The sequence below is a fragment of the Zalophus californianus genome, chromosome 12 (genome assembly GCF_009762305.2).
Source record: "Zalophus californianus isolate mZalCal1 chromosome 12, mZalCal1.pri.v2, whole genome shotgun sequence".
Taxonomy (NCBI): Eukaryota; Metazoa; Chordata; class Mammalia; order Carnivora; family Otariidae; genus Zalophus; species Zalophus californianus.
This window is the reverse complement of record NC_045606.1, coordinates 63,550,254-64,107,823: the sequence shown is the minus strand read 5'-3', so window position 1 is coordinate 64,107,823 and position 557,570 is coordinate 63,550,254. Positions and strand designations below refer to the sequence as shown.

Here is a 557,570-nt window from a genome sequence, read left to right as displayed (position 1 = left end):
GAGACAGGACTTCCTGCCCAGCTAGGCTTTCCCTAACTTCCAGAATGGACCCCCACTTCTGCTCCAGCTTCAACAATACAGGAACTTGGACTCAACAGCAGACTGATTAATTCAGGTCATGTTGGCTCTTCCGATACCAGATCATAATTATGCATTTGCTTTGGCTGAGCTTGCCTTCTGACTTACAATACTCACCTAGCCACTTACTTAGTAGCCTGTACATTATTTCAGTAAACATGAGGAAATAGCATATTTGTATTTCACACCATGGTTTACTCTAGATTTTCACAGGGCACTTCTCAGAAAAGCCTGAGGTCTGTGTTTACCAATAAGCTATGACCTTTGTGTAGTGACTGGGAGTGGTGCCTGGTAAATACTCTTATCAGCTTGATGTTCTTTCATTTCCTATCCAAGCAACTCTGTGAGGTAGGCAGGAGATGTATCTTTATGTTCTCATTTTACCCTAGAAAAGACTGGCTGTCAGAGCTGAAATGACTTGCTCAAGATCCCACAACTGGTGATGGAAATGAGGTAATAACTCATCTCTTCAGAAATTGCTGGACAGCAGTGCCTTGACATTAACATATATTGATTTGCATCACATTTCAAAAGCCTATTGAGGCATGAAGTTAACACGAGTAAGGGTGAACGGCCAGGTGTAAAACAACAGAACTAGGCTGCTTGTATTGCAACCAAGCATAACTACCTGATTACTTACATGGAAAGTGCTCCAAATGTGTGCAGCCATTGGTTCATGACACCTGGTGTAAGGAGTAGCAGGTTAGTGGTGATCATAAAAAATGGTGGCCCACGTGAAAGTAATTGGGAAAGCTTTAGCATTATCTGCAAGCCCAGAAGAATATAGAATGCTGTAGATGAGAAGATATTAAGTCTATACTGAAGGGGCAACAAATGTTCCTGGTCTGACCTCCTGAACTCGGGCCTGACCTCCTGAACTCAGGAAGGTCCTAAAAGCTTCTGCCTAAGTGTCAGTCTTACCTTCTAGAAACTAACTAATGAGCTGCTGAAACAGAACAAGAAACATTTGAGGAAGATGCCTGCATAGGAGTCTCAGAAAGTGCCAGAAAGGGTGCCTGAGTAGCTCAGTCAGTTAACTGTTTGCCTTTGGCTCAGGTCACCATCCCGGGGTCCTGGGATCAAGCCCCCCATTAGGGCTCCCTGCTTAGCAAGGAGCCTGCTTCTCCCTCTCTCTACACCTCCCCATTGCTCCTGCTTTCTCTCTCTCTCAAATAAATAAATAAAATCTTTAAAAAAAGTGCCTCCACCTCATTATAATTTTAAAATACTCCTTGGAATATTTATCCCAACTCCTAATAAAAGGAGCCTGCTTTCCTTTGTTCAGGGAGACATGACTTTGGAAATTATTCTCCATGATTTCCTTGTTTGTACAAATAAAGTTGACTTCGTGAGGCTATGCCTCCTGGTGTTCTCTCTGCCTATAGTGTGCCAAGGAGTGGATCCCCTTTGGTCCAGTAACAAGGGGCAACAAATAGGAGGGAGCTATCCAGAACACTGGGTACGCCATGGGTTCCAAGGGGAAAGAGTCAAAACAGGACAACCGATAGCAAAATGAGCAAAAGAAATTCTGACTGGCAATAAACATGAAAAGATGCTCAGTCATATTAAAAAATTAAGGAAAAGCAACTTAAAACAATAAGACAAAGTTTTTATCTATTGGCATAGTTAAAACTAGGGTTTCACTACCCCAAATATTGACAAGGATGGGAAGAAATGGATGTATTTTTTCAGTTCTACAAGAGTTAGTTGACACAGTCACTTGGAAGAACAATTTGGCAGTATGCAGTAAAGTTAAAATTACATAATCTATGATGCATCATTCCATTTCTTAATGCTGGTAATTTTCCATCTCTATCTGGGTTATTTATGTGTATTTAATTTAGGGAAGTTCATTGCACGGCACACATAGAACGTATGTACTTGTTCATAAGTATATTTTACTTCAATAAAAATTTATAAAAAGAAATCTGTGAAAAATTTCTGGGAAAGGGCAGCAGCTGGTTAAGTCATAATGTGGTGAGGATGGAGAGAAAAGAGTAGATACCATAATGGACAGGGACTAGGTGGAAAGAGAACTTTCTGGTTGTGTTGTTTTCTCTCTACTCATGGTCCAGATGGATCATGTTTTTGACCTGTGGCCACCCAAGAGAAACAGTTATGTGTGTGTACAAGGAGACATTGGAAAAGATGCCTTTGCAATACTGTTTAGAAATGAATCAGAAGCAACCTAAAATTCCAAGTGACAAAATCAGTGAGAAGCTCCAAACTGGAATCTATCTACAGGCTCATCAATAGTAGACCAGGTAAATAAATTTCCACATAGTCACACAATGAATTATTATACATCAGTGAGAATTAATAATTTGTAGCAAATATAACAGATTATAGATTAAACTCACAAATATAATATTAAAAATAATACTTTTTCATTTATATTAAGTATAACTATATATGTGTGTGTATACACACACACACACACACACACACACACACACACATATATATATATACAGAATAACACTATATCACAGTTGAAAGGAATGGTTGTAGACAAGATGACAAGCTAATATGGTATGATGGCTAGTTTGATGTGTCATCTTGACTGGGGAGTGAGATGCCTTGATATTCGGCCAAACATTATTCTCAGTGTGTCTGTGACGGTATTTCTGGATGAGATTAACTTTTCAATCTGTAGGCTGAGTAAGGCTGATTGCTCTCCTTAATGTGGGTGATCTTCATCCAATCATTTGAAGGCCTGAATAGAACAAAAAGGCTGATTCTCCCATAAATAAGAGGGAACTCCTATCTGACTGCTTTGAGTTGGAACACTGGTCTTCAAAGGCTTTGGGCTTGAACCTAAAACATTAGCTCTTCTCGAGCCTCAAGCCTGCTGGCTTTTAGACTAAAATTACACATCAGCTCCCTGGTTCTCTAGCATGCTGACTACAGATCTTGGGACTTCTCATATGGCTTCTAGGTTCTCACCTGAATTCATCCCTAGAGATTCCACAAAAATGAGAGGTATTGATGGATCCCAGGACTTAACATGAAACCATGAGACACCTGCTAGAAAGGCTTAAATGATAAAGATGGGAAATACCTTGTGTTGATAAGGATGGGTAGGATAAAGAACTACCATACACTTCTATGGCAATGTAAATTGGTACAAGCACTTTGGAAAACTTCTTGGCAGCATTATCTAAAGCTGATCATATGTGTATTCTATGACCTAGCAGTTTCTCTACTAAGAAAATACCCAACACAAATGAAGACTTATGTTAATCAAAAAATGTAAAGATGAATAGAGCAGCTTGTTTCTAATTGCCCCTAACTTGAAACTACCTAAGTACTCATCAAGAAAAAAGTAGACAAATAAATTGTGGTGTATTCATACCATGGAAAACATACCAATGAGAATGAGTGACCTGCCACTATAGGTAAAAAATGCACAAATCTCACAGTCGTTATTTTGAGTTATAGGGAAGTTAGACACAAATGAATACACACCGTTTGATTTCATTTACATAAATTAAAAGCTAAGGATAGTGACTGGAATAGGCTAGGAGGGAGCCCCTGGGCTGCTGGTAATATTCTCTTTCTTGGTCAGGGTGACAGTTACATGAGGGTATTCCAATTATGAAAAAGCTTTCAGCTAAATACACTTACCATCTCTGCGCTTTTTTGTGAGAAATTTCTGGATGTGGGTCAGAGACTGGTTGGGTCACAATGTGATGAAGGCTAAAGGTGGGAGGGGAAATCTAGAACAGGCAAGGGCCAGGTGCCATGGACAGGGATAGGCTGAGAGGAAGCTTTCTAGTTGTGCCTTTTTTTCCTGCACACATTGCCCAGGTAGATTATTGGTTGGCCCATGATTACAACAGAGCAGAAAAATGGCAGCAGCAGTCCCAGAGTCTGATCTGGGGTGATATGAGTAGGTCACAATACATGAAGATGGGTGGTCTAGTCTCTGAGTCTTTCTTCTTGCCCATCTGTGTTGGGCTGAGATCAAGGTGCTGGCCAGGATTGGGGTTTCATCAAAGCCTCAAAAGAGGCAGGATGCACTTCTAAGCTCTCTCATGCTGTTGGCAGAATTCATTTCTTTATAACTGTAGAACTCATGGCACCTGTTCCTTCAAAGCCAGTAAAGAGAGGAGAGATTCTAACAACATGGGTTCAACAGTCTTATGTAATCACATATATGTAATTGCATACATCCCATTCCCTTTGCCTCATTTTACTCAAGAGGAGGGGATTACGCAAAGGCATAAATTCCAGGAGTCAGGTATCGTGGTGGCCGCTTTCAAGTCTATCCTTCATACTACCCCATGGGTTAAATGTTTATAAGTGAGGGAGGTAGCTTTTAAGAAAGAGGAAGGTAGAAAAGAGCTAAAAGTTTAAGGTGTACCAACTGGAAAAATGGATATAAAAATAAATTGTTGGAAAAAAACACTAAAGAGATGTTTTGAATTGCAAAAAAAAAAAAAAAGATTTAGATAGAAGGCAGGTAAGAAACTCTCAGAAGGCATTAAGAGTGATATAAGGAAAAGAATGAGAGAAAAATAGTTAAGGAATGTGAGCAAAAGAAGTACATATGTGAACATCTGTATAATGAGTCTCAGAGGGACATCAAAAATAAATGCAAGGGATTGGACAACAAAATTTATAAAACATTTTCATTTACAATTCTTTGGAATTCTTTAAATTTAGGAATTTAATATTCTTAGGAATATATTTAACAAAAGATGTAAAATACTTCTATAAAATATTGCTGAGAAAAATGAATGAAGACACCGAAAAATGGAGAGCTATACTAGTTCAAGGATTAGAGGATTTAGTGTGGTTAAGATGTCAATTTTTCCCAAATTGATCTATAGATTCAATGAAATTCCAGTCACAATCAAATCAAGTTTTTTTTGTAGAAGTGGACAAACTGTTACAAAAATATGGGAGTGCAACAAACCGACACTATCCAAAGTAATCTTAAATTGAAGAATGTTGGAGGTTAAGAATTTACATAGGGCTACAGAAATCAAGATAATGTGGTAATGAAATAAGGATGGATGAATAGCGGCACCTGGGTGGCTCAGTTGGTTAAGTGTCTGACTGTGGATTTCAACTCAGACGTTGTGAGATCAAGCCCCACGTCAGGCTCCTTGCTCAGCATAGAGTCTGCTTGAGTTTCTCTCCTCTGCCTCCCCCCTGCTCCTTCTCTCTCTTTCAAATAAATACATAAAATCTAAAAAAAAAAAACAAAAAACAAAGACTGATGAATAGCTCAGGACAAAACATTATATGTGCAGAAATAGACCCCCATTTATACGGATACCTGATTTTTGACAGAGGTACCAAAACAATCCAATGAGTGAAAAGTATTACCAATAAATGGTGCCAAAACACTGGATATCCACATGGAAAACAAAATGCACCTTGGCCTTTATCTCACACCATGTCCCCAAATTAATTTGGGATGGATCAAGGCTTCTATAAGCTCTTAGAAGGAAACATAGGAAAATATTTTCACAGCTGAAAATGTCAGTCCTTTAGCTTTATTACTTAGCTGTTAGCCCATAACAATGACAATCACAAACCCAGCAAGTAGTTGTGGTATAGTAGAGAAACTGGGCCTTGATGATCCAATAGTGCTGGGGGGCTGACACAAGGCAGCGCCTGCCCAATTACCTGTAGAATGACTCTATCCTGTTTTGAGAGCTCTAGCCTCTGCTAGGTATATCTTAGAGGCAGCCTAGCAATCCCCACCTTGCCACCTCCCTAACACAAACCTTAGTAAATGGCTTACTAACAGATTGCAAAAAGTGAGCTTCAAATCTCTATGTTCCTTATAGAAACTGGGAGTCCTCTCAAAGAAAGCCCTATATTTTACACGTTCAGTGCTCATCAGGGTAGAAGTTCTCAGTCCTGGCTACACACTGGAATAGCCTAGGGTGCTTTATAAAACACTAATGCGTGGATGCCAAGGTTCTGATTAGATTGTTCTGGGCATTGGGAGTGTTAAATCTCCCCAGGTGATTCAAATGTGCCTCCAGAGAAGAGAAACCCTGTTTTAGGAGGACAGCAATCTCTAGCGCCCAACTCCCAGTGGGAAGTTTTTGCTGCCTGCCCGTGGCATTCATTCTGGGGCTGCTGTCTTAACTAGCTCATCCTGCCAGGTCCTCAGCCCTGAGGGATGCTTCTGGTGTTCCTGGGACCCACAGTGAGCTTGACCTCATTTCTGGGCTCTACTTTCTCACGACCAAGTTTGAGCCGCTGGGCACCCGTAGCTCTGGAGAGGGAGGGAACTTTCCCTTAGCTTTCTCTTTGGATCTCCAGAGGGTTTTGCTCTCTCTTTCAGAGCACCCAGAAGTCATAGTTAATCTCCCTTTTGGAGACACTCAGACACGCAATTTGGATCCCATTTCTAAGACTTGCCTTCCTTAAAAAAAATATGCAATGAGAGCCTGAAAGGAGAATTTCCAGGTAAGGAAATGGGTAATGAAAGTACAACTAACTCTCTCCCTTAGATTTTCTCTGCCTATGGGGGTGGTTTGGTAATTCATTCTGCCTTTCCAGCCTTCGGGAGGTGAGTGTCAGTTTAGTTCCTGTACCCGAGAATGTACCAGGTCTTGGAGGGAGGCATCTCAGTAAAAGGGGACCAAGGCTTGGAGATATGAAGAGAGAAATTTGCACAAACTGCTAAGAAACTGCTTTACAAGGTAATTTACTCCTCTTGTTCATGGGGCACGGTCAGGCTATGGGGCTTTGGAAGAGAAGTGGTGTCTGGGAGAGTCTTACCTTTTATTTTTCTGGTCCCTCTGTGTTCCTGGTACGTGCCCAGGGACGTGTCCTCTCCAGGTGCCCCCCTCCTGTCCTGGTATATCACTCAAGCATTCAATTTGGAGGATGGCACCTCACATCTGCTCTCAGCCTCTTCCCTTTCTAGATGAAGGTCACCTTTCCCAGGTAACTGGCTCCCTTCTTCATCTCTTCTATGAAAACTTTGCTCAGGGTGCCTGGGTGGCTCAGTTGGTTAAGCGACTGCCTTCGGCTCAGGTCATGATCCTGGAGTCCCGGGATCGAGTCCCACATCGGGCTCCCTGCTCAGCAGGGAGTCTGCTTCTCCCTCTGACCCTCTTCCCTCTCGTGCTCTCTATCTCTCATTCTCTCTCTCTCAGATGAATAAATAAAATCTTAAAAAAAAAAAAAAACTTTGCTCAGAATCAGTCTCACATCAGCCACATACCCCTTGAAGTTATCTGGTAGGGGCATTTATTTCTTAAGTCACAACCTTCCTAAGATGAAAAGTGCTGCCTCTGGGCCAAGGGTTTCATCTTCAGTGAGCAGAATGATGGAGAGGCCTGGAAGGAAGATGCTCAAGGTTCCATGAATTCCCGCAACTTCCTGCTTCATACAGTTATCATGGGAACCCTGGCTATGATACTCATTTCCTTGAACAAATATATTGTTTTTCTATAATGCTTAAAGTAAAGGGTTCCTAAACTTTGGAGTAAAAACTATAAGCAAAATATTTAAAGTTGGTTCTTGTATACATACTTTTGATGGTCAATGGGGTCCATCTCCATGGGGATGCCCTTCTGCCTCATTGCAGTTTGGAAGTCTGAAGGTTTCTCTTTAGTCCTATGTAAATGAGACAGAGAGTTTGGAGCTCCCAGATATTTCCTGACCTTCCCAGAACTCATTCATTATTTGACATTTTCACGTATTGACTGTAACCAGAGTCAGAGTGAATCTGGATCCAAAGTTGGCTCTGCTACTTCCTTTCTGTGAGTACATGGACACCATGGAGCTTCTCTTTTGTTCTCTGTTAACAGGGATGACAGTCGTGCCTACCTACATCACTGGAGAATTAGATGAGATAGTGCTGACCCATTATGCTAATTGTCTTCCTTCTTTCCTTCTTCATTATGACTCTTTTGTGTGTATAAATTTTCCTGGGCTCTTTGTTTAGTCTCCAAATTCCTAAAGGGCAGAAGCTGCCCCTTTTCTTTTTGTGTCCTACGACCACACTGAACCTTACCTGACCCTGTGAGAAAACAGAGACATTAACCATTTCTTTGCATTCCAGAAACAAATGACTGCAAGTAACCATTGTGTCCCATATGGCTCAGATCAGACTCATGGATGTCCCCCTGTGGGTCATGGCCAATTATAACAAGGCCAGACATAGACCCTCCAATTCCCTTTCTTTGTTTCATAAATGGTTAGCTAAACTAGTATGCCACCACTGATCGATTGAGAATAAAATGCTAGTTAAACAAATTTTAGTCAAGAGTCTGTCCTTTCCCCAGGCTGAACTTCAGCTTCTCTCAGCTTACAACCTCTCCTTAACAGCCCTTCACTAGAACGGGCCAGCCCCTCAAGAAAACATTTCCCCCTTTGCTATCAGACCATACCATTTCATTCACCCCACTTCTCCACGCCTGTTTCCAGCCTCAGAACACTCTTAGTGTCCTAACCCTTCAGATGCTTGCACATCTCCTGGTGGGGGACATTGTCCCTATGATAATGGTCCTCTTTCCCCTGTTGCTGTGGTGTCCTTCCCCTCTGGAACAATTCTTTCAAATTAAGTCTTTTCTTACCTGAGTCCAAACTGTTCAAAAATTCATGCTGTATTGAATTGAAAATGTTATTGGTCAGAAGAAACAATCTCTTGAGCTATTGCTAAACGAAGTATACATTATGTCAGGGGCTCTGGGGACCTTCGTGGTTTGGTTGGAGAGAACAGACAATAAAAGTCTTCAGGCTGAATCACGGAAGGAGTAAAATAATATAAAAGCAGTAGGTGACACAGGCAGAGTGCGATTAATCTCCAAGTGAGTATTAAGGAGAATTAAATTCCAAGTTTAGAGGAAGATCCTACTTCTGAGGTTTAAATTTGGGTTGGTTTCGGTGTTTTTATTACTTTGGACGAAGCACGAAACTTTTCTTTTTCCACCAGTGTGGGAAAAGGTGGCTAAGTGTGGGTTCAGGACAAAGGGAATTAACTTCCTTCCGCGGGATTTTGATCCTCGGATACCAGAAGGTGCCATTGCCTGCAGACACTAAATTTCTCAGGGTTGAGGTGATAATAGACAGGCCACCTCCCATGCCCCATGACTTCTGTCTCAAAGGAATGAGCTGACAGTCTAAGCTTGCTGTTGATACAATGTCGCACACGGTATCTAAGTAAGATATATCGCTGCCGCGCTTGTACCTTTATTCTCTGCTGCGCGCTTGGACCTTTATTCTCTAAGCGCCTCTTTTAGAATCTGTGTGAACCTGGATTGGGTAGATGAGTTTTAATCCTAGAGATAGGAGGTAGAAAAGGATATGGGGGAGGGAAAAGGGGGAATTCCACCTAATCGCTGTGCTGGGAGCTTGACATTTGTCACACCATTTAATTCCCAGAATTTTACTTTCAAGAGCATGCAAGTTTTCCCCATTTTAGAGGTGCAGAGAGCTCCTGGTAAAAGAGAGCTTTTCAAGTAGAGACACGGAATTGGAAACAATCATTGACTCCCTACACTGGTTAATTTCTGTAGTCCCTTTATTTTTGCCTTGCATTCTGAGGGGGTGGTAAGGGCTCTGAATCATTAGTATGAAATAATAGTATCCTCTGAGGGGAAATTTCTTTGAAAGCAGAGAGAAATCCTTGGGATCCTAGAGAAAAGATAAATGCAGTAGTACATCTGGTAATTGCTTGTTCTAATAGGTGCAAGAGGTTACACATGTTATAATGACTAAGAGGTATTATCCCTAAAGAAATGGAATGCAGTGCTCTATTTTGAAGAGGACACCAGAGGAAAGGGGATTTAACAGGCCATGCTTTTAGGGTTGTACTTTTCTCATTATAACAACAAAACTCGCCTACTCTAAATACTAACCTGAAATGCAAAGATACAAATGATACGAACTGCTAATGCACTCCTCAGTTCCCCAGTGAGATCATACTATGCACTCTGCTTACCATTCTGCTTTTTAATTTCACATATTTTGGGCTTTTATATCAATAAATATAATGGCTATTTCTCTGTAATGCTAATATGTGATGTTCCCATGATTTTATTCATTCCTTCTCATATTAACTGAGATTTAAGTTATCGTGTTAGCGGCCCAGCCAGGAGAAGGGAGCAAGTGAGGAAAGCAAAAGGGTGCTTGGCTCTTTTTAAAGGAGCTTGCCTAGAAACCTCCCCCAGTGCCTTCCACTTCTATTTCTTTGATTCTCTGGCTTCTCCTGTCTGCACGGAAAACTGGAGACATTGTCATGCCCCGTAAAACGAGGGTTCTTTAAGTTCGTCAGTTCAGCATGGAGGCTGAGTTGGGAGGTAGCAGTCCCTGACATGTCGGCCTTTTTTCTTTTCCATTAATATCTTTGCATATCTTCTCGCGTCCTTTTTTTCTTCTGTTTCTTAGTCTTTGGCTTTAGGTCTGTCTGTAAATAAGTTTATTTATTTATAGGTTTTATTTATTTATTTTTTTGTGCAACGTTAGAGTGTCTTTGCTTTAATGAGACAGAGGTTTAACCATTTGTGTTTATTGTTAAACATTTTGTGTTTGGTCTCGTACTCTACTCTTACCTCTGTTTCTGTCCTTTTCTATCATTTTCAGTATTTTTTTTAGTTTTTATGTCATCTTTACATTTTTTCCTCATCTTTTTAAAGTTTTCTTTAGTTGTTTATCTTCTATAATGTGAAAGACATACACGTTTTTTCTTCTGTTAATATACACTTTCTATATCTTCAAATAATTTAATTAAAGCTCAGTTTGTTAATTTATCAACACTGGAAATGAGACATCGTTTATTGAGTTCCCTCTGTGAAAAACAGGAAAAAGACTCACATACATTCCCTTTCACTCTCTTCTGCCCACTTCTTCATAAAATTTTTAACTGATATGCGCTGGAATTTCTGATGCAGTAGAGAAGTTAAATATGGTGATAGTCTTTCAAGAAATAGAACGTGCATATTTCATCCAGACACAATATTTTCTGGATCAATTTATACATAATTTGATTTTTAAAATGGATTTGTTGCCCACCAACAGCCCTGTATCTTACTTTTGTGTCTGTGAAGTCTATATTTTGATTTATTCCTCAATTAGATGAAGAATGTCTTTAAGTAATTGCTTCACAATTTGCTGCCCAACTCTTTGTATATATTTAAGAGCAACTTTTCATTGTTTTCCTACATTAATTATAACTCAACTGTATATAAATTGTTTTTTGTCATCAAATGTTGTGGAGAATAAGTCTAGGACATTATTTACTTACTAAATTAAGTAATTAATTATTGCTCTTTAAGTGATTCCTTCTACCAAATGCTACATGTAGACTTGTTCATTTATCTTTGAAATGCAGGATTTCTTGGAATGACCATTTTTCACTAATTTTGACTTGATGTGATAAACTCTCTAGCTCTACATAGTTGGTGTAGTAAAATAGTTAAGAAGAAAGACTTTGGAGACTTATATGACTGTAAGTTTTGGTTCTGGGACTTACCAGCTGTGGTCTTAGGTTCAAAGTAGGGTCATTGTGTCATTTGCTGTCCACATTCCTGACACTTTTGAGGATGAATGGTGCCGAAAGTAATTTACATTCGTTTATGGATGTACCACAGGAGTGAATCAGCATTGCCCTAGGCAAGCTGGAGATATGCAGTCATCTTCTTCTAAGGATCATCTGTAAAATGAGCATAATTATAGTGTGGGCTTCCTAGGGTTATGATGATCAAACAAGTTGCTGTGTGTGAAGTACTCAGTGCAGCTGCAGGGACATTGTTATCTGGTATCTTGTCAATGGTGGTGCCATTTATATTTAAAATTCTCCTCAGGGGTGCCTGGGTGGCTCAGTGGGTGGCTCAGTAGGTTAAAAGCCTGCCTTCGGCTCAGGTCATGATCCCGGGGTCCTGGGATCGAGCCCTGCATCAGGCTCCCTGCTCAGCGGGAAGCCTGCTTCTCCCTCTCCCACTCCCTCTGCTTGTGTTCCCTCTCTTGCTGTCTCTCTCTCTCTCTCTCTCTGTCCAATAAATAAATAAAATCTTCAAAAAAGTAAAATAAAATTCTCCTCAACTAAGAGAAAATGTAAATAATAGCCTTTAACTTTGTTTTATGCTGTTCTCTCCTGCGCCCCTCAGAACACTATTATCTTTTCTTTGGCCCTCATTTTATGTCATCCATATCTATCATCTATTTTCTGATCACATTAATCTCTTTCTCCTTTTCCTCTGCATTGACCGTAATGTGTTCAGTCCCATTCTGATCATCACTAAACTACTCTGGGTCTTCATTATTTTTTGGTCTTTCTAATAGCATTTACAATTATGTAATGGCATTGTTAATTCCTTGAATTGTTTCTTTAGCACTACCACCTCCCTTTTAATTTAAGTCTCTCTTTTTATACTATCCTTTCATTTTTTTATATACAGTTAGGCTCAGTTTCTCTACTTGTAAAAGGGGGTATAGTATCAACATTATAGGATTATTTAAGGATAAAATGATGTAAAGCACTTAGAACAACATTTGGCATATAGTATTAAACAATATATTTAACTAATATTATTTTTATAGAGCTCATGCATTGTTGAAAAAATCCTGCAGCTTTTTTCTCCTATTTCTTAAAGTAATTTTTTTTCAAAGTACTAATCTTTATTTTTGCCTGTTTATTTTTTTTAGAACTTTATTTTTTTTTTAATTTATTTATTTTGAGAGAGAGAGTCAGCATGAATGGGGTTGGGGAATGGCTGAGGGAGAGGGAGAGAAAGAACCTTAAGCAGGCTCCAGGCCTAGTGTGGAGCCTGATGCCAGGCTCAATCTCATGATCCTGAGATCATGACCTGAGCCGAAATCAAGAGTCCAACGCTTAACTAACTAAGCCACCCAGGCACCCCTTTTTTTCAGAACTTTAAAGCTAAATCCACATTGTGTCTTTCTAAACAGTTTTATTGTTTACCATAAAATTCACCTATATGAAGTATATAATTAAATTGACTCTTAGTAATTTATGGAGTTGTGGAAACATCACCACAATATTGATTATTGTAGCTTTATGGTAAGTATTGAAGTCAGGTGGTGTTAGTCCTCCAACTTGTTCTCCTTCGATACCGTGTTGGCTATTCTGGATAATTTACCTTTCCATATAAACTTTAGAATTGGTTTGTCACAAAATGACAAATATCCACAAAATGACTTCCTGGATTTTGATTGGGATTGTATTGAATCTATAGATCAAGATGGGAAGAATAGACATCTTGACAATATTGAGTTCCTACCCATGAACATGGAATATATCTTCATTTATTTAGTGCTTCTTTGATTTAATTAATCAGAGTTTTGTAGTTTTCTTCATATATATCTTTTACAGATTTTATTAGATTTATATCTAAGTATTAATGGAGGGACTAGTGTAAATGGTATGTTTTCATTTCAAATTTCACTTGACATTGCTGACATATAGGAAAGGAATTGTCTATTCTTTTGCCAATACAGTAGAGAGGGGGTAGGAATATGGCCAGTCATCTCTGGGGCTTCTCTTTCTGCACATGTTCTCATACTTTTAACCATTTTATCTGATACCAAGTTATGAGAGTATCCTAATAAAAGGATGACCCCTAGAGGTACAGACTTCTCTTTTAATTCAGGATGAATCAGCTTCATTTGTGAGAATTTGAGGTAAAGACAGTGTTTTTCAAACTTGGATAGACTTAGAACCACCTGGAGAGCCTTATGCATAAACTGTGCCTGTGATCCACCTCCAGAGTTTGTTGTAATAGTCTGGGGTACAGCAATGGGGGCTTTTAAAAGTTCTCCAGGTGATTCTAATGTGGAGTCACAGTTGAGAACACTGAATTAAAAAAAACAATGTTCCTGTCGGTCTTCTGTATGTTGAGCATAGATAACCGCACTCCTACACATTAGTTGGCAAATAAATTGGTGCTTGTCTCTCCTGTGGTATGAATGCATGGACACATAACCTCAGATTGTTAAGTCTGTGTGGGCATGGGTGTTCACTCAAGTCAGAGGGAGAAGGCAGTGCAATTAAGCAACTGTCTTCTCAGAAACTGTCTGAGACATGCTGAAAAGAGGTACTTACTTTTCCTTCAGCCAAACCTCTCCTCAAAATTTTCCTACATGCAGTGGGTAGATGGACAGGAAATAATGCCATTTTATCTACATTGCCCCCTTTCCTCTACTTACTTTCCATAACACTATATTGGCGGTTCTCAAACATTAATGGGTTTCAGTGGCACCTGGAGAGTTAACAAAGAATAGAGAGGGGGCGCCTGGGTGGGTCAGTTGGTTGAACATCTGACTCTTGATTTGGGCTCAGGTCATGATCTTGGGCTCCCCTGATGCAGGCTCTGTGCTCGTTGGGGAGTCTGCTTCTCTCTTTATCTCCCGCTGTCCCTCTTCTCGTATGCTCTCTTTCTAAAATAAATAAATACATCTTAAGAAAAAAAAAAGAATAGAGAGGCTCAGGCACATTAAGTAGGTAAAGGCCTGGGCCTCTTTATTTTACAAAGATTCTCAGTGATTCTGGTGCCTATCAAAGTTCAAGAGTCACTGCGCTGAGGCATTTTCTTGGAAACTTTAATTAGTAACAGTCTCAGGGAGGCGATTTGTGTGCTGTTTTTTTGATGCACATTCTGCTGTGATTATATTTAGTAGAAATTTCTTGAGTTGTTATCGTTCTACTTGATTTTTGTCTGGAATGCATTATACATATAAACACTAGGCACAATCAAAAGCATAATAATATGGGACAACACTTCCTGAATACCTGAGACTTTACTCACTTAATTTGTTCTTGCCAAAAAGTCTAGAGATGCTATGATTACATATTGTTGTGTAACAAACCACTGCCTCCAGATTCAGTGCCTATGCTGTGAATGAGGAATTTGGACAGGATGTAGCACAAATGGTTTGTCACTACTTGGTGATATCTGAGGTCTCCATAAGCAGACTTGACAAATTTGGGTAACTTAAATGGCATCAGGTTGTAATATTTTAGAGACCTTTATCCTCACATATTTGGCACTTGAGCTGGGATGACTCTAATGCTGAGCTCAGTCGGGAATGTTGACCAGAGTGCCTACACGTGGTCTGTCCATGTGGCTTGGGCTTCCTCAAAGCATGGCAACCTCAGGTTAACTGAATATTTTACATGGCTCAGGGATCCAAAAGTGAGTATTCCTATAAGTAAGGTACAACCAGATGGCCTTCTATGGCTTAACCTTCAAAATCACATAGCATCATCTCTACTATACCATCCTCTACCGGTTAAAGCAATCATAAACCCAACTAGATTCGGAGGTGAACATAGACCCTATCTCTTTACAAAATACTTTGTGCTTTAAAACCTCCACAAGAGGGAAAGCAGTTTGTCATGGGTAACCTGGATTGGCTAAACTTCAGTGTGAATTCTCTTAATTGTTTGACAAATAACCCATCTTACTGTAAATAACACTAAAGTCTCATGTGCATGATTCGATTCCAACTAGTATAGTCTTATTAGCATTCTTCAATTAGTTTTTATTTTTAAATGTTATCATGGACTCAAGGCTTACTTACAGATTAATCTTATTCTAGTGGACCATAATTATTATTTTTCTGGCCACCTTTCTGCTGTTTGAACGCTCTGTTGTGTAAGCATCTCACGTCTCTTACTTATTTGTCACTATACTATCTCCAGATTGTCTGAATAGATCACCATCTTCAACCACAAATTGTCCCGGACCCATCTTATTTTCCCATCCCCAGATCTAGCACCCTTATCCTCTAGGGAAACTGTTATTCCCTTTAGGGAGAAAATATAAAGATTGAATGCAGGGTCTGCTTCCAGATGGAATGATGCCAGGCATATCAGGGTAATTTCAGTTTCAGAGTAAACGTTTTTCAAAGTCTTCAGTTCATGTCAATGATTTCAATTTTTACTTTTATATCTTTATTAAATATAAGAGCTTCTTAGTCCATTATTTTCTCTTATCTGAACTGCCAGCTTCTCTCCCTCTCCCTTTTCTCACATACGGTAAATTTATACTAGAATCAAAACATTATACTCTATATTATCACACGAAACTCTGTTTTAAATTATAATGCTGAAAGAATCCTAGAAATACTGATGTTAAGTTACATTTGGTGAAAACAAAATTAATAAACCCAATCTCTTGTCACCTAAATAAGAGAAGATTCATTGCTCTAGGCTTGATTCATGCTGTTATATCAGGTATCTTGTATATGTCAGCAGAAAAGGAGGTTCTGTCTGATTCCTGAGGCCACCTAGACTTCCCCAAGAACATCCTTTTGCCCCTGCCATTTGATCTGTAGAAGGCATCCAAGAGAGGCAAAAAGAGAGATTAACACTCTGAAGGGTAGAGTGATAAGGGGATGTACAATCCCTGATCTCAGCAGCTCCAACCAGCTAAAAAGTTTCTATACTACCAAGTGAACCAGCACTCAAAATGTCCCTTGGCAACATAATCACTGGATCATATGAAGAGATCAAACTGCTGCCCCAATTCCTAGCAATCAAGGTAGTTAAGTCAGCTATTGGCTGGATGTTGGATATCTGGGGAAGACTTAGATGGCTGTTATGACCCTAGTTAGTATAAAATCAGAGAGGGAAGGTAATAGTAAGTGAGAATTATGTCTCACCCAAGAGATAAGGAGTCTAGGATAACAATGGATTCCTCTTCTTTATGTGCTAGGACACTTCTGGTTATCTGTTTGGCTGAAAACCAAAGCTATTGTACTATTTTCAAAGACTCCCTCCCCAAGGCAGATGACAGTGCCAATGTACCATCTCAGTGATCCAGAAGGCAAGATATCAATGCCCATGTGTGTTTGACTAGGGTAGGAGTGGTGCAAAAGCATTTGAAATCGTCCTTAAGGATCCCTTACTGCCTCCTAGCTCACTTGCTGTGCTTCTTCAGTAGTCTTTTCCACCTTGGTTTCAAACTACATCCCCAGAACTCAGACCTATACCCTATACTCTCATGTTTACTACTGCTTGGTTTGGCTCCTCCAACTTCCCATTCATTTCCTGACCTTGCCCCATCGGCATCTTGGCTTTGGATTATGAATTAGGTTTTGGGAATCTGCCTACACCCTCTTTCTTGGGATGCTCTCTGGACCATGATGGATGATGAATTCACAGTGAAGCAGAATCTGGGGCAATAGCAAGGGGGATTCAAATTGTCCTTTCCCTTTACTCTCTATCAGTTAGAATGCTAAATATGTGCTACAGTGGATCTGGCCTCTCCTTGAAAGCAGCAGCTTTCAGCCACCGGGACAGACTCAGGGCCCCAGAGATGGTATGGAAAAAGCACTTGATGATGAAGAAGAGTCAAGGAAGAGGTTGTCCACAACTTGAAGTCACCATGGTTGTTAAACCTTAGCATATACACATTGTGCTTAAACTCAGAACAAAATTTATAGCATGAAAGAACAGTTGAAGGGAGGAAAATGGGTATTTATTGTATTTCTTATATAGTTGAGTACTTTATATGTTGAGTACTTTATATGTGTTATCTCTTTTTATCTTCAGAAAAGTATGTTGAGGTAGATATTGGCCTTCCCGTTTGACAAATGAGGAAATTGAGGAAAGAGTAATATACCCAGGAGGGTGTAGACCTGGGATTTGAGCCAGGTAGTCTGATTGCACGCCCGCAATTATGCTGACGTTCTGCAGGGGCCTAGGTGGCTTCCCTGAACTCTCCTTGGTTAGATCTCACTTGACTCATAATTTGAATATTCTCTTTTTGGGTGCTTCAGAACTTCAAATACCATAAAAAGCCATTCCCAGGGAGCCAAGAAGCCTGTCTGCCAATAATGAAACATTACTCACGACAGGTAGGTACCCCCAGGAACCTGGTGTCAGAGGCAAACCCAGTTGAGTGATGTGGCTTCTTACGAACAAGGTCTGTTCTTGAGCAGGCAGTGCTGAGAAAACCATCTTCATCTGGCAGGCTTGTGCTTGCTTGTCGTGGTTGTGAAATATAATCCACGCTTAAAACTTCTTAGCCTGTGGGATTTCTCCACTGGAGATTGTCAAATTAGGTCTTTTCTTTTGGGTCAGTCAGATGCAATGGCAACAAGCCAGCCTGCTGCTGGTGGCTCTTTGGGGAGATTGCTGTTAGCTCAGATAGATGAGTTCTAACATCGTATTCCAGCAATGTCAAGTTGTCTGCTACAACTTTAAATTTGTAATAGCAACTCAGATGGGAAAAATGAAACTTTATTATACAAATCAACTTAGTTCATGAAATACTATTTCTGCTCTGTTTTTCCATTAAAAACAAAACAAAACAAAAATAACCAGTCTTTCCATTTCAGGGTAATTTGTTTTAAACTCAGGGTCTCTGAGTTGTTCTCTTTCCACTTCTTTTTCTTCCCATTTCTCTCATGCCATCACTTTATCAGTCTGCTGGGGGGTTGTGAATCCCTGACTGCATTCCAGCTCTTAATTCTCAGCTGTCTTCTGGGCCCCTTGCAAACTTTCTGAGTCTCTTCCAAAGCCTGAGATGGGTGATCTCACTATGCCATGCCCCCTTACTAACCTGTAGCAGTCTACCTTTCTTGGTACGAGGCACTTGACATGACTGTTTCCTGAATGGGTTCCAGACAGGGAGTGTGGAACAGGCCTTTCTGCATTTAGGTCCCCAAGCCTATTCTATCCAACCTCCCAATAATGGGTCAAATCTGTAGGAAAGGGCCGTCAGGATTCAGACCCCAACATTAACATCTATTGTGTTGCTATTTCTAATCCTCTGTAGAAAAATCTTCTTATCTTCTCTGTGTACAGTGAGGAAACAATCATTAGGTAGAATTCTCTTCCTGCCTTACCATATAAATTGTAGGCTCTGAATCCATCAGAAATTTCTCAAGAATCTGGATCCAACAATGGAAAGCTAAGGATCCCGGGATTTGTGGGGTTTTTGCTTCTATAGTTTCACAAGAATGTCACTCAGAGATTCAGAGACTTGTTTGTTCTAAGCTGTATCTGTGTTGTCAAAGAGGGTGGAACGTGTAGAAAAGTTATTGCTGTTGCTCATTTGATGGTGTACTGGTTTTAGGATGCCATGGACTGCAAGGAGCAGAAGACTCAACTCATGGAATGTTAAACCATGGAGATGGAATGTTTATACCACAGAAGGCTGGATCTGGGCAGTATCAGACTGGGTCTGGTAGCTCAACAAGGCCACAGGGGACTCAGGCTCTCTTGATCCTCTGTACCATTGTATCATGTTGCCAGTGTCTCCCTTCCTGGTGATGAGATGGCACCCAGATCCCTAATCATCATATCTTCACATGTCAGGGTCCAAAGCAGAAAGCAAGGATGGTGGAGGAGGGTGTTCTTATCTGTCTCTCTTTTCTGAAAAGAAAATATTTTCATGACACCCATGCAAGTATTGACAGTTATCTCTTCACATCTTGTTGACAAGAACAAGGTCATACAGCAACCCCTAGCTCTAAAATGAGTGCCTGGCTTTTAAGGACTTGAGAGTGGCAGGCAGCAAGGAAGAAACGTGCTGGAAATGATTGCAGAGAAGCTGAGTTGGGTAATGGCAACAAGAAAGCCCAGGGAAGAAGCAACCTCTTAACACTGTGTCAACACATTCTCCTTCCTTATGTCCTACCTGGGCACATTCTCCACTCTCTGTGCCTGTTATCCTTCCTACACCCACTGAGGGTACCACCAATGGATCATGCATGGCACTTAGGCCCGGTGTGCCCTATTATAGCCTTAGTTTTTTTCCTAAAACTGTAGTATAATGAGAAATTGACCATTTGGCTTAAAAGGTAAAATCTAGATTTCGTTTTGGAAAATTTTGAGAAAAATTTAACTCTGGCTTTAGACCACTTTAATTTGAATCTCCAGTGCACTTCTTCACAGCTATCTACCTTTGGCAAGTCAGATGTCTCAGCCTTGATTTCTTCCTAAGTAAAAGGAAGACAGTGAGGCATATGCCAGGGTTTGCGAGGATTAAATACAAATGTGTATTTAGAGCACCTGGAACATCATAGGTGCTCAGTCAATGTGAGTATTAACATCAAATGATTGGTGTGCTCTCAGGATTGGGAGGAAAGGACCCCTCAAAGGTACTGGAAGCGAGGGGTAACTCACAGAAATGCTGCTGATTGTGTATGCACCTTGGGGAACAGGCAGGGATAATCAAGAGGCAAGCTGGCATTCTGGATACAGGGACAGCTAGAGAAAAAGTGTGGAACTAAGAATTCGAAAAGAAGATTAGAACAAGAGTGGGGATGTCGGGGTGTGAGTAAGGGAGGCAAAGACTTAAAAACTAAATGCTGGCAGATTTTGTAGGGTCCTGAGTGATGCGCTAAGGAATCTAAGCTTGACTCTAGGAAAAAAAGAGGAACTTGAGATTTTTGAGCAAGGAAGTGGTATGGTATCACCCTGATTTACTTGATAGAAACTCTTCTTACTTTATTGTAATATTTAAAGATAAGATTTTAATTGATAGTTGGCTACAAAATAGGTTTTGATTGGCTTGTTCTCAGGAGCACCTTTTGCTCTATGTCAAGATATTGCTAATGTTGGATTTTTAAGTTTAGATAGTTGGATGATACAAAGAAACTGATTATTACAAAAGTGTAAAACAAAACAGGGCATCCTCCTATGTGTGCCTTGCTGCATTTTTTGTGTATAGTTTTTGTATGTAATTTGGATCTAGTATTGATACTGGAATTGACCTACATTTGGAGGACTCTGGAACCAGATTGATGCAAATCCCAGGTCTGTCACTCTTTGATGTGTGATCTCGAGAAGTTATTTAAATGATCCATGACTCAGTTTCTTAATATGTAAAGCAGAGACAATAATAGCACCAACTTTTACATATATGAAGTACTCTAGAATAGATAGTGTGTGGCATGGTAGGTGCTCAATACATATTATGAGTAGTGATTGTTCAACTTAATTTGTAAATATTTTTTGCTCCATCAATCCTCATTTAGCAACAGTCTCAGTTGCAACAAACCTTGATGTGATCTGGCTGGAAAGGAAAAAAATGTACATTTATGGAGCACCTGCTATGCACTAAATAACATCCTTGCTATAATTACTTACTAAAAATTTAGGATGTGGTGGGAATTATGTCTGGTAGTTATACATTATTATTTCCATTGTGCTGATAAGGAAACTGAAGGTCAAGGAGACTTTTAAGGAGTTCACCTCCAGTCCCATTCACCTAGCTAGGTAAGAGAGAGAATTCCAATTGAAGTGTGTGCAATATCGAAACTCAAGTTATTTCTACCGAGGAAATACTGGGTACTATAGAAAACATTGTGTTCTGGGGGTTAGGAGGTCCGGGTACCATTGTGAGCACAAGTCCTTAAGGACTCTGTAATTTTGTGAAAGTATTTAATTTTTCTTACACTGTTTATAAAAAGGGATATAATATTATTGCCCTCCTTGTTCTAGAGTTGATGTAAAACTTAAATGAGGTAATAAATGTGAAAGTGCTGTAAAAGCATTTTGCTACAAGACAATTGAATGGCATTTGAGTGAATGATATCATCTTCATCATCACTGACAAATCTAGGGAGTAAGTGGGAACATTTTAAGAGAAAGTGCGAACCAAGTGTGAGTTTCGCACCAGGCATTTCATATCTCGGCTGCACACTATTCTTTAGGAAGTTAAGAGATGGAGGAATTAATGTATTGTTATACAGTAAATCGGGACATAATGGAATGGTGTGGAAAGTAAGATAGGTGAGACTTCTGAAGGAAAAAAACACCACTGACTTAGAATGTCATTTACCCATAATTTGGATGAAATTAGTTTCTCTGCACAGCTGACATCTGATTATCCACATCAGTTAAAACTTCAAGTGAAAAACTCAATTTTATTTTGTGAATCAAAATATGGACTATGTTTTAAGAAGTAACATGTGCCAATAATTAATTTGAGCTGCTTAGAACATTTTGAAAAATTAGAAATTTATAAACATAGAACATACTCACGTATCTGTTGTAGTTAAGGACCATATGTTGCCTGGATAAGAATTCATTAATCTCATTTTTTTCAGTTCTTTTCTTGTAATGGGACTCCCATCACTAACCATTTGTGACCGTTCTCTAGATCCATATTGACTCAAGTTGCTCATTACAGTGAAAATATCTTTTGGGGGAGAATAAGTCAAATATGTATTATCTATTTATTATATCTAATTATATCTTATTTAAAACATTTAGAAATTGTGGGCGCCTGGGTGGCTCAGTCGGTTAAGCGACTGCCTTCGGCTCAGGTCATGATCCTGGAGTCCCGGGATCGAGTCCCACATCGGGCTCCCTGCTCGGCAGGGAGTCTGTTCCTCCCTCTGACCCTCTTCCCTCTCGTGCTAGCTCTCATTCTCTCTCTCTCAAATAAATAAATAAAAAATCTTAAAAAAAAACATTTAGAAATTGCAATAGGGTACCTTATGTTTTCACAATCATATTGGAAGCATGGAGTCCTCCTTATTTTGAAGTTGTACTGTCTGACCCCTGGGACCATCTCCGTTATGGAAAAGAAAGGGTTGACTGGGGAGCAGAGCGGATCTTTCACACACATGGAAATATTGTTTATCATACATTCACTATGCTAACATATTAATAGAGCATACATGTAGGAAGATCTATATTTGATTCATAACTTCAGTTTTTGGGGATTCTCATAACTGAGCCAGTTGAGGAATGAGGTCTCTAATCAGGTCTAGAATTTAAAAGAGAAAGAGAACATAACTACATTTTGGAGATAGATTATCCTTTTTGCTTCTAAGAAGCTCTGAGTCAAGAAATCCTCAACAAAGAAGCAATTTACGTAATTTAAGACTGAAAAGAACAGTTGTAGTTCTGTTCCCTTTGTCTCCTTAAGGCTTCTTGAAATGGCAACTGCCTCCTTGAAGCTTTAAATACATGGCCAGGACGATGACCAGGTCACAGATACTTTCAGTCCCATCAGAAGGATCCTTGCAGTAACAGCATCATGAAGTGTGTTATGATGAATACCATCAGCCTCCTGGCCTCAGGGCTAAGGGGTCTTTCACAAGGAACTCCACGGACTGATGGAGAACTGTTCGTTACAGTAACTCCCAGGAGAGCCAGATAAACAATGGAGGCTCCTCAAAGGAGCTAGTGTGTTACTTCCTTTAACCTCGTTCTACCCGCTTAGATTTTTGCAGTAATTCTGGCACCGTCCTCCAGTGTCCAGGTCCCATTATTTTCCTTTCAGTACTTCAATTTTTTTTTTTTTATCCCCACCAAACAAAAGGAAGGGCAAATAACAATCTCCTTTATACAACTAGAATCAACTGGAACAATCTTGCTAGATATGTTTTTCCTGAAATCTGAGGGGAGGGGAAAATAAAATGCCAACTCAGTATACAATTATGAAAAGACAAAAATCGTCATTTTTTTGCAATTTTGCATGTGTAGCATACTTAGAAGATCCCAAAAGTTTCCAGAAAGAGGGGATCAGGTAGTGTGGTTGCACTCAAGAAGAATCAGGGGTGTCATGGGCGTGTGAATTAATTTGAGAACCATACAAGACATATCTAAACACAACAACTGGTTCATGTAGTAACCATGAATTCCATAATTAGAGCCAATACTGTGCTAAGGGCTTTATGTGCACCATTTTATTTTATCTTAATGACAACTCTATGAGGTAGATATTAGCAGGGAACTGATGACCAGAGAGAGTAAATAATTTGTCCAAGGATGCATGAATAGTAATGGAGAGGCAGGATTCATACCCAGCTTTGCCTGACAGGAGAGTTCCTGTGATGAACAACGTGGTGTGATGACCAAGCTCTGCACAGATGTTGCCTTCTCCTATCCCCTCCCTTTCTTTGCTTGTTGTGGGTTCCTGGATGGTGTGCTTGGTGAGGCCAGGGACTGCATCTGTCTTCTTTCAAGTGCATCCCAGCACTATAGCTGGAACCTGGTTGTATTGGTTGAATGAATGAATGAATGAATATCTGAGCTTTCTTAAGGTCTTTGAATAGAAAAATAGTTCAGAAGGGTTGAACTCTGAATGCGAAGACGACTTCGGAATTCCTCAACCAATTAATTTCACGTATATTTTCCTTTTTATATATGCTCTAGAGTGATAGATAATAAAGATCTATGTCTGGATAAACTTAAAACAGCTTTTTAAACAACTGTAAACATTTTCCAAGTTATAAGAAAGTTTCCTGTGCGGTTTCATTAGCAGTTGTTTTTTCCTTCCTGGTACATACAACGGTATTTCTTCTAATCGACTGGTTCCTAGAGTCCATGACTTATTATCCACACAGTAGACAGGATGAGTTTTTAAAAACTCTTAAATCAACTGTTTTCCCTCTCCTGTGCATCCTCCCTAAGTGGCTTCTCCTTTCACTTCGAGTGTCCTGAAAGCCTTTCCATGACTCCTGCCGCCCCAGGCATTCTGCTCCTGCTCTGATCTCATTCCCCACCTGACCCGGAGCCACCTTCCTTCCAGCACCACTGGCCTTTTTGCTTGTCTCCGCCAACACGCCAGACGGGCTTTAGCTTCGGCACCCCTGCTGTCTCTTCCCTCCACCTGCAACTGCTTCTTTCACAGATGTTCCTCAGACTCCTATCATTCTGGTCTCTGTCAAACTGCTCCTTTTTCTAGAGTCCTTTTTGATCATTCTCGACATCCCTGCCTCACCCTGTCTTCCCACACAACTGCATTTCTCTCTGTAGAACTCATGATTCTCTATCTTCCAAGTGTGCATTATCTGCCATACTCCTGCCTTTCCCTCCCACACCCCCTGAAATGGAAACGAGACTTGGTCTGCTTGGCCCCTGGCTGGATCTCCAGTGTCTAGAACAATGTCCAACACGGGAAGTTTAGAATAAGCCCTCACTGAACTAGTTAGTGAATGGATGAGGAGATGGATGGATAGGCCTTCTCGGAGGCCAACACAGGGCCGTGGGAATGCATGATACAAGGGTGGAGTACTATGGGCCACTGTATTGTTGGAAGGGGATAGCATTCAAGAGGCCAGAAGGTGGATGTACTTTGTACCTGAGGCAAGTTCTCATGGTCAGCATGCAGAAATCGAAACCCATTATCTGGTTCAAGGGGCACTAATAATAGGAGGTGGAATTTAAAAAACCCCAGGAGCTGCACAGATTGCCAAACGAAGATGGTAATGAGAAACAAGGGCTTCTTAGCACCAGGAAGCCCAAAGCTTATTCCTTATGAGAACTACCGAGTTGGGGAAGGTCATTCTGTCTTGCTATTTTACTCCTGTAATTTTTTCCCCAAGCCTATTCTCCTCTTCTTTGCTCCCTTATCTTCCTTTTCACTCTCAGAAATAGGCATAGAGCCCTATTATTTGCAGATACTCTTTTTTTCTTTTTAAAGATTTTATTTATTTATTTGAGAGAGAGAGAAAGAACACAAGCGGGGGGAGGGGCAGTGGTAGAGGGAGAGGGAGGAGCCTGCTTCCCCGCCGAGCGGGGAGCCCCATGCGGGGCTCGATCCCAAGCCCCTGGGATCATGACCTGAGCAGAAGGCAGACGCTTAACCACCTGAGCCACCCAACCGCCCCTTGCAGACACTTTTGACAGGAGCTGTGCGCAGGGGACTTTTGCTGATATTGTCAGCTTCAAACCACCCTTCTGTGCCCAACTTTTAACCAGGACTGCAAACCCCATTTCTGTTTTCACAGCTGGCTCCTTGTTGCCTCTGCCACCAGGGGGAGCTAGAGGGAAGGTGGGCAGTTCCTTCACCTCTGCCACCAGGGCGAGCTAGAGGGAGGGACATGCTCCTTCACCTGTTTCCTGTTTCATCCCAGCCACTCCACAGCTACTGTTTGTTCTGGCAGCGGCAGCCAAGTTCTGGTGGCAGTAGTTACCCACATTGTTGTTAGAAGCAGCCTCATGGTAGCCTCCTCAGGGGTCATGGTGCTGGCCAACCTCGGCCCCACTCAGGGTTTGAATCCCAGCTCCACAGGGTGTCTCCCACGGGTCCCTGAGGTGTCACCCCACACCAACCCAGCAGTGCCCTCTCACCAGAGGCTTCCATCGCCGTTCCTCGAGCCCCCCTCCTCCCAGCATCTCAATTTTGGTAATCCCAGTCCCTGGCCCTGGCCTCCCCACCCTAGAGAGAGTCGCTTGTTCTTGCAATCACAACCCCTACAAAACCTCAATGTCCTGGTTTGCGTTTTCAGGTCTCCAATACCTAATTAACTATCCTTTGCATTAAATCCTTTTTCTAAAAATAACCAATGTGATCACTCACTACCTCCTGACTGGATACTGGCTGAGACACACCTGAAGGAGGGATAACTGGTTTCTGATGGAGAAGGAAGGGCTTCTCATTTTCCCATTTCAGGTTGGCATCAGAATTGCCCTCCCAAAGGAGATCTGCATTCTAATGATATTCAGATAACATGGTTAGTGTTTTTTTTGGGGGGGCGGGGTTGGAATTAAAATCTAACAGATAGAGAATACATGTTATAAAATAGATGATGTTAAACTATGAGAACTATAAAATAAAACGTTCTGAATTACAGAAGTTAACATGATAATAAAAGGAATAGATGTGCAAGGGAATCCTAAAGGAGATGATTCATACTGTATTATTGAAAGAGCTAAAAAGGAATCAGATGTAATATACCTTATTATTTCAATTGTATGTGGGAGTAGAAAAGGGCAAGCAGCAATAAAAATATATTGCACATTTTGTTTGATGGTCAACATCAATAGCTGCAGTTGTGTATTTCATATGGGTAGAAAAATCTCAGCTTCTTTTTTCTCTAAAGGCTCTAAACATGATAAAGATATTTCATCTTTATATCCAGTATTCAAGGAGCCAACAATCTAATTGTTCTTTTCTTAAACACAGAAACACAATTATCCTTTTATTGTTCTAAGTCACTGGTATATATTCATTTTGGAATAACTAGAAGATACAGATAACCCCAAAATAACATCATCCAGTGCTAACATTACTATGTTCTCTAGTCATTTTTCTACGTGCTTATCAATTTAGGTATGTATTTATATGCCTATTTGAACAATATAAATGTTTATAACCTGTTTCTTTTCCTAAAATATATCATAAATATGTTTTCCTCATCAATAAATATCACAAAGTAGTTATGTCGGCTTATTGCCTGTTTGCTCTCAGATTCATTCCCCATCTTTTCCTGCTCGGTTCTGAACTGCAGTTACACATCCCAGGCTCCAGTGCCTCTAATTTCCAAGTAGATACACCAGTGGGAGGAGGAACTGGTGGGAGATTGGCAAGGATAAGCTGGGGTACTTCTCTGCCCTTCTCGTGGGTTGAGCGTTACTTCTGACAGCAACTCGTCTCTTCTTTGGCTCCAGCAGTAACAGGACAGCCCTCTCCTCTGTGGAACCTTGCTCTGGTTCCCACTGGGGCCCTAGCTTCTGCAGAAAGGTCTCAATTTCCGGTTCCAGTGACACCACTTCCTCCCCGTCATTAGACCAGGCATTGGGGTATGAGGAGCTTTCTGCTGTTGCTAAACTCTTTGTTGCCTCATCATCCTCTGTTTGCCTTCTCGGCCCTTTCATCACCTCTAGAGAACCGATTCCCTGATGGACTGTGCCTCTACTGCTGAGAACTTTCTCTGTGTTTGGATGTTCCCTAATATATTTATTTTTTAGATTTTGTTTTAATTCTGGTATAGTTGACATACAGTGTAATATTAGTTTTAGGTGTACGCTATAGTGATTCAACATTCCATATAACACCGGGTGCTCATCCCCACAAGTGCCCTCCTTAATCCCCAACACCTATTTCACCTACCCCGCCCCACCCCTCTGGTAACCCTCAGTTTGTTCTCCAGAGTTAGGAACCTGTTTCTGGGTTTGTCTCTCTCTTTTTTTCCTTTGCCCATCTGTTTTGTTTCTTAAATTTAATATTACTTCACTATTCACCATAGGATGGTTCAATTACATGCCATTATAGACAAGGCTACAGTGAATATCTTTTGCCCGTTAGTCTAACCACATCTTTATGATCGTTTCCTAGAGACAAAATTGCCCTGCCACAGTGCACATACTTTTCTTTTTCAACCAAACATACATGTTTTCTTGTTAGTCATTTCAGGAAGTTCTTCTAGTATTGTTGGCATTATGTTTTGTTATTTATTCACTGGTATTTAATATATTTTGGTACTTCTATAAATTGGATTTTGTTTACTTATTACTATTATATTGATTTTGTACACTGCTTTTTAATTACTAACTTACTGAATTCGTTTATCAGTTGCAATAGTTATTTAGTTGTGCTTTTGCAAGTTTCCCAGGTATAAAATGACAGCATATGAAAATCACAGTAATTTTGTCTCCTCTATTCTAATATTTATAGCTCTCAGCATTTTCCTTACTTTCTTCTTTTGCTTTTTGTAAGGATGAAGATCTTCTTGTATTGGCTAATATAGCCAAAGCAATATTGAATAATTCACTTACAGCAAATAATCTTTTATCCTTCTTGACTTTAGTGACACTGTCCTTAGTATTTAACTCTAGGATAGTTAAAAGTAAAAAAGGATAACCCTTTTACTGTTATTTTTCAAGTACTACTTCAGTATCTTTTTTTACAGTTTTCATTCTTTGATCCATTTAGATGAATTAATCGCCTTCTGCGAATTGCCTAATGAACTGCCCAACATTAAATTATACTTTTATTTATGGAATAAATCTTCCCTGATCATTGTGCCAATTTGCCCGTTTGTTCTAAAATCTATTCCCTGCCCTCACCCTGCTCTACTTGTTGACTCTGGAGGTGACCTTGCAAACCACGTTTCCCAGGCTCCCTTGCAAACAACATTTCAATTAAGTTGGGCTCCTAGGTTCTCTGCATTTTGCCAAGTACTCAGTATGCCTTTTCATCTGAAGATGGAAGCTTCTCCACATCTCATGGAATTTTCTTCTATTATTTTTCTGATTACTGGTTAGTTCTGCCTCCTTTAAATAATCCTTCTCCAATTCCTGTTATAGGTGAATGAAATCTGGTCTTTTTGTCTGTGTTTATTTTGATATATTCACCACATTCATCATGTTTCTTTTTTTCCTAGGTTCTGAGAAAATTTCTTAAGCCTTTCATCCAATTAACCAATTTCAGTTTTTAAAAAATATGTTTTATTAGTCATAGCCTCCATGATATTTTCACAATAATTATGTTGATCATCTGAAGACAGTTGTTCCTTATCCCCGATTTGTAACTTCTCATAGATACAAGTTTCTCTTGAATCTCTTTGAAAATATAAACCAAATCTGTTAACATCTATTTTTCTTTGCCTTTCTCTTTAATGAAAGGCCTTTATTTGTATTTCTCAGAATGGTCTCCTTGTTTGAAACTATTGAATGTTTCGATAGATTTGCAACCTCTCCCTCTAGTCATTTGCTCTTATGGGGAGAGATACCATACCTATTTTTTTTTCTACAGATACCATACCTATTTTTTTTTCTCCTTCTCTACAGTTGAGAAGGATTCAGCCAGGTTGTTAGATACCTGTTCAATTGTGTTGTGCAGACAAAGGGAAAAGGCTTTATTCATGATGTGTCTGTTTTATTCTGTGAGAAAAGAGATCGGGTTGCCTGTGAGGTGCAGGAAGGTGTTTCAGTAGGAAGCACTGGCAGGCTGCGCAGCACATCTCTGCTTGGTTGTCAGCCGGGGGCAGGTCGTTGCTTCTGGAGGGTACCTGAGTTCCTTCTCTTATCTGCCATGTGGCCCCTCCTCCGGTGATATTATATTAAATTCCTTTCATGTTTTAGATCTCTCCCACTTCCCCTTCTGCCACATCTGCCTGACTCCAGCTGGTGCATTCTTTCTGTTTTCAAGACCTCACATAATCGGATATGCCCACTTGGATAATCCAGGGTCATCTCCTTATTTTAACGTCTGCTACCTTAATTACACTTGCAAAATCCCTTTTGCCATTAACAAACCATATCCACAGGTCTAGGGGTAAGAGTGCATATATTCGTGGGGGGCCTTTCTGTTACCACCAGGCTCTAAATTTCCACTTGTCCTCTTTGGGTGAAGGGGTGGTGCTGCTTCTCATAATAGTAAAGACTGTATTTGCTGTGAGCCTGCTAGGTTGGGCCAAGTGCTTTATAGTCAGCATGACATTTAATCCTCGAAATAGTCCTGGAAGTTAGGTATACTATTTCCTACTACCAACCAGAAAATAAGACTCCAATGATGGAACAAAGAAACAAACAGTTTATGTTCCTAATAATAGTAACGATAATAGATAATGCTGTGGGTGCCATGGAAGATAAGTCTTTGAGGTTGGCTCAAACTCTAAGAACAAATGGCTTGATCTAAAGTGTTTTTTTTTTTTTTTAAGAGTGTCATTGTGATGAAAAGTCTAGCACTATCTCTGAAAAACGAGAGGAAACCCATTCATACCTAGGAAGGAAACAGCAGCACCAGTGAAGCAAAGACAGAATTAGGGGACTGAGCAATGAGGTCACCAGGCTGCAAGATGAGGGCAAGAAGGAAGGGGTCGTCCTCAATGAAGGCACTACAGCGCTGAGCTGGTGAACAGAAACCGTGAGTCAGAGTGTGCCCCTTACAGGTGCCTTGTAAGGGGAGGGGTGAATACCTGCAGAGGCTTTAGGGGTGAATACCTGCAGAGGCTTTAAGGCATCAAGGCTTAAAGCTGGATGTTTGGAACTTGCCAGAACCTTTCCTTCTCAGGGCACCTTTTGTGGAATCCCTTACCCATTGCTTGAAGTAGCTGATACCAGCTTGTAGCTGATATGAAGCACTCCCTTGGGATGACCCTAGGGATGCTATGAAACTAGTAAAGGTATACCAATTTCCTAAGCACTTATGGGGAAACATAAAAAATAATATGCAAAACAAACAAGAAAGCACAGACCCCTCAGGGCAGCTTCTTGAAACAATCCGTGGAAAGACTCTGTCTCCAGTAGCACAGTAATCTACGTAGAGGGGAGTCTTTTTGCCATGATATTTCCCTTACTTCTTAGGAATAACAGAACTGGGTCCTTGGACTAAAGCATAAAACATCTGAACTACTGCCCCTTTGCTGACACCCAGGCCGGGTCTCAGAGGAAGCCAGCCATGTTGCTAAAAGACAGCAGGAGGCTCCCGTCTCCACTGGGCATGAATCTCCCAGAGGTAAAGGTAGCAGATGGGAATTTGAATTCGAGAATACCATGTCAGGATCTGACTTTGAGCATTCCCAATTAGTAAGAGAGGGAAATTAGTTCTGGCTCTGTGTCTTCTTAATCAGCAGAGTGACTCTGTCATTAAAATTGTTAAGTAACATATTTTCAAATGAATTGATAATTAAAGGAAGGAAGAGACGCAACTCCCCTGTCCTACCCCGTCCCGCTCCCGCAAAAGCAAAAAGAGCAAAAAGAATCTTGAGGGTTATAGCACATTTTTCTTGTTTTGTGTCACTTTTTTTTTTTTTTTTTCCTGAGGAACCAGCCTGGTTCAGGACAACAAGTGCTCTCTGTAGAAGTCCCAGCACCACGAGGCTGAGCTGGATGATCTAGGACAAGTCATATGCCAGCCTTAACTTCATATCTTTATCTGTAAATATTGATCCTTCTCTTTCTTCCAACCTGTTTAGACACAAACGTCAGCTGTATTACTCAGATGGAACTGGCAGAACTTAATATAAGACTCAGTACAGCGTGGGGATCAATAATAACAGCTGACTTCTACAGCATGACTACTCACCAGGAATTGTTCCAACCTAGAAGTTCCAAACGTCCTCATTTCGTGTCATTCACAGCAACAATAATTTTTTTATGGCACATCTGGGCCAAAAGAGATACCCATTATATCCATTTACTAAGTAGTTAGGTCTCAACAACTTAATATATATTTATGTCCTGACAACTTAAGTAGCCATTTGAAAAAAAAATGATATACATAAATTAAAAGATAATACTTTTATTTCTCTCTTAAGTAACATAATTACTTATAGTGGGACGTGTGTACCTGTTGGGTGCTGCACAACTGTTTGAACATAGGAAATAGATTGGACACTGCCACACCCCCCCCACATTGATTTTTGGGTGGGACTTACTTTTTTGCACAGCATTAACTGAAAACCCAGCTTTGTGAAGATATATCTTTACCAAAAAGAGTGCAGTGGGATCTAATGTTGAAACTGTGAATGACTTGGAGCAGTAGTTCACTCAGTGTCGGACAGATGTCCGGTATCACCACATTTCCCTTGAAAATTTTAAATGTCCCAGCAACCCTCTGTGATTTTTGCCCTGAGGCCCTGGGGCCCCTCAGCACACTGGATAGGAATTGCCGATTTAAGAATTTTAAATGCTTTAACTTATTTAATCCTCATGACAGCCCTGTGACTTACTGTCTCTATTACTATTCCCCGTTTTGGAGATGAAGACATTAAGGCACAGAGAGGTTACGAAACATGCCTAAGGTCACACAGCTTGTGGAGTCAGAATTTGAGCCCGTGTGTTTTGGTTCTAAAGTCCATACACTGCACAAGCTCACAGGTTAGGGATCAGGGAAAGTTGTCTCCACCTCTCAGGATCTGTGTGGGCTTGGGATAGCCAAGTGACCCCTCTAGGCTTCAGCATCATTTTATTTTATTTTTTTTTTTAAAGATTTTATTTATTTGTTTGACAGAGAGAGACCCAGTGAGAGAGGGAACACAAGCAGGGGGAGGGGGAGAGGGAGAAGCAGGCTTCTGCTGAGCAGGGATCCTGATTCGGGGCTTGATCCCAGGACCCTGGGATCATGATCTGAGCCGAAGGCAGACGCTTAATGAATGAGCCACCCAGGTGCCCCCAGCATCATTTTCTGATGAAAGGGGATACTAACAGTTGTCTTAAGGATTAAATGAGAACAAGATGTGAAGATCTGAGTTTAGTACTGTCACTTAAAGCTGGTAAAATTTTGCAGAAGGTTTCATTTGTTCATTGTGTTCTTTTTTCTTCCCTCAGTTTCCCATAAGAACTTTGTAAGATGGACATCAGTTTGAAGGATCCAAAGCCCAGAGATAATTCGGAGGATATTGCAGTGAGCCTGTGGTTAGTTGCTCCAAACCTAGCCCTAAGCGTATGGGTCTCCCTGAGTGTCCCCTATCCCCTCCTGCTCACTTGGGCCTCTGTGAGAGACAGCACGGAGCTTTAGGGGGAGGTGTTCCCTACCAACACATGGTAAGACTGTGAGGAATTGATAAGAAAAGACTACTTTGATTAAAAAGCTTTATTTGTCTGTTGTTATAGAGAAAGGCAGAGTGAAAAAATTGTAGAGTCCTCATCTGACAAAGTAGAACAATATAGTCACAGGGCCGTGGGAAGTTCCACCTATCCTTTCATAATAGGTAAAAAAAAGAAAACAAAACTCAACAAACCAACAAACGTCTACTAATTCAAACAGGAAGACCTGAGGGAGAAAAAATTTTCCCTTTCCCCGCACCCCAGCCAATTTCTTTCTGTTCCAGTCTACGACTGTTTTCTTCAGACCATTTTTACACAAGAGCTCAGCTCGGGCAGCAGCTTCCCTCAGAGCCCACGCTCATCTCTGGAGCCTTTCTTACCCGTGAATTCCAATATGCTGTTTTAGTTAGATGAGCAATGGTTTGGGTAGCTGTGGGCTTCTTCTCTGGGCTGCACAGAATGGTTTGATGGAGAGAGGTTAATTGTGAAGTGAAGCCAGTCACCCATTGAGTCTCATGTGAATTCCGCCATTGAACAGGTGTGCAGTCCCGCGATCTCACCTTTATGCATTCCCATCTCCTCATCTCTAATCCTGGGATAATGGTATTTCCTTGTCATTGTCATTGGGAAGATTACCTTTGATAATAGATATGAAGATGAGGTATGTAGCAGACATCGGATTGATGTCGTCCCTTATTGTAAACCTTCTGTCCATGTTCTCTCAGCTCTAGAACCTTGTTTCTGTTTTCCTATCACCTCTACCCTCTTGGTATAATATGGGAATTCCTAGGCTGTTTTGTTCATGTTTTGCTTTTTTCTACTTAAGCATTTATTTTCCTTATAAATATTTACCTTGTTTTCCCTAATACTAATATATAAATTGGTTTCTGAACTTATCTTAACGAGTTTGCATGTGCTACAATTTGCATGGAATGTACTCATTTGGTTCCTTCTTAATGCAATGGAAACAGACATCAAGGACTTGCTAGAGTTATAAGGACATAAAAGAGATAACAGAAAGGAAATTAATGAATAAATCCAAATTATCTTTCAGAACAATTTCCCCACACAGCAGGTTTTCTCATGCCATCTTTTGTCCTTTGGGGATGGATAATAATTAGAAAGTTTTGTCCTAGAGCATTTTCCTGTTGCCTTTCCTTCTTTCCCCAAGAAGATGCAATCTTAAGCCTGAATGAAACTTGCATAATTTAATTCTTAGCAATAACTGGGGGACATTGTGGGCCTTGATAGCAGAGATTGATGGAAGGGAGGATGGTTGGAAGCTAGCCTCTCTGTTATGGTGCGAGTTGAGTTAGAGCTGGTGGGTTGGTCCAGTTTCAATTATTTAAATACAAGAACAGGGACCTGCAGTTAGGATATTTGGCCAAGATGTGGCAATGGTGTGGCTCCGGGGTGGCGCTGTGGCATATACTCCAGTAATAAAAATATTGCTAATACAACAGTAATGTTTACTCTATGCTTTCAACATTTTAGGTATTGTGTTCAACACTTCTTGTGGATTATTTCATTTAAATGTTCTCAATCTGAGAACGGAGCTATGATAATTATCTTCATTTTATGGATAAGGATATTGAATCACAGAGCTAGCAAGTTAGAGGGCCAAAATGGCTCTCTACTTTCACATGAGTCTTGGGAAAATCTGGAAAAACAAAATAAAACCTCCGCCTAAGCTCATTTTTAGAGACTTTGGTCAATAAATTGGGGTAGAACCTAAGCGTGGGAATTTTAAAAGCTCAGTGAGTGACCCATTGCCATAATTTGCCTGAGAGGCAAGGATTGGGGTCTCTAGACACAACTTCTGATTTATCATATCAAGTAAACATTCTACTTACAAGATGCTATCTTAATTCTGATCAAATTATGCTATTTATTGGATCCAAGAATTTTTTATTTCCTATATATGCTAATAAAAGGCTTATGTTAAAAAACAATCAGCTCGAAAATTCATCCTTTCATTTATTCCATACATGATTGTTAAGCACCTACAATATACTTGACTATTCTGGGGCTACAAAGACTTTAAAAAAACACTATCCTTCCCAGAAGGATCTCTCAGGCTAGTGGGAGAGCTTGAAAGAAATGAGAATATGATATACTGAAATTTTGAATGGACTTACTTTTTTTAGGTTAAAAGATGTATTGAACATGTACTCGGTGCTGGCCGCAGGAAACGTTTAGCGAAATAGGGATGACTGGAACAGTCGCCTCCTCGGAGCTCACATTCTAGCTGGAAAGAGCATACACAATAGACCCAGAGTCAAAATGCCGCATGACTCATCAGATAATAGTTATGAAGCAGAACAGTGCAGCCCAGCAAAGGGACTATCTACCTCTAACCGCGGGAGTCATTGAGAGGGAACTTTCAAAGCTGGGTCTTGAGTAAGCATCTGCTATGGAATGAGAGAGAGGAGGAGAGGAAAGGCATGACTTACAGGAGTCGTGTCATGTCCCAGGGCATGAATTGTTTACAATTGTCCAGACTTCTTTAAGAAGTGGTGAGGATTTCACAGTTGCCTGGGTGTAGGGTGGGTTGCCATTGCCAGTGGGAGAGCCCAGTGAGAAACCCATTGTCAGGAGGAACCCCACAGCCACCCAGAATCAGCTCAGGCAAGCTGCCTTGGTGATTTCCAACCCAACCACCAGCCAGTCTGAGTGGGAATACCAGTGCTGATCCCTTAGACACCTGGGGGAGGGAGGGTAGGAATGGTTCTCTCCTCTACTGGATAGTAACAGCTAACGGCTGCTATATATAAGGTCTGGGTCACAAACATTTTATGATGATAGCAACCCTGTAAAGCAGGCCCTTCTTTCATCTCCACTGTAGAGATACGGCAATTGAGGTGTAGAAAATCAAGGAACTTCCTCGACATCACGTAAAGAACTAAAGCCGGGATTTGAACCTGGAAAGTTTCACTTCAGGATCCACATGCTTTACCGCCATTATTATCACTTTTGTTAATAGTTGTATGTCACCTGGCCTCAGGTGAGTGCTTCTGGCTAATCACTTAATGTACAGTATCGCTTTAAAAATCCAGTGGAGTCTTATTATCCACCCCTACTTAACAGATGAGAAAACTGAGGCCCCAGATTACATGGGTGGTGTGTACACATGATGTGAACCATGTGGGTCCTATGGCAAAGCCTTTGCCTTGAACCACTGCAGGATTTTGCCTCTACTCAAAAAATGACCAAGGGACCTAGGGAGGTGCGATTACCCAATTTTCTGGGTTTTATCTTGGGCTAGACATTGTGTGTAAAGAATAACCTATCCTTCAGTTTCCAGCATAGCTTCTGAGGAAGAAAACAAGACTGCTTTTATCACATACTAACTGCTTTGATCTGTAATGATCTCATGCGGTCATTAAGACCCTCCTTCCCCTCCCTGAAGTAATAGGGTGATAAGAAAGAGAAGGAGAGAGAGGAAGGAAGAAGGAAGCTGCTCAGCTTTCCTTGTCTGAGCATGGATCTCTCCCACTGGGTCCCTGTACACACCCCCACCCGCCCACACCACTGATTCCTGGAGCAGGGTTTTTGTCCTTTCCTTGGAAGTTCAGGGACAGTGAGACATCACTGGAGAAGAGTCCTGGATGTGAGGGTGTTTCTACAGCTAGAGAAAAGTTGACTTTCAGGAGTTTTCAGAAGACTGCCTCAGGTCCAGAACCCGCCTTTCTCCTGCACTTCATGTAGACGTGGTGGGCTGTGGTGCGTTGTGAGGGGCGTTGCAGGCCCACAGTACAAAAATGCGCAAATACTTCAATTTCATCAGGAATTAGAGATTAAAACATAGATGAAAGATGGGTCTGTTGTTAGTACTTGAACTCTGAGTGAGAGAGAAGGGAGGGTGGGGCTCTGACAGCTAGCTCAGTTGGAATTGCAATAATCCTCCATGGATCCCATCCCAGCCAAGCTCCACTGGCACTGAACACCACTCACTATTTTAATTCAAAGTCAAAAAAGCTTAGGTTAGTTACATTTCTGTTTCTTTTCTTTAAAAAGACATTTTTTGAGGTAAGTGCCTGATTTCACTGGTTTTATGAATACAAAATGCTTAAAAAAATGCCGTGCCAAATAATTTGAGGAGGGTGGAGGATTATGTTTGTCAAAGTCAAGTTACACTTGGGCGCCTGGGTGGCTCAGTTGGTTAAGCGACTGCCTTCGGCTCAGGTCATGATCCTGGAGTCCCGGGATCGAGTCCCGTATCAGGCTCCCTGCTGCTCAGTGGGGGGTCTGCTTCTCCCTCTGACCCTCACCCCTCTCATGTGCTCTCTCTCTCATTCTCACTCTCTCAAATAAATATACAAAATCTTTAAAAAAAAAAAAGTCAAGTTACATTCATGGGCTCTTCCATCACTATGGCCCAGGGGAACAATACTGTAACTGTTGCCTTAGAGAAGCCTATATAATGATGCCTGTGATTTCCCTGTTGGCCCTCTTTAGTCCTGCCATGATGGTGGCCAGTTCTGGCACCCTCCTTCCAAGGAAGAGTTTCTGGTCAGGCATTCCCAGCTCCTGGCTGGGCTCCTGCTATATAAACATTCAGATCAATTGGAAGCATGGCACAACTCAGCCAAGCTGGAGCTTGCTGGATCATGCTGGATCGTGCTGGATCGTGCTGGATCGTGCTGGATCGTGCTGGATCGTGCTGGATCGTGCTGGATCTGGGAGCCCGGATGCCTTTTGCTGTGACACCCCGGTCTGTGGTTTGGTACCTGTGCTCTCGTGCTTGCCGAACCCCATGGCCCAGGATAGCCAGGTATCCTTGCAGAAGCCTGCCCCTGCAACCAAGTCTCTCCACCCAGGGGAGCTTATTGTTCTAGTTCCCTTGGCTCCTCTGTCTTTCCTGACATCAGCCTGCGTTAAACTCCAGACCTGCATCCCAAAGAGGCTAGCATCTCCCTGAGGCCAGGGACTCTTTCTTCTGCCTATTCTGAACACTTACTCTGTGTAGTGCAATGTTGGTGAGTAGTAAATACATGGACAGATGTTGTCACAAATTATTTAAAAATTAAGGTTAATTCTAAAAAAATGACATCAAAGCACATTCCAATTCTGTCATTCCAAGAATCTTTTCTAATAGCTTTGCTTCTGACAGTCTCAAGTATATTGGTCTCAAATATATCTATTCTTACCTAACCGGTGCACTTTCGCTTTGCTCCCAGCTGTTGTAATCGTGGGGGACAAGGTTGACAGCCCCCCACCCCCGTGTTGCATCCATGGCTGAAGCTGGCCCATGGCTTAAAGAGTTTGAAAGAACCAGTCCATACTTCTCTAACACATTTGCAAGTTGACTCTGAGGCTCAGGTACCCTAAACAGGACCCCATGAAGAGGTTTCACATCCAGGAAATGACTTGATAGGGTTTTCCATTTAATGATTCTGGAAAACTGACAACTGTTGGCTTAGGGCTTGGTTGTCCAGCATGTCAGACTCAGTGTAATCAGAGCAGTGGGGCTCAAACAATGCTCTAATGAGCCCCTACTCTGTGTTTCCAAATTCTTGATTTTTATTCTTTTCATCCCTGAGCGGTGGTGTGGTTGACCTCAGAAAAACACTGGTTTCCTCAACGTGTAAAGAATATTTTCCAGTTCGGAAGAAATTGTTTTTTACATAAGTACAATGTAATTTGGTTCTATAATGGGGCATTTAAGCTTTGGCTTGTTCTTTTTTTTTAATTTCATTTTATTATGTTATGTTAATCACCATACATCATTAGTTTTTGATTAATTTTTGTATTCTGCACAGCAAATATTGGAGGTCTCTCATCAACCCCTTCCCCTTTTCTTCAAACAGATTCTTCTAGTTTCTCAGAGTTGCTTAATATGGTATTTGCAAAGATGCACACCCTCACTCCTGACAAACTTTCAGGCAAAGGAAGATATGCACTTGACAAGGGGTAAAACCCTGCTCCTGACATATCAGAGCTCCCAGTCAGATGGGGAAGAAAGACATGCGAACAAAGCAGCGCCGTGCAGGGCAGTGTGGGGAGTGCTCTTAGGGGCCATGAGAACTAGAGGAAAAGACTCTTTGCTGGGGTCATTGGAGAAGGCAGTGCACAGAAAAAGGCACTTTGGTGCAACAATAAGAGGAGGGAAGAAGTATCAGGGGAAACCTGATTTGCACACGTAACCCCATAAGATTTTGGTGGAGGGTATCACAGAGGCCATGTAGGTCAGTCTTCCAATCCTCAGCCACCACCAGCCACCACTATTTCTTTCTTTTTTTTTAAGATTTTATTTATTTATTTGACAGAGAGAGACACAGCGAGAGAGGGAACACAAGCAGGGGGAATGGGAGAGGGAGAAGCAGGCTTCCCGCCGAGCAAGGAGCCTGATGCGGGGCTCGATCCCAGGACCCTGGGATCATGACCTGAGCCGAAGGCAGACGCTTAACGACTGAGCCACCCAGGAGCCCCCACCACTATTTCTAACACCCAAATGCCCCCACCCCCAAAGTCCCTACCAGCTGCTTGTCTGTTTGAACCCCTCCTTGGTAGTCCTACTTCGGCAGCCCTTCGTTCTTTGATAGCTCTGTCTTATACAGGTGTGCAGCCAACCGCCTCTGCAGTAGCAGTCTGTCTGTCCTTCCACTGCACGGTGGCCCTTCAAGTATTTAGGGCACATGGCAGGTCTTCCACAAATCTCTTCTCTTTGTCTCTTTTGCAGCTCCCCACGTGGCAATACTTGGACGCCTTTTCCATCTTGATTGTCCGCCAACAAACTGGCTTCAGTTCATCTGAGTAACCTGTTCATGAGTAGGTTCCAGACTGAACCCTATCATATAGCTAAACACACAGTGGGACTATGACGTTACGTTTTTCAGGATATCCCATGAGCCCAAGACACATCAACTGTATGGGAAACCACATAGAATTGTTGATTTCTACAGAATCTGCAACCAAATAAGCACATGGCTGGCTGTTAGAGAATGGCTCCCAGCTGATAATGGTGATCCGAGAGGAGCCTGATTCTACCCTGTGATATGTTAATGATCTCTGCTTCTCATGCTGGGCAGCCAGTCTGACACCTACCCCCTCCCCCCCCCCCCCCGCCCGCCCCGCCAAAGTCTCTGGTCATGGTTATTAGCTCAGCATACCATTGCGGTCCATGACCCAGTCATTAATAACAATATTGACCAGAACAAAAATGAGGACATGGCAAACCATTAAAGACCTTGTTTTCTCTTAAACTGTACCGTCAAAGATAAGGACATAGACAGATTGTCAGGCCGAATAGACAACTTACTTTGGACATTTCCTTTTTATGAATTGTGCCCTCTATGTTAGATAGTATCTGTGTAAACTTCGGAACAATTTATTTTGATCAACACTTTCATGCAGCTACTGTTTCAGTTTTTATTGCAAGAAAATAAAGGAGATAGGGATCAGGCAGTTGGGGTATTTTGCTAACTGAATGTTTATTGGGACAGTCTCCAGCTCTCTGTCATTTGGTGCTTTCTTATAGTATTCTCTATAGTAACCTTTTATATCAAGAGGGAACACAAGTTCTTAATGGATTTTTGCATTTCGTTTCTTACCGAGACTAGAGAATGATTTTTAAAAGTTTCATTAAAAATGTGTTTCTTTCTTCACATAAGGAGGTATATGAATAGAACTGTTTTACCAGACTAAAATTTTAAACTTAGGAACAACTATTTATTTTTCCATTGTGGATGAAGAGCTAATTTCCTTGACTATATAAGTACCCCAAAGGAAAGGAAACAATGTGATCTGCTCTAGACTTCTAAAGCTAGAGGGATTTATATGTATAAATATATATCACTGTGTATAAATATAAATATGTATCACTATGAATTTCCCTTTCAGCACTGCTTTTACCTGCATCCTCCACATTTGCTATGTCATTTCTTTATTATAATTCAGTTTTATATTTTATAATTTCCATTGTGATTTCTTCTTTGACCTAGATACTTCTCAGAAGTGTATTAGTTCATTTTTACTTATATGTTTGTACTTAAACTTTTTAGCTTGATTCCATTATGATCAGAGAACTTAGGATGAGTGATATAAATTTTTTAAAGTTTGTCGACATTTGCTTTGTGCCCAACATATGATTATTTTTGCTTAAGGTACTCGGTGAACTTGAAAAGAATGAGGAGTCTGTCATTGTTGAGTGCATTGTTTTATATATGCCACTTAGGTCAATTTTTAAAAATTTTGTCTCTCAGATCTTGTGTAGTCTTACTAATTTTTAATTTTCTTATTCTGTTGGCTTCTTATGGAGGTATGTTAAGGTCTCCTGGTAAGATATAGATTTAAATTTTTCTTTTTTCCTTTTATCAGTTTTTGCATTACACACTTTGAAATTCTCCACATTGTTTTTTAAAGGAAAAGCAAACAGAGAGGACCAAATGTACCAGAGAATAAATCTTATGATAAAGACATTGTCATAAAAAAAAAAGATGGTTTACTGATTCAAGTACAAGTGGAATTCAATGGAAAATCAGAAACAGAGCCAAGTATTTGGGGGAATTTAATGTAAGATAGTACTACGTCCATGTGGGAAAGGTTAGATGATTAATAGAAGGTGCTCGAAAACCAGATCACAGGGTAAAGAACTATACATCATGCAAAACACAAGGATGGATACCAATGGAATATAAGTATTAAGGGTCAAATATAAAATAATAAGAAAAAAATGTAGGTTATCTTTCTGATTTCAGGTCAGATGAATATTCCTGGAGAAGATCTTAAAAAATAAAGCCCACAGCATAAAATATTACGAGTGGATGATATCAAAGCTGGAATTTCTGTTAAATGAAACCATCAACAAAATTATTAGACAGGCAATGGACTGGAGGAAGATATTTGCCAAATTTAAGAGTAACAAGGGATTAAAATCTAAACCCTTGAAAGGATTCTTCTAAATCATTAAGAAAAAGAGAACAAAAAAGAAAAAGTGGACAAATAACATGTATACTCAAATCTCAGAAGTGAAAAATCAAATGGCTATGTGAAGTGATGATCAAATTCACTAGTTAAACAGATCAATGTGAAATACAACAGTTGTGAGCTGCTGTATTAACCCTGTTACACCAACAGAAGTAAATAACAAGTATTGATAAGAGTGAGAGGGAATGAACCTCAGGGAGCGCTGGTGAAAGAGAAAAAAAATGTGAGCAACACGAAAATCAATTCAAAAGTACTTGTGAAAAAAAGATATCTATATATTTGTACATACATACACACATACACACACATACATAAATATTATATATATCCTGTGTTCCCAGCTAAATTTTTACATAGATCCATCGGGAAAGTGCATGGCAATGTTCATTATGACCCTGGTTGTGATAAAAAGGTCCTGAGACGATTTAGATGCCATTTCTAGAAGAATGGATTATCATAATGTGATGGGCGATTACTGGGGAAGGAGGAACAGGGCAATGAGATTAGAGATCTAAAGGGAGCAAATTAATAAGAAAAAATCAAAAGAAGTGACAGTTTTTCCAAGTGTGTGTCATGTCAATTAAGGTTCCATGAATTGAGAGAAGTGAGCTCTGTACTTACAGTACAAACCAAAGAACCACTCCAAACACCCTTTGACTTGTGTCTTTGCATCCTGGAGTCAAATTTGTTAAAGAAAGTTTCCTTAAATTGGATTGTTAGGTCAAAGAGAATATGCATTTTACATTTTAGTTATATTACCAGGCTTCTTATCTCTTTGCTGTTTCAAAATATTTCCTTACATAAGTCTCATTTATTTATATTTCAGGTTGAATTTAGAGTGAATTGATCAAGTTTTAAAAGAAACCCATCCAGATGCTTATTAGAATGGAATTCCAATAAGGAATCGCAACTTAGAATTACGTTGAATGAATAGCTTATTTTATGGGTGATTGACCTATTTTCAATCTGAGAAAAAATTTTATAAGTGTAAAACTAAGAAGAAATCATGATTGAAAACACTGAATGCGAATAATGATTTTTCTTGGATAATGGAGCTAAGTGTGCTTTTTTCCCCTTCTGTCTACTTTTCTGGGTTTTCCAAATGTTCTTTAATATGCATGTTCTACTTTTATAGTGAAAGCATTTATTTAAAAAGGGAATCATCCAGTAATAGGGCCAGGAGGAATGGCTGTTTCCAAAACTTTTTTTTCCCCATTTAATGAGACGAGAGATTCAAGAGCTGCATTTTAAATGTCAGAAATTATTTATCAAAGTTGGTTGCCATGATTAGAGTTGTAGAAAAATTGATATTATAGTTTTAGGTAAGAAAAACTACTTTCCTTATTTATGAAGTCATCTTCTAAAACCAAATGGGTCTCATTATGTGGCATGGTCCCTGAGGACAGTGTTCCCAAGGTTCTTTTAATGAATCATGGCACCAAATGGTTCTTTTTTTTAGTCCTAACATATTGAATGCTCAGAAATTCCCCAAAGGCAGGAGCAATCTATTCTTGCTAGAAGACATCAGTACATCTTGGCAGAGGGCTGGACCACAGAGATCTGTGCTTTTCCATAAGTAAAGAAGGAGAGCCCTTTGGGGTTAACCCTTACTTATTAAGAGAAGAAGGAGTGTATCAAACATCTAGTTTGCTAGCTCTTTCTGAACAAGTTGGAATAACCATTGACCTCTGTGACCACATGGAAGCAGGAGGTGATACATCTTCACTTCTGTGCATGTCAATGTCGTTCTAACTCTACTATCTGTGATAATAAAGAAGGAGGGAGCTGGGAGGACACACAGAGAAGGAGAAAGCGTATGGACAGGTTGTAGTGGGAAGCTGAGCCAAGGAATCCCGGGCCTTGGCGCTGCTCTGTGGGACCTGGGAGAATAGAGGGCAGTGAGTCAGCCGTGTGATTGGTTTCTCCCATGACATTGTTCTGGAGGGGTCTATAGGAAGCCATTACAAGTGAAGTTAGAAGGCTCTCAGACAACTCTTTTAGCTGAGATGAGCAGAGTATGAAATTAGAGAAAATACATTTTGGACTTTAACAAGCAAATGTGGTGTTAATCTTTGAACTTTCATTTCTTTCTGGAATTTGATTAAGGGAGAAGTTTTAATAATCAGATTCAGGGTGTATCTATCTGGTTGGCATTTTATTCATTTGTTTTTATTGCAGAACCTCTGATATGCTGGGTGGACATAATTTGGCATGGGAAATAAAGAGCAAATTTTCAGGCTTGGGAGTTGAATGGCCTTGGGGTTGTATTAATTAATTAACTGTTCTGATCAATTTCTGAGCTTTATGGAGGCAGATTACATATTGCCCATCAGCAGTCTCATGAATACACAAAGATGCAGATGTTAATGCTTGGGGAGGGGCCTAATTAAGTGAGAGTGGGTCTTCCCTATAACCCTGTGATGAACTTCTCCCCATAGGAAGCAGCCACACTCCTAGTTGACCAAAAGCTTAAGCTCAATGGACCAAGGTAAAAATAAGCTAGGCGATGTGAGGGGATCTCTCCCTTCATGTAGGGTGACATCCATTCATGTGATACTTCTGGCCTCTGAACTAATTACTCTGATTGGCAAGTTACATAGGGGAAACATGCACAGTCTCTCCCTCTCCCTTCCCCTTTGGGAGAAGCTTCTCTTAGGAGCAACCCTTCCCTTTGCTCCTTCACATTGTAATCCTTACCCCTTAGCAGGACCAAGAATCCATAGGAAGTTCCAGGAGCCCCGCTCTGGTCCAGTATTGCTTGTGTTGGAATGGGTACCTTTTTTTTTTTTAAAGATTTTATTTATTTATTTGAGAGAGGGAGAATGAGAGATAGAGAGCACGAGAGGGAAGAGGGTCAGAGGGAGAAGCAGACTCCCCGCCGAGCAGGGAGCCCGATGTGGGACTCGATCCGGGGACTCCAGGATCATGACCTGAGCCGAAGGCAGTCGCTTAACCAACTGAGCCCACCAAATGGGTACCTTGGGACTGTCTTGGGAGACCATCTTTCTGCAGAGAGCATGGATTCTGTTACTCTCCTCCATGCTTCCCATTTTAAATGTGTCTATTCCTTCAGACTCCTTCCAGGGGATTGCCTATTTGGAATCCCGCTTGACCGCAGACATAAGCTCTGTTCTCCAGCCTTGCCTCTAGTAGCCATTTCCAGTAATAAAGGCATTTTGCTTACTCTTTGACTTATTTTTCAGGTTGAGTGAATCTTAGCACCTGGGTGTCACTGAAGACTACTTGGCATGTGAACACGGGGGTCCTGGTACTGTTGCCCTGACCTCTGCCTTACAATCACCATATGTTTTCATGGCCATTATCTGAATTATATGAATCTCTTTCATACTCTCTGGGGAAAGGGACTGGTCAAAGAAGGTCATCTAATAGTCTCTCAAGTGTGTATCATCATCTGCTGGTTTACAAGCTTTTAAGCAAGGTACCCACCAGGCGTAAATTGGTGATGTGAAGGGGATGTGGCCCCCATCCAGGGGAGGGGTCAGCTGCAGCCAGACTGTGCTGGCTCAGGAGGGAGGGACTGTGGGCACTGCTTACAAAACTCTGCACTCAGTGACATCACTTTAGTCGCTTGAAATCAGCAATGATTTGCCCCGAAGAAAATGAAAAATGCTACAAATCAGGACTTCCTTAAAAATATTTTGAGATCTGTCTTACCAGCAACTCACTTTCTCCATCTCAGATATTTCCCCACCACTTTTCTTATTAAAGGGTGGAAGTAAGTATCCCAAACCAGTGTGGAATTGAGGGCAGAGAGTTGTGATTTTATCTAGTTAATCCACACCCTTGAACTCTGAAGGAGACTGAGGGGCTTCGGGGGAAGTCGGAGACAGGCCCTGCTCTTTAGGCCTTTGGAGAGTGTCCCCTTTTTCAAGCAGCTCTCCCCCTCCATGCTTCACCTCTCCATGCTCACCACCTTTCTCTGGACAGTCCTCTTCCTATATGATAACAGTTGCCGAGGAACCCTCCCTCCCCATGTCTAACCAAATCCAGTTCCAGTCTATAGCTCTGTGTTAATGAATTTTCTCTCTGTTTTGGTTTGCCTTTGTTCTGAAGAGGGTAGGAGGTCTTGTTTGTTGTGGGGAGAGAAAGTAACTGGCCTGAATTGCATGTTTGCTTTATCCACTAGTGGGGCCATAGCTGATTTTCTCCTGGATCACCTAAAGGAAAACACACTCAGCTACCATGATTATGTATCTTCTTCCAAAGAGAAACCAGAGTTGGCTCATTTGGTTGTACTCAGATTCACATATTGGCAATGACATTGAGTCTAAATCTTGGCCTTCTGCTGAAGATACAATAGCATCCTTCTTGGACCATCCTTGTTACAAAGGCCCATGCTAGATGAATCATCAAAGGTGGAGGCTTCCTCATCAAGATGTCCTTTCTATGCTTCAGTTTAGGCATTTTTGTCTTAATGACTTGTGTTTTACTCTCATGATTTGGGGCTCGCAGACAAACATGATGGGATGCGGCAGGTCTCTTTCATGTTAGCCAAGAAAACAAGCAGATTTTGTAGGTTTTAGAGCTCTGACTCAGTTATTTAGGGTAAGTCCCCTCCTTAGCCCCACGAAAGGAATCACCCCTAAATAATAGCCTCTGCAACCTTATGTTTAGAGCATTAATTTAGCTTCTGCTCAAGCAGCCTCTGGGAAGCTGGAGGAACCTTTTGGAAGAGAACTCTACCGTAGCCCCGAACTTACTCATTCACCGTTCTGCTAATCCAGAGAGTGAAATTAAAATACAGCTTTGCCTGTAAAGCCTACTTTAGTTTATCCCTAAGAATTTTTAGGAGGCAGACACTTGCTAAAGATTAATACTCAACATGAAGGGGATTAAATACTTACACAATTCCAACAGTAAAGAGGAGATTAGGAAAATCATTCTACCTTTTGATTGTTGGCTCCCAACTACCCCTAGTATGTTGTTTGAGGCTGATGATTTAGTTTTTGATTTATACAATGTAAAGAAACTTTTTAAAAATAGTATTTACCTTTCCATGAGGCAGCATAGTGTAATAGGTAAGGACAGGGATTTTGGTGTCACTTACCTGTGTGTGAATTTCAGCGCAATTACTTCCAGCTGTGTGATCTTGAGAAAAATTACTTAACCTTTATGTGTCTCTATTTTCTCATCTGTAAAAGGGGGTACTTTGCCTCATAGGGCTGAATATTAAATAAGTTAATATTTATAGGGCCTTTCAAATGGTCGCTACATATAGTAAGGGCTATGCAAGTGTTTTTGAAATACATTTAAAAAATAACACAGGTAAAATTTGTCTGGAAATTATTTTATGCCCCTGAGCACTTTTTTTATGCTCACAAGACACACTGAGAGGAAATAAACATAAGATTTGGACATAAAGACTATTTGACCCTCTCTTGACTGTGCAGTTTTTTACATTGAGGCATGAACACAGGACCCCACTCCAGGTGAATTGCTAGCTCCCAAGGAGCCCCCCATCCTGAAGAGGATTGGAAAACTGCTTCTGGAGTCTCAGTCTAAAGCTTCCTCTCTATTCATTGTGGGTTCTAGAAAAACAAGGTAGCCTTTAGGCCCACACATCACCTGTCGTCATCTTGTATCTCTCAGAAATATTAATAATAGCAGGAAACTTGAAGTTCCCAGCTATTACATTTAGCAACAGAGCCAATACCCAACATCCTTTATGACATTTAACAGATGAGGAAGCTGAGGCTCATCCATGTTAATGATTTCCTGATGCCAGCAGGGGAATGTGCTCCAACAGAATCTGTGTCTCTGACCTTTCCGCTTGCGGTCTCGTGATCTCCCTCTGCATCATAAACTGAGCTGGAAAAGAAAAGTTGGACTTGGCGGTGACATTGTCTCCGGGGAACAGAGACGATGGGATGAGGACCTAGGACAGGACCCAGGAAAGGCATGAGTGGAAAATTTTAGACTCCCAAACCATTTTCCAGATGTTCTCAACTGCTTCTTTCCTATATTTACCCTTCCAAAGGAAAGAAAGTACAGTTTTGATGTCAGTGAAAACAACATCGATTCAGCTTCTTGGTTCTTTCCATCTGCCAAGCGATGGTGAGGTGTCTTGGGATTTTGCCTGGGGTGTAACTGCTTTTTAAAGCATGATTCTTATAAAAAGTATTTTTCGGTGGCCGCATTACTCTTCAAAACCACCTTCACACGCACACGCACACACACATGTATGCACACTTAAAACTTTAGTTTTTTTAAAGATATTTATTTATTTATTTCTCAGAGAGAGAGAGCACAAGCAGGGAGAACAGCAGGCAGAGGGAGAAGCAGGCTCGGGGTGGGGGCGGGGCAAGAAGCCCAACTGGGGACTCGATCCCAGGACCCTGGGATCATGACCTGGGCTGAAGGCAGACGCTTAACTGACTGAGCCACCCAGGCATCCCAAAACTTCAAGTTTTTTCAAAGTCCTGCCATTCCCCATGGATAACTGGAACTCCCTGCTTTCCCCCGGTTTGGAATTTTGGCAACATTGTTTTATTCTGCCCATCGAGTTTACTCTGCTTAGCTGACATCATCAGCACTCGCTTTAACTCTGTATTTTTATGTTGTGTTTTTCAAAGAAAGTTGACACTGCGATTGATCAGTGATTAGACACAAGTGCTCTATCAAGCAATGTTGTAAATTCCAGTTTCTGGAACGTTATGGATGGTGAAACGCTGGATGGCTGCTTTCCACATGCAGCCTTGCTAACGTGGTAACACGGTAATGGGTGGTGGTTTACAGACGCACCGCTGGACCCCCCGGACGCAACAGTGGCATCAGTCAGTATGCATTTGCATGGCCAGACAGTGGTGACTGGCGCGTCACTTCTGATCATTCTGTGCCTTGTCCTTACCAGTGGCTAAGTATTTTTATTATCACCTACCCTGGTAAGCGACCACCTACGTAGGCCATAAGACCTAAGAGGTCTTAGGTCTTATGGCCATTCCTCGAGGTAGAGAATGAGGGGAGGATCCGCAGGTGGATCTCCAGGTCCCACCTCCGCTCTGAATTTATCCTCTTTTTATATTGCCTTCCTCATCATATTTCAATTGCAGAAAGAGTCCAGGGGTAAAAAAGGTTTTGAATCAGTGCTATGAGTAAAGAGCGCAGCATTGATTCAGAAGATCAGGATAGAGCATCTGATGAGACAAGTAGAGACACTTTGGGGAAACTATGTATGTCCTGAGGCTTGGTTTCTTGATTTTAAAAAAAGAAAGAGGTTTGACTAGGTGATCTCCAAATTCTTTCTCCCACTCTAACTTTGTGCAATTCACTGGGACTAACTGAAAAGCACTTCATATCAGCAGCACACACTGTTATTAATGATATAGACAGGAACATGAGAAGGGAAGGTTGGTTCACAGAAGTCCACAGAAATGATGGAAGGGAAGCACAATATATGAAGCACTGATAGGTATATGTATGAGTTCTTGATATATAAAGATATATATATGTGTATCAATATATATATATATCTTTATATATCAAGAACTCATTAACACAACGGGACCATTTTATAGGCGAGGAAACAAGGCTGCATGACCACATGTGGCCCGAGTGGCCAAATCACCCCATGAAATATTAACAAATTTTGTCTCAGTTTTCCTTGTTGACTAAGAATTCAAGCAGATAAAAGGGTTGATGCTACAGATTAGAATAGAATCCTAGAACCCAATGCATGAAGTTTGGTGAAGTGCTTAGGTTTGGTCTCTGGGAGAAATCAGGACAATTGTTTACCCTGACTTGCTGCAGACTTTCCCACGGGTGAGAGTGCTAAATTCCCAAAATTTTGTCCTCAGATGGTTAGGCTGACCTGAGAGTCTCAAAGGCTTGCTTAATGAAGATCAGGGGAAATAAATAGTGGAATCTTACTATGTTAGGGTAGGACTTTAAAAACCTGCTGAGATCTGAGTTTTCAATATTTGCTTCATTCAGGGGGAGAATTTCAGAATTTCTACCTTTATGTTCATCCCTGTATTTTCTCACCCATTGGGAGGAATAATTGCTGAGTGCCAGGGGCTCAGGTGTGAGCTTTTAATCTTTCAAAAGGCAGTTAATATCCAAAACAAGATGGCACACCACTATGGAGATAATGCCTATGCTAATAGTTAAAGGAAAATGATTCAAAATTTATCTGGCCAATTATGGCAACATCCCTGGTTCTTCCAGAAAATCACTTCCACAGAACTCCGTGGGACTTACACGAGGTAGATACTGGCCAAGCGACAGGTTCCTCCGAGTGCAAATCGAGAACTCAGGCTAATTGATATGTATAAGAGAAGAGACAGCTCTTTGGAAATTCTGTGATTTAGACTTTTCCTTTGATAGGAACGTTTTGTGGGAGGAAAAAAAATATCACTTCATATTGGTTGCACAGAACTCATTTACTTCACTTTTGTGCAGTGATTTTTCATTTTTATGACCATAAATTATTGAGGTTCTTCTGTGGCCCGAAGGTAAGAAGGGGTGGTCCTCGGGGAGCCAGGTAAACAAATACCCTGCTGGTTAGCGGGAGCTGCCCCATTACTTTGTCTGAAGTTCCTCAGGTGGGCAGTTACCTTATAATTTCATTTTAGCAGAATGAGAGTTAAGAGACCTTGATGTGAGCATCTGCTCCCTCCCATCATTTCATCAGAATAGCTTTCAGTTTGCAAGGAGCTGCATGAGGAAAAGGAGGAAGAGTGAACTTGAATTCCTTGAAGGTAGTACACATGTTGTAGACACCAAACCATGGAATCAGGAGAGCTGGCAAGTAAGCAGGTTCTTAATAAAACCACCGTGTGTGCTATTTTGTTCAGCTCTTCGTCTTGACCAATTTTCTCTTTGCTTGTGAGGAGAGGTAAAGGGCAGCGGAATGGAAGGAGCAGTTAGCGAGGTGTGGGAAGACTCAGGTTGGAATATTTGTCAGAACCTCGGAACTGCTCTCCAATGTGGGCGGGTAGCGCGTGTAGTTTTCACGACCTCACAAAGTGGTGGTGAGAAAAAATGAAAGAATATCAGGGACAGCGCTGTTGAAAGTGAATGTTCAGCATGAGTGATTGTTACTTGTTTCTCTCTTCTCTGCTTCCCCCTGCCCTTGAGACGGAGGAGCTGAGATGAAGAGGTCAAGTTTCAAGGTTAAGGTTGTTTTACTGCTCAGTGAGACCGGTGTGGAATCTCACTGCCTGATGGACAGTCTCTTTCTCTGGAGTCCCTTAGTTCCACTTGGTGGGAGGTGAACTCTAGAGGAGCCAGCTCAGCTCTGTTTTTATCTCTTTGCCGATGCTTGGGTACCACTTAGGCCACAGGCACTGAGACAGTTTCAAATAGAATTTGAGTGTAGTGTTTTTCCCCAGACTGCTGAATTTTTTATGGATGTGTGTTTTTGGTACAAATGTTTGTATTTTCTTAGTGAATCATTACATTCTCAAACAGCAAGGGTATTTGGGAGTTCTAGATTATGTATGTGAAAGCTAAAAGACCAATCCTGACCATTTTCAAAAACAAAAATAAAGTTTCTTTGCAGTACAATGAATGTTGGCAGATCAGGGGATGACTCCTCACAGTGACTGGTATTAGAACCAGAAAACCTTTTCCCTCGCAACTGCCTAAGAAAGTCGGAGACTGCATGCGCTTTAGAAAAAGATTTCGAAGAACTGTGATGAGTAGAGCATTGACCATGGGCCATGGAACCATAGATCATTTCTTTCGGCAGATGACCCTGTCAGTACCCTGCCCATAGACCCCGGCCTGCCCCACTGTTACCCAAAGAGAGGTTCTGTGCTGCCCGAGGGTATTTGCTGTCCGCTGGAGTGTGCCCTGCACGCAGCCATCCCCACTGCATGGCAGGTTGGGAATGCCAGATGGAGTCCCAGGAATGACCCTGAACCACAAGTAATGAGAACAGGTGTCATAAACTGTAGAATCTAGATTGTGGATATATGGGCATTAAAGGCACAATCTGTACTTTTCTGAATGTTTGAAAATGTTCATAATAGCATGTCGAATGGGATGGTGTTATAGAAGACAAAACATGGGAGAACATTCACCATACGTTGTTCAGAAATGTGAAGGTTACAAAATGGTATAGACTATGATCACAATTTTGTAAATTATATATATATATATATATATATATATGTATGTATAAGCGCACACACACACCTAGAGAGAGGGACATAGAGAGAGATATCTTTATGCCACTTTCAATACTACCTTCACCTGTATTAAAATATTTCCAGAAGGACAAAGAGCAAAAAAGATAGCAATTGTTAGCTGTGGGTTGTGGGCGTTCAGAGAATTAAAAACAATTTTTTTAAAAGCAATTTTTTAAAAATGATTTCTCTGTAACTTCCAGATACTCTACAATGTATCAGTTTATATAGTCAAATTTAAAAACATATTATTTACAAATTGTGTTGTGAAGAGCATTTACTGATGGATAAATAAAGCTATCCCTAGTTGTTTTATGATATGATTACAACCGAAAAACCACCTATGTGATTTTGAGGGTCTTAAGAGAGGATTTTATTGCTGGTAAGGGGAAACAGGGAAGAGTCTATTGGGAGTTAAATTATAAGAGTGATAATGCTTAAATGCTGCTCTTTGAGATATGCTTTTACGAGGAGTTTGTATTTTTTAAAAAATTCTTAAAGCTTTTGTATGTCCCGATTTTCCACAAGTACATTGATTATTTTTATAAACAAAAAAACATTCTCTTTTAAAGGGAGAAGGTCTAGGTTCCTATTCTAGGCCCAGCGCTTTTTGCATCTCTGCTTATCTCAGGGGACTGTCATCAGTTTCAAATGTATCAGAAAACACTCTTTATAAATGTCGAAATAAAGAAATTATAACATATATTAAGGTAGTTTTCCTCCAGCTTTTCAAACTCAAGAGATTATTTTAGGCATTAAGAATGGGAGACTCTTATTACCCATAAAATCTTCAGGCTCTACTGATCCACCTTTCATGAGACTCATTTTTCATGGACCAGGCAGAGCATAACAAGCTTCATATGTCACTCCCTGAGTTGAAGAGCAGTAAGACTCCAGAGCAAGGGGAGAATGCTATTAATCTTGTGCACGCCGGGGCTCTCTTTATTCCACACTCAGAAAGCGGAGCGACAGCACTCGGTGGAAACATGTAGATCATGTAGATGGGCTTTGAAGTCACTATGCAGACGAAACTGTCACGCTCCTGTCCCCGAGTGTGTGATGGCTTGACTGCCTGACGGCAGTGTTTTCCCTTTCTCTAGCCTCATGCCCATTCTTCATCGAGCAGAGTCGGTTTGCCTACTTACTTGATTCTGGGCTGGCCTGAATACTTTGACCCATCAAGGGTTGTACAAGAGATGTTGCGGCAGCTTTGGGGCCATCCTTTAGGAGGGTCGGCAGTTTCTGTTGCTTCGCTGTTGAAGCCCTGAGTTGCGTGTAAGAAGTCCAGGTTAGTCGTCTGGAAAATGAGGTCATGTGTAGGAGCACTGATCTGCCCACCATGTGACTTTCTTCTACTAGAACCATCTATCTTTCTTCCTCTGCTATGGATAGGAACAGTGAAGTCATCCGGCTCTGTTAGTGACGAGGCTGGCAAGTTTCCCTTCTGTTTTGAGAGTGGCATTGAGAGGAATACAGGGTTCAGGATGCTCCTTGGGCACCAGCTCTCAGCTGCATTCCCCAACCAGCCTATCCGTGATCGGGCTCTTGCATTCTCCATCTGTCTGACTATTTCGTCTGATTTCTCAACCTAGAGGTGGAGATCAGGGAAGGGGTTTGATCTGTTGTCATCCCCTCCAGCCTCAACACTTGAGGATTTTATGTCTATGTAATTAGGGAAAAATTGCCAGGATGGAATCTAGCATGGATGCCTTGTCATTGATTTTGTCTGCATTGCAGGGAGTCATTTACATTGTGTACAGATGTCTCCAGGTCATCAGAATATTCTGATACAATTAACCCTGCCGTGGAAGAGCAATCGACTCCAGAGTTTTAGGTAGTGGGCAAAACAACACGTGCATTTTATCCTTAACATTAATGGGAAAACTGCTATGCTGCTATTAATGGAGAACAAAGTTCAGATTTTAAGCTGTTAATATCAATAACGAGTGTTGGTAATTACATACTGTAGATAATTATAATCTCTATCATTATGCAATTAAATTTAAAAAACTTTTGAAGTGATAGGGATTTAAGTAAAGTAGTAACATCAGTGCCAGCCATTCTGCTAGTGTTTTTTTGTTTTGTTTTGTTTTGTTTGTGCAAATTACAAGTGATGGTTGAAATGTATCTGGGACAGAATTCTGTAACAAATATTATTAATTATATTATTAATAGCAAATATTATTACTTACATAATAAATTATAAATGAAAATATTATTAAAGATAGAACTCCATTTTAACCTTAAAAACTGAAAAATACATAAGCAAAATTTTATGTCACATGCCTCTGAGCTGACTACAACCAGCTTCAACATTGTAGAAGGGAAAAAAATCCAGCTGTGTATAATAAAGTGGGTGGTTTATAAATATGCGCGACTTTTGTGTGAAAACTTGGAAAGATAGCAAAAGAATGGATGCATATCTTTGATTATAGCTTCTGTCACTCTTTGTCTTCTTTCATTCTGGTCAATGAGTTACTTGTATTGGTCCTCCATATTCATTAACTTTTTAATTGTTTAAATCTCTGTTCATTTTCTAAATATTCTGGGAAGCTAGCCCACTTTTCTCTCCATCATTACTTATAATCCCTGCATTTCTGTGCTTGTTTCTTGAAGATAAGTTTCTTGAAAACTTTTGACAGATAATAATGATGATGCCAAAAGTATTTTGATGAGCAATAATGTGCTACCCTAAACAGTCATTGTTTTATGTATATAATCCCATTGGTATTAGGCATTAGGATTGGAGTCTTAGTAAGGTCATGCAAACTGTACAAGATCATGCAGTTATTAAATAATGAAACTGGAGGGCGCCTGTGTGGCTCAGTCGTTAAGCATCTGCCTTCGGCTCAGGTCATGGTCCCAGGGTCCTGGGATCGAGCCCCGCATCGGGCTCCCTGCTCGGCGGGAAGCCTGCTTCTCCCTCTCCTTCTCCCGCTGCTTCTGTTCCCTCTCTCTCTGTGTCTCTCTCCGTCCAATAAATAAATAAAATCTTTAAAAAAAAAAAAGAAACTGGAATGCAAAACCTTGTTCCTCTGATTTGAAAGCCCATGTTTTTAACCACTAGATAATATGATCACCACAGTTTCTTGAAATTTTACTCTGGATCCTGCATGGATCATTTTCAAGTCTCTTTCTCCTCTGAATCATCCTGGTGTGGGGCCATTTTGCCTTCCCTTTAAGTAACAGAAGCTGTAATAGGCTCAGTAGATGTTTTCTCTTTCCTTTTCTACAATGTACATTTCCTTGCTTCCATTTACACATAATCTGCCAAATAGAAATTACTTCCATTTGTACTTCTTTTTCACTTCTCATTCTGGTAATAAACGAAGTTCCTCATCTGGGGGCCAACAGTTAATTTCTCTGCTTACCCTGCATCCCATGCCGCCTGTAGCTCTCTTATCAGGGACTTGCTCCATTGATTAGTCTATATCCTCCCTGCCTGTTTCTTGCCAAGGGCATTTGAAGGATCCTCTCACATTTAAAATAAAACAACCCCCAAACATAAAACCTCCTTCAACCCATGTTTGTATCTAACTACTTCCCTACGTCTTCCATCACAAGCAAAGAGTTTTCTAAATATTCTGTCTCCCTATCCTCCTGCTGCATCGATTCCTCAGGCTACAATAATGAGGGTTAACTGCCCCACCCCACCCTCACTGCCCCATGGCATTGTTCTTGTTTATTAAATCAGATGGGTACCTTTTTGAACTTAGCTCATTTGCCCTTCAGCACTATCTGGCTCTGCATATAACCCACCCCAGAAAATTCTCTCTCCACATCTTCCTCCATTGTGCAAAACATTTTTGTGGTGTTTTTTTTTCCTGTTCTCTAGATGCTTTCTTTCTCCTCAGTAGACTCTTTTGTCTCTGCCCATCTCTTAAATGTTCCTACTACTCATTCTTTCACAGCCTTTTCGCCTTGTCCCTTCTGGGTGCGTTTTTTAGTACACTTACCACTTTCTGTCTACACCGCCAGACCCCTAGATTCTAGCAATGACACTCAACCCAGTCTCCCTGCTTTTGGTCTTGCACTATTGGTCATTCTAAAATGTGAATCTAATCATATCATTTCCCTACTTAATTCCTTTAATGGTTTCTTTGTGAACTTGGGTGAAATGTAAACTACTTCCCATGGTTTAGACATGTGAGCTGGGCCAAACTAATGTTGATTGACAGAGTTATGGGTTAGAATTCCAGCAACATGGCTGGGTCCCTTGGAGCTGACGGCTTGTTCGTTTATGAAAGAATACTACTTGTTGCTGATTTAACTTGTAATCCAATTTCCTATTGTTATGAGTTAGAGTAGGCTGGGCTACCTCAACAGATAGGCACCACATACAATTAAAAAAGTGTATTTCTTCTTTACATTATGTTTGAGTTGAGGCTTCCTGTATGACAGGCAGCACTCCCCGATTTGGGGACACCCTCCCCCGGGGGCCTCATCATTATATGTATCCAGCTGACAGAATGGTAGAGAGTATAGGGAAACTGCCAGAAACTAAAGTGCAAAATTTCCACTTTCATTCTCTTCACAGTAACTATCCACACCGTCATACCTAGATGAAGCGGTTAGGAAATATAGTTCTATGGTTGATACAAAAGGAAAAATAAGAAGAATTACTGAGAGCTTGATATGTGTCAGACAGGCAGGTAAGTCAATGGTTGTGGTTGGACGTGAGGCTCACTCTTTTGGAAGTATGGGCAGGATGCAGTGGGGATCTGGGGTAGGGTGGGTGCAGTGATCGTGAGGGACAGGTTGTGTGAGCTTATTCTCTATCATCTTCGTTCTCTCAGGAGAGAGGCTGCATGACCTATCTTGTCATCCCATAGTCAACATCACATATTGTTTGGCTCATCCTGCTGCCCCCATTTTGTACTAGGCAATTGGAAGAATGAGACTTTTTATTAAGAAAAACATGTCTTTGAAAGAGTCTGTTAAGTATAGCTGATTGAAATGGTAGGAACCTGTATGCTCTGCTCTCTGAAGAATTTAACTGGAACTCTGACTCCAGCCAGCGTGAAGCTCTCAAACCAGGAAATGAGTCAAAACTCTACTGGGGATTTGCTCTCCTTAGCAGTAATTGCTTCTGAATAGAGAAACACCTTCAAATTTTTCCTTGGGTATATTTATCAACAAGGAACTATCCCTGGAAGTATGGCTCTTGCGATCTTCCATTCTAAGGCAACGAAATGTTAGCATTTAATAATTACTGCTGGTAGGGGCGCCTGGGTGGCTCAGTCGTTAAGCGTCTGCCTTTGGCTCAGGTCATGGTCCCAGGGTCCTGGGATCGAGCCCCACATCGGGCTCCCTGCTCCGCGGGAGGCCTGCTTCTCCCTCTCCCACTCCCCCTGCTTGTGTTCCCTCTCTCGCTGTGTCTCTCTGTCAAATAAATAAATAAAATCTTTTTAAAAAATGTTTAAAAAATAGTTACTGCTGGTAACAAGAAAATACAAACCTACCTCTTACCACAAAATTGGGGCTGATCACTGAAATTGTCTACCTGAAGCAAACCAGTGTAGCGGGCATCTGCAGCAGAAGCAAATGCTTATGTAATATGAGAAGAGTTACTTACTAACCTGGTTTGTGTATGTATAAAGTGGAGCTAATAATAGCAATCTCACCAGCTTGTCATGGGGATTAAACAAGATACCCTATAGGAAAGCACTTTGGCCAGAACAGATTCTGATAAAGGTTAACTCTGCCCTCCTGTCCTCTCTCTTTCCCTCCCTCCTTCCTTCCTTTCTTCTCTCTCCTCTCCTCTTTCCTCCCTTCTCTTCTGTGGAGAACTGAGATTTACAGGAGAGGACCATGGAGGTCTAGAGGGAGGGGGGACTGACCCCGGGGACTTTGAGGGAAGGAGAGAAAAGTCGCTGGGCAAAGGGCAGGCAACAAGTGAGGGGGACAGGGGTAAAAGCTATAGAAAGAGAAAGAGAGAGAGAGAGAGAGAGAGAGAGAGAAACAAAGAAAGAAAGAGGAAAGAAGGAAGAAAGGACAGAAGGAAGGGTAGGGGGGAAGGAAGTAGGGAGGGAGGGAGGGAGAACAGAACAGGTTTTTCACTTAGAAGGTGTCCCATGGCCACATGGCACTGAAGAAGTCTGAGGGTTGAAGAGGTCAAAGAAAGACAGGGATGGGGGCACCTGGGTGGCTCAGATGGTTAAGCGTCTGCCTTCGGCTCAGGTCATGATCTCAGGGTCCTGGGATCGAGTCCCACATCCGGCTCCTTGCTCAGCGAGGAGCCTGCTTCTCCCTCTGTCTGCCACTCCCCCTGCTTGTACTCTCCCTGGCAAATAAATAAATAAAATATTTCTTTTAAAAAAAGAAAGACAGGGATGACAAGCCTCCCACAGTCAGCTCTGTGGCTGAACCTAGGGGTTCCTCCTGGCTGAGCCGGCCTCACATATTTTAGTGTTTAATGAGGAAGAGCCAAGCAGGGTCTCCCCCACAGCCCACCCCCAGACTCAGGTGCTCTACCTTCTTCCACATCTCTTTTTGGAAAACATTCTTGTTGAGGAAGTTCTTTATCATTCCCCCCGGCCACCAGTTTGACTGCCATTCTTCTATGTATCTTTTGATATTCCACTTAAATGTCCTGTGGTTGGTGTGACTGATTCTTGCAGGTGTTCCCCCAGAGCATCCTGTCTGTCCTTTGGATATGCATTTATTAGTTCAGTTCAGGCCAAAAAGCACTTGTGGGGTCTCCCATGTTCTATGCACTGGGCCAAAGGTGGGTGTGGAAACGACTGATACAAGGTCTCAGTCCCAAGGCCATTGCAGTACAACATACCAGGTATTCCCAAAACCCAGTTCCTCTTGGACAATTCATATCAGAACACGGGGGGACTGTGTGTTCAAAACGTGTATTTCTAGGCCCTACTCACAGGTATTCAAGTAAAGGTAAGGCTTGGTCATCTGTAATTTAAAAAGCTCTCCCAGATTATTCTGATGAGCATCCAGGTTTGGGAACTTCTTAAAAGGTGAAGGGAAGGGAAGAAATTTAGAGTACTCTCTCTGATGGGGTTTGGATTGATGGTGTTCTATGTTACCAACTACAGCTGGGTCCAAAAACTTCAGAGGACAGTTAGGTGAACTTACATCTTACTGTATTGTCTTAAAGGTGACCTTCTGTTTAAGGTTCTAACATCTGGTCTGGTTAAGTTTCAACATGTAGAGAAGGTGGGTGAGCAAGACCCTGACATTGACACATAGACCAATAGCCCAGGTGAAAATGACACAAAGACTTTAGGCTTCTCTTGGCTTTGGCTCCAGTGCCTGGAATCTAGCTGGCTTACCTCTATGACACAGAGCCTGGCACTGAGGACTGGGCTGTGGAGATGCCTTCCTCTGCCTTCTGTCTGTGGCATCCTCTCTGCCTACACCCACTTCATTTCTCTTGCTCTTGCTCCTTCCCTCTTGGAGTCGGGGCTTTAGAGCCCAGGCTACATCCTGTGATGTTCTGCGCCACCCCTTCTTTACCTAGGATAGAAGCACTCTTGGCTCTGTGTGCAGCCCCATTCTTGGTGAGAGACTCCTCCTTCCAGCCAGGCAGACAGTGTCCTACTTGGCAGACTAACCTCCTCCCACCACTACTAGAAGAGAGGACTTTCTATACCTCTGTCTTTCGCTGTGTTCCACAGAAGGCTGTTCTGCCACCAAGTGACTCCTGACCACCGTGGGATGGGGAGAGGCTGAGAAACTGTGCCTGAGGCCTCTTGCATGTCTCTGCAATGGGAAGCACTCCTTGGTGGGTTCCCAGAGAAGCACAGAGCTCTCTAAAGCCAGCCAGCTGGAATAAGAAGATTTTAGGTAGAATGGGGCATGGAAGCATTAAAAGTGATTTCTTTTCCTTTGGAGAGGTAGATGCCACTCCATAGAATTGGAGTTGAAAACTCTGCTCTCAGATCCTGAAGTTGAAATCCTTCTTCCTGAGGTGAGACTGACTTGGACATGTCTAAAGTCAAAGATGGACATCCCCCCACAGGAGATGGGAAGATGTATAAAACAAAATACATCAGTGCAAAAGGAAAACTCATTTTCCTGAGAGATTTAATATAGATCGTTTAAATCATGGCCAGAAGGGAATACCAGGATCCCAGAACGGTACAGTCTCAAGAGCCAAACATCTACAATAGCCAGAGACAACTACATTCTTTGAAATACACTGGGCAAGAGGGTTTGATAAAAGCCTTGGGCTGTGCCTTTGGGACAAAGCTAGTGCCCTTGTGATGGGTGGGTGGGTGAAGCCAAACCTCAGATTCTAGGAAACCTTGTCTGTTTCCCTCTTATCATTCTGACAAAGAAGGGAAAACAGGTGAAAACATTGGCAACCATATTAGTTTTGTAGGGGGATTATGACAAATGATCACAGACTGGGCGGCTTAAAACAACACAAATTTAGCTTCTCATAGATTTGGATGTCAGAGTCCAAAATCAAGGTGTCAGCAGGGTCATGCTCCCTCTGAAAGCTATAGAGGAGCATCCTCCTTTCTTCTTCCAGCTTCTGGTGGTTCTAGGCCTTCTGTGGCTTAGAGAGCATATGCATATTTCCTTCCAACCTCCTGGTCTTCTCTGTGCCTTTTCCTCTTGTCTTTCCTCTGGTCAGAATGAGGATGTTGGTCATGGGGTTTGGGTCCATCCTAATCCAGGATGGTTTTATCTGGAGATCCTTAGCTTGATTATAACTGCAAAGACCCTTTTATCCCCAAAGGTCACATTCACAGGATATGGTGGACATATCTTTTGGAGGATCATCATTGAACCCACTACAGCAGCCTTTGAGGACATGTCTCCTAAGATAGCATCGAAGCTAGAACTCGAGGCCTGTTTCATAAAATGGTGCAGCTCACAAATTGACTCTGGGTGCTACTGCTGGTCTAGGTGGTCACTGGCCCCCTTCCTCACTTGTGTCAGGTCCTCGAGTTCACCAAACCCCTTCTTACCTTCGAGTCTTTGCACTTTTTGCAAGGAAAGCACTTGACTACCTCACATCTAATGATTACCTCTTCCCAGACAGACCCTCTCTGTTCACCGTGTGATTTTTTTTAAAAAAGATTTTATTTATTTATTTGACAGAGAGAGCAAACACAAGCAGGCTGAGTGGCGGGCAGAGGGAGAGGGAGAAGCAGGTTCTCTGCTCAGCAGAGAACCCAATGCAGGCTCGATCCCAGGACCCTGGGATCATGACCTGAGCCAAAGGCTGATGCTTAACTGACTGAGCCACCCAGGCGCCCCCACCCTGTTATTTTTTTTTATTATGTTATGTTAATCACCCACCCTGTTATTCTTTAATCGCAACTGCTGCTTGTTTCCTTTGGAGCACTGACCACAATTTTCAATTATTTTCTTGATTCTTTTCTCTCTTTCCCACTAAATTGAAGTGACAAGAGGGCAAGAAACAGGTCTAGCCTGTTTACTCTACATACCCAACAGTAGACACAGTGTCAGGTGCTCAAAAACTACCAGTTGATAGATAAGGATGGAATGCATGGAATGAATGAGCACGTGACATCATTACCCTCCTTGTCTGCACTTCTTCCATCCTTTCTTGGACTTGACCTTCCCAAGTGATTATCCAAAATTTGATTCTTATTCTTACCAAATCCCTGTTAGGATGATAACTGACAGAGGTCCTTATGCTTCTGCTCTTCTGCCTTACACCCATATCTCTCTGAATTTTGTTGGAATTGAGAACAACTAAGCAGTTGTTTGGTTGCACCAAGTACCTTGGCTGTAGTGTTTTGTGGTCTTGACAATTTGCTCCAAGGAAGGGCATGACGACTAAGAGGGAGAAGAGGGCATCGCTGCAAGGACAACAGCCAAGCCTTTGAGATACAGAGGTAAAGAGAGGTGAGAAGCTAGCCAGCTCCCATGTGCACATTGGCTTCTGAATTTTTCCTGCTGAAATGACAGCACCCCATGTAGCCTTAGGCTATAATACAGTACCACACTTGTGTGAAGATTCCTTTATCAAAGCTTTCTTCTTCATTGTCTTTATAGAAATGATATATTCTCACTGTGAAAATTCAATCATTATAAAAATGTATACGGATGAGAATTAAAAAAAAAAGTCATCCAAATTCTACCACTGAGTTCATACAATGAACATCAGTTAAACATAATTCCAGGCAGTTCTCTGTGTATATATACATGAGGAAGGGTCTATGGTTAGGTAAGTAGTCTGAGAAATAGTTTTCATAACAATGGGATGATACTTTATGTAATATAATATTTTTGGTAGGAAGGTATTAAATTTAATTTTTACATGAATTAAACAGAAGGAAAACAAGCTGATTTGAAGCTGAAACATTTGCTGAATTTCAGTAATTTTTTTTAATAAAAGAAAGAATAGATTCTAGAAGATTCTTCTAAGAACAAGGGAAAATTATTTAAAGTGACATCAGGGGGGCCTGGGTGGCTCAGTAGGTTAAGCCTTGGACTCTTGATTTTGGCTCAGGTCATGATCTCATGGTTGTGAGATTGAGCCTTTGCATCTGGCTCTGTGCTGAATGTGGAGCCTGCTTGAGATTCTCTCTGTCTCTCTCTGTCTCTCTGTACCCCTCTCCCCGACTTGTGCTCCTTGCTCTTTAAAAAAAATAAAATAAAATAAAGTGACATTAGGAACTATTGCAGTTATTTACTGTTCAATCTATATTTAAATGATCCATGCTTTCCACCAGAATGTTTCCATTCTGTATTTCTTTATTTGGGCACGTAAGGGACTATATTCCTTAAAACTTGTAAGATTCTTGGCTTTAATTTTTTTCATACACAATTAACATTTATCACCTCTTAAGTTGTTCTAAATTACACATATCAAGTAGCCGTCTCTTTCCCAAACAACTCCATCTTGAAATTCTTCCTTCTCATCCCCCAATCTGTATAAATTGCTCTCTCTACATCCATAAAACTGTTACTTTGAAAGCTTTCGTTTATTACTTTCCAATTTTGGATTCACTGGTTTTAAAGTTACCATGTCTTCCTCTTTCTTAATTATTTTCTTATTTTGCTAGAGAATATTTTCAACCAACTCCCCAGTAATGAATGGGGGAAGAAAAGCATTTTTGAGTCACTTCATATCTGAAAGAGTTTTTTGTTTGTTTGTTTGAATGATAGTTTGGCTGGGGTTGGACTCCATTGTTTTGGGTTGTCACTGGGCTATTTTATCTAAAGACACTACCTAGAGACATATTTCCTCTCGGGATATTCTTTTGCATTATTATTTGGAAATTAACTCACTGGTTGTTCTTCTTTATTTCAACTAAGGTCTATTTACATACAGTTTGGTGAACTTTAACTATTATATACACCCACACAACACTACCCGAAACAAGATAGAATATGTATGTCTGTTCCCCCCAAAGTTCTGGGCTCAACCCCTGCACACACTTGCTAGAAGTAGCCACTTTTTGATTTCTAACACCATAGAAGAGTTTTGCTTATTATAGTACCTTATTTAAATGAAATCACACAGAATGTACTCCTATACCTAGCTCCTTTTGCAAAGCATGTTTTGGAGATTCATTCATGATTATTGCATATTTCAGTAGTATATTTCTGTTTATTGTTGAATATTTCTTTTTTTAAAAGGTTTTATTTATTTATTTATTTATTTATTTAGAGAGCGTGAGTGGGGGGAGGGGCAGAGGGAAAGGGAGAGAGAAAGCAGACTCCACTCACAACATGGAGCCTGATGCAGGTCTCGATCTCTTGCCCCTGAGATCATGACCTGAGCTGGAATCAAGTCTGAGGCTTAACCACCTGAGCCACCCAGGAACCCCTGTTAAGTAATATGTCATTGTATGAATATATTTAAATTTGTTTATTCAGTTTCTTACAGATAAGCATTTGGGTTGTTTCCAATTCTGGAATATTGTGAACTAAAATAATATTCCACTATTTTATTATTCAGCCATAAGAAGCAGAGACTCTTGCTATTTACAACAACATAGATGGACCTTGTGTGATACTATGTGTACTATGTGATCACATTTATATGTTGAATCTAACAGAAAAAGAAGAACGAAAGAAGAAAGAAAGAAAGAAAGAAAGAAGAAAGAAAGAGAAAAAGAGAGAGAAAGAAAGAAAAAGAAAAAAAGAAAGGAAGAGAGAGAGAGAAAGAAAGAAAGAAAGAGAAAGAAAGAAAGAAAGAGAGAGAGAGAGAAAGAAAGAAAGGAAGGAAGGAAGGAAGGAAGGAAGGAAGGAAGGAAGGAAGGAAGAAAGAAAGAAAAAGTCTGACTTCATACATAGAGCAGATTGGTAGCTGCCAGAGGAGGCAGTGGGAGTGGGTTGGGTAAAACGGGTGAAGAGGGTCAAAAGGCACAAACTTCCAGATAAAAACAAGTCATGAAGCTGTAATGTGCAGCATGGTGCCCATGGTTGATAATAGTGTATTGCTTATTTGAAAGTTGCTAAAAGAATAGATCTTAAAAGTTCTCATCACAAGAAAAAAAAGTTATGTGTGTTGATGGATGTTAACTTGACATATTGTGGTGATCATTTCATGATATATACAAATATCAAATCATTATGTTGTACACCTGAAATGAATATAAGGGTGTATGCCAATTATATCTCAATTTTAAAAAAGAAAACTGAACAAGGAAAATTTTCAAATTTTCTCAAATATCCCAACTCTGCCTATGTTCATGTTTAGAAAATAAACTTCAAAATGTTTTATGTAAAACAAGAGCAACAACAAAAACCCTGCTAGGAACGTTCTTATAAAAAGACTTTTTGTGCACAGACATTTTTATCTCTTTTAAGAAAATTCTTAGGAGTGAATTGCGCAGTCATAAGGTAGATGTAAAGATAACTTTTTTAGAAACTTCCAAACACTTCTGTAATATTATTATCATTTTACACTCCCACCAGCAATGTGGGAGATCTCAGGTATCTTTCTTTATATCTTTGCTAACCTTGGATCTTCAGTGTTTTTAGTGTAGTCATTGTAGTAGGTATACAGTCAGATCTCCTGTGGTTTTAATTTGCGTTTCTGTGGTGATGAAATTGAGCATCTTTTTTATGTGCTTAGCATTGGCCATTTAGATCTCTTCTTTTGTGACACATCTGTTTAAGTTTTTGCCTATTTAAAAATTTTTTAACTTTTTTTCCTTTTAGAAGGTATGAGATTTTTAAGCTAAATATATTCTGGTTACAAATCCTTTCTCAGGGGTGTCTGGGTGGCTCAGCTGGTTAAGCGACTGCCTTCGGCTCAAGTCATGATCCTGGAGTCCTGGGATCGAGTCCCACATCGGGCTCCCTGTTCAGCAGGAAGTCTGCCTCTCCCTCTGACCCTCTTCCCTCTCATGCTCTCTATCTCTCATTCTCTCTCTCTCAAATAAATAAACAAAATCTTTAAAAAACAAACAAACAAAAAAACAAGTCCTTTCTCAGATATACATATTTGGAATATTTTCTCCCTGGGCTTCATTGCCTATTCAGTTGCTAATAATTTTTTTAAATTTTTTATTGTTATGTTAATCACTGTACCTTACATCATTAGTTTTTGATGTAGTGTTCCATGATTCATTGTTTGTGCATAACACACAGTGCTCCATGCACAACGTGCCCTCTTTAATACCCATCACCAGGCTAACCCATCCCCCTGCCCTCCTCCCCTCTAGAACCCTCAGTTTGTTTTTCAGAGTCCATCATCTCTCCTGGTTAATCTCCCCCTCTGATTTACTCCCCTTCATTCTTCCCCTCCTGCTACCTTCTTCTTTTTTTTTTTTATTAACATATATTGCATTATTTGTTTCAGAAGTACAGATCTGTGATTCAACAGTCCTGCACAATTCACAGCGCTCACCATAGCACATACCCTCCCCAATATCTATCACCCAGCCACCCCCTCCCTCCCACACCCCCACCACTCCAGCAACCCTCAGTTTATTTCCTGAGATTAAGAATTCCTCATATCAGTGAGGTCATATGATACATGTCTTTCTCTGATTGACTTATTTCACTCAGCATAACACCCTCCAGTTCCATCCACGTCATTGCAAATGGCAAGAGCTCATTCCCTTTGATGGCTGCATAATATTCCACTGTGTATATATACCACTTCTTCTTTATCCATTCATCTGTCGATGGACATCTTGGCTCTTTCCACAGTTTGGCTATTGTGGACATTGCTGCTATAAACATTGGGGTGCACGTACCCCTTCGGATCCCTACATTTGTATCTTTGTGGTAAATACCCAGTAGTGCAATTGCTGGATCTTATGGTAGCTCTATTTTCAACTGTTTGAGGAACCTCCATACTGTTTTCCAGAGTGGTTGCACCAGCTTGCATTCCCACCAACAGTGTAGGAGGATTCCCCTTTCTCCGCATCCCCGCCAACATCTGTCATTTCCTGACTTGTTAATTTTAGCCATTCTGACTGGGGTGAGGTGGTATCTCATTGAGGTTTTGATTTGGATTTCCCTGATGCGGAGCGATGTTGAGCACTTTTTCATGTGTCTGTTGGCCATTTGGATGTCTTCTTTGGAAAAATATCTGTTCATGTCGTCTGCCCATTTCTTGATTGGATTATTTGTTCTTTGGGCGTTGAGTTTGGTAAGTTCTTTATAGATTTTGGATACTAGCCCTTTATCTGACATGTCATTTGAAAATATTTTCTCCCATTCTGTAGGTTGTCTTTCGGTTTTGTGGACTGTTTCTTTTGCTGTGCAAAAGCTTTTTGTCTTGATGAAATCCAATAGTTCATTTTTGCCCTTGCTTCCCTAGCCTTTGGCGATGTTTCTGGAAGAAGTTGCTGCGGCTGAGGTCGAAGAGGTTGCTGCCTGTGTTCTCCTTTAGAATTTTGATGGACTCCTGTCTCACGTCAAGGTCTTTCAACCATTTGGAGTCTATTTTTGTGTGTGGTGTAAGGAAATGGTCCAGTTTCATTCTTCTGCATGTGGCTGTCCAATTTTCCCAACACCATTTGTGGAAGAGACTGTCTTTTTTTCCATTGGACATTCTTTCCTGCTTTGTCAAAGATGAGTTGACCATAGAGTTGAGGGTCCATTTCTGGGCTCTCGATTCTGTTCCATTGATCTATGTGTCTGTTTTTGTGCCAGTACCATACTGTCTTGATGATGACAGCTTTGTAATAGAGCTGGAAGTCCGGAATTGTGATGCCGCCAGCTTTGCTTTTCTTTTTCAATATTCCTCTGGCTATTCGGGGTCTCTTCTGGTTCCATACAAATTTTAGGATTATTTGTTCCATTTCTTTGAAAAAAGTGGATGGTATTTTGATGGGGATTACATTGAATGTGTAGATTGCTCTAGGTAGCACTGACATCTTCACAATGTTTGTTCTTCCAATCCATGAGGATGGAACATTTTTCCATTTCTTTTTGTCTTCCTCAATTTCTTTCATGAGTATTTGATAGTTTTCTGAGAACAGATCCTTTGCCTCTTTGGTTAGATTTATTCCTAGGTATCTTATGGTTTTGGGTGCAATTGTAAGTGGGATCGACTCCTTAATTTGTCTCTCTTCTGTCTTGTTGTTGGTGTATAGGAATGCCACTGATTTCTGTGCATTGATTTTATATCCTGCTACTTTACTGAATTCCTGTAGGAGTTCTAGCAGTTTTGGGGTGGAGTCTTTTGGGTTTTCCACATACGGTATCATATCATCTGCAAAGAGTGAGAGTTTGACTTCCTCTTTGCCAATTTGGATGCCTTTGATTTCTTTTTGTTGTCTGATTGCTGTGGCTAGGACTTCTAATACTATGTTGAATAGCAGTGGTGATAGAGGACATCCCTGCCGCGTTCCTGACCTTAGGGGAAAAGAGAGCTTTTCCCCATTGAGAATGATATTTGCTATAGGTTTTTCATAGATGGGTTTTATGATATTGAGGTATGTACCCTCTATCCCTATACTCTGAAGAGTTTTGATCAAGAAAGGATGCTGTACTTTGTCAAATGCTTTTTCTGCATCTGTTGAGAGGATCATATGATTCTTGTTCTTTCTTTTGTTAATGTATTGTATCACGTTGATTGATTTGCGGATGTTGAACCAGCCTTGCAGCCCAGGGAAAAATCCCACTTGGTCATGGTGAATAATCCTTTTAATGTACTGTTGGATCCTATTGGCTAGTATTCTGGTGAGAATTTTTGCATCCATGTTCATCAAGGATATCGGTCTGTAATTCTCCTTTTTGATGGGGTCGTTGTCTGGTTTTGGGATCAACGTAATGCTGGCCTCATAAAATGAGTTTGGAAGTTTTCCTTCCGTTTCTATTTTTTGGAACAGTTTCAGGAGAATAGGTATTAATTCTTCTTTAAATGTCTGATAGAATTCCCCTGGGAAGCCATCTGGCCCTGGGCTTTTGTTTGTTGGGAGATTTTGGATGACTGCTTCCATTTCCTTAGTGGTTATAGGTCTGTTCAGGTTTTCTATTTCTTCCTGGTTCAATTTTGGTAGTTGATACATCTCTAGGAATGCACCCATTTCTTCCAGGTTATCTAATTTGCTGGCATAGAGTTGCTCATAATATGTTCTTTAATTGTTTGTATTTCTTTGGTGTTGGTTGTGATCTCTCCTCTTTCCTTCATGATTTTGTTGATTTGGGTCATTTCTCTTTTCTTTTGGATAAGTCTGGCCAGGGGTTTATCAATCTTGTTAATTCTTTCAAAGAACCAGCTCCTAGTTTCGTTGATCTGTTCTACTGTTCTTTTGGTTTCTAATTCATTGATTTCTGCTCTCATCTTTATTATTTCTCTTCTCCTGCTGGGTTTAGGCTTTATTTGCTGTTCTTCCTCCAGCTCCTTTAGGTGTAGGGTTAGGTTGTGTATTTGAGACCTTTCTTGTTTCTTGAGAAAGGCTTGTGTTGCTATATACTTTCCTCTCGGGACTGCCTTTGCTGTATCCCAAAGATTTTGAACAGTTGTGTTTTTGTTTTCATTGGTTTCCATGAATTTTTTAATTTCTTCTTTAATTTCTGGTTGACCCATTCATTCTTTTGTAGGATGCTCTTTAGCCTCCATGTATTTGAGTTCTTTCCGACTTTCCTGTTGTGATTGAGTTCTAGTCTCAAAGCATTGTGGTCTGAAAATATGCAGGGAATAATCTCAATCTTTTGGTAGCAGTTGAGACCTGATTTGTGACCTAGGATGTGATCTATTCTGGAGAATGTTCCATGGGCACTAGAGAAGAATGTGTATTCTGTTGCTTTGGGATGGAATGTTCTGAATATGTCTGTGAAGTCCATTTGGTCCGGTGTGTCATTTAAAGTCTTTATTTGCATGTTGATCTTTTGCTTAGATGATCTGTCCATTTCAGTCAGGGGGGTGTTAAAGTCCCCCACTATTATTGTATTGTTGTCGATGTGTTTCTTTGCTTTTGTTATTAATTGCCTTATATAAGTGGCTGCTCCCATGTTAGGGGCATAGATATTTACAATTGTTAGATCTTCTTGCTGGATAGACCCTTTAAGTAGGATATGGTGTCCTTTCTCATCTCTTATTACGGTCTTTGTTTTAAAATCTAATTTGTCTGATATAAGGATTGCCACCCCAGCTTTCTTTTGGTGTCCATTAGCATGGTAAATCTTTTTCCACCCCTTCACTTTCTTTCTTTCTTTTTTTTTTTTTTAGATTTTATTTATTTATTCATGAGAGACAGAGGGAGAGAGAGAGGGAGAGAGAGAGAGAGAAAGAGAGAGAGAAGCAGAGGGAGAAGCAGGCTCCCAAGGAGCAGGGAGTCTGATGCAGGACTCGATCCCAGGACCCTGGGATCATGACCTGAGCCAAAGGCAGACGCTTAACCATCTGAGCCACCCAGGCGCCGCACCACCCCTTCACTTTCAATGTGGGGGTGTCTTTGGGTCTAAAATGAGTCTCTTGCAGACAGCATATCGATGGGTCTTGTTTTTGAATCCAATCTGATAGCCTTTGTCTTTTGTTTGGGGCATTTAGCCCATTTACATTCAGGGTAACTATTGAAAGATAAGAATTTAGTGCCACTGTATTGCCTGTAAGGTGACAGTTACTGTATATTGTCTTTGTTCCTTTCTGATCTATGCTGCTTTTAGGCTCTCTCTTTGCCTAGAGGACCTCTTTCAATATTTCTTGGAGGGCTGGTTTCGTGTTTGCAAATTCCTTTAGTTTTTGTTTGTCCCAGAAGCTTTTTATCTCTCCTTCAATTTTCAGTGAGAGCCTAGCTGGATATAGTATTCTTGGCTGCATATTTTTCTCGTTTAGTGCTCTGAAGATATCATGCCAGTCCTTTCTGGCCTGCCAGGTCTCTGTGAATAGGTCTGTTGCCAATCTAATGTTTCTACCTTTATAGGTTACATATCTCTTCTCCCGAGCTGCTTTCAAGATTTTCTCTGTGTCTCTGTGACTCATAAGTTTTACTATTAGATGTCGGGGTGTTGACCTATTTTTATTGATTTTGAGAGGGGTTCTCTGTGCCTCCTGGATTTTGATGCCTGTTTCCTTCCCCACATTAGGGAAGTTCTCTGCTATAATTTGCTCCAGTATCCCTTCTGCCCCTCTCTCTCTTTCTTCTTCTTCTGGGATCCCAATTATTCTAATGTTTTTTCATCTTATGGTATCGCTTATCTCTCGAATTCTGCCCTCGTGATCCATAACTTACATGCTTTTTTCAAGCCCAGCTAGTATCTTTTAAATCATGATTCTGAACTCTAGGTCTGACATCGTACTAATGTCCGTATTGAGTAGGTCCCTGGCAGACAGTACTACCTCTTGTTCTTTTTGCTGAGGTGATTTCTTTCATCTTGTCATTTTGTCCAGAGGAGAATAGATGAATGAGAGAACAAAATGCTAACAGGTTAACAATGTCCCCAGCAAATATACTCTATACAAATCAGAAAAGACCTGAAACCAGGGGAAAAGAAAGGGAAAGAAAGAAAAAAGAAAGAAAAAAAAATACAAAAAGAAAAAGATAAAAACAAACAAAAACAGAACAAAACAAAACAAATAACAGAATATGATCAAATATGATCAGGCTAGTGCATAGATCAGTGCCATATACTAGATTCTGGGTGTATTTTGATCTGTTAGAAGATAGTGCCTCCTAAAATTGTAAAGAAAGAAATAATTATATATGTACAAAATAAGGGTTGATACAATGAAGGGATGGAAGATGACTGTAAAGATGAAAATTATAAAAGATTTTATAAAAGGAACTGATAAGAAGTTGTTTGAAAAAAGAAAGAAGAAGATTTAAAAAAAAAAGGGAGAGAATGCAGTCAGGCAGGAGACTAGAACAAAGCCATACACTAGAGATTTAGGGTATATTTTGATCTGTTAGAAGAAACTGTATCTCAGAATTTTAAAGAGAGAACAACTTATATATATATGCCAAAAATAAGGGTAACTACTATGAAGGGATAGAATATGACTCTAAAAATGAAAAATAAAAAGTTTTTTTTTTAAAAAAGGGATTGATAAGATGTTGGTTGAAAAAGGGAAAAAGAAAAATTTAAAAAAGTTAAAAAAATTAACTTTGAAAAACTAATGAATCATGGTAAAAAAGCCATGAATTCTATGTGTAGTATTCCCCTAGCGCTGGAGTTCTCCCGTTCTCCTTGATCGGTAAACTTGGTCTTGGCTGGCTGTGCTGATCTTCTGGGGGAGGGGCCTGTTGCTGTGGTTCCCAAATGTCTTTGCCGGAGGCGGAATTGCCCCGCCCATGCCCGGTCCGGGCTAAGCAATCTGCTCAGGTTTGCTCTCAGGAGCTTTTGTTCCCTGCAAGCTCTCGGTACAGCTTTGGAGGACGAGAGTGAAAATGGAGGCCTCCCAATCTCTGCCCGGAGGAGCCGGGAACTCGGGGCCCCGCTCCTCAGTGCACCCCCAGAGAAAAGCAGTCAGTCACTCCTGTGTCCCGGGTCTCCGGCCCCAGTCTGCTCACCTGGCCTGTGACCGTGTGTTTCTATCTCTGGCACCCGACCCCGTGTGGAGTCTCCAAACCCAGCAGATCCCTGCGGTGCGCTCCCGTGCTGCTCCTCCCCGGGGGGGGAGGGGGAGGAGGAAGGGGAGTCTCCCCGGCTCTGCCACTTGTTGGGTCCCTGCTGGAGGAGCAGTGGCCTGTCACCCATCACAGTTTATGGCAACCCCAAGCTGAGAGCCTGCGCCTCGGCTCCGTCTCTGCAACCGGCTTCCCCACTCTGACACCTGGGAGCTCTGCAGCACTCAGGCACCCCCGGTCTTTCTGTGACCCCGAGGGTCCTGAGACCACACTGTCCTGCAAGTGTTCCACCCCCCACTTAGCCACTGCCGCGACATCCCTCAGCGGAGCCAACTTCTAAAAGTTCCGATTTTGTGCTCCGCGGCTCTATCACTTGGCAGAAGCGGCCGACGGAGGCTCTCTCCCCCGCCGTCTATCCTCCCGAATATCGCCTCGGATTCACTTCTCCGCACGTCCTACCTTCCAGAAAGTTGTCGCTTCTCTGCTTGGAGAGTTGTTGCTATTCTTTTCTTCGATCTCCTGTTGAGTTCGTAGGTGTTCAGAATGGTTTGATCCCCATTAAGCTGAATTCCTGAGACCAGACGAAATCCAGGTCTCCTACTCCTCTGCCATCTTGCTCCGCCTCAATAATGTTTTTTTTAAAGCAAATTATTGAGGTGATATTGTCATACAATAAACTGTACATATTTAAAGTGTGCATATTGATAAGTTTTGACAATTCATGCACCCAAAAAGTCATCACTACAATGTAGGTAATATACCTGTTACCCCCCAAATTTCTTTGTGCCCTCTTGGAATGCATCCCTTTAGGCAACTCCCTTCCTCAGGAAACCATTGATCTATTTCTGTTATTATAGATTAGTTTTCATTTTCTACAACCTTATATAAATAGAATCATAAGGCATTAAAAATTTTTGTCTGTTTATTTCATTCTAGTTAACTATTTTAAGATTCATTTGTGTTATTGTATGTATCAATAATTCATTCTGCTTTACTGGTTTGTAGTATTCTATTATATGAATATACTGCATTTTGTTTACTGTTCACTTTTCATGGATATTTGAGTTGTTTTCAGTTTGGGCTATTACAAATAAAGCTATTGTGTACGCTCATAAAAGTCTTTGCATGAGTATATACTTTCTTTTCTTTTAGGAAAACACCTAGGAGTGGAATGAGAGTTCCAGCTCCTTCACATTCTTGCCAAGGCTTGATATATTGAGTCTTTTTAATTTCAGTCATTCTAGTAATTATTTAGTGGTATATAATTATGATTTTAATTTGCATTTCCCTAATGACTAATGACATTGAACATCTGTTCTCCAACTTTGTTCTTTTAAAAAGTTGTAGAGATGTTCTATGTCCTTCCTTTGCATTTCCAAGTGAATTTCATATTCAGCTTGTGAATCTCTACAGAGTTCTTATTGGGATTTTGAGTGGGATTGCAGTAAATATATAGATTGATGTGGAGAAATGACATCTTAAAAATATTGGGTGTTCTGATCTGTGAACATGGCATCTCTCTCCATGTGTTAAGATCTTCTTTAATTTCTCTAAGCAATATTTTGTGGTTTTTCTGCAAACCTATCTTTCACAATTTTTGTCATGTGTGTGTCCCTAAGAACTTTGTGTGTTGATGCTGTTGTTAAATGGTATTATTTTAACTCAACTTTCTGATAATTTATTGGTAGGATTTAGGAATAAAATTGATTTCTGATATAGTTCTTATATTCTGCAACCTTGCTGAAATTTCTTATTGAATCTAGTAGCTTTTTATTATAGATTCCATAGGATTTTCTTTATAGACCAACATCTTCTACAAATAAGACAGTTTTACTTCTTTCTTTCCAATCCTGATGACTTTTACATCATTTTCTTGCACTAAAACCTCCAATGCAGTATTAAATAGAAGTGCTGGTAATGGAATCCTTTTTTGTTGTTAATAAACTTTGGGGAAAAATACTCAGTTTTTCACCATAAAGTGTGATATTAGTTGAGGTTTTTCATAGACGCTCTTAATAAGGTTGAAGAGATTCCCTTCCATTTCCACTTTGCTGAGAGTTTTAATTGGGAATGGATGTTGACTTTTGTGTAATGCTTTTTCTGTATCTATCAAGATGATAATATTTTTTCCTTTTTTATTCTTTTAACACAGTGCATTACATTAATGGGTTTTCAAATGTTAAACCAATCTTGTATTCCTGGAACAAAACTGACTAGATTATGATGTATTACCATATTTATATATTCTTGGATTCAATTTTCTAATTTTTAAATGACTTTCTTGCATCTGTGCTTATGATTGATGTTAGCCTGTAATTTTCTTTTTATGTGTTTGGTGTTCGTATTAGAGGAAGGCTGGACTTACAGAATGAGACATCTTTAATTTTTTGGAAGGGTTTGTGTTAATTTTTTAAATGTTTGTAGGAATTCATCAGGGAAGACTCTGGCGCCTAGAGATTTTGTGGGAAAGTTTCAGTACAATCTTGTATAAGACTGCTGAAAATAGACCTACTTCCCTTCTTTCCAATCTTATGGGTAAAATGTTCAGTCTTCCAACATAAAAAGCATGGTATTTTCTGGAGGTTTTGTTTTTCATAGATTCTTTTTATTGTAACTGAGAAAGTTTTATTTATTTTCTTTCTTTCTTTCTTTCTTTTTTTTTTTAGAGGGGAGGTTGGGAGGAGCAAAGGGAAAGGGAGAGAGAGAATCTTAAGCAGGTTCCATGCCCAATGTGAAGCTCAATGCAGGGCTTGATCTCACGACCCAGAGATCATGCACTCAGCCAGAATCAAGAGTTGGACACTTAATTGACTGAGCCACCAGGCACCCTGAGAAAGTTTTATTCTATAAGTAGTTTGCTGAAGTCTTTATCATGAAGGATGTTAGGTTTTATCAAGTGCTTTTTCTATAGGTATTGAGATATCATGATTTTTTCCTTTATTCTGTTTATTATAGGAATTGTATCAATTGAGTTTTAAAATACTGAACTAACTTAGCTTTCCTGAGATAGACCCCAATTCTTCATGGTGTATTATATTCTTTATATACTTCTAAGTTAGATTTCCTAGTTAGATTTAGAATTTTTGTATCCATGTTTCTTGAGGATATTGATCTTTAATCTTTTTTTTTGTTGTAATATTGTTCCTTTGTTTTAGTGTCAGATTCATGTTAGCTCCTTCAAGTAAATTGAGAAATGTTCCTTACTCCAATATTTTCTGAAAGAGTTTGTTTTAGGTAATTGGGTGGGGAGCTAACTGCCAGAATTTTAGTGTCTTTGTTCTGTAGCTGCTCGATTTCCTGAGGCAAAAACATGATTTTTTTTTTAAAGATCAGACACATAAATGACTAGTTTACATGAATTTTTCTATACAGCCTGACAGGAGTATTGACAATTACAAGTTAATATCCCCATTTGCACAGCCCACACTCCTGTTTTTACCTGGCATTTCCGAGTCCTGTGCTTCTCTGTACTTCTAGAGACAGAATAGCATCTTTGTGGGTTTATCTTCTCTGCATTTACTAGATGTGGGCTTATGTACTCTATGCCATCAGTTACAGCTCTTCTATTCAGTTTCTTTCAACCAAAAATTTTTTGGTGTTTCTTTCCATGATGACTCCTAACTCTAGTCTCTTATTCAATTATTAACTCATACTTTTAAATTTCTTTGCTTTTATTTAAATGTTGTCTTTGGAAGATGAGGAAAATTATATTTTCCTACAACGTCCACAACAATATCTCCTAGCCCACATGCTCTTCTGCATGGTGATCTTGCTACTCTCCCATCAAGAGTTGGTATGTAATTCCCGTCCTTTTGAATATGACCTGGCCTTTGTCACTCATTCCATAACTCAAAGAATTTAGCATAACAGATAGAGTGTAAGTTACAAGGCTAGTTCACAAGAAACAAGGCTGCTTTTGCTTTGGTTTCTTGGAAGGCTCGCTCTTTAGATGCTCCCTCTCAGGACTCTCCCACTTAGAATCTGTCCACCTGCACTGAGAAACCCAAGCCTCATGGAGAGGTCATGTATAGACACTCTGCTCATTAGTCCCAGCTAGCCTAGCCTCCTCGTCATCCCAGCCTCACTAGTAGACACATTAATGAGGAAGTCCTCAGATGATACCAGCCATTCAGCCATTTCATTATTAAGCAGTCTTTCAAGACTTCCTGGGTAGCCCCCAAATATTGGGCATCAGAAAAAAGTCACTTCTGCTGCTTCATGTCCAAATTTCTGACTCACAGAATCCATAAGCATGATAAAATTGTTGCCATTCAGTACTGTAATTTTAGGGGTGGTTTGTAACACAGTGACTGAACACCAGAATGAAGGGAGAAAAGGCTACATGTACTTTGTCTTTTTGATACAGGAGCCTTGTCAGAGCCTTTCTGATCATGACAGTTTCCCCAAAGCAAGATATTTTGGAAGTAGGACACAGCTGACTTCCATGAAATGGGAACTAGATTGGGAGTCTCTGGTTTTAGTTCTGATTCTAACTTGCTTGTTGAACCTGAGCAAGTCAATTCCTCAACCTGGCTCAAAGTATTCATCTAAAAGTCTAGATCACTGGGTCATGTGTTGTACATCTTTTGTTGACCTTTCTAGGTATGCCTTTTGCCTCTGCACTCGGCTCTTTTCCCTAGGAGGTTGACTTTTATAAATAACATGTATAGATCCCTTGACTTTCTGATTCCCAGTCGGGTTTGGCCTATGGGGAGCCCTAGCAGGAGATTGGAAAAAGGGAAGAGAGGTAGGTTAGGTGTTTATTTTCTTAACTCCCTCCTTGTACTATTATTAAGCTGGCCTTGTCCATCAGTTGAGTTCATAACACTTTCCAAGTTGGTAGTCTCCATATAAGCCTTCTTTAACATGCAAGTCCCCTTATTTATTCAGGCTTAGGGGGTACTAAATGCATCTCACTATTACTGACTCCAAGGTACTGCATCATCCTTCATCATTTCCCTACATATTTCCCATGCCTTTGCCAATTAGTGCCTTTTAAAAACTCTGCTGGAATTATCCTATTTTAGACATGCCATCTGTTTCTTGTAATGAACTTAACTGATACATTTCAAATGATCTTTGGTATTCCTACTATATATAACATTTTATAATTCTATGAAGAGTCTTTTTCAGGCTTGGTTCTTTAACATCGCAGGACCATTTTAACAAGAGCTGCAATACTCCTGAACAGATATATAGAATATTTTTTCTACAAGCCAATGCTTACATGGCCTGAAATTACAATAGCCATTCATTTTCTTCATTTACTTGATTTTTTAAAAAGGACCTAGAATTGACTTTTTCTGTGTTGCTCCAACTGAAGTTTAGTTTTTTGACAAAGAGAACATTCACATAATAGGCAAAGGTAAAATTGATTGTATTAGTGCCTGTCATTGTCAAAGATAATGCCCTGTAAGTGGTAGTGTGGTTGAAAGAGCGTGTTAACCATCTGTCCTTTCACTGATATCCATAGACAAAATGAAGCTTTGGTTGCTTTGAAATTGCAAGTGCTATTTGCGGTATATTTCAGTTCGTGATTCTGAATATGCATTCCTCTTAAAATCTTTGTTAAGAAAGAGTGGCCATTTATACAAACATGTTTAAAATCAAGTGTAAATTCCCAGAATGTTCAATTTTAGGGTTCTCCTTGTGTTGGGATTATATTTTATTGATAATTGCTTGAAATAAGTTAATCATATGTGAAAGCATAGAAATCTCTTTTCGGTAGATATATAGTTGGATGGTAAAATTTGATAAAAAAAATAAGGAATATAGGGGCTCCTGGGTGGCTCAGGCATTAAGCGTATACCTTCGGCTCAGGTCATGATCCCAGGGTCCTGGCATGGAGCCCCGCATTGGGCTCCCTGCTCCGCGGGAGGCCTGCTTCTCCCTCTTCCACTCCCCCCTGCTTGTGTTCCCTCTCAAGCTGTGTCTCTCTGTCAAATAAATAAATAAAATCTTTTAAAAAAATAAAGAATACATAAGAGAGAATATAATCAACATCAAAGTAGTGTTCTCTATCCTTGAGTCATCTGATGATCTGTCCCCATGTTAAGGTACTGCTTGTTCTCACTGAGATCAAGTTCTTAAGAGAGCAGTTGCTTTCATCTAATGGTTTATATAGTATAGAAATTTCTCTTTGTCTCAAAATATAAATTAATAAAATAATAATTAGAATTCAGGGCACCTGGCTGGCTCAGTTGGTTAAGCATCTGCCTTCGGCTCAGGTCATGATCCCAGGGTCCTGAGATCGAGTCCCACATCGGACTCCCTGCACAGTGGAGAGTCTGCTCCTCCCTCTCCCTCTGATCCTGCCCCTGCTCATGCTTGCTCTCCTTCTCTTTCACTTTCTCTCAAATAAATAAGTAAAATCTTTTAAAAAAATAATTAGAGTTTAAATTCTTAAAGACATTTTCCATGCTGTGAAAAAGCAAATAGGAAATATTAAGCAAAATTATTAAAAATTATAATTGAAAGGCTTCATTTAGTATATATTTATATCAAAGATCTTATCCTATAAGCAGAGAGTGAATCCTATTAATTATTTTGTAGGCTACAAAGAAATCCTTGGTAGCTTCTTCAAAGTCAAAACATAAAGTTATCATTTGACCACAATACAATTAAGCCAATATTTTAACCATATGGAAAATTTAAAGTTGTTCTCTTAAGCAAGTGATCATACACTATAATAAAATGTCATCAAAAAATAATTCATACGTTTTAATGATGATAAATTATAATTGGAAATAAAAACAAATTAAGTCTTAACTTAAGAAACTAATAACCAATTAAATTTAAGGAAAGGAAAAATAAATAATACATGATATAGTAGATATTAATAAATTAGAAAATAGAAACAAAGAGTAGAATTGACAAATTTATATAGCAGCTGTATTATTGAAAATACTGCCATGAAAATGCACTTTAAGGAAGCTTATTGATTATTAAGCGAAAATAAGATAAAGCAGTAATATACCATGATGGAGATAAAAAGTGAAATAGATGTATTGTCACGCACAGGGCTTTAAAAAGATAATAGGAGTCTATTACAAAGAAATCTATAAAGCAAATTTGAAAATTTGGATTAAAGTGATATTATGTTTTGAAAACACAAATTACTAAAGTTTATTTGGAAGTAGAAAACCAGCAGGGACTGAAAATTATGAAAAGAATTGCAAGTGTTGTCAATTCCAACCCATAAAATGTTCAGGTACCCATATACATTGTATACAGAAACGCATACACAAACACACACCCAAAAAGCTGGTAGTTATGCACAGAGATATTTCTGACAACATGATGGAAAGTTAGCTTTTAGTTTTGTACTATGTGAATATTTTTCATGTCCATGTATTGCTATAAAAAACAAACTTGAAAAATAAGAATTTCTCAAATTGGGGTTCTTTGGAGCCCGGGAAATACTTAGATGCATTTTTTGTGGACTTATTAGTCCTTTATGATATTGATTTTAATGCATTTATTAAATTTTTGATCAGGTACAACTTTCATATAGCTTAAAATTTTTATAAAGGTAAATAATGAAAAAGTATTTCCACTACACATTTCTCCCCACTTTCACATCAATTTCCAAAGGTTCAGATGGTCATTTTAGAATTTCATTACGCTTATACAAGTTATTACAAATAGAAATTCTTTCTCTTCCCTTCCTTTTTTTACACATATTATATACATTGTATTTCACCTAGCTTTCTTCGCCACATTTCTCATGGAGATATTTCTATATAGTGCATAGAAAGAGTCCTTATATTTTTTTATAAAACTGAATAGTATGCTAAGGTTTGAAGATATAGTAATTTTAAGAGTAGTATCCAATATAGGAACACATCTGATCATGTAAGTCTGGACTTGGCATACATTCTTTTAGATCTAGGTAAACATATCCGCTATGTGCCCTCCACTTTTTCTTTTTTTTCCCCATGGGACAGTCAAATTGGTATCTTTAGGGACCTGACAACTCTATCTTTACCTCAGACCCTCTTCTTTAGAGAATGGGAATGTACTCACAAGTGTAGCTAGGAGAACTGATATGTATATATAAATATTTTCCATAAAGAAAGTAAAAAACATGGCAGATTCATATACAAGAAAGAAATTTCCATTTTTAACCACATGTTGAAATCTGAACCAAAAGACAGAGTTCATGAAACAGTCATAAAAACTGACCGTGTATTAGACCACAGATGAAACATCAGTTAAGTCCCCAAAGTAGAAAGTTACAGACAATATTCTCTGGTCACAACAAAACTAGAAATTAAATATTGAAATAGGAAAAAAGTCAAAACAAGTATTCCTGGAAAATTATGATAACACTTAGAAATCAGAATAATACACCTGGAAATAAAAATACTTTTATTGATAGTTTCCTTTGGTGTGGTTACATTTCTAAGAAAATATAAATTAGCAAATTGACTCTAGAAAATGTAGAAATAATCCTAAACAGACTAATTGCCACAGAAGAAATTCAAAATGTTGTTATTGAGCTACCTCTAAACAAAAAGCACCAAGTTCAAATAATTTCACAAGGGAATTCTAACAAACCAGTAAGGAACTTTATCATTTAAAGCCATATAAAATATTCTAATCCAGAGCATAAAAACAGAAAGTTTCTAAATTCTAAAGCATGCATAAATATTGTTTTAAAAATCCTCTACAGGGCGCCTGGGTGGCTCAGTTGGTTAAGCGACTGCCTTCAGCTCAGGTCATGATCCTGGAGTCCCAGGATCGAGTCCCGCACCGGGCTCCCTGCTCAGCGGGGATTCTGCTTCTCCCTCTGACCTTCCCCCCTCTCCTGCTCTCTCTCTCTCTCAAATAAATAAATAAAATCTTAAAAAAAAATCCTATACAGATAAAATTACAAGTCAATCACAATTATACATATAAATTTAAAAATTTAAGGAAATGGAGAGTACTTCAAAGGAATTAATAAAGCAAGACCAAGGAGAAACAATTTTAGAAATGCAAGAATTAATTAATATTAAATACCTGTTAATAATCTGCACTGATCTTCCCAGAACACAGTTCAGGCTCATTTCAGCTCTAGGGCTTTTTTATTCATAGGGAGTTCTCCCTGGAATATTTTTTGTCAGTCAAGTTCTACTCAAGTGTTGCCCTCTCACGAAATTTCCCTGCCTACCCCCTTAAAAAGCTTTCTTCTCTTGCCCAGAGTCCCTCTTTACACTATTACACTGTTTCCTTGTCTTCATAGAACTTCAATCTATCTGAAATTGTCCAAATTATTTGTTATGTGTTTTTCTCTTCCAAATAGAAGGAAAGCTCAATTGAAACAGTGTCATTGTTTTGCTGCACTGAGGTCAGAACAATGGCATTTTGCAAATGTCAGGGCTGGAGCATGGGATCATAAAGTTATTTGGGCTGTTTTTTCTTGAGGCTTGCTTAGGACCCCTTCAGAAAGTGGCCGTTATGCAGGCGATAAGGCTTGCTGGAGCAAGTAATGGAGAAATGTAAGTAACAAAATGGTCAAACAATAATCCTGATTTCAAAAACACAGTATTTAAAACCCAGTCTCCTAAAAAATATTAAAAATAAATGCAAATTCTGGAGCATGATAATCAGTAAATATTTTTAAAGTTTTTGAACAAGTACTGAAAACCTCAACACAAAAGAAATTTCCATAGCAACAAAAGGTTTAATGAAGGAAAAAGAAAAACAAAGCCCCTTTTTTGTAGGTAACAAGTGTTTTGTGCTTGCATATAATTTTTTCCTGCTAATAAAACCATCCTTTCATTATTTGTGCACAAAAATCTACACCATATTTTCTTTCCCCACTTACACTTTTTAAAATTTTTCTTCTTTCTTTCTTTCTTTTCTTCCTTTACACAAATTGATGAACAAATTAACGTGTCAGGAGAACAGGACTAAGGTGTTGTAGGTCTCATTCTGAACCATTTCTATCAGGTCTGATAAATGATGGTTTTCTGTGGGAAAGCATTTCCATAAATGTGGTGGATTTTTAATGAGCCAACTACAGGGCAGGTGGATGAAACACCTACACACATTGGATGTACATATGTATGTATATGTATACATATGTGTGTGGTGGGCATAAAACAAATGGGCTTTTTCTTTTTTTTTCAAATTTCCCTATTACAACCCATGAAAGTCTCCTGGGATGTATTAAATAATGACAAAAATCACAATAACTACTCTTTATTGAGCTATTCTATCAGGATATGCATTCTTCTATAACTGCAACAATTCCATGAAGGAGGGAAGAAAGAAGTTACATGATGCGCTCAAGGTTACGAAGCTGACATTACTGAACCCATAAAGCAAAAGAACCCATGTTGACCCCGTGGCCACAGTGACTGCTCTGAGTTGAGAAGCCTTAGCAAAGTAGCTGCCAGCACTGTAAATGCAGAGGCTTTTGGAAGTATCTCCAGTTCTTTTAAATGCTTTTCTTGCTCATTTGCTGATACTTGAAATTTTTTTTAATTGACTTTGTTTTTAAGAGCAGTTTTAGGGTCTCGGCAAAATTGAGTGGGAAGTGCAGAGAGTTCCCATATATCTCCTATTTCCACATGCTGAGCTTCTCCCACCATCAATGTATCCTCCAGGTGGGAACCCACACTGACACATCATAATCATCCAAAGTCCACCATTTACAGTTGGGTTGTACATTCTATGGGCTTGGGCAAATGTTTAATGGCACAAGTATCCACCATTATAATGTCATGAGTGGTTTCGCTGCCCTAAGAATCCTCTGTGCTCTGCCTTATTCATCCTTCTCTTCCCTTTAACTTCTGGCAACCACTGATCTTTTTACTGTCTCCATAGTTTTGCCTTTTCCAGAATGTTGTATTGTTGGGAACAGACTGTATATAGCCTTTCAAATAGTCTTCTTTCACACAGTAATATGCATTTAAAGGTCCACCATGTCTTTTCATGGCTTGATGGCTCATTTCTATTAAGTGTTGAATAATATTCCATTGTCCTACTAAAGGACATCCTGGTTGCTTCCAAGCTTTTGGCAACTATGAATAAAGCTGCTATAAACATCCATGTGCAGGATTTTGTGTAGACATGTGTTTTCAAATTAGGAACTATTTCCTGCTCTTCAGAATACTTTTCCTACTCATTTTGCTGGTGCTCAGAATTTTTCTAAGGAATTTTAATTTTGTAATAAAGAGACTTACAGTGCAAAGGCTTCTGGCAGAGGTGATGCTCTGGATTCATACTAATGTAGACATGACTACATCTGAAACTTTCCTGACAGTAGGTGTTGGGGGCAGCTGTGTATCTAAAATAAGATTATAAAAGAAGTTTTGAGAAATTGCAAAAATGTAAAAAATGTGAAGAATGTGCATCATCTTGAATTACACACTTACTCCTGTATATTACTTGATTTGTTGCTGTGGCCAATTGTGTTTGTTGCAATTACACACATACTCCACATACTCCTGTATGTTATTTGATTTGTTGCAATTGGCCAAACCTTGGGACTCTGTCTCTAGAGTCTGTGATTCTTTCTTCTTTTCAAACTCCATGATTTTTAAACTTCCTTCTGGCTCCCACACTCTCCCTGAACAAATGATGCATTGGAGTTGTCTTGTGTTGATGCAAAGATAGAGAATGCTCACATCCACATTCCCTCATCTCAGGAAACATGAGCCCTTCTTTATATTTAAAAGAGGACATGTCAAGATGACTTTAAGCTCTTTTATTTTGAAAAGGTTAGTGTGATTTATGTATTTGAAAAGACAGTACAGGACCATTGCTGCAAGTCTGTAGTGCTCACCCAATATTATTGCACACCACTATTTCCCAATTGGGCATCCAATTTTTTGGGTTTGGGTTTTTTTTTTTACCAGGGAGATTTCTTTTTTTATTATTTTTTTTAAAGATTTATTTTAGAGAGAGAGAGAGAGAGAAAGAGAGCGCACACGGGTGGGGGCAGGGGGTAGGGGCAGAGGGAGAGAGAATCCTGAAGCAGACTCCAGCTGAGTTCAGAGTCCCATGGGGCAGGGGCATGGGTGGAGGGGGATGGCTTGATCCCAGGACCCTGCGATCATGAACTGAGATGAAATAGAATTGGCTGCCTGCTTAACCGACTGAGCTACCCAGGTACCCCAAGAAAATTTCTTTATAATGGTGAATTTGATAATACACAGTTCTAGAGTGGGGCCCCAATCACTGGACCACAGGGGACAGTAAGGGAGCAGGTCTGGAAAAGACCAACAAATTCCAGGACTCCCTTCACACTGGTACCAACACCAGGAATGACCTTGTACCTTCCCTGAAGCTCAGCCCCCTCACTAGTTCAGTCACAAACAATGTTGCTTTTAAACATTCAGTTTTGGCCACTGAATAAGATTCACCATGATGACAGGATTTTAGGCTTGACATTTTCTTCTTCACCTCTTTTGTTATATCCCACAGGTGTTGTTTTCTAGCATCTTTTATAAATATATATATATCTATATATTCAGCATTTTGATATTTTTCTTTCAATAGGCAATCAAGTTCTTTAATTAAAAAATATTTATTTTTAAAAAAGGGAAATAAATTTAAAATAGTCCATTTTCTATATTGTGATTGGGAATAGTATCCACTGCTTGTACACCATGCAAGCTGCAAACTGTGGGCTATGTCTACAGTTCATTTGTTCCCTTGTCCTCCTAGTAGTTTTAATTAGGATAATCTGGGATTTTACATCCAGATTACCATCATTAATAATCATGTTAATTACATTTATTATTTTTCAAAAAATTTGTTTTTTCACTCTTACCAAGCTGCAAAACCATATTAAAGCTGTTAGGAAAAAAAAATGTTACCCTTGGATCTTAATCCAGATTGTCGTGGTAGAAACAGGAAATACTTGTCAACTTCGGTTTCTTTTTTGTTTGTTTGTTTTGTCTGATTGTTTTAAAGCAACATGTTATTCTTTAATTTAAAAAAAATATTTGGGAAAAAAATATTTGGGGTGTCTTGGTGGCTCAGTCATTAAGCGTCTGCCTTTGGCTCAGGTCATGATCCTAGGTTCCTGGGATCAAGCCCCCAATCGGGCTCCCTGCTCCGCAGGAAGCCTGCTTCTCCCTCTCCCACTCCCCCTGCTTGTGTTCCCTCTCTCGCTGTCTCTCTCTCTCTGTCAAATAAATAAATAAATAAAATAAAAATCTTTTCAAAATATTTATTTTTAAAGAAAGGAAATAAATTAAACCATGGTTCTTATTTGTAAATTATAGCTTGGCTGAGTATAGAATTCTTACCTCTCAAAAGGTATGCAAACCTTACCCTCAAAATCTCATAGGAAAGTTCCATTTTCACTTAGTGTTCAGAGCAGTAAAGAAGAAATTTGGCTTTATCCTGAGATTTTTTTCCCCCTCTACAGATTTTTTTTTCCTGTTGAAAGGCAAGACTTTTGTTCTTTTTATTATTAATAGCATCAGATAGTTGATGATCCATTTCCTGGTAAAGATTCAAATTTTTCTTCAACTTAGGCAACTTTTATTCAATTATTTCTGTGATTTTGCTTTTCTTTGTGCTCCATTTCACCCTCTGGTGTGACATATATTGTGTGTGTTGGAGCTCCTGGATCATTTTTCCTTGTCTCTTGTCATTCTGCTCATCGTTATATTTTTTTTAAATTTAATTTTATTATGTTAGTCACCATACAATACATCATTAGTTTTTGATGTAGTGATCCATGATTCAATGTTTTCATATAACACCCAGTGCTCCATGCAGTACGTGCCCTCCTTGATACCCATCACCGGGCTAACCCATCCCCCCACCCCCTTCCCCTCTAAAACCCTCAGTTTGTTTCTCAGAGTCCAGAGTCTCTCATGGTTCGTCTCTCCCTCTGATTTCTCTCCCTTCATTTTCCCTTCCTTTTCCTAATGTCCTCCGTGCTATTCCTTATGTTCCACAAATAAGTGAAACCCTATGATAATTGACTTTCTCTGCTTGACTTTTTTCATTTAGCATAATCTCCTCCAGTCCCATCCATGTTGATGTAAAAGTTGGGTATTCATCCTTTCTTTTTTTTTTTTAAAGATTTTATTTATTTATTTGAGAAAGAGAGACTGAGAGACAGAGAGCACGAGAGGAAGAGGGTCAGAGGGAGAAGCAGACTCCCCGCTGAGCAGGGAGCCCAATGTGGGACTCGATCCCGGGACTCCAGGATCATGACCTGAGCTGAAGGCAGTCACTTAACCAACTGAGCCAGCCACCCAGGCACCCGGTATTCATCCTTTCTGATGGCTGAGTAATATTATATTCTTATCTTTATCCTTTTCTTCTGAATTCTGGGACCATGCTTTTAGCTCAGCTTTTCTCAGTTTCTCAGTTTCCTTCATGATCCAACTTGCTAGTGACTGCCTCCAAAGTGTTTTTAAAAATGTGTCAATTGGGTTTATTATCTGAAACAATATTATCCTAACATTGAATATTCTTTTCCTAACATCTTTTTGCAATGCCATCTGAAATATCATTGAAAATATTAATTACAAACATTTATATTTATCTTAATTCCTTACCTCTATTTCCTTTCTCTTGAAACCGCTAAATCTTTTCATCTCGTGATTTTTATTTGTTTATTCTTATATACAAGAGCAGAAAGGAAATGTCACAGACATGCTTTTTTGTGTTATGTACAACCTAAAGGTAGACCCCTTCTCCTACACCTCTTCTCTATCCTCAGGAAGGCATGCAGGCCAGATATAACTTCAGAGTGAGATCCATGGTCTTCAACCCTGGTACACTTCTTAAATCAAGATCAAAGTCTTTTTCTTTTACAGCCCACTCTTGACTCCCCTATCCCTCCTAGCTCAGAACACTGCTACCCTTGTGTATGGTAATGGTAATATGTAAGGGCTTTCCATTCCCATTCCCCATCTGCCTACTCTCCAGAATTTCCAAAATGTGAATAGTACCCTTCCTGAGATCCAGAGATCTCTATTCTATTTTCTTGGTCCCTCTGATGCACGTGAGTTAAAGAGAAAAGCACAACACGGGTGATCAAATTATCATCCTAAAGGGAAATCCCCATGGCTCCTTGTCCTCGAGTGGCCCTATAATCAATTAGATGTCTCACCAAATTTTAAGCTCTCTGTAACCAAATAGCATGCATGGGCCATTTCTCTGGGGTTCTACATTGGGATTATTTGAGCTGCTCTGAATAAGCCTCTAAGGTGATGTTTTATCACTCTCCTGGCCTCATCAAGTTTTATTTTTGTGTCTGTCCATATGTTTGTCCATCAGCTTCCTCTTCCCAATTTAATGACAACTACAATAAGAATTATATTTTCTTGCTGACTTCCAAGCTGCTTGGAAAAGGTGCCAATCAGCTTTCTGCATGGACCATTGTTTTATAATTAGTCCAGGGTTATGTTCCATTGTCGATGTCACTGTTCACTGACTGCCTCCTCTTTGATGCTATCATTGTTCCCTGGTAGACCGTCCTGGGCACACTGTTAAGTCCTGTTTGACATTATTCTCTCCTGGTGAATCATCCTGTTAAATGTATTTGGCAATCTCATCCTTAAACAGGAGCTACAGCTCTCTTCCCCCATCCTACTTTACCAAAGTCTTTTAAGCAAAATCATTTCACTTTCTATTTTCTCCTCTCCCTTAGGGAACTTATGAGTCAGAAAAACCTGAGCTTAGAGAAAGAGGTTGGATGGGGAGGTGCCTTTCATCTTCTAGACAGAATGAGCTGTAGAGAAATGGAAAGAGAAGGGACAATGTGGGAAGGAATAAAGCTGATGGATTTTCTGCTTCTTGAGAGCTGGGTTTTTATAGTTTGGCATCATTATTTGATTAGACATGTAGGAGATTTTCAGATGATCAGACTTCTTGTAATCAAATACGAACAAAAGAACATTCCAGAGCCAGATTAAAATGTTATTTTGGCCCAAAAAAAGCATGTTTGGCTTATCTGTGTTGCAGTGCCCTGGTGCAAACTGGCAGACTCATTGAGTTTGTACCCAGGAGAGTTCGAAGGAAGCAAGGAAACTGACCTTTACTGAGGGCCTTCTTCATGCCACACCTTCAACATGCCTTCTTTCTTAATCATTCTTGACCCTATGTGGTAGGGTTTTCTTCATACAGTTTACAGATGAGGCCCAGAGGTGTTACATAATTTGTTCGAGGTCACAAAGCTGGTTGGTGCCAGAGCTAGGATCTGAATTTTTTAATTTCCCAATTTTGTGAGTTCACTTTTCTCTCAATCCTGTTTCATTGCATTAGTGCAGAGGTCAGCAAACTATGGTCCACGGGCCACATTGGCCCACTACCTGTTGCTGAAAACATCCTCACACCCGCTCACTATTGTCTTTGGCTACTTTTGTGCTCTAAAGGCAGGATGAGTGGTTGTGACGAAGACTATATAACCTACAATGTCTAAAGGTTTGCCAGCTTCTGCATTACAGCCCCTGTGCCATGGCCCAGTGCTTCTCAAATTTTAATTTGCGTTCAAAACACTTGGAGATCTTGTTACAATTCAGATTCCGGTCCAGCAAGTCTGAGGGTGGGCTGAGAGTCTGCGGCCCACATTGCTGCTTCCTGGGCCCTGCACTGAGTAGAATGGAGATAGTCAGTAATGGAACAACCGGAACAACTGTCTGCTTTTCTCAGTTTTTCTGGGCTGGAAGCATAAAAATAGCTTCTCTGATCCCCTCTCAGGTGAAAAAGTGTCAACTGTATGACTTGTGACTCCTTCAGGGAAGACTTAGTTAGCAGTAAAGGCCCCACCACTAATCTGCTCTATGTTCTCAAGGAAGCCAGAGCAGTTCCAGCTTTCTTCTTTGACTACAGTACACCTGGGGTTCTCAACCCCAACTACACATCCAGATATCTTTGAGAGCTTTGAAAACATTCTGGTTCCCACTCTCAGAAAATCTGACTTAATTGGTCCAGAGCAGTGATTCTTATTCTTCGCTTGACATGGAGAGTTTTAAAAAATCCTAATGTCCCAGGGGCACCTGGGTGGCTCAGTCCGTTAAGCATCTGCCTTTGGCTCATGTCATGATCTCAGTGTCCTGGGATCGAGCCCCATATGGGGCTCCCTGCTCAGGGGTGAGTCTGCTTCTCTCTCTCCCTCTGCCCCTCCCCCTGCTTGTGTGCTCTCTCTCTCTCAAGTAAATAAATAAAATCTTTAAAAAAAAAATCATAATGTCCAGGTCAAACTCAAACAAAATATATAGTGATCAAAGTTAACATCCCAATCATGAGACAAACGGAGATCCTGAGCTGCCTGCTGTGATGTACGGAGGACACAATATGACTGTGATATTCCTGCCAAAAAAGGCATAACCTGAATTTAATCATGAGGAAACACAGTAAACTCAAGTTGAGAAATATTTTAAAAATGCACAATGTACTGTACTCTCCGAAAACCTCAATGTCCTTCATGAAAGACAAAGGAAAATGAAGGAATAGTTACAGATTAAAGGAGATTAGGAGGTATAGCAACTAAAGGCAACAATGATGGCTGAATAGGAAAAAAAAAAATGGTACAGAGGACACGACTAAGAAAATTGGCAAAATCTGAATATGTTCTGTGCATTAGATAATAATAATGTGTCAAGGTGAAATTTCTTGATATTGATAACTGAACTGCAATTATATAAGAGAATATTCTGTTATTAAGAGAAGTACACTGTATAGGTTAAAATGAAAGGGGCATGATGCTTGCCACTTACTTTCAAATGGTTCGGGAAAAATTATATATATATAAAACATAAGAGACAGAAAATAGTTAGCAAATGTGGCAAAGTAATAGGTGGTGCACCTGGGTAAAGGCTATATGAGAATTCTCTATGTATTCTTGCTCCTTGAAACTAAATCTGTGTGAAGTGTGTATGAGAGTACCTTGTATCGTTTTTGTAATTTTTTTGTAAGCCTGGAATTATTTCAAAAACAAAAGCTAAAAAATGCAAAGTAAAACAAATTATTTTTTTAAAAAGGGACCTGTGTTTGGAATTGGCCTACCTGGATGGTTATTAACTGTGCAAGTGTAAAGGCTAGCCATAAGGGAAGAGAGTGATCCATGACCATGCACAGATGCTGCCAAAAGCCCCTTTTGGCGTTGTCCATCTGGTTTACCACTGTTGGGTCCATGTGCAGACGTTTGATAATCTGCGCCCACACACCCAGGCCTGGGAGTATAGTTACATAGGACAAAGTGACAAGGACACAGAGGGAAGCTAAGCGATGCTCTACCACCTAGCACAGACAGAGGAAGGATGCAGAGTGCCTCTGCTTGTGGATGGAAGGACTGCTCTTGCTCATTCCAATCTTGCTACTTTCAGAAGAACACCACTCACAAAGTCTCCCTGTTAATTCCTTGGTTCAGGCACAAGGGCTGTCTGAATTCATGCCATGTGCAGAGCAGTGTGAGTATCACAGTTGAGAAGCTTGACAGAAAGCAAAAGGAAAAACGTGCAGAGGAACTGGAGGACTTTGTATGATTTCCTCCACCTTTGCAGGCCCCTGGAATGCAAATGCAAACAGTGTTACTGGGAAAGCAGTGTGTCCCTGAGCCCCTTCCTATGGTCCTCTTGCCATCACTCTTACCTTTGGAAGTGTTTGTTTTTCATGTGGTTACTTCTCACAGTCTGAGGACTTCTTGTTTCCTCTTCTCCTTTTTCTTGGTGATTTGGTCACAATGTGGACAGTCACAGCACCAGGCTTGCCAGCACTTCGGCACCTGGCTGGTTATTCGGCCCTCCCCTCCCGCCACTCCATCCACGCCCATGCATGGGTTCTGGATATCTAGGCTCCCAACGCCACCACTGTATTGGCCTCAAAACACCAGACTGCTGTGAGTCTTATTCCCTAACTTTCCCCCAAATTCTCATTTTTGACTCCTTGTTTTATCTTTTGCTTTCAGCCCCACACTTACTCCCTGGAAAAATGACAGCTCTTAGAACTTCCCTAGCCATTTTCAGGGGAGGAAAATAAAGTACAAAGTGACTAATTTATGAATGTCACACAATTAGGAGGTGAAGGGGTCAGGATTGGACCCACCCCTGGCTGACCCCAGGTCTGTGTGTTGTACTGCATTCTTCTTGAAGCAGAAGATCTCTCTTCCACTTGTATTCAGAGGCATAATATCCAAGAAAGGCATCTAATGGCTTCTCTTCTAATTCATGAATTAAGGAACCTAAGCTCGTGTTTGCCAGGGTTACTAAGGTTAGATGAAGAGGTGCCAGGATTGAGAGGAAGGTTGGGTATGTTTTCTTCTCTTCACTGCAAGCTGACTATTCCTCTGGAGTGTACAGAAACAGAAGGGAGTGATGCAATTCCAATGAAAACATACTATCAATATACCAATGCACTGTGAGATCATTTGAAAAGGAAACCCCATAAAAGATAGTATTAACATCTTTAAACAAAGTCAACTCTCCCAAGAGATTCTGTTCCTCTCATGTCTGGACACTGGGTCCAGTTGAGAGCAACTCACCTGCTGAGAAAAATAGAGACAACAGAATGCAGCTTGTTGCTTTCAACCTAACCCTTGTGGCAGGTGCCAGAAAGCTCTTCTCCAGCTTATTTGATTTCAGTGTCTGACATCTATTTCCAGTTGTGAATGCTGAACGAACCCCTTTCAAAACCTGTGCTGCCCAAGCTTATCCTCGCTTTCAAAAGGCTGAACCTACTCCTCTACACATGGTCATCTCGCCGCCTTCCTGCAGGAAAGGCCCATGGACACAGTGAGTCTGAAATTCTCACCATCTGCTCCTCCTTGGGAAGCCTTCTGATCCTTTTTTTGGGGGGGGGTCTGGAGTTGCCCATTGTCTCAAGAAGTGTTTACTCCATATGATCCAGTCTCTTAGAGATAAAAGTGTTAAGCCTGAGGACAGTACGGACTTGTCTGAGGTCAGACAGTTAGTAGGTGACTGTGCTGGACTTAAGCTCAAGTCTTGACTCCCTTACCAAGCCTCTTGTCACTACATTGTGCCTTTGAACCAGATGGTTTCAAAGGAGAGGCGGCCTGGTAAGTCATGCCTCAGGAGTCTAGCAGATGTGAGTTAAAGCCCCAGCCCCACCACTGGCTGGTGTGGGACACTGAGCAAATAGATTAGATGTTTTCTTTCCTCAGCTCTAAAATGAGAATTGTGGTCCCTAACATACAAGGCTGCCAGGATAAAAGGAGATAATGTATGAAAGTGCCTGTACATACAAAGTTGCTCAAGAAATACAAATATCTGCCTTCACTTTTCAAAAAATGCCTTGTCGTGGTCAGCCTTCCCTTCCCTTTGGTATGCGTGAGCCTCTGCAAAGGCAAGTGGGGAGCCGGGGTCTTGCATGCACATGGAGCCCACGTAAGCCTGAACACCTGATTCATTTCCTAGAACTCAAAAAAATCAATAAAAATGTTCTAAAATTGAAAATAAATAAGTAAATTTCAACTGTGCAAACAAAAATTTTTGGAGGCCATAAAGAAGTTTTAGAAGTTTTAAAGTTAATGTTTACCTCACTTAATTCAAAGCAAGTAATAGAATCCCACATCCTTTCATTATACAGAAAAGGAAATAGAGTTGAGGTTGAAAGTCTTACTCACTACACAATGCTAATGAGCAACGGAACTGAGACTAGAACACACATCTCTTGATGTCCAGGCCACCCACCTTCCAGGCACTGTACATGCTGGAACATAGGTATGCTTCGAGAAAAGTATTTGCATTTTAAGAGAATTATTTTACCCATAAGATAACCAAATTGGGGACATAATGAGATCCTGTCCAGTGGACTTTTATTATTTAACTCTCAGAGTCAGATTGTACGTCGTACGTCTTCGCAAATGCTCTTGTCATCCCTTTATTCATTAATTTCCTGTGAATCTTCATGAATTTGTTGCTTTACTTATTCAATAAAGCACTTTTTTCCCCTAAAGACTTGCAAGCAACAAGCATATTTCACAGTTGATAGAAACTAAAACTCCCACCAACTCTGCCAGCTTAGTTGCTATGGTGATAAATGGTTTAAGAAAGTCTCATTTATTTGAAAATATATTTAGAAATAATTGAGCCCCTTGAGAGCAAAATGTCCTAAATTCTCTCTGCGGTAGTGCTTGATATGTTTCCTTCAGGGACCAATAGCCTTTGAAGGAAACTTCTCTCCATCATCATAGCTCAGTTGCTTGTGTCTGGGTTCCACGCCTGCTTGATTGCCTCTTGGGCTAGCAGGCTTTGTCCCAGGCTCCGTGAACACCCTCCTTGCTTGCACACTGCCCAGTATTAAGATGTTACTCCTGGTGGAAGTTTTCCCTGTAGCGACAGTGGATTAGAATTTGATGTTAATTAGACAAAATGTGATTAGAGCAGAAATGAACGCCAGAAGGCTGAAAAAGCAAACTGGGAGAGAACCGTGGGTTAGGGACTTGTTACCTGGGCGGTGGTGAAGGGGCCTGGGTGGTGCGCGTGGACGTAATCCTCTGAACACCCTCCTGTTCTAAAATAATCCTTGCTCTCCCTCTCTGTTTTCATCCTATTTTATTTTTCCTTCTCTTCCCCTATGTTCATCTGTTTTGTTTCTTAAGTTCCACATAGGAGTGAAATCATATGGTATTTGTCTTTCTCTGACCCTCTTGTTTTGCTTAGCATTATACTCTCTAGCTCCATCCACGTCATTGCAAATGGCAAGATTTCAGTCTTTCTGATGGCCGAGTAATATGGAGGGGAGGTGGGTGAGGGCATGGGGTAACTGGGTGAAGGGCATTAAGGAGGGCACTTGAAGTAATGGGAGCACTGGGTGTTGTATGCAAATGATGCAAATGCAAATTATGCATCACTAAATTCTACCTCGGAAAATAATAATACAGTATATATTAATTAAATTGAGTTTAAATAAAAAATAAAATAATCTTCACTCTTTTGAATTTCCTCAATAAGTGGCTGCTAAGGTCCCATTAACTATCATCATCATCATCATCACTATTAAGGAATAGTAGGTCCATTTGACACCTATGGCTAATAATTTGTTACGGACCTTCTATGTTCCAAAACTCCACTTACATGCATTATCACTTTTAATCTTATGATACATTTATGTGGAAAATACTATTTACATGCTCACTTTACAGATGAGGAACCTACGATTCAAGGGGACAAGCAATTTGCCCAAGGTCACAGGCACTGGTATTTGGGCTAGAATCCAAATGTAGGCCATCTGGGTGCTAATGCCCTGCACTGCCCGAACATGAGCTTAAGGGTGTGAGCCAATTTTCCCTAATCCATCTCTTTCTGAAATGAGCAGACTCTTGAATTCACTATCGTAAGAACCAGGATTCCCATCCCTGTGATGAACAGCGGTAGGAGAAACCCTGATGCCTTGAGGTTCTCAGTGCCAGTCCACAAACGATGACTGGGCACTTCATAACATGTGGCTCTCCGTCGGGCTTAATGGGGATCCACATCCTACTTTCTTTAGCTCCCTTTTCCAGGTATTGGGAACAGCAAAGAGTGACGGTCCTCACCAGGCGTCTGCGGCGCTAACGTAGCACAGGCTGCCGAGGTTCAAATCCCCGTTTTACCACTTACTGGCTGGGTGAGACTTCTATATGCCTCTGATTTCCAACTGCTAAAATGGGGATGATAGTACCGCCCGCCTCATGGGGTGCTCTGGAGGATTAAAGGACATGCATAAAGCTATTAGAATGTCAAGTCCACAAAGCCAGACCCTTTTGTTTATCCCCTGCTGTGTCTCCAGATCCAGCACACTATCATCACTTGGTAGATACATATTGAATCAATAAATGAGAATGTTTAGGACAATGAGCCCACAACCAACATCAGCCTTCATTAGTCTCAGAGTACCAGAACCTCATTTCTACAGTACTTTTTGTCCCTGCTCCCTTCTTACCTCATTTCCTTGAATTTCACATTGGAGAACTCACACCCAACTGCTCATGTCCAGGTTGCAGCCCCACTTTTGTTTGTTTGTTTGTTTGTTTTAAGCTACTGAGAGTTGGGGTCTGTTTGTTACTGCAGTCATCCCAGCCTATCCAGACAGATTACACCTGGGAATGCTGCCCACTTCAGCCCTGGGTCCTTAATGGGCTTATCTACCCTACTGGGCACAGGAATAAGTCAAAACATTCTTTCCTTTTTCCCCTCATGGAGACTGATCCTAAATCCTTGCCAGAGTTCTTCCTCCTCTTATATCTGGCCCAACTCTTCCCCAAAGGATTTAATAACTGGTTACATGGAAACCTTATGTTTCCAGGCAAGTTTTATTGGCCTACCCTGGATGGTCTCTGAATTTATATACAGTTAAGGATAACAACTTTACTTTTCTTTTTCTCAGCATAATTTAAGTTGTGAAGCAAGGACAAAAGCTGAAACGTTCACTGGGAATTATAATCCCAATGTTCTTTGAACATTTTGAATTTATATTGAAACATGGCCAACCCTATTATGATTAGAAGTGATAACTCTACATGATAACTGAAAGGAATTGAGGTACCTAATTGTCAGCACTAAAAGCTACCCATGTTTTCAAGAAGATGTCAGTTATTTTTCCTGGCCAGAACTCTGTAGAAGAATTTTTCAAAATGTGGAGCAGTTTGCAGTAACATCTGGTCTTCTGTTTAGTTGAACAGGGAGCTTTCTGTAAACATTTCCCTCTGGCTTTTTGTTGCCTGCCTCTTCCTGATCGCATCTAAACTTTTCCCATGCAAACCAAACCATGCTCCTGGGTGTTTAACAAATTAACATAAAGAATCAGGCAGAAGTTCATTTGTCTGTCACTTTGTTTTCTTACCCAATTTAAAGAAAGTGATTTTTTTTCCCAAGTCTTCCTGAAAGCTGATTTTAGATTTACCTCCGCATTTAAGAGAAAAACCCAAAATGCTGTCTTTAGCATACTAGCACTACCATGGTGTTCTCCAGACCCTGGGGAGGGGTTTGGGGTGATGCAGCTGCTAGTTCAGCCTCTCCCACTTTCAGGTGAGTGCGGCAGTCCAGGTGCGGCTATGAAAGGAACAACCTGCCAAGGTAACCAAACTCACAACAGTGGCCTCTTTACCACCTGGCTCTATGCTGCTGAATGGGCTCACACATCATTGTGTAGCCAAGGGGAAACCATGGGACCATGTGGCAGAGGAAGGACAGGGCACTGGTTTCTGTCTTAGCCTCACTGAAGCTCTTGTGAAAGCCACAGAGTCCAGAGTCCCGTGTCAATCTACAGAATCCGTATCTCCAGGGATGAGAGCAACCATGTAACTTAAGGGCACCTGGGTGGCTCAGCCGGTTAAGCATCTGCCTTCGGCTCAGGTCGTGATCCCAGGGTCCTGGGATGGAGTCCCGCATCGGGTTCCCTGCTCAATGGAGCCTGCTTCTCCCTCTGCCCCTCCCTGGCTTGTGCTCATGTGCCTCTCTCGCTCTCTCAAAAATAAATTAATTAATTAAAATTTTGTTTAAAAGACTATGTAACTTAAAATTATTCCAGGTGGTTCTTCAGGGCAGGCTGGCCCTGACCCACTGACAGTGGATTGTTGGAAATAGCACCAGCCTTGGAAGCAAATTGCTTTCAAATTCTGTTTCCATCACTCAGGAGCTATACATCTTTGTTGTATACATCCTTGTATACATCAAGTTCTTTGAATAACTTTTCCTGACATAAATCTGTCTATTCATTAAGTTGTGAGAAGAAAAATTTTAAAATAAAGGGTATGTGACAGCAAGTAGTATGGTGTCTGACACACTGTAGTTGTACAAGAATATAAATCCGAGTTTTTATTCAGCAATTTTATTGAATGCTACCAATAACAATATCACCACCACCATCATCATCATCAGTGGTAATAGTGGGAGATCTGGTAGTAGCAATACTGATTACTCTGTACCAAACGTTGTCCTAAATGCTCTAGGTATGTTGTCTTACTTAATCTTCATACTGTCATTTCATTCTCTAGGTGTGGAAACTGAGGCATGGAGGTGTTAAATATGTTGCTGAATTTCCACGGGTAGTAAGAACTGAAGCTCTGGAGTAAGTATTTGGCTCTAAAGTGTGAGACCCCACCGACTCCCGTTGTGCTCAGCTCGGAGTGTACCACACAGCCGTGCGTACCAGTGCAGGAGATGGAGAATAAACAATAAACAAATAAGAAATTGTAAAGAAGAAAAAGCTAAGGGAGGATAAACACAGGAAGTTGGAATGGAGAATAAAGAGGTGGGGGAACGGTACTGATTTCCAGAGATAGGAGAAGTCATCCCTGAGATAGTGATATGTACCCTGGGACCGGAAGGATGAAGGGGAGGGGCCATGCATCAAGGTTGGGAGTAGCATTTCAGGCCCAGGGTATAACCGTGCACACTGAAGCCTTTGGGCTGAACAAAACTCAATGTACTTGGGGATCTGTGTGGTCGCACCTTAGTGTCCGAGGGGAAGAATGGCACAAACTGAGACTGAAGAGGTGGGCAGAGGCCAGGGCATGTAGAGGTCTTGCACACTGACATAGGGAAAGCAAGTTTTATTTGAAAGGCAGTGAGGAGCTGAATGGTTTTAAGCTAATTCATGCTTTTAGAAGATCACTCTCATTGCTGTTTAAAATGCTTGTAAAAATGGGGCAAAAGAGGAAGTGGAGAAAGCAATTATGATATTACAACAGTGGTCAGTTGAAAGGTGATGGTGATTTACAGTAGGTGAGGCGAAATTAGAAGCCTCCTATTGAACATATTAAATATGTGGTGATTATAATAAATTTAAGAAGTGATACCAAGGGGCGCCTGGGTGGCTCAGCTGTTTAGCGTCTGCCTTTGGCTTGGGTCATGTGGGATCGAGCCCCACGTCGGGCTCCCTGCTCGGCAGGGAAGCCTGCTTCTCCCTCTCCCACTCCCCCTGCTTGTGTTCCCTCTCTCACTGTCTCTCTCTCTCTGTGTGTCAAAAAATAAATACAAATGTTTAAAAAAAAAAAAAGAAGTGATACCAAGTAGACAAGTGGATATCTAAGAATAAAGCTCCAAGAAGAGAATAAATGTAGAAGTCAAGAAGGTGGAGATAGTATTTACAGCCGAGGGGAGTGAATGCAGTGTCCTGGAGAGTGGGTCAGGAGAGAGACTGAAAAAGATGAACTGACAGCTGGAAAGGCCTGAGATTCTCCAACCTTTGGAAGGTTGGCAAAGTTAAAGGCCCCAGGAGAAAAGCAAGGGGAATCAGCCATAGAGGTCTGAGGAAACTCAGGAACATGAGTAAGAGAGAGGGAGAGAAGGTATGGAAGCCATAGGAATTGTCGTTCGCATGGACCCTGCTGGGGGGTGATGGATGATGAGAACAGGAAAACATGCATTTAGTTTGAAGAACCCGGTGATCTTAAAAAATAGCAGTTTCAATGCAGTCCCAAACAAATTTCAGATTAGAGCTGTTGGAAGAATGAATGGAAGGAGGTAGAAAGATGGTGTCTTAGGAATTTGGGGTATACAGAGGATCTGAGAAATGGGACAATAGCTGAATGGTATTGTGAAACTGCAAGATGTTTTTCTTTTTGCATTTCTTTCGTTTTTTTGTTTCTAAGATGGGAAATACCAAAGCCTATTTGGACACTGGAGAGTATTGTCCAGTAGGGAGGTCAGCAGTATAAGGAAAAAGAGGGAGGTACTGAAGGAGCAAAGGATGTTTTGGGGGTAGTAGGGTAGGGGCTCCAGATCCCAAGTGTGAGCTGAGGAAGAGCTCTGCCTCCCCAGAAACTGTGAGGAAGGAGAAACTGTAGAAAGATACACTAGATCTCTAGACCTGTTCATTGTACAATGAGAAGATCTTTAAAGAGTTCACTTTTTTTTTTTCCCAGAGAAAAAAGAGGTAAATTTTACAAGCTTGGAATACAAAAGGGAGAGGAAATTTGAGCATTGTGAAAGAAAGAGATGTGAAATAGTCAGTGATGAACAAGCAAGAGGCAGACCACCAAGAACTGAGTAGGACCACTTACTTAGGGCAGAAAGTCCATCTGGAGCTAGTAATTGCCAATGTGGAGAGATAGCAGCCTGCCCACTACGTGATTTCTCTCCGGTAGTGCTGGCCTCCTGGAGACAAGTCCAAGGAGTGACACCCTTATAAGTTCATCCAGATTTTTGGATTTGTAAAGGGAAGTGTGATGGGGGATGGTAAGCAGGGAGTTTAGAGTAGTGTAATCTCAACTGAGTATAGAGGAAAATGAGGAGAGAAAAGAATTTTGGGTAGAAGACAATGGTGTTAAGAATAGATAAGAATGGGGCACGTGGGTGGCTCAGTTGGTTGGACTTCTGACTCTTGATTTCTGCTCAGGTCATAGATCTCAGCATCGTGAGACAGAGCCCTGGGCTGGTCTCCACGCTTAGAGCAGAGTCTGCTTGAGATTCCCTTTCCCTCTCTCTCTGCCCCTCCCACTTGTGCTCACTCTCTTTCTAAGTAAATAAATAATCTTTAAAAAAAAGAGATAAGAATAAACTTCCAGTTATAGAATAAACAAGTCACAGGATGTAAGGTACAGCACAGGGAATATAATCAATAATATTGTAATACTCTGCATAGTGACAGATGGTAACTGGACTTATGATGGGGATCACTTCATAATGTATAAAAATATCAAATAAAAATGTCACATCCCTATGATGTACACCTAAAATTAACAAGATATTGTATGTCAATCATACTTCAATAAAAAGAATTAATTTCTTTAAAAAAGAATGGATAGGAGGAATTGCCTTCATACTTTATAAAGAGGTCCTCCTATATAAGTGAAAACATTTTGAGTATATATCCTTCATACATGCATGAGTATTTGCTTATTTAACATTTATATATACTTACTATGTTCTAATACTGGAGCTAAGTGCTTTCAAACATTAAATCTCTTGAGCTTCATACCTTCATAGTAACTCCAAGAAGTAGAAACTGTAATTATATCATTTTATAAATAAGAAAACTAGGCATAGAGTAGTTAGGTAACTTTCTCAAGGCCACACACTTAGTAAATGCCACAGGATTTGACTTCATGGAGTTGCTGCAGAGTTCATGCTCTTATTTGTGTGCATAAAAGTAATCTAATGAATTATTCCCAAAAGATCAAGGAAGGTTCTATCCCTTCCTTGATAGCACAGATAAAGGATGTCTATCTCTTTCTAGGGAGGTTGAGAAAGTTTCGATAGAAGATACTATGTATGAGCTGGGTTCTTGAAGATCCTGAAGGAGTTTGCCAGACAGTGAAAATGCAAGGACAGGGGGAAAGGGCATTCTGACACAGGAAAAAAATACTCAAAAGCCAGAGGCCCAGACAGCATGGCCTGATAGGGCTTGTCTGAGGGAATTTCCCTATGATCCAGAGGACCATCCTGTTTTAGCCACAAAGATTCTTATTTCCGTGTAGAGAATTATGTAGCATTGTCGATCCATTTTGTTTAATTTTTTATTGTAACTTTTTACTTGCATTCCATCTAATTTTTTTAAATTTTATTTTATTATGTTATGTTAGTCACCATACAATACATCCTTAGTTTTTGATGTAGTGATCCACGTTTCGTTGTTTTCGCATTCCATCTAATTTTGACAGGGGAAAGAAGCAAGGGGAAATGTGGGTTGCAGTGTTCCTGAACATGGCTGCCATCCTCAGAGGTTTTGCCAGCATGGCTCATTTTTGGATACAAAAGGGTTAGATGACAACTGTTCGATACTAGCTTTGGGAACTTGAGGAAGCTACTTAACCTCTCTGCACTTCAATTTTCTCATCTAGGAAATGAGAGATAATAATACCTTTACTGCAGGCTCATTGTTAGATTTAAACACTATTACACATGTAAAGTACCCTGCCGATTGTATCTCTCCACCCGAATCAGAAAAATGATGATTATTATCATAATCATTGTTAGTACTGGGAACCCACTGGAAAATAAACCCAGAAAAGGACTTTAAGACCTTCTGGGCAAGGGAACTTGCAGGGACCAGCTTACAAACGGATGAAACAGCAGGTGGCCTTCTAAGCAGGCTGAGCGCACTGCCCCTCAGTGTCTTGGTTGTAAAGGAGATAAGCCATCAACGGGTTCCTTCAAGGGCAAAAGTGCCATAGCTGAAAAAGACGGAAGTCAGAAAAATTGCCTTCATCAGGAGCATGGACTGCATTTGGTCTGTGGAACGAATTATAACCAAGTTCCTATTATGTGTAGCACACTCACTCCAGGCATTTTTTTTGTGTCTGACCTCCTTTGAACCTCCAAATAATCGTGGAAGGATTTAATCCCATTTATCGATGAGGCAACGGGGGCACAGAATGCCCCAAGTCATGGCAGCAGCAAGTCACAGCCCCAGGCTCAAACTTCTGACTGTAAGCCTGTCTTTCCGTGGTGTGAGTGTGCCTCTTCTGCCGTGGCTTCTCCCAGTGTGGTTCCAGAGCAGCAGCGGAAGCATACCTGGGAACTTGCTGTAAATGCAGTTCTGGGGCGCCACTGCAGACCTACTGAATCAGAAACTGGGAGCTGGCCCAGCAATCCGGGTTTTACCAAGCCACCTGGAAACGGACTATGATAAACGGGGAGTCAGACTGCAAGGGCAGCAGAAAAGAGGGTGGAGGAAGACTTCATAGGAAAAATGGATTCTGAATTAGGTGGGCACAGCCGGCTAGGGAAAATACAGTTTGAACTTTGGAACATCTGGGGCTGGAAAACAAAGAAGCATTCAAAGAATGATGGTGACACGTCAGAAGGATGGAAAAGTCGGTTTGAATGAGCTCCCATTGGCCAAATCAGGAATAATTGGAATATCAAAAAAAATTAAAATAATAGGGGCTCCTGGGTGGCTCAGTCGGTTAAGCCTCTGCCTTTGGCTCAGGTCACGATCCCAGGGTCCTGGGTTGGAGCCCCACATCCGGCTCTCTGCTCAGTGGTGGGGAGCCTGCTTCTCCCTCTCCTTCTACTGCTCCCCCTGCTTGTGCTCTCTCTTTCTCTGTCAAATAAATAAATCTTTAAAAAATTAAAAAATAAAAATAATAACGGGTTATAACCCATTTAATAATAAATATAAAATTGGAAGCCATAAATCCCTATGGATACAAACAGGTGGATAGATTAAAGGTTTGAGGAAAATGAGATATTGATATCTCCAAAGTGCCTTCCCCCAGGAATACTTAATTACAAAAGGGGGAAGGATCCTCTTTCCCTTCTTTGGCGGGTGGAGGAGGCTGAAGCGGTGCTGGGCGCTCTCCCCCTTCCTGTCCCTCCAGCCACCGCCCCTGGCCCTCTCGCGCTGCGCGGTCTCTCTGACACAAGACTGCCCCGGCCCGGATATGGCTCGTGGACGGCCGAAGATTCAGTCTCAGCAGCAAATGCCAAAAAGCAAGCTGGACAAAAGAAGAAATGAGGACATGAGCAAAAGACTGCTGCCAAAGCTGCCTTATTATTATACCTGCACTGCTTGTAGGACACCAATGCCAGACTCTAAGACCTTCAAGCAGCACTTTGAAAGCAAGCATCCTAAGACTCCACTTCCTCCAGAATTGGCTGATGTTCAGGCATAAAGTTGTTTACAGGTGAAGTCATGACACCTTTGACTCTTCTACTGTCTCAGACCTTAGGTAAGAAACCTGCAGCTGCTTTTCCAGAAAACTGTTGATCAGCAAAAATAAAGGAGCTAGAGAAACATTCATTTTTAAGCTGTTCCTTTTTGGGCTTCATGCAAAGACAATTCTGTGTAAATGTACAGTTGACTCTGATTTGGAAATCTGAAAATCAGTCCGTCCTTGTTATAAAAAATTTTTTTACAATTGTAATTACATTGATGTTCACATTGTGTAAAATAACTCATTTAATAAAGTAGTACTTTGATTTTACGACAAAAAAAGGGGAGGGGAGAATAACATTACCATGAAGAAGTCTGGCAGACATAACCTCAAGCAAGGGATCAAAGTGAATGTAATTCATAATGGGACGAGGGGAAATGATTTGCCACCTGATAGAATACACTGAGAAGAACACAGCATCCCTTCTGTGCTGGTCCTTCCAACATTAGAAAGCTCAAATGTAGTCACAAGGAAACATCACTCCAATTGAAGGAATCTACAAAATAGATTGGCTTATCAACTTCCAGTGTCAATGTCCAAAAAGGCAAGGAAAGGCCAAGAAACTTCTCCACATTGAAGGAGACAAAACAGACAGGTGTGATTCTGACCTGGATCTTTCTGCTATAAAAATATTATTAGGACAAAAAAAATATTAGGACAATTGGCAAAACATAAATAGGGTCTAGAGTTTGGATTGTGGTTGTATGTGAGTGTTAATTGCCCAATTTTTATGGGCATTTTGTGGCATATAAAAAAAGGCTCTTGTTTGTATGAAATATAAACTAAAGTATTCAGGGATGACGAGGCTTCAGGTTGGCCACTAACTCTCAAATGGTTCAGGGAAAAAAGTTATTTGTGACGTACTTTACACTTTTTTCTAGTGTATTATTATTTCAAAATAAATAATAAAAGATAAGAAAGATGCATATTTTTAGACAGATTTAATAATTAAGCCCTGGGGTTTGGGGTTTGCCTTCCTTACTGCCAGTGATGGATATTGTTGCAAAAGTTTTTTAGGTACATAAACACAATACATTTAGTTTATTATTATTTCAAAGAGATCGCACAACAAATTAAAAACAAATTCCTAAGTTTTAAAAATGAGTTCTTGTGGCTTGGGAAGAATTTTATAGCAGTACCATTACACTCAGACTAAAACTCAAAATGGTCTGCCTCTCAAGTAATTTACATGGAAGTGAAGACAATGTGTTCTGGAAAATTATTAGATTGACTCAAAAAGTGGTTCTAGGGGCACCTGGGTGGCGAAGTCGGTTAAGCTTCCGACTCTTGGTTTCAGCTCAGGTTGTGATCTCAGGGTCGTGGGATTGAGCCCCATGTCGGGCCCCAAGCTGAGCATGGAGTCTGCTGGAGATTCTCTCTCTCCTTCTGCCCCTTCGGCTCCTGCTTTCTTTCTCTCTCCCTCAAAGAAATAAATAAATCTTAAAAAAAAAAAAAAAGTGGTTCTAATGTGGATACAGCCTGGTGTTGAAGATGCATGTGAAAAGTTTGAAACAAATCATTCTATGAAGTACAAGAGTGAAAAAAAACCCCAATGTTCTAAGTGAATACACGATTTTCTATAGTTACTTAAATACATAGGCATATGTATGTGTAAGTGAGTTGATGGACTAAAAATAATGAGACAATTAACTAGTTAATTACATTCCAAAGTTTTATGTATATAAAAAAACCTAAAAACCAAAAACCTCTGAGGGAATTTTTCTTTCTTTTTTTTTTAACATTTTATTTATTTATTTGAGAGAGAGAGCCCGAGGCACAGAAGGAGAGGGAGAAGCAGACTCTCCGCTGAGCAGGGAGACCCATATGGGGCTCTATCCCAGGACCCTAGGATCATGACTTGAGCCGAAGTCAGACGCTTAACCGACTGAGCCACCCAGGAATGCCTGAGGGAATATTTCTATCAGAAAAAAAATTGGAAGTCACCTTACAATTGATATCATGTTATGTTTGTGAATATATGGGAATTTTAGAGCATTGTTTAGGATATTGTAAGATGACATGACACCTGTGTTCCTTGATTTGAATAAGTACACAGTAATGTAGTAATTGTAATTACAACACAGAACACAAACTAACAGGAGACATCTTGGTGAAAATATAGGCTCTGGGGTCAAATAGACCTGTATTTTGATCTCAGTTCAGACTCTTACATTGAGGAAACTGCCTCACTAACCCTGTTTCCTCATCTATAAAATAGAGCTAGTAATAGTCTCTACTTCTTGTTAATGGTGATACGGTTAAATGAGAAAATACATATAAAGCTCTGGGTGGAATCCTGGCACATTATAGACCCTAAGTATCTATTAGTTATTATCACTATTGGCTTAAAGTTGTGGGGCAGCATATTCTTTCTTTGTCCCTTTCTATAGTCTGTCTCTTATATTGTAGTAGACTAGTCCTGTAGCCAAGGCATCTAAGAGGAGAAAATCAGAGCTTGAGAACCTGATGGAGTTGTCTGTCATCATGCAGCAGACAACCTTCAAGCTTGCCGTCAATGAGATTCAAATTCATATCAGAAATGGTAGCTCTCTGAACATGAATACAAACATTATCTTTTCCCATTCTTAATTTTTTAAAAAGACATGGTGTCTTAGAGCAAAATTATAGCATTGTGTGGTGAAATTTATAGCATATTTAGCTGTAACTTATCTGACAACTGTAGCACGAAGAATGTGTACATAAATGGAACTATCTTGTTAAAAAGGAGACGGAAAGAAAGATTCTAATTCAAACCCTGGAGCCACGTTCCCAGCTTTATGACCTTAGAAACATGATTTCACTTTTTTTTTTTCACACTGCAATAGTTAATTTTATTTGTTCAAGGGCTCATATTGCAAGCATTAAACCAAGCATGGGCTTTGATTTTGTGAGCCCAGATTCACCTATTTAGGAAGATAAAAGCAAACTGTGATCCATGTATATGGATGAAAAACTAAAGGCTCACAGTTAATCATATCATAGTTTTAAATTTCTACAGCCTAGAAGCCAGAAGTCACAGATCTTTTAGGTCTTTCTGGATGTCCCACAAGGTATCTGCACTTTTCTTGAGCTGGGCAACCTCATCATCCTTTAGCTTCTGGTTGATCACACTGGTTAAGCCCCGAGCGTTCAGGATACATGGAAGGCTCAGGAAGACTTCGTTCTCAATGCCATACATCCCCTTCACCATTGTTGACACTGGATGAATCCTGGATAGATTTTTCAACATGGATTCAATGAGATCAGCCACACTTAATCCAATAGCCCAGTTGGTGTATCCTTTTAGCTTGATGACTTCGTAGGCACTTTCCACAACCATCTTATGCACTTCCTTCCAATTTTCACTGTCGTTGTCTGTTCCCATTTCTGGATTCAGTTCCTGAAGAGAAACGCCTGCCACATTCACTCCACTCCACACAGCCACACTTGAATCGCCATGTTCTCCCAAAATCCATCCATGGCAGCTGCTGGGATGAATGCCAAGTTTTTCAGCCATGAGATAGCGAAATCTAGCAGAATCCAGATTACACCCACTTCCAATTACACGGTGCTTGGGTAGTCCACTTAGTTTCCAGGTACATATGTGAGAATATCCACTGGGTTGGAAACCACAATTATGATACAATCAGGACTGTACTTGACTATCTGCGGAATAATGAATTTGAAGACATTAACATTCCTCTGCACCAGATTGAGCCGGCTCTCTCCTTCCTGCTGGCGGACTCCTGCAGTCACCACCACAATCTTAGAATTGGCAGTCACAGAGTAATCTTTATCTGCCACAATTTTAGGTGTCTGAAGAAATAAGCTCCCATGTTGCAGATCATCATTTCTCTCCTTTGAGTTTATCTTCTAAAACATCCACAAGGGCAAGTTCATCAGCCAGAGACTTTCCCAGAATGCTGATGGCACACGCCATACCAACTTGTCCAACACCCACTACAGTGATCTTATTGTTTGGGATTGTTGCCTCTTCTTCTGCAACTGGTGCAATCAGTTTTTCCTTAAGAGTTGCCATTGTGCCCAGAGAGAACCCGCGGGGAGAGTCGCGCGAAGAAGACAATGTTAGCTGCGTGTGTCTCCTCGGGCGCAGGATCTGCAAGGCACGATTTCACTTTTTTGAGCAACCATTTTCCTTATTGGTACAGAGGGAATAATTATACCCACCTATAGGACCCTCAAGAACACAAAATGTATGTGGCAGTGCCTGGTGGTTCTAGAAGAGAGTAAGCATTCAATACATTGGAGGCCCTCAGCTTTTTCTTCTATATGTGACCTTGATTTAAGTAGAAAACTCTTTTGACACCACATAGAAAGATGAGCTATTTCAGAGCAGCTTTAAATTCAAGAATCCGAGATAGTCTATTGTCATTCCCTCTAACTCAGCAACCCATATCAAATGAATTATAATATTTTAATATCAGGGACATGAAAAAGGAGTGAGGTCTATTAGCGGGTATAATTCAGATGCAAAGGTAAAGCGACAGCAAGTGTCAATAATCAAAGTCATGATCATCATAATAGCAAATATTAATTGAGCACTCCCTATGTGCCATTATGACTTCACTTGTAATAATTCAATGAATGACTACACTAAGCTTCTGAAAAGAGTTAGAAGTTCTGATGGAGAACAGGTAGCACAGCATGAGTTTGCGGCTTCCTGTGGAAGGCTGACTGGCCACATAGAAAGGCCCTTTAAAGTAAAATTACCTTCATAAATTAATGAGTGTTGAGGAACTGGACCTCAGCCACATAGGCTCATAAAAACACTCTCACATATAGCCCCAAGTTAATTGGATTTGGAAATGCTGATTCAGGCTTAAGGAAAAAAAAAAAAAGAATTTACAAAAGTCTGATGAGCAAATCAGAATCACCATGTATCCATTTGCAGTAAGAAAGAAGTGTCAAACAGAATAGGTTATTGAGGTCTTCCTGACCGGTACATTCCCTCCCTATAGGCAACTCTGTAGAAGAAAGCCAAATAAAAATTAGGATGATGCGGTGAGTGAGGGCAGTTTGGCTGTTGATTGGCATTGGACCATGTTAGTCCAACACATCCATTTCCAGTTGGGGCCAGTCCTTCCAGCTGGGCTTGGGGTCAGGCAGACATTCACAGGATTTACTCTGCCAGATTTGCTTCTGTGACTTTCTATTTGCTTCTGACTATTTGGATATAAAGTTGATTTAAGTTAATTCTGCCTCTGTGAACTAGGATGTTTTCATAATGACGCTTCATGTTACTGTCCTAATGCAGGGGTTGGCAAACTATGGCGCACAGGCTAAATTCAGGCTGTCATCTGACTTTGTGATGCCTGAGAATGAAGAATAGTTTTTTACTTTGTTAAATGGTTGGAAAAAAACCCTAAGAGAATAATAATATTTTGTGACATGCAAAAACGAGATGACATTCAAATTTCAGTGTCCATAAACAAAGTCTTACTGGAACACACCCACGGTCATTCATTTTATGTTTCGGTCTATGGAAGCTCCTTCCCTGCTCCCATGGCCGAGTTGCATAGCTGCCCTGCTGACCTCGTGGCTGGCAAAGCCTAAAATATTTACTGTGGTGCTTCACAGAAACAGTTTGCTGACCTTTGCTCTAATTCATTATTTCGATTTTATTAATTAGCCTCTCAAAGAGTGACCTCATTTCTCTTACATTCTCTACACTAGGCAGCCAATTTCCACGCAGCTTACTTCAGGCTGCCTGATTTTATTGCCTTCGAATCTTGCTTAAATCTGGAGCTGGAAGATAAAATTTAATGATTAATTGCTTAAGTGTCATTTATTGAGCAGTTATTATGTGCTAGGAGCTTTGTGCAATGCTCTTGTTTCACCCTCAGTGTCTCTCCGTGTGATAAATTTTATTACACCTACTTCTAGGAATGAGGAAGCTGTGGCCAGAATGTGACTCTCCTCCGGTGTACCTGGGATTATTGGTGGAGCTGGAATTTGAGCCGAGGCCGCCTGACTCCAACCCCTGTTTTCCTCTTTCCCATCACACTATCATCTCATATTGAGCAACCCAAAAAGGAAGTTAACAATCCATTTTCTGGCAAAAATACATTAAAAAATAAAATCGGGTTTTATTCATTTGTATGTTCAATACAATCTCAACAAGTTCATGGCTAAACTTTTTCTATATCGAGAGTGACTAAATCAGGGGCGCCTGGGTGACTCAGTTGGTTGAGTGTCCGACTCTTGATTTCAGCTCAGCGCATGATCTCAGGGTCGTGGGATCAAGCCCCGCCTTGGCTCCATGCTCAGCAGAGGGTCCGGTAGAGATTCTCTCTCTCCCTCTCCCTCTGCCCCTCCCCCTGCCTAAACTCACGCTCTCCCTCTCTCTCTCTCTGAAATAATAAATAAATAAATCTTAAAGAAACAGAGTGACTAAATGAAATGTTGCAGCAGAGCCTAGGCAGATAATGCAAATAGGTGACATGGACCACATGTAGGAAAAATCGTGTGTTCCATTTTGTTTCATTTTCAATTGTTTAGTTTCCTATTTTTATACAGACAAGGATATAAAAGCTATTATTTTTTTAAGATAAGCAATAATGGGGCTTGGGAGATGCAGGCTTCCAGTCATGGAATGAATAAGTCACCAGAATAGAAGGTACAGCATAGGGGACATAGTCAAGAGTATTGTGATAGCGTTGTGTGGTGACAGGTGGTAGTCACCCTTGTGATGAGCTGTAGAGTTGTCCAGTCACTATGTAGAGTTGTCCAGTCACTATGCTGTCCACCTGAAACTACTGTAACATTGTGTGTCAACTATACTCCAATAACAAATAAATTAATCAATTAATGAATTAAGTCAAAAAAATTTTAAATAAAAAAAAATTACAAGAAGCAATAATGTAAGCACTGGGTGTGTGGTGACCTAAAGGAGAGAGATGCTCCTCGGAACCAGTTAGCTGCTGCTATGAGGAAATTTAGAACCAGAGCTTCCAGGTCTGGTTTTTCAAGGGAAGTCAGTAGAACTGTATCCCCCCCTCCGCTGAAGGCAATAAAATCAGGCAGCCTGAACTGTATTTCGTCATGAGCATCTTAAACACTGGGCAGGCCAAAAAACCCCCAATCAAAAACACCACATGCACACACATGCACACACACACACACACAACTATCTTCAGGTGGAATATGGCGGGAGGGCTGCCAGGCTCTAACATCTGGGTGACAATTGGTGGTCCACCTGTCATCGGTAGCCTTCAAACCTCATTGCTGTCAGGAGTGTAGGCTCCATATCAGGATTCCTGCTCATATCTCCATCTACACAGACAGGGGCTTTGTTCTCTCCAGGGTCCTCTGAGGGTAGAGGCAATAAAAGTCATATATGAGGCTTTAATAACCCAAATGGCCCTTTTAGCACTCAGTTCCATCATAACAGTTGTATCTAACGGGCTTTTGATCTCCCTCAGAGTACGGCCTCCTGATTAAAAGTCTTTTCTGCCTTTTAAAATTCCTCATTTGGCTTTGACGTTCTGTGCCAGCTAATTTGGCCAGCTTTCTCCACTCCCTTCTCAAGTCCGTGGGGAACACAATGCGCCTGAAAAACAATGTGCTTTGTCTCATTTGTGTTCTCCCTTTTCTAGATGTCTGTATTCCCATCAAGGGGTTGATGCAACCCATACATAAAAGCCACTTGTGCTCCCTGCCTTGTTGGAAAGCTTCTTAATAAACCCAAGTGTTCATTCCCTCCCCTCAATTATTTAAAAAATTTTTAACAAAAATAGTAAACCAGTTTGAGCTGGAACAAATCTATTTTTATCGCTACTGAATCAGCATTCAAAATATCTTTTGAACTGAACCTAAACACAGCCAAAATTTCATTCTCTTTGAGACTCTGATTCAAACCATTTTTGAGAAGGGACCTTAAATGGGGCTTTCAGTAGTCCCCCCATCTCTAATTTAGAAACTTCCAGGGAAGAGCTTGAAAGGTGCAGAGTGTGAACTATGTGCTTATTCCGTGGACTTATCCAGGAAGATATTGTGCCACGGGGAGTAAGGGAGAGGCCGGTCAAAGGAAAGGGACACCCTGTCACCAACACCCTGTCACCAGGCGAAAGGAGATGGGAAAATGAACGCAGTGGACAAAACCAGTAGTTTTGGCTTCTGTGCATTTGCAGAGGAATGTGAGAGTGTCAGGAAAAACCCACCTGTCCTTATTCAAAAGCTTGCTGCTTTGTCCATTATCACTACCCCCTCTCCACATAAAGATGAATTATTCAAAACTTAGTGGACAGGAAGGTGGGAGTCTGGAGTGGTTTCAGGAAGAAATTTCACTTAAACTCCATTAAAGGCAAACATGATCAAGTTCAATCAGTGTTTCCCCCCAGCCTTTTCTGGACTGACCTACCCTTCCTCGTGCTAATTCCCAGTGTTCCCTGACTTTCTTTCATTCCTTTCCCTGACATCCCTAGTTCTTTCCCCACATATCATCCACACTGGTTCATTATTGCCTGTCCCTCTATTATACAGTTCCGCCTTAGCTCGTCCAAACGGATAACTCTTGTTTATAGACCAAAGAAATGTAATTATAATACAAAAACCAACAAGAATTGGGTGATGTAATGAATTCATTTAATAAACAATTCTTGTGTATTAGAGTGTACAAGGCATTATGGTAAGCACCGTGTAAAATTCATAACATGAACTCTGCCTCTGATAATTTTATAGTTCAGTAGGAGAATAAACATATCTGGAGAGAAGATTATGACCCAAATTAGACATTGGGTAAAGGTACCAGATAGGTACAGATCAAGTACTGCAGAAACAAATTAAAAGTTTGTGAATTTTCTCAATGACCTTCCCTCACTGTGAACATTTACCCTGCACTTAATCTTTGGTTGAATCATTTCTTGCCAGGATTTCTGCTTCTAACAACACGATAAAAAAAAGGGTACCCCTCATTGATGATTCTGAATGCCTCCATTTTTCTGACTATAAGAGGAATAATGTCTTCTCCAGAGATTGCCCCAGCATGCAAGATGGAAAAAAACATGCATTTGACGTGGCAAAAAAAAAAAAAAAAAAAGCCCAGTGCGAATTCTGGGTTTGGCACTGGATAGAGTTATGACTAGTAGAGCCACTCACCGATCTTACCTCGCTCCTCTGAAAGCCATCTGTATGACGAGGATAATAGCAGAGCTGTGATCAAACACATCAAGTGAAAATGTTTCAAAATGTATAAAGCACTGGGAAATATGAATATAATAGTAAGTATTATTAACATAACTAAACGAAGAATTGGCTTAAACACAACTGAGAAAATAAAACCCGAGCCTTAATCAGAAAAAAAACTGCAGAAACATGGGTGGGAGAGTCATCATTCTGCTCCATTTGGAAGGGCCACGCTTACATTTCGTTGCCTTTATCATCAGGACAATTTTGTGCTACACATATAATTTTCCTCCCTTTGTCAGAACTGCATACAACATTTTCCCTTCTGAGAACACTCAGGGTACATAGTGGTTTTCCCATTTGTAAGCTATCCATGAAGACTCCTTCTCTCAGGCACAGTTGCTTTTATGAAAGGCAGAGGATACGAGTCTGAAAGAGGCAGTGGGCAGATAATAACAGAAATAGTGATAATAATAATAAGGCTTTGTCTATATGCAATTTTTTTCCTTAAAACCCATGTTCTGGCTACATAATACTCTCTTGTGATCCTGAGTAACTAAATAAGTCTAGTATATAATGGGTTTTTTATATTAATCAATTGAAAGAGGGTAGGAAATAATGCAATAACTATCACAGCAGTACCTTGTGTACTTAGAAACTGTTATAGGTAATTGCCACTGTACTACTATCCAAAATCTTATCAGAATTTGAGCGAAATAAGTCAATCAGAGAAAGACATGCATCACATGACCTCACTGATATGAGGAATTCTTAATCTCAGGAAACAAACTGAGGGTTGCTGGAGTGGTGGGGCGTGGGAGGGATGGGGTGGCTGGGTGATAGACATTGGGGAGGGTATGTGCTATGGTGAGTGCTGTGAATTGTGCAAGACTGTTGAATCACAGATCTGTACTTCTGAAACAAATAATGCAATATATGTTAAGAAAAAAAAAAAGAAGAAGAAGAAGATAGCAGGAGGGGAAGATTGAAGGGGGGCAATCGGAGGGGGAAATGAACCATGAGAGTTGACAGACTCTGAAAAACAAACTGAGGGTTCTAGAGGGGGGGGGGGTGGGGGGATGGGTTAGCCTGGTGATGGGTATTAAAGAGGGCACGTTCTGCGTGGAGCACTGGGTGTTACACGCAAACAATGAATCATGGAACACTACATCAAAAACTAATGATGTAATGTATGGTGATTAATATAACATAATAAAAAAATGGAAAAAATAAACAAAAAACAAAATCTTATCAGAATTTATCGCCTAATACAATTTATAGTCTTTTACACCTGGAAATAGTATCAAGTATATATCAGGCTTATCTTATTTTGATTTCAGTCCTCCAAGCCAGAAAGTTATTTTTTTCCCCCGACTTTTAATGTGCTAAAGGAAAAGCGGATTTTATAACTTCTCCCTCTGGCCTGTTTAAATATTTAACAAAGAAACTTTCCCTTTAGTCTTAATTTTACTTTTGGCCATTTTCTTTTATATTAGAATCATAACTGAGGAGAAGGAGTAATGGACTGCTATTATCTTTAAAATAACAAGGAATACATCCACAGATAACGGAATTATTCATCATTTTTATTCTTTTTTTTTAAGATTTTATTTATTTATTTGACAGAGAGAGACAGCGAGAGCAGGAACACAAGCAGGGGGCGTGGGAGAGGGAGAAGCAGGCTTCCTGCGGAGCGGGGAGCCCGATGCGGGGCTCGATCCCAGGACCCCGGGATCATGACCTGAGCCGAAGGCAGCCGCTTAACGACTGAGCCACCCAGGCGCCCTCATCATTTTTATTCTTCATATTCTTCTTGACTCTTCTCCCAAGCTCATAATAAAACTCACTCTTGCTATCATTTATCTTTCTCTACTCTCTCTGACAAGGTGTGGGTAAACCAGTAGTTATGCCCTCGAAAACTCCCAATTCGGTTACTTCCCTAGCTTCAGCCGTACTCCTTTACAAAGCCTGCATGGCCTGGCTGGGGTAGATAGGGCACTCAGCATCATTCTGGGGCGTGTGTGTTACCACTTCTTTCCCATTTCACAAAAATGGACTAATGGCATTACTTCCGGTAGGTAGCATGGTCAGGGGTGGGGGTAGGGAGAGGGAGAGATTCTCTGTCTCCAAAAAACAGGTATAAACTGGATAATATTAGTAAAAACAAAAATTTCAGGGCATAGGAAATTGACAAAAGGCAAGCAACAACTTGAAAAGGTTTACTCAGGAATAATTGATGCTCCATTAGTAAATAATGGCCAAATAAAAGGTATTTCAATAGAAATATAAGATATTCTTATAAACAATAAGACCACCAGCTCACGTTGGTGGCCTTCTTGCCACATGACCATTTCCCACCCTCCCATGCTTAGGTAGTTAAAACCTACCACTTCACCAGACAAAGAAATTAGATTTAGTTTGGAGTTGGTTGCAGGGCCGCTAAGAATTCAAGAAGAATACAGGAAGATTTTGGTAAAGAGAGCCAAGAGATCTGTTGAAGAACAGATACTAAAGGTTCCATGCATAGCTGGAGGACTGCCAGACTACACCTGTGTACGTGAGGCCCCAGGGGACCCAGCAAGCTTGGAGAGACGTGCAGGCGTGCTTTGCCTTTGAACATGTTTCTCACATTTAGGATAGCTAAAATGAGAAAGACCAATGATACCAAGCTTCGGCAAGCCGTGGAGCAACTGCATTTTTAGTTGGCGTGTAACACAGTGCAGCTACTTTGGAAAACATGTCGGCAGTTTCTTAAAAAGTCGAATGTGAACCTACTATATGACCCAACAATTCCACTACCCAGAAGTAATGAAAAACCGTGTCTGCTGATCAACTTTATACAAATGTTTATAGCAGCATTATTCATTACCCCAAACCATAAAGAGCACACATGTCCATAAACTGCTGAATGGATTAACAAAATGTGAGATATCCATAAACTGAATATTGCTCGGTGATAAAGAAAGAACTACTACCAACTACTGAAATCCTAACAACAGAGATAAATCTAAGAAGCCCCATGCCGAGGGAAAGAAGCCAGTCACAGAAGTCTACGTTCAGTATGAGTCCATTTATATGATATTCTAGAAAAGGAGAAGTGATAGTACCCGGAAGCAGACCAGTGGTCCCCGGAGGTCAGCGCAGGAGGCCTTGACTGACTGCCAAGGGGGAGCAGGGGGCTTTGTGGGGGTGATGAAGTGTTATTAAGCTTGAGAATGCTGATAGTTGCATGGCCATATACATTTACAAAAGTCTTCAAACTGGGCATGTGAAATGGATGAATTTTATTGTATGAAAATTATACCTCTCTAAAGCTATAAAAATATGGATTAAAGATTATTATCTTTTTCCTAATGATTTCTGTAAATGGAGATGTCTAGAGACCTCTGATTTTTGGCTTTAAGTACCTCTTTATAATTTCTGTATTACTAGTTATTATTACTATTCATTCAGTTCTTTTCAGTTTCTCCTTATGCATCTCTGAATCCCTGTTCAACAAACCATAACAATGCTCATACAGCGCTGGATTAATACCTGCATCTCAGACATTTTATTTTATTAATATTATATGTTGCAAATTTCATTTATTAAATGCAGTCATTGCTGGCATAATTTATTTATGACCTGCTGTGAATCTTTAAACTTTTTCTTCTGTAGTTTGTAAGCATTATCTACTTTATAAAATATATGTGTAAAGAATATCTTATATTTCTATTGAAATACCTTTTATTTAGCCACTATGTTATAGCATTTGGCTACCTTTCTTGAATTCAGTTTTGCCCAATTCCCAATAGAATACCTGTGGGAATTCAGGAAGTTATTATAATTTGTAAATACATCTATGACTAAGGCTGACAGTCAACATATTGCCAGACCATAGGGAGCATTTTCATGAATTAAAAACATATGAAAGAGAAATGAGAATTAGAATATGAAAGAGACATTGGCATATGGTTTTCACCTAAGGGAAGGCAAACATTCTTGCCTGAAGTGTAAAATATAAAATTTCTCACCTGCTAACTTTGCCTGTGGATCAGAAATGCAGACCTTTGTCATCCAAAAGTAGGAAATCAACCTCTCTATTACAGTAAATTATTATTTTCAAGTAGTGAGAATTGTTCCCCCCTCACTCCAAAATTTCTCTAGTCGAGTGGCTTCAGAGATTGTGCCCCTCAGAAAACAATGAGTCAGGTAACAATAGCTAAGCATGGTGATATTTTGCTACATTGTCTCTTGGAGGGAAGTGCCACAATGCATCATGGGCATTAAAGGTTTTTGTACATCCTATCAACAGTTTATGTCTTCTAAGAAGAAGTAAAGAAGTTTTTAAATTACAACTAATTAGGCAAAAGGAAAGCTAAGCCACAAAACCCAACTGTCGGCAAACACTAGATCCAGATTATCCTTCCTTTTCTCTTTATTTTGAACACTTGGAGGAAATCATATCATAGAAATGATTTTATGAATAAAACAAGCTTTAAAAAGCAGGGACATGAAACCATTACAAAAGAAGAGATGAAATAAAGACAGAAATTCAAAGGGGAATGAATGTTATTTAAAAAAAAAAACACTGGATAAACAAATTAATACCTGAATTAAAAACCTCTATTGGAAGACAAAATTAGAAATTCAGAATCTTGAATAAGGGACATAAAGGTCAAATTTAAGAAGCTGTCTTATGGTAGAGGAAAAAATGTCAAAAAAAAGAAAGAAAAAATGTTAAAGATAATAGTAATGAGAAGATAGTGAATGGAAATCCAACTTGGGAATTATGAATCTCTCAAGAAATAAATCACAACCATTGAAATAGGAGCAATAATCAGAAGATACAACTAAAGAACACTTGGCTTGCATTGAAAATATAGCCAAGTGTACAGATGTTGTAAAGAAAATGACTGAATTCCATGTGTGCCCTAAAAAACTGACTTGTGAAGACATAAATATTCTAGTGCATTAAAACAAATAAATTAAGAAAATAACAATAGGATAACACTACCCATCTGTTAGAATAGTTAAAATGCACAAAAGCTGACAATAGCAGAGTTGGTGAGGATGCCAAGAAATAAGGAACTCTTGTCCGTTGATGGTGGGAATGAGAAATGGTACAGTTACTTTGGAGGACTGTTTGTCAGTTTCTTACAAAACTAAACAGTCTTAACATATGATCCAGCTATGGAACTCCTAAGTATTTATCCAACTGATTTGAAAATTTATGTCCACACAAAAACTTGCCCATTAATGCTTGTAGCAGCTTTATTCATAATTATCAAAAATATCGGTTTATTATTGATAATACATATACCATATTAAATGCTAAAAATGCCTTACTAACATAAAACATGAGTAGGGGTAACTAGGTACAGGGTACGTGGTAATCCTGTAGTATATTTATAATGTTGTTATAAATCTAAAACTGTTCTAAAGGTTTTAAAAAATTAATTATTTAAGTGAGAAAATTTAATATTGATTTAGGATTCTACTTCATATAAAGAGATTAACAAAAAACAATGGAGCAAAATCAATGCAATTTTAAGGGGGAAAGATGTTTCCAAAATTTCATAGCAGATGTGATGTTACTTCTGTGTAAAGCAATTGTAATTTTTATTTAGGTCTAAGAAAATATAATGTTCAAATTCATTTTTTCAAAATTGTCACTCAAACATATACTTTGGTTAATAGAGTTAAGAACTAATGTAAAAAGGGGTGTCTGGGTGGCTCAATCAGTTAAGCATCTGCCTTCAGCTCAGGTCATGATCCCATGGTCCTGGGATCGAGTCCCACATTGGGCTCCCTGCTCAGTGGGGAGCCTGCTTCTCTCTGTCTCTGCCCCTCCTCTGCCTGTGCTCTCTCTCTCTCTCTACTAAATAAATAAAATCTTAAAAAAAAAAGAATTAATGTAAAGAACTCAAAAGTAGGAAAATATCTTTAGAAAGACCTGGAGAGTTCTTTGTCATGCAAATTTATTCTTGATACAAAGTAATTATTGTTACTATAATTACAAAACATTAAAAATGTAAAAAATATTCTTGAGAGTATAAGAATGTAATACAAATAATAATTTAATACTAGAAATCTATGCTTAAATATAAAATTGTAATCACAGAATCTGTGATGTTAAGAGAGTTCTGATTAAAAGTAAATGTGCACTAATTTCCTTTCCATACATAACAGTGTTTGAATGGATGCTACTTCCCTTGTGATATCTTTTAAAAAAGATTTTGTTTATTTATTTGAGAGAGAGAGAAAGCACACAAGCTGGGGAGGGAGTGGAGAGAGAGGGAGAAGCAGGCTCCCCACTGATCAACGAGCCTGACTATGCAGGGCTCCATCCCAGGACCCTGGGATCATGACCTGGCCAAAGGCAGACGCTGAAACTGACTGAGCCACCCAGGCACCCCCCCTTTGTGAAATTTTTAATCATGAATACTAAACACTGGATTTTCATTAAAGGCAAAAGTAATCTACAAAAAAATTATAACTTTCAAAGTAACAATGGAAGAGAGATATTCCACAAGGAAGACAAAAAGGAAAGAGAAAGAAAATTAAAACAGGGATATAAATTCACAAAATTTGTGGTCAAATACATCTTGTGACAATAATTGTAAATGGGTAAAAATTCGCTAATAAAAACATGTTTTTTAAAAATATAAATATACACTGTCTATAAACAAAACACATGTAACAAAATGGCAGAAAAGTTTAAAAGAAAGAAGTATTAAGGAACCACAGATAAAACCAAGGACAACTAACACAATGTTGTACATCAATTTTATCTCAATTAAAAAAAAAAAAACAGGGAGAGTAATGTCACTATCACTGGAAAGAGAATTCGAGGCAAATTTTACCAATTGACAGTTTAATTTGCATTGATAAAGAGAAAACATAATAACTATCCATATTTACACTGGGAAATATGTAAAACATAATCTTAGAATATGGGGAAATTGGGAAAAATAAATGTGTTGGAGGAAAACATTACCACATCATTCATAGCTTTTGATTGATTAGGGCAGCAAAAAAGAAAAAGAATGTTATTATTAATATTGAGGCCTCGATTTGTGCCAGGTATTATCAGTGCTTTACTTTCATTATCTCATCTAAAGATCTGTGTATATGTATGATTAGCCCCTTTTTGCAAATGACACTGAGACTCTGAGATCCTGAGTAACACACAAGCCTCCATAGCAAGAGAAAAGTAGGGCCTGGGTGTAATTGTGGTCAGCTACACTTCAAAGTCTGCGCACTTGACTCTAATGCTCTGTGTAAATAATAGAAACAATAATGTAAGCGTGTGTATTCCTAACTTTGTGTCTTTCAAGCAAGTTCCTGAGTCTATGAGTAATTGTAAGTGATGTAAGGCTTTAATAATAAATAATTATTACAAGTAGTAATAAATAATACATAATACATAAATAATTAACAATAATTACATTTGTGTAACATAATGGAAAAAGCATTCTTAGAGTTTATTAAAAATTAAGTAAATAAAATTAATCCACCAAGAAGAAATATTTATAGAAATATCCTATGGGGTGCCTGGGTGGCTCAGTCAGGTAAGCATCTGCCTTCAGCTCAGGTTATGATCCGGGGTCCTGGGATCCAGGACCTGTTTCTCCCTCTCCTGCCCCTTCCTCCACTCCCGCTCTCTCTCTCTCTCTCTCGCTCAGTCTCTCTCAAATAAATAAATCCTTCAAAATAATAGAAGTATCCTAGAATTTGGGGGCAAATGTAAAATTAAAAAGAAAAATAGAACAAGTCACATCAAAAAAATATGATGTAGTCAATTTGTAATTAAAAATTAAAATCCTAGGGTGCCTGGATACCTTAGTAGGTTAAGCATCTGCCTTTGGCTCAGGTCATGATCGCAGGTTTCTGGGATCGAGTCCTGCTTCAGGTTCCCTGCTCAGCAGGGGAGTCTGCCTCTCCCTCTCCCTCTGTCCTTCCCCCAACTCATGCTCTCTTTCTCTCTCTGTCTCGCTCACCTCTCGCTTTCAAATAAATAAATAAAATCTTTTTTAAAAAGTAAATTCCTAGCTTTTAAATCTTTCTATTATTATCTCAAAAGAAACAATATAAATCCATTAGCAATTTAATTTGACATATAAAAATAGTTATAAATGAGAATATGTTTTTAATATATTGAAAAACATAAAACCAGAATTTATAAACCTAAGGTTGATTCACGGAAAAAAGACAACGAATAACAAAATTGACATAATTCTTTCAAGTGTGTATGAGAAAAAGATACAAGTACAGCAAATGAGCAATGAAAAATTAGTTATGCGGGAGATTGAAAGCATTTAGTGTGTGTAATTATCAATGTTTTGGTAATATATTCACACAATTTTGATGAGATGGATTATTTTCCAGGAAAATGTGAGTTTTAAAAATTGAGTAAACTAAAAAGCATGAAGATACCAAGAACTGAGAAAGGAATTTAAAACATTCTTTAAAAAAGCTGTGTCCAAATTTCCAAACTCTTTAAGTTAATGTATTTAATCTCCTCTAGAGCAAATAATTTATGAACTGTCCCATATAAAAATGATTAAATGTTTCAAATTCATCTAAAAAGAGACATAAAATTAATTTCAAGTCCTGTCCGAAAAAAAGGAAAACTACAGAGCTCTTTCATCTATTAAAAAAGGTCTTAAAAAAAGTCTTAAATAGAATAAATAGAATAATCATAGCAAAATTTTAAATGACTAATCATGACTCAGTTGGCTTCATTCCAGAAATACAGGGATCATGGAATACAGAAAACCTACCAATTTCTCATCATTTAGTCAAAAGATAAAACTATTTGATTGGTTGCATAAGTACAAAAATATCTATAAACCAATTGAGAAAAACTTAAACTAATATCCATCAATCATATTTAAAAATATAACACAAGTGATTCCATAGAATCCAGAAACAGGACAAGACTGAATCATCTCAACATAGTCATTTAATGTTGTTTTTATATTTCCAGCCAAAACTATACAATCAGAGATGAGACATATGGTGATGGAGACAAATTATCATCATTTGCAAGTTACATGATTATTTACCCCTCTATAGCCCCCGCAAAAGCCTCCCCCAGAATCACATGTTAAGTATGATTACAGTTACACATATAAAAATGTAAAATCTTTCTCATATTTTATTAAAAATTGGAATGGAAATTATAACAAGAAAATCCTATTTACAGTAGCAATAATGTATTTAAAAGCTAGAAATAAATTTTAAAAGGAATGTTCTAGACATATATAAACTACAAAATTTACTAAGGGACATAAAAGGAAACTTGAGAAAATGGAGAGACATATCTTGCTCTTGAGCACTGAAAACACATTGATTATTTTTATGAATTAATATGTAGATTTAATGTCAGTTCACTCAAAATCTCAACAAGACTTCTAAATTGACCAAGGAATTGTTAATTTCAAAAAAAAAAAGAGTAATTAATTCAAAATATGGTCCAACATTTCTTATATGTTTATATTTCTTTAAATTTTGCTCTAAAATGTATTACATTAATTCAAACTTCAAAATGATTCTTAAGCCAGTTGTTTTTGCTTGCTACTTAATTTCCTAGTTGGAAATTTTCCATGCTAGACTAAACATAAATTGGAAAGAAAATCCAGGAATATTTGATTCTGGTCATAGAAAGGGTCGATTATGCACAATGAACGGCACACAGGGGAACAATGTTCAACTTTTCACTGTGTAGCCTGGCAAATTATTTAATCTCTCCTGTCCTATAAACTGGGGATATACCTATTTGGCTGGATTCATATGGTGATTAAATTAGATAGCATCTACAAAATGTACACCACAGAATAAAGTATAGAATTCATACCTGATCATTTTTTTTAAGTAGGCTCCATGCCCAGCATGAAACCCAACACAGGGCTTGAACTCACAACCCTGAGATCAAGACCTGAGCTGAGATCAAGAGTCAGATGCTTCACTAACTGATCAAGATTCGGATGCCAACCGGGCGCCCTTACGAATTTTTTCTCTTCTCTTTTCCATTTCAATTTTCCTCTCCCTGTAGCCCAACCAGCAAGTCTCTTGCCTTCACTTCCTTTATTGTGGAGAAGCTGTAAGGTCAGTGTACCCACCAGCAGTGATGACAACAGCTTAGGCAATCATAATCATGCGCCCAGGAGAAACTACCAGGCAAAGAGTTAGGAATCTAATTCTAAACACCCCACCACTTAGCTAAGTGTCTGCGTCTGAAGTATCTTATCTATAAAGTAAAGGTAACACGAGTTACTTCTATATAGTCAAGAGATTCCATACCAGATGATCTTTTAAGGTGTGTTCAAGATTTATGATGGCAGAAAGATGTGATGATGACCTGGCTCTGCCCCTTTTTCTAGATTTTCACTCTCACTCTGTCATTGACTTGGGTGCTTTGATCTAAGGTAAGACCTACCAGAGTCTTCTAGAAAATTTTCCAGAGTCATGACTTCTCTGTCCTGTGTAAAAGTAGTCCTGCAGATTCCTTTTTTTCCATTCTGATTCTTTTCCTGACAGTCTCAGATCCTTGGCCTGAGAACTTGTATAGGATTTTGTGAAATGTGATCAAATATCAAGGAAGATATGAAACAAAACCGATTCTGTCACAAGAACAGCAGAGAAGCTATCAAATTAAGCTCTGGGTGATAATAGGACATCGGTCTTAGCTTACCTGTTTCCAGTGCCAGCAGGTAACAAGATTCTTTATGGCTCCAAAGTAAATGCCAAAGCAACGGCTGAGAGCCAAATTTAGATAGATAAGGCAGTTGCACATATATTGGGGTAAAGTGGTATTGAAAATGAAAGAGAGCTCTCCTTAGCAAGAACTAATGCTCTGTATTTGTTGGAAATATGTTTTTCTTATGTTCTGTTGGAGCCATTAATGAGGGAAAGGGACAAGGAGTCACCAGCTAAATCAGAGAGCGAGAGCGAGGGGTGGTCAGCTGGGCAGCTGCTGAGGTCAGTAGAATATACAGAACAATGAAACATGGCAGCACTAGACTGTCTTGAGAAAGTAATGAGGTGGAGCAAAATGTGTTGAATAGACCTCCTTTTGGGAAGATTATGGGGTGTGCTCAAAAGGAACACTTGATAGGCAGCTTGGGATGGAGATGAATGTGGACAGTTCCCAACTGGATGTCAAAGAAGCCACTCATTTTTAACACGATCAGAATAGACTCTTGTCCTCACTAACCTTGCTCCCAGTCTCTCCCACCTCTGTAACCAACTCCCCATTTATTAAGCCCAGAATCTAATCAATGTTCTTGATTTCTCTTGATTTTATTGTCCATACCAAATCCATCAGCAAATCCTTTTTGCTTTGTCTCCAAAGCATCCAATGTAATCATGCACTTTCTGTGGTCTCCATGCTTACCAGACTAGTAATTTTGATTAAGCATGTGGAAGGGCCTTTTTGTTTTACACACACACACACACACACACACACACACACACACACACACGTGTTTTTTTAAGCTCTTTGGAACATTTTGAAGTTTTCTTTGAGGTCTACTGATTACATGATCAATTCCATAAATAATTCATATGGAACTGAAAAGATGTTATATTATTTAATATATACCTATAAGTCCCACATTATTAAGTTTTTAGACGTCTATGCTCAGGAACTTTTTGTCTGTCATCTATCTGTATCTGTGAGAAGACTGGTAGTCTTCCATTTTTGGTGTTGGTTCTACTTCTCTTTCCCCCATGGTTTCTGCTTTACGAAAACGGATGCTGTCACTGAGTGCACAGACGTAAACAATGATCACATCTTTATCGTAAACTGTAGCCTTTAGCAGTATAAAGTGTCCCTCCTTGTCTCATCTGATACTCTTTGATATAAATTCTACTTTGCTAACAAGATTGGGACCTCTACTTTCTTTTTCTTTGAATGCCTCTGGTAAAGTTTTGAGCATCCTGTTGTTTTTAACCTTTGTGAATAATTTATTTTAGATACATTTAAGGAATCAAGCATAACACTGGGTTTACTTGGTCTGAAAACCTTGTTCTTTAATAGGTGAGATAATATGTATATTTACTGATACAATAACATCTTATATCGCATGTCTGCTTTCTTTACTCTTTTGTGGGGAGGAGTATTTGTGTGTGTGTGTTTGTGTTTAGAAAGGTTTTGTTGTTGCTCTAATGGTTACAAATACCTTTATTTCGTGCCCTTAGTACTCTCTTTCTTTAGGTAGTGTCACCGATCACCATTATGACCATTACTGAACTTACTAGTAATCCTCTTCTTTTCCCTTCGTTCTCCCTCACTATACAATTCTAGCCCCCTAGTATTACCTTAGTGTTAATAAGGGTTATTTTAAGATATACTTAACTTCTATGACCATGTTTGTGAGTTTAAAGGTATCATTTTACTCCCAGCTAATACACATAATGCAATCGATAACTTTCTTACATTTCAATTAATCATTCCCTTTTGCTTCCACATTTTCGTTAATTTTATTATTTCTACATTGTTGGAGTATAAACATTTACATATTTTAGTCACCAGATATCTATGTTTTAATTCAATTTCATTCTTTCTTTGAAGTCTTTTGGTTTTACTAGGATATGTCTCTGTGTTGAATGTTCTGGGTTGTGTTTCCAAAGTACATGACGTGCTCTTTGAATCTGAAAATTCAAGTCTTTTATTTTAGAAATGTTTCTTGAATTATGATTGTTTAATATTTATTCTGTTCCAGTTTCTTTGGTGTCTTTAATTATATGAATATTTGATTTCCTTTCCTTGACTTTTATATGTATTGCTTGCCCTTAAATCCATTTAAAATTTTCTTTTTAAAAAGTTTTCTTTACCTTTCTCCTTTATTTCCCATATTTCCCTTATTTTATTTTCTATGGTGTCCAGTCTTTCTTGTGTACCTTCTCATTTTGTCTTCATTTCAGAATTTTCCATTTAAGTCCTCTCCTGTGTTAGCTCTCCTTTTGTAAATTTTGGTGGCTTAATTTTATCATTTTCTGTTCATCCAGTTCTGATTTTTGCCATTTCTTAAAGCTCCAGTCATTTTTAAGAAGTTCTTTTAACTTGGCTTGAAATATGGGTAACTGTTTGTTTGTTTTGTGGTTATGTTTCTGGAACATTCTCACCATCTATCAGAATGCTATTCAGTACATTTTTATCTATTTTTCTTCTTGTGATTCTGTATGAAGTTATGCCCTATTCCTTCTTTGTTTCCATGTTCAAATGATAAAGGTTTTTCCATGAGGGGAGAGGATGGGCCGGAATGATTTCCCAGCTTCAAGCGAGCAAAGAGGACCAGCACATGGTCTCAGTGTATGGCCAGCCTCCTCTCTCTCAGAGCTGGATCCGGTTCAGGGCGTTTTCTGCCTCCATCCCTGAGTTTATGAGGGATCAAAAGGCCTCACCTTCCAAGGCAGTGCACTCACCTTTAGATAGGATAATTTTCCTGTTCAGTATTTCCTGGGGTCTCCTTCCTCTGGGCCACTCTTTCCCTGAGCTCTCTGTTGTTGTCTTTTGCTCAATTTTTATTCTATCTTCATCCCTAGTTGCTCAAGGGGAGGCTTAGTTTTTCGGGGAGCAGACCCAGAGTGTGACAGTACGGATTGTGTGCATCCACGCGCAGCTTGTGCCCTTTCCCACGCTTTGCGCCCCATGCAAGCATTCCCAAGGTTTGCCCGTTGTTTTACTAAAGCTTCCGTCTGAGGGACTTCCCCTCGCCGCCTGCTATCCTGGACATTCCATTTTGTTGGAGATGATCTGCAATGACTGAAAGCTACATCTTCATCATGATGCCACTGTTTCAGTGTGGTAGTTCAAGACTTAAAGCAGGTGCCTTCAACTTCCAGCTTAAAACCCTTGAAAGTTTCCCACATCAAAATAGAACCCCAATTCTTTACACCTGTCTACAAATTCTCACATGATCAGGCTCCTACTAACCTCTCTCACTTCATTTCTTTAAAGATTTTATTTATTTGTTTTTGAGAGAGAGAAAGAGAGAAAGAACGAACAGGGGGATGGGGCAGAGGGAGAGGGAGAAGCAGACTCCCTGCTGAGCAGGGAGCCCGATGCAGGACTCAATCCCAGGACCCCAGGATCATGACTTGAGCCAAAGGCAGACACTTAACAGACTGAGCCACCCAGGCGCCCCTCTCTCATTTCATTTCTAATTACTCCCCTTGCTCCCTACACCCAGAGCCACTAGCCCTCCTTCTGCTCCTCAGACACACCAGCTCATTCCCTGTTGGGGTCTGTGCCCGGCACAATGTCACCACAGAGAGGTCTGCCCCATCCTCCGACCAGAAGCAGCCACCCAACCACCCTTGCTCTCACTGTGCTAGCCTAATGATCGTCCCATCCCATCTTGTGATCTGATTCTATTCCTGTTTATACATCTGTTCACGTTTTGTCTCCTCCATTAGACTCTACCCTCTGGGAGGGCAGAACTGTTCTATCTTGTTCACTGCTCTATCCCTGGTGCCTAGAACACTCCTTGCACACTGGAAGTCAGGAAATATTTACTGAGTGAACAAGGGAGGAATGGGAGGAAGGGAAAGATACCTAGGCACAGTTATGAGTATTTTGCTTTGGACTCGAAAAAATACAAATTTACATTGTACTTCAGTCACCTATTAGCTTTATGACTTTACGAATCTCTCAAAGAATCAGATCCCTAAAATATAAAACAGGGAGGAAATACTATCTCTTTCCACAGTATTCGGGAGAATATGAGATAACATATAGAAAAGCACTTAGCAGAGGAATTGATATAAGGAGAGTTCTCCTGTCTTCCCTTTTCCCTCTCTCTCTCTCTCCCTCCCCTCCTTCTTTCCCCAATCTCTCCTTCTCTTACTTCTACAAATGCCAAGTTAATGAAGACGCATGTCTTTATGGCCACTCTCAAACATGGAACTTCTTCCTCAAGAAGACATCAGACTAAAACTTCTGGCACAAAGAATTCCCTGTGCTTGGCCAGGCGTGTGGGGTTCTCCTGGACTCTGCGCCTGGGACGGCTGGGATGGCTTCGATGTGGTTGTCATTTCAATCCTGGATAATTCCACTAGTATATGAAAAGGTTCATTCTGAGGCATTGCTCTCTTACAAGACAAGTAGAGGAAGAAAAATAGCGGAGGGAAAAGGCTTCTTTCTGAATCTCTTGAACCATTTCTCCCTTACACCTAAAAGTCATTGCATAGCAGTTCAGTTAGCAGCAAATACCCCAAACATGTCATCCTTTACACATTCTTTGATTTTGAAAGTTACTACTTCACTGGGCAGTACTAGCACATGTGATAATGTCTTGCTAGAGGAGGCTGAGAGCATTAGAGAAACTATTGCCAGGCTGAGCTGCTGTGGTCTCAGGAACAAAAGTATGAGGCAGAAAGTACTAGGAGACCAGGTTGCCATTTTAGAACTCGTCCTATTATTTTCTCTGATGCTGCATAGAACACTCATTTGCATAGTTTAAAACAGAGGGGACAGTTGTAAAAGTTTTCCTGTGCCCTGTTTTTATTTGCATTGCTATTGCCTTCTCTAGTTTTCTGAGCTGGAAATTTAATTCACTTGTTTGTCTCCTTCCACTTTTATGGACAAATGTATTTGGAGCAATGAATTTTCATTTGCTCATTCTCAGAAATGCCTATCGTGGATTCTGATATGTAGCATTGTCATTTTTAATAATTCTGTAATTTCACACTGAGGGTTTTAGAGGGGAAGGGGCTGGAAGAATGGGTTAGCCTGGTGATGGGTATTAAGGGGGGCACGTACTGCTTGGAGCACTGGGTGTTATAGGAAAACAGTGAATCGTGGATCACTACATTAAAAACTAATGATGTATGGTGACTAACATAAAATAATAAAATTAAATTTTAAAAAAATTCTGTAATTTCAGGGGCTCCTGAGTGGCTCAGTCGTTAAGCATCTGCCTTGGGCTCAGTTCATGATCCCAGGGTCCTGGGATTGAGTCTTGTGTAGGGCTCCTTGCTCAGCAGAGAGTCTGCTTTCTCCCTCTCCCTCTGCGCTTCCCACCCCCAGCCCCTGCTCATACTCTCTCTCCCTGTCTCTCTCTCTCTCAAATAAATAAATAAAATCTTTTAAAAAAAGATTGTATTTCCCTGTTCATCCAGGAGTTTTTAATAGCAAGTATTAAAAATTCCTAGGTAGAAGGGATTTTCCCCTTGTTGCTGTTAGCTTTGGTTTCTAAGTGAATTCCAGTTCTACTGCATTGTGATCAGAGAGCATTGCTTACATTACTTATACTTTATGGGGGTTACTGATATTTTCTTTGTTTCTCAATATTTGATCAGTTTTTGTGACTCTGCTAAGGACAGTTGAGAGAAATAGGTAGTCTCTATTATTGTGATGCATGTTTGATATGTATCCATACAATCTACTACCCATTATATTGTTCAGATCTTCTATCTCCTTAGTTATTTTTGTTCTCTTGATCTGTCTTCTACTGAAAGAGGAAGAGTAAAGCCACCTTTTATTAGTGAGTTTCTAACTATGTCTCCTTGACCTTTCTGTGGTTTTATTTCATAAAGGTGGTTGCTATTTTATTTACGCATATATATATATATTCTTGTATTACATCTGCACTGTGGATTGTAGCTGTTAGCACTAAAAAGTATCCTTCTTTGTCAGGTCATAGATTTTGGGCTTGAATGCTTTGATATTAGCATTGCTACCTGCTCTTTTTTTATTCCATTTGCTTGGTATTTGTGCGTCCATTACTTTATTTAGAACTTTTCCAAATCATGTTGTTTTAAGTGTGTCTTTTGACACAGAGTTGGGTTACATTTTGCAACCTGAATTGAAAATCTTATATGATTATTGGTACTTTTTTTGTTATGACCACTATGTTTCATCCCAACTGTATCATAATATTTTATGATTATGTGTGTTTTGGTTTATTGGTTATCCTTCTTTCTCTAATAGATGTGTATTTCTTTGCATACATGTACAAAAATACAATATATACATTTGCTTTTTTATAAGTAATATATGATATATACTTACGTGTATGTATTGCTATATATGTCCTATTTGGGATATTCAGGAAAATTTGTATTTTTCTTCTGGTAATTACCTTTGTATCTATACTTTTTTTTTTTTTTAAGTAGGCTCCACATCTAACATGGAGCCCAATGTGGGGCTCAAACTCACGACCATGAGATTAAGACCTGAGCCGAGATCAAGAGTCAGACACTCAACTGACTGAGCCACCCAAGAGCCCCTGTATCTATGCCTTTTTAAATGCCCTTAATCCCCTTTTTCTTACTTGGCCTTTTACTACATGGTGTATCAAGGTTTTTTGGTTTTGTCTTTATATCAATCAATACCACCTATTAGCATATAACAATGAGTTTTATCCACTTTCCTCTTTCCCTCTCACATCTCCTCCCAACATCTGCATTGTTTCTGCTTTATCACAATCTCCCACCTCACCTCCACCTTCACTTTATTCTTAAATATGTATGTGTGTATTTTGTAATGCTCACTCCAGTCCTTTTGCTGAGCATTCCCCAGTCATCACTGTGTTGGATGAAGTTCATCCCCTAGTAGATTTCTCAGGAAGATGTGATGGGCTCAGCATTCCCCAAGTTCTTGCAGGTTAAAAACGGTTTACACATCCATTGATGTTTGGAGGACAGCTTGGCTGGACATAAAACATTTGGTTTCACGCAGTTTTCTAAAAGTGGTGTTCCATTGTTAATTTCCATGCTGATTTTGAAAGGAAATTGTAACTCTAATTCCTTTGCCTTTGTAAATATTTATCTTTTTTGCCTGGAGACCTTGAGGAATTTATCTCTTTCTTTTGAAATCTCATAGCTTTACTGGGCTATGTCTCAGAGTGAATCATTCTTGTTTAATCTTTCCAGGTACTCAGGGAGCCATATCAATGTGTAGATTCATATGTTTTGTTTCTATTTTTGTGGAGTTTTTGTGAATTATAATTTTAATTATTAACTCTGTTTCATTATTTTTTCCTCTTAATGTGTTCCAATAATATGAATATTATTGTTTCTCTGCCAGTCTTTCATTTCCATTACTTCCTCTTGGATTTTTAGTTTTTATTTCATTCTTTATGCCATTTTAATTTTTTGGTTGTTTTCCTACCTTTCTTCAATGCCTCTTATTAAAATTGCATTTGAGTCTATTCTCCCTTGGGCACCTGCTACTTCTTTTTTCATTTCTAAGAAAATATTGTCTTTTTCTTCCTCTTCTTTCCCGAACTCAGTCACCTCTTTTGTATTTTTCCCTACATTTTGTCCATTCTGGTTTAGGTTTAGAATTTTTTATTCTAGGTGGTTTTTCATCTCCTCAAATGCTTGAGTACATTAAATCCTTTTTAGACTAATATTTAAAGTTATATTCTGCCCCATGGTGGTTGTTTTTAGGGTGTTTTCTTTACTTGACATACATGACATTTCATTTGCTTATTTAACTTTTTAAAAAAGATTTATTTATTTGTTTTGAGAGAGAGAGACGGGGGAAGGAGCAGAGGGAGAGGGAGAGAAAATCTCAAGCAGACTCTGCTCTGAGCATGAAGCCTGACACCAGTCTCCATCCCACAACCCAGGTGCCCCTCCTGTTGCTCTTTTTTATGTTAATATCCAAATAATTCGCCATGCTCATATGCCTAGACAGTAACAATAGCAATAAACAAGCCCACTAAAAAGGATTTCAGGATTATTTGTACTTCTCACCCCGCCCCTTCTTACTCTCACCCTGCTCAGACAGAGGGGATGTGTGTGTGTGTGTCTGTGTGTGTGTATACATATATATATATATATATATATATGTATGTATTCAGATATTTTGTTTATAATTTACTTGCGTCAGTTCTTTTGGATTAGTTCTTTCTTTTTTACTCTTCAGTGTGGTTATGATATTTATTTCAAATACAATTGGGTTGGCTTGTTTCAGGCTGCTTTCAGTTTTAAGATCCCTCCTCCCCTGTTATTATTGATTTAGTTTTATTATTTATTTGACCATGTAAAACATTTCTGAAAGTTAAAATGCCATGAGATGTATGTCGTTCCTAGACCACCCCCATTAGGTCTCCCTCATCCCTTTGAAGGTAACCTACTTCCTTGTGTCCTGGTTTATCCTTCCGTGTTTTTTCATAAAGACAAGGAGATATAAGTATAATTTCTTTCTATTCCTTCTCTCTTACACAAAAGGTAGCATAGTATACATTCTCTATAGCATTTCGCTGTTTTTCATTTACAGATACCATCTGGGAATCACTCCGCATCAGTTCATAGCGATCTTCCTCATTCTTTTATGGAGCCACAGAGGACCTCATTGTGTCTCTGTACCTCAGTTTACACAACCTGTCTCCTATTCTTGGACATTCATGTGGTTGCCAGTATTTTTCAATGATTAATGCTGCAATGAATAATCTTGAGCATGTATATTTTTGATTGTTGGAGGTGATCTTCCAGGTAAAGTTCTAGAACTGAAGTTGATGAATTGAATGCTAAATTTTATTAGATATTGCCAAAATACGGCGTTTTGCATTCCCACCAGCACACACTGCCTGCAATGACAAACTGTTGAATATTTGCTTATCTAATGGATTGGAAAATGATTTCAGTGTATTTTTAAATCTTACTCTGGGGCAAGTTGAAACTCATTTCATGTGTTTAAGGGCCATATTTTTATCTTTTTGTAAATTGTCTGCTCATGTCTTTTGACCATTTTTTTTATAGAATTTGGGGCATTTTTAAAAATTCATTTTTTTAGAAGTTATTTATCAAAGAGGGATAATATGCCTTTATCTGTAGTCTAGACTGCAAAGATTTTGTTCCAGTTTGTCATTTGTCTCTGAGTTTGCTTATGATGTTTTTGTCTTGCAAACATTTTTTGTTTTTAGGTAGCCAAATTTAAATCATCTTTTCTTTATGTGTCTGAAATTTTAGTCATAATTAGAAAATCTTTCTTATACCCAAGTTAGAGAGGGATTCATCTGTGCTTTCTTCTCGTACTTGCATAGGTCTGTGGGGCTCATTCTTTTGTTTTAATTTATTTTTAAAATTTTATTTTATTATGTTATGTTAGTCACCATGCAATACGTCATTAGTTTTTGATGTAGTGATCCACGATTCATTGTTAATTTAGATTTCTGCTCTATTTGGAGTTTGTATGTACATATATCGAGTGGACCTAATTTTATCTTTTTTCCAAATGGTTACTCGTTTGCTCAACACCATTTATTTAGAAAACAAAAAGTTAAAGTCATGTCAGGGAACTTTTTCTGTAAAAGGCTAGATTGTGAAGATTTTTGGCTTTGGGAACCTGTGCTCTTTGATGGTACTACCATGGCCTAGCAGCGGCTGCAGGGAAGATGTAAATGAAAGGGCGTGGCTGCGTTCCCCTCAAACCTCATTTACAAAGACAGGTGGCGCATCTCTTTCAGCCTGTGAGCTGTCATTTGCTGAACTCTTCTCTGTTTTATTGCATTTGTTTGTCTGTCTAGGCAGGAGCCAGGACTACATTGTGTTAAGTATAGAAGCTTTGTAGTATGTTTTGATATCGGCGGGGGCTAATCTCCACTCAGAGCCCTATTTGTTCTTGAATTTATTTTTCTGTATAAAATTTAGCACCAACGTGACAGGCTATAAAAATTGAAAACTCATGGGAAATTTTATTAAAAGTACATTACATTTAAAGTCAAATCAGTCTCAGTTCTTTGCCTTATTTGTCTCCTGTGCTTTACCTCTGTTGTTTTTGGTACTTAGGAAAATATATATTTTCAGTGTGAAGGTTCCCATTGTATGAACACTACTTATGCTGCTTTTAATCTCCTTTTTTCCTTTCTTATCCTGTTACTCTCTGATGTTCAGTTTCAAATAGCATCTGTTGACTCTGCCTATGACTTATACTCCGTCAATGATGTTATTCTATTTTCCTGTTTTCTGCCCCTTCTCCTCACATGTAAAAAATTTTATTCTCCTTACTTTGTCAGAATTAATAATATTTAATATGATTTTAAATCCATGTTCCATATTGTTTTAGTCCTAGCTGTACCATTAAAAATATATTAAATCCTCATTGGCTATCTTTTTACTGAATTTTTTTTAAGATTGTATTTATTTGTCAGAGAGAGAGCGCACAAGCAGGGGGAGCGACAGACAGAGGGAGAAGCAGGCTTCCCCCAGAGCAAGGAGCCCAATGTGGGACTCGATCCCGGGACCCTGGGATCATGACCTGAGCTGAAGGCAAACACTTAACCAACTGAGGCACCCAAGCATCCCTTTACTGAATTTCTTCCAGTTAAGTTTTGTTTGAATGAAGACCATACTTTAATAAATTGCTCAGAAAGTGCAATATTCATGTACAATATTCACCCAGTGAATGAAAGAAACAATGAAAAAATTTCCTTTCTCAATTCCTATAATGCAAGTCTTGTTTCCATTCTAAGGTAGAAAACATGATTAATTATTCCAAACTGTAATATAGAAATAATACTGTATTTTGGGAACCTTTGCTACATATAGGTCATCTTCCTGAAATACCCATTCCTGCATGTCTGGTGGAGCTGGCACCATTCAGAGTTCTATTCCTTGAAATATATTTAACCTACAGTGAACACTTAGCAAGCAGAGATAAGCAAACAAAATTTTTTAGAATGTGAACTGCTCAGAGGGAAAAACCACTAAACGGCATCTCAAATCCTAGACAAATACAATGCAACATATGAATGTCTTAGGTAGTGGTTCTCAAGTGTAGCAAAATAATGCTAGGCATGATGCAAAGTTCTGATACTAATTTCCAATAATTTCCTTTTTGTTAACTCTTATGACCGTCCATGAGAAGCCTCTGGTATAAGGTGTCCCCTGCCAACAAGCCTGGCATAGCATTATCCACAGGAAACTGTTTACATGCTGGTCCTAGCCATGGACCACGAATGATTCTTTCTCTTATATTCCATTCCTTGGGCTGTAATGAGACCCAGAGTAGAAGACCCAGAGAAGCATTGCTTCCCAGAAAGAATCAGATATGGAGAACAGGCGTGGTGCACCTTGAAGGCGTTCAGTGAAAAGAAAGAAAAGAAAGAAAGAAAGAAGGAAGGAAGTAAGGAAAGAAAGAAAGAAAGAAAGAAAGAAAGAAAGAAAGAAAGAAAGAAAGAAAGAAAGAAAGAAAGAAGAAAGAAAGAAAAAAGAAAGAAAGAAAGAAGAAAGAAAGAAAGAGAAGAAGAAAGAAAAGAAGAAAGAAAGAAAGAAAAGAAAGAAAGAAAGAAGAAAGAAAGAAAGAAGAAAGAGAAAGAAAGAAAGAAAAAGAAAGAAAGAGAAAGAAAGAAAGAAAGAAAAAAGAAAGAAGAAAGAAAGAAGAAAGAAAGAGAAAGAAAGAAAGAAAGAAAGAAGAAAGAGAAAGAAAGAAAGAAAGAAAGAAAAAAGAAAAGAAAGAAAGAAGAAAGAAAAAAAAAGAAAAGAAAGAAAGAGGGTAAGTTAAGGATCCCGGTAACATGAAAGAGAAACAAGACACACTGCCCATTCTTCTGCCATCCTTCCCTGTCCATTAAAGAAACTGCACAGAAGAGAGCATAACAACCTCCCAGAACAGGATGATCCCAAATATTAAGCACTCTCCAAATTACAGGTAGGGATAGAATAAAAATTAAGATCTCAAACATACAAACTATTGCCAGAAAGTCAGAAAATAGAAATTTCTGCTGATGCAAAGGCTCTTCACAAAAGCATTCATTCCCTGTTTTTTTCTAATAATCATCTCCATCCCATAACCTTTTATTACCAGTCTCATGAGAAACCTTGACGATTCAGGTGTCTTTGAATATGCCTTACAAATAATAAATAGCACATCCAGAATCTCTGTCCAATTCTATTAATAAAACATATGAGTGATTCTCAGAAGGTAGCAAATTTTATGATCACTTCCACACACTCTCTAATCAAATTTTATTTTTTCCAGGTTTGAGCAACCATTCTTTTCCTGCAATTTTAATGAATGGAGAATTGCAGCCAAACCTCGCATTCTACTGAAGATATCTTCAGTAGTGTTTTGACTTTTTTGGGGATAAGGCACTATTTCTGAGGATTCTCAAAAATAATTATGTTCTAATGGAAGACTGGGGCCTCCTTCCAGCCAGATCCTACCCGCTAGAGAACCAATAAAGTAGAGCAGCCAAGTGAAGAGCAAACTCATCATTCATGAAGATCCAATAACTCCTAAAGCACAGAGTTCCTTGGGTAACATTCAAATGGTAACACCCAGGAACATAAAGGATAGCTCCTGCATTCTCCTCCTAAATTCAGGCCAAATACAGAACTTGGCACAACCTCACAGAAAGACTTATCTCTGAAGAGACTCTGAGCTCTCTTACCCAGTTAGTTATGCTAAAGAGCATAGTCTGTCCTAAAACTCTCCGGGCACCAGCAGAATGGACAGGGCCAAAAGATGGCTCTCTGTTGCCTTTTCTATGTCAAGAACATACCTCATGTAAGCATGGCCAAATGGATGTCAGCGACTCATTAATTGCACCCATCAGAAAAGTCGTTCCTACACTGGGAAAGAGTAAGTCAGGGGAGCTCAGCATTTATAAACATCACCTTTAACATTCTCCATGTGGAGAAGGTAGAGAAAAATCTCTGCTATAAAGAAACATGAAAAGAAGGGACAAGTATTTCCACTAATACATTCCTACCAGTTGCTACAGTGAGTACACACATGAACACTGTGTGCTCACAATCACATATGCAGAGTGAGACTTCCTGAAATAAATTGCTGAGCGGCATCACAGCAAACTCCAAGTCACCAGCAAACAAACAAACAAACAAACAAAGTAAAAAAAAAAAAAGCGCCAAATATTCAGCTCTGTTGTTGAGAATGCATGGGCGACTCGAGAAATGGAAGAAAACTTCACTTTTTTCCAGATGACCGCAGACTGCTTATTTCTTTTTCGAAATTGTGACTCTCGACAGGTTAAGAGTAGGCAGTTTCCCACTACTCATAGCCTGACTTGAAATGCAGCCAGGCCAAGATCCATCTTAAACAGATGGAATTGAACACTTTAAACATTTGAATATTTAAAGGCTGCATTACCCCAGATTGGGAGCCCTGTGTGTTATTGACATACTAATTTCCAGTTCTACTGAAGCTACCTTTCCAATGAAGAGTTTCAAGGGCACTGGCAGAGAGTGCTGGGGAGTGGTTGTTCTGATGAGCGTGTGTTTGTTCACTCATTGCCTTTCTCATGTGCCAGAATTGGCTGGAGAAGTGCAGCAGGGGCCCTCAGGATCTGAGATGGAGTGGATTGCAATGGGCTGGGGCTGGATCCTTCCTCTCCCCTTCAACCCAGGCCAAAAAAAAAAAAAATCAATGAGTTGTCATGGCAACCAGATTTGGAAGAATCTGAGGTGGAGGCCGGAGGGCTAAAACATGCCAAAACAAAGAAATAAAATCTGTCCACGGAACAAGATAATTCCAGAGACAGTCACCTGGGGGCTCAAATGAAATCTGATTCCCGTCTTAGTGAATTTCCATCTTGATTTTATCTTTACTATTTTACCCTGTTCCCAGATTTCCTCTAACAGCATCAAGACTCTGATAAGCTAAGGAATTGGTCTTGATTCTGCTTGCAAACCTTTGTCCTGGGGGCTCATAGCTCCTAGTTGCTTGCTTGTAAAGCACCTGACTCCCTTAGCAAGCAAGTTACCCACACTGAAATTCAGAGCCACATTGACCCTGGCTGGCCTCTTTAAGACCTTTCAAAAATCTTTGCTCAGGGTGTTTCAAATACGTGTAGAGAAACAAAAAGACAGAGGATTGATTCAGAAGTATGAGCATTTAAACTGCAATGTATCCCAAAACATTTCAGTTTGGGGAAAGTGTAGGTGGTGTCGATACTAAGTTACCTAATAAAAAAAATGTTTCATGAAAAATAACTTTCTAATTTAAAACGCCAATCATGGTAGGACTCTTTCACCAGCTCTGCTTGCTAAACTGGTCAATTAGCAAATACGCAGATACCCACTTCAGGGTAAATTCTTTTTGCTCTGAATGCCAATGCGCTTCTATCTCTGCATCTCCATCCTGTTCCTTTAAGATGGAAACATCACTGATACCTATTGCTCCTGCCAGGCCTGTGCAAAAAGTCTAGAATTTAATCATTAAATAAATATTTTGCTGATCACTTACCGTCCTTATGTAGGCAGCTGGGGATAGAGAGATGAGTAAGATCAATTTTTGGCTATCCTGTAGATGGATATCTCACCCAAAATTTCCTAAAAGATTTGCATCCTTTTGACTCAAAGATTCTGCAAATCGTACAACAGCAACTCTCTCGTCCACCATTGTAATACTTACCCCAGAGTTTAGGAAATGAGAAGACACCAGGTGGGACTCAAGGCTGAAGACCATATTCCCTATGCTTAATCGATATCCTGAAAGAATCTGCTGCTTACTTTACTCCCTCGTTTTCTATCTTGCAAAATGCATGTCCTGCGACATTTTAAGCCTTCAGTTAAGATTAAAGTCCTCTGGAGCAAGCAAAAGAAAACTGACAAATCCTATGAGAACAAAACATTTTCTTTTTTCATTCAAATTGGCTATCAGAGTCTCCACCCCAAAGACCTGGTTCGTGTAAGGTGAAAAGAATGCTATGTGCAATGAACTTTCGTTCTGAAATTAAACAGTCCTAATAAAAGGAAGAAAATCCATCAGGGTCCAAGGAGTTGATATGGGAAACTGAGCTGGTTTTTAAGCCGATTCTCCTGTCTTGTACATGATTTAACTGTAGAGAAAATCAATGGGATTGTTTACTTTTTTGCTCAGATTATCTTGATATTTGGTCTGGCAAGAGATCTTCAAGCATTAGGAAATTACAAACATATTAATATGTTGAAGAGAAAAATCTGTCAAGTCTCCAACATACCCACGTGCAAGTGCCTGCCCATGACCCTGAGACCCTAGGGGTTATGCGGCTCAACTTTGAGAGCCGTGCCTGTGACTTACTTGATGGTGTGAACCAGAGCAGTGCAAACCCCTCCCAAAGGAGACTCAGAATCCTCTCCTTGACAACTTGAATGATGCTCTTCAGAATCCTGCCTTTCCACTTCAGACACAGAGGACCCATCAGATTTTCCAGTGAGAGCACAGTATCTCCATCTCCAGGTATTATGGGCTGAAAGTGCCCCACTCCCCTCAAAAAAACCCATATGCTGAATACCTCAGAATATGACTGTATTTGGATATAGGCTCTTTAAAGAGGTAATTATGAATAAGGTGCAGAGGGGAAGACCATGTGAAGCTACAGAGAGAAGGCCATTTTTGGCCAAGGAGAGAGGCCTCAGAAGAAACCAACCCCGCCGACACCTCACCCTCAAACTTCTACCCTCCAGATCTCTGACAAAATAAACTTCTGTTGTTTACGCCACCGAGTCGGTGCTTTGTAATGACAACTCTAGCATACTAGTATACCGAGCAGGCAAACAATAAACTCAATTTTTGGTTGTTGTTTTCTATTTTCAGCTCTGTGGTTCTTCATATTTTTGATTAACAAAAGCTATGTTATATTACACTATATTATATTTATTACACTATAGATAGTTTAAGTATATATGACTGACACTTAGGAAACATTTGGTAGAATTTTGAATAAATTAAAAACATAGAAATAAAATACATGTACCAAAACTTGGTTCATGGAAAAGTGTTAATATTATAATGAAAAATAATAAGCTATTTAATGATTAGTAATTGGAAACTGACAGACTACATGCTGAATGAGATGCCTGAGCAAAGTAGTAGTAAAAATCATTATCCTCAGGTAAGGCAAGTAATTATTTTAATAGGGTTGAGAATAAATATTTGCAATAAAATTTCCCTTTTTTATATTATTCTTTATTTTGGATTATAGCCTAACAAAAACAATATTTTTCAACATAGGTATTGCTATGCTGCTTACACTTAAAACATATGTGGGTATAGGGTGATGTGAAAATTTGCCCGAGAGACAAGAAAAAACTGAAATCTGAAATTCTACCTACTCAGAAACAAAATATGTAATTTCATAAAACACACAAAGCAGAAGTAGAAGTTTTTAACCTGGAAATTTTGAATGAGTTTTGATGTTTTCATGAAAAATGTATGTGTATGCACATGTATATGTTTCTAAGGAAGGGACCTAATAATCTTTTATGTCTCTTAGATAATAGCCATTTCCTAAGATGAAGAACTGTCTACTTAAAACATAACTCTACTTGTTTAAAAAAGGCCTCCACAACTTATCAAGTTTCGATGACAGCTTAGAATTGGAAAATCTGAGATTCACCAAATTCTATGTTGTACGAACACTTGTTAAACATAGCGTCTATAGGTTTGGATAGGGATGCGCTGCTGTGCTAGAGATGCAGAGTGTGTGTTTATGAGCATGTGTTTGCAAGATAAATTCCGTATCTGTCCGCCATAACTTCAGTGTGGCCCTGCCCAATGCCTCCAGGCAGGTATCAGATAACAGACGACACAACTTTAAAGCCACAAAGCCCTGAGATATCATCTCCAATTGTTACATTTTACAAAGGGGAAGAAGGGAGATTCAGAAAATGGAAATGTGCACGGTGAGAGCTGGAGTGAGCAGACCCCTACTTCCCTGATGTCTAGCCAAAGCCCTCTCGCTCATGATGTTAAAGGACTGGACAACCTCTTCCTGCTACCACAGAGAGAAGTGTGTTTTCACTAGACTTCAAGGTGTAATGGCTACCAGGATTTATTCTGTAGGTGAAGGGTCCTCTTGACAGTACTGAGTAAAGCAAAGTAGTACAGAATGTTTGCCGAACAGAGTAGTAGGAGATTTGGCGGAGTAGAGGGTGTTTGGTTGTCAGCACAGTTTCTGGAACCAGGACCACCTGCTCGCAAGCGCCGGCTCTGTCACTTGCCATTTGTGAGGTCACAAGCAAGGGTCTTAATTTCCTTGTAGAAACCTGTCTCTCCTCTGTAAATTGGGGATAATAATTGTGTCTGTCTCCTAAGGGGTGTCCTGAGATTTACATGAATTAGTAAACACCAGGCCTTTAGAAGAGCACTAGGCTTACAGTACAGAAGGATTATGCTTGGGGTGAGCTCATTCTCTTCTCTTCCTTTCCTCTTAGGTGAAGTCCTCAATGAAGCCTGTTTGGAAGAGAGAAAGAGACCTTTGCAATGACTTTACATGCTGAACTTCATCTGTCCCCTGTCATTAGTTCTGCCCCCCGCCCAACACAATTCCACAATTCCACATCTAGCAAGGGACTCAATGGGACCTGTACTGGAGGAGAAAATACCTTGATTTGCAGATTAGCTGCGAGTTTCCTGAGCTTATCTTTCTCAGTAATCTTACAGTTCAAAGTATGATATGGCCTAGGATAAGCCTCTCTGGTGTCTTCATAACATGTTAGCCATTCTAAACTTCTTAGATTTTATATAATACAGAGGAAGAAACATAAATTCTTCACTTCTTCTACCTTTATCCTTTTTTTTATCCTTAGCCAACATGTCTTCAGAACCAAACATAAGAAGGGCAGTTACTGTGCATTGACTGGATAAAAGCCATTCCAACATCCCTTGCTTTCGTCTACAATCAAATTGGAAAATGAAAACACTCTACCCCAAATTGCCAGCAGTTGTGGTGACCACGTGTCCTGTTTCTGGCCAGTGAGATCTGAGATGGAGCCTACCAATCAGATGCCTTGGAAAGTTTTTTTTTTATTTTTTTATTTTTTAGATTTTATTTATTTATTTGAGAGAGAGAATGAGAGATAGAGAGCACGAGAGGGAAGAGGGTCAGAGGGAGAAGCAGACTCCCCCTGAGCAGGGAGCCCGACCCGGGACTCCATCCCGGGACTCCAGGACCATGACCCGAGCCGAAGGCAGCCGCCCAACCAACTGAGCCGCCCAGGCGCCCGGAAAGTTTTTTTTAAAGGATCGGGCTCAGATGGCATATTTTTCAAGCCCTTTGCCACCTCCTTATCCTCTTCCCTTTCTTTTTTGCCTGAAACAAAACGATGTCTAGAAGTGAACCCAACATCTTGTGATATCAGGGCAAAAGCCACGTGCTGAGGACAGCAGAGCAAGAAGATAGAATAAAAAACCTTGAATTCTTGATGACACTGTTCAGCTACAATGTCAGCCCTGAAGGGCTGGACTTCTTGGGTCCAGGTCCAAGACCCTTGGACTTCTGCTCTTCTATGAGACAAATAAACCCATTATTCACATTTCATGCTGCTTGTAACCAAATATAATCCTAAATGATATAATAGACATTCTAATTCAATTAACTAAGAATAAAAGGACCCAAAGAAAACAATTATGCAAGATGTGTGCCCTCTCCAAACCACATGCTTTGTAAAGCCTGGCAGAAGTGGGGAAGACAGCAGATGAAAAGTTTTTGCAAAGTTATAAAACTTTCTTATGACTAATGTAGGGCATCTGAATGGTTATTAAGCGTATACCTCAATATACAAGACATAGTAAAAATAGCCCTGTGGGATCCTACATATGTATGAGGAAAGCTTGAAGTCCCAAGCTGCTTGTCCTATTACTCTGGAGTCTACCTCTTTCTTTCTTTCTTTTTTTTTAAATTTTTAATAATAATTTCTAATCTCCCATTGGTGTATTTATTATGTATTAGTTGTTATTTAATACAACGGGTCTCCTGGGAAGGGGGGAAAAATCAACCTAAAAATAAGAGTTTTCCAGCAACAGAAAGAGATAGTCACAATAGAAAAATACCAGCGGGAAATAGTCTTTATATTATACAGCAATTAAAACTTTCTAAACAAAAAAAAATTGTTTTTAAAGACACATCATAGCTGGAGAACTGGCCAAAACTCAACATGTTTAATGAGATACAGATCAGTGGTAAGAACAAAGGAAAATCCAAGTTGAAGGATTCAATTTCTCTCAAAATCAGTCACTCAAACATGTGTACCTATGTCATAAAGTGTTTCTGAGTTTAACGTATACTCCAGGCATTAATCCCCATCCGGAGAGCAGAAAGGCTTCATTTGCCACATTCCAAACTGAAATAGACTCCTGTACAGCACTGTACATACCTAAGAACAGCTCCTAAAAGTCATTAGCAAAGATTCTTTGTGAGTAGAGAAATCAAAAGACAAGAATCAAAAGGCATATAGATGTCAACTACCTCTTTCTAAACCATGAGAAGAGTAGATATAGTAATATGCTTATATGGGACTACCTGCAAAATGGTTGCTTACAGCTCCCTCTTGGTGTCATAGGAAGAAAAATCTTCACAATAACATTTTTCACTTATTTTAAAGCACAGAACATTCACTTATGGCCTACTATGTGCAATTCACAGTGCTAAGGGTTGAGCGTGCCAAGATGGAAAGACTCAGGTCTGATTTTAAGGATTCAATTTAAGAGTTGTATTTTTCCATACAGCACTGTAATTGTAAATAGAGGAATATATATGTGTGTGTGTGTATATGTGTATATATGATATATACATGTATACATATCAAAAATTGTATAAAGATACTATTTTATTAAGTTGAAGGGAAAATAATGTTAATTAAATGTTAATTAAGCTCCTCTTCCCACACCAGGACAGTTATGTCTTCACCTCAACTCCTCATAGAAATCCTGGCCATAATTTCGCTCAAAGCCCCAAACTCCAACTTATACTGATTATATATAATGCACTAAGGAAGGCATTTTGACTATTGCTGATATATATAAAAGTATCAGTTTCTTATGTATTTATTTTGTAAGAAAATTAGAAAGTTTTCTAATCAACTGTAATTTTTTTAAATTTCCTTAGGTATTCCTGATAGACCATTAAATCATCAGCAAAATTAAAATAAAAGCAAAGCAAAAAAAAAAAAAAAACCAACATAAAAAACCTCTCAAAACTTAAATTTGCCCCTGAAAAAAACAATACACTATACGTTAATAAAAAAATTTTTAAAAAACTTAAATTTGCTTTATTTTCCTTTTTCTTGTCTAATTTCTTTCATTGGGCAGTGCTGGTAAAATGGCATCAATGACTGGGATGACAGTGTCATCCTTGTTTTATTCTTGCCCTTAAGGGGAAACCACTTGCAATATCACTAAACAAACAAACAAAAACATAGGCTCAACAACAGATGGACTCTCTAACTTTTCACCAGATGCTAAGGGAGAGAGAGAGAAGAAGAATGCAGGCCATACGAGTTTGAAATATCTACAAATCCAAATGTCCTTGTCACTCAAAGGTAGGTGGAATTAGTAACTCATTATCTAAATATATATTAGTTAATAAGTTGTTGAGAAGGTGGAAGTTTTGTGGCCAGTTTTTAATAGAAGATACCATCCAAGGGCGCCTGGGTGGCTCAGTTGTTAAGCGTCTGCCTTCGGCTCAGGTTGTGATCCCAGCGTCCTGGGCTCGAGTCCTACATCGGGCTCCCTGCTCAGCAGGAAGCCTCCTTCTCCCTCTCCCACTCCCCCTGCTTGTGTTCCTGCTCTCACTCTCTCTCTCTCTCTCTCTCTCTCTGTCAAATAAATAAATAAAATCTTTTAAAAAAAAAAGATGATGCCATCTGTAAAACAATTAATTTATAATTTGCCCTACCATTTTGTATTCCACCTTTTTAGGTTACTTAACATGAAAGTATATTACCACCGTAGAAATCACTTGTTACATAAACCGTTTGGTGGTGCTCCTTTGTCATCCTACCAGGTCTCTAATTTATATGTTGAGTGCAGTATATTCTAGTAAAGTGACTAGTTGGGAATGCAGTTATGTGCATTACCTTGCCACTATAATTCTTGAAAATATTGTCAGCTTCCTGAAATGTCAAACAATGCCATTTAAATTCCAGTGTGCAATTTTCACCTTATCTATAAAAGTATCCTGAGACAAGAATTGAGTGGGACCAAAGTCATAATAATTATTTTCTGTAAGTAATGGATAGTGTATAATATATATCACCCTTCCAAAATGTCAGAAAATTTTGCTTTTACTTTGATCAGTGCAGAGTGTAGTTAGAAAATCTGTCAAAATTATTTCATTGACTATGTTACTTTTTGGAGAAGTCAAATTATCGAGGCATTCGAAAGGAGAGAAAATGAGGGTTATAAAGTGCCAGATAGCTGTTTATAAAGCATAGAGAGTCTACTACATTTAAATGATTTAAATCCTGCATTTCACACTAGGAACTCAAGTTCAACCAACAGTTTTATGCATTAATTCTTTGAAAAAAAAAATGGCTTACCTAAAAACTAACAACTGGTTTTCAAAATTGGATTGTAAAGAGCATTGCTGTTCTTTGCTTTGGACCATAAACTAGAAACTAAAACTCATTTACTAGAAGAAAAGGTGAAATTATACATATATTATATGTATTATATATATATATATATATATATCTCTACTTAATGCATTCATTCATTCATTCAGCTAACATAAGCATCTCATATATGCAGGGTCCTGTGCTGAGTGCTAGGGATACAATGTGAGTGAGAAGGACATGGTATCTGCTTCCATGGAGAGAACCCAAAGATAAACAAGTAAACAAACAAGCAAAATAATTTCAGGTTGTTATAAAGGCTACCGAGAAGCTAAACAAGCGAGGATGGACGGTGACCTACTTAAATACCATGAGCCATGTTGGTATCTAATTTACCTGTTCACCACTTTCTGAAGAGGTGACATCTGTCCTGCCAGTGAATTAATTTTTTTGCTAAAATTACTGAGAATTACTTTCTATTGTCTGCAACTAAAGTTTTCTAATTCTTATGCTTCCTAGAGAGGAGAATGGAATACAACCACAAAAATCAGGCAAACCCGGAAATGTCCTCAGTCAAATAGGTAGCCATTATTTTACAAAACCCATGACATTAAAAATAATAACAATTGAAATGGAAGAAAAAAACCTCTCTAGAAAGATCATGATAATTCTGCATTTTAGCAGTGATTTAAGAAAATAAAGACAGCATTTCCATAATTATTCTTAAAAGATGTAATGACACTAATTGAGCATTGATATGCATATCAACTTGAGACAAGGACATAATGAGACACAGAACAGGAATGAAAAGAGAAGGTCCTGAAAACATCTTCCGAAACATGATCCAACTCAGGGGAACAGGGGCTGCAAGGGAGAGGCAAATATGAGCTATTATGAGCTGAACACATCATTGACTTCTTCTTGCCTCTAAAAACTAACAGTGATTGCACCAATCAAAGAAGGGGGGATCTCAGGGATGACTCCTGTCCTAGGCAGGCCATGACCAGAGGAGACTTGATTGCAACATGGGGACAGACGCCTGCCAAGAAGATTTGATGACATAGAAATAAAGCTTCCTATTGTGAGTATCAAGAGCCCAGTACCCACATCCAGTAAGCGAACCCATTAGTTGGAGACAATGAGGAACCGAATGGGTATTATTAGGAATCAAGTCAATGAAGGAGAAGACAAACAAAACAAACTTTCCCCAGCAAGGAGAAAGGACAAAGAGACTTAAATGAGAATCAATGATAAATACTAAAGATACATTGAAAAAACAGATTGGAAGGAAGAAATAAAACTCTTTTTTTCACAGATGGCATTGTTGTCTATATGGAAAATCCCCAAAAATCAATAAAAAACTCTTGGAACTAATAATATTAAATTATAGCAAACAAGTATGATAAAAGATTAATATACAAGTTAATTTTATTCCCATACACCAGCAAAGAACAAATGGAATTTGACATTAGAAACTCAAAAATCAATGGGAAAACAGTATGGAGATTCCTCAAAAAGTTGAAAATAGAGCTACCATACGACCCAGCGAATACCCAAACCAATTGCACTACTGGGTATTTACCCCAAAGATACAAATGTAGTGATCTGAAGGGGTACGTGCAGCCCAATGTTTATAGCAGCAATGTCCACAATAGCCAAACTATGGAAAGAGCCAAGATGTCCATCGACAGATGAATGGATAAAGATGTGGGATATATATATACAATGGAATATTATGCAGCCATCAAAAGGAATGAAATCTTGCCATTTGCAATGACGTGGATAGAACTGGGCCAAATAAGTCAATCAGAGAAAGACATGTATCATATGATCTCACTGATATGAGCAATTCTTAATCTCAGGAAACAAACTGAGGGTTGCTAGAGTGGTCGGGAGTGGGAGGGATGGGGTGCCTGGGTGATAGACATTGGGAAGTGTATGTGCTATGGTGAGCGCTGTGAATTGTGTAAGACTGTTGAATCACAGACCTGTACCTCTGAAATGAATAATATATTATATGTTAAAAAAAAAAAGAAGATAGTAGTAAGGGAAAAATGAAGGGTGGAAAATAGGAGGGGGAGACAAACCATGAGAGACTATGGACTCTGAGAAACAAACTGAGGGTTCTAGAGGGGAGGGGAACGGGGGATAGGTTAGCCTGGTGATGGGTATTAAAGAGGGCACGTATTGAATAGAGCACTGGGTGTTGTATGGAAACAATGAATCATGGGACACTACATCAAAAACTAATGATGTAATGTATGGTGATTAACATAACATAATTAAAAAAAAAACCTAAAAAAAAAGAAAGAAACACTATGCCATTTACAATAGCACCCCCCAAAAAAGACTATACTAGGTATAAATCTGACAAAATATATATTATATGAGAAAGACTACAAAACTATGTTGAAAGAAATCAAAGAACTTAGAAACTAGAGAAATATCCCAGGGTCATGGATAGGAAAACCAATATTATCAAGATGTCAGTTCACACCAAATGTATCTACAAATTCAATGCAATCCCAATAAAAATTCCAGTAAATTATTTTGTGAATATTGACAAATTTGTTCTAAGTTTATATGAAAAGACAAAACCCAGAATAGTCAACAGAATATTGAAGGAGAAGAACAGTCAGAAGACTGACACTATCTTCAAAACTTAACTAAAAAGCTATGGTAATCATGACACTGTGGCTTTGGCAAAAGAATAGATAAATATATCAATGGAACAAAATAGAGAGCCCAGAAATAGAACCACATAAATATAGTCAACTGATCTTTGTCAAAGGAGCAAAAGCAATACAATGGAGGAAAGACAGTTGTTTTAACACCTGGTGCTGGAATAGATATTCACATACACACAAAAAAGTCTATACACAGATGTTACCCTTTCACGCATTTTTCATTGACAAAAGGAAGAAAACACTAAAAATAAAAGTGAGGATTAAGGTGATGTGTTAATTCTCTTATCTAAAGTTCTTGGCCTAAATCCTGGAGATTATATTCTCTCAAATTAAAGTGATGTAGGTAGTGTCAGAAACAGGAAAAATTCTGCTATCAGGATTATTCTGGGATTTTAGATTTTTCAGGATTTTTTTCTGTTGAAATTATCAGAGATTCACAAATTAATGTAGGAGAAAGATCTTCATGGCTCAGGTGGGAAGCGATAAGAAGTGTGGCAAACTAGATAATATAAGTACATAACATAAGTACATAAACACAAATTCAATTTAAAAAATATGTGCCATAAGAAACACCATAAGACATCATCAGGGAAATGCGAAGATATCACCTCACATCTGTTTGAATGGCTATTATAAAAAAGACAACAAATAACAAGGCAGGGATGTGGAGAAAATGGAACCCTTGTGCACTATTGGTGGGAATGTAAATTGGTGCAGCCACTGTGAGAAACAGTATAGAGGTTCCTCAAAAAATAAAAAAATAGAACTGCCATATGATCCACTTCTGGGTATATATCCAATGGTAATGAAATCACTATCTCAGAGACAACTCTGCACCCCGCCCCCATGTTCACGGTGGCATTATTTACAATAATCAAACCATGTAAGCAATTTAAGTGCCCATTGACAGGTGATTGGATAAAGAAAAGGTGGGCAAAGAAAAGAAGAAAATCCTGCCACTTACAATATGGAGGAAACTTAAGGGCATTATGTTAAGTGAAATAAGTCAGGCAGCAAAAGACAAATACTGCATAATCTCACTGATACATGGAAGCTGAAAAAACCAAACTCATTGTAACAGAGATCAGATTGGTGGTTGCCAAGGGTAAGGGGGTGGGGGGTGAGGTAATGAGTAAAGGTGGTCAAAATGTGCAAACTTCCAGTTATACGATAAGTAAGTTCTGGGAATGTAATGTATAGCATCATGACTATAATTAAGCATACTTTATCGTATATTTGAAAGTTGCTAACAGAGTAGATCTTTTTTTTTTTTTAAAGATTTTATTTATTTATTTGACACAGAGAGAGATAGCGACAGCAGGAACACAAGCAGGGGGAGTGGGTGAGGGAGAAGCAGGCTTCCCGCGGAGCAGGGAGCCCGATGTGGGGCTCGATCCCAGGACCCCGGGATCATGACCTGAGCTGAAGGCAGACGCTTAACGACTGAGCCACCCAGGCGCCTCTAACAGAGTAGATCTTAAAAGTTCTTATCATAAGAAAAAAATCATAACTCTGTGAGGTGATGGATGCTAACTAACCTTACTGTGGAATCATTTAACAGTATGTACATATATCAAATCATTACGTTGTACATCTTAAACTAATACAAAGTCATTTGCCAATTATATTTCAATAAACTTGGGGAAAAAGGAGAGGAAAAACAAACAAGTGTGTTGGACACTGAAATTAAAAATATAATACTATTTGGGGCGCCTGGGTGGCTCAGTCGTTAAGCGTCTGCCTTTAGCTCGGGTCATGGTCCCAGGGTCCTGGGATCAAGCTGCACATTGGGCTCCCTGCTCCACAGGAAGCCTGCTCCTCCCTCTACCACTCCCCCTGCTTGTGTTCCTTCTCTCGCTCTGTCTCTTTCTGTCAAATAAATAAATAAAATCTTTAAAAAAATAATAATACTATTTACCATAATATTAGCTAAAAAAGAAGTATTTATGTATAAATCTAATAAAACATGTATAGTACTCACATACTAAAAATTATAAAATGTTAATGAAAGAATTTTTTAAAAATCTAAATGAATGGAGAGATAGAAATGCTCGTGGTTGGGAGATTCAACATAGCAAGGATTTTAGTTACCCTCTAAATGATGTACAGGTTTAATGTAATTCCTATCCAAATTCCAACAAGGCTTTTTGTAGATATAAACAATATTATTCTAAAATTTACATAGAATAGAAAAACCAGCGGAATAGAATAGCTTCAATAATTTTGAAAAAGAAGAAATATAGAGGAAGAATTAATCTATCTAATTTCAAGACCTGCTCTATAGCTAGAATAATCAAGATGGTGTGGTATTGGGGCTCCTGGGTGGCTAAATCAGTTAAGCATCTGCCTTCGGCTCAGGTCATGATCCCAGAGTTCAAGCCCCACATCAGGCTCCCTGCTCAACAGGGCGTCTGCTTCTCCCTCTGCCTACTGCTCCCCCTGCTTGTGCTTTCTCTTTCCCTTTCTCTTGCTCTCTGACAAATAAATAAATAAAATCTTAGAAAAAAAAAAAAGACGGTGTGGTAATGACAAAAGGACAAACATAGATCAGTAGAACTGAATAGAAGTCTTAGAAAATATTTCCAATAGGCTTTTGACAAAGTTGAAAAAGCAATTCAATGGAGGAATGATAATTAAAAAAAAAAAATATGCTGGAAGAGATGGACATCCTTAGGTGACACATTTAGCTTCTATCTACACTTCACACCTAATACAAAAATTAACTCAAAATGGATTACTGCTTTAAATGTCAAATGTAAAAATTTATTAAAAGACAGGATAAAATTTGTCATGATCTAGGGCTAGGCAAAGAGTTCTTAGACTTGACATCAAAAGCACGATCCATAAGAGGAAAATCAGTAAATTGGACTTCATTAATATTAACAACTTTTTGCTCTGTGAAGTATGCTGTTAAGTGGAAGAAAAGACAAGTCACAGAGTGGGATAAAATATTTGCAAACCATATATATGAGAAAGGACTAATATCTAGAATTCTCAAACAACAACAACTACATAAAAAACAGTCCCATTAGAAAATGGGCAAAAGACATGAAAGGACATTTCACTGAAGAGGATATACAGATGGCACATAAGCACATGAAAAGATGTTCCATGTCATTAGCCATTAGGGAAATTCAAATTAAAACCACAATGAGATATCACTAAACGTCTACCAGAATAGATCAAATAAAAAATAATGACAGCATCAAATGCTGGCAAGGATGTACAGAAATTAGATCACTCATGCATTGCTGATGAGAGTGGAAAATAATCCAACTATTCTGGAAAATAGTTTGGCAGTTCCTTAGTAAACTAAACATGCAACTACCATATGACCCAGTGATTGTACTACTGGGCATTTATCCCAGAAAAATAAATCTTATATTCACCCAAAAACCTGCACACAAATGTTCGTAACAGCTTTATTGATAATAGCCAAAAACTGGAAGCAACCCAGATGTTCTTCAGTGAGTGAACAGTTACCAACCGATGGTACCTCCATACCCAGGAGTATTTCTCAGCAACAAAAGGGACCACATTATTCACAGGCACAACAACTTGGATTAATCTCAAGAGAATTATACTGAATAAAAACATACTAGTCCTAATAGGTTACATACCCCTTAATGTAACATTCTCAAAATCACAAAATTATAGAAATGCAAAGTAGTAGCTCTTGGGGGTTAAGAAGGGAAGTGGCTGTAAAGCTACAAAGGGCAGTATGAGGCATCTTTGGGACACAAAGTCTCTATCATACCTTGACTGCATCACTGACAATATCCTGGTTGAGGTTTTGCAATACGTTACCATCAGGGGAAGCTGAGTAAAAGGGGTACTTAGGATTTCTATTATTTCTTACAAAGGCATGTGAATCTATAATCATCTCAAAATAAAAAGTTTTGGGGCGCCTGAGTGGCTCGTCGTTAAGCGTCTGCCTTCGACTCAGGTCATGATCCCAGGATCCTGGGATCGAGCCCCGCATCAGGCTCCCTGCTCAGCGGAAGCCTGCTCCTCCCTCTTCCACTCCCCCTGCTTGTGTTCCCTCTCTCGCTGTGTCTCTCTCTGTCAAATAAATAAAATCTTTAAAAAAAATTAAAAAAATAAAAAGTTTTATCAAAAAATAATTTACTGTGCTCACCCACTCTCTCCTACCCAACAATTCTTCTCCCAAGTATATATATACTCAAAAGAAATGAGAGGTAAAATCAAACACGAGACGTGTACAGGGATGTTCATAGCATCTTTTTTATAAGAGCACCATTTGGAAACAATCCAAATGCCTAGCAGCAGAAGGAGAGATAAACAAATTGTGATATATCCATACAAAATATTACACAGCAATAAAAAAAGAACTATTTCTATATGTTCCAACATGGGTGAATCTCCCAGATATAATGATGAATTAAAGGAGCCAGACACAAAAGTGTACATACTGTATAAGTCCAATTTCATGAAGTTCAAGATCAAGCAAAGTAATTGACAATGAAAAATGTCAGAACAAAGGTTACTGCTGAGGAGGGAGGTGTTGATTGGGAAGGGGCACAATGTCTTTATCTTGATCCAGGTTGTGTGAAACAGATACACCTAAATGTCAAAATCCAAAAAATTGTGCCCTTAAAATTGTACCTTTGTGCAAGCTACACCACAATCAAACAAATTTAAAAGATGCCAAATAACTTAACATAGAACAAACCAAAAATACTGTGCTAATCAAATAACATACCTCTGTAGCCTCCGGTGAAACTGTATATAACCTGTGGTCTAGAAGAATTTTTCACCTCAATTTAGAAATACTATAAAACACAAAGACAGCTGGATATCAGGAATTAGACTAGAAATGGGGCCATCAATCTTCCATCCAGCAGTTGAACCAAGGGCAGTAGGCGAGTAGCACATAAGGAAACAGATGCTAGGACCAAGAACAATTACCCTCTCTGCAGTAAGCTCCAAGATGGGATAAGCCTCATATACAAGCATGAGAAAATTAACAACAGAAAAATGGAGCCTACAAACAAACAAAGAACGAAACAAAAAGCAGTAAAAGGAAAAGCAGAGGGGCGCCTGGGTGGCTCAATCGTTAAGCGTCTGCCTTCGGCTCAGGTCATGATCCCAGGGTCCTGGGATCGAGCCCCGCATAGGGCTCCCTGTTGGGCAGGAGGCTTGCTTCTCCCTCTCCCACTCCGCCTGCTTGTGTTCCCTCTCTCGCTGTGTATCTCTCTGTCAAATAAATAAATCAAATCTTTAAAAAAAGAAAAGGAAAAGCAGAATTCATTCTAAAGACTTGAGAGAAAATCCCCGAATGTGATTCCTCATTTGAACTAGAACGGCAGTGGGCGGTGGGGGGGGGGAGTTTCACCTCTTAGCATTACTGAAAAACCTTGACTTTGGTGAAAACACAGTCTTAAGAAAAAAAAGTTTAAAAAGCTACAAACCAAAGTTAAGAAGCAATGAAGCATATGAAAAAAATGAGCTGGGTCCTCTAAGGAATGAATGCCAGAAAAGTAAGTATGTAACAGTAAGCCATAAATACATCATTGGACCTGGTGAAGGGTAGAAATAACATAGTCACTGATACAGAAGACAACCTGAACTGTCCTCTAAGAATGCAGAGACAAGGACAAAGCAATGTAAGTGATAAGGTCTCAAATGGAAAACAAAACCAATGAAAGCAACAGCAACAGACAAAAACCACAGATTCAATGTAGAACTATAGGTGTGATTCAGGACAAAACCAGGATGTTATAAAAAAGCAATAAACACATAATTAGACAAAATTCACCAATAAAAAAAATGAACCAAAAAAAATCCAATTCTGTTATATGCAAACAGAAAGTATTAAGCATGTACTAGACCAAACTGAGGAAAATAGATGCACACCGAACTATACGCAGGCTAAATATTTAAATAAGCTGGATTTATTTTAAAAAGCTCTTAGGTGCTGTGACCATCCCTAGAAGTGGTGGTAGCTCGCAAATCAACAATTCCTCCGCTGTACTTACCTTTCTCCATCCCAGGCTGGGCAGAAGCAGCCAATGGGCCCACCTGTGTTCATAACCAACCAATGAGAATTGACTCAAGGGGACGGCAGATTTGGTTCCATCCCTTGAGAGATAAAAAGGAAAGAGAATATCTCTATACCGGGAATATTTGCAGAACTTTTTCTCCCAAATTATGTTTGTAGGCAAGGAGAAGGAAGAATAAATAGGAAAATACATGGTTTGACTAGAACCCAAGTATCCAGAGCTCTTGAGTGACAAGGACTAGAACAAAGATGCTCTTTTTTTTTTTAAGATTTATTTGTTTATTTTAGAGAGAGAGAGAGAGAGAGAGAGAAAGAGCATGAGTGTGGGGAGGTGCAGAGGGAGAGGGAGAGAGAGAATCTCCAGCAGACTCCCAGCTCAGTGCAGAGTCCAACATGGGGCTCCATCTCATGACCCTGAGATCATGACCTGAGCCTGAGCCAAAATCAAGAGTCAGGCGCTCAACCAACTGAGACACCCTGGTGCCCCAAAGATGCTTCTGTTGAAAGGGTATAGACCCTACATCTCACCCCCAGATATACATACACATATCATGTACCCGTTTACATTATTTAGGGCCAAGAGAGGTCCCCAGGGAGAATTCAAGGGAAAAAAAAAAAAGGTCACAAACGCTGTGAACCTCGTGGCCCAGCACATAGAGATATACATGGTAGATTAGAGGGAGGTGGTAGGGCAGTGGGGATGGCAAGTTCCAGCAGAATCCAAGAGGGGAGCTGGGCTGGGCAGAGGCAACCCTGGGGGAGAACACCCTGTAAGAGAAGGGGAAATTCACACATGAGCCATAGCCGGCACACTTGTCTGAGCCTGGAGTGGGGATCTAGATATAACATGTGGCCAGCCAGGTGCTAGAACTTATCCAATGTCAGCTTTCCTGGCTGCCTGAGTGACCCTGTGGTACCTGGCTCTGGGCAGGTGCATACGATGTATGACCATCCTGGGCACTTGGCACCTTCTCAATGGGACGCATCTTGTATAAGAATAAAAAATAAGGGGGAAGCTTTGTCCTTTTCACTTGGAAAGGGAGAATCATCCTTTCATGGCACCACGGGGATTGAAATGACAGCAATGAATTTTCTTAATAATGTGTGTACCAAGATGCCATGGCAGGTGGTGGATTGAGGTGAACGGGAATCGAGATGAGGGACTGTGAGAGCAGCAGTAACCACTAACCTGCAGAATGCTGCTCAGAAGGACAAACCCAAGGTCCTGGGACAGGAAGGCAAGCATCATACACAGGAAGCAGGCCTGGGAACTCTTAAAATCTGGGAGGAAGAAGTCTGTAAATAATTGCAAGGCAAGTAGGTGGTTAGGGGGATTAAGAGCATCCTATTTAAGGTTATGAATACATTTTGTCATTTAAACCCAGGTTGGCAAAGCAAGACACATACTAGTTACCCTACAGAGATCAATGATCCCAACTTATCTCCCCAAGTGATGCTTAAATTTTCATCATCAAATGTATTTTCCTAGGGTTGAACATTACCATCAGCCCAAAGGCTGATTATAATTGTAGAAATATTGCAAAGGGGAGTAAGCATGAAAAACAATGAGGAAAATAGGAGTCATTTATGTGAGAATTATACTAGATTAAAGACGGACATAAATCTTTGGCACTGCTCTTATCAAATGGTGGGACCTGTTTAACCTTTCCTTGACTTCTTTGACCAAAACTGGAGAGCCAAACTAATGATACACCAGTTCTGGGCCTGGCCTTGAAAAAAAGCTAGTAACTGCTTTCTAAGTCTCCAGAAGTCTTGAGTGGGCATGCAAGAAATCCAACTACCCGACTGGAGATATCCCCTAGAGGGCCCTGAATCTACATAGGGAATGAGTTGAGCCCAGCTTTCAAGCCATCCCCACCCAAACCACTGCTGTATGGCTGAAGTCTCTTGACCCTTCCAGACTAGACCAGCTGAATATCACTGGATCACCCCAGTCATGACCATGTGAAACAGAATAACTGCCCAGCAAACACTTGACTGAATTCTTGACCCATGACATTGTGAGCTACAATATGAAGGGTTGTTGTATTAAACCTACTAAGTTTGGGGGATTGTTGCATAGCAATAGATAAATAGTACAGTAGTATAGGTTTCACATGCCACATAGTCCACCCAAGTCTACCCAACACCCTCCTCTTGCCTCACCGCCTCCTGGGGTTTTTCTGTGGGTACGCTCATTGTGTAGATTCTCCTGAGAGAATATAGGCTCCATGTCTTGGAGAATGCCATAGGGATGCCACCAGGAAGCACAGAAAGAGCTCCTTCAGTGGTAGAGGAAGAAGGCCCTTAGCAGGGCTGCTTTACTCCCCTTCTCAGAACATTCCCTGAGATCTGCCTCCGTTTGCACGCACCATCTTCATACAGGAAGGTCCTACCTTGGTTTCTGAACGAGCAGCCCCTCAGTTCATAGTCTGCCTTCATTAGTTAGAAGAGATGAACCTGTCTGATGAGACTGAACAGGTGAATCCAAAAATCCCCAAACATCTAGATTATTTTTGGTGCCTATTCTATCACTCTTTATTCTGTTGAAAATAGCTAACATCTATGCAGGTCATTTTCTTAGTTATAAATTGGAAATAACAACATCTACCTTGCTGGTACTTCAGGACTATGCTAAGATTCAAATGAGATGATGTGGGTGGAAGCTCTTTGTAAACTTTAAAATGTTGTGCACTTGCAATCTGTTATCATCATTATCATTACTATTCAGGAATTAGTAAATTACAGATAGTGCTGGGACATGTGGGCTTAGCATTGTGTGATCTTAAGCAATTCAGTTAACATCTTAGCAATTTTCTCATCCCTAAAGTAAGTGTTTACTAAGTAATATCTAAGGATATCTCCAGCTTGCAAATACTGTGGCTGTGATTTTTAAGAACCCATGTTTGGCACAGGCAAGGTTGTGCACGTTGTTCAAAGACAAATGTGACTCTATTGTCACTGGCTAAAAATTCATAATATGGTTGTTAAGTCGTACTTCAAAAACAAATAATAATTCAAATTAACCTTTTAAATACAAATTCCCTGGAACCTGAATGTCCTTGATGGGAAATTTGCCAGCTACTAGAGCATAATGTGCCAGTGTCTTCTGTTTACCCCTCCAGATCCACTCTCTGCTCTGGCAGGCTGACTTGTATGGACCACATCAATGTACTCCCTTGCTTCATGACATATGATTGGGTTCTGCTAGTCTAGAGGCCCACCAAGAGGTGGAGGGAGAGAGAAGAGAGAAGTCAAGGTATTTATTACTTCTGCTTCCTCCCTATGGGGTCATCTGGAGATGTCTGTTCCCTTGACCCAAGGGCACAGTGTCTCTCAAGCCTGTCCTCTCCAAAGACACTATCCTTCCAAGTTATGTAAAGTGCTCTCTGCCCTTGCCTCTTTGCCCTAGGCTCAGATGTAACTAAACCTGGAAGACTTCACAATCCGTTTGTGGGCTAGGCAGCCTCCAGGATGCCCCCCTTACTCTGTGATCCTGTTTTATAGTAATCGCATCCTTGTAGAATCCCATTCTCTTGAACGTGGGCTGGATTTATTGACTCACTTCTAACAGAATACACAGGGGATATAGAATGACACTTTTGAGACAAGGTTATGAAAAGGTTATGAATTCTATATTGGCCATTCTTGCTTGGATCCCTTGCCTGGGGGAAGCCGGCTACCATGTTCCAGAACAACCAGAGAAAGCCTCATGACATGGGACTAAGGCCTGCCCACAACTATGTGAGTGAGCTGGAAAGGAATCCTTTTGTCTCCAGTCAAGTTTTCAGATGAGACCACAATGCTGGCTAATAGCCTGACTGCAGTCTCACAAGTGACCTTGAGCCAGAGACAACTACCTAAGCTGTGCCTGAATTCTGACCCACAGAAACTGTGAAGTAATAAATATTTGTTGCTTTAAGCTTCTGGGTTTGGAGGCAATTTGTTATGCAGCAATAAATAACTAATACACCTTGTAATTTCCCAACATATTGGCGGCACCTTTGTAAATAGTCCTTTAATTGTCTTCTTCAAATTATTCTAATTTGACTATGCCAGATGTTTCCTGCTGGGATCATAAATAAAATAATATTTCCAGGCATCTAAGTAAATTAAATGCTCTTCTCAGGTTCATTTCCCCTAAGGCATGAAATGAATAGATCATGATTGAATACAGAAATTTCCCTAACTCTTTGAGACCTCTAGGTCCCTTGAAAGATTCAGACTTATTTTCCAATGGTGGTAGGTGGGGAAATTTGTGTTTTTAAGGATTTAAAAGAAAATCAGCTCCTTAGCTTTAAGGTGAGAGATGGAGGTTGCCACTTCTTTTCCAAGAACATCCAAAAGCACTGGTGGGCAGCACATCCAGGCTAACAGACTTTGGATTAAATGGCTAGCAAGTGGGTGGCTCCTTCAAGGACTTCTTCAAGGACCCAGTGTCCCAGGCATGGCTGCTTAGATAAGAGGAAGGAGAATCTTCTTCATGGAAACCCATCCTCCTTTGTGGGACTTCACAAGCCTTGGTAGCCAAGATGTCACTAAAGCTGGAGCAGCTGAGAGACAGTGAAAAGTCAGAGGAGCAGTGACAGTATAAGGTGGTGACAGTGGTAACAAACAGGGTTCTTTAATTCTTGGTAGTGAAAGTCAGACTGCCAAACCCCTCGCCTCATTTCCTGAACCCTCTCCACAGACACCTTAGACTACATAAGGGTTTGGGTTTTGTTTTCTTGACAGTCCAGGTAAGGTAGAAATGGGGATCAAGTCAATACTTAGTTAAATTAAGGACACTTTTTTAAAAAGTAACGTTGCTTGCACTTAGCAAAATGGGAAATAATTGATGACCTGTTATAATGAAAAAAAACCAATGTGATTACTGCAGAAAGTTCAATAGCAGAAGGAACCTCCCAGGTGCCTCCACCTGAAATGTGACAGGGACCCCAGCAGCATGGCTCCTAGCAAACTTCACTGAGTGATCACATCCATTATGTCAGCAGATTTCTGTGTGTGGTCCAAGGCCAGGCTTTGAGTAGTCCCCTCATCGAGGTGTTCAGCACATTCTTGCCAAATAAATGAATAAATGGAGGGAGGGATGTATCCCAAGGCTGGATTGGTGTATGAAACCACAGTGTCAGAGTATTAATTTAATATATACATATATACATATATATTTATGTCTATACACGTACATACATGCTATAGAAGTAGGAACTCAAAGTTGTGAAAAGAATATTCTCTTCTGCAGGTATTTTATATATGCCAAGATTGATAATAATCCAGTGGCTTGCAGAGTACAGGAGTGGAGAAAGGCTGTTCAAATGAGTCAGCTGTTCAGTGATATTAGCTGAGGGGGCTCAGCACTTTTGCCACTGCTCCTTCTTCTTTTCCCTCTTCTTCCTCTTCTTCTTCCTCCTCTCCTCCTCCTCCTCTTTCTTCTTCCTCTTCTTTTTTTCTTTTTTTACAGTGCTGGCCTTGACAATGGAATTGGAATATAGCAAATCCTGCCTCTTGCTGCGTAGTGCTTGAATGGTCACTGCTCCCATATTCTCCAGGCTTCTCCCTTTTCTACACTTCCATGGTTCCCTTCTCCCCTTTCTGATTGGGAATTTCTTTATTTAAAGATATTCCCTGGTCCACATTCCATTATCCATGATTCTGAAATCCCCAAAGATCTGCAAACCAAAAACTGTGGTAAATTTAGGGCAAATCTGACCTGAAATAACATGAAGCTATTTATAATCTTCATTTATGCATCCTGGTGTGAGATTCATACTTCCATTGCACAAATATTGATGATTTTCATGACACATTATGCTAAGGGTATTACATAATATGTGCTACATGCATTCTTTTGTAAAAAACAATCTGAATTTTGAAACAAATCCTGCCCCTAGGGTTTCAGATTTATTAAAACCCAATCTTCCTAGCTTGGAAACTCTTCTGTCTCTTTAAGATGACTTTGCACTTATCTGCCTTGATCCTTTCTTTGTTGATTTTGAGGCCTAACTCTCAGAGAATCATTTTACTTGCCTTGTTTATCAGTTTGGGGGAACTCTTCACTGTAATCCTTATGAGCTGATAATTGGGAGCAAGTAGAAGATCTGTGCAGAAGGAGAGGTGGGGTGTTTTTAAGGAGGACGGGGAGAGGAACGTCTTCAGGGCTAGCTGAGCTTCCAAGGATAAGGAAAGTCCTTTCTTGGATAAGGGGACACCAGGGTTCCAGGCAGAGAGTAAGCACGCGGAGGCGTGAAGCAGCACAGGGTGCCCGGAGAACTGAGAGCAGCTGACTCACCGTTGGGGCTGGGAGAGGTGACAAGAGGCTGCATGACAGCTGACCCTAGGAGAGTGGAGGGGAGTGACTCAGGGGTTTCTCATAACAGACGGAACTGTGATCCAGAAATCCAAGCAGTCAACAGTGCAAAGAGAATACACTGGAGGGAGGTGAGGAAGGGGCAGGGGGCAGGAAAGGCCCTCGCTCAACTGCAGAACCAAGGCAGTGGGATGCAGAATGGATGAAAAGAGAAAAAAAAAGTTGAGAACAGAGAATCAAAGGCTGTAATGTTCCATACCATGGGGGGAGGGGTGCATTAAATCAAAGTCCTTTGATTGTTGCTGGTCGAGCAAAGTTCACTAAGGGAAGGTCAAGTTTGAAGAGTCTTAACAGCCGATTGCTCCTTATTTTGAAATGAGAAAAACTGAATCTTACCAGAGTGGAGGGGGCCAACCAACACACAATGATGGGCAGTGCATGGAATTTGAGGTTGGCTGACCTCTTTATTGTAACCTGGAGTAAAACAGTTCCCCCCTTTAAACCTTAGTTTTGTTATCTGAAAAGCAGGGACAGTATCATCGTCATGGCAGGATTTGTGGTCTCGAATGCACACTGTAAGTAAATGAGGTTATGCATGTAAAAATTTCTGCCAGGTACCAAGGGAACAAATGACTACCAATTACATCCGAATGAGCAGAGAGGTTAAGGGTCTCCCCAGGGTTGCTGCGCAGTGTCAGACATGGGATTTTGATAAAGGATCTCTGCTCCATCCCGAATACCTCTGGAAAGAAGGCACCCTGGGCTTAGCCTAATATATAGCAGGGGACAGACAATATAGAGCATCTTGTCTGCACCATTCTGCTTTCTCTTACAGAATTTACCATTAGTAGAAGATCATTCCTTTGTCTTGTATAAATTTTTGTCCACATGAATCGTACGTACAGAATCAACCACCAGCCTTTAAATGTGAAAGAGATCTGGCAGAGGGAAATACTGCAATTAAAAGTCTACTTGACAGGATAAACAGATACAATTTCCTTTAGGGTGTTTTGTCTCATTTTCCTTAGGTAGTTAACTGGCTACGGGCACTGAGAGGCAATTACTTGATTCAATAAATGATTCCCACTCCACGTTGTGAATGGCTATGCATACGATTTGTTTATTTTTTAAGTTGGCTGGAAAATCCTAACTTATGTCTCTAATTGGTATCAGCTGTTTTGTATGCCCTGTCAAGCTCATGGTATATCAAGAGCATTTCTTGGTCAGCAACAGGGCTCAAAAATGGCTGAGCCCAAGTCACTGCTGATGACTTCATACTGTCATTGACCAGCTGGATCTGAAAGGCCACTATGTATTTGGCGAGCTGGTATTCACTCTTTCTCGCCTGCAGAAAAGACAATCTCATGATGTGAATGCTGGACAGGCAGGGATTACAATTCTGCTCTGGCTACTTATTATCTTAGTGGCCTCTTGAAGATTGCTGACTTAACTTCTGCAGTGTTAGGGATCTTACTTTGGAAATTTAAAATGAAAATGATGATACATTTCTTGTAAAGAGGTAAGCAAGCTGGTACATAGTAGGTGCTCAGTTAATGTGATGTTTCTTGCCTCGGACAGACAGAATGCGAGGGTTTCAGTTGTAAGAGCCCTAGAACTTCCACTCATTTACAATCCTCCTTCCCATCCCTCTCTAGGTCTTCACAGCCTGCTTCACATCTAAAACCCCATATAATCTTCCTTGAATCCTATATTTGTGCAAGTAATTAGTTTGGCTAATTTTTTACTGAGACCACTTAGATGAAACTTCTACTGGTTGCTTTATTTTGTTTTGTTTTAAACCTAAAACAGGTCCATACTTTTGGTTCATATACTTGTTTTATACTTTCGGTGTAAAAACTAAGTAGCAGGGTTACTAGGCCATGAGTTCCTTGTGTTGGAGACTCTCCTACCTAGCTTTGCACATCCCATCTTAGCACAGGACTTAGCACATGTAGGCGTGTAGGAAACATCTCTAATTTGTGTTATCTGAGGGTTTTGAGGGTTTTCCTGTCCTCTGGCCTCATGGCTGCAAGCATGTCCTCCACTCCACTCATCAGGAGTCACTTACCACATGTTTTGCTTTTAACAGTTCTCGGATTTTTACTTTAATGGCTCTGTTCCATTCAATAACCTCCTAGTCTGACTCAGCAATTCTCAAATGACAACAAAATGCTCTCTAAAATACATTAAAAGTTTATCTCTGAATAAAACTTAGGGTAAGAAAGTGCTTAAAAAACAAACAAAAGACATGCAATTTAAAGTGTTGGCTCAGGGACACCTGGGTGGCTCAGTGATTAAGCAGCTGCCTTCGGCTCAGGTCGTGATCCCAGGGTCCTGGGATCCAGCCCCGCGTTGGGCTCCCTGCTCAGTGGAGAGTCTGCTTCTCCCTCTCCCTCTCCCCCTGCTTGTGTTCCCACTTTTGCTGTCTCTCTCTCTGTCTGTCAAATAAATAAATAAAATCTTTAAAAAAAAATAAAGTGCTCAGATTGCAAATACACTGGAGGTGGCTTATTGATGGGAAATGACCCAAGAAAAGTAAGACCAACTAATTCTATCCTCTCTCTTCTTCCATCGCCTTCCACACAGTTTTGGTATGCATGTGTAAAAGTAATAATTGCTAACATTTATTAGCTGTCAATAGGTTAAGACACTAGGAGCTACTACCATGTATCAGGCCCAACATCAGTGTTTTGCGTGTTCAACTTATTTGTTCCCACAATGATCTCATGAGGTTCAGTGCTATTGTCTCCATTTTAACTGGTGAGGAAATTGGAGCACAGAAAAGTTAAACAACTTGCCCAAGGTCACAACTAGTATGTTGTCCGGACAGGATTTGAACAGAAGGAGTCAGATTTTTAAGCCGAAGCAGCAGGAAGAGTCACTGTTACATATCTTATCTAAAGAATACAAACAGATAACATCCACCCGAAAGGCACACCTTGTCACGGACTTCTAATAAGAAGTACAACCATACATTCCAAGGTCAAACGGGAATTCCCTTCAAATGAAGCCGCAATGAGAGTGACCACACTTCTTCCGCAACACAAAGCTGGAGATAAGAAAAAGATTGAAAATCTCTACTATCATTATAAAAATTATGTAAGTAGTTAACATGTGCATAAATACTAATTTGAATTATATACTTATAATTGTATTTGCACATGTATATGAGTACATTTGTGTATGTGTGTGTACCCATACTTATCAGGATATATGATGACAAGCATATAGATACATATGGATATATAGGACATGCCTCAGACATCTATATATTCATCTTATGTCCTACACGTGTCTGGGGAATATAACTCAACCTAATTTAAATATGCCACTCCCAGATTCTGTAGCAAACATCTCGTGTTCACCTCTTCAAGTACTCTGCGCTTACCTCTCATTACAGCTGCCTCTACAAGGCCCGGTTCTGAACAGCCTTCCGCAAGTTCCTTATAGATGTGGCCTGGTATTTTCTGGTTTTAGGCCCCTCTCACTTCCTAGCCTTTGGCATCTCTAGAACAATGACCACTCACACATGAAATCTGGGGAAGCCGACGGCTTGTCAAACCACCCTGACTGATGAGACTGGCAGCTAGCAGACAAAAGCTTTCCCCTTGCTTATCCAGACCCATCATTCTGAGATCCATTTTATAGGTTTTCCCAAAGGCTTGCGATATGAAGGGACTGGTCATCCACTGGGTGGCCAACTTCTGGTTGCAGGCTTGTGCTAGGGTTCCCTCCTTCCCTCCTTTCTTAGCTCGTCACTGGCTTCTGCTCTCTTCAATCACATTCTCAGATAAAACTACTCGTCATAAACTTTCACCTCAGGTTCTGCTTTGGGGGACACTAAGCTAAGACAGGCATTATTTAACTTATATTTTCTTTATTCAACTATTTGTTTTAATGCCAAAGTACAGTAAAAATTAGAACTTCAACAAGTCATGTTGCACGTTTCATTGCCTGTCAAGGGTCATCATTTCAGTTTATAGTTTTTAAAAATAAGAACTTTCCATAGTAAAAGGTTTACAGCCTGGGAAACATTTATTGCTGGCCAGGAATGGTCTGGTGATTGGAGTCAGGGAAATAGTGATTTGTGTCACATGTTTCTGGAAAACAAATTGAAGTCATTCTCTAAGCCAGATTTCAGTTTCAAGAAAAATTATATGGCATTATATACAAGCCCTGGTGGGGACACTATGACTTTCAAAAGCCATGCATTTTACTAAATATATAACATGCCTATGTGAAGTATTAATAGGGGCACTGTTGACTCGTTCCAAATGTTAAAAAAAAAAAAGAAGAGGAAGACGATGGATGCCTGTGGAGTGATATATTGTGGTTCCCCTATCGAGCGGCAGGTTTTTTTGCTGAATCAAGTTCAAAATCAGAATACTTCTCTGCCTAGCAAGCAAGCTAAGCCATTTCCAAGTGGCTATTTATAATTTGGGCAGTGGGGAAGGAGAAAAACAGGTCAAAATGTCATCTTGAGGCATCTTGGTGATCAATCATTTAGGATCTTCCAGGGCAGGGTTTCTCAACCTCAACACTATTGATATTCTTGGCTGGATAATTTTTGTTGTGAGGAGCTGTGCCGTGCGTTGTAGGATGCTTGCAGCATCCCTGGCCATGGCCTACTGGATGCCAATAATATCACCCACACCCAAGTTGTGACAACCAAAAATGTCTATGGACCTTGCCAAATGTCCCCTGTGGGACGAAGTCACTCCCAGCTGAGAACCATTGGCTTAGGGCAATGCAGATGCTGATTGGCTCATGTGATGGGATGCCTTACAACACAGAACAGAGAGTTCAAAGTCTTTGAAAAGGTTCTTCTGAGACAGTTTAAGATAGTGAAATGATCAAACCAAAGCAAACTTTACTATTAGCCAGCATATGTGGATTGGGCAAAGATGAGTAGCCTAAAACAGTGGTTCCGCAACTTAGTAGTGCCTGAGTCACCTGAAGAGCTTGTTAAAACAGATTCCTGCACCCCAACCCCAGCGAACCTGATTCAGTAAGTCTGATGTCTTGATGAACCTGATTCAGTGGTCTAATAATTTGTATTTCTCACAGTCTCCCAAGCAGAGTTGGGGGTTTATAAACCACCCTTTAAATAGCCTTGGGTTAAAAGTTAGAGGATCTCAACTTTAGGCAATTCACTTGAACTGTATTGGTTTCAGTTTCAAGTAGAATGTGATAGATACACAGACATATAAGCAACAAGGGGAAGAGGGGCCAGGATAGTAATATATAAAGAAGACACTGGGACAACTAGGGAGGTCGAGATATATTTGTGTTGAAAGTGATGCCATGTGGAGTCCCACACTAGATGTGAACTTCAAGCCCAATTCATCTCTGATGTGATAACAGGCACATAGTAGGTATTTACTTCAGATATTTCAGTTATGGTATCTGCACCCAACAACACTTTTCAAATCAAACAGCCCACCTCTGCCCCTGCTGAATGCACAGCCCCTTCTGAATGCGAGATCTCTACGTCTGCCATTGCAGACCAGACTACAAGTGGGGCATGGGAGCAAGAGCAGTGAACTCACTGGGTGGCCGACACATGTGAGGAGGGGGGAGCTAGGCCAATCAGGTTATCTCCTTGAGGAGTATGACCTTTAAGAAATGAACCCAGTGAGAGCCATCAGTAGTGGGAGTTAAATCTAATGTTCCTGAGAAACTGAGAGAGTCCAGACACCATGTAAGAAAAAAATACATGGAGGCAGAAACAATGAGTAATTAGCTCATATACACATATATTCACACAGAAATGGAGATATGTGGTTGTCAATAGACACTTCATATCTTTACATGGGAAGCTCCTTCCTGCTTTTCTGTCATGGATCAAATATGCCCCAGGGAAGCAGTCTGTGACCACTCAGGCCAAGGTCCCCAACCCCCACAAGCCATCCTCCATCATGGTCTTCCTTTTAGTTTCTTCACGAGATTTGTCACTGCTGTGTGTGATGGCTAATTTTATGCGTCAACTCGACTGAGCTAAGGGATGCTCAAATAGCTGGTAAAACATTATTTTGGGGTGTGTCTATAATAGCGTTTCCAGAAGAGATTAACATTTGAGGTGGCAGACTGCGTAAAGAAGATTGCCTTCACCAGTGCGAGTGGGAATCTTTCCAACTTATTAAGGGCCTGAGTACCACAAAAGGATGTGCTCATGGATAGACCACTGAGGTGGTTAATGGGTTTACAGGTGTTCGTATATATATTAAACCCATTTCTGTTAATTGAGTCCCCACCTATTGGGACCATATTGGTGGGCAAATGATCCAGACTATTCCAATCATAATAGCCAATTCCTCTGTTGTGCCATTACTTGGACCAAGGGATGAATGTGTGTGATGATTAGTTTTATGTGTCAACTTAGCTAGCCTAAGGTACTCAGTATATAATTATACACTAAATCAATATGTAGCTGTAAAGTTATTTTATAGATATGACTGATATCTTAGATATCAGCTGACTTTAAGTAAAGGAGATTGCCTTGATAATGTAGGTGGGCTTCATTCAATGAGTCGAAGGCCGTAAGAGCAAAACCTGGGGTTTTCCAAAAAAGAAATCCTCTCCCAAGACTGCAATATTAACTCCTGCTTAAATTTCCAGCCTGCCAGACTGCCCTACAAATTTCAGACTTGTCAGTACCCACAGTTGGGTGAGCCAATTCCTTAAAATAAAACTCTGAAACACATACACACACACACACACACACACACACACACACACACACACACACACACACACACACACACACACGTATTCTCCTTGTTCTGTCTCTCTGAAGAACTATGACTAAGCTGAATCAATCAGAATCCTTCTTCAGGATTTTTAAAAATCTTTCATCTCTGATTGTGAATCTTCAAGGATGTGGTAGAGCCCTGAGCAAATGCTCCACATAGGATCATCCAGTTTGAAAGTAATGAAGCCCCCATGCAGGGATGCAGAGGCCAGAGGTGGAGACAGATTCTCAGCAGACAGAGAGCACCCGAGCCCTGTTCCAGGGCTTTCTGAGGTCAGCTGTAATCCCTTTGTTCCTGTAATTAGTTTATGTGGGCAGCAAACTTTCTGGCTTAAGCTAGTTTGAAATGAGCTTCTGTCACTTTCAAGCGAGTTTTTGGTATTGGGAGGAAGTCAAGACTGGGGTTCAGGTTCTGTTTCTTTCTGGATGAGCCTCTTGAGAACACTTGGTAGGAAGATATTAAATCTTTGCAGGTCGTGGGGAGTGATGACTACACTTGTTCTGATTTCCCATGTAGATGAACGGTATAGGTGCAAACAAACATTGTTTTGGGGGCACTTGGGTGGCTCAGTCGTTAAGCGTCTGCCTTCAGCTCAGGTCATGTTCCCAGGGTCCTGGGATCAAGCCCCACTTTGGGCTCCCTGCTCAGCGGGAAGCCTGCTTCTCCCTCTCCCTCTGCCCCTCCACCCCTGCTTGTGCTCTCACTCTCGCATGCTCTCTCTCAAATAAATAAATAAATAAAATCTTCTAAAAAAAAAAAAAACCATTGTTTTCATGCCTATGCAAACACTACAGATAAATTTATACTTCAGCCGGGGCGCCTGGGTGGCTCAGTCGTTAAGCGTCTGCCTTCGGCTCAGGTCATGATCTCAGGGTCCTGGGATCGAGTCCCACATCGGGCTCCTTGCTCCGCAGGAAGCCTGCTTCTCCCTCTCCCACTCCCCCTGCTTGTGTTCCTGCTCTCGCTGTCTCTCTCTCTGTCAAATAAATAAATAAAATCTTAAAAAAAAATATTTATACTTCAGCCATACTTCCTTGTAATTCACTTTACCACTTCCACTTTCTCTGCTTAAATAGCTCATGTTTATATTGTACGACCCCCACTATTGTCACAGCTGATTGGAGCAAGGCTCAACATCTTACCCAAAGAGAGGCATGTACCATGGCCAGTGCCCAAGCACATACGAGCTCTAGCTCCGAAAGATGGGCGGGGTGGATCAGATTCCATTCTTGGGAATTTGGATATAGACAATTATGAACCTGAGTTAGATGTAGGGCTAGATGGTAAATCAAATTTATGATGTTGAGCTGAGGACACAGCAATTCAAAATACATGTGTCTAACCCACAAGAAAGCAGAGCAGGGGAAGAAGATGCCAGTTGATAGAGAGAGAAGCATTTAGCAGATGTGCAGTGAGAAGCAGGTGCCGTGCAGTTGAGTGAGTTCCAGCCCTGTTCTCATGAGGTGCAATGATGCTGAGCTCCCTGCCAAGTAAAATAAAGCTTTCTTTATCGGAGTTATTCTGAGATTATCCTCTGTCTCGTGCAACCACACAAGGCCACCTGGAACATGTTCACTGTGATTGGAAAGTGCTTATCACGGGAAGAGCCCCAGACTGCAACACTTTAACTGGAAACAGACAGGAAATGCTTTTTAGATGGCAAAGCTTCTTAGTAAGAAACATCGACTTGCAAAATGTAAATTCCAAATCATCTGTTAACATTTACTGAGAACAAACAACTCTCAGAGACCTTATTTCTTAATTAAATGATTTCTCCCCCTGTGAATACAGAGCTGGTATTTTAGATAAATATAATACCGATGTATGTTATTACATAGTCTGTAAATCTCATTTTTGTGGGAGGAGGAATCTTGGGGAGGTAATGTGTGCAATGTGTACAACCTTGATGGTGGTGATGGCTTCACATTTGTACTTACTCCCAAATCCATCAAGTTTCATGGGGCAAATATGAATGGCTTTTTACATGTCATAAAGTGGTTAAACAATCTCAATTTTGCTATTGTACATTTTTTAAAGGGAAAAAACCCATAAATGATCTCATTTTTATTTTTATTTATTTACTTATCTTTTAAAGATCTACTCTTTTTTTTTTTTTTAAAGTAAGTTGTATGCCCAATGTTGGGGCTTGAACTCAAGACTCTGTGATCAAGAGTCGCATACTCTACTGACTAAGCCAGCCAGGTACCCCAACGATCCCATTTTTATTATTTTTTTTTAATTCTATTTATTTATTTGAGAGAGAGAGAGGGAGAACACGAGCAGGGGGAGGGGCAGAGGGACAAGCAGACACCGCGGTGAGTGGGGAGCCCTATGAGGGGCTTGATCCCAGGACACTGAGATCATGCCCTGGGCCAAAGTCAGACGCTTCAGTCAGTCTGACTGACTGAGCCACCCAGGTGCCCCAATAATCCCATTTTTAAATGACAATAACATTTAGGACACAATAGAGATTGATTAAAAACTATAACCAGATTTTTTGAAAAGAAGAAAAACCAATGTGGTAAAAAAGGAAGAAATTGTCCCAGTCTAACAGGAAAGTGAGAAGGATGTTGAAATAAACCAAGGGCATTAAAAAAAAAGTCATGCAAATCCTATAACAGGTTGTGTTGTCATTTTTTTCCCCAAATAAGGAATGCAAATTATAATGTCAGCCCAGCGACATAACCTGGGACTAATCAGAAATCAGCATTAACCTGCACAGCTTGGGAATGGCCTTCTCATCAGGCACTTAGTATATGAATGTCTATTTGTGCAAGATGAATGAGTGCAGGTGCCATAATAAGGCCATGGCATTTGGTTATGATCATGGCCCCTGATGACCAAAGCAATCCATAAATTATAATTGAACTATAACTGAGAGCAAGCAGCATGTGACACAATTCATTCCTGCCACCTCATTCTAAATTCAAGCCTAGAACTGTGAATGCAGGAGCTGAAAGGCCAGGGTGAAGGTTCTGTGAGGAAAACTCTCCCTACCTTCAGCTTCATTTGTGGCTTCTAATCTGGAGGTCTTGAGGATCAGAGCTTTACAGAATTACCACTAGTGGACAAGTTTTCCTAGATTTTAGTAGGGGTCAAAAATGTTAGTCAGCAAAAATTGTCCATTCATTCCTTTATATATTCCATAAACATTTTCTTGTTCTTTAACTGTGCACTGGAAATTGCTACACAGAGGCTCATAGTCTCACGAAGGAGCAATTACGTACAGATAATCTAAGACAATGGGCAGTAGTGTTAGAAGTATACCCACAGGGTTCTACATAAATTCCCAACAGGGATTGTGTAAAACAACTTGAATGGGTCAAGGAAGCCTCCCCAAATTTGATGGACACTACCGAAGCCAAGTCTTAAGAATGAGCAGGTGTTAGCCAGCCAAAGGAGGGAGTGAGACATTCCAGGTTCAGGTACTGAATGAGTGAAATGATAGAGGTGAGACCGTGTGCATACAAGAAAAATTCATACAGCCTTTCGCAATGCATGAGAGTGCTGATTTAACTCAACCTGTCCAATGTCAATTACTATTTTAAAAACCGAGCACCTATTAGGTACTTTGGTACTTAGAAACTGCTGGGGTGACAAAACTGAATAAGGCATGAAGCCCATCCTCCATGAATTAACAAGCTTAGAAATATAATTCTGTAGCAAAATGAATTAAAATAAAACACAAAAGTCACCATCACAAAGATATGACAAAAGATCTGTGGAAGCCCCAAGGAAGAGGTAAAAACTCAGATTGCTAACGGTTTTTTAAGGAGATGACTTTTGAGCTGGGTCTTGGCAAATTGCAGAATTTCTCAGGTGAAGGAGTCCAAATCCCAGGCAGAGTGAAACTGGAATACTCATTTTCTTGAAGGAGATAAAAAAGATTGGAGCAGTGGATTCTCCAGGGGAGGCTTGGAGAGGTTAGTAGAACCACAAACTAAGCCTTCAAAGAAGACCAGGGAGTTTGTGTTTAAGTGATGCTTGCATAACCCTACTAGTATGTGGATTTTATTTTGAGTGGCTTGAATAGAGGTGTGGATGCAGATTATGGGGGGAGTAAAATCTGCCCTACTCCCTCCCCATGGTTTGGCTCACCACAGAACTAGAGTGCTCTAGAGTTCTGGAAGCATCCTTCCCCAAGAAAGACAATTAGAGCATGTGCCACAAAGCAGCCTGGTCCCACAGCACCTCACCTGGTTCCAGAGGGTCTCTGGAGTTTCTCACCACTGTTCCTATTTCTCCTTCCACCAAACAGGTCTTGATCATAAACCCCTCCTTACATGGTAAGGTAAGAACAGTAAGAAATAAACCTTAAATCCAATGATCTTCTCTCCCAACAGACCCCAGGAAGTCAAGATGTTGTTATCAGTCATGGAGTGCCAGGGCAGTGTATGCTGGGACATCTAAGGGCTTATTGGGGCAACTTGCAACAAAGGGAGGAAATATCTGTAATTGTGGGCCAGCCAGGAAACCTGATAGGGATGGGGACTTGTCCAATGTCTAAAAATTTTGATGAGCTCAAATATGACCCAGGCAATTCCTGTTTCTGAGAGGAATCTAGTGTGGTGGGTGGAATAAGACAGAGAAAAGAGTCAGGCAGATCGACAGATTGTGGTTCCAGGTAGTATTCCTTCTACTTACAAGGCAGCAGTTTGTGAAAGATACGATGATCTAGGGGCGCCTGGGTGGCTCAGTAGGTTAAGCATCTGCCTTCGACTCAGGTCATGATCTCAGGGTCCTGGGATCGAGTCCTGCATCAAGCTCCTCACTCAGTGTGGAGCCTTTCTCTCTCTCTCCCTCTCCTCCGCCCCCCACTGCTCACTCTCTCTATCTCTCCCCTTTAAATAAATAAATAAATAAATAAATAAATAAATAAATAAATAAAACAAACTTAAAAAAAGAGAGAGAGAGGGAGATGGGTTACAACTAGTCCTCAAGGAGAGGAAGGGGTTATGGAGAACCAGGCAGCAATGCAGGGACCTCGCATGCTTCTAAATTGTGGGCCAGGGTGCTAGTCTAAGTAGGGATCAAGAGTACTTATCAGGGAAACTGAGGCAAAGCTCCATCTTGAGAAGTAGACTGGCACAGGGCAAGGAGAAAAGAGAAAGTGGGCTGCTACATATTGGTGGCTTCAAACAGGCCCAGAGCCCGCTCCTGCATGACAGATCTCCAGATGACAGACTCCATGAACTTGTGGTTTGGGAGCTCTAATGGGATTTCCGTTCTGATTGGGACTATCTTTGGGGATGGACGGCCCTGGGTCGGGGCCTGCCCTGGTGGGCGTGGGCATACCCTGGAAGGCCTAGGGAGAGTCCGAGGGAAGGAGCAGTGACCTCAGCATGCCATCCAGGTACAAGTGTGTAAGCAGGAAGCAGGCTACTGACAGGGAGCCTGTCTCAGGGACGACCACTGCCTGCTAAACGGCTGCTCTGAGGCACCCAGCAAGAACGCCTGGGGACACAGCCCAGGAGTACACAAGGAAGAGGAACGCGAGGGCTGAGCTGCCGTGTCCTGCTCAGATTCGTTAATTCCTTCTTAACGATTCAGAGTGGATTTTCCAGTCTACAGATTAGTCACAGCCATTGTTTCTTCCCCTTTTGGTTCTTTTTGTTCAGCCTCTGGGTACCATTGCTTATCCAAATCACAAATGAGGAGGAAGAGAGATGAAATATTCTGAAAAAATTTGCATTTTTTATAAAATTTGGAACAAAGGAGGAGTGGTGACCCATAGCTGAAATGACTTTTTCTGGCATAGAGCACCCAGGCAGAATCACCCCCATGAATGGCCCAAGGGTTCACAACTTATGAACAGTTGTTGGCACTAGCATATGGGGTCGACCAGTGGGGGAGACCGGTGTGAACCACTGGTGGGGCTGAGATGCAGTGAGGTGTCTGGTATTGCCTATCTATTGTTGTGCAACAAGTCACCCCAAAACTTAGTGGCTTCAAACAATAATAATTACTTATTATCTTATGGTTTCTATATGTCAGGAACTCAGGAGCCGCTTGACTTAAGAATTCTGGCTCAGAGTCCCTTATAAAGTTATAGTCAGAGGTCAGCTAGGACTGCAGTCATCTGAAGATTGAGTAAGGCTGGACGATCTACTTCCACCAAGATGGCCCACCCTCAGGGCTGGCAAGTTGGTGCTGGCTGTTAGTGAGAGGCCTTACTTCCTTCCCTAATGGGCCTCGCCACAGAGTTCTTACAATATGGCGACTGAATTCCCCTATAGTGAGCAATCCAAAAGACCCAGGTGGAAGACACAATGTCTTTTATGACTAGACTTGCCAGTCATGTGCCATCATATCTACAGTGGTCTACTAGCCCCCCAGGCCAGCCTTGCTTCAGTATGGTAGAGGGCTACTCAAGGGCATGAATATCAGAGATGACGATCGTTGAGATGGGGATCATGAGAAGCTGGCTACCACAGTTTCTAAGTATCCCATAAACTGTTACCTCCCTACCATTCCTCTGTGACTTTGCATGTTCCCTTTGCCTGGAAATTTCTGCTGCTTTTTCTTCTCTTTCAAGGGCCAGCTCAGTTTCCTTTCTCTAAGAAAGCATTGCCAACACTTGCAGACAGCACTTCACACATATATCTATTTTAAAGCTTGTCTGTCTGTGGACCTGTTAGTCTGCTGATGGCACTTGGGACTGGCATAGACTTGGCACTCAATAATGCTGGATGAATGGATGAAGGAATGAATGCTTATCATCACATCAAAAGGCATCTGTGGCCTATAATTCTTGGTTGCCTTCTGAGACTTCAGGATCGTCCTCAACTGTTGTTGTAAACCAAATTCTCTCATATGAATAGTTGAGAGGAGTAGGGAGTACATGGTATGTCTTGGCTCCATGCAAACTTTGCTGGGCATGATCCTCCTTACAAGTTTCTCAATTATAAAATTCCAAGAGAAGCATATGATCATAAAATTTGAAAGTTACCCAAATATTATTTGCAGGATTTTATTTTTAGATATGTCCTTGTCTCACCAAATGTTATCAAGTAAGCCAAATAAATAAGAGAAATTATAAAGCAAGAGAACATCAACCATAAAAAGAGAGAGGGGTGGGGCAAACCATGAGACAAAAGCGATCAAATGAAGTAGATAATGGTTGAGGTGGGGTATCAGAATTGCCAAATTTGAAACATAAATTATTTTCAACTTGGTTATAGTTCTTCAAAATATGCTTTATTTAATTAATTCATGAGAGGATCATGATGAATCTGCAACTTACGAATTGCTTTTTAGATTTTTGTTCCTCCAAGTGTGTGGGTAGAGTCTTGACTACGGTTTCCTGTTTAAACTCTCTAAGTGAAAAAGCCTTACTCAGCAGTTGACAAAAATAAGTTTCAAGATAATGAGAAATGGTTGGGGCAAAGGGGACTCCCGAAGAGAGTTGATTCTGGCTGGGCCCAGCATCTGAGGACAAAGCATACTTAATGATCCAGACTGGAGTGTCCTGGCTCACCACTGAGGCACCATCTTGGTAGTCAGTCCACTGAACCCTGTGCCGAGATTCCTGCCTTTGAGGATTTTGGCTCTCCGTTACTGTGAGTGCCTGTGAAGCCATGGTACAGGCAATCACTCTAATGCAGGGGCAGCCACACTGAACTCCTTGGGCAAGTTTTTTAATCTCCTCGAGCCTCAATTTCCCTATCTATAAAATGCTATATGCTCCATAGGATTGGTTATAGTAAACACTCTAAGTTTATTAAATATACTTAAAAAGACATACCCCTAACGCTCTATGCCTTCCCTTTCTCTTCCCAGCTCACTAGTCCTTCTCTCCTAACACTGCTCCTCTACCTCAGATTCCTTACACCTGGCTAGCATTTTCTAGTAATCATTTCCTTTAGGAAGCTTTTCCTGGTTCCCACCCTTTCCATGAACAAGTTTTCTGTGCTTCTTTGAAATTCTTAGCACTGGGTTCTGTATATGAATGTTCATGATATAGAACTGTAGTTGCCTGTTCACTTAGCTGTATTTACCCATTAAATTATTGTCCAAAGGGCACAAATTATGCCCACCTTGCTCATCATTGTATTGCCAGCACTAAACCTAAAACATGATCTATTGTAGGAATTCAATGAATGTGAAAAGAGCATAAAAGAAAAGCAGGAAGGAAGGGGGGAAAAAGGAATAGGGGAAGGAGGGAGGGAAGGGAAGAAAGAAGGAAAGGAGGAAGGGGAGAAGGCTGCAGACAAATAGTTGGTTCCCCAAGCCCTGTTTTCTAGAAACAGCAGTCCTCGGGAACTGTGCCCCCCACCCAACATACCTGCACTACCCAGATTTTACAGAGACCAAAAATATTAAGCCAAAGGAGAAAGCGACAGAAATTGGATGAGGTGGTGCCAGCAGGAGATTGATTGTACCCTCGGGCTGCACGGTCCTAACTAACAGAAGCCACCAACTGATGGAAGGAAAGAGAGAGCACATCATCCACCATAGGGAAACTCACGTACCCTCACAGTCCCAGCACGACTCCTGGATCTCCTGTGGGGCTTCCTCTTCAGGTATGTGGAGGGGACCTCAGAGTTGCCTAGAGCAGCACCAAAACAGACAATAAAAAACAATTGCTAATCTGGAGAATGTTAGTCTTCCATATGTAGTAGGAATGCCAGCTCATAAACTCAGGTGTGCCAAAAAAAGAAAAAAATGCATCTCTTTATTTTATAGAAGCCAACCCAATTTTCTTCTAGCATTTCCCTCATCCCCGGCCTACTCTGAAACTTGACCTGAGTCATCTTCAGGGTTAGTGGTGATGGGTCTTTGGTTCTAGGCATACCTGGTTTACGCTGGAGCTGCCCATCTTCCCTGTCTGCTTGGACCCATTCGTAGCACCTCTTGTGGCCTTATCTGCCAAGACACTGCAGATAGTGTTCCTTTCTTGGGTCTTGGCCCCTCATGAGGATGCTATCGGCAAGCCAAACTGATCCCCACTGTTCCAGAATTGCCTCTACTCCACCGTTCTCTTCCTGCAGCCCAGGTCTTTGTGGACCGTGGGAGGGCATGGGTGAGCCCCACTCTTCCTTCTGCTTCTCTGGGTCACTTCACCTCTAGCACTAAATACCCTTGACCTCTTCATTTCTTCCACAAACCCCTAGACTCTTCATAAGTGCTTCTAAAGGAAAAGCAGGGTATTCCAGCCAGTGACTTGTGCCTTCTGCTCAGCCACAGCCCTTACCTGTGCCCATGAAGCACAGAGCAAACAGCTTGCAAAGAGAAAAAGGGAACTCAGTGAAGACAAAACCAGCAAAATAAATTAATGTCTGAAAATATTGTCTAGTCATACAAAGTCCCCAAAACATGAGGTTAATGTGGGGTTTTTTTGTTTGTTTGTTTGTTTTTTAGAGATTTTATTTATTTTAGAAAGAGAGAGAGTGTGCACACAAGCAGGGGGAGTGTCAGAGGGAGAGGGAGAGGGAGAAGCTGGCTCCCTACTCAGGAGCCCGATGTGGGGCTCAGTCCCAGGAACCCGGGACTATGACCTGAGCCGAAGGCAGACATTTAACAGACTGAGCCACCCAGGCGCCTCTTAATGTGGGTTTTGACACCCTGTGGAGATGGAGCGTGGGGAGGATGGTGATTTCCCAAGACACCACACATAGTCTTCACCGGCTCTGTCCCCAAAAGTGGGTTGTGATGCCCACTTTTGGGCATATGTGGAAACCATACACATAAACCTAGCCCACCTTGCTATTCAGGGGCTAGACCCAACTAGGGGGCCAAGCAGGGTACAAACAATGGCTACATTAGCTCAGTGTCTCATGTGCCTTCTGCCGGCAGGCAGCAGCCATCTGGGGGCACCTTGCTGGGAAAATCTACCCCTTTACACCAGCTGAGTCCATGTATTTATGAGTGAGCGAACCTTTTTTTAGCCGCGTTGCTTCAAAGAGGCCGAGTGTTACCAACTTGAGAACTATGGTTATTGATCTCTGCCCTTTACCCAGAGCTGATTGAGGGATGTGTTTTTCTTTTTACATCAATGTGCTAGACAGCTCTTGGTGGGAAAAGATGACAGATGCTGATGCTATTGCCATCTGAGTGTGTGAATACGCCGCAAAGCCTGGGAGTGCTTGCTGGAAGGGACAAGTGTGTGAGCATCTGTGTACGTGCATCCCCCCACACACAGCCACTCACACACTCACACACATACACACACACACACACACACACACACACGCGCGCGCGCGCGGCCTCACTGGATTGGTGAAGGCCTAAGCCAGGATCAACCTTAGCAAGTCTTGTTCAAATACTAAAAAGTATATTTTTCTGGCTTTCCTCTTTGTAAAATGATTCCTGCTTTTCAGGACTATTTTCTCTTTTGCCTTATGTTATTGGCTTTCTGAAGAAGACAGCCCAAATAAAAAGCAATCTGTTGCATTTTCATCACAATTGATTCTGTCCATCTGCTTAATTGTCTGGTTTCTCAGCAAACGTATACATCTTTTAGCACCAGCATCAACCCCGGGCCTGGCCACTGGAGGTGCCTGAAATGAGAAAGTGCTTTTAAATTTAGAACTTTTGTCTTGGAGACATCTAGTATTAGCCTAGAATTACTTCTGGTCTCGTGTTAAACCTGTGTTTGGCTAATGTCTGCTATGAACTGGATTCTTGGTCTAAATGTCTTATACTCTTCACCAGGAAGTCGTGAAATTGAAAACATTTTCTTTAGGGAGGTTAAAAAATGTGCCCGGGTCATCCCATCAGTAGCAGAGTTGGGATTCAAACATGCCTCTTCCTGAATCAGAGGCAGCTTTGCCTTAGTCTCCCCCCAAATTTGGAATTGTTGTGTTCGTGAACTTGAGAGCTGGGAGGTACCTAGAGAACACCCAACCTCTTCAACCTTTAAATGAGGAAGCTGAGGACCAAAACATTAACTGATTTGCTCAGTGGGGTCCTACAAACAGTTTCTGGGTAAGCCTGGGTCCCACTCTTGGACTTATAACAAATAGTTATCTCTCCCCTGCAGAGGGCAAGGAGCTCTGCCAAATAGCATGGTGCATATAACAGGTGGAAGGTGGGGTCTTGCTCTTAGGCAGTCATTACCTGCAGAAAAATAAAGAAGCAGTAACAATGAAGTGCTGTCCCTGAATGCTTCAGGAGTGGGAGGGAGAAGGGAGATGTCATGGAAAGGCTTCTTGTCAGAAGTTCATTTCAAGGGGTGCCTGGGTGGCTCAGATAGTTAAACGGCTGCCTTTGGCTCTGTCCCTAGGCTGACAGATTCCAGGGTCCTGGGATCTAGTCCCGTGTCGGGCTCCTTGCTCAGCAAGGAGCCTGCTTCTCCCTCTGCCTGCCACTCCCCCTGCTTGTGCTCTCACTCTCTGACAAATAATAAAATCTTAAAAAAAAAATGAAAAAAGTTCATTTCAAGCTCAGTCTGATGAGCAGAAGAAAGCCAATCACCAAGGACTTTGCCTCAGTCATGATTCAGGTATCTGTTCCTTGTTGGAAGAGCTTTGTTGTCCCAGATTTAAAATGGGATAAGAGATTCCTAATAGCTGCCCGGACGTGGGTGAAACATCCACCACTCTCCACTGATGAAGGGAGAAGGTTGTTAGGCGGACTGCATGCTAGGAAGCTACTCTTGAAATTCTCTCTTGAAAAGAGGTGGCTTTGTGTGATCATATTTAATTCCGGAAGTACTCAAGTAAGAGGGCTACACAAAAGGAATTTTCCTGTGGATGAAGCTGAATTGTTATAAACAGTAACATACCTGATATCTTGATTTAAAATGCAAATAAATTTCTGGCAAACACACATCTTGATCACATGATTGACCAGATAATCACCATGTGTTTCTACTTCTATGGCTGACCATATGGGAGGGCCAGGTAATCATCCTGCTTCGATGTTCAAACCCCTTGGAAAGGCTCCAGACTGTGTATGAACTTCCACTCCCCACTAGACCCCTCCCTGGCATCTGTCCTACCTCTCTGTGCTCCTAGGCTGACAGATGTTCTGTACAAAAATATTAAAGTACCAGCCAGGAAAGAGGCCCTGGTCATAGCTTAAAAAATTTTGCTTTGCTTATTTCAATAAATAATGTGCACTGTATACTTGATGAGCTTTTTCAATTTTTAGGATAACTTCTATAACTTTAGAGCAGTTCTTAGTGTTGCTGAAGAAAACACAAATCTGAAAGATTTTTAGATATTCATTTTAATAAACAAGAAAAATCCTGAATCATTCGGTGCAGTACTTGGTGCTGGCAAGTGCGTGCTGCCCAATGATCCCACTCTACATTGGACACCAAGCAAGAATGCCTGAGCTGGAGATTGGCTAGCTGCTCCCAGCCCCATCTTCTCTTGGGCACATAGAAGCGAGTACATTTCCTGGCCTCCCCTGCAGTTCAGTTGGGCCTGTGTGATGGGGTCTCCCCAGTGGGCTGTAGGAGGAAGCAGCGTACCCGACTTGCAGACAAGGCCATGAAGCCCCTCGCACGATCCTCTTTTCTCCCTCTTTCCCTTTTACTGCAACTCTGGAGAGCCATGCACAAGAGAGCTTCGCTATGTCATGAGATGTGAGAGCGTCTGTTCCTGCAGCATAGCCTCGCCCGCCCTGACCAGTCCTTTGTGTCTTCCTGCCCCACCACACATGACACAGCTGGGCTGGACTGTGGCTGCTGCAGGGGATGCCCTGGGCACTGCCCGATCCCTCCCTCAGGCCGCACTTCCCTAGCTTTCAGCAGTGGTGCCTCCTATGGGCCCACAGCTGAGTCCTTTCCCAGGCATTTCCTCCAGCCAAAGGGAATCATTGCCTCTCCCCAAATTACACTCCCCCCGCCCCATTCCAAGAGCAACCCTATCCTATGACTGATGGTTGAAGGCCTACAAAGGCCTTGCCTCAGTCTGAGACCCCCCTGCAGAGCCATCCCAGCTCTAGAAAGAGGGCATTTCAGAGAGAGCTAGAACAGAGAGGTGGCCCAATCCGAATTTTCCCAGTCACAGAATACATTCTGTTCCCTCACCTCCTCAGACCTGCTCCTCCCCAGAGCTCTAAATAACCAGCCCGGACAGCTCTGAAAAATGTATGTAACTGCTGATAAAGTCTAGCCCAAACATCCCTCTCACACTGTGCTGACTCATTTGCCCAAAATATGCCTGACCAGTGAGGCAGAAATAATGATTCTTACTGGCTTTTAACCATCAAGCTCCCCAGCTCTATTTCCCTTAGTCCTAAGGGCACATTCTAATTTGGTACAGAAAAGGGGGGAAAAAAGCGCACCTGCCAATTCCCATCCTGGAAGGACTGGAGAAAGGAAATGTATGCAATTATGTTAAAGGTCCATGTATTTCTATGAAAGTGTCATTCACAACCTCCACTCCCACTTCCCACCCGCCATCACTCCCATCACCATAGACCTGTCTTAACCTAATTGCATCTTGGGGTTATGCCATTGTCCTATATTAAAAGAAATAAGATTAAACATCACTGCAAAAAAGGAGATTAAGAATAACATCTTCTTTACAGAAACTTTCAGAAATCCCTTTCTGCTTCATGATGGGGAATAGCTTAGATGGACAAACAATTGATTTAACTCATGTTAGAAATATTGCCAAAGGTGTCATCGATCCAGTTTCCCCTTCCCCAGTGGATTTGAGAAAGGTTACAGCCAATGTTTGCACCCTATTTGCAAGAGTGTAGTTCTTTGAGAGACACAGTTTTGTTTCACGCTCATTTCTGGTTCCATTTGTATTAATATGCCTCTGGTCCTTTTCTTTGTTGTCTGCTTTTATCTTGTCTTAGTCTATCTTCTATATCTCTGCATGATGCCAAAATACTTGGTGGAAAAGGAAAGGGCCTACCAAAAATTTAATGATCACTCTATTTGAACTCTTTTCTGCCTACTTTTAGGTAGATAAGTCAAATCATCTAAACTTAACAGCAAGTACTCTCGAGGTGAGGGCCGAGATATAGGAACATGCATTTTGGATCCTCGTGTGCAGAGACCAGAGGAAGAAAGGAAGAATCAATCTGCATACAGTCATCACACTCCCTCAATACACACCTCCACCCTCCAAAATCATATCACCTCTGTTTTCTCTTACATGCGACTGGTGTCCAGAAAGAACTGATACTCTTGACGTGCTCTTTTTAGGAATTAAGAGTGAGAACACAGGTGCACATATTAATCTGTGTATTAAGGGATGCCTGGACAAGCTTTTAGGTATTGGCACTGATTCATGCATTTACATTAATTCTCAATTGAAAAATGGAATCCAATGGGGCGCCTGGGTGGCTCAGTTGGTTACGTGTCTGCCTTTGGCTCAGGTCGTGATCCCGGAGTCCCGGGATAAAGCCCTACATTGGGATCCCCACACAGTGGGAAATGTTTCTGCCTCTGCCCCTCACCCCGCTCATGCTCTCTCTCGCTTTCATATAAACAAAATCTTTAGAAGAAAGGAAAATGGAATCCATTGAGTCTGTCTTGATGCCTTATCATTTAGAGCTAAGCTGTGCTCTGCACTTGTGTTTTTTTTTTTTTTTTAAGATTTTATTTATTTATTTGACAGAGAGAGAACACACACAGGCAGGGGGAGCAGGAGAGGGAGAGGGAGAAGCAGGCTCTCCGCTGAGCACGGAGCCCAAGGCGGGGTTCGATCCCAGCACTCTGGGATCATGACCTGAGCTGAAGGCAGATGCTTCACTGACTGAGCCACCCAGGTGCCCCTTTGCATCTGTTTTTATATCTTAATAGAATAATTTGGAAAATCTAGGATCATAGAATGCTAAAGCTAAAAAGACCTCTGTAGTCATAGGTTCCAAGCATAAAGGTGTGTATGTGGGTATATGTTTTTTAAACTTAGTTGCAAAATTAGCATGTACTTGATACCAGAATGTCAAATTGAAAAAAAAAAAAAAAGAATGTCAAATTGCCCTAATGTATGAGAAGTAGAATGTAAATCCTGTCACCTCTACTCCTACTTCCCAGAATAAGCGCCACTTATAGGAGCTTTCATTCATTTGCCCATTCATTCATTCCACAAATATTTATTGAGCACCAATTATGTATTAGGCTCTGTAGATCAAGACAGGCAGGAAAAAATAAATAGATATACAAAATAATTTCAGTTAGTTGCAAGTTCTACAAAGACAAACAATAACAGTGAGCTAGAGTACACTCCATGTAGAGTGACAAGCGAGGTCTTTTCAGACAGAATGTGACTACATGGCAAAGGAAACAGCAAATGCAAGGCCTACAGGCAGCAGTGTGCTGGGTATGTTCTAGGAACAGCCAAGGGGCCAGTGTAGCTAAGGAGCTCGAGGAAGAGGAAGAGTGTATGAGATGAGATTAGAAATGTCAGCAGCAGGCAGATTTTATAAGTCCTGCAGACAATGTAAGGAGATTTGTTTCTTTTCCCGGTGCCGGAGAAAGCAGTTGGGTGTTTTTAAATGGGAGAGTGCAACTTTAATAGTCCAAAAGCTTTATGGGTGGGCAAGAATGATCTAGGGGGAGGCCTGAAGATTAATTTTCAAGGAGGCACCACCTAGAGGAAAGATTTACTCTATATGATTGTTTCTGTAGTATTTATGCTAGTATCTGTTTCCTATTGCATTAAATCCTACAAGAGTATTAATAGCAATAAAAAATAATAAGCTGGCCTAGCAGATTCCACAGGATGTACCTCATATGTCATGCTGATACCTGAGTTCACAGGCAGAGTAGCCAAATGAGGCAAAGGGACAATGACAAGCAGACTCGCCTGTCTGCACCTCTAAGACAGCTTATGCCTGTTCTTTATGCAGTAACTGGTAGCTATTTATTTTCTTTAGAACAATTTTATTTTTAAATAGTTTAAGGTTCATAGAAGTATCAAAAATACTTCGGAGTATTTTAGTATGGAGAATTTTCATGAACCCTTCACTCAGCTTCTTCCAATGGTAATATCTTACATAACCATGTACCTGTCAAATTACAGGTCATAACCAAATACATGTCAAAACCAGGACATTGGCATTGGTAGAATACTGTTAGGTGCAAGCCTTATTTGGATTTCACCAGTGTTTACATGACCTCTTCTTAAATTATTTGCTTGGAGGGAGTATATTGTACTGTGAAATTTTATTCCATGTGTAGATCCCAGTTACCATCACTACCATCAGTATACAGACTGATCTATCACCACAGAGAGATGGCTCTGTGTTAACCATTCATTAAATCTGTCGTTGTGTTAAAAGTCAGTTTTTGTTTTATAAATACACCAAACCTGGGCAGGAAGAATACTTCTATTTTTGCTTCTTTGTCTACTTAATACAATGTTACTAGACCCTTAAACACCACAAACACATGAATATTTACACATTTCATGAGTTATTGTAAATACTTAAACATTGATTTAAAATGTAAGTAACCAAACGCTCCAAAACATTTCAATAAAATCGAGTCTAATTTGTCAACTTTTTAATTGATTCAATCACCTTGGAAATAGAACAGAGTATCAGTATGATTTCAAAAGATTTCCCAAAATTTATTTTTATAGGTTTACTTACCCTAATACAAAAGCAATGATACTATGATTTTGATTCACTTTTTCTATATTTATGTTGTTCCTCCCCAAAGTTACAGTGATCCTGCCAGACTCAACAGAAAGCACCATCTCACACAAATCTGGAAAGATGATGGATTCCGGAATATTAAATAACTGAATCTTGGCCGTAACATGAGATCTGGTTGTGTCTAAGATCTTTCAAACCCAAAGGGGTGTTCATAAGACTCCTTTTTTACAATCAACCCTCACTTGCAAAAGGAACTCTTCATACCTTTAAACAAAACAGACCCCCGCCACCACTGCCTCCCCCACACACACAAAAAGAGAAAAGTTCCACTTTATTGACCCTCGGCCTACATGGCAAAATCTTCTCAAATTTGTTCACAATTTTGATAGAGTCTGTTAGCATTTTTGGAACTTTGGGTATGCTTTATTAAAATCTTATTATGATTAAAAGCCTTATCCATGGTTTTGTGATCCAAGAGATGAGAACCTACTGTGTGCAGTCCACTATCCCCTTGGGTCCACCATCTTGATGCATTCTCTGGAAATCTCAACCTGAGCTCCAGGTTCCCTTGGTCCTTCCTATCCTTAATAAAATCCTTTCTTCTCCCAGAAATATCTTGTTTGCTCACAATTCCCAAAATGTACCTGTTTCTGACTACATGGATAAAAATTCAATATATATTTCATAGAATCAACACTTGCCCACCTATATCAGCTACTCCATATACATTACAATGAACAAAAATAAGCATATACTGTTTTAGTCATCATTTTTCTTTTATAGCCATCTTTTTTTTTTTAAAGATTTATTCATTTATTTTGAGAGAGTGAGAATGAGAGAGAGAGAGACAGAGACAGAGAGAGCACATGAGAGGGGGTAGGGTTAGAGGGAGAAGCAGGCTCCTCGCCGAGCAGGGAGCCCATGCGGGACTCGATCCCGGGACTCCAGGATCATGACCTGAGCCGAAGGCAGTCGCTTAACCAACTGAGCCACCCAGGCGCCCTATAGCCATCTTTTAATACATTTTATTAAGTGGATCCTGCTTTCAGACCTTTGATGATGAAGTTGCCACACATTGGCAACTGTGTGCCCTCTAAGCAACACTTGGGGATTTTCTGATAGTGTGTTTGTGTTCTGGCCCAAACAAGATGTTCTACTCCCAACTTGATTTTTCTCAAGCCCCAAGACATGGCATTAGCCACTCTCCAATGGTCTTTATTTCTTTTTAATGACAAATAATATTAAAGACCAGATTTGGGCTCAGACTGTTCCACATGCATAATGGGGACAAGATGGCACCTGTTTCTTGGCTACTTTAGCAGCAGAAATGAAGAGGGCGTTTCTTTCTAGGCACATGATTTTTCATTGACAGGACTGAATAACTCTCCTTTTTGCTACATGTAGTCTGTATGAATGGCACTTTTGGATCATGGCAATGCACCCCAGGGTAACTGCAACAGCCCTACAAACTAATATTTCTAATTAAAATATAAAATGACTACATTTTGTTTCCTTTTCCTTCAAAAACACAGAATAATATTATATCACTTTCTCTTATTATTTGCTTTTGATGATCACTTAGACCTTCTAATTTACTCTTTTAGTATTTGATATATTATTTTTAGACTTTTTGTGCGCATATGCAATTCAGATGCTTTCTAATAGTGTAGTTTGGTGTTTGATTTTTGTTTCCTTAAAATAGAATCATACTCTTCAAATTGTTCTGCAAATCATATACATATATAATAATAATAGTCCTTTTTACTTAACAATGTACTATGGGTTATGTACAACATCAGAACATATAGATTTGAATCCTCTTACTTTTAAATATGCTTTCTTTCAATAATTTATGATCATTATAATGAATTCTAAGATGTAGAAAAATACCAATTAAACCCAAAACTTAACTGCTTAGAAAAAAATTGTCAGTAACCATCTTTTTCTCTCTCTCTGCATATATGCAAATGGCGGCATACATTAATTTTTTTGAAAAAAATAGAATGTCAAGGAAAAAATAGTTTAAGTGATTCAAATAAAAACCAGAGTCTTTATTAGTTGATGCACACCAAGGAGAACTTGAAAATCAGGTTATTCCCCAGGTCAAACAGTGATTGGAGTTCTACAGGAGAAGGAAAAGGGAGGGATATGTGTCCCCATGGCTTAGCCTGGATTGCTTTTTTCTTTCTTTCTTTCTTTCTTTCTTTCTTTCTTTCTTTCTTTCTTTCTTTCTTTCTTTCTTTCTTTCTTTCTTTCTTTCTTTCTTTCTTTTTCTTTCTTTCTTTTCTTTCTTTCTTTCTTTCTTTCTTTCTTTCTTTCTTTCTTTCTTTCTTTCTCTCTCTCTCTCTCTTTCTTTCTTTCTTTCTTTCTTTCTTTCTTTCTTTCTTTCTTTCTTTCTTTCTTTCTTTCTTTCTTTCTTTCTTTCTTCCTTTCTTTCTTTCTTTCTTTCTTTCATCTCCACCTGCTGCAAAAATTGTGGCTGCAAGAGGTAAAGAATGTTTAGTTTCTCTTGCTTCTTGCTCAGGATCACTGATAGAATCCTATTTGAGCGACTGTCATAACAATTCTTTCAAGAGCTATTTTTGTAAACTTTGTGGTTTGTCAAGTTTCAAAGGAGGAAAAGGAAAACAGAGAAATAGCAGAAGGGAAAAAGAAGGAAAGGAAGCAATGGTCAAGGCAAGGAAAACAGGAGTCTTTCATATTTCATTTAGGGAGCTCAAAACTGAAACAAACTGTATATCTGTTTCTTCACAACAGAAATATTTCCTAAAAGATTCTTGCTAAAGCTAAGGGAATCCATAATTTTTTAAAAAATGGTAAAAGTTCAAAAAACTAAATTTTTCAACTTGTATTCATTTTATTTTTTTCTTTTAAAGATTTTTATTTATTTATTCATGAGAGACAGAGGGAGAGAGAGAGAGAGAGAGAGAAGCAGAGGGAGAAGCAGGCTCCCAAGGAGCAGGGAGCCCAATGCGGGACTCGATCCCAGGACCCTGGGATCATGACCTGAGCTGAAGGCAGACGCTTAACCATCTGAGCCACCCAGGCGCCCAACTTGTATTCATTTTAGAGAACACTGATTGCATTCCTGCAAAAGATGAAAAAACTAACATTCTCACATTTCCTCCCACCACTTTCCCACCCACATTCTTATTGCTGTTACATCACTAATTCTCACAATAACTTTGCCTAGGTCTACAATCAAATAGATTTTAATTCTCACCCTCGGGGCCTTTACCATGAGTTCTCCATTTTTGAGTTTTTTTATTTTTATTAATCCAGTAATAAAATAAAATTTGAGAATTTTTTTAATAAATATTCCCTCATTTATTTTTGTTTTATTTTTTGCTTTTGTCTAAAATGTCATAATTAATCATTTTATGTGAGCATAATATTCTAGAGCCACAAAAGGCAAAACAAAATGGCCTTCTAGAACATATTTGACCAACAGAACTCTCTACAGTGATGGAAATGTTCTATATCTGTGGCAATTGAGCCTTTAAAAGTGTGGCTAGAATGAACAAGGAATTCAACTTTTCATTTTTTTAAAATTTCAATTAGTTAAACTTCAATGGCTGCATGCTGTTAGTTGCGATTGTCACAGAGAGCTCAATTCTGAATGATCATATGCAAGACTATTTCCTTGACTGCGGCAGGAAAAGCTTTCTTAAACAGGACACAAAAAGCATGAAGTATAAAAGAAAATGTTGATTATTTGTATTCGTAGTGGCCAAAAACTAGAAACACATTGAATGTCAAGGGTAGGATGATAAATTGTGTATATCATACAGTGAAATTTTGTTAAACGTTTCACAAATATAGAATTATAATTACATGTAATAACAAAGATAAATCTCGCAAATATAATGTTGAGGAAAGCAAGGTAGACATAAGAGAAGGATTCCACTTATGTGAAGTTCAAAGATGAGTGAAACTAACCTAGCATATTAGAAATCAGAATACCAGGGACGCCTGGGTGGCTCAGTTGGTTCAGCAATTGACTTGATTTTGCCTGGGGTCATAATTTCAGGGTGATAGAATTGAGCCGCATCAGGATCCACACTCAGCACAGAGTCTGCTTAGGGTTCCCTCCCTCTCCCTCTGCCCCTCACCCCCACTCGCACATTCTCTTTCTCTCTTAATAAAAAAAAATCAGAATCCTAGTTACCTTGGAACAGGAAGGAAGGGGTAGTAATCAGGGTGGCCATGAAGTAGGCTTTTGAGATGTTGGCAAGGTTTTATTTCTTGATCTGATGCTGATTACACAGGTGCTTACTTCATGATACTTTATGAAGAGTTACATTTAGGTTTTGAATACTTTTCACTGTGTCTATTATTCTTCAATAAAACATATTTTTTAAAGATTTTATTTATTTATTTGAGAGAGAGAATGAGAGAGAGAGAGAGCACATGGGAGGAGGGAGGGGCAGAGGGAGAAGCAGACTCCCTGCTGAGCAGGGAGCTGGATGATGGGGACTCGATCCTGGGACTGGATCCCGGGACTCCAGGATCATGACCTGAGCTGAAGGCAGTCGCTTGACCAACTGAGCCACCCAGGCGCCCTTCAATAAAAAATATTTTTAAGAAAGAGATCTTGAACCCCAGAGAACAATTGGAGAGTGACCATTTCTTTTCTTTTCTTTTTTTTTTATTTTGAGAGAGAGAGAATGCGTGTTTGTGCTGGGGTGGCGGTTAGGAACCGAGAGGGAGAGGGAGAGAGAGAACCTCAAGGAGATTCGCTGAGCGCAGAGCCTGACGCAGGGCTGGATCCCATGACCCTGAGATCATGACCTGAACAGAAATCAAAAGTCGGAGGCTTAACAGACTGAGCCACCCAGGCACTCTAGAGAGTGACCACTTCTTAATTAAATGCTTTCATTCTTTAAGTTGTTTGCTAACACTGGCAAGCATGCATGCATAAATAAATATATACATAAACAAAATCTCATTTTTATTTGGTAATGATTTTACTGAATTTTTTTTTTTAAGATTTTGTTTATTTATTTGACAGAGAGAGACACAAGCAGGGGGAGTGGGAGAGGGAGAAGCAGGCTTCCCACGGAGCAGGGAGCCCGATGCGGGGCTTGATCCCAGGACCCTGGGATCATGACCTGAGCCTAAAGCAGATGCTTAATGAGTGAGCCACCCAGGTGCCCTGTTACTGAACATTTTTATTCATCTTCTGTGAAATGCTTATTCATAGCCTTTTCTCACTTTTTATGGGGTATTCCTCATTTTCATAATGATTTATGAGAACATTATACTCTAAGGATATTACCCATCTATCTGTCAATCAGTTTGCAAACATTTCCTTGGTTTGTCATTTAATTTAGAATAGAATTTTGCCATGCCAAAGTTTTCATTTTTATTTCTATTTATTTAATTTCATCATATCATTTCATTAATGGTTTCTGACCTTTTTATTTGCTTATAATAGCTGTCCCATGCCAAGAGTATAAAAAAAATCTGCCTTTTTCTGTAGCATGATCAGAGTTCCATTTTTAAACACTTAAATATTTCATCTACCTGGGATTTATTTTATTTACAATGGGCACGATCTACGTCTTTTTTTTTTCTTTGTCCTTCTGAATGCCAATGGTCCAACCAACAACACGTGTTGCATACATGATTCATCTTTTCAGCACCAGCTTGATTTCTATTTACATATATATGCATACATTTTATGCATGTGCATACATCAATGCCTTAGACTCCCTTAGATACCTGGGTTTGTGTCTAGGTTCTTTATCAAGTTCCACTTATATTATCCAGTCTTGCATCTGTGTCGTGATGATTTAATTACAGAAGCTAATTAGCCTCCTTCAATCACTGAAAAGGAAAGTTCACAATGGCAGGTTTTGCCTCATATTCTGGCTTCTTCACTCCCAGGCCTGGTGCCCTTCCATGTGCCTTTCCCCATGGCATCTCATCCTTTATGTCCTCTCCATGTGGCCTCTCTTTCCAGAAGGGTAGTCAGATGTCTTACATGGTGCATGGCTTCCAAGCACACAGAAGTGTGCACTGTCAAGTCTTTTTAAGGCATAACCTTCTAAGTGGCACCACATTACTTCTGCTGTGTTCTATTTGTCAAGCAAGTCACAGGCTGGTCAGATTCAACGTGGGAGTGACTGCTCAAGGGCGTGAATAACAGGAGATGTGTCCATTTACTGGTGTCTTTGCAGACCAGCTATATCGGTGGACATCTTGGTCTTGCTCTTGGTCCTGTCTACATTAAGAATGTCTTGAGTTTTTCACTGATATTTGTTGTTGGTTTCTAGCCTTTATCAAGATAAGGAGGGATCTACCATACACAGAGGTTTGTTCTGTTTTGTTTATCAGAATGAATGCTAAATAGTATCAAATATAATTTGGAATTTCTAAAGATAATCCTATGGTTTCCTCCTTTAAAATATTTATGTAATAAATTCCATTAATTCACAAAATTCCTAAGCTTGAACCTTTCTCCATATCTGAAGCAAACCTTCTGTCCTCATCTGTTCAGGCTACTATAACGAAATACCGGAGACTGGGTAGACTATACCCTATAGAAGTCTATTTCTCACGGTTCTGAAGGCTGGGAAGTCCAAGATCAAGTCAGTGGCAAGTTCAGCATCTAGTCAGGACCTGCTTTCTGGTTCATAGATGGTGCCTTCTCACTGTGGCCTCACATGGTGGAAGGAGTTAGGGAGATCTGTGGGGTGTCTCTTGTAAGGGCATTAATCCCATTCATGGAAGTTTCACCCTCAAGACCAACGCAGCTCCTAAAGTCCCACCTTCTAATACTATCATCTTTGGGGGTTAAGATTTCAAAATATGAATTTTAAGGAGACATAAACATTCAGACCATAGCACTCTCCAGGGTCAAAGTGTATTATTCTTCAATATACTGGCAGATTCCATTTGTTAGCCTTTTGTTAAAGAATTCTCCCTTTGTGGTCATGCAAGAGACTGACATATAGTTTCTTCAATTTTGTAGCACATTCCTAACTCTTTCATTTTACGAATAAAGGATATGAGGCCAGAGAGGTGAAATGAGTGTCTCAAATTAGTGAGAGAACTTGTATTAGAAATAATGCCCTCAATCTCCAATGATTTCCTACTATGTGATGGTGTCAGTGTCTCAAAATAGTCAAGGGTTATCTGTTTGTTTGTTTGTTTTGGTATTCGGACAATTCAAAAAATCTTTAGAATTATACCACTTGATGAAAGTGTCCAGCATCACCCAGTTAATATTTATTAACTATAAGTTATTCAAATAGGGTTTACATGTAACTCAGCTTCTACCAGAATCTATTAACTTCTGCGTATAAATGGATATAATTAACTCCCTTAATAATAGCTTTAGTAGGGGCTTAAATAGCTCCTTTTCTCCTGATTATTAACCCACAGGGATTTCCAGGTCATGAGCCCTCTCTAGGTTCATCCAATTAAACTACAGAGTACCTAGACTGGTCTCACCTAAGTGTTTTGGGGGTACTTTCTGCTACAGGGGGCCTGTCTCCTATTCTTTCCCCCATCTCGTCATATCCATGATTGCGTCGAAGGCCCCTGAAAGATGGCAGCCCACGTGAGTGTCTCAGGACTGCTATGCCTCTGCCAGGGCTACTATTTCTAGAATTACTCCAGAGCAGCAATGTTGAAGTTCCAAAGCCTTTCTGTCATGTTGGTAATATTGCTTGGGCCCACAAACAGCACCGCATATACCTTTGGAAAATGTATCCTGTCTGCGGTCCAAAATCAGGGAAAGATTCTAGGCTGTGTCATCCCCTCGGGGAATGCTCCCCACCTCTACCCTCACTCTGCTAAAGCCTATGGTCCCCGTGCAGGTCTGTGATGAGGCACCCATCCCAATTGTTGATCAGAGACTTTGGGGGCACATCTGAAGCTAACCTTTGGCTCAGAACGGGTCCTCTACTATGAATGAATATGTTATTTTTGCATGTATTTTTTTTCTAAGATTTAGGAGCAAGGAGAGAAGGAAGTCTGTGGAAATAAATCTGTGCAAACCCAACAGGAGCATAAAGAGGCCTAACTGTCTCCAAATGCCCCTGTAGAACCCCTCTGCACGTAAAGTAGAGAAGTAGGCAATTATATGGTGATTTCGCTCCACAGATTAAATTACACAGATCTTCAGACTAAACCCCATGCCTTTAATGAAAAAGAGATATTTTGAAATCATTCAGGGGGCTGTGAAGGTACACACATGGAGGCTTGTGTGAAGAATCTAAACAGAACACCAGCAGTGATGGTAACAAAACAGTTTCAATCTATACAATTAAGCTTCACGCCTTTTGTTTAAGATTTTTATCTAAAAGCCAAAGGCAGAGAGAGAATGTAATGAAATTGATGATTAATTCAGCTAAAAATTGGAAGCGATTTTGCCTTTGAGTGTTTTAAATATCAAAAATAGTTTTGACATCTTAAAATGTCAAGAGGGAACTAGGTTCCTTAAGGAAATATTAGAATCATAACAATGTAGAGAAGAATTGCTTGACCAAGAAGCTTTGAGAGGAGACCAGCTTATTAGGTATTGGAAACCATTAAAAAGAACCACTACTTTAAGGAGTGTGGTATTAGCCCTCCCAAAAGATGCCCCACCCTCAGAATTGCATGGAAACACTATATGGAGACCAAGCAACACAATAAACTCAATGATAAAGCTAGCTTTTCACTATACTTGAGGAGAATGGATTATTTATTGAGCAATTTTACAACAAGTCAATAACAGTTATAAAAAAAAAAAAAAGCATTCACACTTTTAACAAGACCAAAATAAACCCCAAGCCTTTGCACTGCTGTTCCACCCACCAGTGTGCCCTCCCCCTGCTTGTCTGCCTAGTAGACTCCCACACAGTAACATCTCTGCAAGCAACTCACATTAACACTTCCTTTCTGGTTTCTTCCTAATTTCCTTCAAAAAACACATAGATATATTTTATTCTCTACTCGCACTTCATGTGGGTAACTGTCTTGTCACAAATACAGTACCCCATTATAAGAATTTGCACTCCCCTAAGCAGAGTGTTTACTCATTCTTGTAACTTCAGCAAGCCCCGGCACCTTAACCAGCATCAGCCATGGAGTAGGCATTCAGAGAGCCTTTGATGAATGAATGGCACATCACCATAAGGAGTAATATTGCACACGCTGAAATTCCAAGCATGACTTAACAAAACATTTGTGAGGAATAAGTTTTGAAAAAATAGATTACAGAAGTATATGTACAATTAGATTATAGCTATAAAAGAAGAAGGATGATTTATAGACTCAAAAATAAAACCATAAAAGTATAAGTTTATATTAGAGCAATTAAAATATTTTCCCTTGGGTCACCTGGGTGGCTCAGTCGGTTAATCATCTGCCATCGGCTCAGGTCATGGTCCCAGGGTCCTGGGATTGAGCCCCGCATCGGGCTCCCTGCTCAGCAGGGAGTCTGCCTCTCCCTCTTCCTCTGCCCCTCCCCTTGCTTGTGCGTGCTCTCTCTCTATATATATATCTGTGTCAAGTGAGTAAATAAAATCTTAAAAACATACATTTTCCCTCATTATCTTTCCAAATTTTTTTTTTTTTTTGTAATAGCATGTCACCCGTGGGGTTAACGTGACTGTCACAGGATGTTAGAATGAGACTCTTCTTGTGAATGGTTTCAACAGAAACAGCAATCCAATAAACATCAGATTATCACGACAGCGTACAGACCTGTCCATCATTCTCAAATGCAGAATGTATAAAATTAATAAAAATCTCTCAAATTTTGAATAGTTCAATGAGATCAAAGGTATATAAAGTATTAGAAAAAAGCTTTGGAGAAGAGTTTGATGAAATGGGTTTTTTTTTTGTTTTTGCCTTTGTTTTCTTTTTGGAGAGACATGTTGTCTTGCTGTGCTTCTTCATACTCCTCTTCAGGGAGCGCGTAGGGCTGTCAGAGGGCAACATTGGGCCATCTGCCTAGAGGCCTGCAGGGCAGTGGTCCTTGGGGTAAGTTGCCTCCAAGGTGTCCATTCAGACACCTGAGACGGTCCCCTGACACCAGGAGACACAGAAAACTAGTGCTTGATTTACAACTGAGAAAGGAAAGCCAAGCGTGGGATATAGTCTGAGCCTGCCCCAGAAATCCTGAGGAAAAGAGAAGGCCCAAATAGTTGCTTTGTTGAGATTAGACAGGTCTCCCAGGGTTTCGAGGGGCGAGGGCTATATGAATTTCCCCACAGTGAGAGAGAAGGGTGGACATTAAGCTGGAATGGGATCGTTGAGGGTCTTGTCCCATAGGGCCAGCTGAGGGTTAAGGACACAACAGAGTGGAGCTGGAGGGGGTGGTGGGAGTGGGGATCCTACCTCCAGTGACTGAAGTCTGACAAAAGAGTCTCACCTAACAGCTCAGATTCCATTCGTTTCTGCTTGAGTCAAGGAAACTGCAAGAGAAAGGGTCCCGACAGGAAACCTCTGAAGGGTCCTCCAAAGTACTTTATGGGAGAAACAGAAAACATCTTTCACCAGATGTGGGGCCTGACCCATAAAGCACGATTTCCCCAACCTAGAGAGAATCGTCCTCTTTCTTGGGTCACCTGGGTGGCTCAGTTGATTAAACGTCTAACTCTTGATTTCTGCTCAGGTCACCATCTCAGGGTCGTGAGATCGAACCTCTCATCAGGCTTCGCACTGGACATGGAGCCTGCTTAAGACCCTCTCTCTCCCCCTCCCTCTGTCCCTTCCCCCAACCCCACACCTCACACCCTCTCTCCCTAAAAAAAAAAAAAAAAGAATTTTTCCCTTTCTCTTCCTCTTCTAGGCCTTCCTGACCAGCACCTTGCTTGAGAGTAACAAAGTGGTAGGGAAGTGGGCAGCACCACGCTCCCTGTTCTGGGAGGCAGGTCCAAGTTAGCAGAGGGAAGAAAATGTCATAGCAAGTTAATTTTGGCATTTTGATGATTAAAAGTTGCTGAACTTCGTATATTCTGAATTGAGCGTGTTTGTTACTTAAAGCAAATGTTGCGTTATTTTGTAAGAGGACGGGAAAGTCAGGAGCCTGCAGGAAGAAGATTTCTACAGGCAAAAGATTACCACCAGGGGATAACATTTAAAAGGATGGTGGGGGATAAAAACTCATCTGTGTTTTGATTCCAGTCCACACGTGGAGCTTGTTCAATATGCCGGTTGCATTAGGAAAATCATTCAGTCTCTTTCTTAATACCCCAGTAAGTCATAAAGACTAGTTGTCCAGGTTGAAAAGTTTGTTCACTTTTTATTTTTATTTTCAATGTTATTTAGACCCTCTTGAGCCATGGAGCGTCCTACGCTATTTCATGTGCCTTTGGATGAGAAAGCTTGGATCATTGAACATATGGTGTGGAAGGAAACTCACAAGTCATTGTGTCTTACCTCTCATTTTGTAAATAAGGAAACCTATGGCATACATATACAAAATATATCTCCTTTAAGTGACTTGCCCTCAACAGCACTGATGGTTAAAGGCAAAACAACTTCTGACACGCCACACTTCGTTTCCAGATCTGCTCCAAAATTTCCACGGCCTCCTGGAGTTACACCCCCGATCTGAGAGGGGTCTGAAAATAGAAGAGAAGTGGGCAATTTCCTAACAATGCTAATCAGAAGTTACCGTCTTCACTATGAGAGTGTCAGAGAGGGTCTTACAAAGCAAGCTTTTAGGGCATGTAGGAAGTTAATTACCTTCCTTTATAATTCATTAGTCACCGTCCTTGTAACCTGAGGCTGTTTGAAATACAACTTATATTTAGTATCAGGGATTCAGAAGACTTTGGACATTAATATGTCCAAGAGAGCCTCTTTCATCTAGTTTATTATGTTTTCCTTTGACAGGCTTAAATGACTTTTAGAACTTATCTTTGTCTTTAGATAAAAACAACAAAACAGCTAGGATCACAGAGAAAGAATGTTTTGATTGCAATTAATGATTATCTAATATATCTCCTTTAAATGAACATGAAAATGGAGCTTACATATTTAAGTGACTTCCTGAGATAAAATGGACTAGACTTTCAAATCCAGGATTGAAGAAAGCGTCGTGTGTCCTCAAGCAACTCCCTTAACAATCTGCTGCAGCATCATTATATGTACCCATTGCTTTAGGGCAAAATAGTATGTCATCTAAGGATTCTGCAAAATGCAAGTATGTTACCTGGAATGTGACATCAACATTTCCCAGTATTCCCTAAAGAGATGGCATGATGGAAAGAAATGGCAACCAGGACAGAGACCTTTGGCTGGGGTTGGGTGGGCGTGGCGATGAGAAACCTTCTGGGCAGCAGATTAGCTCAGGGCAGACTGATACAGCATCCAGCGAAGCAAGCAGAAAGAAGACATTGTTTCCTAATGTGCCCCACATCATTAGTCATTAGGAAAATGCAAATCAAAGTCACAATAAGATGTCACTTCACACCCACTAGAATGGTTATAATCAAAAAGATGGGCAGTAGATGTTGGTAAGAATGTGAAGAAAATGGAACTCTCACACATTGCTGATGGGAGAGTAAAATTGTGCAGCTGCATTGGAAAACATTTTGGCAGTTCCTAAAAGTTATAGAGCTACAATAGGGCCAGCATTTCCACTCCTGGGTATACACCCAAGATAACTGAAAACTTATATCTGCCCAAAAACTTGTATCTGAACATTCATAGTAGCATTATTTACAGTACCGATAAGTGGAAACAACCAAATTGTCCATCGATTGATGAATGGATAAAAACACATGTGATATATCCATACAGTGAAATATTACCCTGCCAAAAAAGGAATGAAGTACTGATTCATACCACAGTCATGGACGAAACTTGAAGTCGCTATGGTAAGTGAAAGAAGCCAGTCACAAAAGGTCACGTGTTGTATGATTTCATTTATATTAAGTGTCCAAAGTAGGAAAATTCATAGAAAGTAGGTTAGTGGTTTCTAGAGACTGGGGAGTGGAGGAATGTGGTAACAGGTAAACAGGTTTCTTCGGGGATGATGAAAATATTCTAGAATTACACAGCAGTGATGTTTGTGCAATTTTGTAAACTAAAAGCTATTGAACTATGACTTTAAAGAGGTGCATTTTATGGTATGTGAATTATAGCTCAACAAAAATATTATGGAGTTAGATGATGCAGAGCAGAGGGGATGAGTGCAGAGGCAAAGTCCATGTGTAGTGGAAAGATCATGGATCTCAGGCAGAGGGGATTTCCTTAGACTTCTCAAAGGTTTAAGGAAACCATTTTAACAAGGAGGCAGCATAGGGTTTCAGAAGCAGGAGTATGGAAATCCTTTTCCAAATTGTTCTATTTTCTCGATAGAATAAAATCAAAGTCATCCTCTAAGAGTGAGGTGGAAGAAGAAGCTTGGAGAGGTTTGAGAAGGGAGTGTGAATTAGTCCAGTACCCTTGGGAGAATGGGAACATGATGTGACAACAGCCTACCTGAGGTTTGTGGTCACACATTTAAAGTGGAATGAGGTATCTTGATTTCCTGTTTTTCTCCACCCACATTCAGCCCACTGAGGCAGGTGTGGAGTAGGTGGAGACTGAACCATGGTTGGCATTTTCCAAGTGAGTGTAATGTAATCTTGAGATTGTGCACAAGAGTGATTATAATGAGCTATGGAATTTAAGTGGAATAATGAGGGACACAAGGGTGTGAGGAGGTTAACAGAGAAAATGTATTCAGGGTTCATGGCCTGAGTGCTTTAAGGGGTTGAAAAATGATCAAGGTGGGGGTAATAGAAGAAGTGGGCTGGAAATTTAGGAAGTAGAGACTGTCAGAATTGGGATGATGGAAATTGAGACTGTACAGTTGTCATTAAGGACAGCGTCTAGGGTTTATCTTTGGATACCAGTGGCTGTGATAAGGTGGAGGACAAGATCATTATACCATGGAATCAACAAAAGGTGATTTAAAGTATTGCTGAGCCAACGGGTGCCTCAACTTGGACAGTGTGTGCTTGGAGTAGAAAAAGCACATTGTTGAGTCTCCCTAGCACTGGAGAAAATGTCCATTGAAGACCACAGATCTGGGGGTTAGCAAAGCAGTTCACTGGAGTTTGCAAGTTAAGGGATCCTAGGGTGGTGGTAGGACAGTTCCGGTGAGGGTGCCCACTGGGTCTAGACTAGACTAGTTTTCAGCTGTAGGAAGAGGTGCTAATGGACTGAGCAAAATGAGGTCAGCCAGAGCTGAAAGGTCCTAGATGAACGTGTGTATGTGGAATCTTCACTCTTTCTAGAGGCAGGTTCTGACTCTGCTTCTTTCCTCCCGTCCAGACACCACATTTCATCCATCCATTCCATTTCACATTGTTTTTATTTATTCTTATATTTGGGATTAAAACACCAGTTCAGCTGAAGTGTTTTGAGCTTGAAAAAAGTAACTTGTGCCAGTTGGAGGGAAAAGGTTGTCAAATTTAGGCTGAAGTTGTAGACCTGGTGGGCCTCGATGTCCTGCATCCTGCACAGCTGTGAAGACCCCGGCCACCAGTTCAGGAGTAATAAGGGAAACCAAGGGACTCATTCTTTTAGCAAATAAAAAGGAGTACGTGACTGCGTTCAAACTCTAATGAATCAAAACTAAGGACAAAGGGGGAGAGACAGAAAACAAGAAAGCATTTTGAAACATTCTTAAAATGCTCAGTCCCCATAAAACATTTAATCACAACTAGGTTGAAATCAAGGCTTTCCCACATCTGGCTGTGTGACCTTGCGCCATTTCCTTTATCATTTTGGGCTTCAGTTTCTTTTTAAAACTTACTTCAGTAACGTGTTGGAGTTCACAAGACAAAGGTACTATTGGCTTTATGTTTAAAGGTTTTATTATATACAATCTCATATTTTAAAAATTAGGCAGAGGGGCGGCGTGGCTGCCTCAGTCAATAAAGCATGCAACTCTTGATCTCGGGGTTGTGAGTTTGAGCCCCACGTTGGGTGTAGAGGTTATTTATTTATTTATTTATTTATTTTTAGAGGTTCTTTTTTTAAAAAGTAGGCAGAAGAGGAAGAGTACTCCATTGTTTTGCAAGATAAATGTGTCACATTGTTGCTTTCTTTGCAAATTGAATAATCTGCTTCCAAAATAGAACTAAACTCTCTAAATCCGAATGCTGGCCTTGTTAGACCTTTATCTCGTTAGCCATCTGAGGTTATCTCTTACATTAAGTTTGGGATCTTTCACTCTGGCACTTGAAGTAGTAATAAATAGGGATGGCTCAGAGGGCAAAAGGAGGGTGTTTGTACCCTGACAGACTTCCTTTGTTCCTTTGGGTATTGGGGGTAAACATTGGTAAGACTGTGGTGGGTTCAGGCTGTATGGAGGCAGGGAATAAAACTAGATAATATTTTAAGATTCCCTGCTTTGATTTTGGAATAATGAGCAAGAATTTTCATTCTTACGTGTTATTTCTGGAAGATGCCTTTTCTGCTGGTGTCTGGCATCTCCTTTAGAGCCTTTTTGTTGATGAATTGCACACATCAGGTAATGACGTTCAATTTGTCACTGTTCTGGACTCACAAGGCCAATGTTTTAAAGGAGGTCTTTATTGTTGCTGTTTCAGGCACAGGAACGTGGGAGGGACTAGAACCGTGTGCTCAGCCAAATGGACCACTGTCCGGTCAGGTAGGACTGACTCTAACAGTGAGTCCACGCGATGCTCATTTCCCTAGTTGGCTGAACGTGGCAACCAGACCCTCAGCAGGAAGTTTACTCCAGTGTTCCACAGCCATTCTTGGAAGAAGGTGGCTTATAAGTACCCATTTGTGTGTTCAGTTAATATGTATTAATCTTCCAAGGGGCCCCTAGTTACTGGGTACTTTTCCCAATTAAGACAAGGTAGTACCTGTGTTAGAAAGTGGGCCAGCATTTCCTATTCATTCAGTGCTTGGTATTTAGGCAACATCTTCTTTGAAAGAATTGAAATTTTCACATATGTTTCATTTAATCCTAAGATCATTGTTTTCCAATTTCTTGAATCAGCTAGTCTCTTTAAGAGGCAAACTATCCAACCAGATCACCAAAGATTCCACTCAAATTAATAAAAATAACCACCATAGAGTATCATTTATTAAAATAGCTTTGGTTGTCCTTTCTCTACCTTCCTCTTCCTACTTCTTTTCACAGAGGTATCCAGGTACTTGGGGTTTCCTGATGTTAGGAATTTTGGTAGAGCTGAAAGCAAAACGACTCCCAAGTAATGGTTTTTCCTGAATTTGTAAAAGTTAAAATCCTTTGAGGAGATAATGTTAAGTGTCCCAGAAGGTGACCATAGGAATGGAAAGTTTTTGTTTTTTGATTTTTTTTTTTTTTTTTTTTTTTGAGGGCAAGGAAAGAAAGGAAAGATTGCCCAAGGTTGCGGAGAAAAAGAGATCCTTTTCCCTCAAATAGGCCTGGGCTTTCTCCCTTGCAGGAGCCCCTCTGCGAGGACGGCTGCATAGTCCATCTGGGGAGGCTGATCTCACCCAAGTGTGCCCGAGAAGATGCTGAGCTCAAAGGAATCATGTGGTGTCTCCATAGTAACCAATGGGGACTGTGGTAACAAGCAATGTTGTGGTGTTATGGAAAACCCCAAGAAACTTGATTGAGTGTTAGAGTAAGAGAAGGTGGCAGTTGAATAATGTCTGAAGCTGAATTTTGAACACTTTCAGAAGTGGGTGGAGCTCAGATTCAGACCTGAAGTGATGTCAAGGAATATATATAATGAAATACTACTCAGGCATAAAAAGAATGAAATCTTGCCGTTTACAACAACATGGGTAGAGCGAGAGAGTATAATGCTCGGTGAAATAAGTCAGTCAGAGAAAGACAAATACCATATGATCTCACTCATATGTGGAATTTAAGAAGCAAAACAAATGAACAAAGAAGAAAAGAGACAAACCAAAAAACAGACTCTTAACTATGAAGAACTGAGGGTCGCCAGAGGGGAGGCGGGTGGGGGGATGGGCAAAATCAGTGAAGAGGAATTAAGAGTACAGGTATGTACTGAGTGACCTATAGAATTCTTTACGCTCTTTTATTGATGCTGCTACCAGTGTATATAAAATAATTCGGCTTGTGAAATAGAAATTTATGAAGAGTAAGAGAGGTGGGTGTTAAGGACTGACAAAGCAAGAGTCTATACAGTATGGCACGTGTTACAGGGGTGAGCTTTTGTACAGGCTTCAAATTGAGTTCTCCTTTGATTATTCACTTGTCTGTGAAAGTGGTTTAGAAAACCTTCCAAAGATTCGTTTTACTACAAAAAGGAACAGACTTTCTGGGGTCTGAGGGGATTCGTCCTTGAAGGGGACGCTCCAGTCAGCAGGGGGTCGTGTTGAGCGTTCTGCAGACAGAATTGTTTCGGATCTGCAGCTTCCTGGGAAACCTTCCCGCGCTTGAGCCTGCTTCGAGCTGGAGCTGGTGAACCATTTTCTTTGTGGTGCTCGCCAGACTGGTCGGGGCGTGGGTTGGTCAGGTCGTGGGTCCACGGGGCCAGGGAGCAGGGCGGACTAGAATTGTTAAATCACTATATTGTATACCTGAAAACTGACATAACACTGTATGTTAACTATACTGGAATTTAAATTAAATTGTAAAAAATAAAAAAATTAAATGATGTAAAGGAAAATTATGAAACGCAATTTTCTTACACATCTATGTTTGTGGGCTAGGATTCGTTCCTACTACACTAACTTGCATATAGCTTTTCAATTTTCAAAATTATTTCCTTACCTTAATTACTTATGTCTTAGAATAAATATAGGGAAAGGCGTTATTATCACCCGTGCTTTAGAGATAAGAGAACTGAGATTCAGAGAAGTGGAATAATTTCCCTAAGAAAACATAGCCGAGCAGTGGCAGAGCCAAGAATCAAGGTTAGATACATCTGCCTGGACTAGATACATATTATTTTCAATACGAAATGCTGTCTTTCTAATAGGGAAATGAATACCATTCACTAGGTGCTACTGAGGAGATGGCTGGAGTTATTTAAATATAACTGAGTTGCTAACTTAAGCCACATTTAACAATAACAAAATCAGACCTCCATCATAGGTTGTCAGTGTCCTTGTGGGAGAATTTCCTCGGAATTTTCTACCCAGCTGCTTTGAGACCCAGGCTCCTTCCCAGGCCCTGGGCGTTCCTGTCTTCCTCAAGGAAGCTGCCCCTCTTGGTCTGTCCCTTCAGGGTTTCACCACAGCTGTGCAGTGGCACATTCTCCCCAGGTCTCCCCTTCCTCGGCTGTCCCAAATACAAGCACAGGGCTCTATTCTTCCCCGAAGGTGTGACTAACCTACAGGGAAGGAGTCAGCTCATGACCACTTATAACAGGTTGTAGAAAAGCTTATACATTTCTTATAGCAGCGCTCCCCACTCTCTTAGCATGGCAATGTGACCTCTGAAACCTAAAATCTTCAGTTATAACTTTGCTTCCCGGGATGCGGCTATTATCCAGGTAGAATATTAAGGGCCATCACTTCCTCACTGTCCATCACTCTGCCCTGGCTTTATTTCCCACAGTGTCCAACCTAGATTTCATGGCTCATCATTTCCAATCTTACCTTGTCCCTTCATTCTCCTTTCTTCTTATTTACCTAATAAAACACCAACCCTCCATGAGCCCTGCATCCTCCTCTGCCATGTCTACACCAGCACAGCTGAACAAAACAGCTGAAAATATTGGATATGATATGGTACCTGCACCAAATCTCACAGCCTAGATGATTGGCTTCACCATAAATCCACAACCCCCTATATCCCATGAGCCTTCAGTTAGGCCGATCGATAAGCTACCTTTCTCGAGTCTTCGAATTTGCTCAAACAAACAAACAAAAAAAACGACTTCTTACCTTCTCCCCTCTCCTGACATGTTCCAGGCTCCCTTTTCGCCCCCTCTCTTAGATAATGGCCATGCTTCTTAATTCATCCAACCAGTGCAACACCATAAGCACATGCATCCATTTCCTCCTTCTTTCCCTCAGTCCCAGGGAGGAAATGTCCCTCTTCCTACCAAAGGCCCATGCCCCAGGTCCATCCCTTCTGTCTTCTGCAGCCATTATCTTTCACTCTCCTGCACGACCACTTCTGTCTATGAGGAATCATTCTTTTCAGATATACTTAGAATTGACTAAATCCCATCTTGATAGATTGCATGTTCTCCCTCCCAACTCCCTCTGCCCTCAGAGAACTTGCCATTGCCTCTCTCAATACCACAGCAAAACTTCCAAAGAAGTTGTCCGTATGCACAATATTTCTACTTCCCTACCTCCCATTCTCCAAAGTGCCGCCCACTACCTTCTGTCAAAACTTGCCAAGGTCAACAACTACTTTCTGGTTTCCAAAATCAGGGCCCAGTTGCTTCCCCTGATTTCCTTTATTCCTTCGGCAGAACTCAGTCCCACAGATGACTCCCTCATTGCTGAAGCACTTCTCTCTTAACTTCCTTTCCAGCACCTTCTCCTTCCACCCATCTAAAATGTTCTGAGAGTTTAGAGGGCATTCAGATCTTGTTCCAGATCCTACCATCCATTAAAAAACAAAACAAAACAAAACAAAACAAAAAAACTCTACTCCTACATCATAGACAGGGAGGGAGTCGTAGCCGACTGAGGGTCCAGTAAATCCAGAGGGGCTGGCCCAACTTCCCTTGATTTCTTGAGCATGGATCCTAGCAATTATGTCAGATCAAGTGGATAAAAGTCACACTTCCTTTTTATGCAGTGACTGACACCTACTCTATAACACATGAGCCTGTCATTTCTGACCATCTGTCATGACTGACGATCAGTGTTATGCCTTTTAGCATCGTCATGACTAGTTCGGGAATCCAGCCTCTCCCTGATCTGATTTTGTGGCTTAGCCATTAGCCATTATGAAAATCGGAGTCAACTGAGTCCGTCCTGAAATAGTTTGCTGTGCCATATGGCCAATAAGAAGATTATGATAACTGATGCTTTTAAAATACATCTTGGCTTTGACTCTGTGTGGCCAATGAAATCATTTATGTTTTTTTCAAGGCCGAATACTTGTGCAGGCCCTGGGGGAGTGTACTTCATAACTGACTTCTCATTGAGTTATGTCTAGGAGGGCTTTCTAGTCTCTTAAATTTAATTTGCATGCCTATAAAATTTCAAACTTCAAATTTAGAAAAATGTAGGAGGTAATACCTCTCCCATTAACTAAACTTATTTAGAATCATGGTATATGACAATATCCTCAGCAATAAAAAGAAACAAACCACTACGTGCAATAACATGGATGAATCTCATATGCATCATACTAAGTAAAAGAAACAAGTTTCAATAGCTCATGTATTGAGTGATAGCATTTATATGATATTCTGGAAAAAACAAAAGGGCAGAGAGAGAAGACAGATCAGGAGTTGACAGGGCTGGGGGCAGGAGTGGGATGGGGGGGTTATTGACCACGAAGAGGCATGAAGGAATTCTCTGGGATGATTGAATGGTTCTGTATCTTCATCATGGTAGTGATTATACAGCTGTGTGTCTCCTATGGTACGTTTTATGTGTCAGCTGGGCTAGGCTATGGTATCCAGATATTCAGTCAGACATTAATCTAGGTGTTATTGTGAAGGTATTTTGCAGCTATGATCAACACTTACAATCGTTTGACTCTAAGTAGAGTAGATTAGGGGCGCCTGGGTGGTTCAGTCAGTTAAGTGTCTGCCTTTGCCTCAGGTTGTGATCCCAGGACCCTAGGATCAACCTTGCATTGGGCTCCCTGCCAAGCAGGGAGCCTGCTTCTCCCTCTTCCTCTGCCTGCCACTCCCCCTGCTTGTGCTCACTCTCTCTCTCTCTGCGTCAAATAAATAAATAAGATCTTAGGAAAAAAAAAAAAAGTAGAGGAGATTATCCCTGATACTGTGGGTGGGCCTCATCTAATCAGTTGGAAGGCCTTACAGAGAAAGTAGAAATTCTGTCTCAAGACTGCAGCATTAATTCCTGCCAAGGTTTCCAGGCCGACAGCCTGCTCCTGTGGACTTTGGCTTTGTCAGCCCCCACGATTGTGTGAGCCAATTTCTTGAAATAAATTTATCTATCATCCATCTCTCTCTCACTCTCTCTCACTTCCTCTCTCTATCTATCTAAATATGATCTCCTACTGGTCTGCTTCTCTGAAGAACCTAACTCATACAATGTGTATCAAAAATTATAGACATATTCACCTAAAATGATAAATTTTACTGTATGGAAACTATATCACAGTGAATCTGATTTTTTAAAAAAACTGATTCGTAATATTAATCCAGATTGTGTTCTAGGATGTACAGAGAGAGCGTATGCGTGTGTGCACAAGGGTGTGCAGATAAACATGTGTGTGCCCGTGTGCATTGCCCTGTGTGCCTTTGCAGGTATGTGTGTTTCTATGAGGACTATGAGGAAGGTGGTAGAGTTTGAAAGAAAGTCTTTAATCATGCAAAGTGGAGCAATGAAAAGAAGTTCTCTGTCTGCAGAGGGCTCATGAGGAGGTCATTGCCCAACGAAAGGACTCAGCCCCAGTGCAACAGGACACCAGTCGGTTTCTGTCAGGGTACTAATGAGGCCTCACACTTGGCGAGAGAAATCAAATTAAGAGCTTACTGTGATTTGTTGACTACTCCCTATTGACAAGAAGAGGCATCTGTGCCAGGCAGTTCAATGTGAACAAGGTGAATTAAATATGGTGACTGCCCTCGATGAGCTCACAGTCCAGAGGGGAGCATAATTCCACAAATAGCCATCACCCTGGACACAGAATGGTAAGAGACATCAGCCAGATAAAGAAAATTCCACAGAATGTAAAGGCAGGGGCGTGGAGAGTGGGGTCTCATATTTGAGTGAGAAGGTCAAAGAGGACTATGCCAGGTTGCATGTCAGCTGGATCAGGAGAGAGCAATGTTTCCAGAAGCAGAAAAGGGAGGTGGGGAAGAGGGTATTTTGGGAGGAAAAAAAAAAAAAACAGTACAAAAACAAATAAATAAATAAAAGTGCAGATCTAGGAAAACATGGACTGTAGGAACCGGGAGTTCCAACAGGGCCAAAGAGACAGTTAATCCAACTTAGTTATTAATTCAATAAATACTTGTTGAGGGCTTCCTATGGGTCAATTTGGCTAGAACATAAGGTATATATATATAAAAGAGTAAGAGAAAAACTGGAAAAGGGAAGGTTAAGGTGAAAAACACTGGATACAAATCTTTCATTAAAAATAGCTTTAAAACGTTCCGCCTCTAAATGAATAGACCCAGATGTGAAAGGGGTGACCCTGTCCCTTAAGATCTAGTTAAGATTTGCTCAAGCCATCAATCCATACCCTGTTAAATGCCCGATGGCTTTCTTGAGGCATTTGCTAATTCCTGAGTGCTTAGTCATCCTCACTTCTGGCTCTGATTTTCTACCGCCCTTAAATCCTTGTTTTCACATTGTGTCTTGCAGCTCTTCTGTTATGTGTCTTCCACACCTCTCCACCCATCCTTTTTCACGTCCTCAAGAACCAGGCTCCTGTAAGTTTCCACTCATTCTTGCATCATCCATTTCTCCCTCCCTCCCCGCTGTATTATTTCAACAATGCTATAGAACCTTCAAACTTGAAAACCCGTATGTCTTGCTTCAGCTGCTGGCCAAATTCTGTGCTCCTGTTCGTGGAAAAGTATTCAGTATTTGTCTGTACTCAGTGTCTGCACTTCCTCACCTCTCTTTTTGCAATTTAATAAATGCATGCAGTATAAAGAAATGATAACGGCTGGCCTTCTCACTGGGGTGCCCTCGAATGTCAGCATCAAATGTCCGGGTTTTTAGAGAACATGAATGCAAATAACCCTATGTCTGAGGCAGGGCGGTGGGGTCACGTCTGTGCGCCAGCGATCTGGAAGCAGCCTAGCGAAGGCATCCTGAGGATTTCCATCCTATTTGTAGACTGGCACTAAACCCTCTTGTTCTCGGCCCCTCACATGGTCTCACGTCTCCTATTCTAGTGTCTCTCTTATTTTTTTTTTTAGAAACAAAATCTTTCCTTCTTCTATGGGGCATGTTTGAGAAGGCTAGAATTGTCATCTGGCTTTGTGGAAAGTGAAGAGGAACCTGCTGTCTATAGAATTTCAAGCCAGTCCCACGCTTCTCTGGGGGGAGGCACCTAGAGATGAAGAACAAGAAGCTGCTATCACCCATCAGGTGGAAAAGGCAAGGTCAAAGTCCTCTGCTGGTGTCTGGAACGTGATGCCTGAGCAGGAATTCAGGGCTGCCGTCTACAAAGGTGCTACCACCACCCAAGTGTCTAGCAAACCCAGGAGGAGACATGCCTTCTCCCCTCCCCATCCCTTCCAATCTCCTGCTTGCCTCCCCTGGGCAGCATCTTCCCTTGGTTCTTCCAGGCCTTCCAATAACTTTATAATAAATGCCCTGTATCAAAGTTCTCTTGTTTGAATATCCTGGAGTGGTTGCCATTCTCCTGACTGGATACTGCCATGCGCATTCTTCCCCGTCCCAGCCACTCCGTAACCAGCACCGCCGTGTGAGTCTCCGCAGAATTGAGTGCTCTCCGAAATGAGCTTGTGTACTTTTGTTCACTTGTTTATTGTCTCTCCCCACCCCACCCCACCCCCTCCACCGGAAGGCAAGGGTTAAGATGGTAAGAAGCTTCTATTGCCTGGTTCACCCTTGTATCACTCAGTTCCTAGAATAAAACCTGCCAAATAGCAGACATTCAAGAACTACTTGTTTGAAAGAATGAACACACGTGAAAATGAGACTTAGACACTTTTCTTGGTTTCCATTTTAAAAATTATCAACAGAACACTTTTGGCCCTATGGACCATGGCCCGATGGTTTGGGGGAGACAAGGGGAGACGGAGGAAGCTTACAGCTTAGACGTCCCTGCGGAGCACAACTACCCAAATGCATCCCGCTGAAGAACAGTGTCCTGCTCTCGGGCCCCTACACCCACCTTCAGCTCAGGGCTTCCCTGCGTCTATCCACACCTCTCAGTGCTCCCCATTTGGTAGACGGCCTCCCATGCACCTTGCCCCCTCTCTGCAATGGGGAAGCAGCAGCAGACAGGGTGGATTTCCCCACCGATACAAACTACACTTTTTGTCTTAGAAAGCAAAATACATTGATTTCAGTGTACAACAACTTAAAAAAAATCATAGTTTATTGCTTTTAGGTAGATACTAAATTAGGAAGGTGTCCTCACATAGGGAGAATAGTGGCCTGTAAGGATAGTCTCCCCTCTTCTGAATCAAATAGTACCTCTGAAGGGTAAAAATAGAAAATAAAGATCCCTGGCTATTCTTTCACTGCCTATGCCCACTCCAAATTCAAATCCAGGCAGGAGGAAGAATGGTGGGCACATTATGTGCCACTCACGCCCTCCACCTCCCGGTTTAACAAAGAAAACTCTTCCAATTCAAAAACGATTTCCGAAGCCAGCAAAATGAAACTCAGCGAAGGGTGTGTGTATTTACGACTGTTGCACACCCTGATAGGAGATATAACATTCCAGACCTAATCCGAATGCACATCGCTCAGAAAATGCACGGACTTGGGAGGTCACCTTCAGACAAGGGCGGAGCCAGTAGCTCCCTCACCGCGGAGAACGAATCGCAGGACTGGCCATGGCCAGGCGGCTCCCGGGCAGGAGGCGTAAGTTGGCAGAGGTGATGGAGAGGGACGGAAGCAGGGCAGAGGAGAGGAGAGAAAAAAAGAGAAAAGAAACCAGGGATATTTGAATACCGTCAGCCGTCACAGCAGGTACATTTTGCTGTCTTAGCTGTGTGACTCAGCCTGGCCGCAAACAAACTAAAAAAGGCAGCGACGGGGCCGGCTGCAGAGTGCGTATTTTGGGTCCGCTGCCCTGCCCACGCTGGAGCTCCCGGGGCTGCAGCTGCGCTTTCCCTAACCCAGGCACCGGGGGCGGGCGCCCCCAGGGTCCAGTTAGAGCCGCTCAGCTCAGAGGCCCCTGGGAAAGGGGGTGAGGGTGGGGGGCACTAGCTTATTTGCATAATAGTCCTTACTCCCGTCCTCAGAGCTTCCGAAAATGAGAGTTGAACATCAAGTAGAAAATCTTGTTAATCAAACTCAGACGCCTTGCTTAGCCAAGGAACCCGAGCAAATGAGCCGCTGCGGTAATCAAGTTCCAATTCTTATTGGAAGGCAGGGGCCGACTGCGGGAGAGAGTCGAAGTGATAAATGTGCGCGAGTCTCCCCCTAGTGGACGAATGGCATCACCTTTCCCTCGCAAGACGGCCTCGTCCCGGCGAACCAAAAATTCACCAACAGCCAGAAGAGAAGCAGCGAAGGAAGCAGAACACGTGTTATTACGACACACAGTTCAGTATTCATTTCCAAGGGGCTCTCTTCAGTGGAAAAACAAAGCTTAGTTGGAGTTTTTACACATCATTTGAGAATTTTTACCTTTAGCGTGTTTGTTATTCATCAGTTGAGTTTGACTCGGTGTCTCACCGTAAGGAAGAGTCCTTCTAGAGTCTGCTCCAGCTATTCTTGGCTTTCAGTAGGAAAACTTGAATCTGTGCAATGGCCTTCAAAAGAGTTTTTGGGATTCTGAATATATGTATATGTGCACATTTGTAAGTGCATGTGTGTGTTTGTGGATGTATTTGTCCTTTTGGATGAAAGCTTACAGACTGGCAGTTCATGGGATTTTCACAGTATCTGTGGCCTGAGAAATAGTATAGAGCACTGATGAAAACTCTCACTTCACCAGAAAAACTAGCCACAGCAGCAATAGGGTATTTAGGCTGTAGAGTCAGAATGCCTAAGTTCAAATCCAAACTGAGAGTCTTTACGAAAGGAACTTAAATCTCTCCAAGCCTCAGTTTCTTCATCTGTAAAATAGGAATGATAACAATAACACTTAATCCACTGACTTTGTGCAAAGATTAACTGATACAACATACACAATGCACTTAGCAAATTACCTGGCACATATTAATTGCTCGGTAAATGGAGTTTATTACTAAGAGGAACTCCTTTAACATTTGTAAAATGTTAGGTTCTTTAAAATCCCAGTGCGTGTATCATACACTTTCCAATAATTTTATGATTTTTTGGATGAGGTAGAAGGGCCATTTTTGTCTTTTGATAGGAAAATGTGTAATTTCTTTGAAATAACCTAAGTATCGAGGGTGATGAACTAGATTATAGAATTACAAAATTATATAATTTTAAAGCAAGTGGAGATGTGAATTATCATCTAATCATATCCCCTTCGATGCCATTTTATAGATACAATAATCAAGACACATCTTGAACAATGACTTGTCCAGGTCACCCCAATTCCAGGACCTAATTCTGAGTTGGTTTTACCATAGCTCTGATAGCTCTTTGAGCCTTTGGCTCAAAGCCAGTATTTTTTTTCCCCTCTGAGCATTGTGTATCACAGTCTCCTCACTGTTTATCTTAGTTTTATGATGCATATCACATTATATTTCTCTTTTGGTCCCATTAGAGCATAAACTTCTTAAAGACAGGAGATATGACCTTGCATCTAATAGAATCAGACAAAATAATGTTTCACAAAGGAAACACTAGATGGTACAAAGGTATTGGAAGGGCACCTATTTCACTGATGAACTCGAACCTGAAAAACTCCAGAGGACCTAAGAGAAGCCCATTGCTCATTGCTGACACTTTTTCCTGGAGTCATCTGGAAACAATATGAACTATAATCGGCCTGTAATCAGGGCCAACAGCGCAGAAAGGTTAGAGGTGGGCTGTGAGAAAAAAATCCAAAACCCATTCACACCTTGGGGACAGGACTCTAGAAACTCAAACGGGCTAAAGAGAAGATTCGAGCCTGAAAATAGAATATATGGCAGGGATTTGTTCCTAAGACCATGGTTCCTTGATCTAGTTCCTAGATCAAGACCCCAAGTGAAAGAAGAGCTGACCAAGTGCCAGGCTCGGTCTACACATCTGAGATTGGATAGGACTGAAGGAGGGGGTGAGATCCCCAGCCTTGCAGATGAGAAGCCATGTGGAAAGAAGTCAGCGTGTCTTCTACTGCTGTTTCTCAGCCTCTCTTCCTTACTGCATCTCAAATTCTGCCGTGAGAGGAGAGGCATGGCCACACTTTCATGTCTTCATGGAGCAAGCGAGGGCTGTTAACCTGAGCTGAAATCGTCCTTTGCCTCCCGCGAAAAAATACACTAAAAAGGAGCCCTAGAACACTGTGTGTCTGAATAGACGATCTGTAGGTTTCCCAAGCTTCTCAGAGAGGTCTGTGACTGAGAAGGGGTGAGTGGTAGCTGCCCTAGTCTCTCAAGTCCCCACCGCTTCCCCAAACCCTCCCAGAGGAATCTTATTCCTTTCCAAGTCCTCGGAGTGACATTTTTTTTAGTCCATTCCCTGGGCCATCTTCCCTTTTGTCATAGGCCAGGACCTGCAGACACCAGTGTCCTACGGAGGATTCTCCAAACATGCTGCACACCCAATGTTATCAGAAGAGGATGCTGGATGTCTGAAAAGGCAGTCTGCCCGAGCAGACATGTAAAGGAGCCTACATGATCCTGAACCCAAGAGAAACTCATGAAACACAGTGCAAACTTATTGACCTCAAAGTGTTCCTTTGACACAGTAGATATGGTAGCTTAAGGAAAATTCGGGGTAATGTGCTCGCTGAGAATCATGAGGCAAGAGTCGTGATTCATTCATTTTCAAATCAGGTTTTGACCTTGACAGAGGGCCGAAGCAGCTTACTTCATTTTAACTTTAAATTATCTGGAGACCTGCTTTTCAATAGCTGGACAAAATAGATGCTGTGTTTGTGTCTTTTTGACCAAAGAAACTCCCATTCCAGAACAAAAAGACATCATCAAGTTTCCACTGCGCAGAGAGAGAGAATTCACAGAGTGTTGTTTGAAGTGCTGGGGCTAATTAAACACCAAAATTTATCTGAGAGTAGCAAGTGAGGGAACAATTTGTTTTCCATGGGATTTATCTATTCTCGTCTTTAGTAAATTGCAAATGTTACTGCAGTGCACAGGTCCCAAGAGTAGGAATAGAAGAGCGTACTCTGAACATTACCCAGGTTTTATTTACCCAAGTGAACAGCTTTTGAAATAGGGCATTTGGGTCTCCTCGGGTGTTAGATGCTCACATCAGCAATATCACTCTTCCATACACCCAGTCTCCTGCACAAAATCCACCATGTCTCAATGAAGAAGAAAGGTAAATGTCAGTGGAAATAAGGATGATTCCTAGAGATATGGGGAGAAACTCTGTCTCCAAGGATGCTGGTGTGGATTGTTGATGCCTCTGAGAGACACGGCCGGTTGCCTGCTAATAGCCGTTAGCTCTATGGTACCACACAACCATTTTGTTCTGAGATGTTAAGGAAAAAAATTACATTTTCAAACTTTGTTGAAGCTAGGAATGACCACAGGACACCATTCAGGCTGCTGAGATATAAGCAGAGTATGGGAAATTTTTCCCCAAAGCTGCTGAGTCAGCTAAGATGTGCCTTTTGACCTTCGCTCTTCCTCTTATTTCTTCCTGGAATAGACACAAGATGTGGAAAGTGAAGTAGGAGACATGCATGGGGACAAAATGCACAATGTTAGGAAAAAGGTAGAAAGTGCTTGGGTCCTTGGTGGCATCATGGAGTCTCCTATAAAGCCTAGACTCCCTGACTCCAGTCTTCGTCATATACGGCAAACGACATACTTGATTATTATGATGCACTAAGTAATGGAGTTTTCTCCTACTTGCAACCAAATGCAATTCCTGCAGATGCAGTGTCTCAACTGTCCTGATGATTTGAGGCTCCCTAATTCCCCTGAAACTTAGATGCAAATCGAGAGAGAGAGAGATGGAGAGATGTGTAAAGCTATATTTTTCTCTCTTGATGACCAAATTGAATTACGCTACATTTTTGGCCCTCAGTGAGATGGAGGCTCAAGAAAAAAAAATTATTTTAGAAACAACTGAAGGATTTTTTTTGCGGATTTGACTTTATAACTTCTGAAATTCATATATGCTACAGAAGTGCAGTATAACAAACAGCTTAAACACAATACCAGAAAACGATATTAAGTTCATCAGCTTTCACATTTAGAAAGAGACCCTTACTGGCGTGTCTTCCTCCTGAGGCCCCAGCTGTCCTTCTTCACTGTTGGAGGGCCCGCTTTTACTCTCTCTACTAAGATCTTTCTTCTATCTTCCTTTCTCTCCATGTCCCAGGGTCATAAAGCCTTGTAATGCTAGCTGACCAGGGGAAACATTCAAAATTCCTATTAATGTATTTGGTAGCAACTTAGCCTCCTGTGTTTTATCACCTTCCATCTCTTCCATTTCATAGTGGAAGAATTATTAATACGTTTCCTTGGACCGAATGAGCAGTCTTTGGGTTCTCCACTTTAGCTTTGCTTTGACAACCTCCCAAACCTCTGATTAATTTTTTAGGCTTTGCTCAAGGTCAGAGTTGGAGGGCTTTCCTCCTCCCAACTGTGACTATCTGCACAAAGTGGTGTGCAGGGCCGGGAGGCCATGCTGGAATCTTTATTCTCTTACATTGCAAAGTAAGCCACATGGAAGTTAGAGGGTTTTCCCCTCTTTTATTTTTTTAATTTATTTTTTAAAGATTTATTTATTTATTTTAAAGAGAAACAGAGAGAGTGCTTGAATGGGGCTGAGGGAGAGGGAGAGGCAGAGAATCTCAAGCATACTCCACCCTCAGCACCAAACCTGACTAGGGGCTTGATCTCACCACCCTGAGGTCATCACCTGAACGGAAATCAAGTGTGGAGGCTTAACCCACTAAGCCACCCAGGCGCCCCTCCCCTCTTTTAATAGAGATATTCATGTTGACCCTGGCAGCACAAGAAACCCAAATATCAAGGATTGTGAAGCACAGTTTAAATGGTGAGCATCACACAGAAGTAGTTATTTAAACTCAACTCACCAACTCAGCGGCAAGAACCAGAGTTCTCCCCCAACCCCACAATCCCTTCACTCCAGCAGCTTCCTGGGGACGGTGGCTCGTTCCCTGCCTCAGTTCCCAGAGGGTCAGTGGTTCCTGGCTCAGGCATGAGCTAGCACCTCTCCTGTACAGCGACTCCGATTTCCCCTGTCTTCCAGGCCAGAGCCTCTCTTCCCGTTGAAGTTGCCAGTTGCCTGACAGCCACCGTCACTGGACTGGATCCAGTTGATCCAAACTCTGCTCTCACTCGCTATAGTCCTCATGTGTCTCCTGGGCCATTTGCTCAGGAAGTGGGTGTGCACCTTGATAAAGTGTCAGGGCAGAGCTGCTGCAGGGACTCTGCCATGTGTGTTCCCCCTAAGATACACACGCATGCATGCACACACACATCCCGCGTGCACACACGTACACACACTCACACCCTCGCGCACACATACACAAGCACACATCCACTACCGTGCAGAGGTTGGATGTCCTGCTCCAGGCCCATCACTGCCTCTCTTGCATCAGTTTACTTCCCACCCTGACTCTTTTCAGGAAATATTGCAAACCTCCGGCACCACCATTTCCGCTAGGAAGCTGTGCAATGAAATGGTTGAGACCAGGGGCTTGGAAGCTCATAAAGTTGGGCTTACCTCCCAGCTTGCAGCTTTTTAGCGAAGTGACCTTGAAAAGGTTACTTAACCTTTGTGAGCTTCAGTTGCCTCATCTTTAAAATGGGATTAATGGTTATCCATGTGATTCTCTAAAGGATTATATAAGATGATATCGGTTAAGTACTTAGTACTAGGGCTGACTCCTCATAAGTGTTGATAATTTGGTGTTTCCAATAATGGATTTCTTCCTATTGCAGTTAACTCAGATTCTGGGAAGCCAGCACAGCACACACACACACACCCCCACAGAGTTGTGCTGCTCGCTGGTCTCTCTTCAGTGTGGACTAATCCCTCCCCAGCAGGGTAGGTCCTATGGTTCCTTCTATCCACACCCTTAGTAATTCTTTTTCTTGGTCCCTTTCACACCAAAATCCAACACAACATGTGAAAAAAGGTAACAAACATCGTGAAGATGTCAATGCTACCTAGAGCAATCTACACATTCAATGCAATCCCCATCAAAATACCATCCACTTTTTTCAAGGAAATTTAGAACAAATAATCCTAAAATTTGTATAGAACCAGAAGAGACCCCGAATAGCCAGAGGAATATTGAAAAAGAAAAGCAATTTCTTGGACTTCCAGCTATATTACAAAGCTGTCATCATCAAGACAGTATGGTACTGGCACAAAAACAGACACATTGATCAATGGAACAGAATCGAGAGCCCAGAAATGGACCCTCAACTCTATGGTCAACTCATCTTTGACAAAGCAGGAAAGAATGTCCAATGGAATAAAGACAGTCTCTTCCACAAATGGTGTTGGGAAAATTGGACAGCCACATGCAGAAGAATGAAACTGGACCATTTCCTTACACCACACACAAAAATAGACTCCAAATGGTTGAAAGACCTAAACGTGAGACAGGAGTCCATCAAAATCCTAAAGGAGAACACAGGCAGCAACCTCTTCGACCTCAGCCGCAGCAACTTCTTCCTAGAAACATCGCCAAAGGCAAGGGAAGCCAGGGCAAAAATGAACTATTGGGATTTCATCAAGATCAAAAGCTTTTGCACAGCAAAAGAAACAGTCCACAAAACCAAAAGACAACCGTCAGAATGGGAGAAAATATTTGCAAATGACATATCAGATAAAGGGCTAGTATCCAAAATCTATAAAGAACTTATCAAACTCAACACCCAAAGAACAAATAATCCAATCAAGAAATGGGCAGAAGACATGAACAGACATTTGTCCAAAGAAGACATCCAAATGGCCAACAGACACATGAAAAAGTGCTCAACATCGCTCGGCATCAGGGAAATCCAAATCAAAACCTCCATGAGATACCACCTCACACCCGTCAGAATGGCTAAAATTAACAAGTCAGGGAACGATAGATGTTGGCGGGGATGCGGAGAAAGGGGAACCTTCTTACACTGTTGGTGGGAATGCAAGCTGGTGCAACCACTCTGGAAAACAGCATGGAGGGTCCTGAAACAGTTGAAAATAGAGCCTCCATACGGATCCAGCAATTGCTCTACTGGGTATTTACCACAAAGATACAAATGTGGGGATCCGAAAGGGTACGTGCACCCTGATGTTTATACAGCAATATCCACAATAGCCAAACTGTGGAAAGAGCCAAGATGTCCATTGACAGATGAATGGATAAAGAAGAAGTGGTATATATACACAATAGAATATTATGCAGCCACCAAAAGGAACGAGATCTGGCCATTTGCAACGACGTGGATGGAACTGGAGGGTGTTATGCTGAGTGAAATAAGTCAATTAGAGAAAAACATGTATCATATGACCTCACTGATATGAGGAATTCTTAATCTCAGGAAACAAACTGAGGGTTGCTGGAGTGGTGGGGGGTGGGAGGGATGGGGTGGCTGGGTGATAGACACTGGGGAGGGTATGTGCTATGGTGAGCGCTGTGAATTGTGCAAGACTGTTGAATCACAGATCTGTACTTCTGAAACAAATAATGCAATATATGTTAAGAAAAAAAGAGGAAGAGAGCAGGAGGGGAAGAATGAAAGGGAATAAATCGGAGGGGGAGATGAACCATGAGGGACGAGGGACTCTGAAAAACAAACTCAGGGTTCTAGAGGTTAGCCTGGTGATGGGTATTAAAGAGGGCACATTCTGTGTGGAGCACTGGGTGTTATGCACAAACAATGAATCATGGAACACTATATCAAAAACTAATGATGTAATGTATGGTGATTAACATAACAATAAAAAAATTAATAAAAAAAGGTAACTCTGGAATATGGAGTCTTGGTTCCCCTCAGTTAGGCTGGTGATGCTCTGAGGGGCAGAGCGAAGGGGCGCTTACCATGCTGTGGAGGGGAATGTCAAGCAAACAGAGAATCCACTGGCACCAGGCGGTTTACAGTAAGTCTTCCGAAGAAACACAAAGAAAAGGCATGGGATTCGGACCAGAAAAGGCAACCATGTAGAGGGACCACTTGAGATGCTCTTTGAAAGAAAGATAGGATTTTAACATGCAAAAAGTAGATGGAGAAGGCAGTCTAGGCAGAAGGTGAAGTAAGAACAAAATGTCAGAGATTGGAAATTATGGAGCATATTCCATTTGGCTAAATCAAGAGGTAAATTTCTGGCCTTTCAAAGTAAAGTTTAGCCTTGGTTAATGTCTAGCTAGGCCTTTGTCCTTTATGTCCATTCATGACAATGGAGGCCAGGGAAAGATCCTTCTGGGAAAATGTAGAAAAGTTGGAAAAAAAACCTGAAAAATCAGCCTAGAGACCTTGCCTGATTTACTCTATGGAGTCTGTACTGTTCCTGTAAATGGGAAGTCCTTATAATGTGTCCCTATGACCCCATTTTGATACATACACATGATCCTATCTATCTATATGCATGTGTATGGTATGTGTGTTGTTGTGAATATATACATTGGTACACACAGGTACAAATATGTGATTGGAATTATATATGCCTATGTATTTATCTCTGGTTGGTAAGACTATGGGAAATCTAAGTAAAGATCCATAATTCTAATTTTCTTTCTTTCCTCTTTCCTTACTTAGCAAATACTCAACGAGGTGAGCTTGTTTGGACAAGAAGCCCAAGTATGCAATCAGTGGAACTTTAGAAAACAAAAACAAAATGGTACCTTGTTCATGTTAATAGTTGACTTGAAAAAGTCGGGGAAATTGTGGAAGGTAACATTAGCTAAATAAGATTGTATCCATAGCAGAAAGATGATATTAATGCACCCCCTCCAGGTTACATTTTCAGAGCAGACCCATAAAATCTTTAAAAGTTGATTTTAACCATCCCCCTGAGATTTCCTGCCAACTAGAGGAACAAGTCGAGAATAGAGATCCTAAGGTTATGGGCCTCTGTTCCTCTTCCTCCAACCACTTCCCAGCCCCACTGCAGGTCACCACTGACTCCTTGGGGACAGAGGAGAGGAACTGAGTCAGTCGTCATCTAGTTCTCTAATGTTCTTGCCCATCTCTGACTTAACACACCTGAAGAACAGTGCACCTGCAGCTTGGCACTTCACTCAAAGTATCAGAGCAGTTTTGCACAGAATGGTATTCATCGTTCGTGTAGACAGAGAGACAATCAATGAGTTAAAGAGATGAGGACAGAAAGATGGGAAGGAGACACACCACACATGGCCCTAGAGGTATTGGTAAAGAGTTTAGCTTTCTTCTAAATGTAGAAAGACGGCATTAGAGATTCAGAGCAAGGCAGGGCTACGATCTAGTTACGAAGGTCACTCTTGGGGCGCCTGGGTGGCTCAGTCGGTCAAGCTTCTGTCTCTTGATTTGGGCTCAGGTCATGATTTCAGGATCATGGGATCAAGCCATGCATCGGGCTCCACGCTCAGCATGGGGTCTGCTTGCCCCTCTCCCTCTGCTCCTCCCCCACCTATGCTCTCTCTAAAATAATTAACAAATAAAATCTTATAAAAAAAAGGTCACTGTCACTGCTTTGTAGAGAATTAACTAGAGTGAAATGAAATGGAAGGAGGGGGATGAGTTTAGTGAGTGGTCTAGGAAAAAGATAATGTGTTAAGCTCACACACATACATGAATAAATACGCACCTATATATGCATTCATACATATATACATACCCATGTAGAAATATCTATAATACATGTACTTCTGTTTATTTGAAATAAAATGGCCACCATACTGTGGCCTTATGTAATTCTTTTTCCCATCTCTCCTGAAAAATCACTTTTGACAGGTGTATAATATTTCATTAAACAGATGTGTCACAGGTTATCAAACTAATTTTTTGCTGTTGGTCATTTCTTTCTAGTTTTTATTGTTAAGGATGATACTTTAAGTAACATGTTTGCCAAAAGATCGTTGAATATGTCTCTGGCTATTTCTTTAAAGTTAATTATTGAAGTGCAACTGGGTTAAAGGTTTTCTTTTTAAGGGTTTTGACACAGAATGCCAAAGAGCCCTCCACAATGGCTATTCCTTATTTATACCCATGTCAGAAGTGTATGGTGATGCCCAACTCCACATACTCTCCCCTTATGATTTAAACTTGCCAAGTTAATGGACAGAAATACTGCAGGAATTTCAAGTAGTACTTCTTTGATTGTTAATGAGGCTAAATATATGTTTCCCTTTCCATTTATTTTTCTGGGCATTGTCTTCAAGTAGAGCAGAGAGTTAAGCATGACGGTTCCTTAAATTATGGACATAAGAATGTAAATCATACACAGAACTTGGTGCCAGTCCATAAATTCTTTGTGGTTTCTTAAGTGATTTCTTACATCTACCTGACCTCTAGGTTGCTACATGCCATCCTACTTGCTGAGCAAATCTGCAATGAGTGTAAATAAAATTAAATGCTTTGAAAGTTGGTTCAAGTCGCTATCTGGTATGTGAAATGTGGTACTTAACAAATGATCCTACAACACCCTTGTGAATCCCATGCTGGTCTCACTGTAAAATTAATTGAACAATTAGGGTTTGTGGCTCTCTAGTGGAGGAAGGAAACTCCAATTTTCAGGCAAGCCATGAAAGTGAGAAAGCAGCATCTCCACGAGACGTATTATGGAAAACGGCTCTCAACGGCCATCCTCACGATGGCAGGTACCAGGATTGCATGAGTTCAGCCATGGAGCCAGGCGGTCAGCACCCTTGCTTAAATGTAACCATGGCTTGCTACCTGTCAGAAGAAAGAAGTCATGCTCACTTTTTATTGGCAAAACATTAAAAATGTGAGAACTTAGAAAAGGTTTATAAGTTAGAGGACATAAAAGCTGGGAGACTGGTAGTAAAATAAGTGAACAAATTTGTGGTTTTCATTCCTGAGGTTTAGTGCTGAGCTTTTATTGACTCGGAAGCAAATAGGTAAATCATTCGATGAAGTTCTAACTTGGGAGTCTGAATAGCTTTTGACTTTCATCCTGCTCAGCCTAAATTGTGCCAGGAATGAGGTTGGTAGGCGTGGGTTTCTTTTAATAAATATGAAAAAGGTAGAAATCCCTTTTCTCATTTTTTAATTTTTATTTTTTTAAAGATTTTATTATTTGTCAGGGAGAGAGACAGAGACAGAGAGAGCACAAGCAGGGGGAGCAGCAGGCAGAGGGAGAAGCAGGCTCCCCGCTGAGCAAGGAACCTGATGTGGGACTCGATCCCAGGACCCTGGGATCATGACCAGAGCCGAAGGCAGATGTTTAACCGACCGAGCCACCCAGGCGTCCATCATTTTTTTTTTTTTTTTTAGTTGAATCCTGTGACCTTGGAAACAAAACAGCTGAAATTAATGTAATTATTATTCCTTTAAACACTAGAGAATCATGGGTCCCAAGACCCTACCATAGCCCTGGATTAGGTGTCAGGATCCAATCTCAGCCGTTGACACTTCACACCAAGGCACTGTGCTCCCTAAGGACGTTAGCTAAGCAATGTCACCCCTCACACCATGTCTGTCAGGGGAAAGTACACGGTACTGGGATTATTTATCTTTTTCCTCCTGGGGGAATGTAATAAAGTAATGGAGTCTTAGAGCAAAAGAAGAAAGAGGAGGTAACATTTATTAAGCACCTTCTGTGTGCCAGGCCCTCTAGTTGTGCTTCATATGTTGTTGTGGTTTTTTTTTTTTTCCCAGTTAACTCTCATAACAATCCTCTGAGATAGACATGGATATCGCCATTTTCCTGATGAGGAAAGTAGGGCTCAGAGAAATTAAGGAGCAGGTCCACAGCCTCAGAGCGAGAAGTAATTTAGATCTGTGTGACTTGGACGACTACAAACCCTCTACTGCCCATTGACATTCTGGATTTCAGGATCTGGAGAAAACTCCCCCTTCACTCAGGGAGGAGGGGAGAGGGGAGCAGGAGAGCCCAGTGTGCCCAAGCCCAGCCTGAAGGGCCTTGACATACGGTTCAGCTGCACCCCTGTCATGTGTGGGTGAGGACGTGGAAGCCCAGGGACATGGGCCAAGCTTCCTAGAAGCAGGGACTGAGATGGGGATTGGTGAAGGGATGCAGGCTGGGGAAGGGAAGAAACTAAGCACAGATGTGGTTTGGGGCTCCCAGCTGAGAGCCAGCACCAGCTGCCTGCTTGCAAGAGACCACTGTGGATGCCCCAGCCCTAGGGGAGCCTCTGAAGCTGACACCATGTGGAGCAGAGCCAAGCCATCCTCACTGAGGCCTGCCCAGACTCCTGACCCTAAGAATCATGGGCAATGTCATGGTTTTGTCTTCAGCCAGCCACTAAGTTTTGGGTGGCTTTCTTTGCAGTGATAGATTGTAAAAACATCTCCAAAGCTGTATCTGATGGGGAAAGAACATTCCCTAAAGCCAAATCTGGTTACTGTCTCTAGCAAAAGTGTGCCTATCCTGAGGAAGAAAATAAATGTTAGATAAGTGTACTCCTAATCCCATTTATCTATGTCATCCACCCCCCCACCCCCCGCCTCCCCTCTGGCCACCGCCCGCGTGTGCTCTGTATTTAGGAGTCTGGGTGTTTGCTGTTGTGGTTTGTCTTCTTTGTTTCTTCCTTGGTTCACTTGTCTTGTTTCTTAAATTTCACATACCAGGGAAATCGTATTGCGTTTGTTTATCTCTGATTGACTTATTTCACTCAGCATTATACTCTCCATATTTGTGTGTCTGTGACCTTTGTCTGTGTGTGTCCCTGAGCCTGTGTTCCTGGCACGTGCCTGTGGGTGTGTTCCTAGTCTATGTACATATCCATGTGTGTCCGGTGTTCCCACGACTGTGCACCTGCTGGGTGGGGAGGTATGTTGGTTCTATGCATCTCCCTGTATGTCTGTGTATCTTGTGCCCCTGGGATTGTCTCCACGTGATGTGTGTCCTGAGTCTGTGCATGTGTGTTTCACTATTTTCTGTGTGGGCCTCTGGGCTCCTCTCTATGGATATTTCAGTTTTGAGGACATTCCTCCTGTTCTGTGGTGTGTCCCCCAAAGACAGGAAAGAAAGAGAAAGAAAGAGAGAAGGGAAGAAAGAAAGAAAATACACGTTTGAATCTCTTGGAGAAAAGACCTTGGACCTGCTCCTTAAAATTTGCCTTGACTCCCCTGAAAGCGTATCTCATTACTTTTGTATTCTGTCAGTCATTTTTCCTGAAATCCTACGTCTAGGATGAGGCCATCCCTTGCCCAGGAACGAGTATCAGACCACCAAATGCTCGGTCATAGGAAGTTGAAGCTCCAGCGGGTGTGACATGCGTCCCATGGAAATGCTGAGGGATAAGTGATTACATCTTGCTCCACTTGCAACCTCGACCCTTCCAACTCTTCCCCTTTCTGAAGGCTGCTTATGTGACTTCTTTTTAGATTTCAATTCTATCTTTCAGTGAACTCCTTTGGTGCTTACAACCAGAGAGCCTTAACTAATACGTAAATTCTGAGAGAAAGTAGCCTCAGAATATAGTTCTGATTTAGCACAGGAGGAGACTGAGGCTGTGGGAAGTTGAGTTTCATTGTTCCAGGTGTGTGGGCAGAATCAGGGCCCAGGCTTTCTGATGTTCAGCCCAATGCATTTCCTCTGTTCCAAAGGAGAAGCAAGTCTTGGGATAGAATTTTCATTTTTTCAGATGGGGAAAATGAAGCCAAAGCCTATAGAGGGGGCGTGCTGCCATCTTCAGGAAAAACCCAGACCCTGAGAGTCGGCAAGCCTCAATACTGAAGCTATTCAGTGTCCAGTCTTCTCTAAAGAGATGCGCCATCTGTAACTGAAAAAAATCTATTTATTTTATTTTTATTTCTTTTAGAGAGGGAGAGTGTGGGGAGGGGCAGAGGGAGAGGGAGAGGGAGAGAATCTTAAGCAGACTCCATCCCAAGACCCCAAAATCATGACCTGAGCTGAAATCAAGAGTCAGATGTTTAACCAACTGAGGCACCCAGGTGCCCCTGTGACTGAAAAAACCTAAACCACTTACCAAGTTAAGTAGTGACCTTATGTTTTGAATCATTAGTAAAGAAATACATTTGCCCCTCCCAATTCAATTCTAAAAATTAATGAGAATTTAGCTTATAATAAATGAGTTAATTGGGAAAATTATTTGCCCTACTTTGTAGAAGGTCTCTGTAGTGAGACTATAGGCCCTGGAGTACATTCATGAGATGCTCTTAAAACCCACATAACAAAATGATTTACAGTCCTAAGCCATGAATTAAAAGCTATGGATCTATTATTCATAAAATGACTTAAATTAGTCAAGCAATTTCTGCTTTCTTTCCCCCCTCTCATCCCTAAGTTACTGGTGTTTTTCTCTATTTTCTCTGTTGAAAAACACTTTTTCTTTGATTTCTCCTTTCTTTCTTTGTCAAAAACACATGCCCTTCAAACTAGAGACATTTCCTATTTTCCACAACATATATTGGTGTTGAGTCTATCCACACTGCTTATGTTTTTATAGTCTCTGGCTATACTAGTTTTTCATTTCTGAACTTTTACAGCACTCAGATTCTGGCAATTAAATATAGTTTCTTACACTGCTACTTCCCACCTGTGCTTTCAGCTTCAAGATTACATTTTCATGGTTGGCAATAAATCTTTTTCCATTTTTTGCATGTCTCATAGTTCACACGGGGTTGTAAGACAAGACATTTTTTTCTTCATTCATTCATTTCTTCAACAGCTATTTATGGACAGTCTTCTTCGTCCTAGGGATGGTTCTCAGCTTAGAGCTAGCAAAGATGAAGATGATGCCATTACAAACCAATCAATGCCTCTCAAGTCTTTATCAATTCAAGTGTCCCATCACTGAAAAGGGGAATTCACCAACAAAGGCATTATGGAGCCTGAGACACATCCAAGTGACACATTCTAAGAAGAAAATTCACAGAACGTGACAATAACAAGTGAAAATACTCAGGGTCCTTGAGCCTCACAGAGGTGGAAAGATTCAGGCTGGGAATCTGAAGACATGAGCTTTGCTTCCAGTTCTGCTAAGACCAGTTTTGTGACTGGTCCAAAAGCAGACATTCCACTCAGCCTCCCCAAACTCTGGTATCTGAAAACCTGGGAAGATGGACTAGACATTCTTGAAGCTTCCCTCCAGTTCTAAGATTCTGGGAACAAAGAACAAGGGAAAATTCTTCCAGTTTCTAACCAGAAACAACAGGATAAAATTAAGAACATTAAAAGTAAGGGTGGTTGTGGGAGATAGTTCCCCTTAGTAAGAACCTAATGGAATATCGAGTTGTTCTCAAAGGGGAGAGATTCCTCCTTGGTTAAAGAAATTTAAAAATAAATCCTGACAAATCTCATGGCATATACTGCCAGCATCCTAAGAAAGCCTTTGGAAACAAGTTAAGAATATAAAGGAAGGAAACAGAGATGAATGGACTTTTTTTCTTCCTGGAATATCTATTACTGCGTAAAAGAATTTTACTAGTCCCCAGAAGTATACCATGCTTTGCTTCTTAAACAGAATCAAAAGAAATGAAATGATGGTAGAATAGATTTGCAAAGCGTTCAATTAGAGTGACAAATTTACAAATAAACCCTTTTTCCACACAGGACACCAGCTTCAAGACATCAAGTATGTTTGCTGTTTTGTACCGCACATCAGAATGTTAACGAGACACGGGACTGAATAATATGTCAACATAACGATAAGCCTGAGTGACAAAGTAATCGAATATGAGGAAAACATTTTTGGAGCAAAGTGGTAACAGCTGCAATAAGGCAGGAGATAAATTGTACAGGATCCATTTAGCTCAGGAGACCCAAGTGAGAGGGGAAAAAAAAAAATGCAGCAGCAGGAACCAAACATGAGCTTACATTGTGTCAAAGTCCAAGGACTGAGGAAAACTCTCGAGATGGCAGAGGAAACATACAAAGGAACCAAACTCAACTCAAGAAAGCAAAGCCTATTTGAAGGCATATACATTATTTGGATCATCGAGGAATCACACAGGGAGAATTAATGAGTCAGAACAGAGTTGAAACATAAGATTTCCATAATGTTATTTTACTCCCTTTTCAAAATTCAGTGTTCTTCCTTGGAAAAATGTATGGTGCGTCCCCATATAGCTTTGGAAGAGAACTTGAATAGATTCCAAAGAGGCAGAAGTCGGGAAAATTAAAAGTAGATGTCCAAAAACGTGGCCTCAAGTGTAGACAGCTGTGAAATAAAGCAGAGGTTCGAAAGCCTCCGACGGTAAGAAAATACATTCTCAAATGTACCAAAGCTCTGTTAACATAGAAAGGAGACAATGCGAACGTTACACCTTCATGGAATTGAATTCAAGTTTAAACAAATATCAAGGTGGTTAGGCTCTTTAAGTAAAGTCAGAAAATTCAAACAGATGACTCCCTGGTGACAAGATCTCAGACAGCTTAACCATATGTGTATTTCATGTCTGCTGGCCATGTTAACTTCTCTATTTGTCAAATGACCAGCACTGACTTAGGCGGAGAGTGGTAAACTTTAACAAAGATGTATAACTCATGCTGGGACCTGTGGTTGAATCGAAACAAGTGTACAAAAAATAAAATCTTGTGGAAAGATAGAACATTCTCCCTCTGTTTTCCCCTGACAGGGATTGTTTTAAAGTAGCATACATTGAAACCAAAGTTGCTTTTTTTTTTTTTTTTTCTAAACCGAAGATTCTTGACATGAGCAAAGAAAGATGATGTGAGTCCAGGGGCAGGGGTTGGATGGCCCAGCCAAAGCATGGCCCTTGTATACAGGACACAGCTCTCCCAGGATCTGGGGAAGATACATACGGCACAGATACCTGGACATACAGAAAAACTGGGCAAGCAAAAAAACAAACAAAAATGTATCCTTACCAAAATACTTCATATGTGTCCTAGGTCTTGCATTTCATAAAGTTTTCTGTGGATACCATTACCACCATTTTCCATACAAGTAAACTTAGATCTGGAGACATTTCTAATTTAATCACTATTGCCACAGCTGGAAAGGAGACCTTCATGCAGGTCTTCTGACACCTAGCCTAGTGCCTTGTCCGTTCTACCACCTTCCTTCTATCTTGATCCAATGGAGTCTCTGGTGGAGAAGGACTGAGACGTGATTTACTTTAGTAAAGTAGCCAGTTACTTGCTGGAGAGCTTATATAATCATAATTGAAGAAGTCTCTTTCCGGATATCCAGAAATGTACTGAGTCAGGCAGGGGCACAGGAAAGAATTGTCTCTGTGCTGCACCTAGAGGACATTATGTGGGTAGGAAAGAGAGAAGAGGAAGGAGAACTCACATTTATTGAGCCCTAAATATGTGCTAGACACAGAGCTAAGGGCTTCACATGTTATTTCTCTTAATCCCACCCGAGGAATAGGTCTTAGAGGCTCCATGTTAGAACGGAGAAAACTGGAAAATCACAGAAGTCAAGGAATATTCATTCCCAACATTTCCTAGCTAGAAGGCAGTGGAGACCGGATTTGGAAAAGAAGTGGGTCTGACTTCAAAACCCAGCGCTGTGAATTGTGTAAGACTGTTGAATCACAGACCTGTACCTCTGAAACAAATAATTCATTATATGTTAAAAAAAAAAAAAGAAGATAGTAGGAAAGGAAAAATGAAGGGGGAAATCGGAGGGGGGAGATGAACCACGAGAGACTATGGACTCTGAGAAACAACCTGAGGGATCTAGAGGGGAGGGGGGTGGGGGGAATGGGTTAGCCTGGTGATGGGTATTAAAGAGGGCACTTTCTGCATGGAGCACTGGGTGTTATAGGCAAACAATGAATCATGGAACACTACATCAGAAACTAATGATGTAATGTATGGTGATTAACATAACATAATAAAATAAAAATAAATAAATAAAATTACAAAAAAACCCCACAACAAACCTCCAATGCCATGTTCCCTCACACCATGCATATTTGAGAGTTACAAATTACAAAAGGCTCTTGCCTACGGAATGTCACTTGATCTGAAGCACAGGGCCCTCTGCTCAGAGCTGGACTGCAGAGTTGGTAGAGGTGGTGGAGGCAGTCACCTTACTCTCTCCCTTTAACCAGGGATAAGAGGAAAATCTGGTTTGGAGAGGAGAAGGCTCTGGTGGCTTCTCCTGAAACCAGGATCTGAGTGCCGATGTAGAAGAGGGAAGCAAATTGTGTCATTGAACAGACTCACCTGCTCCATTGGGCCACGGCCATACGATTGTTACTTCATGACATGCTTCCTGTGTCAGCAGCATATGCTATACACACATTTCAGAGTTTATTACAAACAGCAGGCTGGATCCTGTGGGGAAGAAAACATTCTTCAGTGTAGGGTATACCATTCTCTCTTCAGGCCATGACAACTGCTGCTCTAAGCCCAAGGACAGAAGAGTAGCCCAAAGGCAAAAATGTTCACCAGTGCACAACTGGAGATTATTTTCTTCTTGGGGAGGGGGGCGGTTGGGAGAAACCATCACACTGAGCTTTATGGCTCTGTAAAGAAATACTAATTTACTCAATATTCCTGAATAAGCACAGACAGAAGCTGCTGTTCCCTCCCTCCGAATTTTCCCACCCACACCCCCACATCTACCCACACACTATATTGTGCCCATTAATGAAAAAAAATGAGAAATTAGTCAGTGATCTGCATAGATCAGAGAAACAAAGGATTTTTCTGAAGGATTAGATTAATTAATACTAGCTGTTGTAAAAATCTCAATCTTAGTAGCCTAACACAATAAAAATTTCTCATGTATATCATAGTCAAATGAAGATCAGATAAGGCAGTAACAAAGGGGAGACTCCCTCCCTCCACTAGTCTGGTATCAGAGGAGGCATGCTGAAACCACAAGATTTAATAATTCAAATAAGATGCAGAGTCTTATAACATAATGCCCAAGATGCCCAAGATGCCCAAGATACAATCGGAAATCACTTGTCACACTAAAACCAGGAAAAATCTCAATGTGAATGAAAAAGGGCAATCAACACATAACACCAAGATCTTACAGATGTTAGCATTATCTCACAAGGATTTTCAAGCAACCATCAAAAAAAGTGCTTTAGTAAGTAATTACAAACAGACTTGGAACAAATGAAATAGAAAAAAAAATCTCAGCTAATAAATGGAAGACATAAAGAAGAACCAAATGGGAAATTTAGAACCAAAAATACAATAACCAAAATGAAAAGCTAAACTCAATGGTAGAATAAAAAGGACAGAGGGAAGAATCAGTGAAATGGAAGATAGAATAATAGAAATTACCCAGTCTGAATAACAGAGAGAAAATACACTGAAATAAAAGGAATAGTCTTTGGATATAACAAAAGATCTAATATTCATATCATGAGAGTTTCAGAGCAGAGGAGAAAGAGGGCAGGGCTGAAAAAATTTCAAAGAAATCACAAGTAAAATTTATCCAAATTTGGCAAATTATATAAACCTAGATTCTTCCAGAAAATTATTGGACCCCAATGAGAATAAATTCAAAGAAATGCTCACTAAGACCCATTAGCGTCAAACTTCTAAAACCAAGGACAAAACATCCAGAAAGCAGTGAGAGAGAAGTTGACACCCTACCTACAGAGGAGAAACGATTGAAATGAGAGCAGATGTCTGTCAGAAATAACCAGGAGGAAGAGGTGCCATAATTTGTTTAAGTGCTGAAAGGAAAGAGCTTATCAAGCCCAAATTCTACATCCAGGGGGAAAACATCCTCCAGGCTTGAAGGAGAAATCAAGACATTCTCAGATGAAGGAAAACCAAGAGAATTTGTCACCTGCAGACTTACCCTGGGAAAATGGCTAAAGAAAGTTCTTGAAACAGACAGGAAATGCAAAAGAACAAATCTAGGAACATGGGAAGGACTAAAGAACAAGAGAAAAAGTAGATGTGGGTAGGTATCATATGCTTTCTTTTTCCTCTTGAGTTTTCAAGATTGTGTGTGATGTTTGAAACAAAAATTATAGCATTGTTTGATGTAATTGTCAACATATGTAGAGGAAATATTTAAGGCAAATGGGAAAGGATAAAGGAACTTAAGATAAGATAAGACTTCCACACTTTATATGAACTGGTAAAATGTCCAACAGTAGTAGACTGTTGGTAAGTTATGTCTGTATAATATAGGACCTAGAGAAATAACAAAATTTTATACAAAGAGATGCACTAAAATGTACTATAGATAAAATAGAATTCTAAGAGAAGTTTCAAGTAACCCACAGGAAGATAGGAAATGGAAAAAAAAAAAAAAAAACAGAGAAATAAAATGACAGACCAAATGTTAAGCTGTTTATCAGAATCTTACTTCATATACAAAAGTTGATTTTCCTTTGCCTGCTGAACTAGACCCCTTGCTTTAGTGATGGGCTCCCCTTGCCTGAATAAGTAGCTAAATAAGAGGAAAACAATTCTTCTCATACCCCAATCCATACCCACTTTTCACTGTCCCCAGGTCATAAGTAAATTAATAACTCAACCTACTCCAGAGGTCATTACAAAATGTTTTAGAAAAGTGCTGTGATACTATACAAGCAGGACCACCAGGGGATCCAGTCTCTCAGCAGTGAAGGTGTAAATAAACTGGGTAGGAGAGCAAGAAACAGCCATCCCAGCCAGCTACAACTCCATGATCTCTTACCTAAGAGCATAGCATCTACCAGAAATCCCCTCTTTATTATCTCAAGTACATATATTTATATATTTTACCTAAATTCCATTTTGTTTCATTTCTTTCTCCCTTTATGGGTTCTTGATGGTGAATTTTCCAATTTGGTTTATAGCTGTAGACTAACAGTGAAAGAAAATAGAGTATAATGTGGAGATCCCAGACCTGGAACAGGATACAATACTTGATGTAACTTGAGCTGTCTCCTTGTGGGGAACTTCTGGGTGCATTTTCTTCCCTAAGGAGAACGGTTACATGAGAGCATTGTTTTTGAAACACAGGAGGATACATATGGTGCTCGGGCTCATAAAGGGATTGAGTCATGGTAAGACAGAGGTTCACTTCTCAATTCACAGGAAGCCAATGAGACCAGTGGTTCCTTTTCCATACTACCTGAGAGCCAGAAAGGAGTTTAACCCAATCAGGGCTCCCAATCAAAAGACACTGGAATAGGTGAGAAAATATTCACAGTGGTGGTGATAGCGAGAGTCCAGCTGTCCAGGAACATCAAGTGTCTGAAGGTAACAGCACAGAGTAACCAAGTTCTATAGCAAACATCAGATTAAGCATGTTGCCTTCTCCCCAAAACATATTGTTTTAGATAGCTCAACATGGCCACCATTAACTTTATAAAAAGAGAGACAGGAGAGGGGAAGAGAAAGGAGGAGAAAGAGAGATAAGGAAACAAAGCTGATTTTAAAAATTAGGCTAGGAAAAAATTGGGGTATCATTATTGATACATGAGATTTACTGAAGCAAATAGATCAAAAGCCCACACAGTTTTTGTGGGACGTGTGTTGTCAAAGAAACCATGATTCCGGGCTTAAGACCTTCTTTGACAGTTTAACCCTTGAAACAATCTTTGGGCAACCAACCTTACACAAACAGAAAATGGGCTCTGAAAGCCCTATAGCCCTCAAGGAAAGCCTGCTCTCCGATGCCCACTTCAAAGTAGAAGAGAAAAGCATTTCAGAAAGACCTCCCTGAGGGTGGCACCAGGATCCACGGTGTTCCTTCTACAGAGCAGAAGCGGGGCTTCAGTGAGAAACTTCCAAATTAGGTGACCTTCACAGTGCCTGCCCAGCAGTATTCCATCATTACTATGGGCTAGCCCAAGACAAGTGTCTTCTTTTGAATGGGAGTTTTGCTGTTACCCTTCCCATGTTCCATTGTTGCTTGTGGAGTGTGCAAAGTTCAAATGACTTATTCATAGGTAACTGTTTCACTGGGTCATCTAGACCCACGGAGAGGCTTGTACACCACACAGAGATCAAAATTAGCTTTGGTGACAGTGTGGAACTTTAGTTTCCTCCCTTGATGAGGACGTTGAGTGTATTTTCTCTGCGGGAAGAATGGCAAGACAGATACCATCTTTGGTGAACAGGAAGGCAAACCATGGCAGACTGGCTAACTGTTAACCTATAACCTATTTCCTCTACTACTTAAACATACAACTCATCTACACCTCACAAGCTCCCTCACAGTCAAGTGTGTACAGGTGACTGAGTTCTCTCCTATGAAATGTGAGCAGAAATGACGTGAGTTCCTTTCAAGCTTGTCCCCCAGAAACCACCCATGCATCATCCCTGATGCCTTTGTCTGCTTGCTAGGTTCTTATAAGTGAGCACAGTAAATTTTGAAACAGCAGGAGAGAACCGGGGTCACTGATTGCCATTTGCCCATTACAAACCCTCATTTTGAACTCCATGTGAGTAAGAAATAGACTTCTCTAGTCATTTTGCATTGAGTCATTTTGTATTTTGCCATTTTTTCTTTACCACAGTTGGATTTACCCTAGCTAGAAAAATCTCTTCAGCATTAAATATAGAAGATTAAATCTAAAATATCATAAACATATGGATAATAACTCCACCAAAGAGATTTATTTCTTTCACCAATATCTAGGCATCAGCAGGATGCTGAATTTAGGCAAATTTTATTCTCAATTTTCATACTCCCTACTTTAGCATCATATATATATATGTATGTATGTATGTATGTATGTATTGTATACATATATATACTTGCAGAGCTATTCTCAGTAAACTGACAGATTAGCCTCAAGCAGCATCTTTATGTCCAATCTGGGGTTTTCTTCAGGGAGTTAAACCCTGCAGAGAACCACACCAATCATTGGCATAATGACTCAAGACAGCAGAATCTACATCCGTTGCCACATTCTCTCCCTGGAAATTTTTCTGGGCGCAAGTCACACGTGTTGATCTAGCAGAAAATTCAATCCACTTCCTCACTAAGACAGAGTAAATTCACAAGAGGTAAATTTTTTCCCACAAGGCAGAGACACATCAGTTTGTAAAAAGAACAGCTTGGATGTTCTTCCTCCCTAAGGAGTGCACATTCCCAGAAGAGTGGGGTGCTGGTGAGGGGAGGTCTCCAACTAGGTTCATACTTCAGAGGTGGGGAGAAGCACTGTCCAAGCCCATGCTGTTTTCCTGATACCTTCTGGACCATTACAGGGAAACGGGGCATACAAACAATGTGAGGGTTTTGCTTGTCTCTGTGAGGACTGCCTGACCTAGGAAACTCTATGCATACCCTGCCCTCAAGGAACTGAGGAATAAAGTTACCCGCTGAAAGAGATTTGAATTCTGGGGCACCTGGGTGGCTCAGTCGGTTAAGCGGCTGCCTTCGGCTCGGGTCATGATCCCAGGGTCCTGGGATCGAGCCCCGCATCGGGCTCCCTGCTCAGCAGAGAGCCTATTTCTCCCTCTCCCTCTGCCTGTCTGCCACTCCCCCTGCTTGTGCTCTCTCTCTCACTATCTCTTTCTCTGTGTCAAATAAACATATAGAATCTTTAAAAAAAAAAAAGATATTTGAATTCTGAGCAGCAAAACCCACCAGGTCTTATCCCTGTTTCTCCTTTTGAGTATCTTGAGTGACAAGAGTTCTGTTGCTCCCTTTCTGCCACCCTAGGTTCTAGAGGCATTCGATGCTCCGTCCTCTGTGCCACCTTCCTCCCCTGCACCGAATACACCCAGTGGTATTCTGTCTCTTCTTCTGTCTTCCCCATTAGACTGTGGACTCCTCAGGGACAGGGATTGAGTCAGACCCATCTTTACACACTCCATACCAGCTCAGGGAGGGCCTAGCGGGCACTAAAGAATCAAAAAGTGGAAACCATTTGTTGTCAGTCTGGATAACTAGAGCTTCTCAGATTTCTTTAATAAATCTCCCCAGTCTTATTTCAGGGCCCAGTCATAGGATTGCTGAAAAACACAATTTAACTTAAAAGATTCAGTTTTATGCATAAAGCCCAGTGGGAAATTGTATGAACTTGCTCAGGAGAGTGGCGTTCGCATGGAAGGTTCTCCTGTCTTCTTTCCATGGTCTCAGCTGTTCATTTGGTTGAGACCATCTTCATCTCTCACCAACCCACAGACCTGGGAACTCCCCACTCTTACACCCCACCCCCCATGCCCCATTACTGGAATGAATCACCCAAAGCCCATCTGATTTAAAAGCATCCCATGCTTCCTAATTGGCTACAGATTAAAGTACAGACTTGAAGCTGAATATATTCTCAAGGCTTTAACAGCCACAGACTTGCAAAGATTTTCTAAAAACACCTTCCCCCAACCCCCCCCCCACGTTTTAACATCTCTGAAATCAGTTTGTGTCTTAACATCTCGGGCAGCCATGCGGTGGGAGCGATACGGTTGCTGATGCCTGAGAACACGCAGCAGAATTGGTAGACGGGGTGCCGGCAGCGCGGAGCAGGCCCCCGAAACCACAGCAGAGCACTCCTTCAAGAACACCTCGTTCTCAGAGCTCCTGGGGGCACAGAGGACAACACTGTACCAAATGCACACGTGGCTGGGGATGCTGAGAGTGGCGGGGCTTGAGGCATTCTCAAACCAGCTTCTTCTGCTTTTTCGTCTTCTTTCCTACTTCTGCACGAGAATGACATATGATGTCCAATTCTAGGAGAGCTCTATCAATAAAATAAGGTCAATATATCGTGTTGCTATTTAGCTGGCTGGGTTTTCTTTCTGGATGGAGCATGAAAGCATATCGCATCTCACAGTAGATAGTGTTTTCAGATTTGGTTGAAATGGAATCTATCAATCTCATCATAGTATTAATTCTTCCTCTCTCTTTCTGCTAACCTTTTATACAAGCCAGTCCTCATCACCAGTGATTCCTGGATCACTACACTTTTTGGCCTGTTTTTTTTAATCCAGGTATTGTACTGGAATTTTGTTATCACTAAACTCCACCTGTTGAAATTTTAACCATTCTTCAAATGCCACTTTAAATGTAACCTACTCCATGAAATCTTTCCCCTATCACTCATTTACTGTGACCTCCTCCACTCTCTATAACCCTGCATTGCTTGTGCATCTGTTACACTTCAGATACAACTTGAAATCTTTCTATGGCCTGGGCATGGAGCAATGGTAGGCACTTTAGAATATGTTGTCCCAGTTAATCGCCACAACAACTTTTGGAGGTAGGAACTGGCCTCCACTATTCAGTGAGTTTACCTGATATTTAGAAAGAGCAGTTGACTTGCATTTTTTCCTAGATCAGTAGGTGATAAACATGGGTTTTTTTTTGGCCCAAATCTGGTTTACCATTGAGCATCAGCTTCCTTTTCTCCAAAGCCTGTCCTCCCCATCTACTTGCATTGAATTTAACTGAATGCGAAATACAAAATACCATTCAAAACTAAATTTTCTTGATAATAATGTCCCAAGTTCACCTGAAAAACAAGCTGAAGCATTTTAAAATTCACTTTTTCGTTATTAGGCCGATGTTCTTTGTTAGAACCCATTTGTTCCAAAAAAATTAAAATTACGTTTCATTGTAAGAAAAGAATCATTGAAGCTTAGCTTCAGAAATTCCATAATTATTTTTCTTGTTCCTTCTGTTATTTTCTTACATAAAATGTAGAACTGAAAATTTAGCAACAGCCAGTTTACATTCCCAGTATTAAAACATAAGAAAGTAGAATTCTCCCTTGTGCTTATGGAAGAGTCGGCTATGGAAACACATAAAAAGCATTCCCTGGCACGGAAGAAGAGAGAGGACTTGCCTTTTCCCAAAAGCGGAGCAGGAGGAAGGAAGAGCAGCCAGCATAACCTTGAAATCCAACAGACCTGCCTCGCAGTTCAGGCACTCCCTAACTTTGTGATCTGCGGCAAATTCCTTCACCTTGTTGAACATCAATGTCCTCACTCACAGAATGAGAACTACATCACAGTATCCTTTTGGACCAACTGACAATAGTACCTAAATTAAAGGCATTATTAATTATTATTATTATTATTATCATCGTCATTATTATGTAATGTTCTTGATGGAACCTTTGGCCATATCCAGGAAGAAGACTGTGACATCATTTGATTTCCATTTAAAAAAAGAACCACCTCTTGCTGCTGTGTAGAGAATAGATGACAAGGGATCAAGAGTTGGGCAATCAGACAAATCATGGCAGTTTTTCAAATAAGAGACTGTGGTAGCCCGTACCTGGATCATGTTTCAAGTGTCTGCAGTGAGATGTTTCAAGTGTCTGCAGTTGAGATGATTTTAGGAGATAGAATCCATATAACATGGTATTGGATTCACTGTGGAGGATGTAGAGGAGCAAGGCATCAAGACTAACCTCTAAGGCTATAGCTTAGGCACTTGGGTAGACGGTAGTACCATTAATTGAGTTGGGGGAAGACTAAGGGGAAGTGGGGAGGAGGTCAGGTTGGGGGTGGGAATAAAATACAAAATTTAATTATAGAACAAAGTCCACTTTTATAAATGAATAGTTTTTAAAACCAGAATTCACCTTTTTATTTTAATTTGGTGATTTCTTTATCTCTGTCCACATCCAAAATGTTGATCCAAGTAAAGAGTGTTTTCTACTCCTCTTCCTTTGCCCTGTAGGTGACAGGCAATATTCTAGAGATCTTCTTATCTGCATGATTCCTTCCCAGAAACCTTTTGGATTTTCTTCCCTCTTGCAGGCAGTCAGTACCTCGGTAGTTAAGTCAGCCATCATGCCTGAATCTTGAAATTCTCCCTACAATTTTCCCTGAAGAAGTAATCGTTCTGATCCAGGAACTTAGGTACTCAGAGTGGGTTGGCTCCTTTGTCCTTGGAGGCAGAGACTCCTTCTAGGGCCCGGAAATTGTGATTGTATCACCTGTCATGTTAAAGCACTTCCCAACCTCATACATTGCTCTGCACCCTCTTAGAATCTCTTTCACAACAACACCCACATTGTTCTGTTTGACAAACTCTCTCCTGATTGATTTATGAACATAAATTCAATTGTTACCTTATGGTCACTGTAATCACAGTTGTAATTTCTAGTCTGCCTTGCATTTAGAGTAATCACCATTATAACCGACATCTGAGTGTCTTAAGCTTCCCCTCGTTGAAATTGTCCAAGCAGAGTCAGTCTAGAGGACCATGATGGATGAGAGGATGACCTCAAAGTAAACTTCCTTCTCTCACATTCTGTGTATTTTACATTTCATATTTTGCAAAAAAACAAAAGTGCTCACTGATCACATGGCTGCTATAATTCACTAAAGCTTTGTAGTACCAACCACGTTTTACTTGATCTTATTCAGCCAAAAAGCTGAATAAGCAGAAACGGTCCCAGATTTGCTATGAAAGAAGCTATTGCTGTCACCTTTTATCTTCCACACACTTCTGCAACACACATAGGGAGCGGCTTGTATTAAATAAGCATCTGTTAAAGAGGTAGGGTGTTGTAGCAGAAAAGGCTAGAGTATTGAATTATTGTCCTTATTCCGGAACCTAAGTAGCTAACTGAATTTGGACAGGACACTGCACATCTGTGAGTCTCAAACTCCTCATATGCAAGATAAAAGGGTTTAACTAGATCAGGGTTTCTCAACTTCTGCACCATGGACACTTGGGGCTGGATAATTCTTTGTTGTGGGGGAGTGCCCTCTTCATTGCAGGATGTTCAGCAGCAGCCCTGGCCTCTACTCATTGGATGACCTTAGCACTCCCTGTCCCCAGGTTTTGACAGCCATAATGTCTCCAGACATTGGCACCTATCTTCAGGAGAGCAAAATTATCCCAGTTAAGAGTCTCTGCTCCAGGTGACTGTATGAAGAAAATGTACGTAGAAAAAGAAATGTAAACCAGGTAGCATCCTACCACCTCCATTAATGTCTACTATAAAAAGTTTTGTGGGTTTTTTTGTAACTTAAAGATAAGCACTAGTGGAACTTTTAAGTGGATATGTACCTTACAAATCACTACAAAAAATAAAAGCAAATAAAACCCACCCCTTACTGAAAATAAATAATAAACATTAATAACAAAAATAGACTATGCAGCATTACATAGGCATTAAACAAGAACTCAGAGCATGTCGTAAGACAATATCAGATCAAACACACCAGTTATGACAGTAACTTAAATGGCTGAATACATCTATCAAAAGACAAAGACACTCAGAAATAAGTCAATCAGAGAAAGACATGTATCATATGACCTCACCGATATGAGGAATTCTTAATCTCAGGAAACGAACTGAGAGTTGCTGGAGTGGGGGTGGGGCTGGGAGGGATGGGGTGGCTGGGTGATAGACATTGGGGAGGGTATGTGCTATGGTGAGTGCTGTGAATTGTGCAAGACTGTTGAATCACAGATCTGTACCTCTGAAACAAATAATGCAATATATGTTAAGAAAAAAAAAAAAGATAGCAGGAGGGGAAAAATGAAGGGGGGGAATCGGAGGTGGAGACGAACCATGAGAGACGATGGACTCTGAAAAACAAACTGAGGGTTCTGGGGTGGGGGTTGGTGGATGGGTTAGCCTGGTGATGGGTATTAAAGAGGGCATGTTCTGTGTGGAACACTGGGTGTTATGCACAAACAATGAATCATGGAACACTACATCAAAAACTAATGATGTAATGTATGGTGATTAACATAACAATAAAAAAATTTGAAGGAAAAAAAAGCAAACACACTCAGATTGTTTTAAAAAATAAAATTGAGCTATACGCTGCCTAAAATAACAGATCTAAAACAAAATGACTTGAAGTTTAAAAGGAAAAGTATAGGCATTGACTTATCTGGCAAAATAAATAACAAAAAAATTGAAACGGCAAAATTAATTTCAAACAATCTAGAAACCAAAGCAAACATTATTAAAATTGAATAAGGAATATTGTTCTATATTAATAAAGGTTATAATTTAGGGTGAAAATATAAAATTAAGATGAAAGGCATAAACTTCTATTCAACCAATAACAAAACATATAAATATATAAAACAACACAATCACCTCTTATTGCAAGGGAATCCAAGAAGTAATTTTTAGCAATATCTAGGTGGCAAGCCAAATAGTATTGAAATACAGCCTCACCCACGGCCTAGCAACTATTATTGGTGGTGGACAGTGAGCAGGTGGAGAAGCTGCTGTTTTAAGAGTGAAGTTGCTGATGAGTTGGCTTTCGTAAATATGACTTAAATGTAGCTATATGGAAAGCAAGAAAATACAATTTCTACCTTTGTAAAGGAGAAACTGATTAAGATAATGAAGTACGTTCCAGTAAATTTTGTTTGACCATAGCAAGTCAAATATTTCCTGTGACCTGAAGTATCATTCATTCAGGAAAGAAAAAACAGGCACATAGAAGGCACCCAATGAATCATATTAAAATACATTACACTGACCTATCTTTTTTAATAGAAGTCCACTATGTGGTTTCCTTATTAATTCAGGATAATATTACAGTAGCGTGAATGATTAATGTCATTTGATGAAGGGTGTCATTATGCAAACTAGAATTATTTCTTTATCGTTTAGTTCCTCACTTTAAAACATGACAGCAACATTTGATAAGTACCTATTTCAACAAAACAATTCATGCTTGACAGATAAAATACATGCAAATAAAAAATATACAGCAAAAACTGAGACAAAAAGGCAAAATTAATTTATAAAAACACAATAATGGCAAGAAAACTTAGTACAATATTATTTGTGTTTGAGTGATAAAATATACCAAAATCAAATAAGGATGTAGAAATTTTGAATAGTATAATTGAAATGATTAAATGAATTAATACTAAATTTTATGAGTTAGATAATCATTTCATAGACCTATAAAATAATTATCTTAAAACTGATGGCCTATCAAACCAAATATGGGTCTCAATCCATTTCAAAAAGTTCTAAATGTATAAACTCTATTATTTGATGTCAAGAGTAGAACTATAAAATATAAAAATGAAAAAAGTAGGAAAAAAAGCCTAAGGAATTAGGCTTTTGAAATGAAATGAAATTTCATTTCATAAGAAATGAAAACTAGAATTACCGCCTTTGGAAGATAGTGAAAATGAGCATATCACATTTAAAAATATCCGTGATAAAGACTTGCGACCCTGCTGATGACAGAGCGGCTGGTATGGCAGTAAGCTGTGATGCAACTGAATGAAGGAGGTGCCATGACTCTTCTCAGGGGTCTGGTAGCAGCCCGCACAGGACACAATTGCTGGAGGAGAGAAGTGCGGAGTTAAGCGCCATCCTGGGTTTCTTCCTGGGGCATTTCCATGGAAGTGGAGACAGTGCAGAGCCAGGTCTGGTTGGGGGAAGGGAACAGTGATTGGGTCACTAAAGTATCTGGGATTGTGGGTCGAGGGAGCTGAGAGAAGGCAGCTGTTGAGGAGCCCCAGAAGTCATAGGGGCTTCCATCCTTGGCAGAACCTTTAACTGTGCAAGCACTAAGCAAGACTCAGGGGGCCTACCAGAGAGCAGCTGCTGGTGACCGGGGGATAACAGGGATTTCTGAGGTTACACAGGGGCCAGGAGACACTGAAGTTCTGACCCACCAGAAGGGAGAAACCTTGGTCAACACCCTAGGCTTTCCACTGAGACTAGAAAAGTTCACTGAACCTAAAGATGGGCCAAATTATCCAGACTTATGTACAGAGGAAAAATTAAAAAAAAAAAAAAAACAGAAAAGACCATCCAAGATCTATGGGACAATTGCAGATGGTCTCATATATTTGTGTAATTGGAGACAAATACATATTCGAAGGGATACTAGCTGAAGACAGTCTAAAATACGTGAGATGTACCTAAGCTACATGCACAGAAAATCCATAGCTTTATTCACTTGAACAACCTTTAAGTTCAACTAAATTGCAGCAGACATAGTACCAAATAAGTTTTCCAAATACTCCCTTCCATTGCGTATCCTACCTGTGGTTACACTGAGGCTTTGTAACTACTCTTGGCCAATGAACTGTGAGTGGATGAGGTTTCTCTCCAGGACTGAGGCCGTTAGGAGACTATGTCCCCCTTCTTTCCCTCTTCTGCTCTTCCAGTAGCCACCACAGCTAGTCAGATGGCAGAACTACAGGGTGGAGGAGGGCTGGCCAATTCTCACTGGACTTTCCACATATGACATATCTTTCAGGTTCAACCCCTGGAGTTTGTGTGTCCTAGCAGCATTAAGTACGCAATTCTAAAAGTTATAAGAATACAGTCAGAAAAAAAGCTGGAACAGTAAGAAGAAAATTATAATAAATAACAAAAATAATACAAGCATAAATCAATGAGTTCAAAAGAAATAAAAATGAACACTTTTCTTTCCAATTCTTAATCAAATAAATCTAATCATGAATAGATATAGGACATAAATCAACATTAGTATTAGTTTCTTAGGGCTGCCATAACAAATGACCACAAGCTAGGTGGTTGAAAACAGAAATTTATTCTCTTAGGCGTGGTGGCTAGAAGTCCATAGTGAAGTTAATAACAGGACCATGCTCTCTCTGAAGACTCTAGACCCTTCCTTCAGGTTCTGGTGGTTGCTGGCAATCCTTGGCTTTCCTTGGCTTACAGCTGCACAACATCAATTTCTGCCTTTATCATCACATGGCCTTCTTTCTATGTGTCTGTGTCTTTGTGCCTTCTCTACTTCTTATAATGACCCTGGTCATATTGTATTTATGGCCCTCCCTAATCCATTGTGATCTTAACTAATGACATCTGCAAAGACCCTATTAACAAGTAAGGTCACATTCACAGGTACCTGGGGTTAGGACTCCAACATTATCTTCTTATGCAACAGAAGGGAGACAGCAATATGAAGAAAATTTGAAAACTATTAAGAGACTACATGAATGATTCTAAAAGGTACTATGAAAAATATGCTTCTTAGGTAGTGCATGGTGGGGAGGGTGGGTAGTGGTAGAGATCCAGAAACCAAGTGAAAAGCTGAGAGGCTAAAAGACTAAACAGGAATTTGGGTAGTCTCATGGTACTGGAAAGACTAAAAGTGGAGGTGGGCCTGCAGGGAAGGTGAGGCCATTATAAATATACCAGGATTTTAGCTGCGACCCTCCCTACCACACGCTCCAAGAGCTACTCCCTAGAAGTAAGGACAAACAGAAAGTGCACGTGCCTCCCCAAAACCTAAAGTCATGGCAATGGCTGCTTGCATTAAGGTGATTTGCCTCTATTCTATCAGCCTGCCAAAAGAATATTAAATCCGCTCTGGAGGAAGATAAAATCTTCCAGAGCTCCGTATTACTTTTCATGGATAATGTCTGGCATTCAAATTAAGAGGCGTGCCAGGAAACTGGACCAAATGACTACAAGGCAAAAGGAACAAAAACATGGAAGGGAAAGAGACCATAGGTGATCACAATACTGAAGTTATCAGACACGGATTTTAAAATACCTACAATGAATGCATTCAGGAAATAGATGAAGAGATGGGTGATTTCTTCAGTGCACTAAAATATATGGAAAATTAAAATTGTAGGACCCTAAATAGGGCAATACTAAAATTAAGAATTAAGTAGATGAGTGTAACAACAGACAAACCAGCAAAGAGGATTAAGCAGCTGGAAGGTACTCAGTAGAAAATATGTAGATTTGCAAACATAAAGAGTGGAAAATTAAAAAGGGCAAGACTCAAATGGCACATAATAAAAATGCCTCCATCGTACAATAGGGATCTAAGATGCAAAGAAAGATGGAGCAGAAGAAATACGTGCGAGAAAACTGTCCAGGGATAATCTGAAATTTATGAAAAATATAAAGCCACAGATTTAAGAATCTCCAGAAACCTAAACAGGATAAATACAAAGAAAAGCACACCTAGGCACATCATAATAGCAAAGAGAAAATCCTAAAAGCTGCCAGGGATAAAGGACACACAACCTTCTGGAAGCAGCAATAAGACTGACACCTGAATGTTTAATAGAAACAATGGAAGCCACCAAATGAGAGAATGGTATTTTTACAGTGTAGAAAGAAGACACCTGTCAACTTAGAATTCTATAGCTAGCAAAAATATCTTTCAGAAATGAAGTAAAATAAAGAGTTTTGACCAGCAAAACTAAGGAAATTCATTCCAGCAGGACCCTACCTACATGTGTATCATATATAGTTAGTAAAGGGAGTTTATCAGGCAGAAGAGAAATAATCCCAGATAGAAGCAATTAAAACTAGGAAGAAGAGTACTAAAATGAGAAGAATGTGGGTAAATTAAATGAATATTCCTTTTTAGTAACAATAGTAATGTCTAATGAGGATTCCAATAAATGTAGAATTAAAGGAACTGTTAACAATAGCAAAAAGGTGGGAGAGGCATAAATAGATCAAAGTGTTTCAAGTCCTTGTATTATCTAAGAAGTAGTAAATGTACTAATTATAGGTAGATTCTATTAGATCAAGGACGCATTATAGGTAGCCACTAAGAGAAGAATAAAAGAATACATTACAGTACAACTAATGGAAATAAAAATGGATTTAAAAATACTAGACTGATACAAAAGAAGGCAAAAAAGAGAACAAGAATAAAATAGGGTAAATAGAAAACTAACGGTGAAATTGTATATTTAAATCCAAATATGTCAGTTATTGCATTAAATGTAGATAGACTAAATTACCCAAATTAAAAAAAAACCAAAATACAGATATATCTTACATATATATATCATCCATATCTATATAAATATAAATATATAGAGAGAATATACCTTATCTTTTAAGAATATACCTTAAACATAAGAACACAAAAATGTTCAAAAGGATAGGATAAAACACATACAACCACGAATACATATATTTTTAAAAGGTTGGCATTGCTTTACTAAGATCAGACAACGCAAATTTTAAGGCAAGAAATATTTGAGATGAAGGAGACATTTATGATAATAAAATTTCAATTCAACAAGATACAAAGTAACATAATTCAACAAGGAGATATAATGAGCTATAAGTTTGTATGCAGCTATTAACATAGCCATAATTATATACCTGTGGAAAAGGCAAACTCTCCCATATGCAGCAACATGAATGAATCTCATAGACATCATGCTGACGAAAGATCCAGACATAAAAGAGTATATACTGTATTATCTCATTTAGATAAAGTTCAGAAGCAGGCAAAGCAACTCTGGTGAGGCAGGTCTGATGGTGAGTTTCTTCGTGGGTCCAGCAGGCACTAACTAGGAAGGGGCTCGAGGGGGCTTGTGGGGTGCTGGCAATGGTCTATATCCTGATCCAGGTGAAGTATGGGTGAGATGGCTTTTTAAATACTCATGGACATATGCACTTAGGATTTCTTTACTTTACTAGGTACATATTATGTTTCTAGATTTTAAATTTAAAAAGAAAAGAAAAGAAACACTGCACCAAAAACTAATGATGTAATATATGGTGATTAACATAACAATAAAAAATTAAAAAAAAAAGAAAAGAAAAGAAAAAAATATATATCTTCAAGAGACTTCTAATGTGCCCCAGGCTTGAGAGCTACAGAGCTGTTCTGTACTTGACACCTGGCTGATGTCCTTATTCTTCAAACCACCTGCTGTCTGGGAGGCGCCTCCTCCCAACTAGACTAACTGCACCCTTGGCCACCGAGGGCATTTTGGACACTCTGAGTACTGAGTACCCCTCCTGGGCAGAGCCTTGCTGATGGAGACTCCTCATCTAAACATAGATCCAGAATCCCACTCCTTCTCTGATCCATGGAATTTTATAGCCTGCACTCCACTCATAAAATTCTTCCTCTAGAAAATACTAGACTATATCAAACATATACCCCATTACATCAGTTTCTCTTAAATGAGCCTCAGCTATTTCCTCCCACAAAGGGCAAAAACCTAGTGTTCTAAGATCTATATATGTACTAAGTCTCTACAACCTTTATCTGGCCCCAAGATCCACAACTAAAAATATCACTTTCTTCTCTCCCATCCAAGTTGACTCCTTTTCTCGTTCCTGATCACAGACCCCCATTCCTAATTAGTCACATCGCTTTGAGAATGGGCAGACACAGCCTGATTTTAACACCAAGTGGTGATAAGTCTCCACTTCTGACCATGGATACTATAGCAATCATTTGAGGAGCAAAGGATTTTGTTTATTGTATATAGAAACCTAGGAAAATGCCTCCTTGAGAACAGTGTAATAACCGATGTGCTTATTTTGCAAATGTGGGAAGCATTGCAAACATGAATGCCTTGGACTGGTGCAGTGATTGGACAGATCTGGCCCATCTTCAAAGACGTGTTTTCTCTCTCACTCGCAAGCAAAGGATTCCAGCAGAGGTGGACCAGTTTCATGCATTGATATGATTAACGCACTTACTGATGCATATGTTTGCTGAAGGTGCTACTGGGTTCTCTCTCCCTGTGCTTGAGAACAGGGAAGTTTCCTGGAGAAAAATGTGCTTTGTGTTTCTGCTCAGGTTTATTTATTTATTTTTTTACATTATGATAAATTGCACTGTGTTTTGGGAAAATGAAATAGTACATGTTAAAAGAACAACAGAGTGGAAGAACACAATATGGGAAGCAGCTGGAGCATCTTAAGATAAAAGGGGGAAATAGAAATGACAGAGTTTTAAGAAGAATTAATTTCCTCTTCATCATCCAAACAAACAAAAAAAATGTATCTGCTAGGATCCATTGGGAGAGATGAATGTTTGATAATGCTCATGTTCAAAGTGGTTTGGCATGATAGATGGGTATCCAGTCCCCACCACAAAAGAGCACCGCATCCTGAGTAAATTATTTTTTCTTTCTGTGCCTTGGTTTCCAAATTTGCCAAAACAGCATGATAAGCATGGAAATGATCCACATGGAGGGCTTCTATGTGCCAGTCAGTGTTCTAAGCAGTTTCCATATATTACCTCATTTAATTCTGACAGTGAGGTGAATGCCATTATCATGTCAGTCTTACAGATGAGAAAACTGAGGCACGGAAGAGCTAACTGATGTGCGGATTCAAACCTAGGCTGTTTGCTCAGTGTCTGCATGCTCCTAAGTGTGAGACACCTCACCCACACGGCCACACTCGGGCTTCTCATCCTGTGTTCCCTGAACATCACCTGTGTCCTTCCTGCCTTGGGCTCTCCTCTCGCTCGTTCCTGTGGCTGCAGTCTTCCCCTCCCCTGTGCCAACCTCTTCTGATCTGCTTTATGGACTCCTATGCTTCCTTCAAGTCCTGGAAAACTATATTTCCTCTCAGGAATTTTCTTGACTTCGCTGGGCACTGTTCAGTCACTCACTTTCTATATTCCCATGCAACTTAATAATGTGTACTTCTGCTCTAGTGTTTTGTCGCTCAGCAATACATTGTTTTATGCACGAATCTGTCTCACTTGCCAGATTATGGCTTAGACATTGGGTTTCTTCTCTACTCGTCCAAGGACTCAGTGGTACTACCCAGAGCACTGTGTTGAGAAGGATTCTGAGGCCATATTTGAGCTCACCAGGAGAATGTTGAATGCAGACTTCCTAAGGGCAGGACCTTCCCCGAATTTTACACTTTGGTATCTCTAGTGCTTGGCTCAGTCTGAGTATACAGTAGACACTCAATTAGTATTTATCTGAATGAGTGGTCCATGAACAATGTTACGGTAAAGGAGGTGAAAGTGGTGACATTTGTGACAGATATTTTACAACCTTCTAATTGTCTCTGAATGCCACAAGGGCAGAGACCACATCTTCTTTATCTTAGTATCTTTGATGTCTTATTTAGTGCACTGAATAAAATGTTAATGCTGTGTAAGTACACGATTGAGAGAAGTACCTTAAAGCTCAAAGAGGCTATACTAAGGCAAGGCAGGGAAGAGAAAAACCAAGCCACATGACTCATTCTCTCTTCTGTTCCATAATGAGCCAAATGGAACACGGCAGAAAGTCTTGTTTTCTGTGGCTAAAGATGGGTGTCCCTGCATTGTGAAGCAACAGCAGATGTGCTGAGGGTGGGACTAGAAAGGGAGATGGCACCCACCAGAGGGGGATGGGTGGGGGCGAGCCACACCTCGTGTTATTGCTGTCATCTCTGATTCTCAGGACTATCTTCAGCTCCCTTGCCCATTTACTCTTGCACCTCATCTCCTGGTGGGTCTAAGTTTCATCCCCCAAAAGGCCCTCTTTAAGTCCTTTGGACACAAAGAATCGTTATTTAATTCTGTTTTGAAACTCCTTTCCCAAATTGTCACATGACAAGGAGAGGAAACTTGGTCCTAAAAATGATTACTATTTTTTTATAATGAACCAAGTCCATGTGGGAAGTTTCCCCCTTGCCAACTTGACATCCACATGCCTGTGCCTCCTGTGGAAGGATATCCTTACTGTTTATTCACTAGCTGATCTTGGATGCCGTTGCTTGGAAGGCACCAGAAAGTCTAAACAGAAAAGGTGGAAGACGCAAGGGAGAAGTGGCAAAGGGGTTCTGGACAATGAAACAACACCTGAGCGACACCAAGGGCCAAGTGCACATTACCCATCTCCAAACTGTGCTGGTGATGTAAGTGGTAGAGCAAACAAGCCTGTGTGCTCTAAACAGGTTCTATTTTCAGACCTGCTCAAATAGCTCTTCTGAGAAAATGTGAACAAGAAAAGTTTTGCTCTTCACAGGAAAAAAAAAATGGAGTGTGACTTTTTTGGTTTAAACTGACTTGAATTGGAATGAATTAACTTCAAACTAATTTGGTGACATTTTTTGAGGTGTTCTGGGAATGTTTGAAGTATCATAAAACCAAAGATAGCTTGAGGAAGGAAAGTGTTTCCTCTTTTCTGATCTCACCCTGGGACTTTGAACAAACTCACTGTGAAATCTAGAGCACAGATTGTCCAGTAGAATTCTCTGCAATAATGGCAATGTTCTACATTTGCACTATCCAATATGGTAGCCACTAGCCACACACTCCCTGCTGAGCATCTGAAATATAACTAGTGTGATTTTACTTTACTCTTTTCTTCAAAATGAATTTTACAATCTAACCAGGAGAATTTTCTTTTTCCCCCTTAGCATACACATTTATCTACAACTCCAACCTTCAGACCCTCAGGATTTTGGTGTCATGAGCTATACCTGACCAAGAGAAGTCTATACAGCCCTACCTAGTTTTTAAATTTGTATTTAAATTCAATTTAGTTAACATATAGTATATTATTAGTTTCAGGGGGTAGAGTATAGTGATTTATCAGTTGCATATAACACCGAGTGCTCATTACATCAAGTGCCCTCCTAATGTCCATCACCCAGTTACCGCATTGCCCCCCACCCCGATCTCCCCTCCGGCAGCCCTTGATTTGTTTCCTAGAGTTAAGAGTCTCTTATGGTTTGCCTCCCATATTTTCATCTTATTTTATTTTTCCTTCCCTTCCCCTATGTTCATCTGTTTTGTTTCTTCAATTCCACATATGAGTGAGATCATATGGTATTTGTCTTTCTCTGACTGATTCATTTTGCTTAGCATAATATACTCTAGTTCCAGCCACATTGTTGCAAATGGCATGATTTCATTCTTTTTGACAATGAATATTCCATTGTGTATATATGTGTGTGTGTGTATATATACCTCTTCTTTATCCACTCATCTGTCAATGGACTTCTGGGCTCTTTCCATAGTTTGGCTATTGTCGACATTGCTGCTATAAACATTGGGGTGCATGTGCCCCTTTGAATCACTATTTTTGTATCCTTAGCCCCACCTACTTTTAACTGTTTGCCTGGAATATCCTGAACCCCTAGTACCTGCTACCTATCTCTTCAAGACCTAATGCTACCCAAAGACTTTTCCTAACCCTTACCACTTCATTTGTCTGTCTTGCTCAGCCACTTATTTTGCTGTGATCACTGTCCCTTCTCCACTATGACCCCTCTCTCCCCACTTCCTTACCTTCGATTCCTAAAAGTAGCCCCTGAAAATAATCTTCCCCAGCCCCTCATCTTATACAAGGGGATCCTGAGACACAGAGAAAATAACTGACTTGCATCAACCCTCATTACTCCCCCTTTAGTCAAGGCTCATCTCCAGTGCCCCTCTTCCCTGCAAGCCTCTCTCTGATTGTTTTGTACCCGTTGATAAGTCCTTCCTGTGCATTCCTTTAGCATACTGCCAAAAATATCCATTTTGGAGCAAAGTCTTATGTCGTTCTATTACTCTTTTCTTAATGAGAATGTAGAAGTCCAGAAAATAGAGACCATTCTTTCAACTGTCTTTCCACACAGTGCTGTGCATCAAAGTATCTGTTCAATAATACTGTTGAAAGATAAAAATGACAGAACTCGTCCTGACTTCTAAGACACTAGCATGTACCCTAAAGGGAAAAAGAGTAATCACATCATTTCTCCTCCTCTCACATAAACTGTGGAAGAAAAATGTTTTCTTAATTTGCCTTTCTGTTTAAATGGCCACTTTTGATAGTCTATGCCCGAGCACATATTTAAAAGTTAAAATTATGAGCCAACCTATGAGCCCGTCAATTCAATTTGGCAAGTATTTATTAAATTCAAAGACCTTCTACTATAGTTTAAAGGACAATACATTCACACATGAAGGAGATTGATATTAATATGGCAAAATGTAATTTAATTCAAATGCTTATTAAATGCCCACTATGAGCCAAAAAAATGTGTAGCTCAGAGCTATTCAAGGTTGGTGGCAGCAAAAGTTACAAAGGATCACTTTAGTGATGTGGAGAGAATTAAAATAGCCTTTATCTGGTGGTAGAAAATAACCAGGCTAACACCAGGAACAGGATGAAGACTTGTCAGTTACAGGAATTAGCTAAGCAATTGTGTTGATGCAGTAATGCATGGGATCTGCGTAGACTTTGGCCAGAGTGGAGGGTATTTACTGAGAAAGGTGAGGATTTCACTATTTGGGAAGTATGGGCCAAGCAGCCCTGATGGGGACCCGAGACTGGGCTTGACTGCTCAGGTGTTGGGGAAGCACACTAAATTTCTGAACTGCCGAGGGGTAAGTGGAAGCATCAGTGATATATGGGGTAGAGGAAATGACATATGCACCAATTATCGTTGTTCAGCAGCAACAAAGAACAAGACATTGACCCATTTTAAGAATAATTGTGAGACAGGAAACCATCAAAATCCTAGAGGAGAACACAGACAGAAACCTCTTTGACCTCAGCTGGAGCAACTTCTGATTAGACCCGTCTCAGGAGGCAAAGGAAACAAAAGCAAAAATGAACTATTGGGACTTCATCAATATAAAAAGCTTCTGCACAGTGAAGGAAATAATCAACAAAACTAAAAGGCAGTTTAAGGAAAGGGAGAAGATACTTGCAAATGACATACCTGATAAAGGGCTAGTATCCAAAAATCTATAAAGAACTTATCAAACTCAACACCCAAAAAACAAATAATCCAGTTAAGAAATGGGCAGAAGACATGAATAGACACTTTTCCAAAGAAGACATCCAGATGACCAATAGACACATGAAAAGATACTCAACATCACTCGGCATCAGGGAAATACAAATCAAAAGTACAATGAGATATCACCTCACACCTGTGAGAATGGCTAAAATTAACAACACAGGAAACAACAGATGTTGGCAAAGATGCGGAGAAAGGGGAATCTTCTTGCACTGTTGGTGGGAATGCAAGCTGGTACAATCACTCTGGAAAACAGTATAAAGGTTCCTCAAAAAGTTAAAAATACACTATGACCCAGCAATTGCTCTACTAGGTATTTACTCAAAGGATATAAAATACTGATCTGATATATATATATATATACATATATATATATATATATATACATACACACACACACACACAGTGGAATATTACTCAGCCATAAAAAGAATGAAACCTTGCCATTTGCAACAAAGTGGATGGAGCTAGAGTGTATTATGCTAAGCGAAATAAATCAGTCGGAGAAAGACGAATACCATATGATTTCACTCATATGTGAAATTTAAGAAACAAAACAAGTGAACACAGTGGGGAAAAAGAGAGGCAGACCAAGAAACAGACTCTTAGCTATAGAGAACACACAGATGGCTACTGGAGGGGCGGCGGGCAGGGGGATGGGCTAGATGGATGATGGGGATTAAGGAGGGCACTTGTGTTAAGTACCGAGTGTTATATGTAAGGATGAATCACTGAACTCTATGCCTGAAACTAATATTACCCTACATGTTACTTATTAGAATTTAAGTAAAAACTTGAAATATTAAAAAAAGAGTAAGACTGTATCGTTTTATGGATATGGAGAGTTTTAGGGAAAGAATGAAAAATGATTCCACATTTGGGGGTCGGGAGAAGGAAAGGATATCTCACTGATGTATAAGAATTAAGAAAGGCAGTAAGGAGCTAATGTGGTAAGAACAGGACATATTGAGTGAGAAAGGATAATGGACTTTTAGATAGAGATGCACAATTAATTTCAAAGTAGGAAACTGGAAGTAGAACTAAGTGTGGTTGGTGCCTGTATTGTCTGCATGGAGGTTTCTGGGATTTGTCCTGCATAACTGACCACCCCGCCCCACATGTACGCGGGCAGGTTAAGGAATGCTGTGTGTGAGACTTGTGTTGCATAAGTGACCTCGGGAGCCTGGTCAGTTGACATTAGCTGGCCTCCAGGTCAGAACTGGCCCTTCTGGTCTGGACGCCAAGAGCTATAAAATTTGCCTTGCATCCCCTCGGGCTCCAGGCCGGGCTGGCTTCCGAAAATGGATCCAGAACAGGAGGCAAACATATATGGCCCGGGCTCCTTGAAGGTGTAAAGACATGATAACATAGGAATGTAGCTCGCTCCAAACTGTGCATTGGTGAACGAATGTTTAACTCCATACCCCGTCATTTGCCTATAAATACAGCCCTTTGGGGGATGGTCAGTTGGAAGTCTCACCTGAGGGGAGGATGCTCCTCCCAGGCCTCTCCATCAGGATTCCAGCCTGGCTGTCTTCACAGGGCCTCCCCAGCCAATGAAGTTGGATGTTGTAAGTACCCAGGTTGATGTAACTTTGTCTTATTCTCCTTTACTGCTTACTATTGCCCTCATCTATGTGCAGATTTCCCTTTTCTTCTTTCTATTTTCATAAGGTTTTTACTTTGTAATATCAGTTAAGTGTTTTTTCCCCTTAGAAACTGAAAACACAGCTGTTGTGAATCTTTTCTTTAGAACATCCTTCCTGGTCCTTTTTCTCCTTCCTGTTTCTGTCTATACCACTCTAGCTGAGAGCCGAGAAGGCCCTGTCAACCTCTACTGTTACAGTTCACCAGAGAACGCCAGGCAAACACCATAAATCATAATTTGTTACCCTAGTTGAATCCAAGAATTCCTTGGTTAGGACTTTCAGTCATTTCTAGTCATTTATAAACACTACTTTGATAACCCTGCTGGTGGTTTCTAGCCAGTCTTTATGAATGTGAAAATGACACAGGTCCCAAAGTAGTATCTGATAGCTCAGTGGGTCTGGGTTTTTTGTTGTTGTTTGTTGTTGTTTTGTTTTGTTTTTCTGGGTTTGTTTGTTTGTTTGTTTTTGTTTTACTGCCTGTAAAATAATAGCTTGGAAGAGAGCAAAGGAAAAATAAATCTAAACTCTAAGTTATGAGAATATGTTGGACCACATCCTCTCCCTGAGAGTATGACTGGTTTGGCCAATAATCTTTCAGGAAGTGCATCAAAATGCAGCAGGAGTGAGTTCTGATTTTTTTTTCTGACACAGTATGAATTGTTAAAAAATGGAAAAACACTGAGAAATAAAAAGTATAATTCACCCATCATCTTTTGCCACTGACTGGAAATAGAAAGTTCTATCCTAAATTGTTCTAGAAATTTTTCATACCCACAGCATGCCTAGGTAAAAACAGCTGGATCATGCTCAGGATGTAAATCACAGCAAGACTTTTAAGTGCTTATTTTAAAGGTCACAGCTTTAAATACTGTTTAGAGAAGCTGCAGTGAGAGGTAGCATGAAAAGGAGAGCCAGGGTAGAAACAGGAGTCAAGGGGACAGACAGACTCCAAGTACTGCTAAGTGAGGCCAGTGTGACCATCAGGGTACACACAGGCGAAATTCAAACAATGATTTGTAGAGCAGTTGTATTGTGAAAATCAAATGTGGACGTTTTTGCCATTACTGGTAGGAGATGAGCTGGAGAGTACTAACTTCATAACTGCTTTGAATTGTGACATTTATATTCCTGTAAAGTCACTTTAATCACTGAGCTCTCCAGAAGTTTCTTTATACACTCCACAGATTTTACCAGGAAATACATTTGATTCTGATCTTGTTACCCTAATATATAGTATTCCCAACATGTACAAGACAAGCCAAACTCCCCTCCCCCTGCACAACTTAGGCGATCACTCACCACCTGCTACTATTTCCCTTGTCTTCTCCTCAGCTCCAACCCACTCCCATCACATAAACCCTCCACACCAACCATGTTAACGTGCGTGTAGTTTCCCGACCAAGTAATGCTATTTCCCATGAAGGTATGTTCTCAACGTGGTTTTTCTGCCTGAACCCTACAATCAGGGCTCCAGTGTGATGTTCAGTCCTCCAATAATGTGCAGGTGTCCCCCAGTAGATCCCGTCAAGTTTCCTTCTGCATTGTTTAGCCAGGTGGAGCTATTGCCCTCTACCAGACCAACCCCGACACGGCACATAGGACTTGACGTCATAAAGTCAATTCCTAGACCCCCAACCTGGGGACACTGGAGCTCGGCTGAGCTCTAGCATCTGTGGAAAGTTCTGGTGTACCTGACCACAGGCTGTACTGTATAGAGCTGAGAGAGGCCACCTCTCAGAGAGAAGCAAAATGAACCAGTCAGGCACACACTATCTACATGGCAGAGCAAGCTTATAGGGTGGGGAGGGAAAGAAGAATCCAGGTTTAATCCAGTAAAATAGAAGTCAGAGAAACAATATGATCCGGGAGGCTAAAAGCACAGCCAGAAACAGCACCTCAAGAAACACCCTGGAACTGTGGGTATCAGTGAGACCTGAGTTAGAAATAGAAAGACAAACTCTATGGGTTTGAATGGATTGGATTAGAGAGTTGCACATCAGATTATCCACTAAGCAGCTATAATTTTAGTTCAAGCTCAGTGTCTCAACATGCACGGTGATTATCTTCCTTTATGTCCGGCTGATTTCCAAGAGCACGTATTTTCCAGTGATTATGATACCTCTCTTGAAACTGATCTAGATGGAATCCCAAAGAAAAGTTATCATATGCTAACTTTTTCAAAATGGAGTTTAACATTACATGTTGTCAGAATTCTTAAGCTCCAAAAAACTTGTTTCCTTAAATATTATGACATAGGCAACTTTTTTTTTTTTTTTTTATTCCTGAGCTATAAAGAGAAACATTTTTGGAGTTAGGGTAGACTGGCCAAGCCTCATATTAAAGATTAAAAGAAATGCAAGTTTAAAGGAATGTAAGCATCAAGGAATGTAAGTTAAGCCCCTCAGCTCATGCCAAAGGGGTGTTTTCCTTCTGGTGCTAGTTCAGTTCTCTAAGAAGGTAGAAGTGCTTTGTTTCAATATTCTGATGCAACTTTGCCAACAGAAAAAGTGATCCTTGATGTCAGATCAATATTCCATATTATCTCACAATGCTGAAGATGTCCTTGATGAACAGCTTTACAAGCCTTTATGTGGAGTCCCTGCAGAAAGAAGTGATTGTCATCCATAATTTGGTTCTGCTGAATGGAAACACTTTTGATAGACAGAAGACACTTGGCTTAATGTCATGCTAGTTCTTTCAAGGGTTGGCATCTTGGCATAGCTGCTCCCAGGTTTATGTGGATGCATAATTGGACCAGGGTTAGTATTGAGGATTAAAAATTGGATTGGAAAAGAGGAACATTCTATTTCTATTGGTAATATTTTATTATCACTCCTTCAGTTATTGGTTTGAAAATTATTGTCAGTAAGTCGGATAAAAACAGGCCAGCTTGGTGATGTGACAGATGAAACAGAATTTAGAAAGGAATTTGGTAAAATCAATCCAGAATAATATTAAATTTCAATTTTATTATAGACCACTATCCCCTCCAAAACACTCACATATAGGATATACTTCTGGGAGGACCTGGGCTTACTGAAAATTGAGAATAAAGGCAGATTAGGGGGAGCTATCCATGACTCTGATAAACAAAATCTTAGAAACAAGATCTCATCTGATATCTAGGAGATCCATTTTCCCAACTTCATAATCTATAATCTTAGGAACTTTGCAGATCCAAGTCCCTTATCTTGTTTGGTTTGCAGATAACATTAGTGATCAAGAAGTTCAAATTTTAACACATGGTTAATGAAGACTTTCTGTCACCAGAATGTTGATATTCTGTTGAGCCCTCCCTTCACTAACTTGTTAGACCTAGTTCTGTAGGTCAAGTGTAATTATTCCCCCTTTAAATAACATTTCCTCTCTGCCCTGAAAACCATAAACCAAGCAGTTAATGGGATACCCTCTTCTCCTTCCAGCCTCTTATGCCAGTTGCTTCATGAGCAAAGGACAGTCTGGTGGGTCTTAAGCTAATACTTAATTTAAGGAGCAAAAAGTCTTTAAGTATGACTCTGCCATACTTGGTCACTGTTACACTTCCTTATCACCTTGAGAAGCAATCTGTCAGAAAGTGATTCAGTAACCTACCATCTGTCCGTGTTGATCCTTCCCCTGCCTCTGACTTGGTGAAGCTACACTGACCCAGGTTACTGATGTCTTTACTGAGCTTGTTCTTTAACAACAAGGTGATGATCAGGGTTGGTGGAAATAGTTGTGACAGATTAACAATAACTCTTGGCAGTGAGAAACAGAGCTTCCTCTGGCCCTGGTTCCTTTTAACTTATATCTTAATGATTGGATCCTATTTTTAGTTGTGGTTGAGAATAGGTATACATTCTTTTCTGTTCCCAAGAATGTGTACATTCTTTTCTGTCTCTGCTATTTTTATCATGATAAAATATATATGGGCCCCATATATAATTTGCATTATTATCTGATCATGGTCAGAAAGAATGGCTTAGGATAATAGCCTTAAGCCAAAATCATTAGGTTTGGCAGACATCCTCCAAGATTCAGTAGATTTATATTCACTTTTCTAATGGCGGATTAAATTATTTAGTTATACCCATAGTACAGTTTTACAAGTATTTACCCTGAAGGGTTCATCAGGAAGTAAATCCTTAATGTCAAACTTTCAATTTTGTACATAAAAATTCCTGGCAGAGTGCCTGATGCTCCATAAAGAGCCACTGTCATGATGTTAAGGTATTGATGATGGTGATGGTAACCATGATGGCAGCCAGAGTGATCATCAACACCCTTTGAATATTTCATGTACTGCCTTCCAAAGAGTGAAAAACCCATCCTACTGAAAGGTACACTTGAAGTATCAAAATTAGTCCTCTCCCCAAAAGTTTAATAATATGTCTTTTATTTGATAACAATGTCATCTTAAATTCTAGAACCACCTAGTAGAAATGGCTACTGTTTAGTTGGCTTCATTTTTGAATGGCTTATAAAATCATTCTCTACAATCAGATCGACTTGTAATCAGTTTCTGACAGCAGCTAAAGATGCATCTCCTTAGATGTTTTCTAGAGGGATTTAATTAAAAGAATGACGCATCTTTTTCAGCCAAGAACACAGAGCGCCTGGCCTAGATCTGAAAAGCAGGAGCGGCAGGAGACTGCAGGCGGGTGGAGTCACCTGATGGGGAGGTGGAGGGGAGCACCTGCGCCCCCTCACTGAGGGCCACTCTCTCCGAGCAGCAGAGTGAGAAATGACAGCAACAGGGAGTGTGAGTTACAGAGATGGACGCTCTCCCTCTACCAGGCCCTGCTAATAAGTCAGACAGATAACAGAACTGAATCAGCTTTATCAGTGCAATTTTTCATGAATTGAGCAATTAGTTTCATTGACTACCACCGGATACAAATTCCCCCTTCTGAGCACTCCTGGAAATGTCTAAATTATAAAACAAGCACTATTATCATTAAATTGTGAAGCTCATCACCTCCTCAGGCTTCACCCTGACTCTGCCCACACTGCAACCTGGCACTGGGTGAGAAATGCTCTCATGAGTCACTCACAGCGTAACTGCCACCTCTCAGCCACCTGCGGGAAAGTCACGGGCCAGCTGTCATGGATTAGCTATCTGGCCTCCTCTCTCAACCTCCCATTCCACGTGGCCTAATCCCGGTGGCGCAGGAAAACTCAGTCCTTTTTGGTGCCCATCCCCCATGTCTTTTCTTGCATATTCGCATTTTTCCTGTCTTTTAGTCACACAAAAAGTCTCTGTGGCCTGCTCTTCTCAGACAGTCCTTTGGATCACTCAAGTACTTCCCTGTGTAATTCTATCTAAATTGTCCACCTGCAGTGTTTAAACAATAATTTGGTTTCTTCACCAATTTCCATATACCCCACATAAATTTTAGACACTATTACTTAATGAAAGGTAGAAAGGGCTAAGAAACAAACATTTATGAAGCACTATTTTCTGTCAGGATTTCTCTGAGGCGATACACCTTCAAGATTGTAATGGGGATTAAATCAAACCATATTTGCTGTCTCTATTACATCCGTCTCACTCAGTAGAAAAAAGGCAGTCAGGGAGGTGAAGCCACTACGCCGGTTCACAGAACTGATTAAGGATGGCACATAGAACAAAGCCCAAGTCAGCTTCATTCCAGAGCTATGTTCTGGCAGTACATCTGTGCTCCAGACACCTTTATGAGCACCCACATCACCTGGGGGCTTGTTAAAATGCAGATTCTGACTCAGAAGGCCTGAGGTGGGGCCTGAGGTTCTGCATGGGTGACAAGCTTCCCAACAGGAAAAGGCTATTGGTCTGCAGGTCACCAGTTGAGTAGCAAGGCTCTACAGTGCTAAGGTCAACTTTTTTTCACAGAAAAAAAAATGGCCATCCTCTGACCAATCTAAATGCCACAAATCCCACCTTGGTCAGTCAAAATGAATGCATACCAACTTCACGGGAACACAGAAGAGGTAGCGTAGTATTTCCTAACGTGTGCTCCTTGGATCATCTGCACAGAATTCCCCAGAGTGCTTGTTAAATGCAACTTTCTGGGTATCACCTCAGCCCTTGGGGTCCAAAATTGTGGGAGGCAGCACCTGAGAAGCTGTACTTATGACAAATTCTGCAGGCCCTTGTCATGCACATTCAAGTTTGAGAAGAAGTAGAGTAGCCTGAGCACTGAGAGGGGAATGATGATCCCGGAGGCTTATGGAGAAAGACCTGCAGACAGAGGAGCTCAGATGGCATCTCCGTGAAGGCCAAGAAAGCTTTTCCCTTTGTGGTGTAAAAGTGGGATTAAAGAGAAAAGAGTGAGTCCTGAAGTTTGAGAGTTGGAAGTGGGCCAACGGACTAGGTATTTTGACAAGCCCATCAGCTAGGGGATCTCAAGGAGACTATTCTCGGCCCCTTAGGAGGAGGGAGTCACAGCCTCTTTACCTGCTTGGATAAAAACTGGACAGATAGTAAATATTGAATCGACACATGCTTGAGATGCTCTTCTGGCAATGCTTGTCATGCAGAGGAACAGGAATAAGCTCTTATTTGTAAAGCATTTCCACCATGTGTGTTAATACCCATGACATAATCTGCTCTCACACATTGCTTCAGAGGGTGTATAAAGGCAGGGATTATTCGTTCCTAGCTCACAGGCGAGCACACTGAGCCCCGGGGAGTCGTAGTGATGCTAGAGCCAAACTTTCAGTCTCTAACACAGCGAGTAGACTTTTCAACCAGTCCAAAAGCTCCCGGACATGGCTTGTGCATTAAAACCACTCAGGCCTACTGAGTCAGAACTTTTAGGAAGGGGCCTGGTAATCTGCATTTTTAAGAACAATTCCATAGGTGATTCTTATGCAATCAGTGTATGGAACCATGTTTGGGAATCACTCAACTAGAATATATGGTATAAAAAGAGCTTCCTTATGACTCAAAGGGTCATATGAAAAGAGAAGAAGCCAAGGTATTGAGACCCTGTGACCCCTTCTGAAGATCAGAATGGTAGCAGGAATGTTCTAGGGTCTTCCCTGCTTGGAATGATGAGCTTAGAAGTAAGATTCTATAACTGCTGCAGGTGGGAAACTTCAAGAAATTCTCTTTTTGAAAAACTGATCAAAAGAAAGCATACCTCAGAACATAGAAGGTTTTATTAGGAAGACCTTCAAGACTGCGGGACAAATGTAAATTTCTCAAACCATAAGATACGGAGAAAGAGCCAGTGCTGAGTTTAAGGTGAGTTCTTGCTTTAGTCCTTACTAGTGGTATGGCTTTGCCCAAGTCAACTGACCATCAAGACGTTCAGCCACATTCTCTCCAGAACATAAAAAAGTGTGAGGAAAGATGAGAGAAGATGAGTGAAAGCACATAATATGTAAAATAGATGCACCTTACGTGTTAGCTGGAACTGAATCTGAGGTTCCTTCGTTGAGTGGGCTGGAGATAAGAGATAGGAAGTAGAAGATTTCCCGCGGCTGCTGGCAAGATCCAGGGTAGCTCAGACTCTAGGATCCGAGCCCTTCTCTCAGCAGATCCGGCCTTCCTAATTGACATACAGGGCAGCAAACTGAGTGGTGTGGTGGTGTGATTGAGGAAAGTGCCTCAGGGATGCAGTGTCTGAAATGTCATAATTTTATCATTTAGAGACTACTCCTTGAAACATCTATTCTTGTGCTTCTCTTTGAGAAATGAAAAAGCCCCAATGAGCTGACTTTATTCTAAATTTTAATCATCTGTTCTTTTGACCAGAGGAACCCCAAGAACATGTGTGGGAAGAATGGGTGGCTCAGGAGCACTGTGGAGAAAGGATGTGGTAAGAGAGAAAGGGGCCCAGGAAAGGGAGGTGAGGGGTGCTGAGGCCAAGTTCTGCCAGCTTCACATTTCCCACACCATACATTTAGCAACATGGTGTGGGTAGATCAATTTCAAGTACCACTAAAGGGGGAGGTTTGTTACCAGAAAAAAATCTTGTCTGAGAATGACATCACTCTCCTCAGATGGAGCAGGTGGCCCGTATGAGGGGAAACCTATATCATAGGAGCATCCTTAAGAAGGAGACAGATGCTCCTTATCAGAATAGGGAGAATTTCTTTTAGTAAGGACAAAATACATGATTCATATGAGACCAGTCTGTGTTGTCTCTTGAAGAGAACAAAGTCTCACTGTAGAATTGTGTTTGCTTATAGATAATTCATCAGGGAAAAGCAACATAAATATAAAAATATGCTCAAGTTCATTAGTAATCATGGAATTGCACACCAAGTCACAGTAAGAAACCATTTTATATCTACAGTATTGGCAAAAATTAAATTCTGACAATACCAAACCTGGTACAATTTGGAGCATAAGAAACTAATCATTCTCCTGGAGAATAAATTGGTAGCACAAATTGGATTGTTTAGCATTTTCTTATAAAACTTTACATGTGTATCCCCTAAATCCTAGCATTTCCACTCTAAATAAATACTTACATATGTGCAACAAGATGCATGTAAAAGAATGATCATAGCAGAATTATTTTTAAAAACAGAACCAGAGTAATTCAAATATGATGGATAGGAGAATGGATAAATAAACAGCATGGATGAATCTTTGAAACATAATGTTGAATAAAAACAATAAGTTGCAGAACACTAAAGACTATTTGATCCTATTTTCATAACGTTCAAATACAGAGACAACTAAAAATTACATTGCTCAGGAATACAAGCAGTACATAGAAACAACTTTCAAAAAACAAGGAAATGATAGTATCAATACAAAATTCAAGGTAGTTATTACCTAAGAAGGAGAGAGGGGGACTAGGTCAGGGGAAGCGATATATTCCATGGTATTATTAATGTTATGGTTTTTTTCTTAAAAAATAAGTTTATTGATCTAAAAAATGTAATACCGTTACCAATAAAAACCAAAAGTAGAGAATGGAGACCATTCTTTTCTATTTTATCATTGAATCAAAAACATGTTTTTGGATTATAATCTAAGTATGACTTGGCCACAGTAATCCATAATGTTAGTTTTTGATATGGTATTGGGTCATCAAAATTTAAATCATGATTCAAATTCATATTAATATTATAAAGATTCTTTTGTATGTTTCAAATAATTGTAATAACAAATTTCATAAGGTCACATTCATATTTGTACATGAATCCAGATAGCTCCAAGTCTCTGTTTATTTTATTTTATTTTTTTTTAATTTTTTATTGTTATGTTAATCACCATATATTACATCATTTGTTTTGGTGTAGTGTTCCATGATTCATTGTTTGTGCATAACACCCAGTGCTCCATGCAGAACGTGCCCTCTTTAATACCCATCACCAGGCTCACCCATCCCCCTACCGTCCTCCCCTCTAGAACCCTCAGTTTGTTTTTCAGAGTCCATCATCTCTCCTGGTTCGTCTCCCCCTCTGACTTACTCCCCTTCATTCTTCCTCTCCTGCTATCTTCTTCTTTTTCTTTTTTCTTAAAATATGTTGCGTTATTTGTTTCAGAAGTACAGATCTGTGATTCAACAGTCTTACACAATTCACAGCGCTCACCGTAGCACATACCCTCCCCAATGTCTATCACCCAGCCACCCCATCCCTCCCACCCCCGACCACTCCAGCAACCCTCAGTTTGTTCCTGAGATTAAGAATTCCTCATATCAGTGAGGTCATATGATACATGTCTTTCTCTGATTGACTTATTTCACTAAGCATAACACCCTCCAGTTCCATCCAAGTCTCTGTTTAATACCTGTTTTAATTCAGTCTCTTAAAGTTATTCCCACCCCGAGTGAATTTCTGGGAATCCCTAAGAGGTGCCTTCTGTGTATCCAGAAATATGTTGGCACTCACCTCTACTATCCACATGGGCCAATGGCTTCCGCTGTCTAGTATGGGCTTCTGCCTCTATTAATGATCCCTGTTGATTTTCCCTGGTTGCCTCAGTTCTCATGGGGTCATGGAGGTTCATCAGTTTTTTGAGAACAGAGAGGGGGAAGGTTATTCTGGTATTGTTTGGTGACCACTCTAAAGTGTGGCGGAATCTACTGGGCTAGCTCTTCCAGCTCAGATCCAGGGCCCTATCTTCTCCTACATTGCATCGTCCCAGAGTGACTATGGTGCCATTGGCTCACTTCCTGTTCCCCAGCTCTCAGCCTCCTTCTGGGAGCCTCATGCTGTAATTGGCTCAACTTGCCACCCTCCCTCAGGCCGAGTGGACACTCTTTCAGGAGCACAGTGCTCACACCATGCCACCTGACTTCTGTTACCATTTCTCCCATGCCCCCACCAATCACCCTGGATGCAGCATAGACACAGAATTCAAACTTTATTTTTTAGCCATTCTCCTGTTCAACCTCCTATACAAATCATCAGGGTGAAGAGATGTGAGAGAGGAGATCACTCCAGCCAAATTCAAAACCATTTTTACTCTGTGTCAGTCCTTGTTGCAATTAAAAAGGAAAGGAAATTCTGTATCAAAACTGAAACTGAGAATCATACCATCTGAATACCAGGGATGTCAGGTAGGATTTAATGGAGAAAAGAATGGCTTGAGGAAAGAATGGGTGAGCCCACGATGTACCTTTCACAAAGGATGGTGTGTGTGGGAAGGAAGTGGAATAGTGCTTCCCACAGGACACACCTAAATATGACCAGCCACAAAGGGGGAGGGGCTAGAGGCGAAGGCAGCCTACTGCAGAGTTGATGAGAAGCAAAAGATAATAGCGTCTCCAGGGAAGCATCCCAAGGCTAGTATGGGAAGTACCTGATTGCAGCACTCACTCCCAGCTTATTCCTAGGGCAGAGATCATGCTTAATAAAGCATGACAGTCCCCCCCCATGGTCATGCCAGGTACAAAAGGGGCATTGCCATCACCCAAGGTAACTTTGACTTGAAGACAAATTCTTTGAAGTAGAAGGATTCTTGCTGAGCTGTGCCTCTGAATCTTGTTCTCTTCCTAACCCCAAGAGACAAGGCTCTTTAAGTAGAGAACATCTACACACAAAGTCTATCTAAAGGTCTAGCTAAAGTTTCTCTCCGGTCTTTGTCTGGACCTGTATTCTTTGACAAGGACCCTCTACTATTTCTGAGTAAAATCCCCTCATCTCCCAAACTGGAAAAGGGATGCCTCACATGATAAAGTTGAGCAAAGGAAGAGAAATCCTCCAACATGGTAAGACTTACTAAATCAAAAGAAATGCCATACCAGTCAAGGCTGAGTGCCATGCTGCAGTGGCCATGATCTCCTCTTGCATGAACACCACTGACCGTTCCAGGTGCTGCCTCCCCAGATCTACCAGAGCTTTCACACCGAGACACCTCTTCTCATGGGCTGCTCCAACACTAACGTGGGCCCATTCCTGCAAGACAAGAGACTCCTTGAACGGCTGGCTTTGGCTAAAGAACTCACCATCCACCTCACCAAAAACGTCTTAGAACTGTAATCCAAGAACCCATTTCTCTCTCCTCCTCCTCCTGCACAGGTGTCAGACTTCATGGTTGAAGCCATTTCCTGCCTTCTCCTGCTTCCTCTCCTTTATCCTTCACGTGGATTTCCCCTAGCTTTTTTAAAATATCTACTCCTGTCTTGGAGTGTACTGAGCAGAGAAGCTGAACCAACCCACACATGAAATAAAAAACATTGAAATGTATTACATTTTGAGGGAACCTGCCTCAATATAAAAGGGCTAACCCAAGACCAGGCAATGCTGCATTCAGACCATACATACAATTGCTTAAAACATTTCTTTTTTCTAAGTACTTTATTTATTTATTAGAGAGAGAGAAAGCACAAGCAGGAGGAGGGGAAGAAGGAAAGGGAGAGTGAGAAGCAGACTCCCTGCTGAGCAGAGAGTCCAAAGTGGGGCTTGATCCCAGGACCCCGAGATCATGACCCCAGCCGAAGGCAAACACCCAACTGACTGAGCCACCCAGGCACCCCTGCTTAAAACATTTCTAACGGAGAGAAATATTCTGAAGAATAGAACCTGTCAATCTGGCTCACTCTTGCAGAATTTGAGGGGAAAAGATGGATATTGAATATATAGAGAATAGATCCAAGAGAGCCAAACCAATACATGCGATAGAAGAAACCTAGAGGGAGAACATCGAAGCAATAGAGAGAATTAATGATTAAAGAAATAAAAAGACATAGCCCTAGGCCTTGAGATCAAAGGGGTCATCCTCCTGCTTCAGATTCTATAATTCAAGCAGCATAAGAAACAACAGGTGCTGAAAGCTCTATTCTTAGTCATCTGAAAGCTCTAGAAAGAAGTGGTTCTAGAAAACTCTACCATAAATTCCAACCTCTACCAGTCATGTTCTTCATAAGCTTAGGAGCAAAGAACAAGACTCAAAAAGCTGGATTAAGTTACAACAGATTCATCATTCTAAGAGAGTGGAAACCTAGTTGCAAAATCATCTGTTAGTGACAGAGCATGATCATCAGGTACCGGCTATCAGGTCACAAAGAAACGTCTTGATATGATATGCTTCATCCGTCTGGAATACTGGAGACTGACTTTATATGGATTTTTTTACAAACTAGGTTATTATTTTTTTAACTTTATATCAAAACTCAAAGGAGATCCTCTTAGCTACCTGTCTGATAAGACTGTCATGTCAGTGGGACCAGAATATGTGACTGATTACTGAGAGATAAGGCAAAGTGTTCAGTAGTGAAAATGTTATCACCATAATTCACTCAGTTCTGCCCAACCACACAATGTTTATATGGCTATTTGTGTCATCAGGGTTATATCCAAATCGGAGTTAAAGTAGAATCCCACCATGACATTTCTTTTTGAAAACAGTAAGATATGATATACTCGGTATTATTTGCTTCCAGAAAACAGGTCTAGTTGTTAGTCATTGGTGTCTTCGTTGCTCATATACGCAAGTGAAACTGATCGCCTTTGATGGGCAGGAGAAACAGGAGTCAGCAAACAGATTGCAATTTCAGGTTATCACGCTCTAGCTATTACCAATAGCTGTGAATGCAAAAACTGTATTAAAACATGTGGTCTCATTTCATGCACCATAGTACCCATGATCATTCTGTTAAAGGCCCTGGATTCTGATTTTAATAAATTAATCACTCTCTACCTCTTTATAGAATATATTAAAATCCCATACTATTTGGTTTGGGAGATAGGCAATTATTCTGGTGAATCAAATATCCTCATTAATAAATACCGTATAGACACACTACATGGGCATTATCTATTTTCAGAGAATTAAAGTAAAATCAATTCAGCACTAAAATAATCATGAAAAAAGTTAATACCTTAAATGTATACACATTGTTCCTGTGTACACTTTTAAAGTCCTGATTTAATTTTTTTTATTTTTTTACTCTTATGTTAATCACCATACATTACATCATTAGTTCTTGATGTAGTGCTCCATGATTCATTATTTGTGCATAACACCCAGTGCTCCACGCAGAATGTGCCCTCTTTAATACCCATCACCAGGCTAACCCATCCCCCCACCCTCCTCCCCTCTAGAACCCTCAGTTTGTTTTTCAGAGTCCATCGTCTCCCATGGTTCATCTCCCGCTCCGACTTACTCCCCTTCATTCTTCCCCTCCTGCTATCTTCTTCTTTTTCTTTTTTCTTAACATATGTTGCATTATTTATTTCAGAAGTACAGATCAGTGATTCAACAGTCTTCCACAATTCACAGCGCTCACCATAGCACATACCCTACCCAATGTCTGTCACCCAGCCACCCCATCCCTCCCACCCCCCACCACTCCAGCAACCCTCAGTTTGTTTCCTGAGATTAAGAATTCCTCATATCAGTGAGGTCATATCATACATGTCTTTCTCTGATTGACTTATTTCGCTCAGCATAACACCCCCCAGTTCTATCCACGTCATTGCAAATGGCAAGATCTCATTTCTTTTGATGGCTGCATAATATTCCATTGTGTATATATACCACTTCTTCTTTATCCATTCATCTGTCGATGGACATCTTGGCTCTTTCCACAGTTTGGCTATTGTGGACGTTGCTGCTATAAACATTGGGGTGCACGTACCCCTTCGGATCCCTACATTTGTATCTTTGGGGTAAATACCCAGTAGTGCAATTGCTGGATCTTATGGTAGCTCTATTTTCAACTGTTTGAGGAACCTCCATACTGTTTTCCAGAGTGGTTGCACCAGCTTGCATTCCCACCAACAGTGTAGGAGGATTCCCCTTTCTCCGCATCCCCGCCAACATCTGTCATTTCCTGACTTGTTAATTTTAGCCATTCTGACTGGTGTGAGGTGGTATCCCATTGAGGTTTTGATTTGGATTTCCCTGATGCCAAGCGATATTGAGCACTTTTTCATGTGTCTGTTGGCCATTTGGATGTCTTCTTTGGAAAAATATCTGTTCATGTCGTCTGTCCATTTCTTGATCGGATTATTTGTTCTTTGGGCGTTGAGTTTGGTAAGTTCTTTATAGATTTTGGATACTAGCCCTTTATCTGATATGTCATTTGCAAATATTTTCTCCCATTCTGTCGGTTGTCTTTTGGTTTTGTGGACTGTTTCTTTTCCTGTGCAAAAGCTTTTTATCTTGATGAAATCCCAATAGTTCATTTTTGCCCTTGCTTCCCTTGCCTTTGGCGATGTTTCTAGGAAGAAGTTGCCGCGGCTGAGGTCGAAGAGGTTGCTACCTGTGTTCTCCTTTAGGATTTTGATGGACTCCTGTCTCACGTTTAGGTCTTTCAACCATTTGGAGTCTATTTTTGTGTGTGTTGTAAGGAAATGGTCCAGTTTCATTCTTCTGCATGTGGCTGTCCAATTTTCCCAACACCATTTGTGGAAGAGACTGTCTTTTTTCCATTGGACATTCTTTCCTGCTTTGTCAAAGATGAGTTGACCATAGAGTTGGGGGTCCATTTCTGGGCTCTCGATTCTGTTCCATTGATTTATGTGTCTGTTTTTGTGCCAGTACCATACTGTCTTGATGATGACAGCTTTGTAATAGAGCTGGAAGTCCAGAATTGTGACGCCGCCAGCTTTGCTTTTCTTTTTCAACATTCCTCTGGCTATTCGGGGTCTCTTCTGGTTCCATACAAATTTTAGGATTATTTGTTCCATTTCTTTGAAAAAGGTGGATGGTATTTTGATGGGGATTGCACTGAATGTGTAGATTGCTCTAGGTAGCACTGACATCTTTGCAATGTTTGTTCTTCCAATCCATGAGCATGGAACGTTTTTCCATTTCTTTGTGTCTTCTTCAATTTCTTTCATGAGTATTTTATAGTTTTCTGAGTACAGATCCTTTGCCTTTTTGGTTAAATTTATTCCTAGGTATCTTATGGTTTTGGGTGCAATTGTAAATGGGATCGACTCCTTGATTTGTCTCTCTTCTGTCTTGTCATTGGTGTATAGGAATGCCACAGATTTCTGTGCATTGATTTTATATCCTGCTACTTTACTGAATTCCTGTATGAGTTCTAGCAGTTTTGGGGTGGAGTCTTTGGGTTTTCCACATACAGTATCATATCGTCTGCAAAGAATGAGAGTTTGACTTCCTCTTTGCTGATTTGGACGCCTTTGATTTCTTTTTGTTGTCTGATTGCTGTGGCTAGGACTTCTAATACTATGTTGAATAGCAGTGGTGAGAGTGGACATCCCTGCCGCGTTCCTGACCTTAGGGGAAAAGCTCTCAGCTTTTCCCCATTAAGAATGATATTCGCAGCTTTGCGCAGTGGCAGTATCGTAGCCAATGAGGTTTATCCGAGGCGCGATTATTGCTAATTGAGAATGATATTCGCTGTAGGTTTCTCGTAGATGGCTTTTATGATATTGAGGTATGTACCCTCTATCCCTATACTCTGAAGAGTTTCAATCAAGAAAGGAGGCTGTACTTTGTCAAATGCTTTTTCTGCATCTATTGAGAGGATCATATGATTCTTGTTCTTTCTTTTGTTAATGTATTGTATCACGTTGATTGATTTGCGGATGTTGAACCAGCCTTGCAGCCCAGGGATAAATCCCACTTGGTCATGGTGAATAATCCTTTTAATGTACTGTTGGATCCTATTGGCTAGTATTTTGGTGAGAATTTTTGCATCCATGTTCATCAAGGATATTGGTCTGTAATTCTCCATTTGATGGGGTCTTTGGTTTTGGGATCAAGGTAATGGTGGCCTCATAAATGAGTTTGGAAGTTTTCCTTCTATTTCTATTTTTTGGAACAGTTTCAGGAGAATAGGTATTAATTCTTCTTTAAATGTCTGATAGAATTCCCCTGGGAAGCCATCTGGCCCTGGGCTTTTGGTTGTTGGGAGATTTTGGATGACTGCTTCAATTTCCTTAGTGGTTATAGGTCTGTTCAGGTTTTCTATTTCTTCCTGGTTCAATTTTGGTAGTTGATACATCTCTAGGAATGCACCCATTTCTTCCAGGTTATCTAATTTGCTGGCATAGAGTTGCTCATAATATGTTCTTAGAATTGTTTGTATTTCTTTGGTGTTGGTTGTGATCTCTCCTCTTTCCTTCATGATTTTGTTGATTTGGGTCATTTCTCTTTTCTTTTGGATAAGTCTGGCCAGGGGTTTATCAATCTTGTTAATTCTTTCAAAGAACAAGCTCCTAGTTTTGTTGATCTGTTCTACTGTTCTTTTGGTTTCTATTTCATTGATTTCTGCTCTGATCTTTATTATTTCTATTCTCCTGCTGGGTTTAGACTTTATTTGCTGTTCTTTCTCCAGCTCCTTTAGGTGTAGGGTTAGGTTGTGTATTTGAGACCTTTCTTGTTTTTTGAGAAAGGCTTGTATTGCTATATACTTTCCTCTCGGGACTGCCTTTGCTGTATCGCAAAGATTTTGAACAGTTGTTCAACAGTTGTTCAACAGTTGTTTTCATTTTCATTGGTTTCCATGAATTTTTTAAATTCTTCTTTAATTTCCGGTTGACCCATTCATTCTTTTTAGTAGGATGCCCTTTAGCCTCCATGTATTTGAGTTCTTTCCAACTTTCCTCTTGTGATGGAGTTCTAGTTTCAAAGCATTGTGGTCTGAAAATATGCAGGGAATAATCCCAATCTTTTGGTACCGGTTGAGACCTGATTTGTGACCTAGGATGTGATCAATTCTGGAGAATGTTCCATGGGCACTAGAGAAGAATGTGTATTCTGTTGCTTTGGGATGGAATGTTCTGAATATGTCTGTGAAGTCCATTTGGTCCAGTGTGTCATGTAAAGTCTTTATTTCCTTGTTGATCTTTTGCTTAGATGATCTGTCCATTTCAGTCATGGGGGTGTTAAAGTCCCCCACTATTATTGTATTGTTGTCAATGTGTTTCTTTGCTTTTGTTATTAATTGCCTTATATAAGTGGCTGCTCCCATGTTAGGGGCATAGATATTTACAATTGTTAGATCTTCTTTTGGATAGACCCTTTAAGTAGGATATAGTGTCTTTCTTCATCTCTTATTACAGTCTTTGTTTTAAAATCTAATTTGTCTGATATAAGGATTGCCACCCCAGCTTTCTTTTGGTGTCCATTAGCATGGTAATGGTTTTCCACCCCTTCACTTTCAATCTGGGGGTGTCTTTGAATCTAAAATGAGTCTCTTGCAGACAGCATATTGATGGGTCTTGTTTTTTAATCCAATCTGATAGCCTGTGTCTTTTGATTGGGGCATTTAGCCCATTTACATTCAGGGTAACTATTGAAAGGTATGAATTTAGTGCCATTGTATTGCCTGTAAGGTGACTGTTACTGTATATTGTCTGTGTTCCTTTCTGATCTATGCTGCTTTTAGGCTCTCTCTTTGCTTAGAGGACCCCTTTCAATATTTCTTGGAGGGCTGGTTTCGTGTTTGCAAATTCCTTTAGTTTTTGTTTGTCCTGGAAGCTTTTTATCTCTCCTTCTATTTTCAATGTCAGCCTAGCTGGATATTGTATTCTTGTCTGCATATTTTTCTCGTTTAGTGCTCTGAAGATATCATGCCAGTCCTTTCTGGCCTGCCAGGTCTCTGTGGATAGGTCTGTTGCCAATCTAATATTTCTACCATTGTAGGTTACATATCTCTTCTCCCGAGCTGCTTTCAGGATTTTCTCTTTGTCTCTGAGACTCGTAAATTTTACTATTAGATGTCGGGATGTTGACCTATTTTTATTGATTTTGAGACGGGTTCTCTGTACCTCCTGGATTTTGATGCCTGTTTCCTTCCCCACACTAGGGAAGTTCTCTGCTATTATTTGCTCCAATATACCTTCTGCCCCTCTCTCTCTTTCTTCTTCTTCTGGGATCCCAATTATTCTAATGTTGTTTCATCTTATCGTATTGCTTATCTCTCGAATTCTGCCCTCGTGATCCTGTAGTTGTTTCTCTCTCTTTTTCTCAGCCTCTTTATTTTCCATCAGTTGGTCTTCTATATTGCTGATTCTCTCTTCTGCCTCATTTATCCTAGCAGTTAGTGCCCCCATTTTTGATTGCACCTCATTAATAGCCTTTGTGATTTCGACTTGGTTAGATTTTAGTTCTTTTATTTCTCCAGAAAGGGTTTCTCTAATAACTTCCATGCTTTTTTCAAGCCCAGCTAGTATCTTTAAAGTCATGATTCTGAACTCTAGGTCCGACATCGTACTAATGTCCATATTGAGTAGGTCCCTGGCTGACAGTACTACCTCTTGTTCTTTTTGCTGAGGTGATTTTTTTGTCTTGTCATTTTGTGCAGAGGAGAATAGATAAATGAGAGAACACAATGCTAACAGGTTAACAACGTCCCCAGCAAATATACTCTATACAAATCAGAAAAGACCTAAAACCAGGGGAAAAGAAAGGGAAAGAAAGAAAAAAGAAAAAGAAAGGAAAAAAAACCAAAAGAAAAAGACAAAAACAAAAACAGAACAATACAAAAAAACAGAATATGATCAAATATGATCAGGCTAGTGCATAGATCAGTGCCACACACTAGATTTTGGGCGTATTTTGGTCTGTTAGAAAAAAGTGTCTCCTAAAATTTTAAAGGAAGAAAGACTTATATATGTACAAAATAAGGGTTGATACAATGAAGGGATGGAAGATGACTGTAGAGATGAAAATTATGAAAGATTTTATAAAAGGAATTGATAAGATAAGAAGTTGTTTGAAAAAAGAAAGAAGATTTAAAAAAAAAAGAAAAAAAGGGAGAGAATTTGATCAGGCAGGAGACTAGAACAAAGCCATACACTAGTGATTTAGGGTATATTTTAATCTGTTAGAAGAAACTGTATCTCAAAATTTTAAAGAGAGAACAACTTATATATATATGCCAAAAATAAGGGTAACTACTATGAAGGGATAGAATATGACTCTAAAAATGAAAAATAAAAACTTTTTTTTTTAAAAGGGATTGATAAGATGTTGGATGAAAAAGGGAAAAAGAAAAATAAAAAAAAGTTAAAAAAATTAACTTTGAAAAACTAATGAATCATGGTTAAAAAAAGCCATGAATTCTATGTGCAGTATTCCCCTAGCGCTGGAGTTCTCCCGTTCTCCTTGATCGGTAAACTTGGTCTTGGCTTGCTGGGTGTTCGTGCTGATCTTCTTGGGGGAGGGGCCTGTTGCCGTGGTTCCCAAACGTCTTTGCCGGAGGCAGAATTGCCCCACCCTTGTCGGTCCGGGCTAAGCAAGCTGCTCGGGTTTGCTCTCAGGAGCTTTTGTTCCCTGCAAGCTCTGGTACAGCTTTGGAGGACCAGGATGAAAATGGTGGCCTCCCAATCTCCATCCGGAGGAGCTGAGAACTCGGGGCCCCGCTCCTCAGTGTGCCCCCAGAGAAAAGCAGTCACTCCCGTCTCCCTGGTCTCCGGCCGCACTCCGTGCTCACCTGGCCTGTGACCGAGCGTTTCTATTTCTGGCACCCGACCCCGTGTAGAGTCTCCAAACCCAGCAGATCCCTGCGGTGCGCTCCCGCGCCGCTCCTCCCGGGGGAGGAAGGGGAGTCTCCCCGGATCTGCCACTTGTTGGGTCCCTGCTGGAGGAGCAGTGGCCCGACTGCGTCGCGGATCACAGTTTATGGCCACCCCGAGCTGAGAGCCCACACCTCGGCTCCGTCTCTGCAGCCGGCTTCCCCGCTCCAATACCTGGGAGCTCTGCCGCACTCAGGCACCCCCATCTTTCTGTGACCCCGAGGGTCCTGAGACCACACTGTCCCGCGAGGGTTCCACCCCCCACTTAGCCACTGGAGTGACGTCCCTCAGCAGAGCCGACTTCTAAAAGGTCCGATTTTGTGCTCCACGGCTCTATCACTCGCCAGAAGTGGTTGACGGAGGCCCCCCCGCCCCGCCGTCTATCCTCCCAAATATTGCCTCGGATTCACTTCTCCTCACGTCCTACCTTCCAGTAAGTGGTCGCTTCTCTGTTCAGAGAGTTGTTGCTACTCTCCTCTTCGATCTCCTGTTGAGTTCGTAGGTGTTCAGAATGGTTTGATCCCTATTCAGCTGAATTCCTGAGACCAGACGAAATCCAGGTCCCCTACTCCTCTGCCATCTTGCTCCGCCAGTCCTGATTTAATTTTAATACATCTTTTAAAATATATTTTGCTTTTACAAATGTTTTTAAAAATTTGGATCTTGAAGAAAGAAAAGGAGGAAGAGAGTGGAAGGAAGTATCTTATGATTTGTTAAGATAGGAGCACTAGCTACTCCATTTTCATAGGAAAAATGGGAAGAAAAAAAGAGTACTGAAATGAAAGCATAAGCAAGTTCTCAGTAGGAAATGTCCCTATGACTGCCTACCAGCCCAGAGGACTTCAGAAGGGAATGGCCCACTAAGGAAGGGAAAAGTCAGGCTCTCCTCTGATGAAATATTGTAGAAGAGGTGCCATCTTTGCTACAGGAGTGACCAGAAAGGAGGCTTGATTTGGGGAAGCCGTGCTAGGTGAGTAGCACCAATGTCCCTGCTGTCTCTCCCTCTGATTGGTCAGTGCCCGGACTGCACCAGCTATGAAATAGTTTGAATATCACTCCTGTGTCTGAAGAGCATTGAGGCCATTAGCCAGGAGGCCAATGCAGCTTATTCACCAAATTAAACTCTGTCAAATGCTTTAAGGGGCAGATAACAGCCAGTTGAAGCTGGCTGGCATGAAGAAATGAAATGGTTTACATAGTGATGATCTAGAGGAGGGCTGGCTCCCAGGCCATTTGCCTGTTACCCCCTCACCCCCATCCTCATTCCTGAGCCACCTCCCCTTCAGGTTATCAACAAGGTGGCTGGAGCCATATTTGCCCTCTGCATGTCCATAGCATCCTCTACAGGGAGAGAAACCACTTATTCCTCAGGCTCTGTCTAAATGTGGCAAAAATTTTCTCAAAAAACTTGAATAACCTTCCACTGGCATCTTTTTGGCCTTTGTTGGTGTCCCATACACATTCCTGTAGCAATCCCATGGCCGTTGATTGGGTTAGGCCTGGGTTCCTGAACTAATATTCCCAGCAATGACAAGGGTATAAAACCAATGTTTCTCATACTTAGGTGTGCCCTGGAAATCTCCTGGAAGATCTGGCCCCTAGAGCTTGTGATTCAGTAGGGCTGGGGTGGAAACAGAGAATTTGCCTCTCCAAAACTATAGTTTTAGAAGAAGCTTATTTTTTTCCAGGTGATCCAGATGCTTCTGGCCCCAGGATCACTGTTTGCGAAACACTGATTAGACCAATCAAGAATGCAGATTATGGTTCTAGAAGGGATTCTGCAGTTTTGACAAGCTCCCACATGATGTTGATGTTGCTGGCCCATCGGCCACCCATTGAATAGCACAGGCTGGGAGGCCTCCTCACAGCCTCTCATCCTTAGTCATGTCTATTCCCCTTTCCGGAGCACACTCTCCCCACCACCAACCCTCTGCCCAGAATCCTTTGTAGGGTGAGCATTTCCTTCTCCTGAACAATAAAGAGAGAGCGTACCTGACAGTAACCAGCAAAGGGGAAACCTCTATTAGACAGCCCCGAGGCCCATCTTTGGTAGACCCATCACTTTCTGGGGTGATTTCTGGGCTTCAGGTGTAGGGGAAGCAAAGATGCATCAGTGTGGTACTATGGTCCAGGCATCTTAGATGGAGGCAGCCTCCTCCTGGCTGAATGCTTGTTGTCAGGTTAACCAGTAAGACTTTCTTTCCAAAGGTCAGTATAATCTTGAGTGAAATGACGGAGAACTTTTTCATTTCAGTAGCACCCTTCTTGAAAAAGGCTCAATCACACGACAGTGAACATTGCAAATTTATTAAAAAAATCATGATGTGAGTGATCTCTTTACTCCTAATGCACTAGTCATGGTCTGGGAGGGGAACCTGTCAGCTAGGAGTGATGTAGGAATTCATCACTGTTCTCAGCCTCCCCTTTTGCCTATTCTTTGCTTAAAATGTTTTATTTAGGAGCCACAGGAGACAGTAGAAATGAATCACCTGCAAGCCCTCTCTGATGGCAATGAATCACACTCCCGAGAAATGATCCCATCTAAGGCAGGCAGAGGGGCTAGTGCAGGTAATCACAGTGCAATTATAGCATTAGGCTGAACAGCACTGGGCCAGGCCAGATGATATATGACTTTTCTGAAGGAGAACAGGGTAAGAACACTTGGCAGTGATGGCAAAGACCTCCTTCAATCATCAAGCATCACACTGGATTTTCTCAAGAATGAGGTAAAACACTTCCATGAGGCTGCTTCCACTGCGTGGTGTGCTAAAGCAATCACTTACTAAATGGTGCAGGTCAAAGAAAGAGAAAAATAAACCTAGAGAAGACCTGGTGATTGTACCCTTTGGCCTGCCTCCAGCAGTTTGAGAAACCCCATGAGCAAGAGGAGATGGAAACAGAGGAAGTGGATGTTGGCTGATAACACGTGTTGAGGAGAATGGCATGAAACATCTTGGCCCAGTGGCTGCTATTCAAGAGTAAGCAGAGAGGTCAGATGTCTGGGTCTATTGATTAAAATTCCAGCAAAGCGGGAAGGGCTGCAAAGTTGGCTGTCTAAGTGGAACCAAAGGACAGCGGAAGGCGGAGGGAAAGAATGTGAGAGGAGTAGGTGGGAATGTTGATAGCCAAGACGGGAGCTGGGGTGAGCCAGTCTCCAAAATTCGGTGCTGCTTAATGTTCAGTGGGGGGCGGGGGGGGGGTAGAGTGCGCATTTAATATATTTAGTGACTGTAATCAATTCTGTGTTCAGAGAGCTTAATCTCATGGAGAGTGGCTCTCTTACGAATGGCCCTATTGAATATGAAAGACAAGGCTTTAGCACAGCCTGAGAAAAGAAGGTTAAGGCAAAGCAAAGATAAATTGCTTGTTCTGTTTAATAGTGAAATGGGAATCTTGGACATTTAATAGGAATTAAGGGCCCAGGGATTGAGAGGGAGAGAGGAGAAAGCTCTCGTGGGGGAAGACAGAAGAGTCAGCAGCGTGGTGGGAAGCCAGCTCCCATAAGGAGAGACATAGCGAAAGTTTTCTGTGGGTTAGAGAATGCACATAATGTATTAAGAATAGTGACTCCTGACAATGCAACTAGAAGCTTCCTGTTCTGTACTGTAATCTCCCTAATATCCCCAAATATTTTCAATAGAAGTCAATTAGATGCAACCTGACTTGTATTAGTAATGGCTTGGGGGAATAATTTTAAATGTGTGGTTGTCCATATTTGGGTGAAGTCAGTCTATCTCTTACCCCAGCTGCAGACGTATGAACTGATGGATTACCAGAAGGAAACAGGAAATCTCTGATGGAGGCAGAGGACTGATACACATTTTCAAATTATTAGCTACATATAGCTCATTAGAGGCTTTAAAGAGCCTTCTGGCTTGTTTTAAGTAAACAAGATTCTCAGTACCCTTGGTGGTATGAATAGCCCTTATAATTTTGAGAGTTATATGCTTAAGTAGTCAGAGGGACTCTTCATGGGTGTCTCACTGAAATGACACACTGTGTTCACGTCTTTAAATAATGAGAATGGGGAAATAACTGTCACCCAGGCTCCAGCCTGAAGATAGTCTTTCTCTAAACCTAATAAAACAGTTTCCGCTGCCACTGGGTGGGTAGAAAGGGAAGCCGTGCTGTCTGTCGAAGTCCAGGGTGGCAGACAGTGTCCTCGGAGAGACAGGATGCTTCAGGACCAGGCAGTCCTGGCTACCAACAGCCAGGACAGGTGTTCTGCAAGTAGCTTCAACTGCTCCATTTCAAGAGTGAATGAATGAACGGAGAGGAACAGAGTCAAGGGTGGAGAGGATCCCGTACAATGACTAGGAGAAAGGACCAGGGGAGAAGAGGAAAGATAGAAACCAATGAGATCCAAGGAAACAGAAGAACCAGGCAGAACAGAGGATTTTGCAGTTCTCGCTGGAGACTTAGCAATTTATGTCAGAAGCTACTATGTGTCATTTATAATGTGTTATGTGTAATTTTCCTTAAATTATCCGTATAGTGAATTATGTATATAGTTCTTATTCTAGTACCAAAATATAGGTTCTGTCCATTTCAACAAATCACCTGTGCTGCTATCATAAATGCTTGGGTTGCAGAAGCCCTCCGGGTATTGATGTAAACAGACACGTTCCGGACACTGTGGCTTATACCCAAGTCCCACCCACCCACATGCCTAGATAGGCACATTATTGTAGAAGATTCTTGGACTCAAAATGAGCGTAAAAGTTAGCCTATTTATTTTAGAATCCAAACCAAAAATACAATGTGATACACACACACACACAGAGAACAACTCCATATTTTAAAAATTGAGGGATAAAATGCTAGTTAAAAAAAATCAAATATGCTTTGTGGAAATTTCAGTGCCAGTATGTTTTGCTTCTTAAAATGATTGCCTGCCTTTCTTTAGTGAGGAGAGATTGCATTGAGGAAATTACATTTTAAGAGAATCTGAACCTCGAAATCCTAAAATTAGCTAGGGAAAGTATTGCTGAGTATATTTTATCAGGAAAGATTAGATAAAAGAAAAATATTCTAGGAGAAAAAGAGAACAAAGGAAATAGACAAAATACAAGTGGCTAAGAAACACATGAAAAAATGTTTAAACTCACTACTGAGCAAGAAATGTAAATGAATACAAAATACCATTTTTTCACATCTCAAATTGGCAAAGTTTAAAAAGAATGAAAATGCCTATTATTGGCAAAGGCATGGGGAAACTGGCTTTTTCTGGTGCTCTGGTGGGAGTAGCACATGGGCAGCCTTCTGGAAGATGTGTTGGCCTAAGTATCAGGAACCATAAAATGCACATATACTTTGGCCCCATAACTTTACTTCCAGGAAAGCTTCCCAAGAAAACAACCAGATAAGAAAATAAAAGATGTCCATTGCATCATCATTCATGATGATTGATTTTTTTTGTTAAGTTCCAGCAGTAAAAATTATTTCAAAATGTGATGGTACACCAACACAATGAAATATACTCCAGCCACTCAAAATAAAGATGGGATTACATACATGTTATCGACCTGAAAAAATGTTCACAGCATATTACTATGCAAACAAGCAGGTTACAAAAGAGTATAGTATGATATCCTTTCAAAAAATAGTAAAAACTAGAAAGTTTTACACACACACACACACATATACACATGGGGAAAGAAACAAAAGAAGAATTTGCACCCAAAGGTTAATAATCGATGGCTTTTTATATCTGGGAGGTGAGATTGTGAGGGGTTTTCTCCTTATGATTTATCTGTACTGTCTAAGTTTTCTATAATGAACATAAATTAATATGTTGCATGTATAACAAAAAAGAAAAATAGTACACTCTTTCACTTCCATCAAAAGGAGATTGGATTATTTTGTAACTAAATTAATGTTATTATTATTTGCGATTGTTTTTCTTAATAACCACAAAATGAATACCAATGCTTTTTTATCTGTGACCTGTATCCACATGGCTCCCTAAAAGGCTAAGCCGTTTTTCTTCTTCACAGTGAACCTGCAGGAGGGCTGAGGACTGCTGTGTTATAAGTGAAGAAAATGAGGCCAGACAGGCAGTGACATTTTCTCTCGGGTTTAAGGAAGAATTAGAGGCAGCTCTGAGAAAAAAAAGAAATGCAAGACCCCAGACAGTTGTTTTGAATAAAAGTTGATTTCCCTATGAATGTCAGTGGGCATTCTATCATATTGAGCCTCGACAGAGTGTGCTATTTGGTCCCCCCAAAATATCCTTCCTCTGGGTGTACAAGCATCTTCCTTGAGGTGGGAACACGTATGTGTGTGGATGGCAAGATGCTGACATGTGCATTATGGTTCACGTTGGACAGATGCTCAGGTTGTCCTCTGAGCCCAGTCTGTCCTTAGGAAGAGATTATTCTCCTTCTACCAGGGGAAAACCTTCCCAGTAGGAAGGCTTTAGCAGCACCAGGGAGAAAAAGAATATTGACTGGGACATAACCAGGTTTGGCTCTTAAACTCCCAGAGCCTTACCTCCTCCATAACTGAGGAAGGGAAAGAAAACTGTGACTGACTTGCACGATGTCAGGCTCCTGGTAGGGACTAGCAAGACTAGCTGTCTCTCCCCAGACTTCCACACTGTCTGTGACTTGCCCATTCTCCTCCCTGCAGGAAGCTGTGGTCCGCCCAGCCACTGCTCACATCCACAACTCCAAACCCAGATGCGAGCTCAGCCAAGGAGCACGGACCCCAAAGTCATGAGGTTGAAGCTTCAGGGCTCTTCCTTGCAGGGGCCCATTGGAGAGCTGAGAGTTCTGCTGAGAGCTGTAGAATGTTCTATGGGACATGGGAAGACAGGTTACAAGCAAAAAGCTTTCCGGATAAGTATCCCTGGTAAATTGCCTGGTAAGATCTCAAAGGGAAGAGACATGAATCTCCAAGATCCCAGTAATCTGTTGTGATTTCTTTCCATATTCTAAATAAATATTTACCTTTATATCTAATTACATGTTTGTGTTCTTGTAGTTTTTAAGAGGCATCCCCAAATTGTATAAACTCCGGGCCTCACAAACCCTGGATCATCCCTGAGACCTTCGTTTACCTCTCTTACCATCCCCACCTTGGCTCCTGCCTGAAGTAACAGCAACATTTATATCCCCAAGGAAGTCCACTCAAATAAGGAACAGTTCTAAACGAGACCAAATACACCAGTGGAGTTGCAGGGCCCTTGAACTCCTCCTGCTCCTGAGGTCCATTTCCACTCCCTGGGACCGCACAGAACATGTCCTGTCTCTGACGCTGGTTTCCAAGCCTCACACGCCAGCCTTCAGGCTTCTTTCATCTACTTGCACCCTCCCTAGTGTGCTGTGGCCCCTGTTCAGGTGGGCTCAGAGCTGAGCCCAGCACGAGAGGTGTGGGCTGACTTACCAGCACACAGCAGGCATCTTGTCCCCACCTCCCGTGGTGCTGGGCACTCTCAAAGTAATCACCCTAAAAGGTCAAAATTTTCCCGGAGGAAATAATGGTAATGAACTCCACTGTGACATTTCCAGGGCCAAGGCTGCCTCAGCCTACACACTACCTATGGGTTAGAAGACAGCTGTTCCCACACAGACCCAATTCTACCTGCCATAGGGAAGGTCGGGACTAAGGTAGGGTACAGTCAGGCTCTAACATGGTGGACGGTGACCAGCCTGTGGGCAGGACCTGTGCCCTCAGGAGGAGATGCCATCTTTGACTGTCTCCTTTGGGAGCCTCTGGTTTCCACACCACCTTTATTCGGTTCCTTTCATTGTGATCTTGACAACAGTCATGACAGTGCTTTCCTTCAAGTTGTTGAAAGGTGGCTTTTTGGCTTATGTGCTCAGAGGGAGAAGTTGCTTCCTCTGCTTTGCCTACCCACAGTCCCCTCCAGCCCCCAGTCAAAGGAGGAATGAAACCTTAATGTCTCCTAAAGAAGTTCTGGAACTGGGAGGGGCTCTCTTGAAATCTTTCCCTCAGGATTTCCTAATAAATAAGGATTCTCTGCTGATGTCATGCAGGGTGTTATTCCAGAAACTAATTCTGCAGTAGGGATAGCATAATAGAGCAGGCACGACCCCAGACATGGCTGAGGTGTAGTCAGGCTGCCAATGCTTCCAGGCTCCACCTATCAGCTCTCTGACTCTTCAGGTCACCTACACATAAACACACACCACACACACACACACCTACACCATACACATACCACACATACTACACACACCACACACACGCCACACCATACATACCACACACACACATACACCACACACACACCATACACACACCACACAGACACCACACCATGTACACACCCCACACACCCCACACATACACCATACACACACCATATACAATACACACACCACACCATACATACCACACACACACATACACCACACACATACACACACACGTCATACATACACCACACAGACATCACACCATGCACACACCCCACACCCCCCCACACACCATACACACACCATATACAATACACACACCACACCATACATACCATACACACACACCACACATACACACTACACACACACCACATACACACAGCACACACATACCACATACCATACACCACACACCACACACACACACACACACATACCACACCATACACACACACATACCACATTCTACACACACACACACACACACACCACACACCACACACTTGTACTGCAGTTGGCAGCCTGTGGTGGACTTTCTATCATGGTGCAGGCTGCAAACTGAGGCACAGACATAGAGCTAACAGAGGCTAAAATAAAAATGGTGTTCCAGTTGAAACAAGCCAATGCAGGCAGCCCAAGCAGTTTCTATATATACATTTTATACACTGCATTTATCAAGTAAGGAAACCTTAAACAAGGGAAGCTATTTCTGACATTTTTCCACCCTGCTTGCTCTCCCCTGTGAATGTAACTTGATTTTGTCTTATGTCAGCACCCACAAGTTAGAACACGTCCCAAGCCAAGAGCCTCCATAGATACGACTCTCTCAATTACTCAGAGCCTGTGATGTTAGTGCAATGGAATCACACCATTTGTGATCTACCTTGACCTGTGAAAATTCAGATTAACTGGAAGAGGATAACTGCTAACAACAGTAAAAGGCTAAATTTCAGTTTTTGGAAATAAGCCAAAATCGATTAAATGGGCAGATTGGTTTTGACAGCTCATAGTTTGAGTGTCACGAAATAAATAACACTGGTTAATATGTTCTGTCATGGAAGACCAAGCAGATGATATCTCATGCTTTTTAGGACTGACTGAAGAAGACTGTAAAACAGAAAACTAGAACAACCATTAAACAACTACTTGCTCATTCCACCCAGAGCCTAAAGAAGTCCAAGTGAACTGAACCTACTCTTCACTTTGTTTCATTCACCTACCCATCCATCCCTCCAGTCACCCCCAAAACCACAGTTTGCCAGCCAAATGAGATAGCACAGAGTTATTCTGTTGTTTTGACAATATAGTCATTTTGTCAATGTCTGACACATAAGACATGCTCAATAAATGCTGCTTTGGCCATTTTGTCTCCATGGCTTCCATGACTCAAAAACATGTTCATTCATTCAACAAATTTTGTTTTAGTGCATTCTATATGCCAGGGATCTATTCTTATCACCATCACTCAACAACAAGTGAGACAAAGTGCCTTCTTTTATAGACGTAATGATGGGGAGGGGAGGAAGGAAGAAGAGGGGTAAGGAAAGGAAGGTAGAGAGTTATCAGTCCATGATCAGCATTATACAGAGAATAACTAGGATGCGGTGGGAATAAAAAGCAACGGCATCGCTATTTTGATAGGATGTTTAGAGTAGACATCTCAAAGCTGGTGACATTTAGTTGAAATCTAAATGAAGTGCCATCCATGCCCAGACCAGGAGGAAGCATTCCACGCAGAGTTAACAGTGAGAGTGAGTGCCCTGCAGTAGAATTGAGCACTGCCTGTTCATGGAAAAGGAAGAAGAGCAGTGTGGCTGAGATTTAGATTCATTTAGATCAGTGCTGTCCAATGTAAACATAATGCAAGCCACCATACAGAATTTAAAATTCTCTGGTGGCCATATATATATTAAAAAACTGGTGAAATTAATTTTAATAATAGATTTCACTTCACCCAACATATCTAAAATATTATTCCAACATATAAGCAATATAAAAATTACTGAGATATTTTCATTCCCCTTTTTTCATTCAAAGCCTTCAATATCTGGTATATATTTTACACTTACAGTGTATCTCAGTGTGGACCAGACCCATTTCAAGGGCTCAATAGCCACACGAGGCCAGTGGCTTCTGAATTTGACAGGGCAGATTTAAAAGTTTGTAACATAGGATAAAGAGCTTGGATTTTTACTCCAAGCCACTGGACCGTTTGAGCAGGAGAGCAATATTACCTGATTTACATTTTTAAAAGGTCACTCTTTGTGGGATGCTTGTGAAAAATGGACTAGAGGGGGATTAAAGGAGGAGAGAAATGGAAGTTGGAGCTGGAGCTGGGAAGCGATTGGGCTGGTACAGTGAGGGAAACTGGTGGCTTGGACTGGAGTGGTGGAGGTGGTTAAGGAGATGGAGAAGCCGGATTTGGCATGTGGATCCCAGGTTGGCATGATATGTAGGGTAAAGTCCTGTGGATTACAGTGTTGAAATCAACACTTCTATGTGTATTGGACCCTCTGCCACACTCACGTAAATGACACCGATCTTCAAAATGTTGTTCTATCATATTGCATAATGCCATGAGGATTCTGCTTGTCATTGCTGAGTGAAAGAGTTCCAGTAACAGGCCAAATAAGAATGATCCATGCAGAGGAAACAGAATTAGAGCACAGGAAGACTTAACACTGAGAGTGGAACAGGAATAAGAGGAAAGTTCAGACTTCACTAGCACTGGCCTAGAAGTTTCCTTCCCAGTTGCCTGCCTACCTGAGGCCTGCTGTGGAAGCCTACATTTCTTAGGGTCCTGCCCCTGCCCCATTTCAGCTCTGCCCAAATCACTGCAAATATCTCCTACTATTTTTTGTTTAACTCACTTCCAAAAGAGGCAGCAGCAAGCAAATAGCCCAGCCTCCCACCCATCTCCAACCTCAGCTTTTGCCCTTCCCAGTCCCCCAGACAATAAACCTCAAAGGAGACAGGCCACAGAGGCAGAAGAAAGAAGGGAGCTGCTCAGAGAAACTTCTGGGCAGTTACGGAAACATACAAGTGGGGAGGAAGCCAGAAAGGAGCAAAAGCAGAACAAAAGAACCGATCTAAATAGTCCACAGAGCAAAAGGCCCCATGTTTATAGAACACTTTACAGCTTGTTACGGGCCTTCCTATATTTGCCCCATTTAATCTTCAGGAAGAACCTGAGGTAGACATTTTTTTAGAACATTTTCAAGAGAGGAGCCGACTCATCTGAGATCACACAGCCTGAAAGAAATGGAACCAGGGGCTCCAAATCAATCCCTCAGTCCCATTACACCCATGCCAAAGTAGGAATAAGTCCACATGGCCATGCTGGGGAGCCAGCCATGATCAAGCAGCTGTGAAACACACAGGGAAGCCGAACACGCCAAGGATCAGTCTTCCATATTGAGCATGTAAGTCATTTAGGTCATGCTCTGTGGACACTGGGCATCTTTTCCTCATTTATGTTTTCTTGTATTTGAGTTTCAGACACCACACTTTAATAAACGAAATGCTGGTTTGGACCAAGGCTATCAGTAGCATCTGGGATCAGCCATCGAGTGGAGAATCCGGCCAGGGCAGGATGGAAAATGTTTTCCATCATAGTTTATTTAAATATTTCCAAGTTAAGTTGACCACCTTGAAATGCCATGGAAAGACAACCAAAAACCCAAATGGCCTAAAAGAAAAAAACAAAACAAAACAGCTAAGATACATGAGCTATTTATTTCCTTTCATTTGTATTTCTTGTCTAGATCCAAATAGAAGATTTCTAACACAGACTTTCTCTGCCCTGTTTCCGTCACAGAAGTACCCTATGAAAATAAATTAACATCAATCCATGCAGCATTTACCAAGGATGAGGCACTCGTCTAAATGTTTTACATTTAATCTTAGTAACAACTCTTACAAGTAAGGCCCTACCATTATTCCCATTTTACTTATGAGGAAAAAGAAAGAAGAGAAGGGAAGGAAGTTGGTAACTATGTTTATTGAGCACTTAGGACAGGTTTTCCATTGAGGGGAGTGTCTTGTACACTCCGAGTTAGCTACTGAATCCTCCCACAGTGCATGGAGCCCTGCTATCCACACTTTACATGTGAATAAACTGACTCAGAGAGGTAAGCCCCTTGCCAGAATTCATAGGTACATATATTAGAAGCAGGATTCAAACCCAGGTCTTCCCAGTACATTCCTCTCCTGCTGCAAGAGAGCCTTGTGATTAGGGCATCTCATATAAAACAATTCTGTGATGTGAAACTGAAGAACACGATTACATTTTGGTGTATGAACAGCATGACTCTCCCTTCTTTGCCTTTTCATTAATCTGGCTCACCACTCTGTTCATTTGGCAGCTTAACAGGCATTATCGAGTGCCTCATGCACACAGAGCACTTGTACATCATTACCTTCCTTCTGTCTCTTAAAATCCACCCCCAGCTTGGTCATGCCCAGTCTGGGAGGATACTATGCAATAAGCTCAGGCCTAACTGCTTTGCACAGCTGAAGAGATGAGGGGAATATTTATTGACTGCAGACTATCCATCGGGCTCTAGCCCGATGGCACTAGCTATTCATCTAATACAACAATCCCATGAAGTAGGCACTTGATATTCATTTTATAAAAATAGAAACCGAGGCTCAAATAATTGAAGTGACAGAGCTATAAAGCACCAAATCTTAGTAAAATGATGTATATGCTCCTTTCAATTGGCTACCAAGTAAAAATTAATAACAGCAAAAAAAAAAAAAAAAGTTCAAAGCCAACCTGGAGAGCTCTAGGATTCTCAAGGTCAAAGCTAGTTATGATACTTCCCCACCCACCCCACCCCCAAAAAAGAAGGAAGGAAGGAAAATAATGTATCAATTATTGACTCAGGACTAGGACAAGACAGGTTGGGCAAATGACTCAAATCATATTTTGAGCATTTTGGGGTCAACCAAACTCTCAAGATGCTCTGCCAAGCTTATAAACTCATTCAAAAAAAAAGCCATGTGAAATTGATGGAAAACAGGCTCCATATGTGTCTTGTTCTTGCTTAAAATTTTTAAAAAATCTTTTCAAGAGCCATTGGCTATGCAAGAAATCTTTTGAGGGCTCTCCAATGAGCCTCTCCCCCCAGTGTAAAACAGGAAGGAAATCTTTCTAAAGTTGATTTTCTGAAAAGCAGGACATCATATTTGTCAAATGCCATTACCCAGAGGTCTAAATATGACTCTGTACTTGGAAATTATATATAGTTTTTGAATGGGGCTCTAATGTGGGACATTCCTAAACAAACTTCCTTCCTTCCTTCCTTCCTTCCTTCCTTCCTTCCTTCCTTCCTTCCTTCCTTCCTTCCTTCCTTCCTTCCTTCCTTCCTTCATCTATTCATCAGATATTTTCAACTCCTGATTTGTACCAGCCATTGTGCTGGAAACAGGGGATGTGTGGTGAATAGAACAGTCTTGTACCAAAGCTGGGTTTTGAACTTTCCATTTACTCTCCCTTCACTTCCAAGAGCACATGGTCAAGGGCTACGCAGCAGCTGCTGTTCTGTCTCCAGAAATTAAGCAGGATATAAACCCTCCTTCCATTTTCAGACAGGGCCTTTTGACTTCATATCCCCTCTGTAAGACCATTTACTCTGACATTTATTCATGCATCCATTTATTCACTCAACCAACATTAATTAAAATGTATTAAGGGCCAAAGAGCAGTATAATGTAGTGTATCTGTAAGCTCCAGGGTCAGGCGGACTAGACTTTTCTCTTTCCCAGCTATGCAAACTCTCCAAGGCTCCGTTTCCTCCCCTGTAAAATGGGGCTTATAATAGGACCTCCTTCATGGACTCGTTAGGAGGATTTAATTGCACACAGAGCACCTAACACACTCAATAAAATGGTAGTTGTTACTATCTTTGTTACTCTTATGTGCCACGCACTTAATCAGACAAATCAGGCAAATCATAAGATCAGACAAAATTTACAAAGGGACCTTGAGGGGCCAAACACCACCTAGGCAGTATACTGCATCTGGCAAGTCTGATGCATCCAGTAGCCTTAAAGCACTCCAGCGTGTAGCCACTTCCGTTTTTACCCGAGTGAACATTATACATAATTGATCACACTGCAGAACCCATACCTGAGAAGCTGTTAGTTCAATAATTCACCTTGTCTGCTTGCATAAAACGGACGTGACTCTCACAAGCTGGCTGAAGCATTCATTAGTCTGGAGAGGCGGTGCTTATCTGAGGGTTCTAAAAGAAGTAGCCGGAGGATATCCCCGCACTGGGAAGCGGGCAAGACCAGCCCTCCACACAGTGCTTTGGCAAAATAGACTCACAATGAATATCCAGGAAGGACAGCTTTCAGGGGCAGGGAATGAACTTCTCCCCCCAGAACGGGGCATGCGCTCTTTCAGCTCATAAGGATAAAACTTAGCAAAGGACATTGCCCAGAGAAAGAATTGTTGCCTAAGGAAACTTGAAAGAGAATACCAATGTTCCAAGTGGGGTCAAGTTACTCATTTAGATGTTAAATAATAATGTAAATATAGGTGAATGAAATGATTCCACAGCTTTAAACTCTATCTTTGGGACAGATAGAATGGTCAGGGAAGAGGGGTGAAAACTGATACAGGAAACAGGAAATAATCACAGATGAATGACTTGAGAATGGGAGGAGAGTCTAGAAAGCATGGGCCAGTTTTCATTTGCCCTCCCACCTGCAGTCAGTGGGTACTTTTGCAGAGGGTCATTCATTCATTCCCCTAATCATTTATTTGTTGAATATATTTTTCTAAAGATTTTATTTATTTATTTGACAAGCAGAGAGAGACAGCCAGAGAGGGAACACAAGCAGGGGGAGTGGGAGAGGGAGAAGCAGGCCTCCCGCGGAGCAGGGAGCCCGGTGCGGGGCTCGATCCCAGGACCCTGGGACCATGACCTGAGCCGAAGGCAGACGCTTTACGACTGAGCCACCCAGCTGCCCCTATTTGTTGAATATTTTAAAGAGTAAAAATTTTTTTTCTCTCTCTCTATATATGTATATATATGTATGTACATTTTTTGTGCAATAGCCAAAAAGAACAAGAATTATCTGAGTAATAGAACTTCAACTGACAAAAGCTCTAAACCTAAAATAATTGTAGGCAGAGACTTGCAAGTTCCCCATCAGGGCAGTGAGGGCATGCTCCAGGCTGAGGCTCTAAGAGACACGCGAGTTTCCTACAGTCCTCACGTACTTCTCATTCACCAGAACCTGAGCATGACCCAGGTACCCTCCAGCCTAAGTCTCAGATCTGAGACCCCCATGGAGCAGGTCTGAACCCGACCTACAACCCGAAACCAAGCCAGCTGAGCCCAGCAAAGCACCACAGAGTCACGGCTTACTCATAAACCTGTAAGTAAGAAATTGCTATTGCTTCTATGGGAAGGCTGGGGTTGTCCATAGCACAATTGTGGCAAAATCTGACTGACACAAGAAGTTAAACTCAATTGATAATTGTGCTCACATTCATAGTACACAGAGCAGGGCGGGCAAGTTAAGAAACTTCCCTCCCTCAGTGTTGCCTGAATATGGCCTGACGGTGCCACTCATTATAGAAGTAATTTGAAGTCCAGAAATCAGGATGGCATTTCCATGTGCTATAACCCGGGAAACCCTGGATAATTATTTACAGGTGTTATTCACTTCTTCATTAATATGAATGCTGCCACTGGGACACCTGGGTGGCTCAGTCAGTTAAGCGTCTGCCTTCGGCTGGGTCATGATCCCAGGATCCTGGGATCGAGCCCCCGCATCGGGCTCCCTGCTCAGCGGGGAGCCTGCTTCTCCCTCTGCCTTCCCCTCCCTCTGTGCGCTCTCTCTCTCTCCCTCTATCTGACAAATAAATAAAATCTTAAAAGAAAAATACTAATGCTACCACTTATAAAGGGCCCACTGCCAAGTCTTTTGCATACATTATTTCATTGAAGCCTCAAAACAACAAAACGAGATCGTTATTAAGATTATCCTCATTTTAGAGAAACTAAAGCACAGAGAGGTTAAGAAAAGCATCCAAAACCACACACGGGTCAATGGTGGAGCCAAGGTTTAAATCCAGACTGTCAACTTCCAGAGTATATTAAACTGTCACTTTTGGAATCCATGGGGCTTACAGAACTGTTCACACCTCCCTACCTCTCATCCAGCCCTAGCCATAGACCGATCTTCCACCTTTTGTTCCTCCTCAGGCCTCATTGCATTGATTCAGGATCCTGAGGCTGGTTTGAGGGGCCCATATGTAAACTAATCCCAAGTATTGTCCTTATGTAAACAAATCCCATGATGACTCAGAGGTGGTCCTGCTGGAGGCCGGAAGGTGGGTTGTGAGCTAGGAACCTCCTGTCAGCCATCTGGCTCTGGGCTATTGGCTGGCTTCTTCCTTACCTTGGTAGGTTCTCACAAAAACCCCACAGTTGTTTTTTACCGTGAGCTTTCTTTTCCTTTCCAGGAAAGGCTATGTTTCTTATTTTTTTCTCTTTAGATTCTCAATACCCCTCGCCCCCACTTTTCTCTGACTTCTCTTACAACTTTGTGTGTTTTCCTTTGGTTTACAGTCTTTGCTTTTACTGCCCTCAAAATTCCTCAAGGGCTTCTAAAGCCTTTTTATGTTTCTTCCACATCTCAGGATGCAGTGAAAGACATATTTCATTCAGGTGGATCCAGCATTGTACTTGGAAAAGAAACAATCCCTTCTGAGATTGTTTGACCAAAAAGAGAAAAGAAAAGTAAAATCTCTGGATGATAAAAGTAATATGTGTTCATTGTGGAAAAACTAGAAAACATAGGTAAGTAAATATAAAAGCTACCCATAATTCTTCCCTCCTGAGATTACTGCTCTTGGTTGATATGTTAATATTTTGATATATTTCCTGCCAGTCTCTTAAATACATTTTAACATAATCATGATTTTACAGTACATGAAATTTAGTAGCTTGTTTTCTCACTTAATATTATAATGTAAACATTTTTTTCCCAAATCCATAAAAAATTATTAGAAAAATGCCTGCCAAAGCATGCCAAGGACCACTGGACTCTAAAAATATCCCACATACAAAAAATACGGGGACCGTGGTCAAACACATTTGAGAGAAAATGTATGTGACATGGCCCCATCTTGGAGATGTATAGTGGCTTATTTAAATACCTGGAAAGCCGTGCAGTAAGAAATCTGTTTCATTTTATTTACTGGGCAATTCCCAAAGAGGTTAGAGCATGCATCCCATGTTTTGGAGGAACAACTATTAAAGTCCCACTAAAGTAGTGTTTTTTGAGACCAGATGAGGGTCCTGGGGATTGCTAATTGGGTGCCCGTGAACTTCTCACTGGAAATCAGTTGGTGTTAAATACTTAGGCCCCAAAGCTCTAAAAATAAGCCATTTTCCTCAAACCCTACTGAAAAATGGGGTGCCTAGTTGGCTTCAATCAGTTGAGCATCCGACTCGTGGTTTCAGCTCAGGTCATGATCTCATGGGGCGTGAGATCAAGCCCCGAGTTGGGCTCCACACTCAGTGTAGAGTCTGCTTAAGATTCTCTCCCTCTGCCCCTCCCCCAACTTGTGCACATGCGTGTATACACACTCTCTCTCTCTCAAATAAATAAATCCTTAAAAAAAAAAAAAACCTACAGAAAAATCTAGTCACAGTTAAAAGAAGAGATGTAAGGACATATGCTTTTCCAGATTCAGGTCAAATTCCTAAAGAAGACAAACCAAACTAACTCCTTAACCCATTTCAGTTTGTACTGGACACTCACACACGGCCAGGCCTCTGCTGGAGCCCTGGTTGTTTAGTTTCTCATTTCACGGTCTTCATACTCCTGTTCAGTACATATTGTTGTACCCCTTTTACGGGTGAGGAAACTGAAGTTGAGCGAGTGTATGAGACCGACTCAAGGGCATGGGACTTCGGTCTGAGAGCAGCACGCTCTCCACAGCATGGCAGCTGGCTCCGGCCAGTCTCTCCCAGCAGCCCGCAATGGGCACGGGAGCTTCCGATGGAAAAAACAATGGTGGTCTGGAGCTAAAAGCTTTCATCCTAAAACAATTAGCCATCTTCTTAGTCATCATTATGGCCCAGCACAGAATGAATCTTTCTCATTCTTATCCTCTTGCAGCATCTTCCTCTGAATGCACCTCATGCTCCTGCATATTTGGATTATAAGCTAAATCTCCTTTTCAGTCTCATACATTAAAAGCACTTCACTTAATGTATTGAATTTCAGCCCTTTTTGGTACATTAGAAGATGCTAGGAATGCAAAATCAGGCATCCATTTTAAGATAGAATACTGAGAGGTAGCTCACAGACCATCTTCCCTTTAAAGGAGAGGAATTGGAAACAGAGTTTGCATGCTTTATGGGTTTCATGAGGGAAGGATGAAGAAAAGGAAATGAGAATTTATTGACCTATCCCAAGTCAAATGCTTTACATGTTATTCTACTTAATCTTTAAATCCATATATGAGATGGTTACCATGAACCCATTGTACAGATGGGGAAACTGAGTCTCTGAAGACACTACCTGTCTAGATTCATGCGTTTAGGGAGGAGTCCATCCAAGAGCTATACCAAGATCTTCCTGAATTTAAAGCCATATGGTGGCTGTCACAACCATCTACCACTTGCAAGAGAAATGACTCCAGATTCAGCCCCTGGCTAAGGAAAGTTTACTTGACCCCCAATCCTGGAGCAACAGGATTGACAGGAAAAGAAGCAAGGTAGGAATTCTGTTACAAGGCCTGGGACAATGCTGTGGGCTGGGTTGGAGGAAGCAGGCAAGTTTTCGGGGAGGTCCAATGTCAGAGGAAGGTCAGCAGACCTAAAGCCTGGGATTCTTCTGATCTCTGAGTACAGCATGGGACTGGCCTGCAGGGACCCAAGCAAAGCCAGCAAACTGGAAACAGAAGTGCTACAGGCATGAAAAAGCATGGGAAGTAATGCAATCAAATATTAAAGTCCCAAATAATCGAGTAAGAGAACCCATGTAGTGATGAGATTGTGGGGGTAAATCAGAAGGAATGGATTCCTAGCCATGAGCTACATAATTGAATCTTGGATTTCAAGACAGGCTAAAACTGAGGATGTTATTTTATTGATTTCTGCTTGCTTTTGTAGTTATTTGTTTGGTGCATTAATGAAGAAACATCTTAGCTATTTCACATATTAAATTCCAGTTTTGGGGGCGCCTGGGTGGCTCAGTCGTTAAGCGTTTGTCTTCAGCTCAGGTCATGATCCCAGGATCCTGGGATCGAGCCCCGCATCGGGCTCCCTGCTCCACGGGAAGCCTGCTTCTCCCTCTCCCACTCCCCCTGCTTGTGTTCCCTCTCTCGCTGTGTCTCTCTCTGTCAAATAAATAAATACAATCTTAAAAAATAAATAAATAAATTCCAGTTTTGTTTACCAGTTTTTGATACCTAATAATGGATCCAATATACAAGACAACACATAAAAATAATAGAGCTGCAATTCATCACCTCTCTCTTCTTTTGTGTCAGGAAAAGAATGTCCACGTGGCAGGACCTGCAGTTATAGCAGCTGCTCGTATGGCCAGGAGCTGGCCTGGTTATGATAGGGTTTACTACAGGAGAAATGTTGTTGGATAAGACTCAAGTTGCCCCCTCTACCTCCTAGGACAGTTACAGCTAATCTGGACCAATAAATTCTAGAATACAACCTCCCTTCACCTAGCCAGTGAGACAGAAACAAATGGTGGGAAGAGGTGCATTCATCAACTCTGAAAAGGGACAAATTCTATCCTAAATAGAGTTGTGCTCCAGCACCTTCCCCACCCCCAGTCAAGCATACTTATATCTTATTAATGTTTTTGAGGCAAACTGCAACCTCACCCTGCCCCAAGCAGATAATACATCCTGTTAGGGTCAATGTGGCATTAAGCATCTGTTACTGTGGGCCATTCATAGGTGTGTTGGCTGGAGGGAGGGGAGATTCAATAGGGAGCTTATGCTAAGGAAGATGGAAAGGTATCAGTCTAAGAACCAACTCCACTAGACTGGTAGTAACAGTCTGATGCACGGTGTTGAGAAGGATTCTAAGGCTCACTAGAAAAGAGTTGCTCCATTAGCCATGTCCACCATAAGTGCTAGAAGTTGGAATGGTGCCAGAGTGTAAGTGTCATAACCAATTCAGGAGCCCTCTGCTATTCTTGGATATCTGGAATGCAATGCTGGTGGGACAAGCCCAGTGATGATCTGTGCATGTGAGAAAAAGAGGAAGTTTGGGAGAAAGATGAATCCTTAATACTTTGAAAGTCACAGTCCACCTCGTTCCTAAAGACCCCCCACACGGCAGGAGAACAACCACCTGAAGTCATGATCCAGTAATGAATGGTACTGAGCTGATGGAGAGAGCCATGTGCAAACCTCAGTGAGGGCCTGCTCCCCAGGACAGACGGACGGACATGAGAGACGATGGGCTGTAGCCCAGAGCCGTAACCCTCCGACTGCCTTCTAGCCTGGTTCTCATTGGGCTGCCTGAGTCCTCGGAAGAGAGGGCTATAAGGGGGAGGAGAGCCAAAGAAGAATTTGGACATGAAAAGACACAGGTAGTGCTGCTCTGTGGTTCTAAGAGTATGGCACTCTTGCGGATGACAGAAGTTCTTCCTACTCTCTTGCCATGGGGCCTTTGGACTGGAAAGGAGAACCAACTGGGTGTCCCAGAACAGAGAGGAAAGAGGCATCACAGTAGTAGGAATGCCAGTACCCAGACCTGTCAAAATGGAGATGGTCACCATGGCAACTGGTAGTCAGAAGGCCACAAAGTAGAAGATCACAGTGAAGGAGTTACCCCAGGAAGTCTCTCCTCTGAGGCAGAGAAATAGCTTTGGAAAGATCTTTCAAGATCTTCCAGCAGGAACCAGTCACGAAGTGGTATCTGTGACTACCATTGGTGATTTTGTTGTGCCCCAAGGCCACGGACGCGGAAATCCCTGCTTCCCAGCATCTCTGTCCCCACAGCCCTGGTGGAGCACTGCTGTGTTTTCTGTCCTGTCTGCTGCTCTGGGGCCAAGCCTGTACTCAGCCCAGACTTGTCCATCCCCCTAGATTTCTAGAAGGGCCTCTCATAGTTTTCTATTTCTCTCTTTCCCAAAAGCCCTTGCCTGAGGTGCCTGACCAAGGGAGTCAGTGTGTCCCTCTTAAACTAGTGGGAGGAAGGAAAATACTTCACAGAGCTGATTAGGAGCAGAGCAAATGATTCTGTGGAAACATTTAATTCATTCTTGGCAAGCCAGGCTATCAGTTTGGAAAAACAGAGCCGCTGTGTGATCATCCAGCAACAAGAGCCACGCTTTACTGTTCTCCTCCGGAAGCCTATTCATTGGGCCACTGAAAAAAGAAAACAAGAACTAGAGAAAGGTAAAGCCAGCCTTCTCTTCAGCAATCTGGAAGTAATGACAAGCGCTGTGAGTAACTAGTGTTAGCAGGATGGGCAGGGCAGGGAGAGAGCTGGCTCCAGACTGGTGGCCTGGGTAAGCAATCAGCCTCTGGCCAAGCATCACGAGCCCTACCCCAGGGGCTGGGGGTCGCCCTGGCCTCAGCCCGGCCTGGGAGAATTCTGAGCATTGACCCTTCTGGGGCTCTTTCTTCCTATACTTGAACATGATCTCTTAACTCTAGAGAACAAACTGATGGTTACCAGAGGGGAGACAGCGCGGGTGGGGAGGGGGGATGGGTGAAAGAGGTGAAGGAGATTAAGAGCACACTTATCATGATGAGCACTGAGTAATGTATGGAATTGTTGAATCACTGTATTGTACACCTGAAACTAATATAACACTGTGTGTTAACCACACTGGAATTAAATTTTTTTTAAAAAGAAAAGAAAATGATCTTAGCTCCAAATGGAAGCCTGGTAACTATTAGACCTCCTTGCTTCCCTGCCTACCATGAAGGGAAAGTGGAATTGATTTACTCACCCTCATGTGTCATTGCATTCAGAACAGCATTGTCTGGTGTCCAAAATACTTGCGAATGCCCCTGCCAGTGGGCCCGGTGGTCTGAATCCAGTAAGGGACATTCGGAAGGCTTAACACAATCAGCAGACTCACAGCCTGAGGGCCCCACCTCCTCACTTCAAAGGGTAGGCTCTGTGAAGGGATCAGAGTTCCTTTCCTGCCAGGATCAGACCTACAGGAATCAACCCAGCCCTCCAGAGGGTTGGGTTCCCTACCAACTGAAGGGAGTGCCACGTGACCAGAAACACGTTCCCTCCCCGTCTCCACCCCCACAGGAGCTTTGCATTGCTCCTGCCCCTATGGCTTCATCTGGCAAGAAGTGAGTGGCCAGCTCAAGTTCAGGCAGCCTGACAGTGGCAGAATCCATGGCATTGCCCCAGACACTGGCCATGTCCAAACAGGCCTTGACTGAGACCACCAGCCCTCTCCAGCTCACCCTCCATTATCTAGCCTCCAGACTACCCAGACTGTCGGCTTCAGCGACGGTCCTCCCAGACTCCTGCCTTCAGCCAGGCCCCCTGCTTCCAAAAGGGACACACATGATGCAATGGTTGCCCCGGTTCTAAGAACTGCCAACACAGAAGGGAGCAGAGGGAGCAGGAGGGAGCTACCATGTGCGCACCCTGGGCGCCAAGCGCCATTAGAGACCAACACATCCAGGTGCAGTATTGGCATACGTCACTTTAGGAGAACGATAGCTCCATTAATTTATTCTTTTATTCTTTTGCTGCACTCCCAGGTTTGAGCCCCTGCCGTGTATGTTAAGATCGTGAATGAGCACACAAAAATGGAAAGAAGCGGCCCTGCTGTGGAGGATTCAGTCTAGAAGAAGAGAGGCACTGCCTAGCCCTAGACAAAATGCCCTCCCCCCGTCTGGAAGGGACTGGGCATCCCCACCGACCCCTCCTCTGTCTCTGGAGCAACCAGCCTCCAGTTTACCTGGGGAGGTCCTCGGGAGCGGGGCAGTGGCGGGGAACACGGGTGCCTTGGCCAAGCCCAGCTGTGGCTACAAAGACCAGTGCGTGCGTTTCATTGCTGATTCTACAGGGAAGCTGCTGGGGAAGAAAACCTATAGGACACCAGGGATGGGGGAGGGCTGGTTACCCGTCATTTCCCTGTCCTGGTCACTGGTCGGTGCTTCCCAAAAGTCCCCCCCCGGATGGTTTTCCACCATGTGGCTTTGCTTTCTGAACCTTATTATCTCTCCAGCCCCACCTCCCGAAGGTTACTCGTCTTCTCCTCAGCTGTGGGCAAGAAAATCCCTGCTCCCAACCCCGGCGGCCAGTGCCCCAGCCCAGGTCAGATCCTTACTTCTATGGAACTAAAGAGCGTGGAAGGGGTCGATTAGGTGAGGGCCAAAAGAGAGGCTTCAACCAGCCAGCTAGTAAATGGCAATGAGAGGATGAGGGACAGAAAAGAAAGAGAAAGATGTGAGGGAAAGGCAGCCAAGAAGAAAAGTGAGAGACTCCCAAAGAAAGCATTGCTATTCGGCGAGCTTGTCTGGAGCCAACCCTGCTGCGTCATCACTTTCTTCCCCATAAAAGGTGTGGAAAGCACTATCTCCTGTTTCTGGTTTCCTGTGAGATTAAGCTGAGGCAACAGAGATGGGAAGCAGGCTGGGGGAGGGGGGAGTGGTGGGGGGTGGGGAAGAACACGTGAGGACAGAGGCCCTTTATTATGAAGCCTGGGGGACGGAGCACTTGCCATAAAAGTTTCCATCAAAACAGCCTTGTGTGTGCACAATAATGTGGTTTCCTCATTAGTGGTTTTTGTCTGTGATAATTAAGCCTCAATTCCAGATAACCATCCCTACCTTGACATCCCCCATTCAGTTTATGGATGGACAAGTGGGGCTTGGGGAAGGGCGAGAGGGGGACGGAAGAAGAACTGAACCAGCACCACTAATTTTCTGTGGGTGGCTGTGACGACAGGGGTGGGGCTGATGGAGGGCTGTGGCGGGGCGGGCAGGAGCACCTTCCCTGCGGAGCGAGCCGCTTCCAAGGTCTGTGCTGTGCGGGACTTCAGTCTCCCAATGAAAAGACTTAAGCGCCCCCCCGGCTCCAAGGGAAGTTCAGTAACCCCGACATCCCGCAGTATGTACATAGTCAGATCCTGGAGATGTCAGAGAATTTCCCAGAAGGCTCTGGCTCGCTCCAGGTCCATTTGCTGGGAGCCCCGGCTCTAGCTTTTAAACTTTCAACACCTCTTCACGGTCCCAGCTTCTGCACTGCTGCTGTCACTCTGTGGGATAAGGCCCAGACCTCCCTCCCAGGTTCACCTGCGCTCGCGTATTCCACTGTCTGATGGAGGCGTGAAGATAATACCAACTCGGCCCCAGAGCATCTTCCTGTTCACATCCCACCTGGGCACCATCCCTCTTTTAAGGACTCCTTTGACTACCTTTAACTCCCAGGGCACCACTCATGAATTTCCATATAAATTTTTATGTGGAATAAATGATATCTTTGTTTTCTCATTTCTCTCCCACTGAAACCAACCCAAAGGCTTATCATTTCACGCCCACAAGGTCCTTTAAGGAGTCTTCCCGAATAAAAAGGCCATCTAATAAGAGATAAGAGTGCCTGCCTTGGAGTTCAGGATGGCCACCTTTTCCCTACGTTATTATCCAATTTGGATATTTTCTAATGACCGGTTCTAGTTCACTAATCCTGTTTTCTGTCATGTCTATCTGCTTCTACCTTAGAGGTCATAATTTTAGATATTCATCTTCTTAAGCTCTAGAATGTTCAGTTTAATTTTTTTCAAATAATTTTTGTTACTCTGGTAAAACTTTCAAGCTTTTCTATTTTAAATGTAGAATTCCAAAGAAACTTCATTCTCTCTCTCTTTTTTTTTTTTTTTTTGTCGGAAAAGGGGAGGGGATGCTGATCATTTTAATCTAGTCATAAACTGAGATGAATCTGGGCTACTTTGCAAGTTTTGTTAGGCTTAGTCTACTTCTTATTCACTCTTGTTTCTAGCATACAGCTCTTCCGGGTTTTTTTGTTGTTGTTTTTTTTTTCTTTTTTTAAAGAGCGAGATCAGGAGCAGGCAGGGTAGGGGGGCATGCTGCACAGAGGGAGAGGGAGAATTCCAAGCAAGTTCCTTGCTCAGTGCAGAGCCCAATGCGGGGCTCAATCCGGCAACCCTGAGATTATGACCTGAGCTGAAATCAAGAGTCAGACACTTAACCCACTGAGCCATGCAGGCACCCCCAGTTCTCTAGGGTTTTTAACTGAGTTTAGTGTGTTGTCAGTGACTCTTAAACTTGACTGTTTTCTTTGCACAACAAGCCTACTATTCAGATGTTTTTATCTTATCTCTAATTTTTCATTCCAGCCCCAAAGACCACAAAAAGCCCCAGTCATTTGTCTGTCATCCATTTTTCTCTTTCTCTGCTTGAGCCCAGGTGGATGGTCAGCCTCTTGTTCTTGCCCAGAATCGGACAAATGGCCACAGGCCAAAAGTGACAACAGACTTTAAGCTCACTTCTTGGTGGTTCTGACCCCTCCAGCCTCAACCTTTCAATCCTCATTGCTTTAGCGGATCCCCACTGCCTTTAAACTAATTATTCTTATATTTTATCATGATTTTTTTACTTGTTCTTAGCAAAAAAAATTGGTCTCGCCCCTCCCATTCCATCTTACATATAAGCAACATTCCAGTCATTTATTTTTATTATCATTTTATTTTTCTTTCTGGTGTATCCATGTCACCTGAGTTTTCCCAAATTATTTAGCATATCAGGAACATCCATCTATTTATTATCCAAGTAATAATATGAGAAACTAGGCTACATGCCTGAAGATAATATGGCCCATTTTTGAATAGGAATGTTCACAATCAGTAGAGACTATGGAACACAAACAATGAATCATGGAACACTACATCAAAAACTAATGATGTGATGTACGGTGATTAACATAACAATAAAAATAGAGACTACGGAAATTTTTCTCCAAACAAAGAAACTCTAACGTTCTAAAATTATAGTTTTCTTTTAAAAACTTAGAGTTAAGATCAAATTCTTAGGCCAAGATCTGATACATTATTTTAGAGCCTCCCTTCTCCTTATACACCCATAACTGTCTACCCCGTATCAGCCATTTCTAGAAGTTGAAATCTTTGCTACAGTATGAGAATAATGCAGCACTGATAAGGAAAGAAGGGTTTGCTGTGAAGAAATTATCTTCTTTTTCTGCCACAAACTGCAGGGATCGTATCACGTTCCCTTCACATCCATTTTACAGATGAAAAGTGAAATTCGGAGAACTCAACTCATTTGTCCAAGATCAAATAACCAACAAATGGTGGAGCGAATAAGTGGTCTGTCTAATTCTGATACCTGCAAAAAACATGCAAATCCAGATAAAGGAACCAGCATCATCTCTGCACTGGTTTCTCAGGGTGATAGTGTAGGCGAGAGGTGAGCTTGATAGGTTCATCTATTCTTTTCTGGAACCATCTGTTTTCTCACTTCTCCTAACATTGAAACCTATCTGAATGCCTCGAGCATTCCAAATGTGGATTTCCTAGATGTCTTTTTCTCCCCCACAGACAACACAGTTTGTAGGAATCTGAGGGCTCCGTGAGAAAATAAATACACGTGCAACGGACACAAAGATGCAGCATCTTGTGGGTTCAGGGGAGTGAGAAGTCATACCAGAGGGGAATGCATATTTATTGGGAAAAGTTTTCAGTTAGATGACCCATCTAACAACCACGAGCTCTGGAGTGACAGAGTAAGAAATGGACCCTATACCAGCCTGCTTCGGTCCCATGAGACACCTGGAAAGTGAAGAAGGGAAAAAAAAAAAAAAAAACAAAAAACATTCTGTTCCTATGGTGGCAGGAAGAAAATCTCTGGTAGGAGAAACCTCCAACAATTAACTTCCTTGACCATGGGATGGAGATTTCTTTAGAGGCAGTAGCCCACTTCTTGTCAGTGGTGGACATGAGGCATTTTGCTGTCATTTCAACATTTGTAGATTTGGGCTGTCTGAATTAAGTCGATGATTGATGTCTAGAATAGTAATAGCATTAATATCTCCCAATTTTTGAGGAATAACATGCCACTATGTTAAGCAACTTGCATAAATTTTAAACCAACCTTCCCAGTAGGATTAGAGAGCATTATTTCTATTACACAAGAAAAACAGGCTCAAAGGAAAGCTACTTGCCCAAAGTCACATAGCTCTTAAAGTCTAAATGAAGTCTATGGCTCCAGAGTACATATTCTTTTAAATTCTTACGTTCTATCTTTCTACTCAGGTTTTTCATAATCCTCTGTATATAGGAGGAGGCTTACAAAAGGTGACCTGCTCACTTTTGAAATTGTCTAGGCATTGATGAGGTTTGTTTAAGCTGATTTTTGAAATCTGTGCAACTTTTGCTAATGTCTTTACCACCTTAGAAAAATCACCTACAATTTCTTCTTTTATTGAGTAATTATTTTTATTTTTATTTTTTAAAGGTTCTTATTTATTTGAGAGAGAGAGCACGGGCAGGGAGAGCAGCAGAGGGAGAGGGAGAAGCAGGCTCCCCAATGAGCAGGGAGCCTGATGAGGGACCCGATCCCAGGACCCTGGAATCATGACCTGAGCCAAAGGCAGACGCTTAATTGACTGAGCCACCCAGGCGCCCCTTTTATTGAGTAATTTAAAAAGCCAATTTCTCCTGGTTAAATTTTTCAGTGACGTGACCACTGCAAAGTCACAATCAAAAGCTTTTTTGCCTGGGATTTTTGGAACTACTCTATTTGACCAGCCTTAGAGGCCTATCTCATGGAATAAACACATCTGCTGGATACTACTTTGTACCTCAGTGTTACAGAAGTGAGCAACACACAATCCTGGGCCTCGTGGAGCTCCTAATTCATTAATTAAACTGGAGAATGATAAATCTGTATTAGAGAAATTTGTTGGTGCAATTGGGAGTAGAGGAAAAATGACACCAATGTCCAATTCAGGAAATGAGAGAAGCCTTCCTTAAAGGAATGCTTTAGAATTTATCTTCCATCAAATCCTCAGGACTCAGATAGTTGGTGTTAAATTTTCTTCGCCAAGAAGAGACAGTGCTCCCTTTACTTATCTGGCAAGAGCAGACCCATAATAGGCATCAACTTACCCATCTGCTGAGATATCAAAAGCCCCAGGAGAACCTCTCTCCCCTTAAATTTATACCAGGGTAGCTTCCTCTATTCACCATTTGGATTTTATTCCACACTAACCTATAAACACCCTGGGAGAGATAAGAAATGATACCTTTCCCCCCCAGAAGCTGGCAATCCATGTGAAGAATATGAGAAAGATCTGTGGTATGATAAATACTAACAGTAAGTTCAATTGATCTTGAATTCTAATCCTTCCATTTAATTGTTGTAGGATTCTAGGTTTGATATATCCCCAGTCAGATCCTCGTTTTCCTCATTGTAGACAAAGAAACACAGTTGCACAGTTCCTCTACTTTATTCTTTTCTTTTCCTTTTTTTTTTTTTTTTAGAGAGAGAGAGGGCAGGGAGGGGGACAGGGAGGGGCAGAAGGAGAGGGAGAGAGAGAATCTCAAGCAAACTCCATGCCCAGTGCAGAGTCAGAGGTAGGGCTCCATCTCACAACCCTGAGATCATGACCTGAGCTGAAATCAAGAGTCAGATGCTTAACGGACTCAGCCACCCAGGTGCCCCTCCTCTACTTGATTCTTGATGAGGATCAGAGAAACAAAGGATATGAGAGCCCCCCTCTGCCTATCATTAGGCAGAAAGAGGAGACTCAGGATGCCCGAGTCTGAAAGCAAGAATTTATAGATAGGGGATCATACAGTCCCCTTACCTCATTATAGAAATGGTAATAATGTCCTTTCTAGCACATCTGTATGTCTGAAGCAACCTATACTTCCCAAGGCACCTGAGACCCCCATCCTATCCTCAATCTGCAGCCAAGGGTTAATTAGACTAAGAATGAGACTTGACCCCACAGTGGCAGAAGCAATCAAAAATATTTCTGGAATAATTAGATTCTGCTCTTGGAGATCTGAAAGAGAAGTTGAGAGATTGAGTCAGAAGAAACTGACTCCCTAATGTCAAGAGGTAGATGGAGGTCAAATAAGGCTACATTGATTAGGGTCTCTGCAGGAAAACAGATGGCACATTCAAATCAATTATTTTAAGGACAGTTTTTAAAATGGACTATTTATAAAGGTCTGGGCGGGGATAAGGAATAATGCAGTATCTCAGGTCTCGTCATTGCGGACACCATCACCAACAAAAGGTAGGAAGGAGCAAGAGACGGGACGTCACTAGAATCTAGAAAGAGTTGTGTGGATACAGCTATGTGACCTTCAGTTGGCAGATGAGAGGAACTGAGAAGTAAGTACCTGACCTTATTCTGTTTATTCTCCCCAGACTTTTTGGCCAGTCCTACATAATAGCCAAACCCAATCTAAAGCCACATAGAAAGGGAACCCTTTGGTGTAGACTTCTGGAGAAAAAATAGGATGAGAAAGAATAATAATGCACGTAGAAGGCAAATTGAGTGCAAGACTAATCAAAAGTAGCCAATTGGCTAAGAATAGCTGAAGGGACGAGAGATGAAGAGATGCCCTAACAGACGGTGCAGCTGATAAAGAAGAGCCTCAGTTGCTGTTTCCAGATTATGTGCTTCCTTTTAAATCCCTTTTACTGGCTCTGACTTAGTGAGTAAATCCTTTAGTCAAGCACTATTAACCAATGCTCTACTCCCTGTGGTAGGCGGTTTCAGACATGGCTCCCAGTGATCCCTGACCCTTCTTGTAATACCTTTCCCTGAGATGTGGGCTAGGCCTTTGTGACTTGCTTCTAATACACAGAATACAGCAAAATTGACGGGAATCCCACTTTTGATCAAAGGCCAGTTGGGAAGCATAGACTTCTATACTCACCAGGCTGTAATGAGAAGCCTCACTCCCCTGTTGGGTGATGTTAGGGAACTAGGACATTCCTACCCCCTGATGGTAATAAGGAGCACCCCCTCCGGTGTCAGTGGAAGCCATGTGGGGAGCAACAACAAAGGGTGCCCTCTCTGAGCCTGGTGATATCAGCAGAAGGCTAGTGGGAAGCCTGAATTCCCACTCCTGCCATCAGTAGCCATGAGCTGCCCCTGCACCCAGAGTGTCAGTAGGGGCCAAGTGAAGAGCATGGACCAGCACACACACTGGTAGGAACAAGAGAACTCTGTCAGTGCAGTGTCAGAGGAAGACAGCTGCTAGGGACTGAATCATGTCCCCCCTCCATTCATACACTGAAGGTCTAACCCCCTCTACCGTCTAGGCCAATATCTATTTCCCCTTGCTTTGTCTCTGATTCTGGCGACTCAGGGTCAGCTGGGGCATGGCTGGGAAAGTGGCAGGAGAATTACAGCAAAAGTGACAGAAGCCCTTCTTTACATAACTAGTGCTATTTGTAGTTTACTTCCAGCTGTAGAAGCATGTCGAGTATCCAAATTCCAGCTCTTTCTCATGGAGCACATTAATGGTTTTGGTAGAGAACCAACCCTCCAATCCCAACCTAGCAAGGACTCCGCACAGCACACCTCCCTGGCTGACCCCTTCAGTGTCCCCTCAGCGTCGTCTCTGAAGCACTATACCCCTGCGAGCCCCATGCCCTGGGTCCTGTAGCTGGAAAATGACCCACTAGGGCTTTCATTATAAAGCATAGCCTCTCTTTTCTCTAACTGGACAGGGCAAAGAGGAAGGCAGAGTTTGTCTCTGATGTCCTCCTTTTTGACTCCCTGCTCCCTCCCTCACTAACATCTGTGTTCCCATGTCCCATTGGTCTAGAACTCACTACCTGTGCTTTGGTACCCTGAGTAAGGAAATGAGTTAACCCAGCTGTCTTCAGGTTCCATGGCAATGTCTGCTGATGGCTTAATCCTCCTCACCTTCCTCCTCCCTCAGGTAATAAACAGGATGCTTGAACTCAGTAGAATATCTACTTCCTGTGGACCATACTGTTGGGTCTTCACAGTGGCTAGGGAAATCATGTGACTCAAATGGGCTTTTTAATTCCTGGCTCTGCCATTTATTAACTGCATATATTTGGGCAGGTCATTCCAACTTTCTAACCCTCATTGTGCTCATCTGTAAGAAGTGAGGGCTCCTCAAATGGATGATGCACCTACTACGGCCCAAAGAATGCGAATATACTGTTATAGAGGGTTCCAGGTCACAGTCCTAGGTTCACAGCCATTGAAGGAGAAGTGTTCTCTGGCAAACAAAAAAATGATTCATTGCTGTATCTAGAATTTTCAGTTTACTCTGATAGGGACTTCGGCTTCCCTGTGATTCTCCTGGCACAGGCCTTCCCAGGCACAGCCCAGGGCATCTAGGGATTCCTGGCTATCTGCTTCCTCATTGAATAGATTTTCATCTGGCCCCATGTGAGGATTTTGTCCTCCTATGATCTATGTCTACATTTAAACACATTTCTGTTTTAAACATCCCCAGACCTGTGGGATCTTGTTCTAAAAGAAGTGAGTGATAAACTCCCCCATATCTTCTATATATGTGCATATATATATATATATATATATATATATATATATATATATATAATCTCAAGTAAAAAAATCAGACACCCTGACTGCTAGGAATTTGTTTCTTGAAAATAACAATAGACTGCCTCAGACTTTAAAACATCTAATTTGCAAGTGATCTATTTTTATAAAGGGCAGAGAAAGGGTGGTGGGGGGAAGTATACAATCTCATTAAAATTCTCATGACAATTTAATGAGGATGGATTGTCTTCATTTTACAGTTGATGAAACAGGGGTTCAGAAAGATTAAGCAACTTTTTCAAGGTCAATAGGGAAGCCAATGTTAATAGGGAACCTGGAATATAAAGCTAACTTTCTCTAACGGCAAATCCCATGCTCTTGGCATTGGCTCCAGGAACCCCACTGATGCCACTGGAAGTACACAGGAGTGCTTTGAGTAGGAGAAAGAAAACAAAACAAAAAACAAAGAGTCTTCAAAGTTTTAGAAACAGAAAAGGATGGGAACAGCTAAACAGTGACAACAAAAACAGAAGGGACTAGACCCAGAGGACAATCTCCCAGGGAAGGCAAACGGGCTTCTGGTATTCCTGCCCACCTCTACCCCAAGCCCTTGCATAAGGCTCTGCAATTTGTTGTCACGTGAGTGAAACATACAAATAGCTGCGGGAACAGCATTCTGGGAAGAGGAAACAGCCAAGTGCAAAAGCCTGGACGTGGGAACAAGTCTGGCACCTGGAGACAGCGGAGAGGTCTATGGAGAGCTGAGTGTCTGGAGCAGAGGGAGGGGGGAGAGAGGAGTACAGGAAGGAATCAATGGGATCAGAAAGGGAGCCAAGAGTCAAAACATACAGGCTTTTGTAGATCCGAGAAAGGATTTGGGATTTTATTCCAGCTGAGATGAGTAGTTGCTGGATTTTGAAAGGAGGCAGGCCATGCTACGATAGAGCTTCTAATGGTTTACTCTGGCTCCTACCTTCGGGGTGCATTGGGTGGTGGGGGCGTGGGGATTGGGGGGGCTGGGGAGAAGACAAGTGACGGTAGGAAGGGAAGGCCATCAGCAAACTCTTGACAGTCTGGACCAGGGCAGGAGTTGTGGGATGGTGAGAGACGGTCAGATTTGGGATAGATTTTACAAGTACGGTTGACAACAATTCCTAATGAGTGGAATACGAAGTGCGGAGAGTGTGGTGTCGGGATGGCTCCCAGCTATTGCGCCCTTCATAACTTCTCCACCCACCTTTTTGTTCCGGCACCTCTGGCCTCACTGCACTTTGCCTCTCCCGCCCTTTCTGCCCCAGGCATTTGGGGACCTGTGGAAGTTCACACCACAGGGGCAACTTTTGACCAGTGGTGGTGGGGCACAGGTGGATAACACGCACCCTCTGTGGAGAGAACCCCCTGAAAGTGAGCCCCCGGGAGCCCATAGCAGTAACCAGCCCAGCCGTACGTACTCCCTCGGACGGGATTTCCCTCTTTCCATTTGACTCTTCCCAATCCTTTACTACCATTCCCTGAGTTCCCTTCTCAAAATAAACTTCCTCCAGGCATGCCTTGCCCGAGGCTCTGCAGCCAGCCGCGTCTTCTGTCCTCCATTCACCGAAATGTGAGAGACCGTGAGGGGAGAACCTCGAGAGGAGAACGGACATAGAGTTCGGCCGTCGTGTGAGTCGCCGTCTAGACTTCCACATGGAGATGGTGAGCAGGCAGCTGGACGGCTTGAGTCTGCAAGTGAGAGCACAGAGTGCAGAAGGGACCAGACTCCTTGTCTTCAGTGGCCCCTGTGTCGGGAGTGGCAGGTGCCCCCCGCATTCACGGACTTACCCATAGGACGAGTGTCCATCTCCCACTGTGCCCATGGCCGGTGACCCTTTTCCTGGCCCTGCAAGGGCAGCTGAAGAAGATGACAGCAGCATGTCCTGTCTTGGGATGACAGCTCCCTGTGCCCACCTCACTGAAGTCTACCGCCAGCAGATACCATGTCCTCACCGCGGAGAAGCATCATCACATTTGAATGAAATCTTGTCGTAAAACGTCAGCGTGGCCACCTCTGCAGAGGGACCGCGTGGGATGGGATTCTCTTCCCTCTGTTAAGATCCCCCCTGAGGTTTCTGGGAAGGAGAAAACAAAGTGAGATGAGGGGCAGTTAGGGGAGGTGGAGAGGATGAGCCGCTGTGTTCCCAGGAGCACCTGTGACAGTCTGGGCCCCAGCCCCCAGCCTGAACCTCGCTCACACTGACACTGCAGAGACAGGACATGCTTTTGTTTTCACTTCCATTTAATTTGCCCAAATGAAGACTGCAATTACTGAGCAGTTATACATTCCCTTGTGCTTCAGGGATGCTGTCCCTGGCACCTTTGCCACCCCCATTTGGAAAATTCACCCATAAAAGCATCAGACTTGCCTGCATAGTATGTGGAAATCTGCAAAGTCATCCTTTGTGCAAGGGATAAAAGTTCACCCCAGGATACCGATTTTAATAAGGCTTAATTAGACCAATTTGTAGTAAGCTGAGGTTTCCACTTTGCAATTTGACAAGCAGCTTGAGCTGCCTTACTACGTTTTTATGTTCAGGAATTTCTGTATATCAAACAAAAGGTCGAATGGAACATAAAATTCTCTCCAAAAGACTCCTAAAGGAGTAGTGAATTTCTGTCGCTTTGTGTGTGTGTGTGTGTGTGTGTGTGTGTGTGTGTGTGTGTTTTAGAATGTCTTTATTGACGGTTAAAGGGTGATCTTGGGTAGCCATGGAGTCCAACCTATCACTGAGGTCCAGGAGGGCAGATCAAACTGGTCCCCCTCTGGTGAAAACCTTGCTACTAGCTCATGGCCCTCTTCCAACAGAGTCAGGGAAAGACTTCACAGTCCCCAGTACAGCACACAAACAATAACTCAAATTCACTTGGCGTTCCCTCAAGAGATAAGCCTAGGGATGGCAAATAAATTTTATATATTATCCTTGGATTGATTGAATGACATTATCTTTAAGACATGACACAAAGTTGATTTTACTGAGTTGCACGTTGATGCCATACCTCTGGACTTTTATCCAGGACCCTTAGAAGGAAAAGTTTTGCAAAATTCACTCATATGGCTGTAGGGAAATAGTTGGGGCCACTGTTCATCAGAAGTGGGATGTGAATCGGGACACAAAATGGAGAAAATGGAATAATTTTTTCTTCAGTGAATGCTTGACATCAGAAATTGTAGACATTCTACAAACAAAAACAAAAACAAAAACAAAAACAAAAAAACAGAAGGAATGTTCTACAACCAGAAAACATTTCAAAAAATGTTTCAAAGGGCATGTGGCAAACAGAGCCAGTCTTCTATGGAGGTAGGGTCTACGTTGCATCTACATTGCTGGGGCCAACAGAATGTCCTCCTGCGCTCTAACAATCTTCCCTTCCAATCTGACACAGTGCCTTCAATACCCACATTAGAAATAGATGACTGCTTAAAGATGTTAAATGCCAGAAGACTCACAATAAGAAAATGAAAATATGGTACCTAAAACTGATAATGCATAGACCTCAGAGCAGTTTAAATATATTTTCTACAAATTGATTCTTGAAGGAGTGGGAACCAGGTCAGCTACATTTTTTAAAAGTGCCAGGAAAGAACTAGAACATGAGATCGTGCCAGGAGGGCAGGCCAATTTGAAGGGGGACCAGAGAAATGGAGAGAGAAGCCTGGGAAAACTCCATTTAAGGAGAGGAGGAGAGAAGTAAAAACAAGGGACAAAACTGAGAGGTGAGAGGAAGGAGCCTCTGTTGAAGGTTGAAACAGGACAGCTGGTTTGAATTCCTGGTGAAAGGTCTCTGGAAGCTACACTGTGATCTGTTTCTCTTAGAGGAAGCATTGCCATTAGGCCTGCACTCTCTAACCCAACTGCTGGGATCTTTGGCTGGAAATGCTGAGATCCCATGGTCTGTGAGGAAAACCTTTCATCTCTCTCTCTACTAGGGAAGAAGCCTGAACAGAAAGAGCAAGGCCAGCCCATCCTACAGGCTCAGGGGACATCTGGCAGGACCCCTCCCCAGACAGGTACACACCGGTACCCATGACCTTGGGTGGCTTACCTGGGGCACCTGCTCACACCCATGGTTCAAGCACCAAGGAGGACCAGGCCCACATGATCCCTGACATCCAGCCAGCTCAGGCCATAAGGAGGCCAGTCCACCAGGAAGTTGGCTCCTGTCCCCAGCCGCCTAGACACCTGGATGACAGATCACAGCTTTGAAGGAGTTCAGGGGAGGTTTTTAGACATGGGGACTCTGTTCCCCTGTGTCCCCTGTGAAATGCCTGAAGACAAAGTGTGTCAGGCCATGAAGTTCATAGGATGAGAATCTCAAAACTGGATTTTATTTCCTTCCATTTGTCTGAAGGCAACATAGATTAAGCTGCATCTGCGTGACTCTTGCGTGATGCAGCCCCTCTTGGGTTGTGCTGCAGAAAGGTACACATGGTGGTATCTGTTGCATGTTTGCTGTTTACCTCACAGCTTCACCTGTCTCCTCCTAGGCTTCTCTTCCTCTACACTAGAAAGGATTGTGCACTTATGCCTGGAGAATCAGAAACAAGTGAAGTCACATGCATTACTGATGGAAAGATAATAAATGTTGTTAATGTGAGAAAAATAATATGCATATACATTATTTAGACAGATATTTCCACACATTTGCTGTCACGAAACAGATAGTCCAAATGAGCGAGTCATATGAACAATAAATCATGGAACCAATTTCAAGGAAAACGAGTTTTGCTTGGGGAATCGCATTCAGAATGTATGCACTTAAAGTCAGCTAAATGTGAAAATTTTAACATTCAATAAATTATACTGGGTAGAACTTGAATCCAATGAAATATAAAATTCCCCAAATTTGAAAACAATTTTTATTTTACCCATGTTATTTTAAGACAAAAAATTAAAATGTGTATACCATACTGCTCCTTGATATTTGTCCCCTCAGAGTAAAACCAACGGAAATAAATAGCAAATTCAGAGAGAATTAATATGGAAAAAGCCTTCCTCCCTTACTGCCCTCTCTATTCCCAAGCAAAAGGGTGAAGCTGATGGGTCCACTTTGATCCTCAGGCATGGTTGGGCATAGCAAACACCTCCCAGCTCAGCTGGACATACCAGTTCCTCTGGGATGCTCCTCTGGCTGCCATCTTTATCTCCTTTAACCAAAGCAACCCAACCAGTCTGTGGCCCAAGCCAGTGGAAGAGCAAAGAAGGGCAAGACAATCATGACATGAATTATGGGGGAACTCAACAGGCAAACCAAAACTGGTCTAAATTCACCTGTCAGGACCTTTGAAGGGGATAGCCTAGCATATTAGCAGACCATTGGAAGGATTCTCCCAGAGGCATCTCAGAGAATCACAGAATTAACATAGCTGTGTGGATCCATCATGGAAATGAAATTGCTCAGGCTGAGCTGCTCCATGAAAACAGATATTCCCCAAACATCATCACACGAAACAGAGTGGAGCATGCTTTTCAGCGTGATCAAGCAGCCTGTCGTATGTCCTCCCTGAAGTTTTCGGGGTGGACTGGGGTGGCAGATGCTGTGGCTAAACCTGTCTTTTCATCTTCCCTTTCTTCCCACTGCAATTTCCTATCATAGCCAGTTCTGAGAACAAGTTAAGTGAACAAAGAGTTGCCTAAGACAGGGTCCCCCTGGTCTGGCTCTGTCTTCAGGAGGGCAATGGGAATTCATAGTGAGGATCCTTCGATTCGCCTTCTTCCAGAAGTGTGCAGGTGATCCAGCAGAAACACCTCCCATCACAGGCTCCCAGAGCAGCCTGCTCAGCGCAGGGAGGGATCTGGCCAGGCTTCCTGCTGCCTTCCTCACCCTTTCATGCCTGCTTCAGCACCCAAGCCAGAAGGAGCTGTTCAGGATCCAATTCTTTACATTATATGTCAGAACATGGTGAAAATGGCAATATAACAAATGGTATTGACACTTTCGGAGCCAAAGTGAAACTTTTTCATCACCACAAATATTTCCTAAAGCCCAAAATTCCACTGCTGAAAGAACCCCTCAGAATTACTTAGTAAGCCAAATTCCAGTTGGAGGAAGCAAAGAAGTTTATGTCAGCTTTTAAAGCATAAGCTGGATTATGACATAATGTGGCTAAAACATGACAAGATTGTTCCAACCAGAACTCTGGGTAAGCTATGTTTTCCAGGCCTTTTACCTGTTGGTGTGACCAGAGCTGCTGACACTGGTGGGCCCAGTGTTTGGACCCTAAGCCTCCCATATCCTTACCATCAGACCACAGCCAACTCAGTAAAAACTGTGGTTAAGTGTATCTGCCTTGGACAGTCTGTAGAAGCAACCAGTGCCTGCAGGGTCTGAAAGATGCCTCCTCATTATACAGTTCAAGACTGAAGGTCCCAGAGAAGCCGCTTCTCTCTTCCTTCCCTCTCTGGATACTCAGAAGACACATCAAAGAACCTCGAACACTCCTAGGTGCAGGAAGCAAAGAGGGCTTAAAACAAAATGCTCAAATTTCCTCAAACTCTGCTTCTGCTCACCCCATTAGAAATCAAGGGAAGTTTGCAAAATCTCTCAGAGCGTGTGAGCTACATTGATGCAACTCAGGAAAGTTCTGTGAATTTGTTATACCCGCCAAATACCAAAAAACCTGTTGTTCTCTGCACGCCCAGGCTACCTGCTTATTTTTCTCCTTATCCATGCAGTGACTTGTGCCTTAAAGTGCACCATCCCTGCCCACACACACACACACACACACACACACACACACACACACACACACACACACACACACACCTCTTTGCATAGAGCCTGTTCAGCCTCATAAGGAATAAGTAGAGCCTACTTAGCTTAGCAAGGCTCATCCGAGGAGTCGCTTTCTCTGGCAAACCTTCACTGATGTACTCCCAAATAGAAAACGTCAAATTGAACTTCCTGAGGCTCTACGGCCAGCTTAGTTTTACCTCTGGTTTACCACAAATCACGAGACCTAGACTGTGATTGTCACGGTCTTAAGGCCCATGTCTTCATCTGAATGCTCAGAATGTTTATGGAACTGAACCAAACACAACCTAAAGAAAACAAATTTTGATTTACAATAGAAATTTCTGTAAATCTGCCCCCCCTGCCCCGTGCCCCTGCCAATGTTCCTTATGTGACAGACCGGCATCCACTGTTAGCACCCATCACTCAAGCCAGAAACTCGCCTGTCATTCAACCGGTTACAGAGTTCTTCCCTTTTTATCCTAGTTTTGGGGGCTCATCACCTGGACTATCTCAGAGACCTCCCACCTGCTCTCTTCACTGAGAATCCCACCTCACTCCACTCACTGAGACAAAGCTCTAGTCACAGAAGTGCTAGATGCAAACAGCCCTGTATTTTTACCCCAACCCAGACAAATGTTATTTTCTGAATGCACTGTGACATTAAGCACTTTGGGAAGTACTGCGACAAAGAAAAAAACTCAGGCTTCTGGGAATGCACAGGAGGCCCTCCCTTCACTGTGCTTTATTTATGCTTTCTCTTCACACCACACCACTTCTGGTGCAGCCTCGGTGCTTTGTTCTCCCTGTACCTGGAACACACTTCCCGCTTTGCTTAGCCAGGCTCACTCTGAATTCGCTTTTAAGGCTCATGTTTGTGTGTAGATTTCCCATGCTCTCCCCCACAGTAATCTTTTCAAAGCTGGCTTGCTCCAAATTAATCTGAAAGGGAACTAGAGTAAAAATGGATCTCATGCAAGGGTTTGTCGTTCAGTTGGTTTAATGAAGCCCAATATAGCAAAATGGCTCTAAAGCCCAAAAGGCCCCCTTAAAGGACTAAACGTCTGGGTTCTTAATTCAAAGTCAACATAATCAACAGCACTGGTTTCTTTTCCTTCTTTGTTCATTCTTAGCCACTTGAACATTTTCAATTTTCAGAATTAAAATCCTGGTTTCTGAAAAGGCTTTTACTTCAGGATTTAGATTGGAGACAATTCTTGCTCGTTCCTGAGGGTTATGTTTGGAGGAGATAGCTAATTAAAATGTCTTGGCACCTGTCCCCTAAGGCATTTTCCTTCTCCCACACCAAGAGCCTTCCAGCTCACATCTTTAGTATTTGTCAGATCCATATGAATGTGAGTGACAAAGAGCAGAAAGGCAACAGAAACTCAACAAGGAAAAACTCCACACAGAGCTGTTGCAACCATGAGGCTTGGCTTGATTTTATTTATGTAAGAAAAATTTATTGACTACCTACTAGGTTATTTTTCATAATTAGGGTATTTATGGGTGTTTACAACATTATTCTCTACACCTTTTTATATGTCTGAAACATGTCATAATAAGAAAACATTTTCCTGTCAAAATGGTTTATCCATGCTCAACAAAAGCTGGGGAAGAGTCAACCACTGGGCTTTTCTCATCTCATTAGGAGATGCCCTTTCCAAGCTGGTGGTCAGACACTCAGCCAATACTCAACCACTTAACAGGGGGAGAACTTCCACTTGAAGAGTTGACGATTCTCAACTTTTTCGCAAATAATTGCTGTTGTCAACATGCCATATTCATTTTTCTTCCAAGTTCAAAACTTTTCATTCAAAATCTTTAAACATTCCTATTTTCACAGGGAGAGGGGAAAGGACTTACTTTTACTGAGCAGCAACTACATGCAGTTGGAATCATAATTGTGATTGTTCTTCATCAAGGGCATTTGTCCCTCGTCAAGTTCAATATTCATAGCTAATAGCATAGTTAAAATAGGGATTCTATATGTGTAGATAGAGTGATATTAACCCATTTTTTAATTGTATATATACCATGGTGCCAACATGAATTGCTAGCCTGGGTTATATATATTAAAGAGTGAAATATAACATTTTCATTTCGAATTCTCTAACTCTGCAGGAGTTTGGCCTTGAGAACCCATTGAAAATATCCCATGTGAATAAGATGAGGCCACTACCATCAAAGCATCTTGTTGATCTCCATTATGATCAATCATTTGATAAAATCATTGCTCATCTATAGCCCATGGCCAAAACCAGAACATGGCAAACAGACCATTTGGCTCATTTCCCCATACTCCCCCATCAGGGAGCTGCCTGCTTGGATTAGTAGGCCTGAATAACCCTCTGCCCTTTCTGCCTTCTCTTTCTTCTAGGATTAGGAAAGAAAAAAGTGTACAAACTTTAAACTAGCCATGGACAGAGGACATCACACAAACTTGTAATCAAGCCACCCAAATTGCCAGGGTTGGTCCATGAGGAAGAGTCTTCATCTCATTCACCATGGTCAGACACGATTAAAAATGCTGGGATAGAGGCTATTAAGCATTACCGGGTAGAGTCACTCACTCCTTGGATGAATCATGAGCAGTAAATAACCATCCACAATTTTTTCTGCGTCCCTCTTTCATAGAGAGAAAACCCAGAGTGAACTGGAAAGGAATTTAAAAATAATCTAAAAGAATTAAAGATAATCTAAAAAGGAACCTATCAGGAGAGGTCCACTGATTTGCCCTAACCCTCCTTTCATTTGGAAATACAGGAGATTATAAATATAAGAGTTTTGCAAACTCCAAGTGTCCCAGACTTCTGTGCAAGTAATCTCACCAGAGGCAGGGCGTCTAGTTTTCCTGATTCTTAACCCTACCCATAGGCTACCCAGCCTCTTTGTGTTACAGATGAGCAAAAGTGTGGCTCCAAATGCTTAAACAGTGTGGACAAGGTCACAACTATATTTGGAACCCAAGTCCCCTAAAAAGCTCTCTTTCCAAGTTCAGTGCTAAAGCAATGACCGGGCTACCTCGCATTCCAGATATTAAGATATTTAGGACCCATGGGAAACAATAACAACTACATTCTCTGGTGCCCCAGCCAGTCAGTATTATACCCTGTGCTTTAGTCAGTTTACTCAAACAACTAGAGATGTCCCAGTAAAGAATCCAAATTAATACTTAAGCTGTGATGAATATAGGTAAAGGGAACATAAATGTTGTAACAGGCAATGGCAATATGCTGATTGTTAAAAATTTGGGGATTTGCTCTTGTCTATTAATAGTACTCTATAAAAATTAAGTATTGTAGGTTATATAAAATATACCTAAATAAAGCTGTTATAAAATTGATGAGCCCAAAGTCAATATGGCTTATTTATGAAGTATAACACAGCACACCTTGCAAGAGAAAATGCCTTGTTTTAAGTATTAAGCCCTTTATTTACTACACTGTAGAACATAGTATTTTTAGACATCAGTGGGTTTTGTCTTGTTGACATTTTCACTTATTCAACTGAAAACAAAAGTCAGGAAGCTCACATGATGACCAGTAGTAAACTACCAGTAAATTAGAGCAAGTACAGAGACCAGATTTGTTTGGCCTGATGTTAAATCAACTGGTCAGTAAAGGCTTTCCTGCATAATAATTATGACATACTAACAGTCACCAAATAGCACTGGGCTAGGAATCCTCTAGAAATAATTAATGATTTTCATTTTACACATAGAATAGTCACACAATGTAAATGGCTTACATCACTCATTATATTTGCCCACCCTAAATTGCTCTAAGATTCAAAGAAATGGCTTCTTTCTCACATGTTGTGCAAAAGTTTCTCCAAATATCTGCTCATGCTCCATAAAACTAACATGTCACCCAACCATTCTTTAATCTCACTGTGACATATAAATGGACACATCCATCATACACACATGTATAATTAGGTGACTCAAGGAATATGCAAAGATGGCGAGAAACCATTCAATTCTTTGGTTATGCTCGACTGACAAATATATATTTCTTGGCAACTAGCCAATCGGTTTTGGAAATAATATCGGTCTATGACCCAATAAAGTCTAACAACCTATCCCTTGCTTTCCATGCACCATTAGGGCCTGTCACCAATCACCAGCCATCTCTCTCAGGCACACATTCCTCTCCTTGGAAGCATGAAATGCCCCTAGATAATTTTGCCCTTCTCCAGAGAAACACATTTTCCACTCAACTGCAAGTCTTGATTCAAAGCTCAAATTAATGCAGGCAGGCAATTTAGGTTTCTTAGAAAACTTCTTAAAAATGACAAATGTATGTGATGTTAAAGCCATCCAATATGTCTGCATGCTGCCTTATTAAATTACAAACACCTGGTTTATTTATACAATGTATCCAATGGCTTACAGGTTAGGATCCTAGAAATAATACATGTCTTATAGCAAAAAATATACATATAATAATCCACCTATAGTTTATATAAATGATGAGATGTTTCTGAATATATCTATCTATATATGTACACATATATACTCTGTGTGTGTGTGTGTGTGTGTGTGTGTGTGTGAAGAATCAGCACACAAATACTACAGTCCTTCATTGGCTCTTCCACTTCAGTGTCAAGGACACCAAGTTTCAAAGTCTTAGGAGCAGAACAAAGGTCACCGCTGAGGACAAAGGACTGGCTTGATGCACCTTCCCTTGTGAAGGACCAAGTTCGCTGGACAGTGGCAGCCTGCAATGCACGGCTTATTGCATGGACCGATCTCATTCCAGTTGTCACAGGTCTTGGGACATCCTGGGCCGCAAGTATCATACACAGCCCCGTGCTTACACTGGGTGGCTGAAAAAAAAAGGGGACACGGATGAGACGTGCCAACGTGGCCACGTCAGTTCAACCTCAGCCCAATGCCAATTCTGCACGCTCATGTCACCCGCTGCCCCAGCCCTTTCACAGCACAGATTCACTTTTGCATTTTAACAAAGGAACAACCAACCTCCGACCTTCCTCAAACACCTTGGGAATCACTGGCACCTGAAAAAACAACATCAGAGGTCCACCTGCTGGGCTAGCGAACTTCAAAATAAAATAAAATGGAGAGCTTTTTATTCCCAAAGAAGACAAACTATCCATTAGTGAAACTACCAGGAAGTCTACGAGGTTATTTGGTTATTGAGAATAGTGTGAAAATTCAGCTCCAAATAGTGCTTAAATCTCAAGTTGTGATGAGCTTTTATTTTATGCAACTACATCAATATTCAAACACACAGAATTACACATACAGAAAAAAAAAAAACCCTGCCAAGGATACGTGACAAATTTTAATCATAGTGATCAATTTGAGGCAAACTGGAGCAAGAGTGGGATAAAAACCAAGTAAGGAAAAATGAGATGTGTAACCTGGGGAGACGGAAGTGTGTGGCTGGTTGGCCAGAGAATATAAAAATGATGATCTAGCCAAATCACAACCCATTTGCTATCTTTGTTTACTTAGAGCTAAAATGATTCTGACAATATTCTGACAGTTCCTGAAAATTCATGAATAGATTTGTCAGAAAAAATACTGCAAACATTCTGGAAGTTTTATGACATATAAACTTTCCTATCTGAATTATTTTTTTTTTTTTTTTTTTTTTTTAAAGATTTTATTTATTTATTTGACAGAGAGATAGCACAAGTAGGCAGAGTGGCAGGCAGAGGGAGAGGGAGAAGCAGGCTCTCTGCTGAGCAGGGAGCCGGACATGGGGCTCGATCCCAGGACCCTGGGATCATGACCTGAGCCGAAGGCAGCCGCTTAACCGACTGAGCCACCCAGGCGCCCCTCCTATCTGAATTATTTCCAGTGACAGCCAAAGAGGTCCCCCCTCATTCTCATGAATAGGAATGTTGACACATGTAGGAATGTAGAAGAGGGACTTTCCAAGAACACTACTAACAATCTAACCTTCATCTGACATCGCTCCAAAGAAAATTAATAACAATGGAAGATGATCCATTGAAACACCTCTACTACAGTTTATGCAGTTTGCAAATTAATACCTCGTAAAGAATTACATAATTATAAAACTGAAAAATTGAACTGATTTTCAAGCAAGTGCACCTTATGCTCAATCTTTCAAATTAGATATTTAGAGTTACCATGGAATGCTCATGTTTGACCGTATCTAACTTATAATAAGCTAATAAGAGCTCTCTCTGTCCCGAGATCTGATAGCCAACCCCTCCCTTGACTGTTTAGGCCTGGGAATGATAACAGCCTCTCTGTTATGAGCTAGGGTATGATATAATAAGAAATAAATATTTAGTCTTTGTCCCTAGTTCCTGGCACACAGCTCCTAAAGTCTGTGGAGTAATAAGTGTCTTTGGTATGCTAATGACATGACTGGTGGCTAGGGGAGCCCACACAGCTTCAAGATTGCGGGCTGGTCGCCAGAAAGACCAAGGCATAATTAGAGGGTTGCAACTTTCAGCCCCACCACCCAATCTCCAGGAAGGGGAGGAGGGGGTGGCTATTGAGTTCATCATCAGTGGCCAATGATTTCATCAATCATGCCTGCATAATGAAACTCCATAAAAACTCTTAAATGACTAACAACAAGGTTCAGAAAACTTCAGAGCTGAGGAACATATCAAGGTACTGGGAGGGTGGTGTCCTTTCTCCACTGGGACCGAAACTCCTGTGTCAGGACCCTTCTGTGCCTTGTTGTATGTACCTCTTTTTCTGTTCATTTGTATCCTTTACAATAAACCAGTAATAGTAAATAAAGTGTTTTCCAGAGTTTTGTGAGACATTCTAGCTGTTAAGTCTGAAAGGAAAGGAGGATTGTAAGAACACCTCTCTCCCCCTACTTTGCAGCCAAAACAGACAGAAGTGAGGGTAACCGAGGGACCTAATACTTGCAACTAGCATCTAAAGTGAGGGCAGTCTTGTGACACTGAGTCCTTAAGCCGGCGGAATCCGATGCTAACTCGGTGTAGTTAGTGTCAGAATTGAACTGAATTGTAGGGCACCCAGTTGGTCTCTGGAATGTTGGGAGAATTGGTTAGTATGAGAAAAACCCACACACATTTGGTGTCAAAATATTGTGAGTAAAAACAGTTCATTTCTAGGGCACTGGGCTTTTCTTTGTTATTTTCCTATACCCTATTTATTCCTTTTCAAGAAGTCCATCTATTAAACTCACCTCAATTAGTAAATGTGAGTGTGCCATTTGTTTTCTGGCTGGATCCCAAGTGATACAGTAGATAAGTAAAAAATTACTACTACTCGTTAATTCTACATTCCCTAACCTTACCGCTACCATGTAACTTTATTAAGTTGCTTCAGCTTTTCATAATTTAACTTTATTCTTTAGGCTACTTGGAACCTCCTCTAGGCAAGCCTGAGACCCACCCTCTGCCTTGATCTAGTGCCATTATCTAGCTTGATGAGTGTTAACTACCATCCACCCCATCTGCCCCTGTTCTAGACACTTCCCAACTTTTTCTCCCATCTCTCTTACCTGGATGAGCTGTCCCTTGACTGTATGCTCAGAGCACCTGCTGCCCCCCTCCATTCCTGCGTTTGCAACATGCAATTATAGTCATAGGTTTCCTTGTCTTCTCTCTCTCTCCAACCAAATCTAGGCCACTAGAGGGAAAGGCTATTTTGTTTCTCTATTTTCAGCAATAGTGTGCTGTTTAACATGTAGTAGGTAGTCAGAGGACTACTGAGTGATTGAATGCATTGGTATATGGATGAGTGAGTCGGCAGAACATAACTCTTCCTTTAAATCTTACTTGCTTTTCTGATAATCTTTTGGCTTTTGACAGATCCCATCAAAGTTTTTTTCTCTTTTAGTGGCTAACAGAATACCCTATATTTGTTTATGTCTAATAATTTGGAAACATCCTAGCGGAACAGCATATTCATATACAATAACTATATCCCTGTGTTGTTGTGTTTCCACAGACCAATGGTGTTCAAAACTGAAAATTAGTATCATCAGGGAGCTTCCTGATGCCTGACATTCCCCTCCCACCCTGCAAAAAAAAAACCCTAACCCAGGTAATTTTCCCATGCAGTCAGAATTGAGAACTTATCCTATATACAACCCTCACATTTATGCTTCAATCACTGCAGAGACTCATGCCTTTTTAGCAAATGAGAAAGCAACTATGTCCAAAGTGGAAGTAAGTGCACAATGGAAGCTCCCAAACATGTTGGGAGCTTCCCAACATCTTCCACCTAAAACTCTACTGGCGCTCTTCTGCAGTCTCAGACCACCCACACTCCCTTACTGATGGATTTAGGTCATCTACACAAGCATCCTTAACTCATCTCCCTACCACCTCTCTGCCACATCTGCACCCATCCTTGACCTGCCACTCTGGTTTCTGACCCATCTCCTCCAGGAACTTGCTCTATTAGTTGTCCTTCTCATTGCACATTTATCTTCTTCTCTGTTGGCTCCATCTTCTAAATATTACAAACATTTTCAGATCAATGCTAATCTTTGACAAAAAAAGATTCCTTAACATATCAGACTTATTTTCTTTTTCCTTTTACCTCTAAATCTCATAAAAGAGTTTACAGTCATTTTATTCAATTCCTCTGCAATTAATCAACATTAGTGACCTTTCTCACCTACCACTTTACTGAAGCAGTTACCACCAAAATTTTCAGTAGTGACTATATCTACTGATACACTGGTTGGCCCCATCCTCCCATAACCTCTCCACAAATTTTTTGGCCTTATTGTGCACTTTGTCTTATGACACTGAACTCCCCAGTTTCTAACACCTTGAGAACACCTTCTCCCCTGGGCTTCTTTGCCTACTCTCTTCTTCCCCTTACATTTTGTCTTCTCTCTCTCTCTCTCTCTCTCTCTTTCTATCAGCTACTACGGTGTCGTCTCTAATTTCTAGTTCTGATTCTCTTCCCAAGCTCATCATTTTCCAAGTCTTAATTCAAGCGGCACCTCCTCCAGGTAGCTTCCTGGATCTCCCCCAGAATATCCTTCCTCCCTCTGTACCCCAGAGCACTTTTCATGTTACAGTTATTTGTTTATTTGTTTTAATCCCCAGTTCTAGTGCAGCTGTAGTTCTTAATCAGAGATGCTTACAAGAGTCCCCTGAGGATCTTTTAAAAGGTGTTATTCCTCAGCCCCATTCCCTAAAGATTTTTGCTCTGAGTCTACAGCGGGACTCTTTAAGAGTTCCAGGGGTGCCTGTCATAGTTACCAATGACAAGCACCCCTGGTTGAAGAGGGTGAACTGCTGAGGCCCTGATCCTGTGGGCAGAGTCCTTATCTACCATGACCCAAGGCTCTGGCACAGGGCCAAGCACAGAGGAACAGCTTAATAAATGTTAGTGCTTGTTGGATGATGATTTAATCTCAATGATGCTCAATCCATCATCTCATTTCCCAGTGTGGATTACATTTGGCTGGCCTGGAGTTCATTTTCCACTCAGCTGCTTCCAGAAAGCCTCTTTGAACTCACTTTACCCTCCAGATAATTTGCTTCCCTTTAAATCTTGCAAGATCATTTGTAGGATGAAAACTCGATAGAATTTCCTCTTCCTCACCTGTTATTCTCTCCTTTTCCCACATGCTCTACATGAGCTCTCTCATGTCTCCTCTTTTCTCTGACCTTTCAATTCTTCCTTCTAGCTCTACCGCTTCACTTACTGATGCTCTGCTGTGACAGTTCACCTTTGACTAACTGAACACTGATTATTTCCTTCACAATCTACGGCTAGAAAGTAGAATGTAGAGAATGAAGAACTACTAGAAAAAAAGGGGGGGATCTTTTCTCATGGAACAAATACCACTTGCATTTCAGTTCAAATTAATAAACCTCTCCCACATATCTGCCATGTGGTGGGCATTCTCTTAGGCCAGGGAATCAAATGTGAATAAGATACCATCTCTGATCTCCAGTTACAGGAGTCTGGGCATACAACCAAAGAGGTGAAGGTGACATGTAAATAGATTCTTAATAAAATGCAAAGAAGTACCATAGTAGATCATGAAAGCAAAGTACCGTGGAGGAGTAAGAAGGAGACATCAACTCCATGTTGATGATGAGGGAGCAGAAGGCTAGCTGAGGACAAAGCAGAAACTGACACCCTACACCCTCCGCCCCCATGGGATATATGTGACATTCCTCAGGCACTCCTGGCTGCCCTAAAGGAAAAACAAATGGTTAACTGATAGAGATCACAGTCCTATAGGACAGCAATCTCCCTCAGTTTACAAATGTCCTAGTGATTTACAAAGAAGAAGATTTCTTGTCAATAACCTAACTTCCAGAGACCCATAACGCAGTTTCCTGAAGCTCTAACATCACCCTCCCCTCCATAAAACTGAGGGAAGCTGAGGCAGAAGGAAATGTAAATAAAAGTGAATTTCTTCTAAACCTGAAGCCCATTGACAAGGACGTGTGATAGGAGGAATGGAACATTCCTCCAGGGAACTCCCAACTGTCTTCCTGTTAGTGTCTCCTTAGAGGAGAAAACAGCCTTGGCTTGACAATAACCAGGTCTCCAGTATCCTGAGAGTCTTCTTTGGCATACGACAGTCCTTCTGAGCACCCCCTTTGTCCTCACCTCCCTAACTCCTGCGTATATAATCAGCCACTCCTCAAGACCACAGTGCAGCGGCTCTTTCTGCCCACGGGTCCTGTCCCCGGGCTTAAATAAAATCACCTTTTTGCACCAGAGACGTCTTAAGAATTCTTTCTTGTTCGTTGGCTCCAGACCTCACACCACTGAACCTCACCTATATTCTAAAACTTGATCATTGAGAGTAGGTCAGCGTCAAGGAGGACCTCAGAGAACAGAGCCCACTTAGGTCTTAAGAGGTGAGTAGCAACGGTCAGACAGACTGTGGTGGGAAGAGTTGTCCAGGAAGAGAGAAGAGAGAAGGGCAGGATGTGGGCAACAAATAACTGCCTGGCTCAATCAGGGAACAAGGGTCTCAATTTGGTAGGTGGGAGCACAGAATCTGAGGAGGGAGAGACGGGGAGACAAAAGTAGACAAGTAGGCAGGGGCTCTAAGTCTTGGCAAAGGGGAATCTTGGAAGGGTCTTAGCTGGGCGATGACATGATTAGGTTTGCCTTCAAACTGATCATCAACTTTTATATGATCCTAGAAAGTGAATACTGACTCGGACCCTGTTTGACCCTTCTGTGAATTCGAAGTTATTTCTAAAATATAACAGGCAAAAGGTAGTTTTTTAAAGCCTAAATGTGATCAATATGTACATATACATTTAAAAAAGGATTCAGCTGGTTAAATTAATTTTTTTTAAAAACCAGCAAACTACTAAAGTGATTAGGGTTGGCATGCATTTATTCTCAAGGGGGCACACAAGCAGCCACTGGGTAATGCATACAAGCAGTATTATGTGTTACTTTATGTGGTAACCCATAAAAGCGCTAGGTGTTGGCTTTATTAATAAATTCAATAAGCATGGCTCTGTGCCCTCTGGAACTCAGCTGTCTCCATGTCCCCCTACTGGGTGTTGAAGATCACCATACTGACTTTATCTCCTAAACTGTTACAGGAGGCATCCAGTAACTGGCCAAGGAAAAGCTCACTGTGTATAATGAAAGCAGTTGCTACAGCAAAGGGGCTAGGATCACCTGGAATTTGTAGAGGAAAAAAAAAAAAAAAGAAACAGAGGAAAAGGCTCACAGAACCCAGCGGACTAAATGATGTGCTACAGAAAGATACACGCTACTTTGAATATCCCAGCACCTTTCCCTCTTATAAGATGTATTACTGAAAGTGCAGTGACAATTAGCATCAGGCACAGGGAGGTGGCCAAAAAACCGTTAAGGATGGTGAAGTGAGATGCAGGAGCAAGATCAGAGCAAAGTTAGCAAGTAACAACCATTAGTGACAAGACACAAATGAATAGAAATTGGAGAGATCTGCATAACAAATGCTTGAATAAATTCATTGATGCTTATGTAAATATGCAAATAAATATATATTCATACTCAAATATATTTTTCCAATGCTCTTGCAGCTCTGTTTTCATAATGATGAACAACAGAGGCTGTAAGGCAAATTGACCTGGGTTTCATTCCCAACTTACTCATTTTGAGCTCTATGACTTGCAGCCAATCACTTAAATATTCTAAACCTCAATGTCCTTACCAGTAAAATGTGGGTAATAGAATGTTACCACATAGATTATAATGCAGATTTAAGATAAAATGTCATAAAAGTACTAGTATAGTCCTTGGGGCAAAAGAAGTGCTTAGAAAATGGTGAATATTAATATAAAGGGTCATTATTAAACTTTTATTATAGACCTTCATGATGGCCCACTGCCAAGTGTATTGTATTCGGTAATTCACATGCTAAGCCTCAGCGCCCTCAGTCCTTTCAGCCCCACATACACTTCCTGCTGGTAGTCATGATAGCGTTAAAATCCAGTCCAGCCTTGCAAATGTCATTTGCTCATTTCAGGGTTTCTTGCCTGGCTGGCTTCTTATCTGTTCAACTTCCAAGCTCTTTATTCTGGAAAATTTCTCTTCTCTGTATTAAGTGGCCTTAAGTGCTGTCATAAGTCAAAAGATCTGGGAGCTAAAAACAAGGAAAGAGTATCCTTATGGTCTTCAGTATTTCTGATCAATTGGAACTGGATCTACTGAAAGATGCTGCATGTCTCTGTAAATTTATTTTTCATGTACCAGCTGCCAATATGTGAAAGCTTAGTGTGTGTGTGTGTGTGTGTAAGGGTTCCCTGCAACTGCAGAGTTATACTTCACTCAGATGGCTCCATTAATTTTAAGTGGTAAATGGAACCTTTCAAGAGCCATATTCCTTGTCCATCAGAAAAGTACTTTTAGCTCCTAAGATTCGGTCCCTGAAATCGGGATCCTGGGGGAAACGTGTAGTCCTCAAATGCAGTGTGCGCACCCAGATGGTGCTACATAGAGCTCCAGGCCAGGAAGAGAGTGTTCCTAGACTCTGTATCTAATATAAGCCTTACCATAGCACCACCACAGCTAATAAAGTTTATAAGGTTCTGCAGAGTTCTAAATCACAGAGGATGGAAGCATCGGGCTTGCCTCCATATATCTTACTCATTTTCTGGTAGATTCAAGGGAAAGAGGACTCAAAGGCGAGAAAGGGAACCAGGAGTATTCAAGATGAACTGAAAGGGCTGGTCCCTCAAAAACATCACCTTCATTATGCTACCCACCCCACACTGATGCGTTAGGTGAGAGGTAAGCCATTTCCTCTTATTTTTTAGAAGCGTCAGCCACACCTTACTATTGCGATAGGGAAACTGAAGGACTTCATAAAAATCTACTTTCTGCTCCCTTTCCTGCTTCTATTCTTGCTAGGACCTGCACCTCCCACCCTACACATGTCTTAATGTAAGTCCTCCTTGTAAGGGATGAGGAGTTAACTATTTCTTTGGAGTCTTCCAGCACAATAGGTAATGTCTAAGGAATTATGGGGCAAAGTCATCATGTGCATATTCCAGACCACTAGCGCTAGACATCTCAAGGATGCCAAGACACCCTGGTTCCAGGGAATAAGTGACTCATGATGGACACCTAGACCCTGCCCTTGTTCTGACCAGTTCCTATATGCCTGAGAAGACATGTGCACCAGACCACAATTGTCAGTAAAGACTCCAGACCCCACACAAAGTTGAGACTCATCCTCCATTCCCTTTCTGAGTTTCCCAGATGCTCTGTCTGTATCTTCTCTATATATACCTTCAATAAACTCTGCTCTCACTTCCTCCTGGCTCATGTTTGCTTTCCATCCTGTGTGAAGCCAAGGACCTTCTCGGTTGGTCTTGCAGGATCCCCTCTGGGTCCTCTGGTCCAGCCTGCCGGCATTACTATGAGTTATTTTTATCAATCAATACTCCTTTGAGAAGGGTGGCATTGACAGAGAGGCACTCTTGCTGTGGAAAGTGAACTCAGATACAAAGATCGGACTTGGGTTTGCAGAGGAGAGAGAGCAAATTCCAAAAGGAAAGTCAGAAGAACGTAAAAGGGCTTGGTGCTTTTCAAGAACACAGACTAGTGACTTTGTCAAGGGGCAGCTTGGAGAAGTTTTAGTAACCCCAAAATACCTGGCATCCTACCCCCTCAAAGCCACCCAAATAGGCATAAAAATTAACTCAGTGGTTTCTTTTTCTTTTTAATTATTATTTTGTTATGTTAGCCACCTTATAGTACATCATTTAACTCAGTGGTTTCAACTCTGGCTGCAGGTCAGAATCACCTGAGAAGGTTTTGTTTTGTTTTGTTTTGATTTATTTTGTTTTAAGATTTTATTTATTTGAGAGAGAGAGAGCACATGGGGGGTGGGGTAGAAGGAAAAGAGAATCTCAAGCAGACTCCACACTGAGCATGGAGCCTGATGTGGGGCTCAATCCCAGGACCCTGAGATCATCACCTGAGCCAAAACCAAGAGTCAGACACTTAACCAACTGCCCCACCCAGGTGCCCCTCACCTGAGAGGTTTTAAAAGCTACAGAAGGCCAGTTAAAGCAGGCTGTTTGGGCATGGGGCCCAGGCACAGGTTTCTGGTTTATTTTTTAAACTCCCTAGTGACTCCAGTGTCCAGACAGACTGAGACCCACTGCTCAAACAAGACTGGAGGCGCCTGGGTGGCTCAGTCGTTAAGCGTCTGCCTTCCGGCTCAGGTCATGATCCCAGGGTCCTGGGATCGAGGCCCGCATCGGGCTCCCTGCTCAGCGGGAAAGCCTGCTTCTCCCTCTCCCACTCCCCCTGCTGTGTTCCCTCTCTCCCTTGTGTCTCTCTCTGTCAAATAAATGAATAAAATCTTAAAAAAAAAAAAAAAACAAGATGGCCTTGCACTGAAAACACAGCTTCAATGCAATTCTTCTTGACCCTCCTTCCAACCAGATGACCACTTGCATCCTCCACCAATATAGGCATTCTAGAGTTAGTAGTGCCACGGATTGCCTTCTTTTCTAATAGGAGAGCTATGGTTATTAGGATTGGCATAGAATTAGTAACAACTCCAGTCTCTTCATTCCAGGCAAATCTGCCCCTTTTCAGAAAAATGTTGGCCAACACTTGAAGTAAGTGACAAATATTCTGTCATCTCACCTTCAAATCTAAATAGCAGCAGCTGCTTCTATGAGTTGGACACTCTTCCAGATGTTTCATATATATATATATATCACCGATGCTTATCACTCTGTTTAGTAGATATTATTGTAAAATTCCAAACCAGAGCGGGAATCTCTCTTCTTCTCTCCCCGTACACTGCCTCCATCTTAATCCAAGCCACCATGGTTCACCACCACTACTGTAGCAGCCTCCTGCCTGGTTACCTGCTTTCAATTTTGCCCCAGCCCATCTATTCCCCCCCACGGTAGCCTGGACACAGGGTGATCTTTGGAAAGCAGAAAGAGGCTTGCTTAAAGCCCACCAGTGACTCCCACTCCTCTTAGAATAAAGGCTACCCACCTTCCCAAGACCTGAAAATCCCTGCATGATCCAGCTCTTGCTTCTCCTCCACCCTCATTTTATGCCCCTCTTCCCCTTGCCCACCGTGCTTGAGCCACACTGGCTCCCTTCCAGTTCAAGAGCATGCTATCTTAGTCCTACTTTGTGGCCATCAAATACATTTCTTCTGCATAGAATGCTTGCCCTGACTCCCTTCGATCCTTCAAGACTCAGCTGAAATGTCACAGCCTCAGAGAAGCTTTCCCTTGTCACCACCTAAGGAGCCACCCACTCCCTCTCCATTTGCTTTCTATTGCTCTGCCTTATTTGCTTCCTTCATCCCACTTAACATACTTAGCAAGTATTTGTTGTAGAGTTACGATTTTTGTCTGGTTCTCCTTTTGGACTGTGGGCACCTCAATGACAAGGGCTTCTACTCTTAGAGTCACCAGAGTACCCGCTGTGCTCAACACAATGCCCAGCACTTAGCCACTGGGTAAGAAATAGTTTTCGAATGAACAAAGAAGTCCATTTTCCAGATTTCAAATAAGCCAATTAACTTGCCGGAGATCAAAGAGCTCTAACAAGGAATATAGAAATCTCTCTCAGAGGCAAAAGAACATTCTCCTAGGGTTTAACAATCCTTCTCTTTCAAAAAAAATCACACTTATCCTGAAGACCTTAAATGACTGTAATCATCATGAATCTTCTTTGCTCCACACATAACCTAAGCCCCAGCTGTGACTGTCCACGTGCTAAGTACATCCAGCTGGTAGCTTGAGGTTGGGAGGATTTTGCAACAGTGGAAATCCTTAAATTGTTCAAATGTGCTTCTCACAAAGCATTTTTCTTAAGTGCTTTCTATCCTGCCTAGTGGGAAGCCCTTGTATTTTATCAAGTTGCAATCTAGTTGGACTACTGATGGAATTTCCCTTTGGCCAAGGGGGGATGTGGCCCACATCAGCAAGTCTCTTCCATTGCTATTTTGGGAGCTGTAGGGAACTTCTGATGGATGGATACACTGGGAATTTCTCACCTGCACAGTTCTGCTGAGGCTCCCAGTGGACACTGATGCCCTCTCTCTGGCAGGCCCGGGTATATGCCAGGAATGACTCGCAGTAACAGTTTTTATGGACTGGACATTCACACATGTCTGTCACGCAGGACCTAAGGAACCCAACAGAAAGAAATGAACATGTAAAAATATCAAATTATCACACACCCTAAATATGACTTGCAGAAAGGGGTGGGTGGGTGGATGTCAAACCTTGACTGGCCATTAAAGATTGCTATTTTAGATCGGAAATCTAAAAATGGCATAAAAGTTCTGCATGAAGCCTTACTGGGTATCTCTGAACAACGTGATATTAGGTTTCTTTTCTTCTAGAGCAGGACTGTCCAAGAAAACTTTCTGCAATGATGGAAATGTTCTACAATCTCCACTGTCCAAAGCAGTTCTACCACCCATATCTGGCTATTGAACACTTAGAATGTATCTAGTGTGTGTGAGGAACCAAATTTTTTATTTGATTTAATTTTAATTAACTTAAATGCAAATAATCAATATACCTAGAGGTTACCATGTTGGAAAGGCAGCTCCTAGGCTATCGTCACCATCAAAGTGCTGTCATTTTGTGAATAGCTCTAAGAATCATAGTTTCTACTTCAATATAACCAAAATAGTGACCAACTTGATGAAAGTATAAAATCCCAGGATGAACCATGAGAGACTATGGACTCTGGGAAACAATCTGCGGGTTTTAGAGGGTAGGGGGGTGAGGGGATGGGTTAGCCTGGTGAAGGGTATTAGGGAGGGCACATAATGCATGGAGCACTGGGTGTTATAGGCAAACAATGAATCATGGAACACTACATCAAAAACTAATGATGTACTCTATGATGACTAACATAAATAAATAGATAGATAGATAGATAGATAGATAGATAGATAGATAGATAGATAAATAAATAAAATAAAATCCCAGGGCTTTCTGAAGACGTACAATTAAGATTCACTTTTGCAGTCACTTGGAATCTTAAGTTTTTTGAGAAACACTGAACCTCATTCTTTAGAATATGGGGTGATAAATTCCAAATAAAGCAAAACTTTCAACTCCTCATTAGACTGAAAGATAAAGAGGATTGAGCCAAGGTCTTCAAAGCTTAAGTTTAAATATGGAAATGATGGGCCAGGACATCAGAAGAACTGAAACGGACTCAAATGTAAACTAACAAATTTTCAAGCACATTAACCTCCAGGACACAGTAATGAACTTACGTTGGTATGTCCTATTACCATTTACAAAGTGCTTGTGTCTGTCACTGAGTGCTACATAGGACAAAACAGAGTCCCTATTTTATAAATAAAGAGGCCATTTTACAAATGAATAGATGGGCCCAAAGTCCCATTAAAAAGTGGCAAAAGAGTGAATTAAATTACATCCTCCCACACTCAGGCTCTTCCTTTTATGCCATAGAACCATCTTCATCTTCACCTTCCAGCAAGTTCACTCCCTCCCAGTTTGGATTTGACATTTACGCAAGAGACCTTCAAGATTAAGAACATTAAACTACCCTTATTTTTCTTTTCATACTCTTGTTCAGTGAAACCTCTTCCTTATAGAATCTAATTCCAGGCTGAAAGCAAAAACAAATAATAATAATAATAATAATAATAATAATATTCAAGATTACAAACAGCACAGATGATCTTGAAAAGTGACCAGGATGTGATAATCCAATGTGAATACACCAGCATTTTCTCTTGGTGTGGGACGTGTGTACACATCAGATTACAGAGAGTGGCCCTCTAGCTCTGTGTAAAGGCTGGTGCACTGCCTACTTGGAACAAGAATTAGGTGCCAAAACCGTATTAAAGAATCAGTAGACTCACCATGTACACGCAAAGTTACTACAGCCCAACCCTCAAGAACACAGCCTTGGAAATATGAACTAACAGGGGCAAAAGAGCAACTGTACTGAAACCTGACAAGCCTCTTCCATGTCATCAAGTGAGAAATTATCTGATGACTGATACTTAAGACAGAAAATTATTTGATGACTGATACAGGACAGAAAAACAGATCTCTCTCTCTCTCTGAAATAATAAAGACTGTATTTCCTTTTTTTTCTAAGATTTTATTTATTTCAGAGATAGAGGGAGAGAGAGAGAGGGAGAGAGGGATGGGGAGGAACAGAGGGAGAGGGACAAGCAGAGTCCGTGCTGAGCCCAACGCGGGGCTCGATCCCAAGACCCTGAGATCATGACCTGAGCTGAAGTCAAGACTAAGGTCTAACTGACTTAACCGACTAAGCCACCCAGGTGTCCCAAGACTGTATTTCTTAATACCTCTTCCCACTTGCATTACAGAAACCCTGTGAAATCATGCTCACTTGCAAACCCTTTCCTGCACCAGACACCGTGCTGTGTCTTTAAATTCTTGCAGAGCCTCCAGGCTTCCGAGAAAAGCCAACTAAAGCCTGTTCTTAAAACGGCCTCTAAACATCTGAGGACCAACACTCCTCAACACCACTGCCTTTGCTGTTTTCATTTTCGTTTCAGACCAACCCACACCCATCACACTCCCGCTCAGCTCAGACTTCACAGCGAGGCTTCGGCTGCTAGAGCTAACCTCTCATCCTGCCCCTGGCCTCACTCCCTGGGGACTTCCCTGGCCCGTGCGGTGCTGGTCTCTTGGGCACGGGTCCCACCGACGCAACAGGGATGCAGTGGGACCGAGTGGGCCCGATGAAATGATGGGCCTCGTGTGGGAACGAGGTGGTCTCCGCGTGAGGAAACACATCCTCTGATCTGAAAGAACAACTATATCGACTCCGTAAAACTGTGTGGACAGTAAACAGAATTTAATTGGTTTGGGTGAAAGAATTGTTAGTGAACTTTTTCCTTCTTTTCTCTTTCTTTCTACTGGTTGTCTTAGGAAGCTATTTATACGATTTAAAATAAACTAGGGACAGCTAAATCCAATTCACCGAGACTGTCGAAAGAAAATGTGGTAAGCCCATATTTAATGTGGAAGCCCACATTTAACAACCACCCCACATCTGCCCTCCATCTCCACAACAGGCCACGCAGGGCACACACGCAGTCCACAGTGGATCTGCCCTTTAAAACAAAGGAAGATTTGAGCTAACTCTATTACTTGGCGCTCATGAGGAACACCACCACCAGAAGAAAAAACAATTGTCAAAGCCACCCTTGGCAGGGAATATTTCACATATATTAAAGGCTTGGGAGATGTGTTTTGTCACAGAAGTTAAAACTACAAGATGTCTTTTTTTTCCACTTGTCAAGTTGATACTTTTTTACACCAGATCATACCCAGGGTTTCTGACAGAATGGAGAAAGAGAGGGTCCCTACTCAGCTGGCAGAGTGAACAACTCTTAGCTCTTACGTCGGGCATTTTGCTACCATCGGCTTGTATGGGGACTATCTCATTTAGCCCACACAGCGACGGGGTCTGAGGCATGTCTTATGATCGGCCCACTTTTGGGGAAACTGGAGCTTGGAGGTGTTAGCTTGCTCAAGGCCACATGGCTGACTTCGGATGTGGAACTGCAAAACCAGGACTGTGATTCAGGTCTTTCTCATCTCCATCCCCATATTAATAACAACTGCATTAGAAGATCTTTCTAGGGAGCAATTTGGCAATACTAATAAATAGCCCTAAGGAAGCTCCCTCCTTCGGCAGGGAAATTTCACACCCAAGAAAATAATAATGCATGTGGACAGAGACTCTGTACACAGGGGTTTTCATCATAATGCTATTTAAAATGAAAAAGAGAGCAGGGGGATAACCTGAATTGCCTGCAACAGGAGCTAGTTAAATACATCTAGGTGACCTTTATACCCTGCAGACATGTTTTTTAAAATATGAGGAAACATTCCAGCAGGATTGATTGAAAAAAGCAAAGCTGTTTCAGTACCGTGTGGTCGCACATAAGAAGACAAAAATAACTGAAAACAGATATGCCCAAATGTTCACAGCAGTCAACGCGAGGTGGTAGAATTGTGGCTCTTATTTACTCCCTATCTGTATTTTCTACAATAAACACATATCATTTTTCTAAAAAGATAAAATCGGTGTCTTTTTAAATTGACACAAAGAGTAACATGAGACATATTAGTATTTCAGTCAGAATGTAGGGACTAGAGCGAGAAAAATAAAGCGTAAAGAATGAGAGGAAATTAAAACATCCATTCGTAGGTCTTAAGTCATTAAATATTTCTCCAGCTAAAGTTTCCCAGTCTGTGTATCAGAGGCCTCCTGACCACAGGCTTTGATTCTATTCACTGGGTGTTATCCTCAGACTCCCACCTCATTGGTCAACTGATGCTACGGATTTGACATCCAAATGGTTGGAATGGATAATGGGATAATTGGGCACGTGTCTGGTGGTAGGGATTTATTAAGAAAAAGGAGCTTATTAAGAGAAGAGTAAAAGCATCCTCAAATGCACTTCAAATTTCAGGGAGGGGTGAAGCTATTGTGATTCAGGTGTTCAATTTGTGTTTATCACACTTAATAGTTCAGTATGAGAAAAATCTAACTTATGACAGTGGAGTTGAATTTTTATGTGGTAATGGAAGAGTGTTGTTCTTTCCTTAGTCAGTATGCGCTGATACTGCACATTTATATTCGTTTTATAGAATATATAGGAGAATGTTAATCACTTTTAGTAGTTAGATTTCTGGCTTTGGTTTCTCTGTTTTCATGGCATGATTCTGTCACAGTCATGTTCTGTTCGATGTTGAGTTCCTGCTCAAGAAACACAGGCACCCATTGCTCCAGTGGGAAAACACAGGCTGCATTATAATAGAGCTTTCCCAGGAAAGCTCTACAGGTAATGCAGAATCATCACCTGCCTATGGAGCCCTTTGAAGCATGCCTTCTGTCACAGGAGCTGACGAATGTATCTAGAAATGATGTTCTGATTTCTCTGCCCTGCTCCTGGCAACTTGCCTGACAGCAGAGAGGTGCAGGCAGGATTCCTGCTCCTTGGGGCTCACACAGCCGTGCACCGCAGTGATGTAGAGAGAGGATGCCAAGAGCTCCCGCAGGCTCCTCCCAGGCTGGTGCCCTGCTAGGCAGCCCTTTGTCACACACCAGCTGCCCCCTTCTCTAATCATTTCTTGTACGGGTGTCAAGTCTCAGTAAGACTCTTCGAAGGCCTCTCCTCACTGCGTGCAGCACCGTACTGGTATGGGAACCCACCTGGGGTCAGCTCCCTCCCTGAAACCCAACTTAGCACGATTTATCCGCAGGGGAGCCCCCATCAGCTTCTCCCCTCCATTAGGTTACAACCGCTACCTCCTGCAAAGGCTCTAGAAAGAAGCCACTAGCTACACGGAACTGTTTAAATGGAAATTTAAATTCATTACAATTAAATACAATTTTAAATTCAGTTCCTTTGTCACACTAGCCACATTTCAGGTGTTCCATGGCCACTGTGGTTAGGGGCCACCATACTGGACAGTGCTGATTTGCACAAGTTCCATCCCTGCAGAAAGTCCTACTGGATGGTGGTACCAAGAGTACAGCTCCATCTGTGTTAGGAAACCATTCCTCTTCTCCCCAGAGAGATTTACAGATGTTGGGAGATCAAGATCAGGCTCACTCTGGCTCATACTGGGCACTTACAGAGAAAATTCAAATTCATAGTCGCTAGCGGTCTAAATCATCCCTTTTTCTTCCCCACTCACATTCTCTTACCCAGTCACAGGGAATGGCTCGTTACCCCAGGCTTCCTTCCACCTTGCCATTCCCGCTTTGACCGTTTCCTCGTCTTTTTCCGCTGGAAGAATCTGATGTCTATCCTTTAATAAGGACTCAGTTCAAACTCCTCCACAATGCTACCTGACTGGCCCAGGAAAAGTCAGCCCCTTCCTTCTGGGTCCTATCCCTTCTACATCTTTATCCTGGCACAGACCCTCTGAATCCTAGTTACCTCTTTGTCGGTTTGAGACGGGGGAACTTGTTCATCCAGCCAAGCACAGTCCCTTGAATACACAGCTCAGTAAATACGGTGAATCATCACAAGAGTGAATGAGAATGGCCTGATGACTTTTGACCGGCTTCCATGGAGCCACAGTCCGACCCCGATGTCTGAAGAGTGTGAATTCTGTCTTTGCCCCTCCCCCCCGGCCAGTGGCTAACACGGCCTGCCCCCCATCCCCCGCCGCGGGGTGGCTCACCACAGCAACCTCTGAACTATGCTGCTTCCAGAGGAACCTTTCATCTTCATTTTGAACTTCTTGCACCCCTCTCCTGTATCCTAGGGGATTTTCTTTTTAATTTAATGAATGGCAGAACAAAGGATCTGATCGGAGTACTCTGCTTTAATAACACATTCTTCAGAAAAGCACATATTCAATATTGTAAGAACAACCTATAGCTCTTCACGTTATTAAAAAGGCAAGCCTCCAAAGGCTGCTAAAATCAAAACATCAAACATCTCTCTGCTTCCTAGCAACAGCATACCAAGTGGTTTTCGCTCTGCTTTTTCTGGCATGCAGGCCACCCTTGTCAGAGAGGTAAGTGTTCATGCGTTTGCCACCCAAACGGAGTTTTGAAAGGCAGATATGCTAACCATCAGGAGCTCTCCACACGGATTCTGGGAGAACAGAAGGGCAGGCCCGGAGTAACAGCAGCCTGCCCCATCCGGGGGCCAGGGCCAGAGCTTGGCTTTTTCCCTCCGCCACCAGGAAGGGTCTTTGGCCGGACTGTGCTGTTCTGTTTGGAAGCCAGCTTTCCTGAGAGCAACAGGAACATGTTGCTAATCCAGAAGAGGACTAGAAAACGTTGGGTTCAGGTGGCTTTCCTTGCCCCGTGTATCTAGAAGTTCACAGAAGCAAGAGAAAGCATCTCAGGCTTGTTAGTGTATGGGCGTCCGTGCGGAAGGGGGAAGGGAGAGGATTCGGGAGACAGTCCCGGCTGGGCGGGCAGAAGTGTGTTTAACTACTAAGAGACTATTAAGAAATTCGCTTACACTTTAATCCTTGAAATTCTGCCCTGACTTCCCTAACCTGAACTGCAGAGAAGTAACTACAGGTAGTAGCCATAAGAAGGCATAGCCATGTCACATTATACCTAATAACTTCATGCCTAACTCAGTAGTGGCTACCTCTGCTCTTCTCAATACTACATGGGCACCCTCACCAATTCACAAAAAATCCCAGCATATTGGCATAAAAAACAGGGACAAAAGATTCAATAATGGGAAACCGGAGTTTGCTTTACTGAGTTGTTAATGGAAGGGGGTGGCGGTGTGAAAACCTGCAGAGCCAGCCAGTAGGGAGTCCAGGCTGCTCCCTCCAGATCCTTCCTGAGCCAGCCACAGTTTGGCACCACGGTGGCTTCAATATTAGTGAGAATATTTGATATCAAATCTTGGCTTAAATGTTGGCTCTGTGGTTGCCTAAATTCCCAGGACAGCACCGCAAGGCCAGGTATTTCTGGATGAGCTTACTTATTTCACAAACTCAATCTAAGGAGATGGGGCAGGACAATCTGGGAGTCTAGCTGTTTCTCTGGTTGTGGATACTGCACTCACCTGCAACCCAGACTCATCTGATCCCCACCCCCACAGACACACAGACATTAGACCTTTGGCCCACTCCTACGTGTTAAGAATGAATTCATTGGGCCCTTTTTGTTTGTGGCACAGAGGGAGGCACAGACATGAACAGAGATGGACACACCTTCAAACTCCAAATGACAGAGCAAAGGCTGTTATGGGCAGGAAGTTAGTGCAAATGGGATTCGGAGGACTAAGTCCAGAGGGCTTCACACAGTAGGAAAGACACGGGAGCTGGGTCTTGAAGGATGTGTAGAATTTTGCTTCATTCCAAAATGAGGAAAAGGAAATTTCAGGCAAAAGGAGAAGTGTTGAGTCTCCAAATCACCAGATCTCAGATTTGATGGTCATGTGGTCCAACCTCCATTATTAAAAAAAGGGGCCAAAACAGAGTCCCTGACAAATGGTCACACAACCTGTTGCCGAAGACTTCGTTTCCTCACACAGCAGCCTGGCAGGTCCTCTTGTGAAGACATTTCTTTCTTCTTGGGATCCAAATCCTCATCATCTCCAACCTGAACTCACAGGGGTGACACGTGGAGCCACCCGGAATCAGTCAGCGAGCCCGTGCCCTTGATGACACTTCAGTGATATTCCCCAGCTCCACCGTCAGCCTCGTGTGTTCTTCAGCTTCTAACGTCCGGTGTCCTTCCCCCTGTAACTGCTCTCTCTCTCTGCCTCGACAGGAATAAAAATCCAACTACCAAAGTAACAGGGAAGAGCCTACCAAACCATTTTGAGAATTATTCACAATGAACCTCTTTTCTGATCGCCTGCACTCTATTCCTGTCATGTATACATTTGCTTACTTGTATGTATGTACTTCCAACTTAAAACCTAAGGGACTCTACACTTTTACCTAACATACCTTCTCCAGATACTGAACAATACTGATTGCTTTAACCCTCCAGGGTTAAATTCCCCAGGAGGCAAATGGCACTACCTGCATGGCAGAAGCTAGCGTGGCATAGGAGTTCCAGAAATGGTCCTCAGCCTTGGACACCCTTCTAAAGCTAGAGACGGTTTGGTGGAATAACATAGGAGGCACAGAGACCTCCTCTAAAGATAGAAATGCTTATGATTTTCCATAGATGCTAATTTTAACAGGAGTCCTTAGCACTTGCTCTGAGCAGAGACCAAACAACCATCATGCATGTTCTGGAACCTAAAATATTTTCTCCCTTGACAAAGTCATCTATCAGACCATATGTGGACACTATAATCCCCAGGCTCATAGTTAAGTTTTCTTGTGCCTTAGGGTGGGGGAAGGTGTGTGCACCACCCTGCTCTTTGCCCCAGGCCCAGGGGCTACAACTTCAAGGAGGACAAATCCAGAGACTCCACAACCCCTAACATGGTTAGAAAATACTCCTCTTGGGAAAAATGAGATATCTTTGCTTGAGTATGCAACACTGGCTCCACGGAGGGGAAAAGCTGGCCATGATTAGCAAACATTTGCTGGGTTGTCACTCTCCGAGGGAGAAGTCATTATTTCAGTTTGGGCAAAGATGTCTCACAAGCCAGCCAGGGAAAGGGGAAGCCTGGTCACTACCCCCCTCTAGTGGCCGCGAGTTAGAGTGCCAAGTAACCTCAATTCTTAACCCAGCATTTGCTCCTTACTCCACTTTGGGGGGCGGGGGGGTGGGGGGGGTGGGGCAGGCTGGCTGATAAAGCAGAACTTAAAAACGGCTGCTTGTCAGAAAATCAATCACTTTTCTCTTAAACATGTTCAATTCATCACCGTCACGTTCACTGTAAAACAACGGTGAGGCTGGTCGGTGGACTATATCCCCGCATAATCTAAGAGCCCCCTGGGCACCTGCCACAGAGGGTAGATGATCTGAGGCACTCCCTGCAAGAGGGCAGGTGAGGTGGGGCATCAGTGGGAAAAAGCCTACGCTTTTTTGGTTTTCGAAAAATCTCATTTTACCTATGTACTGTTACCTAGCTTGACCTATTTTGTTTTTGCAAAGAATCTGAAGTACAAAAGACTACCAGTCCCTTCACCTAAGCAGGAGGTACCATATCTTGAGGTGGTAACATAATGAGAGCCAAAGGTGCCGGTCATGTTACTGCTTCCTAATTAGTAAAATGGCAGAATCATTACTGTACTAGTATTCTAGGACTCTAGGTCTAAATGGACTTGTCCAGTGCTCAACGAGCTCTAAAAACTAGGTGATATTCACACTTGGAAAGACCTTCCAGAAATGAGAGGGGTACCTTTACTGAGAAAATCTTCAATATCTCTTCTTTGTGGCAAGCCCACCTCATTATACTTCTACCCCCAACATAGATACACATCACCTTTGCAACCGTTCCATTCAACACGACAAATATCACTGAGTGTCTGCTGTATGCGAAACAACAGGTTGGGCTCAGTGGGGAATCCAGAAGGAAAGAAAGGCCTGCCTTCAGCTTGCGACTTGCACAGTGTCATGGGGAGGGCAGGGTGAGACTGAGGAGGGCAGCAGGGCACAGGCGGCACAACTAAGGAGGCTCCTTCCTTGTGTCATCTCTCATGGGGTTCTCATGAAAAGTAAGTGAGAAAACAGACTGCCCAGCTGTTAAGGAGGAGAGAGAAATTAATCCATACAGGGGCATGAAGGCTAAGAGGTGGAAGCCAGGCAGAGAGCAGGGTCTCCTCTCTTTGCCCAGCCGGAGCTCAACATGAGAAGGGTGCATAAGTGGTGCTTTGTTCTTTCTCTCATTTGAGGGTGGCACCCCCGGGGACTTCCAGCCCCAGCAGTCCCCTGTGAAATCTTGCCATTCGTGGCCCAGCGTGCCAGGACAGGCATGCGTGTCTAGACCACGGCTGCTGGCTGAGAGGCAGGCCCTGGGAGTGGTCATGAGGGGCAGTGAGGAAAATCCATGAAAGTGAAGGCATCAGCATCTGGAGGCCACACCCTGGCCATACGCGGCAGCCACCACCAGCCCAGCCGCTTCAAAGGGGCCAATCTTTCCAGAGGCCTTTTTCACATTAGGCAGTGGAGGGCTGCCAAGTCCACAAACCCTCCGCTACGTGTGTTAATAAAAGGGCGGCAGTGGTGGACCCGCCCTCAGAGGACTCAGTGCTGTGGTGAACTTTTTCAGATGCTGGGTGCCTTTCATCAAGCATCTGCCGTGCCTTTGGCTCCACAATAAACCAGTATTCACATCCAATCGCTGCCCTAGGATGGGGTTTTTGCACTCCGTACTCTATGCAGCTTGACTGTACAGGGAAAACTCAGTCACTAGACCTAAGAGAAGCATCCTTCCCTGGGGCCCACCCCACTCCCATCAGTGGGCGATGGTACGTGGCCATTCTCAAATTACGGAAAAGAGGTGCAGGGACCAGACATTCCCCAAACCCAAACCATAAACACCATGGGCCAACCACCTTCTTGTAGCTTCCCTCCCTCTGTTCAAATGACAGCATCCAAATAAAAGCCCCAGAGAGATGAAATGTGAGGCCTATTTCCTAGAAGCAATATTCCTGAGAATATTGCTTTGAAGGCCCCAGAACACTCAGAGCCTCAAAAGTGGAAGAAGTGGGGTTAGGCAACATTCCCTCAGTACCTACTCAGTAGCAGGTGTGTTGCATATATAAGCAAAATTTATAACAGGAGAAAGAACTAAGACCCAAAGAGGTCAAGCAGATTTTGTGTTCTTTTTTTTTTTTTTTTTTTTTTAATATCACACAGGTAATAAGTGACAAAGCTAGGTCCGTGTTCTCCGCCCTACAAAACAGTGCCTCATATGACACATGCTGTTCCTTCCACCCCCTTCTCCTGGTTAGAACCTACCCCTCCTTCAATATGCAGGCCAATAGCTTTCTCAGGGGAGCTTCTGAGATGCCCAAGCTAGACGAGGTTGCTACTTGACATCCTCATGGTGTTCCTGAGTGGCCCTTGTCACAGCCTGCAACTCTGTTCTCATCTGATTGATCCCTCACTCCATCCACCTCTCCACGCTCCAGAGAGGGCAGGTCTTGTTCACCATCTTTCACCAGCTCTGGTCAAGAGGAGATGCTCAAAACCTATTTATCTGAATGAATCACTTATAGATGGTTATAAAGTCAAGTCCAGATAAAGTGAATTCTAAGATGACAATGAGCATCAGATGGTTCGATGACCTGAAGAAGTTTCAAGGAGGAGTGAGCATCCCATGGATTTAAGTACAACCAATGGCCAAGAGGAGTAAGATCTGGAAACAGGCCACTGGGTTAGGCAACCAGGAGTCAGTGAGGGCCCTGGTAGGAATAGTTTCATGGGGTGGGGATAAAAGCATGGAAGGTGAGAAATATGTGAGACATTGAGTGAAGGCCATTCTTTCAGTAGGTTGGCAGTGACGAGGAGAGAAATGGAATGACAGAATGCAGGGAAGCCAGGTGGAGCACTTGTGTGTGTGTGTGTACACGTGTGTGTACGTGTGTGTGTGTGCACACATGTGTGTTAGGGTCAAAGAGACTTGGACATGTTTGGCACCAAGCAAAAAGGAATCCAAGAGAAGATGTTGAAATTAAAGAGATGAAGGGGTTAGGTAACTGGGAGACTAATATCATGAAGAAAAATAGGTAAACATGGGGTCACAAATGTAGGAGAAAGATTGTCCTTCTCTTCACTTACACTTGCTAGTAAATCCCTGAAAAAAATTCCTGGAAGAAAACACACACACGTCCTTTTGTTTATACACAGCAGAGTGGGGCAAGGGGTAACAAAATCAAGGCTACATTCTAAATCTGCAGTTGGATGAGGATCAATGACCCAATGCAAATACCTAGCAAAGAAGGGGGTAGAATTAAAAGAAATTTGCAAATGGCGTTTCCAGGTGAGGAAGCCCTACAGATGAGGGACAAGATTCCCACCTTTGGAGAATAAGAGTTCCACTCTCTCCCAGTCCATGACCTTGGAGACCCATAGCAAATGAACCAAAATAAGACTAAGCCAGAGTTTTAATCAGGCAGAAATTTAGTGCTGGAGAAATTAATTGGTTCTTAGCTCCTATGGAGAAAAAAACAATATGGCAGGTTTCTTAAACCTTAATTTTATGATCTAAAATTAGTGGTGGGACAATTTTCCCCATCAGAGGACTCAAAATTTAGAAACCACTTCTTTGCCGGGGCGGGGGGGAGATTTTCTAGATTCTTTCTTCCTAAATATTTTAAGGCTCCCATCTGAATAGTAAAAGTCTTAACAGCAACCACTGTGGCAATCTATCTTGGTTTAGGACAGAGTGCTCAAAAATCCTACCCATAGGCTAGATGACTCATAAACAGTCACCAAATAATAGACTCAAGAGTCTTAAAAGACCTTAGTGAACATCTACTTGCTGCAGGAAATCCTTTTATAACATCCCTGGCAGATGGTCATACATCTGCATCATGTCTGTGACAACAGCTCAGTAGCTTTTTAGGAATATCACTCCTGTGATAAACAATTAAGCCTTCTATCTCTCAGGAAGTTTTCTTATATATTAAAAGAAAACGTGTTCCATAGCTTCCACCCATTTTCTCAGATTCTACCTTCTGTTCCACTGTGGAATTATTCTATTCTATTCCAGCCACCATATGATATCCTCTTCAAACACATTACAAAAAGTAAAAAATGCTCCATTTAAAAGCTAACTTTTGGGGAACTTCCAGAAATACGGCTATTATACCATTTTGTACTTCCTGTGCTTTTATTTCTTTACACCTAGCAGCTAAAGGGCATTCAAGTTAAGTATAAACCTTCTTTCCCTTTTATTTAGTCTTTCAACAAATCTCTGCTGAGCAGGGCACTGTGTTCACCCCCAAGTTAAGGGCAAAGATGAAAAAGACGGGGTTTCTACTCCAACTACACAATGTGCTAAAATAAATTGTAATAAAAGGAGGGAATCAATGAGTGCTATAAAAAGCAGTTACAGTATTACCAGGGGAGTGCAAGGAGAGAGAGAGAGTATTCTGGCAAGGAGGGGAGGGAGTGAGAAGTTAGAAAAGATTACAAGGAGGAGGTTTCATTTGAGTTATATCTTAAAAGAAAGAGCTGGGTTTACCCAGACAAAGAGGAAGGAAGGGCTTTTCAGAAAACTCATATTTTAGAAATACTTTTGTTTGAAATGCCACGTGTGCCATTTGCAAATTCCTGAGCATCAAGAGGAGGAAGAAAAGTCTTAGGAAATCACTAGAAAGGTAGGTTGTGCTCAGATAATGGACTGCCTTGTATGCTAGGCTATGAAGCATGAGCCTTATTTGGAGATCAGAGGAGTCACTGACAGATTTGAGCAGAAAAGGGATAGAGTAGAAAACGTAGCTCAGGAACGTGAGCTGATAATCGCGTGTGAGGTAGGCTGGAGGAGGTGGAGATGGAGAATAAAATGGGGTGAGGGTCGGGGGTCAGGCACCTATTGAGGATGACCCCAGCAGGGGTTACAAGAGGGGAAAAAGAAAAAAAAAGACCCGACCAGGGATTTATCGGTTTGGCGGAGGGCTGGGGGGTTGCCAGCAGAAACAGAGAGGAGACATAAAGCACATGAGATAGAAGAAGGGATAATCTGTAGGATTTGGAAAAGGATCTCATGTCGGGGCAAAAGGGAAAAGCAAGGGTCACAGATGCCTCTGGAGATTTGAGCCCAGGTTTAAAGTCTGTTAACCAATAAGGAATGCAGAAGTAGGCTGACAGCAAGGAGGAGTGGAAAGAGAGACAAGGAGCTTGTAGTCCAACATCCTGAGTTTCTGCTGGAACATCCAGGCAGCAGAGGGGTGGTAAATGTTTAGCAACCGGCTCCTGGGGAGTTGGGGAGAATAGAACCCCAGATTTGTAGCCTGTGCCAATTTGCAGGGCATAAATTCTCCCACGGTGGCTGCTTGCAGGCTACCAACATGACATCCCAGATCACGAAGCATGGTGTTGGGAAGAGATTCTAGCAGCCGTCCCGGGAGAGCCCCTGGAAGCCAGCCCCAGCACACCACCGGCCCCAGTTAACAATGTGGAACAGGCGCTGGAGAGGGCAGACATACATTCCGCCAAGAGGATTCCTTATTTTTCAGTAAACAAAATGCAATTTCATTTTTGTGAGACAAAGTTAACTAACACCATGGCTACAGGCAGACTTGAGGATCCCTACTGATGTGTTCTAACGTCAGCCAAAAGTCACAAATAAATTATCTCATTCTCTGTTACCAATGTTCATGTAAACACCATAAAAATGAGTGCTGACAGCAACCAATGAGTTTATGCTAGTTTGATTTTTCATAATGTCCTAGGAAGATTCCTCCTTTAAGATTTATTATTGTTTTGCCTACCATGAAATAGTAACTAAGTGTTTTGCTAAATCAATTTAAAGGTTGCTTTGTTTCATTGCCACCTTTGCAAGTACCTCTGGGCTGTCTACTGTTTTATAATGGCTCGTAATAATGCTGCTCAGTCAATCATGGGATACAATTTGGCTTAAAAAAAACCTATAAACTACTCTTTATCTCTTTGCAGGTTGTATAAAAATCTAGCAACATGACTGATTAATACTGGGACCGTCAGTAATGCTATGAGGTTGGTAAGGCATTGGAATAAGAAAATGAGAAGGTGAGAAAAGTGGACAGCTCATATAAGCACAGTGATTGAAAGTCATGCACTGGGGAAGAAGATAAGAGGAAAGAGGGAAAAATGAGTGGTCAAAAAAGATTTCACTATGACTCAGCAGTGAAAAATGGTAATTTCTCACCCATGTCTTTCCAGCGATAGCACAGATAACATCATATGTTTTCTTCCGGACACAGCAGCGAGTCAAGTATTTTTGTGCAAACACTTCTTATAATAATACTTAGGGGAACATAAACTCCTCATTCCTCACATAGCAGCCAAATGATCTTTTAAAAATACAAAATAAATCAAGTCACTCCAAAGATGCCTCATCACATTAAAAATATAATCTACATAAACCCTAATTATGGTCCACATGCCCCTGACAATCTAAACCCTTCCTGCTTTACATTTTCAACTCTATTTACCGCCTCAGCTCACTACTTTCCAAGCAGACCTGACTGCCCACCATTCCTTAAATATGCCAAACTCATTGCTGCCTTTGGCTGAAACAACCTTCTGTGTTCCTAGAGCAGTGGCTTGCACCTTCTTAACTTTCAGGGCAATTATTAGCTCCTCAGACATTCCTTCTCTGACCACAGGTATCTACAACAATCCCCTACCTCCACTCCACCACCCTCTCTCAAATCTATTTAGTTGATTATTGCTTTAGTTTTGGTTGCATTCCCCAGTGAGGGTATAAGCTTTGTTGAAGGACCTTGTCTGTCTAATTTCCTGCTGAATCACCAGCACAGTCACTAGCATGTAGAAGGTGCTCAGCAAACATGTGGGGAAGGAACAATGCTCCCACTCCCATTAACTGGACATATTTTTATGAAAGAAAAACAAAAGAATGACTAGTCCTGTCTCCACCATCCTATCCTCCATTATGTCTAAATATAATGTCCTGCCACCATGAATGCCACTTAAAGTAACATAGCAGCTTAAATAATTTAAATACATGACTTGGGATCTTGCATAGGACCACAGATTGGCCATTTTAAAGAAACACAACCAAGACTGCATGTGCTGACTTTTCCATGACATACTGAGAGCAACCCACAGTACTTTCCAGGAAGCCTTGCAATAAGGTGAGGTAAACATGAGTTCCCTTCAGTCACTCATTCCTCTAAATAGCATTTACTAAGCAACTACACAAAGACATTGTGCTGAGAACATTGTGCTGATATACACATGGGAAGTCAAAATCCCCATCATCAAAGACATAAAATAGAGTGAGAGAAACAGATATAAAAGGAATTTTGATGCCAATATATTATATTTGTATATAATACTATGTATAGTATTATATAGAGTATATATATGTATGTACATATATGTGTGTGTATGTATACATATATATAGTATTATAATATATAGTATTATAACAGAGAGATGAAGAAAGTCCAGAGAGACAGCAGAAGAGAGAATGATCAGTGGAGTTAAGAATGTGGGCAGTGGGGTGCCTGGGTGGATCAGTCAGTTGAGCGTCCAACTCTTGATTTCAGCTCAGGTCACAATCTCACGGTTGTGGGATCGAACCCCGAGTCAGGCTCTGTGCTCAGCAGGGAGTCTGCTTCTCTCTCTCTCCCTCAGCCCCTCCCCCAGCTCATGCTCTCTCTCTTTCTCTCTCTCTCTAAAATAAATAAAACTTAAAAAAAGAGAATGTGGGCAGTATATTTGAGGAAATTTCATCGAAGGGGGGGACCAATAATGGCCAATGAGCTCAGTCTTGCATGAGTTTGAAAGGCAAACAGGGGAAAGAAGGATAGCACGGAGAATAGCAGATATAAAGCCATTAAGTCCTGAAATGACCCCACCTACTTAGGGAACTACAGTTAATTTTATATGGCATGAGCGGCTGCATATATGCAAGGAAGGACCTTGGCCTTATCAAAATACAACAAAGAGAACATAGACAGTATAACTAAAAACTAGCTATTTACAAAAATAAGGGCAAAAAAGACTGTATAATTAAACAGGATCCAACAATACATTAAAAGAATAACATATTAAACCAGGAGCATTTATTTTAGAAATGCAAGGTTGGTTTGATATCAAGATATTTAATAATACAATTTTTCATCTTAATAGATGAAATAAAAATAACTATACATTCATGTTGACAGATGCATTACAACATATAATAAATTAAACATTTATTCTGGATTTTAAAACTTTATAAACATGGTAAAACTGAAACAAAAGGATGTTTCTTTAACACAGTGAATGGTATCTATCTCAGTGTAAGTAGTCAGAATTATTCTTAGTGATGAAACATTAGAGACATGTCAGTAAATTCAAAAACAAAGGCTGCCTTTAATTACTATTATTAAGTAACAGTATTATAAAGTTATATCCTCTAAAATTACACAACAATGGAGTGCCTGGCTGGCTCAGTAGGTAGAGCATGTGACTTTTGATCTCCAGGTCATGAGTTCGAGCCCCACATTGGCTGTAGAGATTACTTAAAAATAAAAAAATCTTTTAAAAAATTAAAAAATAAAACTACACATGAAGACAAATAATAGACAGATTTTAGAAAGAGCAAAATTATACTTGGCTCGCAAATTATATGATTGTCTATAATTAAGAAACTTCAGGAAAAGAGAAGTTCTAAAAACAGCTTTATTAAATGCCAGCAATAACTGCTTAGGAACTATCCTCTACAAAAAGACCCAATTCACTGGGGCACCTGGGTGGCTCAGTTGGTTAAGCGACTGCCTTCGGCTCAGGTCATGATCCTGGAGTCCTGGGATCGAGTCCCACATCGGGCTCCTTGCTCAGCAGGGAGTCTGCTTCTCTCTCTGACCCTCTTCCCTCTCGTGTTCTCTCTCATTCTCTCTCTCTCGAATAAATAAAATCTTAAAAAAAAAAAACAAAAAGACCCAATTCACAATACCAACCAGTCAATGTGAGAGAGACCAGACTTAGAAAATGCAGACTCTCTATAAAGCAAACAACAAAATGTACTTGTATAAACAAAAAGACATTTCCTGGGATAATATAGCAGACTTTATTTTTATATTAAAAAATTCTCCTTATGTAAGCATTCCTGTGATAAAAATCAAAATACTAAATTTGAAAAAAAATTGTTTTAAATCTCTTTGGCTGCCCAGTGAAAGCTGGGGTGCAGAGGAAGGATTAGTGCTCATTGTGGGAGAGGAATGCATCTGAGGGAGGAGGGACAGAAATTGGAAGCACGAAGAGATAATGACGGTTTACACCAAGGCAACAATGGTTGCTAATGCAACCAGGAAAATGGATTTTAGATATGCTTAAAAGCTTCCATCAGCATGATTCAGAAACTGATTGACTATTTGAGCATAAGAGTTAAAGAAGAGAGAAGAAACAATGACTTGTACGCTCAACTAATATTTGCTGAGTACCTTTTATGTGTCAGGCACTAAATGAGAGACCTGGAACCATGGATAATTAAATGAGAACATACATTAATTCAGCATCCTTCTAGGAAAGAGAATGCATTAAAAGATATAAGTCTAACACACAAAAAGCCTACACATATTTCTTCAAGTACACACAAAAATAAAAATTCAATCTGGAACTTTATTAGCTGGAAATTATGAAGAAATTATGCCTTCGAATGAAAGCATAGCTGGAGGAGACTCTCAAAGTGTTTAATGAGTGGAGAAGAACACAGACCTTCAGGGAATGGCAGATGCAAAACTCATCAGTGACTTTGGCTCAGACATAGCAAACTCAGAGGAGCCAGAATCATAATCCAGAGTGAAATTTAGAAGTAGAAGAGGATCCAGGCCTCTGGACCACTGGTTCTCAAACCTGATTGCACCTTAGAATTACCAGGGAGCATTAAGCAACAGTGATACCAGGGGCTCCAGGCTGCAGGAGATTCGGACTTAATTGGCCTGGGTGTGGCCCGGGCACCAGAAAACCCTCGGGTGACTCCCCTGTGCAGCTCTAATGGAGACGCGGATGATCAGATCGTCACCACTCGCTAAATCTTGGTTCATGGTCTAGATACGTACTGCAATCAGCCACTGCTAAGAAGTCCCTATATACTAAGAGTTCACAGATCCCACTAGACCCTAATTCTCCATAGGAATCCTCCATCATAGTAAACTCACTTTTTTAAAATAGGGGAACTAAGATACAGAGTTTTACAATCTTCTACAAGCTAATTAGCTTTTCTAACCTCAAAAGTTTTAAAAGCACATGATAGTCTATTGATTTTCCTCCATCTCTGTTGTTTAAATAAAATTGGGGGGTCAAAATAGAATCCTACTCCCCCTAAAATTTCATTAAAATAATTTTTACTTAATTTTATAAATACTGGTCGGCATTGTGCTCTTATAATTTTATCCTTCCACACAATAGTCTAGAAAGAAAGAATACGATATTAAAGAACGAACAATAAATACTGATTGAAAGAGTTTCCGTGCACTCTGAGAACATTATATTTGCCCATTAACCTTTACACAAGAATCAGGTAATTGCAGTGGCAAATGTTATTTCAGACCTTTGATGAAAATCATCCCTGTGTACATATCATAAACTCAGAAAAAAAATGAACACTCTGGGTCATTATTAGAAACTCCAAACAAAAGAACTGTAGTCTTCTCTCTCAAAGCTCTGTACTCATAATGTCTTTCAACTGAAAGTCACTACAAAACCAAAATTCTCAAAGGAAGTTAAGAGTTAAGGGCAAATAACAGGGCTGCCTGAGATTTCTTGTTAGCAAGACTTTCTCTCCAATGAAAGCACTTCTCTGGTGTCTGTGCGCAGGCAAATTCACTAGGCGGCTGAGGGTCCAGTTGAACTCAGTGCCCGGGGTCCTTCTACTCAAACAAGCAGCCTTGACCTGCCTCACCTGGGATCTGTTAGAAATGCAGAATGTCAGCCCTACGCAAAACCTATGAAATCAAACTCTGTGTTTTAACAAGATCACGAGGGATCGGAACGTGCATTGAAATTTGAGAAGTATTAGTTCAGAATAGAGCTACGGAAAATGCAGTCAAACAGCAGCTTCAGCATCATCCTGGAGTTGGGTAGAGAAACAAATTACTGGGATCCTTTCCAGACCCACTCAATCAGATGCTCTGGGCGTGGGGCCTAGGCCCCAGGAACTGGCTTTTTAACTATCCCTACAGGTAATTCTTGCACACAGCCAGGTCTGAGAAGCAGTTGTCTTGAGCAGGTTTTTGCTCTGCCCACCCCTACCTCCAGAGCACTTACTCTCTACAAATTGATAGTTTGGACCGAGACCAAAGGATGAGAAAGAGTTAAATGCGAAAGAAAGAGAAGGGATTGCAGCTTCAGAAAGAATGGTCCATCACCCATCATCCATGCCACAGCCTGAGAACTTAATCATCATCCGATGATGGGCCTTATGTTTTCACTCCTTAGAATTTTAGAACAAAATGATAAATCCAGTGGTTTGAAATCTCAGTCTTAATTTATTTTTGCAGAGCCTAACTTTAATTTCTATTTTTTTAAATAAAAAGTTTGGGTCCTGCCCCACTTTTCCACCCCTATTCCCACTAAAGATTTCTGCAGAGTTTTAAAAGCAAATCTTCACAATGATGGAAATCTTTTGATGCACGTTAGCTCTAAAATACTCATATTGTCATTGCTGTTGGTAAGTTTCATTTTTTTCCCCATATTTTCATGGTGATTTCACTGTATGGTAAATGTAGCTGTATCCCTCAAGGAGTTTACTGTGTGCTTCATTGACTCGCTCCCTCTCTCAATAAACATGCATTGAGTGTCTCCTATATGTGAGGCCAGGGGTAGGACACTGGGCAAGGCAAACCTAGTCTCTCTAGGGGCCCTTATGGGGCTTCCAGCTGGGCAGGAACAGCTAAATATTCAGACACTTAGCATGTTAAGGACTATGGTTAGAGCTACCAAGAATGTTGCAGGATGGACCTCCTCTGAGTCCTAATCCTGAGGTAGAGCGCACTGATGAGGAGGATGAAACTCGGTCTGGGAAGTCAGGGATGGAGTTTCTGAGGCTGGCCCTTGATGGAGAAATGATTTCTTTCTTTTAAAACGCTGATAACTGGGGTTTCATTAGCTCCTTCCAATTCTGTCATTTCCTTGCTATGAGACAGCAGTTAGCTTTGTATAGAGAAGAAAAAGCAGCCTGTCACCTTCTCTGAGTGTAGCAAAAGCCCTTGTTCCAAATTTCTTTGGTCCTCCACAGTACTCTAGATTTGACACACTGCATTGGATTCTATCATAGATTCTTAGTAAAATGTGATTGTTATTTGATTGAAAAGTAAAAAAAGAAAACTTGTTTTCTCCTGTAGTCCTGTGTGATGCTCAAGGAAGAGCAATCAAGCTTAACTTAGAGTTGGTCGGTGATAAGGGCAAGATCTGTATTTCTTCTTTACACTAAATGTTCTCCTAATGAAAGCTGACTCTATGATTCTTTCTTGTTTAATATTCATGACCTAAACTCTCGGGAGTCAAGGAGAAAAGTGAGTAAGAATGCAAACAAAGAACAAACTTCAAGAGTAGAAGACCAAAAATCAAGTCATTTTTTAAGTATAAATAAACTTAAGAGAAATGGAAGGAATTCAGTTGGAAATTATAAACACTGAGAACTTTTGTACAATAAAAAGTAAGGAAACCAAAATATTGAAACTAAAATACCAAATACTAACTCTGTATCCCTGGGCAAGTAACTCAAACTTTTATTCATAATGAAATATTTCAAACAGAAAAGAACAGAGAGTAATATAGCAAGTAGCTATGTACCCAGCACTCAGAATTCACTAATGTTAACATTTTGCTGTATTTGTTTTAGGTTTTTAAAAGGAGGAAAACACTAGAATTATAGTAGAAATTCTTTGATCTCCTCTATCCCTAATTCCATTCCTCTACTTTTCTTCTCTAGGCAAATGATTATCCTTTCTTTACAATAGTTCTATATTTTTACTATATATAATTGTAACCATGAATAATAGGTGGTATTCCTTTATATTTTTAATTTTACACAAATGGTACCACACTGTGTATATCTCTCTTGAACTTGATTTTTCTACACAATATTGTGTTCTGAAAAATTACGCATGTTGATACCACTACATCTAGATCATTCACTCTAATGTGCAATATTCATTTTTTAATGACATTCACTGAACCAAAGACAATAGAGTTTTCCAATGTAGGGTGACGATTAAAAATAATTCCAAGTGTGTATGTGTCTGTGTACGTGTGTATGTATATGTGTTTGCTATCTTTTTGCTATATATTTTGCTATCTTTTTGAAAACTTAAAAAAATAATTATATTGTATGTTATGTCAATCTTTGGAACATGTTGAGACTTTCTGGAGTCTAATAAATGTCACCTTCTTTTTACAACATTCTATGTATGCCATAATAAATGTATACTCCATTTCTTGAATGCAGAGTTCTATATACATCCATTAAATCACGCTTGATTCCAATTGTTCAAATTTCTATATTCTTATCAATTTTCAGCTTGACCTATCCATTTCTTAGACTAGTGTATTGAAATCTCTCCTTATGATTAAAGATTTGTCATATTCTACTTATAAGCTGGACAATTTTTGATGGATGTATGAAGTCAATGTGACTGGAAACACACATGTGCATGACCGTGGCGTCTTCTGACATACTGTTTCTAACTTTGTACTTTCACTTTTTTTGCCTTTAATTTTATCTCATATTATTGCTATAATAGCCTTCATTGGTTAGTGTTAAGAATACGTATTTTTCTGTCCCTTTACTTTCAATCTTTCTGTGCCATTTATTTAGGTATTCCTCTTGAAAACCACATATACCATATATAACTTCTTTTTAGAAATCTAATCCTAGAGTCTATAAATTTTAAATTTTTCCAATTACTGATCTGTTTGGATTTTTGTCTTCCAGGTTTTTATGTTTCCTATTTATAATGGTTTTTCTTCTTTATTTCCCTATTTCCTACCTTCTCCTCTCTTTAGGACAACATAATGTTGTTACTGTCCTACCCAGCAATTCCATTACTGGCTGTTTACTCTACAGAAACAATGAAGATATAAGAAAATATTTGTACATGGAGATGTTCCATGAAGCATTATCTATAATGTTGATCTAGAAACATATGTCCAAAAATAGAGAACACGACTGAAATATTTTATAACCATTACAAATGTTTTGCAGCCTATGTAGCATAAGGAGAAAATGTTGCATGACGTTCTGTTAGGAGGAAGAGCAGAATACAAACTTCCATATATTCCATGTGTATGGCTACATTGCAACCATGTAGACATAATTTGGTGTTTGGCAGAAAGATGTTCAGCCCATCTGATTTCTTTAGGCAGCATTGCCCTTCTTTGCTGTGGGTGCTATGTGGGTACCCTGGCACGTGGGATTTGAACATCTGACTCATGCCTTGCTGCTTTTAACTCTCAGCAGTCCTAACCAATGATGTGTATGCTCACCTAGAAAATTCTCCGATACTCACTGTATTAGTCAGGGTTCTTCAGAGAAACAGACCTAACAATCGATGGATGGATGGATAGATAGATATGATAGATAGGTAGATGATAGATAGATAGATAGATAGATAGATAGATAGATAGATAGATAGATGATAGATTAAATAGAGTGAGCGAGAGAGAAAGATTGAGAGAGATTTATGATACTTACGGTAAAGAACTGGCTCACAAGATTATGCAGGTAGCAAATTCAAAATCTGCAGCATAGGCTGCAAGCTGGAGATACAGGGATGCTGCAGTTCATGAAGGCAGTCATGCTGGAAGGATTCCCTCTTTCTTTGAGGAAGGTCAGTCTTTTTCTTTTCCTTTTTTTTTAAGAGTTTAATTATTCATTTGAGAGAGAGAGAGAGCATGCAAGCAAGGGAGGGGTAGAGGGAGAGGGAGAGAGACTTCCAAGCAGACTCTGCAATGAGTGTGGAGCCTGACGCGGGGCTAGGTCCCACAACCGAGAGATCATGACCTGAGCCAAAATGGAAAGTAGGACGCTCAACTGACTGAACCACCCAGGCACCCCCAGGCTTTTTCTATTAAGGCCTTCAGCTGATTAGATAAGGCCCACATACGTTACAGAGAGTCGCTTCCTTTACTCAAAGTCTACTGATTTAAATGTTAATCTCATCTAAACTATGCCTTCACAGAAACATCTAGAATGTTTAATCAAATATCTGGGTACCATTGCCTGGACAAGTTGACGCACAAGATTAACCATCACACTCAGCTTAACATTATACATTCATCCATCCATCCAGCAAATTTTCATTGAATAACAAATATGTGCCCGTCGTTATCTCCCCGCTTACCACCCTCCCACCCACGGGGAGTCTGCTCTGTTCTTCCCCTTTGAGCGGGGAAGGCTCTGTAAAAAAAAGAGAAGATGCAGATACGAACAGCACTGTGCAGAGATAGTAGGATAATTTCTTTTAAATTACCTTTTATAACTCTAAGTTTTATTTTGTTTTGTTTTAATAAAATGGAGTAAATGAATTCAAGGCTTTTTTAAGAAAAGAAAAAGTGGAAAAACCATAACAAAGAAATGCACCAAAGGTAGAAATTTAGTTCTCAGGGATTTTCAGAGGTTTATGCTTAAATCTTTAACACAAGGAATAAAAGTTCTGGAAATGCTTTTTCATCCCCTTAGGATGGCCTGCATTTATTACATTAGCAGAGTGTCCTTTTAACTGGCCTTACAGAAACCTTTTGGATGCCAAATTGGCAGAACGTCTTCTATCTCAACCTTCTGGTTTTGGGTGAAAAATGATTTCTGAAGCAAGTTTGGCTCCTGCTGTGCAAAGACTTTTCAGAGACCCACAGCTTCCAAGGTATTAAATAACAGCCAGCAAGAGTGAAAATTAAAAAATAATAGTAAACAGGGCAATCATAACAATACTTTAGAAAGCCCTTCCTCTAGTTATCATAAAGGTCCTAGGGTTAATAAGATAATGATTTCATTGCTTCTCTTTAAAGAGACTGACTGTCAAACGTGATTGTCAACCTAACAGCTTACTTGCCTGTTTCCTATTACTTACGACTTTTTGACCCTGAAGGGGCCTGGGACAAGATATGGTCTCTTTATGTATCTTTCTGAGGAGCTGAGTTCAGTGCTTCTGACTCAAGAGACCCTTGAGACATCCTGATAAGAATGTGAGCTTAGTACTTTTGACTCCAGTGGCCTTATAAAAATGGCTGTGACGAGTAGAAAGAGCACAGTTTTAAATCCAGAATTACCTGAGTTTCTGAGGTGGCCTTGCCATTGATGAATGAGGCAATTTGACCTGAAGCTCTGACATTTTACTGTATCATAGATAATTCCCCAAACGTAAGGGTAAATGAGATTCTGCTTGAGAGGATATAGATATGCATTAATTTTCAGACTCTGCCCCTCCTGCATGTAGTCAGTATTATTGTCTATGTAACAATAACAATACCCCTTAAGGAAAAACAATGACTTGAGAACACTAATTGATTTTGGAAGTTTACTAATGCATGATTGTGGGACTGGGATATTTTTGCTGTTGTTGTCAGGTTTGAAAAGTCTCTCTTAACTTCCACAATTCTGTAATTATGAAAAGTGACTAATTTAGAGAGACAAAGAAAATGAGCTATAGAGATCTGATACCTGACAAGTTTTCTTTCTTTGTAAATATAGGAACAAGTCAATAAACTGAATAATTCAAGACAAAAGGCAGATGGAAAAAACTATATTCCATTTTAGAAATCCTTACTTTATCCTCACCAGAAGGAACAAGGCATCCATCCATCCATCCATCCGTCCATCCATCCATCCATCCATCCATCCATCCATCCACCCAATATTTTGCTGTACACTACCATTGCCTACTACTAGTTAATGAGATTATACCCATGAATAAGACAGGAAGGTTCCTATCCTCATGGAGTTTATATTCTACCTCATTTTCATCAACGCAAAATGATATGAGTTATTCATTTTTTTAAATGGGAACTAATTCCATCACATAAAACGATACTGAACATCAATAACTGTCATGGAAATACAAACCAAAACCACAATGAGATACCACTTCACACCCAAAGATTGGCTATCATCAATGACAAGTGTTGGCAAGGGTGTGGAGAAATCAGAACCCAAATTGACTGCCGGTGGGCATAAAACTGGCATTCACTGTGGAAAACAGTCTGGCAGTCCTTCAGATGACGAAACATAGAGTTACCACACAACCCAGCAATTTCATTCTAAAGAACTGAAAACAGTTAATCAAATAAATACAAGTGCATGACTATTCATAGCAGTACTATTCAGTACAGGACAATGTGGTACAATAGCCTAAAGGTGGAAACAACCCAAATGTCCATCAACTAATGAATGGATAAACAAGATGTGGTATAGTCATGCCATGGAATATTATTCAGCCATAAAAAGGACTGAAATACTGATACATATTACAATGTGGATGTACCCCGAAATTTATTACTAAGTGAAAGCAGCCAGTCACAAAAGAATACATATTGTATGGTCCCAAGTATACAAGATTGCCTGAGATGGAGGGTGGGATGAGACAGGGGGGGAGGGGGTGATAACTAAAGCATACAGGGTTTCTTTTTGAGGTAAGAAAAATATTTTAAAATCAACTGTAGTGATGGTTGCACATATCTGTGACTATAACAAAAAACACTGAATTGTACATTTAAATAGATGAATTGTATGTGTATGAATTATATCTCAGTAAAACTCTTTAAAAAAAAAGAACGAATTTCATGGCCATTTTCTCAAGAGATCAGTCACCTTTCTCCTAAGGCAATCATCCTATTTCTAAATATCTGTGCTCATTTCTCTGTACTGTTCCATTGTATTAAAGTTATTTGTGCATATGTGTATTGTCCCCTGCTGGAATGCAAACACCTGGAGGGCAGGATTTGTATCTGCTTCCTCTTTGTAACCCCAGAAGGACCGAGGACAAAGCCATTTACATGGTAAGCACTTAATATAGTTCTTAGTGATCAAACCATTGATTGGTTCAAAATTAAGAATTATTTGATTAATTGATAATTGGATAATTTTTTAAACACATGGCGAATGACAATCTCTCTCATTTCCTTGTTTTCCTGTTTTTAGTATGACAGTATGATGACCTGAATCATTACTTGGACCTCTGCGATCTGGCCTGGACCCATCTCTCCAGCCTCATCTCACTGACCCATCCTCTGCCTATACCCGGCTTCCTATCAGTTCCTAAAACAGGCCTTGTTCCTTTCTACCTCAGGACCTTTGCACTGGAGTTCTTCTCACTGCCCTTACCTGATTCATGCCCACTCCTCTTTGGATGGCAGTTTAAGGCCCCCTTCCTCGGAACACCTTCCCTATGGCCCAAGACCACATAGGTTTATATTATAGCATCTCACAACTCTTTTCACTTTTTTTAAAATCACACTTGGTACTTATCAGAGTTTGAAATAACATTTACCTGTGTGATCACTTAATGCCTTTCTCCTTGCTAGACTGTAAACTCAGTGAGGACAGAGATCCTGCCTCTTTATTTATTTACTTATTTATTTATTTTGCTTAGGCATTCCCAAGCCCTGGGACCTACTAGGCACGTGGGAAATACTTTTCAATGAATTCATGAATTGGGTTCTTCATGGTCAATAAAGAAAAACAAATTGCAGAAGAACCTCAGTGCTAATAAGAGCAAGACTTCATAAATCCGCAGTTCACATGTTGAATCTGGTTTCAGGAGCAAAAGTCAAAGGAACAATGAGAATCCAGAAATGGAACTGCTGGACACACTCGGGGGTCAAAAAGTCAAGTAGTGTAGCCCTTGGCTGGCTGAACGGCCGCACAGCCTGAGAGGTAAATCCCTGGGGCTTTGTGCCCATGGTGATGGAAGTGACCTCCCAGAGATCCTGGAAAAACACATGCCTAAGTTGCTGCTTGTTGTGGAACTTATAAGAGGAAGGGGATGAAGCGCATGGCCACATGACGACAGCTGCCTAAAAATGGAAACCCAGGTTTCTTCTGCAGGCATCATCTCCCCTAGCTTAAAAACAGAAAGGCAATAAAAATGCCAATTGTGTCAATAAATGCTGTCAGTAAGAGAGAAGATGTGCCAACACTCATGCACAGGAACAGCTGCAGTGACAAACCATTAGAGGACTCCAGCAGGAGAAGAGACTGGGACATTGCCCAGACTACATCCCAGCAGCAGGGAGGTACGGACAAAAAAGAGGGAACCTACGGGGGAACCCTGGATTGCAGTTGGGTAATTAGGCCCCTCACCAAGCTGTGTTCTGGGACACTTTGGGAAGATGACCAGTTACCATGAGACCATGTTCGGTAACTACAGGATACTTTAAGCTGAGCTTCTTGTTGGAAGTCCATAAAATAATACAAGCAAAACCTTTAGCATACTACCTGGCACATGGTAAAGAGTTAATAAATGTTAATTTTTTAAATTGTTACTATTATTCAATTCAAGGGGTGATATTTCATTGTACAACTTGCTACCAAACTGCACAGACAACCTTTGTTCCGGTGTACTGAAAGCATTCTAAATGGTTAAAAAAAAAAAAAAAAGTACGCTGATCAAAATAAATTCCAGATGGAGTAAAGATTTAAAATAAAATAAATGAAACCATAAAAGTACTTAAAAATTTATGTATGTTTTTATGCAATCTAAGGGCAACTAAAACCCATATAAGCGTAAATACAAAAGGAAAACCCATAAACCACAAAGAAAAAAACAGATATATTTGACTACTAAAAAAGGTAACACTTGCCTATGATATAAACTACTAAATCAGAATAACAAAAACAAATGAGAAAAACTGCAGCATATTGTGAAAGGTTAATATCTTTAAAATCAAAAGAACTGGGGCGCCTGGGTGGCTCAGTCGTTAAGCGTCTGCCTTCAGCTCAGGTCCTGGGATCGAGCCCCGCATCGGGCTCCCTGCTCGGCAGGAAGCCTGCTTCTCCCTCTCCCACTCCCCCTGCTTGTGTTCCCTCTCTTGCTGTCTCTCTCTCTCTGTCAAATAAATAAATAAATAAATCTTTAAAAAAATAAAATAAAAAATAAAAAATAAATCAAAAGAACCCCCCCAAATCAGTAAACCAAGATAAATACCATTAAAAATGAGAAATCAATTTTTACCTATCATTTTAAAAAGAAATTTTTTCTTTGTTTTTGAATTTTTTAGATTTTTGTTATTTATCTTTTCATGAGTTTATTTTTTTCTTTCAAGTTTTCATTTGTTTTAATTAAAAATTAAACCTGTTAGCGAGGTTTCTTGCTCACATATTGCTAGTTAAAATATAAATTTGTCTTAGCCTTTCTGGCGGCAGTTGAGAAACATATATGTATATGTATATACGTATCAAAAGTACTGTTTGACTAGAAATTTGTATGCTGTTTGACTAGAAATTCCGTTTCTGAAAGTTTATCCTAAGGAAATGAAGGTAAGCACAACTATTTAGCTGCAAGTTGTATTCATTGCAATGATACTTAAAATCATTATTAAAAAAACCCTTAATGCCCAACATTGGCAGAACGGTAACATGAACTGTTATATCTCTATGTATATGAAATGAGTTAATATTTGTAAAGCAACTAAAACTTTGCCTGTCATATAATAAACTTTATATAACTATTAATAAATGAAAACAAAAATAACTGAGTATATAAGAACATTTCCTGATATGGAAGGATGTGAATAATATATTGTTATAAGGTGAAAACAAAGGTTATAGTGGTATACACAATATGATTTGCCTGTTGTAAAGTAAGTGTATATATGTGTATATGTATACATGTATGCCTCAGAATAATAAAAAACAGTTATCTTAATGGAGTTATTTTTACTCTCTACATTGTCCGTGTTTCCTAATTCTTCTGCAGCATTTATGAAATGTGTGTAATACACTTTTTAAAGCATACTGTTTGAATTTTAACTTGCTAAAAAGGAAAAATTTCATAAATCTTATAAACTTTCCCAAGAGTTTAAATGTAGAATTTATAGAAACCTTTCTATAAATTCTATTTAAAAATAGTCATATCCATTTTTTAGCAACCATTTAGATAATACAAGATTTTTTTTCTTTTAGGTTCATTTCAGAATTGACAGAAATTCCCACAGACCATAATTTTGCCTTAAATTATTTTCTCTTCAGAGGGCTGAAAGCGGTGTTAACCTGTGAGCTCCACACAGATTACCAGAGAATTATTTATCATCATCCAATGCCAGCTGAGATCCAAACCAAAGTCTTGAATCCAGATTTACTCCACCTTGTTATCCCCAAATGAGATTTATTTCCAGCAGACCACCCGACTGCCTCCAAATGATTGTAACATTCAGGCCTCAGCCAACCAATGAAGTCTTTACAATCCAATTAGATCAACAGTGAATTCCATTTGATTGCTTGTGCAGACAAACCATATTCATAAAAATGGAACTGGGGGACAAATTAAACTTGAACAAAAAGATCTGATGCACAGCCACAGATAGGTAAAACCTCAGGTACAGCTCACCAGGACAAAACCTCTGCTAATAATCTAGAACTGAAATACTATGCTACCAAGTCTCTGATTTCCCATTTAAAATTCTATGAAACAGCGGGAGAGTCCATAAAAGCTTAAGAAAAAAATAACAAATAAAAAGCCGTCTCCCCTCAATAATTTTCCAACGAGCTGTTAACAGGATCATGTCACTGAAAACTAATTTAAGCATTAATCTTGCATATGGAAATCCCAGCACTTTACTTTCTCTTTGCCTTGCTCTCAAAGCAGGTTCAGCCAGTAGCTTGAAAGGAAAACCACTGAGCCAGAAGGACTTTTTCCCTTGGAAACATTTTAAGAGCAAAAGCAATCTTTATCTCTCCACATACGTTTGAGAGTCCTTGTTAGTCCCTCTTATACCTTAACCCAGAATTCTACCATCATCCCACTACCCTAAGATTAATATTGTTCTACTCCTAATTCTTCACACTCTTATCGGATTATTCAAGCTGGGTGCATTTCTCCCTTCAAATGATAAGTTTTTAAATTAAAAGACAGCATGCAGTGGATCAGGAAGAATAGCTCTGGAGTCTGAGGCCAGCACCTTTGGCTCCCACAGGGAACTTCCTTCCCAGATGCAGCTCATCCAGGGTCTCCATAGGATACAACGGAACCTTTCCACCCTACATCCATTTGTACCGATGCTTCCAAATATCACAGGAACATGCACTATATAAAGCCTGAAAGCACATACAACAGTGATGAGGAAAGTGACAAACATACTACTTCTGTGATTTCCAGACCAGCAGGCCAGCTGTTGTTCTCATCACTACATCCTTTCCTCAACTCTCCCGAGGCTTTGCAATCTGGCACTAACCCTCAGTGCTGCACTAATCGCACTGAACAGGAAGCAAATGCTAACCTGTACATCTACTTTCCTTCTCTCCCTGCTGCCCGACACCCTCACTCCCAACAAATACAGACACTGAGGGGGTGGGGGAAGCAGGGCGGGGAAGGAGCAGGGAAGTTGTTGGAACATGCTGGCCTGGGATTGGCAATTCAAAGCAATAAGACCTTGGCACTTATAAAGCCAGCTGTCCTTTGCCCGAGAGAAGACCAAGGACGATAAAAATGCAAACTACAGAACAGAGCCAATGAATACACAGCCAGCAAAATCCACTGCGCAGGAGAATCAGCAGAAACCTTGATACTTGGTTCAAAAATCAGGTCACTGCTTCAAAATCTCATCAGAAGCATGATTTCATTTGAAACTTCTAGGGCAGCGGAGGGTTTTCCTTGGATGGCATTTTCCACCTCACTGTATAGTGACTGTCAGCAGATTCTACATAACATTAAAAACCAGAAGGATCAAGAGCAGCTCCTTCATTCTGTGAGGATGAAAAAGAAGCCAGAGCAAGAGAGAGGAAACAACCCATTGGTATTGGTTCACCACGAGAAAGTCAAATTTTGAAAGAATTCTTTTAAGTGCTAACACACTTAAAGGACTAAAGAAAATGAATTTCTAAAACCAGGTTGGCAGCAGGCATCTGGCATGGAGGAAATTTTAATCTTGAGGCAGAAGTCATAACTAGTTCAGCTTTGCCTCCCCCAGAGCTTGACCAGTACCCACCTACAGTGGGAGACTCGATAATTTCTTACGGAGCTAAAATCTCTTTACTACTTTTTGTATCATGCCAGTCAAGAACTCTGAAAAAGGATACCAAATGAATAGGGTAGCTCTCGGAGGACCTGGAGAACTGAGTCAAAGTAGAATCTGTACTTTAATTGTGATGCTTAAGTTTATGGGTCAACTTGTCTAGGCCACAGGGTACCCAGATATAGGGCCAAACTTTATTCTGGGTGTTTCCGTGAGAGTGCTTTTGGAAGAGATTAACATTTAAATCTATAGTCGGAATAATTCAGATTTTTCTCCCTAATGTGGGTGGGCCTATCCAATCAGCTGAAGGTCTGAATAGAGCAAAAAGGCTGACCCTACCTTGAGTAAGAGTGAATTCTTCCTGACTGCCTTCCAACGGGGACATTGTTCTTTCCTGCATTTGGACTTGAACTAAAACACGGCCCTTCCTGGGTTCTTGTGAGCCTGCTGCCCCTTGGACTGGAACTACACCATTGGCTCTTCTGGGTCCCCAGCCTGCCAACTCATCCTGCAGACCTGATGGTTCTGTTTCTCTGGAGAACCCTGACTAATATACCACTCCACTCAAAAATCATAATTCAGGTTGAGGGGGTATAAAATAGGTGATGGGGATTAAAGAGCACACTTATGACGATGAGCACTGAGCAATGTATAGGCTTGTCGAATCACTGTATTGTACACCTGAAACTAATATAACACTGTAAGTTAACTATACTGAAGTTAAAATTAAAAACTTAGTGAAGTTTTAAAAACTGATAATCCAACCTCTCCCATGCCTGCCCACTCTTGCAAGAAATAATTTAGGCTCCGTCTAAGACTAAGGCCATCTGGTAACCCATACTGGGGTAAAAACTCAAACTATATAATACTAAGGGAGTGTTCAATGTTTAAGAACATTCAAAAATCCATGGGGATTGTCAGGGCGTTTTTCTTGTTCCAACCCAGGAGTTTGGCATCAGGTGGAAACAACTCTAAATTTCATGTTTGCTATATAAATATCTAAAAATATAGACAGAAACAATGCAGTCAAAAGGTACTCTCCTTTTCTCCACTGATACTCAGGACCCCTGATAATGTTATGGAGAAACCCTAAAACAGGGAATATCACCCTTAAGTAAGAGAGTCAGCAGCAAATACACTATATGCCACTCAACATATCATGTTGTTCTCTAGCATTCTGAAGATTGGTGACCAAGAGAAGGTAGTGGAAGAAAATTAACATGGAAACCGAGAGATCTGGTGTGACCTCAGTGAACGGGTTGGTTCCAGATTCCATTAATAAGATGACTTCACATTCACGGAACCATAATGACAGTGTCCTCTGCTGGTTTTACGTGCCTCCTTGGCTTATCCAGGGTTATGATTCAAGGCCATTTCTAATAAGCCAAGCTCATTTCATCACACTGGAACAGCCAAAAATGTACAAATGTAGGACCAATATGCCAGAGATTAGTAGTTGGAAAGATGAATGATTTCCATTTACCTGTCAAAATTGCTGTTAATAATTAGACATCAAGAATCAGCACAGGCCTTCCATTGATACTTGTAAATCTCTACAAAATCCTGTAGATCCAGGACCATAATCTGAAAAGGGTTTCTCTTTGTTCTGTTTTATGTTATTCCCTATCACTACACTGGCAAATAAATATATAACATTTTTTCTAATTACAAACATTTGTTGAGCATTTATTATATCGCAGCTTTGTACTAAGTACTTTAAATACATTTTATCATATAACAGTTACAAAAATCTTATGAACTAATTCTGTATTATGTGTACTTTATAAACAAGGAGTTTAAGGCCTAGAAAGTTTTAGTCATGTTCCTAATGACACATAGTAATGGTGCACGCAGGGTTGGAGCCCAAATGGTTAGACAATAAGCCCTCACTTTTACCTATTAAACCAAAACACAACACATCAAAGAACCAAAAGTATACAACCTTATATGTCACACAATTTCTAACAAAAATAAAAACGCCTGATACGACATGAAATGAAAAGGAGTCTCATTGGAAGAACAATCCCAAAACATCAAGAGCTGCTCTAGATTTATTTTTTAAAGACCAGAACACACAAGAGAGGAGAAAAACACCTGGACCAGAGTTGGTGTCATATTGCTATTTTACTTCCGAAAAAAAAAACTAAATCTAAGTCCAAATTACATAACACTCCAAATGGCTTACTTAGTTGCTTCTGCTCCAATTTAGTCTCTGGAGAATGTCAGCCAGAGCCATGCTCAGAGGTTTGGCAGAAATTATAAAGTCTGAGAGAATTAGCATTCTAATGTCCAGAGGATACAATGACAAATCAGTTTGAGAATGCTGCACAGTTAATAAGTCATTCAAATTGGCATGTCCCAATCGAGAATAAGATGCTGCACGTTGAGTTGCCACATCTACTGCTAATATATGTTAAAAACAAAGACTTCTATAAAGAAAAGATTTATTCTAATCATGACGAACCTCTCCTGCATCAAATAACTACTGAGAGCCTCCAATGCAAGGAATGTCATGCTAGGAAATGTGAAATATAAATGTGACATAGTCTTCGGTTTTGTGACCCTTAACACCCTCTGCTCAAGGAGGTGGGACCTGAGCTGAAGAAAGGAGAAACAGTGACAGAGGATCTAAATTCTAACTCACGTCCACAACAAGAGGCTGGGTAGTTTGGTTATCAGCCAGTCAATGGAGTAGTCAATTCATGTAGGAGTTCAGAAAAAAAGAAAAAGTATGTGTCTTTGGTGGACAGGGAGAACTTTAAAAAGTCATGAAATTTGAGCTGGAGATGGAAAGGTGGGTAAGATTTGGAGAGATGAGAAAGTAGATTCCAGGCAAAAGGCCTAAGCAAAAGGCCAGAGGCACAACAGAGCAGGGCACACTCAAGAGTTTGTCAGTCGGCTAGACCAGAGTGTTTGGAAAGTAAAAATTGACACCACAGAAATACAAAGGATTATAAGAGAATACTGTGAAAAATTCTATGCCAACAAATTAGACAACCTCGAAGAAATGGATAAATTCCTAGAACCATACAATTTTCCAAAATTCAATCAGGAAGAAATAAAAATCTGAATAGACTGATTATTAGTAACAAAATTGAATCAGTAATCAAAAACATACCAATAAGTAACAGTCCAGGACCACATAGATTCACAGGTAAATTCTATGAAACACTTAAAAGAAGAGTTAATACCTATTGTCCTCAACTTATTCAAAAAACAAGAAGAGGAAGGAAAGCTTGCAACTATAGTCTAGAAAGCCAGCATTACTCTGATACCAAAACCAGACAAAGACACCACAAAGAAAGAGAACTACAGGCCAATATCCCTGATGAACATAGACGCAAAAATCCTCCAACAAAATGCTAGCAAACCACATTCAACAATACACTAAAAGGACTATTCACCACAGTCAAGTGGAATTTATTCTGGGGATGCAAAGATGGTTCAATATTTGCAAATCAATCAATGTGATATACCACATCAACAAAATCAAGAATAAAAATCATATGATCATCTCAACAGAAGTCAGAAAAAGCACTTGACAAAATTCAACATCCATTCATGATAAAAATCTCAACAAACTGGGTTAAAAGGGAACATATTCCAACATAATAAAGGCCATATATGAGAAACCCATAGTCAACATCATATTCCATGGTGAAAAACTGAGAGCTTTTCCTCTAAGACCAGGAAAAAGACAAGAATGTCCACTCTTGCCACTTGTATTCAATAAGAGCGAAGTGTTTATTTTACAGAGTTTGTGGGGTAGAGACTGGAGCAATCCTTACATGCCAAGCTAACGAGTTTGGACTTTGTCCATCAAGTAAGGGAGCCACTTAAAGAGTTTTGATGAGAATACCAGAGAGGTCAAAGCAGCACCTGAGTGTGGAGTTCAGCAGGCAGAGAACGTTAAAGGAGAAAACAGTCTAGCAGGGGGCACGTGTGGAGAAGCCTGGAGCAGTAGTGCAGGCTCACGGAGATGAGGGCCTCACTGTGCCCGTGAGTGAGAAAGGCATGTAGAGGAAGGCAGTGATGCTGGTCAAGCCCTATCTACACACACACTCGGTGCCTAGATGCTTTGTGTTCATGTCCAGTTGGGTTCTAACGACCACCCAAAGTAGAGCTCTTATTCATCCCATTTCACAGAGGAGGAAAGCTCAGGAAAGTTACCCAATCACAGAGCCAGTAAATGGGAGAAGTGATATGTGCATAATTTCTTAGGATAAATCAGCAGAGGCGGTAACTGACTGAAGAGGTGTGAAATGCAGGATAGAGTCAATTATGCCTAATCACACCCACAAGGTTTCAAGCAGAAAAGACTAAAGGTCTTTCCTAATCAACATATGAACCAACAGGAGCACATAAGAAAGTTGGGTCCCCTTTCTAGGGTAGTTTTCTCTGTAAGTGTGTGGAGTGTGCCCCTGACAGAGGATTGCATTCTGTTTGTTCCCACCCAGGCTTGAAATTAAGCCCCATAAGCCTAGTTGGCATAAGCTTTGGGTACATAGTCTTGTGGCACCTGTGGTCAAGTCCACGTGAGTATTATATTGATAAGAATCAACAATACCTTCTGGAAGATAACTTGGGAGCTGGGAGACTGAAGGCCTGAATATCAATCCACTGCTTCTGGGACTGGGCCACCTTTGGAAAATAGGTCTGCAATCTAATCACTCCCCTCTCCTTATCTGTTAAAGTTCAGCAACGAGAACTGTCTCAATGCTCCTTTGGCTCAGGGGCAATGTTAGCGTGAATGAAATAGTGTCTCTGATTCACATGGAAGACAGTTGATCCACTCACCTCAAGGCACATGGACCCTTTAGAAAGGACATGGCAACCTTTCACCTTTCTTAAATAGGACTGTGAAGTAAACATGCACTTTGTCCCTTAAATTGCCTCATACTCTAGAAGTCAAAAAGGGACTAACTTCATCCTCATTTAAGAATCCACATATTACAAATTATTTCATCTTCCACTGGAAAAATAACTTGACTCATGAGTCAAAGATCAAACTTCTCATCACTGGTGAGTCCAGACACTACTGATTAGCCTTCTGTGGTGAACCTGGTTACTAAGCATAAATATGATTGACTTTGACAGGTCCTCAGGTGCTTTTAGTTATCTTCCAGTGTCACCTTGAGGGAAGAAGAACAAAACCCAAATTGAACTCTCTTAAGAAAGACCAAAGCAGGACAAGAAGGCATGTATTATTCCAGTGGCACGCTCACAATCTGTTGCCGGCCTCTGCAGACGTACGGGAATGTGTTCAGAATTCACACAACATGATGGCCCCGACAGCCCAATTATGCACAACATGCCTCAACTTGCAATTCATCTGTGAGATGAGATTCACAAAAGACAGGCAGTTAGGAGCAAAAATGACTCTAACACAATCGTAAAGAGCTAAGAACCCATAGACCAAAGGCATACTGTATTACTTACCTCTCTCCTCTCCATAGAAGACATGTACCTCCTTCTTTTATATAAAGTACACATTCCTAGCCAGTCATTTCTCCATAGGAGGTGATTCATAATTAAGATAAATCCAGATCAGTGCACAAAAGAAAGCAAATCAAGCTACATGGTTCATGAAGTAAGGGACATCTCTGGGAATCCCACAGCCCTGAGGCCGTGCACATATCAGCTCTCTCCATTCTCCTTTCCAATCCAAAACGTGTTTCTGAACATGACCAACTCCAATTTTTCAGGTTGGGAGATCCATGATGGTGACATCTCCTTTCTCCCACCCAGGCAACAGGCCAATGGGGGGAAGACAAGTTTGCCACAGGAGGCCAGGGAACTAAGCATATCCAGGAGCAAGTAGAGTGTTATCTGAGCTCATTGTTGGTCTCCCCAAACACCACTGCACAATTATACTTCAACCCCAGAGGCAGGCTATTTGGTCGGGTTGAATTATACTTCTCTTTCTAGAGGTGGTTCTAGAAATTTCTAGAGAAAAAGGGAAAGTGGTCCTGAGCATTCAGGAAAATATAATCCACATGTCTCAAAAGAAAAAAGAAAAGGAGAGGTTGTGTAAGAATACAAAAGGAAGAAAAGAAGGAAGGAAGGAAGGAAGGAAGGAAGGAAGGAAGGAAGGAAGGAAGGAAAGAAGGAAAAAGAGAAAGAAAAAAAAGGAGAAAAGAAAATTGCTTAACAAGCCCCAGGATTAAAATAGCCCACAATCACCATCATTCACCTAGAGCCAGAGTTCAGTTTAGTGCAATTCACTGTGCCGCTCTTGAGAATTCTGAGTCCCTCTGGCATATGCTGGAGTGTGGCGGGTGTTTGAGAGGGACATAAACCTGAATGGCAAAAGGCCTCTTCCCTCAAGAGATTGCATCTCTTGAGGAAAACTGTCCTATAGAGGAATAATGGTAATATATCCAAGACCAAATGGAATTAGTGCATAAAATGGAACAACCAAAGCATGAGAGGCGCAGGGGAGAAAGAATCAATTTTAGCTCAAGAGAATGCTTTTAGGAAGGAAATGTCCTTAAACTGAGCTGGAACAGGGAGAAGCAGGGAAGGACAGTCCCAGCAAATGACAGCAAACAAAAACAAAGGCATGTTCATGGGAAAGTACCAAGTGCCCTCAGGGGTTGCCAGATTGGCTGGAATAGAATGTAGGTAAAAATGAGCAAATCTCAAAACATAAGGTATTGCCAGATGGCATGGAGCCTTGAAAACCACACTCAGAAACATGAACTTGATGGAATAAATTAATAGAGTCACTAAGCACTTCCGAGCACCACAGATGGGATATACTAGGTCTCACTGGTGGCCTAGCACCACAAGCTTCTGGATGACTTTAGAGTGCCCTGGGTGGGCCTGCCCTCTGGGAGGCTGGTGCATCTTTATTGTTAAAATCAGCCCTCATGATTCCTTCTCTTGAAGGTCCCAAGAGGCCTCCCGTTCCAGCAGCCCTGCAGACCTGTAAACATGTCACCCCTCTGTGACACCTGCATTCTAATCAGACATACTTTTTCATTTCTTCCTTTCCTTTGAGGGGAAGTTATTTTAAAAAATCAATGTGCTTCCAAAAACTTTTTCCAAGCACAATTCAACAGGAATCCCTCTTCCCAGTGCCTAGAGGAGGAATGGGAGAAATGGTGGAGTTTCAAGTTTATGTGATGGTGGCTTATCGCTCAGAGCTTACATTCAGAAGAAAACAATCTTCGATTCAGCTTAACTAGAAAGGGTCTCAGGCGCAGGATGGAGAGGCACTGAGAGAGATGGGTAATGTCTCCTTTCTTCTGTAGAATACTGAGCTTCAAAACATACGGTGACGAGAAATGGTGAAGGTAGGGAGCAAAAATGCCAGGTCCACTTAAAGCCCAATGCTGGATTTTCAGTAGTTGGACACTAACTGAATATAAGGGCACAGTTCATTCTCTCAATGTCTATGTTTATTCTATCGTATTTCAAATCCCTATTCCCAGAGGTGCTGCTTATGTCTCAGGAAGTTTCTCTTCTTCCTCACAGTAAAAACCCAAGGCCGTGTTCACTCTCTGTAAAGCCCTGTGTTTCTGCACCTCTTCTCTCTCCCCCCTCGCTCCTTCTTCCTTGGATACAGTGACTTCCTCAAACTCTCCAAGCCCCTTGCACTCTGCCTGGAAGGGGTTTTTCCTAAATTGGGGCAGGGCTCACTCCCTCCCTCCCTTCAGGTCTCAGCCCCAATGGTACCTTATCCAAGAGGCTTTCCTTCACCAAGTTATATGAAACACCCCCCAGATTTGGCATTGTCCTCCATCTCTTTCCCTGCTCTGTGTTTCTTTGTAACACATGAAATCACTTCATCTGTTATATAGGTATTTGCTTTTTGTTGCCATCCTCACCACCGCTCCAGGTTCTGAGAGTAAAAACTCTGTCTGGGTCACAGGCGCATTCCCTGAGCCTAAAAAGTCCCTCGTAGAGGTGTTCCTCATGACACATTGGCAGGAATTGTGCTTCAATAGGAGTACAAGTATGCTAGAGAGGGAGCAATAGAAATAACCAACTCCCTTCCTCAGGTAAAAGATCACCCTGAATTACGTTGTCACCTCTCTCTCTCTCTCTCTCTCTCTATGTGATGAGCCCCTGATTGGTTTAAACCAGTGGTTCTCCAAGTGTGGTCCTCTGACCAGCAGCATCAGCACCACCTAGGAACTTGTTAGAAACTCTCAGATCCCACCTCAGATCTGCTGAATCAGAACCTCTGAGTGTGGCATCAGTAATCTGTGTTTGTGTGGATCCTCCAGATGAGTCTCCAAAGTTTTGAGAACCACTTGTCTAAGTGAATCAACTCATGTGATTTTCCCAACTATGGTGATTGGTTTAGAGATGGGTACAAGACTCAGAACAAAGGAGATGCATGAGACCTGCTGGGGTTTGGGGGAGAAGAGACACACCCCTGTCTGCATAATTTTTCTGAAGTTCTAAGCAAGAAGAATTTGGGGCAGGGGGACTCTATTCCAACACAGAGGGACTGTGGCAGGAACTGGAGAAAGCACAAACCCTGGTAACCTCATTTAAATTCTGGATCAAGCCACGAGTGAAGTGGAAAATGCCCTGACTTTTCAGTTACATGAGTCAATTAATCCTTGTTTTTACAGGTTAAATACATTACTATTGAAACTAGTTTAATTGGGGTTTTCTTTAGATGCAACTGAAAAAAAAAGATCTAATTCATACAAGGGGAGCAAACTTAATCAGCTAAACTTAATCAAAGACAGCTAAAACATAGGAAATAGAGGATGTCATCGAAATGCAAAGAAAAGTTATCCTGCCACTTGAATATATACGTTCTTGTACTCTCCCCGGGCTGTGGTCCTCCACCACCCAAGGTGTACCTGGGGCCCGAGACTCATGTAGGAAGGGTCTCCTACCCAAAACTGTAAGCAATACTAAAATCAAGGGAAAGGAAAGAGAATGAAACAAAATGGGTGGTTAGCTGGCCCAGCGAGGCAGGGAATGAGTTACTATTACAAAGAACTGAAGGACAGAGCCTGGGAATCAGAAAGCAGGCAGGAGTGGGCCCAGTGGGGAGTAAGTGGTGTGGCCGGCCGGCCAGGCCAGATGCATGAGCTGGGCTGGTGCCTGGGCTACTTTTCACTGTCATCTTGCAGCTCAGTGTCTGGGAAGACCCTTTTAAGAAGGCATGGAGCAAATACAAATGACCTTACAACTCACAAATATGAGCTATTTCACTGACTCGTGTACAATTGCTTTGCCCTGTTTCGGTATCACCAGCCGCTTCAAAAATGTCTGTTAAGAGACTTTCCATCTGATGTAAATAATGGAGAACAAGGCCAGTAACTAACAGGTGACCAACCCATGAATGGACGAAGTGCCTTTGCAGAGTGTGACAGTACACCGTCCACCCCTGTCAGTCAAATCCCAACTGTCCCACAAAACAGTGACCTGGACTCCTCCTTTTCTCCACATAGGAAAAGAAATTATTCTATCAAAATATAGATAATTAAAAGCCTCAATGTGCTATCAAGCCTTTCATGGAAGCACTGAGACTAAAATATTCAACAACACAGTACAGAGTGTGTAAGAGTGGAAACCAGCATGGATCACACCTCAGTGTACACACAAATCATGTGGGAACCCTACTGAAATGGCACTTTCTGTTTCAGGAGGGTGAGAGGAGGGACTGAGATACTGCATTTCTAACAAGCTCCCAATGCTGCCGGCCCAAGGATAACAAAGAATGACACGGGTCTGCAGCTCGAGCCGGAGTAGTGGTGCACAAATGTGTACTGACAGCATGACCACGGCCTGGCGTGCGCGTCTGTGCGTGTGTGCCCGTGTGTGCCCGCTTACGCAGCAAAGGTGTCTGCATCGCTCCAGATGGGCACTGCAAAGGAGCAGGGTCCTGACTCCAAGCATATCGCAGTGAGTAATGCAAACCCCTGCCCTGGATAGAACAGATTCAGCCAAACGGACTTCCTTGAAGGTGAAGAGAAAACCCATTTTAGTCTACGGCCATACCACCCTGAACATGCCGATCCCATCTGATCTCGGAGGCTAAGCAGGGTCAGACCTGGTTAGGACTTGGATGGGAGAAAACCCATTTTAAAGCTCCACAAGAGGGATTTATCTTCAGGGGAAATACGATTCGACACATGACATGACTGAATCACTGACAGGTGAGATTCTGCATCATGGCCTTTATTACATTGGGAATATAACACAGGAAGTACACAGAGCTCCTTAGGACAGGCACATGGTAGTTTGGGGGATTGGCTACATCAGCACTTTAGAGGTTCATGAATGTGGCACAATACTCCCTGGTTAGTCCCCTCTCTTCCTGCCTCTTAGCTTAGTTCACTGCTACCCACCCTTTTGCTCTCAGCTCACGTAACATTTGCTGGGGTGAGGGAGTCATTGTCTGATGCATGTGTCTCCCTCTTCCCCTACTCACACACACACCTACTGGGTCTGACCCTCCTGTGAAATGATCTGCTTATACACCAAAGTATTCCTTTATAGCACATACATATATCATAGCATATTTATTAGTGAGGATATTGGATCACTGTCTTTCTCATTCACGAGACTATAAGCCCCATGCAGACAGGAGCCATGTCTATCTCACTCACCAATGTAATCCCAACACACAGCACTATGCCTAACACTTAACAGAGTGCAAAAAAATATTGATTAAAGAGCTGAAGGGAGAGAAAGAGGGAGGAAAGAGGCAGGATAACTTAACTGATGCCTACACAGATAATTCCCTGTCATATGCACAGGAGTGCATGCATTTTTCTAGAAAAAGGACCTTAGCTTTTGTTAGATTCTCAACAAGGACTGTGGCCTCCCAGAAGTTCAGAATCACTGAGTTACCAGTATCACATCAGTCAGAACATCTTAAGCAAGATGTGAAATAAAAATCAGTTTCTTTCTTTAGAAATTGCTTCTAAACAGTCTTTAAAGGCAAAAAGAAGAAAAAAGATGAAAAGGTTAGAAACAATAGGTGCAGAGCACTAGAATCAAGCACTGCCATTCCCTGATGAACTCGGCCTTTCGCACTGGGATCTGGCACTAGTGGGTCTTAGCGCTAGAATTAATACTGTGGGCCAGAAAAAAATTTGAGTAGAAAAATGGCCACCATTTTGAAATTCACGTATTTCTATTTAAAAGACCAATAGGATGAAATTGGTTTATTTAAAATTCAGCCAACATAAACTATAGCACAATGCTTCCAAAGCCTGAGCAGATAATTCTGCTTAAAAGAAAAGAAAATATTTTAAAAGAAGAAAACACCCTTTGAAATGAAAATAAATTGTAGCACATGTACCATTTGTAAAACCCAAGTGTTTTTAGCTCAGTTTAGAAAATGGAGAAAATTTAGGGTGGAGGACAGGGGATGAGGAGGCACTATTATCAGATTATGATGGTAATGGTCAAAAGCATAAGCTCTAGGTCAAATATATTTGGTTTCAAGTCCTGACTGCCTCTATTTTGCCTGGTGACCGTGAGTGGTATGTTTGACTCCTCCATGCTCCTGCTCCTCATCCACGCAAATGGAACACTACATGCAAGCAAAGCCCTCAGAGGCCGCCTGGCCCATAGTGAGCACTCCAACATGTAAGCTCTTACTCCTCCAGTTATTGTAGCATTGTCCACTATTATTAACGTCGTAATATATTATCAGACACCCTCCCCCCGAGTTTCCGGCCCATAATGCCTGTCAATCAATGTCAGCTAACACGGTTGCTGGTATCTCCTATTACCAAAGCCCATGGACTCATTATCTATAGTAATACAGCCCTCTGTTTTCAGTCAGCTTCTGGATCTGAAGCTTTTTATCCCCTCAAGTAACTACCAACTTCAGCTTTTCTGCAGCCCTTATTTGCTCTTCAGGCCAATAAATCCTAATGGTGGCCACAAAACCATGGGTCAGTATCTGTTTAATATCTTTCCTTCCCGGCTTTGATCACAAAGACAAAATGAAGACTCCAAATTCCTGGTTTTCTTTTCATATGGAAAAGCTTTCAGGGGCTCTGAAAGGTCTTCTGGCCCATATTATTTGAGCAGCTCAAATGCATCCTACCTTCAAGCTCACACATGGGCCATTTGCTTGTGATGCAATGAACAAACCAGCTTGTCTTCTCTCTCTTTTAAAACTCCAAACACTAGGTAAGGCAGTAAAGATCATAGGGAACTGCTCTTTCATGTTAAAAGAATTATTAATTCCAGTATCGCCACCAGATTTCCCCATTTCCTTGCAAAGCATTTATTTCTCTACTCTCTGTGCCCATTGACTGGGCTCTTTAAAAGTCTAACGCCAGTAGAAAGGAAACAGATTTTTACAGATACATCCTGTCGGCTGATCTGGGCACACAGTCCTCGCCCCTGTCTCCACGTCTGCCTGAGGACGTTGGGGAAGAGAGGATTTGGGCAGCCCTGCCTCTGCACAGGAACCCTGGGCTCTGATCCTGACCAGCAACAAAGCTGTGTTGTATTCAGCCCTCCCTCTCCCCTCACTGGCTGGGCCCTGGGTCCTCTAAAAGTACCCGGGGTGGTTCCCTGCACTGGGCTCTCAGTGAAAAGTATCTCAGTGACCAGGAGAACTCTGACTCTGGATTCTAATTATGACTCACAAATAACCTAGCAGAGCAAACCCAGCACTTCTGCTTGGCCTGGCCTTATAAACAAGGAGGCAGTAAGGCCAGTCCCCTTTCACTCACCAAAAAACACATAAAAAGATTTACTTTGGTGTTTGTACTTTGAACTACACACCAAGGAAATGCCACTGAACTCCCATTACCACTTTGGTCTAAGTGGGCATACACTTAGCTCCTAACCCCTAAGCCACGGACCCACTCTGTATTCTCATCTCTAACGTTTAGAGATAGACTGTAGAGGATAAACACACACACACACACATCATAATAAAAAAAGTAAACTTGTTGAGTAGACAAAATCTCAGAGAATTGAGTCCCTCGGGGACCCATAAACACCTGGAAGCAATTCTTCCTATAATTCCTCCACCTTGTACAGAAGTTCTCCAGGTGTGGTCCCTGACCCCTAGCATCACCTGGGAACTTGTTACAAATGTACATTCTGAGGCCCTGCCCTGGGCCCACTAAATGATTCTAAAATCTGCTAAAGTTTGAGAGTCATGACTTAATGCATACAATATATAATAGGTGTATAAAAACTAATAAGTAATTGAATGATGAATAAGTGAAAAGCTTCAGCTTTACTGAACCACTGCTCAGAATAACCTGCTCCAGTTAATGGCTGAAAGACCCTATGTGTCCCTTCCATTGTCTGATGGATGGTGGGGCATAAACTATAATGATCCCACTGAGGCCTCTGCCTCCTGACTCATGGTCCATACCCCTCATTGTTTATGACCCCGCACCGTGGACGCACCATGGAATATCCTTCTCCTAGCCACCTGTGCCAGGCTCTTGCTGGCCTCCACAGCTTTGAACGTGCAGGCTCCTTTGGCTGGAACCCCTTACTCCTCTTTCTGTGCAGCTAAACTCTACATATGTTTTTGGTTTCAGTTTAGGAAGTCACCTCCTCCGGGAAGCCACCCCCTGGCAGATTCCGACAACACCGTGTACATCTTCTTTCAAAAATGCATCCCTCCCTACCTACAGTCCTGTTTACTTGTCTTGCTCACTCACTATCCTGATTTGCAAGCTCTGTGAATCAGAGGACTCATTTATCTTGTTCACTGCCCTATCTCCAGCACCTTGAACAACGCCCAGTGAATTATTTAATCAATCAACAGTGACTATAAAATCATCTAATTTTTTTACACTAGATAATATATATCTATTTTCATTTATTATTTATTGATTTCATTGACTCCTAGACATGAATAATTGACCATAAACTTAGAAAAGAGGACTGTGGATACATAAAAAAAATTCATCATTTCCTTCCTTAAGTAAACTGCCCCTTGGTCTTTTTTTTCCACCAATATACACACTTCTGAATTTATTTATATACACATTGCCCCCTCTGAAAGCCTGTGTGTGAAAGCCTACTACTCCTTTTACTTGCCAGGCCAGAAGAAAAATAAGATTGAATATTAGATTTCCATGTAAATAGAGAACAGTATGTAGGACGATCCACGAATGCAAAAGTTACATCTTACTGTGTATTTGCACGCTCTCCATTGATTTTAATTTCTGCCAACTTGATTAGGAAATGGCCAGAGAATCCTGGAGAGCCATCAGACCCAGTACAGCCCTGCACTCTGGACTGAAGCCCTGTTGCTGCTCCCAGAACATACGAGGACCACCACGACACCTTTGAGAAGCCCATGATGCGGCCAGGACACCAGCTAATTTTACAAGATTCTGCACCTGTCCTTGTGGTTTCACTGAGCCACACAGCTGTACTTATGACACATCAAAGTTCCAACCCATCTGTATGTGGCCTGATGGAAGCCTGAGGACACCTGTCTCCAGGCTCTCTTGATTCTGAGTTCTGGCACCCAAATGCACATCCTGATTTTCCAAAGGATAACCTGAAACAACAAGGCTCAGACCTGCCCTCATGAAGGCCACTGTATCTTACTGGTGACGTGGCCAGCAAAAGTAGAATCCTTGGTCATTCCATCTGGGCTTTACAACAGAAACATCATCCAGCCTCATGAGCAACCTGTTGCTCTATTTCATAATGAAAAACACTGCAAGTTCAGAGGTGCTAAGTATAAAATAATGACCAAAACATATGAGCTTCCAGGAGCCTACAGTTTAGTAGTGATAAGGTTTTTTTTAAAAAGACAGGTATAATACATGTGTCAAATCTACAAAGATAAGAGAAGTAGTCTAGGACCATGGAGTAGGGAGAGGGAGCCCAGAATTGGTGTAGTCACATCAAACTGTTTGAAACAGTTAAAAAAAAGAGTGCTCATATTATATTTTCTGTCAGTATTTAAGAAACAGTAAATCCAAAGATAAGTCAAGATTGATTTCTACATATAGTAGTTGTCTATTGCTGTGCAACAAGTTTAGTGGCTTACACAACAAATTAAGTAGCTTAAAACAACACACATTTACTATCTCAGTTTCTCTAGATCAGAAGTCCAGGCAAGGACTCTGCTCGGGGTCTCACAAGGATGCAATCAAGGTGTTGGCTGGGGCTGCTGCTTCATCTGGGCCTCAAATGGGCAAGGATGTGCTACCAAGCTCATGTGGTTGTTGACAGCATACCCATCACTTTTTTTCTTCCCCTGACAAGTGTGTGTTTTTTTAATTACTTAATTTATTTTTAATTGAAGTATAATTGACATTCAATATTATATCAGTTTCAGGCTACAGCCTAGTGAATCAACATTTATAGACATTACAAAATGTTCACCACGATAGATCTAGTTACCATCTATCACCATACAAAACTATTACAATATTATGGATTATATTACTTATGCTGTACTTTTCAACCCCATGACTTATTTATTCTACTTCTGGATATTTACCTGAAGATAATAAAAACGCTAATCCAAAAAACTATATGAAGCATTATTTACAAGAGCCAAGATATGAAAGCAACCTAAGTATCCATCAATAGATGAATGGATAAGGAAGACGCAATGGAATATCACTCAGCCATAAAAAAGAATGACATCTTGCCATTTGTGACAACATGGTTGGACCTAGAAGGCATTATGCAAAGCAAAATAAGTCAGACAGAGAAAGACAAATACAGTATGGTTCCACTTATATGTGGAATCTAAAAATCAAAACCAACCAACAAACCAACAAAACGAAACAGAAACAGACTTACAAATACAGAGAACAAACTGATGGTTGCCAGAGGGGATGGGCTTGGGGGAAAAGTGGACTAGGGGAAGGGATTAAGAGATACAAACTCCCATCACTTTCCAGAAGTGTGAGTCATGGCAGCCTCCTTTCTGGTCTTCAAACTGGCCACACCTTCCCAGCATCGGGGTCTGTGCCTTTCCCCCTGCCCTGGCTAGGCCTCCTCACCAGTCCTTCCCACCTGCCATGGACTCCACTCAAAGGAGAGCTACTCCTGCAGCTTGTCCCTGTGCACCTAATTCAACATTGGCCTCTGTCTATCTCTGCCCTATCTCCTCCATTACTATTCTCACAGTTGGCGGTGACCTTGTTTCTTATTTATTGTTGTCTGCCCACACTAGACTTTGGGTTGTCTGAAGGAAAAGCTTTTGTCTCTCTTGCTCAGTCCCAAATCGCCAACCTACATCAGTACCTGGCACACAGCTGGTGCTCAGTTGAACATTGTAAAAGGAAAAAATTAAGTAATTAATGAAATCTTCTTCCAAACATCATGGCAGAGCAGGATATTTAAAAAGCTGAATGGACAGCGAGAGACTCTGAGAGCAGCCATGGACCAGGGGTCCCATCAGGCTGGCTGCTCAGACTCCATGGGCAGCCCTGAAGGAGTCTCCTCATCTCTCACCTCTCAGTGCCCCAGTTAGCTCAACAGGGAATAGAGAAAACACTACCCACGCCAGACTTGCTCTCGTGGATGGAAAAGGCCTTGTGCTCATCAATAATGAAAACATAAGGAAGCTACACCAGACTGCCTCCTGCTTACTGAGAAGGAATCAAGACCTCCCCGAAGCAACCAAGAGAAGTACTACAAAATAATCAGTGTTTTACCTGTGACAATGACACTCACTGAAATGTGTTCAAAAGCCTCGTCTAATTACATCCCAGGATGTAATTTTCTGAGGAGAAACACTGCAGGATTCTAGGAAGTTTATGCTGAAAATAAACTCAAAGCTAAAATTAAAATCAAACTGAAATTAGATTTAACCTTGAGCCAGGCAGGCTGTGTAGTGAAGAATTCACCTTGCCCAAAAGTCTGGCCCTGGACTTCGGCTCCCAGGGGGGTGATCTCTAGGCCCCTGGAATGTCCTGCCTGTCCGGAGTATTGTTTTTTGCCTGGGAACTTTGGACACCAGACACTAACAGTGTGATTATGATGGGGGCTTTGGGCCACATCACCACAGTCCCAACTTCCAGAGGAACCGGACACTAGAGGCACCAGCATGACCTCTGGGAGGAGCTGCAGACCAGAAGTCAGCCATGCGGGTAGCAGGTGGTAGGCCCAGTAAAATCCTTGGACATCAAAGGCTCAGGTGAACCTCCCTGATTGGAAACACCCGGTGAATAGTGAATGTTGCCAGCAGGGTGGCCAAGAGGCGTTAATGCCAGTCCATGACTCCATGGGAGATGACAGCAGAGGTTCATGCTTGGACCTCTCCTGGACTCTGCCCTGTGTCTCTTCTGATCTTAATATATGACCTTTCCCTATAATAAACTATAACCATGAGTATAACAGCGTTTGTGAGTTCTGTTAGTCCTTCTAGCAAATTATTGACCCTGAAGGTGATTTGGAGAATACCTCCCAACTGGTGGGGTCAAAAGTGAGGGTTGTCTTTTATGGACTGTGCTCCCTCCACCTTTGTAGTTGGCTAGCTGTACCATTGGCCCAAACTCTTCAGGTAACCTACCTGCTAAGACAGGTATTGTTTTTCTTTATTTCTTCTTTAAAGGATACTGTTTCTCTTTTTGATATGAAAATTTAAACATGAGATGACTTTAGACTTGGATACAATGATGTCCAAGCAACACTGGACCTTTCCAAGTGCACTCATATATATATATATATATATATTTTCTGCATTAGCCCCAAGAAAATTGGACTAACCAGAAAGGGCCCTTCTGAACTGAAATCCAGGCACTTAGAAGGCCGTTGAAAACCTTTCTTTTGGGTTATGTTGGTAGAGCAAACAGGAAAGAATCTACCTGTGGCTGACATGGAAAAGAAAAGATGTAAGTGTTCAATGAGGCTTAGGTTCCAACCTGCCAGAAGGCTCGGGGCCAGCGACAAGGCAGAAAGGGTCTGACTCCTCGGGGAGAAGACTGAGGGGTGCCAGGGCATAGGGTCAGTTTGCCATGGCAAGATCACCCATCAAGGTCAGTTGTTGTGCCTCTAAAAGAGGAGGCTAATTTGAAGTCCTAAGACCAACTGAGAGAGACCAACACAGAAACGTCTGTGGATCAAAACACTATGTGAGAAGATGGCAAAGCCAAATCCTATCTGAGAGATAAAAGAGGAACTGGGAGGTCCAAATGGCTTTCTTTTTTTTTTTTTTTTTTTTGAAGATTTTATTTTATTTTATTTTATTTTATTTTATTTTATTTTATTTTATTTTATTTTATTTTATTCATTAGAGGGAGACAGAGATAGCGAGAGAGCATGAGCCAGGAGGAAAGGAAGAAGTAGGCTCCCCGATAAGCAGGGAGCCCAGGACCCTAGGATCACAACCTGAGCCAAAGGCAGACGCTTAACTGACTGAGCCACCCTGGCACCCCTCCAAGTGGCTTTCAAGTGAATTGTGAGTAGGCAGAGGTAGTGCTGAGCTCCAGAGGCAGTCACAGCAATAGGCTCACACAATAAGAAGTGCTGACAGTTCTTGGAACATGGAAGGTGGACCAGAGGCTCTGCCTGCCCTGACCAGTATAGACTGACCAGTCTATTCCCTGATAGGACAGAGACGCATGCACACTCTGACTGTAAGTGTGTAACTGAGTGTGGGGATAAAGACCTAAATGGACTTGGAATTAAGGGTAGCAGAGGTCACATATCAGAGAGGATAAAAATGGGAGAGAGGCTAGCAAGGGAGCTGAGACACATTTCCTTCCAGGGGTGACTTCCAGGGGTGATGCTGGGTGAAATACAAAAGGGTAGAAAAGATATCCCTCATTCCCCAGGGAACCTAAAACCCAATGCTGGAGAGCCAACGGCAGTGCAACATAGCATATGTTAAATAATGATACACACAGTCAGCATATCTAAGAAACTAAAGAAAGAACATTTATGGTGGCGTGGGATGAGACTTTAGCTGTACCTTCTGCTTAAATCAATAGTAGAAAATGGGGGCATCCCAGGAAGGGAATGACATGGACCCAGAGGCAGGAATGTGCATTGTATATTTAGATACAGTAAAAGGAGTAGCCTAGGGCAGAAGTGAGAGAGAGAGCAAGAGAGCACACTCATGAGTAATAATGACAGTATTTGTCTTTCTCTGATGGCCTTATTTCGCTTAGCATAATACCCTCTAGTTCATCCATGTCGTTGCAAATGATAAGACTTCATTCTTTTTGATAGTTGAGTAATATTCCATTGTATGTATATAACACATCTTTATCCATTCATCTGTTGATGGACTTCTGGGCTCTTTCCATATTTTGGCTGTTGTGGACATTGCTGCTATAAACAAATGGGATTTATTCCTGGGATACAGGTGGTTCAACATCCGCAAATCAATGTGATACACTACATTAATAAAAGGACAAGAACGATATGATCCTCTCAAAAGATGCAGAAAAAGCATTTGACAAAGTACAGCATCCTTTCTTGATCAAAACTCTTCAGAGTATAGGGATAGAGGGTACATACCTCAATATCATAAAAGCCATCTATGAAAAACCCACAGCGAATATAATTCTCAATGGGGGAAAAACTGAGAGCTTTCCCCCTAAGGTCAGGAACGCAGCAGGGATGTCCACTATCACCACTGCTATTCAACATAGTACTAGAAGTCCTAGCCACAGTAGTCAGACAACAAAAAGAAATAAAAGGCATCCAAATCAGCAAAGAAGAAGTCAAATTCTCTCTGTTTGCAGATGATGATACTTTATGTGGAAAACCCAAAAGACTCCACCCCAAAACTGCTAGAACTCATACAGGAATTCAGTCAAGTGGCAGGATATAAAATCAATGCACAGAAATCAGTGGCATTCCTATTCACCAACAAGACAGAAGAAAGAGAAATTAAGGAGTTGATCCCATTTACAATTGCACCCCAAACCATAAGATACCTAGGAATAAATCTAACCAAAGAGGCAAAGGATATGTACTCAGAAAACTATAAAATACTCATGAAAGAAATTGAGGAAGACACCTAGTAACATTTTAAACTTTAAGGGTGGACTTGTAAGGGCTGAAGTCTGATAGGTGGTACAACTGAGGTGTCTACTGCCACCTGGTGTCAGCATACCTTATTGACAGATTCAGAGTGACTACTCATCCTGAAAGCTTAGTGTGCCAGAAGAAAAATAAAAAGAAAGGCCTATAATGTCACACTTTAAAATGAAGATCTCATTTGATTTAGGATCCTAGTTCTAATGGTAATTTGAGACAAGTTATTAAAAGATGTAAAGAGAAATGTTCCCAGCATGTTCTCTGAAGCAAGGGAAGATTGAGTTGATTTTAATTATAGAATCACAGTTAGTTTTATATGACTTTCTCACACACAAACAGACACACAAAGTCTGTACTCCTTGCCTGATCTCTTCTCTTGTTTTATAATAAATGATTAGTTTCCTTCCCAGGAAAACACAAAGTGGGTCATCCACAAAGTCTGTGATCTTCTCCTGGAAGGAAGCCACTGTCAGTCCCGGGACGCCAGTATATCCAACAACACTGTGCTATGGAGGTTCCAGTGTTCTCCTGAGCTCCTCCCGACTCCTACCTCCCAGTACCTCTGCGGGAAGGACACATCTGTGAATCCTCTGGCATTACTTCAATTCCTTACAGCTGTACAAACCACTGCATGGAAAGAAAAGAACATTTCCTAGACTGGGAATCCCCAGACACTTTCCCAAACCGAACAAGTGAACAGTTTTTGCTCTGATGAATTATATCCCATTAAGAAGAACAGAGAGAGGAAAACAGTCCTGAGACCACTGTGGTCTATAAATGCCTGGGCTTTGCTGCAGTTCACAGCCATTTTTCCTGACTTCTCTGAAATGTGGGCCGCCCTGACTTCAGAGCCCTGCTGTACTGGCAGGTTACGCCTTCTTGTAACTATTTTATCCGGGATTTGGGTCTGCATTTGGGAGAAAGCCCATTGCCGATGTTTCACACACAACAATGTGGTCTTCTCTTTCCCGGGTTTGACCCACACAGCCCGATCCGCCTCCTGGCTTCTCCCTGCCCAAGGCTTCTCATCAGTGTGGTCCAAGACAGCAAGTGGGGAGCAGATTTGATGCTGGTTGCTGAGGATCTCGAGGGAGGGTTTGGGTGGGGGACCGTCTGCCTATTCCTCCTGGATGTCTCAGCTGGCATCTGGGACATGAATAGAGAAGGCAACTTGAGGCCGGGAAAGTGAGGTGAACATGAGAAAGGAGAAGAGAGGCATGAACATACTCGACATATTCCCCTCGGGGGAGCCCGTGCATGAATCCAAATAGAATTCAAAGGACTTCACATCAATTTTTACACAGTACACTACCTCCCTAGCTACCAGAAATTTCTCTGTAACATACCAGTGAAGGAGAATGCAAAAAATTATTCAAGGAAATTATCTAATTTAAGGACAAGTCATTTAGCAACTCTAGGACTTTAGATGCATTATCAATGCAGCCAGCTAAAATTTTTACGTGATTTGTAATTAAATTATCTTGCACCTAAACATATTCAATTACTGAATTAAACCAAATTATGCTGATCACAAAGCTAAATTAATATTTAATTAAATATTACATTTTTATGCCAAATGAAGCCATGATGAGTAGAACTGATTTGTGAGGAAAATTAGCAAAACTGAAAAAGTTTCCCAAAAGACAAAACAAAAATCTTGGCTAATTTCTTATTCATTTATCAAGTTTTTCAAGTCTTTAGACAATAGACAATTTACTATTTAAAATGCTGAACTAGATAAAAGACCAAAATAAGAGTTTTAAATCCTAGACATCTCAAAAGTAAACTCTAATTCAGAGAAATCAGAATTATGACTTTCACTTTATAAGAATAGTTATCTCCTATTTATAACAGAATTTGCCCTGTGGAATTTATCACATGATTAAGAAAACCCAAAAAAGGTAACATTTCCTCAGAAAAATATCTTCTTTGTTCTCTCCCTTCTCCATGTCATAAATACAGTGCTGCTGGGAAGGCTGCATTTGTATGCTATGTGACCTTATTCTTTGTCCTTACAGGAAATACTCATATTTCTTTGGAGGGTGAAGGGAAAATGCAAGGAATCAAGTTCATACACAATTTATGTATATGACTTTTCATGATATCAAGGCAAATCCTTGATTCATAAATAATATCACAGCCACAGTCATGTCTATGTTTTCAGATTCATCTTAGAAATTTCACCAATGACATCAACTATACAGGCAAAAATTTACATGGGTTAAATATCATATGATTACCACTTTCTTCTTTATTCACTTTAATATTATTTGTCATGAACATGTATTACTCTAATAAGACAAAAAACACGTTTTTAAAAGGGATCGCAATGGACTCTTGTCTTCTACCATCTCACTCAGTGTCACCAATGAGAAACAGTTCATTTTTAAATTGTTCCACGGATTTATCAGCGAGAATCTATCTAATCCGTTCTCCATGATAAGAGCAGGAGAAGATATGGCCAATCAGAAAGAGCAGTGCCAGAGCTGGGGACAAGAGTCTCCGGGGGAAGGAAGGGACACAGGACAGGAGCCACTATGCCAGCACTAGCCGTCTCCCAAGTACAACATGGCACTGCCCGTTGACCTCAGTCCTTGGAGGAGCTAGCCCACCAGGCAGTTACTGTCATACCCATTCTACAGGTGAAGAATCTGAAGCTCAGCTAGCCACCAGGGCAACACAGCTAGAAAGTGGCAGAGTAGAGACGAGGTCCAACTTGGTATCACCCAACACATTCTCTGTCCACTGCTTCTTAAAGCCTCTCTAAGGTTTGGTCCTCATGGGAGATCCCCTGGAAACAAAACTGCCTTTCCATGTTGACCTTGTTCATTTTCTTTTTCCTGCCACACGGATGCTTGAAAGAAAGGAAGAAACCCCGGATCTGCCCAACATTGGCCCCCCTCACTTGAAAATGCACGAAGACACACTCTTGGTTGGGGCATGAGATCATCAGCAGGATGTGTGACAGGCAGGATTGCCCAGCTCCATTCTCTTGAGCTCCCCTGCTTCCTCTGGGAAAGAGTGGCTGGCCACGGGAGGGTGCTCTGCCACCACCCCATGCGCAGTGGAACATGAGCTCACCTCCCACCACATCCCGTGCTCCAGTCCTTATCGCAAAGGTCCCGGGAACATTCTCATAAACTCCCCAGACTCTGCACATCAAGCCCCTAACACAAGCAAGCACCTCCACTGTGCTGCTGTGGAGGCTGCAGCAACTTCCGAGGGCAGAGGGGGAGCATCTGCCTGGCCACCTCACAATTCCGCTTCTCTCTGTTCGCGTCTGTGTCATTTCTCACGACTTCTGCCAAGGTGCTCATCAGATTGCTGTTTGCAGTCCAGGGATCATAATAGGAAATAAATCGCCACAGGGAAAAGAAACAGAAATTTGCAAAAAGGGACTAATCTCTGCAGGCCTGCTCTCCAATTTCTGTTTTCAACACACTCCTCTGAAATGGGATAAAAATCAAAGGTGTAGACTGTTGGGGCCCTGGGAGAAGCACAGCCTTTCCTTTCTATGTTAGACAGAGAAGGGTCTAATCCAAACCTGCAAATGGGGCAGAGGAGCTTCCAAATGAGTCTTTATACTTGTTCATTTAATTTAATTGATAGAAGAAACCACAGCAGCCATCAATTAATTACAGAGCACTTGCTATGCACTTGCACTGATGTTCATAATCTCACTAAATCTGAATTACAACTCTCTAAGGTGGGTTCTTTTATTATCCCCACTTCACAGATAAGCAAACTAAGGTTTAGAGAGCTTAAATAATTGTTCAAGGTTGTAAAGCTGGGCTGGATTTTTAGCCCCATAAGACCACAAAGCTCTTACTTGCTATGCTCTACTGCTTTCCCTCAGACCTTCAAGTGATGGGTATTCAGATCCCAAACGAAGCCTGGTTTGTTTGTCCAGCTGTTTAACTCACTCCAAAGTCTTACATTAAGATCTTTCAATTTCAGTAGACAAGGGTGGGGTCAACCTAGGGGGTGGTACAGGAAGGAGGAAGAAGGGAACCCAGAGAATTCAAATTTATAACAGGAAAATGGCTTGAAAGAGCTAACTGTAGGAGTTGGAGCCAAATGGTTTGGCAGACGCAGCCATGTTCAGGATGCGTGATGACAGGGACAGTCCTTTTTCCACTCCACTTTGAGCTCTCTTTATAGAACTTTATCTTTTATGTCCAAAGATCAAATAAAAAAAGATCACATTTAACGAGAACTAGGGGAAATAAACTGGTGGCAATTAAAAAGTAAAAATAACTTCTCTGTGGCTTCAGACCACAGGAGCTTTCCCATTTTAAGAGGCACAGGCAAATCACTTCAACAAGGCCTTTTGGGCTGCATCGTCTCATGTTTCCTCCCACACCCATGGTGGTTAAAGTTATAGACAGTCATAGCTCTTGAAACCGTGGAATTGTGTAATAAATGGAAGTACAACCCAGCCAGACTCATCAACTCACAAATGCAACCTTGCAGCATGGAAGAAAAGGTTATGGAACCCATATTCTCAATGAGAGACTTTCCTTCTTCAATCTTCGAGCCTTCTTTCTACTCCACCCTGACTTTAGATGCAAAGTCTGAGAGTTGGCCAAGACCCAAGGAATTTTCATTTCACTGCCTTGTTTTCCACTTGCAGATTTGTTGGGGCTAGACAGTGAGGCAGACCTGAACTCTTCCTCAGGCCTTAAATAACCAGGTTCACTCAAACATCCAAAGGCAGCCAGAGTTACTTGAGATTCCCACCTCTGCTCTATACCACCACTATGTAGGCAGAATTCGGGAAGCACTCCTCAACCTTAGAGTCAAGCCAACACCTAGAAAAATCACCAGTTTCCCAGTGAGCCTGCAGACACAAAAAAACAGAATGACCTATAGGCGATAACTCTGAAATACTCCCTGCAATTTCTTAATTTGGTACATAATGTGGGACTGAGTCAAGATAAGATCTGACTCAACACAAGAAAGAAAAAGTGTTTACCATGTGCACTGGGGGCCCTTGTTTTATATGTCAAGAAATTTCATACACTCTGTTTCAAGGTTGAGTCAATCCTTGGTCTCTAATCAAAACCCATCCCCCAAAGCACTGTACCTACCGGTAGAAAGTGGCATAGTCCACAGTTGAGTGGCAGGTCTGAAACTCCCAGGATTTGAGTTTCTGGCATTCTCGATGAGCTCGGAGCTTTACCTTCACCGTCCCCTGACACAGTTCAGGCACTGGTTTTCTCTGAGGTCTGTTGCAGAACTCATTGGACTCTACCCTCCAGGACTCAGCAAAGTCATCCACATCAAACTTGAAGTTTCCATCTCCACCAATTAAGTCATCACGCTTATGTCCATTGTAGTTGCCACAAAGACCACAGAGTTTGCCCTTGAGATGGGGGGCAGCCATGACTTCAACAAAACTGTCTCCATCCCAGGATATTTCCAAACCTAGAAGAAAAGAAGAGGAAAAGAGGATCAACCACTCTTAAATCCACCAATAATTCCCAAGTGCATGTATCCTTACATAGTACATATGACTAACCTCTAACAAGGAACACTAAGGGTCTATCCAAATTCTTGGTTACTGTTTAATCACACCATATTAAATTTTGTATTACAGTACGTGAAACACTTTTGGGGGTTCAGAATTTTTAAACTGTATAACTTTTGTCCTTATATGGTACCTCACATACCCTGGTTTGACTTGTAGAGGACCACTCATTGACCATGTTCTTCTTAGGTTTATAGTTTTGCCCTTTTCTATAGTAATTGTGTTGATCCATCTTGTGCTTTCATTTATCCAATGGTAAGTGAAATGTGGAAATGGAAAGATAACGAAGATAATTTTTAATGTAATTTTTTCTTTATCCAAAAATCCCCCATGTAATTATACTAAATGTCAAATGAAAATATCTAAATTATTTGTTATAGTGAAACTATTAAAGTAATAAATATATAGCTTCTGAATAGATCCTCTTCAAAGGAAAACACTCATATGGAAATGTCTGACATGAAAACGTTTGCCTCCTCATCATTTTACAGACATCCCCGAGACAAGGATGGTTGTTTAATCAATGTTTCCTAGGGTAGAGTTGTTGTGGAACCCTTCCAGTCTTCACAGCCCTGAGCTTATCATAAAATTCAACATTTGAGGAGGCACTGGAGGCTACGAGGCCATGTAGAAAAGTTCCTCATGTGCTAGAAATGAACCAGCAGGGCAGAAGCACCTTGTTCACCAAGGAAATAATCTTTGCTCCAGAAGGTAGAGAACAGAGGCTCCTCTTAGTTTGCTGAACACTGACCATCTAATATGCTAGAGGTTTTGTCTATAAACATTCATGTTTTTTTCAGATATGTGGCCCAAGACTTCAAGATCCATCAGCCTATGACCCCACTGAATAGTGCCATTTCTATGTCACTTATAGACAGCTAGGTTATGCTGTCACACACCAAAGATCAGTCTGACTAGAAGGTCACATCAAAGATCAGTCTGACTAGAAGGTCAAGAAGAAATGTCCTCATACAGTCCTGATATTGTGTGTGAAAACGCTGTCCATCAGATAAAGCCTTTTCGAGCTCAGTCCAGAGCAAATGACACACTCTCCTGGTCAGAGCTTTTCTTTATGTCTCAAATGTGTGCTGGAAAATTTTCTTACTGTTTTCCTGATAATACCCTCACAGGGCCTGAGTTTCCCAGAGAATGGATGGAGTAGGTACCAGTTCGGTGACACGAACACCAGGAGAACATCTACAACAAGTTGGTGGGCATTTCTGCCCTGGTACTTCTCCTTATTCACTGTCACTGTTTCCTAAGAGTGGCAGCCCCAAGAAAAAGTCCCTTTTTTTAACAAAAAAAGAGAAAGTTTTCCGTGTGTGTTTTTTAAATCTTACCCTCTTGGGTTTCTAACAAAATCTAGTCTTTCATTTACCCTGTTCTGAGCCTCTGAAAAAAGCAACATGACTTTCCTCCCAGAAGACCTTGCAAGATTAGGCTGGTGAGAAAATGTTCAGAAGATGCTCAGAAGTTGGGGGATGAGGCAGTGATAGGAAAGAAGAAAGGGGCGGCAAAGGAGGGAATGGATCTCGTCTGGATATAAAATTGGCATAAGACGAAATCAGAGTGATGTAAGATTAGTAAGAAATGCCCAGAAGTAGGATTCTAAAGCCAATATTCCTTAAGTCTGAACATGCTCCAAGAGGAGAGAAGGCTAGCCAAATAGCATTCCTGTGAGTAGGCCACACAACTGCCACAAGAAAGAGTTACAAATCCACTTTAGGGAGTTACTGATAGAATAAAACAGTGGTCTGAAACTGGGTTTCTCAAGAAATAAACAGAAAGGCCCATAAGGAAATCACTGTATGGCAAATGAAAGGAATGGAAGCATTCTTAGTCCAAGGCAAATGGTAGAGAAGATTTCTTGGTTTGGAGAAGAGCTGGATTCAGAAAAGCAATTAACTAGAGTTGGGTAAAGAAGCAAGGAAGAAGGTCATAAGAAAGTCTCTCTTAGAGAGAGGTAAACCAAGAAATAGATTCTTAACTGTAGAGAACAAACTGATGGTTACCAGAGGGTAGCAGGCGGCGGGGAGGGAGTTTAAATGGGTGGTGGGGATTAAGGAGGGCACCTGTGATGAGCACTGAGTGTTGTATGTAAGTAATGAATCACTAAATACTACAACAGAAACTAACTGTATGTCAACAACTGGAATTTAAATAAAAATTTGTAAAGGAAAAAAAAGTCTCTCTTAGGAGTATTTTGGTGAAGAGAGTAGAGCAATGGGGCAAGGTGATCAGAGAAAGGACACACTGAGAATATCCACACACTGGACTGACCTCCTCGATGGATCTCTGTGAGACAATGGTGTCACCTCCGACAACCACAACTCTCCTATAAAGAGATTTATATTTCTTCATACCCCACCATCTAACACGTTATCTGGCATATAGTATATACTCACTAAATGAATGAATTACCCTGTAAATTGACACACTGAATCTGGAAAGCCAAAGAAATGCTGAATTTCATGCTAGTTAAGACACTGAAATAACAATTTTGAAAAAAGACAAGCAAACTATAATATGATTTGTAATACACTCTCTAAGGTATAGAAGAAACATGACCTCAGAAGCCTGTAGCCAGGCAGCTGCCCAGCAAGAGAAATGAGGGAATAAAATCAATTCCATATAACATTCTAACTTTTAGAACATACTTCCAAAGACTTTCCATGTTGCAAAATTTTCCAAACTGCAAATCTCTTTCCTAGACAGTAGGCAAATACTATTCTTCCAAATGCCACAATGGTTGAGAATTTATATCCAAAGGAGTTCCAACATCATTACTGACAATGATATAACAAATTTGAGACTTTGGGCAACTGAATTCATCGGAAATCAACTCACAGTGAACAAGCCAATCATTATGTTCTTTTCATGCAATGGATTGGTGGTCCGTGCAGGTTTGGGAAGATGCAGACCCACTGTTTCTAGTAAACTCTTCTCAAAACTCTTGACCTCTCAGTCATAAAACAAAACAAAACAAAGCATGGTCCCCACAGTAAGGGAATAATTTGTAATTCACTCTCTTTTCCTCCTCTTTTCTTTGTTATTAGGAGGATTTTCAATGGACCAAATCTAAATTTCATATTGTATAGGCATGACTTACGCAACTATAGATGCCTTTGTCTATGGCTATATCATATACATCTGCGTTTGCATGATTGTCATTACCCTCTACATAAGTAAAATCCATGCAAAGTAAATTACAATAGAGACAGGCAAAATAATGAATAAGTTGTAACTGAAAAAATTGCTCTTCCAAAAGATATTTTAAATAGGCATCTTATGAGATGAAAACCTTGTGGCAGGGGTTGGGGCTAGTCCTTTCTACAGCTGGGATGAGGTTCCCCATTCCTCTGCATGGGAAATTAGGTAGAAATAACTGGCAGAGTCAGGAGGCCAAAGCCAAGGCACACGTCCCATCTGGTGGTGTAAGCAGTAGCCACGTTCTCTCCTCTGCCTGAAACACTTTCCAATTATCCCTTTTCACCAGTGAATGTTTTACCAACTTGTTTTTTACCCTTCAAATGTGTAGCCAGGCTCCAGACCACTAGGGGTTTTTTGTTTTGTTTTGTCCTGGGGGGGGGAAGGAAGTTGTTTCTCTTTTGTTGTTGTTTTTGTTTTGCTTTGTTTTGTTTTTTTTTGTTGTTGCTGTCATTGTTGCTTTTGCTGTTGTTTACTCAAAGGACAGAGGAGGTACAAAATCTATATACACACCATAGTGATGCTTAAAAATTGATGGTTTTCTGTTCAGATTTTATACCAAAGGAAAAAAGAATAAGAAAAAATATGTGTAGTCTCCAGGTTCATAAAGTATAGAACTCTACCAAAAGCAAAATAAAAAACCACACTCCCACGTGCTAATGCCTTTGGGTGGATCTGACGTAACTCTCTCAGGTAGAGTTGAGGAAGTGAACAGATGGCAGAAAGGAAGTATTTTTAAATTAATCACTAAGAGCCAAGAGTTGGGGTAGGAGTGTGATGGGGGTGAGCAGTGCTTTCTCAAGCTACTAAGCCTGCTCCGTGCCCTCTGTACCACCCCGGTTGTTATTAGGTAAGCAACTACAGCCTAATCCCACCACGTGGCATGGCCACCTGCACTCTTCTGCCAAATGATTCCGTCATGAAATGCTGAGTTCATAAACCACAGGGGCAAAGAGTCATTCCTCCCCTTTTCCCATCTGCCAGCTGCAGGCTTGATTTAAGCTGTTATTTTGAAGAAAGGACCCTCTGATCATATGAGTTTATGAAATTAAAAAGATAATCTATGGGAGAAGAACATTCCAAGGATATATTGTAGTATTTTAAATGGACAACCAATAAATGATAAAAAGAAAATAGCCCTCAGGGGTAGTACAAACTGAGATTGGTTTGGGGAGAAGACTAGTGTCTGGAAATAGAATTGTTCCATTCCAAGGATAATCTCAACACAAGTTTAGAGCCCAGAGGAATACAGTTCTTCCCTCGGAAACAGAAAGATTATGCTATGGGAAATTGTTCAACTGGGTATTACGGGCATCACATAACTTACTTGCATCTTGGAAAAAAGGAAATTGTAAAATCAAGTTCAAGGCCTAGAAGAGTTAAATTCACTAATCTAATTATGGTGTTTATGATCTATTATTATTTTCTTAGCAGCCTCAACCTTTCACTCATTTTTACAGTGTGGAATCCTGACAAGAGGACACTTATTCCATAAGGTATTGCCAGCCATGGGCAATACAGTATCAAAGCTCCTAGACTGTTAGCAATCTTCCAGGATCCAGGATCCCTCTGGGAATTGGGCTGTGGTTGACCAATAATTTCCATATCAGTAGAATCCATTGTGTTCAGCTGGCATGCAAACAGATCAGCAAGGTGCTTCTAATTACTGCTCTGTAATAATGAGTCATCTTGTGCACAATTTACGAGGAGCCACAAACTGTTGCTTTCTTTAAAGAAACAAGCTGAGGCCTACATCTACAGAGTGACAAGTCATTTGACTAAAACAACAGGTGTCTGAATTTTCTGAAGAGGACTAATCCCTCTAAAATTGAATAAATAGAGCTCTTCACACCTGCTACTTTCAAAGTGAAGCTGGGAGTCCCTCTCCCTTTATAGAATGCTCCAGTACATTAATATTTAACTTTTTCTCACTGAAACCACGTTATGCTCTTTAAATAAAAGCTCCCTGGGCTTTGCCTTGGCTTCCTGCCTTTGTTTAGCTAAGCTGGCATCCCATAAACTCGGATCAATTTGTCAAATATATTTTGGCTTGAACTGAAGCAGTTAACAGCGTTCTGAAGGTACAGCAGAGAACAGTCTCTACAGTTCCTCTGAAGTGCCTGCTCTATCAAATCTTTCCCTTTTGGGTCCTTATTATCTAAAGGAACTGGAATGCATTTGATGCTTTTACAGTTACATTTTCATCGATATAAAAAGCAAGAAATATGGTGATTTCCTCAAGTATCATGCCGACAGAAATAGCATACACCAGGAGAATGTGCGGTTCAATATCGAATTGACAAACAATATGGATTAACCAAAGGCAGCGTGGAAGGAACCAGACATGATATAACTGAATGTGTAAATGGGCTGAATTCATTCTTTGGGGCTGATTCTGAAAGGCAGACGTCCGCTTCTAAGAAGACTCTTTAGGTAGTACCCCACAGGCAAGAATGTGAGCTTTCATTGGGCCGCTAGTAGTAACCTGCTAGCCCCTATGAACAGCTTGGTCTCGGGGGGATGTGTCTGTCCATGGAGTGGAAATACAGAGTCCAGTAGGCCACAGGCAATAGGGGATGCTGAGCAAGGGTAGCAGCAAGCAGCTCCACGTACCCAAGGCTGGGGGAAAGCACTCTCAGAGTGCTCTAAGCATCCTCCAGTGGGGCCATTCGTTCTAGACAATCACTAACTCAGCGAGCACCTTCCCCAGGGTCAAGAATGGACAGGACTGCTGGTCACCCAGCCATGCATACTCCCATCTGCACACCCACACATTTGTGGTTTACTTTGGAGGATTCCCCCCTTCTTGGACAGATGCTAACAAGAAAACACTCTTTCTCACAGATGTGAAACTGCACATTACTGGCTGAGATGGGAGAAACACTGACAATTCTAAGCCGGACATCAAGGGCCTAACATTGCGAGAAAACATGAGAAAGAGGTTATTTGGAGAGCATTTCTTTTTGGACCGAGGATGTCAGCAGATTGCAAGACTGGTGTGACCGACACCGGACTGCAAGGCTTCACGGTGTGCAAATTTCTCCCACTCTTTTGTGCCATCTTGGAGGTGTCCCTTCAGGGCCCCAGTGAGTGGGGATGAGGCCATGCCTGCAGTCGGAACCCTTGTCTGCCTCCACATTGTCTTCAGCGGAAGAGGCAGAGCGCTGAGGCGGTGCTGCTGTGCTGTGTGGGTTGGTGAGGCAGAGGGGTGAGCCAGGGGGACACAGAAGCCCACCTGCTTTGGTCGTCACTTTCAAGAGGTAGCCATCCAGGTCGATGTGGAACTGCGGTGCCTGGCAGGGCAGCGCAATGCGCGAGCCATTCCAGCGCACGGTCAGGTGCTGCTGGAGGCTGACGGTGCTGGCACCCAGCACCAGGTCCACCGACTTGGTCCAGGAGAAGGACCGGGTCCTGCGTGCGTCGTTCTTCACCAGCACCTGGAAGGGCGAGGCAGGGGAGGAGCAGTCTTTTGTCAAAACGTACTGACACGTCCCCTGAAAGTTAAATGTCCGTCCGTCAAAAGTGTTGTAGTGGGGATCTCCGAATACCGTGCAAACGCCGGGCTCTGCGGATGAGTGAGAGACAAAAGCAGGTCATAAACTGAGTGAAGGATTCAAAGAGAAATCAGGGGTCCCTGCAATATTAACTTGGAGGGGGGCACCCGCCAGGTAGGGGAGGGCCTTAGCAGAGACGCACTAGTGGAAATCAACTTAAAAAAAAAAAAAAAACAGTTTGGTTGTTTTAAAAGTCTGGGCCAAACGTCCTAGGACGTGCAATACGTTGGGTGCTTTTGCACTTAAAAGTTATTGATAACACTTCCAAAGTTTTAAACCATCTCTATTTTGGAGCCTTGATATGCTTCTATGGTCTTAATATAAGGGATAGAGAAATGAAACTAAGATAATTTTTAAACAGAACTGCCCTTACTTCAGAACCCATATAAACAAAAACCAGAAATGAATAAAAGGCAGCAAAATAAATGACAATACAGCAAGGCAATAGTATCATTACCATTTAACTGATTCAAAAAATGTGGAAATATGCTATTCTAAATGTTACTTATGTTTTTTTAAGGTATTATATTCAACACCATGTATTTACTAAGGACAAATCAATAGAATTGCTAAACAGACACATGTCTAATACTATTAGTAAACAAAGTACTGATAAAATTAATAGTCTCTATGTTTTTTACAAATACAAGGTTCCTATATTTTGATCTGTGTATCAAAATCTAAAATTGGATAAAAATAAATTGAATGTGTAAATGAGCTGAATTCATTCTTTGGGGCTGATATTTAATAATCATTAATAAATCATTTAATAAATTTAAGAAATTCCAAGGCATTCATCACTTCAAAATACCATTCATTCAAATATTTGTGAAACCCAGGTAAAGTGTGACACTGGGGGCATCTCAGAAATTGTTATAGAAAATTAAATATTGTTTCTTTTTTTTAAATGATATTTGGCATTGAATTTTTTCTCCATGTAAAGATATTTTATCTGTTTTCAGGGAGGCATGGACAACCAGGAAATGAGGACTTCATTTAGATAAAGGAGCCCACATGGTAAAAAAACTATAATAAAAAGATCAATTTCCAGTCAACACCAGCACAGGTTCAGAATACGAAACTATCCTATCAGCAACTGCTCTGAATATGTAAGAGAAGAATTAAAAGTCAACACAGAGGAAGGATGTGCCAACTGATCTGAAAGGACCAATGGGTTCCAAGGCAAACATGTGCTTTTAATTTCTAAAGTGTTTGGAGAATAATGTTGTTTTATGTTATGATACATTATGTCATTTCATATGTCAATTACATTTGACTCCATATAAATCACATGTATTTGGAATTTGGTAAATTATTTGTTCTAAGCTTTCCTTGTCAATATCTGATAGACATCCAAAAAGATACAGTTTTTGGTGTGTAGGACAGTTTCAATGAACAAATGCTTTAAGGAATACATAAAAAGCACTACTTGAGGTAAGAGGGTGGAAGAAGTGGGTGGGGGAGAGAAGCTCTGAGAGCTCAGCAACAAAATTTTAATTTGCCCTCCATTTCTATTCCCTTCTTGTCCTTTTCTTGAATGTTTTTTCCTTGTGATTCCAACTTTACTGTTTGTTGCTTCACATTGGACCCCACCTCCACCTTCCCAATCGTATATCCACCTCCAACTAGTATTCCCATCTATCTAACCACTCCATAACACATGTCCCAGTCCTTTCTCCATGCAATTGCTTTCAAAATTGTCCTATCACATATTTCCCTCACAGTCTAACAAAAGGAATCTTTCCCTGGCATGAAAATGGTGTTTCTTGGTTGACAAGGGGCAAGGCAGTTCTTTGGGACACCCCGAGTAGCATCAGGAAAATTATAGTTCTGAGTTAATACTGTCATGTGCCACAAAAAGACTGTTAACGTGACCACCAGATGCACCAAATTCAAGACAAGGGATTTTTTCAGAGTTCTTAACTCTGCATACTCAAGAAAACCCAGAACAAATCAAGGCTTTTGAGCTTTGAGCTTGAAACAGATGGAGCTGAGCCTGCAAAGGCCAAAACCCTAATGAAGGAGCTGAGATACTCCTGAAGAAATCCTCTCTCAGCTGGGAGCAGCACAGGGAAAACACCTTCTGCCCAGAGTCTGAAGTGGCAATCTTCTCCTTGCCCCAGGGATAATCCATGGCTTCTCCTGGTTTTCTGACAACAACTGCATCCAAATTATCATTACCAAAACCAGGAATAGCTAGCACTTACCGAGAATTCACTACCTCCCCTAGTACTCTTCTCCATGCCTACCGATCCATAAGAAAATGGATATTTAGATTGTCTCCTAAAATTAAACAAATAGCTAAGCACTTGGTAGTAAATCCATAAGGTGAACTATTACCTCGCCATTGAAAAATTGTAAGAATAACATTTGCGATTGAGGAAACGCTTATGACATGTTAAGTGAAAAACAGAAAACAAAATTCTGCCTACAGGATAACCTTTTTTAAAAGGTTTATTTATTTATTTTAGAGAGTGAGAGCATGGAAGAAGAGGGAGAGAGAGATAATCTCTCGCAGACTCCCCGATGAGCACGGAGCCCGACGCAGGACTTGATCTCACGACTCCAAGATCACGACCTGAGCCAAAACTGGGAGTGAGACACTCAACCAATTGAGCCACCCAGGCACTCCTGTCTATAGGTTAATCCTAACTGTTAAAATAAATACACAAATACACACCCCAAAATTGTCAATTTCTTGGTGGCAGGACCACGAGTGATTTTGTTTCTTCCTTTCTTCCTTTTGCTTTTCTGTAGTTTTTGTTGTTGTTATAGTTTTGTTTTGTTTTGTTTTTTTAAAGATTTTATTTATTTGACAGAGAGAGACACAGCGAGAGAGGGAACACCAGCAGAAGGAGTGGGAGAGGAAGAAGCAGGCCTCCCGCCGAGCAGGGAGCCCGATGCGGGACTCGATCCCAGGACCCTGGGACCATGACCCGAGCCGAAGGCAGACGCCCAATGACTGAGCCACCCAGGCGCCCTACAGTTTTGTTTTTAAGAGTCAAAATGTGGGCACCTATAGATAAGGCCAGTTATATGACCAAGCAAATCCTCAAAGAAGCAACAGAAAATATACTGCCTACAGTGGCCCTAGGGAAGCCTGAGCTTACTCATAACTGGGCAGAAAGCAATGAAGGACATCCCAGGGAGACCAGGCAAGGGAAATCACGTGTAACAGGGCTGTCAGGGAACATATTTTTCAAGGGGCCCTAACTTGTAGAAGAGAGGGGTTTGGAGATCAGAATGATTTTTCTCTGTAACAAGATAGAAGAGGCCAACAAAATTTCATGACTAGGAAGATGCTTGAGAATTATGTGTTACATTTGGGGACATTTGTATCATGAGTTAAAATAATTTTGAAACCTTGGCCCTTTTTCCTGGCACCTCTAGGTCCCTGTGCCAGATCCTGCAGGAGCAGTGAACACATGCACTGGAGAATGGCTTGAAGTGAAATGGCTTGAAGTGAGAATCTCAGGGTCACACAAAATCTGCCTAGCTGGAAAGGAAAAGAGCTAGAGAAACACTTAAGGGACACAAATGAATGTTGTAAGCTCACATATTTGTGTGTGCATGTGTGTGCGTGTGTGTGTGTATTTTTTTTTCCAGCAGACCCAGTGAAATGAGCTGCAGTCCAAAATGTCCAGATGTCCAGTCACACTCTTCTGGAAAGCTTGGAATGATAGTCCGAACTAGACAAACAGACCATTCTATAACTAAGTTTGTTTGAGTATGTGTCAGGGGATAGAGAGAAAAATTCCAATTTACAAGTAGTGGTACATTTTTTCATAGTCCTTTAAATCAAACCATCAAATGCCATTTTTGTTTTGGTTTGTTTTCCTTATATGGACACGTCTAAGCATAAAAAAAACACTAGAAGTATATAAACCCAAATATTAAGAGTAGTACTTTTTTTCTCTTAAGTAATGGAATTATGTGTGACATGTATTTTCCTCTTTCTTGTTTATATGTATTTACATTATTATTTACATTACATGTCATTATTTACAGTGACTAGGTATACTTTTAGAATACGAATATTTGTCTTAAAAATGAAAAAGACTGGATTAAAACACAGTGCTTTGATGTTACCTACTTTAATAAGATTGCTATGAGGATTAAGAGAGTCAGGATGCTTCTAAAAACATAATTCCAACATTTTTCTCCTAACCTCATCAGGTACATGTATTTCTGCCACAAGTATATTTATTCTAATGAAATGCCTTCCTTCTGAGAGCAGTGATTATTCCCAAAACATCCGTCAAAGAAAATTAAGGGGAAATTATACAACTCCATGTTATAAAGAAAATAACAGAAATCGAATAGACTCCAAACCCTCACCCCCAAAACACAACCAAACAAAAACAGAAAAAAACAAGTATCATTCATGGTTCTGTGACCAAGAAATAACCACTGTTTACAGTTTGGGAGCTGGGTGTGTGCGTGTGCATGTGCGTGTGTGTGCATGTGCATGTATGTGCTTGTGTGTGTTTTAACATAGTTAAGATTATCCTATACATGAAATTTTATTTCCTCTTCACTTAACATGTCATAAGATATCCCCCGTCATTAAAGTCACTTTGAAAACATACAAAATGACTTTCATTCTCAGTCTTTTAATTCTGCAGAAGACGGTCTCTCCTACTCACGGTACCACAGCACCACACAGATCAGCATGTGTCCAGAAATGTTCTAACCACGAGAAAATCTCAGATAAAAAACACAGCTTTAAACTTTTCTCAACACAAATTGCAGGAAAACAGGTCCTATGGGACTTGGAGTCACCAGGTCATGCAGGGAACCCCAGGTGGGTAAGGTGTGTGATGATGTGCCAAGTTTGAGTCAAGAACCAGGAAAGGCTGGGATTAGACACACTGCCCTTAACACAAGCCCTTATGCTGCTCCAGCACATGATGTAAGCCTCTGACATAGAAAGGCTGTGAGTGCCCCAGCAGGGACTGAACTGCTCCCCGCAGGAGTCTCTGGCCTCACACAAAGGTGTCCCTGACTGCTATCACCCCACAGGACCTGAGGGCCAAGAGATGTTCCACAAAGTGGCACCTGGATTCCTAGAAGATCTTGCATCTTTGTCTTCTGAAGTAAAAACTTAATCTAACTTTACTGTGTGAATGGGTGGGGTGGGGGGGGACAGGAAGGGGGTAGTGGGTCTCTTCCCACCAATCTATAATTCACCAGAGAGACTTACAAATCTACATATGAAAAACTCGTTTTTTAAAAAAGTTGAGTAGGCATCTGAAATTAACATATATCTTTTTAAAAAGTTGAGTAGGGATACCATTAAGAATGTAAATTTCTTCTCACATATTTTCCATATACTCACCAACTCCAAACGGAAGAGCAAAGAAAGCAGCCCCTACCTTCAAGATCTAATCTAAAATAAATCTAACCCCAAAGTCATGGCTGACTTCCTAGGGCCTCCCCAACTGAGCCCAGTGCTACCCTACCTCTTACCTTTGTTCCTGGGGTGGGGGGGGGGCATGCACCTGTCCCACACTTCACAGTTCCCAGTACATGGAACCTTCACTACCTCGTTCAAATGCCAACTCCCCACAGCACCTTCCCCAACACCTCAGCCATAGACATTTCTCTTTCCTCAAAATCCCAAAGGCAAAACTGACCACATAGCTCAGATTATCTGGGACAGTCTTTATTTCAAATGCTCTACCCTATAGATAGACACATGATGTTTTTCAGTTTGAGGGTTAAAAATATCATCACCAAACCCATCGCAGGCTTATGATAAATCAATTTCTTCCCTAACTTACAGTTAAAATGTATCCTTAACTCCTAAACCAGGCTTTAAACTCCTTATATGTAAACTTTGCTCCCAGAGCCTGGCACCCTGCCTTGTAAATTGCAGGTATATACCTATATATTACATGGATTCATCTTGGCATTACTCACAACGATGCCTGCTATAATACATACGAGGTATCCGTAAATATTTCTTGAATGAATGGGTTAATTAATTAAAGAATACATTTTAGTAGGAAAAAAAACTGCCCACACTGAACTCACTAAAATAGCTAATGACTAGCATACAGCAGGTTATCAACAGGATTTTATTTAATCAGTTAACTAATTGGATAATTAATTAATGCTCTCAGAAAAAGGAATTAAGGCTGCAGATGGAATTAAGGTTGCTAATCAGCTGACCTGGAGATGGGGAGATTATCCTGGATAATCCAGGCAGGATGAACGTCATCACAGGGGTCCTCGTAAGTGAAAGAGAAAGGCAGGAAAATGAGTGTCACAGTGACACAGCACGAGGTGGACTGAACTTGCCATTGCTGGCTTGAAGATAGAACGGGACCTCAAGCCAAAAAAATGAGGGTGGCCCCTAGGTGATGAAAAAGGTGGAAAACTAAACAAAACAAAACAAAAAAACGAACACAGATTCTCCCCCAGAGCCTCCAGAAGAACCGCAGCCCTGCTGATACCTTAAATTTGGCCCATTCAGAACCATTTCAGACTTCTGACCTTTAGAACAACATGTGTTGTTTTAAGCCACTAAGTTTGTAGTAATTTGCTACAGCAGCAATAGGAAACTAATAAACTTAGCAATAGCCAAGAAGAGTCGTTTAAAGTAACTACTTTATGCCAGGCACCATGCCAGATGCTTTCCATATTTTCACTATCTCCTTTAATCCTCACTACTTCCCTGCACACCGTATTTCATTACCCTAATTTCTTAGCAATGAATTCAGAGAGGTGGCCATGGTGCCCATGGTCACGCAGCCAAAAGCAGTAAAGACAGAGTCCAACCCAGGCTTTGCAGCTCTGAGGCCAGTGCCTTCCTCAGCATCACTCGATGCTTCCACCGATACCCTGTACCACAGCATCCTACACAGTTGCTGTTAACTAGATGGGATCACAGAGCTCTTTGAGAATCTGGAGAAATGTGAAGACACTCTTCCTCCCAAATGCACACAAGTGCATCCACTCAGATGTAGAGGTTCATGACCACTCTGTCCCAAGACTGATCAAGGAATCCATCACCTTCCATTTAAGAACACTATCTAGAAGTTAATTATAAACTATATTATATGGTTCTCTTATTTGGTATGTTTATAGTTCATCTCCCCAACTTCATTGTAAGTTCCTAAATTCAGGGTCTATACCAGCTTTTTACCCATTTCCTCTACAGTACCTTCCAGAATACCAGAGACTCATCAAACTTGTTATAGAAGATGCATTTGTGCCACTCTTGCCATCCAAACTCTGACCTTAACATGTCTGCTGTCTACAAACTAGAAATTCTCATTTATCACTTAAGAGAGCTGTGCACCTGAGCTGAAGAGGTGGGCTTCACATCTTTAAGTTAATCTAGCTTCCAGCTTTAAAGCCACTTTAGAGCTTTGCAAACATTAAGTATGTTGCTTTGAAGACAGTTCTGGGTTTGAATCCTAGTCTTGCCACTTAATGACTACAAAATCACGCACAGACTACCTACATCCCCTCCGTCTATTCGCCTGTAACATGGGTCTAAGAACAACTACATTTCAGGTTGGTTATAAAGATAAAGACAGCATTGCAAAAGTGCTGAAATTATTACAGACACCGAGAATGTAACAGATGCTAGTTATTATTAGTTTTATAATTGTTATATGAATCCAGACATATACAATAGACATCCACTGCTGGCTAAAATAGGGCTGAATAAGACTGTAACATACACCTAAAATAGATTTGTGGAAAAGACAACGTGAGTTGAGTCCATCTATAAAAGATATATAAAATGTAGATTTGGGGCTAGCATCGAGTAAGCCTTCTAGGCCAAAAGAAGAATGTTAATCAAGTCATGTGGCAGCTTGCACAAGAAGAGCAGAGACAGATCGGACCAGAGTGGGGAGTTACTTCGGGAGATGTAAGACACCCAAACTGCCTAAGTAAATTGGCCTGAGATTTATTGCCAGCCTGAGAAGTTTAAATGTATTCCAAAGAACCAGCATTCCTTAATGTGTTTCCTATGAAACATCAATCCTGCCTGTTGCTCTGCCAAAATAAGTAGAAATAAAAAAAATCTCTGCAGCTCAAATTAGTTTGGGAGGTACTCCATACTCCATCACCCTCCTTAAAGTTTACCCTGCACATTGGCATATAAAGGGCTCTGCAAATTCTGCAGCAAAGAAACATATTTGAGTTTATTTGACCCAGCATTTCCCTCATGTATTTAATCACGGAGCCATGTTTTGAAAATATTATTCACTACTCTTCCTCAGCACTAGTGTTTTATAAAACAAACTTTGAGAAACTGCAAGAGACAGTGAAGGCGGCCCTTGCAAGTTCTTGCGAAGGCCAGTGGCATGCAGGAAGGGCTGAAGGAGAAAAGACCGAGGTCAGTTGCAGGCAAGAGGATGAAGGATGGCTGCCATGGAAATGGGAAGGAACTTATTTATTAGAAAAACAATACAAAGAGACAATCAAGCAAGCAGACTTGATGACTGATCAGCAACATGGGAGAGAAATGCCAAGAGCATGAGAAATAACATAAGGCCCCAAACCTGTGCAGCTGGGGTAAGGGGGTGCCAGAATTCAGTCAACAGATAGAGGCTGGAAACAGCCAGTCATTTCTCCATCCAACTCCCAACCCTGAGAATCAAAGGTAGCAACTGTTAACTAAAATTCAAATGCAGTACTTTGAAAGAATGTGGTGTCCCCAAAAATTAGAAGCTGAGATTTGCCATATCAGCATCTTGTCAAGAAGTCATATTAAGGCCCTCAGAAATCAGAAATCAGAAACCAGAAAGAGAGAGGAGCTACGGAAGGGGTGCTGTGGAGGCAGAGCCATGAGCTCACAGGATAAAAAGGTGAAAAAAGGAGAAGAGATACGTGTTCTAAGGACAGGCGTGGAAGGGCAGAGCAGAAGAATGGAACGGTGGTTGGGGGCAGAGGCGGAGTACTAACCAAGAAGGAACTGTGATAAGAAGAAAGAATGATAGTGTTCATAAATTAAAACTTCACATCAAAGGGAACTACATAGCGCAGCTAATGAGTCACTTCTCCAAACTCCCAGGGAAGGCTAAACCTTCAAGTATTGTAACCCAAGGGATGGGAGGTTAAGTGATCTCATAAATGTAGGTAAGTTTTTAAAAGGTGAGCAAATATAATGGCTCTCTAGTCATGCAGGGAGAAAAGAAATTGGCAAACTTCATATATGTTTGGAGGCAAGCCTCTGAAACAAATAAAAATGTAGTCAATGGAGAATAATAGTTCTTAAAAGTGTTGGCTTAGGAGTCTCATGAAGCCGGGTATCAGCTGCCCACACCCTATTTAATTTCTCAGACCCTCAGATCGCTCATTTGTAAAATGGAGATTCTACTTCATGGATCATTGTGAGAATTAAATGTTAGGATACATGGAGAATGTTTATCACAACACGGACTGACACGCACTTACATTCAATAAATGTTTGCTGGCAATAGGAGCAATTTTAGTGGCAACAGAAGTAAAAATTTTTGTTATTCTTATTTTGCTCATAGTAGACATGACCTCCAGAGAGGAATAAATCTGCCTCAGTTTTGCATACAGTAATCTGTAATTTATTATACAGTATTATCTATAAAGTGTAATATTTGTTTCAGAGTCTGCATTGTCTGGTCACTTTACTATATTTTAGATGTACCATTGCTAAGGGGTTTTGGTCACCAGTTTTTTCAGTAACAACTAGGTATATGCCTCTTTCTTGAAATTCAAGATGGCAGCCTTGACTAAAAGTACCAGATGGCTAGTAATCAATTTACATATCTTTTTCTGTTCAAAACACAGTCTTTCAAAATTAGGCAAGAAAGAAATTTTTAATTGAATGATTTAATAATGGTGCATTTATATTAAGAATACTTTCCCAAGCATAAAGGCCATCCAGGGAGGCCATATGATGTGTGAGAACAAATATTGGACTAGAAGGTTAAAAGAGAGAGAGAGAGAGAGAGAGCAGGTTCTCAACCAGCTCTTCCAGTTAATACTACCAGGAGCCTCAGTTTCCTTACCTGAGAAGTGAAAGGGCTGACCTCAAAATTAAGGTTCATTCATTTATACAATCCCCTGATGCTGAAATGGTGATAAGTTTGAGTGACAGAGCAACTCTGCCCTTCTTCCTTACTCCTGGTGGAAATTCTACAGTTATTTCAAGTTTAAAACTATATGTATTTTAATATTGTGAGTAAGAAAATTTGGAAAGGTCTTCGCCTTAGCACTGAAAATACCTAAGGTGCAAGAAGGGGGGAAAAAGACCTAGAAAAATGAGTGGACATGGAAAACCAAGCCGTTTGATTTGTCAGTGAGCACAGAGCATACCAAGTACCACTGCTCTGCACCTGAGCAGAGGTGGAGGTGTCACCGGTAGAAGAAAGCCTGGGCACTTGAGCAGGCATTTCTTCCAGGGTGGGGTGGAGGGAAAAGCTCTGAAATTGGAAACTCCTCCTAACATCCTTCTCCAATCTCTAATCCCTACCATCATAAAGCCCTCCAGACCTTCTTTTCCCTTCCTAACTGCAACTGGTTGTTAAACTGTACCAAATGACAAAGAAGTCAATGGTAGATCTTCTGGCCAGGCCCTGGGGCCTGATTTCATTGCAGGAACTCAGGCTCCACACTTACCTTGGGCGTTCTTCTTAACCACTAAGCCTCAGTTCCTCAGCTGTAAAATGGAACTCATAACATTATTTGACTCTAAGATGGCCATGAGGATCAAATAAATAGGATCAAAAGAGATAGCCCACGACAACGCTTAGACACAGCAGAAGCTAAATAAATAATTAGCTGCTGCTGCTACGACTGCTGTTGCATTTCTTGCCATTATTATTTGATGATGAGGATGATGATGAGGAGGAGGAGGAGAAGGAGGATTGTTAACTAAAGAGTCAGAACTTAAGGAGTACTAACACCCTGTAGGAACCACAATAGGTGGTGGATAAAAGATGACCCCTAATAACCTCAGTCTCCTCTTTCAGCTTTGCATCAACCCACGGACAGAAAATTTAAAGTAATAGTACCCCTTAGAATAGAACAGCATATGAAACAGAAAACAAACTGGTGTCCTCACGCCCCTTCCAATGCTGCTGCTGCTGGGGTGGAATTTCCTAGCCACCATGTATGACACCGTTGGGTTTTATTTGCCACCTCTGTCTGCTGGTTGGGCCTCAGAGCAGTGACAAACCCACCTACAGATGCTCAAGCAGAAATTTCAGTGGCCACTTAGCTTAAGACCTCCTTGGCAGGGCTAATGTCAACACCACAAATTCTTATTCTACAAGCATCTTGAGCTGTGGTTTCAAATTTCCTTGCTTTCCTGAGTTAAGGACAGACCCGTGGTGTTAAGGGACCTGGAGTTGCTTACAGTCTCGGGGCCAGAAACCTTGCTTAAACACAGAATTACTAATTTGCAGAACCTCTTGTCAGTGGAGATTTCTCATAAAATGGGCCCCGAGGTGAGAGTTTAGTTAAATTGTTGTTGCATTCCCCCTCCTACCACAACTCTTTAATTGGAGATACTGGTAGGCATGCCTGGGGAGCTAAGTAAGATGTGCCCAGACCAGCCAGGGCAATTCCACAGCACCCTTGATGGGTGCATGCAGCAGGAAGGGGTCCTCTCGGGCACCAACGTGGTGCACAGTTGGAAACTAACCTGGGGGGGAGGGGCAGTTTAAAAAGTCAACTGGCAACTGTGAGCCTCCTTGCACCCTGAGTTGCTGAAATCTGATATTTCCTATTACTTGTGGGATGTGTAGCTGAGGTTATTTCAATTAAATGCACATCTGTGCTCAGTATACCCTACCCGCTTCTGTGTTATGTAACTGTGACCTTTTGTTTTGAGTTGGGACTCTGATGACTGGGGCTAATGTAGCTACAGGCACAGCTTAATGAATTTATGGGGTCTGGGTTTGGGCATCCATATCTGGGCTGCCTTTCGCTGCCTCTGGTCCTGTACATGGTGAAGAGATCAAATTCTCTCTCATGGTCAACGTCTCTCTGTCTCTGTGTCTCCCTCCCTCCCTCCTTCCCTCTCTCCCTCTACACACACACACACACACACACACACACACACACACACTCACACACCTCTCTTATCAGTGAAAACTTTGCCACTAAGTATTATTTCCATGGCTGAAAACAGACATTCTGCCAGCAAAGAATTTATCTGATTCAGGTCTCTTTGCTGGGAGGCTCGGTCGAGATTTCACCTACTGCTTGTCAACTCACAGTAAGAAAACATTTTACTTAAACCAAGTGCTATATGCACAACAGACAGTGGCCTTCTTGGCACCCAACGCATAGTCCTGTGACGCCCAGCCCAGGCAGAGTGGGAGCCGCTCTAGGCTACAGCTCTTACTTTGGCAAGAAACAGCATTTGCATGAAAGCTTTATAAAGTTTGTTTAGCTTACTTCAAATATTTTATTTTAAATAAATCACCCAAACCAAATTTAATTCTTTTCATTTGGACAAGGAGAAAGAGAGAACGTCCATGTTATTAAAAGACAACAATGCTTTTCATTCTTCCTTCAGGTCTGATTTTAACATGACTTTTTATTTTTGTCGATTTTGATGGAATCATAATTGCCCTTTCAGATCAACCCCAGGAAGATGGCGCTACTATGGGGAGTACAAGTTTGAGCCTCAACTGTTGCTTTTTACCTACTGAATTGTAAATTACCACTATCACTGACTATTACAAAGGGAGGCCTATAGAAATGTTCTACACATTTATTTCAAGCTTCCTCTTTGCTGTTCTTTTCAGAGGTCTGCAAGAGCCCCAAACACTACCAAGATGGACTAACCCAGTTGACAAGGCAGAAATTCTGTGGGATTTCAGAAACAGACAATCCAGTGTCACCTCTGCTGGAAATAATGTGACATTCATTTAACAACAACAGGTAATAAAAGTAAGTTTTAGAGTATCTGAAGCTGTATAATCAATCCTTTTCATCAGTGTATGAAACTATATATGTATCTAAGTATTTATTCTTGCCTCCTTCCAAAAAGGATTGGGAGTAGCTTACAGGCATACATACTAAATGATTCAAAACACATAAAGGTAGACATATAAGGTGAAGTCAGGAATAAGCTTATTACCCAAAAACTACCTGCCATTAGAGGTGGGCTACAAATTTATTTCTAGCTTCCTAGCAACTAAAGCAAAGATGGTGAATTTTAACCAATCAAGATTAATTATGCCTTTATCATTTTTTGTAGGGCTAAGCAATGAAAATCCGAACACACTCAATTACATCCAAAGACTTCTGGTCTGCCATTTTTTACCCCAGCTCTAGGCTCCTATTTCATCTACTCACTGTGTGTTGAGAGTAAGTTACTGCTACTAGCACCACAGGTGTTTATTTCTGCATTCACCCATGCTGTTATCTCTGTTAGGAGTACCAATGGTTCTCAACCATTTGTCCTGGGGAGAAGGGTGTAAATCACCCCAGGAGACATTTGGCAATGTCTGGAGACACTGTTGATTGCCATAATCTCTGGGAGAGAAGTGCTACTGGCCTGTAGCTGATAGAGATCAGAGATGCTGCCAAACATCATACAATGTGCAGGATGCAACCCACAACAAAGAATTTTCTAGTCAAACCATATAATACTGAGGTTGAAAACTCTGTAGCAACTAATGGGGTGTGTATGGGTGTGTGTGATTTTGTTTGAATAAGATAGAAATCAGTCACTTTTCTGTTTTAGAAAACACTAGCCTTCGTTTGAACTTCAGCCTTCATTGGTCTGCTCTAGAAACCCGTATGTCAGAAGAGCTTTCGTAATTGACAGAGTAGGAAAAAATGAGCCCAAAGGTTTGTTCTGGATCTTGGATATAATGCCAAAGGAATTTCAAAATAGGAGATCTTTAGGCAATAGCTAAAGGACATCAGAATAAGTCTACCTGATGTGTTAGGAAAATCGGGGCATTGCTTAAAAAATCTGGAAGTCATCCCATCTCTTAACTCAATCTGAATAAATAAACCTTGCCAATAGAATGTGTTTTATAGCACTGATGGAAGAACTGCTGGAGAGCAAGAGAGAGTAAACAGATGGAAAGAACACCAAAGGAAATTGAGAAATAGCCATCTGATGATATCATGTAGATTGGACCAAGAACCACATGCCTGGGCTCTTCCCGCACTGACCTGCTGGATGCAGGTGCACAGTCAATGGTCTCCCTGGTACCCTAACAGCTGGATGATTTTCTCCCTTGCCAACTGCTCTCTTAGAGACAGAAGTCAGGCTCATTCCCATGTTTTACAAATACAATAGCTAAGACGGCTGGTTAAAAACTTGCTTTGATTTTTGTCATGCCCAATCCTACTTTTTTCTTTCTTTTTTTTCTGACAAGCCACCATTATTCTAGATATGAAAAAAAAGGCTAGCTCATAGTGGATAGACTAATAATGAAATGTGACTTTTCTCTCAACTATCTCAGTAATCATCACCTTCATTCTTCGTTCACTTCATTCACCTTCATAAAGTCGGATAATTCAAGATTTGGGCTGTTTATGCACAAGACTGGTCATGTTTTTATTAAACTGATAAGCAGTGATCCTACCTGACAGCACTGTGATTAGCAGATGTAACCTATCTGTGTTCATGCAAATTGAAATGGTTAGCTAGAAAATTTTAAGGGTTCCTTTGAATTCTGTGTCTGCTTCAATAAGGAAATACTTTCTAGAGAAATGCAAACATCTTCACTGACATGGATACAGAGGAGAACCTCATAAACTTAAATTCTACTGTGCTCATCCAGGAAGGAAGGAAGCTGGGCCTAGCCTCCAAACCATCCGTAAACAAAGTTTCCTCAGAGAGTCTCTGGGAGGATGATTAAATGTAATAATTTATATACCATTTGAAATCAACTAGTGTGTTAATCATGGGTAATTTTTCCTGCACTAACTGCGGGGCTCTACTAAGTCATACTTGGTTGGCTTCCTTTGAGTTATTTTATGTACAGCATTCTCTTTAAAGAAAAATTATTTTATTAAAGCTACAGTTTAATTTTCATTAATTCAATCTACATTTTATCCAGTGTATAATGTGTAATTATTTAATAGCTCTCTGTCTCAAAAAATAGTGAGAGAGATATATAATAAATATATTTATTACATCTCACATACATATCTATTGTCCAAAAAAACAAAGCCAAGATAACTTTTAGCTATATGATTTTAAACATGTGGAATGAAAAAACTTGTTTCTATGTGAAAGCTGTTTTCAACAATTATCAAAGCCCACTTCTCTAAGGCTAACTAGTTCATAAAATACTTTCTAATAGATTTCATGGCTTTGTTAATCCTGCTTATACAATAGAACTAATTTGATAATGACATTACTAATACTTCTCTTTTGATGAAACACTTCAGACAGCTATCTGCCTACAAGAGATTACAAGAAATTCAACTTCAGAATTAAGGACTCACACAGACTGAAAGAGCAGGAATAGAAAAAATATCCCATGCAAATGGAAATGAAAAGAAAGCTGGAATAGCTATACTCATATCAGACAAATAGACTTTATTTTTTTTTAAGATTTTATTTATTTAGGGGCACCTGGGCGGCTCAGTCCTTAAGCGTCTGCCTTCGGCTCAGGTCATGATCCCAGGGCCCTGGGATCGAGCCCCGCATCGGGCTCCCTGCTCGGTGGGAGGCCTGCTTCTCCCTCTCTCACTCCCCCTGCTTGTGTTCCCTCTCTCACTGTGTCTCTCTCTGTCAAATAAATAAATAGAATCTTAAAAAAAATATATTTTATTTATTTATTTGAGAGAGAGAGAGAGAGAGCACATACATGTGAGTCAGGGGAGAAGCAGAGGGAGAGGGACAAGCAGACTCTGCACTGAGTGCAGAACCCCACATGGGGCTTGATCCCACAACCCTGAGATCGTGACCTGAGCCAAAATCAAGAATCAGATGCTTAACCGACTGAACCACCCAGGTGCCCCCAAAATAGACTTTAACACAAAGACTACAATAAAAGGCAAAGAAGAGCATTACATAATGATAAAAGTGTCAATCCAGAAAAAAGATATAACATTTTTATGTTAATGTTATGTTTATTTATTTTAAGTGATTTATTAATTTATTATATATGCACCCAAGATAGGAGCACCAAAATACATAAAGCAAATATTAACAGAGCTAAAGGGAGAAATTGAAAGTAATACAATAATAGCAAAGGACTTTAATATCGCATTTTCATCAATGGATAGATTATTCTGACAAAAAAATCTATAAGGAAACATCAGCCTTAAACAACACATTAGACCAGATGGACTTAATAGATATATGCAGAACATACCATCCCAAACTAGCAGAATACACATTCTTCTCAAGTGCACATGGCACATTCTCCAGGATAGATCACATGCTGGGCCACAAAAGTCCCAATAAACTCAAGAAAACTGAAATAATATCAAGCATCTTTTCCAACCACAATGATATGGAACTAGAAATCAAATTACAATTAATTATAAATTCCAATTACAAAAAATGGGAAATGCAAAAGCATGAAAACTAAACAACATGCTACTAAACAACCAATCAGAGCAATCAGAGCAATCAAAGGAAAAATCCAAAAATAACTAGAGACAAATGAAAACAGAAATGCAACATATCAAAATCTACGGAATGCTGCAAACGTGGTTCTAAGAGGGAAGTTCATAGCAATACAGACCTACCTCAAGAAACAAGAAAAATCTCAAATAAACAATTTAACTTTACACCTAAAGGAACTAAAAAAAATAAGGACAAACAAAGCCCAAAATTAGTAGAAGGAAGTAATAAAGATCACAGTGGAAATAAATGAAGTCAAGACTAAAAACACAACAAAAATGATCAATGAAATTAAGTTCTTTGAAAAGACAAACAAAATTGACAAACCTTTAGCTAAACTAGCCAAGACAAAAAGAAAGGGACTCAAAGAAATAAAATCATAAATGAAAGCGGAGATGTAACAATTGATCTCAGAGAAATACAAAGGGTAATAAGATACTACTATGATCAATTATATGCCAAACAAACTCCTAGACATCCTGGAAGAAATAGATAAATTCCTAGAAACATACAATCTTCTAACACTGAATCAGGAAGAAATAGAAAATCTGAACAGATGAATTACTAATAAGGAAATTGAAACAATAATTGAAAACCTCCCAACAAACAAAAATTCAGGACCAAATAGCTTCACTAGTAAATTCTACCAAACATTCAAAAATTTAATACCTAGTCTCAAACTTTTCCAAAAAAATTGAAGAGGAGGAAAAGCTTCCAAACACATGTTATGGCTAGCATTACCCTGATACCAAAACCAGATAAGGACACCACAGAAAGAAAATTACAGGCCAATATCCTTGATAAACATAGATGCAAAAACCCTCAACAAAATACCAGCAAATCAAATGCAACAATACATTAAAAGGGTCACATACCACAGTCAAGTAGGATTTATTCCAGGGATTCAAGGATGGTTCAACAACCACAAATCAATCAATGGGATACACCACATTAACAAAATTAAGGATAAAAATAATACAATCTCAACAGATGTAGAAAAAGCGTTTGATAAAATTCAACAGCGATTTATGATAAAAACTCTCAACAAAGTGCATACAGAGGAAATATATCTCAACATTAAGACATACATAACAATCCTACAGCTAACATCACACTCAACCATGAAAATCTAAAAGTTTTTCTTCTAAGATCAGGAACCAGATAAGAATGCCCCCTCTCACCGCATAGTACTGGAAGTACCTACCCAAAACAATTAGGCCAGAAAAAGAAATAAGAGCCATCCAAATCAGAAAGGGAGAAGAAAAACTGTCGTTATTTGCAGATGATATAATATATATATATATATATATATATATATATATATATATATATATATATATTTAAAACCCTAAAGAAACAACCAAAAAACAATTAGAACTAATAAATGAATGTAGTAAAATTGAAGAGTATAAGATCAATATACAGAAATCCGTGGCATTTCTATACACTAACAACAAAACAACAGAAAGAAATTTTTTTTTAATTTTCACATATAATTGCTTCAAAAAGAATAAAATATCCAGAAATAACTGTAACCAAGGAAGTGAAAGACCTGCACACTGAACTATAAGACATTGATGAAAGAAACTGAAGACACAAATAAAATGGAAAGATATTTCATGCTCGGGCACCTGGGTGGCTCAGTTGGTTAAGTGACTGCCTTCGGCTCAGGTCATGACCTGGAGTCCCGGGATTGAGTCCCACATCAGGCTCCCTGCTCAGCAGGGAGTCTGCTTCTCCCTCTGACCCTCTTCCCTCTTGTGCTCTCTATCTCTCATTCTCTCTCTCTCAAATAAATAAATAAAATCTTTAAAAAAATAAAAATAAAAAAGTTTTAAAAAAAGATATTTCATGCTCATACATTAGAAGAATTAAGATTGTTACAATGTCCATATTACCCAAAGCAATCTACAGATTCAATACAATCCCTATCAAAATACCAATATCATTTTTCACAGAACTAGAACAAATAATACTAAAGTTTGTCTGGAATCACAAAAGACCTCAAATAACCAAAGTAATCCTGAGAAACAAAAACAAAACTGGAGGTATCATACTCCCTGATTTCAAACCATACTATAAAGCTCTAGTAATCATATTTTTTGGTACAAAAACAGAATACAGATCAATGGAACAGAACCGAGAGCCCAGAAATAAACCCACACATATATGGACAATTAATGTATGACAAAGAAGCCAAGAAGATACAATGGAGAAAGGACAGTCTCTTCAATAAATGATTATAGGAAAACTGAACAGCCACATGCAAAAGAATGAAACTAGACCACTACATTTCACTATACACAAAAATTAATTCAAATGGATTTAAAGACTTGACTATAAGACCTAAAACCACAAAATTCCTAGAAGAAAACATAGGCAATATGCTCCTTGACATCAGTCTTACTGACATCTTCGTGAATCTGACTCCAAAGGCAAGAAAAACAGAAGCAAAAATAAACAAATGGGACTACATCAAGCCAAAAAGCTTCTGTACAACAAAGGAAACCATCTTCAAAATGAAAAGACAACCTACTGATTCAGAGAAGATATTTGTATACCATACATCTGATAAAGGGTTAATATCCAAAATATATAAGGAACTCGTACAATTCAACAACAAAAAAACAAACATTTTAAAAAAGGGGCAAAGGCTCTGAATAGACATTTCTCCAAAGAAGACATCCAGATGGCCATCAGGCACATGAAAAGATGCTCAACATCACTAACTATTATGGAAATGAAAATCACAACCACAATGAGATAACACCTCACACCTGTTAGATTGGCTATTATCAAAAAGACAAGAGATAAACAAGTGTTAGAAAGGGTATGGAGAGAAGGGAACTCTCATCCACTGTTGGCGGGAGTGTAAATTGGTGCAACCGGTGTGGAAAATAGTATACAGATTCCTCAAAAAATTCTACCATATGATTCAGCTATTCTACTTCTGGGTATTTATTTATTTCAAAAGATTTTATTTATTTATTTGACAGAGAGAGAGGGAGACGCAGTGAACACAAGCAGAGAGAGTGGGAGAGGGAGAAGCAGGCTTCCCGCTGAGCAGGGAGCCCAGTGCAGGGCTCGATCCCAGGACCTCGGGATCGTGACTTGAGCCAAAGGCAGACACTTAACAACTGAGCCACCCAGGCGCCCCCTACTTCTGGGTATTTATCTGAAGAATACAAAAACACTAATTTGAAAAGATATATGCACTTCTATATTCATTGCAGTATTATCTGCAATAGCCAAGATATGGAAACAACCTAAGTGTCTATTGATACGTGAATGGATAAAGATGTGGTATATTTAGACAATGGAATAGTACTTAGCCATAAAAAAAGAATGAAATCTTGCATTGGTAACAACATGGATGGACCTTGGGGGTATTATGCTAAGTGAAATAAGTCAGATGAAGAAAGATAAATACCACATGATTTCACTCATATGTGTCATCTAAAACAAACAAACAAATAAAATAAAATAAAAACAAACTCAGAGATACAGAGAACAGATTAGTGGTTGCCAGAGGGGAAGCAGATGGGGGAGGGTGTGTGTGTATGAAATGGATGAAGAAAGTCAACTCTATGGTGATAGATGGTAACTAGACTTGTGGTGATACTCTGTAGTGAATACAGATGTCGAATTATAAAGCTGTACTCATGAAGCTTATTAAACAAACAAATAAATAAATAAATATATCAGCTGTCTCAAAACTGTATGAATTTGAAAAGGATGAAAATGGCAGTTTGCAAGTCACATGTCAATATGTGTGGATAACATTGATCTTGTTGCTACGCTCTGTCTAAATGATTAGCAGTGCAGTCTCAGCCAGTTTTCGGAATAAGCCATGTTAGAGAGACCCTTCAAAAACTCAGCTTAAAAATAACAGTATGGCCAAACCACTGCCAGTCTAAAGACCTCGCTTCACTTCGCCAACAGTAACACTGGATGTGCACAGGTGAAATGGTAAAGAGGGTGAGGGTGGGGAGAAGGAAGGGTAGCTGTTTGGCTTTATAATGAAAGAAGGAAAATCCCTCCCAGATTATGTACCTTGTTTGTCTTACTGGATATCACCTTAACTGCTATGACTGCAGATGCTATTAGTTAAAATGCATATTAAGTTATCTGGTCCTTCTTAAATCCTCATCAGACCACTTAACTTCTAAATTTCTATTAGCAACAATTTCTAATGGAAACATCTCAATTTTGGCCTTCTGTGAGAGGGTTACAATTGACTTAAAGTGTCCGGAGGAAAGTGGGGTGATTCCATCCCATACTGAGAGACACAAAATGTGCCAAACCTTACACCACCATTTTTCTTGTTGAATTATAAAGTGTGAAACAAATATTAATAGCAATTTCCAAAGGAATAAACTTACTTTCAGTGCAAATAGGACAGCATCCTTTTCTGTTGAGAATTTTACCCTAATCAAGAGGGAAAGGAAAACAAACAAATTTAATGTTAAGAAACAGGGTCTGCTGAGGACAAAACTCTTTTTTTTAAATCTAATACCAGTTAAACCAATGAAATCAGTCCAAGCTGTATTTGAACTTGATTCCCAGACAGTGATGATGGTGGCAAAAATGAACTTTGAAATATCAGGTTCTGATGCAGGCAAAGTCATTCAGAAAGCTTTCCTGTTCTTATCATCTGAGAAATATAATATCCGAGGGGCTCACTGGTGTGATTTTTCTCACATGGGGGGAAGATGGAGACAGTCTGGATTCAACCTTTTCATTGATATCCAAACTAGCCCTCTAGAGACAAAGCATACACACATAAAAATGGGAATCATCTGTCAACCTCTCGATCCATGTAAGGTTTTCATTCTGTCTTTGCTTGTCAGAGGGGCCCAAACAATAAATCATATCCCTAGCACAGGCCTATAGATATGGACAATATCTGTGCTACAGAAAAAATTCAGTCAGATTTCTTCTTTCAGAAAGTGGTATGCTATCTATGTTAAGTCACTGTTATGCAGTTAAAGCCAATGAAGCTGAGGGTTTTGAAATGCTGAGTAATTCCCCATTACCTTTCTGGAAATACAGTGTAATCTCCTATATTCCATTTCTTCTAATTTTTTTTAATGCATGGCATTAAAAGGAGGAAACGTATTCTCAGGGTCCATATCAGAGAATGTCATTGTCTTGTCTCTGACTCAATGAGACTCACAGAGAAGAAGAAATGTGGTCAATTGCCACTAGGGGTCAATTGCATAAAGAATAGATTTAGGCACTCAAAAAAAAAAAAAATACAGACTTTAAAAATGCTGGTTGATAATTGAAGAACTAGAACCACGTCTCATTCATTTTTGCATCAGCCAGGCCTAAAATGGTACATTAAAGACTATGACAACTTTGAAAGAGGCTTAAAACTCGGCCCCACTCAGCCCTCCCTGGTTTGGGGCATTATGACGTATTTTCATTGCCTAGAGTTCGATTATCTATTTCTATTTGGCACAGAGGGCCCCCTTCGGTTTCTTGTCACCAAAAGCAGTTGAAGAAAAGATCAACTGAGGTCGGTTCGGGCTGATGGATTGGTGGCCCCAGGGGAGTGCAGTAAAGTGCTCTATCAGGAGGAGGCAGAACTACTTGAACAAAGGCCCCAACAAAGGGTGACTATATGATCCCCTACATCTGCACCTTGGCAGAAACTGCCATCTCCCTTCTGAAACTGAGTGGAGCTGGTAATCTCACTGAATCACATAAGGAATAAGTCAAGCACAAGCTATGAAGTCTAGGCTCCCAAGTTCTATGTAACTAGCTGTGGAACTCTGGACACGTTGTGACCTCACTGGTAAGAAGTGTCTAGTAATAGCACCCAACTCAGAGGGGTGGTCTCAACATTAAACAGGGTAAGTCCTGCAACTATAGGGAAAGTCTCAGTATGTATCAGTGATGATGAGATGGCAGTGTTATAAACAACCTGTCCCCACTGGAACCCCTCACAGCCCTTCTCACCAAAGGCGCTCCTTTTCCTCAGGGCTGGGGATGAGGGAGGGGTTGAGGGAGAGTGGGGTCTGTCAGGGAGGATGGACAGGAAACCCTTCTTCAACAAGGCACACATACTTCTGGAAAAAGAGATGAGTAGCAGTCAGGAAGGATAGAGCAGGGAATAGAGTCTGCTTCTTCAAAAGAAAACACACACACACACACACACACACACACACACACACACACAAACACACACACACTTTTTTAAATTTCCCCAGGCAATGCAAAGGAGGGGAAATAAGCATTTAACAGGATTTCCATAGTAGAACTAAGTTATCTTCCAAAGTCCTTGTGCTGGCCCCTGAGGAACTGCTGGAAGGATGCCTAGAAACAGAAACATGCCCTTGGGGCAGGAGCCGGGCAGGACAAGCTTCCACAAGACCAGGAGGGGTGAGGTGGGGGAAAGGTCTGCACTTGGAGAGACAGATGCTCCTGGCTCAAATGAGGTTGTCAGAGAGGAGATGCTGAGATGCCGCTGACATGAAGAACATTGACCTCCCCACAGCAAGAGGACAATGAAACCCATCAAGCCTGCCACAAGCCGGGGGACTCCAGTCAAGCTGGAAACCCCACCACGGCCTGCTGAGGCTAGTTACTTGAGCCACCAGGTTGGCACAGCATCCTGTTTTTGTCTTGTAGAATAAGGAAGCCCATTATTACCAACATGTGCTGCCTGAGTTCATTAACAGTGAGGGTTCCCCAAGGACTGGCATAAATGATGTGATCCCATTTTTCCCAATGAATATTTATAAGCAGACCATGTTCAAGTCTACTTATTGTATCTCCTTTTTTTTTTCTTTCACGGGAGGTTTTCAGTTTTATGTCTGAGGCTTTTTAAAGTAAGACTAATTAGGGTTGTTTTTTTTTTTTCCTTTTTTTTCTCCTCCATTCAGTTGTGCAATAGCAACAGCTGTTGTTTTTTTCGTGCCTCATTTGGCACTCAAGTAAAAACAGCAACTTTTTGTTTATAATAATAACAGATGTGAATAAAATTAAAAGCTGTCTATAAGAGAGAAGGGAGGACATGCCCTGAATATATGGATATATTTTTTTCATTCACTGGAAGGTATTGAATAGGTTTGACATTTTCCCAAAATGCATAAAACCTTGAGAGGTTTCAGGTTGCCGAGGTGAAGTCAATGAAGCTCATGCTTTAGAAGATAATGGCAGCTTTCTTCCGAGTTCTGGAACTGTGCGTTTCTGAAAAGAGATATTTCCATAGGGGCACTATTTCCATTTGGGGCTACGACGGAGTCCAGGGTTAGGGAAGGAAAACGCAGTAAAGGGGTCGGGGGTGTCGCTAGGCCGCCAGAGAAACCTCTCGGGGAGTTTATTACTAAACGACTACATACTACTTTGAAAGACTAAGGGAAGAAATCCCTAATTTGAGAAAAGAGAAAGAGAAGAGAAAAATGGGAAGGCTGTTCAATGGAAAACCCAACAAAAGGAACAAGAGAGCAGATCTAACAGGAGCTGGAGACATTAAAACAAAGGAGTGGGAAAAGTCAGTGAGGAATAGAAGAGCTGGGACAAGTGAAAGGTTAGGAGCTATTTTCATGCGAGACTAGAATTTCCCAAAGGGGCCTTGCAAAGGGGGTTGTGGCTGTCCAGGAACCTGGAAGTATCAGTGGATCTGGATTCTGTGTTCAGAAGATGGCATGTAACCATGGCACATGTAGGGTGTTTCCCAAGACCTTAAGGTAAAGAAAAAAACCAACCTGCATTCCGGACATACCTGGGGGCAGCTGCTGATGGGAACGCACTGCTTCTTTCGACACTCTGTCTTGCCTTTCACACAAGCACAGATGGTGCAGTTAACAGAGGACCACATCTCTCCATCCTATAAGGAGAGAGCACAGGATTCTGCTATCAGCTGGAGGCTGATGGGAGCTAATCCAACACGCTGGGATTTCTCTGCCAAGAAGAGCATTTCTTACCCTGAGTGAGGGATCCATCATCAGACTAAATTACCCTGAGATGTCTCTGCGATTGGAGGGTGTGTGTGTGTGTGTGTGTGTGTGTGTGTGTGTGTGTGTGTGTGTGTTTGTGTGTGTGCGCCCTCTCCAGGATAGAAAAAGAATTCTTGTGCATCTAACCAAACCATATTTGCATCTTGCTCCTCCTGCATTGTTTACTTAGCTTCACCCTTGGAGGGTGTGTGTGTGTGTGTGTGTGTGTGTGTGTGTGTGTGTGTGTGCCCTCTCCAGGATAGAAAAAGAATTCTTGTGCATCTAACCAAATCATATTTGCATCTTGCTCCTCCTGCATTGTTTACTTAGCTTCACCCTGGAAGACAAACATGAATTTTCATATATGATGCAGTAGCAAAGGTCTAATTTTCCTGTTTGATAGAACTGAAATGTTTAAGCTGTCCCAGACACCAACAGTTGAGATGTACAAAAGTGGTTAGTTTGTTCCCAGATGTGACATGGTTCTGGACTACATAGGACATGAACATGCAAAGAACAGAGGCTAATTCAAAGGACTCTCATTGCCCAGGCAGACACCTGATCAGCAAGCCATCTAAATATGTGGAGCCCAGACAGAATACTCCAAGATAACGTGTTCCTGCCTGTCAGATCCTCTGCTCCCAAAAAGCTGGTTAGCACCTTGGAACACATTTTCTAACCCAGAGAAGGCTTTTTGAGGAATATTTTTGGCTCACTGAGTTTATAATATGCAATTGCCAAATACCCAGCCACAAGAAGCCCCGTTCCTCTAGAGAATGTACAGGGATGCATGGCCTAGCTTGTGGAAAAGTAGATTACATTCAAAAGAGATGGGTCTGAAAACAAAACAAGGATTCCTTCCTGGGTTTGTAGATATAAGCAGCAAATTCTGTTAAAAACAGAAAAACTAGCTCAGATTTTGAGGATGACTGCTCCTTTTCCTCTTCCTTCTCATTTTTTGAAGCTGTATTAAGGACTTCTAGAGCTTTTTATTTCTCAGGAGAGAAAGAACTAACTGAATCTGTCTTAAAGGACATCTGACTAGTCCAAATTCTCTGAGTGCACATTTCTAGGACTTGGTGTTTCAAAGGTAACTCTCTGCAAATTATTTTAAGCCTCATCACATAAAGGAACCTTTGTATAAGGGGCCTTGAAAGCTCTTTGCACACAATACCAGCATGAGAGGGAGTCTATTGCATCCAGGTGCTCGGGAAATGGAGGATGACTTTATGTTAAAAGGACACATGAGTGGCTCTGAGAGCCTGGTGTAAATACAACACACACATGACCCCCTTCCTCTGGGCATGACCCATCATGTCTTCTTACTGATTGCATAGGAATCAAGACTCTCCCTCCAACTCTGTCAATGCAAAAGGAAATCTGGCTAAGTGCAGGATGAGGAGGAGCTTCCACGTCTGACTTGATTCCATGGTTCTCAGTCTCAGGAATGTCCTGAGGTGGCACCTTCAGGTACAGAAAGACTCCTTCCACCCAACAGACCAGATGGAAAGCCCTTTGGACAAAGAAAATAATCTTCATTCTGATGTTTACATGGTCACTGCACAGCTGCGCTAACAGAAAACTATGGGTAGCAGTTGACGAGTAGCAGATGGTCAGTGGCCAACGCTGGTGGCTCAGTTGGGGCAAGACTCTCTCACCTTTGCTCAGCGGCTGTGCTGGCATCAATATCCTCACCTGAGCATCTTCCAAGTGAGAAAAGTCTCTCTTTGAAAAAGAAGCTTTGTGAAAAATTCTAAAAGTATTAAGCTACAGAACCATCAGGATCTCGGAAAGGGACACTGAGCATCTCTAACTAAATGAGATGCCCCCAGTCATTAGGGCACCCAGAACAGCACTGTCTTCAACTCAGTCCTAGTCACTGGCCCTGCACATGTGGTGATCATGTTTCACAGGCTTAAAATACTTTGTAAAGCAAAAATAAAGCCAAAAAAAAACCATTTTTCCAAACAGTTGCTTCTCTGCCCCACATGTATTTGATCTTAAATATATGTATATTTAGTATTGCAATATAAATAATTACATTTGCATACACACACACACACACATGACATATGTGTCTACAAAATATGGATTACTCTGGTCTGCCTTTTGTCTGGAGCTTTCTACATTCCCGTATGTAGAAAGTGGTTCCCAGGCACTTGGCTTGTGACATACCCGGAAAATCTTGTTGCCAAACTTGCACACCTTGATGTCCTCCGGAGGCATGCGCAGGAGGCACTCTTCACAACACATCTCCTCCCCTCTGACGCAGCCACCAGGGTGGGAGCACTTCTTCTTACACACCACGGTGGAGTCCTGGGGGCCCGAGGGCAAACCAGAAATTAAAAATGTTCTCCATCTCTACCAAACATCCCACCTGACCCTCCTTTTAACAACCCACAACTAACTGCTTTAAAACATATTCTGAAGATATCACACTGTAACTTGTTGCAATAAATCTCTCTTTCCCCTCAAAATGTTATTTGTTGATGGAGGTATCTGGACAAGAAGATGAAGAAGCTATGAGAAGTGTGATATACCTTCGCTACCTTCCAATGTCTATAACTTAATGTTCAAGAAACTTCTGGTTGCACTCCAGCCAGCGTGTGGCTCACCAGTTTCCTTCTTCCTGCCCTTTTCCTCTTGCACGTCCTTCATGAACGTTGCCCTCTCGGGTCTCCTCCAGGGCTTTATGCCACCTTCAGGGGGTTTAGCATAAAGGCATGGTATCTAATCAAAAAGTAAACATTAGGAGCTGTTGTTCCTCCTCAAGGTGAAATTCCTTAGTGTGTTCTATGTTCACAGAAGAACTGAACAAGCAAGTCCAAAACTGGGCCTGGGCTCTAGGGCTCCTCCATAAAGGATGTAACCTTCGTCAGACCACTTACCCCCTGAGAGTGACGAGTTTATATCTGTAACTTTAAGAGGTATGGCTTGCTTTCTAAAGAAGTGGCATCGCATGAACAAAATAGCCAAGTAAGTTGTGCCTACTAATTTATTCAACACACTGGAGAAAAATTCAGAGCTGTTCAAGAAAAGTAAACTTGTTTAGTTCCCCAGCCAACAAGTTTCAATTTTACCGGAGTAGGTTGTCAGCTGGAATGAATGTAAGAGCAAAACACTTGTGAGACTCGGTGGCAGGCAGGGATGGAGGAAAGCAGTGTCCCAGGTAGATGGGCAATACCCTCACAGTGTGGAGTTACTGGGAGACCGATGACAGGGAAACGAGACCAAGCCCTCTCTTGTTAGTTAGCGTTGAGAGAGAACTCACTTAAACAGGTGTGTCAATCAATGTATGTAACTTCTGTAGCTCCTCTGTTAATCCTATGACTTCAAGAAGTACTCCTGGTATTCATCCACTATACTCCTACTGACCTATCCATCTAAGATTAATATGACAATGAGATAATCCTTTTAAAGATGGCATTAGTTGTGTTTTATTTTTAAGGTTCTACCACATCAGATAATGGGTAGGATTTAGCATTGGACAAGACCAGTTCATTTATTAGGTATGTTATCTTATGCAAATCCATCTCCTTGAGCCTCAGATTCCTCATCTTCAAAATGGAGGTGAGAGTACCTACTTCTCAGGTTTATCGTGCGATTTAAATGAAATATGCAAAGCACTTGCCACAGTTTCTGGCACATAGAAATTATTATAAGTCTACTCATAAACTGGGAAAAAATATGTTGCCAAGCTGCACGTCTTGATTTCTAGTTTGAAAACAGCGTACTCCCTAGCTCTCAAGTAATACATACTTCACAGTAATAGATTTCCCACCTTTCACTACACACACACACACACACACACACACACACACACACACACACACACGGCATGCATTAGATCATATGGCTGGCAGTAGTTTAAGCAATGAGAATACAGAGATGGATGGATGTGCTTCTGTATACAAGGAGTTCACAGAGCAAACGGAGAGAGAGGACCACGGGAACAAATAAATTGCAATATAATGTAGTAACCAGAATTAGTAGAGGTATAGAGGTAACAGAAAAGAGGGGTAATTACCTACCTGTGTGAGTCAGGAAAGCCTCCCCAGGGGACGTAACATGTGAGATAGGCTGTTGTGTAGGAAGAGGAGTTTGCTAATCAAACTGAAAGATGAGGCTACACTCCAGGTGGAGGAATCATCAGATCTGAAGGCCCAAAGACCTGAAACCATACTGTGCTCAGAGTACTATTAAACAGTTTCCTGCACCTGCCATGGCACTGGGTGGAGATGCTGAAGAGGGAAGCTCTAAGCAGACAGAAAATAATACTGATTATCCAAAATGACTTCAAGCATCCAGTTTTCCAAAGATGACTGTAAACGCATACTCTGAGAAAAGACAACCTCTTGAAGGAACAATATTAATTACACTTTTTTGAGCACGGGGACATATTGCCTAATCTTCTCTCAAAAGAATCCATGAGACCCAAAGCACTGCAAGCATAACAGATTCTCAGTCTGCTCTCCTGCAATTAAGAGAATTGGGGATGTGGTATGTTTCATCAAAGGTTCAGTACCCTCAAGAGGAAGCTAGAACCTGTAAAATTCCTGGAGAGGAAGAAAAGTCTGGAGGATGGATGCCAAGGCAAACAGAAGGAGTGGCTGTATGTTTAGCATAGGATAGTGCAAACGACGAGAGGAAGGAGCCTGAGGAAAGTATTCTCAGTCTTCGGAAATACTCAGTGTCAGTGCCAAGGAACAGACAGTTCAGCCCCTATTCAGCCACCCCCCTGAAGGAGTGCATGCTACTTAACAAAGCATGCCTCAAGTAATCAGGAACTTCTGAACTCTAATCCTAGCTACTGACTCATAGCTGACATTGAGCAAAACTCCTCTCTTTCCCTCTCTAGCGCTTTAGCTATTAAAAACAAAACAACAACCATCACCACCAAAATGCATTATTCTAAATTCATTTCACACAGATGTTTGGCTTAACCCACTAATGAATGATCCTAAAATCTCCCATTAAAATGGTTCTCTTCTTGGTTTTAAAAATAAATCACTGCATAAGCACAGTCAATTAATGTGTGATGTGCATCCCTTTAAAATTCTGGGGGCACCTGGGTGGCTCAGTCGTTAGGCATCTGCCTTCGGCTCAGGTCATGATCTCAGGGTCCTGGGATCGAGCCCCACACTGAGCCTCGCATCGGGCTCCCTGCTCCGCAGGAAGCCTGCTTCTCCCTCTCCCACTCCCCCTGCTTGTGTTCCCTCTCTCGCTGTGTCTCTCTCTGTCAAATAAATAAATAAAATCTTTAAAAAAATAATAAAAATAAAATAAGATAAAAGAAAATTCTGGAGCTGTGGAATTCATTCTTTACCAGTCATTAGACCTCTGGTTGCCTTTGGAGAAAAGCAAGCAATGCCTCAGGTAAGAAATGGTACAATGAACAATGCATAAATACTCTCTTCCCAAACTATCAGGTTTATCTTTGTGATAAACTATAAATCCACGCTTTTCTTTCCTCTTGAATGTGATTAAAGTCATTTTTAGTGCGAGGTGTGTCAGAGAATTCATCTTTGATAGTTAGAGCCAGAGAACACTGCCACATCTATGTGTCTGATTTTAGAAAGTACCTCAGGATAGCCTCCTCAGACTTTAGTTCTCACCTCTGGAACCTAACTTGTAGGTCCTGGGAAGATAACAGTGAATTGTAATTTGGGTCCTATGTTTTAACTTCCTTGTGACTTTGAGTATGATCTCAACTAGTAAAATGGCATTGATAATGCCTCGTTCCAGTAAGTAACACATTGTGTTACTTGTAACACATGGCTATACTGTTAACAATAAAACCCCGGGGTGCGTGGGTGGCTCAGTCCTTAAGCGTCTGCCTTCGGCTCAGGTCATGATCTCAGGGTCCTGGGATGGAGTCCCGCATTGGGCTCCCTGCTCAGCGGGAAGCCTGCTTCTCCCTCTCCCACTCCCCCTGCTTCTGTTCCCTCTCTCGCTGTGTCTCTCTCCGTCAAATAAACAAAATCTTTAAAAAAGAAATAAATAAATAAAAATAAAACCCCAACTGCATTTTTGGACCACAGCCCCTCAGAGCCACATTACCTGGCAGGTGCATGCAGTGCAGTTATCGTAGAGAAATGAAGATCCATTGTCATAAACGTCACTGCGAAAGAGGCAGCTTCCAAATGGGAGGTCAAACACTTTCCTCTGACCTAGAGGGAAGCAACAGCATGGTGTAAGCAAGACAGAAGCCAGGATGTCCCACTTTGTCATCAACAATTACATCACAGGGCTGTTAAACATTTTCACAAGAGCAGGTAAACCTGGTACACAAAAATAGCCCTGGGTCAGATGTTCCCAGGGAATCCCCTGGGGTCATAATGTAGAGAGCTTTTGTTATAAAGGGTTTGATTCCACACTGAATCTTTTAAGTTCAACAAATCTTTATTACCATTATAGTGAACCAAGATGACCAGGTCTATGTTGACCTGCCCTCATGGAGCTCACAATCTACTGGTGAGACAAACCCACAAAGAATGATTTCAACACAGTAATACGGTAAGTTGTGGAAAGAAGCCAATATGGGAACTGTAGGGACAGGGAGGTCAGAGAAGATTTCTTAGAAGATGTAATGCTTGAGCTGCATTTTAAAAACAAGTAAAATTATCCAGAAAGAAGGTACTGGCAGGGAAGAGGCAAAAGGAGTCAAGATATCCCAAGAAGAACTAGAATGAGCGAAAAGAAGAACCAGTGATATTCCATCTCGGTTGGAGATGGCAATGGCAAGTCCACTGGTATAAAGGATGGCACTAACTCAAAATGTGCATAAAGGCAGAATCCAACCCACATGCCAAGTGCCCAAGCTTTCATAGGCATCGCACCTCTGTAGAATTAGCTTGGTTTTCCCTGATGTGAAGATCTGATTGGTGACCAAAAGGGCCATAAAAAAGCAAACCCAAATAAAGACTACAATCCAATTTCCTCCTTTCTTTCAGTATATGAGCATCTACTCCCTGGAGCATACAAAAACATCCCTGACAAGTTACTTGAATCAAGGACTGAGTTAAGAAGTCAAAGATTCATAGTCACTCATTAGATTTACATCTATACTCTTTCTTCTTATAAAAAGATTAAAAGCAATCTCTATTTATCAGAATGCCCAGTGAAATGCTGAAAATACCTATAGGCACATACTAAATGCTACTCTCAGAATTAGAATTGTTGGAATTACCATCAATAGGAGTCAAGAAAAATTCTATCTTCCTGCTAGAGTCAACTTCAAGGCTAGAATACATATACATATAGAATTAAATTGTTTAGTTCTTACTACCAGAAGTAAACTTGCCTCAAAAGATGGCAGTAAATTATAACCTGGGTCCCACATATGGACCCCCTGGTGACCTTGAGTATTTCTCCAGGCCTCACTTAGGTCACTTGTAAAATGGTACTAATAATGCCTCCTTGCAATAATACACGGCCCTCTCTACCTACAATTCTGATACTAGAGTACATAACCAAAATCCCTTTCATGGTTAGACAAAATTTAGCTAAATGACTGTATTTTTGCACCTAGCAAGTACTAATAACCCAACTAAGATGGGTATTCTTATGTGTACACCAAGGTCCTGAATTTCTTGAAACTTGTGAGAACTTAGAGACTCAATTAGAGGATTACCTGCAAAACACAAAATTCAGCCTTTTCTCTAGTTCTTTCTTCTAGGCCCTGAAGGATCAGAAAGCTGTGTGCAGGCCACCCACCCCATTAGAATCACTTCTGTCGCATCACACCTTGGTTTTAAGATATTCTGATATAAGCAACATCCCTAAGCATATCTTTTTTCTCTTTTGTATTTACTATAAAAATGATGGTGATGTCATTTTTCACTGCTGTAAACAGTGTCCTCTATATTAATCTATCAGAGATGTTTTTCTATCCTTCAAGAATTAAAAATAGCTATTTCAATTCAGCAACTTTTACAAATGTGATAACCTGGTTTGCCTTTTCCCAACTTTTATCTACATGTGTTTCATGTATCCTATAAGTGGCCTTAAATCCTTTGGCAAGAGGCAGGATATAAATATATAAATATAGTCAAGCTTCTTTCTCCACCAATCAAAATACATCTTCTTTATGGCTGAGTTCCACATGACCTCCTCAGAGGCCCTTTTACCTCTTAGAATGAGCAGCCCCTTCCTGTGTTCCCACAGCTTGTAGCTTTTACTACATTTATAGTACTCAGTACTGTGGCATGGCTGAATGAATGAATGGTGAACAAATGGATGGATGGATTGGTGGATTGATGATGCATCAGTAGATCACTGAACAAAAAGACTCTTCAACAAGTTTATCCCCCTGAACAAATGTGAACAATTACCTAGATTATCACCCAATAAAATATAATTTTTACCTAAAACACTGATGTAAAGCTTTTATCACAGAGTTTGGCATTCATTACACACCCACCATAAGTGGCAGATAATGAGTATTATCATTACTAGCAGTAGTAAAATTCCAATATGATCCTAGGCTGTGTCACTCTGAGAGGTGCATTGGGTGTTCAATGTACACAAACCTCTGATGGGTCTCTTCCTTGAAAATGAGAAAGAGAGGAAGAGAATGTTATAGTGCAAAAGGCAGAGGTATGTCATATAAATGAATCCTAGTCAAAGGAATATTTAACAGCAAATTGGTGTCCAACCAGCCAAAAGTCTAATTAGTCTAAGATTTCAGCATCTAGAAAGTATTCTAATGTTTACTTTTTTTCCTTTCTGTCTTTTACCGTGTGGGTATGTTTCTTTTTACCCCTGAGGAACACAAAATCTTACCTTAATCCCAAAGTCAGCATGGCCAAAAATAAGATAAAACATTCAAAAGAGTGGTTCAGAGACTCCATATACAGCCTAATTTAAGCCATTTCCACATTATTCCACTGGGGTTTAGGTCAATCAAAAAAGGTCTCATTTGGGAGAATTATGATTTTCAAGTTTCCTAAGACTTGCCGTTCCTTTTGTAGTCTGTCTTATGACCACAAGTGGACAAAAAAAGTCTGCATTCAATACAACAGCCATTGCTCATATGAGAGGTTTCTGAGCTGACTCAGCACATCCACGGTACGGGCTTCAAAGCATTAATCAAACCTACTTATCTTCAATGTCAGGCCCCAAATGTCACTTGCTCTGTGATGACTTTCCTGCTTAGACGGAATGCTGTGTCCACCACGACCAAAAGCATAATGATTTCAACCACAGTGAACTAGCTAACTCTGTGCCGGTGTACAAGCACACATTGGCAACCCAGGAAGCACATATCTCAGTGGAAATGTCTTTAATCAGGCATGTCTAAACAATTCTTCTTTGTTCTTTTAATTATTTCATAGTTACTTAAAAAGTATGTGCGTGTGTGTGTGTGTGTGTGTGCGTGTGTGTGTATACATGTAGCAGGAAGGTACACATTATTAGATGAAGAGATGGCAGAGAAATCCCTCGAAGAAGAGAAAACTGCCTTCATTTAACAAGATATTTTTAGCTGACCACTTGGTTGTAGAAAGACAGACTCAGGCTTTCGCGGTGATAAGCTGGGAATGAAAAACATCCATCAGCAGGGTGTTCTGGAATTAACAAGAGCAAACTATGATGGAAAGGAAAGAGGAATCAAAAAAAAAAAAGGGTGTGAACAATAACTGATAGGAGGCTGGGTCCCAAATAAAAGATAAACAGTGATACTCTCCCAAAGACAAAATAGTTAAAACCTTTGAAGAACAAAGGGAGTTTAAGGGTCCATTTCACGTTGTTCGCTGTCCTTCTCTTTAATCACCCTCCTCATTGACTGCAAGCCTTCAGTAAAATCTACTACATGAGCCTTGATTCAACAACACCATAGAATGTGAAAAGACTGGAGAGTGAGTATCCCTGGAAGTACAAGATGATGTTAAAGGAGGAGGAGGAGAAGAAGAAAAAGAAGAAGGAGAAGGAGGGAGGAAGGGAAAGGGGAAGAAGAAGCAGCAGCAGCAGAGGCGAAGGAGGAGAAGTTATTATCTGAGAAGGAGAAGGAGAAGGAAGAAAATAAAGAGAGAAACAGCAGGAGCAGAAACACAAAGCCAGTGGTGACTAGGAAATGTGTTAACTTCCTCAAGGATCCCTGGAGATTTGAGTGGGGTTGCTGGGGGATTCTAGTGGGAGATGTCCTATTGTATTCATATGCTGGGTCAAGGTGCTTTTATTTGAATCTTAGTCTGACCTCTACTAACTCAGGAGTTTGAAGATCGCGTGCAAGAAACTGACGTACGGATTATAAACAAGTGCCAAAGGATCCCTTGCTCTAGAGACTCTCCATCACAGGCTGTCTCTTTTCAGTTAGCAATGTGTGTGCCACTCTCCGCATCCCCAGGGAGGCTGAGCAGCAGCAGGTTAAAGCACAGGCTTAGGAATCACAGGGACTCGTGTTCAGGCATCAACTCCATAACTCACTAGCTGTGGCACCTTCTACGAATCTACTCCCCTCTCCTGCAATAATACTAATCAGAGCACCTATATTACATAGCAGAATGATATATTTAGCACCTATACAGCACAGCTTCCTGAGAAACTTTAATGAGAAAAAGCATATAAAGTGCTTTGCATGGTGCCTAAGACATAGTAAATGCTCAACAAGAAATGGCTAATCCTCTTTTGTTGGCTATTTTTCATCGTTCCTTTCCAAACCTCTTGCTTTTGGTGTTATCCTCCGGCCTGTTTTTGCCTCTAAAAGTAACACTGGTCTATGTTCCTCCATATGTTAACTTCATATGCCTTTAAAATACTAGTCATTTCTACTGATCATCATATGTCCGAAGAAAGATAGTTTCTTCAATACTGTTCTCTCTATCAGGAGCTATTATCCCAGGTTGTCTGGTGAACCAGGTTTACAGATACAGGGGAAGACAAGACAGAAGAAACCCCTGTAGATGGGGCGCCTGGGTGGCTCAGTCAGTTAAGCATCTGCTTTCGGCTCAGGTCATGATCTCAGGGTGCTGGGATCAAGCCCTGCATCGGGCTCCCTGCTTCTCCCTTTCCCTCTGCCTGCCCCTCCCCCTGCTTGTGCTCTCTCTCTCTCTGTCAAATAAACACATAAAATCTAAAAAAAAAAAAAAGAAAGAAACCCCTGTAGAGAACTCAGAAAAGAGATAAACTCCTATAATCAGAAGAAGCAGTTATTCCTAAGAAGCCATGAACTAGGACAACCTGAGAACCCCAACAATGTGAAGGAAGACTCTCAGCAGAAACTCCCAAGAATAAATTACATTGTTTTTGACCTGAAAGCATTCACTCACCCAAACATTTGGGGCAGCACTGTCCTGGGGGAGTGTGGCTAAGGTGCTGAGGACAGGAGAGAATGGGACAGACTTCTCTCACGCACTGTGTCCTGCCTCCCTGAAGAAAAAAGAGAGAGAGAAAAAAAAGCACATTTAGAAAAGTAAGTGCATATATATATATATTGTATAATCAAGATGTCTGGAACAAACCTAGGGCCTTCCCTGGTATTATTAGGTCCCTGGGGTGACTACTCACATCTGTGTAATTTCTCCCAACTCTCCATTTATCTTCCCTGTCGGCCACACGAACTACATCCTCAAAAAGACTGTCCCTGAAGAGATTATTACAGCATCACCTCTCCCCACCCAACACCACTTTTATTTATCTTTTTCCTCCTCAGGACTAGCCAACCATCTCAGTTTGCCTGAGATTAGAGGCTTTCAGTACTAAACCTGGGAGAGTCTTGGGCAAACCAGGACAAGTTGGCCTCTCTTTCCAACCCCGAAGCAAGCAATCCCCTCTGGATTTTACTGAGAATTCCTCCTCTTTCAGACCCCCATCTTTCTGTAGGTTCTGCAGACATCTTCCTCCAAGAATACTTCCCTTCCTGTCACTGCTTAAAGGTGTTGCTAGCATGACTCAATGAGGCTTGGATTTAAGGAAGGTAGCCAGACTGCTGAAAATGGATATGCTGAAAGCCAATATTCAGAAGAACCATTTCACTGAATTCACTCAGCTAACCAAACCTGTTTGTATCATAAGTACACGGCAAATGATGATTGATAATGGAAGGAATGGCAAAGGCCCAGCTGCCTATGGGAGAAGTTCTAGAGCCTTCAGATTTTTCCCTGCCCCTCATTCTCTGCCCTTTCCTCTTTTCTGACACCCTTTCTTTCCTTCTTTACCTCAGCACGCCCCCACCTCCTCTGGCCATTAATCTCTCTCCCCTCCCACAACTCGAAGATGCAGCATGCCTACTCCCCCTCCTCGACGCCTCACCAGAGGCATCTGTTTTTCCAGCCTCAGCAACTTGTAATTGAATCTTCAGAAAGCTGGGGCAGGGAAAAATAAAAAAAAAGTGATTTCCAGTCAATTTACATCCAACACCCTTGTAAGGCTCATGTGAAAACTATCCTGTGCAAAATGAATTTCTACCAAATTTATGAATAATTATTTTTTTTTTTAGAAAAATCAGTAGATTTGGTAAACAGATCACTAGGCAAATGCAATTTCAGTGGATTGGCTTCTCTGGGATTTGAGCTAGAAAGCAAACTAGTAGACCCTCAGGTACCCACTGTATGAAACCGGTAATTTATATCTCAAGAGGCCTCAGGAAATGAGGAACTCATGCCTCAAAGAAGGGAAAGATTCCCCGAGGCCTTTCCTCACACCTTCTCCAGCACTCTCTGCAATAACACCAGACGTTAGCCGTCTGGGTCATATTCATGCCCATTCCCCCGCATGGCCGCCGTCCATTGTTCCTGCTCTCCCTTCCTCGTCTTGCCAGTTTTGTAATTACTGTTTATTTTTTGGTATGAGTGGATGAAAAGGGCAGGGCACATTATGTCTTTTTAAATATTTATTATTTTTAAGCCATTTTCACATTGGATTCTTCCCCAAACCAATAGAGAACATGCAAAAACACAACAAAAAGCTCTTCTGTTGTTTTTACATTATTTCCAGACCAGCAAGAATCACTAAAAATCTCCTAAGAATCCCTGGCTGTTTTCTGTGAGGTTCCTCACTCCATTCTGCATAATCCTAAAGTCAGGCCCTTCACCAGACTTCGGAGGCACATAACCTGAGTCTGGGTCAGACTCTGAGGTCTGCCCTAGCTTATACATAAGCCACAAAAGCTAAACCTAGAGGGAAGACATAATGCTTCCCTTAACTTTTATTTGAAAAAATTCATCTGCAAGCAACTTCCTAAAATCTTGAAGCCTCAGGCCACATGAGGCTGCCTGTGTGTTGGCTTCCTGTAGGTGCACAGAGAACATATTCTTTTCTTCAATATTCTCTGTTCCCGTTGGAGCAGCATCTATTTTTCAAGCATATTTTAAAATTAAAATTTTTAAAAAATATTGCATAATTGCAATAGGAGTTAACTTGTCCAATCCTTCAGAAAGCTGGCAAAAGATTATGTGGTCTCCAGTAATTTCCCTTACACTAAGGTCAAAGAGCAGATTTTGCATACATAATACAACTGCAGTTTGTCTTTCCCAAGAGCCCATTAAAGTAACTTGAACTCCAATCTGGGTTTGCTAGTTTAGTCAAGTTTTATTTTGTTTGGGTTGCAGTATTGTGGCACAGCCCAAGTCCCGAGGCTGCATTCCAATTAATACCACCAAAGAAAGTGCCAGCCCTTTTCGGCTCACAACCTGCTTCTGTGATTTCAACTCAGCAGGGAATCTGGTTAAACGATGAGATGTGGCTGTGCTGCAAACTAGGAAAGTTAAAATAGTAGAAGTAAACATTTCGGTTTCTAAAAATGTACTAATTCCTACTGTAACTGCACTAACTCAGGCTCTATCAGATTAGTCCAATCTTTCTAACCGGCTTCCCTGCCTCAGCTCTCTTGCACTAACCCATACTGGAAACTTCAATATGTCCAGGACTCCTTTCCAACATCCATCCGTCATTTCATTACTGGATCAAATATATGTTTAAGGTCTACATATGCTGAGGAGACAGCAGTGAATATAACATACAAAAATCACTTGCTTTTTGGAGCCTACGTTACCATGGAGTGTGTCCCCATGCCAAAGTGGAGGATGACTTACCACCGCATTCGGGATAAAATTCAGGCTCAGTGTCCATTGTAGAAGCAATTATGGGCTCACTAAAATCGGTTTCTTCTTCTCCTGACATAGACCAACACTACATTTCTCAGACTCTCTTGCGGTTAGGCCTTATGACTAGGTTCTGACCAAGAAGAGGTGGACAGAAATAAAAAACACGCTTCTAGGCTTGACCCATAAAAATGTCTCATCTCAGTGCTCCACACTCTCACTTTCTGTCTCTACTAGATGAATGGAGGGGATATCAATAACTGTACAAGATGGGAAGAGCCTGCTTCTGCTTCCCTGAGTCACCATGTGGAAGTCTATCCACTAAACACTTGCAATGAACTATTAAATGAGCAAGAAATAAATTTCATTGCATTAAAATACTCAGATGCATTAGATCTTTATTAACCACAGTTAGTCTGCTTTGTCAAGATACCCCATAATCTTCTCTCCCATCTCCTTTCCTCACCATACCAACCCGGAGAGGGGGGTCCAGTGTATCTTCTTTATTATCCCCAGGCACATCTGTGGCCTGCCATCTTCTTTATATGTACCTCTTTCCCTCTCTCCCCCTGTCATTGACTCCTATAAAAATCCTGCTTTGTTCAAGGTCTATTTCAAGCCCCTTCTCACCTGTGAAGCCTTCTAGACCCCTTCATTTCCCAGTGACCTGCTCATCTTTCCCTATCTTTTTCATTCTCATATGTATTCCTGTATTTTTGACACATACATAGAAGTTTAACCCTGCAAGATGATACTGGTTTTGCCTCCAAGCTAATATCCTTCAGGAGAGAGACAGACTGGACAAAACATCTCAGTAAAAATTTCTTGAATGAAAGGAAGAGCCACCACACAGGATGAGCTCGAGAATCTCAATGAATTTCTCAAACCACTTTGAACTACAGGATGCTGATGAGATGGTATAGTTTCAGGGCTGTCTGCATCTGCTTACCTTGTATTTCCTTGGGTTTTGTACATGTTAGGTACTAACTAAATGTTTCGTGGTGCTGGTATATCAAAAAGCAACACTTAACGTCACCTTATAAGCTGGCAGGATTCCTAGGACCCCATGTGTTTTGTTAAATGTTTGAAAATTTCTACATGGTCAAAATACACAAGGATTAATGACTATATTCTCATGTGGTCAACAAGGAAAGGAATGCTAGGAACTTCCATAAGTACTGGAGAGTTATGATTTCCACCATTTTTCCTTAGTTTGTTCTTTAGAGGTGGTCATTTGTTCCCACTGCATATCCTAGTGCTTCTCCGAAAGTAGCTGTTTTTAAAAGAAAGACATGAAACTTGTCCCAAGTCTATTTACCACCCCCTTATTTTTTTGTTTTAGCTGATCCAGTCAAGAACACAATCGTTTTGCGTCAAAGTTTACCCCAGAGCAGCAGTCTTGCTGCATAATAAAAATCTATCTTCCTGAATATAGTAATGAGTGCAAAATGATAAAACCACAGCCATGTGCATACAGGCTTCTTCCCCCACCCCTGAAGACCACTGAGAATTGAGGGCTGGAAACCACACTATAACATGTGACATAGCGCTCATCCCTTGACCAGGATGCAGAGCTGGCTCCCCAACAGGAGGCATTTCTAACCAGTTAGAACCAATCCACTACATTCAGCCACATTCTAGAGGGATTTTTTTTCCCCCAATGTTCATTCAATTGTTTGAAGGGAATGGAATTCTCCATTGATTCTAGATGAAGGTGAGAATAGGGGAGAGAAAACCTGGCAGGGCTACTGTAGGGGAGAAATATATCTTGAGTGCAAAGAGTTTATATGTGCACCATGATTCTTATACTCATAATAGCCAGGGGTGCAAAGCTGGCTTGTGAATAGAGTAACCACTCTGAATTGAAAATTGGCCAAAAAACATCACAAGAGAGAAAGGATGTCCTTAGCCATGCCTCTCTTTGACCTGCAATTTTTTTTTTTTCGTAGTTTCAGAGCATGACAGTTACTTCCAGGGGTAAAGGTCTTGATCCTGGCCAGTGCAGAACAGAAAAATCAAAGCAAAGATGGCCAGTAGGTGAGCTGTCTGATGGAGGGAGCAGGAGTAGAGTGGACAATGGGAGACAGGATAGCCCAAATTGTAGTGGGTGATGAGCCTACTTTAGAGAGAGAAAGCTATTTATAGACATGCATACACATACATGGACACATGTGTACACATATGTACACACACGATATTGACATATATGTACATAGCACTGTGGTATAATAATACAATGGGTGTGTTTGTGAGAGTTACCCACTAGACCAGGGTCTTTCAAGTTTGTCATTAATAACATTTGGGGTCGGGGTTCCTGGGTGGCTCAGTCAGTTAAGTGGCTGCCTTCAGCTCAGGTTGTGATCCCAGCGTCCCGGGATCAAGCCCCACATCGGGCTCCCTGCTCGGCAGGAAGCCTGCTTCTCCCTCTTCCACTCCCCTTGCTTATGTTCCCTCTCTCGCTGTGTCTCTCTCTGTCAAATAAATAAATAAAAATTTAAAAAAAATTTTAAAAAGATTTAAAAAAAAAAACATTTGGGGTCAGAGAAGTCTCTGTTTTAGAGGACCATCCTGTACCTTGTAAAATATTTAACAGCATCCCTGGCCTCCATCCACTAGATGCCAGTAGCACACTTTGTCCCCTGTTGTAACAAACAGAAATGTCTCCAGACATTGCCTAATGTCCCTAGAGGACAAAATCACTCCCTATTAAAGACCACTATCCTAAACCAATGTTTTCTCAAGCCACAGCCCAGGAACCTGCACTTTCAATAACTTTCCCAGACAAATTGGATGCTACCGTCCAAGGCACTGCATTTTGCAAAATGCCTCACTGACATGAGCTTCCAGCAACGAGGTTTTGAGGCTTATTTATCTTATTGGTTCCTCCAGCAACTAGCACACGTCACAGCTTATCACATGTGCTCAAGACATGCATTCTGAATGATGGAGCACATTTCTCATGTGGGGGAGTTCTCTCTGAGCCATGAGCCAGGCCCTACTTCAGATCGCTGGTGGCTAGAGGCCACTTTACCCAGGCTTGTCAAGGAAGAGAACAGCAGGAGCAGAGGCAGGGGTGGACTTGTGATTGAGGTTAATGGGCTGGAATTCACCAAGGGGTCTGGGCTGAGACCACGGGAGGCTTTACCATCACAATCTTTCTACTCTAAGAATCTGAACATTATGCTACCCATGGGCTTACATTTCCAAGTGATAAAATACAACTCAACTTTGATTCTCTATACACAGAGTCAAGAACACATCAGCAAAGTTTGACCAAGATACCTATTCTGTCCCATAAATTCTTGAGCCATCACCCCTGAGAAGTGCCCCCTGGACTGACAAAAACAAAAGCCTTTTGTCCTTCATACCTATTCAAAGAATCATGACCTCTGTCTCAAGAATCAAGCCTAAAACAAATTCCTTTTATGTTTCCCATCAATTTTAATGTCTCTAAGCCCAATTGTATTGTTGTTCATAGTATTGCTTTGGTTTCCTATTGCTGCCATAATAAATTATCACTCAGTGGCTTAAAACAATACACACTCAGTATCTTACAGTTCTGGAAATCAGAAGCCTGAAGTCGGTCTGGGCTTCAATCAACATGTCAGCAGGGCTGGGTTCTCTCTGGAGACTCTAGGGCAGAATCTGTTTCCTTGCCCTTTTCCAGCTTCCAGAGGCTGCAGGCCTTCCTTGGCTCTTGGCCTCCTTACTTCATCGTCAAAGGCATTAACACAGCACCTTCAAAATCTCTCCCTGACTTGGACCCGCCCACCTCTGTTTTAAGGCCTCTTGTGAGAGGGCCCATCCAGATAATCCAGGATAATCTCATATCAAAATCCTTACGTTAACCACATCGCAAAGTCCATTTTTGCCATGTAAGGCCAGTCGCAGGTTTGGGGGATTAGAACATGGATATCTTAGGGGCCAGGGGATCCATTATTCTGTCTACTGCAATTATTGTTTAAGAAATGTGCGGTCCCAGACATAATATTTTAGTCCTTAGGTGACTGTGAAACACTAAAATAACCCACTCTATCCGCCATTCCCTCATTGAAAAAGCTAGTTTTTCCCATTTTTTTTTTTTTTTTTTTTTATCAGAAAGAAAGAGGTAGCTAAGAATCTCAGTTTAAATCCTGGTCATGTGGTTGCTGAACTGAGCAAGTTCATGCCCACTTTTTGTTTGTTTTTCCTGCGCTCTTCTCTAGTTATTTCACTATACCTTTCAGAAGGTGATCTCCAACCCAGACAATCTGAATTTCACATCTCATGCACTCTCTCTTTTATTGTCATAGGCCATTCATATGCCCTAGTGGACAGCTCAACGTCTTGGGTGTTCCTAAAGTAGGAAAGCTGTTGTGTCGTCCAACAGACCTCTTCAGCAGCAGCACGCCGGCCATGCTGGTGAGCACTACTCCCCTAAACTCAAGCTCCCACCCAGCCATATGACTTGGCTAGTCACCCTCTGGCCTGTGCTGGCAAGCCCTGGAGGGACTTCAGTGTCCTCTGGTGGCCAGACAGACAACTCCCACCGAGTTTTACGGCGTCCCTCATATTCAAAGACACTTGCAGAAGAATGCCTGTCCTGGCACCCCCCGGGTTTGCACGGCACTGCAGCGAGGCCTCGGCCCACTGGCAGGACAACAGGCCAGGTCCCGGCGGCTATGGAGACAGTGCTGGGCTTCGAGCACAACAAGACGCAGAGCCAGAGGTTAGAATTTTGTAAAAGAAATATTCTTAAATAAACAGGTGATGCAAATATGTTTACTATTATTCTTAAATAAACAGGTGATGCAAATATGTTTACTATTGTTCCACTAATGCCATTTTAGAAGGAGGTTTCTGCATTGTGTTTGCCTAAGCCTCCTATTTAAAGGTAAAACTCGTCTATATTCCTCTTTGAGTCCTTGCTTTTCGCGCTGTCTTGTCACTCACCTGAAGGGCAGGTTGTTGTTTCTGTTTTTGCTTTCTTGTGTTTTTGCTTTGGAAAAGAAAATTTCGAAATTCTTCTTCCTCCCCAAACCCCACTTTGGCACGCAGGCTGACACACCAACTGCTGATAAGATTGGGATATGGTTTGAGGCAAATTCCAACTGGTTCTGGGTTTCCACAAATATTTCATGGCATTCTTTTGTCTATTTTAGAAGCAGGAAGATAAGACCACCCTATGGGACCACGCGCAGAAGAGACCTCCGGACAAATGCCCTGGGAACTGAGGGGTGGGGGACAAAGCCCCAAGAGTCAGAATAGATTCGCCAGCCCTGGTTTGTTTGGTGTCTGCGAGCAGGTGCTGAGGGATGGCTGGAAACCTACACGATCCGCCCTGAGGAATGTGATACCCCTTTCCAGGGTTCACTGGGCGGAGAGGTAGGGGCTTACCCATAAGGCCCTGAGAATCTGGCCCTGCTATGCTGGAGAGCATGCGTGTCCCCCCTCTCTCAAACAATCGATACATAAGCAAAGAAATCCACAAGAGAACAGCCTCCTAATATTTCAGATTCCCAGAGACCTCACAGACCACCCTGGTTAGAACGCTTCTCAAAATGCCACCCCCCCCAAAAAAAGCAAAAGAAAAAAAATGAGCCCTTTTCCTTTTCTTGCCATTTTTTATCAGAGTTCAACCTTTCATCGTCATGTAAGTAGTCAAAGCTGTTACAAGCCTACTGCTGACACATCAAACGTTTTATCTGCAGTCTGGCCCACTTCCAGGGAGATGAAAAGAACAATCATTCAGAACTCACACCTCCCATGAGTTATGAGCCATTCCTGAAGGGAAGGAAATAACACCAGTGTGGAGGAGAAAGGGCATTTTTCATATTCCTCAGGTTGTCTCCACCACAGCAAAGCTGGAGATGCACTGAGGAAGAGGCCCCATGAAGGCCTTTGATGGGGGGCAAGGCTCTACAAATACTGATCCCCAAAGACAGAAACCCAAGCATCACTGATGAACTGTTTCTCTGAAACCTTTCAGTTGACTTTGAAGTTTGGCTACCAAAAATAATTGATGTACGCTACCTGCTTTGCCCACTGTTTTATTTTGTTTCCACAGTGTTTCATTTGCATTTATCACTTGCCCCAAATTAAGCTGCGATTCACTGGAGGGAGAAGCCATGTGAATATTTCCTTTATCCTCCACAAGGGCCTCAGTCTTCCTAGCCCCACAGCGAGGCCACAGTAACATCAGAAGTGCTTGGTTTTCACTTAAAACCTACCTGCTGGGTTGTCAGCCAGAGCTGAAAGTCAGTCAGATATGTTTGTGCTCCAGTGAGGTTTCCTAAGGCACAAAATTATCTGTTGTCTTCAAATGAATTAGTCCTAAGTAAGATGTACCCGGATCCCCGCAATGTATTGACAAAATTATACTTTACAAGTCCTTGGGATATTTCCTAAATCTGGTACGCTTGAACACACTACTGAAAAACAAGATTACATTTTCACTTCATTTTTAACTTCTGAATAGCAGTTGGTTAGTCACAGCATTTTGGCTTTTGTTTGCCCATTCAACAAACATCTGAATTTCTACATGTTAGACACGGTGGTCTTTAAATGAAAAATTTCAAAATCTTCATTCAATATAAATTACCCTTACACAGTTCTCTATTTTGTATCAAGTGACAATCTCCTAAAATTTTAACAAAATCTTAAATGTTGTAAGTAAAATATGAAGGAGTCCTATAAACATCCTGACCTCAATCAAGGGACCCTATGCAGGGAGACTAGAGGTTTCTGGCACCATTCATTCAAACTAGTGGTGCCCCTGGGTACTGGTCTTGTCAACCAATTCAAAGTTTGTGTTCTGAGACAAACAGGCTGCAACCCAATCTTGGCAAGCTCTTAGGATGATCATAATCTAGGCCAAAGATGATCAAAGGAAAAGAAGTGTACAGGCTGTTGGAAACAGCTGCGGAGGGGGTGGGGGGGGGTCCCAGTTTGAGCCAAAGTTAGCATTCAGACATGTCTGGGCAAGTCCAGTGAAAGGGGGAGGTTCACCTGCTTAGCTTCTCATGAGAAAAAAATCCATCCCAAGGGAGGAAGAGATGCAGCACAACACAACCACCAGTTCCTGAGCCTGATTTCAGAAGGAAGGCATTAGTGCAAATAGGACTTGGCATCTGTCACTCGAGTCACCCCAAGTTCTGTCATGGATGCCCATTTGGGTCCTAGAGGAGAAAGATGATGAAAGGAAAGCCTCAAAGAACAGCGTTATTGAAACCTCTGTGACATATTCAAGTGCAGGCCCCTTCTAATTTGGGATTCCTGTGATTGAGTAAAACCACCCCAAAACAGAAAGTGATATTGGTCCCTCCCACTTCCCCTCCACACCGCTTTATCAACAGAGGCTTCCAGGACGTTAGCGGTGATGCACCATCAAAGACGGTGGAAGTTGAAAGTAGTAGCCATGCTAGGTGGAAAAGCAAGGTGCTCATGAAATGGCGGCGGTGCCAAACAGAGGAAACAAGGGCAGACAGACACGGTAGGAGATGGACTCTTACCCAGTCCAGGAAAATGATATTTCCTCTATCATGAACTCTGACCTGCTAGGAGGACTGGCCATCAGTGTCCAACACTAGACAGTATAAAATCGCCACCTAATAGACAAGGCATGGGTATACTGTATTCTCTGACAAACGAATTCATATACTGGTCAAGTAGAAAGCAAAAGTGCTTGGCCTCTTACAGAAACAATGAGTTATATTTAATCAAGCTTCTCCTGGAATAATATCAGGCCAGGTTCAGAAGCACTGTCTGGTGATCTTGGCCAGAACATGTGATCAAGAGGCCAGAAGGGGGAAGGTACCTCATTGAGGCAGCAGCTGGATGGAACGCTTGCCTGGTCATGTACAGCTCTGTGACTATGACAACACTCTTAGCAACCACAGACTTTTTTCCCAAGAACGATGGAGAACCAGGACCAGACAGGTCAAACCCTTAACCTTACTGAAAGGAATGGATAAAAGTTCTACCAGAACAACACAATTAGTACCTTATTTCAGAAAATGATACAGATAGGACCGGGTTCAGGACTGGGTTTTTTACACCTAATAGCTAGGACAGAAGTTCAAGTGCTTGTCAGAACTTCCCTCAGTGCTTCAATGGAAACCAAGGATAGTCTCCTTGGAACTCCTAAGAAGCTAAAAGAAGAAGAGTGGAAGGCCACCTTTAATTGGAAATCAAAGGAAAGGCAACCCACTTAAAACAGCTGTCAGGACTTTAGTGGTGAGTGGACCAAACAAAAGCCACTCAGAACCTGACCCAAATGCTCTCCGAAGACCAGTGTTGAAGGGAAAATCTGGGGGGGGGCGGGGTGGAGAGAAATGTCTAGGACTCAGGGAGGCAGTAGAGTTCAGAACTATCCACCATTTTATTATACCAGGCCAAGTGGAAGGTGATGGCAATGTCTTGAAAATAGGCAGATTAAGTGAAAGCCTGCATACTGAAGGCAGACCCCTTTTTTTGACCAAGAAATCCAGAAAAATCATATTTTAAATTGATAGATGTTACTTATAAAAAGCCTCATCCATCAGGACTACAGTTTGGTTACCAAGTTCATAGAACTGATAAACAAGTAGCTCAAAGTATATGACCACCTCATTATCAGAACATTGCTAGTTCTGATTGGTTGAATATATTTGTGATCAGAACAATGCCTGGCATATTCACAAGTGCGTAGACTATGGATATTGCCCTTGCAGTGAAGTATTTTTCTTTAGTTTTAGTCAGGACATAAAATTTTGATTTGTGCTAAGTAGCTATCTGATAAGGTCTGTTCAGGGGCTCTGGGGATGAGACTCCAAAACCAAATGTCTCCAACTCCCTCCAAAAATTGCTAAGGTGGAAAATACACTTAACATTTATGTTACATACATATTTTATTAAAATGCACTGTGTGAACATTCATGCACAATGAGTATTTTGTATTTTTGTTCTAGGAAAGTGTTTCCAGTGGCCTAGGACAGAGCATATGATCTCCTGAGCCTCTTAACTGATCTGGCCTGAGATGGCCTTTCGGCTCAATTCTTGTTCCCTCTTTTGCAAACCCTCCCAAGCAGACTCTAACTTTGCAATCACAAGTGGCCCCCTTCCCTAGGATCAGTGGTGCCTGGAAAACGATTGCTGTCATTACAACAGTAATAAAACATGCCATGGTGGGGAACTTGAGCAACCACAAGAAGATAAGGATTCAAAATCCATAGTTCTCAAAGGCTCTAATGGGTTTGACTTTCAAAAGCAGAAGAGTTCTCAAAACTTGGAAATAAAAGGAGCAGTGTGAGCACCAAAACTGTTCATAGCAAAAATTGTAAATGACTCTATTCTCAAACATTCCCAATTCCAAAGGGTACACAGGAATGGAGGAAGAGACTCTCAGTTATACATGTATCCCAGTGTTGTGGGCAAAAGACTGCAAATCTTTGTAAAGAGGCCATTTCTTTCATCTAATACTTCTACATAAGGTATTTGCATTGAAATATGCTCAAAACTCCAAATATGATCTATTAGAGTTACAGAAATAGCAATATCCACGAATGTGGAAATGATACTAAACTCCAGATACTGGGTGATGAATCAAGAATCAAGGGAAAATGACTTTTTTAAATGTTTATGAAATCCTAGTCCATGAAGACATGAGAAGAGCTGTGCCTTAAACTCAGTACAAACCAGGAAAATTTCCAGATTCTAAATCAAGAAGGAAAACTGGGAAACCACATGACTCAAAGGAACAAACCCCTGGCATTAAGGACTCCTTCGGACTCCAGTTTATTACTTTGTACTGAAGTTACTTAACTTCCCTAAATTTCAATTTCTTCATCTGTAAATTAGGAAAACAACAGTACCTCTGTGTCACAGAGTTCATGCAAAGAATAAGACGATGGAAGAAAAGCTTTTAGCCCAGGGCCTGGCGCATAGTAAGCACTCATTAAATGTTCGCTCTTACAAATATTTAAAGTCAAATTAATTTTGAATCCCAGCCAGCTCCATAAATTAATAAATGAGTGGACCTTGGGCAATTTATTTAATCTGAGTCTTGGTTCTTTTATTACCAGACAATGCCATTTTTCCCACAAAGCTACTGTGAAAATTTTATGAGTGAATGTGCTTCAAGTGCCCAGCACAGCACTTGAGCTATAAAAGTCCCTGATAAAAATGAACCTTCAGCCCCCTCACCTCCACCCTGCTCTCTTTAGGATCAGCCATCCAAAGTATGTTTCAGTGGCCAAGAGAACAGGGCTGTGAAAGGTACAGGGCTGTGGTGACTTTTCCTCTGAATTTGTTGGAGAACATTTGTGTGTTCCTTGGCACAAGGAACACATGGAGTAGTCTTTGTGGTATACAGTAGTATATACATCGCCCACGTATTTGCATAAAGTTTCAAAGCACTTTCTTGATACATGCAGCATGACAGCTGCTGTCACAATATATTTATGTAAGTTCTACACAGATTTTATAAAATAAACTTGCAGATGTTTGTTTTCCTAAGGAGGGGTATGTTTGGGGATTGACGGGGATAATCATTTCATCTCACTATAGAAAGTAACACACGCGGCCCCCCTCCCCCGCTCGAGTGCCACAAATGGGCTGGTGGGCCCTGAGAGTAAGTGAGGCAACCACACAGATCCAGGAAGTCACTATATAACCATTTTTTTAATGCTTGTTCCGTAAAAACCAGCACTGATGGGCACCGTAGCCACAATCCATCTAAGGTCTAGTAGGAAGAGTGAAATGGATGGCTGTGACTTGTAGCACCCAGAATCCCTCAGGCGAACTTATCATAGCCCCAGCTGGCCGTCCATCTTTCCATATGAAGGAGTCAGTCAGATGTGAAAGACAATGACAATTCCTTACCAACAAATGCCAACGTTTACCTCAGTCTTCTTTCAGAGCACCAGAAGAATTGTCTGGATTGGCCAAGTCGTTCCCTCAAAAATAGCAAGGTAATTTATACTCCGTTATCTCCTACAGCATTTCCTAAACAAGTGCTTTGTGGAATCCTGTTTTATAAGAAGTCACTAGGGTTTCCATTACATGACTCCTACAAAGAAATAAGTAAGGCTGTGTAAAACAAAGTTAAATTGCTTTCTTTATTGCAAGACTTTTCTTATCCTTTAATGCATATGGATATCCAACAGGAAGATTATCGGTATGGTGTTTCTCAAACTTACCCGACCATAGAACCCTGTTGTCGTGGCGTATGGTACAATATAATGGGGAACACAATTTGGAAGGTGCTAGTCAACTTCAATTTACCACTGTACACCTGTCCGAAGTTTCTACAACGATAGGGTCTTTCCTCTTTGGGGCAAATTTCTCGGCAACAATTTTTGGTTAAACAAGTCCTTATATTGAGCAATCAGTATTCCTTCATTGAGCAAGCAATTCTATTCCCCAAAGCCTTCCCCTCCCATAAATGCTACATTAAATGATATGCTCCTCAAATTCAATTTAAGATTATATTTTTAGAGATTCCTAAAACCACTCTAACAATGGTTTGTTTGAAGGATACTGTCAATACAGGTTATCTCAGGATTCCTGTTCATTTTTTTCCAGGATTATCTTTTTTTTTTTTTTTCCAGAACCGTTACACATTTTACTATAGAAGAAAAGAATTCTTGACTTCAACATTCCATAAACCAGGTCACCCTACCAATATGTGGCATTTCTGAAATATTTATAAATACCATAATATGAAAACTCTACCTCCCACATCCTCTGAAAATATAGCTGACTACAAATTCCCCAGGCAGACGATGTGGGATATGTGGTTTCCATGGCTTTAAAAGGGGTATTTGTAGGATATGCTAAGGAATATTTCAGCCATGTCTTCCTCTGGGGCTTTTTTGTTTTTGTTTTTTGCCTAGCAAACTTGCCCCTCAATATCTGCCTCTGGGTGGCCCTAAAAAAGTGACACATTGTAAACAAATAAAACCCTGATAGATTCCTCAGTAGGTGGTAATGGAAGAAACAAACATTTAGAAGAAAGGCTTGTTTACCCCTGCAGCTCCCTTTGGGTAAGACCTCATGGGACCACAAGTGAGGCCATGACAGTCCTGGCTAGGGGAGGTCAAGGAGCTGTGTAGACTGAGTAAAACAAGGCAGGAGCTTTGTGGATCTGGCAAGGACACCAGGTTGGAAGCAGTCAGAAAGATCAGTGCCCTTCCCAGTGTTTCAAAGAGGCAGGGATCAAAATAGCAGGAATTTCAATCTCTAGCCCCTTATTTCCCTCATATTGAAATTTTAAAAATATCAACATTATTTTTTTTAAATGTGAGAGGTTTGGGGGCACCTGGGTGGCTCAATCCCTTAAGCATCCAACTCTTGACTTCAGCTCAGGTCATGATCTCAGGGTTGTGAGATCAAGCCCCAAGTAGGGCTCCACGATGAGCATGGAACAGGAATGGAGGAAGATACTCTCTCTTTAAAATTCTCTCTCTCCTTCTCCCGTTGCCCCTCCCCCCCAGCTCACACATACGTGTGTGTGCACGCTCTCTCTCAAAATAGATTAATTAATTAATTGTGAGAGGTTTGAAGCAGCTTCTCCATTATTTTCATTTTTATCCATGACCTTCAATTTTGTCTCAACATAAATGTATAATTTTATATCCACAGTCAAGGGCTGTGTCCTCAGTGCCTACCACGATGTCTTTTTCTAATAAATAATTACAGCTTTTTTTGATAGACTGCAATACCATTGGGTAATCTACCTTCCCCACCCAAAGTCCTAGCAAGCAGTTTCCATGATCTTTCCATAATTAACATTTTATTGCCCACTTAATATTCCACTATGTTGAGAATATTCTTTATGATGAATTAATAAACACTTCTCCAAATTCTAATTCTCTTCAGCTTAGAAAGGTCTCATACAAAATCACTCAGGCTAGTCACCACAGCCCCAGCTGGCTGTCCATTTTTCCATATAAAGGAGTTAGCTAGATGTGAAAGAGAATATAAATGTGTCCATAACTGCACACAGGCTCTTCTCTTATCCTTCAGGTAGGTGGAGCCCATGGTTGATGCCTCCTCCCGGGCGGACAATGTGAATATCTTGGAGCCTCTAGATTGTAGGCCAGCAATGATATTTTATGGGCATTTCTAGACAGACACACAGGAACCAAAGGACAAGGTAATGCTAAGAAAACTGGGAAAAAGGCAAAACATGATTTGCTTTATACTTAAACTAGACATGGATTCCTAATTTGGGCTATATGTGGAAAGCCTCACTTAAAAACTAGTGGTTTTCAAAGTTTTGACCTCAGGATCCCTTTACAGTCTTAAAAATTATTGAACCCATCAAAGAGTTTTTGTTTACAAGGGTTATGTCTATCTGTCAATATTTACTGTATCAGAAATTAAAACTGAGAAATTTTAAAAATTTGTTTGTTTTAAAAGGACAAAAATCCATTACATTAACATAGACAACACATTTTTATAAAAAAAATCTATGCCATCCAGAATACCACAAAACAAAACAAAAAAATCAGTGAGAAAAGTGACACTGTTTTACCTTTTTGCAAATCTCTCTAAGCTCTGGCTTAACAGAAGGTAATTGAATTTTCCTACTTGTTTCTTTCAATTTATTGCAATATGCCATTTTAGCTGCAGTATATAAAGAAAATCCAGCCTTATACAGATTTGTAGTTGGAAAATAGAGGCAGATTCTAAGAGCCATTTCATATCATTGTGGATACTCTTCTTTGATACTATACCAAAATTCAACAATCTTAAAGGTTGGTTGCAATGCGAAATTCAAAACCGTATCTTGTACTTTAAGGGGAAATTTTCCCCATGCATGATTTTTGTAATGCTATGTATTGGTCATTTGGAAAATATTGATTTAGGCAGATCTCCCTAATGTTGGTGTATTTCATTATCGAATACCAAAAATAAATAATATTTATTAATGTCATCTTTTATCTCTTCATAAGTCTTTAAGTATTAGAAATATATCAAGCACACAGTGGTAAATACAAGTTTCCCAAAATTCTAATTTTCACATGAAAGTTCAAATTTTTATCACTGATGATTTATCACTAGGCCGCCATTTATTTTCTTTAAAGTGACACACTCATTTTTTTTAATTTTTGAGAAAATGTCTGCCAAATGTCAAAGTCTGAATAATTTGCCTGTCAGTCATTCTTTCGAGTAAAAATGGAATTCCATGAAAAAAATGTCTGGCTCAGCTCACAACTCAAATAAACACATAAGTGTTTTTCCTTTAGAGATATCCACTGTATTTCAATATTCAGCAGTATTTTTTTGCACACTTCCAATGTTAAAATGATGTGTATTCAAGGGTAAGAGTTATTAAAAACATAATTCCTTCATTTCATCAAGGACATTTTTAAGTAAAAATGGCTTTAAATTTTTTTTTTAACTAAGAGTACATGATGGTGACCAATACAATGACCACTTTGGTGCCATTGCCTTGATCCACACTAAGGAGCTAGCACTTTTACCCACCATCAGTATAAATGTGAACATAGCAAAAAAGGCAAATAATGTCTTTGTATTATGATAAAAATCATTTTAAAGCTCATGAACCTTCTGAAACAGTCTTTAGGACTCCCAGGGGTCCGTGGATTACACTTTGAAAACCGCTGACTCAAATACCTTGACTCTTACATTCTTGAGGTCTACCTCCATGAAGTAATTCTTATAACTATGATAAACAAACCAAAGTATAGCAGCGCACTTGGGTCACAAAAATGAACTCTATGGTCCCAGGGAAACACTGTACATCATCACTTAAGTTGGCAAGTTCACTTAGTGGACTGTAATACCATATGGACTACAGAGTGGAAAAGGGATAATCACCACCACCCACAGAGCCAGCTATATACGGGCAATCAAAGCCTGAAAACACCAGTTTTGTTCCAGTAAAACTGTCAAGAATCCATATTAGTCATTTACACCCATATTTCCAGGTATTCAGTAGAAAAAGAGAAAGCCTTTTGTGTGGGTAAAAAAATGCAGTATAAACCCAGGAGGCAGGACTGAGAAAGAGCAGATGCTTGTGTCTCCAGAGTTTGTACTTTTTCTCTAAAAACACATCTATCATCAACTTCAATCTAGAAGACCAACAAAGTACTTTTATAAATACACACAGTGCCCATTTTCGTTTTAGTGACTCTGAATTCTTGGTAATCAATCTGATGGCCATGAGACACCAGCTAACCCTCCTCCAATATGCTCTAGTCGGGGTTTCCTCACAAGATGGTCATTGTCTTGAGTGAACCAGGACCTACAAGAATCAGACCTGATGTGTTACAGTCAACAACATGGCATTTTTAGCTACTTGTTTAGAATTTCTATCTAAAGAAAGATAAATGAGAAGTTTCCATATCTCCCTCATTTCAAAACCCCAGAAATCTTTGCATTAAGTTGGCTCACAAAGAAGAAATAATCCAATGGAGAACCTGTGATTCATAACAATGATGGCAGCTGGAGTGTCTCATAGACCAATAAAGTCATCCTTTGACTCTACCTGGTCCTGTTACCTTACCACTGCTCCAAAAGTGTCTACCTAGAGCCATGGCCCTGTCCTAGTTCCCAGACCAATAAGGGCAAAAGAAAGTAGGGGGTCAATCAGTCTCAAGCCTCTACCTTTCCATCTCCCCAGAGGTACCTGATACTAGATCACCTTTCTTGCTAGGCTGGGCCAGGAGTAATAGTCTAATGCTAAACCCAGTGTAGGGGATCTGGAATTGTTCCTGAAATTCCAAGACTTTTTGAGCCTTTACCCCAACACCTCCTGGTCTTGGGCCTCCCCTGCCCTCCCAAACTCCCTGGAGCTGGACCCGCTAACTGATAAACCCTGTTTCAGCCTCCAAACAAAGGTAAAACCCTAACAGGTAGGTCAGAAATATCTTGGCAACTCTACCTCCAGAGCTTTTCCTTTTAGGCACTAGCAACTCATGAACACACTCTAGGTTTTCTCCTACTATTTTCTAAATCTGGTTTGTAGATAAACATGCCTGTCACCTGAAATTAGTACTAGTCACCCCTCTGCCCTCACCCATCGTGACTCGTCCCTTACGGCTAAGCTTCTGCATGAGCCCCTCTTTAATCACTGAACACTTATTCTTCCTAGCATCCAGGACCTAGAATCACTTCTTTTTCTGCCCCTGATCACCAGGCTAAGGGGCATAAGCTTCCTTCTTGTAGGCAAAACTTCCTAAAGATGATCCAGTCCTTGCCTCCTGGGATCTCTCCACCTCATCTCAGGCCCCAAGCACTAGCCACCTGTCTGAAGCTGAGCTGTAAAGGTTTTACTGAGCTATGCCTGCCCCTCTGCCTAGCTGTACCTCAATTTTTTGAGCCTATCCTCTGCCTCCTCCCCTACAGCTGTCACATCTGAGAGCCACCGTACTCCCTAGACAAATAGAAGCACATGTTCAGAAATCAAAGACAGCATTTCATAATATCATTTCAAACATTATAAATCACTTAACTAGAAGGCCAAGTTAAAGTTCATGCTTTCACTGGCAAACCATTCTAGTGGGTATATATTTTTTATGTTTAGGGGGAGCAAACCATTGTCAATCTTATTTATAAACAGCAATTAAATACAATTTGTGTGGAGTCTACAGATCCATTTTATCTATTCATTACAACAGAACCCTTGAGTCACTGCTTACAAATTGCTATGCCTTTATATCCTCCACAGTTCTGGAAATCCTGCATTACCTAACCCTAGAGAAGAATCAAGAGTCAAACTCTTGACTACAGTTTTTCTAAATATCTTCCCTGAACACCTTCATCAGACTTACCGGAATCATTTGCTAAAAACGCATATTGCATCAAAAGGAGGCCACCTTGCACCAACTCTATCAGAATCTGAGTGCAGAGCCTGGAATTTTGATGAACACGTCCATGTTCAGGATTTGTATTATTAGCAGTATTAGTATGTCACATATCAGGATAATAGGTGAATAAAGAGAGAGACATGCAAAAGAGCCAAAATCATCCTCAACAATCACTCCAAGAAATCTATAAGCAATATTTTAAATTGATGAATCAAAAATGAGGATTACAAATATTATTGAGTGATATGGAGAAAGATATCAGAAGAAACAGCTGAAAGCACTGGAATTGTTCACTTACGGGTAAAAAGGATACAGGGTTCCACCGGGGTACTATTGGTTTTGTTATTAACCTTTAGCACCATCTGATTTTTCTTCTATACTCACATACTAACTGAATTAAAATGAAAATATATTACATATAGAGAAAATAAAATACTCTATTATTCAGACTTCTAATTTATTCAGATTAGTGTTTCCATACAACTCCCATTAACCTGTGGTAGTAAAGTGGCACTTCTTGGGAAAAAAACCATAGGAACCAAGGATGTTGTTTTTTTCAATTTTGATTTACTTTGATAGAAGACAAAATATATTCCAACGTATTATTTTAACTGTTAGCTTGGCTGTCTACCTACTTCTTCAAATGATTAAAGAAATTTCACAGAAACTTCCTCACCATTAAATTCCTACAAGTGGTCAAAAATGAATTCTAAACATCATAACTTGGACCACTTCAAATTTGCTGCGTAACAGCCACACAATTCCTATTAATACGTCACAGCATTTGGGATACTTGGATATTCTCTAGAAACTCTTGTAATTTTTCCTTGCCCATTCCTCATGTTAAACCTGTATAACAGGGGTTGAAATTCCTATGCTTAGGGTCTCAGGAGATATGAGATTATTTAGGAGTCAGTAAGGGATGGTGGAAGTTGGGAGGTTATGTCGTCTGGACAAAGACAGAAATACGGAGAGTCGGAGAACAGGAGAAACATGGGAGAAGAACCGCCAGCTAAGAGAAGGGCTAGATTCGAAAACTAACATCTCTCCCCACCATGGCAACAGTGATGCCCCTCCACCAGCAAAAGAACACGGAAAATTACATACCCCACAGATATCAGATTTATTTCCTACACTGAGTAAGCTCCATTTTTTCATCCCAGATCCATCACACGTCATCAGTGCCAATCAAGCCTTACAACGAGGAGATGTTCTAACTGAAGGGTCTGGGTTCCCAGCAATGTCTGAGGACAAGCCGTCGGTGGCAAATTATGACAACGGTGGGCACTGGTGTAAACAGGATAAATGATTCGTGTATCACTCAGCCAATATTTCTGTGGTGTCACCAGGGAAAATGTGAAGGCCTCCATACAACGTGAAGGAGATTAACTGGATGCTTCCAAAGTGAAGCCACTTACTTGAGAGGACCTTTCTCATATAAAGTGCAGCCCACCTTCCTTAGGTTATACCTTTCCACTGTGGGCCCCTCAGTCTTAATTCATTTTACTGTTAGTTTCAAAGAGCATTCCAAGTTGGCTCAAAGCCCCTCAAATCACATATCACCGCTTGTGACAAGAATTATATTACCATTCACATTGGACTTCCAAGGGGAAGCCCAGAAGGGTGATTCACATTATCACCACAGACAGCATGAGACAACTACTGTATCTGAGATAAAACTCTGGGCTATTACAGGGAAAAGGCAAGGGATGTTTGAGCATTTTACCAACATGATAGATCCTTTTTTGCCTCTTCTCCTGGCCTTTTATTTTTGGCAAATGTTAAAGGGATTGGTCCATTCAGTCATAATCTTGTTAAGTGAAGCCAAATCTAAATTACCCTTGCAAGCTATTTCTTCTTCGAGCTGAGCAGTAGATCTCAGAAAGCTGGCTATGACAAGACTCCATTATATGTCCTGTAGAACTTTAAAAAAGATTTGAGTTAAACACTGAGTTGGAGTTTCCTAATTAAGAAAACTTTCGTAAGAGAGTTCAGATTCTTCCTCCCATGTTTTAAAGTCCCCACTGCCTTATGGAATTTAAGAGTTACCTCTCCTAGAGGCCATGAAAATGGAGAAAGAGGTTGCCTGAGTAGCTCTCTTCACTGTGAATTCCCCCAAACCTGGCACGGGACAAGGGAAAGCAAAGCATGGGACATGATCCCTAGAAGTAGCCCCTCACAGAGCACACCCAGCAAAACAAGCAGGAACAGTGACTCCTACTAAATGGGAATATTTTCAGTTACAAGTCTATAATATTTTCAAAATTAAAGCAGCTCCCTGAGTCCTGTAATTGGGAAAGAATCCCTAAAAGGCCCATCATTTGATGACAGGGCTCTGGGAGTTTCTACACAGGTTGGACAGCTTTCATTAATGCCCAGATGACTCTAGAAGCCATGATTGATAAGCACCATGGAGCAGAATAATCATTAAATTTTTAAAGATTCATTATACCACCTGTTGCTCACTAGTACCCCATAACTGCCATCACATCTCAAGAGCAACAATATTCCACAAGAAAGTAAGTTCCCTGATGGCAGGGGACCCACCTCTTGTTCACTATTACATTTCAAACTTCCGTAGTATCTGGCACTCAATAAATATTCAATGGGTGAATGAATGAATGCCCCAAATACAAAGGATGAGTATAGCTTAGACAAATTGGCATTTTCTTGGAATAACCATGTCCATCCATAAGAATAAATTATGAACAGGGGACCCAGGTCAGTGAGAAAAGAATGCTAATCCAGCGCCCTCGGTAAAGCATGAGAAAATGAATGCGAGAGTCACAATTCAATAAGTTCTTTGAAAATTTGCTTTGCAGCCAGACTTTGGTTCCAGTTCTAGCTCAGCCACTTAATTCTTATGTGAGTATAAGTATAATTGCTTCAACTGAAAATGGAAATGCTTACCTCTGATGATTGTTGTAAAAACTAAGCAAAATATCACCTAAACATCATGCACAGTCCCTGACATATATAAAGCCCCATAAATACTACTTCTCCTTAGGGCCATGACTGTATAGAATTGTTCATTTTGATTAGATTTAAATTCATTAAGTCAGATTAAAATCTTTTAACTGAGGGAATATCTAGAATCTAAAAAAAGAACATGCTATTACAAAGGCACACAAACCAATTAGTCTCACTTAATTAGATAAAAGAAACCTTCATTACAATTGATCATTCAGTGTTGCCAAAGAGTTCAGAGATAATAAACATCAGTGGCTAGAACTCGTGTTAAGGAGCTAGTCATGCTAAAATACTTTTCCAACAGTTTCAAAAAATGTTTAAAATCCTCTTCCCATATTTCCATCAGCTTTGTCCAAATAAAGAGCCATTTCTTCCACAAGCTTGTGATTCTACTGCATCAAGGTTTGTGAAACATATCTCGCTACATCAAACATAAGTATTTATAAAGCAATTAACAAACTGGAATGTAAAGGGCCAGTTAAACTAACCCTGTATTTGTCTTAAGTCTCTCTCTTTATACACACACACACACCTATAACATAAGCGTACGTGTGTGTGTGTGTGTGTGTGTGTGTGTGTGTACACTCTTTTTTTTGTTTCCCCCCAAAGAAATGTGCTCTTGAGAGAGGAGGGATAATTTGATTTTCCTGTTTGGGAAATGCATTTATAAAAGGTAAAATCCCAGTGGAAGATCCATACCGACTGCAAAGTGCACTGACAATAGCTTTGTCCTCATTTTGCCCATTACTGACTGGCACTCTCTCCTGCTGGGACTCTGAGCAGTAATTCTGGGTAATTCAGTTCAGTCATCCTACCCCTCAAGTTCTCTCCAAGGACTTCTCATTTTATCTCCGCGGTTTATTTTCTCCTAGTATGGCTCACAGACCACAAGCATCAGAATAACGCAGAGTTTGGGTAAAACTCAGATTCCCGTGGAACGCCCAGATCTTCAGAATCAGAATCCCTGGGGTAGGGCTGAGGAACCTTCAATTTTAACAAGCACTGCATGCGATTCTTAAACAAACTAAAATTTGAGAACTGCCTATCTGCATATGCTTCCAAAGGTAATTGTCATCTATTCCCATGGCCTCAGCCATCAGACAGGTTGGAAATCCCGGTTGACTTCTATACCTGGATGTCCAGGAGACAAGAGAAACTGAACACACTTGCCACCGTCCCACCCTCAAATCCATTTTCTCTTCCCCAGGAGGTAGTATGATCAGGTTTTCACTGCTTAAACTTCTCAGTGCCTCAAGATCCCTGCTCTCAGGATAAAAGTCGATAAAGAAATCCCCAACTACTTCTCTCTTCCTCTTGCTTCCACTGCCCACTGCACTCATCCTAAACCATTTCTAAGATGTTTCATGGTTGCCCTGGTCCCTGAGCCTTTGCACACGCTGTTCTTTCTGCTCTTCCCTTCCAAATTCTTCTTTCCTCTGGCACACCCACATTCATTTTCCAGATTTCAGTCTGCTGTTACTTCTTCTGAAAAACTTAAAGAACAGCTCCTTTTTTTCCTTCCCTCCCCAAGCAGCGAAGGTCAGTTCCCCTCCTATGTAGACTCACTGGCACCTTCTACTAGTCCCTGGGCACCAATCACTCATGTGCAGAGCTGCCAAGTACTTCACCCCATTTTATGCTCCTTGCTATACTGTTCTGTAATTGCTAGTTTATTGACTTCCATTTTTCACTACAGCTCCATGAAGCAGGAACTGCATCTGTCCTATCCACAATGGTGCCCCCATGTGAGGCACAAGGCCCAGCACACAGTAGAGCCCCATGTGTATTTGTGAAATGAATCAACGACCAAATGAGTGGTCCTTGCTGCCTAAACTCCCCTGAATATGAGAAGGATGCTTTTGTCCCTGTGACATCACTCCAAGGAGGAGACTAAATTCAGTAACATCAGGCAGCATTCCATGAAGGCTGAGTGAGCTCATCCTCCAAGGACTTTACTGGGGCTCAGAGTACAAATGACATAGATCATAGGGGAAAAAAATGTTTTTAACGCGTCTTGGCTCCCAGAAGTAAAATCTGAAGGGGCTGCTGAGACAAGAGTCAACCTTGGATAGCAGAGCCCTTGTTCTTGGTCCCCTGACCAGAGAAAGGCTCCTGGTCGGCTAACATGCCTTCTAACCCTAGCTGTCCATACCATGTGATTTATGAAAGGATTAAAACTCAAGTCTCCATTGTATACAAGCTGTTTGGAAGTTGGTGGGGGGAGTGATGCTCTTTTTCAGTTTCTCCAAAGCTATATTCTAGACACAATGATGCAGTCCTGCAGGCATCTCATTTCCAAGGAAGGACATCCATTCCAAAGACTGACTCTTCCATGGAATAACTAAGTTAGATGTCAACCAGACCATCCATCTGTGGGGCTATTGCTCCTCAGTCCTCCGGAAACCTGCAGCTTTCTTTTCCCAACCTGACCACTGGTGAGGATTTTACAAGCAGATCAGGCTCTGGGGTCTTTCCTGCCACTAACTCGTATTTGCACCCATCAGACCCCTTTCCGAGTCAAGGGAAGCAGCACACTTCAGTTCCAACGTGAGATAAGGAACACAAGGCATAAAGCCACATGGTTTTTGTCTTTTCTCTTTTTCAGTTTTGTTTGGTGATTTTCACCTCCTGGGACTCTGTCTTTCATCTTCCAGATTTACAGGGAAAAAGTAAAACAACTTCCAAGGAAAAATTCCACTGCAACATGGTTTCTCTGCAGCATGAAACATCTCAGGAAGTATTTCCGATAAAGTCAAGGCAGACCTGCATCAAAAGGAATCCGAAACTTGAAGTGTTCAACAAGTGCGAGCCACATTTAGGATTGTAAGTGAAATCTGGAACCCGTCTTGGTGTCCAGTTTCATCTCTAAACTTTTGCGAGGTGTGCAGAATTTTGCCAGGGCCTTTCCAAGGTGATGGTTAAGATTCAGACAGACTTTCTAAATGAGGATCTGAAGGTGATAAAACGGAGCCCACCTTTAATACTAGATCTCTGCTTGCTCAGGCTAACTTTAAAAGGCTAGAACCATCTAAAACTTCTCAGTATGTGCTAACGGTGAGATTTCCCTTTATATTTTAGGGCAGTGGGGGTGGGGAGTGACAGGAAATAGCAGATTTCCATTTGGTTGCTAAGAGAAGAAATGTTCTCTTATATTCCCAAGTCTCTTCTTTGAAGTCAACCTGTTTTTCTGCACTCCATAATTTGAGCCTTCAAACAAGTACTTCTCTGTTTTCTCCTACCAAGGCAGGCAGAAGAGCAAACTGGGTGTGGATACTGGTGACTTCGAATTTGGTAAATGCAGCTCAGGCCACCGTGGTTTTGTTTATCCCAGCACCCACAAGATAAGTAGTGGATTTCAAGCTGCCTTGAAGTAAATGCTCCCTTCTCCAGGACTCATTCATCAAACAACTAGTGGCTTTCGTTAACAAGGTGAAGTACCTTTGGTGGAGGCACCCAGCAGAAGAGACTGGATCTCCCAGGAGAGAGCCACATAGATGGCAGTGAGGTTAACATTTCAGAAATAGTAAGAAAAACATTAGGCATGCAGCATTCTATGGCAACAACAGCTGGCTAGCCCTTTTGCTCAGTGGTTCTCAAAGCCTGAATGACAGCCTCAGCATCACCTGGGAGCTCTTTGCAATGCAAATTCTCAGGCCCTGCCCCAGTCCTTACTAAATCTCTGCCTCTGGGGACCAGGCCTGGCAACTGGGGTTTTAACAAGCACTTCAGAGGATTCAAATTTGACGTTCCCTGCTTCACTCTGTGGTTCCCAAATCCAGCTAGCCGCTAGCACCACAAGGCAGTGTTTTAAAACTTTCTGATCCCAAGGGCTACTTTCTATCTAACTGAAACAGAATTTCCCCAAACTCAAATGATCAGCCTGCAATACAGACCACTGACTAACTCACATTGCTCAAACCAGCACAGTAAACAGACAACTTCTGGGGAGTGCCTGGTGCTCTACTGGGAAGCTGACAATTTTCCAATTCCTGCTTTACCTGGTCTTTGTAAAGTCTCCCAAATCCCTTCTGGTTTAATATCAAGTTGATTTCTGATTTAAAATTAAGTTGATTTCTGTTGCTTGTAATAAAACAGCAATAATACTGACGAACACTAACGTTTTACCTGAAAATTCTGAATTTGTAATAAATACACATTAAGTGATAAACTGCCCGTTGCTTTTCCTAAGAGTTGGAAGACTGCATTTGGCAGGAGAACTGCAAGACGAACAAAACTGTTTTGTCTGAGCAGGAAGTTACACAGATAAAACTGGAAAATTGGGAACCACAGAGGACAACACATTATGAAGGATTTAACATCCAGTATATGCAAGGTGATAAAGACACACCCCAATCACTTTGAGTAAAATCAAGTGTCAGTCCACATCCAGATTAATTCCACCCCAGAAACTAAAAGAAATTGCAGAAATGATCTTAAAATGCAGTCAGTAATCTCAGAATCATGGAGAGCTGAAAAAGTCCCAGAGAAGGGACAAGGGCAAACACTGCCCTCATTTTGAAAGAGAAGGGAATGCTGAATTTTAGAAATTTCAGACCAGTTTAATAATGTTCTTTAATTTTTCAGGCATTGCATCAAACAGGTAGGTTTGAACATACAGAAAGTAAGTAAAGTGATCATAGGCACAGGTAATCATTATTCAAGAACCAATCACAGGGACGTCTGTGTGGCTCAGTGAGTTAAGCGTCTGCCTTCGGCTCAGGTCATGATCCCAGGGTCCCGGGATCAAGTCCCACATCCGGCTCCCTGCTCTGCGGGGAGCCTGCTTCTCCCTCTCCCTCTGCCTGCCGCTTCCCCTGCCTGTGCTCTCTCTCTCTGATAAATAAATAAATAAAATCTAAAAGAATAAGATTAAAAGAAAAAACCAATCACAGTAGAAAATGCTCCCAGGTCTGTTTTATATGGTCCCTGGGGATCAAAGGATATTTGAACCATGCTGTCTCTTTATTTCAGTAAGGTAACTGGCAAACATCCCATTACTTTCCTGGAGAAAGGATAAAAAAAATAAGTGGGATGAATGATAAACACCACCCAAAACCGAAGTTTTCATCTATGCGATAAATATGATCAGGGGTTAGATTATGGTCCTGAGTTTTCTTTAAAAGACTTAAAACTTTACAGTGTTCTCATGGGGTGGGAGTGGGGGTCCGGGGGAGAGGCTAGCTTTCTAATCTCATATCTGAATGAAATAACAAAGCCCAAAATGTTCCTGTACCTGCTCATAAAAATGCGTGTTATTTTCCAGGAGCACTGGGCCCAAGGTGGGGCACACCCTCAGAACTCTCTGCTTGAGCCCCATTGCTGGGAGGAGGGTCTAAGAGTTCTAGACTCAGAAAGTACGCCCCCCTGTTCAGCCCCACAGGTTTGGAGCACTCCGTCTTCACTAGAAGCCCTCCCTGGTCAGAAATAGCCGACAGCTGGGAAGAACCAATATTACTCCAATCAATCAGAGTTTTCATGTGCTCAAATGTACATATCCCCTTTTGAACTTTTTCATTTCTGCTTTTTGCATCTCACCAAAGGAGAGCTGACAGTGCTGTCACAGAAGCCACTGCTGAGGTACTTTTATCCACCGGTATCTATAGGTTATTAAGGACAGTGAGCATCCCTCACTCACTTCGGATTCCCTATAGGTACAATTCTCATAGGAAAGGACTTATTTCATAAATATCAACATCAATCTTAGTAGGTATCACTTTTATACCTCTTACTGTGTAATAGGCACTCTTCTAAGCACTTTTAATAAATCATTCAATCTTTTCCAAGACTGTGAAGTATTATCATTATTGTCCTATTTTACAGATGAGGAAACAAAGGCACAGAGCAGCGAAGTAACTTGTCCAAGGTCACACAGCTCACTGGGAGTGAAATCTGAATTCAAACTCAGTTCTGACTCCAGAGTCTAGTTTTTTTATCTTCCATGCTATATTCAACTGCTGTATATTTGTCCCTTAACCTGAAAGAATTTCAGCACACATTCAGATCGATCTTCAGAGTACACCCAGTCATGATATATACGGAGCATGAAATGAGAGGTTCTTTATTGATCACATGGAAATTCAATCTTCTGTTTCCCTTCTAGGGAATAGGATACCACAGGGGATAGAAATGCTACTTCCTAGTGGGGATATTACTGATAAGAAAACAAAGCAAACTTGTAAGCATCCTTTTAAAAAGAGAGAAATACTGAAAATATGCGAGTAAGCTAAAGTTAATGATAAATGAAAATGAATCATTCAATTCTATTCTTGCTCATATAAAATACACAGATAGTCTCTCTATCGTACTGACTTGACTCTTTTATTTAGTGAACATATAAACCATTTATAAAGGCTTTCAGAGGACCCTCACTTCTCAGTATCATTTTCCTATAAGAACTTAATTTGCCCAAAGAGAATTCTTAGACGAGGTGTTTTCAGGGCCCGAGTCTCCCCAGATGTGAGGAAATTTCATGCTCCATGGTACTAGCCTCACACGGTACTATACAGTCTAGCCAGGAGGCTCTACAGACCAACAGATGAATGGGCTGCTTTGGCCCAAATTCATCTCATCACAATGCCACCTTCAAGGGCCATTGAAGGGGGACCCAGGGCTGCCTCACACATTCACAGGGCACAGCATATCTTATTTCAGGGATATCCCTCCTCATTTGGCCCCCTACACATTAATGTCATCCTGTGCATTTCAGGAAGATTCCCATCTGCTGCCTTTTCTCTGTAAACAGCAAATACCACTCCACATCTCTGACTGCACTGTCACCTCCCTCAAAAAGACTGTGACTCTTCCAAAACCAGCTCCTCTTGACTTTGCTCCCTCTGGTTTGTTCAGTCTCTACTTGCCTTTCCCATATTCTCCCACATTCAGGAGAGAAAGAAAAAAAAACCCCATACAACATGCCTTTTTTACAGATGCCATAATCCTCCCTTGATTGAATTTGTTAGCTCATTAACTCATTTCATCCACCCAACAAGTGTCACATGAGCACTAGTATTTGTCAGACATTGTCCTAGGCTTTCAATGACATGGGATAGGAGACACAGTCCATATCCTTATGGGACTTGCAAAGTAATCTGTGGACAATGAAATCACCCCACCAGACTATAATCAGATTCACCGGTATGTGCAATAAGAGGAAGGAGAGGGAACTCTGAAAAGCCTCTAAGAGTTTTAAGCAAGAGAAAGGTATGATCAGATTTTGATTTTAAAAAGTTAATTTGTAATAAAAGTTCACAGCAGCTGCCTTTTGGCTATAGGCAATGGTTATCAATGGCTGCTATAACTCTAAGAGGGAAGGTTATTGAGAAACTGTAAAATGGATAGATCAGGCTGACAACCCCTGAATCCAATCAAACTTGACTTCACAAAAATAGGTACAACCAGACATTAGGTGCCTCCTGATGGAAGTTCATGATATCAACTACGATGTATTCTTTCTAGAAAATCAGACCTATGTCTGATCAATCCTCTAGATAGAACTATAAATTTCCAAAGGATAGAAGAACACATTAAATGACACTATGGGAAATTCTAGTATATAAACAATTTGATTTCTTTCACAAGTAAATTATAATGACAAAAAAAAGAGGGAGATGGAAACTTTGAATTAAGAGAAACTTAAAAGACATATAAGCCAACTGTAATAGATGGACCTTGTTTGAATCCAAACACACCAGTTGTACAAAATGAAAAAAGAGAGAAATTTATATGCTGACTGAACATTCAAGTTAACATTAAGGAATTATTGGTAGCTTTTTAAAGGTGCAATCATGTATTGATGCTTTTTATTTTCATAGGAGTCCTTATCTTTTAAAAATGCATACTGAAATATTTACAGATGAAATAATCTTAAATTTAGAAGGTGCTTCAAAATAATCCAGTGTATATGAGGAAAGTAGTTGGAAGTCTAGACAGAACAAGATGGACAATGTGTTGATGGCCATTGATGGCACATAAGGGCTCACTACACTATTCTACTTTTGAATATATTAATTTTTTATTATAAACATTTTGAGAAAACAATGTAGGATTTTGGTAATGCTTGCACAACTTTAAATTTGCTTTCAAAATCATTGAATTATACGCTGAAACCAGTGAATTTTATGGTACGTACATTATATTTCAATAGAGGTGTTTTAAGAATCCAAAAGAAGAATAAAAAATAAGAGATCTGCCTATGAAAAAGTATAAAATAAAAATAGCAAAGATAAAAAGACTAGTTAGGAAACCTTCATTGGAGCTCAACTGAGTGATGACAAGCTTGAACTGGAATGGAAGCAGTGAAGATGGAGAGGAATAGATTCAAGAAATATTTACGCTACAAACTCTACAGGGCTTGGAGGATGGTGGGAGGTGGGAAGTGGGGAGAAGGAGAAGGTGCAGAGTATAATTCCTGGGTGCCTGGCTTTCAAGTGGGCAAAGTGCTGTGTTACTTGCTGAGACAGGGAACTGCTGAGAAGCAGGGTTAGTGGGGTGCTGGTGGTGCTCCTGAGTTCTGTTACGGTACCTGAGGAATAAACCAGCAGATGTGAGCAAGGGCAACTGGAGCCCAGGAGAGAGGGCGCAACACAGTGTTCTGCTGGCAATTTCTAGGTCTTGAGTTCTTTTCGGCCATGTCTGCCTGCTAGTGAGCCAGGGTTTCAAAGCTGAGAGACTGGGGATTCCAGAAGTCTGACAATCAAGAAAGATGGCAGTAAAAGACATCACTCTTTCAGAAAGTTTGAGCTAATAATTTTTAAAATACAGTTTAGAAACAATAGACTGTAAATTTTTAATAGTGATTCCATTTGAGACCATCTTTAGAGAAGAGAATTAAACTCAATTTGATGTACTCTTAGATTGACAGTTTTGATTTTTCTTCTCTCAGACTTTTTTTAAGCTTGTTGTTCATACTTCTTTGATCATTTTATTTGGTTGTGACCGTTGTTATAGGAATACCTTATTGGTATAATTTGGTGCTGGTATATTTTGTTTATTGGCATATTATCAATATTTTCTTTGATTTTATTTCTCTCTAGGGTTTTCCTACATGGGAGCATCCACAAGCATGTAGAAGGAAATGGTGTCTGGTTTTGTGTGTGTGTGTGTGTGTGTGTGTGTGTGTGAGGTAGGAGAATGAGGAACAGGAGTTTCAGGACATCAGCTCTTTTTCTGGCAGACAATTTCAACAAAGGAAAATTAAATATGTCATAAACTGAAAAGTAAGTCCATTTCTTTACCTAAGCCCCATTTGCCTTATGATTAATGCCAGTTCCTTCAAAACAGCAAATTAGATTTCTGCCTATGTCAATTTTCAAAGTTCTTGAGAGTATATTCTTTGAGGTTTGGGAGCTATTTTTGTGAGATATTGTAAGAGACTGCATTGAGGACTACCATTTAACTGGGATTTTTAAGGCTAAAACCCCTCATAGGAAATCAAACTAAAATGAGAGCCATCTAGTCTCCATTGAACTTTTAGCCTTTGCCATCTTTTTAGCTTACAGAAGTTTCTTGTTCCCAGTCCTCCTTTGTACAACATCTCAGTGCAGTTTGTATTGGAAAACTGACTTCTCTTACTTCCCTCTTATTAAGTTTCTATGCCCCTTACCAATTTCAACCTAATAATTTGCAGATTTCATTTGGCTTCATTTATTCCCATTGTTGCTATTTCGAGGCCTTCCCAATTGCTGCATGACATTCAACTCTGGAAGCATTCTTGGGGTTTTTCCTTTCAATTAAATGCTTCCAGAAACAAAATTTCAGAAAATGGGTTCACCCTAGCTGACTCAGATCTGAAAGCCTTTCCAAAGAGATTTTCACAGGGAAAATATTACTGGCTTTAAACCTCAAGCAGTGAGTTCTGGGCTGCACTTTGAATTTGGCTTTCATTTTTCATATCTCCAGCAACGTAAAAATCCCAGCAAAGTAACAGTCTTTTCTAAGAAGGGCCCAGATCTCTGGAATGTACTTGTTCTCTTTATCCAAAGGAATTTCAAGGTACGGTGTAAACTTGCTTTTCTTGCCCTGACCAACTGAAAGCAGCAAAGCTCTTATTTATATTCTGGTTTAAAAGGTTTTCCGTTAATGGAAATTTTTACTCATCTTCCATAAAGTGGTATGAGGATGAGTGAGCTCAGTCTATTGTGAAACTTTGCATATGTAAAATATGCTTTTTATTTCCTTCCAATGACACCTTCAGAGGCAAGCAAATGAGTTTCTAATAAATTCTTAAAGGTACATTCCCTGTCCTTGCTACATGAAGTGTGGACCAACCACATCCTTTTCACCTGGGAGCTGGTTAGAAATGCAGACTGGGGCTTCACCCCAGACTTACTGAATCAAAATCTGCATTTTCAGGATCCTCAGATGATTCACATACACATGGAAGTCTGAGAAGCACACCAACAAGAGTCCAGGTGGTGTTGCTGCTGCCACTGTTGACCAGACCACAGTCTTGAGATGCCAGAGTCTAGAAAATGGAAGGAGAAAAAGTACAGTGGTACTGTAGAAAAGAGATGGCCAGAACGAATCTCTAGAAGCAAGACAGCAACATCAGGCAACCGTGGACCCTGTTAGGTAGAGAATTTGAGGAAAGGTGCTTTGGAGGGTCAGTAGAAGAAAAAGAAGTTCTGGAGGAAGAGAATGATAATGAGGGCCTTTCATACATACACATGCACACATGCACATATCTATGTACGTATGTGTGTGTATGTATGTACAATTCCTAATTTCATAACGATTTTGTAAGGTATACATTTTCAGCTTTTTTTTAAGATTTTTATTTATTTATTTGAGAGAGTGAGCAAGAGAGAGAGAGAGAGCAGGAGCAGGGGGAGAGGAAGAAGCAGGCTCCCCACTGAGCAGGGAGCCCAATTCGGGGCTCCATCCCAGGACCCTGAGATCATGACTTGAGCTAAAGGCAGACACTTAACCAACTGAGCCACCCAGGTGCCCCTCAGCTTTTTTATAGAAGAAGAAAACTGAGGCTCTTTGAGTTTAAGGAACTTACCTAAAAATCACATAAGAAGTCAGTAGTGTGCTTGAATTCAAAGCTAGACTTAGGGGGCACCTGGGTGGCTCAGTCAGTTAAGTGTCTACCTTCGACTGGGGTCATGATCTCTGAGTTCTGGGATCTATCCAGACCCACACTGGGCTCCCTGCTTAGTGGGGAGCCTTCTTCTCCCTCTCCGTCTACCACTCCCCCTGCTTGTGCTCCCTCTCTCTCAGTCAAATAAATAAATAAAATCTTAAAAAAAACAAAAAACAAAAAAAACTAGACTTAGCCAACTTCCAAGCAATTCTCGGAAAAAAACTGTTCTCACTTTACCGTCTTCCCACAATCTAATGATTAAGTGATTAATCATTTTAATCTCTAACGGATAACCTTACTAGAATTAGTACCTGAATAAAAAGAAGCATAAGATAAAATCTTGTTCTCAAAACAAAAACAAAAACAAAAAAACCATAGATATTCAGTATAAATTGAAATTTTTTAACCAAATTTTTTATCAAAAATTATACTTTAAAAAAAGAGATTCCACTTAAAGTAGTCACAAATCTCTCATATTTAGAAGGCATTTTCTAAGTTACTTTATTCCGAATATCGAATTACTATTTAGGAAAGACCCACTAGCCCGAATGCAGGTCAGTCAATACCAGACGAACAAGGTCAATTAGTGGAATCAGTAAAAAGAAAGGAAGTTTAACAAGGGTATGGTAATTATTCCTGGAGCAAAAGTTCACATTTTTTAAGCATAGAATATCCTCCTAAACAAAACTTTAGAAGTTCGCATTTAAAAGTAGTACAGCATGTAGTTACATTGTGAAAGTCATGAATGTAACCCCAGCAGAGATGAATGAAAAAAATGAACATCCCTAATGTATTAGTGGATACTTGTGACAACGTCATTCATGGGTTTAATAAGTACTGGATCTCAAACAACTTAAATGAAGATGGTTTACTCTGGAAAATCAGGACTGATGACTCAAAGAGTAGCCCTATTAATGTCAAAGGTCCATGATGAAGATAAGTGTAATTAGTGCCAATAAAATTGTTCTTATGAAAAATGAGAATAGAACAGCTATGTTCCTTAAATAACATTTACATAACAAGTGATTTTCAACATGTAGGTATAACTAAATTAATAAGTTAAACATTAAAGGTAGATTTTAACTATCCCATCTATACCCCAAAAACTATTTTTATTCAAGTTGACCCAAAAAATTTCTGTTGAATTTTCTCATTGAAAAAAAATGGAGGGAAGCCTCCCTAAGAAAATTGCACAACAATGTGATAAATAATAACAGTGAACTATGTACAAAACGCATACAGAGGAAGGAGCAGGTAATTGGGGTGACCAGGGAAGGCTTCTCGGGAGATGACATCTGAGCTAAATTTCAAAGGTAAACAGAAAAGGAATTGAAGGAAAACACTGCAAACATAAGAAACCACATGTCCTGAGTCACAGAGGGGACAAGACATGGCATGCTCGAAGAAGTGTATGGTTTATAAGACATGTGAGAGAGGGTGGATGTAGAAACATATTTTCAGCTGGAAGAAACTTTTACCTGCTGACCCTGGGGCGAAGGTGGGAGACAGAAACATAGCATCTTATCAGAATTACCTGAAAGGTCACCTTCCTTCTAAAATTGGGTTATTTCAACAAAAATACTTGATGACCATTTTCTTGCTCTTGTGTACAAGCAACCAGGCAACACAGAATCACAGTACAAGCCTAGAGGTAAAGGCAAAGTGATGCTCTTAAAGAAAAAATGGGTCAAGGAATTTCTAATTTTCTAGAAGCAAAGCCTGAAAACTAACTGAACAGTTCAAAAGAGGAGACATGGAAATCTTAGCCTTAGTTGAGAGCAGTTTTTTCCATCACATTTCTCTCCAGAAAGGGCAACCAAAGATAATGACTTCTCTCACACATTTATAAACTTTGTGTAGGGATGCACATTTTTCCAGCCACGGGACACTCTCACTCTTTTATTATATTTATTATATTTATTTTTTATATTTCATTATATTAAGCACTCAGTGTCATTATAAAGATAGTAATGATATTGTTAAATAGCCAACTCTGCTATTTGCAGGGGAGGGGGCAATAATTAACACACTTGTCTTGCACGCAATGACCAAGGTGGCCCTTACTAGAGCAAATGGAAAGTCAGTCCCCCTTCCACTAACAGAACACCTTCATGAAGCACAGTTTGGGTCATTTCAGAAAAGTTATTTCATCTCCTTTTCCAGTCCTTAAGAGTTCAAAAAAAAAAGAAAAAAAAAATGAAGTCTTAAGCTCAGAGCCTTCGATAATAAATACATTCAAGAAGTCTGCTTTCATATATAATTTCACTCCTAATAAAACAGAATTGAATGGATACTTCCTTAACATGATCCTCTATCAACCCAAAAACCAACCCCATGCATAACAGAGAAACACTGGGGATATTTTCATTCAATTTAGGAAAAAGATGAAGACATCCACTACCACCAGTATCATTTAACATTGTTCTTGAAGGGCCAGTCAGCAATTGTATAAGAGAGGAATTGGAACATATACACATTTTACAGAGGAAGTAAAAATTATTATTGTCAGATGACATGTTGGTTAATAGGGAAAGTCCAAGCACGACTGCAATAAATATATCAACCAGATGCTAATTAGAACTAAACGGACTGTTTAAAACTGGATAAAATTATAAGAAAATTCTGGAAAACTATGAAAAGATGAGTAATATAACATTAAGATAAAACAATCGAATACTAGGAAAAAAACTAGGAAAAATATTTTTTTGATCTTAGAGAGGGAAAGTCCTTCCTCATAGTGACACAAAATCCAAAACCTAATAAAGGAAAGCTGAATGAATTTAACTACATAAAAACTAAAATATTTTGCATGAAAAAATACTCAGAATAGGCAATAAAAAATTGCAAAATGTAACACATATCACAGACACAGGGCCAGTCTCCTTAATTTATAAAAGCCCTTAGACATCAATACAAAAGATCAACAAGCCAGTAGAGAAATAAATGATACTTAACAAAAATGGAAATATATATGGCTCAAATATCATATTTCATCAATTCTAAGTTTGCTTGTTATATGTTAGCATTTCTGAAATCTGGATGAGTCTTATAATCAATGGGTCCTTAAAGGTGATGAATTGCAGTCCATAAAAAAAATATTAAACTACACTCATAGGGAGAGAAAATCAAATTAAAACTACAATGAAATAATATTTTTCACCAATCATGTTGACAAAATAAAAGTATAAAAATACTCTATTAGCAAGGAACAGACCAACAGGCACTCTCACACACTGTGGAGGTAAAAATCACTACAATTTCAATGGAGAGCGGCTTGGCAATATCCAAAAACAATTAAAATGTACACTTTGATCCAAAAACTTTAGTTCTAGGAATTCATCCTAAAGAAATATTTTTACATATGTGAAATGAAGTATGTACAAATATGTATTAATTATATCATTGTTTATAAAATCAAAAGACTGTAAAGAATATATACTTACATCCATAAATAAATTACCCTATACCCATGAATAAATTATCCTCTATCTATAAATGGAATAAGATGCAGCCATTTAAAATAATGAAGCAGTGCTTAAATACATTGATTTGGAACAATATACAATATATAATTAGTGGAAAAAGTAACATATAACACAGTATATAAAATACTGCCATTTGCAAGGGTAATAGGTATATATAAATGGAAATGAATATGGTTATGACTGTATATGCATAGACTATTTGTGAAGAATACACAAAAACCCGGTAACTGAAGAGACTGAGTGACAGGGGTGAGTGGGAGACTTAATTTTCACAATCTATCTTCTTGTACCTTAGAAATGTACATGTGTATATGAAACATATTCAAACAATTAAAATTTTAATTTTAATGCAATATTTATAAAGTTTCTAACCCCCTTAAAAGCAGGGCATAGAAAGATTTGAGTATCACTATCACAATCCCTTCATTATATGGAGAAGAAAATTCATCTATGATTAAACAACTTGCCCAGAATCTATCCTGGCAGACTATTTCAATGTCCTTTCCAATGCTAAGGTTCTGTTTTTACCTTATTTTATTTATGTTAAGGAATACGGTGAATTAGATATAGGAAGGCATAGTTTCATCACCACTCATTGAATCCTGACCTAATCTAGGAAAAAATCCTCAGAAAATCACATTAAGAAGGTATGTTAGCAGATAAGGCTGCATCCACTCTTAAACAGATGGAAGAGTCAATGTGCTTAACAAACCTCCCTCATTCTGGTCTGTTCTCCATTTCTCAAACAAGGGAACAATCACATAAAACATGAACTGGTTTCTTTGTCAATGTGCCAATTTGCACTAACGGTCAAACTATGGCCACCAAATTCTTGAAGTTCTCTCCAGTTGCATCCCAAAGAAGGAGGGATAAATTACAATATACAGGTGTTCGAGAAACATCACTGTTTCCAAATAATACACCACCACTATCAGATATCTGGGAACTCATGATGAGTAGTGATATCCATCTGTCAAAACTACCCAGTTGCTAGTTAAGCATAATATATCAGTGACCCGACTTCAGGTTAGGGTTAGGGTTAGCACCTCCTGCTCCGAGCAGCCATAGCACCACCCAAAGAGAATATCACAGATTAGTAATTTTAATTTCCGGAGTACTCATCAATTTAGCTCTGGCTGTTTGCTTTTATTTGCTTTCTGGTTTTATTATTCTTCCTCTTTTACTTGGCAAATGACAGAGTTTGGTAAGGTCTCCTTTCCAGTAAAACCTAGCCAAAAATACATGATGATTTTAGGGATTCATTCATGCACTATAAAACCTAAGCTTTACTTAAAAAGACATAAACCAAAATCTCTCTCAGAATTTAAAAACACTTCATATTTTATCTATATTTTCCTAGGGCTTTTAAAGTGAAATTAGCATTATGTATATGTTTTTAAATAGAGAATACAATTATTACTTCAGAAAAAAATTATTATTTTTATTCAGATCATATTTTGGCCATTATCCTAGTTGTTACAGTACTTTATTTACATAAGACAAAAAATGGGATAGAACTCTGTAGTTTCTAACTTCATAATAGAAAAATAATATATATTATAATATCCAGAGTTGCTAAGCATGCAGGAAAACACACCTTTATTACATATACTAAGAGCTAAAGTGTGAATTAAGAGAGCCTCTGTGTAACACAAATTGGCAAAGCATAACAAAAAACTTAAGAATATTAATATCTTTTGACCTAGCGATCATATTTCTAAAAACATATTACCTTAGAGAAAAACTTAAGGACACAAGAAAAGATTTAACCTCGAGGGCTTTCCTAGTAATTAAATAAAATTAATTGATAAAATGAAATGCAAAAGTAACATAAAATGGTTCTGAACAGTTTACAGATTCCAGAACGGTAGAGGAAGGACTACTGAAAATTCACACCACCACAAAGCAATGAGAAAAATCATCAAAATTATATCATCATTTTCACAGCTCTAGAGAATAAAGGCTTGCAACAATCTGAAGAGTATTTATTAAGGAAAAATAACCAAATCCCGATAAGACCAGCAAGTTTAATGGCATTTTAACTTACACTAATCTTGTCCCTCTCTACCCAGCTCTACTATAGCCTTGAAAGCCAACTGTCTTACACCTACAGTGGCCTAGCAGCCACTAGAGTGAGAAAAATGAGTTTGGAGTTCCCCAAATATCGCATCCCGAGTATCTATCTCTATTTCATCTGTCTGAGAGCTTACTGGAAAACTTCACTCTGAATTTATCTTTACTTATCTCCAACTCAAAGCTCACTCTATCTTATCCCCAAGGCATTTGTTAAAAATGATCAGTAGTAATTGTTTAACATAGCAGCACCCTAAAGCAGCATTACCAGTTGGGGTTAACAAAACACTGACCAAAAAACTTAAAAGGAAAAGTTGAGGAATGGTTATCTATATGGGATTTTGAAAAGATCCTACATAATCCTCAGAATCTAGAAAGCCACACACATGTACAAGACAGTATGCATTCCCAGGAAACACCTGAGAAGGCTTAAATCTCTCACATCTGACTGACCTTGAGGCTTTGCACAATCAAGAAGTTAAGGACAGGGTAGTGTTGTAAACTTCCTGCTAGAATATTGAAAGCATGCTCCAACACACACACAGAACCCCTTGGCAAAGGCTGGGAGACCTATTGGTTCAAGACACTCAGGGAAATCTCTATCCAATCAAGAGCTGGCAACTAAAGTAAGCAGAGATTCATTGGCCACACATGACAAAAAATACAGACTTTACAGAATTAGTCCAACTAAGTCACCAAATAAACAAAAAGTAACAATAACAACCACAAAAACAAACAGCAGTAACAACAAGCCCTGAAAGAGGAAATCTAATTTTCAGAGCCATTATATTGCATTATTTAAAATGTCCACTTTTCAACATCAACAACAAAAATGAGACATACAACGAAGTGGGAAAGTGTGGCTTACACACACATCTACACAAAAAGCAGGTAATAGAAATCATCCTTGCTGAAGCTCAAAGATTGTACTTGTTAGACTTTAATTCAGATATTATAAATATGTTCAATGAACTAAAAGAAATCATGTCTCAAGAAGAAAAGAAAGTATGAGCATGGTGTCTCATTAAAGAAAGAACATCTATAAAGAAAAATTAAAAAGAACCAAATAAAAATACTGGAATTGAAAAGAACAATAATTGGAATAAAAAATTCATTACAGGGGCTCAAGAGCAGATTTGAACTGGCAGAAGAAAGAATTGGGGAACTTGAAGACAGATCAACTGCCATTATCCAGTCTGAAGAACAGAAAGAAAAAATAATAAATAAAACTAAGCAGAGCTTCAGAGATATGTGTGACACCAGGAGCTGTCGCAAATACAAATAATGGGAGGAAAGAAGAGAGAGGAAAGGGCAGAAAGAATACATGAAGAAATAATGTTCAAAATTTCCCCAAATTTGATGAGAAACATTCATCTACACATCCAGGAAGTTCAACAAACTCCAAATAGGGCAAGATTAAAGAAATCCACAAATATATAATAGTCAAACTATAGAGAGACAAAAACAAAGAGAGAATCTTCCTTCATTACTCATCACATACAAGGGATCGTCAATAAAATAAGCTGATGATTTCTTATTGGAAACCAGTAAGGCCAGAAGACATATGCCAAGTAATAAAAGGAAAAAAAAAAAAAAGTCAACCAAAAATTCTACATACAGCAAACTCTTGTTCAAAACAAAGAAGAAATCAAGACATTCCCAAATAAATAAAAACTAAGAGAATTCACTGCTAGCAGAACTACTAAATAAATAGAAATACTAAAAGGAGTCCTTCAGGGTGAAATGGAAGGGCATTAATCAAATCCACATGAAGATATAAAGGTCACCATTAAAAGTAACTATATAGATAAATATAAAAGACAGTATGAATGTATATTTTTCTCTCATTCCATTTTTCCTAAAGTATTTAAAGGAAGCTGTATAAAACAATAAATAATAAACTGTGTTGATAGCTTGTAACTTATAGAGATGTAATCTGTATGACAATAACAGTAGAAAGGAAGAGGAAAACAGTTATATTGGAACAATGTTTTTATATACTATTGAAATTAAGGATGGCATTAATCTGAACTAGATATTTTTAAATCAAGATGTTAATTACAATCTCCAGGAAAACCACTAAGAAAATGACTATGAAAATTTTATATATATATATAATTATTATTTCATATATAAAGAATATGAAATTACTATATATATATGGCTAAAATATATCTACTTAATAAAAAGAAGGTAGTCATGGTGGAATTGAGAAACAAATAAAAATTGACAAACTGAACAGAGAGATCGAACAGGAAAAAAAGAGAAAACTCAAATTACTAAGATCAAGAATGAAAGCTCATTGCTACTGACCATAAAAAATAAAAAGGATTACAAGAGCATGCTATGAACAATTGTATATTAACAACCTCAATGATCTGCAATGAAATGGTCAAATTTCTAGACACACACAAACTCCTGAATTAAGATTCATAAGTAAGCTTATGAAGATATAAAAAATCTGAATAGATCTCTAACAAGTAAAGAACTGAATCAGTAATCAAAAAACTTCCCCTGAAGAAAAGATCACGCCCAGATAACTTCAGTATTGAATTCTACCAAATGTTTGAGGAGAAATTAACACAAATCCTTTACAAAGTTTTCCAAAAAATAGGAGAGAATACTTCCCAGCTCATTTTATAAAGTTATTATTATCGTGATCAAAAACAAAAACATCATCACAAAAAAAGAAAACTATAGACTAATATCCCTTATAAATATAGACACAGAAATCAACCAAATACCAGCAAACTGAACCCAACAACATATAAAAAATATAATACACTATGACCAAGTAAGATTTATCCCAGAAATGAAAGGTTGGTTTAACATACAAAAATTAATCAATGTAATACACCATATTTATGAAACAAAGGACAAAAACCACATGATCATCTCAATAAATGCACAAGATACGTTTGACAAAATCCAACACCTATTTACATTAAAAATACTTAATGAACTAGAAATAGAAAGGAATTTCCTCAACCTGATAAAGGCATCTACAAAAACAGCCACAGCTAACATCATACCAATGGTGACACAGGTTAGCTGAAAAATGACAAAAAAATAACTTTACAACCACGTCCAATTCTTTGCCCAACACTTAATTTTAAAAAATCTTAAGCCTTCAGAGAAGTTGCAAGAATAATACAATGAACACCCACATGCCCTTCACCTAGAAACACCAGTTTTTAGTATTTTGCAATACTTTCAGGCAGAGAAAGAGACTTTTTTCTGAACTGTTTAAAACTCATTTGTAAACATCCTACCCTTAATTAAGCAATTAAGCATGCACCTCCTAAGGCTAAGAACACTTTCCTTTTTCCTTTATAACCACAATGCAACTGTCACACTCAGGGAATTTAATATCAATCAGTACTATCATCGAAAATACGGTCTATCTTCAAATCTTCCCAATTTTCCTAATAATGTCTATTAAAGGATTTTCTTCAATCCAGGATCTAGTCCATGCTCATGCGTTCATTTAGTTGTCATGTCTCTTTCATCTACTTTATCTAGAACAGTTGCCCAAATTTTTATTTTCCTTCACAACACTGACATTTTTTAAGAATCTGGGCCCAGACTGAATTTGGATTTGTCTGTTTCCTCATAATAAGGTTCAGTTTTAACATATTTTGTTGGAGTATTACATAGGTAATGTTTCAACCATTACTTAAGAGGGCAGGTTTGTTTCTTTAGAATGGTGGTGCTATTTCTTCATTTTTGTGCAAGCATTTTTTGTGGGTAAAATATCAAAAGTATGTTTACCAAAACTCCTCTGCATCAGTAACTTCTCAGAAAAAATCACAGAACAGCAAGTCCTAAAATGGCCATGACTCAAAGGGTCAGTTTACAGTTCATAAAGGGATAAGCAGTATGAAATCCATACATTTATACACATTGAATTCATTATTTGATTTAGACAAATCTCTGGAGATTTCTTAATTATCAGCTCCTGTTTTCACTGAACAGACATATGTCTATTAGTTGCAAACACAGTAGAGTCTGGGGTATAATACACTAATACACTAGTGAGGCAATGGTGAGCCCTTTCTTGACCCCATTATTTAAGATCACTGTCCACCCCACCCCAACACATTTTCTCCACCTTCTCTGTTTTGCTTTTCTCCTTAGCATTTTTCACTCTTTGACATACATATATTTCACTTTTTCTCCCGGTTGTTGTCTACCTTGCCCGCTAGAATGCAGGCCTCATGAGGATGGACATTTTTATTTTTCTAGCTTCACTACTGTCCTCCCAGCACTTAGAACAGTCAGGCTCTTGATTCCAGTAGGTCCAAAGTAAAAAGTGTTTTTACATGAATGGGTGAATGAATGAATGAATGGTTTCACTTCCTGCATTTAAATATGCCAAAGTCAGTGTATGTGGGTGGTTCAGTCGGTTGAGCGGCCAGCTCTTGATTTCGGCCCAAATCATGATCCAGCCCTGTCGGACTCCACACTCTGCAGGGAGTCTGCTTGAGGATTCTTTCTCTCTATCCCTCTCCCTCTGCCCCTCCCCCTGCTTATGTGTTCGCTCTCTCACTCTCTAAAATAAATAAATAAATCTTTAAAAAAATATATGCCAAAGTCACAGGGGTAGTAAGAACTTGGGATTATTTGAGCCGCATAACTCCTTTTCAAATATAATTTGATCAAGCTGTCTTTAAACTCATCTCTTCTCATAGGTTTGTTACAGAAAAAAATTACAAATGGGTCATTTAGTAGATCAGAAAAATGAACACAATTATTAACCAAGTTGTGACAGACAAATACAAAACTCTTACAGATCTTGACCATAAAGCTCTGGATAGGATACCTTCCACTAGAAGGTTTGGGAAGGTCTCCAACTTGCTTACAGCCAGGGTTGCCTTTGAAGTTTTGAGGAAGTGGGAGAAACCAAAGAGGTATTTAAAAGAAGAAAACAGACAGTTAAAAAAAAAAAGAAAGAAAGAAAGAAACAAAACAAAACAAAACAAAACAAAAGGACTGGAGAATAAAATGAATTCTCTATGGCCTCCCTTCCTTCCCTCCACCATGTCTTTCCATCACCCCCAAGCCCCCCAGGCTTATGCATAGTTTAACATCAGCCTTTAAAGTACATTTGCACTCATTCAATGAGGACTGTGGGAAGGTCATAAAGAAAACAGTCAACAGACTGGATATCATCTTCCCATCTAGATTATAAGGTCAGAACTGAGGGTCTCAGAAGGAAAGCCTCTTCACAAGAAAGGAGAAACTGATTTCAGGGCAAAATATCCTTTCTCTGAATGAATTCAAAAGTTCTTGTCAAACTATATCTTTTGTAAACACTTGAATGGTATAAACCAGTAAGTATGGTAAAGCCTTTTTCACATTAATTAAAATTTGAGAGCATAAGAATTATTACATAATAAAAATAAAGTTTAAGAACCTTCCTATATTTGATTATTTTTTTATGGAGGGATGACATACCTTTGTAAAGTTTGAGATTTTTGGTTTTAATCCAAAACTATCTTACCAAATTTTAAACTAACCACAGGACCTCCTTAACTTAGAATTCTAAATTCTCATTCACCAAATGGCACATTCTCAGCATGTAAAACCCATTGTGTTCCCAGCACCCAGGAGGGTAAAGGGAAGTCAAAAGGGGATTCATTGCCTAGAAACTTCAATCTTGAGTTTTGACTCTGAAACTGTTGACAAAGGTTTGATTTCCTCTCTGGGAACATGTAAGAAAATGGTAAGAGGCCACTCCACTGCTAGAAAGAATGACTTAGTGTGAAATATATTTATGGTCATTGCCAATTTTATGTTCAGGGACCGAGAGCAGACAGGGAGAGAGGAAAGAGGTACTGAGAGCTCCTTGCTAACCTCCATACTACAAGTTAGAAAATCCTGACAGCCTCTCTGATACCACACACTTCCCTCCTGCTGAGGCCTTCAAAGCTTCACCTTCTTGGAGAAAACACAAAAAAGACAAAAGGAAGTTTTTTGGCTTCTAAACTAGACTGGCCTTTCCTCTGAAGAGCCAGGCAGCCGCTGCGCCAGACTCGGGCTTCTGGCAGGGCTCTCTGCAGCCGGAGGATCACATCACGCTGTTTGGCTGCACAAGCCCATGGTTAGCGCTGCTCCCCACACGAATCCAGCCAACAACAAACAGCCCTTCTTACCATTCAGCCTTGACCCTGTGCACATGTTCACAACATTCTCAAGCACCGTGCTGAAACTGGATGGGAAAGATTTGTTTGAAGATTTATAAAGATAGAGGCGGTAATCCAACCTGCCTCCATTAAATATTTAAGTTGAGAGTTCCTAAATTTTGAGAGTTCCTAAGTATCTACTTCCAAAGAAGGAAAAGCATTTAAGAACTCTGCTTGAATTTAATATGAATCTGCTCGGACATTCCAACAAGTCACCATTTAAAATCGAGCAGGCTCTGTGTTTGAGGGCACTGACCAGACTCCCCCTGGGGTCTAGTTGACCTGGACAACAATGTAAAAGTCTGTTAGTGGACCTTCCAAACCAGAAAAAAAGTTAATGCAGGGGCGCCTGGGTGGCTCAGTTGGTTAAGCGACTGCCTTCGGCTCAGGTCATGATCCCAGAGTCCTGGGATTGAGTCCCACATCGGCGGGGAGTCATGATCCCAGAGTCCTGGGATCGAGTCCCGGCTCGGCGGGGAGCCTGCTTCTCCCTCTGACCCTTTCCCCTCTCATGCTGTTTCTCTCTCTCTTTCTCTCAAATAAATAAATAAAATCTTTAAAAAAAAAAAGTTAATGCACAGATGATTTGATTGTATTTTCCAAATTAAGCAAATTAAGCTACTTATCTTGAGCAGGGTGGTATTCAGAACTTTCACAAATTTTAATCAACTGTTGGTAAATACTATGATTGGAATTCTGCATTCTTAGAAATATCAAAGGCTTGGTATTGTTCATCCATTTATCCCTCAGCAAATATTTGTTGGGTGCCTACTATGTGCTAAGCTCTGTTTTAGATAGCAGGAATACAGCATGAACAAAACAATGTCCCTGCCCTAACGGGGCTTGTATTCTACCAGGTCAGTGGGAAAAAGAGAATGATAGAGAAAAAAACAAACTTATCAGATAGCAATAAAAAAGCTCCAGGAAAAAACAGACAAGATCAATTTGATAAGGAGTGTCAGATGGCAGAGCAAACAGGGTCACCTGGCAGCAAAACAGGGTCGCCATTTTAGATGGCATTGTTGAGGAAAGACCTCACTAAGAAGGCGAAATTCAAGCAAAGACTTGAAGGAGATGAAGGAGCCAGACCTGGACATCTGGGGATGAACATTCCAGGCAGAGGGTTCCACAAGTACAAAAGACCTGAGATAAGAGTGTCTGACATGTTTGAGGAATCGCAAGAAGCCTAGCGTGTGTGGGAAGGTGTATGCGAGGGGGGAGCATCGGAAGGTAAGTTGGGGATGGAACCTTAGCTTTAACTCTGAAAAAGAAAGGACACCAATGGAGGATTCAGAGCAGAAAGAGGCAAACCCTTAGAAAGGATTATTCTAGCTGATAACTAACTTCCATTTTTTACTTCACCCTAGTTTCTTGGCACAATATCAATCCAGCAGACCGCAAATAGAATATCAGTATGGCATGTAATGGTATTGGGCAGGAGGGAAGGTCCTGTTGAGTGTGAATATGGGACCTGCTTCTTCTGTACCTTTCAGCATTGGTTAGACCTGTGCTGTCCAATATGGTAGCCACTCCCCAAAGGGCTATTGAGTACTTGAAATGTGGCTAGTCTGAAATAAGAAGGGCTCTAAGTATGAAATACACACCAGAAGGTGAAAACATAGTATGAAAAAAGAAAAAAAGAATGTAAAATGTCCCATTAATATTTTTATAATGCTTATATACTGAAATGATAATATTTGGGATACAATGAGTTAAATACAGTGTATTATTAAATCTATTTCACCTGTTTCTTTCTTATTTCTTTCAATGTGGCTACTAGAAAATTTAAAAATTGCAAATGTGGTTCATTTCTGTTTTCACTGGACAGAGCAGGGTTGGAATGCTGCTAGAACAGTGCCTAGAATTTCCCAAGGTGGCTAAGGAGACCTAACAGCTCCTTTAATGAAGAGAAAGAATGACTCAGACTGAAGAATACTGTCTCCCTGTGAGCAAAAAGAAAGGCACTGGCATTTCAAGGCAAAGAGGCAGCTTGTTCGTGCCACCTTGTGTAGGAAGGCAATAATCAGACACGGAGAAGCTATCTGGTAGGTTTCTTCTCAGGAAACTAATCCAGGAAATTCTGGCTTAAAACATTTAGGTTCGATATACAAATTAATGTCCTAAATTCAAACAGTTACCATTGAAAGCACTACAACTAAAAATTATTCAGCTCTGCAAGAAAGGGAGACATCTACTAAGTGCTGTTAGTAGGCAGGACACTTTGTATGTACCATCCCATGAAATCCTCACAGCGGTATGGGACTTCTTTTATTTAAATAAGAAAAAAAAAATGGGAGTGGGGTAGTTTGGGGTTCCAAAGCCCTAAATTTTCTTTGAAATCTCTGATTTTATTTCTACAGCAAGAGGCAAGAGATCCTTATCTTTTCCGTTTTGCATAAAACTCTTCCGAGATGGATTAGCTTTGTAGGTCCTGTTTGCTATGGCATATTTAGATGGCAGAAAAAAACATAAGGTTCCTGGATATTTTTTGCCAAGAAGAGGTCCCTTATTTTATGAATGAAGAAAGTGGGGCTCAGGGGTATATTCATTTGCTAGAGGAGCAGAGCTGAATTAAATCCCTACCCCCACTGACTCCAAAGCCTATGTCCTCCCACCAGAGCCCATTGGCCAGATCCTCAGTGGATTATACAGAACTCACCTGTTATATCCCCTGACTCTATTAATACTATGGTTATGGCTACCCTACCCTATGGAAAACTCAAGCCTCTTCTGTACCAGCATTTGGACAATACCTGGGATGAGAAAGAAACAAGAGTTAACATGGAGAAGGAAGCAACACTTAACATCTGCACAGGTCTCAAGGAACAAATACAGCTGGAAAGGCCAGGGGACTCTCCTTAGAGAACCTCAAAACTCTTCCAGAAAACCTTCAATCTCATACTATTTGGTTTTATACTAATGTGGAAACATATCAAGCCATTGAAATGCCTTTCCATCTCCGAGCAATGAATCCTAGGGTCGTATAATAAACTACAACCTACATATTCAGCAACATGAGTGAGAGAACCCAGCCACTGGAGTTCTCTATTCTATTCCTGGCTCTCACTACCATCCTATTGTACTGTCTTACCCTTATCCTGGGGGGAAAAAGAAAAGCTTCCTCTATTTCTATCATTGTTCTAAACAAGACCCACAAATACATTTCATGAGTGAAGACCTTCATGAGATCCAAAATGGATGAGAGCCTCTTCCTCCTCATTCTAGACTTATTGGAGGCACCAGACATGTTTTGATATTTCAGAGAAGCTTTATGACTGAAGAGTCAAAACTAGCTTATCTTTCTAGCTTTTTAATATAACTTGTGGTAGAGCTACAATAATAGGTAGATTTTTTTGCATCTCTGAATATAATTTATAATAATATTAACTATTTAAAAATACATGCGACTGTGCATTTGTCAAAACTCATGGATATGTATAACAAAGGGAGTGAATGTGACTATGAATAAATTAAAAATTAATGCATTTTTTTAAAAAAAGTAAATTCTAAAATGTAGTGATGACCTGTTATTATATTAGAAAAAATAATCCCATTAACCTGTATTTAGAGTCTATCAAATAACTTGCTTCCTGGGAGAATTAAGAGCTTTTCTGAGTCAGGAAATTATAGAACTGAAAAGGTTCTAACAAGCTCTTGTTTTACTTATGAGGAAACTGAGTCTCAGAGAGGTTAGCGGGAAGGCTCTGGGTCACAAAACTGGCCAGTGACAGAAGCACGACAGGACCCGTTCTCCTCAGACTGGCCAGTGATCTTTGCCCACAACAATGCCCCCTAAGGGAGGCAGAACACATCTGCATGCTTTAAAACTATCCAGAGCAATATAGTAGCAAAGGCAAAACTTTTAAAAATACCAAAAACTTCATTGCCACTTTTCCTCGCACTTGGTCAAATGCTTTTACTTAACTGATAGAAGTTTAGAGTAAACATCCAGTTTGGTTATAAATGAAATCTTGCTTCAATATATGAAATTTTTGCACTGGAAAAAAATCCTTACAGCCTGATGTTTTTCTGGCACGCGTTCTGTTCTTTCAGTTGGTGTGCTTAGTTATTAAAGACAGCTGTGTCCATTGTTGATGAATATTATGGATGCTGAAAACCTAATAACAAAACCAAAAATTCTCAAGAGTCCCCTCCCTCTCCTTTTCTTGAACTTGAAACTGAAAAGAAACACATTTTCCACCAATGTCAAGAACTGTCACTCCTGTCATCTACCAATCACTTTCATAAATTCAGATTGGCGAGGGAAAAGAACCCTAAAGTCAACACAGCCCGACAACCAAAATGTGGAAGTACATTAAAACTTGTTTTGTCAGATTAAAGCATGAAAAAAAGTAAGATGTGTATTGGTATGAATGATGTGGTGAGAGTAATTTTTCATACTCATTTTGAAATTAAAAAGATGCTTTTCTATTACTGAATTTTCATTCTTAAAATACAACCAAAGTATACCACCGTACAATGGCTAACTGCTTCTACTGATATTTGACTACATTACAAATTTATATTTAATCAGACCGAAAATGAAACAGGTACCTTTTTCCCCCCTCACTGAAGAAAATGTCATGGACAAACCATGGCCTTTCTTTTGGTTCGTTATGAGTAACATTTTTTACTTGTGTTTAACTCCAGCAATATTCAGGGGTTTAAAAAGTCCCCACATAGGACATCTGGAACAGAATACTGTTAATCACGATCACATTGTCTGATTCTGATGTGTATCACGGAGAACAGAAGAGGCACTAGGCAAAACAGCAGTGCAGAGAATTACGTGATAGATAATGTTTGACAATGGATATAACTCTGGGTTGATTATACATTTCATGGTGCTCCTTGCACAGAAGGTTCATCCAGATCCTGGAGGCCTGTCCCCTTTCCAAACAGCAAAATCTGCTCAATATTTCAAGCTGGCCCTTCTAAACCACAGTAAGAATTTAGGTGGGTTTACAAGGGATGATTCACTGCACTGACTCAGTGTAGGCTCAGAGATGGGCTTTAGAAGACAATGTTGGATATGTTCGGGGGAAATATTCTTCTGTGTGTCTGTGGTCCAGTATCCCCCAATCTTTGGGAGGACAGTGGCTCCCTGCGATCCAAACACATTGTTGCTTACATGAAACAAGTGGTACCATTTAAAATTCCACTCAAAGGGAATGGTGGTAATTGAAGCCATTCACAGGACCACAAAAGCACTGCCACCCTCCAAAGCGAACAGTTGAATGACATTTAAAAGGTGCCAAAATGCGTAATCAATTCATTCAAAAGATAATTCCCGAGTATCTAGTGTGCACAGAGCTCTGGGATGGTTATTCAAGGAGAGACCAGGATGGCAATGAAAGTGAATTATGCTACTTTACTGAAACAGGCTATCATGCCAAGATACTGATGAGAACCAAAGCAGGATAGCTCCAGGAGGACTGGAAATGACAGGGAAAATGGAAGCAGGAGGGAATGGAAAAGAGATGGGAAAGCAAATGAAGGGGAGGGGGAGTCATAAAGCAGAAACAAGAAGACAAAGAGAGGAGCAAGACCCATAGTACCGATTTTTTTAAAAAATTAAGTTCTCATGGTGATAATGGAGAAAAGATCGAAAACGTCTGGAAATAGTCTAAAGTATCACAATGCTAATATTTTATTCTATTTTGTTGACAAAGTGGGATATTTCTTTTCACTTTTATTAATGCCTGTTTCCTTTCCCTTCCTGCCACACCACAGGGAGATACTTTCTGACATTTGTCCTCCCATGAGGCTGAGGACTCAGAGCTCACCCCACCCCCACTCCTACCTCTTCACACTGCCACTCAGATGTCTCCTCACCAGTTTTTTTTAAAATGCCTTAGATTGCATTCTCTTCCCTCTACAGGTGTATCATAAACCCTTCACGTCACTATGCTCATTGAAAGAAAAAAGTGAATATGTAGCTTATTGCCTTCAAGATTGAAACAAAGTCCCAAGCAGGAAGGTAGAAGGTTCTAGATCATATAACTCATTTTCAAGAACATGGATACTCAAATCAGAAAGTGTAAGACCAGGCATTTAGTCAAATATTTACTGTTTCCTATGTGTGAGACACTGCACTCAAAGGTATAAGGCACATTATGTCTGTCCACAAGAAACAAAATCTGAAACACAGAAGGAGGGAAGGTGGGAACAAGAGCCCCGATGGACGAACAGGCCTGGAAAGCAGGGGGGGGGGGTCTTTCTCAGTCTGAGCCAAGAGAGAAAAAGAAAGCTTTGAGGAGACAGAAAGGTGCGAGGCGGCAGAGCCATGGGGTAGGGAGGAGGCACTGTCGAAACCCAAAGAATAACTACACTTTAGCCTGGGAACAGGTACAGAAGATCACCATCTCAAAACGAAGGGGTCAGAGACAGAAAGAGAGGAGCTGAAATCAAGAAAGGTCTTGGACTAATTAAATTTGGGAGCTAACAATATTGACTCACTTTTCTCTTTATTAATATATTTGGATCAAGATTTGAAGAGAAAAGATTGGAAGAACACACAGGATTTCAGCAAACTCTGCCATTATCCAACATGCAGTATACACACTAAGGTCAAACTACACACACAGCATTTTTCTCAGTGTTTTTAAAAACACACCTAATGTAACTAGGAGATTAATATCCTAAATACGTACATAAAGTTCAAAAGAACTTTAACCACTCAATAGAAAAATGAGAAATAAAAACATAAGTTACAGAATAAACACAATTGACTAATTGATGTATGAAAACTGTTCAGTTCCAGAAGTCAAAGGCCAATGGAAACAAGGTTCTCAAATGGAAAAACAGTTTTGGTGCAGGGATATATACACCTCTGTGCTATAGATTGAAATAGAAATTAGGACATCACTTACCTGAGGTGTTTTAGCAAAACACACACACACATACACAGCAGTGTTTGTATCCCCAACCCACTAATTATACGTCTATGAATTTAGCCTAAGGAAACAATCAGAGAAACAAAGAAAGATTAATTCTCAAAGATGTTTGTCATGTCACTCATTAACAGTGAAAACTGAAAACAGTATTAGGTTTTTAATACCAGAAAAAGGCTAAATAAATCATAGTATACTGATGGAATACTATGTAGCCATTAAAAATATTTTTCAATTTTCAATGACTTTTTAATGAAATGGAGGTATGTTCACAATATGATGATAAATGAAAATAACCAAGATGCAAAATGGCATATAGGATGTGATCCTACCTAATTATATAACTCTAAGTAAATATGGAGAAAAAAGATTGGAAGGAAATATATCAAATCATATTAACAGTGGTTATCTTTGAATTGTACAGTTGTTTCTATTTTTCAATCCATCCGGGATTTATATAATTATCATCTATCTTAGAGTTAGCACATATTAGCATTTAATATCATCTTAAACTTTGCACACAAAAAATGTGCTACATGATAGTTTGTTTTGGGGTTTATTTTTAATACACCCAAATCAAAAGACTATAATTGTCTGGAGATAAAAAAATGAAATCCCCTTCATCTTTGAGCCCTCGGTGCCTAATATATTGTGTCTAACACATAGCAGATTAACTGATTAGTTAAATGAATAACGACTGACTGGCTGTAGAGACAAGTGCTGGAAAGATGGAAGGAGGAATGGCTAAATAGTTGGGATATTCTTCAGCATTTAGTAAAATCAGCATCTTTCCTGGGTTTTTCAGAGATAAAAAGGACCCATCACATGACACAACTTAAGAGGAATAAAAGGGAGAGGAAAAAAATTAAAGGAATGATCTTTGCAAGGATAAATGGGAGGAGATTTAACCAACTGAGCTCATTTTCCTGCCAGCTCTCAATCTCTATTCCAAACTCCACTCGATTATGTACATGTACCCGCTTCTTAGATGAACAGTAGAAAGCATCTGCTCAAACACAATTATACACTTGCTTCATTCTACCAGGAGGATGGATTTCTACTCACAGAACCATTGAACCTTGTGTCCAGGTGAACCCAACTCCTCTACATCATCTCCAAAGAGGGCTATCCCAAATTGCTGCTTCAACTCTGTTGGTGATTACTGCAAGGGACAGACGGACCCCATTAGATAAACATTGATTTCTATCCATCTTTAGAAGCAGAAGCAGTGAGAATGGCTCTATCCTAGCGACTCTCACATTTTCATTGTATATTCATAGTTCCTTGGCGAGGAGACGCACTATAGATCATAGCATCTCCATTCCCCAACTGACGTGAGGGTAACAGATACGGGTTCTTCATCCACTCTGGCATCACAGTGACGTACACTTAGGCTGAACGCCCAAGGCTGAAATCTGGTATGAGTTTAAACTTGCTTAGACTTGTGAACTTCTGAGAGGGGAAGTGTAATTCACACTTTTATTGTGTTTGTACCTCTTGCACCAAAATTGGGGTTCTTTGTAAATGCTCACCTCACCATTATTTCTCCCTCAAAAAGTCTGGTTGCTCTTCACTCCATAGATTCAAACGGCATTTCCCACTTCCAAATGTCTACAATCATACATAATATCTCAAAATTACACTGGTTGGTCTGGGGGAAGGAGGGTAAGATGGGAGAGAAATGACATGTGGCTTTATAATCAAGCAGTTCAAGATTTCAATTCTTATTAGCTCTTTGATCTTAGGCACGCTATTAAACTTCTCAGAATCTCACTTTCTTCATCAAAAAAAGGGGGCTAATGCCTCCCTAGATTGCAGAACAATTTTGAAAATTAACGTTAAATCATTATATGTATCTGGCACAGAGTATACACAGTAAAAGCAGCTATTATTAACAATAATTCCTCTGTAAATAAATCATTCACTGATCTCTTTTCAAACTATGTGTTTTCCTATGAATGCTCAAATGTCATACAAGAAATTTCCTTTCCAACCATTTTCCCTAATGGGCTCATTTTTAAAATGGTGCCTCCCTATGTAGAAAAATAACTTTATAGGCTGTTTCAGTTATAAATTATATAAAGAAATAAGCATAGGGAAGCTTAGAAACTACAAAAAAATAAAGATATATGTAGGGATTAAAATCCAGTATTTGGACTGAAACCACATGAGGCAGGGCTGAAATAGGATTTAAAATATACAATAGTTACTCCCAGTCTTTTTAACATCAAAAAAATTGAGCTTCCTGTTGATTTCAGGAACTCTGTTGAAAGTACTCAACTAGTAACATAGATAACTCATCTAGGCTCATGAACTCTTTAAGACATGCCTTACAGCCCTTGCCTCACTGTTCCCACCAATTCTAGACTAGTATACCATACCAATGCAAATCAAGACCTTACAGTGAAAAACCCACCTTAAACTAGATGCCCCCCAAACCTCCTAAATATCTTACCTTTGCCTTCTTCCTTCTAAGACATAATTTTAAGGCTCTGTCAAGGTAATGATCAATAAACACAGTAAGCAATACACTTGGTTTTGCTTTATAAACAGGTCATTTTGGTGATATTTTCAAGAAGCAAGAATTTGACACTCCCATAACAATACTTGTACATTTATGGATTCAATCTAAAGAGAATGGCATTAAAATAGACCTTTCAATGGTAGTCATAGCTGACAGATCACAGCTGCTCAGATTCATTCTAACATAAAACACCAAGATTCAGAACTTCATGGTCTAGCCAAAGACAAGTATGGCACCAGCCACTTTCCTAAACAAGTTGGAGTCCCCTCCTAGTGGTCAAGTGCTAACCAGACCCTAAAGAAAAGACTCTTTTTTTCAACTGACTGTTCAAAACCAAGAATGTTTTTGTCCTCAAGGTAATGGTACATCCACAATGCAAAATAGAAGACTGCAGCAATTATCCCAATATTTCAGACTACTTTGAAAACTATTCTGTGGGCTTGGGGCCCACACTATTTAGACAAACTGCCCACATTAATCCAACTCACTTGATAATTGCTCAATTCTCCAATTTATTGCCCAGATGTAGCCAAATTTCTCCCTGTGGATAAGGAAGATATAATGACAGCCTGGATCTAAAATGTGCCAAATTGCACATATTACAACAAGTCAGGGAGAGGCCCTATGAGAAGGTTCAAGCACGGAGGGTCCCAAGTCCCCATGCAAGAGGAGCAGCAGTGTGGTTGGGAATATGGGACTTGGATTGCCGTGGCATCATGTGACCACAGAGATGAGGAGATGTCCCACTGCTTCCTATTATAGGGAAGTGCAATCTGAAGCCAAACATGCTGCAACAGGGAGAGGTCAGACACGTCTCCCCCTTACTTCAGGGCAAGGTCAACTCTGAGGGTACAGAAACATGCTCTCTTTCCAAAGCTCTGCCCTGAACATTGGCAAGTGCTTCCTGCCACTGCATCTTCCTGCTGCCATGAGTAATAGGAATCTTTGAGGCTTAAGGAGCACTTTCCAAAGAAGACATCTCCAGGGAAGTCATCCGCATTCCATACAAAGCAATTTATTATAAGTGCTACAGCAGCTGAACATAAATCCATCTTCCTTTCTGAGCTCATCTACCGTGATGTGCATCTCTCTATTCCCTGCTGAACTTGCAAAGACTAAATGTGCAGGGGGAAACTAAAGTAGCAGAGTGGGGAGAGAGGCAATGCGGAAAGAAAGGAAAATCAAAGTCAGTGGTCATTTGTTCATGAATTCAGCAATTATTATGCATGCCCATTACATATCAAGCAGTAAGGATACAAACCATTGTACCCTGGTGGAGTTAAATGAAATCATCACAAATTTTTAAAAAATCTAATTACGAATCATTTTAAATGTTTGGGAAGTAAGGTACGGGCTGCTCTAAAAGGTTTAGCAACATGACCTGATCTCATCTTGAGAAACAGATCAAGCTTCCCTAAAGAAGGAATGTTTGGGCTTCCAAATGCGGGATGAGTGGGTGTTAGCTAGGTATGGGGGATGACAGGGAGAAGAAAGGAGAGAAGAAAAGGCAGCCCAGGTAAATAAAGGCCATGAGGTATTAGAGCAGTACTCCTCAAATTTTATCTGGCAAGTAAGGACTCCTGAGATCTTATTAAACTTCAGATATCAATTCAATAGGTGTGGGATAGGGCTTGGGATTCTGCATTTCTAACAATCTCTCACATGAGACCAACACTGCTGGTTGGGTCCATACTTTGTGTAGTGAGGACTCTGAGGATCTGCCCAGAGGCCAAAGCAAAGAGGACATGGGAGGGCCAAAAATGAGGCCAGAGAGATTGGCAGAGGTCGGCTCATGCTAGGCTGTGCAGAACATCTTAAGGAGTTTGGTCTAAGAGGAGCAGGAACCATGAAGATCTCCATTTGCTTTGTTCTCTCCAAATAACCTTCCGAGGAGTTTCACTTTCCCTGGGAGACAGCACTTTGCAGTATCTAAAGTGTAAGTGAGAGCAAAGGTGTTTATGGACTTCATGGCTTCTAAGAGCCAATAAAGTACAGCTCCTTCATCACAGACAGCCCATTAACAACCCATGTTTATTAGTAAAAATCCTCTGAACTTAATACGCCTTTGTCAGCAAAGTAATTGATCTTGGCCAGTTAATTTGGCTGGTTTTGCAGACTGAGGACTTGCCACTCTTTAAAGAATATCCTACAAACTCTGTGGGCTTTACTCCCTTCAGTAAGGAATTTCCAAGAACGCTGAGCCCAAAGGGTTCTTAAAATAGTTTGGTAAAAGAGAACACAAACATCTCTCATTGGCACCTTGGTCTTTAGTCTTACAAGTCTGTAGACATTGGATTTTACAGAAATGTCTGTGCCAACTGCCGCCATCCTGTTCCCTGAAAATTTGACTGAACAAAGGCATACAGAACTGTGTGCTGTCCAGTTAGGCAGGTAGTAAAAACTCAAGCTTGAACAAAAAAAGAAACAGATGTGTGCTTTAACCAATGCTTGGTATACTTTATAAACAATACTTTGCTTCTGTGTTAGGAAAGAATCATCTTCTTTCCATTTTAAAATGAATGTAGGACTTATTCACACTGAACACATGCCATAAGGAATGCACTCCAGTATGACTCAGCCAACTCTATGGAACAGCCAAAAGAACTCGAGTTTTCACCTGCCTCCCCATTAGTATTGGGACTCTGGAGAAGTAATTCTCTTGGCTCTCTTATTTATGTAATGGGTAAATGGGGATTATATATAGTTTAACAAGTGATAGGAAAGCACTGCATTTTCTACGTGAGACATGATGATATTCACACCTAAAAATGTTAGATGCTCTGCTTCTAGAATGAGTAAGAGCAAGAGGTTGTGAAATCCTCTCCAGATATCTTCAAATGTTAGCATGTTCTCAACTGTCTGGAATGCCATATATACTGTCCTGACCTAAATCAAGGATGTAAAATCATGCATAAGGCATTTGTTTCATCATCTAAGGCATCCATCTCAAGAAGATGAAATGTCTTTCTGGTGGTCTGCCCCTGTCACCACATCACATAAACATGGGTAGACCAATTTTCACACATTTGGAGAGTGTAACTAAAAGGGTTGGATATAAAATATAAGCCACATGGTACATGCAATATTTCCTTGAGAGAGAGGAACACCTCAGAGAGTTGGCAAGTCATCCATCAGAGATGGCTAACATACACTAGGGAAGCTTTGCTTGTACATGACTCCTTAAGGTGTCTCCCAGACAAACAGAAATCTAATGAGAATGGGATATCTACATACAATAGCCATTCTCCTAGGCAAGAAGGGGCTGGCCAGCTCAGAAGGGCAGAATTGTCACTGGAAGAGAAGAGATCACTGGGTTGTAATGTACTACGTCACAAGACAGTAATATAAAAGAATGCTAACATCACTGAACACTCACATTGCTAAGCACCAAGGTTAGAAAGACATGCATTAGGAGACATGGCTCTTTCCCTGATGGAGCACACGGTCTAACACGGACCAAAGTAAGATAAACCAGTAATCACGCTACAGCCTGCTACCTGGAAGTGTGTGTGTGGGCGCATGTGCGTGCCTGTGTGCGTGCGAGAGAAGGAGGAAGCAAAAGATGGCGGGCAAGCTAGCCAGTGAGAGCCGTGAGCCTCGGGAACACAAATGAGAAAACGTTGCTGCCACTCTCTGGGGAACAAAGTGGTCAACGAGTTGCAGTGGGATGGTGATAACCAACTCTGAGAGCTCAAGCACTCACCAGGTGAAGAAGAAAAAGAAAGGAATTCCAGACCAGGCAGCAGCAGTAGGAGCAAAGGAAAACACTGGTGCTCCAGTGTTCTAAAGATGGGTATATAAATATATACATATAATACATACACATGCACATATATACAAACATACTCAGAGATATAAACATATTAATGTGCTGAGGACGCCTGGGCGGCTCAGTTCGTTAAGCATCCAACTCTTGATTTCGGCTCAGGCCATGATCTCAGGGTCGTGAGATCGAGCCCCTCATCTGGCTACACACTGGGCATGGAGCCTGCTTAAGATTCTCTCTCTCCCTCTCCCTCTGCCCCTCCCAGCTCAAGTGTGCATGCTCTCTCTCTCTCAAAAAAAAAAAAAAAAAAAAAAAAATTAAAGTGTAGTTTGTGTGTGTCTAGGTACCATAGACACACACAAATATGCTGTCACTGACTGTGTTGCTGCCCCGTCCCCGTCCTCCCACACTTAGCACATGAGTGTGCACGCCAGGCTTCCAACTGCCGGCACCTATGTTTCTTCCTCTTGCTGCTGGAGGCCACTTTGTCACCTGAGCGGCAGCCTCAGAATGGTACCCAATCAGCAGCCCTCTGGAGCAGATGGGAGTTGCTGTAAACATATCTCCTCTTCCTTACCTCTCAAGCAGGAAACTCAGAGGCATGAATCTCACGCTGGCTCCCAGAGTTTGCCCAGCAGGAGTGCACTCTGGCTGAGCACACGGTCTAACACAGACATCCCCTTGGTGTCTTGTTGGTGACATCTTGGTGACATCCCCTCCACTGGCTGCCTCCCCTCTTCATCTCATCACCCCACTCCTCTGCCAGCCTCCTATCTCCCACGGAAACGACTTACATGCAAATCCTTGTCTCAGGGTCTGTTTCTGGGAGAATCCAAACTTAGACACGGACATGTGTGGGTTTGTATTTCTATTTATAGGCATGTTTATATAGACTTGTATATTTATGTGACTATACACACTCATAGATATAGACGCCTACACATGCAAATATATACACACACAGATACCACATACATGCTCAAATGCATAAATGTGTTTGTATCTCTCACAGGATAGTATTGCTTTCCTTTTTACTGAAGCACATGTTATTATACAAGGTCTTCTTTTTTTTTTTACAGAACAATCTATAGCCTACACCCCTTCCTATAGCCTCTCCAGCAGAGCATTTAGCCTCACACTGGTCCTGTCCAAAGCCTTTGTCCAGCCTTGCCCCCTCAGTCAGCAAGATGACACCTCACTCCTCCTAGCACCTTCCATGCCAAAGCTTCCAAGCCTGCTGCTGGGCAGCACCATCAAACTCTGGGCCTCATGGTCCCAGGGTCAGGCTGTACATTTGCAATATTACTTCTAAGCAAACATCTGGGTCACTACTCTCAAAACAGGACTGTTTGCTACCAAAACACTATCTTTTTTTCTCTTAGTGTACTACATCAAAACATGACAAAGTGAAAGAATATAAAAAACCAGGTTATTTTAATAACAACTACAAAAAAAAACAAACCTGACACTTCAAATTTTTATATTTACGAAAAGAAAAACTGCTCTCACGGCTCTCCTCACAGGCAAACCTAGGCACAAATGTCTTATCCCCAAGCGAGAGCTCCCTCCTCTCTTCTTACCCTATTAGCTTTGAGACTGACATCAGGAACATAAGAAAAAGCCATTCACTGCTTATGTGCTAAGGGTGGCAACACAGAGAACTAGAAGGAATATGGGATTAAGAAATTAGGAAATTAAAATACAGGAATATAAAAAAGATAAAGAGATTTGGAGAAAACTCGCTAGCAGGAAAGCTTGGGCGAGAAACATCATCCCTGGATTTTTATTTCTTCAATTGAAAATGACTTCCAGGGGCCTGAACTTGGCCCTCAGGTATGTTTTGTTCAGCACGTTATGTGCTTACAAACACGTGAAATCTGAATACCTTGAACACATTTGAGTTTGTGACCCCTATATGTATAGTTTCTAAACTCATTTCCCATTCCCGACATTAGATAACTTTGTATGATCATCATTGGAAAAACTGCAGGAGACTGTCCTCTTGCCACCTTCTGAATTTCCTCCCCAAGGAGGCTCACCTGCCTGATCTCAGCACACCTTTACAGGGAAGACAATTCACGCAGGTACATATTTAAAATTTCCTACTGAGGGGCACCTGGGTGGCTCAGTCAGTTAAGTGTCTACCTTAGGCTCAGGTCGTGATCCCAGGGTCCTGGGATTGAGCCCCACTTCAGACTCCTGCACGGCAGGGAGTCTGCTTCTCCCTCTCCCTCTGTCCCTCCCCCTGCTTGTGCTCTCTCTTGCTCTCTCTCTCTCTAAAGAATAAGTTAAAAATCTTTCCAAAAAAAAAGATTAAAAAATTAAATTTCCTACTGAAATGTGCCTTGTTTTTCTTCAATTTACCCAAAGGAATGAGATTAACTTAAAAAATTATCAGAAAACTTTACCAATATGGAAGAAATAAAATTAAGAAATAGGCTTGTTATAAAGGCTTCTTTATGTAAAAAATAACATAAAGCTATTTAACCATAATTAGCAAAGGAGAAAAACTGACAGTTGAGTCTGAATATGCAAACTCCTGTCCATCTTCATCAGGAACTCACTTTCATATTTTTGTATATTATTATAGTATTATGGGTATTATACATCTCATATTACATACCTTTTATATATCCCCTCTCCCTCCCTTCCTTCTTTTCCTTCTTCTACCCCATACAAAAACCATCAACCTTGGTCATGTTCACTTTAATGTGTGATGTAGGGAAAGGGAAAGATTTTAGAAAAGATATGTAAAGAAATGGCAAATGTTGTGATGATCCACATATGATTCTACTTTAGGATACTGGCGTTCTCCGTGTATTTTTTTTAATATTCTGATATGCATACTATCTGTTCTTCATTACAAAAGATTAAAAAGTTATAAAAATATATGGTTGTACTAACTCCCTACTATAAATAACTTGGAGCACTGATTAAGACTAGACTCCCCATCATCACCATTACCACCATCACCAGTAATGATCTTACTCCAAATCTGAAATAAATTAATTAAAAAGATCCTTTTAAAATTATGGCATACACCAAGTTCCTTCTTTCATTCCTAAGTACTCGGAAGCTATCCTTAGTATATGAATCACAAGTCAACAATTCTTAGAAAGGCAAGTCTACGGCTTTGTCTCACTAATCCCTACTCTGCTCTGAATGCACAGTTTAGTACCAATTTCCTTCTTTCATTCCTAAGTACTTGGAAGCTATCCTTAGTATATGAATCACAAGTCAACAATTCTTAGAAAGGCAAGTCTACGGCTTTGTCTCACTAATCCCTACTCTGCTCTGAATGCACAGTTTGGTGCCCATTTCCTCCTGTCCATCCCCCAGTGAAAATGACCAAGCCTCAGATCAGGTTTTCTCACCCTACAGAATATATTGAGGCAAGCTGCACTTATCCCCCTCTAAGCAGAGGGGGATGTGACTGCACTGAAGAACTCAACAGCTACCTCAAAAAGAGAATCCAGATCTTCCCAAAGAAGAAGCAGATGGAGGGAAACCAGCTTTTCTCCCTCACTCTTTAAAATGAGTGATTTTCAACCAGGTGTGATCTTGTTCTCCAGGAGACATGTGGTAACGTCTGCAGCTATTTTTGGTTATCATAACCGAGGGGGGTAAGTCCTACTGGCACCTAATGGGCTGTGGCCAGGGATAATGCTAAACATCCTACAATGCACAGGAACATGCATTCCCAATGCCCCCACCACAAAGAACTACCCAGCCCAGAACTATTGGTCAATAGTGCCAAGGCTGAGAAACCTGCCCTAGAGCGATGAGCTTTTTCCTTGATTCCATGTCAGGAGGGAGAGGAAGAGAGACTGTAAAGAGAATCAGGGCTGTTCTTGGTGGATCCCAGCCATGATTCAGCAGAAGGAATACCCTTAGAACATCCAGGGCAATACTTACAACACAGGAACACCTGGTACATTTGTTTCCTTCTGGCTGAAATTCTTCCCCTTCTTGGTACTGCACACCCTCAAACACACAGCCTGGAAGGTAAGGAAAAGTTTAGAATTAGGGCAGTAGCCTTTGCTCAGCTTGACACTATGCTTCTATCCACTGCTCATCCATCCTGTTTATCCACCTCCCACTCCATTTCTACCTAGCAGACTGTCCTCTTTAACCAAAGGACAAGATTGATTCATAGTTAAAAAAAGAAGTACCAAAGATTGACAAGTGTCCAGAAACCTGAAGATGCTAGAAAGCAAAGATGGTGAAAGCCAGGTCAGCCCAGGGGGGAACACTGCACAATGGTGAGCCCTATGAGTCTAAGGAGCTCATCATGACCACCCTGACCACAGCCAGGGAAACGAAACCCAGAGGGGCTGGAAGAGGCAAACAGAAGAAGGCCAAGAGAAGTCAAGTGACCGAGCAGAAAACATGAAGAGCTGTCACTTGGTGAATATTCAGGAATTGTCCAGCCTCTACCAGGCTCTTTGTACCCCCGATCTCACTCCATCTTCACAGTGAGCCCACAAAGTGGGGACTCTTGTCACTGTCTCCATAGATGAGGGAAATGTGGCTCAGAGAGAGGAAGTGACTCACCCAGTCGGCAGGTGCCAGAGCTGGAACTCAAACTCAGCTCTGATCTGCCAGCTGAACCACACAGAGGGTCAGGCACCATGGCAGGAAGGGGGAAAGGCAGGGAAAGAGATGTCACACAGTTTTTCAGACCTATCCTATGTGCTATTAAAGAGGTTTAGCCACCAAGTTTGTCTAAAAATAAGACGAAAAGCCCAGGAAGTGTCTCCAATTCAGAAAGATGCTCAGGACACTGCTGTATTCTTAAGGAATCCCACAAATACCTGAAACACAGGCTGGCCAGTCACCCCGTGTCAAACAGGCTATGAAAGGACTGTCAGCTAATGGCAAAGCCACTTTCCTCGGGACCATCCTCATAAGGTGTTTGTCAGAATAGCTGAGGTCACTTTCCACACAGTAGACAGTGTTGGAGCCAGCACAGTGGTGCCAAAAATCAGCAAAAGGAGCCCTTGTGAGAGACTGACACATGCCCCTGAGAGTAAGTATTTAAGTCCTGCCAATTGAAGTCATCAACAGAACCCACCAAACTCTTGAAGCTCGTGGTACCTGGTAAGGGGAAACAAGGATTACCCATAACCAACTAGTCTGGCTGCTGGACCCCTTCATTTTAAATCTAGATATGGAGCCCTTTGTCCAACGGAAAGACATGGAAACAAATGCTACTGAGTCTGAAGTTGAATCACTGAGTGCAACTGTGATTTTAAAGTCTACCTGATACCCACAGCCAGAGCTAGCAACCAACCGCCTCTTTGCTGTTCTCACTGACACTTAAGTAAGCTTGGGTCCCTCCAGAGGCTATATCCCAGCCTTGTTAATAATGGCAGGTGCCCAGATGTCTCTTTCCAAAGCATACTTCCAACAAAATGTCTTCAATTCTTTCATATATGTTTGCACACTGGTTTTGTCATCCAGTTTGCCAGACATATTAACCACAACAATCTACATCTGACAACTTAAATAAGGGAATTTTAAACAAGAATTCTTCATAAACTGTTCCCATCACAACCCACCACCCTTGAGTAAAGTCAGACGAAAGGAAAAAGCAGACCAGCAAGAATGCCCTGAAATCTGTTTCAGGAAGAAAGTGACCACAGACTGTACATGTTTGTCATTATGCAGAATACCATTCTATGATCAATGACAGATGCCAGTCCTTCTGAATTACCAAGGAGAATACCCTGTGGCTTCCCTCAACTGTCCCTACATAGACTTGGCTGAGTCCTCCCTCCCAAGACAAAGGACAATACATTCTGGGTGTGGCCTCTTCTGAGTCTTCTGATTTGCACCCAAAGGTTGGCCTTTGAAATCAAAGAGAGGGAGCGGAGTTGATTCTTGACCCCGTAACTAAAGGCACAGAGACTATGCAGGTGCCAGGGGGCTACCATGTGGCACTGACATGCTAACTTTTAAAGATCTATCTCCCAGGGCATCTGGACCCAAGCAGAACAATTGTTATGGCATGTGTTTGGGGCAGGGGGAGGAGTAGGTAGTGCAGTATGGTGGCCAAGAAAGAGAAGGGGCCAGAGCCTGACCCCACCTCATGGGCCTTGGGAAGGTACTTATTCTCACTGGGTCGAATTTCTTCCTGTGTGAACTGTGGACAGTGCCTCATTCCTCCCTGGACGGTTGTGAGGGCTGAGTGCGGCAGTAGGTGTAATCATAGAGTTCAGCCTTTCCTTCCTGGAAACTCAACCAAAAGCCAAATGAAAGAAGCAATTGCTCAAATATGACAACTTCAACTGCTGAAATAAATTCACTCCGCTATTTGTATGCCCACATTTCCAAAGGCAGCCTAAAAACATGATGATCTCATAAGTAAGGAAGAATGTTGCATACGCTGAGTTGATTCTGTACCAATAAAGCAACAGTCTCTTCAACGCAACTGAATTCATATTTAAGAGTTACAATGATTTTTAAATCTATATGGCATATAAAATTTGCTCTGTTATCCATCTCAAGCTTGCCGGTGTATAGGAATTATGTGGGAGGCCTGGATTCTGCCCTCAGAGATTCTGATGGAACTTGTCTAAAATGCAGCCAGGGCATCCAGCTTTATTTTTTTTTAAAGCTTCTCTGGTGATATTAAAGTGCAGCCTAGAGAACTACTGATCTAACTTCATAAGGACCCTTTAGGCATTTAAGAGTATGGTTACATAATACAAAGCACTTAATGCATTCAGAGGCAAAAGGCACTCAAACAAACTCTGTTTGATAGATACAAAATAATTGGATTATGGAAAGAATTCTTTTACTTTCAACCAGTTCTTGGCCTTCTCGTAAGCTCATCTAAGAACACAAGCTTCACAGAAATCCCAGTGTGGAAAGGAAGTTTGGCTCAATCAAGACCGTCCAGGGAACTCAGGAAGGTTAGAGGTAGTGGAGAGCAACTGTCCTCACTGTCATTTAAAGATGAGAAAAACTGGACTCTCTGGACGGGACTCAGGTCCAGACGTGTCTCAGACTGTATGGGGTAGGGGAGGGCAAGTAGGTACCTGCAAAGGGAGCAGGGCTCATCTTTGCAGAGCATCCCAGCATGGTACCTGAGCCATTCCCCAGGAAGTTTTGCAGAACAGAAGGCCCTTTGGAGATTAATCTCAAAAGCAATGAGTACTAGTTGTCAGTATTGCCTCCAGTGAGGAAAAGCACTCAGAGTAAAACCAAAACTCAGAACATCTGTCTGAGAGCATGGGCCAGGGGCTTAAAGGATCAGAAAAAAAAAAAATCTCTCACCTCAAAATCCCTGGGCTCGTATGTAAGGGCAAGAAAAGATGCAGGAGGCCTTTGTAATCCTGTTCCGAAAAGTAAGAGGAAACACTCTAGCCACTGGAAAGGAAAGATCCCTTTGCTGTCAGCTAGGCAGTGGGGCCCTCTTAAAAGACAGTGGGTCCAACTTGTTGTACCACACCGAAAACTGAGACCAGCAAAACCCTAAGTTAAATTCACTTAGGGACACAGCTCTCAGTTTTCAGAAAACATCTGGTCACCTCATCACCAAGGCAAGTTCTAGCCAAGATACTGCAATATGAAGCAGCAAAAAGACATTTCTGGAAGCAAGAGAAAGCCACAGCCTCTCCTTCCAAAGTAAGCATTACCTGTGGCCCTGTGGAGTGGAAAGCAGGCCTCCGGAGCCTGAAGCATCCGCATGCCAAGACCTACAGCACATTGCATTCATCCTGGGCACACCGGAGAGTCCAACCGGACATTTCTATGCAAAGGAGTTTGCTCTCTAAACCCATGATGTACAAAGACACAAAGGGAGACAAGCTCCAGTCCAGAGGGGGAGAATCCTGCATTCTTGAAAGAGCACACAGAGATTTCACAGTCATGTGCTGTAGCAGGGAGCCTGGCAGGCTTCCCTTCCCACGAATGTTACCTGGACAGGTGGGGCAGCACGTTCCCAGATGCTTGGAAGGATTTTTACAATGAACAACACATCGCAGCTCAGACTCTGTGACAACACCTTCCTGAAAAACAGAATGCCACAAACATGTCAGCCCCGAAGTCCCACTGAGGAGTGACTCACTTTGGGAAAGAAACCAAAGGAGTAGGGGAAGAGTCCGGACACCAAAAGTGCAAAGGAGGGTGGGCATCAGGTCCAGAGGACATGGCACCAGTGAGGTCCCATCTCCCCAGCTCACGGCCTGGATGCTTTCAAACTCGGAGCACAAATCCTGTCTTGACCCTGACCTCAGTCTTTCTCTTTGGCCCAAAGTTCTTTCTTTTAAATCTAGTATTTAAGACCTTCTTGCTGTCCGTCAGTAGCTGACAGAGTCTGGCTGTTCATTCACAATTGTTTTAAGTTGTCAACGCTGACTATATTTTCTATAATTGTTATTACACTTTAAGCCATTAATGATGAAGCACAGAGTACATGTGTAACACCCCAGACTAGCATCTGGAGACCTAATTCATTTACCACCCTTCTAGAAATATCTAGACTAGCTCTGCAATCGTAGAAATTTCACTCTGCCTCACATAGAGAGCCTGGTTCTCAAGCATCAAATGATGAGATTAGATAAAACTACTTTAAAGTTCATACCATATACGGAAAAATAGAGCCTTTAGATCTTAATAATGAAATCAAGTGATTCATTTCCAAACTGATCTTGGGATTCTAGTATTTTAATGTCAGTTGAAACATTTTTTTGATTAATTTTCAGAGTTGGCCTTTGAAGAATTTTCTCCATATTCTCTACCCATTTTATAAATGGATTTGTGTGTTTGTTTAATTTTGTTTTGCAGGGAGGGCTAGCACAGGCTGAAAAAAATGTTAACAATGTGACAACTAGATAATTTTCTTCATCCTGTCTGCTACCATATTATCTCAGGCCAACAAGGAAAGTTATATCCTAGATGTCTTCATATTTGTGAGGCCTGAGGATTCCACTCCCAGAGGAACTTATTGTGGTCTATATCACATTTGGGAAAGAAAAGAGCAACTGTCAAAATATCACAATCTACAACATCAAAAAAGGAGCTGTGCTTTAGTTACATAACTGAAGCAATGCAAAAAGCTATGGCCCCAGATCAATTTCCCTTTCCTATCTGCAATCCAGATGGAGGATTCAGAATTGTTCCCAGCATGAATTTCCTGTTTGTGATCTTCAGATTTTTCTCTTTAGTAAGAAAGTAAAAGTGGAAAATAAAGGTAAATTTTTCACCATCGAAACTCTTTTGGTAGGAGGATTTAAGAAAGCAGCTAGTTTTACAGGGGAGGGGGATGGGGGGATGGGTTAGCCGGGTGATGGTATTAAGGAGGGCACATATTGAACGGAGCACTGGGTGTTCTATGCAAACAATGAATCATGGAACACTACATCAAAAAATAATGATGTAATGTATGATGACTAACATAAAAAAAAGAAAGAAAAGAAGAAAGAAATATCAAAAAAAAAAGAAAGAAAGAAAGAAAGAAAGAAGGTAGAATTCAACTCAAATGGAAATAAACCAGGTCGTTTGACTAGCTGTTACCTGTCTGGTACCTAATCCTGCCCAGGCCATGCAGCCTCTACCAGGAACTGTCTTTGGTGATGCTTACCATCACCCTAGGAGATGGTACCATCCTGGCCGCACAGGAGATGACACTGAGAGGTCCAGAGAGGAGAAGAAACAAGCTATGTGAGTGGCAGAGCCTGTATTTTGTACTCACTCGCCCCACTCTCTCCTCTGTTACTGCTCTTGTGCCCTGAGAAGGGAAGGGCTTAAAGAGTTTGCAATTGTGCCATTCTGCAGAGGAGGGTCTTAAAGGAAGCCTTCCCTGATAGGTACCAGTAAGTGGCTATTTCCCACATTCACGGATGAGCTCTCATTCCCTAAAGAAGGAAGAAAATAAGCAGGAGTGGGAAGGTGCCAGAGGAGTAGAGAAACAGCTTTTATAACTACCTTAGAGGTTGGCTTTTATGACCATTGAATGAAATGATATTTCTAAACTAGCTAGCAGGGCTTAGGCAACATTTTTAAAAAGGAGGAGAAAAAAAAGGCAAAGTTCATCTTTGGTAGGTAGAATCGCCTCTCTGGGCTCTACTCTCAGTTCAGCACTTCCTGACTCCTAGGGCTGTTGGTCGTTGGGATGGCTTCCAATAATAATGGGATATTCCTGCATCATTCTCTGTGGGCTTGATGAGTGGCTGGTGGCCAAAGATGATAGGCAATAGGACTTTCAGTGTCAACACTTGAAAATGGCTTCATGTGTTACTGAGTCAACAAAATATTTCCTCCCAGATAATAGTTTTCATTTAATTCAAACAAAGTCTTCATCTGAAAGTAGCAACATTCACCATGCCATTTGAGGTCCATACAATTTGAGGATCTTCAAGATCTCTGGCCGTTGCATAAAAATGTTATACTACACTCCAAAAGGCAACTCCAACAAGGTTGTCTCGCTTAAAAGACAGTTTAACCAGGGCTTCCAGAGTGCCCCTATCAGAGTGGAAATTTCATTGGTCAAGAAGCAGGGTGTGAGTGGGGTGGTGCAAATTTTAGAATGAATGTGGACTTTTGATATTATTAAAACTCACTGTTCTCATCTCTTTGTTCCATGAAGCTGGTTGAATCTATAACCCAGAACAAAAATTCAACAAATATTTATCGATTCACTTAATCTATTATTTACATCTGTTCTACCTACTGCTTATTTTCACAAATAATTTGGATTTACTACACAAATGAACTGAACATTTAGCCAAATAAATAACTGACGATCTTTCGAGTGAGTATGCCCACTGTGAGTATGTAACAGCATGGCTGCTTATTAGTCAGATTTTAGTAAACTAAATGTCAGCGTATTTTAGATAAGATCCAAAAGAAATATGCATTATCACACTAATCTTTCTTTCCCCTTTATTTTTTTTAAAGATTGTATTTATTTATTTATTTGAAAGACAGAGACAGAGCATGAGCAGGGGGGGAGGAGGCAGAGGGAGAGGGAGCAGACTCCCCGCTGAGCAGAGAGCCCGATTCGGGGCTCCATCCCAGGACCCAGAGATCATGACCTGAGCCAAAGGCAGACACTTAACCATCTGAGCCACCCAGGCGCCCCTTTCTTTCCCCTTTAAATGCAAGAGCATATCCTGGAACAGTAAAATGGGGCTAAGAGTAAAATGATTTAACAGCATTTTCTCTATAGAGAATTTTTAAATAATGTCAAGATTAGATGAGCATTTTTTTAACTGAGTATTTCCTTAGAGATAAGAAAAGGAGTTTGAACATTGAGATTCCTCATTTCTCCTTATCTTGCTCTATTGAAGACCTGTAACAACTAGAGTCACGCAGAATCAGAACACTTCGCAGGGTGCAGCAAGCACCAACCACAGTGGGCTCCTTAGGAACTGAACTGGTGGTTCTCACATTTGTCAGGTTGAAATCATTGAGTTTACAGTGCACTAATTGCTTTGATTTAATAAGCTTACAGAATGGTTCCAGTTCAAAATGTTTTTAAATCAAAGAAGGAAAACATATATCCTCTAACAATACCTCTTTCTGCTAACAGGAATTCAGGTTTTGCTCAAAGTTGACTCACAGGAAGACATGAATTTTCCCCAAGGACATATATATCTTCCCAGAGATTTTCCAGGCACAATTTAACAATGGTGAACAATTCCATTGCATGTTTCTGGAAGTGAGTGCTATATAGTATCTATCCTGTACCCGTCTTGTTATGGTGAATGTCACAATAAATATGTATAAGGATACAGTGATACAAGTATGCATTTGGGGACTTTTTTATTTGTTTTTGGTTTTATTTTCGGTTTGTTTTTGGTTTTGTGCTCTGCTGTCTAAGAGATGTTTCTGAGGAAGACTTTATCGGTTCGTTTTCCATGGAGAGGAAAATAGACTTTACCTGGCACTGACGTAGAGCACAGGGTTGTGCAGGACTCTGCCATCTGAAGGAGCTGTTATAGGTATTTCCTTCATAGGTGCAACCTAAACAGGAAACACAGAAGCAGGAAAAAAGACCAAGAATGAACGTGTACTTCCTTCATCTTTGGAGCAAAAAAAGTTAGGTATTCTAGGCCAGGACTAGCGATAGTGGGAACAATCATGTTCCGTGGCTATTTTCTCCAAAACACAACTATGCCTTCTAAATATCCACTTGGTTTTCACTTACATTAATTCTTTGACTACTGATAAGATTAACCTCCCAGACTGTGTTTTCAAATGGAAAAGCATGGATTGATGAACTCTCCTGGCCAAAATGCATGCATGACCTCACAACTTTATTTATGCCTAGTGAAGTAGGAGGAGAACCAGGGCTAAAATCACCACTGTGCGAGGAGATTTTTCATAAGACTTAAATGAACAGAAAACTGTGAAGGTTAAGAGGGAAGTTTAAAACATGATAGGAAATAAAAGCAGAAAATTAAAAATAGGAAATGATTGCAAAATTCTATACCCACTTAAGACCCTTGACAAGCTACTGTCCTCACCAGATGAAACCTTCCAAGTCTTGCTTCCCAGTTTGAGAGCTATGATTTCACATTTCACTTTGATTTTACTTTTACATAGTGAACTGGATTAAGAAAATCCGAAACTATAAATGTATGGATTATCACAAATTAATTTACTAGCCAAAACAGAAGTCATGCTCATTCATTTGTAAAAACCGAAGTAAGTCAAAGGCCAGAGATCCTCAAAAAAAGGAAACAAGCTAGTTATCTTAAGTCCCTGTAGAAAGAGCCAAAGAAATAATGGTGCCAGGATCACAGCCTAGATCTTTATTTAGCTCATCCAAATATCACCCTCCATCCCGTGTGTTACACTTTCAGGGAAGATGCACCTGCCTATGCCACTTGCCACTGCATATGAGATTATTAGGAGTCCACCAGGCGAGGGGATTTACAAGTCACAGTCTGATTGCTTAGCCCAAGGAGTACAGAAGCTGGAACACACACATAGAATAATGCACAAATGAAAGGACCTGGCTCTCTGTACCAATGAATGATTTCTGGCAAGCCAATCAACCTCAATCCACATCAGTTTTTCTTGTCCCAGATACAGACCAAAGACTCGCCCCCTTCCCTGAACTCTTTTCGGTATTGCTGTGGTAAGAAAATAAAATAAAATAAAATACCCTCTCAATACACACAAATAGAATACTAAAGGACTGAAGAAAATTTCAAGAGACATTTTCATAAACTTGGAACCATGATCTGAATTCCCAGAGAATTATGAATGATTGAAAAGAGTGCAGTAACACTCTTCTCTCTAGTTGAACTACTACAAATCAAATTACTAAAGTACACAGCTGATTGGAAACATATTAGGGAAATGCTTTCACTATATATTTTTTAATTTCCTTTGCATGAAGTGTTACAGTGATAAAATGTTCAACCACAGGAACCCCTAGCACACTACAAATACTTAAGCCAAACCAAGAATGAATACAGTAAATTTTCAACAATGAAAACCAATATAAAACAATTTGGGCTAGCATAAATCTTACTGAACAAACACACTTACAATAGATGTGCCATGTGCATGTCTGATCCACTAACACAGACTCACTTGGATAATAAATAACTTGTTCCGAGAGATGGAGGTGGGGAAATCGGAGGACCAAATCCAATTCATGTTAAGTCCAAGTAAATATGAAATGCCTGCCAAGTCTGCCAGTGGAGTTTCCAAATATGTTCTATATTTTCATCCTCTGGATTAAAAAAAAAAACTGAAAGAAAGGGTGATTTTCTGCTGCTAATAGAGCAAGCAAAGATCTTGCCTTTTTTTACTTTGGAGGAGGAAGTACACTACAAGACCCATACAGACCAGGCAGAACTGCAGGCCAAGAGACTGTTCCTGCAAAATGCCAGGTCATGTGTGAAGGGTTCCCAGGAGTAGAACAGGCCTCTCTGGATTATTCCACTCAATATGGGATAAAAGGTATTCAAACAAGTGGCCCATGGTGCAGAGAACTCAGCAATGCTTTCTCCCTCAAATAACTGTCAGTCTGAAGGCTGGCTCCTCCACCTTGATTTAACATCTAAAGACCAAGGTCAGACTGTGAAGTGCTCATTGCTTAACTGCCCTTGTTCATCTATCAGTCTACCACACCTGAGTCTGTGTATCAGATTTTCCCAAATGTTGAATGAGTCTGAATGACAGAATAGACTTAAAAACATCTCTGTTAATCTCTTTAGCAAGTATAATCCACACCTCTTCCATTTTCTACCTACCTCGCCAACATCAGCTAGTACAGAGTCCCAGTATACCAAACATTCTAATAGATGGTATATCTCAGGGATTCTTGGGGTTAAAATAATTTTTAAATGGACATTTTCACTGCTCTTTGGGTTTCTGTTCTAAGATAAACACGTTATTTGATGCAAGACACTAACATGAGCTATGTGAAGACTTACATATACATACAATCCAAGAGAACCTCGTATTTACTCCAGAATTACCTCTTATTTTCTTTGCCACCAACTTTATGCTGCTAATAAAGCAGATAGGCAGTATCTTCCCCCTCTCTTCACTGAAACCCCAGAAGAGGAATATACTAAATATCTTTCTTATTGGCCCAGGGTAGAAAGAGAAGCAAAAAAATATTTCCATCATACCTCAAGGCGGTGCTTCTCAAACTACCTCTAGTGAAAGACCAGTTTGTTTTATTTTTCTTCTTCCAATCCAATGTGGACTGCTATCTTCATAAAGCATAATAAAAATGAATTACTAAAAAAGTTCAATTTAAAAGACTAAGACAAACTATAAGCTCAATTTTTTGTATTATATGTAACAGGCATAAAATTACTCTGTCAAATTATAATAACCATTTCTAGTTGTTTACTCTCTCTTTCTGTACTTAACTCAACGTGGACCAGCAATGTAGTCTATAGACCACTGGCGACCTAGAGAGTGCATTTTGGGTGGCACTGCACTGGGGGATGTGGTGCATGGCAGGGGGGACAACCCCCAAAAACAATCAAAACATTTCAATCTTAGAGCTAGAAGCAAACTTACAGATAATATACTTTATCTCCTTCATTTCACAGATGAGAAAATTCTCACAGGAAGATTAAAGTGGCTTGGTCAAAGTTAGAAAGCATTAGGTGTGAAACTAACACTAGAATCCATGTCGTGCATGAAATCCACATGTTCACACCCAGTTCTAGACAGGTGGTATTATTTGGGCACTTTCTACCGCATAATATCCTTTGCATTGAGAACTTAGTGACCCAGATTGAAATTAAATGACAGCATATTCAGGAACTAAATGAAAGAGTGGGTCCATGGGGTAAGCAGAGGAATGGTCAAGCAACCAGTAGCTTTTCCTTTTCCTTTTTTTTTTATTTAAACATTTTTTTTAGATTTATTTATTTATTTATTTATTTATTTGAGACAGCGAGAGTGAGAGAGCACAAAGCAGGGGGAGCGGCAGAGGGAGCAGCAGAGGGAGAGGGAAAGGCAGTCTCCCCACTGAGCAGGGAATCTGATGCCGGACTCGATCCCAGGACCCCGGGACCCTGACCTGAGCCGAAGGCATACACTTACCAAATGAGCCACCCAGGTGCCCCTCCTTTTTCTTTAAATATTTTTAAGTAAACTTTTGACAAGGGAATTTATAAATATTCATTAGTTTTCTTCTGGTGACAAAAAGTTGCTCAGATTCCACAAGCTTCAATAAAACTATCCATACTGCAGCAGGAGGAAGTAGTTATTTTCTGATAAAACCACTACAATATATATTGAGAACCAATAGTTCTCAGTCCAGGGCAATTTTACCTTCTTCCCATCCCCCACGCTGGAGACTTTTCATAATGCTGGAAGGTATTTTCAGTTGTTACAAGTGGGGGCGATAAGGGTGTTACAAGCATCTTGTGGTAGAGCCAGGGATGCTGCTAAACACTCTACAGTGCACCACAGAGGATCAACCAACTCAAAATGTCAATTGTGCCAACACTGAGAATCCCTGATCAAAACCATCATACCTCCAAATAGCTCTTCTCTACAATACTAAAATAATACAAAAACAAGCCTAAACTAGCTATATTTCACTTATGCATGTATTTTTTGGCTTTTTATATGTTAAATATTTTCAGGGTGGGATAGAATTTCAGAGCTTTTTTTTTTAAACATACACACTCTTGTAGAGAAGCCTGGCCTAGTCAACTAGTCAACTCAGAAAACACATGGTAATGGTAACAGGAAGTACACAAATAAATTGAATCCACAATTAAGCAATAAAACTCATTTTTCCTATTAGTTGTGACCTTTTTCAGCAGCCACATTATCCCAAGGGAGAAAGAATACCACACATTTTCATCATTCTGTTGTTAAAATAGCTGTTAAAAATCATCAGGACCATAAAAAATGGCATTGGCCTTCTAATAAGCCTTAATTCCACCTGGTCTCACCCTAAAAAGGCTTAACCTTCTCATCTGTCAGGTATCCATTAGCCTAAGAGCAGAGAGCTGGATCTCACCATTACCAACAACAACCCCCATCCCCCATAGGCACCTCACAACAGAGCCCCAGCCTACCTTTCCGGCCCTTTCCTTTCATTCTTGCAACTCCATTTAGGTCCCTGGGATTATCCCCCTTCCCCGATCATAACGAACTTGAAGGCTTCTTAAAGCAGGTTCAATGTCTTCAACCTGGGTTATCGGGCTTCTGCCCCCAGCATCCCACTGAAACATCACTCTCTCTGGCTACAGCTGCCTACTACGTACCCAATCCCAAGGATACTCAGTCTTTACCTTACACAAGACTTCTCTGTGGCAGGCTGACATTTCCCTTCTCCTATCCTCCCCTCCCACAACACACACACCTTCTAGATGTTCTCTTTCATTACCTGTCCATTCTCCATCCTGCCTCCAACTAAGCTGCTGGTTGTTTCCCACCTGAACTACTACAACAGGCTCGCTGATTGTTTCTCTTGGCTGGGATAGGGGCCTTTTTCAAGCATCCTCCTGCGCAGCAACCAGTGTGTGCTCTTTCAAATCTGGGTCTTAATCTCATTCACACGCTTGCACTCTATCAATGACTAACGGTTCACAGCCCGGCTGAGGTGTAGACTGATACCCATCCCCAACCTTTCTTCTCTACACCAACTGGATCAGGGCATCTGGAAGGAGGAAGTGGGAGAGGATTTAAAACCACTGACCTTTACTATAAAATTCAAACTTCTTAGCATATATATCTCTCAGGCCTGGCCTTGACTCACTTTTTCATTCCCTTATCTGCTATCCCTAAACTCCCCACCCTGCAGACATGCCGCACTTAGAACCCCCCAAATGTGTCCAAAAGATCTCACCCTCTGATTTTGCAAATGTTGTTCCCTTCTTGAAAAACCCAGATCTCATCCATTCATTCCATCTCTATCATCCCCACAACAACATTTAGGTCACCCAGGCTCTCCTTCTTTGCCTGGCCAACTCCTCCTTCATGACTCAACTCAAGGCCATGGCCTCTGGGGGGCCTTCCTAGAAACTTCCCCAATCAGGGTATGCTCCTGTGCTCTTTCTTCATGTGTATGCAGCCTTTGAAATGTCCCTTTCCAGGTCTCTTACAGTACTTTGTGTGTAGCAGGTACTCAAGAAATGTCCAATTTCACTAGGAATACATAGTAAGTACTAACATGCAGCTATTCCTGTAAACCACAGGAAAGGAATTTTGAAAAGATGACATCCCTGGACCTCCTGTCTCCTCCTCTTGGCAGGTGGACCAGTTCAATTCACTATTCCACTTCCAGAAACAGTAAACCTTTCCTGGAGCAACTCAGATGTCAAAGCCTGTTTCTGTTAACACTGACTAATGCTACCACCCTCCATGGACCAGGCAGGCTAGGGCAGAACATAATGAAGGAAAGTCCTTGAGCATCTAGCACCTACCAAACCTTAGAAGGGAGAAGCATATCAACACTTTCCAGGTCCCCTCTTCCCATACTGTGCAAGCCTCATGTTAGGTTAATTTTCAGGAGGGTGCCTTTTCTTTCCAAAATCCATTTTGGTCCCCCAAACTTGTTTTGTCTTTTGTTGGGGGGAGGGTGAGCATGCAAACTGTCATACTCACTTAAATTAAAGAGAAGTTGGGGTCTTTGAAGTCAGTTCATGACACATGGTAGAGGGAAGCAGAGCAGACTGCACTGCCATGCTTTGCTACTTCCAGGCCACCTGATCGGGTACCCCCAGCCCTGAGACTTCACCAATAAGCCCCAAATTACCCCAGTCCAACACAATTTTTTAATGAAGCATTTTTCAGACACTGTTCTCCAGAAACATATGGAAGTATAATCAAGAGGGATAAACATAAAATATGACTAGCCATTCTCAGGCTTATATCGTGTCCTTAGGAGTTCATTTTTAAAACAGGCTTTTATTACTCTCCAAGGCTGTACCTACCATGAATCCTGCAGGCAATTCTGCTTATTTTTGGCTAATGGGAATTTTATAGTCAAACCATTTCCTCAGTCCCCAGAGAAAGAATCAGCCCCATGAACTGAGTTCTTAAAGCGCAGTGTGTGCCCCCCACAACATTCTTTTTCATGGCTTTTTGGTGTTCCAATTAGAAATTAAGTATGTGATTGAAATAAAATAATCAACAATAGAAAAAGAAATAGCAGAAAGCAATTTTACTTAACTTTTGATGGCTTTATGAATAAAATCCCAAATATGCAGAAATATTAGATGAGTACAGGTGATTTGCAAATTCAACTCACTTCACCAGTATAAAGGAACACAAAATCTCCACGTGACTTATGTGGATTTCTGATCTATGTGTTTATTGGAGATTGTAAAGTGAGGAAATTGTGGTTTATAGAGCCAGTCTCATAAGTTCATAAGATTATAATATATACAATATCTGGCATTGATATTAAGGTAATAAAACAGATTCTGTGAGCCACAAATAAATTAGGCTTCTATGCAATAAAATATGCTTTCAAACTTTTAGTGTAATTAATACAATAAAGGAAATATGCAATGCATTAAGGGAGAAAAATGCTTGCAACAACTTTCTTATATGAGCCACATCACCCATCACTCCTGCATTTGATCTGTTCTTACCATAAACTCTTTTTTTATTTAAATTCAATTAGCCAACATATAGTACATCATTAGTTTCAGATGTAGAGTTCAATAATTCATCAGTTGCGTATAACACCCAGTGCTCATCACATCACATGCCCTCCTTAATGCCCATCACCTAATTACCCCATCCCCCACCCACCTCCCCTCCAGCAACCCTGTTTGTTTCCTATAGTTAAGAGTCTTTCATGGTTTGTCTCCCTCTCTGATGACTTCCATTCGGTTTTTCCTCCCTTCCCTTAAGGTCCTCTGCTCTGTTTCTTATATTCCACATATGAGTGAAACCATATGATAATTGTCTTTCTCTGATTGACATATTTCGCTCAGCATAATACCCTCCAGTTCCATCCACATCGATGTAAATGGTAAGTATTCATCCTTTCTGATGGCTGAGTAATATTCCATTGTCTGTATATACCACATCTTTATCCATTCATCTGTCGATGGACATCTTGGCTCTTTCCACAGTTTGGCTATTGTGGACATTGCTGCTATAAACATTGGGGTGCAGGTGCCCCTTCAATTCACTACATCTGTATCTTTGGGGTAAATACCTAGTACTGCAATTATGGAATGGAAGAAGATATTTGCAAACAAGATACCATAAACTCTTCTGAACATGGGAGTGCTTCTCCCTCTTGGCTGAATTGGCACTGCAATGGCTGGCCGGCCCTTCTATCTTCAGCACCCCATTGTTAAACAGCCAACACCTATCGCTCCTCAGTAGGCAAAGGAGAAAGAACGGAGTGGATCTCATATGGAGCAAAAATGGAAAATGAATAAAAACCAGGAGAGACTGTCCTGTGAAGTTATCAGACTGGTTTTCTACTGTGGGCAGGCAAAATGTCACTAGAGGTCATTTCCAAAGGTGGGTTCCAAAAAATATTTTCAGAAATATTAATAAAGAATCCTCCAACAAGAGAAAAGGAAAGAACAGAGAAAATAAAAATCACTGCATAATTATTACGGGTGAGGCACTGTACTTGGGAGTTTTCACATGTGATTTCATTTTATCCTCACAAAAAGAATTCTAGGACAGAAAGTTTTACCCCTAGTTCTTTGAATGAGAAATCAAGAAGAGCTAAATTACTTTGTCCAGGTCATATAGCCATTCTTTTTATCTTGCTCCAAAATCCATGATCCATTCATTATTTGGTTCCTGCCAGGCGCATAGAGGAAGCTTAGAACATGGCAGCTTCAAAATTAAAAATGATATGCCTGGGGAACATGACATGCTGCGTTTTGGTGATACTTTAAAATCATGTTCCAGTGATGTCTAAAAACTAATATTATAAAGTAAAATGCAGGTTTTGTGGCTGAAGAGGCAAGACCTGATTTTGTGGGTCTATGTTGAAACTCTGTTCTGAAAGTCTTTACCTTGGGCTACCAATCATGCCATGCTTTAGGCTTTTTGAAGCAACAAATAATAAGGGATCAAAAGATCAAATTCAAACATCTAAGGTTGGATTCATGCATTTTTCAAAAAGGGAACATGTTTCACAGTTTGGGGCACACAGCAGCAATCTAAGAAAATAAGATTTATTTGAAGACAGCCAAATGCCAACAACCTCATAGGATAAATTATGGTGGCCACAAAGAGCAGTGAATGGAACCCTCAGTTTCCCCACAGTAATTTCAAGGACATGAGTGAAAATCTCTTTGACTAGCATGAAGAAGAAATGAGCTATATACAACACACATATGAAATGCCATCTGTGTGATTAATGAATTGCACTGCACGATTTTTACACTTTGGGAAGCATATTACACAGATGTAACCTTTATGGTTGATTAAATAGGATGTTTAGGGCTTATTGCAGAAAAATTGTCAGAAATATCCTATCACCCCCATTTTTCTTTTACTTTTTATTTTGAAATAATTATAGATTTTCAGGAAGATACAAAAAAATATTTTTCCATGCACCTTTCACCCAGCCTCCCCCAATGTTAACATCTTGCTTAGCTATAATACAATATCAAAATCAGGAATGGACACTGGTGCAGTCCACAGAGCCTATTCAGATTTTACTGGCTTTACATGTACTCCTGTGTGTGTGTGTGTGTGTGTGTGTGTGTGTGTATCTATGCAGTTTTATCACATGTGCATCTTTGTGTAACCAACAAACATTCAGAACTGTATTATCACAACAAAGCCCTCTCAGGCTATTCATTTATTAGTATACTCATTCCACTTGTAGCCTTCATGCTAAGCCTGGACAACTGCTCATCAGCTATCCGTCTCTATAATTGAGTAACAACTCAAGAATGTTATATAAGTGGAATCATACAGTATGCAGCCTTTTGAGATTGGCTCTTTTCTTTCAGAATAATTGTTTTGACATCCATGCAAGAAGTTTTTGCATTGATCAATAGCTTATTCCTTTTTACTGCAGAATAGTATTCCACAGTACAGATACATCAGTTTGTTTAACCATTCATCCACTAAAGAACATGTGGGGTGCTTCCAGGTTTTGCCTATTATGATTAAAGCTGCTGTGAACATTTCTGTAGAGTTTTGAGGTTCACACTCGTTTTCATTTTACTGGAATTGCCCAAGAGAGCAATTGCTAGGTTATATGGTAAGTGTATATTTAGTTCTATAAACCATTATACTCATGTTCAGAGTAGCTGAATCATTTGCTATTTTTACCAGCAATATGTAAGAGATTTTCTACATCTTCACCAGCATTTGGTTTAATTGTGCTATTTTTTCTTTAGCCACTTTGATAGGTGAGTCGTAATATCTCGCTGTGGTTTTGATTTGCATTTTTCCTAATGGCTAATGATGTTGAGTATCTTTTCATGTGCTTTCTTGCCATCTGTGTATGCAATATGGTGAAACACCTCCTCATATCTCTTTCCCATTTTCTAATTAGATTTTTTTGTTCTCTTTACAAGGCCTTCCCCAAAGCAAAAATATTTACTGAAGTTTAATTTATCAATTTTTCCATTTTGTGGACAGTGCTTTTGGTGTCAAATCTAAAAATCTCTTTGCCCAACCCTAGGTCCTACTGATTTTCTCCTATGTGCTTTTTATACATGTTTTAGAGTTCTGTGTTTCACATTGAAGTTCATGATCAATTTTGAATTAATTTCTGTATAACATATGAGGTTTAGATCATGTTCAGTTTTTTGCCTGTGCGTGTCGAATTCTTCCTGCACCAGATGTTGAAAGGGTCAGTCTTCTTCCATTGAATTGCCTTGGCACCTTTGTCAAAAGTCAGTTGTGCATTTTGTATGACTCTATTTCTGGGCTTTCCATGCTGTTCCATTGATGTATACGTCTATCCCTCTGCCGATAGCACATCGTCTTTATTACTGCAGCTATATTATAAGTCTTGAAAATGGGTAGACTGATTTCCCCCTTTACTCTTGTTTTTCAAAATTGTTTTGGTTATTCTAAGTCTTTTGCCTTTTTATATAAATTTTGGAATAAGCTTGTCTATGTTTACAAAATATCCTTTTTGGGCATGCCCCTTTTTATACCATTTAAAAAATTGTTTATATGGGAAAATCAGGCTTGATGCACACATCACCTAGGAGCCTCTCCCCTGCAGGATGAAGCCTGCCTGTGTTTGCCAATTACACTTTTAGAAAGTATTTGTCAAAGAGCAGTCCAAGGACTAAGGGCATCCCTTGGGGTTTGGGGGTGGGGGGGTCATAAAAATGCAGATTCCTACAGCCCATCTTTTTCTTTTTATCTGCCACCTCTTTTACCTGGGCTCTTTTTTAGAAGGTTTGAGCTGAGCTTCATTTGCGTGGGATGATTTTAGGACTGTGTGGCCAGCAGAAAAGGTGTCTGATTAAACAGCCCAAACATATTTGCAGAGTTGTCTGGGAGGCTGTGTGTGGCCCCCCTCTGATCTCATGCCACGAAAACTGAGGGAGGTCTTCATTACATTTGAAACATGGGTAGATAAGGGCATTAAAGAGAAAAATTCAGCTTCTCTCTAAAAACAGGACAAAACTGAAAAAGACCTTCACCTATGGGCAGAAGCTGTAGAAGAGATTGCCAAATATCTAACAAGAAAAGCAGTCACTGATGGGCATGATCATACTTGAAGAGGGCTGAGGAGAAATCGCCACCAGCAGAGAAACCCGCACCTCATCCAACATGGAGTTTAAGGAGAGGGGCTGAATGGGAGCTCTGTCTATCAATCACCTGTACTTCCTAAACCCTAAAACTGTGGATTTCTGGGTTTTAGCCTGTTAACAAAGGCTTATCTTTTAAAATGTGTTTCTTTTGTTAGTGGTATTTGTTAAAAAGAAGAAAAATACTGAACACCTAACATGTAGTCAGTGGTGTGCTGCTAATGTTTAATAATCAGCTCTACAAAAGGGAAAAGCCCTGATTTTGTAGGGTGTTCCAATTTCCAAGGTGTAAATACTCCTACCACGGTCAATTTTGAACTACCAACATGATGTCCCTGAACTCTTTGTTGGGAAGATAAGCACTCCCACACACCACTGTGTAAAAACTATGTATTTTAACTTTGGAGGCTATTGGGTCTGTGAAGCCTCTTCTTTTCCTAAGTACAGACCATGAACATTTGGCTAGAGTCCAGGGCATTTCATTGGCATCAGAGGTTATGCTGTTTATTCTATATACCTAGATAAGTAACTTAAGAACACCAACAGTCACATCTTTTCAGTTATGACATTGCATCTGGCCCTCCTCCTAAGCCTTTTCCTATATACAAACCCAGAATTTATCCAAAAGAACATTAATTCCAGTGGCTTCCAAGCCTGTTAGACACCAGAACCACATGGGGGCTAATTAAGAATACAGATACCCAGTGGTAACAACCTAAATGTCCACTGCTGGGTGAATGGATAAACAAAAGATATTATACACACACGATAAATTCTTATTCAGGCCTCAAAAAGGAATGGAATTATGATACACGCTACAACATGAATGAACCCTGAAGATATGTTAGGTGAAATAAGCCAGTTCCAAAATGACAAATGTTGTATGATTCCACTTCTACAAGGTATCTGGAAGAGGCAAATTCACAGAGACGGAGAGTAGAATAGAGGTTATCGGGGGCCAGGAAGGGAGAATAAGGAGTTACTATTTAGTGGGGATGAGTTTTAGCTTGGGATCTGATGAAAAAGTTCTTGAAATGGATAGTGGTGATGGTTGCAAAACAATGCAAACACATTTAATGCCACCAAAGTATACATTTAAAAATGGCAATTATGTTATATATATTGTACCACAATAAAAAAAAAAAAGTATAGATGCCTGGGCCTCACTCACTGGAAGTTATGATTCATTTGGTCTGGACAGAATCTGAATATCTCGTATCAGCCCTGGCAATGCTGAGGCACATCTAGGTTCAGGACCTCTGTGTTTTACAGAAGACAAAACCAAGGCCCAGAAAGAGGTGGCTTGGCAAAGCTCAAGTAACTAGAAGTGACAGAGCTGGGAACTGATTCTGCACCTAATTCCAAGTCTAGTCCTCTTTCACTTCATTCTTCAAATGACTGAGAATTTCTATGCCTATCCTCTAATCCACAGGCCTCAGAGCACAGAATTTCCTTGTTTAGATGCCTGAAAATATTACCCTGGCTTTTGCATTTAGGTCCTCAGTGTGGGCTTGCTTCTGGACGTTTCAAGCTGTTAGCTTTGCCTTCGCGGCCTCATCAAGGTGGCCATACCACAACCCCCAGAACCCAAAACATCAAAAACTCAAAGTGCATTTTTAAATCTGATCCCTCTACCTGCCCCAGGTAGGGCTCAGAGAATGCCCAGACATTCTCAGGTAGTCAGAGGGCTGCCTCATGTGGTAAACATCAGCTGGTCAATGCCCAAGCATGTCTGCAGATAAACATCTTGAGCCCTTTAACCACCAAGCTACTAGAAACATAATTAGCTGGCTCCAGTGTAAATAAGCTCATCTGAGTGAAGGATGCACTCGAGTTCATGGACATACCAATGCACTTCGTTCACCTTCATTATCATCAGTACTGCTAAATGTCAGCCTCTGCAGCAGACAGATTTCTAAGGCAAATACATATTAGCTCTCAAGGTGAGATTCCTCTCAAAAAGAGAACCTAGAACATTTGATCTCAAAAGAAAAAAAGAGCCAGGTTTTTTCTGAAGATAAAGAGAGTAATCTCTGATCAAAGCCCAATAAGAATGGTTATAATTGCTGCATGATGATCATTTTTAAAATAAAAAAGAAATGCACGTACATTCATGCGTCTTCATAAATAGATACATGTCACCCATATAGACATACTTTCAACTTTGCAGTTGCCAAACTTAAGCAGCAAATCAAAGAGAAGCTGGACAGGCGTTGGGGGCTTCTGTGTCAAATCATTTCTTTCCTGTAGTTTCTAATGATGCACCCCAACTTTCCACTCAGAACCCCTCACTTTATTTTTTTTCTTGGTCTGATAGCCTCCATGAAACAATGCCAATCGAAGCCCCAGAGGAGATCAGAGTGTTTTGATTCCAAGACATTTTCAGATGATAAGCATCACTATGATTTCATTCCTATAGTGAAATATAAGACAGGAGAGGGGGAAAATCATCTTCAAGTGCAAAGAGGTTTTATTCTTCATGGCGGGCAAGTTACAAGCAGTCACAGAATAGTTTTAAGAGCAGCTGCAGAAAACTCAAAGCCAAATTAGAGGTGTGTTCTATATGTTGTGATAAAAGGAAGCAGATAATCATATCAAATTGATGGTCACTAGGAAATCTGAAGTCATCATTGCATAGTACTATTGGGTAACTTTGCACAAGACAGGGAAAGAGCTACCAAAAATTACACTGAGGTTATCACCAAGTCTGTTAACACTGAAACACACTACAGTCAGTACCACATAAAAATACACAGAGGTGTTGGTGATTTTAAGGACTTTTTTTAAGCTCTATGGAATTCAGTGAAGAAACGGTAAAGTATCAGGAATCTGGGACTAGTTTATAAACATTCAGCCATTTTTCCTTCCTGTTTATACATTGTTATTCTCTCCCTCGAATTCTTACTCAACTGTTTTAAGCCATGCAGAATTCCAAAAGGACTTAAGATGTGTTAAGATGCATATGACTCAATAGTAATACACTAAATATGCAGTTGACTTTATGAGTACTAACTAGGGAAGACTGAAATTTGGTCCAAATTTTCCTATCTTCCTCCTACTCCCCTTTTTCCAACATATATTCAGTAGGCCACCCCTGTGTGCCAGGCAGTGATCACAGCTGAGAACACTATAGTCGCTGCCCTCACAGAACATCCAGTTTAGTAGGTGTTATGGAAAATCAAAATGTTAAATCACAATTGTGCCCCCTCTTAAGAAGGAGGGATACTTACTTTTATGGCAAGTGGCTGTGGAGTCAAGGAATGATGCCTGAAGTGTGAGAACTGAAGAAAGGGTACAGGTTAACTACATGACATCGGATGGAAAAGCAGTCCATGCAGAGGAAACAGCATGTGCAAAGCCCCATGGCAGGAAGTGGGCACAGAACACAGGGAAATGATAAAAGGTCTTCTATCTGGAGAAGTCCAGAACAAGAGAAGGATAGAAGGTAAGCAGGAACCGGACCTTGCAGGGCTTGGTGGCCACCAGACCAGAGGAGGAGAGAGAACAGCCAAGAGTTGGCATTTGTTAGCACTTACAGTGTGCAACACAATCTGTAGGCTATCTTCTAGCCCTAAGCACCATTCTCCATAGATGCTTCTACTTGCCATGCATCTCAGAACTGCTCTGAGTATGGGTGTTAGAATTCTAAGATGGACCCCAAGATTTCTACTCCCTGATATATCCACCTGTGTAATCCCCTGCCATTGACTGTGGGCAAGACCTGTGAATGTGATGAATGGCACTCCCATGATTAGGTTATCTCGCCTAGCAAAGATAAAGAGATTTTACAGGTGTAATTAACATTGTTAATCAGTTTGACTTTGAGTTATTAAAAAGAGAGATTATCCCAAGTGGGCATGACCTAATACGTGAGCCCTTTAAAAGGGTCTATAGGTCAGAGAGATGCTCTCCTGCTGGCCTTGAAGAAGCAAGCCATTCTATAGCTACAAGGAACTAAATTCTAACAACATGAGCTTAGAAGATGACCTTGAGCCTCAGATGAGACCCCAGCCCTGGCTGACACTGAATGCAGATTTGTGAGACCCAACTAAGCCATGCCCAGAAGCCTAACCCATGGAAACTACAAAATAATAAACGAGTGTTATTTTAGGCCACTACATTTGTCATTACTTGGTATGTACCAATAGACACTTAATAGACCGTGCATCAGCAGCTGAATGGTGAGAACACCTGTGTTCTAATACAGCTGTCAGACCCATACCTGATTAAAGCACTTTGCCTATGATACAAAAGGGGGACCAGGGCCACCAGCCTCCTCCACTGAATGAGAACATCCTCAAATTTCCCACTTTAGAAAAGTGAAAACTTAGGGGGTGCCTGGGTGGCTCAGTCGTTGGACGTCTGCCTTCGGCTCAGGTCATGATCCCAGGGCCCTGGGATCGAGCCCTGCATCGGGCTCCTTGTTCCTCGGGAAGCCTGTTTCTCCCTCTCTCACTCCCCCTGCTTATGTTCCCCCTCTCGCTATGTCTCTCTCTGTCAAATAAATAAATAAAATCTTAAAAAAAAAAATAGAAAAGTGAAAACTTATGCATCCGAGCCAGCAGCAAGCCTTGGAAATCTAATCTTCTAACTTAAAGGCAACCACAAACTCTTCACTTAAACTGCCTTCCAAAAATCTTACAGAATTTAAAAAACAGAGGCTCTGAATAAATGGGTTGGGACAAATCTGACAGGGAAAGCTGATTTCTGTTTTATGTTTTCTTACTAGTTTTAACAACTAAAACAGATTTTTGTAAAGTATGATTTTAATGTTAACAAGATTTTTTTAAACAAATAGGGTTATTTTTATTTAAATGCCAAAATAGCCTGGTTTATATTATGGGAAACCAATCTATGAAATATAACATTTTATACATCTTTTTTCAGTTAGAGAAAAAGAGGGAGAAAAATAAAGCCCTCTAATTCTGTTTTGTTATAGGTTTTTTTTCCCGTTTTTAAAAACCTATAAACAACCCCCACTCAAATTTCTGGGGCTGAGTAGATAAAATTAGTTATAATGCATAAAGTTAAAATATATATGCAGGCATTCCATTAATCTAACAACTTTCATCAAGAAACATATCAGAAATTCTCCTAAGCTCAAAATCATGGTAAAAATAACAGTGGCCCTGCAATTGAGTAGTTCAATGGTGGAATGTTTTTCAAAGCAAGGCAATTTCTTGGGATGTTTTAAGTGATATGTTAGGGTCTCAGCGTTAAAACTGCTAGAAGTAAAGCTAATGGATACTTCCGTTTGGTTAAAAATGAAACACACACACACACACACACACACACACACACACACACACACACACACAGTCTGCAGAGGCTGGCTCTAGGAGGATCCCCAAGAATCTGGTAAATGGTTATCTCCAGGAAAGGGTACCAGCTGGTCAGAACGAAGAGGGGGAGAAAGCCTTACTGTGACCTTAGATGCTTTGTGTAGTTTTAATTGTATGAATCCATTCTCTATTAAAAATATTTTAAGAAAGCAGGCACATACATACATATATACAAAGGACTAAAGCTCATCTAAATTGTCTCACGGGGGCACTGCTGCCGTATAAACAGTCGTGGATACTAAGGAGGAAAAAACAGTTAAGTTAGGGGTTCCCAAAAAATGTCAGTTAGTAAGAAAAGCCACCGCCTCCTAAGCCACATGTTGTTTTCAATCACCTCCACAAAACTCCTCTGCCCACATACTTCCTCTGAAATTGCAGGCCAACCCAGGCTATAAAAGCCCATGGAGGGAGAAGGGGTGTGGCAAGGCAAAGAAAAACTCGAGGTCGGTATGGCTCTCTCTCCTTTATTTCTGGAGCCCTCCTGATTCTCCAGGTCTCTCCTCCCCCCTTCTTATCTCACAAGCAGTGTGATACCAAGAAATAGAAGCACTGGGAGTCTAAGTCCCCTCCCCCACCACTCAACAACTGTGGGATCTTCAACAACATCACTTCATATCCCTAAGCATCAGTTTCCCAATCTGTTAAATCAGAATAATAATAACCATTCCCTTGGGGCTAAATATAAAAATATCTATAAAAACCTAAAGATTGTGATTTGTCATTCCTTCCAAAATCTTCTCTAACTATAGTTCACAGTATAGTTTAAACGACCGTTAGAGCATTAACCTAAGGACAGCTCATTCCTTATTTGGGATGTGAAAGCTGGGGCAAATTGTATCTGGGTAAATCACATATAATCATTACCAAAGAATCTGGTCATGTCTAAAAGAAAGGAAAACAGAGGTTGAGGAAAGAGTCACTCTTTTGTTTGGGCAACCATCAGTGCACCCTTAGGACTGCCAAAAGAACTTTGGTTAAAAGCAAACAACCAGATTTGCACATGGCTAACAGCCTTTCCAACTTAAAATGTTTAAACAATAGGACAATTTACTCTGTCAACATAAGGAGGGTGACTATTTTTAAATAATTTTTTTTTAATGTTCATTCCTATTATATGGTAAGCGGCTGCCACCCTCCAAGCAGCCACAAAGCAGTATTATAAAAGGCATGGTCATCTTCCAGGTCACTCTCCAAACAACACTGAAAAGAAGCCCTTATTCATGACCTCGAATTATATAAAGGCAGCCTATAGTTAATAATGTTCAATCTTTTACCATTATTCATAGTTCCCTTTTACTTTGGTCAGTAATTGGTCTATATAAATGAGCCCAATCTCCCTTAAAATTCTCCATGCATGCTGCACTCTCCAATCTTTATTTATCAGAGCCCAGGATTGTTGGCCTGATTTTAGAAATCAGTACGCAAATATTTATATTTTGCCTCTTTCCTTTCATTTCATGAAACATCATAGGATATTTTTTAAATCAAATATAAAAGTTAAACTATTAAAAAAAATGCAACCCATGGGATCACGACCCATAGAAAAATAAGATAAAGCACAGAGAAATCAAAGACAAGAGAAGATTGTGGAAAATAAATCCCACTTGACAAATGAAAGACTATTCTCTTATATCTTTCATCCAAGTATTGCAGACAATTAATATTTCATGTTCTATATGAAAAAAAAGGATGGAATTTGACCCATAAAGGTTGGAAACACACCTTATTCATTTACGATCCACTAATAACAAACATACATTCAGATAACAAATACATTATTGTTCATGAAAGAACCCCAAATTAAAGGGTGAGTCTAAGTCCAAGTAAATACAGAAAAGCTGCCAAAACTGTGTTTGTCTCTCAATGATCTCATCTGTTTTCATCAAACAATATTGAGTTTTTTCAAATTAGATTAATCTTTGCCCTCTCGTTAGGCTATTTGGATGAAATTTATAACCCTTTTTACATAAAATAATCTCAGAAGTACACTGAAATACCTGCTTGAGAAGAACTAGTTATAATTTACTTACTTTTCTGTTTTAAGGAATATTTTGACTTCATAACAGTTAAAAACAATCTGGTAAGCTGTGCCATCCCATAAATACCTGGCATGTAGATCAGTAAATACTTGGATAAATGAATGAAACATATAAGCAACCTAATTGAAGCAAACAGGAACACAAATGCATGCATGCACACACACATACACAACACACACACACACACACACACACACACACACAACCTTCCTAAGAATTCTTCTGAAAATATTAATTTTGATATTTCCGTCTGGAAGCAGATCTATCCTACAACTTCCTTTTCAATAACAACATCTTTTTCAGAGGAAAATAAGTCGAAGCCATGACAGGATTCTATTACATTTTTATCTGATCCCTTCTCTCTCCCCCAAACAATCAACAAATCAACAAAAACTTATGCCAGATTTGTTTTAATTCAGTGGGTCTAAAGGAAATCCCAGAAACTGGCATTTTATCAAGTTCCCTAAATGATGATGAGTGGCAGATAATGTCTAAGAACTATTTCATGTCTCTGGGTGTACCATGACCTGCACCTGGGAGCTTTCCCTTGAACAGCCCTCTTTGGATGTGATGAATTCCTTGTTCATGCAAGTGAGCCGCCCCTTCTGGAAAGCCTTCCCTGCAACACTCCCCAGTCCCGTGCACATGGGCGGTCCTCCTTCCCTTCACTCTGGCACACCTTCCCTAAAGAACATCCCTACTGGACACTATTCCTCTGCTCCTGGGTAGAGCAAGGTTCTTGAGGGCATGGACACTCTCTGGCTGAGCCGTGGGTCACTGACACCTCGGCAAATGAATGATTTAACTTCTCTGGGCCCTTAGTTACTTCATATGTAAAATGAGAAAGATAGAAATTACCTCCCTGCTGTGAGCACTAAGTGGTGAGTGTAAACCAACTAACACAGTATCCTGCATGGTGGGAAAACAAGTCCCTTCAGCACTACTACTCTGAAGAAAATAGTGAGCCTAAGGTCTGAAAACTAATCTTCAATTCCACACCTCACTACCCAAAGAGGGTCAAGGACACTAACTGGAAAGGCAAAGCCCATGGCTGTTACAAGCCTTGGAGTCAGAGCTCTTGGGAGATACAAGCAGGTTCCACTTTTAATCACACTGGAAGGTGATCATGTATAAAAGATTGTGTTTTCCTATAGGAACAACATCATCAGGAATGTGTGTTCCTCATCAGCAGCCTGGCCTCAAACGAAGAATGGGAATAACTTGTAAAGACCCTTAAAGAATGGTCATGATCATAAAGACCAAGATCCAATAAATATAAACGTCTGTAATTATTTAAAGGAATGAAATTAGGCCCCACATAATCATAAATAAGCTATGAACACTAATTACAGAAGTGGCCAAATATATGATGGTGCACATAGAATAAAATATGGGCACAAACATAGACATTGCATAATACAAGATTTTTATGTGGTCCAAACTTCTTTAAGACAGGCCAAGAAAGAATGAGCTGATAATATGTCTTCTCCTCTCCATACTTTCCACATATTAGAAGTATCAAAACAAAAAGTGATAACCTCAGAGCACTTTCAAATGCTTCAAATGTGGACTACATTTGATGATTAGGATGACAAAGATACCAAGAATGGTATTTCTCATTGAAAGATCATTCTTAGAAATATGAGGCAAGGAAAACATTTCCCCCTTTCTTTATCTAGCCTCTGTTCTAAATTTAGTCGATTCCAAACTGCAGTTTGCCAGCACTGGGCCAAATTCTGAGAAAATAGTATCATTCGAGTCTTAACTTGTTGACAATTGTCAGTGCTTTCTAGAATACACTGAAAAGCACGAAAGCAATTGATAGCCCTCAGCTAGGTTCTTCACACTTGCTACCACTTCTCACCGAACCACAGAAAGGGGAAGGAAAATAGCCCCTGTAACTAGGGGAGGAAGTCCAGAACAAGGGAAGAAGGGCGATACGAGTGTCCATGTAGCAGTCGAAAATGAGGAATCAGCAGGAGGAGGAGGGGCAAGGTTTGAAGGCTAAGGTAGCCAACATGTCTCAACGTCGCCGTGTGTAACACTCACTCTCCCTCCTCTCGCCCAACACCTCTCAGGAAGAAAGGGCCTAAAAACTGTGAGGGCAAGAGGAAAGGAACTGCCTTGGAAAAGGCTTGCCTTTTTTGGAGCCCACCGAGTAATGTCCTTTTCAACTGAACATTTGCACACCTCCCCCATGGCACACTGGGTTCCAGGTTTCTGTCCTTAAGAAACATACACATGTGTGCATAACAGTCATGGCAAGCTGGTTCCCTTCTTAGCAAAAAACCAAAACTCTAAACATCAGTGGGGAGATGTTACATAAAGTACTGTACATGTATGCTATGGAATCCATACAAGGGTTAAAAAACATGAACTGGCACGGGAAAGTTCCTAAGTCCTACTATTGTTGAAATACTTTTAAAAAGCAAACTATAAAAGATGATGTAACATTTAATTCCATTTGTGTAAAAATAAAACCATACATACGAAATTACGTACATATGTATATGCATATATGTGTGAATGAATACGTAATAAACTGAAGAAGGTCTGGGAAAGACCTAATAAACTGAAAAGAGTTGTTATTTCTGAGAAGAGTGGATTTTTGTAGTTCAAATAAGACTTTTTTCCCCTCTTGTTTAAATTTTTTGGTATGATAATGTATTAATGTAGCAAGTATCAAACTGAAGTTAAAATTATATAATTATGCTAGAAAGGGAAAGAGGGAGAGAGAAAAGTCCCAATGAATGATGGGAGATGGGTAACCAGTTCTGGGGGATCGAGCTCTCCCCCATTTATTACACAATTGAATAACTGGGAACAAATTTTGATAAACATTCACCAGCACTTCAATTTTGAGTTCTAATTTCTTGGTCATTATCTATTTTACTTTATCTCTTACACCATCATTGTAGTAATCTATAATTTCCAAAAAGGAGGGGACATAGAGTCAGAGAAACACGGTGGCCTCACAGCTACAAAGGTCAAGGAGAGTTTTCACCTCAAAGTAGTTATCAACCAACAGCCTGTAAGTATGTGGTTCTCATTCCTTCATCAAGAAGGCTCACCCTCTGTGCTCCTGTCCTTTCTTCATCTGGTAGCAGTGGTTCTCAAGCCTCAGCCCCCATGAGAGGCCCAGTGGAGACCTGGAAATGCAGACTCAGGGACCCAGGCCCAGGGCTTCTGATACAGCAGGCCTGCAAGCCTCCTGGTGAGACCACACTCTGTGCCCCATCTCCAACATTTTCTAGCTCTGTGATCTTGGGAAAGTCACTAAACCTCTCAGTGCTACCATTTTTTCACTTGCAAAATGGGGTTATGATAGTACCTACCTCACTAAGCTGTGGGGATTTCATGCCTGGCTCTGAGTAAGGATTACCTGTAGTAGCTGCTCTTATTTTGATGAAGAAGATGATGATCTCAGTTACTATAATTATTAGGGGGCAAGGCCCAGGAATCTACATTTAACAGGTGATTCTGTAGTCCACTGCATTTTGAGAATCACTGCTTACACTCCTGAGTCCCTCAGGTAGGAGAAAGGACAGACAAAAAACAATGCTCAAGGGAAAAGTCAAAGCAGCTAGCCAGCTTTCACTACTGCTTCGCCCAGTTAGCAATGCTGGATTTCACCTTCCTGCATGCCTGCTGATGGTAGAAGGGCTCTTCCAGAAGGGCTCTCTCTGCTGGGAAGCCTGGTAGGTCCACACCCTCCACCCATTCCATCAGGTAGGATACGCGTTGCGCTCACCTCTCCAACAGGCCTGACCACACTGTGGCCTAATCTGTTTGGTGAGCAACTTTAGAATGAGCCTTTGGTGGTACCCCTGAATGTAAATGCCCTTCAAAATACAGATGAATTAAGTCCATCAGCTCTCTGCTTACCATGTATTAACTCATCCAAAACCAGACGCTCCATTTCTTTGCTAAGGAAAATTAATTGCCTATTATTCCCTGATCTGATCAAAATTATATGACCCTGAGACAATCTTGCCTAAACATCATTCTGCTCTAAAACACAGTATTATCAACAAACTTCTCATTAATACGATTCCTTCCTGAGTCACCCTCCTTGAATCGGAAAAGCCAAAACCCCCAGTGTTGGCATGGAGGACGCTGTTTGGAAGAGGACTTATGAGAAACGGCTACCATCTCTGAATTTCTGCTGCACACTAAGGGTTTGTTGTTGCCCCCCTGTGTGAACAAAGGGCACAAGAGGGTTAAGGAGAGGGCCATCCAGATTCCTTTGGAAACCAAATCCAGAATGGTCTGTGGGTTAACGCTAACATCTTCTCTCTACCCAGGTACTGCTCCTTTGATTCTCCCTTTCCCGTCCTTCCTTCACTGTACCTGCTCTTTGGTTTCAGCTGTTTGGCTTTAATCTTTCCCAGTGCTAAAATCCAAGATACGACCTCGATGCCCAAAAATGGAGAATGACCCAGTGAATGGTGATACCTTCCCACAACAGAATTGTATGCACTGGGTGTTACACGCAAACAATGAATCATGGATCACCACATCAAAAACTAATGATGTATTGTATGGTGACTAACATCACATAATAAAATTAAATTAAATTTAAAAAAAAGAATCATATGTACCCATCAAGGGCGAATATTTCCAAATAAGTTGAAAAGATATTATGCCCTGAGGTTAAGTGGAATTTTTTTTTAAATAATGCAACATAAGTTCTAAGATATTAGCTAGATAAACACTTTTACACAGAAAAAAATACAGAAAGAAATACACCAAATATTAACAATTGTAACTTCTGGGTGGTGGGATTATGAGTAAATTTATTTTCCGCTTTCCCACAGTTCAGACTATTTTTCAAAGCTTCTTCTATGAGCATATGTTACTATTCTGATCAGAAAAAACATAAACCAGCAGCTATGAGCAAATACAATTGTGTCCCTTAAAATCAAGGAGACAAATTCTGTGTGATGGAGTAGAAATAGAGAAAATGAAGTAGGTAACTCTAACATCAACCACCAGAGCTTGAGAAATCTGACGCATTCATGAGTCTCTCTCACCAAGGACCACCTCAGGGCAGGTTGGGGATTTTGATCTCCCCCAAAAGGCTGACACCACTATCAGAAAGAGATCTCAGGACACTGAATTCGCTGGTCTATTTTTGGGCCCAGTTTAATTTGAAGTAGCTTATCTTCTTAAGCCCAAAAGAACACTCAGGAAATGGATGTGTCTTGGGTGTCTCTTCCCCTTAGAAGATTAGGATAATCAGAGATGAGTAAGAATGATGATGCAGAAAATAGCAGGACAAGCAGGAAAGACCGTGACACAGTACAGCGACAGGAAGTTCCCTTCTGTGTCACAGTTAATGGGGAAACGAACCAAAAGCCTTGGGCATGTTCCCTTAACACATGACACCTCCCTTCTGTGGTAGCCAACTGGCCTCTCACTGGCAAGGCAGCCTTGCTAATCACGGAAAGATAAAAGATGGCAAATAAGCAGTTTAAAAATGAAAGAATGAAAAGAGGGGCTTCTTTAAGGTGAAACAACAGTAACTTGGACATACATTGGCTTGCTAATGTGTTTTCGCTGGAATCACTTTATCTGACCATCTGCTTGGGAGATTCCTGACAAATGAACATTTCAGCCCTTGCACTGATAGCTCCCGGAAGTCACATGGGTAAAACATCTGACTCCCATCTCACAGGAAGGGGGTGATAGATAAATGGTTGACTGAGAAGGCTCTGAAAAAATATCATCCACCCTATTTGTCCCTGTTCCGAAAGTCTTCAGAAGGTATGTTTTTATAGTCAAGCCCAACAAGTATTTAAAGAGCACCTACTATACTTACATTAACTGAGAAATGCTTACACACCAGGCACTGTGTTAAGCACTTTGAATGGACCTTTCCATTCAATTCCCTCCAATGCAATTAATTATCCCCATCTTATAGGAGGGAACTGGGGGAGACAGATTCCAAGTCTCCACCTGTTCAAGTGGAAATGTTGGTGTATGCTTTTTCCTGGGCTGCCATACTAAATTACCACAAGCTTGGTGGCTTAAAACAACAGACGTTTATTCTCTCATAACTCTGGAGACCAGGAGCCCCAAATCAGGGTGTTGGCAGGACCACACTTCATCTGAAGACTCTAGGGAAGAGCCCCTCTTTGTTTTCTCCTTCCTCCTGGTGACTCCAGGTGCTCCTCGGCTTGTGGTGGCATAACTCTAATCTCTGCCTCTGTTGAGTTTTATTTTGCTTTTTTAGTTTGTAATTTTTTAACAATTATTATAATTTTCTACAATAACCATGGTTATTAATATGTAATTGGGCATTAATTCTTGAAATGGGATTTTATGTAACAGTGCATTTTGAAAAGTTCACAGGATCTTTGTTCAACACTGAGACTTTTGGGTTGTCATTAGAAACGGGCTTTAGAATATTATGGAATATTAAGTCATAGAGATGAGTGGCTCACCCCAGGAATAGAGTCAATGGTACTGTAACAGTGTATACTTGTATGGTGAGAGATGGTAGCTACACTTGTGAACATAGCATAACATATCGTTTGCAAACCACTATGCTGTACACCTCAAACTAATGTAACCTTGTGAGGCAACTATACTTCATTGAGAAAACATTTTTTTAATGGGCTTTAGTTAGCCTGGTATCTGTAGAGTTCTTCTGAGGGTTTTTTAAACCTTCCCACCATCCAAAAAAAAAAAAAAAGAAAAAGTGTATATTCTTCTGGGGGATACAAATCACCTGGTACTAGGTCAAGATCTAGTTTAGTGGTTTCCCCATCCAGACTGCACACTAAATCTCTTGGGAGCTTTTTATTAAAAAAAGGATGCCTAGGGGCATCTGGGATACCTCCCCAGAGAAACTGAATCGGAGTCCCAGGAAACAGAGCCCAGGTACTTATATCTGCCTCTCTCATAATATGGTTGTCTTCTCTGTGTGTCTGTCTGTCTCCTCTTCTTGATGTAAAGACACTAGTCATATTGGATTTGGGGCCACCCTCATCCAGTATGACTTGATCTTCACTAATTACACTTCCAAAGATCCGATTTCCAAATAAGGTCACATTCTGAGGTTCCTAGTGGATGAGAACTTTGGCAAACACTGTGCACCCCGGGACTGCAGGATGCTGGCATGGCCGTGTGACTGCAGAGCCCACATCCTGAGCTACGATGCTCTCAGTGCCTCCTGAGACCCCACTCTGTTAGACACTATCCACACACATGCTAGGTGATGTCAGAGTATGATCTGGCTCCCGTCCCCGAGGAGCTAATGATTTACTGAATGCAAATGAGGTGATGAAGGAGGAAAAGTACATATCGGAAATACCTCTGTGGACCTCGGTGTGCCACAGAAACATGGAGGGGAAGGGACAAGTGATGGCTGGGGGCCTTGAGCATCTGGACCCATGGAGAGGAGAGGCCTGAGCTGAGTCCAAGAGGCAACACCACCACGAAGAGCATGCTCAGGACAGAGTGCATGCCCTGGAGGACCATGGGAAATGAAGTTGGTGTAAGGATACTTTAGAGAGGTTTCAAAGGCAAGGGAAGGAACTCTGATTCAATTTGGAAGGAAAGAAAAAATTAATCGGGGCCAAAATGATAAAATTCAGGCTTAATTTAAAGACTCCTCTGGCAGAGTAAGGCAGGGTAAGCGTGCAGCCTGGAAAAATGGCTGACACTTCTTGACAAAATAAGCTGTGCGCATGTGTGTACCAACACCCAGGGGCATCATGTTCGCATCTTCTCTGTCACATTTCAGCAACTTGCCTTAGAAAGTAAACTGAACCTGCAGATGTTCACCAAACCTTCACCCCTCTGTTAGGAGAGTCCCCGTTACTACCAACCTCCCCAAACTCACACAGACTAGCTTCCCTCCCAACACCCACTTGCACCCCAGCCAAGAGCTGAGTGAAGAGGAAGGTGAGAAAAAGAGAAATAAAAATGCCAAAGCAGCAGCCAGAAGAGAAGGCGGCCAAGACATAAATCACCTTTGCACCGCTCACAACAGGCTCCCCTCTGCTTGATGGCGAGGGCACAGTCTCTCGACAGCACGGGGCACTTCTCTCTCTTACAGGTCACTTCCTTGTTCTAGGCAGAAAGAGACAAGAGACATTTGAAAGAAGCTCCAAACAGAACCCCCCGAACGCTGACACATGCCTGAGGTTTTGCTAGCCTCCCTCTTCCGATCTTGCTTTCATCTTGGCAAGAAACACTCATGCGAGCATTTTGCTCTCTCTGGAACAGAAATATTCATCCAGAAACACAGGACTTTTGAGATTAGGGGCACATGAGAGAGGAATGAAAAGTCCCCTCTTTAGAAACCAACGTCACTTAGATAACCGAATGCCGAGACCAAAGCTTTCTCCCACTCTGTTCTAAGGTTTCTTTTTAGTACACACTACAGAAATGATAATATTTGTGTAAATCATATTTTGCCCATTGGGCTACCTGGGCCAGGACTGCATCGTGAGAACAAAAATATTTGCACACAGCCGTCCAACAATCCTTAATAGTAGAGTGCATTAAAATGCAGCAATCTAAAGTTCCAACTCAAATAATGACAAAGTTGAGTATTGAATCAGCTCAGTAAGAGAAAAAATAATATTCCCCATGCCAAGCAGAGACACAGTCGTCAGTGTTTTATAGCCATGGGACAGCTGCATTATATTAGCACTTATGCTAATGAAGTGTGGTGAACATTTGCATCTTCGGTTTTATCCTGAAAGGTTAGCTGTTAAAATGTCTCAGAGAAGATCCAAACATGATGTATATGCCTGTTTATACACAGGCTAGATCCACGTGTGCCGAAAATACCATGTCACAAAACTTAACAAGATTTGTAAGTTTCTTCTATATGCTATATGCTAGGTGCTATGGCTTTCATTCCTATTAAAATTCTCTGAGATAAGTTATATCACTATCCCCAGTTTATAAACAAGAAAACTGCTGTTCAGAGAAGGTATAAGACCTGAGTAATCGATTCTCTTCTTTTCCCCCTTTTCGGTGTCTTTTATGTGAGAAGGGGGCCTCATGGAGCTAGCCTCATTTACTCCTACAATCCTGTGGTCCTCATCCTAAGGGGTAAATCAGGACCCCTGTGTGGTACTTCACAAAGACTGGCACTGTTGCCCACCCCCTGTAGCTCAGATCTGATGGAAACTAAGGGCCAGGCCTAGATGTTTTCCCAAACTCCCCAGGTAATTCCAATGTGCAGCCAGGGCTGAGAACCACTACTCTGCAGAGAGCATTCTTGTGCCCGGTGAGGCTGAGATGAGTTCGGGAGCTGTCCACAGTCACTCAGTGATGGCAGACGTACCATCTGAACCCAGGTGTCCCAGCTCCAAGCCCTCCCAAGTTGCCCTTTCCTCACCCTGTCCTTTCATAAGGGTGGTAGAATCAAGGTTCCCTGCAAGTCACAGCCCTTCAGTGGATTCTCATAATTTTTCTTAAATTACAAACATAATGCTTAGTATGGTCACAATTCAAATTAAAGAGGTCTGTTTAAAAACTAAGTGTCCCTCCACTACCACTAAAGTAATCATGAACAATGACCAGGTGTATATGCTGTTTGGCATTATTAACAGTGACTTCATTTGGCAGAGTACAGTTCTCGCAAGCCGTCGTTTGATACCGATGCCCCGCCCCACCCCAAGATGTCTGTGAAGTGAACACACTTTCTGAGCAGAACATCTGTTAGCATGGCTCATGCAAACCTGGCCGCAGCTTCGGGGAAGGGCCATCCCCAAGTGCATTTCCTCTCTGAAGGGAAAAATCCTCAGACATGGGGAGTTCAAAGCTCTAAGGGCAGTCACAGTGGGTGACAATTCGGGGTCTGATAAATAGGAAGATGTACACTTTCTTAAATATAGGAACTCTTTGCTAAATTAGAAACCTGGGAGCCAGTCAAAATCCATAACAGGATGCCCAAATTCACAATAAATAGCTTGTAACTACAGTCCAGCACAAAAGTTATTCCAACCAGATGGTTTGTAGCTTCACATCTGGGTTTTTTTTTTTGTACACACACATGTACACACGTGCATGCACACACACACATACACACACACACACCCCAAACCTAAACTTTAGTTGTAGGTTTAGTGGGGGATTTCCCCCCCTTCTAATAACATTTGGAGTTTTTTTATATTCTACCAAACTGCCATATCTGATCATTTCCCTGGTGTCTAGTTGGCATGGATATGAAGCACATGCTTAGAATCCCAGGACCTCGAAGAAAGTAAGAAAAACTAAAGAATTGCTCATAAGAGGCTGATTCCTCTGTCTCCTTAATTGAGTCCAGCAGCTACAGAGTAAATTTAAGCACAGGTTAATTAAGACCACTTGCTTTGCTTTCACTGATTTTGCCAAAAGACCAAAGCACTGGGCTCCAGCCAGGGGCTCTGGTGAGAAGTGGCGTACACAAAGCCATGCCTGCAGGAGTCCATCTCTACCGGCCTCCTCATCCGCCTGTGAGCCAAGTGTCCTCTGCTCTGAAGCAAGGCCAGGGCTCATTCGGTTCACTTTTCTACTCAAGAAACCTTTTCTGGTGCTGATTCATACTTACCAAATACGTTCTATGTCCAGGGCTCTGCGCTAAGAATTTTACACGCATTATTTCGCACACACGCACGCACACACACACACACACACACACACACACACAAATCCAGATCACCCCCATTTTACAGATGGGGAGCCAAGGTTAAGGTTCTTGCCCAGGGTCACACAAAAGGCAGATTTGGAATGCAAACAGAGGTCTGCCTGGCTCCAAAGGCAAACATTTAAATGCTGCACTTTGCTACTTCCCAGTCACTCAGGATACGGACAAGAACAAAACAATGTCCTGGCCCCGAGACCCCAGGGGAAACTGGTGCCTCCCCTGTGGTGAAGCGAGCTCTCACAGGAGCTGTGTCATCACCAACCGTGGGAGGGTCTACAAATACCAGCTGCTTTCTGGTCATGAGGATGGTTATGCCACTGGGGACGCAGAGAGGTAGCTGTGCCTATCATTCCTTGAAAGCCAGACTGCCATCCTTGAACAAACTGTCCAGAGGTTCCAGCTTGGGTTTGAACCTCCCCAAATCTAAGCAACAGAGAGAATGGTAGAAAAGCAGTGGAGAAAAATGTCAGAACATTCTAAAAAAAACGGACCTAGCCGGTGTATAAGAGTAATAAACCTTATCACATTTTTCATTCTCAGTCTCTGTCTCCCGGTGTTTATCCCTTTCTAGGGTCAGCCAGCCTGTGATTTACCTGCTGTCAAAGGCGTCGGCATTATTGCCTCCTTTCTGAGAGACCAACTATATCAAAACCCAAAACACAGCCTCTGGAGGCACGTGAAATGAAGTGCCAACATGCAAAAATAAAAGGGGGGCATAGGGAGTAAAAAAGAAAAAGTCTACATGGCTGGCAACAAAGCTCTATAAGGTTGTGAGCCAAACCACAGCCTCAGCCACAGCCAAGTTCAAACAGGATTCCGGCAGCCAGCTTGCTGTGCCTGAGATCTGCCACTAGGTGGTAGCACAGAGTTCCCTGGGCTTCGGAACTGGGACCATGAGACCCGCTAGGGGCTCGCGAACATTCTTCAGCGTCTGGTGTGGAGGGGCATGATCTCTCACTGAAGGGGGGCAGGGGCTATAGAGAAGATAGCCGATCATCACTGTGAGATTCTCCTGTCTGCTTTCTGCAACTAGAAAAAAAAATGTTTTTGACATGCTTTTTTTGTTCTATTTCAAGCCAATGTCTCGAAGATATTTTTTTCTAAGATTCTTCCAGGACCAATCCTATTATGAAATATGGAAAGTATTACCTGACCTTTCACTTACATTTAAGAAATAATAAAATAGAAATCTGGAGAGGAAAACACAGCAGCTAATAGGATGAGACTGATCAGGGAGAAATGTCAGCTGGCAAATACTCTATTTTTAGACTCTGAAACAGCATCACAAATCTCTTGAAATAAGAATAAAAACAAAAATACCTGGTGCCCTGCCTGCTGAGACTCCAGGGCCGTGTTAGGAAGGTGGCAGACCCCACGAGTCTCTTCCTCTAGAAGATGGCATTATTTTCCTTCCATCCTTGTCTCTTATGAAAGCAAAGCCTGCCTTGGAGGCAAACAGCTGTCATTTGGCAAACTAGCAAATTCTAAGTGCCAGATCCTTTTTCAGAAAATCAAGAAGGCTGCGAAGTTGTTATACTTCTTTCTGCCCAAATGAACCACACTCAGTATGTCAATGAAGCCTACAGACCAGGTTGTATCAGAGAGGAGATGAAGGGGTTAACAGTGGCTCTCTTCCTTAAATTAGAAACCCTGCCAACTTTCCCTTCCTCCTCCACAGATGCAAAGCTCCCATTCTCATATCATCACTGCAGTCTTATTTGGGGAGGGGCTTATAGATTGTGATGCCCTCAAGAATCCCCCTCCCAAACTGCAAACCTCCATGGGGGCGAACCCATATTAACCCTGAATGGTCTGACCCTTCATCATCGGCTACTGTCCGGGAGCTGGATGCCCAGCATGACCACTCTCAGAAGTATAGGTACTTAGCAGTGAAGTTCTAGGGCAGCCAAAAAAACGCAGGACGTGACACCCGGGCCATAGTACTCAGTGCTGCTGGAGTGAGAAATCATGCTACAAGCTTCCCCTCTAGTCTCCAGAAACATCTACAGTGTTGGAGGCAACAAGATGTCAGACATTGGCGGGTCACACAACAACTCCTGTGTACCTTCTGGCATCAAGGGAGAATTTCGCCTTGACTCAAAAGCCATCGTGGTCAGTGAGCACAGATAGGACACGGTGACCCTTGATCGAATTATTTTTATCAGTGAATTTATCTGAAGTCCACACACGATGATGGTTCACTATTTGAGAGTCTGGAGACTGCTCACAGAGGAATTTGTTTTTAGGAATACCAATGTCTTGTGTCAAGCTTCCCAAGGAGGAAGGTGATCCGACATCAGCACATGTATACTCCGTGGAATTTCTAGCCTCCCCATGCATCAAGTCAAAGAGGTCAACTTTTCCTTGAAGTTCCCCATTGTAAACCAATTCCAGCCCCAGAAGAGCCAAAGGGAACATTATGGTGCTTTTGAACGCAGGTCACAATTTCTCCTAGGCAATATTATAAAACTTCTCATAAACAGAATAATACTTCATGTTTACATAGCACTTTTCTTCTAAAGAGCTCTGCAGACATTATTTCATTAATCCTCACAGGTTTCTTAAGATTCGCAGATGGTGAAATGGCACACAATAAAGTTAAGTGTCTCAGGTCCCTCAAAGAGCTAGCCAGCAGTGGACCTGGGAACACAACCTGGTTCCCAGGCCTGGATTAAGGGGCCAGCCAGGGAGGTTAGTTGCTAAGGCACAGCATTAAAATTTATGGATGCATCATATTAGAATTAGGTTAGCTCCTACTCGACTATTGAGATTTTAGGAATAGATTAATATGTAGCTGAGCTAGTCTGGAAATTTTCTGGAAAGAGGCCATCTGGGTCAGACAGGCGAGGTCTCCTGCCCTTGTTATAAGGTAACCTGTTAAAGGTGCCACACAAGGGCTGGACCGAGACTTGGGCAAACAGACCTGACTGCAGAATGTCACAGTTCTAGAATACAGAGATGTAGGCAAAGGCTGAAAGAAAAGACCCAGAAGGGACAGGTTCCATTGGTTGTCAGTGGCTTTGATAAATGGGACCTAAAATATAGTGATTCTCTGGAATATATGGTCAGGGGAAATCCTTTGCAAGTGAGCATGAGCACTCATAGAGGAGACAACACAAGTTTGTACCTGCTCCAGCCTGTCTCCTTTGGACAAAATCTGTTCTTAATCTCCGAGAAAATAATCATTGGGAGGGTGGGGGGGAACTGAGAGAGTTCAGTGGTTGCCAGTAGCAGTATTAAATTTGATTGATGATTTATTGTTTTAATTAAGCTTTTACTTGCTTGTTCTTTATTACTGATAGTACAATTGACTTCCCCATAACTCTTGCATAGAATGAGCTGGAAGAAAAAAAAAGAAAAGGCAGTTCGGTCCACTACAAAGCCTTAGTATACAAGATGAGGCTCTGAGCCATATCTCTCAGCTCAATGAAAGTAGGGGGAAAAATGGAGAGAGAGAGAAAAAATTAACAAAACCATTTCTAAGGTGAGGAAAAGGTGTTTGATAGGGAAAATGACTCAAACTTCCCAGCCAGGAGAATAGTCTCCCAACACCTCTTTTCTCTCCCAATCCAGTGAGGTCCTAAGATAGGTACAAGAGGTGGGGGATGTCTGAGGTCTGTAGGAGGTGTCAATGGCCCTTGCTTTTAATGTAAATTAGCATTTCCAGATCTTTCTGAACCCCCAACCTCCACCACTTTTGCAAATCCCTTCCATAGCCAGAGCAAGAGAGCTGATCCACTGCTAACCAAACAATGAAGTGGCATATAGTTTTCCGGGCAGGTTGCTGAACTGTTAAGAATAATAGCACCTGGCATTTACAGAAAATCTCCTATTTACCAGACTGTGTTAAACATGTTTTATGTATTGTGTCCTTTTTAACCTTTGCATCAAGTCTCAGGAAGGTACCAATTTACCCCTATTTTATGGATAAGAAGACTGAGGCACAGAGAATGTTAATGACTTACCCAGGTTTACACATAGCTAGGCAGGGCAGAGATTCAAAGGCAAGACTAGCTGATACCAGAGAAGGTGGTGACTTAACCACTATGCTGCACAGCTTGGTTCAGAGGCTAAGATGAGCCGTCTCTTCCTCGTCACTAGGAATCTAAATGTTTGCCTTTGCTAAGCACTCCCCATTTTCAGACCATTATAAACCTTAGTGGTTTATGGTTTCGTTTGGATCACACGAGTAAAAATAGTGCATTTTAAGATAGACAGATTAAGTCTCTGGCTTAAAACTCAGAATGGGTCTCAGTCTCTGAGGACCTGGTCATTTGCAAGACAGATCAGAACCTAGATCCAAAGCCTCCACGTCCTCTCATTTCTTCCTGGATTTGAGCAGGAGGGTGCTTCTCGTGGGAGGCTGGCAGCCTCCAGAGGCTATCCTTTTGGAGTCTAGAGGTAAAAATACCTTGCAAGAATATATTTTTGGAGACTTAATGTGAAAGCATCTTGCAAGGACATCACACAATTCATCGTGCTACATCTGGGAGTGTTATTCTTTCTTCCTCCTGTCTAGGCTCAGCAAGCCTTTACCCCAGAGACCCAGACCCTGGCAAATGACGCCTACCCCGGCCCGGCTAACAGTGCAAACTCTGAACAAAGCTGCTCTTGAAGCTCAGCCATTTAGAAGACTTTATGAAGCCCACTGGGGCCCCCCGATTATTTTGCAACAAGTCATATCCCATGAAGAAATTCACTTCTCTGCAACACAAAACAGAGGGAGATTAAAGAAAATGGCAGGAGGGGCAGGAAGGGTGGAGAAAAGAAGTAAGACCCCCTGCTGTTCTGTCTGGCCAGAATCGTGTCTTTTAGTACCCATGTCCTCTACAAAGACGATGTTCTGATGATATATGGCCCTAATACATCACTAAATGACAGTGCTCTCCTGATATTGTACCTTGAAAATATGACACGTGCCAGCAGAAGCAACGGGGGATTAATAAGGAGGCCTTTTTATATTTAACTTACCTGACATTTCAATTCTTTTTTAATGGGCTTTAGTTTGTTGGAAGGGATTGTTTGGGGTCTTATGCTGTTTAAGGATGTAGGTCTGGCTTTTTCTTTTGCCTTTTCAAGGAACTCTCAGAACAAAGAAACACAGACCATTAGAATGTCCCAGCTACTCAAGTACAACTCTGATTTAAAACAGGGCAGTGTCAAACAGCTCCTCATTCTGTTTAATCATATTTTGAAATAGAACCAAAACACTGGAGATGGCAGAACACAAAAGAAATAACCACCAAATAAAAATAGTAGCCCAAAGAAAGTAGCACTGCCTGGTTTTTATTAGACTGTACATTGTCTGAGCAAGGGGTCGGCTGGCAGCTCCACGCTCATGGAGCTATAATGGATGGAACACAAAGTAGCCAGTTTGGACCACTGGACGCCGTCACAGATGCAGCTTTGACAACTCGGGCTCCCAGAAGCAGGACGGAAAGCCAGAAGGTGGACTTCGTCCCCTCCTGCCAGGGAACAGGAGCCAGGTGTGTGAACTGAGAGGAGTAAAGGTGGCCATCCTTTCTTTATTTGACCCCAAGCTTACTCCTCTCCCCTCCCCAAGCAAAAGGGAATCAAAGAGCTGGGATGTGGGATGGAGCCGGTGCTCCAGAGAAAATGTACACATATTCCTGACCGGGGGCGAGAGGGGCTGGAGTCCTGCAAAGCCTCAAACACAAGCGGTCCAGCCACGTCTCCCAACACCTCTGATTATTTTACATCGCTGTGTGCCCTTCAGCACATTTAGAATAATGAATCCGCTTCTTCCTCCACCCGAAAAGAAAGCAAAAAGGAAAGGGGAGATAAAATTCTATGAACATCTGTATGAACTTCTGGTGAGTTCTTTTACTCTCCAGATGATGGGAGCCCAACTCCAACCACCAGCAAGACCTATGACACAGAGGGCAGAAGCCAGCTTCCCACCCTTTGGGGGACAGCATGGAGCTTGCCCACCAGGTTGGCAGGGGGACTGGAGAGACTGAGGAGTGAAGGTGAAGGAGTTAAAAACAATAATAAAATCGGAGCAACTTCCATCGGAAAGGCTGCAATATGATGTTCAGGAAGGATAGATGAAGATATGACTTCGGCAGTGCCTTTTCTGGCCCACGGCCATGTGAAAGCTGGGCTCCCTGGCTATACAAAGGGGCTGAGAACTCAATGAACCCTTTTAATTGTGCACATAGATGATTCTCTGCCAAGAAGGAACATGTCCGAAATATGCACGCAGAATGTGTTAGACCCCATTTGAGTCCTGCCTGGGTGACTGGCGGTGGCAAACCATGTCTTCACGTGGCCAGCCCTGAAAGGTGCCCCCTCATCAGCACACGCTGCTGCCTGCATCACCCACAGTGGGTGGGACCCACCAGGGCCTCAAACGCCCCCGACTCCTGTGGGTCAACAACAAGCCACTGAACAGATTTTTCATAGGACAGAACAGAAGCGTTTTCACAGGTTGCCCATGAAAGCCCGCGCACTGTTGGGAGCTACAAAAATACCTTCTCTTGACAAGTAAATGGAGCTGACATCACAGGGAAGAAGCAGGGTGGAGGGGCTGCTCGCAGTCCATCTGTCATCTTGACAAAGTAACTTTCTGGTCACTAGTGAGACACTTTAAAGACATCTGCACAATTGACCCCGACCACCAGCAATCACAGAGGCTTTCAAAGGGACCCCTGGGATGGCAGGCTTTAGAGCTGGTTCCTACCATCCTGCCTCCGGATAACGGTAAGGGCGGCGTGATGCATCGGGTGCTGGAAAGATCCCTGCTCCCAGGTTGTCCTCACAGTGATACTGACTACAGAGGGTGTCCAGTGAGCCTGAGGAACATCAGATGGGGGAGCAAAGGGAAGCATGGGCCCTCTAGCTGGCTGGAACTGAAAAAGCCAGCCCCAGATAGCATTCCCATATGAGGACAATTCTGTGAGCTAGGGTTGGTCTGACTCATTCACCAGGGCCATTAGCAGCATGTTCTCTTCACCAAGGCCTTCCCAAGGGCCACGTGCAGGTGTCAGAAGAAACTAGAGGAGCCACAGATTTATTTCATAGGTTTAGAATGCAGTTTGAATCCACTAGCTTTCATTTTCAATTCATTAAACAATCAACAAGTGCAAACTTTGCATATAATCCACGTTTGATTAAGATGTTATAAAGAAATAAAAGTTGCTGGTCTTGCAACTGTAAAATGTCTTAGGTAAAGTATAAAAATACCAACATACTGAATTTTAATTCATATTCCAAAACCGATAATGATCATGCTACCAAGTATGAGCAGTAAGAGCTTTTAAAAAAAATAGCTTTCTATAGGAAAAATTTTGTTTTATAATTGTTATTGCTTATAATTATATATTTTACTCTGACTATATTATTGTTCACTGGAAACAACTTTTCATCTTTTAATGTATTTGTATAATTTCCCCACCAATCAGACTTGATATGCAAAGTCATGTGAGCTATGAAAAAGGCAAATCACAGAAAAAGCAGAATTTGGAGTAGAAAGAAAATTTCATGATTTACTTTTGGTGGTTGGAATTAGTTAGATCTTCAAATTATGGAATCAAAAAAATTAAACACAAATAGCACATCCTCATTTATTTGACCGATAAGCACTGACGGGGCCCAGCATTCTCTCAGGCCCTGGGGGTACAGCATGAACATCAGATTCAACATCCTCACATGGCCGATATTCTAGTTGGGAGACCTACAGGAAACCAATATCTGCATGGTAACAGGCACTGACAAGGACTTCAGAGAAAATGAAGCAGGACAAGGGCACAGAGTGACAATGTGTACTGGGGAGAATGGAATCCAGTCAAGATGCTTTCTCTGTTTACATCCTTACCCTAGGTGATTTTATGCAGATTTATGGCTTAAAAACCATCAATATGCGGAATGTTCCCACATTCATGCTCCCAGCTCTCTCACCCTTCAAGCGCAGACTCGTATCCGAATGTGCCCATGGATATCCAGGAAGCACCTCCCACTTAAGATGGCCCAACAGAGATCTCTGTACCACCCCTCCCGCAAATCTTTCTGACCCTCTACTAAGGAAACATTTGCTCTGAGACCAGAGTGAGGGGATGAGAATAGGTAATATATTGGATAAGTGTGTTCCAGGTACAGGAAAGAACAAACGCAAACACCCTTGTTGAGAGGATGTTGTGTATCATGTGTGCTGGGAGCCCAGGGGTGAGGTCGGAGCACAGTGAGGGGCAGAGGGATGCAATGGAAGGGGAGGCCAGAGGCAGCATCAGGAGCCAGATCTGGGAGGGCCTTGCAGACCACAGTTATACTTCAGACTGTGTTTCGACTGAGATGAGAAGTTACCAGAAGGTCTTTCATAAATAACTGAAATAATTGGATATATACTTTTAAATGGTCGCTGGTTGATAATATATCATCCAGAGGCAAAAAAAAAAAAAAAGGTGATCATGGAGGTAGTCAGAAATTCTCAGGTATATTTTCAAGGTTTTGCTGTCAAGATTTGCTAATAGATTGAACATAGGGTATAAGAGAAAGAGAAATCAAAACCCCCGTGGCTGACGGCCTGGGAAAATGGAACACTGCAGTTGACATTGCTGGCTGGAAAGGACTAGATTTGGGGGAGGGGTGGGACAGAGATCTCTGTGGGGGGCCATTAAGTCAGAGGTGCTTCCTGGACATCCATGGACACATTCAGATAGGAGTCTGCCCTTGACGAGGGAGAGACCTGGGAGCATGAATGTGGGAACATTCAGCATATCGATGGTTTTTAAGCCGTGAATCTGTATTAAAATCACCTAGGGTAAGATGTAAACAGAGAAAATGTCTTGATTGGATCTTGGGGCCCTCCAGTATTTAAAGTTTGAGAAGATATGAAAGACCCAGCAAAAAAAAAAAAAAAAAAAAGTCCAGGAAAGAGTAGCCAGATAAACAAAATTCTTATAAATCCATCATGCAAATGCTAAGAGAATACTACACATGCAAAGTCCTTACACACACGCACACACACACACATACACCTGTACCAAATCACTGCCTGGGATTATTACATGAATCCAGTGACCACCAGGGGTCACCTTCTTGCAGTACCTGCCACCATGCCAGATACCTAGAGACCAGGATACTTCAGGATGGACCCGTCACTGTCAGCCACTGAGGCTCAGTAGATGTTGTCTTGGCCGCTGCTGTGTGCTTCTTGCCCCTACTGCTAATAAACTCCATGCCTGCCAAGCTACATCTCTGAGGAGGTAGACTCAAGTTTAGGAAAATTCTGACTGGCTGGAAGAGTTGACAATAAGACCGATATCCCCAACCAACAAGGCTCAGACCCACCAGAGCCTAGTGATCAAAGTCTAGCTGAGTATTAAGGAAGAGTGTGGGAGGGAGAGAACATTAACCCTTAGGAGTAATGGAAAGAAAAGGAAGGGAGAAATCCTTTAAGTTTTCCTTCTCAGTTACACTAAGACCTAGAGCCAAAGCCCTGAGATGAATAGAGTCCACAGTCAGACCCTGCTTTCAATTTCTGATCCCAGCAAATGTGGCTCAAAGCTGGGAGTGTGATCTCATCTATGGCAGGGTAACTAGGATAGAGGGATCTAGGGAAGAGGCCTGGACTCGCAGACAGGCGCTGGCCAAGAAGCAGGGAAGCCAACACCCCACAACCACTTTGGGGCTCACTCTGGAAGTAAGCGAGAGGCAGAGAGGCCAGCAGAGAAGCTGGAGCTAAAGATATGTTGCAACTGTGGGATCTGTACTCCTCTCTGTCCTTTCAACAAAGGATTTCCTTCCCAGATATTGCAAGGCTCTTAAAGTTCCCCTGGGCATCCTCTCCACCAGGCTCAACGATATCAGCACATCATCATTAGCAGAAAATATTTACTAACCCCCTACCTGGGCACTCAGCTCTGCTTTAAGCCAGCCCTTTAGCTGTTCCTATCCATCCTTTTCTTGACCCCTTAATCCTTATCACAAATGGCCTGCCCCCTGGCCTTCCACCGGTTCTTCCAACTCTGCATGTGCCAGAGGGCTTCCCACTGGACACCCCATCCCTCACATGTCTGGCCTCCATGGTTTCTGTAGGAAGAACAACCACCCCACTGTAATTCTGTTTGTGTGTCTCATTATCAGGCCGAAACCAAGAATTAGAAACTGAAACTGAGGAAAACAAGACAGAAAACTTGAGGAGTGGTGACATCATGGAAATGCTGAGCTAATAACAGAGAAAGAAAATAACATGGTAAAAAATAATAAAGATGGAGATGATAAAGGTGAAACCCTGGAACAATGGAATGCCAGGCCAATTAAAAAAAATTTTTTTAAGGATTCTCATTAAAAGTATGGGAAACAGTTTAGCAATGCGACCAGAATTAAGTGAAGGCAACAGCTCGACTCTATGTTCTCCCTGCTCAAGGAAAAGATGGTGTGAGCACAAATGGGGTGGCATAAAGAGAGAGAAAATAACTCAAGTTTCCCAGAATAGTTCTGTTCTGGATGAGGAAGGTACCTGCTGCACAGATAATGGTTAGCAGAAGGAAACAGCTTCTATTATGGAGGTTTGGGAATGGAAGGGGTTGCGGTGGGATGTCTCCAAACCCCACCTCATCTGGTCCTCCACTCCTTATCGACTACCTCTTTCCTCCGGATGCTGCTGGATCCCAGCAAATAGTCCGAAAACCCTGGCTGTTTTGTCAAATTGCTACATCTAGTTGGCTCATGCTGAAGAAGCAACAAACATATGTCACATCAGCTTTATCCTGCAGCTGCTGCCCATCACAGAAAGACCAAAGAAAACAGAGTGTATCCCTGTGGGAATCCATCATACAAAAAGGCTGGCAGCAACCCAGAGGGTCAGAGGGTCAGCCTGTCCCACCCAAAGGTGCTAGTCAGGACTCTACCTAACTGGACCGCAGGGACTCTTAAAAACCTAAAACCCGGGGAAGTTATTTGCTGGGTGTCTCTCACTCACCCCCCTCACCCCGGGTGCTTTCTCAACCCTTGTGGTCAGGAAACATTCTCTGAAAGATACCTCAGTGGAGTCTACCCGGGCTGGTGCAGGATTCCCATACTTGAATCATAGTTCCAATTCTGGCTCATCTGCAGCGTGAGCTGTGTCTTGCTTTACTTTTCTGAGCTTTAATTATTTCACCTGTGAAATAGGTTTCTTGAGAAAACCTACCTACCTTAACTCACAGTGTGGCTTTGAAAAAACTGAAGTTCAGGCTCCCCCTAATTTATGAACACAGTATTTATTCATAAAACCATTGTTAAGAGGTGCTATTCTAGGTGCTTCGAACAGTAGTGAGAAGTCAGACACAGTTCTTGCCTTGAAGAAGCTTAAAGTCCAACAGGAGAGACAGCCATGTAAATAATCAACAAAACTTCAGGGTAGGCAGGAGTAAGGGTTATAACGAGAGTGACCAACATAAGTCTTTGAAGAACAAATGATTAATTCCAATCGGGCGACTAGAGGAGGCTTGAGAGTGAAAGGACATGGAAAGAAAAAGCAGCACTTCAATAAATACCATTAACGTGCAAGAGAATTGTGTGAAAGCCCCCACAAAAACAATAATCTATAAATGGGAGTTGACCCACTGTTAAGTTTTGTACCAATAACAGAACTTCAATTGTCCCAAACCCCTCTTTAACATGTTGCTTCAACGAGAAATTTACCTATATTTATGTTTCTATTTATACATCCTTCCTTCTCTTTCCACTAACCTCAGTTGGAAAGAGTTTTTCAAAAATGGGCCTCCGTGTAGAATGACTGGAAGAGTTTATTAAAAATGGAGATTCTCTGATCTCCACCAGACCTTGGTGTCAGAGTCTCTGGAGGAGAATCCCTGAATCTGCATTTTTAACAAGCTCCCTCCTGGTTCTTAGGCACATTACAAACTGAGAGCCAAGGCAAAATCCTTACCACTGACTTGTTAGTGTGAGATAACATAAGCAGTCATGTTGAAGTATCTGGGTGAGGACCAGAAGAGGGAGGGGCTGCCAGCCATGGAGACTCAATTGTCTGCTCCTTGACACCAGTGCCCAAAACTCCGCTTGAAGGGGCCCCCCCACACGCACACGACTACTGGTTCAATCCCACGTTCACACTTTTATTTTAGACTCTAGTGATAGAAGGTAGTTTGCAAACTAGTTCCATTATCTTATGTTACACTAAATACATACATATTATGCACGCACGTGCACATTGGGGTGTGTGTGTGAGGGTGTGTGTGTATAACCTATCACAGTCAAGGAATAATAATTTGTTCTGATTAATCAAATATTCCAACCAAGAGTTAATATCTGTGGCTTACATTAGTTCATCAAGAACTCTAGAGCAATATAAGCTATCTAACTTCAAAACTATCGGGAACATAATTTAATCTTTTTGTTCATTTTTTTAAAAAGTGTTTTTCCAATCTCACAGTGCCTCAGGCCACTATTAACATAAATGCTCAATAAATATGTGCTGAGTTTAATGACCATCAATCATTTTCCTCCTTCAGTCCTGCAACTCAGCTCCCACGTTCCCTGCTGAGCACACACCGTGTCCTGTGTTCCCTCTCGTTGGCACGAAGGTGAATGCTTCCCTCTCTACCTCCTCTCCACCCCCACCACCAGAAGAAGGGGTCTGTGGATATACAGAGAGCCCGTTAATTCAGAGCTGGGGTCCAGAGATTGAGAGGTGTTCCTGTTTCACTATTTCACCACATTTTAGGTTTAGTTTATGATCCCGGTGTAAATTCAGCCTTAATTTAAAGGCCCCCTCATTCAGATACATTGCAATAACCTGTTCAGAGTAACTCTCTCCAGTAATAAAGTCTTAAGATGCTCAAAGTATGAATTAGGTTGAACCACAAAAATTGCTGTTTCTTTGATATTCACCAAATATCAAAATTTTCATACACTTCAACCAAACACCAAAATCTGGGAACTGTATGTGTCTGTCACTTGGCCAAATAGTATGTAAATTACTTTAAGCAAGCTTCTCTTTGCCCTTGTCCAGTGTATGGTTTATACAAAACAGGAAAAAAAAATGTGCATGTTTTTAATAAATCCCAACTATTCCCCTACACGCACACATACAAGCACTCACAAGAACAAGGAAGGCTGCTCTGTGGGACATGCATGCCCAGCACATCCCAGTAAGGAGAAAGAAAGGCTAGTTCGTACAAAGGAAGCCACCCCTGGATTAATGAGACTCGAGAAAAGGGCATATATCCCTGCCCCCCTTCCCGGCCATCCAGCTTTTCCCCAAATTCTGACTTGATTCACCTCGTAGGGGAAAGGAATTTCCATCCCAGTGCTCACCTATGTGCTAATGGGACTGGGAGCTGACCTCGAGTGAGTCCCACCAGGCACAGAACCATTGTTTCACCAGTGCTTGAAAACAGGAAATCACCACATCTCAATTCTAATCGGCCCTGTTCCCCACAAGAAGCACAGACACAGGTACATGGTGAGACCCTAAACTGTTTTGGCATAGCAGATCTCCGGCGGGAGAATATCTGATTAAACGTTCATGTCCTCTCATTCAGAAAATAATGTCCCCCCGGAGACCAAGAAACACTGCTAAGTGAAATGTCTTGATGCTACTGCCTTTACACTATAAATCCACAAGGCAAGAGAGACCCAGCAGGCTGTGAGAGCCTCCAGGATTTGTGAATTTCTGAAAATAAAAGGGACAGAAAGAGGCAGTCAAACACGGCACAGCCAGACTTTACCAGAGGCAGAAGCGTCAAGCACCACAGACCACGGACACAATGCAGGTGCATCCGACCCAAGAGTGAGCAATTGTCATATCTTGCCTCAGACACTTCTGCTTAATGGGAAAATAAAATAGCAAAGGAATCCCCACCCCCCGGTATTTTCCAATAAGAAGCTCTAAAAATAAATATGAAAAAGGATGCAAATGTCATTACTTTGCTCACTAAAAAGGAAGCAGTGAGGGGTGAAAGGAACCTTAATGCCATTGCTGGGGTCCACAGATTTCTCAGAGAGAAACCTAGGAAATATAGGTTCAAAAAAAAGAAAGAAAGAAAAGCAATGTTTACAGAGAAAGAGGGAAAAAATTAAGATAAGGAACCTAAAAATGCCTCTCAGTGAGGCCCAAAGAAATACAAGAAAAACTTTGGGCCTTCTGGTCTTCGTGCCTCCTTTCTGTGGACCAGGGCTCGTCGCCCGATCTCATCTTCCTGAGGTCACCCACAGCGGAGAGGGCCCGCAGCACCAGCCGAGAGACCCACCGCACAGGTTCTAAAAATAAGATGCTCAGCCTACGCCTGACAGCCTCAGAGGCCATGAAAAACCATCCAGCCAAAATCTATTTATCTGACCAAGAATACAAGAGCTATTTTGGAAATGTCTGCTTTTATAAGTTAAAATGGGCTGACTGTCATCTCTATTATTTTGATTATTACTGTCATTCTCCTTGAAGTGTCTCTGGGGCATCATCACTCATGCTGCAGGTCCTCTCCCAGAGTCACTTGACGGTTATTCCATCAAAGAAGGGCATCTGGGGAACACCGTCTCATCAGTGGAGATGTTACTTGTCCCACCCTCTCATTTTCTCTTGTTGAGTTACCTGCGTGAAACCTTAAAACTGCCATTCAGGTTACAGACCTACCTTTGAACTTCTCATTTGGCAGATCTGGGTTAGTACCACCCATTACCTAACATTAAAAAAGAAGAAAAAAAAAACCTCATTACACTACACGACATGTACACACAATAAGGCCTTTGTCCTTCAAAGAAAAACATAATTTTCAACAGACTCAGCTTCCAGAAGCCAAGGGAGCTAACATCCAAAACCCAATATAAACATTAAGGCTTGTGTCAAGGTTTTGGAGCTAGCCTCACTGGAAAGGGGAGGAAATGACCGGCTGGGGCAGCAACAAGGATGGGGAGGCATTTTTCATTGTGACTTTTGAAAGCAAAAGTGAGATAATCCCAGATTCTTCCCTCTCACACCTCCTGTACTGTCATGCACATTGCTGCATTTGACAGCAGGATATTCTCTAAGAGGGAATGTTCCTTTTGTCACAAAGGAAAGCCGGTCTTAATGTCTATAGGACTCTAAATTTTCAAATGTGAGTACATTCCTTTGAAAGGGAAAAATGTGTTTTTGTAATGATTATTTAGGATGTCTTTTATAGAGAGGGTTGACCTTCTGTGACAAACTCTCTGGGAGAATCATGTTTTGGAACTTGGAGTTCCATTCTAGGGGGAGCTAGCCCAAGTGTTAACAACCCAAACTATAAACAGGAAACTCCAGGCTGACTCCTACTCAAGTCCCAAGGTTGTGGACCTCTCACTGAAGATACGGAGCTTGCAGAGATGACTGGATGAGGTTCTTAGACTTTCAGACTTCATCTCATAAGACATAAATTCACCCAAGTACCTACACCACGACACAGAGCATGCTGGTGAAGAGAAGGCGACGGCACACCCTCAGAGCAAGTGATGGGATCATGGGTTGCAAACATTCAAAGCTGCATGGATTTGTAGGGCCCCCGAGTCCAAATCCAGTCACATCAGTGACTCTGGGATTAACCTGGAGAGGGAGAGGCCCCACACCACAGGCATGCAGGAGTGACTGTGCTCAGTCAGAGAGCAGGACTCTGCACACTCTCAGATGGAGGGGCCTCACAAGGGCCAGGCTCAGCAGGTCCACTCAGTAATTAGGTTTACATCCTTGCCTCCCACCTGCCACCTCCTGATTCAATGGCAAGTGCTGAAAAAGGACAACTAGGCCTCACTACGAACGCAACGTTGTGATCTATCTGTAGATGGGCACCCACCAAGCACATGAGCCTTGGAAGATGCAAAACAGAGCAGTCATCCATCTTGCTAAGTCCCAAAGACGACCAGCGTTTTCCATCTTCTATCAGAAAAGATAGCAGTCATGTCTACTGAAGTTCCTTGTCTACCCTGACAGAAGTTCACAGTAAACATATTTCACAAGTGTCGACAAATATTGAAATAAGAACAGTCCATTTCATCACTTCTTAAAAGCATTGCATCGACAGTCATAGTGGCAGTGGCTATCGCTTCAAAAGTGCTTACCATATTCCAGACCCTGTTCTGAGAACTTTACATGCTTGTTGTTGTTGTTGCTGTTATTTTAAAGATTTTACTTATTTATTTATTTGCGAGAGAGAGAGAGCACGAGCATGCATGGGGAGAGGGGGAGAGGGAGAAAGAGAATCCCAAGCAGACTCCATGCTGACCTTGAGACCATGACCTGAGCCAAAATCAAGAGTCAGACGCTTAATTGACTGAGCCACCCAGTTGCCCCGAGAACTTTACACGTTTTCACCCACAGTTCTGACCAAAGCCCTATAATAAAGGCAAAGAGATACAGAATATTAGGCAATTCACCCAAAGCCTTACAACTATTAAGGAGTAGACATAGGAATCACTACACCATTGTTCCTAAAAAAAATACTTATTAAATAATCTGCTAAAAACTGGTTTATGGCATATACTTCACTTTCTTCTATTCAAATTCTTGCCCTTAATAATTCCATTTATACTCTTAACAAAGGCCTTTCACAAACAGTGCATTTAACCCACACACATCACCTCAGTTAATGCCTCCAGTCAACAGATGAGGGTCTGCATGATTATTCCTCTTTAGAGGTGAAGCTGAAGGGTGCCCACACCGTTGTGACTTGCCCAGGACTCACAACTAAGACTCAGAGAGTACAGGACACGTGTTCAGTGATGCCCAGATAGCAGGTGGCCCCCATGAGACTTGAACCCATAATTTCAGACACCAACGCTGCCACTCCACAGCTGTACTTCAATGACAAAGCAGATATTAAACATTTAGTGAAGGAAGAAAATATTTTTCCTGAAGATCTAACTAAGGGATTAAATTATATTATAATATTTTTTAAAGCACCATTAGCAGTTTAATAGAACAAACTTGAAAGTTTATAATGGTAAGATTTTATATTAGCCAGACTCTTTTATATTGTTGCTATAATAATAATAATAAAAAATAATAATAATAATAATTTAAAAAAAGCCTCAATGTGGCCTTGTCCATTTTGCACTTAACTATAGAAACATTCCAAAGATGTTTGGAAAAGTATATTACTTTTATCCATGAAATTAGTTTTGTTTTGGTACCTTTTAAAATTTCATGTGGTATTTATTCACTTTTACTAAGAGCTTTCCAAATCAAAGTAAATTTTCAAAATCCCTACAGCAATCTTAGTTCTGGATTTCTATCAAATGGGGTTCCAGCAAATTCCATCTATGATGAACTCTATTCCATGTGAAAACATACAGCAGGTATTAGGGAGGTGGACACCATCACTGATTGTTTCCAATAGTCCGACAAGATAATGAGAAAGTTCTTTCTTTGATATTCTAGAATCTTCAGTCTAAGGCTGCAATATTTATTACCACTGGTCTTTCTATTCTTCAAACATCTTCAGCCTTGGTCTGCACTTTCCCGGTTCTGCTCCTTCTCCTATAACTACTTCTCAGTCTCTGTCATGGGTTTCTCCTTTTCCTACCCTTCCCTTAAATATAACCCTTCTTCTAATTACTCTTGTAGGCCCATTTCTTGAAAGCTCCATGTAGACAAATAATTTATTCCCAAAGTGTTGAAGTGTATTTCAATTCAGGCAGTTAACAGACGTCTCTGTCCTCTGGTCCTGATTTCTCTACCAAGCCTACTAGGCTCTTCTACCTGGAAGGTCATCAAAGCCAACTCATCAGGTCTAAACTCATTCTCACACACCCACATCAGTGACCTCTTCTCTTCCTACATTGTCTATACCACCGGTAGAACTCTCGAAATTCCCTCTAATTCACCCCATCTCTCACTTCTGCCATCTGTTCTATTGTCAAGTTCTATCAACTTGGGCTCTAAAATTCCCCTGCAAGTCTAGGGGTCCCAGCACATTGATAGACTTTTTTAAGGGGAGCTACCCAATTTTGACTATTGTATAAAATTTGTGCTACCACTGAGAACACATACTATCATGGCAATATCTAACAGATGCAATAATTTGCCAAATGAGTCATGCAACAATAGAGAGCAAAAATGGAATTTTGAAAAGGCTGCTCTGGAAAGTAAACTCTTCTATTCAGGTGGCAGCACCCTGCTCTAGAGACACCAAGTGACTAGCAAAGTGACTGCTACAGAGACACCCTAGCATATCACTCTACCATAATGACACTGCATTTAACTCCTGTCTTGCTGGGTGTGGCTTGGAGTCTTTTAAACCACATATTCTAGAGCTGGAAGGTGGTTAAAGAAATTCAAAAGAGTGAGCAACATTGGTTTACCCCCACGTCTCCTTCCATTCCCACTGCCCATGCTCCTTGCTCTCACTGGCTTGCTGCTTACTCTCTCCTGACCTCGCCTGACCTCTCTCAACACATCCCCGGAGGCTGTTGTCCAAACTCCAGCCTCTCCACACCTGAAACATGCCCACGGAAAATCCTCGAGGCACTTACAGAAAACACATCTGATCGTGTCATGTGGCTGCACCAAAATAGGAAATCCTCCCAATTACATGAGTGGAACTGATCTCATTATTGCACCCAGCTTTCTAACTCCAGCTTCTACCAGAGCTTCGGGCACTCAGGACTCGGCCCCCTCCACAGTCCCCAGGCACACACTCCTCTGTGCCTTTCCTCCAACAATGCCTTGCCAAGACCAGCTTTCCTCCACCTGTCAGGGTCCCAGGTAATCCAGTCAGAACTCAACTGCAACTCCCTTAGTACTTGGGTTCGAGTCGATGATAGTGCTTTTTTCTGTCACTCCTGTGGAACTTATTTATGCCTGGGTCTTTCTCCCCCATTAGGCTGTAGGCAAGAATCTGTCCTGTTGGTCTTTGCTTCCCCGAGGTGCCCAACCAGCACAATGCTTCAAACACAGAAAAAGCTAAAAATAATAAAAAAAAAAAAAATGGAAGGGGAGAATGAAGTGTGGAGAGAAGGAAGAAAGAATAATATTATTGAAATTATAACCTGCTATCCCTAGTGCTTTGAGTAGTGTTTTATAGAATTAGATCTGGGAATCAAGAGGTCTTAAAATATACACTCAGCTCATTTGCTGATCTTAACGAAGTTCAACAAGCACACTTGACCTCCCGGCACTATGAAAGGTGGTGTTATTCGTCTTCTTTTTATCACAAAGGAGTCAATATACCATCAGCTGGACAGAAGTGCCACAAAAGAGGGTGCGAAAAAGTGATATCCTTTACTGGTGCCACAAATTTTTATTAATTCACTTTATTTTCCAACGTTTTGCCTTGCCTGACTTTTCTAACTATGTCTTCTTCTTCTGCCTCACCATATCCGTATCCCAATCAGCAGACGGGCTCCCCTTCCTCAGCATCATTTCCTACACTTAAAACACAGTTTACCACTGGTGTGCACTTGAAAGGCCAGAGTCTACGAATGAAATGAAAGCGTCTTTGAAATGGGATGGGATTGGGAATGGGGAAGGGGAGCACACGAGTAAATAGGCAGCAAAAACCCACTCAGGTCTGGAACAGGGTTGGGAGACTTCCACGAGGCGGGCCAGGAAAATCCCCAGGCTGCCAGACCACTAGGCAGTTTTTCCAGAATTACGGCGCTCCTGAGTCCCAACTCTATCCCTCTGCCAATAAAAGTACAAGTGAAGGTGACCCCACAGGCATAGAGATGTAAATACTCTGCAGAAAAACGAGGCCCCTCTTCCATGGAAAGTTTTTTTAGTGTTTAATGGAGAGCAAGGGGAAAACTTACACCAGGGCTCGCAGACCACTGGACCAATAAGGAAGCCGTCTAGATCAGCCCAGTCCAAGTCTGGAGGGACAGAAAAGCCCACAAATGTTCCTGACTTAGCCCTGTTCATTCATAATGATGGGTGGGCTTGGCATCATTATCCCCATGCTTTTTCTTCTTTTTTTTTTTTTCTTCCTTTTCTGATGAAACTTTGCATCCTACTCCATGTGAGGAAATAAGAATTTAAACAATAATGTCATCATCAACAACAACAACAATGAATCATTCTAGAGAGCTCACTCCACACCAAACTCTGGGCCAAGCCTTCCATGCGGCCGCTCACTTCATTCTCATGGCAGCTCTCTGAGTTTCGTATGGACGTTCATCCCGCTCTCCAGATGAGGAAACCAAGCCTTTGAAAGGTAAGGCGACCTTCCCAAGCTCACCACCAGTGAGTGACAGAGCCTAGATTGGAAACCAGGCCTGTCTGATTCCAGCACCCAAGCTCTTTGCCAAAATATGATGCAATGCCAGACAAAAGCTGCCTGAACTGTGGGTCTTCCTTTGAAAAGCCCCCCAAATTCCAGACTTGGTGTGTGCTACAAGACCAAAATCACTCTAACCGCCCCCAAAGAGAGCCTGTGTCAGCTTTGCAGAGGTTGAAATAACTCTCTGAAGCCCTTGGAAGTATTTATAGGCGTTTCTAAACAGTAAACAACTAGTAAAGGCAAATTGGTTTAATGGAGAAAGCACTCGATTCACAACCCCGTCTGTCTCTTAGGAATGGTATAACCTCAGGACATTTGCTTGGCCTCTCTCAGCCTCAATAAAGCATGGGTAGAAATAACTGCCTCAGAGCTGGTACTGGTGAACTTGCCAGCACAATGCTATAAATAAGTTACCTCCCCTTAACTCTGCTCTATTGAATACACCATTTTGTGGAAAAGCAATTAATCAGAACACCTTCTAAACAGAAAATAAATAAATAAACAAATATCGATCACTTCCTTAGTGAGCATCAAAAGTCTAAACATGATATGAAACAATTTTCAAAAAATATGGCAATCTGTGTACATGTGCACATATTAAGGGCAGTATCTGTCTGAACACATCTAGACTACTTCATATTTCCTCTTTCTCTCTCTCTCTCCCCACCCCCAACTCACACACACACACACACACACACACACACAAATTGAATCCTGATACAACATTATCTCCCTCATTCTCAAACATGTGCCTAACACTTGTTCAGAAAATAGATATCTACTCTCTAGCCAGTTAACTTAAACAATAAAAAAAAAAATGAGGATTTTACAGAGATAAGGCACCCCAGAGAACCGAAGATGCTGGTAGCTACTTGTTTAGTGACAGAGGATTTTTGTGAGTAAAAAGTAGAAGACAGCAGACAAAGTCTCCTCTGTTCTCACCACTTGGTTGACTCCAAGATAGGTGGAGGCCCGCTTCTTGTAACACCAAATTTCACATTGCTTTTTATGAGCAGAGGGTCCATTTCTACATTGCACCTCTGGATTTAAAAGAGGAAATTTAAACCTCAGAATAATGTTTTTTGCTGAACAAATGTATGCCAAACTAAGCTCTGACAGACTTCTGGTTTTCTGAGTCCTGGCCCCCAAAGTTTTCTCAGGTTTCCAGTACCAGGCCGAACTCACTGGCTTGTCCTGCTTCCTTCTATGTGACAGTTAGGTGGAAAGGGACAAGAAGTAGGAGCACCACCTCCCAGGCACAGTTGGTGGATTTGGGGATGCCCAAAAGATCCCGAGAATTGGTCTCGATTCATTATATGAATGTGACTTATCACCACACTCCAAGAAAGGCACACCCATGTGTTTTCCTAGGCATTCTGGGGGGAAAATTCCAGCAGAAAGGATGGGGGGTGGAAATCATACAAAACAGCAGTAAGTCTGAGCCTTTTCTTTCCCAGCCCCATAAAAAACCATTTTTTAAGGTGGGGAAAAGCCACGCTTTGCTTTCTAACTAAACAATGGAGCACTTGCGTCTTTAAAGTGCCCACCGGATTCCCTCAGTTTCATGACAGTGGTCCAACTTCTCACCTTCCCCTTGAATAGATGAACTGAAGCTTTTTGACTCCTACACTTTAAAATTATATCCATCACCAGCTAACAGACAGGTTATTCTTGGATCACAGCTGATTCTGGCAAGATGCTGGGCCTTAGCAGATGAGGATAAATGAGAATACAATTATTCAGTTCTGCTTGCCGTAGCCACTGCATCCACTGTCATCTTCAAAATTCCCACAGAAATGAGCTCATTCCACCTTTAAAACATTTTAGAGCTTAAAAGTTTAAATCAGGCCAAGTTGATTTTGTGGGGTTTTTCAAGCTTTTACACTGTAATTATATACAGGACTTTGTGCCACCTATTTCCTCCCAACTGTAACATTTTACGTCTTTTTTAAGCATACGTTGAGGTTAGCTTTTTTTTTTTTTTTTTTTTAGTTCATGTTATGAAATAAGATATGAGCTTGTGCTTAGCTTTGAGCACCTTTTTGCCAAAAGGCTGGACCAACACAAACTAAATATGACTATTTTCTTTATCCAAAGTACAGTTTTGACTATTACATACCCTCTTAATGTACATACATAAAACTAGCTCACAACTAAAACTCCCTGCAGGTCAACTGAGATCATAATGAGATTTTCCTTTCATATAATGTGATTAACAAATGTTAGCTAACTGAACTCCAAAAAGACTCAAAAGAGAAAAACAAAATAACTCACGCAGTACCAAGAAGTAAAATAACTCAACAATCTAATTTTTTCTTGCTTTTTCACATCTTTAAGCAAATAGCCTGTTCCACTCGATTATAGGGATGTGCTCTAGAGGCAGATGAAACGGAGAGCTAGTTCCAGCTCTATCTACTAAAATATGAACTTCACAAGCTAGGAGACTCCTTTGGCCTCAGTTTCCTTGTCTGTAAAATGGGGGTAAAGGGCTTCAGAGGATTTTTGTGGAGGTTAAATGAAATAATGCAGGCTTAGATAAGTGCCAACAATAGAAATGTTGCTACCACTGATATTATCTATCTGCTAAATATGGCTACCTTCCAAACTAAGTGTAAAAATGCCAACCCGCCTCACAGCAGGCTGGGGTGCTTTGAAATCCTTGTTCTGCAGTGGATCCCTTGGAAACTTACAAGGACACACACAAATACAGAATGGCCAATCCTCTATTCCTTCTCAATTTTATCAAGTCATTACAAATGTTTGGGAAGCACTAACTATGACAGCTGGGGTCCCATAATCCTACACCCCTGCAAGGTCAGGGTAACGTATCACTGGACCTTTTGGCTCCTGAAAGAACTCTGAGGCATCTTACAAATAACAAGCGAGGTGGATTGTCAGAGTCGCAACTTCACCTGTTAAGAAAGGTTTTCTGACAGCTCTCACTCAAAGCAGATACCTCTAAATATTAGATATAAATGAACCGATGGTCCTTCTGAACTTAATCAATACTTTTCCAGGATAAATAATCATTCCCACTTGAATTCCAACTCATTCATCTTTTCAGATTCATTCTTTTAGCTTCAAAATGGCAGGATTCTAACATCTATCTTATTATCAGTAAGGCTGTGCTTTCAGAGAAAGGCACTATTTTCCACCCTGAGGAGAATACTGAGAAGGTGGATTGCTCTGTATAGAATTTTTCATAATGTTACTTGGGAACAGTTTGCAAACTATATGTTTAAACTTCATGAGTAGCAAGACTGCTGAGGAGAAAAACAGTATTTTCACATGTGGAGCTCCAAGCACATTTAAATGTTACTCAGGAATTCCCACACCCCCCCCCAAAATCTTAAGAGATTAAGATAAAATAATTCACTCATATTATACAGGTAAGATCAATGAACGGAGAAGGTTATCTCTCCCTCTCCACCACCCCCCCCGCCCCCCACACACACCGCATTTGTAAATATAAAATGCATACAAAATTTAAACACAAAGTTTCTTCTCAACAGGTCCTTTAGTAAAGGATCACTAATTAACATGGCAACTCATAAACAAAATCCAAAGAGCCCCTCCTCTTGGCTTTTATTAAGGCAGCAATATTTACCGTCTCAGCAGACGTACTGCATTTTTACTTCTGTCTCTGTTGATTCCCTTAGTCTTCAGAACCTGCTAATCATTCGATACAGGTATTCACCTTCACTCATTTATCATTTTGCAACATTGACCTCACCCCTTGTCATGAAAAGTTTGGGTAGTTTAAACCCAGATGGCTTGGCTTTCCCCTAAATTGAGAAGACTCCCCTCCCCAGTTCCATACAGCATGTTGATCTGATAACTAGCAGTCATCTATCACTTTGGGGGTTTGCATTTGACTGCCTGAATGTTTTTCCAGCAGGGTTTTGTGATGTGTAGTTCTTAACCAAGTTTTGCCAATGGCGATTGGCACATAAAACACTCTGAAGCAAAAATTTTGCTCCTTGTGAGTCCCTATTTCATCTCAGAACTTCTTGTTCATATAACTTAATTTCCCCCATGTGGTTACACATTCGATCTTATCATTAACTCCTGCACTAAAATAAATTGCAACAAATTATGCTTTTGAATCTATTAGTCACTGCCAGTGTTAACTAAGCAGCCGACAGCCAAGTGTCATTCTCTGTTAAGGACAGAATGTCTTTTCTGACTCATGCTTCCAGATCAGAACCATAAAGACTGTTTTTGAGATCTTAGGGTATAAAACAGGCAAAGAAATCCAAGATTACATCTTGTCCTCAGGTTTCTTCTTTGTGACTGTCACCTCTCTTACCCTTTGTCACATACCTTATCCCTGACCTTTATACCTAAATGTGATCTCATCATTTTCTCACTAAGATGATAGAACCAAGGCAGAAAGTTTGATGGCACCTATGATTTGGTGGCAACAGCCATTCTGGGAATTAAGAGTGTCAACAGTAATTATCACTGAGACAGTGCTGTACAAAGTCCATCTTAATTTTTTTTCTATAAGGATGATGTCAAAAATAAGAATCCTAAGCCTCATGAAACACAAATTACCAAAGTTAAATTACCAAAGTTATAAAACTCAGAAATCCAGCTGAATTCAACTCACCAGCTATGTGCAGTTTTGTAAGGACTAAAAACAATTTTTAAGATCTGGTTATATGATTATGTTTAATGAATTCACCTTGTCAAAGGGAGTAATTGACTTCACATTAGCTGATCCCCATACTTACCAAGCAGACACACATTATACAAGGATTGTCTGTGATAAATGGAATCTGGAGGACTTCACCTTCATTTTCACACTTTGCAACAGAACCTGAAGTGGAAAAAAAATCAATTTAAATTTTGTTTAATGGTATTATTGCAAACATTTAATTTTACACTAATCCTTTTTTGAAGCAACTACCAAATTCAGAAATCCCTAATGAGTTTTAAATTACCAAACTCAACAAAAACAAATTTCCCTCCCAAAAAATATTTTAGTTTTATTTGAAGTTTTAAAAAAAGACTGTCATATAGAGATAGATTTTCTGCTCTCAGACGGCTTAAGCACAAATCCAACTATTTCACTGAATCTTTAATAATACTCCTCTTTGATGAAGGTATTTCAACGGAACACATACCCCCATATGCAAAAAAAAATTTCAAAGTGGACATTAGGGCTGAACAAAATTCAGGACTGCGTCAACCAACAGGCCTTTATATGAATCTGCCTCAGATTGTCTTGAATTTAAATCACTTTTTGAAACAATCTCTCTCCTCTTCTCTTAGAAATTGACTTAATATTTTCTTTTCTGCACCAGGTGTCAGTAAAGTATGTCCTTCAGAATAGCAGCTGAGGTCTTCACCTGCCTGAAAGCCTACCATTATTTTATTCTGCTAGTACTACCCTTTTTAAATATGACAGTTTCTTTAAATTCAAAGCCTGGAGAGCTAGTGCTTTAAAAAGCACTGCGAACACAGAAGCTATATTGGAACCTTACAGAGTGAGAAAGAAGGATGTGCGGAAAACGGTGCGAATTTTTTCCTTGATATGCACTGGAGGAGAAGAAATCAAAATAGGGTTTGAGGAAAACAACAAAAATGCAGAAATTTCTCAAATTCAAACAGAAGAATTCCTATCATCACTATATTCATGTTAACAGCCTCTCGGTCCTCCATCCCTTAACCTACTGACTGCCTTCCCACCCCTTAACACGGCGGACTTCGCTTCATCCTCATCCGCCAGCGAGTGGCAGGCGCCAAGGTGCTCGCTCCCCACCCTCCCGTCCCCCGGGCAAGCCAGCGCCTCCTCTCCCAGGTACTAAGCCAGCGTCCCGGAGGGCCGGTCCCTCCCGCCCCCTCCCCTACCTGTCAAGAAGGAGGAAGCCAGAGACATGGGGACCCCCGAGCAATTGAGCAGCAGCAAGACGCAGCAGGTAATCCCGGGCGAGCGCCGGCAGGGACGCTCAGCCAGAGCCCTGACGCCGGAGAACCAGAGCATCGTCACCTGGAGGGAATCCCGGGCGACTGCAGGTCCCGCGCCGCCGCCTCTGCTCCGCTACCGCCGCTCGCAGTCAAAAAGGGCTCTCAGCCGGCTAGTCGGGAGACAGTCCGTGAAGGAGGGAGGCGGGCGCCCGGGAGCGGGGGGGGGGGGGGGGAGGGGGGAGCGAGGGGTGAGGGGCGCCAGGGAGGAGGGGTCCTGCGGCCAGGCTCCTCCAATGCGGCTTTTTTTTTCTTTTTTCTTTTCTTTTTTTTTTTTTTTAGGGATTTGCTCGCAGCGGCTTAGTCGTCCGCCACCCTACGCCAGAGATGGGGCCGGGAGGAAAGGGATGTCGGAGCAGCCGGAGATAGGCCGAGCAGAGAGGCTGCGCTGCCGACTGCGCACAGCCGCTCCGCCGCCGCCGCCGCCCCGGCTGCAGCTACTGCCCGGGGCGCTGCCTCTGCGGCGGCCGCCGCGTCCTCCACTCCTGCACTCCCCACCTCCCGCGGGCCCCGCCGGCTCTCCGCCCGGCCCGCGCGCGCGCTCGCTCCCGCGCCCAAGACAGGGGCGCACCGGCCGCCTCCCGGAACCCGCTGGGGGCGCCCGGGCGCAGGAACCCCGCGCCCCGGACACGTCTCAGCCGGGAGTCCAGCGGGGCGTCCAGCCGGCTCCCCAGCCCCTCGCGGGAGGCCGCCAACCCCGGGGCGCAGATCCGAGCCGGGCAGGCGTGTCTCCACCGCCCGGCGCGCTCGGTGCCTCCTCCCTTTCCCCGGGGAACCCTCCCCTAACAGGGGATGCCACACCACTCCTGCTCACGCCGGGGTGCCCCAACCCTATGAGAAAGCAGAAAATGGGGCGCAGGGGCGCTTCACCACCCTGCTGTCTCCCAGGTGCCCCCAGCTTTGGGAAGGGGCGCAGGAGGGGCCCAGCAACTTTTCACTCCTTGCTTTGCTTCCCTCTGGCGGGGGCGCAACAGCGGACTGCCGGGCTGAGCGCACAGAGGGGCGAGGCGCCTTCTATACCAGTGTTCTGGGCTTATGTGTCTGCGCGTCCTGACTCTAGGGAGGACAGAAGTTGAAACGACACGCAAGGTCGATTAATAAAAGCACAGAGGCGAACGCTTTTCGCCCTTAAAAAAGAGGAACAGTCGCTCCAAGACTCCTCCCTTCCAACCTCCGGCTCACTGGGGCGGGGAGGTGCTGTTTGACTAATCATTCATTCACCCGCGAAAGAGGGAGGGACCTGCCGGGCGGCTAATCTCTGGCGGGAGGGGGGGGGGGGCGCCACGGCGGCCTCGGGAGCTTGGAGCTCTGTCGCCGTCGCAGCCTGGCTGCGCCCTTCTTGCCTCTGCAGCGCTGGGTGTCGGCGAGCCCGACCGCACGCCCCGCGGATAGCCTCCGTCCGAATCGCAGCCTTCTGCCCAAACCGTACCACCCTCTGCTCAAAGAGGGGTTGCAATGGAGGAGGGAGGGGAGAAGAATTTTTGTAACCAGATTGCGAAGGCGCGGGTTGGCATTTAGGGGACGTTGGGCAAATGTTGGGATCTGATAATCAGCTGTCCTCGGAGTTCACCTTGGGTAGCCGGCTTCCTATCCCCAAGGATGGAAATCAGGTCCCGCGTGCGCCGATCCTCCCGACAGATCACGTCTGGGTGGATCCAAAGGGCAATCTTCGACTAGCCAAGCACTTTTCTCAGCAGGACGCACCTAACAGTCTCCCGGCAAAGGCGATCGTTTTCAGTCTCAGAAACTATACCTTTAAAAATAAATTAGTCTGCTAACCCATTTAGTCTAGTTCCATCTTAAACCCTCCATGACTGGGGGTGAGGTGCTGTTTATCTGTTTTCATGTTTTAACGCAGCAATGCCAGAGTCCCCACACACCAAGGAGCTGATAGGAGCACCGCACCTTGCTCTGACATGGAAAAAATAAGGGAAGGGAAAGCTATCATTAGCTTAGCACGCTCCATTTCCCTCTCAAAACAGATTTTGAGTGTAAAACTTAAAAGAGAAGAAAGATTACGTGTGACTGGGGTTTTTTTTCCCCCCCCCTCAGATGACTGCCATGGCCAGGCAGCTTCCTGAAAATCAGAATGTGTTTAATGTGTTTACTAACCATAAAGAAAGAGATCGTAAAAAAAAAAAAAACAAAAACCCTCTAAACCCAATCTTACTTTCCAATCCATAGTGACTAATTAAAAAATAAAAACTTTTATGACTACAGATCAGTACAATCAGTTGAAACCACTACCTTCTCAATCTACAAAGATTCTCTCTTAAAGATGTTACTCACAACTTAACTAGGGAAAACGGAATAACAGGGAGGCTGAGAGACCTTTTATCACCCCTGACTTGAGCAGTAGATCTGGATAAACACACATTATGGAACTGGAGGAAATCTGAAGAGGACGTGGGAGTTGCTCTGATGTGCCTTCCTCCCTGGCACCAGCCACACATCCTCAAAGGTTTGGGTGACAAAAGTATTGATGATGGAATCTAAGTGTGTGTGGCATTTCTCTAACCAGGGGCATGGTGCTTTGGGGTGCATTGAAACTCTCCCCGAAGGAACAGATCCAAAAACCACCTGGAAAACATTTTCATCTGCCTGGAAGTTTACAAATGGGAGAGATGTACAGAAGCCTTTGGCAAACCTGTCTCCTCTTCCTGTTTGTTCTAATCAGCTGCCACCAGTGATTTCCCTTGCTGCCTTTTCAGCAATTGGGGCCTACTTCTAGAAGAGCATCCTTCTCCCCAAAGGGCTTATCAGAACGTGTCTGCACACATTCGCTGCTGCGGCCACCACCCCTTCAACTGATGGTCTCTCAGCTGCCGACTGGTCTCTGCCCAAAGCTGAGATATTCCAGGGTCAAAAAAGAAGGAGGAGGCCTCTGAATAACACAAAAATCTGCTTTCACAATTAAAACAAATGGTGGTACCATCCAAATCCCAAAACTCTCTTGACTGAAATCAAAAGAACACAGTGTGTGTTTGGCTCTGTTTATAACATTTTTAAAGGAGAAGGAGATAATGGGGCTCAAAGACCATTGTCTAACTCAGGGCCCATTCCACTCGCAGTTAGACAAAGTGCTGCCTCATCCTCTTTAAAATAAAATATTTAACCTAATCCGACTAAAAGGAAATCAGGCCTGTGGTACTTGAAATTCTCATCTCCTTGTGAAACTATGATACTGAATTTTCAGTGAAAAATCCAACCAAATATATAATTTAGCACAAGAAATTGCATCAACCCAGCTTCCTAAAAATAGAAATAAATAGATCCATCAAAAAGGCAGCAGGGTAAAGGAATTGTGATACCAACCACTAGGGAGGGCCAAAAGTATTCCATAAATGTGCGAGGGTTTTGCTTTATAAAAGACATCAGGCTAGGCATTTTCGAGTTGATCAGGAAAAGTGGTGGTGCTACTAAGAAGCTTACCATCTAGTGAAGGAGATAAAGCATGTTTGTAAATGAAGGTAGGAATAAATGTAGTAATTTCCCCTTATCTGCGGGGAAATAAAGTCCAAGACTCTCAGTGGGTGCCTGAAACCACAGATAGTACGAAACCCTATATATATACACACTATGGGGTTTTTTTTCCTATACATACCTATGATAAAGTTTAATTTACATTAGGCACAGCAAGAAATCAACAATAACAAAAGAGCAATTATAACAATATACTGCCATAAAATTATGTGAATGTGCTCTTTCAATATATCTTTTCATACTGTACTCACCCTTCTTGCAATGATGTGAGATGATAAAACGCCTCTGTGATGAGATGAAGAAAGGTGAATGACGCAAGCATCATGAGCTAAGTTAGGCGGCTAATGAACCTTCTGATGATTCGTAAAAGGAGGATCCTCTGCTCCCAGACCTCGGCTGACCACTGGCATCTGAACCTGCAGAAAAAGCCAAACCACGGATAGAGGGCCATTACTGTGTAAAAGGAGGAGATAACAGGCCCTGCTGTGGAAGTTTAAAGAAGAAATTAAGCTTCCTGGAGGAGGTGGTACAGAAGCTGAGCCTTGCAAAAGGAGAGCTTTAGTAGGTGAAGCGCAACATGGCAAGAGTAGAGAAGAACAACCAGGAGACACACAGTTTATAAAGAGAATGGGGAGTAATCACTCAAATGGCTCTCTCTGTTGGCTGAGCAGGAGCTGTGGGCAGCCTTGGAAATCATGAGGAATCTAGAGGCAGCACTTAAAGATTCTACCCCAGATAAGCAACATGAAGTTTGCCATGGAGTAAGTGCCTAATTCTTTTTTTTTCTTTTTTTATGTATTTTTTATTATTATTATGTTATGTTAATCGCCATATATTTACCCCAAAGATACAAATGTAGGGATCCAAAGGGGTACATGTACCCCGATGTTTATAGCAGCAATGTCCACAATAGTCAAACTGTGGAAAGAGCCAAGATGTCCATCGACAGATGAATGGATAAAGAAGATGTGGTATATATATATACAACGGAATATTATGCAGCCATCAAAAGGAATGAAATCTTGCCATTTGTAGTACCTAATTCTTTAAAACAACCAGGCCACATTTCTTTATTTTTTTAAAGATTTTATTTATTTATTTGACAGAGAAAGACACAGCGAGAGAGGGAACACAAGCAGGGGGAGTGGGAGAGGGAGAAGCAGGCTTCCCGCCGAGCAGGGAGCCCGATGCGGGGTCGATCCCAGGACCCTGGGATCATGACCTGAGCCGAAGGGAGACGCTTAACGACTGAGCCACCCAGGCGCCCAGACTACATTTCTCTAGAAAGGAAATTATTCCTGCAGGCATATTCAGCAGTCTGCACAAGTAGCATTATTAACGATGATATGGGAGAGCACCATTTCCACCTGCATCTGTTTGAAAGGGTTCAGGTGATGTGATGCATAATACACATGAATCAGTTTCTCAACCTCTGTAGCAATGGCTAGATGATTCTTCTTGGGATGAAAGGAGAAATGCTGCTTCTAACTATTTTTTTAAGCACTTAGAGATCATATAAACCAACTTCCTGCCCTTTCACTTTAAAAATGAGAATCTGAGAGCTACAAGGTAAATGATGTGCCCAGGGTCACTCAGCTAGTTATGGCATAGCCCATTTTCAGAGAGTTCCTCTGGTTCTTGGACATGGGGCTTTCTGTTACAAATGTTCTGCCTTCTTAAGTCATAGGAATTACAGGAGAGCACCACTGGATGTTTTAGATACAATGCAAATTAAAATTACAGAGTTGACACAATAAGTACTCAAATATCAATTGAACTGAACTGGCACCAACGAGTTCTAAGACAGTAAAAAGCACACCACAACCTAGCTCATCGGTTGTACAGTGAATGTGCTCTTAGATCACTAGACTAAATGTTAAAGAACTGCACTCTCTTCTAGGCTTTGCTACTGGTTTGCTTAGTTTCTTGTCCTTCAGGAAAGGGTGCCTACCATCGCAGCCAGTGAGAAGTCCTCCAGATTCTGCCAGAGGGCTCTCCTGTCATTCCAAGAAGTCAGAGGCTCTGAAATTACTTTTTCGTAGGGGAGGGGAGAGTGGGGACAATGACAAAAGCACCATTATTGGTCTATTTTATTTAAATGATCAATATTAAAATTGAATTGCTAAGTCGTTAACGTGATCTTTTTCTCAATTAATTATTTCTCCATTATTTGTAACCTTAAGGTTCTTTTCATATGACTATACTCACTAAAGAGCTTATCCATTTCTAAAGCAGGGCATTTTGGTGAAGATGATAGAACTGAGGCATTTTTAGACACAGTTGCATCCTAATAACAAAATCACTATTTGTCTGTTTGTTTTATCTCTGAAGTAATATTGTAGTATCTTAAGTCCCCTTCACTCCCTCCCTGGCTCTCACCCACCTCTGACCTTACCACAACCGCTGCCTCAAGGATGATGGTACACCATGAGCAACGAGGTAAGGTGTGCCTGTCTCACATAGTACTTACTCACTTAAATATCTGTGAGCCAAAACACCCACATTAGAAGAGCTATTTTTCAAAGATGTTTTCTAATTTCCTTCAATATCTAAAATATCTAATAAAGAAATCATTTTGATATTGGAGATTATAAAAATCAGATATAAATTTGACTCCATCACTAGGTAGGCACCAGGGTTGCACATTTATAGAGAATAATCTTTGAGAAAAGGGTCTTTTTCTCCACATTCTCTCTAGGAAATCACTCCCCAAACCCGCTTTGCCCAGTCACCAGCTTCACTGGCACCAAAGCTGCAGCCCTATCTGTCTATCTGGAGTGGTGGATACAGTTGAAGGAATCGCAACACAAACTTCAGGCACCAGGATATTAAGCTAATGCCTTGCTCATTTTGTGCGAGGTTTTACGAGCTCTCCTACGAGACTTTAAATCAATCTCATTTGGAGTAAACATCAACAGAGCAGAGAAAATCACCATTGCCTCAGAACTGTTTTTCAAGATTATCTATAGGCTCGGAGAAAAACTGTTCAATACTACCTACCTAACAATGGATGCTAGTTAACACATATGAGACTGGCAGGGACTCCTGGCTGTCCCCCAGTATCCATTCTTCCTCAATACAGAACCCCTAATTTGTGCAGTGCATATATGGCTTACCAGTAATAAACACCTCTTTCCTCAGCTTCTCTGACAGGTGGCGACCCCATGATGAAGTTCTGGCCAATAGGATAGAATGCAAAGTGTCTTGGGGAGGGGGCATACTCTTCCTTCTTCATGATGGCTGGAATATAAGCATAAATAATGCTGCTGGAACTCTAGCAACCACCTTGTCCCATGAAAAGAGCTTTAATGAAAAAAAAAAAGCTTTAAGGACATGGAAGAGCAAGAAAGAAGAGAGAAGATTAAACTCGGATATGAAATGCAAAATGAGCCCTTGGACTCACTACCTCTGACTTTCTGAACATGAAAGGAAAGCAGTGTCTTTTTCCGGCCCTCGTTAGTTGTATTTTTCCTTGTTATTCTCCACTAAACATACAATGTTCTGAATAATTTACAACTGAAGACAAAGAAAAAGTGCCCAATAAAAAGCTAAATGTATTAATCTGATATTTAAAGATTGAAGCACTTTCAGAGCCAAAGAACAGATCCAGGATTTCAATCAGCCATAGTGCCTGTTTACTTATGTCTAGTGAGTTTTAGGAAATTCAGGGTAACTTATTCTTTCTTAAAAAAAAAAAAAAAACTTTTAAACATTTGTATTCATAGCAGCATTATTCACAATAGCCAAAAGGTAGCAAGTGTTCATCAATGGATGAATGGGTAAACAAAATGTACTAGATACATAAAATAGAATAGTATTCAGCCTTAAAAAGGAACGAAATTCTGACACATGCTACAACCTGGATGAACCCCAAGGACATTATGCTAAATGACCTAAGCCAGTCACAAAAGACAAGTACTGTGCAGTTCCACGTGTAAGAACCACCCAGAGTAGTCAAATTTATAGA

General features: G+C 41.1%; 2 protein-coding genes and 3 pseudogenes across 9 annotated transcripts; 3 read left to right on the top strand and 2 right to left on the bottom strand.

Annotated features, from left to right (window-relative positions):
• The first annotated feature begins 102,435 nt into the window (after positions 1–102,435).
• Positions 102,436–102,666, top strand: LOC113911503 (annotated as a pseudogene).
• A 3,040-nt stretch (positions 102,667–105,706) lies between these two features.
• Positions 105,707–106,800, bottom strand: LOC113911066 (annotated as a pseudogene).
• A 158,094-nt stretch (positions 106,801–264,894) lies between these two features.
• LOC118356163 lies at positions 264,895–265,110 on the top strand (annotated as a pseudogene).
• A 37,622-nt stretch (positions 265,111–302,732) lies between these two features.
• On the bottom strand, positions 302,733–550,407 carry BMPER (BMP binding endothelial regulator). Of its 8 annotated transcripts, XM_027574994.2 has the most exons (17): positions 550,007–550,407; positions 548,887–548,972; positions 521,287–521,386; positions 494,658–494,740; positions 490,692–490,782; positions 486,683–486,765; positions 457,086–457,220; positions 424,221–424,320; positions 419,014–419,123; positions 415,129–415,269; positions 412,740–412,844; positions 409,390–409,435; positions 388,450–388,466; positions 388,137–388,338; positions 381,255–381,591; positions 324,026–324,156; positions 310,976–312,389 (listed from the first exon to the last, which is right to left on the bottom strand). In XM_027574994.2, exons 1-17 carry the CDS (start codon positions 550,137–550,139, stop codon positions 312,208–312,210), a joined length of 2,082 nt encoding a protein of 693 aa, XP_027430795.2. In that variant the 5' UTR covers positions 550,140–550,407; the 3' UTR covers positions 310,976–312,207. The 8 variants fall into 8 exon arrangements, with proteins under 8 accessions (XP_027430794.2, XP_027430798.2, XP_027430795.2 ...); XM_027574993.2 differs by lacking the exon at positions 310,976–312,389 and adding an exon at positions 302,733–302,899 and having other exon boundaries at positions 388,137–388,466; XM_027574997.2 differs by lacking the exon at positions 310,976–312,389 and adding an exon at positions 307,133–307,267 and having other exon boundaries at positions 388,137–388,466.
• Positions 388,211–551,251, top strand: LOC113911067 (nascent polypeptide-associated complex subunit alpha, muscle-specific form-like). Its single transcript, XM_027573257.2, has 9 exons — positions 388,211–388,380; positions 431,285–431,393; positions 431,552–431,700; positions 436,809–436,894; positions 444,952–445,068; positions 449,413–449,581; positions 451,343–451,358; positions 549,885–550,074; positions 550,403–551,251. The coding sequence occupies exons 1-9, from the start codon at positions 388,211–388,213 to the stop codon at positions 551,194–551,196; spliced, it is 1,800 nt and encodes a 599-aa protein (XP_027429058.1). The 3' UTR covers positions 551,197–551,251.
• The last annotated feature ends 6,319 nt before the right edge of the window (positions 551,252–557,570 follow it).

Bases quoted from the DNA above. Each gene is read 5' to 3' on its own strand.
- LOC113911067 (XM_027573257.2), top strand. From the start codon at position 388,211: ATGCGCGAGCCATTCCAGCGCACGGTCAGGTGCTGCTGGAGGCTGACG. The intron at 436,895-444,951 runs GTAAGCACTCAT...TTTTCATCCCAG, and splicing joins AGCCCAGGGCCTGGCGCATA to ATCCATCACACGTCATCAGT. The intron at 445,069-449,412 runs GTGGGCACTGGT...TTCATCTTCCAG, and splicing joins GGTGGCAAATTATGACAACG to ATTTACAGGGAAAAAGTAAA.
- BMPER (XM_027574991.2), bottom strand. From the start codon at position 550,139: ATGCTCTGGTTCTCCGGCGTCAGGGCTCTGGCTGAGCGTCCCTGCCGG. The intron at 415,270-419,013 runs GTAATGTGGCTC...TCGGGCCCCCAG, and splicing joins GCACTGCATGCACCTGCCAG to GACTCCACCGTGGTGTGTAA. The intron at 312,390-324,025 runs GTGAGAAATTCC...TTTTTTTTTCAG, and splicing joins GCCTCAGCAGAACTGTGCAG to CCACCCAGTGTAAGCACGGG.